Source organism: Canis lupus, chromosome 26 (genome assembly GCF_011100685.1).
Source record: "Canis lupus familiaris isolate Mischka breed German Shepherd chromosome 26, alternate assembly UU_Cfam_GSD_1.0, whole genome shotgun sequence".
In the NCBI taxonomy this organism is placed as follows: domain Eukaryota; kingdom Metazoa; phylum Chordata; class Mammalia; order Carnivora; family Canidae; genus Canis; species Canis lupus.
The window spans coordinates 4,605,467-5,154,655 of NC_049247.1; the positions used below are offsets into that span (position 1 = coordinate 4,605,467).

Below are 549,189 nucleotides of genomic sequence, written 5' to 3' on the forward strand. Positions count from 1 at the left end.
CTTGAAGTAGAGCCAGTCACTGGATAAACAGTGTGTCAGCTATCATCATCATCACCATTATTATCATGTCACCACCATCACCATCATCGCCATCACCATCAACATCATCCTCATCATCATGGCCACCACCATCATCACCATCACCATCCCATCATCATCATCATCACCATCACCATCTTTATCACCATCATCATCACCACCATCATCATCATTTTCCAGAAAATGCTATTAATATCTGCAGTTCTGTCCTTTCTGCAAGTAAAATAGTTCTATATCAAAGTTGCCCTCTACATTAAGGAGGGCACATGATGTGATGAGCACTGGGTGTTATACTATATATAGGAAAATTAAATTTAAATACATACATACATACTAAAAAAAAAAATACAAATTTGCCCTCTAACCTTCAGAGACACAAGTTTCTAGACCAGCAACTTTCTAAAGCTGGAAATTTGGGTTCTTCCTCAAACCTGGTTCTTCCCCAGACCATCTCCTCTCAGAAATTGACACCACCATCCATAAACTGGGGAGTCACTCCTCCTCTTGTCCTCTTTCTCTCACACCCAAACCACCTACAAGTCCAGTGAACTCTACCTGCAAAGTAGAGCCTGATCTACCTTATCGCCCTCACCTATATCTAGGTCTGAACCACCCCATGACTACTCTTGCATGAACAGTTGCACCTCTGCGCTGAGACATGTTCTTCACCCCCGACCCTGCTCAGAGTTGCCTCCCTATCCCCCCACAATAGCAAGGGGTGCTGGGGGAGTGGGTAGTACCTGACATGGCCTCCTTGTAATCACCACCAGACTCTCACTGTAGCAAAGACAGTTCTCAATTTCTCACCTTGGGGTCCAATGCCCGAAGTCTTTAGATCTCATGTCTTGCCATCCAACACCCTCCACTCCACCAGTCCTCTTCTCTTTCTTAAACCCACGTAAGATATCAGGACACCCACAACCTGCCCTTTACATCCTCTGCCCAGATTTCCCTGGTTTGCTCCCTTTTCACACACAAGATTGGCAAGAATTTTCAGTAAACGCTCTATGGGAAACATTCTCCACAAGCCCCATGGCCTTGGCTCAGCTCTTCACACAAAAACTGCCATTGATGAATGTGCTGTGTTGCAATAGAACTTTAGGGACAATGAACTATGAATTTCAAATCACTTTTACATGGCATAAAATAGTCTTCTTTTGATTTTGTTTTTCAATGATTTAACAATAAAGAAACATCCTTAGCTCAAAGATAATACAAAAATAGGCAGTGGTCCAAATCCCATGGGATGTAGTTTGCTAACTGCCAGTATAGACTCTGCTCGGATAGGAACATGTTGGAGAAGCCATCCCAGACCACCTACTTGAAATAGGGTCCTCCTCACCATTCACATGCTATTGTCTTATTCTGCTTGATGATTTGTGGCACTTGCTGCTTCCTGACAGCCACTGTGTGATCTTGGGCTGCTTTCCTAACTTCTCTGTTCTTCATTTTGCTCATCTATGTTATGGGGACAAAAATAAAAAGAGCTGCTACCTTTTAGAATTATTATGGGATTTATTTATTTTTATTTTTTTAAGATTTGACTTATTCATGAGAAACACAGAGAGAGAAAAAGAGAGAGAGAGGGGCAGAGTGACAAGCAGGCTCCCTGCAGAAACCTCAATGCGGGACTTGATCCCAAAACTCCAGGATTGGGATACCTGGGTGGCGCAGCGGTTTAGCCCCTGCCTTTGGCCCAGGGCACGATCCTGGAGACCCAGGTTCGAATCCCACGTCGGGCTCCAGGTGCATGGAGCCTGCTTCTCCCTCTGCCTGTGTCTCTGCCTCTCTCTCTCTCTCTGTGTGTGACTATCATCAATAAATAAAAATTAAAAAAAAAAAAAAAACAGGACTATGACCTGAGTCAAAGGCAGACACTCAACCACTGAGCCACCCAGGTGCCCCTATTAAGGTATTTTAAAAAATAAATACATTGGATGCCTGGGTGGCTCAGCCCGTTAAGCATCCCACTCTTGATCTCAGCTCAGATCTTGATCTAAGGGCTGTGGGATCAAGATCCACATTCGGCTGCACACTGGGTGTGGAGTCTACTTTAAAAAAAAAAAGGTAAATACATTTGAAGCCCTTACAAAAGTGCCTGTCGCATGGTAAAGACAAGGTGACTTTTAGCCACTAAGTGTTACCAATCTGTGTCTACCTGGTCCGTCCCAGTCTCCCTGGGGGCAGGGCCCGTGTCTGGCTTGTTTGCTAATTCATCCCCAGCACTAGCACCCCCCAGCTCATAGAAGACATGCCATTAATTCCTGTCCAATAGACAAATGAAGGACAGTCTGGGTGAGCATGAGACGGAGTGTTTGTAAGATTGAATTTCAAACATGTGCATCAAAAACTGTGAAATAACACTCCAGATCCTTTCTCTAAACATGGCTTTTCTAACTAAATTTGGCCTTGAGTCTGTCAATTTTCTCAGAGTACCAGCAACCATCTTTGATTTGTTTTACTTCTTCTTCTTCTTCTTTTTTTTTTTTTTTTTTTTGACTTTTATGTCTAACTTAAAAAAAAATCCGGTCTAGTGGGTGAATGCACATTTACAAAACAGGAATAAACAGATGTCTCTCATTAGTACAAGACGGCTTTAATCTTTCACACAACTTTAATTTTATTTTCCTGTTTCTGTTCATCAATAGATTGTATGGAACAAAGTCTTCAGACAAATAATGCAATTTTGCAAGTTTCCACTTGGGAGAATCTGCCGAGTTTAGACAGAGGACACTCCTGCTGCCATTTCCAATTTCCTCGGGGGCCGAATGAGCTTCCAACATCGCATCCAAAGACAGTGGTATCGCCAAAACAGCCTTTTGTTTGGTTCATCCAGGCTTTGAAGAGCAAGGAGAAGAGGAACCGTTGACCTTGATCTGACCTTGTGGCCACCTCTCCGTCCGTGCCCCACACCTGCACTCAGGACGAGCTGCAAAGACCCCCTGCTCTGTCTGGGACAGAGTCCATATTGGGCACCTGTTCTGCAGACTTAGCCTATGTGGGGCTGGGGTCTCCACCTCGAGTGGCTATGGGGCCATCGGTTACTATGGTGGAGTAATTCATGCTAGAACATTTCCTCCGGGGCCACATTTTCTGGCTTCTTTAACAGAGAGGAATGCTCTTTTTTGTTGTTGTTTTTTAAGATTTTATTTATTCATGAGACACACACACAAGGAGAGAGACAGGCAGAGGGAGAAGCAGACTCCATGCAGGGAGCCCGATGCAGGACTCGATCCCAGGACCCCAGGATCACGCCCTGGGCTAAAGGCAGGAGCTTAACCACTGAGCCACCCAGGCATCCTGAGGAATGCTCTTTACATTCCCAAGCAAACATGAGCTGCCCACTTTCTGGAAATAGCTGGCCTTCTTCATCATGCTTTTGTTCCCTTACTTTTGATGAAGACATGGATTCCATAAAGATTTTCTTTTTGACTCTCATCCAGATCCTCTGATGACACTAAAGGGAGATCTTACTTCCATGTGGATAGGTTGCTTGAAAATCTTCCTTTTATCAGAGAGGAACCAGGCCTCACACTCAGGGTCTCAAAACCAGCTAGAATTGGAAAACCTCTTTTGCATTTATGACGTTTTTTTGGTTGCCTGTCATTTGTGGCTAATAATTCTGGTTTTCCATGGATGGAGGTGATTTAAGTTTCCTGCTAGAATATATTTATTTAAGGAAAAATTGAGGTGGTTTTTTTTAAAGATTTTATTTCTTTATTCACAAGAGCCACAGAGAGAGGCAGAGATACAGAGGAGAAGCAGGCTCCCTCAGGGAACCGGATGTGGGACTCGATCCCGGGATCCTGGGATCATGACCTGAGCCAAAGGCAGATGCTCAATCACTGAGCCACCCAGGTGCCCTGAAGTTGAGATTTTTAAAGTAAAAAGATGTTTTCATAGTAACTTGGGAGATCTTGGCAAATCCCAAGGAGGGGTCCGGGTCCATGGCTTGGAGGTGGCACCCTCAGTGGACTGGGAGAAGCTGCCGGCAGATGAATAACCGTCAGAAGCCATCATCACCCTGAGCCCAAGAGACAGAGGGAGGAACTGGACTCTCAGAGAAGAGAATCCCCAAGAGCTCTGGCCCCAGATGGGGACTCCCCAGCAGCACTCGGGGCCACGCGGAAGATCTACCTGGTGAGAGCAGAACCGGGGAGAACTTGCAGGGAATGCCGGAGCACAGCCCAAAGCAGAGGGGAAGTATGGCCCCGGGCCCCCACCTTACACACTATGCTTCCCGTTGGTCAGATTTCCCCGGGAACACTGGGCACCGGGGTGGGGTACCCAGGCTGTCGGGAGCAGCCCAGCGGCAGGAATCAGAGTAGGGCAAGGGCAGGCAAGGGAGCTGTGAGCAAACCAGCAAATGACCAGAACCATGAAGGGTCATCCCTTTGTCATTGCCCTAGACAGAGAAGTGACAACAGAGCCCTCAGATTTGAAACCCCGGCTGCTTTCTTCCCCTGTCCCCAGCACCTCCTGTTCCGCAGGGCCAACTTGCATATGCATCCTATACCATGAGGGCACGTTCCCAGACCCCTGAGCCCTGGTTTCTGACCCCACACTGAATGTCTCTAGAGTCAATCAGAAATGGTTGGATTTGGTGCAGAGATGGTTTTGGTGATTCCGACGGTGTCACAGCCAAGTCAGACCTGGGCCCCAATCCCAGGGTGGGGAGAGGCCCAGGGCACATGGGAAGACCTCACGTCCCGCCTCAGCATCACTCAGGTGCGGTCAACGTGTTCTCCCGGGGTAACCCCACAGCCACTTCCTTCCTCGAACTCAAGACACACCAGCTTGTGCTGAATGAGTGTTCTGCTGCCTCCGGACAGAGAAATACCAGATGCTTCACTGGGAAAAATAACGATCCTTGCGTTTTCTCCAGGAACCAGAGGGAGAAGGGGAGGAGCCTGGAATCTCAAAGACTGTGCCAATCCTGGTGCCAATCACCCAAGCCCCTTGCCATTTTGTGAGGCATCAGCATCCCGACATAAAGAAGGAATTGATGCCACTGAAGACTAATGTCTAGGAAACAGGCAGATGGTTACAAATTGAACTAGCAAGAATAAGGAAGAAAGACTCATCCATCTTCTTACTTTCCATCATTCCACCCTTCTGAGGCTCCCCCTCCAGCTCAAAGTCAGACAGCATTTTGCATTTGAATTGTACAAAACAGCCACCACAAGACCTGAGCACTTTATGCCCCAGTGAGAGGAGAGATACTCTTGGCAGTGAGACCCGAGGCACAACGTGGCCACAGCAACATCAACAATCCTGGAAAGAAGAACCAGCCAGTGGCCGTGTCCTGTGGAGTTACACCCTCTGCTTGCAGGTGCCAGCACTTACTGGGTGGTTATTAAATATTCAACAGATTAATAAAGAAAAAAGGAAAGGTAAAGTCTTTTCAAATTTATTTTGCTTTCACTTGTTTCTTGGTCTGTACATGTCCTAAATAATTTTTTTAAGATTTTATTTATTTATTCATGAGAGACAGAGAGAGAGAGAGAAAGGGAGAGAGAGAGAAACAGAGACATAGGCAGAGGGAGAAGCAGGCTCCACGAGGGAGTCAGATGTGGGACTCGATCTCGGGACCCTGGGATCATGCCCTGAGCCAAAGGCAGACACTCAACCACTGAGCCACCCAGGCGTCCTATTTTTAAAAAATATTTTCAAGGTTTTATTTATTTATTCATGAGACACACAGAGAGAGGCAGAGACACAGGCAGAGGGAGAAGCGGGCTCCCCTCAGGAGTCCGAGCAGTACAGCTTGTACGGGGACTTGGGTGCAGCCTGAACAATCCCCTGCACCTCATATGGCTGCCAGGAAACAGAACATAAAACCCTGCAAGATGAAAACAGTTTACAATAAACTCAGAGTTTCCTTTGTGATGGGAGAAAGTCTATGAACACTTTGTTAAAGTGAGGACATTGGAATTTCTAAAAAATCGAGATAAAATTGCTGACACACGGTGAAATGACCCTGGTATGGAGAAGGGAAACGTGCACACGTTCTGGGCTGTCTTCTTCCTTACAAAGCCTGCTGAACAAAATCACACATGTTTTTCTAGCTCCATCATTCAGCTAAACATGCAGAAGCTGCCCTGATGGGATTTATGGTCCTTGGTAGCCCTCTACCTCTTCTTCTGTGTCCGGGTTGTTTGTATCAGGGAACACTCATGCCGAAAATGCCAGAAGATTGAAAATTAAAGGCTTAATCGGGTGTTCAGGCTTTTCCTAGGCTCTAATTTATCACTTTTTTCTTAAATGAAAAGAGATGTTCATCCTTTACAAACAACCTATTCAATCATATTGGTTTCTTTTTTTTCTTTAATTCTATTTATTTAGGGATCCCTGGGTGGCGCAGCGGTTTGGCGCCTGCCTTTGGCCCAGGGCGCGATCCTGGAGACCCGGGATCGAATCCCACATCGGGCTCCCAGTGCATGGAGCCTGCTTCTCCCTCTGCCTGTGTCTCTGCCTCTCTCTCTCTCTCTCTCTCTCTCTGTGACTATCATAAATAAATAAAAAAAATAAAAAAAAAATAAATCAAAAAAAAAATTCTATTTATTTATTCATGAGAGACATAGAGAGAGAATCCCTGCGGGGAGCCCGATGCAGGACTTGATCCCAGGACCCCAGGATCACGCCCTGAGCTAAAGGCAGATGCTCAATCACTGAGCCACCCAGGCGCCCTTCACTAAATATTTTCATAAAGAACTTTCTACTCACCAAGTTCTAGTTATCATGACTTTCAAGTTAAGAGCATCGGAACTGGTGGCTTTGTGGGATTCTCCGCTGACGGACGAGCCACCCTGGGTCGCATCCTCAGAGAGGCAAAGCCAGCCGGGGGCCACCCTCGCTGGGCCCTGGTGCGTCCGGGCTCTGGGCTCACCCCGCTGCCTCGGGCCCACTGCTCTTCAGCACATTGAGCCCCTGCCCAGGGGTGAGAGCGTAGGGCTTGTCACATGCCAGCACCCGCTCCCCAGCCCCATGGATGCCCCTGCTCTGTCCTAGGGGACCACGAGCCCCCCAGCCCAGCGTCGGGCTGTGCCACCCACAAGTCGGGGGCCAGAAGCCCAAGCCCGGGTTTGGATTCTCAGCCAGCACATGGAGGCTGGGGGTCAGGCTCCCCTCCAGCCGGTCTGAGAAAGCCACCTGGCCCGGCCTGCTCTCGTGCCACAGGAAATTCAGACCTTGCAGACCCCATGTGGTTCTTCTCTGGACCTACACGGAGCCATGAGGAAGTCCCCCCCCCCCCCCCCCCCCCCCGCCTTGCTCAGGCCTGGTTGTGCCCAGACTGCTGTCCTCAGGAATCTCTCAGGTGAGGGATAAACTTTCTCTCCATTTCCCCTGGTGTCCGGATGTCATCGGCCTACTTATGAATTGGGAGGGAGTCCACTCATGGAGAACCACAGGGAACCAGCACCAGGCCCTCCTGCCTGGCAGGGGACCTGGGGAGGTGACTCGGCTTCCTGCTCCTGTCTCCTCTACACCGTGGGAGTGATAACAGAGGCCACCTCACAGGGTCGTAGGAGCCGCACTGTACTGCCCCCTTCCCCTCCCTCATTGCTGACAGCCCCATCCCGTAATAGAGGCTGAATAACAATTCACTTTCTCAGGCTCTTTGCAGAATACCTGTGATCCAAGATGGGGTCCCTATAAAGTTTCCTTCTTAAAAAAAGAAACACATAGGATGGTTCACCTCTGTCCGAGCCCCTCCTTCCCAAACACAAACACACAAAACTTGCCTTCTTCCTGCCTCTGGGTGTGAATGGATGAAGATGTGATGGTAGTAGCTCCGACAGCCATCTTGTGATCAGGAGGGGACAAGACTAAGAACCATAGATAAACTGAAGAGACTGTAGGACAGAAAGAGTCCGGGTCCTTGGAACCATGGAAGGACTCTGAAGCCAATCCTAAAACTGCCCAGCCTTAGACTTCTTGGTGTTTGAAATAATAACCTCTCTTGTTTCAACTCCTCTAGGTGAACATTCTTTTACTTGGCACTAATGCAAGGTAGACTCAGAATGCAAAGAAACTGAGATCCTATGTGAAAATCCAAGACCCATGATAAATACATGGAGAATATTTTCTGGGATTGGGTGTATCCTTCTCCAAAGTCCCAACAATACAAAATGTATAGCGCTGCTTACGTCACTGACGTATGAAAGTAACTGGCACCCGATTGCCTTGTTGTTTCCAGTGCAATTTCCAAACGCTTTGCCTGCCTCTGTGAGTCTAGCAGGTGCATGTGTGTGTCCTCCTAACCCACTCACGGAAGTGGATGGACACTTCTGATGCTTTTACTCACAGTTCAGAGCTCTGACCCAGATTTATGGCATGGATCATTGCAATAAAAAAGACTCCCAGATGCAGACAAAGCACGGTGTGGGGAATTTGCTCATAGGCGCCTGGGAATCTGGCCAACTTCTTTCCATCCCCTGTCGGAGGTGCAACAGTCCTCTACCGCCATCAGCCAGAAATTCATAAGGAAGATATTCAAGGAGACTTCCTTTCATCAGTGTGGTAAGTGACCCCACAAAAAGCCCAAGCCCCATTAGCCAACTGTGAATACAAATAATTGCTTTCCAGTTCAGAAACACCCATCCTTCCCGGACAAGCCCAGGTGGCTTCCCAGCTAGAGCCCCCTCCGGAGCTGAGCCCCCCAGCCCCCCCGCAGCCCGGTGGGCTGACGCCCCCTCCCAGTGCCATCCGCCTTGGTCCCTCTGCCCAGTGTAAGCAGAGATTGCATTAAAGGGGCGGGCGCTCGGGCCGGCTGTGGGGCTGTAAGGCCGGAGCCGGCCGGGCCGGCGATGCCCGCGGTGTGGCCGGATGAGCCGCAGCGAGATGGTCTCCTCCGGCACGGAGAGCTGAAGGCGACTCGCCTGCTCCTGCGAGTGAGGACCCGCCGGGCCTTCCGCAGCAGGGAGCCTCCTTGCTCCTGGGGAAGCGCAGCTATAAAATAAACGGGCTGCGGCCTTATTCAAATGAGATGCTGATCAATTCAGGACGGGTTCCCAGAGTCCCGAGCCCTCCCCGGAGGAGAGCCAGCTCTGGGCCTCCTTCCCCGGCTCGGGAGGTCGCGCTAACCAGGCGCACCCAAGGGTGCTGAGGGATGAGCGTGCATCCCAGTCGGAGCGTGGTGGGGCCCTGGGCTCCTCCCTCCTCCCACCCCGGGGCGCCTTCCTCCTCCTCCCTGCGGGGACGGAACCGGGCCCTGCACAGGCTTGGGCTGCGGCAGGGTCTCCACTCTCCGGAGCTTGAGGTTTTCCCTGGTTTGCACCCTTGCAGGCAGCCCAGCCTTCCTCCAGCCAAAGCACCTCACGGGTGACACAGGGGTGGCACCCGCACCCTCCGCCCTCGGTGGCTCTCCTGTACCCGGGGCCATGATGGGCCATCACTGTGAGTCCTGGAGGGGCAGCGGGCCCCTGGGGGCAGGGGATGGGGCCACCCCAGACATCCCACCTACTTACAATGCTGTCTCAGCGGCTACCTGCACGATCCCCCCAGCTGTAAAATACAGGTGATGACACCTGTCCTGCCTGCCCCAAGGGTCTTGCAAAACCAAATGGGATAAGGCAGGTGAAGCACTGTGCACAGTGTCACGGAGACACGGCATCCCTCACCTCTGCTGGCTCCTCCTCCTGTGCTCATGACCCTGGCACTAGGAGGTCCCTGAATTGAGCCTTTTTCCCCCCGACCCCGTGTGGAAACTCCAGCAGATCCTGTGACTTTCCTGCTTTCTATTATGTAATAGAATATCTTATGGTCAAGTTAGACCGTGAACACTCTCTCAGCCACGTAGTGAAACCGTCCTCTCAGACACAGAGCCCGACCCTGCCATCCTTCTCTCGTCTCCTGCTGGGGTTCCCCTCTGTCCCTCAAACGCACTGCACCTGTTCCCACCCCAGAGCCTGAGCCCTTCATGCGGCTGACCCCGGGCTCGCCCCAGCGAGGTGGTCCCTGACCATCCCAGACACGAGCCCCCACCCTGCTCCCCACGCCATCACCCCGTCTTGTTCAGCATTTGAAATCACAGCGTGCTGAGGCTTGACATGCCCCTAAGAAAGGGGAAATGGATGATTCAAAACCAGTTTCTCACCTCCTGAATAGGGTTCACAGCCCCTGACTCCGACTAAGGCTCACCTTTCCCAGGTGATGAAGCCAAGCTCAGGGAGGCCTGCGAGCTGCCCGAGCCGCCCCGCAAGCCGACAGCGGAACCCGACCCGGGACCCCCGCCTCCTCCGCGCTGCACAATTGCGAGGCATCATTAGGGAAGTCCGAGCACGATGCAGAGCACGTCCACGTGGTCGGAGTTGACCCCGAGACCTGCTGAATAAAATGCTCATTATTATTATTCTGGTTATTTATTGACAGACACTGTAGCTAGAGAAAAACTGGAATCTCTATTGTGTTCCTCATTAGATGCCTCATTACGGAGGAATGTTCCTGAATGGTGCAGTGGGGTGAACAATTTGCACAGCATTCACTCCCATGAGTGGAAAACACGCGGGTAGAATTGGAATTATGTGAGAAGGACTGTATTTTCCTCAAGCAACTGGAGGAAGAAATGTTCCCAAGTCCAAATGCCAGGTGAGACTTTCTCCTCCCAGGGCGGACTGGCCACGTACCTGCTGCAGTGGTGGGGAAATATGCTCACTAATGGGGCGCCGTCCCCATCAAGGCCATGGGCTTCCCGGGGTCTCCCCTGCAAAGGGCTCCCAGGGGTCCCCAGGCACCAGGTTCCAACTGCCTGTCTGCAGCGCGGTGTGAGTGGTCACGGGGGACAGAGGCACAGGGGCCCTTCGGCCCCATAGCACCGCTAGGTCTTCCTGGGACCTGCCTGCACTGCTCTGAGTAAGCAGGAGGGTGCGGCTCGTCCTTCAGGCAATAGGCGGGAGGGTAACAAAGCCACCCTCCAAGAGACCCGAGATGTGGGAGGGTCCAAGAGGCCTCAGCGACCGAGGCCCCTCTCTCTCTCTCTCACTCTCTCTCTCTCTCTCTCTCTCTCCCCACCCGCAAGCACCGACACAACAGTAGCCCTGGGCCTGGGAGCTTGCAGAGTGCACCCAAGCGGTAGATGACTCTCCCTCCAGCCCCCGGCCTGGTGGCTCCAGGTGACCCTCGGCTGCAGCCGTACACAGACGCCTGATCCAGAGCTGCGAGGCCAGGCCTGGTGCCTCCTGGTGTGTGCCTGACTCTGAGCCTCAGCACCAGGGTGGTGACAACCCCTCTGTGTCTCTGGGTCCTTCGGGAAGTGGGGAAGCCCGGGAGAGATGAAGGGGTCTGGCGGGGAGCAGGTTGGGGAAGAGCCCCAGAGCACAGAGCAGATCCGAACTCAGTAAAAAGGAAATCGGAGCCACCGACAGGGAGATGGACAGCGTTCCAGCAACTTCCCTACATGGAAACGGTGATGGCTGTGTCACTGTCCCCAAGTCCTGCAGCTTGCCTCTGAGCACCAACCACTTGAATCCGTGATTGATGAATGGAATGAATAGAACCCAATCAGGCATGGCTATGCCCACAGTGCTGTGCTCAACAACAGCTGTTCCGCGTAGTAATTACGTGAGGGCACTAACGTCACGGGGAGAGTGCCCAGCTGTCGGTACTGCGGCGGGAGAGCTAGCCGGCTCCCTGAGCCTCTTCCTAGCAGACCCCCCAACTTCATACCTCACCTCCTCCACTGGGGCATCCAGGAGGTGATCCGTTTCCAGGCTTATCCGGTCCCAGAGCACACAGACGTCCCAGGAAGCTGCTCTGGACCGTGTGGCAGGTTCTCTCAAGTAATGGATAATGTGATATAGTCTGTTTGCTTGTTTTGTTAGTGACGTCCTGACCTAGACTAAGGCCTTGGTTATGGGGGGTGGGGGGTGGGGGGCTTCCCTGCTTGAGTCGCTGATTAAGTTTCACCCCCAACCCCTTCCTGTATGGGGCTCTCCAAGCCACAGTGCACCCCCCTAAGTCCCTGGGGCCATGTACCAAGTCACTTGAGACAGGCCCTATGCCCCAGAGCCTGCAAAATTATTCACATTGCCGGTGCACAGGGAGCCCACAAAACCTAGCTCCTCCTCTCCCCCGTTGGCTGTGCATGAGCTGCCCCTTCAGTGCCAGCTTCAGGTTACCTGTGCTAGGTCCCTGGGCGGCCCTGCCCGGCACTGTAAGAAGCAGGAGTTCTACCTTTGACCTATCCAAGTGTCATTGCCTGGTGTCCTGCCATCAAAAGAATCTTGGAATCTCACAAACATTTGGGGTGAGGTGGGACATCTGCGCTCTGGCTGGCCTGCGGCTGTTCCCCTGCCATGTGCCCGGGTCATTCCTCATCCTGACTCCCCAGTTCCTTCTATACTCCTCATGCAGAATCGGGAAAGCCCAGTGGTGACTCCTGGCACCCCGGGCGCCAGTCCTCATGCCTCCCGTGCTTGTCCCTGCCTCTCTGGGCTCCTCTCCCTCCCCCAAGAGAGGGAGTCAATCATCACTCCCCCATCAGGAGCTGCCAGGAGAGCAGGTGCAGCCGCACATTGCAGTTGCTCACTATAGCAGCCACCACTGTGATCAGAAACCCTGTAAGGCATCCCAGGGACACTTGAGTGCTCAATGCTCACCCCCCTCTCAACACACACATACACACACACACACACACACACACACACGGGCGGGGAGGCACTGGACACAGGACACAGAAGCCAGATGCTTCCATTTGGGGTTCTCTGTGGGGGAAGGAGGACAAACATGGTTTGGGCTCAGGCCCTGTGTTCTCAATCAGAACTAGCTTGGAAAAAAAAAGAACCAGCTTGGGCCTCTTAACTTATGTCTCCAGAAAGCTACACATCCAAGGACAGGGCCTCACTGACAGGACTGAGCAAAACAGACCATCATCACACCGCTGGAGACTCCCATCTGCTTCTCCTGTATGGCTCTGGGAATGACGTTCCTCAATCCTGCATTTTGTGAATTATGTGTAATATCCTTTACAATTTAAGAGCATTTGCTTATTCAAGTGTGAGTATTGAAAATGCACCACGTATTTGGAAATTCCCATGTTGACTTTATCTATATTAAGAAATCTGGGGGAAAACATTGAAGTGGCCTGGTCCTCTCTCTAAATCAGCAAAGCCCCAGTGTGGCCAGGCCTCTTGTGGACAAACTGCAAAGAGGGCCTGTGATCCGCTGAATTTGATATTTCGAGCTGAATTCTGCACACTTGTGCATTTGGGGAGAAGAAGGTCTATTGATGTAAATAGATTATTAGTGGCGGGAGGGGCAGAACAGGAAAGGATAAAGAGAGCGAAGAAAGGGGCGCACCCCCAGGGGTAGGTGCGCTGTGAGGGTGGGGGTGGCTCCTCCGGGTGCTGCAGCCCCAGGTGCGCCCCCAGGTGCCGCACCTGCAGGACCCGGTGCCGCGCTGTGCATTCCCGCCCGCCGGCGCTAGAGGGCGCGCCCGCGCGCAGGGCCCTGCGCCTACCCCGCAGCCTGGGGCGCTGCAGCCTCCGCGGGGCCCGCAGGGGGCGGCCTGAAGGCCGGCGGGAGCCATCCTGGACTCGGGGAGCTGGCCCCGCAAGGCTGGGGCTGCTGGGCGGGGCTGTGCACCCAGGACAGAAGCCCCACGTCTTACAAAACCTGGAAGCCTCCTCTCACTTGGGACGCCAATGGCGGGGGGGAGGGGGGGGGGCGCGGAGGAGGGATGGAAGGAGGGTGGCAATGGGCCCGAGGTCTTTGCAAAACCAGCGCTCCCGATAGCTTAGAGGCAAGGATCCCTGAATTTAAATCTCGGCTCTTCCCTTCACTCTGCCACCTTGGACGGAGAATCCTCTCTGAACCTCAGTCCTCTCCACCCCTAAAATGGGGATGAGCGTGCCAGCTCCGACAGGTGGGTGAGAATTAAACGGGACCCTGCAGGAGGCCCACAGAACATCAGGGGCACACTTGCACACACAGGGGGGTACCCACACTCAGCTCTGTGAACACACTCTGCTCGGAAAAATCTGCACTTTCAGTTAAACCAAATAACGGCTCTGCAGAGCTAATCAGCCTGAACCTCATCGTGTTATTTGTTGGTGATTAGATCTGGCTAATCCAATTTTCCAGGTCTAGAATTAACCTTTAACCCTGAGCTAAGCAAAGGTGCTGTCAGCTGCTCCAGCAACCTGCCTTGCGACAGAGGGACACCTGCTGTGGTGGAAGGCTTCTTCCCAGTGGGCCTCAAGGATACCAGGAGCCAGACAGAGCTACAGGTGGCAGAGGAGACCTAGTTTTCCCCCCACTCCAAGCACTAGGTAATTACAGGGTGTCTTTGCAGTCTGATGAGTATTTACCCAACAGAAGGAAACAATGTGCTGGTTCCTGATCCACCCAAAAGTTGAACTGTCATTTTAGTAGGGCACGATATTTAAAATGAAATTAATTTCATTATCTTGTAGCATCCTATAATTATAAATATAACACATCACTCAGAATGTATTTGCATGTGTAAAGAATCCACGGTTGTCATTTCTCTGTGGCAGAAATGGCAGTTGGTGTGACTTCAGAATCTGAGCATTCGGTTACCAGGAAAGCAGTGCGACCGCGTGTTTGTGCACCAAAGCTTGCTCAGCATTGGAGAAACGGCACACAGAACCGCAGGGCAGCAGGCAAGATGGGAATGTCACACCCATCACTTGGGATGTGTTCTTGATCCCCATGTGGGATCAATACTTCACCGCTGCCAAGTCAGTTTATAAGATAAAAGTCACTTCAGAATTCCCCAAAGTTCAACACCAATCCCAGCTGGAAGGCTGGAGATTATTGCCTGAGTGTAAAATGCTCAGCCTGGAATGTTGCACCGGTTCTTCCTGTTTTGAGTGTGCACTTTTATTAGTAATGGTGTCTGTGCTCACATCCGTAACACAATACTGGCTACAGCAGCTGTTTAGTGGCACTTAGCAGAAATATTTCCAGGTTGCTGGTCTACCACAAGCAGGCTAGGACTGCAGCTGACCGCCCCTCACTTCAGGTGGGGCCATATGACTAACCTCGAGGGCCCAAGGGGCTAGAGCAGAAGGGACCCCCAAGGTGAGGAGGGGAAATCTGTGGTGGGTGGGCAGAAGCACAGTGTTGCCACTTCCCACTCAGTTGGAGCCACCAGGGGTCCCAGATCCTGCGTGATCGGGAGCCTCTCTGTCAGCATTCCTGGCCTCTTCACCCATCACTGCCCCCTGGTCATCGTGCTGTGCCTCCGACACATCACATGTGCTCCAGACCGGGGGCCTCTGCAACTGCTGTTCCTCTCTCTGCACACTCCCATCCGCCAGCTAGCCCATGGCTCAGCCAGTCACTTCCATTTGGTCCACGTTCAGAGGTCAGCTCACTGACGGGGCTTTGCAGATCATCCCCTTTCCAACTCCTGTCTCCACCACCAGGCCCGGCTGTGCCCCCCCCCCCCCGCCCCTCCCTGCTTCACTTACATGACTCTTTACCCCACCTGACCTGCTCTGCACAGACGCACCCCTGGGTACCCTACACCAGGGAAACCACAGCCCCAGACTGTTCTCTTCTTCAGGAATGAGGGACCCGTGGAGCTGAGTCAGGCACAGGACAACACTGGGGACCCATCAGCACGCGTAACGTGAGCAAGAACATCACATTGTCACAGGCCTGGGCCAGACATTTTGTGTGTCTGTTACTTGTCTCAGAAATTTACGTTCTGTTTACCATCGCATCCCAGGTGCTTAGAACAATGACTGTCACATAGTAGGTGCTCAGTACGTATTTGTTGGAAGGAAGAAAGAGCACATACATGCCCACCACACAAACCCAATGCTCATGCCAGCTGCTGGTCTGGTCTCCCCTTCTCTACCCAAATCTGATTCTGGTGAGTTGGGATCTTACTCAAATGTTTTCAAGAGAACAAGGGAATTGACTTTTTTTAATGCAAAACTTGATTTTTCAAGTGTTAGCCATTGCATTCTTTAAAAAAAATTTTTAAATTTATTCATGAGAGACACAGAGAGAGAGGCAGAGACACAGGCTCCATTCAGGAGAAGCAGGCTCCATTCAGGGAGCCCAATGTGGGACTTGATCCCGGGTCTCCAGGATCACACCCTGGGCTGAAGGCAGGTGCTCAACCACTGAGCCACCCAGGCGTCCCATAGCCATTGCATTCTAAAGAATATAAATCAGCGCAGGCCACACAAAGCCTGACCACACCTCTCCCCTCTGCCAGTCCCAGCTCAGAAGCCTCATGGAGGTCCCTCCATGAATAGGACTCATCATGGTGATGACAAGGACAGGGCAGCTGGCCGGGTCCTGCCCTCCTCCGCAGGTCCTGACCTCCAGTGTTATAGCTGGAGGCATTCTGCATGCTGGCTGCAGCACTGCATGGCCTTGCACCCAAGACCTGGCTCCTGGGAACTTCCGCTTCCCCATCTCTGAGTGGGTATGATAAACCCAGTTTGCAGGTGGCCATCAGCATGACTGGCTTCATTTGCAAACTGCTCGAGTCTGACATGATGACTGACAGATAGTGATGTTTGGTAGATAACAGTTCTCATTGCTTTTGCTTCTTGGTACCAGTCTTAGAACCCCGAGCCCTCACTGAGGATGGAGCCGGGGACTGCTGGGGGGTGTCTTCTGTGCACACATTGCTGGCCACCCACCAGTTGGAACAGGGAGCACTGAGCCTGCGGAGTGGGTGTGTTGGCTCTTGCCTCCGTCCACCCACTCAACCAATGTGACTGAGCCCTTTTATGTGCTAGGCACTGTCCACAGATGCTGAGGACACAAGATGACCGAGACAAGTACCCGCCCTCCTGAGGCTGAGACTCCAGAAGGGGGAGGTTGAGAAATAAACAGGACGTGGAATGGCGAGCAAGGGGACAGTGGGCACCCAGGAGAAATGTAGACCAGGGAAGAGAGGCAGGGTGAGCTGCGGTTAGGGGTACAAGGAATGAAAATGATGGTTTCCGGGAGAGGAGGAAGGGAGCCACGCAGTTGCCTGCAGGTGGATTACTGCAGGCAGAGGGAACAAGTGCAGAGGCCCTGGGGCAGGAGACATTCTGGTGTTTGAGGGTCACATGGTGGGGTGGGGTGGGGTAGAGGCTGGGAGTGTGCCTGGAGCAGCAAGGGAGGGGCAGCAAATAAGGTCAGATTGTGGAGGAGACCAGAACATGGAAGTCCTTGTGGGTCATGGTGAGAACTTTGGTTTTTACTCAGAGATGGGAGCTATGGAGGGTTGGAGGGCAGACATGATCCTGTTTAGGCTTTAACTGGGTTGTTCCTGCTTTACTGACAACAGACCAGGGGGCCAAGAAGGAGGTGGGAAGACAGACCTATAGTTACAGGTAAAGTTGATGACCTAACATTCTCTAAACCTGTTTCCTCTTCAGCACCACGGAAGGCACCTGTGTCCCACCTGCATCCTGAGACTGATGGAGAATAACTAGCTCCAGCATGAAGGCTGACGCTTCCCATGCACTCTACCCCGCCTGGTGCTCTCGCATGCTAGCTGGTGACCCTGGACCAAATTTGTGGACTCTTTGGGCCTCAGTTTTTCTATTTTTAACATAGACAATAATAGTGTCTGTGCCAATGAGCTTGCATGAGGATTGGATACAGAGTCCCTGCCCAGAATTTGGAGCCTCAGTGGAGAATATCAGCCATATCAGTCAGCGTGTTCTCCAGCAGCAGTGACACCAGATCTCAGCGGCCCGTGACAATGTGATGTTCTTGCTCATGTTACATGTGCTGATGGGTCCCCAGTGTTGTCCTGTGCCTGACTCAGCTCCACAGGTCCCTCATTCCTGAAGAAGAGAACAGTCTGGGGCGGTGGTTTCCCTGGTGTAGGGTACCCAGGGGTGCGGACAGAAGCCCACCATGCCTCCTGATGAATCCTCTTAGAGTTAGCCCTCCCTCCCTTGGAGTTAGCTACCATGCCTTGGGTTGAGGCAGGTCACAAAGGCAAGAGTAGGATGTGTATGCTGCTGGATGGAAGGGAGTCAATGTTCCAGCCCACCTTGGCAGCCACCACCTCCAGTCATCATTGGCCTCTTCATCATCGTTGTCATCATCATCATCATCATCATCATTATTGTACATGACCATTATCATCCTCATCGTCATGGTACATCATCATCATCATCTTCATCCCCATCATCAACCTCCTCCTTGTACATCATTGCCATCATCATCATTATTGTTGTACATCACCTTCACTATCCTCCTCTTCATTGTACATCATCACCATCATTGTCATTATCTTCATCCTCATCATCATCCTCACTGTCATCTTCCTCATTGTACATCATCACCACCATCATCACCATATCATCCTCATTATTTTACACCACTGTCATCCTCCTCCTCTTCATCATCATCACCATTGTCATTATACATCATCATTGTCCTCATCATTCATAGATGGAAGTCATCCTAGTAGAAACCACTGAGGCAAAAACAGAGGAGTGTAGGGACAGTCCCCTCCAGCAAGCTCATGAGCAGAGGTGCCGTAAGGAATTGTCATGACCGGGAAACTGGTGACAGTTTGATTTTGTACATGGAGGCAAGACAGATACTAACCTCACATATGTGTGTGAGTGTGTGCAGGGGCACTGATGAATGCATTGAGACTAACAATGGTTGTGACAACAAACACAACGCGCCCACTGTAGTACATCTTCCCATAGAAAACGAATCACCTCAAGGCAGACAAAATATATATCCCGTAATATACACACATTACATAATCAATCACAGATGAAATCGAACGTCTAGTCCGTAGTATCAAAATGAGAGTGAGACAGTGAAATTCACTTCACGTTTCACTCCGTTTTGAGGCCAAACATGCCATATGGAGAATTAATGAGACTGCAAATTTCCTACAAATGTTTGTACCCTGATATTCTGGGGTAATGACCATGTTTTCTATTTCAAAAATTACTGGGTAATTTATTGCGGACTTGCATTTTTTCCAAGGAAAACACAATTGTCAGTTCGTTAAAGCTAATGGGTTTTTTTTGGGGGTGGGACGTGTTGGTGTCTTCGTCTCTTGTTTCTGGTCCACTTGGTGTCTCACATTTTACCCCAAGGATGAGTAACTGACAATGTGCAGCTGGTTCAGAGGAGGTGCCTGGCAATGTGACATGGGGAGGGGGGGACAGCCAGGGCAAGAGATGATGGGACATCCATCTTGTAACAGATTAAACCAGGACACAAAACGCAGATGTGGGCCTCGCTTGATAAAACAGGTGTCCTCCAAGGCAGTCTGTTGGGGAAATTGCCAGAATGGGCCACATTTCCTGGCAGATATCACTTGGACTTTCAAGTACTTTTATTTTTGTTTCTCCTTGGCATTCAATTGGTGGAGGTGCCTGACAATTCCACTGAAAGTATTTCTACTGTGTGGCCTTTGAGAAGTTCCCTCTGTGCAATCACGTCTCAGCACGTGCACACTGCAGTACAATTATCCGGCGAGGCTGCTCGCACCACCTGGCCTCCCTGTCTGATACTCTGCAACGAAACCGGAGATGGCACGGTCAGCGGGGCTTAGGAGTTAGGCTGCCTGGACACCAATCCCAGCTCTGTCTGTTGGTGTTAGTGGGAAGCCTCAACATTCTCAACTGCAAGATGGAGAGTTAGGTCGAATGTAATTTCCCAGAGATCATGAAATTAAGTCATTGACTGACATCTCTTATGACGATTAATAAAAGGATTTCAAATTTCTTTCTTCCTTCAAACATTCAGACCAAGTTTGAAATATGTGTAAATGTGCGGCCGATGCGATAGCCAGCCATGGGTGAAGGGTGTTCTGACACCTGCCCTGGCCCCAGCGTCCCACCAGCAGGACAGCAATGATGCGGTGGATCTCCAGCACATACCTTCCTGGACAGAACGGGCTTAACTTGACCATTTAATGGTTCTATGTTGAGCCCAACTACCAGCAAGGCACTGCATCCAGGGGGAAAAAATCATACGCCTCAAGGCAGGGTCCACTCTCTCCATTTTACAGATGGAGAAATCTCGGGAAGATTAGGTCACTCATCCAACATTCTACACCATTTATGTGACTGTGTCTGGATGAATCATGGTCCTGTTTTTCCAATCCCACAGTCAGCATGTGCCTTTCCCTCTTCAGGGTTGTTTAATGCTTTGCTGTCACTGTCTTGAAATTCGTAACAATTTGAACTTGTGTTTGTAAGAGAACTCAGATGGGACGACATCCTGTGCATGTGAGCAGGAGGATCCATGTAACGTACACACCTGCCATTGCTTACCACCCCTCCACCTGCAGCGTCTGAGCTACCGCACAGCCTGGAGTGCAAGTGGCTGCTGGACGCAGGAGAGTTTGGGAGACTCCATGTGAGTGCGGAGTAAGTGACTCTGCCTTCAAAGGAAAGGCAGGGGGTGGTGAAGGCCCCTTTCTCTCTCCCTGTCCTTTCAAACTAGAGCTTGCTTTGACTGCAAAAGGAAGTCACACCCTAAGAAGCACAAATAGCCTGAGAACCCCATTGCATGTGTTTTGACTGTTCCTCTCCTATCTTAGCCATCCAATTATACTGAAAATGAGGCATAGAAGCAAAGGGAGAAATAGAACTATATAGCCCTCTCTAATCCATCAGCAAGCCAGAGGTAGAGATTATTAGCAGAATGTGTGCATATCAAGACATGAAATCATCAGTTTTGTGCAACATGTCCACTGTCTGGCAAGAACAAAATACAATAGCATTTAAAAGCTACAAGAGTGGGATCCCTGGGTGGCTCAGCGGTTTAGAGCCTGTCTTCGGCCCAGGGCGTGGTCCTGGAGTCCCGGGATCGAGTCCCACATCAGGCTCCCTGCATGGAGCCTGCTTCTCCCTCTGCCTGTGTCTCTGCCTCTCTCTCTCTCTCTGTGTATGTGTCTCTCATGAATAAATAAATAAAATCTTGAAAATAAAAGCTACAAGATTTGGATTTTTCAAAATCACCCAAACCATCCATTGGTGATATTAGATATTGTCACAGGTCATCTAAGAGGACTTTCAGGTGTTTTTATGGCTTTACTCCCTTGAGTGTTTATTTCTAGGGACAACAGCTACCCCTGAATATGAGCCATAAACAGAAGGAAAGGTTACTGCGATATTTTTCCATTTCTTTCATCCCCAAAGAAATGGACTTTTCAGGTTTTTATTACTTGCTGCCAAATGAAGTGTCTCTAACTTGATCACGGTGACAGCCCCAGTGGAAGATGACTTGAGGTCTCCATAAGCTGTGTCATCAAGCAAAGCTTATCAAGAATTTTGTGATACAGCGGGTTCCGATTTGTGCAGAACATCTTTGGGCTACCATTTTTTTTCTCCTTCTTAAAATCATGTGTGTATTTAGAATAAGGCGATCAACAGCATTGGGCACCACGCGCCAAGGAAACCCCAAGTCGAGGCCGGTCTCACTTTCAGACAGACAGCACCATCAAGGTCCCGCGAGCTGCCCGGGGACGGGTGAGGGTCGGTCGGGGGTGGTGGGCAGCGCAGAAGGACCCCACCATCGCCTCTGGCTGTCTTGCCTTGCTGGGCCATGACAGGCCACATGGAACCCCACGGAGCATGGAGTGTTCCACAGAGAACCCGAACAAGGCCCCTGGGGGAAGGCCATCCTGGAGGCTGGGGGCACGGGGCAGACGTGTCGCCCGACCCCTACCTGTCGAGGCACACAGGTCATGAAGGTATTTGTGCAGCATAAGGTGGCAGTGAGTAAGGATGCCCGAAGCTGGAGGTGACCGGCCCGTGACTCCGACTACTCCAGACCACGACACGACCCACAGAAAACTGCGAGGAAGAAAATGGAACCAGTCGCCCATTCTCTGCACTGGGCTCAGGGCCGCAGGGCGGGACGTGGGCAGTGCGGGGTGTGCGCCAAGGGCCCGGCCACTGCTCCTTCCTCTCTTCACCTAAACCCTCGCTCTCTTCAGCAGCCCTGCAGCCCCATCCTGCCTCCAAAGGCCACGAAGATCTCCAAGTCTTCTTGTTCAGTTTCCTTTTCTTTACTTCTTTTTTTGGGGGGCGTGTGGCAATCTCGAGATTGGGGAGGATCTGCCCACAAGCGCAGGGACAGAGGCAAAAAGGATCTCTATGAGGATATTTGGATTTTGCTTTCTTCGTTTTTGGAGTTACTTGGGGTTTTTCTTGACATTATTTAGGTCTAATTTACATATAAAGACACAAAGACAGGTCTTGAGTGTATCGTGCTGTGAACTGTAATACAGTTCTTGGTAAAGACAACATATCCAACATCCCTTTCCAGTCACCACACATCCCCAATAAGGGCAGGCACTGACCTGATTTCTATTACCAGATTTTTTATTTTTTGTCTATTCTTGAATTTCACGTTAGTGGAATCGTACAATGTGTGCTCTTGGGTTTTGTGTCTTTCACTTCACTAAATACATAAACTACATTTTATAAACTAGTGCATTACATTATTAAGGTGCATGGCGTAAACCAGTATCACCTTCCTTTTTATTTCTCAGCCACGCCCCACTGAAAAAGAGACTATCGTTGATGTTCTCTTCTGTGGATGGCTGTTTGGGTTGTCTCCAGTTTTTATCTATTATGGGTGAACCTGCTATGAACGTCCTTGTTCGTGTGGAATTGTGTCCTTACTGCTCCTGGGTAAATCCCAGAGAATGCCATTCTGAGTATGGTACGTGTACCTTTCACTTACCCAGAAACTGACACCCACAGCCTCTGACAATTTTGACTCCTCCACGTCTTTGCGGACAATGGGTGCTTTGGTCTTTGTGGATTTAGCCTCCATAGGCAGAAGGCAGGAGGGCATCGTTGTTACTGAGGCTTGCATCTCCCTGATGACAAATGATGTAAGGCAGTCATTCTTGAGCTGTTCACAGCTCTTCCTTTGGGAAGCTTTTATTCAGATCGTCCACCCATTTTCAAATGTGTTGTTTGTCTTTTTATTAACCCATGGTGGCTCTTTGCATATTCTGGATACAGGTCTTTTGCACCAAGGACATTTTCTCTCCCACTCTGTGGATTGGCTATTTTCATAATGATGTCTTGGTGAAAAATAGAGGTTTTAAGTTTTGAGCAAGTGTAATTTATTCATTTTTTGCTTGTAACTGGTTAAGTGTCTTGATTCAGAAATGTTTGCTTGCCCCAAAGTTGAAAGGAAAATATCCTCCTGAGTTTCCTTCAAAAGTTATAAACTTTAGTTTTGACACTTGGGTCACTGACACATTTCAACTTTGAAATCATTATGCTAAATGAAAGAGAGCAGTCACAAAACCCACGTATGGTAGGATTCCATTTATACAAAATACCTTTAAAAGAAGCAAAACTCTGCATCTGGAAAGTAGATTAGCAGTTCCCTAGGCAGGTAGGTTTGGAGAAATGGGGATAAGGGAATGAGAGAATGGGGTTTCTGGAAGGCATGATGAGCTTGTTCTAAAACTGATCATGGTGAAGGGGTGAATATACCAAAAGCAGATGTGTGCACCTTAGATGGGCGAACTGTGTGGTGTGTAAATTATAGCTCTTAACAGGTTTTTATAAGCGAACATGCTTCTTCTGAACAAGGGAAGGTAGCTGGTCTCATTTCTTTGCGTGAATACCTTCTTAGTGTTCGGGCCGGCGGGAGACCGTTCTTATAAAATGGATTTCTTTATTTACTTCCCTCGCTTAGCTGGAGCAGGACCCAAGGCTCCTCGGGCTGAGCAGCCCCTGCCTACCCTCTCTCCGGGGTGGGTTTTGTGGTTTCTCTGAGATGCCAAAGCTTTGCTGCCGCAGACCTGTATTTCAAGAACCGCAAGGAATCAGCTCACCAGGGGGCTGCTGCTCTAAGATCACTAGGCAGCGGCTCCCGTGGGTCCCAGCCTCACACATCCGTTGTTTCCCACCAACCCCAGCAGCGCTGCAAACGGAGAAGAACCTGCATTTCCAGCAGTCCTGAGTCCTCGGAAGCTGCAGTTCTCAATGTGTGTGGCGTAGCCTGTTAGGGTTCTGATAGGTTTTGGGCAAAAGTAAGCAGCTAATAAATTCATAATTAATTAATTAATTAAAATAGGAAAAAAAGGAAAATGAAAGTAGATAACACAGAACATGCAAGTTGAGGAACACCTGGAATGCTCTTTTCTAGGCAGACTTCTCAAACCCTTAAATGTGGTCTGAAACCCTCAAGGGGGAAGGTTAAAAACCATTGTGCATGACAGGATGTGTCCCCGGAATGCCTTTAGTTTTTTTGTTGTTTTTGTTTTACCCACCGAGTAAGCTGCCTGCGTTTCCTGCTTATATCACAGTTGGGGAAAATTTCATGCTGGAGAGACGACCATAGTATGACCCAAGCATGACCTCAAATGTACCTGCTTAGCCCAAGTTCTCCAGCAACACTTTCTAAATATTTTTTTGTTGTTTAGGACTGACCAGGTTTTGGTTGTGTCTATTGTCCAGCTTGTTGACCAGGATTCCCACCCCCTAGATGATGGTGGATGCTTTGGAGCAGGGAATATCATGGCACCCAGGCCCCAAACGCAGAGCCCTGTGTGTGGTTGGTATGCCTTAGGTCTATTTTATTTTATTATTTTATTTTATTTTATTTTATTTTATTTTATTTATTTTAAAGATTTATTTATTTATTTATGATAGGCATAGAGAGAGAGAGGCAGAGCACAGGTAGAGGGAGAAGCAGGCTCCATGCAGGGAGCCCGATGTGAGACTCGATCCCGGGACTCCAGGATTGCGCCCTGGGCCAAAGGCAGGTGCTAAACCGCTGAGCCACCCAGGGATCCCCCCTTAGGTTTATTTTAAAAATGCATCTCAGGGGGCGTCTGGGTGGCTCAGTCAGTTAAGCATCAGACTCTTCATTTTGACTCAGGTTATGATCTCAAAGTTGTGAGATTGAGCCCCAGATCAGGCTCTGAGCCAAGTGCTGAGCATGGAGCCTGCTTGGGATTCTCTCTCCCTCTGCCCCCCCAACCTCCCAGCTCACACACATTCTCTCTCTCGATGGAAAAAAAAAATGCATCTCAGGCCACATCTCTTTCCTGTTCAGGGCCACCCCCCATGGGAATCAGAGACCCCCACCAGGCCAGGCTCTCACAAGACCCCTGCCCATTACTTTTCAAGCACATACATGGAACTTCCTGCTCTGGCATGTTCTGCTCCCTCAACCTGGAACACTCTGGATTTTATCTGCCCATCAAGACCCGACACTCACTCACCTGCACACATGGGGTTTTACGGTCCTGTTGCCAGATCTGTGAACCTGGTGACAAAGTTGATGTGTTTGACCCTTTATCATCACATTAATCAAGTTACTGGTTATTTTGTGTCATTTCATATGAACAGAAATATTCTTTTCAATGTGAGAACCAACCTAGAGGTTTCCTGTTTTGTTCTATAATTTTATGTTAATGTCCAATAAAGCATATTGGTGGTTTCAGTATCTAGAATATTTCAGGCTAAGGTAATGTAAGTTTTTGAAAAGTGTTTCATAATCTTTCAACCACAGGTTCATTATTGCAAAAAGTCAAATAAAATGTAAGGTGAATAGTGTTGGTGTTTCCATATTTACTAATAGGTCTCTTGTAGTTCATACCTTCTCCAGACACACACCTCATCACCAGGTTGGGGGAAGTTCCAGGTGGCCCCTGGAACCAGGGCTCTCTCAAGGCCTCCGAAGACCCCCAAGATGCCCTTCCATATAGAGGTCATGCTTCAGGACAGATCAAACATTTAATGTAAATATGAAATAGAATTCTTCTGCTTCTGGGGTACCTGGGTGGCTCAGTGATTAAGTTGCTGCCTTCGGCCCAGGGCGTGATCCTGGAGTCCTGGGATCAAGTCCCATGTCGCGCTCCCTGTGAGGAGCCTGCTTCTCCCTCTGCCTCTGTCTCTGCCTCTCTCTCTTTGTGTCTCTCATGAATAAATTAATAAAATCTTTTAAAAAAGAATTCTTTTGTTTCTGAAAATACCTGGCTTTACTTAACTCATTATTTATAATTGGCTACAATCTCTTGGGGATCACTATATGCATTCAGATATTCTTGATAAGTTAGAAAGTCTCACTTATGAATTATTTCCAAAAGCCATGAACATTTTATGGCTTCTAAACTTAACTTTAGTATACAAAGCTGACGCATAATATTGTCTTTCTGTAGCCATTTTGGATTTGGTGGTTTCCTCTCTGCATTTTAGAGTCTGGGCATGTATGCGGGTAAGGCCAATGCAGGGCTGGTGCAGGTCTCCCCAACTCAGACCCAGATTTCACAGATCGCTGAAGGAAAGGCAAGAAGCTCAGAGCCTCCCTGAGAAGTGAAAGGTTTGGACAAGGACCTCATTAGTTTAGAGATCCTTGATGTATGGCGCCTTCATGTTTAGAGCATTTACTTGTGCTCCTCAAATGAGCTTCAAGTAGCATTTCATGACTGAGCAGGAAGGAATCGGCCCAGTGGGCAGATCTGCCCCATGCACAGCAACAGTGAGCAGTGATCATGCTCCCTGGACCCCTTACTGGCCACCCTGATGCCTTCCCAGCACGCATGGGAAGGAACGTTGCCCGCTCACAACCTGTACGTGCAAGCACACATTCTGATCCCTGCTGAAAGGGCTGCTGGAAAGCTCCTCAGTCAAAAATGGTCTTAACATTCTGCTAGATTAAGAAAAATTGGAAATACAAGCTCCTATATATGTTTTATGAAAAAAATAATGCTATTAAGGGGTGTCAACTTTAATACTATCCATTACGAATCTTACAGAGTCAAAGACAAGAATATCTGGATACATAATGTTTAAGTTCACATGAACTATTTTTAGGGCAGGGTCCATTGAAAACAACTTATTAGACAAAAATATCCATTTTCTACAGTCCCAACCCCTAATGACCTGTGGCACCGAACAGCATTCCCCTTCATGAGCAGGTCAGTCCAGTCTGCCCTGGAAACTCACCTGATGTTCCTTCTCACAGACCAAGCTCACCTTGGAGTGGCTTCCATGCCTTGGTGATGCTGCCTTCCTGGGTTCTGTTCCACCTTGTTGTTTAAAGAAGAGTCAAGGCTCAGAACCTGTGTGTGTCACCAACCATCCTCTCTTTATAGCTATTGCCTTTTGCAGGAAGAGAAGGGAGTTTTGTAGAGACCTCTGTAGGTCTAGAGTAGTGCTGGGCACACCGCTGGTTATGAAGCTGCCGCAGGCCCCTCTAACTATCATGAGTGACCCGGGAGCATGGACAGTTGTCACAGAGGCCTGCAACAGCCAACCTGACACTGCCTTGGGGAGGGCACTTGCTTTTCTCAAGCTGTATTTTGACAGAAGCTCAGCCACCTGGCAGACTTTCGGTCAGGCACTTAGCCCTTGGAGACACCTGTAGGGTATGTGAGTGTGCCATGATGGGGTCCCTTTCCTGCTTAAACTTTGCAGAGTGGCAGAGACCCGATGTATTGAAATGTTTTTAGCTGTTCTGGAGTTAAACGGAACGCATCCCAAGACTATGAATATGAACTGAACTTTTCGGTGCCTGAGTCGGTTTTCTCGGGACTCAAATTTTGTAAGTAGAACTGACTTCCCACCCCCCGCTGGCAGGGACAAATCTTAATAAAGCTTTTTCTTTAATTAAAATTTAACTTTGAAAAAAAAATTAACTTTGGAAGCTTTAAAGAAAGATGGACTTTTCTTGGCTTTCTCCAAGAACCAAATTTGCACGTCTTAACTACAGGAAGTCATGGACCACCACTGTCTTCTTTCTGGAAGACACCTTCCTAATGTAGATGGTCCAGTAGGCTCTGTAGCCAGAATACATCCCCCGGGGCACTGAGCAAGCCTCTTCCCCTTGGACTCTTGCTCTTATATTTGAGTAAGCCATTCTTTTCTCTAATTCTCAAAGTCTTGGCCAGTAGCTGTCATCAAGGATCTGAAGACACAGCTAGCTCTCTCTCTGCTGGACCTAAGGCCTTCTTAATGTCCTCCTGTGAACATCTATTTGAAGATGAGGTGATTTCTGGGAACCTACCAATGGATTGTTTTACTATAACAAGGAATCATCCAACACGTTTTATTTCTTCATTTTCAAAATGTTTGGAAGTGCCTTTACAGATATGTTAAATATACTGAGGAACATATACAACAGATCATACTGAAAACCATGGGTAATATGAGAAAGACATCATACAACTGAAAAAGTATATAGAAGCACAATGTTATCACAGCATGCTCTGTTTATAATATCGGGCGTGTACCAGGCAACAAGAACCCAACTCAGAAAAATAGAAAATAGGGGATGACACCGTTTTTTCAAATGTCAGACAAAATATATCCCCTGCTGTTGCCCTGAAGCCACCCAGAAGTGGGCTGTGTGGGTTTGCCATTCATGGCACTCTGCAGCCCAGATCAGATCCACCTGCCTTAGAAGAGCCTGGGATGGGGGAACTGACAGCAGGGATACAGATTTAAATTGTGAGCAAACAGCATGCTCTTTAGACACATGGCATAGATAAGCAGCATTGTAAGAATCGTCTGCCACAGAGAGACATATGTGACCCCCTACCAAGAGCATGGATCTGCCGTAGGATACCCATTGTTATTCACAGTTGTCTTTCAGCCAACTGGTGTGATCACTTATTACTTAATTCTCTATGTCTCGGCTCCTGCCTTTCATAGTTTTGGCATTTGCTTAAACCCACGACCATGCCTAGAACACCAGCTGTCAGGGGGGTCGAGCAACAGATTCATTCATGGAATCTGAGTTGAATTTTAAACTGATGTTCAAAATAAGGCTCCCAGTGGAGGACAACTATAGGAAAGGTCACTCACTCGGTGGTCGGTGCCAAGAGGAAGCACTTTGGTCCCTCCCTTGGCCAGTCTTGGCATCCTTGGGGATGTGGGCATCTTTTGTGGCAGTGGTAAGCAATTTACTGCACCAGAGCAATTGAAACAGTAAAAGGCCCAACACAAGTTTACAGATGTGCCCAGTAGAAATGCATGACCAGGAGAGTGGAATACAGTGCTGAGAACTCTGGAGAGTGTGCTTATCAATGCCTAGTGGGTGCTCCTTGTCGGCCTAAAATATTCATGGGATTAGAGCATGTTTGCCAGAAGTGGGAACTTACCCAGATAAAACAGATTCTACAGTGGTTATGACAAAGAAAACAAGGCACACTCTCTGAGGAAGCATCTCTAAGTGAGGAAACTACATTACATGGGCAGTGTCTACACTGGCATTGGTGTTATTTCATTCAGCGAGTCAAATTCCTACAAAGGAGGTCATCTGCAAGTGGCAGATTATTTTAGTTCCAACCTTGTTATAGGAACTAGAAAGTGGTTCATGCTCTTTGGCCAAAGGAAGAAAAGAAAGAAGAGTCAGGTCAATAGTGATTTAAGCCTAGAGAAGGACCATTTTTGAATGGGTAAAGAGGTCACTATCACATGGACCCTGAATTCCAGAGCAACATCCATCTCTCTGTAAAGTGCATTATTCCAACGGGCAGTGCAGATGCATAAGAAAAAAAAAATCATCTGTCCTCTTGGCTTCTGTAGTATCTAGAGATTTCAATCCTTAAGATAAAATTAAAAAGTTTCATCTTGACTGACCGAGAGCAATAATTAAAGCCAAAGGAATCATAAAGGCATCTCATGGAATGTGAAGATTGTCTAGTTTAGATGACATGATGACCTTCTTGGACTGCGGCAGTGAGAAGCTTTCCAAGGAGAAAGTTGTCATCTGGAAAGTGACAGTGTCCTGCTCACCTTGACTCATAGAAGAGTCTATAAACATTGTCACCCAGGGTACAATGCTTCTGCACTTTCTTGTACTTTTTAAAATTTCTAAAAGCAAGCAACAAAAAAACCCTCCGTAACTGGTCTAAATTGTGTAAAACCGTAGAGAAACTAAAGGCATGAAGGAGTCTAATACTCCCAAAATGTGAAATGTGGGGGTTTGCATTTTGCACACACTCAAAAAATCTAAATGTAACAGATTCATTCTTTTACAAACCTTCTTTTTTCAAGCTACTTTCCCCCTTCTCTTTTAGAAACCAACTTTACTGACTACGTGCGCACACACAGGGACCTGGGGAAAGCCTCCTGGGTCCGTGGCTCTGTCCTATGTTCCAAGGACAGGGACAAGGAGGAGTTGGTTGGTGGGAAGCATCCATCCAGAGTGTGGGAAATCCTCCACACCTGGGAGCTCATCTGAAGCCTGCTACCCTGCAGAGCTTACTCGGTAGGGAGCATTTACTGTGACATGTCAAGTTACTGCCCCATCCTGAAAGCAAGGAGAGACATTTGCCAAAATGCCAGAGACGATGCTGGCAGTGTGGGAAGGGCACGCATGCCGGCGGGGGACGTGTGGGAGCTGGGCAGCGCCTGGCCGGCGGGCAGCTCAAACACCAAGTCGGCCTCCCAGGCAGGAGCCCGGCACGCTTGTGTTTTTCTTGTGTCTACACCCCTGCCCCAGATACATACACACGAGCGAACCATTGACAAGGGAGGCTGAGGCCGAGGGTCATTGCATCCTGCAGGTCAGTCCGGAGCCCAAGACGGTGGGCCCTGGACGGGGATGTGGGTGTGAGGAGCCCTCCCTCAGAGACATCCTGGAATAAGTGTCGCCCAGCTGGGAAAGCAAATGAGAAGCTTTCCAAGGTGAAAGTTGTTTGCAACCATTTATAAACATTTTCTTTTGGTTTCCATTTATTGCTGTATCGGAGGTATTAAAAATATCTGGCAAAGAAGAAAAAATAGACTATATAGTAAAATCATACAGAGGCTAAAATTGAAAAGGGACTATGTGCATAAAATAATGAAGCCACGGAAGAATGTTTAAATGTTTATTTTCATGTTAAAAATGATGAGTTACCCTGTGGTTAGAATATACCCTTATGCTGGGAAATGTAGTCACTTTATTTCTGAAATATTTCCAGGGGAAAAAAAGAGGAAAAAAATCCAAAAGTAATGAAGAGTAAGATCAAAATATTCTGGCAGATTCCATCAGTGATGCCGCCTCGAGCCGCGCCCTCACCCAGTGCTCGGTGCTTTCCCCACCTTGGGCTTAGATATTTTTGAGCGGAAGGCCTGTACATTTAAAAGCTACAGCGTTGCATGCTTTGACTGTAAAATGTATTTATTCCAGCACACCTCTCAGCGCCTCGGGGTATTGCGTGGGTTACATACAAAAATATCTGTTGTCCATACCCTCCCATAATCTCTCCACCACCCGTCCTGTCCCTTTACATCATAGGTGATACGCGGCACATCACACGTGTAGAATTTCGATGCAGAAGGTGGTTGACGAGTCTATAAACCATCTGTCGTGTCATTTACAGAGACTAGATGGAGAATGGAAGCCATTTTTGAGATGATTCGAGTAGAAAAGACGATGGTCCCAGAGACGTGTAGGAAGCAGGTGCAACCGCTCTGTGTGGTCGTTGAGGACGGGCTGGTTAATTTTCTGACACAGAGCCCTGACTGGTCCCAACACCCCAACACTGGGAAGATGCCTTTCCAAAAGGGTGAAGAAAGGATGTAAAGGATCAAAATGCATAAAGGCAGACTTCCTAAAACTTAAAAGTGAACAAAGTAGAAAGTACTCGTCTACGGATGTGGCAATGGGACAAAAAGTGATCCGTGTTTTTCCGTGTCAACGTGTACACAGAAACCCTCTGCCTGGAGTTTAAGTCTAGGAGCTGATCCTGGCCAGGGTGCAACACAAACCAGCTGGGAGGTCAGTCCGTTCTCTGTTGGCACCCACGGAGCATTCTGAAGCTTGCTGGGTGCTGTTCTTCGGGGAAGACTGGCAGGGTCTACTTGCGCTCCCTCGGATGGGACACTGAGCATCTGAACTCCACTTCCGTCATGTGGCAGCTGCTCCTGGATCCTGGGGTGCAGCCTGGGGGGCAGCACAGCTGCGGCTGGGAACACTGGTCTCACCCTCCCCGTTCTAGGTGGCCTGGTCCCCGGGGGGGCCTGAGCTGCCCTCCGTGAGGCCCGCACAGTTCTCAGCTGCCCCCTCAGGGGGCCTGCTGATGCTGGCCTGGGCCAGTGGGGCGGGGGAGGGATCCTAAGCATTCACTTTTTTGGGGAGAGGAAGGGGTTTTACTGCCGTTATTCTGTTCAGGTGATTAATCACCCCGATCGACTGGATATTCCACCTGTAAAAAACTGGAAACTCCAGACAGCCTGCAGGCCCCCAGGGAACGGATTTCAAGGCTTCAAAAGTTATGTCTTTTCCCCATTTTAGTTTAGATATTTAGGGGCACAGTTCCTATTTATTTTAAATGATCTAGTTGGAAAACAGGCGGCTATAATCCAGGGCTGCTGGTGATTGGGACACATTTAGAATAAAACTTCACTGAAATCCTGGTAAGCTGTGAATAGTGCCCACGCCAAGTGGGGGACAGCCCACGGCGCTGGTTCCCACTAAATACCGTACTCTCTGGCTCCTATTTACACACTCACATGCGCATGTGTGTGCGCGTCTTGTGAGTGTGTACTGTATGGTGAAAGGGACCTCCCCCCATGACCTTCCGTGTGACGTTCATGTTGAACTGAGTTTGAACAGAAGCTGGCAAAGGTGACTGTACGGAGTCTGTATCAGTCTGGGTGCCTCTGGCTCACCCACGGGGGGCATCTTCAGGACAGCGGTCAGTTTCCCGCTCCCAAGAAGCCACTGGCACGGTCTCTGTTCTGACGCTCCCTAAGTTTGCGCTTTGCCTGCACCAAGCACTCAGACCCCAGGAAATGCTCTGCTTTGCAAGCTTCTCAGTAACGCTCCCCATGACAATGGTAGTGTCCCTTGTCCTTTCCCAGATCACCACCCACCCTCCCCAGGGCCTCACTGTGCCAGTGGGGGTGGCCTGTCATGTGCGCACACACGTGTGTGTGTGGGGGGGGAAGGGCTCAACCCCTATACCAGCTGAGGTTTCTCAGTTTCAGACACAAAGTTCCTGTTATTTCGGAATGCTGAAGATCCAAAGGGAGAGAAAATTGAGAACATCTTGCAGAAGGAGCGGGACTCATTGGATAGCTGTGTGGCCCTTCCCTTCAGACTCCCTGGCTGGCACCGAATCCTTGGGTGCGGTGAGCAGCGCAGTCTCCTCTGGCTCCCCGGGGCACTCCTCCTGCCAGGCGTCAGCCTTCTTTTTGCGAACTCCCTCTGAAGCCAACGCCCGGGTCTCCTGACTTCCTTCATCCATCACATTGAAAGATTTTTGAAACGTCACTGGCCACAGCCCTAAACTCCCACCTTAAACACAAGATTGACTGGACACTGGCCTCTCGAGATCAGGCCTCCATCCCTGGTGATTCATGCATTGTTTATAAACCCACCGCAGTCCTGTCGGCAAGAGACACAGGTAGAACGTGGCTGCCACGTGGTGGCCAGAGGAGGCGGAGTTGTCATGCTCCCGTGCACAGGAAGCCACACAACTAAATGCCTCTCAGAGCTCACCCATCAGCCGGGTGGGGTCAGGAAACCACTTCCTTGCCCGTCCTGCAGGTCTTCGTGACTCTGGTCTTTACATTTCTATGTCTTAGAGATGCAGATGGAATAGGTAGGCTAGTCCCATGCCCGTTTTCCCAGTCATCCCATCTTAACCAAATGGCGTTATGTTCTCCCCTAATCTGAAATTGTTGCTTTGCTTGAAACCATGCCTACTATTCTTTGAAAACACTTTTTAAAAAATTATGCAGAGGGTCATGCTTTTTTTCCTGTTGCCACTCTGACTTTCCGACAGCTATAGTTTTCCTACATATCTACTTCTTAAACCCTCAAAGTCATTTATTTTATGAAACTTGTAAGCAAACCCATTCTTTTCTCCATCAGAGCACACTCTGTGTAGGTTTTAGCTCTGCCAGAGTCAGGATGGATGATTTTTGCAGGGGCGGGGAGAGGGATGGGGGACGTAATTATATGGATGGATTTTTACATATTGCTAAGTTGAAACATCATTTTACTTACTTTCAAAAAAATTTTTTTTTTTGCTCTGGTAAAATGGGAGTGTAATCTGTATTTCCTACACAATTTCCTTTCTGTGTATAATTAATTTAAAATTTTTATCTCAGTTTGGATAACAAATTGTGTTGACCAGAAAGCACCAGTATAAACATGACTATCTCAGGGTCTTTCTGCCCTTAGAAACACACTCCAGGAGTTCCCCACAAATCTTCCACAAGCAGAAGATAAAAACAAATGTGGTTGACAAGTGGTCACCAGAGTTTGTAAGCGTCGTATAGAAAACTGTAAAGATGGCCCTCCCTCGCAGTAGATTAATATTTTATGTAAAATCCCATGTCCCAGGCTGATACAAGGAGGTTCCACAACAAAGAGAAGGAAGGACAGCGTGAGGATAAGCTTCTCAGACATTGCCCCTCAGGTAAGGAACGTGGGCAACCAGAGAACACCTGACGTCCTGCGTGGACGCGGCAAATGTCAGTGACTAAAACTCATGTGTAAATCAAACAGCTCAGAGAGGAGACCGCGATTGCTTTTCTTCATGTTTCAAAAAAGAATTGCAGAGGCCAAAGGAACCAGGTGCAGGTGCAAATGTGTATAAAAATAATGAGCAGCCTCGTAACAAATGAGGGCGGCTACATTCAGCATCTTTCACGTACGTCCAGTCTCAGGCCAAGGGCAAGGAATGTCCACTGTGCTTTAAAAGTTCTAGGAATAGAAAAACCAACACCCGAGCCTTTTCTAATTCCACACAGCCGTTTGTCGCGAGATGACTAACAGTGTCTGTGGGGTCAGGTTTAGCATATTTGAACCAAGCTAGTACCAGGCAGCAGACACAACTGTCATTTTAGAATTTCTCCAGGGTCTACATGTGGCTGCTTTAGAGACATCTCCCGGCTTATAGCCCAGCCGCGATAGCCCTCCAGGCCTCTGACACCTGCTCAGAAAGGGATCCCCCCCAGACCGCCACAAATTAAGCTTTGTTAAATCATCCCCTATTGCTGAACAAACTCACTGCTCCACCGTTCAAAAAACAGAAGGCATAAAGGTGAATACAAACGTAAGAAAGTTCACATGTGGTCTTGCAGCCTCTCCATATAGTCTCTTAGGTCCCGGGGGCCCCCCAGCCCCGTGTCCTGACAGACCCACTTGATGTTGTCCTCACTGTCGAACAGGATGGAGTTGGTGTACGGGCCGCCGTCCTCCGGGAGGATAGTGGTGTAGGAAGTGAACTTGACTCTCTTCCGCTTGGGGCCCGATGGATTTAGAGGCTCACTTTTCATGTCTTTCTCATAGACATAGTCAGAGGGCCTGAGCAGCTGACTATGGAAAGTCTTCTGGGAACCGCCATTGAGAAGGAAGTTCCTTTCCTCGAACTGCAGGCCTCTGTCTAGCATGGTTGTGCACTCCTCCGACGGGAGGGTGATGTCCACAGGGTTCTCCAGAAGTTCCACCTCGTTCCCCAGCCAGACCCAGTCATGGGAATGGGGGATGTTGCCTTGCTCGCTCACGGCGAATCTTTTGTGTCTGTATTTCCAAGCAAATGCCACACAGTTGATTAAGAAGACCAGAATGGCCAGGCAGAAGACACAGAGCAGGGCGTACATGCCAATCTCCAGGTCAGTTAACCCCCTTGAGGTCACGGTCAGGTCACTGGGATTGTTGGCTTCCGGTAACTTCCCCGGAGTGGGGAAGCTTGTGAAGGTGTCTGGACTGCCACTCTTGAGCAACTTCTTATCTTTTCCTTCCAAGGGAGACTGTGGGGTTGTGCTTTTGTTGCCACGTTCTTCTTGGCCAACGGAGGCACCATGTTGGAACCACTCCTGGACTGCTCTCTCCTGGTTTCCCTCACGCTCTATGGAATTACTGAGGTGGTCTTTGTATTCCCGACGGAGACCCTCAATATCGTTGGTGCCTCCTTGGTGCTCATCAATATTTGGTTCAAATCTGACTTTGACATTTCCTTTACCCACGGCAAGAACACTCTTCCTCTTGGTCTTCTGACAGGGCTCGCTAATCATCATTTCTAATTTAATCAAGGGCCCTTGCCCTTCACCCTGTGCGACCACAACTGGCCATCTGGACTGAAGGTTTGCCTGGACAGACACCACCATTTCATCCAATGATGACACAGTAACTGAAAAATCCTTGGGATCATAAATGTCTAAGGGTGTCACCGAACCATCACTGAATAAAATCCAAGAACTGACTATTGCTTCCTAAGAAAAATGAAACCAAAGGATTATGTTATAATCAGGTTCCTTCAAATTGCAAACATACACATGATTTCCCATAGAATACCATTTAAATATACAGACTGAGAAAAATAAACTTTTATGTGAACTGGCATCAGTAATATGCTTTTGCCCCACTGATGTGAGGAGCAAATAATATACTTTGATGAATGCATTAAAGTGCGTATTAATTTATTGCATGCCATACAACAAAAGTTGACTTCAATCTTTCTAAAAAAACATTTTGAAAGATCAGGCAATTTTTCTGAATCAAGATCAGGTGCAGCTAATCAGGCTCCTGCTCCAGATAATATCACTTTGAACATCCTTTATTAGAAAGCCAGTGCTGATGAAGCAGAACACACACCAGCTGAGGGGCCTGGGGAAAGATACATTATGAGATGAGCTCCCTGGAAAGGTACAGTGTCCTGACGCCTCTACAAACTTGTTATGAGTTTAAAGATGGAGGAGAGCTTTAGAGTTGGCAATTACGGTAAACAGTAGCGATTTGGTGCCTGTTAGCAATGCCTGTTTAAGTAGCTGAAATGGCAATGCCCAAGTTAAAAACAAAAAAAAACAAAAAAACAAACACCTGCTTTGGCAGAGTGACAACATGTGATTCTTTGGTCATGGTCTAGCTGAGTATGCCGAGCGCAGATAAGGCTGCAGTAAAGCAATTAGTGTATAGACATGAGGTTGGTGTATAAAAGCATGAATGAGGAACATGTATCTAAGTCACTGGCATTTTTCTCGAAAAGGGACAGGCTGGACTGGGTAAGAAGCAGAAAGAAGTTTCAAGGACCACCCGATATAGCTATGAGGGCTCTACTGATCTTCTCGGCAGGTATGAGAGGGAGGGAAGTGGTCTCAACTGACCGGGTACAAAAGGACCCTGGAATCCCACCTGCTGCGGGGCTGTGAGAACGTCCTGGGCAGACACCGTGGAGACGATGGCTCTTTTGTCCGCTCTGTGAGGCTGCAGGGCAAGAGACAAGCCGGCCACCAGCTGCACGCCCAGGTCTGCAATGGTGACGCGGTCATCTAGGACGATCACTGTCTTCTCAGCCAGGATGGAGTCGGAGAGAGGTGAGAGCACCTTCAAAGGAAGCAAGCAAGCTCCAGTCTCTGCACCACACAAGTGTCTGAAACTCCTAACTGACGTTTCCACTAACATGTTCCCTCCATTCTCTGCTGGATGGGTGCCCTTGTGGGAACCGTGTGGGTACACGGGGTATCCTATGGTTGAGTGAACTCACCAAGTAGAAGTGTTCGACAAATACCACGCTGGCCCATTTCCTGTCCTTTGACTCTGGCCATGACAATACCAGTGTATTTCCCAAGAAGAGCTCAATTTAACATAGAGGCAACAGCTAAAGACTGTTTCCCAACCACTAATATTTAGATGTGAAAATGGCAGAATTGTGGGAAAGCTCTTACAGGGGACAGGGCTCGGCCACCTTCTCTTGCTCTCCTACTGGGAGGCAGTTAGCAGTTCACTATGGGACAACAGTGATCGTGGTGTGGGCCATTGTGCCATTGCTGAAGGGGCCACCTAAGCAAAGCAGGAGAGGAATTTTTTACATCCTAAGAAACTTCTGCTTCTAATTTATCTTCTCATTTGCACCAGGGGTGACGAACAAATGGAGAGGAATATCCAGTAGGAAGAATTTCTAGAATGTTCCCCCTCCACTGCAAAGATGTCCTCACTGCTTTCTCAAGCATGGGAATATGATGAGAAGTCACGCTCAGGATCAGGTCACGTTTACATGCTAGCCTTAAAATAGGGAGCTTACCCTGGGCTATCCAGGTGGGTCCAATGGCATCACATGAAGCCCATAAAAGCAGAAAGCCTTCCCCGGCTGGGGGCAGAAGGGAAAGTCACAGAGACTCAGTGTGAGAGGGGCTTGACCCAGCCATTACTGCCAATGGAGGGGCCCCATGAGAAGGGACACAGGTGTCCTCTAGAAGTAGTGACTGACCCTCGCTGGCAGTCCAACAGGAAACAGACCGCTTAATCCTATACCCATGAGGAAGTGCATTCTGCCAACAGCCTGAATGAGCTGGGAAGGGAATCTTTCCCCGAAGCCCCACATGAGCCCATTCTGGCCACCACCTTTGTCTCAGCCTTGCGATACTCACTCCAGCTCACATGGACTCCTGACCTACAGAACTGAGTCAATAAATTGGTGCTGCTTTTAACTACTCATTTTGTGATAACGTGCTACACAGCAATAGAGAAGTAATATAAATATAGCATGTTTAATCCAGCTTCATCAAAATCAGCTTTGGCATCACCTAAAATATGACTTAATTAACTATCCATGGCAACTTTACATTTTATACTAAAAAACACGCTGCGTCATTTCTGCATAATTATTCCATTAAACCGGACCAGAAAAATACTTTTACTACTACTCTAATAAAACAGATAAGCATGTAGTTGTGGATTTCAAAATTATTTTTAGCATAAATACATGCTATTTAAAAATTTTCTGTCCACTGTTCAAAGTGTAATATGTAGCTACACAATTAACCCTCAAAGTTAGGGGGATGCCTGGGTGGCTCAGCAGTTGAGCATCTGCCTTTGGCCCAGGGCATGATCCTGCAGACCCAGGATTGAGTCCCACATCAGGCTCCCTGCATGGAACCTGCTTCTCCCTCTGCCTCTATCTCTGCCTCTCTCTCTCTCTCTCTCTCTCTGTGTCTCTCATGAATAAATGAATAAAATCTTTTTTAAAAAACCCTCAAGGTTAGGAAAATAAAACTAGAAAACTAGTTTTTCTCAAGTTTAATCAACTTCTATTAGTGATATATGAGGAGTGAATTATCATATTGGGGAAAGGTTGCTTCCACTGTGCATTTAATATAGCTTTGGTATTTTTTTCTCAACTCTCCCTAAAATACAAATATTAATTCACATTAGGTTATTAAAGTTGATAAATTTTCTTTTTGCTGGTCAAGAGAAACATGAGCACACGTACACACGTGCAATCACGCACACATATCCATGGGCCCCCCCCCCCCACACACACACACCTTCATGGCAGCATCTACCTGCACACTCGTCAGTACAGACTGGGGCCAAGGCCACAGCACAGAGCGCAAGCCCTGTACCTGCACGGTGGTTATCCCTGGCTCCCGGCCCACCAGGGTCCTGCCACCCTGCAGCTGCGCGATCCTGGGCTCCTCCACCTTCATGAAATCTGCTACGAGGTCGGTGATGTCAAACTGCCAGTCGGGGCCCAGCATGTAGCTCAGCTGACCCAAGTCAGGCGCCTCGGCCACGAACTGTGTGAGGACACGCACTGTGGCGTGCTGGTACTGCAGGGAGCACCCCCTCCCCTTCTTCTCCTCGTCCTCCTCGTCCTCGCTGTCTCGGGTGGGCCTGAGGCACAAACAAACGAAGATGAACATCACGTTGTTAAGGGGCTCTGTGCACCTCATCTTGCAGAGTCTACATGACTGTTGGGAATACGTGACATGGTATTGCTCGCCATCAGTTCACTCACTAACCGTACCTCTTTGGTGGTCCCTGTGTACCATGCATGCTGCCACCTGCTCGGAGCACGGAAGGCAAGTGCCACCCCTGCCTTCACCTGCCCAGTGCCGCGGGACACCCTGCCCCAAACAGGCAGATGCTGTGTCCCCATCCTGTGTTCTGGAACTCTGCAGTCTGAAACTCCCCACTGCGGGGAACGTGAGGTCCCAGGTGGGAAGAGTTGCCAGGATGGGTTTCCACGGCCCCAACCCCGCAGAGGCACAGCTGCCCCTCCACTCCCTCCAGGTGTGCATGAGTTCACCTTGGTCAGGGTGGGGACGGCCCCCCAGGGACTGGAAGACTGTCATGAACCATCAGCATGGGACAGCTTGGCACTGGTTCCTGGCTGGCCAAGGCCCTCTGCTCAAGACAGGGTGGCTTCCTCTGAGCTCTTGGAGGCCAGGATACACTTTCCTACCCCCCACCCCACAGTGTTCAGCCACAGAGCAGCTATGGGGTCCTGTAGAAATTGGGGACACCCTGGCTCATGGTTCCTGCTTGCCTCTGCCTTCCTCCCGTGGGCCCCAGCCCCTCCTCTTGCCCCACCTGTATACAGCCTGCCAGAGAAATCCTCACTGGCTCTGCTGTTCCAGAACCTTCCCCTCAAGGTGAACCTGTCCTGTGTGCTTTTGTGAAAAGACCTTGTTTGGTGACTAGTCTATGACCATCAGGGGACAGGGGTTGGTGTCAGGAGTGGCAGTGCTTCACACGCACTGAGTCACCCCTACTATGTGCTGGGTCTGGCTCTACATGTCCATGTGACCATGAAAGCTGACAGGTGGACAATGTCCCATACACCAACCACACACATTCATTTGACTCATTTGATCTCCACTCCAAGAAGGGAGGGTGTTCTATTATCCTGATCTTACCAGTGGGGAAACCAAGGCACAGGAGGAAAGGCAACTTGGCCCCGGCCACCTAGCTAGCCATCAAAAGGGAGATCCATGCCCAGGCTGCTGTGGCTTGCTGCACCCTCTTTCTCATTACAGCGAGCTCTGTTCACCTTCAAAACAGTCAAGAAACACGTTCCTACTTCTACATGAAGACCCGAGGCTCAGACAGCAGGGGAGCAGCAAATTTCTGGACTGCCAATTTGACTTCTGAAACCTACTTCCTTTAAATTAGATCCTTCTGCCTCCCTGAAAGGTCCTATTTGGAAAATAACAGGAAAACTTTTACCAGTACCCAGAGAGAAGCATTTTGGGGTTTCCCAGAGTGAGGAGTGAATATCTCTCCTGGTAAGTGAGATGGTTCTGGGTGGTGAAGGACATAGGATCCCCACCACAGAATGACATTCAGAAGAGTTATTCCCATTTCACTTTTAGAATCAATCCTTCTAATTATATCACAGGGAACGAAGGTTTCTGGCACTGGGCTACCTCCAATGCTTCTCTGGCATTTGCTGGTTGACTTACCTAGAGACCAGCTCCCACAGACAAACAGCCATATCTATGCAGAACATAACACCAATGTTGTCTTTTCTTTGCGTTAATTTTTACCGTTCAGCTAGTTTTGATAGCCATGTGAAATGTCCCTTAGACAAATGAATAAAACTTTAAAAGGAGCAATAATAAGTATATATTATGGGGGGCATTCAAAAGTGGCAGCATCATAAAAGTGATGAGTGAATAAGTGAAGTTTTAGAAATACCATCTTAATGAAACAGTTCTGTTACTTTAGGACAGACGGCATTCTATTATTTTTTAAAAAACTTAAAATTCTGAATTATTTAGAAATTCACAGTAAGTTAGAAAACAATGTATAGGAGGCCCCGTATACTCTTTGCACGGCCCCTGCAGAATTAACATCTTACATTATCACAGCATAGTGCCACGAGCAGGAGACGGATGCTGGTACAAGCCACAGAGCTTACACCGCTTAACCAGTACACGTGTGTGTGCATGTGTGTGTATGTGTTTCTATGCAATTGTGCCACCTGAGGGTTCTCATAACCATCACCACAATCCAGACACAGAATTGGTACGTCCCCACCGGGGTGCCCAGGGCCACTCCCTCACATTCCACACCATCTCGAACACATGGCAACCACCAATCTGTTGTGCATTTTCTGCATCACTGTAAATGGGACCATATAGGATGTGAGCTCTGAAAACGCTGGTAAGGATGTGGAGTAACTGAATGACTCTTACGTCGCTGCTGGGAGTGTAAAATGGTACTGGTTCTCTGGAAAATGGTTTGGTACTTTCTTTTAAACTAACTATGCCCTATTCATATGGTCCAACAATTACACTCTTGGCCTCTTTCCCCAGAAGCCTCAGGTGCATACACAAACTTGTCCAGGAGTGTCACAGCAGCTGTCGTGAGAGCCCCCACCTGGAGACAGCGTGAGCGGCCCCCCACGGACGGATGATTCAGCACAATAAGAGAGTACACACCATGGATTACCACTCAACACTGCATACGGGAACTCTTGATACAGCCAACACCTGGGGTGGATCTCAGGGGATTTATGCTGGATAAAAACATGCCCCGTTTTAAAAGGTTGCACACTGTACAATACCAGCCACCAGCTAGAGAAAACTCTGCTTTCAAGGGGTCAAATGACGGGTCAGGCCCCTCTGGGTAACCTCCATATTTTAAGATTGGTGGATTTAGAATTTTAGTTACCTCTATAAAATCTCTTCCTAGAGGTACCTGATCAGAGTTTGAGTATATAACCAGGAGATGGGAATCTTGCACAGGTGTCATCTTTAGAATTCTGTCTACTGCACTATATGTCACTTCACACTTGGGACAGCTCTCTTCAGTAATATTACCATCTCCATTTATAGATTATAGACGAAGACATTGAGGAACAGAGAGGTTCATCAACTGGCCCAAGGTCATACAGCTCTATATGGGGAAGCCAGAGTGAAAACTCAATGGCTTCATTCTAGAGCCTACAACCTAACCACTGTTGCACACTCCACAGATGAAGGCTGACATTTATAGCCAGGGACCTGGGAATGAACAACATAGGAAGGAACAACAGGGAAATAGGGAATAAAAAAAAAAAAACTACACCCCATGCTAAGTGCTTCTTATGCTGTGCAACATTATCCTGAATCCCAGCAACTACTCTAGGCAATGGATATTATTCACATCTCTGGGATGATTTCCTCATATCAAAAGGCTGGTAAATACCCAAGTCCCATCCATCTGAACCCCAACCCGAGACCACTGTGACCACTGTGGATGCTGCTTCCCTGGGGCATGGGCCCCTATGGGCTAGCAGCCTGCCACAGTGATCTAGGTCCCAAAAGCCTGAGATCCCCTAGCTTTCTCGGGAACTCAGCCTTCCCTGGGCTCCTCACCTTCTGTTGGAGGCCACGGGGATCCTCCACCCCTTGATCTGGCTCAGCTCAGTGTCCGAGATCTCAATCTGCAGGGGGAGTCTGGGTGCCCAGACAGTGACCTCTAGCTGGGAAGTGAAATGCTGGTGTGTGAAGTTCACGGTCGTGTCCACTTTGCTCTTCATTTCCTTCCCGTTCACAAAGATGGAATCGCAGTGGTTGGAAACCTTTGGGAGAGTCAGAATCTCAGATGCATCAGCAAGAAAACACAGGACATGACGAGCAATGAAAGTTCATGAACTCTGATTTATTAGACACCAAGGACAACCCGAAGAACATGACTCGAACAAAAGGTAATTTGTAGGCACTAATTAGTGACAAATACTGATAAAGAGACTCCAGGAAAACCATTTTGTATTATGAAATACTGACAAGCAAAACCATAAACATAATTTAATGGAGTTCTATAACCTTTGTTGCCTCTTTTGTGTGTTTTTTCTTTACCTCACCTTTTTTATGTACTCAAACCACCAATAATCAAACCCCAGGTGCAACATATTTCACTCTTGCACCGTATTTGAAGATGCATAAAAGGTAGCCATATGTTGCTAAAAAAACCCACTTTATTTAAGCCATAAAGAGGATCTTCTCTGAAAAACCAAGGAAGCTTTGCACTAGATTAAAGTCTTTGTGGGAAATGCTCACGAAATGTGGATACAATTACTTGGCCCCATTAAACTATAACTTTGCCGACTGGAAGTATGGAAGTAGCATGTGTTTACAGTTTTTTGGCTCAGCACTTGGGGTACCCTTTTAACGCACCTGCGTTAGCTGGCTACACATCACACAATTCCAGGCTTCATATCACTTCCCCTCTCCCAGATAAGCCAGTAAAGTGTTGGTAACATCTCTCTCTCATGGACCGTCAGGAAAATGTCATTTATGTACATAGGTGGGGAGGGTGGAAGAGGGGGCGAGGGTCACTTCAGGTGCCACCACGTTTTGCAAGCCACAAATGACAACTTACTCTTGACTTTCCCTTCCTCTTCTGAGTTGGTCCCCACAGCCCAGGCCTCATCTGCAAGCCCCAGACGCTCAGGTCCAGAGCAAGATCAGAAGTGTCAACTTCCAAACTCCAAGAGCAAACTGCTCATTGTTTGAGACAAATTATCACCTCCTCCCCCCAATTCACCCGGAGAGAAAGAGTACTGAGCATGAATGTGCCTCCAGGAGGAGAAGGAACAGATGCGACCAGTTAACTTAGAAGGAAATCAAAGACCAAAGAGGAAAACAAGCGGCCGGACACCGAGCCCTCTCCCCACACATCAGGCTCCTGGCTACGTCCACCTGTCCATGTCCCAATGTCTTCAAGCATCTTTAAGTAGAACTGACCAAGGTCACTAACAGAAACATGGGCTGAAATCCTAGCAACATGGACTGGGTAAGCCTGGGCCTCAGAGCAATGGACAGGGTGCTGGAGGGTGACCGCAGCAGATGCCCATCCTATGGGGAATGAGCCGTCCAAACACGATGAACTGAGTAAATCGGCTGTCTCCTGAGTGTGCCCAGGATTGTGAAGAGAGCAATCAGAACAGGATTTTCTTTTTTTTTTTTTTTTTAAGATTTTATTGATTTATTCATGAGAGACACAGAGCAAGCGAGCGAGCGCGCACGCGCGCGAGAGAGAAAGAGGCAGAGACACAGGCAGAAGGAGAAGCGGGCTCCATGAAGGAAGCCTGGCATGGGACTCGATCCCGGGTCTCCAGGATCACAACCTGGGCTGAAGGCGGCACTAAACCGCTGAGCCACCTGGGCTGCCCTAGAACATGATTTTCAGTTAGAGCAGAAAGGGAACATAGGACCACATTCTTATTTTAAAATCCTGTAATGCTGACACAGGGCTGGGCCCAGCTGCCCTTCCATCAGGTACTCTGGGAGGGGTGCCCCACTGCATGAAAACCCTGCCTTCCCACTGCAGCACTCACTGGGAGACAGACCCCAAGCCTCCTGAATATCGCTGGACTCCGTGGCAACATGCAGGTCCCCCTCAAGAGAATAAGGCTCCTTACCGATGGCAATACTGTCCTCTCCCTGGCTCAGCTGGTCCACACAGATCCTAGAACTTTCCTGATCCCACCTCCTACAGCATATACCTCCTGCATTTGTGGAAAATTCTGGCTTCTCCCTGTCTATGGCTACCCATCCACCTGCCCTCCCACCCTTTAACAGAAACACATCCTGCCAGCAGAAACACACCTGTTTTAGAGACCGTAAGTCCCTTTCTGTGCATAAGAAGTTTTGAATCTCATGCAGATGGGATGGCCTACCTGGAAAAACTTAAATTAAGACTCTAACAAAGTCAGAGGCCTTAGAAATTCATTTGCTTTCTTTCTCCTGAAACACAGCATACCCTTAAAACAAAGAATGTGTCACCATCCTTCACTAATTCAATTACAACAGCTCAAATGAGGTCAATCCTGTTGAATGCTAAGTCCTGAGGTACACAACAATGTTCACAGTATGTATCAGACTTATGGACTGCCTGTGAGTGACCCCTCCAAAATTCATTTGTTGAAATCCTAGTCCCCAATATGGTGTCGGGAGATGAGGCCTTTGAAAGGCAATAGGGTCATAAGTGTGGAGCCCACACACTCTGAGAAGAGACTCTGGGGAGCTTACTTCCTCCCCCTGGTCCATCCCATGAGAACAGGGCCAGAGCCAGCTGTCCATAAACCAGAGGGAGGGCTCTCCCCGGATACCCACATTCTGATCTCAGACTCTCCCATTTTCAGCACCACCAAGAATAAATGTTTGCTCCTTGTGGACACCCTATTATTTGTGGGCTCCATGTTCTCAAATACATCTCCCTGCTCATATTGCTCATGGTACCATCGTGGCAACGCCTAGAAGGACAGAGAGTGGTGAATTTGAGTCCCCTGCCCCTCACACAAGCTCCCAGCTGATGTCACAGCAGCTGACGCCCAGTCCTCCTGTGTTAGTCCTCATGCAGAGAGGACCAGACAAGGGACAAAGGAGGGGGTGGGTAGCGCGGTGTGAGGAGCTCCTGTGCTGGGGCTTGGCAGATTGGGTTCAAATCCCTGCTCCAGTGCGTGTTGGGCAACCTCGTGCAAGTCGCTTCCCACTTTCCAACCTCATTTTCTTTTTTTGTAAAATAAAGAGAATCTCACAGGATAGGTTGCTTTTAGGATTTCAGAGTATGGTCTGCATGAGATGTGTATGTGTGTGTTTCCTCCTGAAGGCTCAGTATCTGCTAATTCAGTGTCTGCAGTGACTTAACAGATCATGACTTCAGTGAATAATGAGAATGGAGATAGTACACACTTCCCAATTATATGGACTTCAGTCCCAGTAGCCTTCCATCTTCTCGATGCACAGTCCCCACAAAAACTCTGTGTGGTGGACATCACGATCCTCATTTTCCTTGAATCAAATCCAGGATAGAAGAGGGAGTGCTACTTGCCCTGGGCTTTGGGGGTATGTGCACAACGATGTAAGCCCTCAGCCCCCAGGATGGCTGGTCCCTGGCCCAGTGCTCTCTCTTCCTCCTGCTCATGTCAGGCTCCCCAGTGACTTCCTGTGGCACACTGGGTAAAATCCAAACTCCTGATTATGGTTTACAGGCTTGATGACCCGGACCTCCTCCTTCTCCAGCCTCGCCTTGTACACACCTCGCCTCCCAGCACAGGACCCCTCCTAGTAGGTCCTCTTTCTCTCTCTGGAGCTCTCCTGGACTCATTCCCTCTCAAGGCCCTTCCATGATCTTCCCATGTCTACGTTCTGATGCTTGTCCAGGTCTGTGGAAACATTAACTGGCTGCCTACAGGCCATCCAACCACCCACACCAGCACTTCTGCTCCAACATACACGCACCTTCTTCCTTTCTAACATTACAAAGATTTTGTTCAGAAAACCCACTGCACCCCATCCACCATGGGCCCTGCCAAGCCAGTCATTCTACCCCATTCTCTTTGCCAGCGATTGGCTTAGGGGAGACCGTGTGACACAATTCCAGCCAATGAGGCATGAGAAGCTCATGGGGACACTGGAAAGGTCTCCTTGCCCAGGAGAGATGCCCAGGAAGCTGCCCTCCTTCCCCTACTGGATGCTGTCACCTCACAGATGACAACTGGGATTGCAGCAGTGATCTCAGACCCTTGAGAGAGCTGGCGCGGACCAGGCCGACACTGTGTGCATGGAAGAACAGAAGAGCAGAAGGAAGCATGTCCTCTGGGATGAAGATGGACCACCAGACCAGCCCACCTGTAACCACCCAACCTCCTACCTTCTTATCCAGGTAATCTACTTTCTCTTGTTGTTAAAGCTGTTTGGTCCATAATTTTTTGTTCCTTACCACCAAAAGTAGCATAAATTTTACAGGACAGCTCAGATGCCTCTACAGAAGGCATTCCTTGTGAGTCATTTCTAATTTTTTTTTTTTTTTTTTTTTTTTTTTTTTTTAGTCATTTCTAATTTAAACTTGGCACTCTCTCACCTGGTCACTCTGCACCTCAATACACTGTTTTCCTCTAATTTATGTGTGTGCTCCTGTGTAGACTACACTCACAATATTTCCATGTTGTCTCTCTCACCTGGTCACTCTGCACCTCAATACACTGTTTTCCTCTAATTTATGTGTGTGCTCCTGTGTAGACTACACTCACAATATTTCCATGTTGTCTACAGCATTATCACTTACAACATTCATATCGTTCATGTCATAGGGCTTACACCATACTGATTACACTAGACCACTCTACCTATACAACACTACACAGTTTGCCTTTCAAGACTCTGAATGCTCTTGCTTGTTTTCTTGTTATTATCTGTTCCCCACCTGGAGGTGATCTGTTTGAGAAACATGGACCTTTCCCCTCTTAACCATTAGGTCTGTACATCCTTCTGCAGTGGCACATCCAGTCTACATGGCACACTGAGGTGTTCAGCAGGTAGTCACTCAGTGAGAATTGATCTCAATGGTTTCCTCTGTGGTGCCAATCATTCCCATGCCCCATAAGAAGCACGTCTGGGTCAGAAGGGGGACGAGGAGCCTTAGACAAAGTTATCATGTTCATGGCATTCACACAAAAGTTCGTTTAATACATCCTGAGAGGAGACAGACCAGTAGGAGAAACCAAGAGCAAAGCTCAGGAAGCTGCTGGTCTAAGAGTTGATAAATTGGATTCCCAGTATGAATGTGGCCTCTTAGCCAGGAACAGAGATCTCTGTGTCATGTTACCCATGTGTATGTGTGTTGGGAGGGGACAGGAAGACACAGCAGCAGGGTAAGATCAGCCAAGCTCCCACCTCTCATCTAAATGATACCATCGGGGCTCTCTTGAGCCCCCAAAGCAGCATCCTAATATGAGAAGAGCCAAGGAGAGGAATGTGGACATTGGAAGCAGATGGTCCCCACCATGTTAGTCTGTGAGTATGTGCAGGATGGCTTGTAAAGTGTCACCTTGGGAAGGCTGCATTCAGAGGTTAACATTTCACTGTCAAATTATACTTTTGCAGCTACATTACTTCAGAGTAATAGAGGAAAATACAGGCTCTCCAAATGAAAATAAGTTTCCTTGGGGATCCTGTAAGATGTATCATTTACTTCATTTTCTGTTTTAAAAGAGAAACTAGATTGAGTTTCTGTATCAGCTCCCCTCTGGGTTTGCCACACCCATGATCCGTCTGGCCTGTCTGCCCCCAGAGAAAGCGGACTGCGCATAAAGCTCCCCTCGCAACCCCTCCCCCACACAAAGAAAGCACTAGAAAGGAAAAAAGCTACACAGTCAAATAGTATGTTTCCCACAATTCACACAGAAAATGCTGAAGTCCCATAGTAAGATTGGTAAGATTGGCGAAAAGAAAGACCTTTGATATTCAACTGTCATCCGGATCAAACAATTTGTATTTATCACCATGTTTAGCAAAATACACTGTGTCTGAGGAGCAGTAGGTACTCAAAAGATATTTATCTTGCCTTGAGTATGTACACTTCCAAGAAACACAAAAAGGGATAATGGCTATCATGTGCTGGTGCTTACTATGCACTTACCACGCATGGCTTTTTGTACTATATTGAGAAGTATACCCATTAAGTCCCCCAAATACTCCATGTTAGTTAGGTCTTTTGTACCCATAGCAGGGACGCGGAGACTGAGGCCCAGCAGGGGCTGCCTCGCCAGGGCAGGGGTTCACATTCAGCCCCTCTGAATCAGGGGACTCCTCAACCCTGAGGGTTAGTATCTCAGTGCAGCCCACGCAAGGAGAAGACACCGTGCTGCCCCCAAACGACTTGACTGGGAAAAGCAGGACCTAAATACACAAGCTGGGATTTTGTCTCCACTGCACTGAGGTCTAATTTATGCTATGCGTCCGTCTGAAGGCACACTCGGAGGAGTCTGGCAGTGCACACATCCGTGAATCCACAACCACACCCAGACCTAGGACATTCCCGTCGTCCCAGAAGACTCCTTGTGCCTCTTCTCAGTCCCCCACTCCCATGAGCACTCCATGGATGTGCTCTGGGTCATTGATCATTAGGAACAGACTAGTTCAGACTAGCTTCATCCTTAGTCCTCAAGTCCAGGGAGAGGGCGTGAGACTAACACTTGGTGCCCCAGACAGAGGTCCAGAGACCAGGGTCCTCGATCAAAGGCTTCCCTTATCACATCTAAATGTCACTCCCTGTCCTCCGGGGGCCAGACTCTGCCCCGGGGCACTAAACCTTCCAGCTCTGATGTTCATTCACTGCTCTACCATTTAGAGGAATCAGAGATAAGCTCAGGGACGCAGCATATGTTGGCGTAACAAAGCTTTTCTCTGCTTGACATCCCTCATCTGTAAATAAGAGTAAGTCATCTATTTGTTTAACAGGTATTTCGTTCATGTCTTCAGAGACCCAGGAACTGTCCTGGGTGCTGGAGATGAAGTGATGGGCACACAGTGCTGTAAAGGACCCCGCAGTCTAAGGGAGAGACAGACAGGCTGAGCAGCTCGTGGAGGAGTGCAATCAGGTGGCTAGGTGGGTTTGAAAGGCAGCTGGAGCAGGTACAAGCACAGGCAGTGGAGACGGAGGGGCCCTTTTGGTTAGAACAGGCAGGGAGGCTTCCTCTGGACTGGTAGCATTTGAGCAGAGACCTAAAGGAGGTGAGAAGTGAGTCCTGAGGATATGAACATCTCTGAAAGTGGAGGAGACAGGAAGTGCTAAGTTTGGATTTTACCCCAGTGAGTGAGAACAATGAGAAGCTGAGGCATCTGAAGCAAAGAAGTGTCATGTTCGATGACATTAACAGGAAACCTCTGACAGGATCGCAAGAGGAGAGAAACCACATGGGGGCCATTGAGCCAGTCCAACAGTAACACAAGGGTGGCTCAGGTCAGGGTGGGAGGGACAGAGGTAGTAAGAAGTGGCCTGATTCGGGATGTATTCCACAGGCCCTGGGCAGGATTTACCATTGGAAACGAGGCCGGGTATGAAAGAGACAGAGAAGCCATGGTTTTTGGTCTGAGAAATCAGACGGATGGCACTGCCCTCCCTGAGATTAGGGAAAGCTGCACGAGAGGCACCTGGAGAAGAGGTCTGTCACCGGGTCTGTTTGCAAATTGGCCATATATTGGTGTAGTGGTCAGACAGCAAGTCCAGCTCAGATGGCTACTTTTCCCAGAGTTCTCAGCCTGAACTGAACAAATCATTGGCCCCACCCCAAACTCACCAAATACCCACTACCCACTATGAGTTTGGATACTGAGGTCAGAGAAGAAATTCATTGCCTGACTGCTGGGAGCTTATGGCTTAAAATGAGCTAATAGGATCAATGCTTCCTGAGTGAGCACTAGATGTAAGTTGCCGATAGAATGCCTTAGTGTAATGCTCTGGCACCCTGCCCAGTACCTGTTGTGTAACAGGAAGAAAATAGAGACCTTGTCAGGGAGGCTCTTCAATCCAGTGACCAACACAGGAAATGGGAAAAAAATCATAGACTGAAGTGAAAGTTAATAGTTTGCAAACTGGTGGCAACACAGAGCAAAGCCTTTTTCAGAAGCAAACAGGAGTGGTCAGGGCAAGTTTCCCAGGTCCAAATGTGGAGATTAGTGAGGACTTCTCTTACATACATATGACCTCTCTTGCCCGCCACCTGCATGATGGGTAGACAGGAGGAAGGAAGACAGGAAGAGCAGGGGAACTTCTTCAAGATAAAACCCAACAATATTGTATTTTACAATTTATAAAACTCTATGGCATCTGAGATTCTCAATTGCCACATGTGGCAGATTTCAAGACTACCCAGTACTGCATCCTTATCCTTTGCCATTTGACTTTGCTGCCTCTCCCACTGGACACAAAATATACTTTCTTACTTCCATAATATTGGGTTGGTGCAAATGACTTGTTTGTGCAGCAGAATTTTTAGCAAAATGTCATAAGAAAACTTAAAACATAGTTAAAAAGACTGGGTTTGCCCTCTTGTTGTTCGCCCTCTTGATGAGCTGAACCCCAGTAGATCTAAAGACCCACGAGCAATGCCAAGTGCTTGTGGTAGCCTATGACTGAGATATGGGGGCTGTTTGTTATGTAGGAACAACTAACTGATGCACTTAGTGATGATGCGTTGTGAATCACAACCCAGAGTAGAAATACATCTTACATTATGACCAAAACACAAGCAGTATGAACAGAAAGTATGAAAAGAAGCCAAAGTTTTATAAAAATCTACTTACCTTCACTATGTGTAAGTCACTTTGAATTTTCTATCCTGTTCTGTTCCATTCCATTCTATTTACTCTTCTCAATGCTATTCACCTCTGAGCCATCCCATGACATCACTTTTTTTTACAAAATGCTGGTGGGATCCCATAAAAAGTGGCCTTTAATTTGAAAAATTCTGCACATGAGCATTGTGGGAAAGTTATTCATACCATTTTACAGATGAGGAAACTAAGGCTCAGTTAGGTCACCTCGTTAGTCATGGAGAGGGAGAGTCAGCCTTCTTCCCCCAAGCTGTGTGCCCTGACCCAACACTCTCCTGTTTTATTGGTCAAATAGTGGCTATAGTAACCTCTGATCCTTTCTCTCTGTTCAGTTGGTTCTTTCACTTAAAGTATTTTTAACATAAGGGGCCTAGGTTATTCTCTGCTAGAGATAGAATCACATCAGCCAGTTCCCAGTTTCAATTCAGAGATGTAGAAAGCTGCAAAGAGCATTCCTCCATGGAATTCCTTCCCTATTAAACTGCAGTTAAAACATCTTAAACCCATCAGAGAACTGAGCTGTGGGGCCCCAGACTACCCTGGAATCTGGAAGAAGATGTACACTTGCAGGGAGAAAGGAAGACTGAACATGTGTTTCCCTGGGGCAGATGCTGCTGGATGCCATATAAGCCAGGAAAAGGAATCCAGGTGAAAATTTTTATTGACTTGCCAAAGACCAAGTATGGGCTGCTGTGAAGGAGTGAAGGGCCCTGGGCCTATGAATGGAGGGGAGTTTGTACCTGTTGGGACCTCTGTGAGTCCCACAAGGCACTTGGAAGCAAAGATAAGAGAATGGCCAGAGACAGCTTCCCTCAGGGGCCTGGCTGGGGAGGTCACAGCACCTGCCACAGACACTGCACAGTGCCCTAAGAACAAGGGTCTTCTGTTCAGGAAGAAGCATGTTAATACTGCCACCTTGGGAAATAGTGGAATCCACTGCATCTAAAGGAAGCAGTTTGAGTTAAATTTAAGCTGCCTCATTAAAAAGTCCTGCATTACTCTGGCAAACAGCCCTGTGCTCAGATTAAAATGTATATAATAAGAATCTCTAGGACCTAACAATGCACCTGTCCCCAAAAGGGTCCTCAGGTGATGCTAGGCTTTTGTAAATCAGATGCATCCACCTCTCTGACATAATCATCTACCTTGTCCCTTCAGTAAGTAAGCATTAACATATGACCTTGGTCATCTTCACTGTCCCTAGAACATCACTGATCTATGCGCCATAATACTGTGTGACAACGAGCAAGGATAACCGGAGTCTTAACTTCCTCATCTGCAATGTCATTTGGCCTCACTTGGCAAAAACATATAGCATTTGCATATAAAAGATATCTTTCTTTTCTCAATGACCCATGCAGATGGCCATTGGGTTCCAAAGTTAATGGAAGGAAAATTGCACCCAACCAATATTATACAAGATCTCTGTTTTAGTTTATAAGGCATAGAATTCACAATTTTTCAATACAAAAGTACGTACGACAACATGTATATATGTGAGTAATACGTATAATTTACATGTAACACACAACTGCAAAAATGGATGGTATCTGCAAGTTATTTCATTATTTCTCTCTGCTTGGGACACTCGAGCGATGCGGAGAACTCTAGCATTATTGGCCTCTCCCTGTTGTTGTTACTGCCTATGACTTCTGTAAAGATATTTTTCAGGCCCTCCAGCATTTCATTGGTCAAAGGGATGCTCTGTGGCCTCAGTACATTCTTCAATGTCTTTCTGAAGGGGAAGAGATCAATGAAGCCATTGCAACCCACTTGCCCAGCCCCAGATCTATGCACTATGCATCTTTGACAATGGTGGCCAAATGCTTACAGCATACACACATTTTCCCCACAGACTGTGCTGAAAGGTACTGACTTACACTCTACCAGGCAGAGTAAAGGAGAGCCAAATTACCAGATGCATCATTCCTACCATATGTATGTATGTAAATGTGAGTGCCTGTTATTTTTGGCCAACAGCATAGAGTTGAATGGCCAAGAGGTAAATAATCATGTGATACAACCCTGAGCCCTTTGGAACCCTCATATGGTCATAAAGACAAATGCAAACATCAGAACCGAAATCAAGTAGCAATGTCTGCATCTACTGCCAGTGGGTACACTTTGCTTAGATATTCTTCAGACTATCATAAAGAATAAATGTACAAATTCAAAACAATTCTCCTAGAGCACTTTAGGAGAAAAAGTCCATGGACTCCAGCTACAGGAACCTTGTATCTACCTTGTTTTAAATCTTCATATGCTAAGACTTACCCTACTCACGCTTACTTCTCCGCCCCTCCTAGACTGTAAGGCAAGTCTTTTTAGAACAAGCATGTTGCCTTATTTGACTTCCTGTAGCCTGGGGCCTGGGGCCCTGCAGACACACAACAACTGTGCAGGGGCTGTGAGAGAGACCAAGTGGGCTGCTCAGGGTTTGCAGCCTGGGGCTGCAGGTCTATGAGCCCCTCCACATCCACCCAGCTAACAAGCCTTCAGCAGCACTGCTGGTCCCACCAGGGTCCCTGCTCTCAGGAGACTCTCCAAGTCCACCTCTCCAGGCCTGACCACAACTGTGCACTCAGCCACATTTCTTTTCATCCATTCTTTCTCATGCAGGCCGGTCTAGCTTCCTGAGCTGGATCATGCCTGGGATGTGCCATTTCCTCATCTCTCCAAAGTGGTCGGTCCAGAGCCAGCCCATACCTGCCTAGTGGTCCAGGCCTCTTGGCAAGTGCACACCTTGGGGCCAGTGTGGGCAGAACTGAGGCCACTGTTCTTCTGTCCTTTCCCATCTAACACATATCTTCATTTCAGAACCCTGAAGTCCTGGTGCTAAAAGAGACCTCAGAGATTATCTGATGACACCCCACATAGGGGTGCATCCCGGGGAGGGTGGGGATAAGTCTGTCTTAAAGGTACAGAGTTTTCACACAAGTGTGGGCCTTAGAACTCAAGGCCAGCTCGGGGCCAGTGATGACATATGGCAGGGTATGGGCAGAACGGCAAGGGCACAAAATGAATCCAAGGCCCACCTGAGCAGAGGAGACAGTGACTGGCCGAACAATCACCCACAGGCTGGTCAGGCCTCCCTGGCTTCCATCCACTTGAACTGTAAGGAGGGACTGCTGGTCCTGTGCACTTGAAGAGCCCAGTACATTTCCTGCACAACAGGGACCACCAACAATTCCTCTTGTCCAATTTCCTGTCCCACTCAATCAATGGCACTAGTGCAGAGCATAATTTCTGCATTCCGTTTATCAGAACACATCTATGCAGAAATAAAAGAAGTCCGGTTCTTTCGCACCAGGAAAAAGAATCTCTGTCTAAATCATATTCAACAAGGTTTGAACCTACCCTAACAAACAAATGCTTCCAAAATTGTGCCCCTTAAACAAAACTACACCCAGGAAATTAGGCCCAAGATGATGATGTGTTGTAAAGTTTAGCATACGCTTATCTGCGGAATGTTTTCATGTTAGCATCTCATCCCTTGACACTGGGAGATTTTAGAAGCACCACCAACGCTTGTTAGCTTAGGAAAAGATCCAAGCACTTCGTATTCATCAAACGGTGCCCCAGAAGGGATTAAGAGCTGTTTATCTGGTGAAAGCCCAGCATATGGCACTGCCCAGCTTCTCGCACCCGCTCTGACTGCACACAGTGAGCCTGCTAGAGAGAGGCGCAGTTAATTAGGTTCCATTGGCACAGATGCCAGAGTCACAAGCTTAGGTGTTTGGGGTTTGCACATAAATTAGTTGCATAAAAGAAAAGCATTTTGGCAGGATAAGCATATTCTCAGGGGAAAGAGCGGGTTCATGCTTTCCAAACTTACTTTGAAAGCACTTACTTATGAAAATTTCTTTTAAAGAAGAAACTTTTCTATAAAAGAACACTGTGAATTATGAACTCTAGGCATAAATACCGGCAGCTGAGAGATTTTATCTCTGAGACTCTGGGCAAAGGGAAAACATAAATACAGATGATGATTCTAACCACCAGTTGCTGCAAAACCAAAATGAAAAAGAGAGGGATATGAAGGGTCCAAGTGGAGAAGCACTGGCAGAGACTAGATGTGCTTGCAGCTGCCAAGAGAGGGCTAGACGTCCCCACCTGTACTCCCAATGACCAGCTCCAGGGAGCCCGGCCTGGATGTAGGTCACAGCGAAAGGCCCGGTGCGCACGCAATGCCTCACGGCATGGAGTCACCGGATGCTCCCCAATGGCTTCTGCATCTATGCCAGCATGGCCTGGGCTACGTGAAATTCTGGGTGTCAAAACTCTTCTCTGTCCAGCCTGAGAAGTAGCCTCATGGTGACATTATAGTGGTTCTTACGGGAAATGACTCAGCTTTGTGGAAACCCCTACTTACATGGCAGCACATTAACATAATTGCACCCAGTATATTGTTCTGCTACTCACCTACTACAGCTAACCAACCTAATGTATTTATAATAGAATTCAATATAACCACCCAGTTAGACCGTATCTCTTCCACACCACTGGCCTAGAGTGGGGCTTCAGGGTGTTGGCTCAATAACCAAACTCTTCTGACACTAGGAAGGTGACCCAAACAAGGTGGATCTGCTGTGAATGGCAGGGAAGTTGGGGACTGTGGCAAACTCAAGCGAGACCCCCGAGCCCCACACAGAGGGGACAGCTCCACTCACTGGCCTACCACTGCCTGCGTCCAGAGGTCCAACTTTGCAAGAGAAACAGAAAACTCAGGGTTTTGGTGAAATCGACTAATTTTGAATGTTGGCGCATCTAAATGTATATATTTTATAAGGTACTTTCCTGGCCAAACATAGCATGTCTTGAGGGCTATATCTGCCTCAAAGGCTATCATTTTATGGCCTCTGGCCTATTCTTTGAACAATGCAGGTTTGAACTGCAGGGGTCCACTTATAAGTGGATTTTTTCCCCCATAAACACAGTATGTACTGTGAATATATTTTCTCTTCCTTATGATTTTCTTAATAACATCTTCTTTTTTCTGGCTTCCTTTATGGTGAAAATACAGCATAGAAAACAGAACATTCAAAATTGTGTTCATCAACCATCTACATTATCAGTAAGGCGTCCAGTCAACAGTAGGCTATTACTAGTTAAGTTTTGGGGGAGTCAAAAATTATACCTGAGGGGCACTTGGGTGGCTCAGTTGGTTAAGCATCTGCCTTTGGCTCAGGTCATGATCCCGGGTCCTGGGATTGAGTCCCACATCAGGCTCTCTGATCAGCAAGGAGTCTGCTTTTCCCCCTCTCACTGCCCCTTCCCCAGCCCATGCTCTCTCTCTCTCTCTCTCTCTCAAATAAATAAATAAAATCTTTTTAAAAAGTTATACATGATTTTTGACTGTGCAAGGTATTGGGGTTGGGGGTGCCGGTGCCCCTAACCCCTGTGTTGTTCAAGGGTCAACAGACTATGATAGGACATCAGTGCTACAGCACAGAAGAGTTTGGTTTGGTTTGGTTTTCTCAGCAACACATCAAAGTTTGAGGTCCACACACAGTCTCAATAGTACCACACTCTTTTATGCTTACTGAAACCTTTCTTAGCTCCTCAGACTCTACCAGAAATAGGAAACAGGTTCATCTACTTGCCAGTGCAGATCCACTCACAGTGGCTACTCCAGGGAGCTTCATCTTGAGAAGGAATCTGGGCTCTACCTGGAAGGAGTGCTGGGATTGATTAATGATATCTGCATGGGCACAGGCTAGGAAGTGTATCCCAGTAGATGTTTAACTTACTCTATGTTATTTACATCACATTTATGAAACCAAAATTCGTTTACCCAATGCATTTGACTAAAGTCCATTCTTCCCTCACCAGGGCCAAGTGCCAGCACTGTAATCAGAGTTGGGAAATCCTGCAAGATTCCCAGTATCATCCTGTCACTCAAGAGGGCTATCAATGAAGGCACAGGAGAAACCAGCGCCCCCAGGAGTGACCTTCAGACACATAGGCAGTCTTAGCACATGGCTGGCTACTGCTCTTTGCATAACTGTGCTCGAAGGAAAAGAAGTCAGAGTGCAACCCAAATATTTATTAAATGTTAGACACAAAGGATGTCAGGTAGTCGTTGATATATTCCTCTCTCTCTTCTTGGAAACATACATCCAGGGGAGTGATACACATGGAACCCTTGATGATGGAAAGTGCCCGGCTATCCAGAACATTAAGGGATGACTTTATTAGGGCAATCGCTTGGGGCTAGGGTCTTTAATTTTTAAAAAGAGCCTGTTACATTGAGCTTTAGAAGTTGTCAAAAAGGGATCCCTGGGTGGCGCAGCGGTTTGGCGCCTGCCTTTGGCCCAGGGCGCGATTCTGGAGACCCAGGATCGAATCCCACATCGGGCTCCCAGTGTATGGAGCCTGCTTCTCCCTCTGCCTGTGCCTCTGCCTCTCTCTCTCTCTCTGTGACTATCATAAATAAATAAAAAAAAAAATTAAAAAAAAAAAAAAGAAGTGGTCAAAAATATATGGCACATTTGGGGTGGGGGTTCTTTAGAAGGCTAACCCAATGCTGCAGGGCAAACGGAAGTCAACAGAACTCCTTTGAAATCTGAGCTTTTCTTTTAGCATTTCAAGTTCAAGCTTAAATGTCTCCATGGCAAATTAATCCAACAGCAGTTTAGAAGATGTAATCAGTAAAAAATGAATAAATTGATTGTATGAATATAAATGATCTTTTACTGCTGGAAACCCATCCTTCTTAAAAATGGAAGAGATTAGAGTCCATTTGTGTAATAGGCGGCTGCATGAGCCACTCTGTCCCCTCTGAGAAATCTTGTTCCCTTGTTTTCAGCTGAGACAGAATTTATACTTCCAACAGCTGCAAAAGGCAGCATTACTCTCTGAAAGTCCATATTGACCTGGCAATACACATCAATAGAACGCTAATAAATTGCTCATGCTGAATTCCCTGCATATTTGGGGAAAATCTGTGAGCTCCTCAGGTGACTCCTTTCATCTATGCCTGTCATGTCTCATGAGGATGTGTAACTAACTCTTGGCTGGGAAAAGGCTCCACAGCTCTACTTTGTGGTATTTCTTTTTATATTCACTAGCTCCTAACATGAGTGAATTTCTCTATAAACATTTAAAATGTTTAAGAGAAAAACAAGACACATTTTTATCATTAGGAAACAATAACCTTAATCTCAGGATATGCACAAAATAAGTCAATTTACAGATAATCCGGGGAGGGGGAGAGCCTACATGAATTGATACACATGAAGAGCTCAGACGTCAATGCATAAGAAGGGCTCAATAAATGCTAGTTATTACCATACACAAAATCAGTCTTTGAGGCTTGTTTTGAAGGACAGATTCCACAAGATTTCCCAGAGTGACAGCTAGGGCAGAATTTGAATCCATGCCCGCCAGACTCCAAGCCTGTCCCTCTCATCCATGAATGGCAGCATCATCTCTGGCACATAAGCCCCTTGCCCCATGAGATTGCATTCACCATCCACTCATACAGCACCCTGCTCTACAGGGCCATGCACAGTGCTGGGTGATGGGGATGCACCGCAAGCAACATTGGTCAGGTCCCACCCCATCATGGAGCTGCCAGCTTGAAGAGTGAAGACAGATGAACAAATCAAGAAACTGACATGTTATAACACTCCCCACCCATGACACTGAAAGCAGCGCTCTGCCATGGCATGTGCTCAGGAAGTGCACATGGAAGAGAAGTGAGTGGGAAGAGGTGGATCTAAGGAAAGATTGGCCCAAACTGAGGTCCTGCTGCTCCTTCCTTTTGGCCACAAGGGAAGGTGTCACCCACTCTGCTCCTGCTGATGACTGACGATTTCTGAGAATGAACTCCCCAAATCTCGGGAGGGGGGAGAGCTGGGACCTAAGGACTAGGGAGCTCATCTGTCTCTCCCAAATAACCATCACAAATGCATCTTTCTATACTGTCACCAGTAATTAACTAAAGAAGGTCCAGAACCAGCCACAATGGAAGCATGCACACTGGCAACCTCACACTAGTGCCCAGACCCACAATTCCCCAAAAGGATCCTAAGAACAGGAGCCACCTTTGCAGCCTTCTCCGAAGCAAATCGACTCTCAGATTAACAGTGAAAAGCTTGAGGAGGCAGCCTAATCCCTGGACGAGCTGTGCTCACCCCACCACCCCACCGTGGCCGCGCTGGGCCAGACACAGCACTGAGATTCAAGAGATTTCTTCTCTTTTCTCAAACCAAATGGGAGGCTACAGAAAGTGACCATAGAGTGATCTTTGTTACTTTGGGATACTATTTTTAGAGGTTTTTGAAGTTCATACATTCAACAAGTATTTGCTGAGGGCCCACTGTGTGCCAGGTGCTGTTCTAGCATGGAGGGAATTGAGCAAAAAAAGACAAAATCTCCTGACCTGGAGTGGCCAACCCAGAAGGTTGAAAGATGAGTGTGTCTGTTTTTTACCTACAGGTCGTGTGGGCACTATCCCCCATTTGGCACTCGATCCCTGATTTTCCTTCCTCAGATGTGCTTACCAGCCGTGTTACATCAGGACAGAGGAGGGGTGGCTGACACATCCATTCCTATGACCAGATAAAGGCCCCCATAGATTTAACAAAAAGTACAGAAACTTAGCAAAGTAAGAAGCTACCAGAGATGATGTAATAAGCAATTGGGCCCAGCTCCCTTGTCTGTGATGTCCCTCACGAGCCATGTGCAAATGCCAGGGACCTGCTCATGGAAAGGAGGGATACGCCACAACTAATAAACCCGATTCCCTGCTGTGCTAGGAAAAACACTTTTATATTTGAGGTTCACTTCACTACATAGGACATACATAAAACCAACCTATGTGCCCCCACAAATGGGGCATCCCCTAAACAAATGTCTAAAATCAAGCTCAGTGTCAAGGGGACTGGACATTCCTCAGGAGGAGCCAAATAAAATCAGGTTTCCTGCTCTGATAAGTATTTCCATCCCAGATACTTGGCATTCCAGAAAATCCATCTCTAAACCTGGCTCATGTGCATACAACAAAGGCTTCAAACAAGAAGTCTCCCTCTACGCACTTTGCTTCAAACTCTGAATTTGTAAGGCAGGATGGCAACTAGCTAATTCTTGAGTCTAAGACAAAGACTCAAGAATAAAATTGCAGCTGCAATTTTCCCCCATTTGTTTTGGAGTTGAGAAACAATTGAACAGTGTGACGTTACAAACCTAGATTTTTTTTATTTTTTTAAGAGTACTGGTAAGATTTCCAGGCTTTTTTTTTTTTTTTTTTTAAAGATTTTTCTTTAATTATTTGAGAGAGACAGAGACAGAGACAGAGCATGAGTGGAGTGGGAGGGGCAGAGGGAGAGGGAGAAGCAGACTCCTCGCTGAGCAGATCAACCCAAAGCTGATCCTAGGATCATGACCTGAGCCAAAGGCAGCCACTTAACAAACTGAGACACCCAGGCACCCCACAAACCTAGATTTAAACACAAAAACCCAATAGATGTGGCCCAGAATTCTATTATTTCCCAACCTATGAAGCATTGGGAGTTTCAAGATATTCCAAAACTTTTTTCTTCTCCAGAAATAGCTTTATAATACTGTATCACTATAAGGGCAAAATCGTATGATCAGCTCAATAGACGTAAAAAAAGCATTTGATAAAACCCACCATCCCTTCACACTAAAACACTCAATAAACTAGGAATAGAAGGGAATTCCTTGTCATGGTAAAAGGCATGTCCAAAAAAAAAAAAAAAAAAAAAGGAAGAAAACAATGAAAGGAATCCACAGCTAACTTTATATGGAGACAAAGTGCTTTCTCCCTAAGATCAGAGAAATGACAAAAACGTTCATTCTCACGACTTTGATTAAACATTTTTTAAAGATTTATTTATTTATTTGAGAGAGGAAGGAGATAATGCACAAGCAGGGGAAGGAGCAGAGGGAGAAGGAGAGAGGGAATCTCCAGGAGACTCCCCACTAAGCATGGAGCCCGACAGGGGCCAGACCACAGGATCCTGAGATCATGACTTGAGCCAAAATCAAGAGTCAGACGCTTAACCAAATGAACCACCCAGGTACCCCTCTATTCAACACTTTACTGAAATTCCAGCTGGGGCAATTAGTCAAGAAAATGAAATAAGAGACTTCCAGATTGGAAAGGAAGAAATAAACTATGGTTCTTTACCAGTGACAGGATATTGTATACAGCAAATCTCAAGGAATTCACTTAAAAACCTGTTAACACTAATAAACAAACCCAGCAAAATTACAGGGTAAGGGTCAATATGTAAAAATCAAGTGTCTCCACACTAGCAGGAAACCACTTGAATATAAAAATCATGGGGCATCTGGATGGCTCAGTCGGTGAAGCATCTGCCTTCACCTCAGGTCATGATCCCAGAGTCCTGGGATGGAGTCCCATGTCTAGCTCCGGGCTCAGTGGGGAACCTGTTTCTCCCTCTCCCTCCTGGCTCATCCTGTCAAATAAATAAATACAATCTTTAAAAAAATAAAAAGAAAAGAAAAATCACTAAAGAATTCTATTTACAGGACGCCTGGGTGGCTCAGTGGTTGAGCATCTGCCTTCTGCTCAGGTCATGATCCCGGGATCCAGATGGGATCCAGTTCTGCATTGGGCTCCCTGCAGGGAGCCTGCTTCTCCCTCTGCCCACATTTCTGGCTCTCTCTCTGTGTCTCTCATGAATAAATAAGTAAAATCTTTAAAAAAAAGAATTTAAAGAATTCCATTTACAATAGCAGCAAAAAGAATACAATGCTTAGGGCCAAACACACAAAAAAAGAAGTGCAAAACTTACACTCTGAAAATTTAAAATATTATTGTGAGAAATTAAAGACCATACAAACATGAAGACGTCTCATGTCCATGATCAGAAGGCTTAATGTTAAGATGGTAATACTATCCAAATCAATCTATGGTTTTAATGTGAAACCTATCAAAATTCCCAAATTCCAGCTGCCTTTTCAGCGGAAATTGACAACTGATCCAGAGGTTCATATGGAAAGTTAAGGGACCCAACATAATCAAAACAATTGTGAAAAAGAACAAATCTTGAGGGTTCACTAATACTGATTACAAAACTTACTATAAAGCAATGGTAATCAAGAGAATGTGGTACTATCATAAGGAGAGACTTATTCATTAGAATGGAGTTGAGAATGCCTAAATAAAATCTTACATATATGATCAATTTATTTTCAAAAAGGGATGCCAATACAATTCAGTGGGGAAAGAACAGTCTTTTCAACAAATGGTGCCAGAACAACTGGATGGCCATAAGCAAAACAGATGCATTTATGTACTTAGGTCCCATGATACACAAAAATGAACTCAAATGGATTATAAACCTAAATGTAAGAATTAAAATGATAAAACTTTGAGAAGAAACCATATGAGAATATTTTTGTGAACTTAGGTTAGGCAATTATTCCTTAGACACAATAGCAAAAGTATAATCTGTAAAAGGAAAAAAATGAATAGAATTGGGTCTCATCAAAATCATCAAAATAAAAAACTTATGTTCTTCAAAGGATCCTATGGTAAAAAAAAAAAAAAAAAGACCCTATTGGTCATGAAAAAATAAATCACAGACTACAAGAAAATATTTTCAATTCCAAAAGGAGAATTCTTAACACTAAATACTATATAGCAAACAAGACAATTTTATTTTATTTTATTATTTTTTTAAGATTTTATTTATTTTTTCATAGAGAGAGAGAGAGAGGCAGAGACACAGGCACAGGGAGAAGCAGGCTCTGTGCAGAGAGCCTGACGTGGGATTCGATCCAGGGTCTCCAGGATCATGCCCCGAGCGCAGGTGGCGCCAAACCGCTGCGCCACCAGGGCTGCCCAACAAGCCAATTTTTTAAAAAAATGGGCAAAAGATCTGAACAGCCATTTCACCAAAGATCGGTGAATGACAAATCTCACATGAAGAGATATCTGACACCATTAATCTATAGTGAAGTGCAAGTTAAAACTAAAATGGCACTGATGTGGATACCCAGTAGACTGGCTAAAACTAAAAAGACTGACAATACCAAGTGTTGACAAGGGTATGGAAGTACTAGCACTCTCAAACTCTGATGGTGGGAATGTAAAATGGTGTAATCACTTTAGAAACAGTCTGGCAGTGTCTTAAAAAGTTAAATGTACACTTACCATACAATTCAAGTTTTCTGATCCAAAAGCTTATTCATACAGAAACCTGTATGAACGTTCATAGCAGCAATAGTTATGACAGCTGAAAACTAGTAACAACCCAAATGTCCACCAGTGGATGGATCTATGGCATACGCATACAGCGGAATGCTACCTCACAGTAAGAGGAAGTGGCTACTGATACACACAACCACGTGCATGAATCTCAAATTAACTGCGTGGGTGAAATAAGCCAAGCGTAAGGAAGAGAACACACTTTCTATGATCCCATTTGTACAGCACTCCAGAAAATGACAATCCTTCTTCAGGCACAGAGAGAAGATGAATATTTGCCTGGGGATACTGGAAAGGGATGGGGATGGGGGAGTAGGATATTACAAAGGGGTATGAAGAAAGTTTGGGGGCTGAGGATAGGTTCACTATCTTGAATTTGGGGATGTGTGATTTGGAACATCAAATCTGTATACCTTTGAATAGGTGCAGTTTGCTATCTAACCATTATACTTCTAAACACTGTTAGAAAAATGGTAGTGGATTTAGGTACACATTGCCTTTGTACCTAAGTCCACTCACAACCTATGCCTACTGCTTGCAGGTAAATGACCCAGTTAACTACTAAAGTTTGTGCAAATTATTTGAATTCTTCGAGAAAACCAGTGAATTTGAATACAGAGCTCATACAGTCTGCTCACCACCAAAGCCGCAAGGCAGGGGTTTAAAATGTGAACCGAGCGCTGCAACATCAGTGAGGGGCCCTTTCCCTCCTACTGAACACAAAATAAGTATGTCTCCAGGAGCCCTGGGCCCTGTCTGATATTCGAGACACATTCACAGACCCGACTCTAGCACAGCCTCGACCTTGGACCTGAGGAGGATGGGAGGCACCTGGAGAGGAGGGCAGGGAGCATTCCATGTGGACTGAGGGAGCGAGGCTGGGAGGCTCACAGGCCTCCTCTGGCTCATTCCAAGATTTCCCTGCATGACGCAGAGACAATTCCAGAATGTCAGCTCTTAATTGGAGATGCCAAAGACAGACATGAACAAAAGAGCTAATTAATATTGAAATCACAGTGGTGCTGATGGGAAGAAAGCCTCGGGAAGGCAGCAGTACCCATCCTCAGGCCAACAGGAAATACATGCCCGTACCCAATTAGGAAGGTACAATAAAAGTCCAAATCGCCCGCACAAAGCAAGACAAAATCAGGCAATAACAGCCAAGCTGCCTGACAACTTATTCTTAGCCGCCTGGCTCCTGGTGATGGGCAAAGGGAAGGAAATTCATGCCCAGAAATAGAATAACAGTGTTCTCTGTAGGAATTTTTGCCAAGCACTGCTAAGAGAGAAAGAATCGCCTTAAGCCTCCTTTGGATTTCTCTCTGTCTCCCTCTAAATAAAATTAGGATCAGTCTGAGAGCTCCTTGGAAGCTTGTCATAGCCCAGCACCAACTTTGAGAGAAGTCGGTGAGGAGACCATTGTGAGCCCCCTGCCTCCTCTTCATCGATGCCTGTGGGGTTCTGACAACGTCCCCTTTCCCACCCCCGCTCTGCCTGTGACAGGGGGTCATCTTCTATCTCATGTCCTGCTGTCCCAGGGCGGGAAGGTCAGACCGGCACCCCAGGCCACATGTGCTCGCAGAGCTCTTTCAACCCGATGACTTGCCAACATTGAAAAGTCAAAACTCTTACACAAAAATCTGGGTTTCCGGAAATATCTGTCTTTATAAAGTCTGTCTATAAATGGGCAAAGAAATAGGAAGAACTGTTTGTCTACTTTTTGGCACGATGAATTTGGATATACAGTGGATTACCGTTTACCCAAAACCCACTGAGAACAGTTACTCTGTTTCCTGAGCCATAAAACTCAGTGATGCTCACACTCACCTTGTGGGGTCGCATGGATGGAACACTGGGCCAAATCTGACACAAGCAGAAGGAGTCTGGCGTGATGTTGCTGTGTGTGTTAGTTGTGTCCTGCTGTAACCATTCACTCTGATAGACCCAGAGGACAGGACCCTCAGTGGGACATGGACTATGCCCTCATGGGGCAGACATGCCATGTGCCAAGTCCCTCAGACATGTATCCACCTGGGGAACAAACCGAGGTGAGGACCTGTGGGGGGCGCACAATGGTAAGACTGAGGTGACTGCATGGGTGGGGGGCCAGAGCAAAGACCAGAGGACATTGAGATGTCCACAGGTGCAGAGGATGGGAGAGGGGTGCTAGGCACAAGAAATAGCAGGAACATGGGCAGGATATGTGCAGAACCCCAGAAAGGAAGGCAGAATTTGAGGAAAGAGACCAAGCTCATCTAGGATGAGCTCCTGGATCCAACTTTGCCTGAAGCCATCCTGGTTCTTTTAGTTGTACAACTCAATATACTACCCCTTTGTTGGCTTAAGACAGTAGGGTTTGGGATTCTACTACTTGTGACCAAATGAGAACAAAACAAAACAAAACTCACCAATGCAGGATTTCATCACTACCTGCCCACTAGCCACTACCTACCACACCAGTCCAAGCGCCTCCACCTTGCTCAGTGACACCAGCTCAAATGTGCTTCTTCAACATCAGGTTCAGGGCACACCTACCTTCCACGGAATCCTCTTTACAAATTAAACACTCAAGGAAAATGGGCTCACATGGCCTTTCATAGGTGCTGCCAAATCCAGAAAAGCAGCTACTCTATCAAAGCTGATGTCCTCCAGAGGAGACATCCGGTTTTCTTTAGTGACCAGCTCCCCATACATTGTTCAGCAAGCAGCAGAAAACTTTATATTTTTTACAGCACTTCCACCACTTTCCTTTACTCCTCACAGACCAACTTTGGAAACAAGATCCTTCCCTGGGGCAGAGAAGACTTTAAAATGTTAATGCCCTTTTATGAGGCCTTTAGCATCTCATTATCGCAAGTCCAGCTGACACTAGAAGGCTGGGAACTTAATTATGGCAGCCAAAAAGATGGAGGGCTCCATCTTCAAGACCAGCAGGAGCTTACATTTACTTCTCTCCAAGCATGAATGAGTTGCTCCCCTGCTGACCATGTGTGGCTGGCTGCAGTGGCTCTGGAGACCACAGATCACTGACAAACAGTACAATTACCAACACACGAGGACATGAGGCCATCACTGTGTCAGGAGGATATACATACAGTCAAAGATTAAATCATAATTACAACATGGAAATTGCATTTTTCTTCCTTCTTCTGAGGACCTTTAAAGAAACTTAGCAAAGACAAGAAAATACATTGTGGTGGGCAACATAAAGATCCTCCCCCAAGACGTCCACGCCCTAATCCCCAGCACTTGGGGATGTGTTACCTTATGTGGTGGTGTCAGGGGCTCACTTATGGCCCCAAAGTGCTGTGACCAAGTTCTAGCCCCTGCTACCTGGGAACGTGATCTTACCTGGAAATGGAATTTTAAGATGTAATTAAGGATCCTGAGGTAAGATCATTCTGAGTGAGGGCAGCTCCTACATCCACTGACAAAGTGCCCTTAGAAGAAGGCCATATGGAGACACAGGGGCAAGACTCAGTGAAGACAGAGGCAGAGACTAGAGGGACATAGCCATAGGCCAAGGAGACCTGGAGCCACCAGAAGCTGGAAGAGGCAGGAAGGATCCTCCCCTAGAGCTTCTGGAGGGAGTGGAGTCCTGCCAATAGCTCAATTTCAGACTTCTGGCCTCCAGATCTGGGAGAAAAGAAATGTATGCTGTTTTAAGCTACTGAGTTTGTGGGAACTTATTATGGTAGCCCTAGTACACACAGGAAAGTTCATTGAAATAAGGATTTTAGATAAAAGGACTATCCTGGGTTATCCAGGTGGGCCTAATATAATCACCAAGGTCCTTAAGAGGGTGGAGTCAGAAACACTGTGACAGAACTAGAGGTGAGAAAGAAGAGAGAGGGAGAGAGAGGTTGAAAGATGCTCTAATGCCGACCTGAAGATGGCAGAGGGGCCACAGCCAGAAATGCAGGTGCCTCTTGAAGCTAAAAAACGCAAGGAGACAGGAACACAGCCCCACAGATCCACTGTAGATTCCTGACCTCCAGTAAGATAACTAATGTGCTTTGTTTAAAGCTACTAGATTGACAGTAATTTGTTACAGCAGCAAGAGAACCACCTTTCAATGATGAGGTGGAAAACAAAAGTCTTTGACAAACTTAGAAAAAGTCCATTATCACAGACTTCCAGATAAGAAAGCCACAGAATGATGCTTTGCTCCTGGTTCATGGGAGGGCTCCCCTGCCCTGCACGACGTCAGATGACAATTCCAGATGACCAGGGGCTGCTGTGTGGGAACTCTGTCCCCACATCCACTGTCCACATGTCAGTTCCTCATGTACAAACTTGGTGGTAGGAATATCACCTGCCTTGAAGACTTGTTGTGAAGACAAGATGGATCAGTATTTCTAATGTCCTCATTATAATAGTACCTGTCACCTACTATGTTCTCAACAAATCTTAACTACTAATGCCCATTTCCTCAGCTGTCAGTTCCCAATGACAAAACTCATAGAGTTCCACCTCTGTAGCTCCCAAGGCTCCTTATACATCGCCCTGCCCGCCAGTGTCCATGGGCAGGTGGGACAAGAGCCTCCCCATGAGAACAGAAGAAGCCTTGGATTATAGTGCCAGGGCCAGGTTTTACCCAATGCCACGTCCTTCTCCCCCATGCTCTTTGAAGATTTCCAGTAACAGGAAATCCACTGGAGATGCTCCAATAAACACCAGGCAACCACTCTTGCCCACTGTCCTGTTCCATCTCTGAGAAACTCTAGCATTCATTCATTATTCATTTGTTAATAGATTCTACAAATATTTACTGAGCCCCACTATGTTCCAGATCTGCTTAGGGCTGGGTGGGGGACATTGTTAATAAAACAAAGTTGTAGACTCTGTAGACCTTGCGATCAAGCTGGGGTTAAAATACACAGATATGAATATGGATGTTGGTATGTAGATAAAATGTTTATTGATCTATTATAGATCCAGCACTATGTGGCTTCCTTTAGGTAAAAACGTATTTAATCATCCCCAAAACTCCATCTTGGGATTCTATAATGTAAAGATTTGACAAGCAAAAATTTAATTATATGTGCTTACAATGACTGGGGGATGCCATCTGATGATACTTCTCTCAGAAATTGTAAGAAAGAAGGATAAGAGAGGGGCACGTATCTCACCACGAACCTTGCTCCAATCTAATTTATGTAGATATCCCCAATGTTCCCTTTCAAACTAGCCTTGACTGACAATGCCCCAGGAGATTTGGCTGCAGCTCAAAAGCAAGACTTTTTTTTTTTTTTAAATATCAACTATCTTTTGAACTTTTTGAACTCAGGTGTTCTCCCAGGGATTTCATTCAGGATTACTTTTATTACTGTTCTGCTGTATACACTGACTTTCCCTATGGAAGGTTCCACACTGTGACATTATCATCCTTGTTTTACAGATAAGGGATGGTCAAATAGAGAGGGAGGCGGAGTCAGGATATGAGATATGAGCCGAGGTCCTCTGTCTGAAATCTTAATGGAAGGGTTCACTACCTCTGCATTCTCTTTCTCTATAGTGAGCTAGAGAGGCTTCCTTTCTCTGCCCCTGGAAGCCTTAGAGAGCTGTCCTGTATCCCTCTTCACCTCGCCCCTGGGCCTTTTCTACTCATCACCAGGCTACACACTCAGGCATCCTCCAAGCATCTCTCTGTGACAGACGTTGAGGGCCCTCCACGCCCCTGACGCCCATGAGAAGAAGATACTTCAATTTCCAGGGTTGTTCTCATGCCTAGAAAGACACAAAATTCTCCATCAGGGTGACTAAGAGCTAGCATTTGTTATGGATTTTTATCAGAAACCAGGGTACAAGACATGCCTCGCTTTCCTCTGAAACCTATCAGATAACTATCAGCAGGAGTGCAGCAAGAAGTGGAAAATCCCCACAAGCCTCCAAGGGGAGTGAGAGGGAGTGGTGGGGAGTGTGGTGATTTGGAGGGCCCAGGCATTATGCACAGGGGTACCCTCCAGTCAGCTCCACATGAGGGTCCCAGGAAGCAACCTGACCTTGTGATTTTCATAAGAAGCTAGAAACCCAGATTTCTACGTGAATTTGACAATTTTTAGAGGGTGGCAAAAAATTAAATAATAGATACACACATATATACATACACTACTATTAAGATGCACCCCCTTCTGTGTGTATGGTTTTTACATAGAAGTTAAAATTTATCCCTCCCAATCTTGCCAGATTTGGCCAAGCTTCCAAATTTCAAAGTCACTTATGTCCTCAGATTCTGTATTCCCCCAAAGTCATTCAATCCCAAGTCAAAGAAGCCAATCTGTTTAAAATTCACATCTTCCTAAATTCACACTTTTCCCCTTACCTAAATCATAGTCCCAATGCACAGAACTTCCAAGGCACCAAATATCTTCTTTGCACCCCGCAAGATCCTCCCTGGGGAGTATACAGTGTTTTCTGCAACCATGAAGGAGTAACTGAATGACACCTGTGCAGGCTAAGGGGGGCGGGGGGGGGGTGGTCCTCCCCGTGAGGTACTAAGAAATGTCCCCCGTGGTTGGGAATGCCCCTGAGAGGACACTGAGGCCAGGGTGCAGCTCTGTGGGTGATGCTGTTTGTCTTGGAGTGGAGGTGACATTTGCTACAAATATTGACACTAAAGCCATGATAAATATACCACAGCCAATTAATTAACACCATTCGCTTGACTAAGGCCCCAGGATTTGCAACAGAACCTGGCTCTGTTGGCTTTCCCCTTGAAAAGTCTCAAAAGCAGCCCTGAGCTTGATGGTCTTCTCACTCTGCTTTGTTCTTCTGAAGATCATAATTTGCTTGAAGAAATCTCCATCTTTGTGAGGCCACAAAAGTGAAAGTTAAGCAAAACAAAACAAAACAAAACAAAAACACAAAAACAAAAAAAAAATTCCCCAAACGGTTGTCTTCCAAGGTAATGTATCTATCAGACTGGGCAGAGGATACGATATTTCTAGTTCACTTCTGTGTCTGGATAACAAGTGAGTATAAGGCAGTACTGGAGGACAGAGCTCTTCAGGTTGGAGGTGGAGGGGGGAGGTGGCCCACCCTGAGGGACCCTAGGCTCTTGGGAGGGAGTACAGGTGTAGGAGGCTGCAGATGTGGGCCATTTGTTTGGGCTGCCATCACCCAGAGCCACCTCCATATGCCAACCACACCATCGTTTCCCCCTCTGGAGTGGCATGGGGACAGTAAATAACATGCATGGTCAAAGGCAATCAAGGACAATGCACCATCAGTATTTCTCCTTCTGTGTGGTGGAGCTAGTTTGACTTGGCTCAGATCTTCCCAAACTCTGAATACAGCAGGCTTTAGATTTGTTTAATCAAACCTGCCCACAGAGTACAAGGCCCGCCAGGAGCCCCAGGGCAAGGCTGCCTGTGCTTTGAAGCCAATCCCCCTTCTGTCTCCAGGGAGAATTAGCATTCCAAGCCCAGGAAGCAGGCTGTGCCAAATTTGGGTTTCCTAAGGATTAACTTTTTTTTTTTTTAATTAGGCCTCACAGACACATCAATTCTTCTTTATCAAAAAACCATCTCTGGCTTAAGGCACAGCCTCCTGTAGGCCACCATGAGAAGCAATCAGCCCCTCCCAGATCTTTTCTACCATGAGGAGAACCCTAGAGGCTTTTCTATCTACTCTGGAGTTCTTCAGCCTGGAACCAAGTTTCATTTACCCTCTAAATAGGAACGTGCAGAATGTGAAGGAAGACAGAACCTAGTACGGTTTTTTCTAGAATGAATGGATGGGACCTGGGGGCTCCCTTGGCAACTTGAGAGAGAAGCTCCAAGTCCCTCCTCCAGGAGGTGTCCGCTGCAAAAGGAAATGGCCAAGCAGAGTGCCAAGAAAACACCAGCAGAAACTCTAAATGAGGTGGTTCACACAGACCCCTGCAAAGAACATGAAATAAACCACGGGCTGATTCCTGGCTGAATTTGGAGTCATAAATACAGCTAATTAAAACGAAGAACCCAGAGGAAATGCCTCATGGCCAGATTACCCAAACTGTGAGCTGAATCTCACTGGTACTCAAATTAAGTTAGGAGGCACTTGGAAGGACTTCTATTTTAGGAGTCATCTATTTTAATGTATATTAACAAAAAATTAGCATATTAAGACCAGGGGCTATAATATCTTTATAACGAAGTGTAGGGGCCTATTGGTTATTTTATATAAAAGACTTAGACATAACCTGTGCAAGGACACTCAGCCCTTCCCGTCAGCACCCCAAAATTTCCCATGTGAAAGGTGCCCTCCTTGTACCTGGAAGTAAAGAGACATCCTCATCACCAAGCTTGGAAATTTAGAGAAAGTTGTAAGAAAAACAAGAAAGCTGTATAAACATCCCTTGTTACTTTTTATTGATTTACTACCCCAGTCCACATTCTTTCTAGAATGTCTTCCTAGGTGTGCGCCTTAGCTGAATTGGTCAGAGTGCCTGTCTGATAGAATGCCTTACTAACTAAAGCCTCCAAAGTGAAGTTTTGTCTTCTCAAGTCCTCCCAGATTCACTGTCTCTTGGTGGAAAAAGCACAAAAACTGCCTACCTTGCTGGTTTTTTTAGGTATCCCACTTAATGACTGGACCTCTGTGCACACTTCATAAACCTTTGGTTTTTTCCTCCTGCTAATCTATCTCATGTCAATTTAATTCTTAGTCCAGTTAGAAGAACATGAAGAATAGAGGAAGATTTTTTCCTTCCCTTCAGAGGCTAAATTAGTATTTAAGTTTGAAAAACTGAGACATTTGAAGAAAATATGTTGTGTAAATAATATTATTTACACTGAAAGTTGGCAAACATTGAGATGACATGTGGATTGCTAAAATGAGGGAAATATTATCTCATGACCAAAAGGAGGGGAAGAAAATTATTTCTGTTCAAGAGACTGGGGGTCCCCTCTGTGGGGAGGGTATAGATAGGCCCCCTCTAGAGGGGTCAGCCCTCCAGTCCTTGGTGTGGTCACCCTCGCTCCAGCCCAATGAGACCCTGGGACCAAGGGAAGGGCCCCCAGAGGACCGGACCCCTGGCAGGCCCGACGGTCAGGACCCTTGTACCTTCACAACATCTTCGTCCGCAGACCTGCACTCCACAGCCTCTGACACGTCCACCACGGAGCCGTCCTCCTGAATGCCCACGACCTTGACAGGAACCGACACGGCCTTCCCGGTGAGGACAGCTGTGTTCAGCACCTCCGTGTCCTGCACAGGAGAGCAGAGGGTGTAGGTCACACACGGGGAAGCCCACAAGCAGGCTGGGGCCGCCAGCCAGACCATTTCCACCTTAGCACATGCCCTGCCACTAAAACCACGTCTGCGTGGACCAACTTCCCAGGTCGTGCGACACTGCAATTCCGGAGTCGGGAGCATTTCATCCTAGCCTGAGCTCAGGAAGCCTGATGGCTAGACCTCCTTCTCCACCCCCAGGGGCAGGGGCATCATCCTATCCCCCCACAATCCCTCCTGCCACCCCACCCCACCCCACATCCCAGCCTAAAACCAGGCTCACACGCTGCACAGGGTGCCTTCCAACATTCGCCAAATCTCCACTCAAGGGTCACTTGGTAAGTGATATAGCTTGTGCTTATTAAAACAATGAACATGGCCCTCAGTGCAGTTTCAATTTAAGAAGACAAATAATAGGGCACCTGGATGGCTCAGTCAGTTAAGTGGCCAACTCTGGATTCATCTCAGGTCATGATCTCAGGGTAGTGGGATTGAGCCCTGCATGGTCTCTGAGCTCAGCCCAGAGTCTGCTGGTCCTTCTCCCTCTGCTCCCCAACCCCCATATCTCTCTCTCAAATAAATAAACAAATAAAATATTTTAAAAAGAAGACAAATAAGAGCACAAGTAACAGAAGAGAACTAACTAGTCCCAGAATATCAACCTCTGCACCCCTGACCTGACCCAGGATCCTTCTTCCCCACCAAGCCTCCATGTGCCCCCAGTCCCCTCTAGCCCAGGGATCTGTGAACATGTTAGTTTCTCTCTTCCTCTGCCGATCCCTGGGGTCCTGTAGGATCTACCTTTATGACTTCTGTCTCACCTGTTACATTCTTGCCATCTCCATGGCCACCACCCCCCCCCCCCCCCCACAGAGAGACTGTCCTCACTGGGACAGCCACAACGGCCTCCAACCCATGTCCTGTGTTCACTCTCCCCATGACAGTTGAAGAGATTCTTTTTCATCTCAATAGAATTCAGATCATTTCTCTCCTAGATTCAAACTCTTTGAAAGCATCCTACTGTTTATTCTTAAGATAAAGCCCATGCTCCCTGCCAGTGGTGATCTGACCCTGGCCCACCCTCCGGCTCTCTCACCCTTCTTCCTGTTCCTCCTCACAGACTTCTCTTACTTCTCTCCACAGTAGCACACACTCAGCATGCCTCCCGCTCTTACCCATGCAGAGCCCTCCACCATACCTGCCTCTGCTCCGGCCATCTCAGCCTCCATGCCCACTTCTTCAGAGGAATAGGGCTTTTCTGCCCTCCACAGTGTGAATGAACGCTGCCCTAGCTGTGCTGCACAGTAATGACCACCACAGCTCACCCTATGTTTATCTTGTGTTTGTGTTTCCATCTCTAATGACTCATTAGACTGTAAACTCCCCAAGTGTCTCAGCCCCCTTTGTTCTGACCTGTGTTGCCTCTACAGAACCGGGGATGGTATCTGGTGTGCAGAAGAGAGGTCACATGTGTGGGCTCTGGAACTGGACTGTCTCGGTTTGAAGCTGGCCCAACTTCTGTTCCAATGGATCTGCAGTCATGGAAAACCTGACTCAAGTGAAGTGATCCAACACGGGTCTAATTATGCCTCTTACATAACCAGAGTCTGGAGGACCGTGGCTGCTGCCTCTGGTCCAGTGACTCCCCGAGGTCAGGGCTACTTCTCTGCCGTTCTCTTGACCACTTCCTCATGTAGCAAGATGGCATCCGTCACACCAGCCATCTGCCCACTGTCTACACAGGGAGAAGGCAGGATGGAGAGTACACCTGCTGTGCCTGCTCCTTTTCATCAGAAGTCCAAAGCTTGTCACACGGCCAGCCCACCTGCAGAGGAGGCTGGGAAAGTGGGCATCTGGAGTAGAGTTGGCAGTGGAGTAGGAGTGTGTAAATGGCTTTTTATAGTCCACTACCAGGTCTGCCACGAGTTATTTACTTCTCCCTGTGCCTGAGATCCCTGGAATACAGAGATAATAAAAATACGTACCATCAAGATTTAATGAAAATGTGCAAAGCTTAGAACATTATATGCTCATTGGCATATAATGAGCAGCAAGAGCTCAATAACTGTAGGTCTTGCAGTAGATGCTATGAGAGATTGCTTCTATGAATGAATGAATGAAAGAACCACCAGGCAGGTTCACAAAGGGACTCTAGTGAAGATGCTCTTCCACGCTTGTCCAAAGAGAAAGAGTCAACAGGAGAAGCCGATGGGAAACTGGGCCACAGCAGCGAGATCCTCGGAATACTCAACAGTAGGCTCCACCAGAATCAACCCAACAGATAATCATTTCAAGTGCTCCCTTCACTCTCGGAGCCCCTAGTCTCAGCTCAGGCACTAAGTGGGTCCACATTTGATTTTCTAAATCAGCCCCTCATTATCCACCTTAAACCTGAAGATGGGTAAGAGATGGAGTCAATGAGTGATAACAATGATGATGATGACAGGCAGTGTTCTAAGTACTTTACATGTAATTAATTGCTCATTCAGTTTACTCAACAACCCTTCCAAGATAATTCCTTGCATTATTCCCAGTCTATAGATTTGTTATTCACTGATAGCAAACCTGAAAAATAACAGCTACTTGTCAATAAAAAAAAATCAACTTTGTAATGAACAGCTGTAAACAATGCCAACCCAATCTAAGAAAGATGTAAAAATAAGTTGGGATCTTTTTTTTTTTACATATGCCCTCTCCTCTGGATGAATTCTCAAGGAGTTAGTTAACTACAAAAGCATGTAACTCTAGTCCACGTTCCTAAGTATTCCATTCTCACCAGGGGCATGAAGTATATGTACCTTTATATTTAAGGAGTACAGCAAGGACAGGAAGCAGGAAGCACTGCAGAAGTTGAGATGAGAGCTCACTAAAGATGGGATAGTGGTGTGGGTGTGGGCATGATTACAATGTGTACAAAGAACAGAGACTATATCATGATTCCAGAACAAATGGCTAAATTCTACTCATAATGCAACTGAAAAAAAAAAAAGCAATATGGGTGTTTGCTGTGTTTAATGGGCATGCATTAATTCTGCCTTATGAGCATTCACGGATGCTGAACATCCATTCAGCCTTCTGTTTGTAATAAAAAACATTTTATTTTCCTTTAGGTAATCTTCCACTCTACTACCAATGAAGGTGACTTAGATGGTGCTGACCTCAGATGGCCAAGTCAAGCTTCACAGAGGAGCACACCGAATGTGGCCCATTGGGGTATGCCAGTGTCGTGTCCTCAAAGACTGATTCAAGTGAAATACAAACAATGGAAATCAAAGACAAGAGAAGGATAAGACAGAGTCCTGGGAAAGATTTCTGGGTTTCTAAATCCAGCTATATCTGTGTCTTCTATCTTTGGAAATTAGATACATGAAATAAACTGTTTTACTTAAGTCAACTTGAATTGTAAGCCAATTTACAACTGAAAGTCTTGACAAATACACATGAGAATAGGCAACATGTTGGCTCTAAAATGAACACCAATCTCTACCCTGTAGAAGCTCACAGCCTTCAAGGAAGACACCACAATAATTTTACTAAACTGAGTTTCAAGGGAGGTGGCTTTATTTTTCATAACAACCAATCACAACTGATCCAAGCTTGTGAGTTTATCTAAATACCTCTGCAACCATGTTTCTTCTTTTAGTTTTTGCACAGGTGGCTGAGATTTTTATAACCATGTTTTCCAATGTCCATCAATGGTCTCTCTAAAATTCCAAAGGCAATCCTACTTGCTTCTGACACAATAAGAAAACAATTTATCTTGTTAAATATTACATTTAAATCATCCCCTGGTGCCACAGACTGCTAAAAATTCACCATCTATCAAAATATAAGCCTTTTATTCTGTCCTATTTGTGCAAGCTCTAGGTTTTATGTCTTGAAAGCATATTTATATTCCTTTATGAAGATGAGTTTCCATTAATGTTGCACACTACAGCAGCATCAGTGGAAATGGCAGAGTAAGGATATCTGAAAATTCTCTCCATAAAAGCAAGGAGAAAACTTGGGGAAAAAAGTTAAAATCAACTTTTTTAGAACTCTGGAAATAAAACAAAGGCTTATGCAACCAGGAGAGTATTTATTCAAGAAAAACATCTGAATCTTGTTTTTTTTTTTTTTTTTTTTTAAAGAAAGAGAACTTTGTGGCATTTTAACTTGGTTATTCCCATCCCTACTTCTTAGCCCCATAGTAGCTTTAAAAAATTATAGCCCATATTCACAGTCAAAAGCACAAGCTTTGCAGTATAAAAGCCACTGGAGAGAGATCAGGGCTGGGATCTTTTACACCCTAATTCCCAAAGAATTGCCATTATTCAACTTGTCTTATAGTTCCCTGGCAGATCCCACTTGCAAGGCTATCAGTATTTGACTTCACTCTGAGTTCACACAGTGTGAAAAGCTTTTCTCCTAGAAGTATTTATTAAAAGCAATTGTAGGCAATTGTTTAACTTCATAGCTGCCTCTGAGTGGTGAAAAAAGTCTGGTGCAAAAAACCAGACTAACCTAACAGCTTAAAAGGAATGATGATGAATGAGATGCCCACAGGTGCTCCCAAAAGCTAATACCTACCCTGGGGAATCTATAAGATCATGATTAACTTAGAGCTGTGTGCATGCCCAGGACTGTGTTCATACTCAGAAAGGACCTAACAAGTCTGTAAGTTCTCACTTCTTGTTGACTTTGAGGTTCTATGAAAGCAGGAACTGAAAGCTAAGGCAGAGCTGTCAAATACCTGGCTATTATAGAAAGCATGTCCCAACACACAGAGAAGCTCTTGGCAAAGACTGGGACACTTATTAATTCCAAGGGTCTAAAGAAACCTCTGTTCAATCATTGGCTGACTACCACATGGGCCAAAGACTTCAGAGACCACACACAACAAAGAATAGAGACTTAACAGAATTAGTTCATTAAAGTCACTAAACAAACTATTACAAAAAACAATAAATACAAACTCAGGGGAAAGGAAACAATCTAATTGCAGAGTTGCTACATTATTTAAAATTTCCACTTTTCAACAACAACAACAAAATTAGGAGACATGCAAACTAACAAAAAAGTATGGCCCAGGCATAGGACAAAAAGTAATCAAGAGAACTGTCCTTGAGGAAGCCCAGATGTTGGACTTACTAGACAAAGATGCAGATATTTTAAGCCAGCTATTTCAAATGCATTCAAAGAACTAAAAAAGAAAATCATGTTTAGAGACCCGAAGTATGAGGAAGGTGTCTCAGCGATGAGTGAATGCCAATAAAGAAATATAAATTATGAATAATTATGAACGAAAGAACCAAATGGAAATCCTGGAGTTGAAAAGTACAATAACGCAAACAAAATTCACTAGTTTGTTCTCCCATAGGAATGGAGTGAAAGTAGAACAGGATAAGAGGACAAAATGTGGAAAATCCACAAACATGGAGAAATTAAACAGCCTCCTTTTAAAAAATAAATGGTTCAAAGCAGAAATCACAGAGGAAATTGGAAGAATGATTTGAGATGAGTGAAAGGAAAAACACAACATACCAAAACTTACAAGATGCAGAAAAAGTAGTACTTAGAGATAAATTTATGGCTGTAAATGCCTACATTATAAAAAAGAAGAAAAAAAGAAACATCTCAAACCAATAACCTAGGCTTCCACCTTAAGGAATTAGGAAAAGAAAAGCAAACTAAATCCAAAACAAGCAGAAAAAAGAAAGGAATAAATAGAGTGGATGAAGAAGTTACAGGAATAAAAGGCACAGCATAAGGGAATACAGTCAGCGATGTTGTAACAGCAACGTAACATGACAGATGGTTAACTTCACTTGTGGCAAACATACCATGATACATAAACTTTTAAAACAAAAACAAAAACCCAAAGGGCATGCACATTTTTTCATTTTAATAAGTACTGCCAGATTGTTTCTCAATGATATAGTAGCAGTTTCCACATTGATCAGTAATACATGACACTGTGGCTCCATATCCTTGCACCATTTTATAGGATCAATCTGTTTAATTTTTTGTTAGTATTGAAAGGTAAAAACATGGCATTGTTGCTACTTTAATATCTCTCTGAACTTAAAAGGAAGTTGAACATTTGTTTCATACTTTTATTGTCTATTTGCATCTGCGTTTTTGTGAATTGTTTGCGTGTTATTTTTCTAGTTATTCTTCCATTTTTCTATTTGTCTGTTTGTATTTTTAAATGAATTTCTTAGAGTTCTTCGTGTATTTGAGCCACAATTTTAGTGGCTAGAAAAATTCTATCTCAGTGTTTTTCTTGATTTATGATGGCATCTGTGACAAAATTTTACAAATAAAGAGTAGAAAAGAATCATCTAAGAAAGAGAAAACAATACAGAAAATCAATGAAATTAAATCAAAAGTAAGTTATTGTGTAGAATAGCTTCAACAATAATAAATTAGTTAAATTCAACCAAAGTGTAAGAATAGTACAGTGAACATGACAAAATATTATTGAAAGGAACTTAAAGATACCAAAACAAAGGTAAAAACATCTTGTGTTCATAGATTGAAATACTTAATAATGTTAAGATAATACTCCTCAAAGTGATCTACACAGTTAATATAATCACCATGAAATGTCCAGCTGCTTTTTTACAGAAATTGACAAATGGATTCCGAAACCCATATAGAAATGAAGGGACTCCAATACTCAAAATGGTCTTTAAGAAGAACAAAGCAGGAGGACTCACCCTTTCTGAATATAATGGACTTTCCACAAATAAAGCTTCACTATTTCCATTTCCAGTCAATTGATTTTTGACAGGGGTGCCAAGACAATTCAAAGGTTTCAAAGAATGGTCTTTTCAACAAAAGATGTGGATTAGCTGAATATCCATGTGGAAAAAAACAAAGAAACGAAACTGGACCCTTACCCTCACACCACATACACAAACTCAAAATGAATCAAAAACACAAATATAAGAGCTATAAAACCCTTAGAATAAGACAGAGGTGTAAATCTTCATGACGTTGCATTGCATTGTCCTTACTCTGGACTCAGGTTAATAGAAGAGCTACTGTGACAGAGAAAGGGAGAGCATGGGGTATCGTGTTCTTAGAGTTTCTGATCGGGAATGAGCTCATTACTCCACACAAGTTTCATTGCCCAGATCAAAACGCATGGCCATACTTAAGTTCAAGTGGACAGTGAAATCCAGCTAAACAATGTGCCCAGAAAGAGAAATGGTGGGCATATCTTGTCCTTTTTTTTCTTTTTTAAAAATGAATGATTGATTGATTGATTTATGAGAGAGTGCATGCACACATGCGCGTGTGCAAGCAGTTGGAGGGGCAGAGGGGGAAGGAGAGAATCTCCAGCAGATTCCATGCTAAGTGCAGAGCCCTATGCGGGGCTCAATCTCATAACCCTGCAATCATCACTTGAGCCAAAACCAAGAGTTGGAGGCTTGACTGAGCCACCCAGGCACCCCTGTCTGCCATCCTTTTAAATCCTTTGAAAAAAAATTCTCATTTTACAAGTAATGAAACTGAAGCACAGCATACTACTGTTAATCAATATATGGATCCAATCCATTGTTTGACCTGCTGCTACATGCCTGTAGGAGTCACTCTCGAACCTCTCCTTACCCTTTAAGCCCCCCACAACCACCTATCTCTGTTCTGTCTCTATGAATTTGCTTATTCTGGACATTTCATATAAATGGAATCATAGTATACATGCCCTTGTGTGTCTGGCTTATTTCACAAAGTATAATGTTTTTAAGGTTTATTCATGGTGTAGCCTGTGCCAGCACTTCATTCATTTTTGTGGCTGAATAATATTCCATTGTATGGATAGAACCACGTTTTATTTACCCATTTATTAATTGATGGGTACTGGGGTTGTTTTGCATCAGCACAGGTCCAGAGAGAGGATAATGCTATGCAAAGTCCCCAGCTGATGTGTGTGGGACCTGCAGTGTGAGCAAGGATAAACTATCGTTGTTCTAAGTTATTAAAATCTAGGTTAAAAAAAGTTACATGTAACTTGCAGCATACTATTTTGATTATATACTCTCAGGCCAATGATAAAAATATGTGTAAACACATACTGAATTCTAGTTGGGCGGGTTTTCCACAAATGTAAGGGTTGGCAGTTCCAAAACTGCTTCAGTGAATTCTACGACTGACCAAGTAAGATATGTTGATAATAAGGAGAGCCAGGTTTCTCACTGCTAGAGAAGTGAATTTAAAATAGAAAGAAGAGGGGTGTCTGGGTAGCACAGTCAGTGAAGCATCTGACTCTTGGTTTTGGCTCAGGATGTGATCCCGGGGGGCGGTGAGATGGAGTTCCACGCTGGGCTCCACACTCAGTGCAGGGTCTGCTTGAATTCTCTCTCCCTGTCCCTCTGCCCCTCCCACTCATGCATTCTTGCTGTCTCTCTCAACAATAAGTAAACCTTTCTTTTACAAAAAATGGGAAAAAGAAAGGGTAAGAATGAACTCTGGTCATAAATTAGAAGTAGAGGTACAGCCATGAACTTGTGGGAGATGACAGGTATATGCATGTTTATGGGTATACAAACGTAGGTGTGTATTTATATAGCTTCTCCTAGGTTCCCTTTGCTCAGAAGGCTTTGATACAATTATACCGTGGCAATCAGCATACCTAGACCCAGATTTTAGTTCTAAATATCCTCTCTGAGGAAAGGAAAACAGAGGTCCTCAGAGAAATGGCTGATTTTGCAAGAAAACACAAGATAATGAGCCTAAAATATATTGTAGAGCTAGAAAGTAACAAAGGGCTTGAACAAATGTCAAAAGGATACAGGAGACAGCTTCAAGGAGCTCCCACTGGTCAATCTGGGACAATCTTATGCCACTATAAATAATTATAATAACTAATTGTATATGTATAGTATGTGTGTATGTGTGTGTGTGTGTATACATATATATATATATATATATATATATATTTGATATGTATAATATATAATAAGCTTCTGAGTCCATACTGATGTAAACAAACAAATAGGGGTGAAAGAAAACTTTCACCCTTAGGGTAGAATTCCAACTAATAAATAAAAAACTAATGATGAAATTGGAATACCACCACCTGGCAACCACCATTTATTACCATTACTGTAATGGTAATACAGCATGAACACTACTAGTAATTAAAAGTATAAGACACAGCCGATTCATATAGTGTCAATGTATCTCTGTGTAAGAGATCAATGACCTCAAAGAGAAAAGCAGTAACTCTATGGCACCAAATCCCAGCATATATCACATCACCCATGTGATCAAAGATAACCTCACTTACTGGGATCAACAGACATCCTAAGTCCTGAAAAAGGACATACATCACTTCTGGAGCATTTCCAGAAAGAAAGAGTGAATCTGATAATGAGGAAACATAAGACAAACTTGCACTTCAGGCACATTCTACAAAACAACTGGCCTGTACATTTCAAATCTATCACAGTCTGAAATTCAAAGACTCAGAAATGCCCAGTCTGAAGAGGATGGACAGACATACAACAAATGTCTGTGTAATTCCAGACCAGCTCCCTGAACAGACAAAAACAGGTACAATTCCTCTGCTACAATGAATGTGAGTGGGACAGTAGAAGAAATCCAAGCAAGGTCTGGGGCCGAAGTAATTCTTTGTATCGATTATTTAACCTGCTGATTTTGATATTCTCACTCTACCTGTGCGAGAGTGTTGGGAAAATTCACACTGAAACATCTGCAGATGAAGGATCATCATGTGTGGGACTCAAACATTTCATAAAAGCAGCAACAAGTGCATGTTCGTGTAGAGAGAGGATGTTGCCATCTGGGGAATTTTGCTGAAGGTATTTGGGAAATGCATATATTCAGACTCTGAGGAAGTTTTACAATAATACAAAGAACCAAAAGAACAAACAAATCAGTGAATAAATGCACAAAGAAATAGGACATGGTTAATGCCTAACAGACATTGTCTATGAGAACTCTCTTCAAACACTTAGGTAGGTGCCAGGCACTGTGCTAAGTGATTTAGACGCATTATCTGCTAATAATGATGCACATTTATAATAAATACAGTATAATATGTATTCACACCTAAAAGTAAAAATCACACTAAAGGACAGCCTGCTACATCATAAGTATTTGATAAACATTAATTAGTCTTATCAATATCTCACTTAATCCTCAACTGTTCCTATTAAGGATTATTGTTTTCTTTTTTTTTTTTTTAGATTTATTTATTTATTTATTCATAGAGACAGAGAGAGAGAGAGGCAGAGACACAGGCAGAGGGAGAAGCAGGCATCATACAGAAAGCCTGATGTGGACTCGATCCAGGGTCTCCAGGATCACGCCCTGGGCTGCAGGCGGCGCTAAACCGCTGCACCACTGGGGCTGCCCAGGATTATTGTTTTCATTCTCCTTGTGCAAATGAGAGAACCAAGGCTGAAAAGGGTCCTTTAATTTGGCCAGCATTCTGCTAAGCAGCTAAGCTGGGATGTGAACAAAAGCACGTAGAGGCCAAAGCCCATCACCCTGGCCACACTGCAACTTCTCGTAGTTCCTCACCTGGAAAACGAGGCCAACACTATTTCTTTGTCTAAGTCAAAAGCTTTAAGGGTAAAAGACAGATTAGTACAAGCTTTGATTTTAAGACTTGTAAGAAGATATTTTACAAACCCACTAAGCTTTAAGATTTTGAAGAAACAGCCAAGGAGCCCCAAAGCCCCACGCCACAATTACACGTGGCTTCTAGCAGGTTCCATTCGAGCCGCTACCCCTCCCCGTGTGAGAGGGTCCGGACCGCAGTTCGAGAGGTCCAGCAGCCTACTTCCTCTGGTCCCTGGCACAGAGGTGTCAGGCCCTGAATGGGAATCTACCTCTGACCCCGTTTCGCTCTCAGACACTCTGACTTCTGATTTCTAAAGCTGTAAGACAGGTGTAAGCTTCACTCAGAGATAAACAAGGACTCTGGCTCCAGCAGAAACAAAGATCTTCAATCCCACTGTTGTGTATTATGTAACTCTGAGATCAGCCTAGTTCCTTCCAAGTAATGGTTATTTTTGGATTCTAATAATTTATGTCCACAAAGCAGTAAGTGACTTCAAAATTCAGTTCTTTATGTGTCCCCGAATAACAGGGAGAAAGTTATTTCCAATACGATGGCACTCAGAAGGAGTTGATAAAATGTATCTCCACAGAAGTACAGTCCCAATGTCACCTGGGTGGCAGCTTGGAGGGAAGAGACAAAAGCCATGTAGAAGGATCTGTGATCAGGGGCCACCCCCTTGCACTGGGCAAGCTCACCCATACAAGTAACCAAGAGCAGTGGTGGTAAGGGCCACCTGATGGACAAAGTTAGGGGTCATACACAATTTGGAAAGTGGCCACCCCGCAGGCCTCACCATCAAGTTTATGTCCACCATCCACATAGCAGGACGTATGCAGTTGAGTCCTGACACTGGATTTGAGCCAGCGTTGGCCACGGAGCTGGAAGGCCTAGGGGGGCAGGGTCCGCTGCCAGGGGGAGAGGGGGTGTTAAGATCTCAGATGGTGACTGCAGCAGAAGCATCCCGTGGTGACATGAGGCCCAGACTGGAAGTTAGAGAGACTCACAAAGACAGACATCGCACAAGCTTAAGTCAAACGGGAGGGACGGAGAGAAAAGACACACACGCTTTTAAAAAGCTAGACAGACACAAGGACAACAGGGGCAGAGAGAAACATAAATCCTGAAGCTCAGGGGAGAGAAAGGCAGCATCCTGGACACAACATGCAAGTCAGAGGGACACATGGAGAATGGGCGTGGGGTTGTGGGTTGGCTCAGGTGGGTCCTGTGTGTTCCCACATCCCGGCTCTGGATGACAATTACATGTGTTTTCTCTAATTCCTTCCTCTGTGTAATGGTTAGCACTTCCTTGGTTACAATGTTACCTGTAAGCAGTACTTCTTTGTCGCTTGTGCAACAGCTTCCCATCAATTTAACACAACCTCTGGATGCCAGAGGACCAGCCAGCAGATGACATTTGTTCAATTAAAAGCTAAACCAGATCTGATGGCACCTCTAAAGAACTGATCCTGAAGTTAAGCTTAGCACCTCTGAAACCCAAGCCCACATGGAGAACTAACTCCTTTCTAACCTGAACAACCACCCCCCATACAGTTACTGTGGACTGGCTGGTGCCCCGTGACTGCAGTGAGCAGACTGCAGACTGTTGGCTTGGGCTGATTTTCAGTCCCTTGTCAGGCTCCATCCAAGTGAGGATGGATGGAGGAGGAAGAAGGAGGAAGGAGGGATGGAGGAGGATAGAGAAGGAGCTGGGAGGAAGGATGGAGGAAGAGGGAGAGGATGGAGGAGAGATGGAGATGGAGGGATGGAGGGAGCAAAGGAGGAGGGAAGGAGAGGGACAAGGACAGGAGTGGCAGAGGAAGGAAAGAGAGAGGATGTGAGGGAGAAAGAGGAAGAACTTTTATCTAAAAGAGAAAAAGACAGACAGTTGGATAGACAGAAAGACTGAGAAGGTACAGTCTTCGAGAGAGAGGGAGACAGACTGACCTAGGTGGGCCGGGAAGGGGCAGAGCAACAGAGACAAATGAGGGAGAGGAGTAGAGAAGATGGAGCTAGCGGTGAGATCAAGGCTGACCACAATGGGCAGGAAGATTGCAGAGCCAGCAGCAAAGAGAGGAAGCACTGCCCAAGACCTCATATCCAAGCCACGGGGCTTTCCACTGCATACAGCCAGCACCTCTGTGTCCCCCGCAGGGCTTGTGGGGCCGGGTCCAGTCCTGACTCTTGTAGCCTGACTCCCCCACTGGGCTGGGACCCAGCACAGATGATCATTCTCACATGCCAGGACCCTGGCAAAGTGCCCCTGAAAATGGGGTACACCTGCCAGGGGTTCTCAACATGGTCATGTCCCCAGGGTCTTCCTTATGGAACACAGCAGAGCAAAACATTCTTTTAGCACATGCTCGGGGCATGGCTGGGCAGACAAGAAAGGGAAAGACAAGAAAATCCAGAAGATTCTATGACATGGTTATGATACCTGGGCACTAGGTAAACCTTCGTGTTTTTATTCATGTAATTCTCATCATAAATCTATGAGGAGGAACCTTAGTCGTCCCCATTTTACAGATAAGAAATGGAGGCACAAAAAAATCACCCAAGCTTTTATCACTGAATGCTGGACCCAGAACTAAAACCCAGCACATCCTACTTCAGAGTTTGTGCCCGTAGCCACCATGCTATTCTGCTTAAGAAGAACATAATATCAAAACATGAAACTCATAGGACGCTATTTCAGATAGAACCTTACTATGTTCTCTCATTAATCCTCAGAGGGAGGGTCTTTTTTGACTAGTCTCATTCCTGCATTGTTTTTACACATTACTCTATTTTATGTCATAGGAATTGCCACACTTCGGAAATTACCTAATTTATTTATTTGCTTTCGATCAGCCTCTCCCACCAAAAATTAATGCTTGGACTTCTGCTTCCATTCAACCCAGGAATGTACCGACTGCTATAACTAGAAAAATCAGACAAAATACATAAAACAATTGTTTTCAGATACTATGAAAATAGGTAGAAATAAAGAAATGTGAAGGGGAGTCCCTTGGTCACTGTAGGAAGAATAAATTCAAATAAAACTCCACCCTCTTGTTGAGATCAGATGACCAAGGTCAAGGTTCAGGGAAGTGAAGGCAGCTAGAATTTGGAGGTAGTTTATCTGAGAGAAAGGAGTGTTGCATAAGGAGAGTATCTTAACATCCGCAGAGGGGCCCCTGGGGGTCTCTGGCTCGGTACTCAGCTGTGTGTGCAAGGCCAAAGAGAGAATCTCCTGAAGCAGTAAAGCTGAGCAATTCTGGAACACACACAGGGTTGGAAACAGTCTGTGTTCCAATCAGCCAGACTGGAGAAGCCTTGCAAGATGGGGGACGCTGGGCAGAGTGCTCAGAGGGTCATGCCATAATAGTGGAGCTATATTAGCCCCGGTAAAGGCTGCTCTGGACTGGCCCTGAAGAAGCTTAAAGGCAACCTCCAAAGAATCACTCTGATCTACAAGCCAGAACAAAGTCAACACTGATTAGAAGAATACAACAAAACCTGGCACTCGACAAGGTAAACTTCACAATGGACAGGAGCCAATCTGACCTGACCGGGTAACCAGGAGAAAAATCAGGCAATAGAAACAGACTCAGAAATGCTGCAGATGATGTAATTGTGTATAAAAGGGGAAAAATATGTCTAGATAGAAAATATTCAGTCTAAAAGACAGTAGAATGACTCCTATGTGCTCACCCGAATAAATAAGAACAAACAGCCATATAGGGACATAGAATGTTTACTCATACTAGCCTGAAACTGGAAACAATCTGCGTGGCCATGAGCGAATGAATAAACAAAGTATATAGCATGCCCACACAACGTGGTTTAATTCAGCAATAAACAACTGATAGATGTGGATGAACCCGAAAGTAATTATGCTCAGTGAAAGAAGCCGGAGCACATACTGTATGATTACACTAATGTGCGATGCAACAAAAGGCAGAATGAGAGTGACAAAGGCTACACGAGTGGTTGTCAGGGACTGGTAGGGGAGAAAGCCCTGGCTAAGCAGAGGCAAGAAGGGACTTTTGGGGATGATGGAAATGTGCCATGCCTTGACTGTGGTGCTGGTGACAGAACAACCCATAAATCTCATCAAACTGCAAAACGGGTGAATTTTACGGCATGTCAATTATAGCTCAGTAAACTGTAAAACTAGACCTCATTCTCTGATCATTCCTTCCTGCACCCCTGCTTCTTCTATTCAATAAATATTGGGTCAGAAGAAAAGGAGAGGAGCAGAAAGCCATGCAAAGGATGAAGCAGCAACAAAGGAAGGAAGAGGGGTACAGGTACCATTGGCAGGTCCACTACTGAAGCTGTATCAAGAAGAAACTGAAATTCAGAGGTGTTCAGCCACTTTCTCACAGTGCAGCGCTGGGAAGCATCACATATCACCCGGGGTGGGGAGGGGAGATGAAACATGTACACTTTCCTTACCTGGTCATGAGCTGCAATGTCTCCCTCTCCTCCCAATGGTCCCACTGCCTAGAGGAGCCAGAGCAAGGTGTGCAGTGGGTGGTACAGGGCCAGCTTGGGAGGTGGCCCTCTTAGTCCCCCTCTCACCTGGGTCACTTGGGAAGGTCATTGAAATGCACTCTGATTTAGCTTCTTTACCTCTCAGAGATGGTCAGTAACTGCACCTCTGCCTCATAAAGTAGTCATGAGGCTTAACTAAGGCACTGCATTTAAATCACTGAGATCACTGCCCGGCCCATGATGGGTGTTCAATAAAGGTAACTTACCAGTTTTAATGCTTCCATATTTGTTTTGTGGAAAACCTCTATGCATCCTTCAAGATTCTACTAAAATGTTGTCTCCCACATGAAGCCTTCCCAGATGACATCTCCCAGTCAGAATTAATGATTTCCTCACATATGTCCCCACAGGGCTTTTTAACGCCTCCTTTTAGCACATGGCATCATAGGTCACATGTTACTTCTCAGTTGTGCTATGGAATGCTTAGAGTCTAGCACAAGCCTGGAGTCATTAGGGTGTCTGAACAAATGAGCAAATACCACATCTGATGTGGACCACAACTCACATAGTCTACACAGTATGGTATCAAGGGCAGGTGAGTTGGGGAGGGCAGAGCAGGAAGTCACATCCTTGGAAAGACAAAAATCCTAAAGGTCTCACTGAGCCTTTGGTCCTGAGCCTATTGTATTTCCCTCAAGAACTAAACTCACTTCAGAACAGCTTTCTGATTAAGAAATCTTCATAAAGTTTATCTGCAAAGACAAGGCAGCTGCATGTTCTCACAGGCAAACCTGACCAAAAACTACACTTTTCTCACTCCAAGCATTTTGGAATATCTCTCTTATGAGTGGCTGGAGGAGGGCTGCCAGGAGCAAAACTCTGTGAAGACCACATCCTAGTCTCTACTTTCCCCACACAGACCCTGCCAAGAGGAAATGCAGGATGTCATGCTAGAAGCCATCCTTCCAGTCTGTGTGAGAAATTGTTCACCGTCTTTTCCTTAACTTACGTCAGTGTTAAGATAAATACATAAAGTGAGCAATTTACTCTAGTATTATTATTATAATTCAAAGTAACTCTGCAGTGGTACCCCAGCATTTATGAATGGTGTTTCAGGACTCAAATCAATGAGACAGTTGGCTGCAAATCTGTTTTTGTCTTCCCAGCTTTGTTATATCAAATCCAACTGCCTTTTTTCTTCACCTAAATTTTTCAGCACACAGTGAACTTGCTAGGTTTCTAGAGCCATAACAAATGACTACAAAGAGCAGAAATTTACTCCTTCACAGATTCATTGATGAAATCTGGGATTTGGGTGTCAGTGGGGCCACACTCTTTCAGAGGCTCTAGAGGAGGATGCTTCCTTATGCTTTCCAGCTCCAGGGGCTCCAGGCTATCCCTTTGCTATAGTCACTGCCTCCAATATCACATGGTCTTCTCTTCTGTGTATGTGGGTCTTAAATCTCCCTCTCTTTTCTCCTCATAAAGACACTAGTTACTGGACTTAAGGTCACCAGGATTATTTCTTCTTAAGATCCTTAACTTAATTATGTCTGCAAACCTATTTCCAAACAAGGTCATATTCACAGACACCAGGAATTAGAAATTGGGATATACTTTGGGGGGGACCCACTATTCAACCCACTAGAGGGCTTATCTTCTAAGATTGTATAGAATAAGGCACAAAGGGACCAGCTCTGACCAATGTCACCAGAAAACAAAACCTACAAACAACAACAACAAAAACCCTAGAACTCTTACCTATATGAAGAGAAAAGTTTGATCTTTCTATTCTTTCTCTTTTTTAAAAGACTTTATTTATTTATTCATGAGAGACACACAGAGAGAGGCAGAGACATAAGTAGAGGGAGAAGCAGGCTCCCCACAGGGAGCATGATGTGGGACTCAATCCTGGACCCTGGCAGGGGAGGGGCAAGATGGAGGAAGAGTAGGGTCCCCAAGTCACCTGTCCCCACCAAATTACCTAGATAACCTTCAAATCATCCTGAAAATCTACGAATTCAGCCTGAGATTTAAAGAGAGAACAGCTGAAACGCTACAGTGAGAAGAGTTCGCGCTTCTATCAAGGTAGGAAGACGGGGAAAAAGAAATAAAGAAACAAAAGGCCTCCAGGGGGGAGGGGCCCCGCGAGGAGCCGGGCTGAGGCCGGGGCGAGTGTCCCCAGGACAGGAGAGCCCCGTCCCGGAGGAGCAGGAGCTGCACAAACCCTCCCGGGTGGAAAGGGGCTCCCAGGGAGTTGGAGCAGGACCCAGGAGGGCGGGGATGCCCTCGGGCTCCCGGGGACACTAACAGACACCTGCGCCCCGGGAGAGTGCGCCGAGCTCCCTAAGGGCGGGACCCGGAGCAGCTCGGAGGGGCTCGGGGGCGGCTCCGCGGAGGGGGCTGCGGGGCGGGAGCAGCTGCGGGGGGCTCGGGGGCGGCTCCGCGGAGGCTGCGCCACCGGGAGCGCGAATCCAACAGCGCAGGCTCCGGAGCACAGGGCGCCGGGACACAGCCCAGGATCCGGCCTCCCCCGGGACAGGCAGAGGCCGGGAGGGCCCAGAACAGCGAGGATGCTCCTGCCCCAGCTGAGCAGATCAGCGGCCCCGCCCCGGAGCCTCCAGGCCCTGCAGACGGAGAGCTCTGGAGCTACTGCGGGGGCTGACTCCAGGGCTCCAGAGCTGGCCCCGCCACTGGGGTTGTTCCTCCTGGGGCCTCACGGGGTAAACAACCCCCACTGAGCCCTGCACCAGGCAGGGGGCAGAGCAGCTCCCCAAAGTGCTAACACCTGAAAATCAGCACAACAGGCCCCTCCCCCAGAAGACCAGCTAGACGGACAAGTTCCAAGGGAAGTCAAGGGACTTAAAGTACACAGAATCAGAAGACACTCCCCCGTGTTTTGTTTTGTTTTGTTTTGATTTTTTGCTTTTTGATTTGTTTGCTTCCCCCACCCATTTTTCCCTTTCTTTTTCTTTCTCTTTTTTCCTTTTTTTCTTCCTTTTTTCTTTTTTCTTTTTCTCTTTTCTTTCCTTCATTCTCTCCTCTCTTTTGCTCCTTTTCCCAATACAACTTGTTTTTGGCCACTCTGCACTGAGCAAAATGACTAGAAGGAAAACCTCACCTCAAAAGAAAGAATCAGAAACAGTCCTCTCTCCCACAGAGTTACAAAATCTGGATTACAATTCAATGTCAGAAAGCCAATTCAGAAGCACTATTATACAGCTACTGGTGGCTCTAGAAAAAAGCATAAAGGACTCAAGAGACTTCATGACTGCAGAATTTAGATCCAATCAGGCAGAAATTAAAAATCAATTGAATGAGATGCAATCCAAACTAGAAGTCCTAACGACGAGGGTTAACGAGGTGGAAGAACGAGTGAGTGACATAGAAGACAAGTTGATGGCAAAGAGGGAAACTGAGGAAAAAGAGACAGACAATTAAAAGACCATGAAGACAGATTAAGGGAAATAAACGACAGCCTGAGGAAGAAAAACCTACGTTTAATTGGGGTTCCCGAGGGCGCCGAAAGGGACAAAGGGCCAGAATATGTATTTGAACAAATCATAGCTGAAAACTTTCCTAATCTGGGAAGGGAAACAGGCATTCAGATCCAGGAAATAGAGAGATCCCCCCTAAAATCAATAAAAACCGTTCAACACCTCGACATTTAATAGTGAAGCTTGCAAATTCCAAAGATAAAGAGAAGATCCTTAAAGCAGCAAGAGACAAGAAATCCCTGACTTTTATGGGGAGGAGTATTAGGGTAACAGCAGAACTCTCCACAGAGACCTGGCAGGCCAGAAAGGGCTGGCAGGATATATTCAGGGTCCTAAATGAGAAGAACATGCAACCAAGAATACTTTATCCAGCAAAGCTCTCATTCAAAATGGAAGGAGAGATAAAGAGCTTCCAAGACAGGCAGGAACTGAAAGAATATGTGACCTCCAAACCAGCTCTGCAAGAAATTTTAAGGGGAACTCTTAAAATTCCCTTTTAAGAAGAAGTTCAGTAGAACAATCCACAAAAACAAGGACTGAATAGATATCATGGTGACGCTAAACTCATATCTTTCGATAGTAACTCTGAACGTGAACGGGCTTAATGACCCCATCAAAAGGCGCAGGGTTTCAGACTTGATAAAAAAGCAGGACCCATCTATTTTCTGTCTACAAGAGACTCATTTTAGACAGAAGGACACCTACAGCCTGAAAATAAAAGGTTGGAGAACCATTTACCATTCGAATGGTCCTCAAAAGAAAGCAGGGGTAGCCATCCTTATATCAGATAAACTAAAATTTACCCCGAAGACTGTAGTGAGAGATGAAGAGGGACACTATTTCATACTTAAAGGATCTATCCAACAAGAGGACTTAACAATCCTCAATATATATGCCCCGAATGTGGGAGCTGCCAAATATTTAAATCAATTAATAACCAAAGTGAAGAAATACTTAGATAATAATACACTTATACTTGGTGACTTCAATCTAGCTCTTTCTACCCTCGATAGGTCTTCTAAGCACAACATCTCCAAAGAAACGAGAGCTTTAAATGATACACTGGACCAGATGGATTTCACAGATATCTACAGAACTTTACATCCAAACTCAACTGAATACACATTCTTCTCAAGTGCACATGGAACTTTCTCCAGAATAGACCACATACTGGGTTACAAATCGGGTCTGAACCGATACCAAAAGATTGGGATTGTCCCCTGCATATTCTCAGACCATAATGCCTTGAAATTAGAACTAAATCACAAGAAGTTTGGAAGGACCTCAAACACGTGGAGGTTAAGGACCATCCTGCTAAAAGATGAAAGGGTCAACCAGGAAATTAAGGAAGAATTAAAAAGATTCATGGAAACTAATGAGAATGAAGATACAACCGTTCAAAATCTTTGGGATGCAGCAGAAGCAGTCCTAAGGGGGAAATACATCGCAATACAAGCATCCACTCAAAAACTGGAAAGAACTCAAATACAAAAGCTAACCTTACACATAAAGGAGCTAGAGAAAAAACAGCAGATAGATCCTACACCCAGCAGAAAAGAGAGTTAATAAAGATTCGAGCAGAACTCAATGAAATTGAGACCAGAAGAACTGTGGAACAGATCAACAAAACCAGGAGTTGGTTCTTTGAAAGAATTAATAGATAGATAAACCGTTAGCCAGCCTTATTAAAAAGAAGAGAGAGAAGACTCAAATTAATAAAATCATGAATGAGAAAGGAGAGATCACTACCAACACCAAGGAACTACAAACGATTTTAAAAACATATTATGAACAGCTATATGCCAATAAATTAGGCAATCTAGAAGAAATGGACGCATTCCTGGAAAGCCACAAAATTAGGCAATCTAGAAGAAATGGACGCATTCCTGGAAAGCCACAAGACAACCAAAACTGGAACAGGAAGAAATAGAAAACCTGAACAGGCCAATAACCAGGGAGGAAATTGAAGCAGTCATCAAAAACCTCCCAAGACACAAGAGTCCAGGGCCAGATGGCTTCCCAGGGGAATTCTATCAAACGTTTAAAGAAGAAACCATACCTATTCTCCTAAAGCTGTTTGGAAAGATAGAAAGAGATGGAGTACTTCCAAATTCGTTCTATGAGGCCAGCATCACCTTAATTCCAAAACCAGACAAAGACCCCACCAAAAAGGAGAATTACAGACCAATATCCCTGATGAACATGGATGCAAAAATTCTCAACAAGATACTAGCCAATAGGATCCAACAGCACATTAAGAAAATTATTCACCATGACCAAGTAGGATTTATCCCTGGATACAAGGCTGGTTCAACACTTGTAAAACAATCAATGTGATTCACGATATCAGCAAGAGAAAAACCAAGAACCATATGATCCTCTCATTAGATGCAGAGAAAGCATTTGACAAAATACAGCATCCATTCCTGATCAAAACTCTTCAGAGTGTAGGGATAGAGGGAAGATTCCTCAACATCTTAAAAGCCATCTACGAAAAGCCCACAGCAAATATCATTCTCAATGGGGAAGCACTGGGAGCCTCTCCCCTAAGATCAGGAACAAGACAGGGATGTCCACTCTCACTACTGCTATTCAACATAGTACTGGAAGTCCTAGCCTCAGCAATCAGACAACAAAAAGACATTAAAGGCATTCAATTGGCAAAGAAGAAGTCAAACTCTCTCTCTTCGCCGATGCCATGATATTCTACATAGAAAACCCAAAAGCCTCCACCCCAAGATCGCTAGAATTCATACAGCAATTTGGTAGCATTGCAGGATACAAAATCAATGCCCAGAAATCAGTGGCATTTCTATACACTAACAATGAGACTGAAGAAAGAGAAATTAAGGAGTCAATCCCATTTACAATTGCACCCAAAAGCATAAGATACCTAGGAATAAACCTAACCAAAGAGGTAAAGGATCTATACCCTAAAAACTATAGAACACTTCTGAAAGAAATTGAGGAAGACACAAAGAGATGGAAAAATATTCCATGCTCACAGATTGGCATAATTAATATAGTGAAAATGTCAATGTTACCCAGGGCAATATACACATTTAATGCAATCCCTATCAAAATACCATGGACTTTCTTCAGAGAGTTAGAACAAATTATTTTAAGATTTGTGTGGAATCAAAAAGACCCCGAATAGCCAGAGGAATTTTAAAAAAGAAAACCATATCTGGGGGCATCACAATGCCAGATTTCAGGTTGTACTACAAAGCTGTGGTCATCAAGACAGTGTGGTCCTGGCACAAAAACAGACACATAGATCAGTGGAACAGAATAGAGAACCCAGAAGTGGACCCTGAACTCTATGGTCAACTAATATTCAATAAAGGAGGAAAGACTATCCATTGGAAGAAAGTCTCTTCAATAAATGGTGCTGGGAAAATTGGACATCCACATGCAGAAGAATGAAACTAGACCACTCTCTTGCACCATACACAAAGATAAACTCAAAATGGATGAAAGATCTAAATGTGAGACAAGATTCCATCAAAATCCTAGAGGAGAACACAGGCAACACCCTTTTTGAACTCGGCCACAGTAACTTCTTGCAGGATACATCCACGAAGGCAAAAGAAACAAAAGCAAAAATGAACTATTGGGACTTCATCAAGATAAGAAGCTTTTGCACAGCAAAGGATACAGTCAACAAAACTCAAAGACAACCTACAGAATGGGAGAAGATATTTGCAAATGACGTATCAGATAAAGGGCTAGTATCCAAGATGTATAAAGAACTTATTAAACTCAACAGCAAAGAAACAAACAATCCCATCATGAAATGGGCAAAAGACATGAAAAAAAATTTCACAGAGGAAGACATAGACATGGCCAACATGCACATGAGAAAATGCTCTGCATCACTTGCCATCAGGGAAATACAAATCCAAACCACAATGAGATACCACCTCACACCAGTGAGAATGGGGAAAATTAACAAGGCAGGAAACAACAAATGTTGGAGAGGATGCGGAGAAAAGGGAACCCTCTTGCACTGTTGGTGGGAATGTGAACTGGTGCAGCCACTCTGGAAAACTGTGGAGGTTCCTCAAAGAGTTAAAAATAGACCTGCCCTACGACCCAGCAGTTGTACTCCTGGGGATTTACCCCAAAGATACAGATGCAGTGAAACGCGGGACACCTGCACCCCAGTGTTTCTAGCAGCAATGTCCACAATAGCCAAACTGTGGAAGGAGCCTCGGTGTCCATCGAAAGATGAATGGATAGAGAAGATGTGGTTTATGTATACAATGGAATATTCCTCAGCCATTAGAAACGACAAATACCCAACATTTGCTTCAACCTGGATGGACCTGGAGGGTATTATGCTGAGTGAAGTAAGTCAATCGGAGAAGGACAAACAGTGTATGTTCTCATTCATTTGGGGAATATAAATAATAGTGAAAGGGAATATAAGGGAAGGGAGAAGAAATGTGTGGGAAATATCAGAAAGGGAGACAGAACATAAAGACTCCTAACTCTGGGAAATGAACTAGGGGTGGTGGAAGGGGAGGAGGGCGGGGGGTGGGGGTGAATGAGTGACGGGCACTAAGGGGGGCACCTGACGGGATGAGCACTGGGTGTTATTCTGTATGTTGGTAAATTGAACACCAATAAAAATAAATTTATTAAAAAAAAAATCCTGGACCCTGGGATCACACCTTGAGCTGAAGGCAGATGCTCAACCACTGAGTCACCCAAGTGCCCCAACCTTTCTATTCTTTAACAAAATCTCTCACTACTTTGGAGAAACCAGTGGGGTGGGTTTTTCCCCATGTTCATAATAAATTCAAACTGCAAAATAAGCAATTAGATATCGCCTGGACTTTCTTACTTAATAGAAATAGAAATCATCATACTCTGTAATATACCCTCTGGAAGATCATAAAATTTCCATTTTTCTTTCAAATACTTGATGAACTAAATTTGAGATTGATGAAATGACCAGAAAACAATGCTTGGCCATTTCCAAAAGATAGCAGTGTTAACCTAGCTATGTTCAAAAAGGCCCTTTCTCCTCTCCAGTGATGCCCATGGCTAGGATGCAAGGTCCAAGCTGCTGAATAACACCCAGATCAGGCCACGCATGAGTAGGGTGAAACCAAACAGGGATGATGGGGAGTGGGGCATGGTGGCTGTGCTCTACCAGCCTCCTCAGGAAAAGGAAAATTAGAATACTTGGGGGCCCAATGGGAGCAATTTCCTTTAGGTTTATGCTACCAGACATACATTCCCCTAAATTCTTTTTGAAAGGGGAGGGTGGTCCCCGATAAGCAGTTCTGGATATTAGGTTGGAGCTTATTCTATTACTAGCAAAGAAAAAAAAATCTGTGCCTTCATTTGATAACTTCAGTAAGGACGTGTTTCTGATGCTGGGAAGGCAGGTGCAGAACTGAAGCAGAGAGTCACTGAGCCAAGTCATTTAGATTGTGTAATGTGCCCTAGCACCCAGAGTTCATCTAATTTCTACATTTATATGTCACAGTGGATTTGGAGATTATTTTTGAAGGCTCATCAAAACCCCAAAGAGAGAGAGAAGAGAGTGATTTGTTAATTCAGAAACAGGGACACTGGCCATGCCCAGACTCCTATGGTCTGACAAGCACTGGCCTCAAATCTGCTCTGACTCTCTAGCCCTGGGGAATTTGACCCCAGACCCCCTCAAACTGGGATCTTCCCACAGGAGCTGACCCATCTCCAACTCCAGAAATGCATCCTGTCAACCAGGCCTATAGCCAATCAGCATCTGGTATCCCTCAGACGAGTGACTGGTTAGAAGCCTGGCAGGTGCTCCCAGCTGATCCAATCAGATTGCACTTTCTGTAACTTGCCAACCAAGGCCTCCTGGCTGACACAGACTCAGCACTAACCCTAACCAAGTGCTTCTGCCTTGAAACTGACTTTCTCATATTGTGGTTAAGAAGCTGGCAAGGCTGAGGCACTCAGGTGGCTCAGCTGCTTAAGCATCTGACTCTTGATTTAGGCTCAGGTCTTGATCTCCAAGTTGTAAGATCAAGCCCTATATTGGGCTCTGCACAGGGTATACAGCCTGCTTAAGATTCTCTCTCTCCCTCTCCCTTTGCCCCTCCTCCCCTCCTCTCTCCCTCTCTAAAAAATGGAGAAGGAAGAGCAGGCAGGGCTGGTATCCTCTCTTAGGACTGGGTAGCCTCAGGTTATTTTTAGTAGCTGCTCACAAATGGAGTCAACCACAAGCTCCCATCTCTTATCTGATCTTCAGGAAGACTCGGACACACTTTTAGTGAGAAATCATTAGTCTCAGTTACAGACCAAACTAACACTCCTGTGCATAGCAGTCCTGGGGCCACCTCATCATGTGCACAATGGGCTCCAACCAATCTTTTCCCTTTATCACACCTGCCACTTTCCTCCCTCCCCTGAAAGTAATTGTGATTTCACTTCCATAGTACACCATGCAGTTCACACCTTACTTTGGAGATTCTCAACATCCCTAGCGGGTAATCAGGGAAGGTACAACCATCACCAGCATGCAGAGGAGGAAAACAGACTCAGAGAGGGCACCTGGCCTGCCCAAGGTCTCAGAGCTGGTTACAATATCTTCCCTGGGCAAGAACCTATGTCTTCTATCTTTAGGGAGGTATTTTTACTGGAATAGTTCTGTTATTGCCTATTTTAATAAGGATTCATCCCCTTTGTTTCCAGATACTGTACCTCCAGTGAGTACAGGGAGCACTTTGGGGTCATTGTTGACCCAGAATCCTGGATCTTCCACTCACAGAGTACTTAGGTAAATGACTTCATTTTCTCAAAAACACAATTTACCAAATTTCTGCTGACTTGTTCTATCAGTTACTGAGGGAGAAGTGTGTCGAGTACAAGCTTGCAGCTAGCTCCTCAGCCTACAAATTAGTGCATAAACAAACAGATGCCTATTATGCTGAGTGACCAATCACATAATTTACTTCCCAGTCTGCTGGTGGCAGATGACTGTGACTCTATTATTCAGTTCATATTCACCAAAGTGTGTGATCATGTTGTCCCTTTGTCTCCCAGGGATAAAACCGCCAGGCACCAAAAGGATCATCAACAGAGGAGACTGGCTGACAGAGCTGGAAATGCAGCAAAGAAATGACAACCGATGATGCTGGAAGCAAAATGAGGATTAAGTGTGGATGCAGTTGTGTGAGAACCAGCTGCCCAAGGAGCTGCCAACACTACCTACGGCAGGTCAGGAGACCCTCGCCATGCTGCCAGAGTAGCTGCGTCAGCAGGGATGGTCAACACACACAGGGAAAATGGTCATGACAGAGATCAGAGCTGTCCCAGAGGAAGTGATCCCAGCTACACAACTTCACATGAAGGGAATCTTGGGGAAACCTCACAACATTGATAGTAGAAAGAACAAAATGTGGGAACAGACTCCACATATACAGTATGACAGTCTAGCAAGTTACACAAGGAGAAGGTACAGGCTGTACACACCACTGCTGGGAAGTTTCAACACCAAGAAATAAAACACTTCAGCTCTCAATGTGGCTAATGTTTAAGTTACAATGTTCTAAATAAATATCGATTTTACAAGTTTTTTCATTCCCCTCTACATTGATAACGGACAGTAAGAGTTTTTAATGTTCAGACAAAACTTTCTAAAGTTCACGGAACAAGGACAATCTTCCCTACCGACTATTTAGACTTTCAGTCTGGGTTTTGCCTGGTTTCGGCGCCCGGTCGTTGCTGTGACCCCACACTGCCATGCAAAGCGAGGGCTGCCTGTAATTGAAACAGAGCAGGATTATTAAATTACATTTGGAGACTGTCGCCTGTCCAGGGCTTTGGCAAACGGCCCACTAATTCTCTATGAAAAATGGAAATTAGCAAATACTAGAGAGTTGCTAAAAAAGATAGTAGAATCCAAGTGAGACTCTATTCTTGACCTAATTAAATAGGTGGAAAGAGAATTAAAAGGAAGTAATTTTCTCTTTATGTAATTCAATTTTATTTAACAGAGTTTTGTGCCCTACGTAAACTCATCACACATGCGGGATCTGTCTCCTGTACCAGGGAAGCCCTCGGCCTTCACTGCTTCCTCTCCTCCTACAGACTCCTCCTCGCACACACTGTCTGCCCTCGACGGCCACCGTGGTCCCCGTCAGAGCCTCCCAGGGACCCGCAGCAGATCTGCTCACACCCCCACTGTGTGCTTTCATGACACCCCTTCTCACCCGTTAGAGCACTGGCCACAATGGCGACAACATAACCATGTGCGTCCTTGGCTATGTCATGTTGGTCTTCCCTGTTTGAATATAGCTCCCTGTTCCTCTGCTCTCCCACAGGCCTAGCCCTGGGTCTGGCATGTAATCAGCACTCATCAAGTATTTGTGGAGTGTCGTTGAATGAATGATGACTTCGGAATACTACAGGAAATAATACATTCCCCAAAAATGTTCATGCGGAAAAGCTATAGTTAGTGCATAGAGAGCCCTATTCAAATGAGATAACAGTGCCTCCTCCAACCCCCAGAAAATTATCATAATATGCCAATATGTCATAATTGGTTAGAATAAGGCACTTGATTGCCATCTGCCATATGACTGTCCTCCTAAGTTCCTGAATCTATGTTGCTTACAGTGTGAATGATATCACTTTGGGCATGCCCATGTGCAGTACTCAACCTGCACAGCCTTAAACAGCAGTCTTGAGTGTGTTCAAGGCATGTTTAAACTGGGTGGCTGCTTGGGGGGAGTGGAGCATGAATCCTTCTCTGCAGCTGGCCTAGAATATCATGTGCCCCTCAGCCTTCATATGCTTTGCATCTACGGATACATTTCAGACTCTGAAACCTAGAAAGAAATGGATTCAAATAAAAATTTTAAATTAAGTTAAATTAAATTAAGAAAAATAATAAAATCAAGCAACAAAACTACTGATCTAGATGTGTATGCACATTGGGAGGTTAAGCCATAATCCAAAAACCAGATACAAGTTATCTTCCAGAGAATCAAACAATGGCATTCTGAGAAAAGGGAGGGGGCCCCAGGCGGCCTGGAAGAGTGAAGAGGTGGTCAGGGGGTGTCTGACTTTTGGTCCTCCTTCCATGCGATTATGTCACACAAAAACACTCAGGGTCTCAGCTGCCTTGTTTCGTTTGGTGTCTGGCTCTCAGACATGCTACCACGCAAAGAAGTTAAGACAAACAGACCAAGGCAAAGCACAGCATGGCCTCTGCCCTCACTGAGCCTCAGAGCAGAGTACCCCCTCTCCAGCCCTGCTGAGAAGAAACCCAGCCACACCCAGGAGGGCAGCGACCTCCAGGGCCTCCAAGCCTATGTCAACCCTGGGAGAGAACACAAGCCATAGTCTCTTCCCTTTCTGGGGGAAGCTGAAGCATCAAATACAATCCCGTGATGTAATCGCATAATCCTACTTTGCTTATACTAATGTGTAGAGAAAATTGCACAGGTTATGTTTTAGGACGGCGTCTTAAATGAACTCGAGTGTTCACATTTAATGCAGGGTGACAGGAGCTATTAGTGAGAGGAATTCAGGAGAAATTGAGAAGTTATTTGTTCTTTGTAAGAGACAAAAAAAGAAAGCCTTTGTCCTCTTGTGGCAAGTGGGGAGGAGAAACTGTTCCTGCTTTCCAGCCAGGCTGTGAGGTGCTGAGCGTGTTCTCTCTTGTCCTGTCGTGTTTCCACCACGACTGTGACAAGGACACACTGGCTGTGCTCACTTGAGGCGCCCCAGCCCACTGCCAAGGATGAAGGCCCCGGCCCAGCCGCCCCAGCTGCCCAGCTGCGGCACGAGTGGCCACAAAGGATGGTTGTTCTGAGCCGCTGAGTACTAGGATGCTTTATTATGCACCAGTAGCAAAACCAATCCAACTATAAAATGAAAAAAGCAAAAGTAAAATACGATCATCTTCGTGTTAAAAACAAGATCGACGCAGAGCAAAGAAACTGGAAATGGATGTGTCAAAAAGTGTCTCGAGGCAGTGGAAGAAAGATGATTTTTATTCTCTTCTTTATAAATGTCTGTGTTTAACACATTTTCTACAATGGGAAAAATATATTTGAAAAATGAAATAATTTGCGTGACTCAATTTCCTCACCACTTGTACAGAAGGAACAGAAGTTTCTTTGTATGCTAGGAAAGCAGTTTGGTGGGAAGGAAGTGTCACTGGGATTCAATAGTCTCGGGCTTGGTTTCTGCCCCCTTCCTGCCCTAATCTGCTTGCAGGCCACTTCTCTGAGCACTAAAATGAGGTGGAGGCACTTAAAAGGGTTGAAGTTGGGACTATGTGTTAAAAATATGTACACAAAGGCCATTCAATGATAAGTTAAATCAGGATAACTCAGCATCTAGGTGCGAGGCCTAGAACCTACATTTTATACTAGCCCCCTCGAGATTTGCAAGCTAGACACAGAACCTCCAGTGCAAATTCTCAAGACTTCCCAAAAACATGGTGTTATTACTTTTTAGGTACATGAAGTATCCTAATGAGCTTAAAGGAAATGATTCTTTCATTCACTGAGAAGCAAGGTGCCTTGCCCTGTCCCTCCAGCAGCGTCTCCCGGGAAACCCCTCATCTCACCAGCTGACAGAGGAGAGAGGTTTGCAGGGTCCAACCCCAAGATCACAGAGCAGGGAGAGAAGGACAGAGTCATAATAAACCGACAACCGGCACAGGGTCTGTTCAATGTTCCTGAAGGCCCAAGGGTATCTGTATGCAGAACTTCCCTTCGTACCTATGACTCTGTTCGTGGTGCTCATTTTCTTTCCCTAGGCTGGGTGTCACTAATCTAGATCAGTGAACCACTGACCTGAAAAGGGCTGCCAAATAGTTATGTCAGTTAATTTTTGCAGAATCTGAATTTTCAAAAAAAAAAAAAGGAAATGAGAACAGAGGAGCAAGGTGATATGCCTAACATCACACAGCAAAATATGAATGAGCTAGGAAATAAGATTTGTCTCCCCGGCCAGTGCTCAAGACCTTCCACCATATCTGCTTCCCATGGGCATGAGAGATGATAAGAAGTTTTGTGCTGTATCCCTTTGAAAAGAGACTGCTGAAATTCAGTGTCAAGGATGGGACTACTGGCAGGTTTCCCACCTTCCCACCTCAACCCAGCAGAACGAGGACAAGTAGCTCCTGCCCTCAATGTCTCTGCTGTGGATGAGCATCCTCCCTACAAGGCCCTCGTCTCTGCAACAAGGTCTGAGAGGGAGATGCTTCCCCAGACCTCAGAGTGGGGTGGGACCCATGGAGCCGGGGAGGCAGGCTCAGCGAGAGTCTTCGTCTTCATGAAATTCGGGAGATTAACCTGATAAACGCTTGGCAGCTGTTCCAACGCACTGCTTGTTATCTCAACAAGCATAATTTAGCTCCACGATGATAAACAATACTTCACAAGTGCTGATAACGTCTGACGCAGTGACATTGGCAAATAGAGAAGACACTCAATAATTTGTTCTTAGAAACTTCCTTGGAGCTAACCATCTCCTGTTGCCTGAAGGTGATTTTAAAGGGGGGGTTTCTGGGGGATCCCTGGGTGGCGCAGCGGTTTAGCGCCTGCCTTTGGCCCAGGGCGCGATCCTGGAGACCCGGGATCGAATCCCACGTCGGGCTCCCGGTGCATGGAGCCTGCTTCTCCCTCTGCCTATGTCTCTGCCTCTCTCTCTCTCTCTCTCTCTCTCTCTCTCTCTCTCTGTGACTATCATAATAAAAGGGGTGGGGGTTCTAGTGGCAATAATTATAGTGGATTATACATACTTTCTTCCAAATTCGTAATTAAATTGGAACTCCCAAGTTCTCTTCTCTCAGGGTGGGACAAGGAAGTGGCTGGCGGGTCCCCGTCACAAGGCACCCCTGCATTTCCACCTAGTACTGTCACAGCCTCCTTCCTGGGGTGAACTCCTGGCACATTCCGCCAGGACCTTTGCAAAAACTCCCAATCTTGCAATCCTCAGTCCATTTGCCACACAGCAAGCAGCCAGACTTCCTGGTTCCTTCTTTCTTCCTTTCTTAAGATTTTATTTATTTATTTGACAGAGAGAGAGCATAAGCAGAGGGAGCAGCAGAGGGAAAGGGAGAAGCAGACTCCTCACTGAGCAGGGAGCCTGATGCAGGACTCAATCCCAGGACCCCAAGATCATGACCTGAGCCAAATGCAGACATTCACTGATTGAGCCACCCAGGCACCCTTCTTGGTTATTTCTGAAACATAAATCAGATCAGATCCCCTGCTGAAACTCTCCAGTGACTTCCTACAGTTCACAGAAAATCCGAACTCTATAATCCTGCGAGGCTGTGGCCTCTCTGGCTTCATCTTGTACCACACTCTGTGCCATACTTGGGGCCCCTGACCCCACTGTCCTCTGACGACTTCCTGCAACACTCCGAGTCCCTGTCTCCAGGCTCTCATGTGCGTTTCTAATGTGCGTTTCCCATCACTGAAACTGTCTCCTCATCCTCCATCCCTTAGAGTAAGGGACCCTTTCTCATGGAGCATGTTTATCAAACTGTAAGTCACATTCATGGGTCAGGAAATCAACTGAGTGGACCCCAAAAAGCACTGTTTTGTTTTATTGTGGTATAACTGGCGAATAAAAAAAAGTGTGTACATAAGGTGCACACGTGATATTTTTAGAGAAGTACACAGTGTGACACAGTGTGTGTGTGTGGGGGGGGGGGGAGAACACTTAAGATCTACCCTGTTAGCAAATTTCAAGTGTACAATATAATTAACTGTAATTGTTAACTGCGGTCACCATGCTGAACATCAGACCTCCAGAACTCATTCATCTCTCATTATTCACTATAGTCAACATATGGAAACAATCTAAATATCCATCTGTGGATGAATGGATACATATATATATATATACACTTTATATATATCACATTTTATGTGTGTATATATTATATATATATTATACATACTACATTTATAAAAACATTTATAAATTATATATGTATAATATACACACACAATGGAATATTCAGCCTTTAAAAGGAAAGAAATCTTGCCATTTGCGACAACACAGGTGAACCTAGAGGACATTACACTATATGAAATAAGCCAGACGCAGAAAGACAAATACTGCATGATCTCATGTATATGTGGAATCTAAAACAGTTGAACTCACAGAATCAGAGAACAGAATGGTGGTCAACAAGTGTTTCTTAAAATAACAAAATAGAGCTGTGGTCATCTTCATGGTCATTAGTATGAGTCGTCAACAGGCAAGTATTTCCAGACGGGTGCCCTTACCTGACCCCTGACAAGAGGGCACTTTCTGGCACCCTGGGGGTTGGATGGAGCCCTGCCACAGCCAGGACCAGAGTTGAGACAGCAAGTGATGTGTGACATCATTGAGCCAGAGCAGTTAAAAGCCAGGACAAGACTCTCCAGTTATTTCTCTTTCTGCTGCAGTAACTGGCCAGAGCCGACATACTGGCTGAGTCCCAAAAAGAGTTCCCAGAATAAGGATTATGCCAAGCCAAGAGACCACAGGTCAGAAAACATCTTCGGGAAAGGCTTTGCAGACCACATAAGTTTTCTGTCACATATTCCTCCTTGTTTTTCTTTAACTTTTAAAATATAAAGTATTCTTAGCTTCTGGGCTGTGCAGAGACAGGCCATGGGCTGGACTTGATCTGTGTCAAGTCCAACCCCTGTTCCAAACAATCTATGAATTGTCTAGCACAAGCAAAAAATAAACCTTTGTTATTTTAGGTCTCCGAGAGATCAGAGATGATTTCTAAAGCAGCATAACCCAACCCATCCTAATACAATATAATAAAATAGAACAAAATAGACAAATGTCACAGCACATCACACACGGTAAGGGTAAATATCATTTTTATACAGAGATGTGCACGATGCCTGGGTTTTGATATAAAATGGTCAACATGTTTATGGAATAGGTCGTAAATCCCCTCCCCGGAGGTCATGGCTGAACACTTCCCACAAGCCTGCCCCCCACCATCGTCTATCACAGCACCCATCACGTTGTGCACTGCACTCATAGGTTTTATTTAAATCTCCCCTCCTTCACATTTGCATGGTCTGTTCCTCCCTACCTCCATCCCGCTAGACTGTCTGCTTCTGAGGGCAGAAAGCACGTCCAGCACTTGCATCACTGAACACCCTGCCTGGGGTGTAACTGACTTTCACTCAATATCTGAATGGAAAAATGAACAGGTACTTCCTTCCCACACAGTGTGTCTTGATAGGGAAGGGGTGCAGAGCCCTAAGGGGGGCGGTGCACTCTCATTTGGAAAGTTCCTGTCTAAGGAGCCCTGACATATGCAGGAAGTCCAGGGAGACAGAGGGAAAGGGGGTCAGGTGGCTATTAGATGGGCAGGCCAGGGGCCAGTGGGTCAGGCTTGCTCAGATGCCCCCAGGAATCCAGACATCCCCGGTGTGTAAGAGGGGATGTCTGGCAACTGCGCCCGAATGCATGGGGCTGTCCACACTCGCCTCTGAGAGGCTGAAAGCACAAAATGCTAATAGACAGAGGCACCATCATTTTATTTAAGTCCAAATGCTTATTTAACACTACAATACCTGGTGTTTCTAGAATGCCCTTTTGAAATTTCAAAGCATTTGCTTAAATTTTAAAATCTCTTGGGGCACCTTGTTGGCTCAGTTGGTGGCGCATCTGACTCTTGGTTTCAACTCAAGTCCTGATCTCAGGGTCTTAGGATGGAGCCCCACATCCCCGCATCTAGTTCAGTGGGAAGTCTGCTTGGGATTCTCTCTCCCTCTGCCCCTCCCTCCCCAAACCTGTTCCTACACGCACACACTCATTCTCTCTCTAAAATGAATAAATACATCTTTAAAATTTTTATTTATTTATTATTTTATTTTATTATTATTTTTAAAGATTTTATTTATTTATTCATGAGAGACACACAGAGAGAGAGAGAGAGAGAGAGAGAGAGAGGCAGAGACACAAGCAGAGGGAGAAGCAGGCTCCATGCAGGGAGCCGGACACGGGACTCGATCCCGGGTCTCCAGGATCACACCCTCGGCTGCAGGCGGCACCACCAGGGCTGCCCCCCCCCCCAATTTTTTTTTAAATCTCTCTGCGTGATCTTACAAGACCTGCAAAGTCAGTGTATTGTCTCTTTTACAGGTAAGAACAGAGACCAGGTTAGCTGCTTGCACAGTGTCCCACAGCTGTGGCGTCATCCAGCTAATCTGCAACCCTGGTTTCTGATCCCCATCAGGGCTTTTCGCCAGCTGTAGTCAGCCCCATGATGCTAATTTCTCCTTGGTTCGTGACTTCTGGTTGAATTTCCTTACTACCTTCTCCTGATTTATGAGTCTATTTGTTAATTTTGTTCATTTGGAAAGGTAGGTTTATCAAAAAATGACACATTATTTCATTGGTTCCAGGTGTGTTTTTGTATGTTTTGTTTTGTGTTTTTTTAATGGCTTTATTGAAGTGTAAATGATAGACCAAAAATTGTCCATATTTAATGTAGACAATTTGACAGTTTGAAGTATGCATGCACCCATGAAGCCATCATCACAATCAAGGTAAATAAACATATCTATCACTTCCAAAAGCTTCCTCCTGGGGTTTGTTTTTTTCTTTTTCTCATAGTTAGAGTGCTTGGTTTGAGATCTAACCCCTGAACAAGTTCTTCAGTGTACAATACCACGTTGTTAACGACAGGCATGATGTGTAGCGCATCTCTAGCACTTACTCATCTTGTTTTGCATCTCCCCATTCTCTCCTCCGCCACCTTGGCAACCACTACCCTGCTCTCTGCTTCGATGATGGTGACCAGGTCAGACTCCTCATACAAGTGGAATCATGCGGTATTTGTCCTTCTGTATCTGGCTTATCTCATTGAACATCATGTCATCCAGGTTCACCCAAGCTGTTACAAATGGCAGGATTTCTTCCTTTTTAAAAGTGGAATACTATTCCACTGTGTGTATATACTGCATTTTCTACATTCATCCAGTGCTCTCTGTACTGGGAGGGCTGGATGGAGTTCAAGGTGAAAAGACAGGGAGAGGTAGCAGATCCCCCAGAGGCCCAGAGTGCCCCTTCCCTGGGTCTTCTCTAAAAGCCCAGCTCTTTGTCTCAGGAAAGAGCCAACAGCTTCTCCAGCTGGGTCTCAATAAGGAAATGAAGGCACAACGACTCCACCCAGGGATGTCAGTGGCTTTGCTTGGTCTTTAATTGTGGGACAGAACACTTCCTCTTCCATCAAAGAAACATTCCCCAAAAAGCAGCATTCTGCTCCTGGGTGGAACGCCCCTGCTGCCGTCACTGATGCCAAGAACTGAGTCCCCCCTCATCCATCCCGCTCCCACCCTGGAGCCTGGCTCGAGGGCCCTCCGTCAGGCGTGTGGAAAGAGGGACCGGCCGCCTGTTCCTGAGATCTGAGTGCATTCCGCAGTTCACCACACAGTTCCCACTTCCAGTCCCACACAGCGGCTGACCACTTGCTTCATCTCGTTTCTTCCCCTGGGGACCTCATTAGTCTCTCCCCTGAGACTAAAGAAATAAAAAATTGAAAAGCTCTCAACAACAAGGGGCCTTCCGTGATCAAAGATCAGACTAGGCCTTTCTGGAACCGTGGTGGGGACGGATGAGGTACGCGGGGTGCTTAATGAAGGATGTGAAGCATGGATTAGTATCAAAGTGAGGCACCAGATTCTGTAACGGAACACAAATGTGGTATAATTCAAAAGCATAAAAATATATGTAAAACTGATAAATATCCAAGCAGAGGAAAGTGGGGAGAAGTGCAAGGGTGCTATTCACTCATCTATCAATGAAGGGAGTCGATACCAGCATTGTCTTCAGTGATAGAACATTCTACATCTGTGCTAGTAAAGTCACCACTGGCCACACACGGCTACCGGGCCCTTGAAATGTGGCTAGTGCGACTGGAGAACTGAATTTTAATGGTATTCAATGTTAAATCAATTTACCTTAAATAACCACAAGTAACCAATGGCGCCATATGGGATAGCTCAGGGGCTCTGGCCCCTCAGAGCGGCGTCTGCACACTCGTGTTCCCAGCGGCGTTATTTACAGCAGCTGAGGTAGGGAAGCCGCCTAAATGGTCCACGGGTGAGTGGATAAATGAGATATGACATGTAAGAATATATATATATGTGTATATAGTATACATCCTTGAGAAAGAAGGAAATCCTGCCACTGTGACCACACAGGTGAGTCCGGAGGACACGATGCTAAGTGACATAAGCCAGACACAGAAAGACAAATACCGCCCGAGCTCATTTCCGCGCGGAATCCAAGTTCGCCGACTGCGGAGAGGCAGGGAGTGCAGAGGTGGGTGCCAGGGGTTAGAGGCTGCGGGAGATGGGAGGTGGGGGTCACGGCACAAGGTGTCAGTTCTGGGTGGGATGGGTAAGCTCCGGGATCCAAGGGACAGCGTGGGAGCACAGTGGGCAGTGCTGCGGCGTCTCCCCGAAGGCGGCTGAGAGCAGGTCTGAAGGGTTATTACCTGCCTATGAAATGGCAACTACATGAGCGGACGTTACCTGCCTTGTACACAATTTCTATTCGTCAATTATACCCCGATAAACCTGAAGACAGTATTTAATGAGTGAATAAAGAAATAGAAGCTGCAAATGGCAAGACAACCAAACCACCGCGCTACACGGACGTTAAGCCTGGCTGTGGGAGAGCAAGGCAAGGAGGGGCTGGGGCGGGTGGGGGCTGCAGTCAGGATAATAGCAGAGACAGAGGGGCTCGGCTCGGTCAGCCCTTGCTTCCCCAGAAACCCTCACCCTGGTCACAGCAAGGGGTCTGGATGATCCGCAGCTCTTGCACTACCTGGTTTTTGAAGCTCAGAAATCTCACACTAGCCTGCCTTCCGTTGAACAGAAGTGAGAAGGAGAAGCCAGCGCGGAAGCCCCCGGGGCGGTGGCCGGAGGCTCCCTCGCCGCCCCTCTCCGCGCACCTTCGCGCACCTCCGGGGGAGCCACGGACCTGCACGACCTCACCCAGGGCCGCCGCGGGCCCGGATCTCTCATCTTCCCCGAGCTCGCGCAGAAGGTCTGTGATGAGCGGGCTCCTTTCACCTGAAGACGACCAGGCCTTTCCAGAAGGGAGCCGCCCACGGGCGCCCACCCGCGGCAGGGCCCACGGTGCTGCTGGCCGGGGGCTGGGGCAGGTGCCGCCGGGCGGGGGCGGGGCTGCCCGAGGACGCCGTCGTCCCTCACCCTGGGGGAACCGCGGCTTCTCCGGGAACCAAGGGCTCGCGCAGGCAGGACGTCGGGGGGCGGGGGGGCAGGGGGCAGGTGTGCAGAGACCTGGGGGGGGGGGGCGGGGAGCGCGGGGCAGGTGCGGCCACAAGCTGGTCTGCGCGCGCCATCTAGTGGGCGCCCCGGGCACCGTGGCCCGTGGTGCCCTCTGCTCGGGAAGGAGCTGCTGGAGCCAGAAGAATCGCCTTCTCGCCTTCTCGCCTTCTCGCAGTTTGCAAAATCAAGGCCACCTACGAAAAGGTGTGCTGGGCTCTGCACTAAGCTATGCAAAAAAAGGGGGGGGGCACATGACCTGCCAGTTCTCCCCTGCGGCGCGGGGGCACAGCTGGGTGCTCAGCGAGGGCAGGGGCACAACCATTATTTACAGTCTGCGGCTAATCCAATTGGTCAGTGACCATGCCGCGCTCCTAGGAAGTATTCTCAATCTCAGCACTACTCTGAAGTGTCTCCCCTTGAAGCCCGCTGGCATGCCAACGAGATGGAGCTGTTACCTTTATCTGGCGCGTGCTATGGGCAGACACTGGGCATGTGCCGTTGCTTCACTGTTCATCCACCCAAAGCCTTGATGAGGCTAGTAGGAATTACATTGTCCTTTTGCAGGTGGGATGACCAATGTTCATGAAGGTGACTGTGCCAAATATCCCAAAGCTTATTTGGGTTCGGTCTGAACTGATGCTGCCTTTCTACAAGCACACCTGTTTCCCAGCTGTGGAGAGCAAGGTCTCCTGCTACTGACCCGCAAAGAGGTGGGCCAAGTCCTTGCCCTGTAAGCTTCTGGGGTGTCATTTCCAAATAGGGATCTCAGTTTTGGAGGAAGCACCTGGAAGGCTAAGCGCTCACAGACAACTTGCATATTCATCATGCCATGTGTTGATAAATAACCCAGTTCATTCGTCAACAGTAAAGATTTTTTCTTTCCAAAGAAGATAATTATTTTCTCAGAGTACAGCCTCCTGATGATTTTACCACCTTTAAGAGTGTGTGTAAAACCGAACCAAATAAAACCCTTCACATAATTGCTCTTGATTTTGTCATTTGGGGCTCATCACCCAGCAAAATAGAACAATTCCTGAGCAGAAGTCATTGATGGATGTGCCGTTTGGTGGATGTTTTCCTGAGATAGGTCATAAATATTAATGGTATTGACAGAGCCTTAAAATGTGTCCTGTCACATTCCTGTGGCACCAAAAGCACCCAGAATCCTTTGTTCTTCTGCCTGACAGCCATCAGTTTCTATCCCAGACTTGCTTCCTGGGTCTATTTTTCCTGTTCACCTTCAGAAATTATCTATCAGCAAAGGTTTGCCAAAAAGATGCAGGTCAACTGAACCAAACAGCTTAATGGTTTTTTTTTTCCTTCTCCTTTTCCACTTAGCTGACTCCAGTTCACTCTCCAAAAGCAATCCTTTTCATATTGTTATTTTTTAAATGTAAGTTAGGAAATGACATAACATCTAAATCCAACAATGGGGTCACCACGGTGATAGGTTTACTGAATACACTCACTGGCATCACGCACTGCAATAATGTGAGCCGTGGGCAGGCAAGCGGTGTCTGGCACATTATAAGTGTGCATACAGCAGCACTTTACAAAGTGCATGGCTTTAATCTCATCCGACAAAGATGGTTATTTCTGGTCATTTGTAAAGTGTTCCCACTGGACACACATTCTCCTTGACAATTTCAAATTGCTCCTTTCAGCTGTGACCGGGTTGGATCAATCAGGTGAAACCATGTGTATATAGCCAAGCTAACAGCTATTTGCAGAACATCTTGGCTCTTTCTTGTAGGAGAGAACCTAAAAGACAGCATTGCATTGGGTTTATTCCAGAAGCCTACTGCCAAGGGTTGCGTGCTGTCTCCAACAGGTAAGTATACTAACAAATTTGTTTTGGTGGAAGGGGAGGTATTTGGGCCTTCTGGGTGGCCTTATAAAGCCAGGAATCAATAAAAATGCTTTTCTGAGGCCCTGCAATCCCGTCCCTGTCCTGGTAAAGGGAGTCTAGCCAGCATGATTGAATGAGAATGTGCACATCTCAGTGTATGGTTGAAGACATCCTAGCCCTGTAAGTCACCATCCAGGACATCCTTCTTGCCGGCGACATGCACAGTATGGGACTGGGCTGCTCCTGAACACCATCCAGATCTAAGCTGGCAAGTCTATAGTATATATGTAGCTACTCGCCCTTCCTGTGCCTGTAGTGGGTTAATGCCCTCCCTACCCCCCAACAATTCATGCCCACTGGAATCTCAGGGTGGGACCTTATTTGGAAAGAGGGTCTTTGCTGATGTAATTCGTTAAGATGAGGTCATCCTAGGAGGATGAAGGTGGGCCCTGAGCCCAATGACTGGGGTCCTCCTAAGAAGAGGACAAACGGAGACGAACACACACAGCCAGCCCTCTGGTGGCAGAAGTGGAGACTGGAGTGACGTGACCACAAGCTGAGGAATGTCTGGAGTCAGCACAAGCCAGGATGGGCAAGGAAGGACCCAGAACCCTTGAGTCTTCAGAGGGAGTGTGGCCCTGCGGACATCTTGCTTTTGGAGCTCTGGCCTCCAGAACTAAGAGAAGTCCTGTTGTTTTCGGCCATCCAGTTGGTGATAATTCACGATGGTGGCCCCAGGAAAGGAATAGAGCACCAAAGACAAACTATTGACAGATCACCGCCCGCACTCCTGCCTCAACACAGCAGTGCGCCGGCGTGCTACCATTTGGCACAGGATATAAACCCACTTTCCACCCCCAAACCAGATGGCGTTTTACAGGATACATCGTAGTAATAAAAAAAGGGGGAAAAAAAGAAATGGGAACCATGTAAATATTCATCAGTAGGGAAATAAACTATGGAATAGCCCACCATAGAATACTACAGAGCAGTTTTTTAAAAATGGATGAGTTAGCTCTGTTCACATGGGCATGAAACAGCCTCCAAGACATATTGTTGACTGTGAAGAATGTGATACACAGCACAACACCCTTTGTTTTAAAACACAGACACAGACACACACACACACACACACACACACACACGACAATACTCGTATTTTCTGCAGTCAACAGATATGTGTCTGGATGAAGATACATAGTTCCGGATGAGAAACATAAAATGATAAACTGTGGTTAACTTGGGGAAGGGGCTAGGATTGTGGGCTAGTCTGCAAACATGTAAGCCTTGCCTGAAATGTACTAGGAGGATGTATTCAAGCACTGTTAGATTTTATTTTTAAGTTTTAAACAAAACAAAAGACAAACGACAAGAGAAGACTCATTCACAAGCCTTTAAAACTTCCTGAACTGCCCTCCCACCTAAAACCTCCCAAAGCTATGGCAAACCCCAAGGGATGGCAGATGCCTGCTGGACCTTCCAGAGGGTCAGAACATTCCTGGCTCAGAGCTGCCTCGGGGCTGGGGGCTCTGAGGACAAAGGCTACCTCTCCAAAGCCCAACCACATGCAGGGCAGATGGGCAAAGGACAAATATTGACAGCCGGGGAGGAAGAGAGATGCTCCATGAGAGGAAGCAGGGGCTTAATGAGATTTAAGTGCCCAGTTTTGGGGGTGCCATCAGGCACAATCATCCCAAGAATATAAAGTAGCCTCCTGGGTGCTTGAAGTTTCAACATGGCAAGCAGAGTGAATCACAGCCATTGGCTCCAGCAGCCTGAGTGAGCAGATTGGTAGCTGTGTGCCAACAGATCAAATAAGAAAAATTTCACATGGCTTTGCCCTGGGGAGAGAGGCAACCCAAGCCCTCTCCCCCATGGGAGCAAGAACCAGCTTCCTCCAGTATGAAGGAAGAGAAAGGCACAGGAAAATAGGCTTCATAAAATTGGGAAGCTCTAGAAATTCCCCCAGCTCCAAGCTAGAGTCAGGAGCACCTGCAGTGGTCCCTCTCTGCTCTGGAGCCCACACTGTGGTAACTTCTCATCTATACACACCACACCTGGGCCTCCTCCAATCCAATGACCTCAAAACACCACTATGCCAGAAATCCCTTATGTTCTCTTGTACGTACGCCATTGTTCCAAACTCCTATTTTTGACAGGCGATCATGCTGGGTTCTATTCTGGACAATTCCCATATGTGACTTCACCACAATCCTGGGCTGATTTCGCACATTGGGGAACTGAGTCTCAGAACAGATAACCCACTCAGCCAATGTCTTGTGGCTGCTAAGTATCAGAGCCAGGATTTGAACATATAGCTCCAGAGTCTGCTAATACTCTCCTGGTCCAAATCCAAAATAGACACAGAGACTGGGAAGTCATTTCAAAGCCTGGAAAACCTGTGCCTGGGGCCCCACCTCTCTAGGGATAACAAGCAGCCTCTTCTTCACAGCCTCTTCCTTTTCTCATGGCCCCATGGGAACAGCAGGGAGTAGAAAGTGGGTGTCCTCCACTCTGGAGACCACAGATCCTCATTCCAGGCTGGGAAAACTCTCTCTGCCCTCATCTTCCTACCTTCAGAGGTGCCCCCACTCTCCCTGACTCTACTCCCCAAATGTGTAGAATGAGATGAGGTCTATTTATAGAGGACCAAAAAAAAAAAAAAAAGCCACCATCATCTCCTCAGAGAGAATTTCCCCATACCTGAGGTGACATTTGAATGAACAAGTGAAGAGCTGCAGGAAGAGGATTCCAGGTGGAGGTGGAGGTCTTAGGGTAGAAAAGGGTTTGGAGTGGGAAAGTGAGGTCTGAGGGGGCCAGGAGTCAGATGTGCTGAGCTTTGGATACATCGGTGAGAAGGGAGGACTGGGCAGCCATCCCAGGGCTTTGGGCCGGGAGGCTGCAGGATCTCAAGTGTGTTTAAGCAGAGCACTCTGTGTGCACATGGAGAGTAGAGTGCAGGGTGTCAAGGGTGGACACAGGAGCTGAACCAGCCACCTAAGAGAGGGCTGATGGGGCTAGAGATGGGGAGTGGGGAGGGAGGCTGCAGAGGAGACAGCGAAAGGGTGCCCATCCCTGCACTCAGCACACTGTACCGAGCTTGTCTGTGCATACCCCTGCCCTACTCCATGAGCTGTGGGAGGGTTTCTGGAGGGCAGAGACCAGCACTTGAGTGTCGTGTGTATTTGTGTCTATATGTGTGTATGTGCACACACTTATGTGTGTATGCATACACGTGTATATATGTATGTGTGCATATGTACATGGGGGTATGTGTTTATCTTATCTTTCCCATCCAATTTCATGGACCCCTGAATTCTAACAACAGATACCTTCTGCAGACCCCAGGTTAGGAAGCCTACTAGATTTTATTTTGTGTATAATGGGAAGCCACTGGATGGTTTTAAGTGGGATGAGTAGGAAGAGGCAACATGGTCTGATTTATGTTGCAAAAACAACAGTGAAATACCACAAAGCTCGGACTATAGAGTGTGCCCTTGGACAAATGCCTACCAGGCACTATTCACCATCAGATGGTGGGCTGTGTGCTGCCTGACAAAGCTGATGAACAACCGTGCTGGTCTCTACCCTCCAGGACCTCACGGTCTCGTGGGGTGGGGTGGAGATATAGATACATAACTCCAAATATGACTCTGCTCTGACCCAGAGCCTGGAAATATGGAGCTTTACATAGAAGAGGGTTTTCAGATGTGATTTAGTGAAGGATCCTGAGATGAGGATGTTATCCTGGCAGCCCAGTGTCACCACAGTGTCCTTGTAAGTGAAAGAGGAAGGCAGGAGAGTCAGAGTCCAAGAATCGGGACATGGTAATAGAAGTAGATGTCAGAGCGATGTGGGGACACAAGACAATGAATGTGGCAGTCTCCAGAAGCTAGAAATGGGGAAGGATCAGATTTTCCCCAGTGCTGCCAGAAGGAACATGGTTCTGCTGACATTTTGATTTTTGCCCCGTAGACTCAACTAAGACTTCTGACATCCAGAATTATGAGATAAATTTGTGCTGTTTTAAGTCACAACGGTTGTGGTAATTTGTCATAGCAGCTACAGGAGAGGGATACACATGCCGAGAACAGTGCCTGGGTGCTGGGTGGCCCGTGCAACATTAGCTGTTACCACCAAGGCCTACAGAAGCTGCTGCCTTCCTCCACATGCCCTGCTCTTTCCCACCCCCTCCCCTTGCTCTGTCCACTCTAGCCATCGGCCTTCTCTGAGGTCCTCAAACACACCAAGCCTAATTCTGCTTGAAGACACACACTGCTCCCTCTGCTGGGATGCTCTTCCTCCATAGCTGGCTTGTCCTCCTCAGTTAGGTCTCAGAACAGACACAGGACCCTTAGAAGGATATCTTTTGGATGACTCTGACACTGCCCACCCCCTCCCGGCTGTTCTGCTACCATGAGTTCTTAGCACCTGAAGGAATGAAATGGACTTTACTGGAATGTGACACCACGAGAGCCAGGGCTCTGTGCCGGCCCATCACCATCTGCTAGAACACTTAGTAGGCACATGGGTATTGTTGGAAGTAAATAAGTACATGTCTAGGTCTTGTAAAGTCTCAGGCTGATACAGCTAAAGACAAATCTGATTATCTCTTTTTTTCTATGCAGAGCCTGTGTACCCAGTTGCCTAGAAACTCACCAAATGTGTTCATTTTTTTATTCCAACCTGTTCAAAGATAATGTGTTTTTTATCTGCATGTGCAGAGCTGGGCTTTTTAGTTTTAAGAACTGTAATTGTATAGTGGACTCCAGCCCTGCACTCCATGCCACTCCTGGAAATAAGTCTCTAAGCTCAAAGCTCAGTAATTGGATGGAAAACTGAAGAGAAGTGAAGGGGAGTGAAGGGACACAGTGGAAGGGAAAAGACAGAAAACTTGTGCTTTCATAGAGAAAAAGAAATAGGCACCAAGTTAGCATTTCCCAGGCATGGAGGGGACAGCTTTAGATTTTCAAGGTAATGCAAAAAACAGCATTATTATCCTGGGTTATGACACTCCTCTTTTTAGACTGCCCTTTTTAAGATGGGATTTTGAAGGTTTTGACCATCTGTGCTATTCTGCTAGAAATGGAAATATCAGAAACAAATGGTTTCCAACTCCAAAATTTCTATCAATTCCATATTTTCCCTTTCCATGTACCAAAAAAGAAAATAATGAATTCAGCACACAGTGTATACTAAATAAATGTCTGTGTATAGCAATTGACTGGAAGGATGGAAGGAAAGAAGGAAGGAAGGAAAAGAGGGAAGCAGGAAGGAAGGAAAAGATAGATGAACTAATGGATGTATGAAAGGACAGGTGGATAGATGAACAAACAGATGGACAAGCAGATGGATGAATGGATATATGAGTGGATGGATGGATGGATGGATGGATGGATGGATGGATGGATGGATAGATGGTCAGACAGATGGGTAAGTGGACAGACAGATGAATGGATGGAAAGATGAATAGCTGGATGAATGAATGGATGGATAGGACAGATGGATGGATGGATGGATGGATGGATGGATGGATGGATGGATGATGGATGGATGGATGGATGGATGAGTGACAGATGAATGGATGGATGGATGGATGGATGGATGGATGGACAAATAGATGGATAGGTGGATGGATGGATGGATAGGTGGATGGATGGATGGAAAGATAGATGGATGCATACCTCACCACTGCCACTGTTCCTTTGCAAGCCTTCCTGCCTGGTCCATTGCATCAGCCTCTGTCCTAGCTTTCATGCCTGGGGTCTCTCCCCAGTCCTATCAGGCATTCCCCCAAAGCTACATATTAACTTCATGGTACATATTGGTTTGCTACCCAGGGTCACACAACTGTGGTAGCAAAGTTCTAAACCATAAGTTGCCTCCCTGGGTAACAATGCCCCCTCAAAAGCAGCAGTGAGACTGAATGAGGTACCCCATGGGCAGCAGTGACAGCTGACTGCCCACCCAACAGTTTTCCCTCCTCTCCTGTAGGTCACAGCTGCATCTCCAAAGGCCAGGTCTTTATCTCCCCACCTCTGCACCATGGCTATCTTGACTCAGTAAATCAAATTCTTTCTTTCCTCCAGGAGGAGAACCCACCACTTACCCTGAGACTGAATGTCTGCTTTGCCTTCACCCAAAGTCTAGCAGATGTGCCCGTATGTGGCCAGAGTATGACGGCCATGACAAAAATAATGATGACTAAATGTGATTGAGTGCTGATATTGTGCCAAGCCTTCCTGCAGTATCCCAAGTCCTCACAAAACCCTTAGAGGCAGGAAACCTTATTTCTACGGTTTACATATGAGGAAACTGAATTTCAGATAAGTAAAGTGATGTGCCCACAATAACAAAGCTAGTAAACATTACAGTTCAAATTTCAGTCTAAACAGGTTGACCCAAAAGCCTGTTCTCTTGACCAAAATGTTTCACTACCAACTACCTCAAAGGTAAAAAGGATTGAAATTTTCCCAGTATGGGGATGCCTGGGTGGCTCAGCGGTTGAGTGTCTGCCTTCAGCCCAGGGCGTGATCCTGGAGTCCCAGGATCGAGTCCCACATCGGGCTCCCTGCATGGAGCCCGCTTCTCCCTCTGCCTATGTCTCTGCCTCTCTCTGTGTCTCTCATGAATAAATAAATAAAATCTTTTTTTAAAAAAAAGATATTTTCCTGGTATGTATATCACCCTGGTAAGTCAACAGGATAACAAAACTGACAAGGTAGAGAGAGTCATTAATTCTACACAGCAGTTGAATCTGCTTGAATCTACATGGGGTGGTTTTCCACTACATATATGACCTTTATATTTGCCTGGATATTGTAAGTATGTTCGTATCTGTTGGATCTCAGTCCATATGACACCGCTGGGTGATAGACAGAACCAGTATTCTTATTGGGAAATTCACACATGAGAAACTGAAACAAAGAGAAGTTAAGTGAGCTCTCTATGGCTACATGGAAAATGAGAGGCCAGATGGGCTCTGCCCTCAGGTCTCTTCTTTCCAGCCCCTAAGATTAGAGGATGAGGATGTGTAGCTACCACAGGAGCCTTCCTAGCCCCAGACCTGGGGTGGCCCATATCCTCCTGGAGGAAAGGCTGTGTGTGTAAATGAAGAGGTTTGTGATTGCTGTGCCTGTGGTGGCTCTACCCACACAGGGTGGGATCCCCTGGAAGAACAGAGTGCCGAGTACTTTCCTGATGATAGGAGGGCAGTGTCCCCGGAAACCTGGAATGTCAGAGGTGGTGGGTTGGTGGGGGATGACCCTAGGGTCCAGAAAACATCACAGACAAGAGCTAGGGTGGCAACAAAAGAACAGATCATGGGAAGAGGGGTGAAGAGTTCTAGGTAAACAGCCTGAGGAAGACCAGAAAGGGGAGAGTGGGGTCCCACACAAGGAGAATGGGAGGAAAGTAATGGATGTCCACATCACAATTCCCAGGATCTATGGATATGTTACTTTGCATGGCAAGAGGAAAAGTGAAGACTCTTGAAGTGAGAAGATTTTCCTGGCTAATACTCAAGTGGCCCCAATGTCATTGCAAGGGTCTTTAAAGGAACCAAGGGAGGCAAGAATGTCAGAAAGGATATGTAATGGCAGAAGCAGATGTCTGAGTGACATGGAGCCAGGAGCCAAGGGATGTGCAGATGGTTTCCAATATCTGGAAAAGGCAACAAATGGATCCTCTCTCCCAGCCTCCAGAAGGGCGCAGTCCTGCTGACACATTGGTTTTAGCCCAGTGAGACCCATTTCAGCCTCCAGACTACAGGATGATGACTTTGTGCTGCTTTAAACCATTAAGTTTGTAGTGATTTATTACTGAGGTAAAAGGAAATTAGCACAGCAAATGAGAGCTCCATCCAGTGGACTTAGGTTCTGATGGTAAATATAACCATCCTTCGTTTGTTGAGCAAATACCATATACTAGGCACCATGCAGGGTGCTGAGAAAGCCCCTGGTGGTCAGAGCAAACGCAATCCCTCCCATCCAGGAGCTTGTGATCTGGTTTCTGCTTATCAAGCTATTGCTGCCCGGCTCCAAATTCACCCCTCATTACCTGTTCTGTGAAAATGGATCTGAACCCTTAATATTTTTCCTTTGCCAAAAGGTCAAAATGTTGAATTTTGTCAGGGCACTGGAGAGATGTTTCAAAGAGAAAGGGCTTGCCTTCTGATTCTGGCATACTCTGTCTGCGGGCTACTGTGGTGCATGCACCATGACTTCTCCAGCACAGTTGGCTCCCCTCGTGTCCAGCTCCTGCTGCGCCCAGCACCCAGAGGCTCTACCCAGCAACCACCTTGAGTGGTTTGGTGTCTCTGATGAGATACCTCTCTGTAAAGAGCAGTCTTCAGAATTCTAGCAAGTTCTACCAGCATGTTACCTGAGCAACTTCTCCATGTTCAGTGAGCTGTGACCATCCCATCTCCAACAATGGCTGGATCTCAGGGTAGGGAGGCTTGTTCCTTGGGCGCTCTAGCTCAGCCCTAGGGCAGTGGATGCTCCTGATGTCTGCCACTCAGACACTCTTTAGAGTTCTCTTCACTTCTTACTGAGCAATCCCTCATTATTCCAGTCTCCATCAAGATTAATAATCCTTTATATTAAACTTTCCCTGTCCAAATTCTCTCTCATGATTGGAATCTGACTGAAATAGATGTGCACAATCATATAAATAAGCATGAATTGCAGACAGTGATATGATCTATAAGAGGCAAGTGAGCAAGATTATAAGGAGGAAAGAGCTAATTTGGCCTGAGTGGCCAGGGGAGGCCTCTCTGAGTTTACCTTTAAGGTGAAAAGAGACAAGAAACCAGGCAGTGGAGCATCCTGGGCAGGCCCGGGACTCAGTGTGGCTATGTCCCCAATGCACACGCTTTTGATGAACAGGACACATACAGGACATCAGAGTCATATTGTACAATAAAACCAGCAAGATGACAGCACCACCCAGAGCCCGTACACCTTCAGATCCATCCCCTGCTAGGTTCTGGCTCTGGAGGTGACACAGCCCTGGTTCCCGGGAACACCTCCTCCTGCCTCCAGTCTGGGCCAGGTAGACTCGTTCTTGCCAGGGTTCCTGGCTCTCTTCTGTTCTGTGTCTGGCTTCTCATCTGTTCTAATTCCTGTGAAGCTGAGTGCTTGCGCTTACATCACTATGTTCTAACCACTAAAGCAGTTTCTGCTTCTGGGTACAAACTGATACAATAACAAGCCCATTTGTGTATGTTTGGCGGACAAGTCATGTAGCATCCTTACATCATGCAGAACTCGTCCAGAGTTAGTTGTCTCTGAGAAAGAAGAAAAGAGGTGGAGGTGAGAAGGGAGGAGGGGAAGAAGGGGTGAGGGAAGTGGGAGAGGACGTGCGCAGGAAGAGGGAAAAGGAAGAAGCATATAGAAGGCACTTCTGCTAAGCACGGTGGGCGGACTTCACCCCTAAGGCCACCCCTTGGCAGTTGTGGGTTTGGAGAACAGGGAAACAGCTGCCTACAAAAAGACGAACTACCAACTTCGGTCCTAAGGCAAACTTTACTAAGCAGCTCTGGTCCCTTGGGGTCATTTCAGAGCCAGTCTTCACAGTGATCCAAGAGACAGGTGGTGATACACAGCACCACTCAACCATCCAACCCTGCCGCTTCCCTGCCAAGAAGAACCAAAGCCAAAGGCGAGAAACCACCCCTAAGTAAAGATCAGGCAGCCAGGGAGCACCGTGAAGCGACTAATAGGGACATGCTGTGCGCACAACACGCGTAAACCCAGCCTCCCCGGAGCAGCAAGGCGTTGGGACAGCACCTAAGGGCGAGGGGCAGCGGAGAAACCTCCACACCCCAGTGTGGCAAGGCCAGCAAACGGCTGGCATCCACTGGACTCCACAGCCGGTGCCCAGGCGCCTGTCAGTAAGACACGGGAGCGCTTCCCCCCCAGGGAAGCGCTGGCCCCTGCCCTCCTGTGAGCGAGGACCACCTTCCAAATGGCTGCTTTTCCTGCTCTCCCAGGCCCTTCCTTCCTGTGTGGGTTTCACATCTCCTTATCTCCTCCTCCCCTTGGTTGTGTCCTGTCCCCACTATGAGCCCTGACCCTGTGAGGGACATCCCAGTCAGCCTGGAGCCACAAGTTAGGTCTTCAGGCAGCATGATGAGAGGATGTCACCACAGCCAAAGAGCATTTGAGCATCTCATCAGGAAAAGTTACCCCAGGAGACAGGACAACCAGCACATCCCCTGAAGGACATCCCCTGGAGCCCAATAACAACAGAATAATTGTCTGTACTGCCCCACACTTTTCTCAGAAGGGGACTTAGGGCAAGATGCTAAAACTAAAGTTGTTTTGCTACACTGTTGCAAATGCTGAGTGTGCTATGACAGCATTAGGGCAGCCATAAACAACCCCTATCAAATGGTCAGGGCTGTGTTCTGATAAAACCTTTTCTACAGAGGCAGCAGGCTGTCTCCACTCAGCCAATCATGGGTCTAGACCCCTGTCCTCAGTCCAGCCTCCTTTCCAGCTCCTCCCAGAACCGACACCTGTCCATCAGAGGACAGCACCACGTTCTCCCGTGGAATTCTATCCTCAGTAGCAACGGGAGGCTACAGAATCGCCAGGGAATCAAGTGCTACACAATAAGCATAGAACAAAATTATAAGGACTTGGCCAGATCTATGTCAATCTGGAGAATCAGAATAGTCTCATTCTGTCTTAAAATCCACATCCATCCATCCCTGCCCCTTAATGGGGATATTTCCTGCTGACTGTGGCTGCACCAAAACCAAAATGCAGATCATTGCAGGTGTGGGTAAACTCCCGTGGTGCTAACTTTCAGGATCTAGGTGAGCCCAAGAGCTTGGATTGAAGCCAGGGTTCATTCATTCGCAGCATCTATTAACTGTCTCAGGCACTGTTCTAGATGCTGGAGTCACAGATGTGGACACAAGTGACCAGAGCCCTACCCTCATGAACCCCACCTGTGGGGAGCAGATGGATGGGGAACCCTGAAACTCCAACACTGATAACATCTATGAAGATGAAACCAGGTGGTGATGTGCACAGAGAGTGATGGGGGAGGGGGACAGAGAGCCTGTTCTGCCCAACGTGGTCAGTGGGGCGGGTTGGGGGTGGGGTGCGTCTTTTAACAATCAAGTTGAAGACAAGGAGCCAGGTGTGGAGACACTGGGCATAGACCAGAGTAAGACACAGATATGGAAATTGCAGACTTCATTGTAGGGTGTAGGGTTTCATTTGCAAAGATCTTAACCCTGGTATCCAACTTGAGTATGGATGATAGAAGCACCCATGGACTGCCCTAGAACATCTGGGTGCTGACAGGAAGGTCGAAGTAATGCAGAATATTTCACATTCCACTGAACATTTCCAGTGCGGAACAGGGTACTAGGAATGTGGCACTCCAGGTATTGAGCATGCTTATGGCTCACCAGCACTACCCTTTTCACATTCTGGAACCTCATGCATGACCCTGTTCTCAGATGTGGCCCGAGCCTGGTCGTGAATGGAACTTCAACCAAGCTCAGTGGAAAAATCTGGTCACTCCAGGCCAGAGGCAGAAACCCAAGTGGTTTTATGAACTCTGCGACCTTATATAGCCTCAGATGGTCAGTTCCTACCAAGGCTGCTTCAGTTTACTCACATTTTTCAGCTTGCCCGTCCCCACACTACCTGGGACCTGCCTGGTGAAGCTGAGTGACCAGGGCTGCTTGCTCATTGTGTAGAGGGCCGTCCCTCTACAGGGTGCATTCCATGCAGTGCAGCACTTGGTCCTCGTGCAGGCACAGATTGAGACAATAAAGAGCAGGAGCCCACAGAAAACATTCACTAATATCCACAAAGGAAAAGGGATTTATGGTAGACCCCAAAAAGTTTCCAAAAAATTATTACAGAAGGTAGGTAAATAAAATGTAATCTAAGTGCATTTCCCTTACTTAAATATCCTCAACTCAAGTGCATTTTTAAAAACAACATATTATAAAATGCTTCATGTTTCTTTGAAAAGCATTCGAAGAAAACTTCTCTGTGACCCTCTTATGAAGCTCAAATTTCTCACCATTGCAAGAGGAACGATGCCCACAAAGGATGTCTGGCTGACAAAGATCTCAGAGACGGCCAGCTCACTCATGGAGTCCTCCACCGGGTATTCCACCTGCCAGGTAATGGGCTGGGCCCCGGCCAGACCGCTGCTGTTGTCAATCCCAAAGTCCACTTGCAAGATCTCATAGAAGGAGCCATTTACCCTGGAAAACACATGTCAAAGTGCAATTTAAAACCTGAGGCTCAGTAGACATCAAGGAGGTGATATATTGCCACATTCCTCCTTGCTAATTGAGAGTGATTGCCAGCTTCACCATAGCATATGGCAGTGTCGACACAGCCTAAGTCATGAGTTGCCCGCTGGTAGCTCACACCTCCAAATGGGTGGGCAATCCATCTGCAGGCCTCATGAGAAGCAGACTGTTCTTCCCTGAATGAGCAGGTCAGACAGCTCTCCCCACCCCCATGTGTGCACACACTGCCATCCAGGACCACACACAGCAAGGGGCCCTGAGGCTCTAGTCTGGTGTTACCATCACTCCATTCCTGAGGCATACCTTGGACTCTGGCCACCTCTACTTTTACTTGGCTGTGTGTCTATGGACCAGTGGTTCAAACTCTGGGCTTTAGGATCTGGGGAGCACAGGGACACCTAGGTGGCTCAGTGGTTGAGCATCTGCCTTCAGCACAGGGTGTGAGTCCCGCATAGGGCTCCCTACAGGGAGACTGCTTCTGCCTCTGCCTATGTCTCTGCCTCTCTCTCAGTGTCTTTCATGAATAATTAAATAAAATCTCTTAAAAAAAGGATTAGGAGAGCACAGTGGTGACCTCATGGGCTGGTGGGAGCATCATGAGATCAAGCATGGGAATGACTCCATAACTTCTTGGTTTACTACATAACTATGATCAACACATAAGAAGCTATAGTGTCTTCTCATTTCGTGAGCCTGGAATGAAATGAGATGTGAGAATCCACCTGCCTTAATGTTTGTTTGGAGGAGAGGAAGAAGGTGGTTGGTACACATATAGGTGAAAAAGACCAGCGTCATTCTCAATATTTTTGAACACAGAGAGCATCTCTTCATTGACTGAGATATTGTAAGCTGTAGGCTACTGTACCAACAGCAGAAGTCACTGAACAGAGAGTTAAAACAGAAGCCATCCAGCACAGGATTTGTGAAGGACTCCTGTTGTGTAGCCTTTTCCATTACCCTGATGCTACCTTTATCCCCAGCCAAGGAATGTGACAGCAGAGTCACCAATTCACGGTTCCCCAAGGCCTGAGTCACAGCAATCAACCCATTCCTTTACTGCCTGGACCAAACTGGGCTTGGAAGCCTCTGCCCTGCCTTTGAGGTTGTGGGTAGGGTCTGCAGTTTGAACCTCCAACTCTTAGTCTGGGAGGAAAGAGTTGTGAAATGAACCTGGGCTTGTTGCTGGCCCACCAGAATCCTACCTTGGACAGCTCCCCTCCCACTCGCTGATTGGAGAAGAGGGCGAGAACCACAAGTGGATGGTTAGGGGCATCCGAGAGGTACCAGAGGCAACGTTCCAACTTAATGATGATATGGACAGAACTGATCTGCCCAAATATGGAATTCCTCCCAAACCAGAAGCACACTAGATTCCATACAGAATTGGTCATGTCCAACATTTTCTATGCAGCCAAGTTTTTAAGAAACTCTCTGATACTGCTCTGTCCAATACTGTGGCCACCAGCTAGAAATAGCTATTCAAATTGAAATATAAATGTATTAAAATGACACAGCCAGGTGTTTCAGCTGAGGTTAAGCTGGGTGTGGGACAGGGGAGCTCTGAGTCCTCAAGGATCTATTTGTCATGGTGTTCTGCATGGGGAAGACAATGTGTTCTGCATAAAGAATACCAGTCTCATGGGAAGACGGACAGGCAAACCCTACCAAGGGACCCACCCACCAGGGGACCCCGGTTTACCCGGGCATCTTTAGTGAGAAAGCAGAGAAAGGGGAGGCTAAGGGGCTGATTCTGAGTTGCCGAAGGGATTTCAGGATCTTAGGGACTGAGGCCTTCTCTTCAGCCACCGTCATTCCCCTCCTACCACACAACAGCCTAAAGTCTCCTCTCTGGTTAGAAGAAGTCCTCACTTCTCCATCTGTTGAATCTCCTCCTACAAAAGACGCTCAGTTGTATTAGACCAGAGCTTTGATTCCTCTTTGGGCTGCACTGTGCTTGGGATCATGACTTGGGAGCTTGCTTCTAATACTTCCTGGGTTCTCAGCATTCCGTAGAATTTAGTAAAGTGAATCCCAAGAAAGTGAGACACCCCCCCACCTCCAGCAAGAGAAGAAAAGGGGCATAACTCTCTTTGTTGTTGTTTAAGCAATTTAATCCTGTTAAATCTGCAGTCTGGTCTTGGGGGTAGAGAAGGGAACAGGGTCTGTGTGAGAGGGCCTCCTTCATTGGTGGGCCCTTCCTGCTCCTCTCTGACTGTTCAGCCCATGAGCTGGGCCAGCTACAGGAATCTGCCCAAGTCCAGCTACAAACGGAATAACAATCAATGCAGAGTCACTTTTATGCACAAATTTTTAAGTCATTTCCTTCAAAGCAGAAGGAGGTCTTTTACTTTCAGGCAGCTGGCATGCTTGCTAATAAGTCTATTTCTATGGAAATGGGTTTATAATTATTAACTTTTCCTGTTCCTGATCTACCCTTGATAAGCCTTTCAAATTTAGAAAAGTGCTTCATGATCCTCTCAATTTAATAATTACCAACTGCCTTTGAGGAATCTGGATCAGTATTGTGGCCATGAGATATTCATTAGACACTTTTGCCTGGGGTGCAGAAGTGTGTGCACGTATGTACATGTGTGCATGCGTGTGTGCATGTATGTGTTGGGAGGGGTCAGGCAGGAAACGCTGCTTGGCTGCTTCTCCCTGGAGGCACAGCACACAGCATCCTCCCAGAAGGACTTGGTTCTCAAAGCCCTGTTTCCCATGGAAACCTCTGCTTTGATAAAGCTGCACCTCTTCCCTGGGATCCTGAACTCCTGAGGTAGGGCTGAGGCAGCTTTTGAATGCACAGTGTAGCTACAGCTCAGACATACCAGCAAGAAGAAAAAGGAGAGATGGGGGCAGGGGAGGGGTGTGGGGGACCTAAGCCAGAAGCTTGTCCCCAAGGGCCACATCCAGCCATTTCTCAGCATATAATTCATGATGACAATAATGGCTGTTTGGGAGAGGGAAGGGAGGAGACAGGGAGAGGGAAGGAGGGAGGGAGGGATAAATAAGAGAAAAGGGCAGAGACAGAGGGAACCCTTCTCCAGCAAGTTGTGCCATTTACATGTATTATTATGCCCCAACTCCCACAAACTTCTAGATGGTTCTGAGCTACCAGGCTGAGATGTGGACGCTTTCCCCAAATGAGCTTTTCTAGAAATGGAGCAAGACAGGCTGATCTCTGTCAGGGTCTCTGTCTTAAGAGCCTTTCTCTGGCATTAGGTTTTTCAATGACCAAAAAACAAGGTACATACTGACCCCATAATCACATTGAACAAATACCCCCAGAAAAGGATTTGCTGGTTTCTCAGTTGACTATAAGAAGGCTGAACTCTCACTTCCCCTCTAGACTGTTCACTCTGTGAGGACAAGGATGTGCCTGTAGCAGCTGACGCAGGACCCAGATATTGTAGGAATTCAGTGCATGTTTGTTTAATTCATTGAACACACTTACAAGCCCAGTAGGATACCCTGTAAAATTCTAGGAGGTGTCATTCACATTCTGGGAGACAAGGAGCTACCAGTCAGCTGAATTTTGAACCATATTCTTGTGCCTGGCCAATGCGTATATTTGTACTCTGCTCTGAGACGGTATGTCTGTCTCCACTACCACAATGTAATTCTCTTCTTGGTTTTTAAGGCTTTGTTGTTTTATAGCAGTTTTAAGTTCACAGCAAAATTGAGAGGAAGGTACAGGTATTTCCCATAAACCCCTGCCCCCCCCAACAAGACAAGCTTCCCCCCGCCCATCAATATCCCCACCAGATGGTATACTTGTCACAATCAATGAACCTACATTTACACATCACCAGCCAAAATCCATGATTGACATTATGGTTCACTCTTGGTGGTATACTTTCTATGGGTTTGGACAAATGTATGATGATGACATGGATCCGCCATTATGGTGTCATGTAGAGTATTCTCACCATCCAAAAAATCCTGTGCTCTGCTTAATCATCCGTCCTCCACCAGCCCCTGGCAACCATTGATCTTTTACTGTCTCCATAGTTCTGCCTTTTCCAGAATGTCCTATCATTGGAATCTTACGGTATGCAGCCTCTTCAAACTGGCCTCTTCCACTCAGGAATATATATTTGAGGTTCTTCCAACATCTTTTTGTGGCTTTATAGCTCATTTCTTTTTAGTGATGTATAACATTCCATTATCTAAATGGACCATGGTTTATTTAACTACCTTACCTACTGAAGGACATCTTGATCGACATAACTTTTCAACTTCTTTGGGCAAAATACCAAGGATCATGATTGCTGGATGGTAAAGATAAACCTCTTTCTTCAAAGGCCAAAGCCCTATTATAGCACCACAGTCACTACAGTCCCTGGCACATTTATTTATCCAATGACATTTATTAAGAACACATTCTGTGTCAGGCACTGAGAATTCATTGGTAGACAAAATAGAGAAGATCCCTGTCTTACTAATCGGGGAAATAAAAGGTAAGTCCTGGTCATGAAAGATGTTATCATAACAAGAAAATGGAATTAAATATCTTTTTAAAAAGCTATGTACATTTTTCAATTAAAAAATTGTAAATACCATTCAAAAATAGTCCATTTTTACTTTAGAATATAGATTACAACAGGAGACAATGAAAGATGTTTAGGGCCTACCTCTGTAAGGAACTGACATTTGAGCTGAGACCCAGAGGATGAATAGAAACCAAACAGATCCTCAGCAAATGTTTGTTGAATAAATGAGTAAATCTATTTTAAGCTTTAAAAAAAATCATGGGAAAAGTTTATCCCAAACCATCAGCATGAACACAAGGTGCTAAATGCAAAAGAACATACATTCAGTCTTTGTTCAAATACCACCTGCTCAGTGAAGCCTCTTCTGACCACACTATCTAAAGTTCCACTCCCCATCCCTACAGTTCCAACCCTGTTAACCAGCTCTATGCTTTCTATAGCTTTTACCTTTTCACCTAAGTGGTTGATTGATTAACCGGTTATGTTGATTCTCTCTCTCTCTCTCTTTCTCTCTCTCTCTCTCTCTCTCTCTCACATACACACACACACACACACCTATGAATGTGGGATTCTTGCCTGCTTTGCTCATTACTGTGTCCCTAGCACTTAGAACCCTGTCTGGAAAAAAAAAGAAAAAATAAAATAAATAAAATAAAATAAAATAAAATAAATAAAATTAAATAAAATTAAATAAATAAAAATTTTAAAAAAGAACCCTGTCTGGGGTTGGTGCTCATTCAATATCTGCTGAATGAATCAATGAATATCCAACAACAGTTGCAGTGAGATTGCAGAGGAACATGTGCTTAGTGAACCCTAGGACCAAATGTTGGTAGAACACAGATTAGCAAGTCAAGGAAGGCTTCCTGGAGGAGGCTGGATTCAGGCCTTGATCTCTGAACAATAGGCTAATAAGATAGGCAAGTACAGCCCCACTGCTTTGGGTCCTTCATCACACCCTTTCCCCTCCTGACATGCTTCCCACTCCCTGACTGCCCCCAACACCAGTCTTCCCAGAGAGGAAAGGAGCAATCACTGTTCATCAATCCCATCAGCAAGGCAGAGGCTCTGTATTCCATCTCTCTGCCTGTCATGCAGCTCTTTTCATCATGATCTAATGGCCAGATCTCAGAATCTGGCATGAATAAATCATCTCCTTCTGCAATTCCATAAAATCCAGGCACTACCTCCTCATTTCTGTTTTGTCAAAGGCAGTACTGCCTGAGCTTGCTATGGGAAGAATGTTTCACACTGATGAGTCGGGCAGTGGTTGGCAGTCAAAGGTTTAAAAATATTTAGCAGCCATGAGTCTCGAGCAGGAACTTATAATCTTTCGGACTTAACATATTCTCTCCTCATTGGTTTGATTTCCTGAATTCCCATCATCAAATTTTTATATAGAACTTGGAAAAAATTCTGAGACTATGTCAAATGGGAATAGTCCAAGAATAGAGGTTCCCTTATTACATTTCTGGTTGACTAGGAAAAGCTAAATAGAAAGCCCAGAGGTTGCAGTGTGGTCGGTCCATTGGGCTGTACATGGCCAGAGCCATAATTCATTAACTGCCCCCACTACCATGTTTTTACAAAACTTGAATTAGCTGTCAATATTTTTAAATGCAGAGAACCCACAATACACTCCCCGCAAAGAAATGGAATTTCTGGCTTCTTTAGGAAAATGGGGAGACCAGGCAATACTACCCCACATTCCCATGTGGCAACAATCAGCCAAAGCAACAGAATGTTCTCCCCACCAATGGGGCTGACACTCTCCAAGAGGCCACTTTATTCATTGATCGTGTCCCTGGGGTCCTTATAGACATTTGTGATCTCTAAGAAAACACATTTTGGTTTTGACCTTGTAGTAAACACCTTGAGAGCTGTGTTTCCAGCTCATACGTGATTCCTCCTTCTCCTGGGAATGTGTCTCCCTCCACCCTCCTGCCTTAGTATCATAGTGACACCCAGCCCCTAGCTATGGCTCTGGACTCAGTAGTGAACTCGGACCTCAACTAGGTGAGGAACGCTTCCTAGCAATGTGAAATCCTACTAGAAAATTTGCAGCTTGGCACAGAAAAAGTTCACAGTGCCCACAAACAAGTTGTACACAAATGTTCATTGTGGCATTTCCCATAATAGCCGAAAAGTAAAAACAATCCAACTGTCTGATGAGTACAGGGCTTCTTTTGGAGGTGATGAAAATGTTCTGAAATTAGGTAGTGGGGATGATTCCACGGATTTTATGAATCTACTAAAAAACCACTGGATTGTACACTTTAAGAGGATGCATTTTATATAGTACGTTAATTATATTTTAATTTTCTTAAGTGAAAACAAAAAGCGAAAGGGAAAAAAATCAAGTCACAAAAGGATATATATGGCATAATACACTGTACAAAAATGGTAAGTGCATGGGTAACCATTCCTTAAACAGCTTATATTAAAAACCATAAAAACATGCAGTGACGATAATGTCCACCTCAGAGAAGAAAGAGAATGAAATCAGCAAGAGCCACATGAAGGCTCTGATTAGAAAGGTAATATTTATTCCTTTGAAAATGTGAAGAAAATAAAGCCAGATAGTAAGAAAAAAAGAAGCTGGGGGTGGGACAGTGAATGTGTGCTATATTGTTTTCCCTGCGTTTTTCTAATCAAGGGACATTTTATTGAAACATAAACATTCATTTAAAAATAGAAAGCTACCATCCTCAATTCTCTCTCTCGTTTGGTTTCTTCACCTTTTGTTTGACTCCCAAATATGTGTTTCTGCGGGCAGCAGATGGGATGTCCTCCAACTGCCTCCTAAGTTAGCTCATGAGAAGGCGGCCATCCCGTGGACCCACTTCCCAACTATGGGAAAAGGAAACTATATAGTCTTTTTCTTTTTCTGTTTTGAAATATATTAAAGCACCTTGCAGGCTGCTATGGGTGACCTGAGTTTTGCTTACCAAGATTTTCCCAGAATGGGAAGCAATAAATCCCAGTAACGAGCAAACACTCAGGTATCTCTACTTTTTCAGCCGCCAAACTCAGGACCTACGTCTCACACCAACACTCTCTCACTTCCAGCCTATTTGATGCTGATATCACTATGACAAGCCCAGAGACAGCTAAGGCAATTGGCACAATTAATTTTTTTCTTCCCTCTGCCTTTATCTTTCTGACAACGTCCCAAAAACTCTTCCAGGAAGTGATGGCCCAGAAACCATCTCTCACACCAACTTCCTAAATGCAACTTTTTCGAGTCGGCCCCCTGTTCCTTCCTATCGCCAACCTTGAGGAAAACTCCTGTTATGGAAGATGACTCGTGGAAGCCACTGCCGTTAGGTCCCCTCCAAGAGGGAAGGCAAAGCCATGCTGACCAGCACATGAGATAGCACCAGGGGCTCTGGCCAGTACATGGGGCTGGGCTTGGGGTCTTGTTAGCTCTCCTCTGCATTCTCGAGACATTCTCAGCCACACCTAAAAAATGGAGTTGGGAATCATAATGCTAATTTTATTTGTTTATTTTTTTTAAGTAGGGTCAATGCAGGGCCTGAACCCATGATGCTGACGTCAAGACCTGAGCTAATATCAAGAGTCTGATGCTTAACTGACTGAGCTGCCCAGATGCCCCCCGTAATGTTAATTTTTAATAACTCATGTTTAATAACATTACTAATAAACATAATTTTTGAATAAAAATATATTCCTAGGATTCAAAATTCTAAAAATATAAAGAAGACAACAATGAAACATCCTTTTTCCAGACGACTGCCCTCCAGACCCCAGCCCCTCTCCCCTCGCCAACCAAAGTTATTATTCATTTTCTTACTGGCCCTGCCTTGCTCTTCCACACATGCTGCACACTGAATCCTCTGTTCTGCCTCTAAAGCACTGGTCTCTGACCCAAAGAGACGGAGCACTCTGGCAGCTCTCCTCCCTGACAATGGAAGCCCCCGCCAGGAAGTGAGGACAGAGCTGGCCATATGGCCTCATCAGATCACAGGCGCCGGCCAGCGAGGGCAACCGCCTGCATGCCCAGTGCCCAGAGGGGATGCGGTGAGCTGCATTCCTGGCAATAGCACAGGGAAACCCCGGCTGAAGCAGGCCCCACAGCAGGGAGGGGAGCCTCCAGGACTGACCACGGTCTGCCACCAGAGTCCATGCACAAGGCACTAAATGTATCAGTCACTCATCTGTGCCTGCACATTACTGAGAGATGACAATGCTCCCACCCAGCTCTGCACCAGGTCCGGTTACACATACAGTGGGGAAATGAAGAGCAGAATTGTACTCAGAAAATTCTAGTTACTTTTCAAAGAGTCTGCTTCTGAGCAGAAACCTTACTCCTGCCGTGTTGCCCAGGATCACTCTGCACCTGTACTGGGAAGGGCCTCATTAAATGGGGATTCTTCTCCTGCCTAACGGGTGGGTTGGCTCCTCCAAGTGAGAGCAGCTACTAATGAGGCCAGGGTCCCGGGGTTGTGCCCTATACATGCTGGTTAGCTGGGTTCTTCTAGGTGCCAGGAAGGGCATCCTGCAGTCAGGCACCCTGCAGACTACCCTGGTCACCAGGGGCCAGCCAGCAGCTGCAATCAGTGCCAATTTATTCCTGGTCCTGGTGTTTTCCCTGCTGAGATACGGGTGTAACATCCTGCACAAAGGATTACTCTTGGCTCTCCATTACAGGGACTGCAACAATTAGATGACCAGAGCTGTGCTGGGGGCCAGCCTAGCGAAGATCAGGCCGGAGTTGGGCCACCGGCACCACTCAATCAAAAGATCACTCACAGTCCCCAAGACCAGTATCTCAAGGCCACAGACATCTGACTGTAAGTGCTAGGCGAACTCACTGCTCGCAGACAAAGGGCTGGGTCTGAGGTGGAAACATGAAGTCTTACCTACAGCCTGGACTTTGCTCTCCAGATCCAGATTCTTTTATCCAGCTGCCTATTGGACAGCTCCTGATGCCGAGCTCATGCACCTCACCAAGACCACCCCCTGCGTGCTCTCCCCCATCCACCTCTCTAGTTGCTCAGACCGACACCCCGTTCATCCTGAACCCCTCTTTCCTTTGTAGCCCACATCCCATCTGCCCAGAAAGCCTGCCAGTTCTACCTGGGAAACATACATCTTTAATACTTTCACGCTCCCATGTCCACTCCTGTCATATACTTCCCTACACAGCAGCCAGAGCTCTCCCGTTAAAACAGAAGTCAGGTATTTTCACTCTCCTGTGCAAAATCCTTGAGGAATTCTCACCTTGTTCATATAAAAGCACACATCCTTACAAAGACTTATGAGGCCCTCCACACCCCAGGACCCTCACCCCAGTGCCTGCTACCTCCCTGACACCTCTGCTGTCCCCTGCCCTTTCCTCACTCTGCAGGCCACAGCGGCCCCTGCTGCTCCACCAGCACCAGGCAGCGGCTCTCCCTCCTCCCTGGGCCACTCTTCCCTGTGACATCGGGACCATGTACCCCTCACCTTCAGGACCTGCCTCAATTGTCATCTTCCAAGTGAGGTCCTCTTTGGTGATCCCATTGAAAGACCCATCTCCTACACTGCCCATCCTTGTCACCCTCCCCTTCTTTTTCTGCATAGCACTTAACATCACAAACTATTTATTTACTAGCCTTGTCTATGGGCTGTTTCTGCCTCCTAGATTGTAAACCCAGTGGGGGCAGGGATTTCCCTTTATGTTCCCTCAATACCTCTGAGACCTAGAAAAGTATCTGGCCCATAGTAGGCACTCCATAAATATGTCACGAATGAATAAATGATCTGTGAGCCTCGTAGTTCATGCTTTAACACCATACTTCTATGGAATCCTCAGAGTGTGCATGTATGAGTACATGTGTAGGTACGTTTTGATCTCTGTGTATGAGGTCGTTCCTGTCTGTTCCTGGCTAGGTCTATTCCATTCTCTCTCTCTCTCAATGTAATATTCATTTATGGCCTCTTCACTGTCCTCCCTAATAGACTGGACTGAGAGTCAGCTTACCCACATGGGGACTTCCATCAGTCTGTAAGTCATAAAATGGAAAATTCACACAATGCTTGTCCCTGTTTCCAAGTGTCTGCATCTTTAGGTCACTCTCTACACCCTTCAGATGGCTGTTTCTGCATGATCTCCAGTTCACAGCTGTCCACTGTGAGTATGAACATAATAGCAACTCCTCAGCCATCACTGGACTGCCATTCATCAATGTTAATTTTTTTAAAGATTTTATTTATTTATGAAAGACAGAAAGAGAAAGCATGAGTAGGGGGGAGGGGCGGAGGGAGAAGCAGTCTCCCCTGCTGAGCAGACAGTCCCATGCAGGGCTGGATCTCAGGACTCTAGATTATGACCTGAGCCGGAGGCAGACACATAACTGACTGAGCCATCTAGGCATCCCAATGCTAATTTTTTAAACTGTGGTAAGAACACTTAACATGAGATCTACCTTTAGCAAATTTCAAGTGTACAATATAGTACTGTTAACTCCGGGCACAATGTTGTAGAGCAGACCTCTAGGACATATTCATCTTGCATCTAGTGCTAATGTTTTGAAGGCAGGCACTGTTACAATGGGCTCAATAAAAAATAGACTACAAGAATCATTTTTCCAAGAGGTATCACAAATGATAATGGTTATCAGCTTTCTCTAAGAAGGTAAAATATTTACCTCGATTTGGGCATTCCCAAAGTTCATGGCACCTCCAAATCACCAGGAATTATTTCAACACCATAAGAGCAAACAAAGAACTAAAGACAAAGGAGACAGACAGACAGATACCCTGAAGTATTAAAGGAACCCAAATAGAGTCTCTAACCTCATTAACCTCGAAATTGAGTAGAGCTAAGAGAAGCCCACAAATACATTGACATTCTGAACACCACTTGGGTCAAAAATCAGATTAGAATTCTTGTAACCTTCAATTTACCTGGAGGTTTTTCAATAAATGTCAGCTGGGCAGAAATTCAATGGAAGTGATTTGCAGGCTCCTGTAATCCCAGTGTGTAAATCTCCCTAAATGAGGAGCCCTCCTTCAGGAAACAGGAATTCTCCTGTCACCAATTAATTAAAACCCAATGATCCCATCCCATCCCCTACTTTGCCCACTGTATTAATTACAAGAGCTTCAAAATCTTTCTTATAGCCAATTACTCTACAGTAATTAGGCCTTAGTCTTAAGTCAACCACAATTAGGAAGGATTTGTGCATGTGACTTCTTTGACTTCTCCCTTTGCTGATTTTATCTATTCGAGCACACCTGAAATTCTTTACATGGAACGAGCCTATTCCTGTTCTGCTGTACTTTGATTAAGAGAAACTAATTTGGTCCAGAGGAGCAAGTATGTGCTCACTTCGGCAGCACATATACCAGAGGAGCAAGTATGAACCAGAATCAGGCATGCAATAACAGAGAACAGTAGTCAAAAGCTGGACAAGATGCATGGATGAGATGGTTCAGGACAGGGAAAGACTTTCCTGTCCAGATTCTGGGGAGGGGAACCTTGGGTTCACATAGGATTCATAAACTGGCATCTTAAACCTGCCCAGAGCTCACCCCACATCAATCTCAGCTTCACAAACTGGTCCACCTGTGCATGTCCTCAAGAAATGAAAATGATTCCAGATAATGATAATATCTGAAGTGAGTCAACACCAGGTCAGACCCTTGGAGGAAAAAGACCATTAATTGGCCTAGAACAATAGAACGAAAGGTGACATCTGTGCTGGCGCCTGAGCCAATCTGCTCTAATGAGGGGCTCTGTGGCTGTGTGGTAGCCATTAGACTAGCTGACCCGTGGTACCATGAGCATGCCCCCTTGTACCCAGCACCCCTGGGGAGGGGTGTGAGCATCCTGGGAGACTGAACACAGATGAGGACTCAAGCCTGACATCCGGGCAAAGAGAAATCCCTACTTCAGCTCCCAACCTTCAAGGTCAGGGCCTGCAAAGCCAGTTTCTTTGAAAACTCCATTCAGTCTTAAGGAAACAATTTGTCTGCTTTCTCTGATATAGCCTGGTTGATTCACCCTTATGAGAGATGCTAGGAGTCTGAGACCACAATTTCTGAACACAGAATGAGAACACGTTATTGGAAATGTGTGAGCTTCTAATGGGAACCAAGCATCTGAAGCTGGGACTGTCCCAGATCATCAAGGTCAAGCATGCCTAGGAAGACATAAAAAGAAGCCGTTGTCTATATCCATCTCTAATTATGCCAGAGTTTCACAAACCTATGCTCTTTGTGGGTCTCTAAGTTCTGGACTATAACTCATTCATTCAAACATTCAGTTAAACGTGCCTGAGCATCTATTGGTGCCAAGCTTTGGCCTCAGCACAGGGGATGGGGGTAGACATAGCAGGTGAGGCACCTGGTCTCCTGGAGTTGATATTCTGGTGGAGGGAAGCAATTAACATGCTAATAGGAAAACAAATGAGGCAATTATTAGATAATGGGTATAGTAGCCATTAATGACCTTCCCTAAATATTTCCAGCTCCCCATTTTCTGGATGTAGGGAGAGGACTGTACTTCTGGCTCACATGACACTGAGTGGAGCCAAGTGACCAACTGTGACCAGCACATTTTGTGTCCTTTCCATGCAAGAGCATTTGTCTCTACTGCTCAATGCCACTGCCACCAGCAGCTCCCAAGGTGAGGTGCTCTTTTGGTCACTTGAGGAGCTGATGGTCAGGTTCCCCCAGATGAACTTCAGTGGGTTTGAGAAATGAATCTCTGTTGTTTTAAACCACTGAGACTGGGGGTGTCAGTGGTCTGTTTTCACAGCATCAACTAGCCCTTCCTGACTGATGCAGAGATGAGGGCAAAATGCGATAAGGTGGTGGGGCTAGGGTCAGTCAGATAGAGCCATGAAAGGAGCCCTCCCTTAGAAGGGGTATTTGAGAGCTGAGATTTTGGTGGAAGACAAGGATCAGTGTTCCAGACAAGGGGAACAGCAGGAGCAAAGGCTCTGAGGTGCTTAGAAGATTGCCATGTGCAAGCGCACATGTCCTACACACAAATGCACACCTGCACCCTTGTATATGTATATGAACACATGGACGCACACACACAAACACTAGCACAAACTCACAGCAGGAGTGATGAGCAAGGGGAGAGGGTGAGTGGGCAGCAGCCCTGAAGTCCACCTACAAATGCTTGCACGGGCCAGCCTCCATCCTGGAGAGACAGTCACCAGTGATGTAGGCTCTTTGCACCAACCTCAATGTCCCGGCAAGGGGCAGAGCTTTCTGGAGACCAGCTGTAGTGTGGATCCCCACCTTGGCTATAGAGGCCTAACCTCATCCCATTCCCTATTAGCATTAATTAAAAGTCCCAAGCACTGAGACAGGCAGAGAAATAAGAGGTGTCACAGTTTCACAGCCTGGTTAACTTTCTCTACAAGCCAAGGCCCTAAGCCTGGGTACTTTGGAACAGTGCCCCTCTGGTGCCAGGGCACTTTGTCACAGCCCTCTGGTGCAGGCTCTCTGGTTGCAAATGCCACACAATGAGATGACTTCAGAAACATGGGATCACTGGCTCACAGGGTTACACTGAGCAAATGGTAGACATCTGGCTCCAAGGTCATTATTAGATATGGCTTTTATGAAAAGAGCAGAGGTCTAATTAATTAACTGTTTACACCCTAAATAGTCTGTGCTACTACACAGAGAAGGGTCTTTGTGAGCACTAAAAGAAATGGGGGTGGAGGACACTAAAAACTTGTGTTCCATATGGAGGGGACTCTGAGCGAGCAGAATTAAGCTCTCCACACGTAAAGGGCACCTGTCTCAGGAAGGAGACAGAAGAGGTTGGCAAAGGGCTGACAGGGCACAAGGGAGATAGTTCGGGGGGCAGTCCTGGACCCAGCCAGCACCCTCGACTTGTCCCCAGACAGCCCAGTGTTCCAGCCAAAGCATTCCCTTGGATATTTGGATATTTGGTGAAGTTGATTTAAGCTACTTTCTGCTTGCAATGAAAACACTGATGTAATATGACAGCATTAAAGTCTATCATGAGGTGCAGATGCAGTGTTTTATGATCCACCAGTGGCATGATTTTACTTGCTTCATCATTCCAACTGTGATGACTTCCACTGGCATTTAAGCATATTTCAATTGATAGATGGGGAGAGACCAGTAGAGCCATAAATCCGTTATCAACTGCCAGAGACACCTCTCTTTTTAAAGCCTGGTACTTTCTTCCGTGGCCAGCCTAATCTTTCCAGAAGATGGACCGAAAGCCAGTGTGAACCCTTTCTAAGATGCCTAAATGACAGCCACTTACCATGATCTGTCTCTCAACCTCATGCTACAAGCCTGGCTTGAAACTTCCAGGGAGACCATTTTCCCATTTTTTTCTTCTGTTTCAAAATCCAGAGCTAAGTGGCTAGCATAACACCATAGCGCAAACAAGCGTAGAGCTCACAATCAAAGACAATACAGATTCGGGAGGACAGGACACCATGTTGTCACAACCCAAATGAATCGAAGTGAATGCACCGTCCCCAGCAGCCCCTCAACTCTCTTGCACTATAAAGGTTCTGAGAATTCTCTTTAGCAAGTGCAGCAAAGTATTACATTTTTTAAAGGACTTGATATGAAAAGCCCAAGTTGTAGCCGTGACCTGCCATCAAAAGAAGGCTTGACGTCTTTCTAGCCCTAGCACACATGTGATGCAGTGGGAGATGGTCTCTCCATTCTGCCCAGCGTCCCTGACAGGAGCCTTGTTCCCAGAAGAGATAAGCAAACTCAGAGGTGTCTGCTGCTAGGCACACAGAGGAGCCAGAGCACCAGAGGCCAGTGGATCACCAGCAGTCCCTAGGGGAAGCAGGACTCCACTCATATTGGTTTAGTGGAATAGCACTGGATGAAGAGAACATCTGATTTTCAGAGGAAGGAGGATGGTCAAGAGAACTGAGAAGGGATGTTAGGAGACTCAGAAATGAGCAACAGCACAAAGCTGTGCCCACCCAGGTTTGAAGGGCTGGCGGGAACATAATGTTACTGTGGCCCCGGGAAAGCTGGAGCCCTGGCAGGATGCAGCCATGCAGGAAGGAAGGAGTACTCTGGCCTCCCTCTGCTGACCTTCTGGTCTCCTGCAGCACCCTGCACTGGCTGAGCTCAGCCAGAAGCCAGCAGTGAGGGAGGCCTGGTGAAGCAACCCATTGGCATGAACCCCCCACCCAAAGTGCATAGCACAGAAGAGTGGAAGGAGTGGGAAGTGGGGCCAACAGAGAAGTACACGCCTAGTATTCAAGGTTCATGTTGGTGTGACCCCAAGCTACCCTCCAGGTTTATTTCCCATGCCCTGCAGCGTGGGCTTCGCAGGATGCCAACATGCTCCCCCAGCTTGTCTTTCAGTGAGAGATTCTGGGGGACATTAGGGGACAGAAGGGAGATACATGGCGATACTGATCTACTGCAAGTTTTACCTGTTGCAAAGGTCCTCCCAGCACACTTTCCTGCCTTCACCTGAGCAGTCCCTGACCCAAGAACGCCCCTGACACCTGCTTCCAGCAGTCTGGGGAGAGAAGACCTCACAGCGCTGTGGTGAGGAGTAAATGGGCCAATGTGTGCAGCACCTAGAAAACTGTTGTCACACGTTTCTGCCCACAGAGACGGGCTTCTGTGTCCCTGGGTAAGCATCCCACTCTTCACACTCTCACAGAGCACTCTGTGCTTCCCCCTCATAATGCACATCACAACCCTCTCTCTGCCAGCACTCACCAAGTTCCAGCCACTGGCCCCACCGTGGTGTGTGGAGCTGTGAGGGGCCACCTTGGGGGGAGTTTTGGAAAGGCCAGGGTACATGGGGCACAAGATGCCCAGTAACCTGGCCACATTCCTGCTGCCAGGTGTAGGGTGCATGCAATTAGCTGCGTAAACAGCAGGAGGCAGTGTGTGGAGGACACTGCGAAGGGCAAGGCTACTTAGGAGTTCCATCAGGCATTGACCAAGGCCTCTAGAGTTTCACTGAACACATCACAGTAGGCACAAGGAGTTGGAGACCCTGTTCTGCAACCCAGTCCCAGGAAGTGAGGAGGGAGGCAGTGGCAGGGCTCTCTCAGAAACCCAAAGAAACCATATCCCCCTGACTGCTGGCCACTTGCCCAAAAAAGGATGATTGGTCCTCCTTGATTAGATTTGCCCCTTTTCAATTAATGTTCCTAAAGTCCCATTTATCAATTTGGTTTGTCATTCTGACAGCTGGCTTTCCACACTCCCTTTTACCCCAACCCCGCTTCCCAGAGAGACAGATTGACTTTTCCATTCCTGCTCATTAAAAACAGTCTATTTTGGGGATCCCTGGGTTTGGCACAGCAGTTTGGCGCCTGCCTTTGGCCCAGGGAGTGATCCTGGAGTCCCGGGATCGAGTCCCACGTCAGGCTCCTGGCATGAAGCCTGCTTCTCCTTCCTCCTGTGTCTGCCTCTCTCTCTCTCTATCATTCATAAATAAATAAATAAATAAATAAATAAACAAACAAACAAACAAATAAATAAATAAATCTTTTTTTAAAAGTCTATTTTAAATATTTCTTCCAAGGTAGCCTCAGGTAAAAGCAAAAAAGAAACCTCCTGGTCTTTGGTGCAGGGAAAAAACTGGCTGCATTTTCTGCCCGTGTCAGGCCCCCACAGTTGAATCAGATACCTACTAACCCACCGAGTCAGCGGGCCACACAGCAGCTGGGGATGGACTGAGCTTGATTAGGTTCAGGCAGGCCAGTGGCCACCCACAGCAAAAGACCCCACACTACTACTGGCTCACAAGTGTACACAGAGCCACACTGGAGAGGGTGGAAGGGTAAATACATGGCTCTCAACTCTTAGAGAAGTATTCTGAGATGTTGGTATCAAAGGCACCTGAGTGGCATTGCCTGAACATGCAGTGAACTGTATGACATGGGGCAAAACCCAACAAGCCCCGGTGCGTCATGGCTTCAAAGGAAACTTGACTGATGCAAACCTATAAGTTCAGGATTGGTAATCACTCAGACAAGCCTACCTGGGTTCATCTTTACCTTGGAAGGGACGCATATTTAGTTATTTACTGCCACATGACAAATTATCCCCAAAACTGGCGGATTAAAACAATAAACATTATTTCACAGTTCCTTTGGGTCAGAAATTAGGGAGAAGCTGAGCTGAGTGGTTCTGAGTCAGAGTCTTTCGTGAGGCTGCAATGAGGATGTCAGCAGGGCTGCATCATCTGAAGGCCTGGCTGGGGCTGGAGGATCTACTTCCAAGATGGTGCACTCACATAGCTGTTGGTAGGAGGCCTCAGTTCCACATCAGTGGCCTTCTCCAGAGAGCTGCCTGAGTGTCCTCATGACATGGCAGTTGGCTTCCCCCAGCATGCAAGATCCAAGAGAGAACGAGGGAGGGGTGACACCTTCTGTGACTTGGTTTCTGAGGTCACACACCAATACTCCCACCATAGTGAATTCTTCAAAATGAGTCACTAAGTCCCATCCACACTCAAGGGGAGAGAAATTAAGCTCTACCTCTTCTTGAGAGGAGTATCACAGGAATGTGTATACCTGTTTTAAAACTACCACAGGCCTCCTGAGCAAGCATCAACAAGAGTTGAACTCAGGACCTTTAGGTTAGACATACTTGGGTTCTCATCACTGTGTCATAAACTTACCTGGGTTTAACCCTTCAAACCCCACATTCCTCATCCATAAATGAGGATAATATCTACATTGCCTAGTTATTGTGAGAATCTAATTAGATAATAAGTGCAAAACATCCACCACAGTGCCTGGTGCATAGAAAGAATTCAATTCATCATAATTAATATCTTAATTGCTATGAGGAGTAAAGAAGAGCCACTTGGCACTCTGCACAGTTCATCTCTAGTGTCATTCCCACCATAACATGACTAAAACATCACAGATGGATTTACATAGCCAAGTAATAATTTGTTTACATATATAACTGGTAAGTTTTGAGTAGTGCCCTAAAAACAACATGATATAAGGTCACTGATGTCTCCAAGATGTCCTGAGTTTACACGATCAATGTCCAAATTTCATAAAAGTTCACAGGTGGGTTCTGCCATCAAAAATTGTCAGAAATACCTGAGGGTCATACTTCAGCCCTCTTCCACCTAGGACCGTTCAAACTGGCTGCCTCCTTTTTTAAGAGAAATAGATCAGAGAATTGTGAGTATGATATCATAGGAACATTGACCCAGGCACCAAAAATACACACGTCCAATGTGATACTAATATTTATACCGACAGCACAGACTTGGCTACATGCTAGCTGACCGAGGAACCAGAAAGCTCATGCAGACAAACCCAGACACAGGAAAAGGGATGGCTGCACAGGCAAATAGTGATTGTAGATGTGTCACTTCAGGAAAAACATCTCTCAGAACCAACATCCGGGAGAAAAAAAAAAAGCAGATGGGTCTCTCTATGACTACATGCTGAAATGTGGTAAACCCGTTTCTTCAATTCAGTCTCATTCCTAACGCTAGCTAACCTTCTTAGTAGACGAGGGTATCACCTGCAGGTATAGAGTGTGTCCCTCCCTTCCAGCTGTGGCAGTCAGGCCTCTGTGTTGTGAAGCATCCCAAACTGACTATCCAACAGCTGGCTGTGGGTACAGGCAAGGCCCAGAGAAAGAACTACCCAGCTGAGCCCAATCAAAATTGCAGACACAGATAATAATGCAGTAAGCAAATGGTTGTTATCTTAGAGAACTTCACAGCAGGGTGATTTGTTTTACAGCAGAAACTGACATGTAATCCTCATGCCCTATTCCTATCCCTGTCTTGGTGCCTCGGGTAGACATTCTGTACAGTGTCAGGGCTATAGTACTCAAACGCTTCCTCCTCCTTCTTCCTAACCTTGATTTCCTATTTAATAAAATGTTTATGTTAGAGCTCTGGAAGATACTGTCTATCAAGTGAGGAAAGTTCCTTCCCATGTCTACTTTGCTAAGAGTTTTGGCATAAATTAAGAGCTAAAATAGAAACTGCTCTCATTCTGTACACGCTGAGCAGCCCTTTCCAGACAAATGGAAAACTTCTTCTAGCAGACCACTTCAGGAACATATTGAACTGCTAACAATGGAGGAGACAAGACCTACACACAGAATAATAATAGAGGACCACAGATGATCAAATGATGAATACAGAAGGCATGAGCTCAAGTTCAATGTAAGTTCAGAGGAGAATATGAACTTTTTTTTTTTTAAATAGATGATGGGAAGGAAACAAGTATTTTGGTGAGAGCAAAGCAAGAGATGAAGACATGGCATAAGGATAGAAGACAGCAAATGTGCCTGACAAGAGCATCAGAGCAATCCTGCATGTTCAGTTTGCTACTTCTTCTGGGGCATAGAGGCAGGCTATGCTTTCCAGGCCGCCTTGAAGTTATATCTCCACATATTCACCAAAGAAATGTGGGTAAAGGTAATGTAAGCCATATCCAGGCCTGGCCTTTGAAAACATCCTATAAGATCTTCCAGAGTTCCCATGGAAACTCCAAGGGTGGTGTGGCCACAGCATACTTTGCAGATGGCACAGGCACAGGACAGAAGCACACAAAGTCCTTGACCACTGTTGAACTTGGATGCAGCTATTTGGATGTAGCTCAGAAACCCATACAGGCCTCGCTGGACTATGTCAAGCCACTGAGATATGAGGTTATTTGTTACAACAGCTAACATTAATTATACTCACTAATGCAAAGAGCTACAAAGGGCAGAGTTCAAAGAATCCAATAACTTGAATGAATATCCTAGCAAATTCCTCAGTGACCAGCTACTCTGAGACCCACTGGCCTGCAATTCTGGCCGGCAACTTCCTATTTTCAGAGATAGCCTTCATTTTTGGAGCTCAGGAAGAAAGAACCTTATTGTATTTTCTGGGAAGTGATGCACTTATAATAAACCTACTTCCAACAAGGCTGCTGAAAAATGGGGTCACGAAACATATGCTAAATCGTACTTTCAAAGTAAAAGGTAGGGAATGGACTGAAGATTTCTGTTCCCAAGCAGACAAGAAATGCAGCGGCCCTAGGTACAGGAATCCAGACTTCCCTTCAGCAGAAACTTCAAAACAACAGCAACAATCCAGTAAGGGGAAGTAGGACAGGAAATGCTATTCAGGGTTGTACATCTTCCTTGAGTGATCTTCAGATTGTCCAGGTTTTTACCCAATCCCCTACCTTCAGCTAGCAGAATAACACAAGCAAGCCCCATCAGAACTGACCCATCTCAAAGGAACACGATAATTAATTCCAATGAAGATAATAAGTCAGTAAAAGAAAAAAACTAGGACAGTCAGTAATTATGTACATTTGTCTCTTGACACCAGGAAATAGCAATATAACAGTGACCACACCCTCAGGGGTTCTTACAGAGCCTGAAAGCGTCCTATTTAGAAAACAATTTTACTCAATGGCAAAGCAATGTCCTGGGGTGGGGGAGGGGGTAGAGGCTCCTGAAGCTCTGAAAGCAACTCTCAAGTCCTTTAAACAAAATACTGAAATGTGTGCCATGATCCTACATGATCCCAGAATTGCCTGCACCTGCAACAGACTGATGTTAACAATCACCTACTCTGTTCTAATAAAACCTCAGAAATATGTTTCTTGGTCAAACTATCCTGACGCATCCAAGATCACACAGCCAGCAAATGGCAGGATCAAGATTTGACCCCCAAACAGCTGAGCACTACTATTACTCTTTCCCATAATCAATACACTATAATAATACCCTAACAATGTAACTCACTAGTACTACAACACACTAATAACACAATACAATGCAATAACACACTATAATGAGGCAAGGATCACACCTGATACTATACTAATGCTCTCTTCACTGAGAAATTATCCTAGTGGTCTCCTGACCAGCTTCTCCTTGCTCCAAAAAATTTCTTTAACCAAGCAGGTCTCAGAACATAGAGGAATACAGCATTATCTAGCCATCAATTATATTTCTTCCAGGGGTAATTCTATGATTCCAACTGTACCACCACCACTCTGCTCATATCTGTTTAAATATGCACACACATGCGTGGGCATATCATTGTCCTAGTCCCAAGCAATTCCAGTATTGCCAATACCTAACTGAATGACAAGCAGATTCTTCAGTTGAAAGCTACCAGGAAAAAAAAAAAAGAGAGCAAGTCTAAGTCTGGACTGTAACTGGTTCTCAGAATCGAAGATGGAGAGAAAGAAGCATAGAGCAGCTAGTAGACTGAGCCAAGAAGCTGCAGGGAGGTGGGTGGGTTCTTTACTGCCAGACAGCTTGCCTAGGCTCACCACATCTCATGCATAAGAAGATTCAGATTCCAGAACTCTACCAGCAAAGAGACCCACAGCTCTGAGCTCACTCAATGGATGGGTTCATGGTAACTTCAAAGAACTCTAACATAGGGGTCTCAGGAGTAGTAGCACAGTAATTGCTAAAGGTCTGTGGAGTACCAGTAAGTGCCCAGGATTGGCGTTAGCATAACAGTTAAGAAGAAAAATGAGACCCAGGTCTGGCACTCAGGATGGTCACCAGGACACTGGGGGACTGGTCCCAGTGAAGGTGCCTGCGGTGTTCTAGTATTTCTGATCATGGTAGCATGGGAAACTCAGTAGTGAATGCTGTTGGCAGGGGGCTGTGGCAGCAAAATGGGAGTGTGGGCCAAGGGGACCTTTGTCAAAGGGAAACCAGACCAGGGCAGCTCAGTTTACCTTCTCACTTTGCAAGTCAAAACTAGGAACACGCGGTGAAGAAAGAACGCAATTTGATAGATCCTTGGTTAATCAGAGTGCTCAAGTGGGAAATACCCAGATGGATTTAAGTGGCGATTATTTTAAAAGCCTTTTTTTTTTTTATGAATAATTTCTGGATGTTGCTCAGAGCCTAACTGCTGACCTTAGTAAGAAATAGTCTAGACCCTAAACTGGTGCTTCCCTCTCTGACAAAGGAGCCTTGCACACAAGGCATCAGAGCCATTATCCTGACTTTCTACAGTCAGTTGGTTAGGGATTCTGGTTGTAACCAACAGACACTTACTCTGAATAACTTATGCAGAATTTGTTGAATTTGTTGGAGGATACCAGGTAGCTCACTGATTTCAGAGAAAAGCTGGGAAAAAATAGGTCTCAGAAACAACAGGAACCAGGGAAGCTCTGGAGATGTGGGTGGCATAACAAATTAACAGGCTATCTTCTCCCAACTTGAATCAGTGTACTCAAGATTCTTAAGTCCCAGAAAGGGCTTCTGGTTGACTGACCATTTGTCATATTCCCACACCTTGGTCAGTGCACAGTGGGGCATCATGTCAACACTCATGATGCTCATGAAAAGATAAAGGAAGCCCCTGGAAGGAAATCAAGTTAATGCTTATAAAGGAAACAGGTAGGGATACCCCGTGGCCCAAACCTAATGATGCACCATGCACTCTGTGCATGCAAAAGGTAAAGGAGATTCGGTTATTTATAGATCTTTTGCCTAACAAGAGACACAGGTTGGGAGAGGGCACTTTTGAGGGGGGCTTTCTGCTCAGATCAGAACCCACCTTCCTGGAAAAGACTCTTCAAAGGTTTGGACTCTGGCAGCCATGTTTGTGTTGAGTGACCCTTCCCCTCGCCCACACCTGTTTAGATCAGGACAACATCTGTCCCATGGAAAGCTAGTCCATGGGCGAGCAAACAGCCAATCACATTTTCTTTTGATAAATTATATCTAGAGACCCATAAAGTAAGACTGAGAGACTAGACATTGTTGAGGGCAGAACCCTCAAACTGAAATGAGTTTCAAGGAGTTCATTCCTAGGAGGGCTTTGGAAGTACCCTTGGTTTTGACCTTCCTGAATCCAGGTCATTTGGTGACCCTCTGAATTCCATGAGCTAATCCAGTATCCTCTCAAGAAACTCCACATTTTGCTCGGGCCTGGGTTCTATCCTTCTTAAAGCAATAATCCCTATCCAGCTCAAGATAAAGATTTCACCAGACCTCGGCTAACCAGAAGACACTTACCAAAACACCTGCTGTTTTTCTTTGCAAAAAAAAACAAAAAACAAACAAACAAAAAAAAACAATCAACAAACAAGACCAAAATGCTTTTAATTCTTTAAGAGAAAGCAAATTAAAACTCTAAAATGTCCAGATAAGAACGTTTGAACTTTACCCCCTAAGCTGATCGATGTTAAAGTTGTAAGAAAGAGTCCCAGTACCAAGAATATCATAAATTCTCCCTCAGAATGGGAAGAGAAAAAAAACTTAGGTTTCTAGGAAAAAATAAAGGGATTTTCTGGAGAAAGGAGAATCCAGCAAAGGAAGAGTTAACTACCTTAGCTAACTGGTTCTTCAGAATTCTCTTTCATAAGGAAAAGAGTGAATTGAGCAAGGCAGAGAGAATACTCATCACATAGTAAATCAGAATAATTGCATTACTTGGCTGTCTTCCTGGCTCAGTTTTCTCCCGATAAATTTTTTTTTTAAATTTTTATTTATTTATGATAGTCAGAGAGAGAGAGAGGCAGAGACATAGGCAGAGGGAGAGGGAGAGGGAGAAGCAGGCTCCATGCACCGGGAGCCTGATGTGGGATTCGATCCCGGGTCTCCAGGATCGCACCCTGGGCCAAAGGCAGGCGCCAAACCGCTGGGCCACCCAGGGATCCCTCTCCTGATAAATTTTTAAATTATGATAAGATCGGTTTTGAGTTTGAATCTTCATAACCCATTCAGACACCTCTAAGTGAAAGTGAAAATATATTGTAGTCTAAAAAAGGGAAGCATATCCAAGGCTTGATTCGAAACCTGGTGAGAAGTGAGGTGTGTGGCTGATGAAGACATAAATTATCATTTGCGTGGAGTTGATGAGGGCCTGGCGCTAATAGGGCTGGTGTCCAATCAAGATGGCACCAGTGCTTTCCTGTACCTGATTCCTGTGTATCCAGGCATCTTTTCCAGAAGTATTCTCAGCATTCCATTTACAGCAGGCAGCTGTGCACTAGCACCTACAGAGTTGAGTGGTGAGGTAGACTCCACTTACAATGTTTCGCCCAAATCACTGCTCACCATTTGACCCTCCACGACGAGGGTGAACCTCAGGACTCTTCTGATCTCCCACTGAGCTGTGTCTGTGAGAAAGGCCAGCCCTGGAAGGTCTACTTCCTGGAAGACCTGTCCCAGTTGGTGTTCAAGTCTGAGAATTAAGATATATGTTATTATTAGTTTCAAAAGTTAATTCTGGAAATATATTGGCCTTTCCTTAAAAAGTTAAGCACAGAATTATGATAGCAGCTAGCAATTCTCTGAGGTATATACTCCCTTCCTCCTGAAAACAAGCAATCCAACAGATACTTGCACACAGATATTCATAGTAGCATTATTTACAACAGCCAAAGGGTGCAGACAGCCCACTGGTCCATCAACGAAGGGGCAGATAAACAAATTGAGCCCTGGATCTGCTCAACAGAATAGGAGTCAGCCGAAAAGAAGAATGAGGCGCTGACACCTGCCACTGTGGATGTACTCAAGAACGCCACGCTGAGTGGCAGAAGCCGGGCACGAAAGGCCACACAGTTCATGATTCCATGTATGCCAAATGTCCACAACAAGTAAATCCACAGAGATGAGAAGTATATTGGTGGTTCCCAAGGGCAGGGGTGGAGATTTAGCAGGCACAAGTTTACAATGTTCTGGAACCAGATAGAGAAGGTGGTGGCACAACATTAAATGTGCTAAATAGGGATCCCTGGGTGGTGCAGCGGTTTGGCGCCTGCCTTTGGCCCAGGGCGCGATCCTGGAGACCCGGGATCGAATCCCACGTCGGGCTCCCGGTGCATGGGGCCTGCTTCTCCCTCTGCCTGTGTCTCTGCCTCTCTCTCTCTCTCTGACTATCATAAATTTAAAAAAAAAAAAAAAAATTACAAAAATAAATAAATAAATAAATAAATGTGCTAAATGCCATACACTGCATTAAAAAAAAATAATTTGCCTTATCCCCCCCCAAAAAAGTCAATCCTTTCCATTTTTACAATATATAGGTTCATATTTTCCAATTTGTCTTCTTTTAACACCTTTCAATCACCTCTACTCCCCAAACATGAACTCAAACACAGTGTTTCCATTATAAGGGACAAAGGTAGGTGACGAGGTGACAGGCCCAATCAACGTCAATGTAAAAACCAGAGCGAAATTCCCCAGCCACATTTATACTCAAGATTTGTAACAGCTGCACTTAGACAACAGAAAAGCTTGTTCCATGTCTCAAATGTTTCCTGGATGTTCTAGAAACAGAAAACAAGACGTTTTACTTCTCAGCATCACAAGGTAGAGGGAGAATTCACCTATTTCCTCTGCCTATCAGTCCAGCAACTACTAAAGGGAATATATATCTTGATACATTTTGTTATATAAATTAAGAAGATAAGAGACCATAATGATGATGCCAATGCTAATGATACTAACCTGAACTAACAACTTTTACTGATTATGACTCCGGGGCTGTATTGGGTGTCTGCCCCTTCGTGTGTGCACTTGCGCATATACACGCGTGTACACACACACACACACACACACACAGTCTCAAACACCCCCCTGAACCTGTCATCCAGCTGAGGTGATAACTGCCTATCCTCACCACCTCCCCCTAGGTAACAGAACAAATCTCCTTCAGGGATGGACTTTCCCGAGCCCAGTCCACAAAGTTCAGGCGGGGCTGCTCAGCCCCAGTTCCACCCAGGAGTACTAAATCAGAGTTCATTTCTAGGACTTTCCTTGGAGGTCCTGGAAACAGGCACCTTCCCCAGGGTGGTTGTCCAAGGCAAGGGGGTGAAGCTGGAGTTGACAGTAGCCCTCTACCACACCCGGAGCAGAGCCCACCTGTGGGGGTGGGGAGGACACCAACCCAGGATCAAGAGCACCTGAGGGCTGGCAGACAATGTGTCCTGACTGCAGCAGCAGGGCTCTCCAGATCCACCTCTTCCTGAAGCTAGCCCTGCCCTGCACTTATTGGTCAAAGCAGCCAATCCCTTCCCCTTGTGCTGAGGAAGGTTTTAATTAAGTTTTCTGGTACGCTGGGACACCTGGGTGGCTCAGTGATTGAGTGCTTGCCCTGAGCTCAGGGAGTAATCCCAGGGTCCTGGGATTGAGTCCCACATCGGACTCCCTGTATGGAGCCTGCTTCTCCTTCTGCATGTCTCTATGTCTCTGCCTCTCTCTCTCTCTCTCTCTCTCTGTCTCTTATGAACAAATAAATAAATAATATTTTTTAAAAAGTTTATGGTACCCTGAAAAGAATCCAGATAGAAACACTAGAGATTAACCAATAAAGTAGAGAATATCTCTTTCAGTAAGTTAAGTACTCAATCTTGAAATCTGTTTCAAAAAGATCTAACTTGTGCTTTGTTTTAATAATCGTCAGAATAAGAAACCTGGGTTTCTCTTTAAGTTCCTGGAAGTTACAAAGAAAAGCAATCTGACTTAACCCTCTGTGCTAAGGCAAAGGAGTCCTTTAGGGACTTACAGAAAAAAAGTTCCTGTCTGGAAACCTCTAGATAAACCCCATCTCATGTGTCCAGGGGTTTCCATTACTCCCAGGAGCTCCCTTGCAAGTGCCCAGATCCTGGTGGAGCAAGGGAAAATGTGTTTTGCTCAAAGCCTGGGTGTCGGCATGATAATAGAAGAGATGCTGACTCTATTGACATTACAGGATGCAAATTTATACAATTTATGCAATTTATGCAATCCCAGTGCATAAAGACCAATTCATTAGTTAAGTTACTCCATATTTATTAGTTACCTGTTACAGATCAGATACTTTGATAGTTGGTGGGAATTCAGTGGGTATTTCCCACCTTTGTGGGGCCAACAGACTTTTCTGAGAGAAAAGTAAATGGCATATACTTCCTTTTTTATTATTATTGTTTAAGATGTTATTTATTTATTCATGAGAGACAGATACAGAAAGGCAGAGACATAGGCAGAGGGAGAAGCATGCTCCCTGTGGGGAACCTGATGCAGGACTCAATCCCGGGACCCCAGGATCACATCCTGAGCTGAAGGCAGACGCTCAACCACCAAGCTCCTCAGGCATCCCAATGACATATACTTTCAATAGTATATAATGTACATACTTACAAATATATACTTACAAATGATTTCTGCTTCCAAATACTATAGCAAATGCTATGGTCATATAACAATATACCAGAGAACATGAATGAGAGAAGTGGCTTTGGAGCTGAGACTAACAGAATAAGGTGAAAAAGGAAGGGAAAGCATCCCAAGCAAAGAGGAAGAGCAAGTGCAAAGGCCCTGATGTGGGAATGAGCCCAAGCATGAAGGGCAAAAGGAGCAAAGGCCGGTGTGTATGGAGCATGATGAGGAAGGGGGTCAGGGTCGGGGGCACGTGGAGGGATGCTGGGCATACCACATTCACAGCAGCTTTAAGTAACACGCTCACTCACAGAGCAAGCTCTTCTAATGTGGGTTCCGGAACGAGGTTGCAAAGAAACCATATCTGCCCCAGAAGACAACCTCACTACTAACATGTATGAGCAGGTGCTTCCCAGCTGTACCCCCTCAGATGCTGGGAAATCACCCCCATGCTACTGCGGGGGCTACTTCAACACAGAAAGTCAACCACAGAGTTGCTCTGCACTCGGACGCAGAAACCAATCCTGCCTAGACCCTCCCCACCTAGGAGCTGGCCAGTCACTGCACCTTCATAGGCCTCCACCCAGATGGTTGAGTAGATAGATGGTTGGTAGATGGTTGGGAAGGCTTAAGGGGTCACCTTGCAGCATGCTCAGCATAGGGACACAACTACTCTCATGACTGCCCTCCACGCCTCTTCAGAGGCTCAGCAATAACTCAGATGCACTGCCACCCCCAGACTGAGGGGGTGCTGCAGAGCCCATGTGGGGTCACCTGCTGAGTGCTCCCAGCGGGAGGTACCCACTCCAGCCCCTGGGGCTGCCCTGTAGCGAGAACCCAGGCAATCAATCCCCAACCCAGGTCACCCAGGCCTCAGAGAGAGAAGGGGCCATCCAAACTTAGAGCCAGAAAGGATCAGGGGTGCATATATGCAATGGCCCTGAACTGGGAATTCCTGGCGTCCATTGGCTTGGCTGGAGGGTTTCATCACAGTCCTGTAATTGTGGGAAAGGCCAGTCTTCACTCAGATCTCCAGTGCCCACCACAGCAGGTGGCGCCCCCTACAATGGGCAGGACTCTGGCCCTGCCAGATGGAGAGATGTTCCACAAGGCAAAGTCCCCCTGAAAGGAACACCAAATGATGAGGCCAGTGCATGCTGATGTGCCCCATCCTCACCTACAAGCAGGGGTGACAGCCAGCTCCATGGTCAGGGCTCAGCCACTCCATCCTGGGGATTCCCAGGCCATGGCAGGCTGACAGCCCCTCTGGCACCCCCAGGCTGGCTGGGTGGAGGGAGCCCATCAGCATGGCAGAGCCCACCAGGACTGCCTTCCCCCCGTAGACTGATGGGTGAAGAGAAACTTAGAAGCACAGGGACCCCGGATGATGGAAGCTGGTCTCCCAGATAATGGATCTCCCCAGCAGGGACCAGCTTCCAGAGGGAAATACAGACTCCAGCTCACCAAGGGATTGAACCATTTCCTTGCTCTGAACCCTAAGCAAATCCCATGTATGACCCATGTTCTCCGGGTTTGCTCCTTGCCTTCATTTTCAAAGTAGACACCAGCTTGGAACTTTTCTCTGCAATCTCTTTGCTATTTCTTTTTCTTCAATAGTGAAAACCAGCTGAAGACGCTGCTGAGATATGGCTCTTACAGGAACTCTAAAACAGAGACCTCCTGGTAGACAAGTCCCAGGTTGGACACATATGCCAAGGACCCAGAATCCCAGCTGTCCATAGTCAATGGCCCGGGGCGGCCTGGGAAGAGTGTCCTTGACTCAGGTTGGCAGCTGAGGGGGACCCTGAGGGTAGTAACAGCTTGTGGCTGTCACACACTGCACTCCTCACAGCAGAGAGCCTGTTCTCCCCTGAGGGAGATACAGAAACCCCTCCAGGCTGTCACCAACCCATGAGTACATTCTACAACACAAGAATCCAGCTGTGCCATGGATGCCAGCTATAACCAACAAACGGGATGGATGTTAGAGCTACATAGACCTTTCAAAAATGGTTACTGGAAAACAAAACAAATCATATTTTCATGCTGGAGAAATTACACCCTGCCTTAGCTATGGCCCACTGTTGGGCAATGTTTCCAAGAGCAATCTGGCTCCATGACCCACCAGAGAACCTTCTGGGGAACACGGATGAAGGCTCTCCATCTAAGGCACAGGATGTGATGCGTGAGTCTTGATCCCACAACACCACACACAATTCCTTCATGGAATCCAGAGGAAAATGGCTTTTAGTTTACAGCTGAACATCCACCCCAATTACCCGGCAGATGTTTCCATAAGCAGTTTCAGTTGAAGGATTTCTCCTGAAAAGATATGAAATAAACCCAGCAGTTTACCATTTCAAGGATAAAAGACACTGGGCTGCAAGTTGGCAGACCTGAGTTCCACTGGACACCACACTTTAAAACTTTACCTTTAAACATCAAATTTAGAACTGTGTAGCCAAGTAAACAACCCACAAAGTGAAAAAGCAGCCTCTGGAGTGGGAGAAAGTACCTGTAAAACATGTATCTGGTAAGGAGTTAATATCCAGAATGTAAAAAGAATTCCCACAACTGAACAACAAAATCATAATTGAATTTAAAAATGGGCAGAGGACATGAATCAACATTTCTCCAAAGAAGCCAAACAAATGGCCAACAAGCATATGAAAAGATGTTCAGTGTCACTCGTGATCAGGAAAAGCCAAATCAAAACCATAATGAGATGTCACCATATACCCATGGAGGCCATTATGGGTGGAAGGCCATATCCAAAACACAGAACACAAAACCACTCCAGGAGATAACAAGCATCGGTGAGGATGTGGGGAAATCGGAAGGCCTGTGCACTGCTGGCTGGAGTATAAGATGGCGCAGCTGGTGTGGAAGACAGTATGGAGGTTCCTCAAAAAATTAAAGATAGAATTACCATTATGACAGAGCAATTCCACATTTGGGTATACACCCAAAAGAATTGAAAGTCATATCTCAGAGAGATTGTTCGCACACTCATGTTCACTGCAGCCTTTTTCAAAATAGTCTAGAGATGGAAGCAACCCAAGTGTGCATAGCTGGAGGAATGGGTAAAGAGAGTGTGGTATACAAATAGAACGGAGTATTACTCAGCCTTTAAAAAGAAGGGAGTCCTGCCGTGTGTTATGCACCTGGAGGACATTAGGTTAGTGACAAGTACTGCATGATTGCACTTAGGTTATCTAAAGTAGTCTGACTCCTAAGAAACTGGAAGTAGAGTCGTCCTTACCTGGGGCTGCAAGAAGGGGTAAAGGGGTAGAGTTGTTGTTCAATGGGTGCAGAGTTTCAGTTTTTCAAGATGAAAAAGTTATAGAAATCTGTTGCACAAAGTATATGCAGTTAACATTACTGTGCTGTACACTTAGAAATGGTCAACATGGTAAATTTTAGGTCATGAGTTTTTTTTTACCATAATATAAAAAAGAACTCCAGAGGGCAGCCCGGGTGGCTCAGCGGTTTAGCGCCGCCTTCAGCTCAGAGTGTAATCCTGGAGACCTGGGATCAAGTCCCACATCGGGCTCCCTGCAGGGAGTCTGCTTCTCCCTCTGCCTGTCTCTCTCTCTCTTTCATGAATAATTAAATAAAATCTTTAAAAAAAAAAAAAAAAGGAACTCAAGGGAATGTACTGGCTCATAGTATAGAATATTTCCAGTAGGAGAGACTGGATCTTGGGCTCACACAATATTATCAAGCCAATCTCTCTCTCTTTCTGTGTCTTCGAGTTGAGCCCACATTCAAACAGCATCTCTTCACGCAGTGATGTTGGGGAGCTCGGTGCAGACCCCATCATGCCCCTGCTGGCAATCTCAAGGAAAGAGAATCCCTTTCTCTAAGCTGTTCACACGAAAGCCTCATGCTTGAGCCTCACTGGCGAGGCTTGGCGGACATGCCAAAGCCTTAACTATGCTGTTTCTAAAGGAATGAAATCATCTGAGCGTCCAGCCCCAGGACATGCGGCCACACCAGGGACAAGGAAAGGTGTAACCCCACCCCAAACAATACAGACTGAGAGTGGGGCGAGGGGTTCCCATTACACAGTAGGAGTGTGAATGCCAGAAAAACAAAGGCTAGATGCTGAAATGGGTTAAAGCAGTCAACCCTGTGCTTGACTTTAACCCTATGAATGTCCAATGGAAAAGAAGCAGTTACATTATGGTAGCTCCCTGGACAGACAGTTGCAGCAACTAAAGAGGTATTTGGACACTGTAGCAACACAGAAATTTCTTTTGACAAAACAGCAAGTAAGGTAGAATATAAAAGCACATCATTTTGTATAAAAATACATGCGTGCCCAGGTATGGGCTGTAAAAGATGGTCATGTGACACCTGCAGGCCCCTACCAAGTACAGGCACTGTGCAAGCTATATTCCATATGCTGCCTCATTTTAAGAACATGAACAAGAAAGAAATTTCACTATTTAGAAAGACAGACTGTAGGTCTATTTCCTCTGTGCTATTTAGTTGTTTGGTTTGATTATACTGTTGTATAACTAAAAGAGAAATCATTTAATCATTACAAAAAGAAGACAATATCCAGGACACACACGATTCCCCAGTTAATGGGGTAGAGCCTGAAACCAGAGAAAGAGACAAGAAGACCCTCCCATGGTGTTTATCATCGTTCTTAGTTTGTATTTGGGTTTTTTCAGCGGCTCTCTAGTGGTTGGTTAGAAACTAACTTCCGTGAAGGAATTCCATCAGTCCATAAAGCCACTACATTTGTTGGCTCCTCCTCAGTGCAACAGGCAAGACCCCCCCAGTCATCACCCCTCCCACACCGAAATCCAAACAACTCTGCAGGGAGCATGCATTGGGCCTTCCCACCTCTGAGCCATTGCTCACACTGTTCCTCCTATCTGAAATTATTTTCCCTAATTATATTCATCCTCCAAAGATGTACCAAATAAAGTTCTTCAGTGCAAGTAATAGAAGATACAGCTAAAATGCTTAAAATACAAACATTCACACCCAGTAGGGTGGCTTTAATAAAAATTAAAAAAAAAAAAAAGAACAAATGCTGAATGTGGACAAGTCCTTTGCTGCTGGGAATGTAAAATGGTGCAGATGCTGTGGGAAATTATTTGGTGCTTCATCAAAAAGTTAAACAGAGAATTACCACATGATTCAGCAACTGCACTGCTCCGTATATACCCTGGAGAAATGAAAACCTATATCCACGTAGCAGTTTTTGGTGAGGAAGGGGTGCTGTTCTCTTTCCCAGCAGTAACAGAAAAGTCTTGCTGCTGGTCCTCATGGGGCAGAGCTGGATGGAGTGAGTGCCCGTCCCTGCATCACACTCCACAAGCAGAATCCGGGTCCGCCTGTGAGAGGTCTTCTGTGATCCAGCAGGAAAAGGCTATTGGTCCCTCCACAGACCATCACTGTGCACTTCAGCTTCATTCGTTTGTTTGCCTGTATGTCGTCCACTAGATCCTGAGCTCCTGAGGGCAGGGGTCATGCTCCCATCACTTGCTGTGCAGACTGAGCCCTCATGACTCACTGCCACAGAAACACACACACGAGTGGGTGTTTGGTGGACAACTTGTGCGAGGCCCTGGGGAAGGCAGAGCCCCTGCACAGGCCCAGAATGTGGATGGTGGGCAGTGCCAAGTGTTCAGGATTTCATACTCCAGCAATTTCTTCCTTTCACCCCAGTGAGAAGAACCTCTTTTTTACTTCCAGCCACAAGCCTGTACAACATTCACAATTCAGCAACTCTAGGCTGGTCATTGAGGTGGCTGCTCGGTGTGAGCCATGCAAGTTGCTCTTGGGGAGCAGGGCAGGGACGCTGGAGACAGGAATGGAAGCCCCACAAGGTGGAAAATGAAATCTATCACCAAGGCTGGCTTTCGTGCTCAGGTGGTCCTGGTGAGATCTGCCCATCCCCTGCCCACTAATAACAACAGACAGGGTAACCTTCATCATGCCAGTGGCCACTCATCCCACTAAGCAGCTTGCCCTTGGCTGCAGTGACTATCCACAGACCTGAGTGGGGCCTGACATCAGCCGGACAAGAAATGGCAATAAACTGGGAGGAGCCAATGGGTGGCACAGCCAATTTGGGACAACTAGATTTAGGGGATCGATGGTGAAACTCTAAGAAATTGTGAAGTGACATTGCATTCAATACCCTCTCTACACTGGTGGCTCCCAGAACTCTGCGTCTAGGCTGGACCTCTCCTGTGAACTCCGGACCCCTGCCCACCTGCCTACGTGTATATGTACCAGGCATTTCACACCTGCTGTGGCCAGAGCTGATCATTTGACTCCACGAAGTTCCCAGATCTGGTCCTTCCCACATTTTTCCTCATGCCCATAGCACTCCATCTTCCAGGTAAAATTCTGTTGTCATCCTTGACCCTTCGTGGTTTCTCTCTCTCTTTTAAACACAATGGCCACAAAATATCAGCAAAGCCTATCAGCACCACTGTCAAAGTATTCTGAGAATTCCTCACTGCCTCTATGGCACCCCAACCCAAGCCAGAAGCATCTCTAGAACCCCACTGGGCAGCCTCTCCATCCATCTCCTTGCTCCTGCCTTCTCCCCACAAATGATCCCCTGGAGGCAGCCAAAGATGTCCTTTGAAAATATAAGGCAGGTCATGTCATACCCTCCAGTGATTCCCCTACTCAATCAGAATAAAATCCACACCCCTCATCATGGCCTGCAAGCCCCATAAAAATCACCCTGGCCTTGTCCCTCAGTCCCCTTTGCTCACTCTGCTCCAGTGACATGGCTGAGTTCCTTCTGCTCCTCAACACACCAAATACATCCCAGCCTCCAAGCCTCTCCAACGGCACCTCTCTCTGCCTCAGATACTCTTTCTGGAGTTAATCACATGCCTGGCCCTCCTACTTCCTTCAAACCTCCTCTTCAGGGAGGAGACGTCTCCTCTGACAATTATTTGCAATAGTCAACCACCTACCCCCACTCACAACCAAGCACATTCCTCTTCTGTCCCATTATAAGCTTATTTTTCTTCATAGTACTTACACCAAACACAGTTTACATGTATGCGTGTGTTGGTACATTTGTTTGTGCATATATATGTTACTTCTCCATCCACAGAATGGACAACACAGACCTTGTCAATCTTGTGCTCCACTGTAGCCTCAGCCCAAGAACAGAGCCTGCCACCAAGTAGGTGCTCAATAAAAAATTACTAAAGAAACAAATGAATCAACAGCACACAAAAGAAGGAGACATGCTATCAGAGGACAAGGCTCTAGATCTAGGAGTCGTCCACGGAAAGCTTAGATCATACCTGGAGATCTGTGATGAATTTCTTAAAGATCCAACCCAACAACCAAAGAGTAAATGCAGAAAACTAACCACTATGAAAACTAATTCATACTGAAATAGGTTTAAAAGGCCTGAATCAATTGATAATGAAAAAAAATCCCTCATATTAATGAAACTCTGGGTGATTCTGTGACTCCACCAAAGATGGAGGCTGGTGCCAAGAACTCTTCACACCCCAGTGGCTGAACACTTAGTCGTATGCTAAGTACTACACAAATAAGGTAATTCTTTTTTTTTAATAATGAATTTATTTTTTATTGGTGTTCAATTTGCCAACATACAGAATAACACCCAGTGCTCATCCCGTCAAGTGCCCCCCTCAGTGCCCGTCACCCATTCACCCCCACCCCCCGCCCTCCTCCCCTTCCACCACCCCTACTTCGTTTCCTAGAGTTAGGAGTCTTTATGTTCTGTCTCCCTTTCTGATATTTCCTACCCATTTCTTCTCCCTTCCCTTCTATTCCCTTTCATTATTATTTATATTCCCCAAATGAATGAGAACATATAATGCTTGTCCTTCTCCGACTGACTTATTTCACTCAGCGTAATACCCTCCAGGTCCATCCAGGTTGAAGCAAATGGTGGGTATTTGTCATTTCTAATGGCTGAGGAATATTCCATTGTATACATAAACCACAGCTTCTTTATCCATTCATCTTTCGATGGACACTGAGGCTCCTTCCACAGTTTGGCTATTGTGGCCATTGCTGCTATAAACATCGGGGTGCAGGTGTCCCACGTTTCACTGCATCTGTGTCTTTGGGGTAAATCCCCAACAGTGCAATTGCTGGGTCATAGAGCAGATCTATTTTTAACTCTTTGAGGAACCTCCACACAGTTTTCCAGAGTGGCTGCACCAGTTCACATTCCCACCAACAGTGTAAGAGGGTTCCCCTTTCTCCGCATCCTCTCCAACATTTGTGGTTTCCTGCCTTGTTAATTTTCCCCATTCTCACTGGTGTGAGGTGGTATCTCATTGTGGTTTTGATTTGTATTTCCCTGATGGCAAGTGATGCGGAGCATTTTCTCATGTGCGTGTTGGCCATTTCTATGTCTTCCTCTGTGAGATTTCTGTTCATGTCTTTTGCTCATTTCATGATTGGATTGTTTGTTTCTTTGGTGTTGAGTTTAATAAGTTCTTTATAGATCTTGGAAACTAGCCCTTTATCTGATACGTCATTTGCAAATATCTTCTCCCATTCTGTAGGTTGGCTTTTAGTTTTGTTGACTGTATCCTTTGCTGTGCAAAAGCTTCTTATCTTTATGCAGTCACAATAGTTCATTTTTGCTTTTTTTGAACTCGGCCACAGTAACTTCTTACAAGATACATCCACGAAGGCAAATAAGGTAATTCTTATGACATCAGTGCTCACAACAGTCCGGAGGCACACACTATTGTTACTGCGACTTAGAAGCAACATAAAAAAGATTTTGAAAGCTAAAATTGCTTTCCCCAAAGACTGTTGTGCGTGAGTCCTCCAAGCTCCTGCCTTTCATTGATACATAGAGCATGAGAAGGAACAAAACACTCTCACAAACACTGGCAGGGCAGTTGACCCTCACACTGACCCTCTGAGGTGGATTCATTCATTCAGCAGATATTTGAAGAGCATCTATGGTGTTCCAGACTGTTTTCTAGGTGCTGAGGATGACACAGTAGTCAAAAACCCAACCAGGTCCCTGCTCCCATGGAGTTCACATTCTAGAACAGAGAGACAAGTGGCAAATACGTGAGAACACAATTTCAAAATGTAATGGCTACAGAAGAATGAAAACAAGCTGATGTGATAGTGACTTGCAGAGAGAACAACTGTGGATTTGTGGTCAAGAAAGATCTCTTTTGGGGATCCCTGGATGGCTCAGAGGTTTAGTGCCTGCCTTCAGCCTGGGGCCTGATCCAGGAGTCCCAGGATCGAGTTCCGCATCGGGCTCCCTGCATGGAGCCTGCTTCTCTCTCTGCCTGTGTCTCTGCCTCTCTCTCTACGTGTGTCTCTCATGAATGGATAAATAATATCTTTTAAAAAAAAAAAAAAGAAAGATCTCTTTTTGGAGGTGAAATTTGAGCAGAGACATGAATGACCACAAGGTGCCAGCCACGCAAAGATCTGCATAGAATCTAGATATGATTATTGTTTTATCATGTTATTAAAGTTAATATCATTATGCCATGGTTCATGTAGAGACACTGAAGCACATTGCCCATTCAAAAATGAAGGGAGAGGTGGAGGGAGGGAGGGGAGGGAGGGAGGGAGGGAGGGAGGGAAGGTCCAAGATCAGAAGACTAGTAAGTGGAAGCCAGTATGAGAGGGGTAGCACTATCTGATGTCTAGCCACATATATCTATACATGTATTCTCCAAGCAATTTTTAGATATCAAACACTGGCTTGACCAAACAAGTAGATTGAGGCAACTACTTGGTGATGCCAGCACATTCTCATGGAACATAGGCCAACAGGAAGAAGGAGCCATTTAGTTGGCACTGAAGCCTGAAATCAGAGCCAGGATTAGGGCATACAAGTTAAGGGGTCACCAAGAAAACTCAGTAATCAAGATAAATAAGGAGACAATGGGCTGACCAGGTGTCCCGATTAGTGGGTTGACTAGATGTCCCTCTAGGAGGCTGGATTCAGCAGAAAGACCATTGAGCAACTGATCTGACAAAATCACAGTAACATATGGAGGGTGGTCCTCACTGGAATTGAGACTAGGAGCCAGAGTCTCTCCATCCAGCTGAGACTCCCTCAGACTCTTTCCTGCTAACTCTTGAGCAGCTCATCAAGTTGTATGAGACACTGTCACTGAGCAGCTCATTTCTAGATACCATCTAGACCTACAAAGGTGTCATGTATCTACATTACAGGAGTTAGTGCCTTATCTGCTAAAGTATTTATTTGGTAGCTGCCTTGTTCTCCTAACTGACTTCATCAATAAAATAATAACACTAGATAAAAGTGCCAGCACTTTTCAGCACATTTCATCATACCTTGTTGAAAATAATAGGTAAATTACAATATTAAATTGCATATTATTTTCAGACAATTTCTGGTCATCGAGAAAGGAGTAAGACATGTGACTCTGTAAGAGGTTTCTGCAGAAGAATTTTCTCATTCCTCTGCTACATTCCTATCAACTGGCCAGTAATAACATGAAACCAGGAGGGATAATACAGGGCAATCCCGAGATTGAATTTCACTTAGTGAGGACACAGTCCGTGAAGCAAAGGGCCGAGAGAAGGGGGAGATTTAACACATAATGAATAGGAAGGCACTGAGGACAAATGCTAACCCGACATAAGGACACAAAAATTGAATCCAAAATGGTAACAGAGCAGAGATGACGCAAGCTACTCTGGAAAACCTGTGGGACACAGTTTGAAATGCATGGCACGTGAATCTCTGAATTTAAGAGCTGGATGACACTTTAAGGAACCCACCTGCAGGGCTGTAAACTGGCTCCTTCCTTTGCCTGAATAGCTCTTCTTCCAAATTCTGCAGATATGGCTCCTTTTCTTTATTTAGCTTTCTGATATCACCATTCTCCAAGGTCACATTCTCAGAGAGGAGGTTCCTGGTGCCCCTCCCTCAAACAGCCTGTCCTACACCCACTGTCTCAATTACATTTTAATTTGTGTCACAGAATGATCACTCACCTAAATGATCTCATTTATTCACTTATGTGCTTATTGTCTGTCTTTTCCACTGTCTCTTCCTGGTGATGAGGAATCCTGTCTAATCCTGTTTTTTGTTCTTTCTAGTACCTACAACAGTCCCTGGCACACAGGAGCTACTCAGGTAATATATGAATACAAGAATGAGCCCACTTAAGGGTACCTGGGGGGCTCAGTCAGTTAAACATCAGCCTTCAACTCAGGTTATGATTTCAGGGTCCCAGGATCAAGTTCCACATTGGGCTCCCTGCTCAGTGGGGAGTCTGCTTCTCCCTCTCCCTCTGCCTCTTCTCCCCACTGTGTTCTGTCTCACTCACTGTTTGATCTTTCTCAAATAAATACAAATAAAATCTTTTTTTAAAAAAAGAAAGAATCCACTTATTTTACATACGAGTAAACTGAGGCCCATAAATGCTAGATAACTTATCCAAAGCCACCCAGCTACCTAGTGGCAGAGCTAGGACTCAAACATGGGACACTTGACAGTTGGCGGGCTCAGTCCTCAGGAGTCCTGGACAAGGTCCTGGCACTTGGGATCCTTGAGATCCCTGATGCTGGGATTTAACTGAATGCTGACTTGCAGATGCACAAAGATGGCAAAGGTGACCTATTTTTACACAGTCAGGTTTTGAAAGCCAGGAAGAGATTAACATTAAGGCTTTTCTAAAACACAAGTATTTCACCTACAAAAGATAGTCTGGAAATATTCCTCTTCCATAAATGACACTAGCAAATTAGAAAATAATTTCAAACCAAAAGGCACTGCAGAGTGTAGCCAATAAAAGTGAGCAAAGTGTCATTAATGAGCTACAGTGACATGGAGACACAATTCTCTTTCACAGCAAAACTACTGTAATTAAGCCAAAGCGTGTCTGCATTATTTAGCAAAATAAATAATTAGCCTATGCTCTTGAAGCTGACTGCTAATTTCAGTATTAGGCTAATTCTCCTGCAGTCTGATCTGGAAATCAATTCTAGAACTCATGCTTGGGGCAACTCAGTTAACTTGCATACAGCAATTATAGTGAATACCAAAGTTGCCTGATGCACTTCAGACCATACAATACAAATGATGGCTAATCAATGTTCAGACTCGTTTTGATTATGGACATCAGAGAGGGGAGCCATGGCTACTTTCTACCCATCCCCCAATCCTGAAGCTAAAGAGACAGGTGGCCTAGTCCAAAGCAGACATTTGACATTCTGAACCAAGTCAGAGAGGCCAAGAGAGTCCAAGCAGTCACCTCTTATCTGATAGCTATTAGAGGCTCACTGATGCCCTGCTCCCAGCAGAAGTGGATCCTGGCTGAGAAGGATTTCAGCTGCTCTCAAGTTGATATTCTTTATCATTTGCATCAGGTCAATCTTTTAAATAGATATTAACCTCAACTTTCCTGGACCATGGAGGAAAAGAGAACATTGTTCTCCATGACCATCCACCAATTCTATTCCCCCAGCAAAGAGAAGCTGGAGGTGAGTTGTCACTCCAGAGCCTCCTTTCAAACCAGAGAGTCGAGACTTCAAGGACTCTACCGTGAAGTGACTGGATTCTCCTCAAATGCACAGTTATGGATTTCCAAAGACAATCAGTTCAGGCAATCACAATCATAAATTGAGAAAATGGGCCAAAATAAAATTGATTTTGCAAATCAAAAATGTGAGAAGATCAGCACAAAGAGAAGGAAATCTATAAATACCTAACGGTGTTGATCTTAGAAAAGGAAGAAGGAAATTAATCCGGAAGTGCATATCACACTCTGAACATACCCCATTACTATCCTGTCCTATTGTGGAAATAAAAGGATGTAGCAGTTTGGACCATAGCCTGGGTTTTCAAGGGATACCCAGGCAACAGAGGATTATGAATATTGCACTTTAAAAATATCCTGCCACTAATGAAAACCCATTTGCCTTACAAGTAGGATTTGAATAAAGTAGTCTGGGTCAGGAGAGAATTGGAAGTGTCATCAAGTAGAAGCTTTATTTAGCTCAGAGGAAGAAGTTTAATTGCCTTTAGTGTACTTAATATTTAGGAAACTGATTCTTACCCTGCAACCTATAAGGCAGTTGGAACAGCTGGAACATTATACCATGAATACTAAGATTGAAAGTCTCAGCATCATGGGACCAGTTAGAGTCCTAGAGGAAAGCTGCATTCGGGGTCCCAAAATCCATCCCTAAGCTTAGCTAGTCAGCTAATTTACATGGGCCTTTAGGTCTTGGGCATGAGGCTTTGTGGATGGTTTACCAACAATAACATTTGCCAACATAATTGTATAGACCAAAAGTTCACAGGTGGCTAACTGTGAATCAGCTGAGTTTCCTTCCAGAATAAAGAACCAAATTTTCTTGGTGGCAATCATCCTTAGAAAATTCATAGAAACTTTTTTATTAATAAGTCTTTATAGAAACTTAATCCATGCTGGTATTAATGTCAACATCCAATCTGTTTAATGAGCACATGGAAACAATATCCATATCCCCAAACCCAACCACCCTTCCCTTGGGTTATACCTACTTATCATTGTTTAGGTCCTGGTTTGGTGTCACATCTTCAGGAAAGTCATGTCTGACCTCCCAGATTGTACCAGACCTCCCTGTTTTACACTCAAATTTCCTAATATCTCTCCTTCACATCATTTCTCATAATTATACTTAATTGGGTAACTCTTTAAGATCCAGCTTCACTGCCAGACTCATCACACACTGTCTTACTCTCTCTGTTTAGCATAGTACTCCACAACCCAGCACATCACACAGTGAATAAAAACAAAATTATTTATGTATTTATTTACTTGAATGAAAAGATGAATCAGTGTCTAAGAATAAAACTGGTTAAGAGTTCAGATTTACAAATTCTAAATGCTTAATTTTCTAATTTATTTGGAGATCTAAGTACAGTGAACACACATGATTTCAGTCAACCTAGTATCTGTTTCCTTTTTTCTGGTAACAATAGATCAATTTTATTTGACAAAAAATCCATTCCACACCTTTCTCCATGTGGCTCAGATGGAGCTCATATTATCGGAAATTCCACAGTTGTCATGGGACCCAAGCCAGGCCAATCAGTGTATTCTATTCCACTGTCCCAGTGATCGTTTCAGAGATGGGCACATTGACTCAGGTGGGGCCAGTGAAGTGTAAGTGGCAATTTTTGTTGTGGTCACTGAGAAAGAAAAGGACTCTTTGTGAGTAGATTGCCCTATCAATAGGGTAAAGATCTAGAGTCAATGAGGACCGTCTTGTCACCCCAAAGGAAGTTAACACAGCCAACACAAAGCCAAAAGATGGAGACACAGAGTCTTGAGGATATTATCATAGCACCTAGATCTAGTTGTGCCTGATGTCACATGTCCCCTTGGATTTTATTTTGTGAGCTAATTAATATCCTTTATGTATTAAGCCAATTCCATTGGGCACCTCCTGTTTGAGGAGAGTCTTGATTAAAATACCAGTGAAGCTAGGGACCATGAGACCAGTGTATTTTCAATCAAATCACCTCACGTGTACAATAATGGCAAAATGAATGTAAAATCCAGCCAAAGAAGGTATCTCAGAAGAGGATGGAACTGGGCTGGGCCCTGAAGGTGGGGGAGGTCCAGAAGGGCAGACAGAGGAGGAGGCTTCTCTGGAAGCAAGGAGAACAGCACAGAGAAAAGCATGGGATTGAGGCATGAGGAAGGGGCAGGGAGCCACTGCCCAACTTGGGGAGGAGACCACCAATGGAGTAAGGTGTGGTGTATGCAGCAGAGCAGCAAGAAAATACCCTGAATGTAGGATGAGATTTGAGGCTCCAGAGAGAAAAAACACCATAGGATCCAAAGCACCTTCCGCAAATGACAGGAGAGGGCCACTTATGGGCAATTCTCTGGACAAAGCCTACAAACTTGTATGAAGATGTGCTGCCCTTCATGGGGTTCTTTAAGTGTCAATAGTTGAAAATTGAAATACTTTACATCAACTTCCAACATCTGGATTTCGCACAACCAGTGGGAGATCTTGTGGCCCCAGGGCACACATTCCTATGTGGCAACCACAGGCTAACACAGACAGACAGCATCTCCTGGTGAGACGGGGCGCATCCCTGCAGCCCACCGCCCCTCCCCCATTGTGTTACATGGCCCCCTGCCTACCTCCACGTCATCAACCTGGCCACATAAGCATGTACTCGTGTGGCTCTGAGGGAGAGGAACCTCCTTCTATCAGACTCACAGGCTCTGTTTCTGTCTGAATTCTCAGAATCCACAGCCCCATTTAAAGAAGATCCCACTTTCACCAAATTGGATGTTGACAACGCCTCCGCCAGGGAGCTTTCTGATCTGATTTTGATATTATTTCTCACTAAGATCACCTTCCTTGCCACCTTTATTATTCAAATGGTTAAGAAAACCCTTTGCAATAAGCAGACTCATAACTCAGATTGTTCTACTGGGGACAGACCCACACTCCTTCCCTTTGTTTCATTAATGGAAAACAGGGGATGCGGGAAAATATGAAGGTGAAGATAACTTCCAGAGAGGAGTGGAATCTTAAAGCACTTTGCAAAACTTTCTAAATAACCATGATGTTCCATAATCTTCAAAAAGAGCAGAATTTAAAAAGATTACGAAGGATGGCCAATTATTAGATTTTGTGAAAAATTTCCAGCTCCTTCCTTGTGAGTGAGCAGCCAGGTGCTAGTCCTCCCAAAAGTGGTTTCTCTTCAAAGCCAGCACCAATGACATGCACTAGTGCTACTGGCCCCAGTGATCTCAGAAGAGACTTGGTTTTATGTAATTGTATGACTCTGAGCTATGGGTTGAAACAGTGGAAAATCCCCCTGCTCAAAGAGAGGAGCACTACCATGCACTCAAACAGCTGAGCAAGACTGTTAAAGAGGAAAATGGACTGAGCTGGAGGAGCCACAATGTATTTGGTTTAATTAGAAAAATGCAGATGCCTTCTCAGCAGCTTTACAGAGATGTGCCTCGGTCAGAAAGACCCTGGAATAAGCAGACAGGATCACAGTAGGAGGCTGCAGGAATGGCCCCTAGAGGGACTTGAGCCAAGAACATGAGCTGGTGTTTCCCCAAGTATAGATGGAGGTCCCTCTGCGGGAACTAAGAAGCAGCCTTCCCAGTTATTTAGGCTTCAGCCAGCCCTCTCCCGGTTAATGAAACCACATCTGTACGGTGCCCTAGAAAGGGGTAACCAGCACAGAGTCTGAAGAGAACAAGCTGGCTCCACGCAGGGACGAGATTGATGGGGTGTTCTGAAAGGGGCCAAATGATGAGGTCCTAAGACGATGTCAATCGCATGCGAAGAGGACTGTAAACTGTATGGCCACATACTTATGTCTCTTGCCAATGTGGTCTTTGGGCACACAGAAAATCTGAGTGTTCATGAATCTTCACTGCCTCATCTGTGCCATTAGGGGTCTCACAGAAAGAAAATCAAGACAACCAGGTGACCAATGACAGGGCTTGTTCTCCCATTGGAGTGGCTTTTGTGAACAGGCCTTGTTTGTCCTCTGATTCCCAGGTCCACATAAGTCACCCTGATGCTGCTGCCCTGTGTGCCAAGGGCAGGACCCATCTCTGTCTGGACTCCAAGCCCCAGCTATCCTCAGAAGTGGGCACCGGAGACGGCTGAGCCCTTTGACCACAGGTCTCATGTCCACAGGTCTCTCTCCTGGCTCGGTGCATGCCTCGGGTTTCTACCCAGCTGGTCCCAACTGCACAGTCCCCAGCCCTGAAGGACCTGGGAGTTCTGTAGCCCTTGGCTCCCCAATCCCTGAAAGGTCTCCCCAAATCAGATGGCCCTTGCCAGCCTCCTGGGGGTATAGCCTCTTTCACTTCCTTCCCTCAGGGTCCCAGATGTGTGCTGCCTATTTTTGGTCTTCTGGCTTTTGTGGCCTTCCCCGTTTGTGGGGAGGTGGGGGACAAGTCCAGCAGTGACACCATTTCAGGAACAAGCCATGAGCTCTATTTTATTTTTTTTCTACTTTAAAATAAATACACGTGAACTAGGGCTTTTATTTCAGCCCCATCCCACGGCCCGCATTTTAAGCCATAGGGACACCTCCGCCTCCTACTCCGTTCTCTGTCTCCCACATAGAATCTGTCCCCAAGTCCTGCTGGTTCCAGCCAGACTCCTCTCTTGAATCTCTGTCCTCCTCTCTCCCACTCATTGAATCTTACTGGAGTTGCCTCATGACAGGCCTCCGCCCCCTTCTTCACACACCCCGCCCCCCCACAGAGTTTGTGTCCTGAGACACACACCAGGTCACACCACAGCTCAGTTCAAACCCCACCCCCATCCCATGCACAAAGTAGGCTTTGCACTCCACTAGGAGGACAGTCGGGTCACCACATCCACACCTGCCCATCTAGCCCAGTTCTTGCTATTCCCATTGCCCAGGTGCCTGCATGTGCTCACCTGTGCTCTTTGAATCATACTCACGGCATATGCACACCTGTGGCCTTTGTTCTGGATACTCTTCTTCCAGCCTTGTCCCAGGAGAGTCCCAGGCATCTTCATTGTCACCTGCATGATCCACTGTTCCCTCCTCTCTCTTGTCCTACCCTTGGATACATCCACATTACAACTCAGAGAGCAGGAACTGCATTTTATCCGTCATCCCCCCATCCCTGGCTCCTGCAGCAGTCCCACCCAAAGTGAATACTCACAGCTGGCTAAACTGAATGATGCTGCAAGCATCACTGGTGCTGCAGCAAGAGCTAACAGTAATTAACGAAAAGATCAGGGACCCCTATTCCAGCTCTGAGCACAGGAGACCAATTCATCCTCCACCCCAAATTCAAACCCCAAATGGCAGAACTAAATTGGCAAACGCAAGTTAGAGGAAAAAGAAAATGTTCATTCAAGCCAAGCACAATCAGGAGGAAAAAGGCAGTCTTGAGGGAGGAACTAATGAATCTCTGAGAACATGAAGAGGAGAAAGGAGGAGCTGAAGACCCATTTCACAGCTGTCTGTCCCGTGGATCAGTTTTTTGTCACTTGCTATGAGAAAATCAAGTCCCCTCTGAGCTATAAAATGTGCATGAGCTTCAGAAGGGCAGTGGAGGACGCCCCCCACAACCCCCTGCCACCCCAGAACCATCTGCAGCCGGGAGGGCAGGGGGCCCAGGGCCCAGTACAGGTGGTCTGTGTGTCTCAGGTGGGAAGTTGTAAGGGAAGTAGAAGAGACTGGGTTTTGGAGAGGGGTCTTGGCTGAGAAAGCAGAGATTTGGAGGAGGCATCAGAAAACATGTATTTTGCTAAAGAAATTGCAGATAGAACCCAGAAAGTTCAGACATAGGCTTTGGAGGGCCACAGGAATTTCTGAAGCACCTGCCACGGGCCAGCCTCTGAGGACACAAAGATGGAGAAGAACCAGTCCTCTCCTTGGAGGAGTGCACAATGATTTTAGGGGAGGACCCATGAATAAGTGTCAAGTGATGCAGTGTGGGGCCTGCATGGCTGAATGGGGCAAGAGACACGGGGCAGTGTGGAGGGTTGCACAGAGGAGCATTAACAAGGTAGCCAGTAAAACAAAAGTCTTTCTATCCATCTTCCCCTCCCAGCTGACAGCTCCACAGCAGGGGTGGGGGCAGGAACAGTTGCCCACCCCCACAATCACTGGCTCCCAGAGACCAGGTCCGGGCAATCAGATGTGTCCTCTGCAGGCCTTTCAAGACCCCAGCTCTTGGATCCTTCCCACAAGGAGACATTTTTAGACTGCTCCCTAGGAACAGTTTTAGGAGCATCAGGAAAGTGCACCATTAGGAGCACACAGCTGGCAATCAATAAATGCACATTTAGCTGATGTGGTCTGGGGCTTTATCCCAACCATCTTCTTGGGAAAGCTGTCTCATTTTTATCAATATGAAATTGGCCCCCATTTCACCTTCTATCAGTCAAATAGGCTGGGTGTGCTGAGGCAACAAATCACCCCAGAACTGAGAGTGGCTTCAAAAATAAGTTTATTTCTCATGTTGCCCGACCATCAGGGATTATCTACTCCACGGGCCTGCCACTTGTTTGTACAACCAATGGGTAACTGGAACACAGCTGTGCTCATCCATTTACTGCTTTTGTGCAAGGTCTGTAGAGCCAAAAATATTTACTATATAGCCCTTGTAGAAAAAGTGTGTCAGTCCCTGATCTATTGTATGTCATTTCATTCCAGGATCAATCACCTGGGGAGGATTCCAGAAAGTTCTTTTGTAGTGACTAAATGGTCTGGCCTGAAATTGCATGAGAATTACATGCTACTTCCACTCATGACTCATTGGCCAGAAATCTGCGTGTGGCTCCACTTAACCACAAGGGGGCTGGAGGTGCAGTCAAATTACTGGTGAGCTTCACACTGACCACACACACACCTTTAGATTCCCCCCCCCCTTTTTTTTTACAAGAATTCTGCAAACCCTTGAAAAGCAATCCATCCCAGGAGAACCATGTGTGAAAGCAACCATTTTCAAGAAACTCAGAAAATAGTCCAGATAGAATAAGGACACTTCCAAACTTCCAAAAAAAAAAAAAGAAAAAATCATGCATACACACTTCTTTCTTTGATCAGTATTTTTTCTTATTCAAACCTCTAGGCGCCAACATATCCTTGCAAATTTCTCCCAAACCCTTTAGGAGAGTCCTCTGTGCCTTTCCAGGCTGGGCAGAATTTCAAATCTGATTTACTTTAGCTCCTGAGTACAAGTGGGGATGCCCACAAATGTCCCCAAGTGACAGGCTTTATCCTTGTCAGTGCGCATTCTTGCCTTTGAACTCAGGCCCTCAGTTTCCCAGGGAGCGGCCACCACTTGTGTTTGCTGGCACCTCACTTCCTCGCCTCCCCGATCCTCCCTCTGGAAGGGTCTTTATTTTCCCCTCCTCCCACCCCACCATCCCCACTCCTGGAATGTGCGGTGGCCTCTGCACCATAGAAGACTCGCCTCTCCCCAACCCCCAATTAGGAATCCCTCCAGAGTCCCCTTGACTCATCAATGGCTGTTTGTTGTGTTCTATTAAACTCAAACTGCTTATTTCTTCTTTTAATACATAGAGCACCTTCTGTTCAAATCGCTGGAGGGCCTTGGATGGTGACGTGTGTTTTAAGTTTTTAATGAGTCCAATTCAGTGTAGACTCATTTTAAGTTCTACATTTAAAGTTTTCTTATTAGCTTCACAGAGGGAAAAATAAAGAGTGCTGGTGCCTCGCATGTAAAATTTCACCATTTCACTGAGAGATATTTCAGTTTCTATCGTGATCGAGAATAAGCATCAAAGAAGACACCACGCATACTTGCTGAAGAGAAGCAGCAGCAAAGGCAACAGGAAAGTGTTCAAATGGAATATAAACAAACTGAGGAGTTTAACAAGATCACCCAGAATGGAATGGTTTCTGTCTCCTTAAAACTATATTTATAAATGTTTTCCTAAGAGATAAATAAGCAGATTTCTGGATGACAGAAATGTTTTCTCTTTTAAGCTTTAAGCAAGATGGTTGCTATCACAACTCTATCTTTGGAAACGCCTATCTGGAAGACCTTAAATCACTGGAGAGGCCAAGTGAACTGCGGGCACTTGGTTTCAAAATAGAGCGCTCACTCCATCCCCTTCACGTGCAGTGGGGTCACTAGAAATAACCAGAGACAAATGCCCACCCGCATGTACACACCCCTAGTTTATGCAGGTACCTGCTGCATGACAACTGTTACGAACAGGTTCACGATGGAAAACTGAAAAGAGAAACAATGAATTCAACACTAACATCTTATTTTATACTTATAATTTTATTTGAGATGCCAGATTAAAGTTAGGTCATAGTGCTTTTCAGCTGTAAAGTTGCCATAATGATAAATTTGCTTGCCTGTTTCTGAAAATGGAAATTTGGCATTCACAACAGGGAACCATCAGCATAGGTGGGTCTAAGCTAGGACCCAAAAATCTCTGTTCAAATGAGCTCTACTTGAAAGCTTCATTCAGCTCTTCAGAGCCATGTGCAAAAGCAAAACAATGGTAGATTCAGCAAAGACAAGAGATGTCTTCTGTTGGGCCTGGCCCTGTTCCTGGGGTAGGGGATTAGGACCAGCTGCCCAAACAGTAATTAACAAGACAGGGACAACCTAAAAGGGCAGCGTGATTGGCTGTGGCACAGAGACAAGTGGGGCTGGCACACCCGAGCTGAGAACTCCTGCCTTCTTTGGGGTTCGGTGACAGTCACCTGCCCTCATGAACTGGCAGACTTTATGAAGTGAATGTGCATTTGGAATCTTCAAGAGTAGATTATGAGCACAGTAAGAAATAAGAAGTATTTTCCAAGTGTATTTGGTCACCCATCCTTTACGTTGTTTAATGGAAGGTCTCTAAACAGACTAATATACCGTATATGACATTTGGGAAATAACTCTGCGAGAGAAGGTTTTCAATGTTTTTTCTGCCCCTGGTTTTCAATGCATAATTTACTTTCAGGTCAAAAGTCTTAAGCAACACCAATACCAATCTTTTAAAAGATTAAATTTCATCAAGATAGAATTATAAAAATATGAGAACCGGAAAAGAATTTGGAGTTTGCAGATTAATTCTCTCATTTTGAGACAGAGGAAACTGAGGCTCAAAGGGACAAAATGTTTGTGCCTAGACAGATACATAGAAAGCTGGTTGGCAACCAAAATTCTGATCTGTTTTCCCCTGATGTTCGATCCAGGTTTCTGCACATTTCATGCTAAAGTTTACTGTCATCATTAGGAAAAAAACAAAACAAAACAAAACTAGAAAAAAGTGTGTGCTGAGAAGAAGCAACAACTTTTATAGTCTATGAAAAGGTCACCAAATGCTCTTAATTTAAAAGTGATACCATGAAATCTGAAAGTAAAATGCAAGCAGCAAGAACTCAAAATATATGAATGAACAACAAAAAATGTTTAATGTTGGATTATAAGTCACTGACATGCAAAAACACAAAAACAAACCAGGATTGTTAGGAAAATTATAGGATACAAAGTTTAAGATTTTAGTGAGCAAGATATAGTGTAGTCATAGAACATAAGATTAATAGCACGGTTACCATAAAATTTTAAACATACGTAAGACAAAAGACTCCATAAAAACTAAATGGATGTGACAAATTTGGGACAATATCTGGTATATAAGTAAAGAGCTAATATCCAAAATACATAATGGACACCTATAAATCAATAAATATAAGCCCACAGCCAAATAAAATGAAAAGGGGTTTCACAGAAAAGGAAGTGCAAATGGCCAATAAATATATGAAAAGATGTTTGACATGGCTAGCAGTCACTGAAATAAAAATCAGGAAAAAAGATATTATTGTCAAAAAAAGAAGATATTATTGTCACTCACCAAACCAATTACATTTAAAAGATTTTATAATATTGAGTACTGAAAAGAATGCAGGGAAATGAAAACTCTCACACGTTGCTCATAGGATATTGATTAGTATAGCCATTTTGGAAAACAACTGGCTGCTTCAAAATATACAAACCCCATTACTTGGTATTTAATTTCCTGGAACCTTTTCTAGAAAAGCACTTTAAAAAGTTCACAAGAGACATGTACAAACACAATTAACCCACATTTTTGGAAACAGTAAGTTTGTAAACAAATTAAAGGTCCACTGATGCAGGAATGGTTAAATAAGCCGTAATCTATCCCTGTCATGGACTCTCTTACAGCAGTAAAACAATCAAGATGGGAAACCACTGCTTTCAGAAATGGTTGCCTGGATAATCCCAATCAGCAACCCTACCAAGGACAACAAGAAAACCTGATTGAAATATAAGGGTGGTTTACTGAGGGACGCCAAAAAGGTAAAGAAACATAAACATGAGAAACTACTGAACCAGAATGCAGGAAATGACAGAGGCCAAGGGAGATGAGCCTAGACATGGCTCAGGGAAGCTGAGGGGATGATACCTTTTGACACCTCACAGGGCTACAGACATATAATGAAGTCCAGAGACCACAAAGTGGCAGAAACCTAGAAAATACAGACACTTAAATTTGTTTGGGAACACCCAGGGCCATATCATGGGAATGGAAGTGAGCCAAAAATGGGCTGCCACTCAGTTTTATTTCAAATCATGTCAGTTCCTGAAAGTGTATCAAGATGATCCAAGTTTTCTCTGTTATCCCAGAATGCTTGTGCTCCTAGGTACCTGCAAAAGCAAACATAAACCCTCTTGAAGAAAGGTAACTTCAACTAAAGACTCCAATAATTTCCATGAACAGTTCCAAAAACACAATGCCTGGTATATAATGAAAAATAACCAGACACACAGGGAGACAAGGAAATATGAACTGTCAAAATATGAATATTCAAAAGAATAGACTACAAACACATACCCACAGGGAAATGTGATACTGCAGTTCTCAGGCACAGTCTTAGATTTTTAAAAACATTTTAACATTTTATTTGGAAATAATTTTAAACTTCTAGAAAGTTTCAAGAATAAGAATATTATGAAGAACACCCAGATTTGCCTATTAACATTTTATCCCATATTTCATTGACATTGTTGCTTGTTCACCTTTGAACATGTGTATTCTCTCTCTCTCCCCCTCTCTCTGATTTCACATATGAAAATCAGTGTACTTCACATTAGTAATAAGTTTAAAAGAAATGTATGATGACTTCAACAAAAGCAGAAATAAAGTTTGACATAATTCAATACAATATATCCTCTCAGCAAAGTAGAAATAGAACAAAAACTCCCTCAATCTCATAAAATACATCCACACATATGCCAAAAAAAGTACAGGTAACATATATTTAATGGTTTTAGAGTGAATGCTTTCTCCATAAGACCAGGAAGAAGGGAAGGTTGTCCAACATCACCACTTCTATACAACATTGTACTGGTGTTCTCAATAATAAGGTAAGAAAAAGAAATAATAAGTACTCAAAATAGAGAAGAGGTAGTAAACTGCCTTTAATAAGAGGAGGCATAACTGATGGCGATCTATATAGCAAGTTTTATGAAAACTATCAAAAGAGTTATTAGAACAACAGATTAGTAAAATCACAGAATATAACATCAGTATAAAAAATTGCATTTTTAAATTAGAATTTTAAACAAGAGTACCATTTGCAGGAGGAGCATTAAAAATACTTCAGAATAAATGCAACAAAATATTTGCAATAGCTGCATGCTAAAAATTATAAAACATTGCTGAGAAAAGATATATGTATATAAGACCTAAATAAATTGATAGCAGTAACCTATTCATAGAACATAACACTTAATAAATATTATTAAAATGTATGTTACTTCTCCTCCAAATTGATGGATTCAAAATAATTTCAGTCAAAAATCCCAGCAGGCTTTTTTTGTAAAACTTGATAAACTAATTCCAAAACATATATTGAAATACAAAAGACTTTGAATAGTAGAACAATTTTGAAACAGAAGATGAGGGCAGCCCCGGTGGCACAGCAGTTTAGCGCCGCCTGCAGCCCAGGGTGTGATCCTGGAGACCCGGGATGGAGTCCCACGTGGGGCTCCCTGCATGGGGCCTGCTTCTCCCTCTGCCTGTGTCTCTGCCTCTCTCTCTCTGTGTCTCTCATGAATAAATAAATAAAATTAAAAAAAAAAAAAGAAACAGAAGATGAAATTGAAGAGCTTATATTATCTGGATTCAAGATAATTAAATTAATATGGACAAATAGACATGTAGCATGGCACCAAATAGGGAGTCCAGAAATAGACTTGAAAAAATATAGTCAGTTGATGTTCCTCAAAGGTATTAAGGTACTTCAACAAGGAAAGAATTTTTTCAACAAACGGCAAAAAAAAAAAGAAAAGGAAATAAGGGAAAAGTAAGGATAGACAAAGAGAGAACAAAGAAAAGAAGAGAAAAAAGAACATAACCTGGACCCTTATTTCTGGCCATTTGCAAAAATAAACTCTAATTAATTCTAGGCCTAATCATTAAAGCTGTACTATAAAACCCATATAAGGAAATGTGGTACAAAATCCTTATGACTTCAGGTAGGGCAAAAAATTGATAGGATGTAAAGATCATGACCCATAAAATCAAAAATTGATATGCTATACTTCATTAAAATCTAGAGCTTTTGTTCTTCAAAAGGCATTGGAAGAAAATAAGAAGGAAAGCACAGACTAGTCGGAAATGTTTGCAAAATATGTATGTAATAAGAGATGAGTATCCAAAATATAAAACCAACTCTTACAATGTAATGATTAGAAAACAGTTGACCTGGTTCCCCCCCACCATGGATAAAAGATTTGAAACAATGTTTCAACAAAGAAGATATATGAACGCCAAATAAGCACAAGAAAAGATGCTCAAAATATTTAGTCATTAAAGAAATACAAGATATACATGCAAGAGTGGTTAAAATTAAAGGCTGCCAATATCAAATGTTGGCAAGGATGTGGAGCATCCTTGCTACAGGACGTATAAAAGAAGTATAAATGATATAGTCACTTTGAAAAGCAATTTGGCAGTTTTCTACAAAATTAAACATGCACTTAGAATATGCTGCAGTAATCCTAATCCTGAGGATTTAACCACGTGAAATATAAATATATCTCCACAGAAAGAATGTTTATGAATGTACATGCGAGTTTTTTTCATACTAGTATGAAACTTGAAAAAATGTAAATGTCTATGAACAGGCAAATAGATAATAAATGGTATTTATACCATAAACTTCCACTGGAAAAAAAGGAGAAGAAACAGAGTCTAACACACTCAACATCATGGAAAAATCTCAAAACATCATACTGAGCAAAAGACCCATCTTTACATCTATATTAAACTCTAGAGATGGCCAATCTAACCTACAGAGATGGAAAGCAGGTCAGTGGTTGCCTGGGAACAGGAGTGGGGGAGGTTGGCTGGGGTAATGCACAGGGAAACCATCAGTTGTCATGGCAATATCATATATCCTGCTAGTGGTACTGATTAGTAAGGGAATGCATTTGTCAAAACTCATCAAAACCTACATTTAAAACGGGTGTGTTTCATTGCGTTCAAATTATACCTCAAGAATTTTTTTTACTTTTTTAAAAAGCAGACACAGAAAGAAGAAAGATTATTACCTTGAAAGTAAAACTAGTTAGACTGACAATAACTTTTCAACACAAACAATGTAAGCCAGAAGACAATATAATGATGTATTCAAAGTGTTGAAAGAAAATAACTGCCAACTTAGATTTCTACAATCAGGGAAAATATTCTTCCACAACAAAAATGAAGGAAGGCATTTTCATTCCAACAGAAACTGGTAACATTTTACCTATACCAGACACTACTAAATAAAATGCTGAAGAAAGCAGAAGAAAAGGTGAGCCCAGATGATAGAATAGAAATGCAGGAAGCAAGGAAAAAAGTAAAGAAAATGGCTAATATGTGGGTAATATAAGTGAATACTGACTATAAAAAGATAACACTAATAGTGTATTGATCTACACAATAATAGAATATAGTATGGCACCTGGGTGGCTCAGTTGGTTAAGCATCTGCCTTCAGTTCAGGTCTAGATCCCAAGGTCCTGGGATTCAGCGCCACAACAGGCTTCCTGCTCAGCGGGGAGTCTGCTTCTCCTTCAGCCCTTCCTGCTCCCCAGCTCACACTCTCTCTCTCTCAACCTCCTCTTCCTCTCTCTTCTCTCTCCCTCTCTCTCTACCTCAAATAAATAAATAAAATCTTTTAAAAAATAATAGAATACAGTTATGGAACATGATAAATGGAATTTAAGTATTATAAGCAGTTGTTGGAAATATGTCAACATTACCAAATAATATTAGCTACTGATAAACAAATGTGATGTGTTGAATTCTATAGAGTAGCCACAAAAGAATTAAAGTGTGCAAATTCACAGCTAATTGAGAACCTTTTTTATTATTCTATCCTTTCCATTAATCAATCCAAAAGAAAGAAAAAAAAATATGGAACAGGAATGATAAAGAGAAAACATGTAGTAAGATCACGGATTAAAACACAATAGTATCATGGATTGCGTTAAATGTTAATGAACAAAACATTCCACATAGTAAACAAGGACAGAGCAACAAAAAATGAAAATATACAAGAGACCCAATCAAAATATCAAAATATTTTAAATATGGGTTGAAGTTAAAAGTTTGAGAAATAGGCCATGTGAACAGTAACCAGAAGAAAAATGATATAATATTAATATCAAAGTAGATTTTAAGACAAAAAGCACAAAAAGGATAAAGAGGGTAATTTCATAGTGACAAAAGGTCCAAGTCACCAAGAATCCACAGACTATAGGGTAACTTAGTAAATTTTAAGTAGGGTAAAATTAAGTCCCAAATGCAACACTATAGTTCTTTGCAACTAACAGGCTGTGCGCCATGCTAAATGGTTCGATGACTTTATTCCTTTGTTTTTAATCATCTGTAAAACTAGATTAAAAATAACACCCATATTGATGACTTCATAAGGTTGATTATGAACGCAAATGACACACTTCATTACCAGTGAAACTGGATGACATGAATTGGGAAGGGAAAAGAAAGAGTAATTTATGAAGGGCATACCATGTAGGAAAAAATATACTAGAAGCTGTATTATTTTTTTCTGTAATCTTCCCAGCAACCCAATAAGGCAGTTATTTTTTGTATTCACTGTTTAACAAGTGAGAAACAAAAGGCCAGAAGAGGCTAAATGATTTTCCCAAAGGTTGCAAATTAGAGCCTGAATTCAAATCCAAGTTTCTTTTACTAGAAGGTTACACTTAAGTCTGGTTACTTCTTAATAAATATAAAATCAGACCTTCTAGTTAGATATTCCACAGGCCACTTTATTATATTACCTTTCTAAAGGTCTATTTTACAGTTCACATCCTTGGGCAGCCCTGGTTACACAGCGGTTTAGCGCCGCCTGCAGCCCAGGGTGTGATCCTGGAGACCCGGGATCAAGTCCCACGTAGGGCTCCCTGCATGGAACCTGCTTCTCTCTCTGCCTGTGTCTCTGCTTCTCTCTCCCTCTGTGTGTGTGTCTCTCTCATGAGTAAATAAATAAAATATTTTAAAAATAAATAAATAAATAAAGTTCACATCCTTAACATATAAATAGCTCCTAGAAATCAGTAAGAAAATGCCTAAAGTCATAAGAACTAAAGTTCATTGAGCTCTGACCATTTACAGACATAAAATTATCTCATAAAATCTTCATAGATCTTCATAGTAATTCTGTGATGGAAGGTAACAGTCAGGGTCCAATCAGTAATTTGAATAAGAAAATTTTAATACAAATAATTATGAACTACAATGGGAAAGAAATTATCAATATAATAATAATTTTTTAAAAATCTCAAAAGAATCCTCTAGAGCTGATGGAGAGTAAAACAACTTGACAAGGGTTGGAGAAGGCCTTCATAAGGCTGAGGTGCAGACTTTCTTAGAGAGAGCAAGGTTCCAGGCCCCAGGATATAGAGTCAGGTTGCTCAGCCCAGAGCTGGCCCACAGTCACCAGATCAGCAGGGAACACTGCAGGAGGACAGATGCTGGTGGGGAGGCACATAGTTGATCCATGTCAGGAGCCCACTCACCAGTAGGGCGGCACAAAGCCTGGGGTGCCAAATGTCTACACCAGGGGCCACAGGAGTCAGGTCTCCTAGGCACAAGAAGGCCAAGGCTAGCATGTGGGCATACAGGGGGCATTGGGAGTCCATCACCTGGCAGGGTGACACAAGACCTGCGGTGCACAGTGTCCAACATGGGAAGTCCACAGCAAAGTGGTCCCCAGGCCAGGCCAGGCCAAGGCTGTGAGCTTACAGAGTGATTGCATGCTCAGGTTCATGTTTAGTGTATGTGACACACCATGTCCTCCACATGCACCACTGCAGTCGAAAGGTGGCAGGAAGAACACAAGACAGCAACCCCCAGATACCTAAGGAGAACGCCTTTCCTCCTGCACTCTCTACTGACAAAGCTTAAACCATGCTCACTGCAAAGGAGACATGCTTACCATCCATCCCATGATCTCTGAGCAGGTGTTGAAAAGTGAACCACGGGCAGAGAGGAAAAACAATAATAACTGGCATAGGGAGGTACTGTAACCCCATCTTACAAATGAAGAAACTGAAGCAATCAAAGCCACTAGTAAATGACAGAGCAGGAGAGGATGCAAACACACAGTGGGCCTCCTCAACCAAAGGTGGGAAACAACAATTACCAAAAGTAGAAGGACAAATGATCAATAAGCATCTGAAAGCTCTTTGGTCCCATTAGAGAGAAAAACAATTTAGAAAACAGTGGGATACAGATTATGTTAATTAAATAAGTGAAAATGTTAATATGATAATAATACTTTGAGAGGGAGCACTTGATATACTTTCTATTGGCAAAGTGCATCACTCAGGGCTCAACCAGGGAACCAGTAGGAGTAAGAGACATGCTGGAAGGAAATGGCTTAAGCAACTGCAAGGGGCTGGCTGGTCAACTTTAAAACCTATTGGGCAGGGGTGCCTGGGTGGCTTAGTCAATGGAGTGTCAGCCTTTGGCTCAGGTCAGGATATTGGGATCCTGCATTGGGCTCGATATCGGGATCGATATCGGGATCGAGCTTGATATCGGGATCGAGCTGCATTGGGCTCTCAGCTTGGTGAGGAGTCTGCTTGTCCCTCTCCCTCTCCCTGCTGTGCTCTCTCTCTCTCTTTCTCTCAAATAAATAAAATATTTTTAAAAATAAAATAAAACTTAAAGGGCAAGGCTTCAGGAAACACAGGCTGGACCATGTCAGTCAGGAACTGAAGCTGCCGTCCACAGGCAGGATTTCTTCTTGCCTGCGGGAGGGAGACTTCAGTTCTGCTCGTAAAAGTACTTCAACTGACTGGACCAGGCCCACCACATTTTATCTAAGATAATCTGTTTTCCTTTCAGTCAATTGATTATGAACTTTCATCACATCTACCTCAGAGGAATACCTATGTTCCTGTTTGATTGAATAATTGGGGACTACAGCCTCACCAAGTTAGAGCACAAAACTGACCATCACAGGTATTAACTTATACCTCCCTGAGAAGCAATTTCCCAAAGTGTGTGATAAGTCTTTAAAAATGTCAATAGCCAGTACCATGGCTTCTGGAAATGCACCTAAGGAAATAACCAAAAAGACGAAGATTCAAGCATTATTTAGAGCAACACAATATTTGAAACAACCTAGCTGGCCCCACTAAGGAAATTACATAACATCCACATGAGGAAATACTGAGGAACTATTTAAAGGTCTACAAAAAGTTTGCCATTACATTTGCAAATGCCTATGATAAAATACAAAGCCAAGAAACAAAAAGCAGGAGAGAAAATTGTTTATACAGAATGTAATCAATTCAGAGAGAGCACTGAGTGGAACTTTAAAAATACCTTAATAGCAGCTCTTTACATTTTCTGTTTTTCAATTTTGGACAATGACCTTGCATTATTTTTAAAATTACACAGACCAAAGTAAAGAAGAATGCACCCCACAAACTAGAAGCACATATAAAGTGAGATGTCATTCCAATAATTAGGGCCGTTTTATCCTGTTACGGACACCAAGTCCTGTATGCAAATGAGGACAATGACCTATCCTCATCTTTAAGAAAGATAAGAGAAATGGGAATAAAAAAATGACACCTCCTTCAATCCAGCAGCCACCCCGAATAGATACATGTTTCCCAACCACTGTGCAGGCAACTATAATAAATTACCACGGGGGAAGAAAATAAACTTCAGCAGCCTTGCCCTTCCCAATTCAGCTCAATTTCACGGTGCACGGCTGCCTTCTATTTTATTGTCACTAAGGCACCAGCGAAAACAAATAGAATAAAGACTACCATTGTTAACAGACGTTTAAAAAAATATTTTTTCTCACAATTTCAATGGGTTATTTAGCTTCAGTGGCATCTGCTGACAATGAAAAATGTAACCACCATAGCTATAAATCTGCTTTGGTTGTAAATGTTTAATTATAATGTTTCCATTTCAATTTAAGATAACTTCACTTTCTATCTTAAGAACTGTTACCGAGAACACAGGGGAAAATATCCGCAGCAATGATCCTTACTCAGCTCGCTGAGACTCTCTTGAAGCAGAGAATCCAGGCGGTTCTTCCCGGCAGGGGTCCCAGAACTGCCACTTACCGGTCTTTCCGGGGATGCTGTGGGGTCACGGAGCAGCTCACCCCAGGGCCCGGCTCCATCCTCAGGGAGCTCCCTGGCTCCACTGGAGGCCGCGGAGGGAGAGGGCGCCTGCACCCCTCCCCGCACCGCGCCGCACGAAGTCTGCAGCCAGGGAGGCCTGGCGGGGGACCGGCACGACCGGCCCCTCCTCCCCACCGGCTGGACACGGCGGGCATCTCCCGGAGCTCCGGCTCCACCGTCCGCCGCACACCTGGGCCTCTGCTCCGGCCAGGTTTCCCTGGAAAGCCAGCAGAGGCCCACGCTCTACCTTGAAGAAGGAACATAGTAGCAGGAGCTCGGGGAGCATCACCCAAGGCAGACACAGCTCCCTGGAATGCTGCTCAGGCTCGGGTTCCCTTCGGGACTTCTCAGCCAGAACGGTCCCCTGCCGCGTGAGGTGCTGATCGGCATCATAAGTCACAATCTGGGGGCACCTGGGGGGCTCAGTTGGTTACGTGTCTGCCTTTGGCTCAGGTCATGATCTCGGGGTCCTGGGATCAAGCCCCGCATCTCCAGTGGGAAGTCTGCTTCTCCCTCTCCTCCTCCCCTCTGCTCACTCTCTCTCCAGCTCTCTCTCTCTCTCTCAAATAAAAAAATAAAATCTTAAAAAAAAAAAACAAGTGAAATCTGCTTGTATCCCAGGATAAGGGAAACGGGAGTCATACCCATCGCTTGGCCTACTTTCTTACCCCTCAGAGGGACTAGCTAGTGCCTGAGAGTTGGCACCCGGAGACCAGGGGCCAATTCTGACCCCCGGATCATCTTTGCTTGGCCCCATCAACATTCGTCAAAACTTAAGTTAATTTCTGTAGATGTCATACAGAGATATGTATTTCTGTGTCCAAAACTCAACTCCACTTAAGGATAGATTAAGATTTCACACATTATGATCAAAGGAGCCACAGAGAAACACCGCTCCTGTGGTCTCCGCTCAAGTGGGGTAGCATCCTTATGGGGCACTTGGTCCTTGCTCCTAGTCAGGACATCTTTTTTCTCCTCTTTTTTTTTTTTAAGATTTCATTTATTTATTCATTCATTCATTTGAGAGGGAGTAAACAGGGGAGGAGCAGAAGAAGAGGGAAAGAACCTCCAGCAGACTCCATACTGGGCAGGAAGCTCAACTCAGGGGCTCGATCCCATGACCCTGACTGAGATCATGACCTGAACTGAAACCAAGGATCAGATGCTTAACTGACTGAGACCCTCAGGCACCCCACAATCTTTCTCTTGCGGAGATCATTTACTGAGGGCTTCCTGTCCCCAGCACTGCACTAAAACACCTGAGCTGAACTATCTCCTTTAGTTCCCGCAGCAAACCTGCAGGTTTTGCTCTTGCCCATGTCACGGATGAGAAACAGAGGGATGGAGGGATTGAGTCGCTCGTCTGAGGTCACATGGCTAGGAACCACCCAAATCTGACCACATAATTTTTAATGATATGGTATTTACCTCCTTGGAGAGGAATGCAGGCAAATCACAAAAATATCCCCAACCCAGCACTGGCTGGCATGAGGTTCACCTGACCAGTTTCCCCATCAGATCTCCAAGCTCCCCGCCCAGAGGCAGTCAGAGCGCGGACAACAGATTTCACAGCAGCCTTCTCTCCTGAGTATCCACCTCCTCTCCTTTCCACTCCTCAATCAGACATGGTCTAGTCCTCTGGCAGAGCTGCTGCCTTCAAAACAAGTGACAGTGGAATCCAAAAGACTTTCTAGGGAGGAAAATAAAATGTACCTTGAAATCCATTTTCGTTCACCTGAGTGTGTGTGTTTTGGGTGAAAACCATGGGTTTTTTGTTTTTTTTTTTTAAAGATTGATTCATTCATTCATTCATTCATAAAAGACACAGAGAGGCAGAGACACAGGCAGAGGGAGAAGCAGGCTCCCTGCAGGGAGCCCGATGCGGGACTCAATTCCAGGACCCCAGGATCACCACCTGAGCCGAAGGCAGACACTCAACCACCAAGCCACTCAGGTACCCGAAGACCAGGAGTTTTAGGCAGAAAAAAGATTTTCAAAAACATTGCATTTGGATTCAAGTCTTCAGGGTGAATTTCTGAGCAAGAAGAAACTACTAAGAGAATGTTTGCAAAGTTTGGGTTGCTCTTTATACTTTGTGCCCTGCAATCCCCCTGGTGAGCCTGCAGGAGAATTCCACTTTACAGAAGGGGTTCAGATGGAGGGTGTCATCAGATGGAGAAGGCTCCCCAGAACCTAGCTTCCTGCTGAAAAAGCAGGATCAGAGTTGAGTCCTTCCCCTGGATTTGAGGAATTCTTCCCAGATCACCCAGGACTGCAGTCCAGTGCAGGGTTAGGACATGTGGGGTCTCAGACGCCTGAAGAGATGAACCTGTCCCCTCCTCCAGTGACAGAGTGAGAGCAGGTCATACCCTGCGTGGTTCACAAAAGCAATACTCGACTCTTGCATTTAGAAAGAAACACTGTTAAAACCTTATTACTGGTTCATTACATTTTTCATCATACACCTTTTCTGTGTATTTATCACAGAGACACTAAGGCTTATTTCCAGTGGGAGTTTTAACACTGTCTCTTTGAACATGGAAATGTTTTGTTTCCAGATTAATCGTATAGGAATAATCTGCTTTGTTACAAAGGAATATGTTTTCCATTCATCTTGAAAGGCATCTCCCTCTCTTGATACAGAAGTGGATACTAGTAATATTAATTCAGGCAATACTTACAAGTCACTTACCAGGTGCCATGCTCAAGGGTAAGCATATTATATGGATCAAAGAGTTTAATCCCCTAGCACCCCTATCGGGTAAAAACCAAAATTGTCCTTAAAGTTGAGGAGGGGATCCCTGGGTGGCTCAGCAGTTTGGCGCCTGCCCTTGGCCCAGGGCACGATCCTGGAGTCCCGGGGTCGAGTCCCACATCGGGCTCCCAGCATGGAGCCTGCTTCTCCCTCCTCCTGTGTCTCTGCCTCTCTCTCTCTCTCTCTCTCTCTCTCTATCATAAATGAATAAATAAATCTTTAAAAATAAATAAATTAATTAATTAATTAATTAAAAGTTGAGGAGATGAAGGCGGGAGTTTAAAGAACTTGCTCAAGGTCACATAGTTAATAAGTAGTGATATCAAGAAATACTTCTTTCCTAAAAGAAAACACAACTGTGCACTTAATGGGGAATTGCCAACAAAGAGCCAACCCCAGTGTGACATTGTGATTTATAGCAAGAAATACAGGAGTCCCCTCCTTGTCCGTGGGTGTTACATTCCAGGACCCCCAGTGGATGCCCGCAACCCCAACAGTACCGAACCCTATGTGCACTAAGCTTTCTCCCATACACACACATGCATGATAAAGTTTAACTTATAAATTAAGCACAGTAAGAGATCAACAACAATAATGAAATAGAACAATCATAGCAATAGACTGTTATGTGGATGTACACTCTCTCCTGCTCTCAGAATATTGTACTGTACTCTTCCTCCTTCCTCTTGTGATGATGTGAGATGATAAAAGGCAATGGAGGGAGTTGAATGACACAGGCATTGTGACAATAGGTCAGGAGGATCACCTGCTTCTGGACCATGGCTGACCATGGGTAACTGAAACTGTGGGTACGGGGGATGCCTATATGTATTTGGTTTTTGTCTCATTCCTGGCACAGAGCTCCTAACACCTTGGAATTTCCTAAGCTAAGAGAGCAACAAAGGTTTCTTTTCTCTTATTAATGAGGTGATTTGGGGAACACACCTGAAGATGGGGGCTGCTAGTTCCAGGGACTCAGTCCCACCCTCCTGAGCACCCAGGAGAGAGGAGAGGCTGGAGATGGAATCAATCACCAATGGACAGGTAGACAGAAACAGCAGAGATCGGACTACAGGATGCCATGCTGGGGTTGGACTGTTGCTTGGTGGGGAGGGGAACCATACACACACACACACACACACATTGAAATTGGGTTGAGAAGTTTTACTGGGTTTGAGGGGATAGCAGGGAGCAGAGGGGACTGTGGCAAATGAGCCAGTGGGGACCCCTTCTAAACTGAGCCACCAGTAAGCTCCGGGAGACTGTAGCCATTCAGTATCAGCCAGATCCATCCATCCAGACCTGCAGTTTCTCCAGAGGTGCCTGAAATGTGTATTTCTAGTCAAACCTCCCAATTCTTTTAGCATTGGCCCAAATTGAAGGAAAAAAACAACAACAACAAAATCAGAAAAACACCCAGCAGGTCAAACTTGGACTACCAATTTGCCACCTGGATTTGAGAGGTTCACTGGCCCAGCGCCAGGCAGCCAGAGCTCCTACGTTCACATAGTTCAGGAGACCTAGCCTGCTCTCAGAAACAAAGACTTCTTTGCTTAGCAAGGGTTTAATCACGGGGGAGATGTGAGGTTCCTTTATTAACTGGAAAATAATGATGTACCCTAATGAGTCACTCAGCGTCCAAATGCATCAAATTCATCATCGCTGTTTTTATTTTTTGAAAATGATTAAATATCATTTTCTTTCCCTTTATAGCAAGACCCAAGTGACAACCCATCCATCAGCATATCTGCTGATGTTTAACTACAGCATTTTGCATTCATTATTTCCTACTTAAATCATTCTTTTAAAAAGAGGAATAACTTAATTCTGCCTCTTGACAGCAGGGAAATTAAATGGTGTGTCTTTAAGATGAGCGTTTCTCTGACAAACCACCACCAACAGATCCATATTATCAAGCCAGAAGAATTATCAACCCGAAATAAAACATTCAAGAGCTAGCTTCTGGAAAAATCTTCTCCTCTCAGGAAGTTAAGAAGACTTCTAACCTCAAACACAACTTATCAATTGGTGCAGCTACTTTGGAGACCAATGTGCCAACAGGTAAAAAGCTGAAGATGCATGTACCCAAGCATGCTACATCCCCACTGCTGTATAGAGACCCTGGAGCTTGGGCACTGTGTATTTTCACTCCAGCCTCCAGGAAACAATAGATTTGGGACAGCAACTCAAAAAATCAGACACGAAAGGGACACTGAAGTTTCATGAAGTATTTCCCTTATTACCTGCTATGGACTCTGATGCCTTCTAGTCTGTGCTTGTCTATTCAATTTCCTTTTTTAATGCTTGTCATGACCCTGAATGGGTTGCAAACCACCACCCTCACCCCCAAATGAAAAACCACTATCCCAGGAGACCTAGTGCAAATCTTGAATACAGCACATACAACAGTGGGTACTGAGATCAGTAAGAGAAGAAGTTCAAATAACAGCTATTCATCAACAGAAGAATAAGTCAATAAATTATGGAATATCTATATTGCGGAATACTATACAGCAGGGGGAGAAAGACCCACAGCTACATGCATCTACAGGGTTTAATTCAGGAAATGTCATGCTGAGCAAAAAAGGCAAGTTATAAAATGATTCCTGTAGCACTATACCATTTATATGAAGTTTGAAAACACAACACCGTATCTATGGAAAGTTCTCTGTCTTACACTGCTGCTATAACTAAAGATCACAGACTGGGTGGCTCATACACGGCAGAAATTTATCTTTCATGGTTCTGGAGGCTGGAAATCTAAGATCAGGGTGCCCACAGATTCTGTATCTGCTGAGGGCCCACCTGCCGGCTCATAGATGGCAGCTTTGCACTGTGTCCTCATGTGGTAGAAGGACAAGCAAACTCCCTAGGGTCTCTTTGATTAAGGGCCCTGATCCCATGCATGGGGGCTCCACCCTCATGACCTCAACTCCTCCCAAAGGCACCCTACTGCCATCATCTTGAGGTTAGGATTTCAATACGTGGATTTGGGACGGGATACAAACATCCCAATCACAGCAGTTACCTATGGGGTAAAATTACATAAGCATCCATAAAAGGGATGCACATGTAACTCAGGAGAGTGATTAGCTCTCAGGAGGGCAGAGGGAGAAAGCAACAGGGAGAGTCTTATTGGTTTGTTTTTCTTTTGTTTTCTTAAGCTCTGCAGCCACATAGGGAAAAAATAGCACGGGGACAAGATCATGTGGTAAATAGATAGATATCTGTTACAATATTCTCTAGATTTTAAGGTATGCTTGAAACCACTCGTGAGTTACAGACAGAAAAGGAGGGAAAGGTCTGCATAGAGAGGAGGGAGCCAGCTACTGCTTCAAGGCTTCGGCCACACACCTGCACGCACAGCAGAGCCCCGCTTCATCTGTCCCCAGTTTTGCTTGTTCCTCCGTAGCGGATGTTTTAGCTCCTTGGTTTAAGAGTCACCTCTCTCTGAGATTGAACAGGGAGCTGTTGTTAATCTCCACAAAACCTTGTCAGTGTCTTCCCCGATATAGCGCCTGCCCACGGGAACCGCAAGCTCTGATATCATTAGCTTCGAATTCTTCAAAATGTGTTTAATTCTTAGGAACTCTCACTGAGTGGAGTTCATCCTTATGTAAGGATTTATGAAAAGGACCACAGAGAGGTTAAAAATTATATGTCAGGGCAGCCCAGGTGGCGCAGTGGCTTAGCGCCGCCCGCAGCCCGGGGTGTGATACTGGAGTCCCAGGATCGAGTCCCACGTCGGGCTCCCTACATGGAGCCTGCTTCTCCCTCTGCCTGTGTCTCTGTCTCTGTCTCTGTCTCTCTCTCTCTGAATAAATAAATAAAATCTTTAAAAAAAAATTACATGTCAGAAACAGCCTTTGAATATCTCTTACGCTGGCCAGAAAGTACATTATAGGTGACTTTTGCAGAGAAAAGATCTCTTTGTTGTTGTTGTTTTTTATTATGTAAATGCACATACCATAAAATTTATCATTTTAAAGCATACAGCTCATCGGCATTGAGCACACTCACCAAGGTGTGCAAATATCACACCACCTACTTCCAGAACTTTCTCCTCAGACTAACGAGGAACCCCAGACTCAGTAGCAGTCATTCCTCACACACACCTCCCCCCAGCTCCTGGCAAGCACTTATCCACTATCTGTGTGGATGTGCTTACGAGGGACACTCCACGTAAACAGAACCATACACTAGGTAGTATTTTGTGTCTGGTTTCTCTCAGTGTGCATCACGCATGCAAGATGCATCCAGGTTCTGGCAGGTGTCAGCACTTCCTTCCTCTTCATGGCTGAATCATACCCCATTGTATGGAAAGACATACATTCTCTTTTGCTATCCAAGGACTTGGAGAAATTAGAGCCCTCATACACTGCTAGCGGGAAAATAAATGGGCCTGCCACCGTGGTAAACAGTCTGGCAGCTCCTCAATAAGTTGTACGCAGAATGACCACGTAAGCCAGTAACTCTGCTCCTAGGTATATACCCAAAAGAACTGAAAACATGTGTTCAAACAAAAACTTACATGTTCAAACCAGCATTATCCAAAATAGCCAAAAGGTGGAAAAAACCCACATGTCCATTCTTTTTGTTTTAAGTAGCTGGCTTGTGTCAGTCTCATGTCGCATCACAATTTCAGATCTGGTCTGCCAGCCCCAGAATGCTGACGGCACCTCAAGCAGCCCAGGGGAAGTGAATCCAAAGCAGGGGGCGGGGGGGCGCGGGCAGGGCTGCCCTCCCCACCTGTGCTTCCTCCATGGCAGAGCTAGCTGCCTTGCACTGAAGGTGTTGACTTTCCCTCCTCCACTGATGCTTTTCCTCAAATACCTACTGGCATGAGTGTGTGGCATGAGTCCCCAAATACTGTATGCATCAGAATTATTCACCTGCACATATCTGCCTCTGCAGATGAGCCAGCCATGCTCAAACCCAAGAGAAGTTCGCAGATGGCAGAGTGAACTTGGGAACAGTGTCTTCTCCTGGGGAAATCCTGAGACATGGAGGAGAAGACTCCTTGGAACCAGCCAGCCAGTTGACCATGAAGAGTTCAGCCGCAGACCAGCATTCCCAAGAGAGCACAGGGACAAAGCAGGGACATGAATTCATGTGCTAGGGCTGCAGTAACAAAGCACCACAAACCAAGTGGTTTAACATTATATGTTCTCATTCATTTGGGGAATATAAATAATAGTGAAAGGGAAAATAAGGGAAGGGAGAAGAAATGTGTGGGAAATATCAGAAAGGGAGACAGAACGTAAAGACTGCTAACTCTGGGAAACGAACTAGGGGTGGTAGAAGGAGAGGAGGGCGGGGGGTGGGAGTGAATGGGTGACGGGCACTGGGTGTTATTCTGTATGTTAGTAAATTGAACACCAATAAAAAAATAAATTAAAAACCAAGTGGTTTAAGCACAGAAAGTGATTCCCTCCCAATCCTGGAGGCTCCCAAGATTGAGGTGTCACGGCATGGCTTGTTCCTTCTGAGACCTGGGAGCAGAATCTGTTCCTTGCCTCTCCCTTAGATCTGGTGGTTTGCTGAAATCTTCAGTATTCCTTGGCTTCTAGAAGTATCACCCTGATCCTTGCTTTCACCTTCATGTGGCATTCCTCCTGTGTGAGTGGCTGTATCTGAATTTCCCTCTCCTATAAGGGCACCAGTCCTACTAGATTAGGGCATGCCCACTCCATTATGACTTTAGCTACCTAGGACTTCCCTCCACTAAGAGGAAACATTTTTATTGTTGTCTGTTTCATCCCACTAGAATGTAAACTTCACCAGGGAGAGACATTGAGTGAGTTTCTGAGCAGCCCTGGTTCCTGGAGCTGGCCTTTCTTGTTGGTGACTTGGGTAAACATGTCTAAATTCCACCCTTGGAGAGAAACCAGGAGATTGTCCTAACCCTGGAAGATCAGGGCTGGGAGCTCCATCCCCTTCTGCACCCAAATCCTTCTTATCATGGGCTACAGGACAAGAATTCTGGACCCAGAGTAGCAACCAATCATAACTCTCTCCTTCCTCTTTTGTAAAGGGTTAAATGTCTCCCTTGGATAGTCATAAGAGATGAAACTCAAATGTACAAGAAAGCAGGGCATCCCAGCCAGGAAGCTCTAGGCAAGGAGTTTACAATGTTACACATTCCCATTCCACAGTGTCATTCTGGAAAGGGGTAGGCTGAGCAATCCTTGTTCAGGAACCAGAAACAATGGTTCCAACAACCTGTCTATCCCTCTGCACCACAGTGATGGGGAGAGAGGATGGCTCAGGTGCACTGGGGGTTTTTTCTTCAGGGTTTCCTGAACCCTTGGTGAAGAAAGAATCAAAGGCTGGAAACATAAACATACCACTTAAGTGTAAGCTATGTATAGAGACTTCCTTCCAGAGAACAGTATGGAAACTGGATTGGGGAGTGGGAGAGGATGTAACTTCACAGTAGAGAAACACAAACACTACTTCAGCCAGGTGATCAAGGTCAATATGAATAATGATGAACAGTGTCGGTAGTCTGTACTCTTCGTATGATGTGATAAATATGGCACCTTACCTCTGTCATCTTCCTCCTCAAAACCTATAGCCCCAAAACCTATACTCAAGAGGGGGGAAAACCAGGTAAATCCCAATGGGAAGACATCTGCAAACTACATGATCAGTCCTCCCCAGGGCCAAGTGGATCATTTGGTAACCCAGAGAAAGCTCTTCAGAGGGAAAGGCTGCATTGATGCTTGATGCTGTTGCCATCAGCATCAAGTTGCCTAAATAGCCACGTTTGGATACAGATTGTAAATTGCTCAGCATCAATAAGATATGTAGCCATGTTGTGCCAGGACATACAAAAAGCCACATAGGAGATTGGCCCTGGGACTGCTTAAAATCAAATGAAATGTCCTTTCAAAGGCACTGAGGTTTCCTCTCACGAGGAAGGGAATGATATCTGGGCATGCCACTTTTATTTAGGTTTAAAGGCATAGTGCAAGAACTGATGCTTCATGGAGGCAAGTTATATTAAATGAATACTTTGAAATCACAGAAAATTTTCTGCAGGGTACTTTGAGAAAGAAAGGGTTTTTGTGGGGGGGATGGGATTTAGGAGGGAGAGACAACCACTCAAAGATTCATTTGATTGCTTCTGTCAAAGACTGGCACCGGATCTGAGGAAAGTTTCATGGTTTCAATGATCAATTTGCTCATGACACATATCATGTCCTAATAATAAATATGTCAAAGTAAGTAAATACATCAAAATAATGACATAAGAATAAAATGATCTGATGGAGCAGCTGAGATTTCTGACAAGCAAATACCAATTAAAAGGCCAAATAAAGAGTCATCCCCATTAGCATCAACTTTGCCAATTTTCCCTGCTTGGTTTCATCAACTGCCCGCCAGAAATCTGGTGTCAGGTCTCTGATTTAAAACCATCGTGCTGACAGACCTTTGTAAAGAAAACCTCCAATTTCCTCTGGCTCCATTTCTGCCTGCATAAGGGAACTACAAAAGATAAATTTCACAGTAGAAATAAAATCTGCACTCAGTAAGAAAGGGCATGTCAGAACCTAAATGACACTTGGAATTTCTAAGAGAAACTCTTCTCCATTCCTATTTCACAAAGGACTTTCAGTGCATGAATCCGGCAATGTGGTGATTAAGGCTGAGCTTCCATAGTCTTGAACAAAGGAGCTTAAATTGGAGATCTGGAGAAGGCACCAAAATCTTGCCAAAGGGTTGACCTTTGGCAGTGTTTTTCTTTGGCACCATCCTCTTCTTTTTTGGAAGTAATTCTGGTGCTGAGAAAGGAGTCTTGAGCTTAGAATTACTGACATCTAACCGTTGAGTGCCTACTATGTCCCAGGCACCATTCAAGAATCTTGAAGACTGGTCAATCCCAGACCCACCAGTCATAGCTATGCAACTGTAGGCCCGATATCTCTGAGTCTCACTTTCTCCATCTGGAAGTAGGGCTAATAGTGCTACCTTATTCACAGGGATATTTTTTTTAATTTTATTTATTTATTCATGAGAGACATAGAGAGAGAGGGAGAGACACAGGCAGAGGGAGAAGCAGGCCCCATGCAGGGAGGCCGATGTGGGACTCGATCCCAGAACTCCAGGATCACGCCCTGGGCTGAGGGCAGGGCCAAACTGATGAGCCACTCAGGGACCCCCAGGGATATTTTTATATTTAAGGGAAATAGTCTACAGCATAGGCATTGTATATGGTAGGATCTGCTTTGCATAAGCCCCGCAAATGCCTCCCGCACTGGTACCTCTTCTAGACTACTCAAAATGTCCCATCCAGGACCACCCAATACAGAAGCTCCATACCCCGAGACTAACCAACCACTATCAAAATTTTGCATTAAAGACTATTCTGGAAGTCTAACACAACACAGTGTTAATGTTATATAAAGAATGGCATAATAGGTCCCCTTCCTAGACATGTTTATTTTTAAACACTTTTAAACTCCTACTCATCCTTTAAGGATGAGTTCCAATGTCACCACCTCTGAGATGCCTTCCAGGATCCCTCCCTACAGAACTCATTGTGTCCTCTTCTTTATCCCATTGCACTTGGTCTCCTGACCTATTACTGTGCAGAGTGCTACCTCCTTACTGTCTAAGCATCTATCTCTTGCACCAGAATTCTCAGCAACTCGACAGAGACCTCCTTCTAAAAAGGACTGTAAAAGCCTAGCCAATTGTTTATACTTGCTGAGACAGGCCACAGAGAACCACAAGGTCTCAAAAAAAGTGGTGTTTTATGATTAGTCTGGCAGCTAGTAGCAGAATGGACTAGTGAGGGAAGGCTACAGGTGGCCACAGGGACACAGTAGGAATGAGCTGTGTGAGGCTGTATGTACATTGCCAGGGACGAAGTCCTCAACCATAAAGGCCCTCCTGGTCAGCAGGAAGACTCAGAATCATAAAGAAAGACACACTTTTTTCCAAACACATCAGAATACCCAAATATGGATTTTTCTGCCCCAAACCAGCCATCTTGGGAATTAGGGAAACTTCTGAGTCACCTAAATATAGTCACCTTGAAACCTATGAATTTATTCCACACATGGTATCACAACTCAAAATGTTTATCTGAAAAGGAGGATGAAAAGAGAAGCCACAGATTAGAAGAGGATATTTGGGGGATCCCTGGGTGGCGCAGCGGTTTAACGCCTGCCTTTGGCTCGGGGCGTGATCCTGGAGACCCGGGATCGAATCCCACATCGGGCTCCCGGTGCATGGAGCCTGCTTCTCCCTCTGCCTGTGTCTCTGCCTCTCTCTCTCTCTCTCTCTGTGACTATCATAAATAAATAAAAATTAAAAAACAAAAAGAAGAGGATATTTGCGAAGCACATAACCAATAATGGAGTGGTATCTAAAATACCAAAGACCTCTTAACACACAACAGTAAGAGAACAAACAACCCGATTAACAAATGGGCAAAAAATCTGAACACACACCAGAGAAGATATACAGATGAAAAATAAGCCTATGAGAAGATATTAAACATCATATGTTATTAGGGAACTGAAAATTAAAACAGTAATAAGATACCACTGCATACCTATCAGAATGGCCACTATCCAGAACACGGCAGCACCAAATGCTAATGAGGATGTGGAGCAGTGGAACTCCTACACACTACTGATGAGAATGCACAGTGGCAGAGCCACTTTGCAAGACAGTTTGGCAGCTTCATGAAAAACTAAACATACTCTTACCATACGATCCAACAATCACACTTATTGGTATTTACCCAAAGAGGCTAGAAACTTATGTCTGCACAAAAGCTAGCACATGGATGTTTATAGCAGCATTATTCATAATTGCCAAAACTTGGAAGCAACAAAGATGTCCTTCAGTAGGTGATGGATAAATAAACTGTGGTAGATCCAGACAATGGAATATTATTCAATGCTGAAAATAAATAAGCTATCAAGCCATGAAAAGATGCAAAGGAAACTTAAATGCATATTACTTAGTGAAAGAAGCCAGTCTGGAAAGGCAACAGATTGTATGATTCCAACTATATGACATTTTGGAAAAGGCACAACTATGGAGACAATAAAAGATCAGTGGTTGCCAGGGATTCTAGAGGAGGGAGAAAGAGATAAATAGGCTGGAGCACAGAGAACTTTTAGGGCCACGGAACTATTATTTTTGATACTGGAATGGTAGACACACATCATTATACATTTGTCTAAACCCACAGAATGCACAACACCAAGAGTGAATCCTACCACATACTATACCACATACTTTGTTAAAAAGAATATATCAGAGGGCACCTGGGTGGCTCAGTGGGTTAAGTATCTGACTCTTGATTTCAGCTCAGGTCATGATCTCAGGGTAATGAGATCAAGCCTGGCATTGGGCTCTACATTCAGTGGGGAATCTGCTTAAGATTTTCTCTCCCCCTCTCCCTCTGCCTCCCCCCTACTTGTACTATAAATAAATAAATAAATAAATAATCTTTAAAAAAATATATCAGTATTGGTTCATCAATAAAAACAAATGTACCACACTATTGCAGGATGTTAATAATGGGGGACGCTGTGCCAGGAGAAGTATGAGAATTCTCTATAACTTCTGCTCAATTCTGCTGTAACCTACAAGTGCTTGGAAAAGTCTATTTGTAAAACGTGTATTTGAAAGTTCTTTGTATCAGTCAGCATAGACTTCATTATGCCTGGTAAGAAATTAAGTCCATACCACAGTGGCTGAAGACAATAAAGGTCCAGCAGTCACTCACAGTACTCGTCTTTACCAGACCAGCAGTGGGCACTGCTCCACACAGTCAGTGACAAAGACTCTCTCCTTAACCAGACTGGACATGGGCTCCTCTGAATGCCCCCTCCCTCCAAACTTGTTTCTGTTCTTGCCACACCTTCAGAGCCCGATGCCCCATCCCTGATATCTGATTACTCTCTATATTCTAATCAAATTCCTCAAGCCCACCCTTGATGTCTGCTCACTGGGGCCTGCCCTCAGCAAGACTCTGGTTGGGGCAGTCTGGCCAGGACTGCCTCTTACCCAAGATAACCCCTTTTTTTTTTAATTTTTTTTTATTTATTTATGATAGTCACACAGAGAGAGAGAGGCAGAGACATAGGCAGAGGGAGAAGCAGGCTCCATGCACCGGGAGCCCGACGTGGGATTCGATCCCGGGTCTCCAGGATCGTGCCCTGGGCCAAAGGCAGGCGCTAAACTGCTGCGCCACCCAGGGATCCCAAGATAACCCCTCTTAGTCACATGTCATCTACTGACCCCACCCCACCTCAACTCTGCTCCTCAGCTATAAATTCCCACAAGCTCTACAGATTACATGCAGGTATCTTTTCCCTTTTCTGCAACAGTTTCCAAGTAAAATCTAACTTTACCACTTGCACTGGGGTCTGGTTCTGGTCATCTCTGACATCACTCAGAGGCTAGGCTGATGGGTGGGTTTTTAGGCATCCTGCACCACCCCTCCTCCAGGTGGGAGTCCTTCACTTGAATAACAATTACGAGAGATTCGACAACACAAAACCTAAAACATGGCTAAAGTGAAAATATAATCATAATAAACGAAACACAACAAAGCAGAGAGACATTTGCAGACAAACAAGGGGGAAAACTCAGATTTCACCAAAAATCAAGTCAGTGGAAATTAAGCCTACAAGAACATAGCCATATTCCAATTATGAAATTATCCTCTTGAGGCAATGCCTAGTGTTGACAAAGGAACCAGGAACAGGGCACTCTCACACACAGCTGGCAGTGTAAATCGGCAAAAAAAATTTCACATCATCAAAAATTTAAAACTTCATCGTATCTTGTGACCTACCCACTCGTTTCTAGCACTCCTTCCTGAAGACTGACCACAGAAGTACTCAAAAGGCATCTTACATTTTTAAAGAATGTAAAAAGAATGTTTAAAAGGAGGAAAAAATGAAACATGGTAAGTAAACAGATCTATAATATCAATAGAATATTATACCACTATTAAATATTACACTTAAAACTACAGGTTCATTGAAAGGCTCTGTGAGTGTTTATTTGCTGGAAAAGGTTTTGTATGTGTGCATAATTGTATTTTGGGAGAAAGACAGTCTGCCCCTTTCATTAGTTTTTCAAAGGGGCTGATAATTTTTGTTTCAAATATTTAACAACCTGAAAAGATATTGCCATATATTTATTCTACATTGTGAGAGAAAACACCTTTCAAAGCTACAAACTCTAGTATTGGCAAAAATAACATATTTGTGTACATCCACATACGTGTAAACACATACATATGACTATATTCATCAAAATATTAACAATGGTTACCGGGGATCCCTGAGTGGCTCAGTGGTTTGGCGCCTGCCTTTGGCCCAGGGCGCGATTCTGGAGTCCCGGGAATGAGTCCCATGTTGGGCTCCCGGCATGGAGCCTGCTTCTCCCTCCTCCTGTGTCTCTGCCTCTCTGCCTCTCTCTCTCTCTCTCTCTCTCTCTCTCTCTCTCTATCATAAATAAATAAATAAATCTTTAAAAAAAAAAACAAAACAGGGGATCCCTGGGTGGCGCAGCGGTTAGCGCCTGCCTTTGGCCCAGGGCGCAATCCTGGAGACCCGGGATCGAATCCCACGTCGGGCTCCCGGTGCATGGAGCCTGCTTCTCCCTCTGCCTGTGTCTCTGCCTCTCTCTCTCTCTCACTGTGTGCCTATCATAAATAAATAAAAAATTTAAAAAAAAAAACAAAAAAAAAACAATGGTTACCTTTGAATCATACGTAGGTTCAGGGATGATTTTTATCTTCTCCATCTTATTTGATGTATCTTCTAAATTTTCTACAATTGAACATCTATTACTTTCAAAGTAAGAAGACTTCTAACATACCTATGCTGAAACTAGCCAGCAGTATAAATTCACGGAGTTTCACACTGGCTAGAAAAAGAGATGGCATGTTTTTAAAATATTTCTCTTTTCCTTTTCTTGGCTGGCCTGATCCCTTTTGGGGGTGGGGGACGAGCCCTTCATTTCCCATAGGCAAACCCTGTTGTCACTTTGTAGAATGAATTACAGACAGATCCAGCACATGATGTGTTTCTATACCTTAAATCCTGGTTTAGAACTATCCTGGCAGCTGCTACTGAGAGATTTCTAGCTGCCCAGTTTCAAATTTTATTGTAGATCTAACAATTGTGTATTTCTAAATCCACAATTTTCAAATCCTAAAACTGTTAAAAATAAACAACTTTTATCTTCTTAATGGTGTTTGAATTCAGTACTATTTAATTCATTCCTGTATCCCACTAATTCCCAACTCTGGCTACACATTAAGATCACCTGCAAGGGAACAGTAGGTTGAGCATCTGACTCTTGGTTTTGGCTCAGGTCATGATCTCACAGTTGTGAGATCGAGCCCCAAGTCGGGCTCCGCACTCAGAGCAGAGTATGCTTCAGATTCTTTCTCCCTCTCCCTCTGCGACTCCTGCTTCTGTACTCACTCTCTCAAATAAACAAATCTTTTTTAAAAAATGACCTGGAGGGTCTTTACAACATCAATGCCTGTGACCCACTGAAGTGTAAAGTATGAGGGATGTGTACTTGTTAAGGACCTCCAGGCTATTTTGATATGCATCCAGGATTGAGAAGTCTTGATTTATGCATTCAGCAAGTAGTCATTAAGCCCCTGTATTAGTTTCCTATAGCTGCTATAACAAACCATCCCAAACTTAACAGCCTACAGCAATAGAAATTTATTCTTTCATAGTTCTGGAAGCTAGAGCTCCAAAATCAAGGTGTCAGCAGGGTCACACTCCCACCTATGTCTCTGCCTCTCTGTGTCTCTCATGAATAAATAAATAATATATTTTTTTAAAAAAAAGTGATGCCTGCGTGGCTCAGCAGTTTAGCGCCTGCCTTCAGCACAGGGCATGATCCTGGAGTTCCGGGATCGAGTCCCACATCAGGCTCCCTGCATGGAACCTACTTCTCTCTCTGCCTGTGTCTCTGCCTCTCTCTCTCTCTCTCTCTCTCTCTCTCTCTGTGTGTCTCTCTCATGAATAAAGAAATAAAACCTTTAAAAAAAAGAAGAAGAAGAAGGAAAGAAACTGACCAACAGAATCAGGTAGGAAACACCACTCATATGTAAAGGCAGAGGAGGCTGCTACCACCACTGAACTTCCTTTGTCCTTCTTCTAAAAATAAAAAGGAATCCTGAAGTGCAGTGAATCATTTATACTGGTGTTTCCTGAATTCATATAATGACACTTGACACAGTGGTTTTCTTATACTAACAGTGTGGTTTCATGTTTAACAGCTGAATTTCAGAAAAACCAATGAATTAGTCCGGTCACTCAGGAGGGCAATCCCTTCATTTGCCTAGGATTTTCTGGATGAGAGCAGGCAAAGAACTCCTGGAAGATCAGCTCCAGATTTTCAAACAGGTAACACTCCACAGTAAACATCTGACCTTGGTCTTGATTTCACCTTGAGCTGAGTTTACGGGGTGTGTCTATTTCTTTAAAGAAAACTATTTGGGGGTTTTTGCTTTCCTATCTTATGGAGAGGCACAAACTCCTGTGGTACATCACTGAGCTTTTCTCCAGTAGTTTAGGTGAGAATGAGCTCTGTATTGTGATTTCTGACCACAGAAAAAGTTGCAGCTTATTTTCTCAGAGATTTGGGTCCCGACAACCAGACAGAAACCATTCAAGGAGCAACCTTGTCTCCAGCTCAGACCACGCGTGGTCTCCATGCAAACCACCTGGCAGCCACCTTCCATTAGTGCCGTGTTATCTGTTCCCAACACTTTCAAATTTCCTTATTTTTCTAATCTCTTCTCTCCTCCTTTGGTAACGCTACTCTTTATCTTGCGGTTTTCATCTTTATTATTCACATTTCCTCACAATGAGCGTTCATTAAAATATTTTAAATTAAGACCTTTTACTGCCTTTCTAACTGAGCGCATCGGGCCTTCCCATATGACACATTTTTAATTCTTATCACAGAATTTCAGGCAGTTTGTACATTATATTCTATTAAAAACTCTATTCCACCCAAGGTTGTCACAATTCAGAGATTACAGCTTTCTGAGGGATGTTTTGTTAGGGATATATTCATATATTCACTTTGTTAGCTGGCAAACACGGTCCATGAGCTTGTATTTCACACCTCATTTGACATCACAATTCAACAGCAAAGTACAAAAAGAAGCAATTATTTATTTAGATTATGGAATGAATTTTAGAGAGTTATTAGATAAGTATAAATTGTCATGCCAAAGCATCAATCCCGTCCTTCCTACAGCCCCAGGGAGGTCAAACACCAAAGTGGAGAAGAATGAGGAGGACACTGGACAGGAGGGCATCTCATCATTATGTAACTCTGCCTATGTAGTGACTTTTCTTCTCCTATAACTTTATCAAAAGTGATAACCACAGCCTATGTTTTATCTTCAATTTAAAACATCATCACATGATCAAATATTTCAAAAAGTCAATTTCCTACATCTAGACCACAGATACTGCCCTCGTACAGACCCTTTTCACACAGGAAAGCTTGACTTGCAACCATTCGACTTCATGATGATGTAAAAGGAACATGCATTCAGAAGGAAGCATACTTGGAATTTTGAATCTGGATCTCGTCCTGGATCTCACGATCTGTGGCCCCATCCTCTCCCATGATGCTGGGCAACAAACACAGAGCCTCATCAGTCATGTGATCACCAGGGTCACTGACTACAACCTGCACCTACACAGCCATTCTGTTTGTCACTGTCGGTGCAGTCCTCAGTAAATTATATGGTAGAGTCAACACTTCCTCATAAAACAGACTTTGTAGTAGATGATTTTGCCCAACAGGAGCTCATATCAGTGCTCTGAGCATGAATTAGGTGGGCCAGGCTAAGCTGTGGTGTCCCATAGGTCAGGTCTGATAAATGCATTTTTGACTCATGATATTTTCATCTTACAACAGGTCTATCAGGAGCTAACCCCATTTTAAGTCAAGGAAAATCTATCCCCAAGATGTATATATACTCAAATGGTGATTTCAGAGGGTGTAAGTCCAAACATTCCATTCGGGCCTCTCCAGTAGAGCAGGACTGTGGTAACCACAAGGCCCCCTCTCATTTCTGTCTCCTCACCCCCACCATCCATCCCCCAGAACACGTGCCCATCCTCTAAGTCCATGTCATTCAGGTGCGTGGCCACAGAGATTGGTTCTGGTAGCTCCATGATTCAAACTAGACCAAACAGAGCCAGTGGACCTGACAGGGAAAAGCAGCATCCTCCCTGAAGTGACCGCAACAGCAGGATGGACGTTGGGGAGCTGCTGGTGGCCGACCTGCCACCAGGAGGGAAGATCCTGCTGGAGATGTTGCCAACCCAAAAAGACAGGGGCCAGGGCACTAAAGACGCCACTTGGCATCTGGATCCAGACGCCCCTGGTAACAGCTCCATCTGCATGAGGAACCCAAGACTCCTTTTCGCTTGGGCTTCAGCCCAAAAAAGCCTACCTGACCAACACTTCAGCAACCCAGAGGGAGTCTGGAGCCCCAGCGCAAAACAGAGATGAAGCCACAACCCTTGGCAGGCACCACGTTTGAAGAGAGTGGTCAGCAGTGCTAGCTGACCACCTTCTCCCACCCTTCTTCCTTTATAACAAAGACACCCCCACTACAACTCTCCAAAACAGGGCCAGGTGTTTGCTTTCCCAGACTACTTCTTGGGCAAAAGCAGGGGCCCATCGCTCCTCCATGAGATCTAAAGAGACAACTTCCAGGACTTTTTCCCTGACAAAAAAGAGGTACACAGGAGAAGCAGCTCTCCCTTCCCATATTAGTGAACAATTGGGTGAGCTGGTAATGCCTGGAACTGCTACAGCCACCTTGTGATTTTGAGCAAGATGAAGATGAAGGATGACATTCAGGGAGCTAGGTACTACAGAGAGGAAGACAGGACACACCCGGGTGACACCATCTTTGCTGCCAGATTAGTCAGCAGCCAACTACCTGCTCCTAAGTTTCTTGCCAAGTGAGATGATAAAACTGTGTTGCAGCAGCCATGTTTCGGTGGGTATCCTAGTACTTGCAGATGAAAGCACATGAGCCAATATAAAAATCCTAGGCTCTCCCCATATACTGACAATTTGGGATGTGGGAACACTCAGCAGGGAGATAGACTTCCAGTGAAATCATGCACCATGCAAGGTTGCGGACAAAAAGCTCCATCAAGGGATAGAGAGGAGGATAATCAGAATGTTGAGTCTGGAGTCAGCAATATTCCTAACAGGAGGAGCGTGACCACTCACTCCTTTCTCTTTGAAAGAGATCTTCATGGGACGTGTGGGTGGCTCAGCAGCTGAGTGTCCACTCAGGGCATGATCCTGGGATCCCGACTTGAGTCCCACATTGGGCTCCCTGTGAAGAGCCTGCTTCTCCCTCTGCCTGTGTCTCTGCCTCTCTCTGTGTCTCTCATGAATAAATTAAATAAAAGATTTTTAAAAAAGAAAGACAGAAAGAAAAAGATCTTCAAAAGCAGGTAGGAGAGGGTTCTGGTTAAGGCTGGCTGGGGTTACCCAGGCAGGGAGCACTCAGTGCAGGACTCCACTGGAGGAAACAAGCTTCCCTCAATCTCTCCGAGCCTCAGGAGCCCACCCGCCCACCCACACCCAGTATGTTTACAGGGTACCCCCTTAGGGCCTAACACTGTGGATCTCTGTGAGTTTAAATACTAGAAGAGGGCAGCCCGGGTGGCTCAGCGGTTTAAGCACCTGCCTTTGGCCCAGGGTGTGATCCTGGGGTCCCAGGATCAAGTCCCATGTCAGGCTCTCTGCGTGGAGCCTGCTTCTCCCTCTGCCTGTGTCTCTGCCTCTCTCTCTCTCTCTCTCTCTCTCTCATAAATAAATAAAATCTTAAAAAAAAAAAAAAACCCAAAGCTCCTTGTTGGGAAAAAAAAAGAGCATATTTTAAAAAAATAAAAAATAAAAAATAAATACTAGAAGAGACAGAAAAGAGAACAGGGTATGATGATGGAAGGTGACAAGAGATCTGCAAGGGGCTCACCTGCTCAGCTGAGGCCTCAGAGTCTCATCCTGGCTGAATGAAGTGTGAACCATTGTGGCTTGAAGGCAGGGGCTGGGGTTACATGTCTAGTGGCTCATTGGCCTGACCCCTCAATAGAGAAGGCTGTTGCCACAGTGGGGACAGCTCCCTCTGCCTTTCTGGAGTCCTAATGCATGGTGACTAGCAGTGACCCACCCCCACCACCACCACCTAGTGAGTGCAGCCCCATGAAACCCACAGGCAGTATCTGAGCTGGAGAGGACAAGTGCCTGCCACAACGCCAAGTTCATCTGACTTCACACTCGGCATCCATTACACCAATACCCAGGTGTGATATCTGCAAAATGACTGCATTTAAGCACTAAGAGACAATTACTCAGTCGCTCTAGCCACCCTCCGTTTGTTCATAGAAAGGTACATTTCCCCCTTGCCTCTTAAATCATTTCTATGATCCTCATTTCATTCTTCAGTCTTCGGTGCAAACAATAACACTAATAATAATAAATTCCTAAAATACAGTTCTCGAACCCTGCACATATGCGAGTTCAGGTAATTTTTGAGACTGCTCAACCTAATTGGATCATTGGTGTATAAAGAGCGTGAAGAATAAAAGCCTCCCACAGCAGCGCAGCCCCATAATGGAGCCATTCGGAAGCCAAACGAGAAAGCAGTGCTGCTGAGCGAAAGGAACACATTGCCATTAAAGGCAGAGGCATCACTTCATTTATGCGCAAATTATTCTGCTATCAACTTTTGCAGCCACCCCAGCCCCACCATGGCCAGACCGCGCACAGGGAAGTCAGTGCTCACCTGCTCTGCGTGTCGGGGTGGTGGCCCACACAGGTTAGGGTAGCTGTCATCTGCTCGCCACTGCCGTCTATGTCCTCCTGGACTGCCCACTGCTGCTCGCTGCTGACTCGCACGGCCGATATTTTCACACCTGCTGCTGCCTTAATTCTGTGGGGTAGGAAAAAGATGTATACATGTATGAGACCACTTTAGTTCAAGACAGTGGTAAAAAATACGGAGCCAGAGCAGGCCTCCCCTTTCCTCTGGGAGACACAGCGAAGACAGGCAGTGAATGGCTTTCCTTTGAAAACTAAGTGTCCTATTATTTTTACAAGCACCTGGAAGTAGGAGCCCCAGCATTTTGGCAAGCACATTAGTTTTCTGTTTCGTCAACACACTGGGAACCAGATCGCTATCTGCTTCAGGGGCCACAAGTGATGGAATGGAAGCAGGTGTGTCTGGGCAGGTGTGAATGGATGGAATCTGCACGGCCTGCTCTTCACCTGGAGATGGGGAGAGGTCCCCATGAGCTGGAGGGAGCACACACAGCTAGCGTACTGGGGTCCCTGAGGAGGAAGCGGGCAGCCCTGGCCATGCGGGGAAAAGGAATGATGGGGCATGCCTTCATTGGGAGGAAAATAAACACAGCATCCAGGCAGGATAGTGTGGCCAGGGAATGCCTGGCATGTTATTGGTAGAACCCAAGGACCCACGTGCTCTGGCACTGAGAAAAGGCCAGCTCACAACCTGACTGTTTTCCATTTGTTCCCTGCTCCTAAAATGACCCTCTGCTGCAATGAACCTGAGTGTGTCTCCTCCTCTGTAACAGAGGGGATTCCAGGGCATCATCCAAGTTCTTGAACAGCAGCCTTGGGACTTGCCCGTGGATGAGCTGGGGCCATGGCTACAGAACAACAAGGAGGAAGGCAGAGCCATGGAGTGTCCTCTGCTTGTCGTGCCTTAACCAGGTAGAAATAAGAGGCAAAGGATATGCTTGGACTTCCAAGTCTGAGCACAAACACGGCACAGGGTGGGCACATGCTTGGCTATAAGGGAGAATGAGGTCCCTCTGCTTCCCAGAGGTGTATGGACCAACGAGCGAGCAATGCCCAGTGAGGTCCTGGGGACCCTCTTCCACAGGTACATCAAAAGGAACATGATCGGGTTGCCTGGGTGGCTCAGTCGGTGAAGCATCTGCCTTTGGCTCAGGTCATGATCCCAGAGTCTGGGAACCCAGTCCTGCATCAGGCTCCCTGCTTAGCAGGGAGTCTGCTTCTCCCTCTCCCTCTGCCTGCTGCTCCCCCTGTTTGTGCTCTTTCTCTCTCTCTCTCTCTCTCTCTCTCTCTTTCTCACTCACTCTCAAATAAATAAATAAATTTTTTTTAAAAAAGAGGAACACAATTCAGTCATAAAAAGGAACTTAGCACTGATGATGTCCACTACAATGTGGATAAACCTCAACAACATCCATCAATGTGGAAGAAACCAGACACCAAAGGCCATATATTGTGTGATTCCATTTACATAAAACGTCCAGAATAGGCAAATCCATCCAGACAGCTGACTGATGGTTGTTGCCAGGGGCTGGGGGCGCTGTGGGGAGAAGGGGCAGTAACTGCTAAACTAGCTGGTACAGGCTTGCTCTGGACTAGGCCGCATCACGAATGTGCTAAATGCCATTGAATGGTTCCCTTCAAAATGGTCAATTTTATGTCATGTGAGTTTTTCCTAAAAGAAAGAAAGAAGAAAGAAAGAAAGAAAGAAAGAAAGAAAGAAAGAAAGAAAGAAAGAAAGAAAGAAAGAAAGAAAGAAAGAAAGAAAGAAAGAAAGAAAGAAAGAAAGAAAGAACGAAAGCAAGAAAGAAGACCTGCCTTCCTTCCTTCCTGACCCATCCTCCTTCCTTCCTTCCTGTCCTCCTTCCGCCTTCTCCTCACCCTCCCTCCTCCTCCTCCTCCTCCTCTCCTCCTCCTCCTCCCCCTCCCTCCTCCTCCCGCCCTCCCTCCCTCCCTCCCTCCCTCCCTCCCCCCCCCCCCCCCTTCCTTCCTTCCTTCCTTCCTTCCTTCCTGCCTTCCTTCCTTCCTTCCTGCCTTCCCTCCCGCCCCCTCCCTCCCTCCCTCCCCCTCCTCCCTCCCTCCCTCCGCCCTCCCTCCCCTCCCCCCCCTCCCTCCTCCCTCCCTCCCTCCCCCCTCCCTCCCTCCCTCCCTCCCCTCCCCCAGACTCCCTAAAGAACAAAGACAGAACAATGTTATAGAACATGTACATTGCCCCTCCCAGAAGAGGTTGAAACAAAAAAATAATAAAAATTTAAAAAACATTTATCAATACAAAAAAAAATCTCCAAGACCCAAAGAAGGGAACTTATAAAGGCAGAATTTCAGGAGCAGGAGGGTGCATCCTGGACTCAAGGGCTGTCCTGACACCCCTGGCTTTGCTGCCCACTGGGAGGCGTCTAGGGCTGGAATCAGAGACTTCAAATACTTGCAGACCTAGTTAAAACAAGAAGAAATGCTTCTGCTTCCTTTATTCTCCTTCGCGCAGGTCCTCGCACAGATGCCACCATGCTCAGCCTCTAGCACTCACGCCCGACGCCCCCTAAAAAGCCCCTGCCTGTCCGGCAGCACCCCCAGGAGATGCAGACACCACTCTCTGCTCTGAATGCATCCCTCAGCAGATTCCAGCACAGCGTGTCCACTGAAGGTTCTCCTTCAGGTTTTTTGTTTATTTTCTTTCATTCTGATCCAAATATAAGGTCCCTTGTCATCAGGGACCTCATGTTCACCTCATCTTCAGGGACTCAGCATCTCTGAGCAGATTCATGCAATTCAATGTCAGGGCCTCCCCCACAGCCCTCCTTTTTTGCTTTTTGAGACAGAGGCCATTGCAATGAGCAAACTCTCCCTTGGGAGTTTTGAGAAGCAAGCCTCCAACCAGGAGCAACCACAAGTATCTAACAGCAGGGACAAAGCCCAAGCAGGTCTCAGGGCAGCCACTGTGCTCACCATTGTCACTGTCCTTGCTGGTCCTAAAGAGATCCAGGGGATCCCAGGGGAGAGCAGGAAGTCGACCAGAGACAGTGAACCATAACTAACAGAGGTCACCCTGCAGGGTCCCACCAGAGTCTAGGGCTATGCATGGGGCTGCCTTCACCTGAGCAAAGCAGTGCACTTGAGCAGAGGCAGAGAGCTGACCAAGGGGGCCTCCCAAGGTTTCCCTCTGATGAGACTATTGGCCCTGGGACACCACAGATGCTCTTCTACATGCGGTGATGCTTTCTTTCTTTCTTTTTTTTTTTTTTAATTTATTTATTTATGATAGTCACAGAGAGAGAGAGAGAGGCAGAGACACAGGCAGAGGGAGAAGCAGGCTCCATGCACCGGGAGCCCAATGTGGGATTCGATCCCGGGTCTCCAGGATCGCGCCCTGGGCCAAAGGCAGGTGCCAAACCGCTGCGCCGCCCAGGGTTCCCCGCGGTGATGCTTTCAAGAGGGTGTCTGACTCCTTCACCTTTTCCTGGTCACCTGGAGCCCAGATGAGAGCCCATCACAGTCACCGCCCATTTCCTTCCATCCCCAGGGGGCTGGTCACCCAGGTCTGGCCACCAGCGGGGGGTGTCATCTGTGTTTTCCCCTACAGGGTCAGCAGCTCTTAATTTCAACTCCACCACCCAGACCCAAGCGCTGCACTTGGCATCAGGGCTCCGGACACCATTACTTTTATCCTCTATCTTCATCCTCCTCCCAAGCCACCCAGGAGGACTGTAACCTTCAGCCTGACCCAGAGCATACCATAGACGCTTCTGCCCTAATGCCTTCCTGTGGTGCTGGTCTCCTTTGGTTCTGGTAGCACCTCTGAGCTGCAGCAAGGTCAGACCTGGGAGGCTCACCCTGCTGCACTGGCAATCCAGATCACAAGGGGATCCAGAAATTTCAGTGCAGTGAATTCCTAGGCAAAGAGGAAGTCTCAAGAAAACAAATACCTACCTCTCCCCTTTCCAGGCTTTTTAGGGCCCATCTCTCCCCAGAGGGCACATGCTAACATACCTTCCAAAACTGCCATAAAGAAAGGCCAGCTTTTAGACACTCTAACAGCAAGAACCGTGAGTTCAAGGGTCACAAATGAGCTGTGCCCATTAGGGCTGAGAGCCACACAAGACAGATGCACAGCATGGCGGTGTTTGTCTTAGCTCTTACTCTCAACTATTCTTCATTACTAACAGTAGCATTGCACTCTAGCAAGCCTCCTTCAGCACAAAAAACAGACACTCGCCCACCATAAGGGCTGAAACAAAAAGAGAACATAGCAAGTGTTGACCTGGAACTCGTGTGCATTGCTGGAATGCATGATTTTTATTCTGTTTCTTTGAAATACTATTTGACAATGTCTCCTAAGCTGAACTTCTATAGATCTACAGCCCAGCGCTTCCACTACTAGGTATATGGCCAAAAGAAATGCATGCATGTCTTCCTCAAAAGAGCACAAGGGAGTTCAAGGCAGTACCCACCTATTAAGCCCTGGATGGAAACAAGCCTGAATTGCTCACTGAGGTAAAGCACATTGTCACCCAGTGACTATGGTGCAGCAGAAACAGGAATGAACAGTCTACCACCACCCAAAACAACACGATGAACCTCCAGAGAAGCTGTTGGGCAAGGAGTGTACACTGCAAAATCCCATTTGCAGAAAGTCAGAAACAAGCCAACAGATCTGCAGTTGAAGTCAGCATGGTGGTTATTCTTTGGGGAAGTAACTAGATGGGGTCTCCAGAGGGGCTTCTGGGGCACCAGCAATGTCCTGTTTCTCCTTCAGGATATGCCTTCATGGTGGGTTTTGAGAGTTCATCAGTCTGTGCTCACTTATGTGTACTTTTCTGGACATATGTTCTAGTTCTGTATAAAGTTCAAAACAAAGCAATTAGACCTCATGTTCATAACAGGGATGCCAAGTTGCAGCCAGCGGAGCATCCACCACTAGATGTGACCTCCCCACTGTTCAAGCTCAGTGGGAGGCCTCAAGGTAAGTCAAACCACCATCACCTTGGACACACATAGGGGCTTCTCCCTGCAACTTCCACAATGCCTTGAGGCGCTGAGAGACCCACCTTTGTTCTGAGGAGCACAGAGTAATCTGAAACTTTGACCTTGTCTATGATGGGGAAGGATCTTAGAATCCAGATGAGCACCCCTGCTGGTTGGACCAGGGACTGGTGACATTCCTGCTGCTACAGATAAGTAATGAGAAAGACATCTAGACTCCAAGCTGGTCTCCACCCAGCAGGGACTAGAGACAGGGCAGAGACCCACAGTTTCTCCATCCCATTCCCCTTGGATCCTTCCCGCCCACAGCATCTACCACCTAGCAGGGTGCAAGAAAACTTGCTTAATGAATGCATCTGAGTCTTTCTGTCTTATACTTAGAACATCCACTTTAGAATTAAGTACTCAGCTCTAGGCAGGAATTTTGATTGGTTGTTTACACACTAGATGTGCAGTAAATGATTAATCTTCTGGACTGACACTCTCCTCTTGTGGTCACAATGTGGCTGCAGCTGCCCTGAATTTCACATCCTCATCCCCAAAGGAAAAGCAAGACTGTCTCCCTCAGAACAAAATCCTGGAGCTAGGTTTTCATTAGATGAATCAGATTGAGGGTTCCACCTTGGACCAAGAACTGTGTTGGCCTAGGGGGTGGAAGAACAATGCTCACAGGTTTAGCCAGTCAACAAACATCCCTGCACTAAAAATAAAGTTAAGCCCATCTGAATCACATGGTAGTAACCACAAGAAGTGGCTCCTAGAAAGAAATTCAAGTCACAAGAGAAGAAATGAATGCTAGGTATCAAAAAACCTAAAGGTAAATTACTAAGGTTCTACCCCTCTCCTAAATACAAGTTATAAAACTGTTCCTGAATTCCAGTTCTTAGCCCAAATCCTTCCCAATTTTAGATTATATTTGTTAGAATAATTTAAGCCCAGAAAAAAAATCCATGTCTTGAATATTCATTAAGTGTGTTTTAGAGAAATATTCTTAGGCTTGGTGATATTCTTAACACTTGGTATGTATAAAAACAACAATATCTAAAACTACATGAAAACTATTAATGGTTTCAGTGCTGTAATGAGCTTCGGGGATCTGGGGACTGAGCAAGTAAAAGTTATAACCACAAGGTGGCAGGAGCACACAGAAAGCTTTATGGGGGCAACATTTGGACAGGTTTACATGCTATGGAAGTCCCTCCTAGCATAAGATCTTCCAAAGGAGATGGCACCACCCCAAAGGGGAAGAGGGCAAAGGGAGCCCCAGGAAACCGAGGACCAGAGGGGGGGTATGTATCTGCATAATGCCACTAAGCAGCACCTGGCAAGTCTGCCAATCAGAGCACCCAAGGGCAGCTTGGGGTCTTATAACCAGAATTTATGGCGAACAGACATTGGGTATGCAGGATTTTTGCAGGGTATGTAAAACAGGCAGACTCCAAATGGCTAAAAATATGCTTATTTGAGATTTATTTATAACAATCAGATGTGAAAATTTTGAGTTTGGTGCTGGCAGGATGTTGAGCTAACAAGTCCCAGTCTGCTGTGAAGAAATAAACAATATAGAGGCCAAGGTACAGGAACCATCTTTGGCTCATATATGTAATAATTACTTTCTGATATTGACAAAAAATTTACATATATATTTCCATAGGTCCTTCATTATACAAATATTTACCTGAATTCTTGTAATTCATGCAGATTACATTGAGAAGAATACATTGGCAGAATTAGAAACCATTTGTGGATGAACTGGCTCTACAGATAATCTGTCCCCACTCACACGTGGCCCTTGGGTGACAGCGCACCTGTCCCCACCCACCACTCCATCATCCCTGCCATTGAGGTTGATCCAGTGCTGCTAGTTGTCAGCTATAAACACGATGCAAATCCAATGCAAATCTTCTGCAAACTGAAACTGCAAATCTCATGGTACTGGAGGATCGACAACTGTCAGCAAAGCTACAGAGAAAAAGAATCCAGAACGGAGAAGAGAATCCAGAACAGAGAAAGAGAACCCAGGATGGGTCCACCAACAGCCACTCAAGAGATCTGTATTGACAGTTAACAAGTGAATGGGAGAAAATGAACAAGAATGATCATTTCTTCCAAAGAGAGCAGTTTGAATAGCCGAGCATAGTGAAGCTCTTAAGGAAACTGGGGAAGCCCTCGAATGTCATTGCTAAATTGATCCTTTTTGTGATCCTACTGACAGTGTCAGGTGTGAAATGAAAAATACGATGTTGTACAGTTGTAGAAAATTGAAGGAAAGTAACAAATTGTCAACAGGCAATGCATGCTTTGTTCTGAGTGACACAGAGTGGAAATTACTGAACCTAAATTTTGTTTAATACAAGATAAAATAAACCCGTCATCATTTTTATTTTATTTCTCAAAGAAGAAAAAAATTCCAATCAAGGTTGCTTTTGCTTGATATTGTCTATGAGACTTTATGCTCCCATTTCAGTAGATTCATTTCAATTGGCCAAATATTCTCAGATGAAGGAAAACCTCCTAACACTCTCGTAGCTTGGAATGGCAATGCCCTTTAAGAAGGCATATTTTATGTGTGTAAAAATATGCTGACTTTCTGTATTGATGAAGAACCTGCCTCCTTCTGGTTCCTAGGATGATGACCAGTGCTGTGCCTTCTGACCTTTGCTCTTGCTCTTCCTTCTGCCTGAAAAGCCCCTACAGGAACTTCTCCCTAACCTCCTTCAGGTTTGGGCAAGTGTCACCTTCTTGGTGAGCCTTTCATAGCTATCCAAAGCAGAATAATGATACCCAAACATTTTGCTTCCCTTGTTTATTATCTATCTCCCCCAATGGAGGAAAGCATGGGACAGCAGGCATTTTTATGAGCTTTACTCCCTGCTTCATCCTGGTTCCGGGAACCAGGCTTGGCAACTGGAAAGCACTTAATAAATATTGGCAGAATGGAAGGTCTCTATCTATGGTGTCATCTGCCTCTGGATGCCCCATAAATACCAGACTTTGAAGACTGAAGATGCTCATTATAAGAGTTAAAAAAAAAAGCTCCAAGGTCAGGGGAAGGGGTACAGGCATTGGAACCCAATGGACCAGAGGTTTCTGAACTTTCAAGCACAGCAGAATCACTTGCTGCTAGTTACAACTATTTAGACCCAACCTCACTAGGTCTGGGGCAGGACCAAACAGTGCTGGTTTTAAACAAGCTGTCATTATGATACGTGTGGTCCTCAGAACACTCTTGGGGGAACAGTGTTTGGGACACGTTCCAGACCATCACATTCTGTCAAGGAGAGTAATGTCAGGTAACATCTGGTGTTTGACATACTCTCTGAGAGAAGCCCAGCCCTGGGCACTGGAGCACTTTCAGGGTATGATTCAGGAAAACTCTAAGGGTACTTTTAATTTGGATCCTCCAGGCAAACCACTCTCTTTGTGTGATCAATCAACCAGAGAGAGAGATGTATGCATCTCCCAATAGGCACCTGGAGGCTGGCAGAGTCAGGCTTTGCTGAGAGCTCATTTCAGACCGTGATTTAAACTTGAAAAGACTGCAGGACAGGGAAAAGAGTCTGGGAGAGAGACTGCCGTACTGGACCAGCCAAGATGACCTCAGAACAGGTTTGGGGGAGAAGGTCCCCTTTTATCCAGGTGGCTGAAAACCAAGATATTGATGATATATATTTTTTTTGATGATGATAAATATTTTTGGTCTCTGAGCCCAAAAGAGGATAGGAATCACCCTGTAGGACAAACAGACAACCTGTGCTGGAAAAGCATACAGTCCTTCTGAGTACAGTATTGTTGGCGGACATGGATTTCAGTTCTGAGCATAAGAACATGCAAAGAGGGATCTCGATGCACAGAAGAACCTTCCCCAAGCAATGCCTGCTGACTCCCTGAGGTGATCACCCCTCTCGTCTCCCTGTTCAATTCTAGCTTTTATCTAGGAAAGTCAGATTCTAAGCAAACTCTATGTATAGCTTTTGACAAAACAGAAATTTAACGTTTTTACAGGCCAAAGAATGGTTTTAATTATTGCAATGTTTCTATCACAAGAGGTGCCTTGATCTTTTCATTTTGTTTGTTTGTTTGCTTGTTTGTTCACCCCCAGAAGATGGCCAGATATCAGCGATCTGCAAAGCAGTGGGGTCCCTCACAGCAAGAAAGGCATGATAAATAAGAACAAGTTCCTTTGCGGCTATTTCTTCTACAATTCTAGAAATTTATTCTCCACAGTGGCCACGGCAGCTTCTGAGTGTGGAAATGCCACTGGGTTCACCTCTGCAGGAAGCGCCACACTGCCTACGAAGCCTGCTCTCGTGTGCCTCACTGAGATTGTAATTATGTTGTTTCTCCATTGAAATGATGGCTTCTCCAGTACCACTCAGTTCTGGAGACCAGAAGTCTGCAGTCAAGGTGTAGGCAGGGTGGGATCCTTCTCAGGTAATATGTTCCATGCCTCCTCCCCAGCTTCTGGGGGCTGCCAGCAATCCTCAGCTCCTAGACACCTCTCTCTCTCCAGTCTCAGCATCTGTCTTCACACGGCCTCCTCCCCGCTGCCGATCTGTGTCTTTCCTCTTCTCACAAGGACACCAGCACTAATCTCAACTAATTGTATCTGCCCATGATCCTATTGACAAATAAGGTCTTATTCTAAGGTTTCAGGTGGACATAAATTTGGGGGACACAACACATTCTCTACTGGCACAAAGGCCAAAATAAAAAAGGTACGGTGAGGGGTCAGCAGAGGTTCCACTTCCCTGAAGCACCAGGTGCCCAAGAGACGAGCCCAGAGCCCAGAACATGTCTCATTTAGCCACTTATTCAGTGCTGGTCCATGCTGAGTGAGGTGGATAAAGTCCAGGGTGGCCCATTATAATCCCCAACTCCTGGTGATCACGACTTTAGTTCCTTCCCTGTGTGTGGATAGGACCTGTGACTATTTCCATTGGACAATGGAAAGCAATGAAATGCCACACACACCATGAGTGCACCAGAAGGGCAGGGAGACAGGAGATTTTCTCATGACCCAGGAGCCCCATTTGGGCTGACTTCACCCTCAGCTTCGGGACCCCATATATGGGTGGCCAATCAAAGCATTATGTCCTCCTGGACAGAGGGATCAGTCTGAGAAGAAAACCATATGACCCAACCACACCAATCAGAAGTATCCCATCCCCTAGCCACAGTGGGGGCACTCACAAATAAACAGAGGACCAGGAATGTGTTGGGGAGAGTTGAGCCTAGCTTTCTATTTATTAAGCAACAAGTATTGCAAGACTTTACCACATGCCTGAGAATGAAACCAACAGGTGGGAAAGACATGGCCACATTGTTTGAGCATCTGGATTCAGCCAGACCTGAAGCTACCTTGGCACTTTTCAGTTGCAAGAGCCAGGAAATTCTCTTTTAAGCCACTCTGAGTTGGGTTTCTTCTATTTGCAATAGAAAGTGCACTGGAAAAAAATAAACAGTCAGGCTTTGACATTTCTGCCATTCAGAGGACCAAATAAAATCCCAAAGTTCACAGGAGATACACATATAAAGTTAGCCTGTAATCCAAGGACAAGAGAACAGATGGTGGAAGGATGTTCAGTATTTCAACCACCTTATGAGTAATGAGAACAAATATTAAACAAAAAGAATCTATGGAAACAATCCAAGATCCTCTCCCTTTGTCATACCCATCACTTCAGTAATAAATGTTAATAAACAAAGCTAAGGTATAAAAAAAAACCTCAATTCATAACTCAAAAATAACCTGACCTTTTATGGAATTAAACTCATTTTCTGTCAAATCTGCTATTTGTACAATGTTTGGTGATATAAATTCTCAAGTGCCTGGTAAAGAATGCTTTTGTCTAGTAATTTAAAGCATTTTGTGAGCTACCATGAATTTTTTAATCTTTTCCTCTGCACAGACACTATTGAGGCCTCATTGTGACACCCTAGATATTCCTTGTTCATGAACACTTGCCACTAACCTGGGTACTCAGGGCCACCGAGAAACACACACGCACTCACACTCACAACTCTGTCTACCATCTACAGTATGATGACCCAGAATTACTTTTGCAATACGGAACTTTCTCCTGAGTCTCAGACACATGGCCAAGTGATTACTCTGAAATCACCTCTTAGACGTCTCAAAGAACAATCAAACTCAGCATACTCAGAACTGAACTCCAGATCAGCCCACCCAAAAATAAAAACAAAACCCCCTTGCTTCTCTTGTCATCTTCAGGAAAGGCCTGCCATCATAGTCCGTTCAGGATGCTGTAACAAGATACCATCCACCTGGGTAAGGGGCAGGGGCCTTAAACAACAAAATGTATTTATCACAGCTCTGAAGCCTGGAAAGCCCAGGGATAAGGTGCTGGAAGATTCTGTTCCTGGTGAGGGCTCTTTCTTTCCCTGGTTTGCTGCCTGCTGCCTTCCTGCTGGGCCTTCACATTATGGAGAGCAGAGAGAGGAAGCAGGCTCTCTCCTGTCTCTCCTTATACAGACACTAACACCATCATGAGGGCTCCAGCCATGTGACTTGTGTACCTCCCAAAGGTCCATATCCAAATGCCATGATGTTAAGGATTAGGGTGTCCACGTATCAATGGCGGAGGGGCCCTCAGTCCATAGTAATCACCATCCACCAAAGAACTCAAGCCAGAACCTGGGGTTCACCTTTGACACCCTAGTTTCCATGATTGCCCCCCGACACCTCTCTCCACACCCCTGCATCCTCCTCACATGCGTTACTGTGACAAGTATCTACAACCCTTGTTATAAGCCATACAGCCATAAGAGTGACCTGCTCAAAATCTGAAGCCATCAAAGTTCCAAGCTTAAAACTCATTGGTTATACCAGAGTTCAGATACATCCAAATTCCCACAAAGCCCTCCATGGTCTGGATGCAATTAAGAGATTGTTGAAGCACCTGACAGAGAAAATGGAAAAGCTGACAGCTTAGTAGCTAAAAGCACAGACTCCAGAACCAGCTGCCTGGATTCCAGTCCCAGCTCTACCATTCAGCTGCTCTGTGAGCCTCACCACTCAGAGAGTGCCTCAGTCTCCTCATCTGTAAAACGGACTCACCATAGCTCACAGGAGCCATCTTATAGGTGTCGTATGAGGACTGAGTTATAAGTACTTACTAGGTATTATTTTAATTATCTCTCTAGGCTCAGGGCTTCATGCTTCCCTACTGGTCCCTCTCAATTCCTCAGAAGCCTGGGCCTGCTTCTCCTCCCTGCCCTTGCCTACTAGACCAGGGTGGTAACTGTTTACCACTATCACCCATCTCAGGTGCTTCACTGCCCCTGGCTGGCTCCCTTCCCCCTGCCCCCACCTTGGTCAGAAGCCCCCTTCATTAAGTTCTCTTCAGGATGTGTCAGCGCTTTCCCACCTGAACCCTGACTGGTTCGGGCCTTTGCACAGATGGTTCACTACGCCTGAAGCCTTATCCCTCACATGCCACCCCACCCCAACCTCCAGTTATCTGGATCACTCCCGTGCACTTTCAACTCAACTTAATCCACACCTCCTCAGAGAAGCCTTTCCAGGTACACAGGACTAGGTTAGTATTTATAGCACATCTCACCTGTTTTTATTATATCCCCCTCTTCATATGATGCTTTGCACACACTTGGTACTCAATGCACACTTGTCAAATTAATCACACAATCCAACAGTGAAATGCAGCAGGTCCCTGCCATTGAAATGACCAGTCAGATGCAGGCAGAAACAATGCAAGTTGATGTCACACACAAAGCTACTTGGGTGGCTTCTCAACCTAAGAAAGATGCTTTTGGAAGATATTTACACCTGCCATGTGTCAGTTACAGACAAGACCCAGTGGCTAATCATGAATGCTCCCTAACCAAATTTTGTGTCAGAGCCTGTGTAGCAAATTCAGGCACTAGAGGCAGGCTGAGTGGCAGGGGAGCTGGCGTGGATCTCGAGGCCGCAGAATAGCGGTGGACTCAACCTCGTGTGTCACTCAGTAGTAGCAGCAGAGGCAGTATCTCATATCCACTTACCGCCCAAATACTTGCCAAGTGCTTTCACACAAATTATCCCATTTGTTCCTCATGAAAACCTGTGAACTGCTGCAGAGGAATTGTTCACACGCCCACAATTGCACAAATGGGGAGATGCAGATCAGAGCTAGACCCCTGTGGCCATGGGTCCCAGCCCACGGCTCCCCCCAGGAGGTGGTGAGCCAGCCTTGCCCACATGGGCTTTGCCTCCTCTTGGCTGGGGAAGATCTTGACTGTCAGGGGAAGTGCTCTAAGCCACTCCTCTTCAGCGGTCCCATTTTCCAGCACAGAAAGTGCCTAAGAAGGCAATATTACAGAGATGCCAAGAGCCTACCTCCAGACCCTAATGCCTGGATTCGAAGCCAAGTGCTGCCATTTTCTACCCGTATAACCTAACACCAACTATTTTAGCCTCTTTGGGCCTCATCCTCTTTATCTGTAAAATGGAGACAATAGTGTCCACTTGGATGGTAGTATTAAATGAATGAATGTGTTGACATCATGTGACACAATGCCTAGCATATGGCAAATATGTGTCACTTCTGTCTTTCTAACCATGACCAGCCCAACTGTCCCCAGGGACCAGGGAGGTAACAAAAAGGTGAAGAGCCGAGCAGGTAGAGATTACAGTGAACTGGTCCCTAACACTCACATGCCCCAGTTTAAGGCTATGCCTCATGAGCAACCTGTGCCTTCAGCCTAAAGAAGTACCATCCGGTGACAAAACCTTCCACCCATGCAGCTGTACCCAGGATGCAACGTGACTTTGGAGCTACTAAGTTGCAACAACCCTGGGGGGAGGCATTCTCAGATGAGTTCTGCCTCCTCCCCATCCTGACAATTTTGCTCCATTTCCTCAGTCCAGGAAAATAATCTCCCAAGACTACACTTGACATGGCAGGCTCGTCAAACACATACATCCATGTGTGCGCAAACACACACAGTACTCTAGTACTCTTCCACACTGTGAAAAACATAAATAAAGGCTCATTAGTACAGATCCTATGATTAAAAAGGAGAAGAGGTAAGGCACCAGATATCTACTGGAGTAACCATGTGAGGGACACACAGAGAAGACCAAGAAGACCAGGTTCCAGGTGACACTGTCTTGCTTGACCTTCCTGCAAGGGAAAATTCTGTCCTCTGCACACCAACCGAAGACCCATCTGTTCCTTAATGAGTGAATAATCAGAGCACCCATTTGGGTTCCTGTGTTCGAGGATCCAATATTTCTAGCTGTGTTTGTGATGTAAGTTATACACAGAGACTTGGAAAATGAGAAGCAGAAATATTTCTTAATCCTTCTTTCTAAAGACAGACTTCCTATGTAATGGGTTTTAAATGCAACCTGAGGGGAAAAAAAGGTAAGTGCCATAAAGAGACCAGATTTTTGTCTGGGACATACAAAGCCAATGCTGATGCAGCCACGGATGCTCAAAGCCATCTTTCTTCGGCAACATCCCTTCTGTACCTCAGATTCCTTAAATGTGTGTCATCACTTCAGACACTATCTTCAGAGACATATAAATATTATACATCCAGAGGAACAGAAGTCACAGAAGCCCCAGGTCTTAGAGAGTTGGAGATTTACTTCAAACTTCGCTATCAGTCCCCTGTGTGATGTTAGACAGGTCACAACCCTGGTGGGTGTGTGGTGCCTGAACAGCCTCCCCAGACCACAGCATTTGGTGAGCTGTTCTTATCTTTGCAGACCCAGAAACGCAACCAGATATTGGATCCAAGAAAAACCACCTCCATTCTGTTTCTCCTAAAGTTAACATTATTCCCACCTCAGAGCCCTCACACTGACTCTTCCCTCTCCTGCTCTCATATAGTGCTTTGGTTTTTTTAAGATTTTTTTTTTTTTTGTATTTATTTGAGAGACAGTGTGAGAGGGCATGAGCAGGGGGAGGGGCAGAGGAAGAGGCAGAAGCAGACTCTGCTTAGCAGGGAGCCCAATGTGGGGCTTGATCTCAGGACCCTGGGATCATGACTTGAGCCCAAGGCAAACACATAATGGACTGAGCCACCCAGGCGCCTTTTATTGTGCCTGTCCAAGCTTACTCAGTCTTCTGACTCATTGGACATCCCCCTTGTCACAGCCTATTCACCTTGTCTTACTTCCACAGGCATTTTAAACTGCAACAAACAAATCATTAAGTAGAAAACAAAAATGCAACAAACCTTTACATAAAGAACAAAAAATGCAAAAGCAAGCAGAATCGATTAATTTGCTCATCTGTGATGGACATTTATTTCATTAGCTGGCAGTGCTATAAAAAATCACTTTAAATTCACCATCCTCCAATTTAAAAGACATCAACGGCCTCAGGGCTGACCCACATCCAAACCATACTTTCTCCTCACCAGCTCACTGACCTTACAGTTCACTATGGATCCATCTAGACTTTGCTCCATTCAAAATTAACAAGTACTCCGGTAAGTACTTGTTTGGTTTAGAAAATATGGGCATCATGAAAACCAAAACACTAAGGATTTCCCTATGCATCCCCTACTAGAATTTAACCTTCAGGAGATCAGAGAACTATACTGTACCACACTACAGAGTCAGTGGGAAAAAAAACAGTACCTGGCAAATGAAAGACACTCAAATATTGGTTGAATCAAAAAATTAATGAATCTCCCACAAGAGAAATTTATATGACACTGACAGGCCTCCCATGGGTTAAATTTAAAATATGGTATTAAGACTCTGGTATTCCTTGGAACTTCATTTAAATGAATTGGTCACATTTCTTTTAGTTGCCAAAACTACTATTAAGTATAGGGAAGAAGTCACAAAAAAAACAAAAAACAAAAAAAAAAAAGCCATTTTCCCCCAGGAAACAGTAGCCTAAGAGTTACATTAGATTTGTACCCAACACAAAGTTTTCTCAGCATCTGTTCTCATGTGACCCAAAACATTATTTCCCGTCACTAAAAAGGCTCCCTCTGGACAGAAGCCCAAGGCACATGGACCACCTCCAGCAATAAAATCCAACAGGCAGCCTCCAGCTGCTGAGCCCCTTTGCAGGAGGGGAAATAAACAGCCAAGAGGTGCCCTGAGGAGGCCAGAGCTAGGGCTCCAATCCCCTCCATCCTGGACATGCAAGTTTCCAGAGACAACAAGTTGTTTTAATCCACCAGATGCAGTCAGGAAGAAAAAGAGATGAATGAAACACCAAACTTTCATCTCATCAATTTTTTTCTGTCAAATTTTAAAATGCTGGCAACTCAAAAAAAAAAAGGGGGGGTGGGGCAGAGGGAAGCCCAGATAGCTCAGTCAGTTAAGCAACCTACTCTTGGTTTTCAGTTCAGGTCATGATCAGAGTCCTGAGATTGAGCTCTACATCAGGCTCCACCACTGGGCATGGAGCCTGCCTAAGACTCCCTCTCCCTCACCCTCTGCCCCTCCCCACCTCTAAATTAATTAATTAACTTTAAAAATGCTGACAACTCATTCCATTTTATATATGCCTAAAGTTAAATGTTTAAAAAAAATTTTTTTTAACAAACAGAGCAGTGTTCTCAGAATGTAGCCGGCAGCCCTCCACCTAAGGGTGTATGAGAAAATTTTAGGTGGCATGACAAGAACATAATATGAAATAATATGAAGTCGGAAAAAGAAAGCTTCTAATCTTTATCAACCATCCTAATGAAATCAAGTGGAAAGCGGGAGTTGAGCATTACCATCTTTAACCTTCTCCAAGGCCTGCAAATCTCCACCTTTAACAGAGAGAACTAATGAGCTTCAAAATTCAGGCATTGGAGCCTGAATGCTATATCACTGGCTTCTGTGTATAACTACTTTAACAGTTGCCTTCTATTTACAGCAATGATACTGGCTTTCCACTTATAGAAGAGAATGGAAGTTTCTGTTGTAGGTAATTTAATTGAGTAAAATCATCAGCTGATTTTAAGAAAAATAAGAATTGAACAGTATCACTGGTGATCTTCACAACTGGACAAAATAGTGAAAACTGGTGGTAAAGAGACAGCACCAATTGCTCAGCCGCTGAGGTCATGGCTCCCACAGTGAGATGGGTTTAGGTGATAGAATCATTACTGTCATAGCTACACATTTAAAAATCACTTTAAATTCACCTATGTTTAATGTGTACTAGGGAAAAATGAAGCCAGAAAAATAAGACATTGATCTTCCACCTTAAGGGAGAGATATAAAAGTTTCTTTTAAGATAAATTTATCCCTCCCCCCCAAAAAAATATGTATCAGGTACAATGGAAATAGGAAGGGAAAAGTGGTATGCAAACACTGGAACTCAGAAATGCCAGGGCCGGAGGTGATCTGCACTGGCTTCCAGGGGCAGCCTCCCCCTGCACTGCACCCTAACAGCCGCACTCCACCCCAGCAGCTGCACCCTGGGGTGATCTTTAAGCTGCAAATCAAAGAACAATTTTCCACCACAAGAGGCATCTCCACCAGCTCAATTCAGCAAAGCAGTTGGTACCTCTGATCTGAGAATTCCACTCCAGGTCGAGTTTGTTCAACAGCTTACATGAAAGAAAAAAACACATCTGGAGGAGGAATCAAGCTGCTAGGAAAGAACTCAGTAGTTTACCTTTAGTTGTCAAAAAATACTCTGCTGTGGAACGCCCGGCCCCCCACCTCCACCTGCCCACACCTCCTGTCTCCACTGCTGGCGGTCCACAGAACCGCTGAGAATGGGAAACCAGAGACGAACAGAAATTTTAAGCAAAGAGAAGGCAAAGAAAACATATTTTTAAAAAGCAAAACACCCACAACTTTCACAAATTTAGACTGAGCTAGAATAATTTGATGAGGGGTTCAACCCTGAAACACATCTCAAGAACAATGTTACTGAGCTGAGCTTAGTGCAATATTCTGGCATGCAATGACAACAATCAAATCACAGCCCTCACAGACGTCTAAATTCTTTCAAGGGCCTCGGCACTTGGTTACATCTCAACTGATTTAATGGCTTTATGATTAAAGAACTGAGAGTCGGAGAAGCGAAGGAACCAAGTAAGGTTCTAAAGAGCCAGAACCAGAACCCAGACATCCAACTGCCAGGTTTTCTTTCTTTCCATTACCGTGTGTCATGCCACGGTTCATTAAGAAGTGCAGTAAAGTGTCTTCTACATGTTCTTGCGCAAAACTTCCCATTCAGAGTTATTCAGTATTCTGGGACCATCTCTTGGAATGAAGAACATAAAACCAAATGCTCTCAATGAAAAAGAGAGATGCGCTGAGAAATCACAATGGTCCCAGGATGAGCCACAGCCTACCTGTGTCTCTGTTTTAGGAATCTAAAGATATTGGATGTGTGATGGAAATTATTTATATTTAATATGAAAATCAAGTGATAATAACCAAAAAAAAAAAACACTCAAGGAAAGATGGCTGTTAGAGTTCTTTGTTTATCACACAACAGAAACCCATTCTGGTCAGCATATAAGAGATACAGGGCATCTCATAGAAGGGAGAGGAACATTGGAAACCCAATGCCAGCAAGGGGCCCAGATCCAGGGCAGGTGACTGGCAGGACTCCCACAGAGACCACCAGATCAGCATCACCCAGCCCCACCCCCCAAGCTTCCACTTCAGCTGGCCCTACACATCACAGGCACCTGGGATCTATCATAATTGCATCCACTGGCATCCTGAGAGAATGTAGCTCCATAGCAGAGGCATACCACCTGTGGAGCAGCCAGCAGGAGGAAACTGCATGTGTGCCCAACTCAGTCCCTGTGTGAACTATGCATGTGAACACACACAAACCCAAACAGCAGTGGACACTTGTGAAACATCTCCCTGCCGCCACACCTCAGCCCACCTGATTTCAGCACAGTTGTGGTGGACAGTTTCATGAGCCTTGACCAGTGGCCTTCACAATTGGGTTCTGACTTCTCTGCTGTTTTCTCCTCTTGCCTCCCTCAGGGAACCTTTAACCACCTAGGATGGAAGTCAGTAGATAAATGCTCCAGCTGCCTGGGCTTCCAGTGGAACAGTTCTGAGATGCCCCTTCCACACTTCTGAGGGGGAGCCCCAAGGACTCATCAGTGCCCATTTATCAGCTTCTTCCTTCCCTGACTCTCTACCCTCACCCTCATACTCTGCTTTTTGGCATCACTTCCCAGATAAACTACCCGTACCCCATATCCCTGTTCCAGGATCTACTTTAGATCTGTGTGCACTTCTCACACATACTTGTGCACCATGCAATGTCTTGCACAGGAGGATGGGGCCTTAGGCCCCCAACAGGTTGGAAGTTGTATGGAATATAAACCTCCCAACATCTTAAAGAAGGGACTAAACAGGCCTGCTGCTTCCCCTGAGCTGGGACAGAGTTAAGGCAGACCTTCATTTTATATATATATACACAGACAGTGTGCTTAGTAGTAAGTGAGGCTGACACATAAAATCAGTGTCCTCTCTCTCTCTCTCTCTCATTTCTTGTGCCGGTAAGAGTCTAGTCAGGAGAACAAGAAAAGTTCTGAGCATTTAAAATACAGGACATTTAATTTAGGGAAGGGGCTACTCGGTAATGTGTTCCTGAGAAATTCAAAAGAGATTTGCATAGCAAGAAGCTACTGGAATCCTAAGCTAGAAGAACTGAAGGAAGTAATATTCTTAGAGCCATGGTCCCATGAAGGATGATAAAACCAAGGTAGGTTCATCAAGTGGCAGAAATGTAGCTGCTGCCATAGATGCCACAGAGCAGAGAGGGAGAGGTGGGAATGCCCTGGCTGCTCCCTGCTTCCACCCTACAATTCTCTGTCAGGGCCTCCCACTGGCTGGCTCCAGCCAGATGAAGGGAACCTGGATCCAGTAGGGTCAATCCTCGGTGATACAGGCAGAGCAAAGTAAGAGCACAGGCTGGATTTGTGGGCTCTGGCACATGCCCCACTCCAATCACTGTGCTTGGGATCCAGCCACACATCCCTTCAGTACCCTGGGAGATGAGCTGTCTGAACCTATAAGGATGCTCTTGGCTCTTTGCCCATGGTAGTGGGTTCCATGGTGGCCCCCAAAGATATGTCACCTAGAACCTATAAATGCTACTTTATTTGGAAAAAGTAATTAAGATACGGATCACAAAAAAAAAAAAAAAAAAAAAAGATACGGATCACAAGATGAGATCATCCCAGATGAGACTGGGCCCTAAATCGAATGACAAGTGTCCTTGTAAGAGACAGGATAGGAGAAGACGACACAGAGACACACAGAAGGGAAGACCATGTGAAGACAGATGAAAATGCTGGACTTGGGTAGCAACAAGCCAAGCAACGATGACAAGAGTTGTGGCCACCAGCACAACGTGAGAGAGAGGCATGAACAGGGAGCCCCCAGAAGGAACCAGCCCTCCACACACCATGATGCTTTGATTTTGGACTCAAGCCTCCAGAACAGGGAGACAAGCTTTTATGGCAGCCCAGAGGAATGAATGAATGTACTTGTCCTCAGCTCCATATTTCTGTACCACAGCATTCTCTCCTAAACCGAAGATAGTCTTCAGTCAGAAAGACAGGAACCAACTAGGAGTTCAAAGGCTATGCCTCTTATGTGGCATTATAAGAAAAAAAGCCGTTATGACTCAAAACCCGAAATTCCACGTGCCTCCCCCTGAACTGGTGCACCCAGGAGCCAGAAACACTCACTGAACATGGTGAATAGTATCTCGGTGGTCACGTGTACAGTGACCTCCTCACTGCAGCCCACCTCCCCTTCATAATGGGCTCTGCTCACTGGCAAAGCCATCCTCCATCTGTTCTCTCAAGTAACTGGTAAAGGCACTGTATTAGTTTTCAATTGCTGCTGTAATAAAAGACTACAAATTTAGTGCCGTAAGACAACATGAGTGTCTTAACCATTTTCGAGGCCAGAAACCCAGAACAGCCTAAAATCAAGATGTCAGTGGGGCTGCCTTCCTTCTAAATAGAAATTCAAACCAGTCTTCCTTGCTTCATTGTCCCTGCTTTTTCTGTGAGACCACATAGCTTCCTGGAAAGAGGGGCAAGCTAATAAAGGTATCCACAGGTTAACCACAATGTCTCATCAGCCTTCTGGCCACAACACCAACATCCCTCCCAGCTGGGCCACCCATCACTCCGTACTCACTGTGGCCATCTCTGCCAGATCTGAAATGCTTTCTCCCCTTCTATCCTCATACCCTCATTTATCCATCCTTTACCAGCCAAGATCAAGTGACATCACCTCTTTTCCAGTGTCCCTAAACACCCACATTTCAGAACATTCCTGAAACACCCACTGCATCAAGCTTTGACCCACCATCCATCTGTATTTGTGTACTGCATCCCCAAAATAATTTTAAGATCTTCACGGGTGAACACCCCATCCAAGACTTCTTGGTAACTTCTATAACACTTGCTGGGTGAGTGCCCAATGAATGGTTATTGATTGAAACCCACAGCAAGGAGCCAGAGTTACTGGCACATGCCGAGGAGGTACTCCTTAGAGTTCAGAGGCTCTGCCTCTTATGTGGCATTATAATCTGAAAAGCCCTTGTGTCTCGAGACAGGTCCCTGAGGGGCCTGTCCATCCCAGTGAGGGTCCTGTGAAAACATCCACCACACCCCATGAGATACACCAGGGTCTGCACAAGTGAAAAAGAATGATAATAACAAGAATAAAAATTCAAGCTACGTGCCAGGCCCTGATACACACACATATAAATCTGATGTTGCTCACAACAGTGCTCTGAAGGAGGCGTTTCATTCTTTGCATTTTACAGAAGGGAAACTGACCACACACATGAGTTGTGATCTCACTCTGTCCCCAAGGCCCCCTTAGCAAAGGCCACCCTACCCAACCTCAGCTCCACCTCCATTGTTCTCTCCCAGTTTAACCCAATGTGTGAATTCTCCTAACCTCTGACCTGGGCTTCCTCCCAGGGTCCCCCTTTGGTTCAGCTGCTCCCCAACCTTCAGGATAAGCTGATCTCCTGGATCAGCCTACCTGTGAGAAACCCCCAGGGGCGGCTCCCATCAGTCTGAAGTAGACACGCCCTCAAGGAGCGCACTCACATGTTCCCACCTGCGCACCTGCACGGGTGCATTCCTTCAGTGTGCACAGCCAGCCCAGAGGGCGTGAGTGCCCAGCAGCACTTTGGACCGCAGGCTGCTGGCCCCATCCAGAGCGCTTAACACTCTTGGCTCTGGATATGGCCCATGGTCTGCATTTTAACAGCCTCCCCCAAGGGATTCGGCCTCCAGATCCCCTCAGAGTGCACTCAGAGAAACCTGGAAAGAGGTGCGCGGTGCGTCGGGAAGTGGGTCACTCTGCTTATTCTCCCCTCCCCACAGCAGAACAGGCATTTATTTTACATGAATTTTGCTTCCAGAGCATTCTGATGGCTGCAAGTTAGGCACAGGTGTGCCCGTGGGTGTCAGCTCAGCTTGCTGGAGGCTGTGCCAGTGCAATCCCATGATCCCTGCATGGACCACTCGGCTTCCCCGATGCTGACAGATGCCCTGAAGCAGCCTCAGCTCTCAGAGAGAGGAGGGGTTAAATTTGCCCTGTTTGGGTGTTTCACCCCTGCAGGGGACTCCCTGTAGACTCATTGCAGAACCTTCAGGAGGGGGATGGTCCCATTTGAGGGAGGGAGGGAGACAGGGGAGGGGAGGGGAGGGGAGGGGAGGGGAGGGGAGGGGAGGGGAGGAAGGAAGGAAGGAAGTTAGGAAGGAAGGAAGGAAGGAAGGAAGGAAGGAAGGAAGGAAGGAAGGAAGGAAGGAAGGAAGGAAAAGAGCTAAACAGGGACAGGTCAGATAGCCCCATCAAGTAGCTGCTGAAAGAAGGATGTGTGCCTCCTAGCCAAATGTCTGCAGCTGCTCCCAAAGAGAGGAACCCAAGAGCCTCACAGAAGGAGGCACCTGCTCCCCCCGCCCCCCGCCATCAAGCTTCCCCTGTCCATGGGTGTTGTGGGCGTCCTGTGCCATGCCACATTCTCTTGCTTTATCCTGGGTACTATCTGTATTATTACTTACTTCATATTTTCTTTTAAATCTGCTCCCTGGGTTTACATAAATTTATCTGGGGAAGAAGAAATAGATCTGCACTTTAAATGAAAAAAGCAATATCACTTTCCATAAAGATAAGAAATCCCTAAAATAAGTACAATAAAAACAAAACAATGTTATTAAATTCTAGCCAGACATGGCTGCGTGCCAAAGGCTCCTGGCCTGGGGCGTGGGCTCGCATTGTTCAAGATGAAAACAAACTCAGAGACAAGCATCAGAGGATGCAAGAGGCTTCGGGCATCAGGCACAGTCAAGACTGTCTCCTTGATGTTACCAGGACAGAGGAGGATGCAGAAGTAATCTCCTCTCACTAGGTAATTCAACATTATCGACACCACTGTATCTGGTACCTGAACACCTCACCCTCATCTCAGGTATCACCTGAAAGGAGTTCTCCCCTGCACCAGGGTTTCCCAAAGTGCGAGGTATGGGCTGATGTAAGGTGGGCCCTAATCTGAATATAGAGGCAAAAGTCATCCTAGAACCTAGAAAACTTTTGGAGGAAGTTCAGAACTCACGGAAACACAGAAGGTGATTTAATTTCTGTGCAGCTCTCACCAAAGTGAGTCGGCCACTTTCTCTGGACTCCCATCACGTTACTATGGAAACACAAAGCAGTGGCAAGGCCAACTTTGTAAGCAGGCGTGACAGAGTGTGATGCACGCTCCTTAAGGACAGCCACTGGCTGTACACAGTGAGCTGCTGCCTCTGCCACCCTGGGACACTAATTATGTAACAGTGCTGACATCCACCATCTTGAGTCCTGATTCAATTTCTTCATGTCAGTTGAGTTTCTTTCATAAGAAAAAGCAAAGAGGTATTCCTCTCCTCCATGATTAGCTATAATTAACTCCAAAAATATTTGTCCCTTACCAATGCAATGGTCTTTCTATAGTCACCCTGGGAGCCACTAAAAGACAGAATGGCACTGGATTTTGAGAGCTAATAATGCCACCAGGCATGGACACTTCTTTTCCCATGAAAACTCAGTCCTGACTCCTGAGTCTTTGAGTGACTGTTGCATATTTAAATGAGCCCATCCACTGTGATCACAGGTTAGATTTGGAATCTGAGATTGAGTCTCTTACAGAAAGCCACAATGAGCTGGATTATTCATATGCACAAACACACATAGAAGTGGCTTTTTTTTTCTTGTATCTTAGCTCAAATATTATAGTACATTGTGTGCTATCTACTTGCAGTCCAATTCCTGACACAATTTCCATAATAGCAAAATTTACATACAGATGGCAAATAAATAAAACCTTCCTGCCGCTTAGTCTGCGGTTCTTATGGTCAGCAAATCCTATTAGGGGCTTTATTAACCTGCTCAGAGATGGAAATGTTATATCTGATCTTATGGATTTCAGCTGTGGAATCCAGCCCTGCTACAAAATGAAATTTAACTCTCAACATTTTTCTGCAACATGAAACCACCAAAATTGAGTTGTTTTTCTGTATGCAGCATTAGAAATATCCCCTCTTCCCATTTCTCATTCAGGCCACAGTCTCTTTTTTTTCTCTCCATTCTCTTTAAAGGCACATAATTGCAATTAACTAGTGACCACCAAAGGGTACAAGACTGCCAAGCAGTGGAGAGTAAAGTGGAGACTTTAACTAGACATTCAGGAAGAAAGAGAAGTGTGTGGGGTTGGGGTTGGGGGGGGAGGGGGAGTCTGGAATGGAAGGTGCATTTGGAAGGCTTGGCTGAAACCCCAGAGAAGCCCCGAAGGAGGTCTCCTTCTACTTGTCTGCCTATTTCAAGTTGAACCCCAACAGGAAATATCTAGAACTCAAGGGACTGGCTAACTGCTGGTTAAAACAGCCACCTTCTATATCTGAACAAGTAAAGTAATGTGTTTGTGGGGGGGCTGAGTGAGGTCTGTGCATCTCTGCAAAGTCTCCTGAGAGTCTGAAGAACACTGGAGAAGTGCCTGTGTCCCGGGAGAAGTTAAGTGGAAAAACCATCCCAGATGTACAAAATATGAGGCTCAGGGAGAGGACTTCAGTAAGAAGATGTTGGTAAAACCCCTCCCTTTGCACTGACAATATTCTGCAAATCCAAAGTCCAGAGTAAGATTGTTGGGGATCGTACATCTGCCAACCAGTGGCCCCAATAAATCAATTCATTCCAAGAATAAACATCTATGCTCCCAGAAGCCTCACACCAAAAATGAAACAAAGGACTCATGGAGGAAAGGACACGGACTAGGGAAGGCAAGAAAGCTATGATGACCAGCTGACTGTATTCAGAGCTATCCCACTCCTGTCCATCACAGAGCACTGCATGCGTGTGCCGGGGCTGCCGTAATAAAGTGCCACACACTGGGGAGCTCAGACAACACAAGTTCATCTTCTCATAGCCCTGAAGGCTGGAGGTCCAAGACCAAGGGGACTGCAGGGTTGGTTTCTTCTCTCTGCCTGCGACTGCCACCTTGCTGAGTCCTTACATGGTTTTCTTCCTCCATGTGTGTCTGTGTCCTCAGCTCCTCTTCCTAGAGAGACACCAGTCGTACGGGATTAGGGCCCACTCAAATGACCTTGTTCTATCTCATTAAAGACCCTGTCTGGGGTGGAAGGAGTGCAGCTAAGAATTCAACATATGGATCGGGGAGGGCGGGGAGACACAATTCAGCCCATGACAGGCATTAACCCACATGAATTACCTGCTGCATCCAGGGTGTTTCAAGGCCTGTTTGTTCCCCACCTCCTGTGTTCCAGCAACAAGCACAGGCACAGGTCTTAGCACAGGAGACACATGTCCCTGCCTGCATGGAGCTGGCTTCATAGGTGGGGGAAGCAGACAATAAATGAGTGAATGCACACACAGCTTTGTCACTTTCAGGTGGTGACGAGTGCCATGAAGAACACAGCAGGCTAAGAGAACCATGGCTGGTGCAGAGGAACACTTAGGGCTGGCCGGGAACACCTCTCTGAAACGGAGTATTCAGGTAGGAAGTGAAATGGTGAAGAGGGGCCAGCCTGCTCACCATGGGGGAGCAGGAAGAACAAAGCCAGTGCCTGAGATGGGAGTGAACTCTGTGGTTTCGAGGAACCAGTCAAGATGTATGCAGTTGGAACGAGGTGAGCGAAGAGGCGCGTGGTGGGAGACGAGGAAAGGCAGACCTGCGCCTAGCAACACCCAGCTGGGCATTCTTCTCTTGCGCCCTACTCCCTTAGGGCACAATTAATTGTTGCACATTTGCAACAACAGGTGTGCCTTTGACCTCCATCTGTCTTACTCTTAACACAACCAGAATTTCAAGTACTGTGCATAAAGTATCCCTAACCGTGATCCTAACCAATGCAAAATGGACATCTTCATTTCTACTTCCCTCTGGAGAAACATTTCCAAACACTGATCCTGACATCCCAACTCCAAGGGCAGGCAGAAAGCTCCTTGGGCTAAACTCAAAAGGGCACAAGTACTGGGAAAGATTTTGATTTCCCATTCAGAGGGAAATGGATTTATTAAGTAGCAAGTGCAACTATGTTGCCGTAAGTGAGGAAAAATCATTACTTGGGACCCTGGAGGTAACAGGCAACTTTTCTTATTCTGGATTTCAAATTTAATTCAACTCAAGGGACACTTCATGAGCTCTAACAGGCTAACAGTCTTGGCTGGAGACACAGACTGCCAAATCAGCATTCCAAGTGCCAAGAAGCTCATAATCAAAGAGACTGACACAAATTCAGTTAATTGCAATGTGTTGGGTTAAACGATGGACTAGAAGTTTGAATAAAATACTCCAAGCACAAAGAGGCATGAGTACTCAACTTCTTGAGAAACGCTCTATAGGTTTAGAACACCTGGATCCAAAGAAATGCAATTAAAAATTTTATCTAACCTTATCATTATGGATGAGAGGTTACACCATTACACAATTCCTGATCTTCCTCCTGATCTTATGAAATCTATCTAAAGGACAGTGAGTGATAGTCAATCTTAACATAATGGAGGTAGAGATGTAGTTTTCTTTTAATGGAACCAACAGAGAGCAGCACCTGAGGGTGCAGTCCACTAAGCATCAGAGTCCTGGTTTCAGCTCAGGTTGTAATCTCAGGGTGATGAGAAGAAGCCCCACGTCAGGCTCTGTGTTCTCTCTGCCCCTCCCTCTGCTCACTCTTTCCCTCCTTCCCTCTCTCTCTCTCTCTCTAAAATAGAAATAAATCTTTTTTAAAAAATAAAGGAGCCAACAGAGAGATGAATAGGACACTGCACTTTTATTGGAAATCCGATGAAATCGGCACCAAACAATACCCCACCAATCAGAATGAAAAGATCATGAAGTGGAGCTTGAGTCCTAATTAGTACTGCCCTTCTGAATTTCTCTAAAATTATTTACTGCCCAAGTCATTGGCAGACAGCTACAAAATGCTGAAAGAGCAAATTAAACCAGCGCCACATTAATTGCATGGAGCAGACCTACTGTGCACGTAATTTTTTTTAACTAAAATTCTCTACCACTCTAGTAAAAAGTTAGGGGAACTCCCCAGGTCCCCAGTTTACTCCCCACCCTGCCCTCCTCTTCCCAGCCAGATTCTGGGTATGATGCTGGAAGATATTACCTTCCCTGTATCCCTCAAATGGTATGTGGCTAGCAATACCCATCCTCTATGTCTTCCTTATCAAGAAACCCAATTTGGGGTGAGGGGACTGGCAATATGCCCAGTTAAAGACCTATAATTCCCTACTCGTGCTGGATGGGCCTGATCATGAGCATGATTCTGACCACTGAGCATTAGTCAAAAGATGCTGGCTGATGCCTCTGGGAAGGCTCCTTAAAGAGAGGCAGATTCAGGCTCACTTGATTTCTCCCCCTTCTTCCTTCCTTTTCTGTGAAATGTACATGTGATGACAACTGTAGCAGCCATCTTGTTGTAATGAGGTCAAGAGAATCATACAATCTTTAATGGCCTGACAGCCTTGATCCACTGATACCTACACCTAGGCATGTTCTTGCCTTTCCCCAAATCCATCCCTGTCTTGAGGGTGAAGATGCTGTTCTTTTGGGGTTTCTTCATGAAGCTGACCTGAATCCCTAACTAATACACCTTACAGATCACTTGCTCTCTATGATATCATGACTTAGAATAAGAAATATATTATTGGGGGGGGATATAGATTTGGTATTTGTCCCATTTCTGGCACAGAAATGCCAAACCCTCCTTAAACCCTTGGAATTTCCCAAATGGTGAGAGTGATAAAGGTATCTTGAGGGACCCCTGGGTGGCTCAGTGGCTGAGCAACTGCCTTTGGCTCAGGGCATGATCACAGGGTCCTGGGATCGAGTGCCGTATCGGGCGCCCCACGAGGAGCCTGCTTCTCTCTCTGCCTGTGTCTCTGCCTCTCTCTGTGTCTCTCAGGAATAAATAAATATTTTTTTTAAAAAAAGGTATCTTGATAATTCATAACAAGCCCCTTTCAAACATACCTGAGCTTATGTTAATGAGGTAACTTTTGGAAAACATCTAAGGATGGGAGCTAGTTACTAGGAGAAACAACATGTAATTAGAAGACTGGAACCTTCAGGACCAACCTCATCCTTCAGGGGGCAGAGAAAAGCTAGAGATGGAGTTCAATCACCAATGGCCAAAGATTTCATCAATTGTGCCTGTGTAATGAAGTCTCCATAAAAACCCAAAAGGATGGGGTTTGGAGAGCTTCCAGGATACTGAACCAGAATGCAGTTACTTGTCACCGCACCAGGCCCCAAACTCCATGAGGACGGAAGCTCCTTTGTTCAAGACTTTGTCCTATGTATCTCTTCCTCTGGCTGTTGATTCATATCCTTTAACATCCTCTGCAATAAACCAGTAATCTAGTGAGTAAACTGATCTCCTGAATTCTGTGAGCCACTCTAGCAAATCAGCCAAACCCATGAAGAAGACTGTGGGAACCTATGGTTTGTAGCCAATTGGTAAGAAATATAGGTGACCACCTGGACTCACAAATGACGTCTGATGTGGGGAGGGGCAGTCTTGTGGGACCAAGTCCTTAGCCTGTAGGATCTGACTAACACTCTCTCTGGGTGGAGAGCATCAGAATTGAGTTGAATTGTAGGACACCAACTGGTGTGGGAGGGTTCCTTGTTGGTGGTGGTAGAGAACTCCCCCTACCCCAACACACATACACTCATTGGAATGAAATTCAGAATTTTTACCTGATTTTGGAGCAGTAGTGGGGAGCGAAGGGGACAAGAAAGTGTGGACCCTTACAAGCCAAGGAGCCAATCAGCTCCAGCAAATTTCTTAGTGTGGGAAAAACCCCATGCATTGTAACTGGAGTCAGAATTGCACCCCCAAAACCCTTCAATCTGACTTTTATCCACATGAATCCACTGAACACCTTAAAGTCACCAGTGGCCTCCACATTTATTTTTTTTTAAAGGATTTTATTTATTTATTCATGAGAGATACAGAGAGAGACACACACACACACACAGGCAGAGGGATAAGCAGGCCCCATGCCGGGAGCCCGACGTGGGACTTAATCCCAAGACCCTGAGATCACACCCCGAGCTGAAGGGAGATGCTCAACCACTGAGCCACCCAGGCGTCCCTGGCCTCCACATTTAAAATGCAAAGGACCATTTTCATTTCTTGCCCAACCTCCTCGCAGCATTCAACTCTGTTGGCTCAGTCTTCTTTACTGTCACTTCTCTTGGATTGTGTTGATGTCATGTTCCCCTGGTTTTCTTGCTCCTTCTCTGGTGGTTCTTCTGAATACTCACCTTTGTCACTTCTGCTCATGATTTTTTCTCATAAAATCTCATCCTTCCCAAGTCTTCAATTATTATGATCAAAATGCCAGAGACACCTAAATTTGTGTCTCCAGGAAAAACATCACATTTGAGCTACAGACCCACATATCTAACTGGCCTTCCCACTTTTCCATCTAAATGCCATATAGGCACCTCAAACTCAAATGTCCCAAACTGAAGCAATGATCCTACTCTGTACCAATAGGGTCCAGCTAGGAAAAAAGAAGCAACTCTTTATAACTTAACAGAGAGAGATTAATACAGAGAACTGGTTATATAGGACAGAAAAGTAAGAACCCACCAGGGAATGTGAAGCAACCCATGCCTTAGCAACAAAAAGAAGTAACTCAACCCCTTATGCTATAATTATAGCTAAAATCCCAGGACCATGGCCATCACTGGAGGCTAAAATCCTAGCAGGGTCATTTGGAGGAGAGCATGTGTCCCACAGAAGGTGAAGCCACAGAGGAAAAGCAGCCTCTGCCACAGTCATATCAGAAAGAACAAAAGGAATATAATTACCCTGGTTTCTCTACCCCTGCCCACCCTGCAGTTTCTCACTACTGCCTCCACTGGGCAAAGCCATTCAATAACAGGAAATCATAATTCCATGGAAATGTGAATCAACAAATGATAAATTGGAAGTTTGAGGAGGAATGAGATGTTTATAGAGTCACAGTAACTTCCCACAAAATCCTTCTTAATTACAAAGAGCAAAACAGTATATTCGCAGTGGAAAACACTGGCAGATACCACCTTAATCAGGCGAAAAAAGTGAGCATCACCAGCAACGGAGCAAATTAAGATCAAGCACCGCCTAACAGGATGCAGCGAGAACACAGCATCATTATCTGTGGCATTCATGCAAAAGATGCATAACCTGAATCTGATCATGAGAAAACATCAGACAAACCCAAACTGAGAGACATTCTACAAAATCACTTGAATCTTAAAGGTGTCAAAATACAGCATATATCAATACAATATATATGATACAGCACAAAGGAAGAGGAGAATGACACAACATTGCTCCAAAGTAACTATATTTTACACAGAGTAATAAAACGTCAATTCCAATTAGATCATGATAAGGTTAAAGATGCATATTAAATCCCTATAACAACCACTTAAAATGCAAAGAGATATAGCTAAAAGAAAAACCCCAACAGATTAATTAAAATGGAAAAATAACATACATTTGATTAACACAAGGGAAATCAAGAAAGAACGAGATAAGGGCAAAAATAAGATGAGACAAATAAAAACCAAATGGCAAAACAGCAGACCTAAGCCCAACCCTATCAGTGATTACATTAAATATAAATAGGCTACACTTACTTCTGGTAATGACTGAGGAAGATCTCAGCCACCTGGAGACAGCAGCTGCCATCCCCAGGTATAACATAAAATGCAGCTACCTGAAGGCACTAGAGAAAGAATAGAAATAGGCAGATTGTGTTGGGGAGCACACACTTAGACAAGAAGGACAGCTCTAAGAAAGGACTGACCTATTTTTGCTGCATTTAGCCTGAAAGATAATGCAGTCACCCTGTGGGAGGCAGGGGAAGCACCACCCATAAAAGGGATGCAGGAGGGTTTCCTGGGTGGCTCAGTGGTTTAGTGCCTGCCTTCGGCCCAGGGTGTGATCTTGGAGTCCTAGGATCGAGTCCTACATCAGGCTCCCTGTATGGAGCCTGCTTCTCCCTCTGCCTCTCTGTGTCTCTCATGAATAAACAAATAGAATCTTTTACAAAAAAAAAAGGGGGATTCAGGAGGGGTTTTTTTTTTGCAAGGTGGTGGTTGTGCTGAGGAGCAGGAGGAGCCCAGAAATGAGTCCAGAGTAGCTGAGGCAGCTAAAGGAATCATGAAAAAGCAAGAGCAGGAGAGGGCATGCCCAAATTACACCTGCAAATAACTCTGGCTAAACCCTGTAAAGTGTAGGTGCAGATCAGCCTCAAAGTAGCTCAACTAAAGACAAAAGATCTATGCTAAGCCTGGAGTTGTGACCCAAGAGATTTTCAGTAATTGTAGTAATTGTCTGCTGAGACAAAAGAGCATTCAGTGGAGAATAACAAAATCCAGAGTCTCCATAACATAACATTCATAATTTCCAAAATACAACACAGAATTGCTCAAAATATAAAGATTTTAAAAAATAAGTATCATTCAAGAGTGAAAAGACAATCAACTGAGATCAACCCTGGTATCACCTAGATGTTAGAATGACCAGAAAAGGATTTTGAAACTGATTTATAACTATCCTCAGTGATGTAAAAGAAAACATACTCTCAATGAATGAAAAGCCAGGAAATCTCAGCAGAGAAACAAAAATTATAATAAAAGAACAAAATTGAAAACCCAGAACTAAAGACTACAATATCTATAAATAAAATTCCACTGGATAAACTTAATAGGCAAATAGAGATGACAAAGGAAAGTTTCAGTGAACTTGAAGATAGGTCAGCAGAAGCTATCCAATGTTAAAAGAGCAAGAATAAAAACAGGAAAAAAATGAAAATTGCCACAGAGAACTATTACACAATAGCAAATTATCTCAATGATGTCCTACAATTGACATGCAGAGGAGCAAGAAAATGAGACAGAAAAAAGTTTTAACACATAATGGCTTGAAAAGTTCACAAAAGTAGAAGATATAAATGTACAAATTCAAGTACACTACAAACCCAAGGCTAGATAAACATGATAAAGCCATGCTCCTGCACATCATAGTCAAACTGTTGAAAGGCAAAGACAACAAGCCAAGCAGCAAAAGAAAAACAACACATTACATACAGGTCAACAATTCCATTAAATGTCCATCATCTTACTAGCAACTATGGAGACCAAAAGAGAATGGAACAACATCTTTAAAGTGCTAAAAGAAAAGGGAAAAAAAAAAACTTTCCAATCCAGAATTCCATAAATAGCAAAGAGACTCTTCTAGAATGAGGATAAAATGAAGACCTTTTCAGATAAAAGAAAATAAAGGGAATTCATTGCCAACAAATATGCACTCTAAAAATACTGCCAAGAGAAATCCTTCATGCTGCAGAAAAATGGAACCAAATGAAGATGGAGACCCCCAGAAAGGAATGAAGAGCATCAGAAATGGCAAAAGATGAATACAAAAACTTATTTTGGTTTTTTGCTTTTTCTTCTTAATTCCCTTTAATACATAAAACTACTTAAACAGAAATTATAATATTGTCTTCTAGGGATTTAAAAATGTCTCCATGACCACATAAAATAACTTTAGCATAAATGGGGTGGTTAAATGGACCTACTATCTACATTTTGCAGGAAGTGATAACTCAAAGTAGAATGTGAAAAGTTAAGTGTATATATTGCAATCCTTGAAGCAACCATTGAAAATATAATTCAAAAAATGCAGTTAAAAAGCCTGTAGAAAAGCTAAACTTATATTCTTTTTTTTTTAAGATTTTATTTATTTATTCATGAGAGACACAGAGAGAAAGGCAGAGACAGAGGCAGAGGGAGAAGCAGGCTCCCCATGGGGAGCCCGATGAGGGACTCTATCCCAGGACCCCGGGATCATGACCTGAGTCAAAGGCAGATGCTCAACCACGGAGCCAACCAGGTGTCCCAGTGTCTATGGATTTTTTTTAAAGATTTTATTTTATTTTATTTTTATTCATAGAGACAGACAGAGAGAGGCAGAGACACAGGCAGAGGGAGAAGCAGGCATCATACAGAGAGCCTGAGGTGGGACTCGATCCAGGGCCTCCAGGATCACGCCCTGGGCTGCAGGCGGCGCTAAACTGCTTCACCACCAGGGCTGCCCTAAATGTATATTCTTAAAAATATTCAAATCATCCGCAAAAAGGCACAAAAGGGAAGAACAGAAAAACAACAGAAGCAAACAGAAAACAAATAATAACATGGTGTCTCCATGTCTAATCACATCAGTAATTACATTAAATATTAATGGATTAATCTAACTAAAAGACCGACATTGTCAAAATAGACAAATTATAAGACACAAGTATATACTATCTACAAGAGACGCTTTAAGTATAAGGACAAAGATAGATGAATTTGGTAAGGCTACAGAATACAAACTCAGTACATAAAAGCCAGCTGTATTTGTACATACAAGCAGCGAAAAATTAGAGAAATGAAAATAAAATCAACAACTCTCTTTATATTTTTTATAAAAATATAATTAAAAACTAAAATGCTAAAGAATACAGTTAACAAAAAATGTGAAGCCTGTACACTAAAAAACTATGATTTCTGAACAAAATTAAAGATGTATATAAATGGAGAAAGAAGCCATGTTTGTATATTGAAAGATTCAATACTGTTAAGATGGCAATTCTCCATAAATTGATACATATGTGAATCACACGAATATTGAATCCTAGCTAATGATGTGCACAATGAACTACTTAGGGGAAAGTGAACGAATATCTGCACTTTATTTTCAAATGCCTCAAAAAATAAGATGGATTTCTGGATGGAAAGGTAAGTGATAAAGCAAGAATAGTAAAATATTAATGGTGGAATCTAAGTGGCAGGCTTAAAAATTTCAACTTTGTCCTATGTCTGAAATTTTTCATAATAAAATGCTGGAAAAATTATAATTATGAAATATTTCCAACATCTAAAAGACTATGGAGAATAATAAAATGAACAAATGAACACCCACATCTCCCACCAACATGATTAACAAATAAAACACAAAGATACTGCTGAAGTTCCCTGGATGCCTTCAGCCTACCTCCCCCGATGCTGGTGGTTATTATGCTCGTGCATGCTTTATGCCACTGACTACGTATGAATGCATTTATACATAACAAACAGAATTGTACTGCATGTTCTGAACTGTACCCTACTGTAGGTATGACCTGATAATTTGCTTTGTTCTTCCCCTTAGCCTTAGATTTTAGAGATGTATCCAACAATTGTGACATGAAATTATTGTATAAATATTTAGCTATCTATTTATCCATTCTCTCTGATGAATGTTTCAGCATCTCAAGATGTGACCTCTCTGAGCAGAGGATGGCAACAGGGCACTCAGATTCTGGGAATGGAAAGACCTGGATTCAAAGTCTACTTTCGTGGCTTCATGGCCTTGAGGAAGTCACATATCTTTCTGAGGCTCAGCAGGAAGAGAAGAGGGAGACTAGCTATCTTGTCCTTTCTCTCTTTGCACTGTCTAGTCTCTGGCCTATGCCTACCATTGGTCAAACAAAACCAGATGAGACAGACACTGCACACACACGCACACATGTATACACACACAAATACATACAGGCCCATGTATACACACACACAAGAAAACAATCATCCAATGATGTTTGGGCTGCCAGACTGGTAGTGATGTACCAGACACATCACTAGATGTAGAGGGAGCCATGCCCTGCAAACATTTCAATCAGGGAGATGGTGCTTAAGACTACCCTAAGCAGGGAAAGGAAAGAGGGTCATGAGTCTGGGAGCCACGGTGAGGCACGCTCAAGCACCAGGCACCTGCAGACAAACACTTAGCACAAAGGAGTGGCGACTGTTACTGCTACTCCACAATGCCCACAGGCAAGAGAACATCCTAAAGAGTGGGGGGCTCAGGGCCTGGGTTTCCTTGAGTGTATGATAGCCCTGAAGATAATATTCCAACCTCCTAGCATGATTTCCAGGATCAAAGTAATAAAACATCAAAGAATAGCTTGGCCCAAACTAAGCATTCACTTAATTTCTAGCCACCACAGAAATCTAGGTATACTCCAATTTTCCAAAATTGTGACCTGATATAAAGTCACAATTTCTGCACAAATCGAAATCCCCTCTCGTAGCTTAGAATCCTCAAGCCTCTGAAATTGACACCCGTTCCTACCATCCTCTGCCGGAACTCCCAGACTCCAGTGCACTTGAGAGGGAAAACGAGGCAGAGGTGGGGCTCAGCATTACGTACTAACTAATGGAACTGGGTTTGCTAAATGCAGTGGATTAACATTTGGAACTAGTTAAATGTGCTGTGCAAGTCATGGTTTGTTTGGGAAGTAATCACTGCCTTCCATTCTGAACTCTGCCGAAATCGTAGCTCTAAGCTCTAGACTTGATCTGGGCTTCAGAATTACAGATGTCAGGGCACCTGTATCTATGCTCAGTTTCCTCAAGGGAAATCTGACTTTTATTTGGAGAAAAAATTAATAAAGCTTGGATTTTTGGTGCCACCTGAGTAACATTCACCAAATAGGTTGCTATTTGTTTAAGTGTGAAGGTAAGCATTGAGATTATGAACATCCGAAATGGGAAACCACGAGGCAGGTATGGATTTTGAAGAAGGCAGGCCTGGGTTCTGTCACTTTAGGGCTATGTGACCTTCGGGCAAGTGACCTAGTGCTTCCCTGATCTCGAAGTCATGGAAACAGGTAGGTTCCAGAGCTGTCATGAGGATGATTCAAGACCACACACATAGAATGTGATGGGAAGTGTGGCACATGACAGGTGCTCATTAAGGAGATGTGGTGGGTATAGGGTCCCCCACAGTAGGTCCTATAGGAAGCCTCCAGAATCCACTTAGATGCTGCTGACAGTGGCACCAAGCATCACAGGCAGAATTGCTGCCAAGTGCCTTCCTATATTTACTCTTACACGGTCGTCCTGAAAGACAGGTGCTCTTACCAGTTTTATTATATGAGAGGAAGGCAAGGCTCAAAGAAGTGAAGTAACTTGTACAAGGTCACAGAGCCAGTAAGGAGGAGCTGAAATCTGACCACAAGCCTCACTAATTCTAACTACTTCAAAAACTTGTCTCTCAAGAGTGTCCCAGGAGCACTACACTCTTTGATCATACTGCCCTATCCACATACATCCTTCGGTTTTCCTTAAATAGTTAAAAGCTGCCCATCTTCTGCAGCCTCCTCCTCTAGGAAGCCTGCCCTGCTTAACTCTCATGGACTACACTGGTGTCCCTTCTCTGGCATCACTTCCTGACCATACCACTTCAAGGACTTACTCTATACCTTGTCTTTCTAGGTAATGAATGCTTCAAGTCAAAATGTCAGTCCCCTGAAAGCCTTCTAGACCCCCTGAGGGCATAGACAATCTTCCTTAATTTCAAAACCTCGCAGAAAAAGTCTAATGACTTCTTTGGCCATAACTGTTATTGGCTTACTTCTTTATAAACATTCAAATAAGAATGATCAGGAAGACCAAGACTCTGCTATAAGACTCATTTTTAATTGCTTTATTTAAAAATCACATTTGGGGCACCTGGCTGGCTCATGTCAGTAGAGCATGCGACTCCTGATCTTGGAGTCATGAGTTCGAGCCCCATAATGAACACAGAGCTTACTTTAAAAAATAAATGAACACAAAAATAAGTCTTTACAAAAACTGCCACATTCTAAGCAAGATTCATTGATGGACACTAAAATTTATGAAGAAAATACAATGGAAGGAAGGATATTTGCATAGTCTCAAAGTACCTTTCCAGATATTATTATTCCTAATTACAGGGAGGTGGGGAGGAGGGGAGGCAAATTTCCAGTGGAGAAATTGGAAAAACATCACTTCAGCTAAGTAACCAAAAGTCAGCATCACTGGGAATAAGACATAACAATTATCACACGCCTCCAATATGACACTCTGAGGACATGGCACTTTGTTGGCTTTTCTGCCAAATAGGCACATCCTCAACCTAATCACGAGAAAGTCTTAGACGATCCCAAACTGAAGAACACTCTCAAAAGTAACTGGCCAGTATGCTTCAAAAGTATCAGGTCATGAAAAAGGAAAAAAAAAAAGACTAAGGAGCAGAATTCAGCACACTAAGGAGATATGACACCTCTGTTTAACGTGGGATCCTGGACTGGATCCTGAAGCAGAAAAAGGACATTATGAGAACAACTAGAAGTTTTTAGTAATGCTGTAGATTGATTAATAATTTATACCAATGTTAACTTTCTGGTTTTGATATTCCTGCTGCAATTGTGTGTGATGTTAGCTTTAGGGGAAACGGCAGTTTTTGTAATTTTTCCCAAGTCTAAAATTATTCCAAAACAAAAGGTTTTAAAAATAAATGAAATTTAAATGCACTGCATTCTGTTTGCTTCCATCATGGCACTTAGCACGGGTTTCAATTATGTATGACTTTGCCCATTGCTTGTTTATGGTCTCCCTCCATTGAGAATGTGAACTTGAATTTGAACATGAGGGAGTGTGAACTCACTCAATACAGCACGTGCTCAACTCCTTTCTCAAAAGAGATCAGGCTGCATGTTCATGGCTGTCTGCAGGTGCAGGATACTTAGAACTTAGTACTATTTTGTTGTTGTTACTGTAATTTATTTTTAACATACCCTTTCATGCAAGCAAGTTATATTGGTTTCTATTCATGGTATCAAATGTTAGCTTTCCCTTTTAAACATATTTATGTACATTTTGTAAAAGTGACTTGATTTAAAGAAAAACAGTAAATAAAAAGCACAGGAAGGCACACGGATATGACTTGACTTACAAAGGGAGGACACAGTGGCATCTAACATGACAAAAAGAGCCCAAAGGTGGTGCGTGTATTACTGAAGTTCAGAACATACTGACATAGCCCATGTGTAATTAGAAATGATGAATCAGTTCTCATGTTATAGTCAAGAGGACTCTCTTACTAGAACTGGAGCCTCAGAGTGTCCCAACCTTCAATATTTATGAAACTCATATATTTGCACCATGAATTCATATAGTCCTGACAACTTAGACTCTTTTTCAAAGAACAATGCCTTCAAATTCATTCATTCATCCAACAAATGTTTACTAAGACTTACTATGTGCCAGGCACTGTGCTAGATGCCTTAAGACACATCCAAGGACACAAAAGTCTCTGCCTCACAGACTTCACATTCTAGCAGGAAGAGGTCAACCATTAATAATATCATGTCACTGACAAAAATACATGTTCAGAAATCAGAGCAAGGCAAGGGGTAATGGGACAGGAGTCCAGTGTTAATGGGGGGGGGGGGGGGCGGGTGCTTTAGAACACTGGTGGCTACTACTGCTAGAGTAGGAGAATCGTAACAGATGAGCACAAGGAGATGACAGAGCCAGGCCATGCAGGGCCTGCAAGCCAGTGGAAGGACTCTTGGCTTTTGCTCAGAGACTTCAGGGGGCAAGGGAAGAGGTGGGGAGGCTCTTGTAGAGAGAGAACCCTGGCTTGTACCTGGGTAACAGCAATGGAGGAAGTTTGATTCTGGATATTTGAAAGGAAGAGCCCCAGGGTCTGCTGTCATTCATATGTTGGGTATCAGAGAATGAGAAAAGCCAATCACAGTCATTAGGTGCTTGGGCTGAGCAACCAGAATGATGAGGTTGCTACCAAATGAAACAGAAGAGGGTGCCTGGGTGGGTCAGTCAGTTAAGGGTCCGACTCTTGATTCTGGGTCAGGTCATGATCTCAGGGTTGTGAGATTGAGCCCACACTGGGGTCCATGCTGAGCAGGGAACCTGCTTAAGACTCTCTCCCTCTCTCTGCCCCCATCACCCTCTAAAAAAGAAAGAAGGGGAGGGAAGGAGGGAGAAAGAAGGAAGAAATGGAAGAACCTGTCTGAGCACAAAGTTGATCCATCATAATCACTTAGAGTATATAGTGTCCAGGTCTGTAGACAGGGAACGATGTCACAGAGAGATTAAGTAACTTACCCAAGGTCACACAGTCGGCATGTGGCAGAGGCAGGATTTGAACACTGGCAGAGTGGCTCCAGAGTCCATAATCTTAACCCCCAGGCTCCCCTGCTTATAAGAGGATGGGAGGTCGGCCCAAAAGGCTCTCTGTGCAAGCTGAGAGAGAGCTGTTTTTACAAATCAGGCATAAAGTTTTCCAGAATCTCTCTGAGCCTCAGGGACTTTATATTTGGAGTAGGGAAATTTCACAGTATTTCAAACTTTCCTGGAAGTCTAACAAAGATCTACCTGAGTCCAGCCTAGCATGGCCTGGACAGCAGCTCTCAACCCCTCCAAACACTTTACTACCCCTTTGCCGAAAGGCTTTTCAATGCATGGGTAGACTTAGATACTAATGTTTAACAGAAACTATTTCAATATTAGAGAATAATCAACTCAACTTTTGTTCAAACTGGCCCCAACACAATATGCAGTCTGAAATAGCAACGTGACACGTGAAAACACACACATCTGTCCCCTTTCCATACGTCTTCAGCTCTGAAATTAGATCTCAGCAAATCTCGTGCACATCCACGCTTTGATCCAGAGCTTCATCTGAGCCAGGATGAAATATGTCACATTTCATTCATAAAAGATATGATTAAAACAATCAGTTATATTCGGAAATAACACATTTCCCTAGACCTAAAAACAGCGTTTCATTTTGAGAGACAGTAATATACAAATGGACAATTGCCAGACCAAATGTGATAATAAAACTCCGACCCACCACCTTGCAGCAATCAGGACAAAGAGCCAGACCACAGCCTCTGCAGTCGTCAGCCCAGAAAGGTCTGAATTTGGTGCATGACTGCCAGCGGCCCTTCTTATCGTCTCTGCTTCCAACTCAGGGCCAGGCAGGAAAAGCCGTCAGGTAAGATGCTCACTTCTGGTTAACCTGCCTTTGGTCTCCCTATGCCAGCACCCTCCCACCCACGCGGACCTGGTTTTCCACTATAAGCTCTCCCACTCCTGCCCACCCTTGAGTCTCTGCCAAACACAAGCAATGGTGATGGACTCCCCCTGGTAGCAAGCTCTGACTAGACAGCCGTTGTTTGTTCTCATTTGGGTGATCCACAATTTCAGTGCATTTTTCTCTGGCCATGAAATAACACATGATAAGGAGAAGTCCTACCTAGGAAAGCATTAAGAGAGGTAACTAGACGCTGACCCAGAAAGGTCGTAGAGATCAGTCCCCATCCAGACACGCAGAACAGTCCAGAGGAGGGGTTTCAAATGGGAGTTTCTGATCCCCGAATGCAAACCTGGGCCCCAAACCAGCGCTGCCCGCCGCGTGACCTCAGCAAGAAACCCCTAACCTTTCCAGGTTTGTTTCCACTTTCACAGAACGGATCTGAATGACACTTTGAAGAGTGTCTGTGATGGGTAACACGGAGCCTGGCACACCTGCATATAAAACCGGGAAGTGTGAGGGGCTCCTGGGCTCCGGACATGCCCCGGTCCTGACCTCGGGGCTGTGCGCGCCGCGACCCAGGGCTGGGAGCGCCGAGCCCGCACTGGGCGTGTGTCTACTTAACATTTCCTCTCCCCCTCCCCCCACCCCTGCTCACGCTCACGCTAAGAAAATAAACAAAGTCACATAAACAGATAATGTTCTCATTAAAACAAAACAAAAACAGCGCAGAGTCCATTCGCAGCATCAGCTGGCACCTCCGGCACCGAGACAGCCGCTACCAGGAGGCCCCGCGCCCGCCGAGCGGCGCCAGGCGCACTCACGCGGGCTGCGAACGGGGGCGGCGGCGACCCTGCCCGGGGGCCCGGGGGTCCGGGGGCCCGGGGGCCCGCGCCCTCTCCACACCGCGGATCACCGCCCTCGGGCGCAGCAGCCAGCCCTGCGTGCAGCACGGCGCCGCCGGGGGCCCGCGCGTGGCCAGGAGAAGGGGGCAGGTGCGAGGTGCCAGCGAGGGCCGGGGACAGCGGGCAGCTGGGCGGCAGCCAGGCCGGGGCGCCGGGGCTTCCAACGAGCCGAGAACCACCGTGGACGCTCGCCCTCGCTCTCGCGCACACCGGGGGCGCCAGGGCCGCCAGCACGCACGCGCGCACACGTATGCAGGGGCACGTACACGCACGCACCACGCACGCACGCACCACGCACGCACGCACGCACGCACGCTCGCGGTCGGGATGGCCGCGTGGCCCACAGTCCGCAGACTCCAGGCTGGAAGCTTCTCCCCCGGGGCAGCACCAAGGCGCCACAACTGAAGTTTGAACAAAGGTGTGTCGTCCCTCCCCACGCCGCGGCCCCCACGGCCCTCCCCACGCCGCGCCCCCGCACGCCGCGGCATCCAAGCCCTGCGGAGAGTGAAGCCCGCCTCGCGGATACCCACGCTCAGCGGCCCCTCTTCCCCCAGAGCTGAACTCCCAGGGCGGATCCCCTGACGGCCCAGGCCCATTCCAGATCACACGGCAGCTTCTGCGGGAATCTGCGGAACCGAGGGTTTCTGCCCCTCGGGGCACCCCCACCCAGTGTCCTCCCGCACGGCTGGAGGAGGTGCACTCCTGGGGGCAGCAGCCGGGAAGGAGGGGCCCCGGAGCCTGTCCAGGCCCCCCGGCCCGCGCTGTGTGACCTCGGGCAAGCTACTCACCCCTCTGCGCCTCAGCGGAATAGGGGTGATAGCAAGTGCTCCCCTCCTCGAGCCGTCAGCATTCCGTGACTTCATGCACGTGAGCAACTCAGAACGTGCCTGGCCCATCCTCAGTCCTCGGTGAAAGCTAGCTAGTACCTGTGTGCCATTTCCCTGGCCCGGCCCCACGCCTCCCTGACCGGCTGACCCATCTGATCTCCCTTCCCTCAGGCTTCTCACCAGCGATGTTTCCCCCACGCCAAGCCTGGCGAATAAGTGACAACCACTCCAGCTCACATGGACTTGTAGGGTCGGCCAGGAGTCCTGGGCTCCGTGCTGTAGCCGCTGAACCATGTCTGCCCTGCCGAGGCACACAGAGGGAATGCGGACGTGCTGCAATCGATTAGCAGCGTCGGCCACGGCAGAGGGCGGGCAGGTGTGCTGTAGACGACTAGCAATGTCTGTAGGGGCAGGAGGCACTTTCAGTGGTACGAGTGCAGAATCCATACCTTTGCCATGCTTGGTGTGGCGCAAGCATCTGATGCTGCCTTGGGCTGAAGGAATCTCTACAGAGCAACAACTGGGCTTTAGACCAAACCAGCCCCAGCACTGCAATGACTAGCACAGGGCTGGGGCCACACTAAGTTCTGACTCAGTTATCACCAAAACTAACTCAGGAGACTCCAAACAGACAGTGGGCTTCCTGCAGGCTAATAAGCCCACCTGGGATCTGCCAAAGCCTCAGGATCCTACTGCAGGCCCGAAGGAGCACACCTCCAGACAGGCATGATCCGCACGTCAGCCTCCATCAGAATTAGAAGGATCCCATTTCTCACTTCTGTTGCACCCACCTTGGTATCTGAGTACCAGGCAAAGCACCACAGGCTAACTCAGTGAGGACTCTGTTCCAAGACCTTTACCAACTTGAATCTTCACAGCAACCCTGAGACACACAGCCCATCGTTATCCCCATCCACCAGTGAGGGAACAGAAGTCCAGAGAGGTTAGACGACTCACCCCACGGCACACAGCTGGGACTGGCAGAGCCGCTGCTGCATCCTACTGCTGTTCACGAAGCTCTGTGAGCAAAATCAGCTAGAGACAGGTTTGTCCCCCGAGCAAAGAAGCTACCCACGTTTTTCAATCCTCAAACTGCGTCTTCATCATACAGAGACTGGTTTAATCTACTAAAGGATTCTTTACTGATTGTTCACTTTGATGAAAACCTGAGAGGTTGGAGATGCCTCGGGAAGCTCTTTCCTGCAGTTGGAAAGTGGAACTCATTTACAAAGTTTCCACTTAGAGGCAGCGAGTCAAGGCAGGCAGTGATAGGTTCAGAGTGTCACCTGCCGGCCTGACATGCTGCTCTCAGAGCACTTGTTATTAATCCTGGCTTCTAGAGAACATAGATGCCAGGCCCACGCCCTCAGATCCTGCTTCACTTTGTCCTCTCACAGGGTCTCTATTCTGTGTTGGTCAATTTCCTCACTATGCTGGATACTCAGCAGATTAGTAACACCACGTTTTAACTGGCAATTCACTGATGACCAAAAGTTGGCTTCCGTTCCATCCCACCCACCAAAGCCACTTACCTCAGAGTGAAGTGGTCTGCCATAGAGCCGCTGGCCAGAGAGACCAGAAAGGTGGCCGTGTCCCCTTCCCGGACAAGGTTCAGGGGTACTGAGATGACCACGTTCTCATCCAGGTTCACCAGCGACCACTTCAGATCGTCTTGAGTCGGGTAGACTACCACACTCCCAATCCTTTCCCGGGGTGGAGACACCTGCTGGGGGCTGTCCTGGCCTGAGTGGATGTTGTTCTCCCACTTGCCATCCTCCTCCAGTGGACACTGGCCAGCCTGGTCAGCCGGGTAGAGCGTGAAGAAGAGCTCCATGGCAGTGCCCCCCAGCAGGGCCGGGATCTCCTCCTCAGGCTCTAGGTCCAGCCCCGAGCTGAACCACTCGGGCAGCAGCTCCAGCTCAGCCACACACAGCCCTGGATCCCCTCGTAGCCGACAGCTGGCAGCCACCTCCCTGGCCTCAGGGAAAGCAAACATCTTGACGCACGGTAGGTTTTCCTCAGGGTCACTGTCGTCCCAGTCCATCCCCGTGATGTAAAACAAGGTCTGCACTTTGGGTCTGTTGGAGTAGATGGAGCTGTCAAGGATGTGGGATTTCAGCTTCCAGTTGAACGGAAACTTCTCCATGTTTCCAAAGGATGCAGAAGTCAACATGAACTCCTGGGGGATTGTCTTCTCTGCTGAAAATGGGCCATAGCTGGCATTGATGGTTGGGGGGTTCCTGGCCCGGTAGATAAAGAAGGACTCCACCCGGGCCTGCAGACTGGAGTTCCTTGTGACGTCCTGGTTGGCTTCTTTAAGGAAGAAGGCCTCCTCTGCATCAGCAATGTGGAAGCTTGTGGGCAGATAGGCAGGGAGCGAGGAAAACCTCTGCAGGCTATCCACAATGCCTCGGCTCTCCGTCTCTGTGCAAGAAAGGAAAGGAAAGGAAGAATAAAGGCCGGGCCCTGAGAAGCCAGGAAACAACAGTGCAGTCTACACCCACTGCTCCAGCAAACCACCCCCGGCCCACGGGGCCTCCCCTAGCCTCAGCACAGGGTTCTTCAGGAATCATCCAAAACAGCCAGTGTCGAGTGGGAAGGAGCTCACGTACCACTGATCCAATAGACTGTGGCTGCATAGTCTCCCCCCTCTCCACCCAAGGGAAAACATCGCCTCCTCTTACTCTCCAAAGACCCAGGCCCAGAGGATCACAGCCTCTTTGTTAGGTCACCCCACAGAGAGGAGGTTGTGAACCTGCAAAAGCCCACCCAAGCCAGTATCATGCCATTATATAGGCCATGCTACCACTTCATCATTTGATAGTTACACTTCTACTCATCCACCCAAGATGCAGCATCTACGTGAACATTCAGACATCTCCATAATTCTTACTGAAATGAGGGTGAAACTATGGCTCAGCGTTCCCACTTCTAGAAAGCTCTCCTTCTGAAAACCTAGTGGGACTGCGCAGAGGTTGATTTATCTGCAAGGATGTTCATTGCAGCAGCATTTTGCATTTCCCACAAACAAACTTAGGAGCACATGTGCTGGAGCCAGAGGCCTGGATCTGAATCCCACCTCTGCCTCTTCCTAACTGAGCCACTTGTGCAAATTAGTTTAACCCCTCTGTGTCTCAAATGTCCTCGTAAATATGCAAGATGTAAATACAAGTTCTGCATTGTTGGATTAAGCCTTAATGAGTTAGTAATTATGAAGCACTCAGAATACTGCTAACACACATAAATCTCAGTCTTTACCTGCTATTGTTACTATTATTACTATTTATTAGTTGAAAACATTCTAAAGGTTTATCAACAGGAAACTAGATAAACCACAAATTTTTACAGTGGAAAAACAGGCAGGTATAAGAAAAATAAGGTAGAGTTACATACAAGGACATACTTTAAAAATGTCCACAATAAAAAAAAAAATGTCCACAATATGTCACTCATTAAGTATAAAAAATTATAAATGTATCCTCATGATCCTACTTGGATTTTTTTAAGATTCCATATGTGTTTGTCTGTGTGTGTAAATGTATATACATGTTTGTGTGTCTACAGAACCAAAGAGAAAGAGTTTTGACATCTAGATTTCTACTTTCTTTAAATTTGTTACCACTATGTATTATTTTGTAATTAAAATATATACATAAACATGTATATGTGTGTATGTATACCTATGTGTGTGTGTGTGTGTGTGTGTGTGTTTCTTTCAGTGGGAAAACACAGACTTCCAACCAGCTTTTTCAAACTTAAGAGAGGCCACCAGGAACCAGGCCAAGAACAGACAGGGCTTCTTCTCTGCCCTAAAATAATAAATCTCCAACCCTAGAGCCAGTGCAAGAAGAAATGCAACCAGGCAGCAGTGTTTAAAATGTAGCACTGGGGGTAAACAAAAGGCAAACAAATACCACTCCATAGACTCTAACTCCTGGTAACTTTTTTTATTGCAGCCATTACAGATTCGCAAAATATACTTTTCTGTTGATTTAATTTGGGGACCCCTTTTCAGGCCTGTGCTTGGTGAGCTTTCCTTGCCCAAAGGATGACAAAATTGTAATTAGGAGACTGGGGAGGCTCTACAACTGGGGACGCTCGCAGCTTTCAGCACCCGGCCCGCCCACCTTCCTTCAAAATGTCTCCTGTTCACTAAATTCTCTGCAAGCTCAGCTTGGAGGGTGATCACTCCACGCCTCCAAGTGCATACGAGTCAGTCAAAGCATATACGAATTTTGATGCTGAGCGTGATGCTGCAAACACTGAAACAGCCATCAAGACCAAAGGTGTGGGTGAGGTCACCATTCTCAACATTTTGACCAACTGCAGCAATAAACAGGAGGTTGCCTTCGCCTACCAGAGAAGGGCCAAAAATGAACTTGCATCAGCACTGAAGTCAGCCTTGTTCAGCCACCTGGAGACCGTGATTTTGGGCCTATTGAAAACACCTGCTCCGTATAATGCTTCTGAATTGAAAGCCTCCATGAAGGGGCTGGGGACTGACGAGGACTCCCTCAAGAACTTCAGGAAATTAACAGAGTCTACAAGGAAATGTACAAGACCAATCTGGAAAAGGACATAATTTCTGACACATCTGGTGACTTCCGCAAGCTGATAGTTGCCCTTGCAAAGGGTAGAAGAGCAGAGGATAGCTCTATCATTGATTTGATTGATTGACCAATATGATTATGGGCTGATTGACCAATATGCCCGGGATCTCTATGATGCTGGAGTGAAGAGGAAAGGAACTGATGTGCCTTGGTGGATCAGCATCATGACCGAGAGGAGTATGTGTCACCTCCAGAAAGTATTTGAAAGGTATAAGAGCTACAGCCCTTATGACATCCTGGAGAGCATCAAGAAGGAGGTCAAAGGAGACCTGGAAATGCTTTCCTGAACCTGGTCCAGTGCATTCAGAACAAGCCCCTGTATTTTGCTGACCGACTGTATGACTCCATGAAGGACAAGGGGACTCATGATAAAGTCCTGAGTAGAATCATGGTCTCGGGACGCCTGGATGGCTCAGTGGTTGAGCATCTGCCTTTGGCTCAGAACGTGATCCTGGATTCCTGGGATCGAGTCCCGCATCGGGCTCCTTGCATGGAGCCTGCTTCTCCTCCCTCTGCCTGTGTCTCTGCTTCTCTTTCTGTGTCTCTCATGAATAAATAAATAAAATCTTTAAAAAAAATAGAATCATTGTCTCTTGCAGTGAAGTGGACATGTTGAAATTTAGGTCTGAATTCAAGAGAAAGTATGGCAAGTCCCTGTACTACTACATCCAGCAAGACACCAAAGGCGACTACCAGAAAGCGCTGTTGTACCTGTGTGGTGGGGAAGCCCACCACAGCATAAGCGTCTAGGAGTAATGCCCCTTTGTTTCCAGCTAACAGTTCTAGAAAATAGCTTGTGACTAACAGTCCCCTTATGCCAGTCCCTGTGAAGATGGCATTAGCATAGCCCCCTCCCCATCCTTATTTTAGTTGCCTAGGCATTGCCTGCCTCTCATGTCTAGTCTCTCCTTTTAGCCAAAGAAATGAACATTCCAAGGAGTTGGAAGTGAAATCTATAATGTGAAACACTTTGCGTCTTGTGTACTGTGTCATAGCAGATGAATAAACTAAATTTTTAATTTAAAAAAAAAAAAGGAGACTGGGGAAAAGATACAACCACGTAGGGATGGATGCATCCATTCTCCGAGAAGGTGTTCAGGACACAATTTCTCCACAAAACACTGCGTGATCTCACTAGCATGTGTAACCTAAAATAGTTAGATCCTTAGAAGCAGACAATAGGCAGTGATGGCCAGGAGCTGGGGTTGGGGAGAGGAAGTGGGGAGGTGTTAGTCAAAGGGTACAAAATTTCAATCATGCAAGATGAATAATCTCTGGAGATCTACTGTAGAACATGTGACATGGTTAACAAATCTGTGTTGTATGCTGTAATTTGCTAAGAGGATAGATTTTTTTTTTAAGATTTATTTATTTGTTTGTTTGTTTGTTTGTTTGTTTATTTATTTATTTATTCCTGAGAGACACAGAGAGAGAGAGAGGCAGAGACACAGGCAGAGGGAGAAGCAGGCTTCATGCTGGAGCCCGACGCGGGACTTGATCCCGGGACTCCAGGATCGCACCCTGGGCCAAAGGCAGGAGCCAAACCGCTGAGCCACCCAGGGATCCCCGAGGATAGATTTTAAATTAAACAGATACACACACACACACACACACACACACACACACACACACACACACGGTAGCAATGCAGATGTAATGTATATGTTAATGAGCTTGGTTGTGATTATGTATACATGAGTAGTTGTATCAAAGCATCAATTTTTATACCTTAAATATATATACTTTTATATGTTAGTGAGGAAGGTACGAAGGAAGAGAGGGAGAGAAGAAGGGAGGGGCTTTTCAAGTGTCATCAATATGGCCAGTCCTGTCTCAGATTAATTACTGGAGAAGCAGGGTTATTACCCACCCACTCTTCTAATTATCCATCTAACTATATTTACTACTCATTTGTCTTATTTCCACCACTGTGTCACGTAGGGCTATCACAGGAACAAGGCAGATGCGATTCTTGCCCCATGAAGCTGGCAAACCCTGAAGGAGGTCTCATCTAACATGGAACAATTAGGGAACAGAGGATTAACACCCCTAAAAACATCCATCCCAGAAATTCCCCACCTAGCAATCATGCTAGGATAATAATCCAGAGATCAGTAAAGAGATTAGTGTGCCAGTATGTTCATCACAGGCATGGTTTACCACAGCAACACTTCTTAAAACAACCTAAAAACCCATCAAGAGGGAAATGACTAAGTAAATGATGAAAACCATACTGTGTGTAGGACACTAAGTGGTCATCAGCACCACGACTTCAACAAATATGGAGCGTCATGAGAAAATGTTTACAACATATTAAGTGAAAAAGCAGACATCAAAACTCTAAATTATTCCAAATCTGTTTAAAATCTATAATTATGCACATAATATATATTATGTAGAACATATATGCTTACCCACATAAACACGCATACCATATACTGACTTCCATGATCCAGACATACATTTCTTCCAGGATGTAACCTATGGATTGGGTAGGATTTGGGTGGAAAACAGAGGGGGAGTGGGAAATGACTTTGAAGAATTAGCCTCATCTAAAGGAAAGTTTTAGCTACTGCCGCCACCAAGGGGCAATTTGTATTTTGACAATGTCAAGCAATGCAGAAGCGCCATTCCATATGAAATTTAAATTAGTTTTTTGTTGGTTTATTTCCCATCTCCAAACCAGGAATTTAAATTCTAGATGCCATGAAATAATTGGCAACAAGGGAACATCTGCCTTTAGCCACATGACAGCACCCTTGTGCAGAGCAAAATGGGCACCCAGCTGACCAGATTTGGGAAGTAGAGTGGGTCCAAATTTTACCTTCTCATAAAATTTAGGGGAAGAGCAAGGCCAGGTTTAAATTCTGACTTATTTAAAATCATGGAAAAGGAAATTAAAATATTGCAGAGTTTAGTATGCTCTTTTTTCATTGTGGATTTTTTAAATCATTTATGTCAATATTTTATACCTCTCAAAAATTGATTTACAAGAAATTTAAAGCTGTGCCTCCTCTCTTGTTTATTGTGGCCAAAGCCTGCATTTTATCTGAAATAACAGTGTGAGGTTTACAGTCCCACCACCCCACCATAACTCAAGCAAAATGCAGTACAAATTTTGTCTGAAAGCTTATATGGAAAGCCATAAACATCGGCTGCCAGGGTCTCATTTTGTCCTCGAACCAGATTGCAACAAAATATGATATCCAAATTTAGGAGTATTTTATAAAGCCATGGGACTGTATTGCTGAGAAATACATCCATGGCTTGAGAAGCTACCACTCACTCCTCCCTCTGGTCCCCAAATGTCATCTAGTGGCACCATTCTTGGTCCCATTGGCAGGTAGACCGTGTGGCCTGAATTAATGAGCCCCTATTCAGTCAGCTGATTTCCTAGAGGACTACTCACCACCCATCCAAAGGAGGTAGGTCCTGAGAGCATAAAATGAGGGAGTCTCAGGAGGCCCAGCTGAACAGGGCTTTCATCACTGCCCTCCTCCTGAGCCAGGAAGAGAATCAAGCACAGCTTCAGCAAGAGCACAAGCTAAGCCAGAGGGATGCTCTGTGGCTTTAGCAGAGAACCTCCCAGAATGAAGCAATCTACAGGGCACAGGGCACCAGGAACCCTGGCAGGGACTCTGTGACCCCAAGTGCATGAATGGACATCACTGCTGTGTCTGGTACACAAAAAATATTCCTGGACATGTGCCTTGGTTAGGACTGGCAGGACCTGTAGTCTCGAGCCCCAAGATGGTGCAACCCACAGGCTCAGTTTCTCCTGACCTGGTAGCTAATTATCAATCTTGTGGCTACTGGTCACCCACCAAAGGGTAACAGCCTGTTACATTTCTGCAGCTGAATCTCTTCTAATTCACACTAGACAACTCGGGGATAGACAGCCAGCCATAGAAGGCTCTCCTTCCAGTGGGCCAGGTGGCCAAGTCTTTGAAAAACACCAGCAACAGACATCCCTCACTGATCTTGCCTCACACTGGCAAAGTATGGCCCTGACTTACAGCTGATAATTTTCAACCCTGGTTGCACAGGAGATATGCAGGGTAGGAAACATAAATCATACCTGGGCCTCCCCACCAATTTGATTTAGATGGTCTCAGCGGGGGGGCGGGGGAGGGTGCATTTTTTTCTGTGTTCTCTAGGTGACTCAACCAAACAACACACACTACTCCGTAGGCAGTAGGTGCTTTGTGTCTACCTAAAAATTAACTCATTCATTGCCTTGAGGGCAAGTGTTGGGTCATATGCTAACAAGTTCATTAAGGTTTAGATAGGACTATAAATTATAGTGATAGAAAAACATAAAATACAGAGAAGGGCCAATGCAATCATTGTCAACATCACAATTTACATAATCCTCATGATGTACCTTCTTACAGGTAGTAACTCTTCATCTTTATTTTGGTTAGAAGGATTTGATGATTGTCCCTGCTTGTAGATGGGGAAACCGAGGCACCGAGGGTTATGTGACCTGCCTGAGATCACACAGCTAGTAAGCAGCAGAGGTAGGATTCCATCCAAGCAGGTCAGCTCCAAGCAGAGCTCGTGGTCCTTACAGTCTGCTGCCACAGGACAGCTCAGCAAGCAACATCTACACCATAAGAGCATGAGCCAAAGGAACTGCCAATGTGCCTCTGAACTGCCCAGCTCTCAAAACACAAGATGAGGTCACTAGTTGGACACTGACCATAAGATGGAAGGACTCTTGTCCTTTTGCAAGAAGCAAAGCTTTTTCCTGGCTCTGAGAGATTCCTCTGTGGGGTACTCCAGAATGGCCCCTGAGGAGACATGATAGCACCTTACAACACCCTGCAAGCGTACTAGCATGCTTCCTTTGGGTGCTCCTGCCTATAAGGCGGGATGCAGCCATGACAGACAATCAAGCAAAAGCCATTCTACAGAGAACAAAGACAAAGGAGTGTGGGCCAGGAGAGCGGACAGCTGGTGGAAGGTCCAGTCTGATAGAAAGGTAAAATCCAGATTATGATCATAAAGAATCCTACCCTTCCACTCCCCTCCAGGAACAGGCTTCCTTACCAAACCAGCCAAGGTCTTAGAAAGAGGCAGGACACTGGAGATTATATCCTCAGGCAAAATCTGGGGGTACAAATATTCTATACAGACAAAAGGCCAATTCACAATATTTAGAACATAACAGAATATTAACCTTTTCATTCATGATGTGTAACACTGCTTTTATGCCAAGAAAGCTCTCCCCATATCCCAAGATCAAATACATGCTCACGGATACTTTCACCTAGTTTTCTGTGGGTAGGTGTATGTAGACACAGGTGTGTGTCTATATTTTTACATCTAATTCTTCTTTATTGAGGGATATTTGACAATTAAAAATTGTATATATTTAAGATGTACACTTTGGAGGTTTGAAACACATATATATTGTGAAATAATCACCACAACCAAGTTAATTCATCTCAGAGGGTGATGGGTACGTGAATTAGCTTGATATTTTTTTTCTTTTTCTGGTAGTGAGATTACAGATGTCCCCTCTTTGTGGATTTCAGGTATTACATTTAACTCTTGAGTTCATCTGAAAAGTCTCTAGGTGTATAACATAAATGGAGAATCTGTTGGCAGCAGATAATTAGCTTTCACTGAATCATCAATAGAAGTATTGTATTTTACTTCCCAGTTTGGAGGTGGAGGAGAGTTATCAAAAAACTTGGGGATGGAGTCTATAAAAGTAATTAAGTTAAAATGAGGTCACCAGGGCAAACCCTAATCTAACACTACTTCTAGGACACACACGCATATGCATGTATGTGTACACACACACACACACACACACACACAGCAAAGACCGTATGAGGACACAGGAAAAGCTGTCTATAAAACAAGCAGAGAAGCCTCAAAGAAATCAACGTGCTGCTACCATGATCTTGGGCATCTAGCTTCCAGAGTTGTGACAAAATAAATTCCTGTTTTTTAAACCACTCAGTTTGTGGTACTTTGTTATGGTAGCCCTAGTAAATTCACACAGGGGTTACTATTTTATATCAAAATTTTATTAGCTAGGCTTGCGCATTTTTTGCCTTCCACATGAACTGTAGAATCATTTTGTCAACTCCCATGCCAGAACTCAAGCAGACTCTTACCTGGAGGCAAAGCTCTGCATATGGGGGTTATGAACACCCTTCAACTTTCTGATATATGTTTCATGTATTTTCAAACTAAGAGAAATATTGACATTTTTTCCTTTAGAAAGAAAGACATGGAATTTGATTTTAAGTTACCACTTAAACACATTTCCCTGCATTCCCACAGAAACCACACAGAAATAAAAGCATAAAAGTACAAAAAAGGAATAAACTTATTATCTTGAGAAACGAAGGAAGGCTATCCAAAAATATTCCAACAAGTCTATGGAAGACAACAAGTGGCTGAAGGTGGGACACCCACTCCAGGCAGACCTGCTCCCAACTGTCCCCTCTCTGAGTAAAGGGAGAATACTTATCCCCAGTCAAAACTTAGCCCTTCTCTGAGGAGATTACATTAACCCTTGAGAGAAATGTCAGACATCCAAGTGTGGCGGGTGCTGGTGCTCTCATCCTGAGAGGGAATGCAGGTGGGGCAACCGCCATGCAACATGAGGACCAAAGGTACATAATGAGAAAGTAAGGCAGGAAGTCAGAAAAGAGCTAGCCACGACATGAGATAGAAGAATAAACTAAATAGAATAAGCTCCTGGGATCCCTGGGTGGCACAGCAGTTTAGCACCTGCCTTTGGCCCAGGGCGCGATCCTGGAGACCCGGGATCGAATCCCACGTCGGGCTCCTGGTGCATGGAGCCTGCTTCTCCCTCTGCCTATGTCTCTGCCTCTCTCTCTCTCTCTCTCTCTCACTGTGTGCCTATCATAAATAAATAAAATTAAATTAAAAATTAAAAAAAAAAAAAATAAGCTCCTACTTGCCTAAGCCCCCGTGGCCATTGGTTTCTGTTACCGGCAGCTAAATACAATGCTAACTGGTAAGAAAACAGAGCAGGAAGGTGTGTGCATTAGCTTAATCCTCCTCTCTTATACAAAGAGCACTACTGTCTAAACATGTTAATGCAAGGAGCAGGCGTAGAATAGTACCTCTGTAGAGTTATTGAAATAATCACCAGCAGAACTGAAAGCAGAAATGGCTGGCCCCCACTGGCTTTGGGGACAGAGATCAAAGACACAAAGGGATAGAAGATTATTGTTTTCTTTGGAAGTTACGCTGTATCATTTTATTGTCCCCATATGCACTCAGGACTGTGACGATGAGCAGGCTTTGTCTGCACAAACCCGAAACCAGCCAAGCAGGGGAGGGCAGCATTGAACAGTGCTGGAAATTGGAGCAGGGGAGCAAGGGGACAGCAGCTTTAGTCTAGACAATGAAGCATCGTGTTGGTGGGAGAAATGGCTACCTGTCAGAAAAAGTCTTCCCAACCATAGTATTGTATATGGCTGCTCAACCAGGAACTTGCCCAGCCTCTCCTGCATCCAGTGACCGGGGCACCAGTACTGGCCAAGGAAATATAAGTGTTGCATATTATGAAGCTAAAATTGTTATCTTTTACCTTCCAGTAGGGAGAAAAGGAGGAGTCTGAGGCCCCAGTCACGGCAGATCCATGAGCTGGAAGGAGCCTGGGCCCCCGAGTCTCTGCCTGGAGGAGAGCCTACCAACCGTGACCACCTAAATTGGATATGAGCGAGAAATCAACTAGTGTGCTAAGCCATGACCGATTTTTGTTCACTTGAGCAGCTAGCAATACCACTCTACAACCACAGTGTCTAGACTAACAATTTGAACAGTTGTGGTCCTGCCCCTACCAAAAATTTAAAACAAATCACATGTCTCTTCCTTTGTGTGAACTGGGCTTTTGTTAGCGCAAAGGAGAAAGATGTTCAAAGAAATAAAATGAGGGGCTGTTAAGCCAACGTGAAAGATTTCCATGGGCACCAGATGTAGAAAGAGCATTATTAAACGGATTATATAGATCTTAGTGACAGTAATTTTGACCTCCTATAGGCACCGTCAGCTGTTAAACAGTAGGAAATGTTGATGACCTTGTTCTAATTTCCATTTATATTTATTCTAAATTGGACACCTCAGAGATTGTTTAAATAAAAAAGGGAAATTCACTAAGTAATGCTGACAGCTTTGCTCCTGTTTGCTAGGGAGGCCGCTGAGGCTCACTAGAGGCAAAGGGACAGCCAGGCTGGACCCCCAGGCCTGCCACCGGCTCAACTGATGTACCCAGACAAGTCATTTCATCCCTCTGAGATTCAATTTCCCTCTGTGTCAAATGGGGTGCCACCTCCTGCAACCTTCCCGGCCACCAAAAGGAAACCTAGCATGTGACTTATTACTGTATAACTCCATTTACAGGAATGTCACATGTGGAGTCCATTTGCTTTGGACTTCTCACTTGTTCAGACCTGAGTCTTGTTAATGTCCACTCATTGTTGATATCAAAAGTGATTCTTGGGGCACCTGGGTAGCCCAGTCAGGTAAGCATCTGACTCTTGATTTTGGCTCAGGTCATGATCTCAGGGTCATGAGATGGAGCCCCATGTCTGACTCTGTGCTCAGCAGGGAGTCTGCGAGAGATTCTCTCTCCCTCCCCCTGTGCCCCTCCCCCAACTTGTGCTCACATGCTCTCCCTCTCAGAAAAAAGAGGGGGAAAAAGGTGATTCTTTCAGGTCACAGAAAACCCATACCAAGTCTAAACAAAAATGGAATTTAATGGCAGTCACAACTGGGGAGTGTAGGAGTGGGCTAGTGTCAGGCCTGGCTGGATTCAGCATCTAAGAAACGTCATTGACATGGATCTTCACAAATGTCTTCAACTGGAGAGTGCATACACAAATGGTACATCCACTGAATGGAATAGTACTCAGCAATAAAGGAAAGCAAAGGATGGATACACAACATGGATAAGTTTCAAACATATGCCCATGAATGAAATAAAGCAATCACAAAAAGCTACCTCCTGTATGATTTCACTTAGGTGACATTCTAGAAAAATCTCAACTACAGGGATGGAGAATAGGTCACAGACTGCTAAGAGTTACAGGCTGGGGAAGGTCTGACTACAAAACAAAAATTTTTAAAGGACTGGGAGGAGGTGATGGAACTGCTCTGTATCCTGGTTGTGGTGGTGCTTACACAAAGCTACACATGTGTCAAAAACTCATAGATCTATATGCCAAAAAGCAAATTTTACTGAAAGTAAATTTTAAAAGTTGGGTTTTTAAAAAAGATTTTATTTATTCGAGAGGGAGAGCGCACAAGCAAGGGGAGGGGCAGAGGGAGAGGGAGAAGCAGACTCCTCGCTGAGTAAGGGAGCCTGATGTGGGACTTCATCCCAGGACTCTGTGATCATGACCTGAGCTGAAAGAAGACTTAACCACCTGAGCTACCCCGATGCCCCTTAAAAGTTATTTTTTAAGATGCATTTTTTCTTCCCTCACTCTGCTCTCTCTCACAGAGCTGGTTTCATTCTCAATATGCACATAACAGCATGATTAGCATCACCAAGCCTCAATTTTCCTTCCTTCACATGCAACAAGACCATGTGGCAAGGAAGAAGCAAGCAGAGCATCTCCTTGTCTCTGACAGGTCACATGCTCATCCCTGAACCAATGACTGTGGCCAGAGGAATAGCCTGTTCCAATTGGTGCAGGCAAAGTCCTGTGTCTCTTCCCAAGAGCTTGGAGCTACATGAGCCCCAGCTAAAGTATCACATGGTTGGGGGGGTCCCCCCAAAACAACAGTAGGGTACCATTTTGACAAGAAGAATGAGGATGTTCTTTGTATGAAGCAACACAAAAATCCACTCAGTTACCCAAATGGAACAATTCCAACTAAGTCAAGGCTGATTTCTTTACTGTTAGTACTACTCTCAACAATGTTGGTCTGGGAAAAAAGATATCAGGAATACACCTGGGGTCACAAACCAGACATTTTAGTGACCATGCAGAACAAATGAGTTTAACCTTTAGAGTCTGACATAATCCATTTGAAACACAAGGTGGATAATCTGAACCCAGGACCCCCCCAAAAAAATAACATCCACTGCAGGGCTGATATGTTTATTTTAGAATACTGAATCTTCACAGTGATCTCAGCAGGCAGTGATAAAACAGAGACCTGGTCCCAAGCTCAGAAAGGCCCATGGTTGTTTTAATGCTCTGTTGTCCCACTCCACACCTCTGAAATTCTTAAGAGTTTATCTTTAAACTTGTGCTTTGTAAGTGCAGAGTAATGGGACAAGGAAGCAGGCACACAAGCATGCCCACACTATGCTCATCTGCTGGCCTTTCCTGCTCTGTTTGCACACGGCATTCCAGATGCCCCAGGAGCAAGATTTCCAGTGGACCCACCACACGGGGAGATTAGTGAGACCCAAAGCAAGCAAAAATGACTATGCTGCATCTAAGACATATTAGCAGGGGCGCTGACAGCTCAGAAAAGCCATGCTCTCCTTTCAAACCAGGACTTTCTTCAAATGCAGAAAAAAATGACAAAGTGCTACAGTGTGCTAATCAAGTGCAGTAGACACAGCTGAGTTAGTTCTGTGCAGAATTTCCATGGTCGTGAAAAGAACAAAATGCATATGAAAGTATGAGCTACAAAATATGACTGGTGTTGTTTTAAGGATTCTGCCTATGGGTTAATTGCCCTTATATTTGCATTTAAAACTGGTACTGTACCATAAAAAAATGAATGGTACATCACATAAACAGAATGAAAGATTAAAATCCTACGACCACCTCAGGAGAGGCAGAAAAAGCACTGGACAATGCAGTGAAACACTACTAACCCAGGCTAGCTCAGGTCAATCCAAAATCATTCGTGGAATATCTTTCCTTCTCTTAACTTTTTCAATAAAGACTACTCTTTTCAAACACGCAAAGTGGGACACCTGGGTCGCTCAGGGGTTGAGCATCTATCTACCTTCGGCTCAGGACGTAACCCCGGTTCAGGGACTGAGTCTCGCATTGGGCTCCCTGTGAGGAGCCTTCTTCTCCCCCTGCCTAGGTCTCTGCCTCCCTCTGTGTGTCTCATGAATAAAAACAAACTAAAAATTAAAATTGAAAAAAAACATGCAAAGTAACTAGAGGAAAGGTAACAATTGTCTGGTCTTTGTGGCTGGTACTAGAGAATCTGCTTTAATAAATCTTTAAGACTTTCTTGGGGGGGGGGCGGGAAACAGCTGGGCGGCTCAGTTGGTGAAGAGTCTGACTCTTGATTTTAGCTCAGGTCATGATCTGAAGGTCATGAGATTGAGCTCCACAAGGGGATCCATGCTGAGCATGGAGTCTGCTTAGAATTCTCACTCTGCCTCTGCCCTTCCCTCTGTCTCATGCTCCCTCTCTCTCTCTCAACATTAAAAAAAAAAAAAATACTTTTTTAAGGGTTAAGAGTTTAAACAGCATGATCTCTGGGTCCTTCAACATTTCTTCCACAATCCTATTGACTATTCAGTTGCTTGAAATTCCCACTTCACCTACCATTTTTTTAAAAAAGCCTATTTCCTGTCTGCATTAATTTCTCACAACAATTAAGCAAGTAAAGGAGTCGGGGGTGCAGGGAGTGCAGAGCAGTGATTAAAAGACAAGCAGAGGGCGAGGTCTGCCTCTGAGGAACTTAACACTTTAATTGAGAAGGGAAGAGGAATCTACATTTAAGAACTGGTAATACTAAAGATAAATAATGTATCGTTAACTTGCCTGATACAGGTTATTTGTGTTGCCAAATCTCAGAGACAGAATATATCAACACTGGTTATCACAAGTTTGCCATTAGTACTATCCAATGAATGAAATACTGGCAATAATAATAATAATAATAACTGAGGAATCCTCTTGACACTGTTAACCTGCTTCATGTGTATTAGGTCTTTACACATTTATTCTTTACACAGTTCTGTGAGACAGGGTATTAGTCTCATATTAATTTTTAATATAATTAAATAATTTTGTAGTGCTGTGTCCACTTTATAGGTTAAAAAAGGAAGGCACATAGATGTCAAGAAACATGCCTAAAGTCACAAAGCGCATAAAGGGTGGAGTCCAGGCTCTATCCACTGTCCTTTCTGCAGGCTCCTAGAACCTATAATGCTTCTGCTTTTTTCCTTCTGTTTGGCTTCAGGGCTGCGGTGGCCCAGACTCAGTCACCTCCTTTCTCCTAAAGCAAACAGGGCTCCGTGATTGCCTGTGACTGACAGCATGTCCCAAAGTCTGCAGGCTGAAACCCATAAAGAACACCAGGGAAGGAGTGGGAACTCCGTCCCCACACCAGCCCTGGGGGGCTATGCAAGGAGCTCTTGTTATGGGTAAACTTGCTTCCTAGCAAGAGCTCTGGGAGGTCCCAGGTGGGGACAAAACAAAAACTCTCAGCTCCTCTTTTCTCAGGATTAATTCAGAGCTTATTCAGTGTAGGGCAGAGTCCTCTTGGGAAGGGAGGGGCACAGGGGACAGCACCCAGCGAGGTAGAGGCAGGTGCAGGGGACCAAGCGGGGTGCCTGCCCCCAGCCCGGCTGCCCCCTGACCCCAGCCCCTCCGCGGTCGCCTGTGCAGGATCAGCGCCTCGTGCGCAGCAACGCTGCCACCTAGTGGCCGAGGCCGTGGCCGCCGTGTGACGGCAGGTGGTCGGTTCCCCAAATCCAGGACGGAAACCCAGGCTTGGGGCGATCTGGGGACGCGCGCCAAGGCGCACTGCTGCTTCCTGACTGACCGCCTCTACACATGCATGATGGCTCCGCATCGCGGGGCTCCTGGTTGGCAAGTCAGAAAGCCCAGCGCAGATGGGCTTCGGGGAGCAGCATACCCCCTCCTCCAGGACGCCCAGGGCTCGGAGCCCTGGGAGGAGGTGAGCGAGCACCCCGAGGGGGGGGAGGGTCGCGGCGACCTTGCCCCTCCCCATAGCCCGCGGGCCACTGGCAATCCTGCCCACCCCAGCGCCTCACCCCCGAGCCAGCAAAGAACACGGGAAATGGTTCCGGCCTGGATCGGTGGCATCCTGCCAGGGAAATCTGGCGGTTTTATGAAAAGGCCTTTCCTTCATTTCAGATGCATTGGCTCCAGGAGGAAATCCCCCTCTCAGGCCGAACTGCCCCTGCACCTCCTCTCACAGACGCCAGAGTGCTGAGGGGCCCCAGGCAGCAGGAGACGTGAAAATGCCCCTCCTGGCAGAGATGAATCCAGCCTGTGGCCACAACAGAGTGACTGGGAGAACTGTCCCCATGGGATTAACAAACCCAGCAGCTAGTCTCAATCTAGCCAGAAGCCACTTAGGCCCAGCCCACGCTCCTAGCATCCTCAGAAGTACAGGGTGGTGGAGCCTAGGCTACAGAGCAGGCGATTATGGCTGGAAAATCAGCCCACCTTTGGGCCAGCTGGTCACCATGGCAAGCAGCTCAGCCCCACAAGGAACATGTGAAAGAAGAAGACAGGAATATGATCCACCTCCTCAGGTTTTGTGGGTGTCAGATGGGCTGAGTCAGGCATTCCCATCTGCCTCAGTCAGCTCTGGCTGCTGTAACAAATATCGGAGACCTGGTGGCTTAAACAACAGTTATCTGCTCACACTCCTTGGAGCTGAGGAGTCCAAGGTACTGACCAATTCACCACCCAGCATCCACTTCCTTGCTTGGAGATGGCCAGCTTCTCCCCGAGTCCTCCTCACACAGCGGACAAAGGAACTCTTGTACTGATCCCATCATGGGGGGTCCTACCCTCTGGCCTCATCTAGCCCTAACCACCCCCAAAGGCCCCACCTCCTCACACTGTCACACTGGAGGTCTGTTTCTTTTCCCTCTGTTTGGCTTTTTTTACCAACTCTGGGGGTTACAAACACAAAGTGCATATGGCCATTCATGCATCAAGTGCTCACTGAGTGATCGGGTGCACAATGGACCAAGGCAGCCGCGTCCTGGCAGGGCTCAGTCTCACCCGGGGCATGAACATAAGTGAGCCATTCCATAAAGAAAAGCAAGGCTGTGACAGTGGATGCACAGAGGAGGGGCACATAAGGCCATCGGATGGAACCGGGAAAACCCGGACCTGCAGACCAAGTTGAAGAATGTTGCCAAAACTCCCATCCACCTGCAACCCCACAATGTGACCCCAGTTGGAAATAGGGTCCCGACAGATGAAATTAGGTCATGTTAGGTTAAATCCAATGATTAGTATATTTTTAAGAGAAAGGAGAGGAATTATCACCAAAACAGAGGAGATGGCCATGTGAACACAGAGGCAGAGATGGGACGGATTATGTCCACAAGCCAAAGAATGCCCAGGGCCCCAGGAGCTGGAACAGAGGCATGGGATGGGCTCTGCCTCGGTGCCTCTGAGAGGAATGAACCCCCTGGCACCACGTGTTTGGAATTCTGGCCTCCTGAACTGTGAGATGACACGTTCATGTTATTTTGTGGTCATTTGTTGCAGTAGTCTAACACAGTGCCCATGGGACAAATGGAATAAACCAGGCCACGGGGTGGGAAAGAGGGTACTGGGCAGAGGAAGACAGCAGAGGCAAAGGGCAGAGGTGGGAGGACACAGACCTGCTGAAGGACACGGGGGGCAGTGAGGCTACAGCAGGTGTCAGAGAGAGGGAGAAAGGGCTCCAGATTAGGCTGGAGAGGAACGTCCAGGCCATGCACAGCCAGCTGGATGCCACTTAATGCTGTCTGGCCTTCATCCCAGGGGCAAAGGGAAGCCAGTGAGGTGGCTTACGTCATGGGAACATGGCACCATTCCATGCAATTCAGCAAAGCATGGCCCTGGAATGATAGAGAATGGACTAGAAGCAGGAATGACCAGGATGGAAACTGATGGAAAGGTCCTGGTCATAGAGGGCGACCTTGTTATATAAATGAGCCCCTATATTCTTTACTTCTTCAGAGTAGACTAGGACCATTCCTTCCAAGATCGCTGGTGCCAAACTCAATTTTTTACACATCCAATTGCTTTAAATATAGTCCAAATCAGCATATTTTTAGCCACTTAGAGCCTGCTTGCCTTGCATCCCCCATGAAACTGCACCCAAAATATGCTCCCCATGAATAAGAAAAACCCTGGGGTATAAGAGACCCCCAGCCGCTGCTGACCTTGAGAGCCCCCTGACCCAGAGGCTCCCATCGGGCTACTGAGGGATGGCACTCAAACACAGCTCCCTGACCAGTTCCCTCCTCTCCCAAGAGCACTGATCTCTTTCTACCCAGGTGGGGGCCTCTGTTTCTGGAAGTCTCCTGCAGTGGGGAACTTCCTGAACATGCAACCTGTCCAAGTGATGCCCAAATAAAGCTTGTGGTTGCTGCCATCCCATGGTCACATATTTTTGTTTGATCACCTCTGATCCCCAAACTCACCACAATCTATTCTGCAAAATGGCTGCTGGGATGGGAAGAAGATGCCAGAGATGCTGGCAGGCTGTGGAGATGGACTGGACACTGCAAAGGGGAGAGGGCATGAGAGAAGAGTCAGAGTGGCGCTGGGTGGGGATGGGGTGGGGGTGAGGCCAGGCCAGTTACTGAGTGGGAGAAGGTGCCAGGGAAGCAGAAGAGCTCTGCTTGGGGCACAGTGATTCTGAAACACCTGTGAGCCCCCATGCCCCTGAGGACAGAGGAAGAGCTAAAGCAGAAGCTGAAGCTCAGGACAGGGCTCTGAGCACAAAAGTGGGGGTGTTATTGGAGGGAGAGGGGGACTGAAGTCACTGGAAGAAGGGGAAAGAAGCCTGCAGAGTGGGAAGAAGAGCCCAGAAGGAGGCCCCTTAGTGCACAGGTCTGGCAGGTGCCCAGGAACCTGAAAGAAGGCTTAGAGGGTCATCCTGGGACGAGGGGTGGGGTTGGGGGGTAGTGCAGTCAGAAGGGCCAGGCAAGGTGGGGCATGCTCTAGAAGGAGGGAGCTATCCCTGAGAAGCAGCTCTGAGGACCTGGCAGGGGCAGGGGGAGCGGTTTCCGTGGAGAGGTGCTAGCAAGAGGCACAGTGGTGGTGGTGAGGCTCCAGCAGAACACAAGGGGGAATAAAAAAGAGAACACAAGGGGAGCACGGGGAACAGACAGTTCTTCCCAGCACTGTGGCTTTAAAGAGACGGTCCGAACAGGAGTTAGAAGGTTTGGACACAAACCCCTACTGCTCGCTCCAGCTCATTCCCTTCTGACATCCCTGGTGGAGACCGAAGTGACCTTCCTTGGACCTTCTAGGGAGCATTCCCTATGGAATCTGGGGCAGAGCCTAGGGCCCCAAATCTTTGGCTTTCCTCCAGTCTCCCAATCCCTAACTCCTGCCACCCCCTTCAAACAGCATCAAGCTGATGTTTACCACTCAGGTTGCCATGACAACGGAATGTCAGAGTGTGCTCCATTTTGAGCTCATACTGTCTTTACTGAAAACAGGTCAATGAGGAAGGCAGGTAGCTTTTCCAGCAGAATCTAAAATGCTGAAATAGAGAATGTTGAGCTCAAGACCAATAACTCAAGGAAAGAGTAATTCTTTTCCCCAAAAACAATGAACAGATTTCAGATCAGTTCTTCTCAAGTTCAAAGGCACAGGGATAGGCCAAGTGCCAGACCCACAGGAGTCTTTTTCAAATTATCAGGTATTTGTTCTTTGCCTTCCCAATATCTATTTCTCTTCTCCCTTTGGAGAAAACTTGAGTTATCTGGTCATCAGTGGTCACATGACCCAATGAGGGGCATTAAAGAAGACAGAAACATTCTGACGTGGGCAGAAGCTCCCAAGGGGCCCTCCCCTCATCCCAGGGACAATGTGGTGTGGGGAGGCCAGCCCAGAACTGCTGAGGGACGTCACCACACTGAGGGGGACCCAGAGGTGCAGGGGCACTGGCTGGAGCCAGCACTAGGGAAGGCAAGCTGGGAGCCAGTGGGAAACCAGGGCCTTGGAGATAGAGTCTGAGCTGCAATGGAGCTGCCACCTCCAGTGTGAGGAACCCTTGTATACACACGACTTGTCCTGTGAGGTGCATCAAAGAGGAGCCCATGGCAGCCCGTGAGGTTCCACAATTTGTGTATAAAGAGAAACTCCCACCCAAAAGACAGGGAGCCCAAAGATCGAAAAAGAAAACAGAAAGGTCCTTACGAGACAGCAAAGGGTAAGGGGCAAAATACAATAAGTGAACCCCCTCTTCAGGGTGTTCAGCGAGCTTCAGAGCAGGGAAGAGAGGACTCATGTTTCTAGAATTCTTTGCAAAAATGTCAAATCCCTGATCAATGACTTTCAAATGCCACAATCCATGCATTCAAATAATAATTCTTTGAACATTTAATGAATAAATACATTGACAAACAGATTACTGTCTAATCATTTCTCCAATGTTGCCACTTCTATCCAAACAGTGAGACCCAAAACAAGCTGATCTGTACCAGAACCCCAGGAAAGCTAGTGCTTTTAATGTCGTCCTGCTCCTGCCTGGTTTGAGATGCTTCTCTCATTCTATGGTGTAACAAAATACTCATGTTTTGACGAGAACTCAAAAGGCTTCTTGTTGGCTGGGATGTGCTTTTCTCTGGGTTTCAAGTGTCTGTGTTTTTACCTCACCCGTATGTTGCCAGGGCATGAAAGATGTAAGCAACTGGCAGATGTGTCCTGAGAAACCATTTGCATTCCTGATTGAATTTGCAAAAATTGTAAATGTGATAGAGTGCTCCAGGCTCAATATCTTCCTCCCCTCGTGACTTGCTACCTTTGTGGAAAGAACCCCACACATGCTGTCTTGCATTTCAGGCAGAAAACTTTCTACACCAACGAGCCTAGAACAAGAATTGGCCCAAAGGAGTTTTGCTCAAATCCCATTGACGTTGGGATCTTTCCCCCCCAAAACTAGGAGATCCCCCATCATACTTTTTACTTTTGCCCACATCTTTACTTTGACGAAAGTCTAAAAGACCAGACTTTAGAGTCTGGTGCCATTTGGTAAGGCTATGAGGACACACTGGAAGGAATAAAATAATTTGGCAAAACCCATCTAAAATAATCTGTATGTACCCTTGGATTGAGTAACCCCACTTCTCAGAACTTATCCTACTAATATACCTGCACACATGTGAAATGACATACATACAAGGTTCTTCTTGGAGATGACCATACAGCTAATGATTGACAGGAACAGCCTAAGCACTTTCTGTATGCTGGGGCACCTGGGTAGCTCAGTCAGCTAAGCGTCTGGCTTGTCACTTCGGCTCAGGCCATGATCTCAGGGTTGTAAGATCGAGCCCCACAACAGCCTCCATACTTAACAAAGAACCTGCTTAAGATTCTCTCCTCCCTCTCCCTCTGCCTCTTCTCTCACTCCCTCTCTCTCTCTCTCTCTAAATTTAAAAAAAAAAAAATCTTTTTTTAAAGATTTTATTTAGGGACCCCTGGGTGGCTCAGCAGTTGAGCATCTGCCTTTGGCTCAGGCTGTGATCCTGGAGACCTTGGATCGAGTCCCACGTCGGGCTCCCTGCATGGAAGCCTGCTTCTCCCTCTGCCTCTCTCTCTCTCTCTCTGTGTCTCTCATGAATAAATAAATAAAATCTTAAAAAAAAAAAAAAAGGAGACGCTTAACCAACTGAGCCACCCACGCACCACCCCCAAAAAAATCTTTAAGCACTTTCTCTACACTAGCTCATTCCATACTCTCAACAATATATGAAGTAGGCACTGCTACCATTAGGTCCACTAAAAGGTTAGGTAATTTGGCCAAGCATTGTTGTAGTGGCCAAAGCCTGGAACCAAGCCAGGGGTCCATCAGTAGAGGAGTGGCCACCAAATGATGAAATGCAAAATGACAGCACGTGAAAGCTATAATTCCTTATGTTAGAGAAAGATCTCCAAGATATACCCTCTGTTAGGTAAAAAACAACAAAACAGTATTTGGTCTACTATTATTTGAGAGGGAAAAGCAAACTATACCATTTTTTTGCACACAGAAAAATATAATTACGTGCTTTTCCATGTACAGAATAGCTCTGAACATGGGGTGGGGGGGTAGCTAATGATATGGGTTGCCTGCACCAAAGGAAACTGGACTGCTGGAATATAGTGCAGAATTTTGTTTATTATAACCATTCTAATCACTTTTTTAAAAGTTAGAATCATTTTTAGAATGTACATGTCTTCAAATATTTTATTTTTTTAATTGTTTTTCTTTAATGGTTGTATTTATTTATTTTTTTTTTAAATTTTTATTTATTTATGATAGTCACAGAGGGAGAGAGAGAGAGAGAGAGAGGCAGAGACGCAGGCAGAGGGAGAAGCAGGCTCCATGCACCGGGAGCCTGATGTGGGATTCGATCCCGGGTCTCCAGGATCGCGCCCTGGGCCAAAGGCAGGCGCCAAACCGCTGCGCCACCCAGGGATCCCGGTTGTATTTATTTAATTGACAGAAAGAGAGCACACAGGCAGGGGGAGCTGCAGAGGGAGGAGAAGCAAGCTCTCGGCTGAGCAAGGAGCCCAATGTGGGACTCAGTCTTAGGACCCTAGGATCATGACTTGACCCAAAGCCAGAGGCTTAATCAACTGAGCCACCCAGGTGCCCGGTCTTCAAATATTTTAACAGTTTTACTGAAGCACACTTTGCATACCCTAAAATGCACCCATTTTAACTGTACAGTTCAATGTAAATTTATACAGTTGTGCAACCGGCCCCTCCATCCACTTTTAGAATGCTTCCCTTACCCCAAAAAGTTCCCTATGCTTGTTGGCAGGCAATCCCCATTCCCACCCACAGGCCCAGGCAACTACTGATCTGCAGGCTGTCTCTATAGTTTCGCCTGTTCTAGAAATGGGTGCACATATGGAGTCATACGGTATGTGGACTTCTGTGCCTGGCTTCTTCACTCAGCATAATTATCTGAAAGTCAACCGTGTCACTGATGTATTAGTACCACATTCTTTTTGATCCCACTGTCTAGACCTGCCACAATGTGTTCATGCACTCCCTAGTTGATGAACATTTGGATTGTTTCCTGTTTGGGGCAATTGATGAATAAAACTGTGATGAACGTTTATGAACAGTCTTTTGTTTCTTTTAAGTAGATATCTAAGGCTGATAGCTGGGTCATAGGTAAGTGTATGTTCTACTTTTAAGAAATTGCCACAAAGTTCCCCACAGCCATTGCACCGTGGGACTTCCTCCAACAATGTAAGCAGGTTCCAGTTTCTCCACATCCTCACCAATTCTTGTTACCATCAACTTTTTTTTTATTTTAGCCATTCCATTCGTTGGTGACAGTGTCTCACTATGGTTTTTAATTGGCATTTCCCTAACGACTAATCGTTAGAAGATATTTTCTGCCATAAAAAAATTAACTTTAATAGTTACATACAGAAATTGAGAAATCTGGGGTGTCTGGCTAGCTCGATTGGTACAGCCAGACTTTTGATCTCAGGGTTGTGAGTTTGAGCCCTATGTTGGGTGTAGAGATAACTTAAGATTAAATCTTTTAAAAAAAATTGTGACATCTCATAAAAATCAGGAACTCAAAAAAAAAAAATCAGGAACTCTAGTTTCTCTCCCAAAAATCAGAAAAATCTGACAATGGTGGGTCAGCATTCCATGAAAATATGACAACTCTTTTCCAGAACTCCTGGTTTCTAACTCTCCTGACTTAGAAAGGCAATACAATGCATACACTGCCTTAGTGGGATCTGGAGCAGCATCCTTTAATCAAACATATTAGTAGTTCTAAAGTAAAAGATATGAACACTCATACTTAATGAAATAAAGTTATAAATGAGTTCATATAAGTTCTACCACCAAATAAATCTGCTGAAATTTTACCCAAAACATTTCAGTTTTCAGAACTTCCAGGATTTGGAATTACAAATAAATGATGGGTCTGAAACCTGCTCCTTCTCCAGAAGGGGCATGCCTTCCAATCCCCAGGGTCCCTCTGTGTAGCTGCTGACCTGACCTTGGGAGGGGTCTTCCCAGGTCCCACTGCGGCACACTCAGTTGTACAGCAGGCTTGTGATTCATGTCCACCCATCTATTTCCATTAAGTTGGTCAAAGATGATGAGATCCACTCAGCTCATCACCCACCACCCCCACCACCCCAGGTCAGAGCATTCCCTGAACTTAAAGACAGGAAGGAGAACATGCCCAAACTCTTGACAGAGCAAACACACCTGTCCCCTTTCCTGCTGAGCTCACCCTGGCAATCCCACCCTGACCCTCTCACACCTTACCCAGCGCCACAGGCAGCTCCACACGCTAATAAAAGCTGACTGTTTCAAAGCCTACTGGCAAATCTTATTAAAGTAATCCCCCTCCCTGAACCCAGATTATTACAGCCACCTTTATGGTAGAATAAAAATTAATTTTCTCAGCTATAATAAGAACGATAAGAATGAATCACTTGGGACCAAATAAAGATTACAATTAGCTCAACAGAATAAATCTAAATTTAACACAGGCCAGCAATTTCTCTGCTCCTATTTCCTCTCTGGTGCCTGTATGAATGAGGCTGTGGAGTTAGACGCCCTCACCGGCTGGGCTATTGTTGATACGGTTCCAGCATGGTGCTCCCAGAGGAAGGCCAGGACCCAAGTTCTGGAGGCTGAGTTCAAGACCCAGACATTATGAAGGGAGGCTGGGTCCTTGTTCAAAACAGCGAGCTGTGCTGTCCCAAGACCAGCAGCTCTCTTCTGAATCACTGTGGACACGTGGGATTATTTAGCTCCTCAGCATCCATCCCATGTCTGGTAACTACACTCCAGTTTTGCTTGGGGAACTACCTCCTCCCTTCTCCATATTTCAGGTACTGGCAACTCCACTCTTTTGGTATTTGACCCAAGCCTGGCCAATCAGAGACCAATGACCAGCCCAATGATCATGAGGCACAGGACTTCAGCTTTAAATATTTGGCAAGAACTCCTTCTTCCTTTTGGGCTGGACTGAAAGGCCATCTCATGCCCACAGGATGCACAGAATAAAGCCCATCCTCAGAGGAAATCCAAGACAAGGAGAAATATTAGGTCCTGGTAACAATATTTGAATAGCTGAATCAAGCCGTACCCGAAGCTTTATCCCTCTGCTCTTCAACTATATGAATCAATAGATTCCTATCGTCCCTGCTTAGTGGTTCCTATACCTTGAAACCAAAAATGTACTTACTGATATCATCATTTCTCAGCATTTCATAATAAAATGAGCCCATAATTAAATTGGGCTCTCTGTGATAATAAACAGGGCCCTCTGCATCCTCAGAGTGGGGGGAATGGGATTTCACCCATCAGGACAAAGTATCCCAGATCCAGGTCCCAGGCAAACCACGAAGCAAGAAGGTGGTCAGGAGAGCACGGCTGTCCAATCAAGACTGAGGGTGTGCTTCAGGGTTCCCTAGACTAGAAGCCCAGCTTCCTACAGGACCGGGAACCCTGCTCTCCCACAGGAGGAGGTCCAAGTTTCCCAGGTGTGGGCTGTTGGCATTCCCAGAGAGTTCTGATAAACAACTGGCACTCCAAGGCTGTCCTGCCTGGTATGGAATAGCCTGACTAACAAGGCACTAACAAGGTGGCACTAACAAGGCCACCTTCTCTGGCCAGCCCTATGAAAATGTAGGTGAGCCTGGGCAGCATTCCTGCATGCAATGCAAACCCCACACTTTGTGATGGTCAGAACCCCGCGCATCCCTCCACAGGACCCATATTCTTGCTCCAGTGGGTAGCAAGCCTGCCCTCCTGGCTCCCTCTTGAACAAAGCTCCTGCCCTCAGGGTCCAGCCTTTCCACTTTCAGAGAGAAAGCACACCTGAGCAGAAGTGAACAGGCTGCCTCCATCAGTTTGTGTCAAAGAGAGGGAGGGAAGCCCAGTCCTCACCCTGACAGGAACCACAGGGTCAGTGCCATAGTGGCAAGAGGAGAGGTTAGTCTGGGGTCACCATTAGCCACGGGATCTATGATGGGTCAAGGTCAGCCCGTGGCCAAGAGAAAAGAAGTACTATGTGTGACCAAAACAGAAGACTTGGAAGCAGTGTGATTCAGAACCAACTGGTCCTTGTGGGGCTTTGAACTTGAGACAGTAGCCTCTTTAACAAGGACGCGTTAGGAACTAGGAAAGCAGCAGTTTCTGTTGGGGGGGCCCCCTTTACTTCCCCCTTTCCTTCCCTCTACCATCCCTTTCATATTATAGATGAAACCACTGTGTGTCCCCATCATTAACGGCACATACTGTGCACCGCCGTCCCCACGTGCCCAGCTGAGCCAGGTGCTCTGCACATGACACCACCCCAGCAAAGCCCGAGTCAACCCTGTGAGTTCCAGTCATAGAAACTAAACTCTCTCCAGCTTACACCAGAGGAAATGGACACCACAGAGGAGTCAGCTCTGTGCACGGTCACCAGGATATTTAACCTGTATACCTCCTGGACTGCCTGGAAAAAAGCAAGGTCACTGATGGCAGAGGATCCTGGAGGGTCAGTTCTGGGGAGGAAGTCAAGGATATCCAGCCCAGTACCACTTTAGCTCTAAAAACTTTTGTTCAGACAAAATGTCCTTAAAAGTATTATTATATGATACTTAAGATTTACAAAAGGGTTTCAACACAATGAATGCACATGTATGACCACTCAATTGAAGAACAACATCACCCAATACAGTGGAAGGCCCCTACCACATTCCTTCTTTACTCCAGAAGCCAACCCTTCCAGAACTTGGGAGTTCATTGGGCTGTGTCTGTTTTTACTTTGATTACAGAATATAATGTCTACTTCTGCTGCAATATGTTGTGCCATATCCAGAATTTTAAACTCTGTGTAAATAATATGATACTCTACTATTCTGCCCTTTGCACTTTCTACAACAATATATTCATGAAAAAAAAACAATATATTCATGAAATTCACATCTACTAATGCATGTTGCTGTCACCCACTCGTTCTGCTATTATGTAGTATTCCATTGTATGGAAATACCATATGGAGCCATTCTCCGGCTGGATATTTAAGTTGCTTCCAAGTTTCTGCGACGATAGACAATGTTTTAAGAAACAATTCTTGAATATGACTCGTTTACCTTTGCATTTCCACTTCCTAGAAGTGTTTCTGAGTTGTTTAAGGAAAGAACAGCTTCCTCACAGGGAAAGCCAACAAAGAGAACCAATAAGAGCTCCCCAGATCAGCCAGGGCAGACCTGGAGGCCGAGTGGTCATGCCCACCCATGCCACCCAGCAACCCCAGAATGAGAGGAGCTCAGGGTGCACAGCTAGTAGGCCAGGTGACTGGCCAACAGCCACCCATCACAGACATGGCAGGACCAGGACCTATGTCCTATTCTGAGCCCAAGAAAGGTGAGGGTAAGGGCTGTGAGAGAGAACATTTCCACCTTGGAACCACCCAGCCGCAAGCCCCATGAGTGCTTTTGCACATCAACAACTCACAGGAGGAGGAGGAGAAGGAAGAGAGCCTGTTTCTATGCAGATACATGCAAAGCTATGAAACATTCTATAAGAATCTGAGTATCAGCATTTAATATTTACCTGGTGCTCACTCTTTGCCAGGTGCCATCCCAAGTGCAGGACGTGTATTAACCTGCACTCATCCTCCCTATACTGGGGGTACCTTGACCAGCTTCTACATGTGAGAAAATGCAGGCCCAGAGAGGTAGACTCACTTGCTCAAGGCCACACAGCTGCCAGAAGTAGAGCCAGAACTCAAACCCAGGCAGATGCAGGCTGCACACTCTGAGCTCCTACTGGCCTCTGTGAGATGTGGTTTGAGAGCCCCGACTGGGACTCACCCTTGAAAAAACACCAGGAATAACTGGGAAGCAGGGCCCAAGCAGGAGCTGGGCCAGAAGGGCAGTATGGAGTTTAGCAAGCAGGGAGAAATGCAGAGGGTGTTGGAGGAGATGGGGCGCCAACCCCACCTGCAAATACAGCGCCCACGCACGCTGCCTCCACCCGTGTCACCTCGTTCCCTGCAGTGGCTCTGCAGACCTCCCAACCAGCAGCAAAGCCATGGAGACCCACTCCACACAAAGATGTTTCTTAGTTTCTTTTGATTCTAATCTAATGAAAGAACAGGCAGGCGACCTAGTCATTTGCACCAAAGAAAGAGAAGTTCATTCCAACTCCTAACCCCTCAGACTTAACTGAAAAATGACCACAGCCTCTGGCAATTTTGCTAATTTGGGCTGGAAGAAAAGATCTTTGTGCCCCTTGCAAGGGTTCATGACCTCACTGTTCCCAGCTTCAAGAATTCACTGGCTCAGGCGCCTACAGCAAGAAACTGAGCAAATCCGCCCCCTCGCCGCCCTGCCTCCATGAGCCTGTGTGCAGGAGGCACCTAGGTACCCAGATGCACCCAGGAAGTGCAGGCAGCCCAGCTGACCTGGGTCCTGGTACCCCTCCTCACCCGGGACAGAAGGCAGAGTCTACACAGGACCTGCCCCCAAACAGTCTAGGGTGGGTGCCAGATGTCAGCATCTGCTGGTGGTGTCATCACTGCTGATTCTTGTCAAAATACCAGTATCCCAAGAAAGCCAGCTCCCAGTACCGCTTCCAGACGCCCACAGGTCACGTCAAGGTTGGCTCACAAAGGGCAGGAGGCCAGGAATTGGAGTGAGACAGTCAGGAAAACAGCAAAATCAGACCCTCTCCACGGGCTCAGCCAGTTTTCTGCGCACCATCACACACGAGCTCACATGCAGCCTAGGCAGGTGCTGGATGAAGAGACCGAGACAAAAAAAAAAAGAGAGAGAGAGAGAGAGAGAGATGGAGAAAAGAACAGATGCACGGGTCTCAGGCAGTAGGAACTCCATGCCATTGGCACTTCCTGCAAGTCCATCCCGTGCCAGGAGACAGGGACACACAGAGATGCCCCAGCAGCCAGCACCACCCTGGTGACACAAAACTCCAACCACGCGATTCAAGGGGACTAGTGCAAAGTGAAAACACAAGAGCCCTTGTTCAAAAATTAAGGATCTCATGACGGTGACGACAGAGCATTGAACAAAGCAGAGGACCCTCCTGATTCTGGCGCCTGGGGTCACTGAGCATGTCCCGTATCCATGAAGCCAGCCCAGGCTGTGTATGGCAGGAAAATCCTTTTAACCAATGAAATAAAGGGGGGGGGGGGGTCAAGAATGACAGAAAAGCCAAGAAAAAAAGGAAAAGGAGAAAAGAAATGTACTGGCCCAGGCAACTCGCAATCCAGGAATTGCTGGCGCCTGCCTAGACTCAGAGATCCCAATAATCATAAATGTCATAAAGGTGTACCGACCTTTGCTGTGTTTCAGCCACTATTCTAAGAGATTTACAAGTATTAACTCATGTACTCATCAGCACAATGCTCTGAGGCAGATATTCATACCGTCTCCACTTTCAAGGTAAGGAAACTGAGGCACAGGAGGGTTAGTTAGGCAGCTTGTCCAAACTTCCGAATCTGGTGCATCACCAAGCCAGGACCAGGGTACTGGTATCTCAGCCCGAGCTCACGCTGCAGATGTTAGAGAGAAGCCGTACAGAGTCCGCGGCTGCAGCATCTACAGTCTTCTGAATAAACACAGGAAGCACCAGTGGCCCACGTGGCAGAGGTGTGGGAAGTGGCTGCCAGGAGAGGCAGAAGGTTTAAAGGAAGATGCATCCATCGGTTTAAGATCTGTGCATTAGGGACAAGCCATTCCAGACACGTAATTCCATGACAATGGACAATGGAACAGCAGTCAGCTCCCTCGCCTCAGAATCCACACCTGAGTCTTGACAGATTTCTGAGATGGAGCCTGTGAGGCAGCTCTCAGGGAAAGTGCATTTCAGACACTTTTTGGGTGACTGCCCCAAGTGGAATGCAACTGTCCAGACACATTAGCTGGGCTGTTCATCAGCCCAGCAGGCCCTAAGAGCAGAGGCCAATCTCTCCAGGGTGATGGCATTCAGCCTGGGGCTCTCCCAATGATGCTGAAACTGCAACCTAGGGACTCCAGAGGGCCACCCCACAAACAGACTTGGCTATAGCCGAGCTTTCATTCTGAATGTGGGTTTATTGCCAACCTTTAAAAACAGAGCTCAAATCCATTTCTTAGAGAAATGGTTGGTTCCATGTCTGGAGCAGTAAATATACCAGATGAACCTGGAAAAGCTCATGCCAGGAAACAGGAAAGCACTCCAAAACTGACAGGGACATGTCAGAAGGACACATGAGCCAGCTTGAAGGCGTGCTTGCTGGCTAAAGCTGCAAATCTGGGATGATTTAGAGCTTCCAAACAATGAATGACTCAACAGATGAAACTCGTCAAGTATGTTAAAATCCATGAGTTCATAGCAATACTCAAAAACAAAAACAGGGAGTGGCCACGAGGCGAGACCACTGGCTTCTCTTGAAAACTGAAAGATCTGGCAGGATTAGAGCCGCACTCTCATAGGACCACAGTGGCTGGTGTCAGGTTGTCTCTTACAGGAAGAGCACATGTTCTCCCTCTGCCACAGTCCCCACCACTCCCTATTACCTGACCTAGGACAGACTGCCAGGGGCTCTTTTGTTTCCATAGGAGCTTCTACTTTATCCTTTACATCATGTGCCTATCAGTTCAGTCTGAAATGTCTTTCTGATCTGGCCCATCTCTCACTTGGCAGTCCCTGGAAGTCAGATCTGGCCCCAGCAGTGACAGGAGATACTACTCTAGCTTCACTGAGCTACTTCTCATGAAGTCCCTGGCCAGGAATAAAACATAAGGCTGCTTAAAAAAAAAAAAAAAAAGTGCATCATAGGGATGCCTGGGTGGCTCAGTGGCTGGGCGTCTGCCTTTGGCTCAGGGGTCCTGGGATTGAGTCCCACATCAGGCTCCCCACAGGGAGCCTGCTTCTCCCTCTGCCTGTGTCTCTGCCTCTGTGTGTGTGTGTGTGTGTCTCATGAATAAATTAATAAAATCTTTTTTAAAAAAGGTTCATCATATTCCTTATCTAACCTCCCGGCCCTCATCAGTGGGGCCTCTGACCTGCCCTCTGACCTGCCACTCTCTACCCTATTTGTTGGGAGTTTTGAGCAGAAGGACAGCAAGATTTTACTCACTTTTTAAAGGCTCCTTGATAAGGCTAGATGGTAAAGAGCCCAGCATGAAAGCAAGAAGATGTGAAGAGGCAGATTCCAGGCAGGGTGTGATGGGGCTTGAATGGGGTGGGAGAGAAGCCACTGTCACGCCAGGGGTATTTAACACTACAGTGTGGCCTGACCCACTACAACCTGAGCAAACTGGAAGGATGGAAATCGCCCCAGCAGATGCCACATGTGTTCTGTGAATGTAACATTTTCATGTTTATTTAAATAAATTTAAATCCCAATTAACTCTGATTTTAAACCAACATTCCTAACCAGCAGCAGCTTCCCCTCCTAACCCAAGGTTAGTACGGTCTCCCTTCTACAACGGTGGCCCAGACCCTCTATGACTAATACACAGAGATGCCACACAGGGGGAGCGGTAAGAGCCAGGGACATCCTCGTAAGAGAACTTCCCGTTCAAAGGGCCACTGGCTACAGAACTCTTCTGCAAACACCAACACACACCACCTTTGATGCTCAATTATGGTCGAAGAAAAAGATGTGAGTATGTCTTACCCCATCATCCCAAAATAGCCTAGAAGAGTGAGCAGGCAGGAGAAATCCCACCCTGAAAGGTCTTTTATTGAAAGGTTTGGAATCCCTGGAAACAGGTAAAGATAATTGAACAGTCTCAGACACCAGAGCTCGGTGATGGGCTGCCTGACATGACATCATATTTCATTTTTATAATTGCCCAGCTCGTGCCTTGAGTCAAGGAGACATCCTAAGACCATTTCTCAAATCAACAAGCCCATTAGCAGATGGACAGGAGGTGCCCATCGGAAGCCTCTAAATGCACTGCATCTCTCTGTTAAGTAAGAGCCCGAACCTCGGAGTGTGCAGGCGGGGAGGGGCAGAGGAAAAAAGGTCAAAAGTGTCTCTCTATGTGGCTGGCTATGGTCACCATGGTAACTAGAGGCCTACCACACCAAGTGGCCACTCAGAGACGGCCCCATGGAGTCCCACAACTGGGAGCTTTCAGAGCAAAACAGAAGCCTGACCTCCCGGGAGGAAGGGGGTGGATATGTTGACAGAGGCAGGGAGTCTAACAGGTTTCTGAAGTCCAACCCAAGGCTCCCTGCTTATTAACTGTGTGGATCTTGGAGCTTACTCAAGGATTCTGAACCTCAGTTTCCTTATCTGTGAAATGATAGGGACAACGGATATTATGGGGCATTAAGGAAACAATGCAATGTCTGGATGCATCCAATAGCCCTCAAAGACTCTGCTAAGATCCCAACCACTGTCCACACGGCTACCTCCACACAGGTCTCACTCAAGTCCCTGCCCACTGGAACATTGGGCTGCCTGCATATACAGGACTAAGGATTGCTCTGCACAGCTCATGTGGATGCTACTGCCCACTGCACAAATGTGTCCATCCCATGTGCCCTTCTTACAGTGGGCATCACACACCTTCATGGATAGGAGGGCCCCTGCCCTGGAGCCTCCTCAGCCTGAGACTACAGCAGCAGTGACTCTGGGTGAGTCCTGAGACTAAGTCATAAGAGGCGATGCCGTTCCTGACTGGTCCTCCCAGGAGGCTCAGCCTCCCAACCTGCCACCCTATTGTAAATAAGTCAGGCAGGCACATAGGAAGGCCACATGGAGGACTTCCAGCCACAGGGCAGCTGAAGTCCTGCTGACCGCCAGCATCAACCCACAGAAACGTAAGTGAGTCTTCAAATGATTCCTTCCCACTACCCCAGAGGATGGCAAACACTACAGAGACAGCTGTCCCTGCCAAGTCCTGCCCCAACTGCAGATTAGCGAGCAAAATAAATGCCATCGCTGTTTGAAGCCACTATGTTTCAGAGTGGCTTGTTATGCACCAACAGATAATCAGAACACAACTCTCTGAAATTTTAGGTTTACTCACACTGAAACTGCTTGCCATACAACCCCTCAAGAGCTCAGCTGGGAACAGACCTTGCCAAGGAAACACATCATTTGCTCTTGAGAAATGAACCCTGGGAGGGGAAGAGAAGATGCTGATCTGTACCTGTTACTCTGTCCATGTCCCCAGAATGGAAACCCACATCTGCCTGTGAGAATGGCACCTGCCACAGAAGAGGCACGTGGCAAATACCAGTTGAAGGAATGAAAACACACACTACAAAAAGATTCAAATTTAGATCCCAGAGTATAGAAATTTTCCACCTTGAGGTACATTAGCAACAACAATATCTAAACTAATGAAAGCAAGCTGCAAATTAGCCAAGCTTCCTATCCTTGAAAGAACAGTCATCTGACAGGTAGGGAAAAAAAAGATAAAATTATATTTTTCTTTTCAAGGTTTCTGTGTCTATGAAAAGATGACACCCTGTCCTGTATAGTATATAAAACCGAAAGATTGTAAAAATATGTAATGAAGAATCTGAACGTTCCCTGACCAGGATGTTTATCACACCACTGGCTGTAATCGTAGATCACTAGAATTCAGCCTAAATGCCCATCATTTGGAGAAGAGATACAATTCCAAATACAATGGAATATTACACAGCAGGTAAAAGACTAAGGTAGGTCTCCAAAATATATTGTTGGATGAAAAAACGCAAATTACAGAATCCTATGGTCAATAAAAAATTTTAAATGCACAAACATAATATATTCTTCGTGGTTCTATATATAAGTAAAATATGAAAGTGGTTTGCAGGGTGCATGATAAATTCATAATAGTGACTGCCTCTGGGAAGGGAGATGAAATTGTGCAAAAGAACTTTATCTGTAACGTTTGGGTATTTGTTAAGTAAAATTATAAAAGACTTGTGACAAATGTGACAAAATGTTAACAGCCGACATTTCTAGGTGCAAAGTACATTGATGTTTGTTATGTAACACTTTGTACTTTTCATATTTTTTCTTATTTCTCAAAATAACAATTACAATTTTTTTAAAAAGTAAAGGCTTTTTGCATCCTGCTAGCGAGAACCGTGAGCAGCAACAGCATTTGAGATGGCGATGTGTAGTATTTATTAAAATGGCAAGTGAATAAACACTTGGATACAACCTCAGGCCCTGGTAGCTACCCTGCAGAAAGGCATAAGCGCTCATGAGACAGACACCAGGATACTAAGCGAGCGCTGTTCATAGTAGTAGAAACGTGGGAACAGCTTAAATGTCCACCAGTGGGGAATGGCCACAGAACCTGGAGCAGGTCCATAGCCTGGAACCATATATAACGGCAGCAAAGAATGAAGTCAACCATCTCTACAATGTATTACTGAGAGAGAAAAAAAAAAAGCAACTTGCCAAAAAATTATGTGAAGTATAGTGTTTATTTTTTGAAGTACTATATTTTTCTACGGGTACATATATTTATACTTAGCTGCACATAAAAGACCTAAAATAAAGAAAAAAGGCTAATAACAGTAGTTTACTTCCAAGGAGAAAAGTGAGCAGAAGCGTGGTTGGGGGTGTTGATCACAAAAGATGGTAGCCCTTTTTGTAATATTTTAATTTTCGGATAAATAATAGTAGTAGCAATAATCATAATACAAACCTTTATATGATTCTTCCTATTTGCCAGACACTGTTTTAAGTGCTTTTCATATGTTGGCCCACTGAGTCCAACAACAGCCTACGGGGCTGGCTACTATCATCCCTATTTTACAGGAAGGATTCCAAGGAACAGAAGTTAAGAAGCTTATGTAAACTAAAAAGGTAACAACAACTGAAACATATTAATTACATGTAAATCCATAGGTTTGTAATAGTAATGCATAAAATTTTCCTGAATCTACACTCTTAATTCACTTGTTTAAAAATGAGCCCTCTCCAGGTGCCACACAGAAATCCCTGGCCTCATGGAGATGATATTCTAGTGGGAAAAAGAAAGAGCACCAGAAGATCAAGAAATGAAATGTATAGTACGTTTGACAGTAGTAAGTGCCAGGAAGAAAAACAAAGATGGAAAGGGGGACAAAGAATGACGGCAGGAGTGGTGCGAGTGATCACAATGTTGGATAGGATGGTCAGGAACCTACTCTGGGCAAGAGGCACTGGGATAAAAGTCTAAGGAGGTGAGAGAGACAAAACAGAAGAGGTTCCAGGGAGAGGGAGTAGCAGGTGCAAATGTTCTAGCACAGTGGGACAGTCGAGGTGCACAGGGGCCAGAGTCTGCAGAGACATGGAAGCTCGGGCCTCAAAATTTGCTGATGGCTTGGGTAGGATAGAAACAGAGGAATAACGGAGGGCTTCAGGCTCTTCTGCCTGAGGAGCTAGAAGAATGGAGTTGCCATTGACAGAAATAGGGAATGCTACAAGAGGACAGAGTTCAGGGCACAGACAAGGTAAGTAGAGAATGCCCCCAGGGACATGTCAGGTAGGCCATCAGAGAAGTCTAGATAGAGCTCAAGGTAGAAGTCCTGGCTGAGGATTGAAAAATAAGCCTCATGCACCATTAGCTAAAACTAAAGCTTCTAATAGCTAATGTGGCCTACAGGTGTGTTTTGGTAAGTCTGCATAGTATTTCTTAATTTAGATCTATCTCCTACATTTCTCCTGAGTCCAGATTTCCAGCATCAGTTGAAGAACTGGAAGATGCAGCACCTCTGGCCCCCCATTCCTGTGTGGAAATGAGCAGTGTCTGCCCCTGGCTGCAGCCCCAGAGGGCCACCCTAACCACTGGCCTCACCTGCCTGGCAAGAGACTCTATAATAGAGTGATTCCCCACGTAGGCAACTGCTGCGGCACAAAGCTAGTGAAGCCTGGAACCTTTGACTTATTCTCCTTCTCTCTCCCCAAAGCCCATTACGAGACTCTCTCAGACAAAACAACCTGGCATGATCTCTGTCGTCTATAGAGCTGTTAAATACGGCAGCAGAGGATGACAGACTCCGCTTCAGCCAGCTACAAACGAAAACAGCCCGGGTTGTCCTCGTGGGCCTCATCCGGATGGCCTCGTCTTTGAGACTTGCGATTCCCACCAAAGTGAAAATAACAGGCCAGCAAAGTATTAGGAAGTTGTCTGCCATTCCACAGCACAGGGATTTCCATTACCTGTCCCAGATTAGCCAAATGGAGATCAATGTATCTATAAAATGCAATGACATGTTAACGCAAATCTTTAAAAGAATAAAATGCTTTTTATCTCAGTCTTAGGAAAACCTAATAAAGAATTAACTGTCTGCGACACCAAGGAATTTCACTCAAGGTTTTACTTTATGTCAAGACTTCCTAGATCATTAACTTTTAACAGACAAGCTTCTTCTGGCTTTGGGACATGTGGCTGCCATCATGCACTTAGCTGGCGAGTCATTAAGATGGGACTCCTGCTTCCCATCAGGATTTGTAACGGCTCCAGCTGATGCATCCACGCTAAGACAAATCCCAGCCTTAGTATGGCACACTGAGGTTCAGAGGTGGCAGTGACATCCATCCGCACGGGCCTCCGGAACTGACGTGGCACTCCTGTGTCCCACCCACGCCTGACCACCCTGACGGGCAGCCCCCCTGGACAGTCAGAGGATGGACTAAGTAGTGCGCAAGTGATACATATTCACAGCAGCTCTCCACTCCAAGAAGACGGGTGTCCAATCTTTCCTGGAGGCACCAGTAAAAAGCAACAGGCTCCACATCCTGCAATAGCAAAGCCTATGTCCTACTTCCAATAAGGCAAGGATTCCAACAGGGTGACAGAGCACACTGACTTATAATACGTTTCTCAAGTGTGATATACATACACAGCACCTGTAGGTGGTCTAGATATGAATGAGCCTCAACAGATTATTTAGCACCATTTATTTTAATGTCTATTAGAAAAATATATAACCACCTTATTGTGGTAGAAACTACCCAATATCCTCCCTCTCTCCCCTTCCTGGGTATAAGTTGAATCCCCAAAATTTAGCCTCCCAGTAGAGACTACATATCCCTGCTTCCCTTGCAACTAGATATGGTCATGTGATTGAGCTCTGGCCAACAGAATTTGAGAAATGACGGCAAGAAGGGAGAGTGTCCCCAAGTCCACTTTGTGCCTTCCCATTGGCTGGAATGTGGACGTGGATGTGGGTCATCTTGCACCACATGGTGGGGGCATTACCTAGGGATGGTAGAACAAGACAAGAGCTTCGGTCCCTGGTTGTACACCAGCCCTGGATGCTTCCACCAGACTCACATAAGAGAGAAGTAAGTGCCTTTACTTATTTAAGCCACCATAATGGTAAAGTTGTTGGGGATGATGTGTAACTACAGGAGACCTGTAATCTAATTGAACTCATGATTTCTCAGATATATGACTGCTTAGGATGGAGAATAGTTGGTTTATTAAAAAGTGAGTTGAGTCAATGTAAAGAAATATACAGGGCAGCCCCGGTGGCGCAGCGGTTTAGCGCCGCCTGCAGCCCAGGGCATGATCCTGGAGACCCTGGATCGAGTCCCGCATCGGGCTCTCTGCGTAGAACCTGCTTCTCCCTCTGCCTGTGTCTCTGCCTCTCTCTCTGTGTGTCTCTCTTGTGAATAAATAAATAAAATCTTAAAAAAAAAAAGAAATATACAGAAAAGACTGCCCTCAGATAACAGGTGTACTGTCCTGGGTTCACTTAAGATGATGTAGGAATACCATCTTGCAGTGGGAGGATTCCAAAAAGCTGCCACAGATGTAAACTTTAAGATCAACAAAAATATGACCCCAAAATACTGTACTCTTAGGAGTCGGAAGTTTTCTCAAAACATTCCTAGATATCAGGGTCATTTTAACTCTTAAACAGAAAGAGACTGCCTGCAATTTTAGGTCATTCCAGATTGATGCTGCAGCTATGCAGATATTCCACACTAGGTCTTCTATCTGTGTGAATGGAACACAAAGCAGTGAGGAAACCTCAGGACAGCATTGCATAAATCACAGTACACATAGCATTTGGATAAAGCACAAATCATGAAGGTAGGATACAACAATGGAAAGGCTACTGCGCTGTGACAAGTGATACAAAGTAAACAGAAAGCTAAAAGGGGGGGCATGGCTGGGATAGGAAGGGGGGCTTTCTCGGGGGGGGGGGGGGTGCCTGGCAAATGAAGGACACTTTGAGAAGGTGGCATTTGAGCAATGATATAGGGGAAAAAAAGGACAGTGCCATGCCAATATCTGGAGGAAGGGCATTCTAGGCAGAGGAACAACGAGTGCAGCCCCTGAGGTAGGAATGTGCCTGTCATGTTGGAAGAACAGGCAGGCAGGAGGCCAGATCCTTCGGGCCTCAAGGGCCCTGACCAAAGCTTGGGTTTTTGCTCTGAGTGAGACCATCAAGGTACTGGGAACAGGATACTGACATTATCCAATTGACAACTCCCCTTGTCCCAACTCCCCTGACACCGTTCCCTCGAGTCTACTGGCATTGTCCTGGGGTGGGCAGGGTCACCTGGGCCCAGTAAGAAGAGGTTGCCTTGGGCACAGATTTTGGAAGTAGAGCCAGCACATCCGCTGGCGGGCTGCAGAGTACATGTGCTGCTGAGACTGACATGGTGGTGTAGATTTGGGAAAGAAACATCAAGAGTGACCCCAAGGTCTGGAGTCTGCACCCGTGGAAGTGAAGGTGTCATCTTCTGAAATGAGGAAAGCCAAAGGAAGAGCTCAGAGAGTTCAAGGCTCCAGGAAGTCTCTCAGGGGCTGCTGAGTGGGACACATGGGTCCACAGGTCAGGGGCCCTGGGGATGAGCTGGCATCATCAATGCAGAGAGAGCCTCTAGCACCACCAGCTGGAAGACACTGCCTGGGGTAAGAGTGCCAACAAGGTAAGCTTGAGAGCCAGGTCCAGGGCCATTCCCAATTCCAGGGGTCCAGAGATGAACAGACAGCTGCAGGGAGCCTGGGGAGAGACAGCAAATGGAAGAAAGTGACCAGGAGGCAGGGAGGTGGTGACCTAGTCAAATGTTAGAGAGATGGCAATGGACTTTGACAGGTTCCATACAGCGGCAGGGGATAAAGTGAGACTAGAGTGGGTTCAAGAGGGAGCGAGATCAAAGAAATGAGGGCCAAGAGCACAGTCAACATTTTTGTGGAACGTCTCCTATGACGGAGAGAAATTTGGGCAGTAGCTGGCTGGGGTGGAGGATGGTGGTCTAGGGTATTTTTTTTAAAATGGAGTGTGTCTACTGCTGGGAATCAATAACACAGGAGAAAGAACTAACAAGAAGAATCACTGTACAACATGGGAGGGGATGGGAGCCAACGCATGAGCCTCGCTGCACCTCTCTCTGCATTTGCCAGTTGGCCCCTGGATGACCTCATCCCTATCCATTCCAGGGCTGCGTTCCTGAAATCACACTGATGCTATAAGGCACCATCATTCTCATCACCTACTGTCCGTGCTGAACTGGTTACTAAACATTTTGGACATCACCTTTGAGCATCTCAATTCCTGATTCCACTTATCTGGCTGCACGTAAGTGAGGGCAGAAATCACAACCATGCTATCTTGTAAAGCCCATGCGGAGCACAGTGAATGATGCATACTAGGTGTCCATACACGTTAATGTGATGCATGGCCAGCACAGGTGACCACCGAAAGGTCCTGCTCTGCTTCTTAAGATGTGGAGGATAGAGAGAGTTGGAGCAGCAACAAGCCAGAAGGCTGGTCGGTTCCCTGCCCCAGGGCTCTGCACAGAGGACCCCAGCAGAAGGCCAGCTAACGACAGTGGCCAAGAGGAGTACTCAGAGGAGGGTCCTTATCCACGCCTTGGCATGTTAGGTCAACATTTGTAGCAGGAAGCCTGAAACCTGCAGGTGCCAGAGTGCTACCTGCACACCTGCCTCAAGATATTAGATAATCCCCTTCCAAGGGTAGGCAGGTCCCTCTTCCCCTCCACCTTTGGTGTAAGGATGCTCGCTCCCTTGACCAAGACAAGTCAACCAACACTGACCCAGCAGGATTACGGAGGGGACCCAAGTATTCTAACTTGTTTCCAGCACAGTGACTTCCAGCCCATCACTCCCTCTTTGAACCCATCAAGTTGGTCTACAGCAGAGGCCAAGCAAGGCCATTTCTCCCACTGCTCCTGCTCCCCACCCCCAGAAGAGCTGATCAATAATCAGGCTGCGGGATCCCTGGGTGGCGCAGCGGTTTGGCGCCTGCCTTTGGCCTGGGGCACGATCCTGGAGACCCGGGATCGAATCCCACGTCGGGCTCCCGGTGCATGGAGCCTGCTTCTCCCTCTGCCTGTGTCTCTGTGCCTCTCTCTCTCTCTCTGTGACTATCATAAATAAATAAAAATTTAAAAAAAATAAAAATAAAAATAATCAGGCTGCTCACAAGGGCGAATTAGGGACAAGCACACATTATCCACAGAAGCTGGTAATCTGTGGGCCTCCTATGCACAGTTAAGAAACTACCCAGTCAGGACTGCCAGCTGAATGGCTTTCCGTGGCTCCTTTTACTCTGATCCCTGACTTAGCACAAGGACCTGGGGGAGTCTCGGTATCCTCCAAACAGCATGGTCCTGATTCTATGATTCTTGGCACAACACTAAAAAATTTGTTTCCAAAGACATTTTGCAGCCAATACTCACCTGTGTCCTCATTCATTTGACAAACAGTTATGAGCACCTGCTATGGGTTGGCTCTGTGCCAGGCACTCAGGACAGCAGAGACCCAAATCATCTCTGCCTTGTGGGGTGGACATTCTCATGGTGGGAGATGGCCAACAAACCATACACACAGCAAGTAAATTAAGTAGGTTGTTCAGAAGGTGACTTGAGCTAGGGAGAAAACGGCAGCATCAAAAAGGCCCAGGGCAGTTAAGGGGCAGGTTGTGTGACCATATGAAGAGAGAGGTCATCAAGAGACATAGTGGGGTGGTAGGAACAAATACTGGAAGGGGGTGAGGGAGTTTGCCAAATATCTGGGAAGAGCACTCCTGGTGGAGGGAACAGCTGGAGCAAAAGCTTGAAGGTGGGAGGTGTCTTGTGGTTTTGAATAAAAGCAAAGAGGGCAATGTGACTGCAGCAAGAGGACAGAGGAAGGAGATGGACTCAGAGAGGACCAGGGCCAGATGATAAGGACTGGAGCCCACCATAAGGACTTTTATCTGAGTGAGATGAGCAGGCCCTTATGGATTCTGAGCAAGAGAAGGAGATGATCTGACTTAGGCATTAAAAGGCTCCCTCCCTTGGAGTGGCTGTAAACCATACTGCAAACTCAAGGGCAACCACTAAATAAAAGTTTTTAGAAAAGTATATTTGATATCTAAGAGATGAGAAAAACTGGAGTTATATAAAATGGTGAACTAAAACAAAAGCAGTGGAAGAGTGGAAGACCCAAATAAACAAACAGAAAACCAAGGCAACCAACAGAAACAGTAACAAATATAGTAGATATTACCAACACTTGGAAGCAATCAAGATGCCTTCAAAAGGTGAATGTTAGACAAACTGTAGTGAACCCAAACAATGCAATATTTTTTGTCAATAAAAATGAGCTGTCAGGCCATGAAAAGACACAGAGGAACTGTAAATGCACACTGCTACATGAAAGAAGCCAATCTAAAAAGGCTACATACTGTATGACATTCTGAGAAACGCAAAATGATGGAGATAGCAAAAAGATCAGTGGCTTCCAGCAGTTCAGCGGAAGGAGAGAGCACAGAAGATCTTTAGGGTGAGAAACTATTCACGGTGGATACATGACATTATGCATTTGTCAAAACCCATACAATACATAACACAAAGAGCAAATCCCACTGTAAACTAGGACTTTAGTTAATAATAATGTTACACCATTGGTTCACAGTCGTAATGTTCTACGAATGTGAGATGTTAATAATAGGGGAGAAGTGGGGAGCCTGGGTAACTCAGTTAAGTGTCCGACTGGTGGTTTTAGCTCAGGTCATGATCTCGGAATTGTGAGGTCCGCCTGCATCGGGCCCAGCACTCAGCAAGGGGTCTGCTTGAGATTCTCTCCCTCTGCCCCTCCCCCTGTTCATGCGTATTTGCATACAGGCTCTCTCTCAAATAAATAAATCTTTAAAAATAAGTTTAAGAAATAATAGGGGAGGAGGGCATATGGGAATTCTCTGTGCTTTCTGCTCATTTTTGTGTAAACATGAAACAGCTCTAAAAAGATTAAGTCTGTTCATTTCTATTACAGTGTATCCCTTTGGCTGCTGGGTAGAAATTAAACTAGGGGCAATAGAGGAAGCAGGAGGCAGAGGCAGTTGGGGTAGAAATAAACGGATTCTGGACATATTTTGAAGGTACAGCCAAGAGGATGTGGGATGAAAGATCATTAGAAATCGGAGATGACTACACGGCTCTGGAGGATAGAGCTGGCATCAGCTGAGAAGAGAATGTCTGGGACAGACTATGGGCCAGGAAGTCTGTGCTGTCATGGACAATCCTATGCCTTCGACACAGACCCAGGGACATGGCTTTGACTCTAAAGGCACCGAGTTAATCCTGCAAAAGCCAGGTGTAAATACATATGCACCATTACACTGGAGCTTTCACTGGCTTTTTTATTCTACCTTCAGATCAAAACAAGGGCTCTGGGATTCCCAAACTCAAATTATGCCTGGGGCCAGGCAGGGAAGGTAAATGAGTGAAGCAGCCCAGGGGTGAGGCAAAAGGGAGTGGTGGGGGGTGTGGTTAATAGCAGAACTCACCTCCCCCTCAAGGTAGGGCAGCTCTTTAGCTCCAGCCCATTGTTGCCAAGTGGGAAGAGCAGCCCAAGGTGGCTCCCACTCATGATATTTCAAGAGAAATCCTAGAAATCTGGATTTTTATTTGATCTCTCTCTTATTTTTAAAATTTGGCAACCAACTCCACTTTTAATTCTCTGTGGGCTAAACAGTAAGCAAGCGAAACAAATCACATCCACGGGCCAGATTAGGCACATTCTCACCCATTGCAACTTCTGTTCTAAAGATTCCAGGGCTTCATATCTTAATTACCAAATGGTAATAGACTGAGACAATAATAGTATAACAAATAAGACAATAGCACACACACTAGGTACCAGGAACTGACACGTATATTCATTTATATCTTCCACAACCAATTAACCCCATTTTACAAATGAAAAAGATCATGACACAGAGATTATCTTCACAGGGTCACACGGGTATTAAGCAGCAAAGTCAGGATCTGAACACTGAAAGTCTAGGCTCTGTGCCCTTAGCCACTATGCTATACTACCTTCTAGACCTGGCTACTGTTTGTAGGTCTGTTAGCACTGGCTCTATTTGGTACTTAAAAACTAACTCAAAGCTAGATTGAATCCACAATATACTGGTGCACCACGGTTAACTTGAAACATTTACTGATTGCATCATGTGACAGGCAGGCACCACCCAGAGGGCTGACATTCAGGAGTTACTATCATAATACCCATCTGACATATAGAAAACAGAGGCACAGAGAGGTTAAGTAACTCACCCACAATCACACAGCTGGAAAGTGGTAAAGACCGGAAGCCACACAGACTGGTTTCACAGCTCAAGGGTAATCTCCACCCATGTGCCATCAGACAGTCCCCAGTAGCCACACTGGTGGGTCACAACACCTGGAATGTGGCTGCTGCAGCTAAGGGACTGAAAGTTTAATTTTATTTCATTTTTATTTATTTATTTACTTATTTAAGTAAACTTAATCCCCAACATGGGGCTCGATTTCATGGCCCTATGATCAAGAGTCTCATGTGCTCTACCAACAGGGTGAGCCAGGTGCCCCTTGTTTCAGTTAATTTCAATCTACAAACCAATACTCGATTCAGTTACTAGAACAAATTGAGTACAAATATACTTTTTCAAATGTATACTTTATGAAATCTAAACAGAGATCAAACACTTCTGAATGAAAACCGAACATCCAAATTGAGCGGTTCTATAAATGTAAAAACCTCACCAGAGTTCAAAGACTGAGTCTGTAAAATATCTCATAAATAGTATGTTTACACTGATTACATGCTGGAGAAATAACATTTTGGATATATTGGGTTAAATAAAATATATTATTAAAATTTCACCTGTTTCTTTTTACTTTTTTAATGTGGCTATAAGAAAACATTAAATTGGGCAGCCCAGGTGGCTCAGCGGTTTAGCGCCGCCTTCAGCCCAGGGTGCAATCCTGGAGACCCGGGATCGAGTCCCACGTCAGGCTTCCTGCATGGAGCCTGTTTCTCCCTGTGCCTGTGTCTCTGCCTCTCTCTCTCTCAGTGTCTCTCATGAATAAATGGATAAAAATCTTAAAAAAGAAAACATTAAATTACACGCATGGCTCTGAGGAGATGTGTTATATTTTTATTGGATGGCTCTGCTCCAGGTGACAGGCTGATGGTCCCCACTACCGGTAACGCTGATACTCAGTGCTGACATCCCCAACATGGCTGAGGGCCTCCTGCTTGTAGGATACATCGCTGGATTTCATCCTAGAGAGGAGTCTGGTAGATGGCACCATTCTTGTTCCCATTTCACAGAAGGGAAAACTAAAGCTCTATCTTGCACATAGCCAAGCCACTGATTCCTGGCAGTCAAGTCTCAGATTCTAACTGGAGTCTTAAGCCTAAGGCAGGCCTGCCTCCTAACGCTTTGGGCCACACCAATAACTACTGGGCCTCTGTTAAGAATTGATTCAGTGGAGGGATATCTGAGTGGCTCAGTCAGTTAAGCATCTGCCAACGGCTCAGGTCATGCTCTCAGGGTCCTGGGATGGAGCCCCAAGTCAGGCTCCCTGATCAGAGAGGAGTCTGCTTCCTCTCCCTCTGCCCTCCCCCCACCCTCCATCCCACCCCTGCTCAAGTGCTCTCTCGCTCTGCTCTCTTTCTCAAATAAGAAAATAAGATCTTAAAAAGAGAGAGAGAATTGATTCAGCGGAGAAATCTAAGGAGACAGAGACATTAACTGAGTACAGCAGCCCTGCCTAAGACACTCAAGTCTGTCTCTAACATGTGTGCACGCGTGTGTGCACAAGATTCAAGGGGGAGACAGCCTGCCCATGTGACCAACACCTTCTCGGCCTCTCTCCTCTGGCAGTCCACAATAGGTGCCTCTGTTCCACCATTTCATTTCCATCTTCCATTCCAGCTCCTGCCCCAACGGGCTGGATCCCTGAATGAGTCACGGCAGGTGATGCCAGCAGCCATTCTGGCGTGGAACCCTGGCTGAAGAAGGTGGCCCAGCCCAGAGCCTGGCCACCTCCCACCCTGCCCCACCACTAAGAATGTCCCCAGGTGACTTACCAGAACAGGCACAAGATAATTGTCACAGTAATGGGCTTTTTATTTATTTATTTAACTAACAAGCAACTTTAGCTATCCTTTGTCATTTCATTAATTATGCTTGACTATTGTTAACTTCAGTTCACTTCCTCTTTGTGTATTTTTCTTCTGTAGCATTTGCTTATTGTAGAAAAGTTGAAAATGCCGAAAAGCTCAGGATTGCCCATATATCCACGCTCCTACCACCCACTGTTCACATTTTGCACACTTCTTGTTTTTCCCATGGTTTTAATCAGCTGGTATCTTATTGTATATGCAGTTTTCACTCTGCATTTTCCTCCCACTTAACTTAGCATAAACACTTCCTCCTATTATTAAAAATTCCTGATACATGTCATGTATAAAAACTACCTGATACACTGTTGAATGGCTCTACCAAAGATTTTCTAAATCATTCTCCTGCCTTAAGTCAGATCATGTGTATTTTGAACATGGCTTTCGCATCAGCAGGGTGGCTACTTGCACACTTGGGCAAGCGACAAGCTTTCCAAGCCTCAATTTCCACTTTCAAATGGTGGGGCATTGAGGTCATAACCCCTACTTCAAAGATTATCAAAAGGATTAGGAGATGATTTATGGGCAGCTCTTTCACAGAGACTGTCACATATCAAATACTCAGTGGCAGCCATAATTATTTTATTTTTTAATTTTTTTAAGATTTTATTTATTTTAGAGAGAGAAAGCCAGAGACAGAACATGAACTAAGGGAGAGGGGAAGAGAGAGAAGCAGACTCCCCCCTGAGCAGGGAGCCCATTGTGGGGCTCAATCCCAGGACCCTGAGAATCATGGCCTGAGCCAAAGGTAGATGCTCAACCAACTGAGCCACCCAGACACCTCCATAAATAGTTCATCAAAGAATCTTCCCCATAATTGGAAAACTAGGTTGTTTTCAATTTCTTCCTATTATTAATAACACTGTATATATAGTGTTTGATCCATTTTCCACAGTTGAGATTATTTCCTTTTGACAAATTCCCAGTAGAATTACTGGGTCAGACAGTACATAGGTAACAGATCTCTGCCATTCCTGGCTTGCTTTGCCCAAAAGATATTGCTAGCAATGCAAGCATTGTCTGTTCTAGTTATCTGCTGTGTAAGAAACCACCACACATTTAGTAGTGTAGACAGACACCATTTTATTATAGCTCATGAGCTTTGTGGATCAGGAACTCAGACCAGATATAGAGGGGATGGGCTATCTGCCCCACAGAGGTAGAAGCCTCGGCTAGGAGAAATGAATAGCTGAGCTGACCCTAAGACTTGGACTCGATTCATCTGGCAATTCATTCACTCACGTGTCTACACTTGGGCTTGGATGGCTGGAAGACTTCGGTAACCAGAGTGCCTGTATGTGGCCTCTCCCACAGCGTGGGCTTCCTCACAGCATGGCGTTGAGGCTCAGAGAGGAAAGGACCTCACAAGGGAACATTCTACATGACACAAATACATAGCCATTAAGGACTCAGCCTCAGAAGTCACAATGTCATTCCCACCACACTGTAGAGGTCAGAGCAGTCACAAGTCAGCTCAGACTCAAGGGGAGATACAGACCCCATATCCCCCAGTGAGAGGAATGTCAAAACTTGTAACTAGTTTTTAAACAGCTGCAATATATTTTACTGTGAAATGACTCAATAAAGTAATACAAGGTAAACACCTCTTGTCCATAATGAGCAGCCATGAGTGAACAGGGAGTCTGGCAGATTTGGCCAGGGGTGAGGAAGAGACTGGACCAAGTCTCCCCACCACCTTCACTTTCTTCACTGTCTCCATCATAGGGGCATGTGTTCATTAAGAAGGATGGTCCAAAAAAAAAAAAAAAAAAAAAAAAAAAAAAAAGAAGGATGGTCCAGCCAGGGTCCAGACAAAGGCCACAGTGCAGAGCTCACCAGTTCTCAAAAGAATCAAACCCATGATCTTGGCTTAAGAACCCCTGACTGAATTAAATATCCATTGTCCTTGCCCCCACCCCAGTAACCACTCCCCATACATTAACAATACCTTGGTTTTCCTTTGATTTGGTTGAGCATGGGATCCAGATCAACCAATTAGCATTGTCCAAAATCTAACATTCCCCCCAAAATCCATTAAATCAGTCCTGTGACTTTTGCTAAAATGAGTGGAAAATAGAAACTACCTTCCCATTACCAGCTGTGAGGATGACATGAACATGCACTGCTGCAGGCCACTCTTGAAGGAGCAGCCAAGAAAGAGACCAACAGAAAGCTGAAAGATGGAGCTAGAACAAGTCCTGATGGCCTCATTTGAGCTCCTGGATCTAGCCATGCCTGAAGCTGTTCCTCCCAGATATTAATTTTGTAAGCTAATGTTCTTCTTCCTTAAGACTGTTTTGAGTTGAGTCTCTGTCACTTGCCAACATAAGATTCCTAGCTACTATACTGAGTGTCTCATCATAATCATTTTTCTTGACCTTGCTCAACCAATGCAGGGAGAAAAAAAAAAAATCAAATCTGCCCTGATGGCAGGCCACCAGTTCCAAAACAAGAGAAATAGAACCATTCACATTTGTTCCAGTTCATAAAACCTTTCAAGCTAACACCTAACATCTCCTTCCCATACGCTCTATCACAGAAATTTAAAAAATAAAATGGGGAATAAAACTGTTTCTAAGCAACAAATTATATATGTAATGGGGGAGGAGGAGGAGAATTAGGAGGCTTAATCTAGTTAGGATACTATTTTTGTTTCTTCCTGAAGTTGCTACCTGCATTAAACCTCCACAGGAGAATGAAACAGAGGTGAAGCTATTTTAGTTCTTCTTTGATACGATGGAATAAATGCATTCTGGAAACACCTGAACAGTGGCACTCAACAGGCAAATGAGTGACACCACTCTGATAAAATGCTTTCTATAGGGCAGCCCGGGTGGCTCAGCAGTTTAGTGCCACCTTCAGCCCAGGGTGTGATCCTGGAGACCCAGGATCGAGTCCCACATCAGGCTCCCTGCAAGGAGCCTGCTTCTCCCTCTGCCTGTGTCTCTGCCTCTCTCTTTCTGTGTCTCTCATGAACAAATAAATAAAATCTTTTAAAAAAATGCTTTCTGTAAAAAATATTGTGGCTCTAGATTGCATTCTTCTCTGTTGCTGTTTACAAATTACTACAAACATAGCAACTTATAGCAATGCAAATGTTCACAGACCAGAATTTCAGTTTGGGAGGATGAGAACATTCTGGAGATGGATGGTGATGACGGCTGTACAACTATGTGAATATCGCTAATGTCACTGAACCGTACACCTGCAAATGGTCCATTTTACTGCAATTTAAAAATGCAAATTTGTTTTACAACTTCTACAGGTCAGACATCCGGGCATGGCATGTCTAGGTTCTCTACTTGGGCTCTCACAAGCATGGACTCAAGATGTCAGCTGGCTGTGTCCTTTTCTGAAGCCCAAGTCTTTCTCAGGCCCACTCAAGTTACTGGCAGGGTCCTATTCCTTGCAGCTGTAGGACTCAGGTCCCTGCTTCCTTGCTAGTGGTGAGCCAGGGGCTGCTCTCGGCTCCATGAGGCTAGCTGTGCTGCTTGCCATATGCCCCTCCACCTTCAAACCAACAATGGAGGATCTCCCCCATGAAAAATCGCTCTAACACCTCAAATCTCTCAAACTTCTCAGTCTCTCACCCACAGACCTTGAATTAAAGGGCTCACTCTTTTTTTTTTTTAAGTTTTATTTATTTATTCATGAGAAGCAGAGATATAAAGGGAGAAGTAGGCTCCCCACGGCGGGAGCCTGGTTCAGGACTCGATCCCAGGACATGGGGATCATGATCTGAATCAAAGGCAGACATTCAACCACTGAGCCACCCAGGCACCCCTAAAGGTTTCTTTCTTGGTTTTGGCTCAAGTCATGATTTCGGGGTTGTAGAGTTGAGCCCCTCGTCGGGCTCCACACTCAGCACAGTCTGCCTAAGACTCCCTCTCCCTATCCCTCTGCCCCTCCCCAGTGCAAGTGCTCTGCCTATAAAATAAATAAATAAATCTAATAAATAAACAGTTCAATCTTTAGATGATGCCCACCTGGAGAACCTCCCTTCCGTAAAGCCAGCTGTGCCATTTAACATAATCCACATTCAAGAACAATGCCCTTCACAGTCACAGCTCCACATCAAGGAGTTGGAAACACTGATACTACCTTCAGTTTTGTCCACCACACATACCCTAAAGCCCAGCAATCCCAATCTCACACATACGCTCCGGAGAAATTCTTGCACTTGTACACAAGAAGATGTGCAAGAACATGCACTGCAGAACTGCTTATTCATCGTGGAAACAGCAAGCACCCAAAATGCCCACGGACAGAACGGATGAGTGCAGGGTGATGCAGTTCCATGCCCCCAGAGCAGGGAAAATGACCCACGGCAACATTTAATCGCACAGACCACTCCTACAAATGTAGCAAGAGAAACACATTCCAGAAGGATGTGTGTAATCAGATGCTGTTTATTTAGTTTATAAACATGCACTGTGATGTCTGAGTTCGTCATTACATATGTGAATGCAAACTTAAGAGAAAAATGCTAACTTCAGGTAGTAAATTCCTCTGGGAACAGGGAGGAAATGAGATGCAGTGAGGGACACAGAATCATCTATTGTCACTGCCATGTTTTATTCCCTCACTTAGGAGGTGGGTGCCTGGTGGTCATTAAACTATTCTCTGTATCTCCCCGTATGCCTGGAAGATTTCCTAATGTTTAAGGTAGTACAGTTTCATAAATCAGTAAGAGCAGAAAGTGGAAACCAACACTCTAGAACTGCCTGCTGTTCAGTAGCTTTGGCAGTTGGGGGTTCTGACACGTAATGAGCTAACTGAACGAATGACAGCCCAACATCAGCCAAGATTCATGGATGGCCTTTGTTTTGTTTCATTTGTTTTGGGTTTTAAAACAGCAAATTTGTGGATTCTTCTAATGAAGAAACAATCACCAGAGTGCACTTCTAATTTAAGGGGGACATAAAGCATGATGGATTGTAACGGGGGGAGTCAACGAGTGCCCAGACACATCAACAGCATGACTAGGGGATAAATTTTTCTAAGAGCCTCAGGGATATTCTTAAGGTGAAAAGCTTTAGAAATCCACTTTCATCTGTCTGGAAGCAGTGCACTCTGACAGTTGTACCCATGCAATCTGCAGCCCCTTGGGTTTGGATCCACATGCGGCATGTCTTAGCTGTGTGACCCTATCAAGTTCCTCTGTCTCCCTGAGCCTTAGATTCTGTCTACAAAATGGGGATGATGAAAGTAACTACCTCACAGGGCTGCTCTGTGCTTGAACACACATGTAGCCCCTGGAAGAGACCCAGGCTACAGCAGACCCGTGTAAGAGCCAGCTGTTGTTATCATCCATCTGAAATTCCTCCTAAAATCGTATGGTCCTCATACAATGGTTGAGCAACACCAAATAGGCTTCGGCTCAAAGTAGCCCAGGGCAAGCTACCTGCCTGCTGGGGCCTCAGTTACTCCTTGTAAAATTAGGATGGTGATCACAGTGGGCAGGAATGTGAGGATTAAATAAATTAATACAAGGAAAGCCCACGCGAGGGTACCTGGTGCCATTGTTTTTGGGAGACTGAGTCTATCCTCATTTCAGATAGAGGGAAAAACCCTCTCAAAGAGTCTGGCTGCCATGTTTCTTTGGGGTTGTTATATAAAGACAGTCTACAGATGCATCAGGTTCAGAGCAAAGAGTGGGGGATCCGCCAGGGCAGGTGGAAGGAAGGTGGAGACTGCTGAGCCAGGAGTGCAGGAAACATCACCCACAGAACATTCCAGGACAAGTTAGACAAAGTTTGAACATATTCTCTCAGGAACAGGCAAGGTGTCAGTTAATGCCTAACTCCCTGTCACAAGGTTTAAGATGCTCGGCATTGCCCACCTGCCAACTCCGAGTCTCCCTTCCAGACTTCCTGCTTACTCTGAACAACCCCTCCTGACCTGTGAGCTAGCCAGAGCCCACCTGCCCACCTGCCATCAGCATCAGGTTTATAAAGCTAACTCTCACTCTACCACCCTATGTGAGGAATGCCTGCCTAAGACAGAGGTTCTCTACGGGATAACTTCCCCTCAGGGGACAGTGGCAGTGTCAGGAGACAGCTTTAGTTGTCACAATACTAGTGCTACTGGCATCTATGAGTAGAGTCCAGGGATGCTGCCAAACATCCTCCAATGCCCAGGATGGCCCCTGCAACAGAGAATTATCCTGCCCCAATTGCTGAGAACCCCAAAATACTAAAAATACAGTCACGGACATTGTCTTAGATGTGGTATTCAAGGGTATTAATACACCATCATCTGTAATAACAGGCTGGGAACAACCAAAGCAACCAATAATAGAGGTTACAAAAATAATACTCAGGCAGTTGGTGGCTCAGTTGGTGAAGCATCTGCCTTTAGCTCAGGTCATGATCTCAGGGTCCTGGGAGTCTGCTTCTCCTTCCTCTGCCCCTCCTCCTACTCAACCACTCATAGTGTTCGTTCTCTTTCTCTCTCTCTCCTCTCTCCCTATCAAATAAATAAAATCTTTTTTTTAATTTTTTTTTAATTTTATTTTATTTATTTATTTATTTATTTATTTATTTATTTATTTATTTATTATGGACCGAGAGAGAGAGAGAGAGAGAGAGAGAGAGAGAGGCGCGCAGAGACACAGGAGGAGGGAGAAGCAGGCTCCATGCCGGGAGCCTGATGCAGGACTCGATCCCGGGTCTCCAGGATCGTGCCCTGGGCCAAAGGCAGATGCTAAACCGCTGAGCCACTCAGGGATCCCCCAATAAAATCTTTTTTAAAAAAATAAGTAATAGGGCAGCCCCGGTGACTCAGCAGTTTAGTGCCACCTTCAGCTTGGGGTGTGATACTGGAGACCCGGGATCGAGTCCCACATCAGGCTCCCTGCATGGAGCCTGCTTCTCCCGCTGCCTATGTCTCTGCCTCTCTCTCTCTCTCTCATGAATAAATAAAAATTTTTTTAAAAAGTAATAAAAAATAAGTAATATGATTAATTAATTGATTAACAATGCTCTGTCCCTGCAGTGAAATGCTGAAACTCTTTCAAAGAAGCTCCATGTGCTGGGGCAAAAGGATCTAAAAGGTAGAAAATCTTGTAAAAAAAGCAAAATACATAATGGTTTGAATGATATAATCTGTACTATTTTTTAGAAGAGAAGTTATACATAGATACATGTATTCTGATTTATACTTTCATTTTTTTCTAGAAAGACTTCTCTAAAATTGTAAAGGGACTGGTTACCTCTGAAAAAGGATATAGGGAGGGGGGACGGCATCCTGTATGGTTCTGTCATTCACATTCTTCATCCTTCTATTAATATTACTTGCATTTTCTGTTTAAATATCAAAACAGGAGAAATTAGCCCTTAGGGTTATCTGGGCAGAGAGATTAAGGACCCTTTTTTTGTTTTCTTGACTATCAATCAACCTGGGTTTTAAAAGCCTGAAAAACAGTATACTTATAAATAGTTACATAGGTACTAGACAATGATATAATTAAGATTAGCAAGATTACTGTGGTAGACAGAATAAGCTGCCTATGAAAAGTGTCCACAACCTATCCCTAAAACCTGAGAATGTGACTTTTCATTGGCAAAGTGAGCTTTGCAGATGTGATTAAACTTTAGGTGGGGAGATTATCCTGGATTATCATCCCATGGGCATGATATCATCACAAGGGTCCCTGCAAGAGGGAGGCAGGAAGTTCAGAGTCAGAGAAGACATGAGGACAAAAGTCAGAACTGGGGCTGGAGGGAGAGAGGGAGCGTGCATACAAGGGCCTGCTTTGAAGATGCCACTTGGATGGGCTTGAGGATGCAGGGCCAGTAGGCCAAGGAATGCTGACGGAAAAGCTGGAAAAGCAAGATGGAGTCTTTTTTTTTTTTTTTTTTAAGATTTTATTTATTTTTCACACACACATGCAGAGAGAGAGAGAGGAGGAGACACAGGCAGAGGGAGGAGCAGGCTCCATGCAGGAAGCCCGATGTGGGACTAGATCCTGGGTCTCCAGGATCACGCCCTGGGCTGAAGGTGGCGTGGCGCTAAACCCCTGAGCTACCCGGGCTGCCCAAGATGGATTCTTTCCTAGATCTTCCAGAAGAAGCTAACCCTGCTGACCCCTTGATTTTAGCCCAGTGAAACAGACTTCCAGTTTTGACACCCAGAACTGTAAGACAACAAATTTGTGTTGTTTAAGCCACTAAATTTGAGGCTATTCATTGCAGTAGTGTAGGAAATACATGTACAAAAGCACTTAGATTATTTTCCCACCAAAAAGTGCTCCTACCAAGTATGTCATTTGATCCTTAACAAAACATGTGTTCTCCAATACCTCTCTCTGCATGTTTGGAAACCGAGGCACCAAACAAGGAAAAGAGAGTTGTCAGAGTAACACAGCTCCGTGGCATCCCAGCCAGCACTAAGACTCAGTCCTCAGCTTCCAGCCCTCTTCCTGATACACAGATTGGAAGAGACAAAAAAGCGCTATATGCAGAGTATGGGTTCTGGCGCCAGTTGGCCTGGATTCAAACACTGGCTCTGCCCCTGACTGGCTGTGTGATCTTGTGCAAGTTAATTAGTCTCTGTGCCTCTCTTTTCTCCTCCAGAAGTGAGCATCATAATAATATTCATCTCAGAAGGCTGTGGAGACAATGCAGTGAACTCATAACTGTTAAGTCCTGGCATTAAAATGGTCTTGATAAAAGTGAATGTCATTACTATAATTAATTTCAGGTAATGCAGCATTTAGCATGTTTTTTCCCATGACTGCTGCTTAGTAAATAGAGCAGAGTGGAATACTCTTGGCATAAGCACCGCAAGACACCCCTTCCAAGATCTCCATCCTAGCCTCTTCTACCTCCCTAGGCTCCACATAGCCAATGAAGTCCTGGTCTGAGCTGCCGTGCAGACACACAGAACTGGCTTCTCCCCCTTCTGGCTCTTTCTTCTGGTTCCAGCGGTTTCTTTCATTCATGCTATATGCCATCACAGTGAACATCTGTGACCCTCAGGAATGTACGGCCCATCTTCTGATAACAGAGCCCCTTTGCTTCAAGGAATTCCCCACCTGACACCCCCACACCCATGCTCAGCCCTCGTGGTTTCTCCGGAGAACTCCAGCCCCTAGCTCTGAGAGCCAGGCCTAGCCAATCAGCACGTTCCATCAACCTCGGCCAATAGGATTGGATCAGAAATTGTCACAGGATACAAACTGGTCCAATGAGATTTGATCCTGAGACTTGTTCCTGTTGGAAGGAAGGAGGTTTCATTTTCCTCCACTTGGGAGAATTTAAACCTTTGACTGATGGGGGTGGAGCATCTTGGGAATGTCAGTTCCATGAAGCTGGGATTTCCATGTTTTCTTCCCTGTTATATCTCCAGCACATCATCTGGCACATTGTAGATGTACAATTACTACCACTGAATAAAAATGGCATAAGGCTTCTTAATTCTGAAAATGAAGTCAACATAAGCAAAGCAAGACTGAGAGATCAGTTCCAAATGGTCTGTGCACCGGGACTGAGCTGTGCCTGAATACTAACCCCTCTGGACATTTTGCCCACATTGGTCAATAAACTGCCAAATGTGCCTCACATGTACAAACAGACATGTGTACAAGAATCTTGTAGTACTGCTTATAATAGAAAACACACACCCAGAGAGGCCACCTAAATATCTCAATCAGGTGCTGACTAAGTCCACACAATGAGATGCATCACCATGGTTAAAAAGAGAGAAGGAACTCTCCATGAACTGGTATGGAATAGGCTCAAAGATAGAAGGTTATAAAGTAGGGATCCCTGCGTGGCGCAGCGGTTTGGCGCCTGCCTTTGGCCCAGGGCACGATCCTGGAGACCCGGGATCGAATCCCACATCGGGCTCCTGGTGCATGGAGCCTGCTTCTCCCTCTGCCTGTGTCTCTGCCTCTCTCTCTCTCTCTGTGACTATCATAAATAAATAAATAAAAATTTAAAAAAATAAAAAATAAAGTAATAAAAGCACAGAACTATGTGTACGTGTGGATGCTACAGTGAGGGAGAGGAGTTTTGAGGTCCAGTGTCAGCCCCATGGCAACAAATCTTTGTTTGCTCTTATAGCCCAGTTCCTACAATAGAACCTGGCACACAGAAGGTGCTCAACAAATAACAACTGAATAAATGAATGAACCAGCAAATACAACTTTCCTCACATATGCAGAGAAAAGTCTCAGAAAGGATATGTAAAATATCTGATAATACTTGCTGCCTCTGAGGACACCAGGAACCCCGGAGGACAGAGATGAGAGAAGGAGACCTAATGTTCAACATCCACCTTTTGAATTTTGAACCATGTACATGTACATATATTCAGAAAAATTAGGTAAATAACAAGACAAAATGCCATCTATTCGTAGAAGGAAAAATCTCATCTCTCTCTAGAAATCGACGTCCCCTAGGAAACGGGGTTGTTAGCCAAGCTTGGTCTCCACTCTGCATCCCTGGGAGAGAGGTGGGACAGTGCAGGTGGGAAAGGATGGCAGTTCAGGACCACCCTGGCTGCAGGCTAACCAGGAGACTTAAGGAATTCCAAACTCTTCTCTGTGCCTCGGCTTCCTCATCTGTAAAATGAGAAGGTTAGACAGGGATCTCAAGGTCTGTCCTAAAAAAAATCTAGCATCTCCCTGGGGAGGGAGCAGCAGGCAGAGCAGCAGTCTGTGGCGCCTCGCTGCAAGGTGGGGGGAGCTCTCAATCTCTGTGTTGTAGCATTTGCCTGGGGCTGCACCTGCGCATTTCAGAACTGCTGTCAGGAGCCAGTCAGAGGCTAAATTATTGTACTCGACATATTACCTCGCCCTCTTTGCTGGTAACTTATGCTCGGATTTGGCCCTATCAATGCTTCATTACAGAGACTGACACTCATGGTAATTACGTGTTTCCTTGGCCAGATTATTCATTCGCAGCATCTTCCTGGTTTTTATCACTCCTGTTCCTTTATCAAGGACAGCCAAGCATCTGCCAGCAACGCCCCAGCGAGAGTCAGTACATAGCAGGAACAGAAGACTAACCCTGGTAACTCAGGTTTTCTCACTTAATTTTCATGAGTTGGAAATATCTTTCCGGAATATAATACATATTCAACGGGTTGAAATAAATACTAATTTTGACTGCTGAAGCTCAACAACTTGGCTGGAATATGATAAGGAGGTTTTGCTGCTAAAATAGTACATGCGTTAAGAAAACCTAATATATAGGAATCCAAAATCACAAAGCAGAACAATTTGGTGACTCTGAATTTTACAAAAGGATTTGTCAAACAAGACTTTAATTGGCAAGTCCCCTGGGACTTCTAAAAGGGGGCTTATGGTAAAGCTAATCAAATTGAAATTGCACACAGTTGTTTGAGAACACAGCTGCTGCCTGAAGTAGGGAACTATAGTGCCAGGGGCTCGCCTGGACTTAGGGTTTTTTCACGAGTGGATAAAATATCCTCTTTTTCCCATGCCAAACCCTCCACAACATCCAGGCTGCACTAGCTGAACTCCCAGTGATGCCCAAACAATCCTTGTAGGACTAGTCAAACGATCCTTGTAGGAACAGTCGCATAAAAGATGAAAAGATCACACTGAAATGGTTGTCCTAGAACAGGGCACAGAAGGAAGGAGAAAGGCAAAGAGACAAGAGGGAACAGCAATGGCTGATACCACATAGCAAGCACTTACTGCATGCCCAGAAGTGAGAAAGCACTGAATACACATTATCCCACTGAAGGCTCCCCATGACTCTCAGTATTATTAGAAGAGGAGTTTGAGGTGGAAAGGTCAAAGAACTTACCTAAGGTCACAACCCCAAAGAGGCAGTCCTGAGAGTCCTAGCTAGAATCTCCAATTGCCAACTCCAGGCCCCTAAATAGTATACTTCCATACTCTGCCAACTAAATCACACTGAATAGGGAGAGGGATGGGGTCAGTGGGCAGAGGGATAGGGTCAGTGGGCAGAGGGATAAGGGCATAAGAGAGAAGTAGCAGACAACACAGTTGCCTTGAGAGCTTATAGTCAAGAGTAGTCAGCTACACTCACACAGAAAGGACACCACTGCCAACATGAGAGGCTGTTAGGGCATGTGTGCACAGACCAAGGAAGAGGTGGTGAGTATTACGGGAAATCTGAAAAAGAGGACACCCTTTGGTCCTAGAATGACCATAGCAGCTCTAGGTGGGAAGAGCTTCCTTGAGGAGGGGTGTGAGCTGATCCTTGAAGGATCATCTGGCACACATCTGGATGAGATAAGGAATGAACAGAGAGTGTTTCGGGCCACAGAAGGCAGGGACACCAGGACACAGAAGCAAGTAGCACACAGCTTGCTTAGGGCAGTGAGTTGACCAGTGACCCAATTTCGAGCAAAGGATGCATGGAAGGAAGTGGTAAGAATAAGGCCCAGAGGGAAAAACAGGGCTAAACCAAGGATGGCAACTATGTGGCACACACAGCACCACCTCCCATGTCCATAACAGACATCAATAACAATTGCTGCACTCTCCATGAGCTTCAGAATCCTTAACACAGGCTCCAGGGAGCCCATTACTGAAGGTTCAGAGTTTGCCCCAGAGATGGAATCTTTTTGACATCACACCTAACAAACACAGGGAAGTACACGTACATGGTAGAGAGGACCCACTGTGTGCCAGATACGAGGCCACATTATTACTGAGTATCATCCAATTGATAGGCATATTTAGTTAAGAGGATTATGTCCAAGGAGCTTATGTTCAAACACAGAAAGCAAAGGAAAAAGTGGATTCAAAGCCATTAGTGTGTGATTGTAAACCCTGGTTCTTCCCACCACACTCTGGGGCCTCATTCTCTTCCCCCACCACACCTTCCAAACTTAATTTTAATTCTATGGGGAAACATTTCAACACCCATTCTGCAACTCTACTAGCCAACCCATATGCCCAAACCACCCAGTATTAAAAGCAAAACACAGGTGCCTCCCTAACCGCCCACCCATCCCTGCCCTCTCCACCTTCCTTCTCACCCACTCTTTCATTTGCTTATTTTGGCAAATGCCCCAACCCCTTTCCCTCTATGTAAGCTGACCTCCTCAGTGAAGGGGTTGGCTTACCAATGAAGGGGCATGCCCTGCATCCAGGAACTGCTGGGGGTGTCCTGCTGGGGAACTTTCTCTCCCCTTTCCACCCTCAGGTTCATTGTGGCGATAATTCCTCAGTGTTCCTTATGGAGGAGAACTTCATGTCGCTCTCTAATTGAATTGTTGTCATGGAAATCACTTTCATTTGTGCTCAAAGGACTTAACTATATGGCCCCCTGTCTTCTCACTTCTGCCTTTGACAATAATGGGCTCCCTCCCACCCCTCTGCTCTTAACTCTGGATCTTCCTTCAATGAGTAATCTTCCCCACAAAGCTGGTGTCAGCTGGAAAAGTCTTCTTCTCCAATCCTCACAATACTATTACACGTACTGTTGTCACTAAATGGTTCTACTTTCTGCCTCTAGGTCTGTGGTAGGATTCACTTCCTGGCTCCCATCTGTACGGGCAGTCATGGGCCTCTCTGGCCAATGGGGTACGAGGGGTCCCTGCTGGCCAGGAGTGGCCAGGTGCAGAGGCGAGACCCTCCTTCTGTCAGGACACCAGCAGTGCGTGAGGATGGTGGCTGCTCCAGCAGCCTGGATCCCTGAGTGAGGATGTCCTAGAGCGGAGTCCCTAGCCAGCCTGGGATGAACAAAGAAACCCAGCAAGAAATAAATGTTGTCATTTTACGCCAATTTTGAGATGACTTGTTATCATTACTATGCACCCCACCCTTGAGTCAAAAAAGTAGAGACAATATTTGGCTTCCTTAGACTAAAGCTTGTTTCCAACAAGGCACTGGCCCCAGGAGAGCCCTGTGTATTGGGAGGGTCCCAAGTACCTGCCAGTCACAATCTGAGGGCTTCATTCTGAGCTCTGCCACTCAAGAGCTAGGTGATAAAGGGCAGGCTGCATCACCTCTCTGTGCCTCAGACCTTTTATCTGTAAACTGGAGAGAAAAGGAATATCTACAATCTGAGCCTGATTCAATTCATCTGTCAAGTGGCTAGAACTGGAGCTGGCACACTGTGAGCATTATGTAAGTATTGGTTAGTAATATAATCACTGATACTTTTAATCATTATCATTATCATCAAGGCATGCACTCTCTAAATTTTTTTTTCATTCTAAAATTGAGTTCACAATGAGTCATCCTGTTTGGGGGTTTCCTAAGACCACTCATACACATTTGGTGATTCACTAGAAGGACTCATGGGACACAGCGTATCATTGTACTAATGGCCACAGTATATTATACACAGGATCGGGGAGGGGAAAAGATGGGCAGGTCTATAGACACTTCTCTTAAACTCCTTGCCATGAATCACTTCTCTGACTTCTGGCTAAGATCAAGTGTAAATTCCCTCCCATGAGCATCACACACACACAACTCACTCATCTCTAGTCACAAAAAATGCAGCATTATCCATAAGACGCTTTGTCCAGGGTAGCCCACTCAAGACTTGAGACCCAAGGCTTTTGTTGGGAACTGGTCCTGTAGGCACTCTGCCTAGCATGTGCCCAAATTCCAGATGCTTAGAAGGAAAGCAAGTGCCCACCATAACTCCCATTGTTTGGACGGAGTCATGAGCCACATTCATCACTTAGGGAACAGCTCAAGTGCCAAGTTCCCTGAGCCAGCCAAGTTCCCTGATGCCAGTCAACAGGTGAACTTACAAGCAGGCCTTTCTAAAGATAACAGTCTCGGGTCTGCAATGTTGACCGTTTTCTGCACATAGCCATACCCTGTAAACAACCGCAGAGCCTGGAATGGACCTAACTGGCCTTGTACAGACAGATGGGGCCAGCCAACCAAGACGAGGACCCCAGAGGTCAAAAGGACACAGAATCAGCTGAGCTAGCCCCTACCCTCTAATCGAAGGACAGCAGAGGTATGACTGTGTGCCTAAATATTCCCACCAACAACCTGTATCTCTACCCAGCATGGCTCTCCCTCCTGGTAGGCAAGACAGGCTGTAGCCCTCTGCCCAGCACGGGGCTGGTGACAGCAGTTTGTGCCAGAGCAGAAGTGGCCAACCACACCTTGCATCCTTGGGCTATATATAACCTCAGCAGAGCTGTAGCTCCTTAGAAGGCCGTCGGGGAGGGGCACTCTAAACTTCCTCAGCTACTCTAGGATTTACCACCTTAACAACAAAAGCTTCCTCCCTACAACCAAACCAGTCCTTTCTGCTGTTAGCTCCATCTTCTCCGGTGTGGACCTCTGTGCACAGGGAGGATCATAGTGTGAGCTTCAGCAAGAGTCATCACAGAGTTGACTGGCTCTCTACAGTATGGGCTAATTGACCCCAATCTCTCCCTCTCTCCACACCCTCAAAACTGAAGCTCAATGCCCAAGTGTGGGACTCCTTAGCCAGGCCTGACTGATTCATATAAATTTAAAACATAACTGCCTAAATACCCATTAATAAAGAATCAGTCAATAAGTCATGGTACATTTTAAAAATGACAGAGATTCACATTTACTGACATGGAAAGATGTCCTTGACTGGCAGATGTGTTTTTTGAAACTAAAAACCAATATGGAGCAAAGCATAAAGAAGTTGAATCACTATGTAAACTAATGTAACTTTGTATGTCAACTATACGCAAATTTTAAATACCTTTTAATACAATTTTAAATAGTAACAAACAAAAAGCAATAGGAATTAGTTGCCCTTACTTAAAAAGAGGGGAAGGAGCAGCCTCAGTGGCTCAGCAGTTTAGCGCTGCCTTCAACCCGGGCGTGATCCTGGAGACCAGGGATCAAGTCCCACATCAGGCTCCCTGCATGGACCCTGCTTCTCCTTCTGTCTCTGCCTCTCATTCTCTCTCTCTGTGTCTGTCATGAATAAATAAATAAAATCTTTAAATAAATAAAATAAAGGGGCAGCCCCGGTGTCTCAGTGGTTTGGTGCCACCTTCGGTCCAGGGCCTGATCCTGGAGACCTGGGATCGAGTCCCATGTCAGGCTTCCTGCATGGAGCCTGCTTCTCCCTCTGCCTGTGTCTCTGCCCCACCACCACCCTTCTGTCTGTGTGTCTCTCATGAATAAATAAATAAAATATTTAAAAAATAATAATAATAAAATAAAATAAAATGAAAAGAGGGGAAAATGTCATAAAAATCTATTTTTCTTGATTCTCTAGAAAAGGGATCAGGAGCCTCTTTCTGTAAAGAGCTAAAGAAGAAATCTTCTACCTCAAAGGCCACGTGGTCTATGCTGATGCCATTCAACTGCACTGTAGTCATGTGAAAGCAACGCTAGGCCATCTATGAGCAAGCAGGCATGGCGGCTTTCCAGTAAAAATTTATCACAACAGGCAGCGGGCTGGATTTGACCCATGGGCTATAGTTTGCCAACCCCTGCTCTAGAAGCTGGAAGGCCAGCGACGGGCCACTGTCAATCCTTCATACAGGCCTGTTGCAAAAGTATGGACCAGAGTCAGATGCCTCAGGAGATCAAAGGGAAACCCAACAGGAGAAGCTGGCTCCTTGGCAGCCAAATGCAAGGGGCGGTGACCAGGATGAACAGAAGCCATCCCTATGGTCCCATCTCAGGAAGTCAGTCCCATGTGCACAGAGATGATTTTTCCAGAGATGCCAGAAATCTCACTTTTTACATGAACTCGGTTTTCAAATTAGTCTCATTTTTTTAAAACAATGTATTAGTTTCCTAGGGCAGCCATAAAAATTTACCACCAACTGGGTGGCTTAAAACAACCAATATTTATTTCTTCACGGCTCTGGAAGTCCAAAAGCAAGATGTCAGTGGGGCTTTTCTCTCTGAAGGCTCCAGGGGAGAATCTGTCCTGTGCCTTTCTCTTATTCCTGGTGTTGTCAATTCTTGGTTCTCCTTGACTTGTAGCCAAGTCATCCCAATCAATCTCTGTCTCCTGCTTCACACAGCTTCCTCCCTGCACCATTCTCATCTTTTTACAAGGAGCCCAGTCATATGATTAGGGCCACCCTAATGAGTGCATGGTAACTCAACTACATCTGCAAAAATCCCATTTCCAAAGAAGGTCACATTAGCAGGTACCTGGGGTTAGGGTTTGGACAGATCTTTAAATTCAACCCACAGTGCCCACAAATCCAGCTCGGGGCCCTCCAGCTCTGCATTAAAATCTAATGGGGTAAGCCAGCACAGCGAAAGATGGCTTTATTAGAACCCAAAGTTGTGCCCACATTGGACCTGCACCCCTGCCTGATTTTCACCAGTCCAATCTTCCAGTCAATCCTCTTTCCAGATTTAAACACCACAAGAGTCTTTTGGAAGGCAAGCCGACTTCCCCAGCTCTCAGCTCTCTGACAGTCGTTACCGTGCCAGCTGTCAGGGGAGATGCCAGCACTTCTGTTGATTTGACTGACAGCTGCACCAAGGGTCAGGTCAGGACCAAGGACAAAGCAAGCACTGCTTAACAGACAGGCAGTCCCCAAAGGCAGAAGGGACTCACACCCATACAAACACTCTCTTAAGGTTTCCCCACTGAGAAAAGACATCTCATTTCCAACTCCTGTCCAGCCATTCAGCCTTGACTAACACCCCCAAAGAGCCTTGAGATGCCCAGAATCAAGCACAGCCCAGGGCCAGCTCATCAGAGATGCCATCTAATGATCATTAGGACAAAGTCTGGGACAAGTAGTTCATTTCACCTGATGGTTTTATTCTAATTAGCCAAATGCCCAAAATGACTCTGTGTGATGCTGGCCACTGAGATCAGACCCACAGTGCGATGCAGGGAGAACACACCTCAGTGGTGACAGCTGCTGCCACCAGTTGGAGTCGGCTGACCCCAGTGAGGTCAGAACAAAAGCCAGAGCAGTCACACATCTAAGAATGAGGTTTATTCTCTTTTCCTTTATCTTTTATTCAAACATTCAACAGATGCAAACTCTGCATTCAAATAAAAGGATGAATGAATAAAGGAATAAATGAATAAAAGTCACCACTGGCACCAATTTCCTACCTCATTTCCATTGCATTAATGGCCATAGTCAAGACCCCATGGATAGTGAAAGGACAGCTTTCTATTTTCATTAATATTTATCTTTAAAAGAATTTTCCAGACAAAGGTTTTCAAGGGTGCAAAATAACAACTACAATAATCCCCAAAGCTAGGGAGGCAGGACATGCTTGACTTACCAGTGCAGATTCCTAAACTTATCTGGCCATCTATTCAACTCCTACTCATCCTTCAAACCCCATTTCATCTAGGAAACTTCTCAAGGCAAAGAAAGTCTCCTTAATAATCTGGATATTTCTCCTCTCCACAGTCACATCACATTACTCTGGTTTATTTCTTCCATTTCTTTGGGAAACCACACCCCTGACAAGGGCAAGGAACTCAGTTTATCTTTGACTACGTAGCCACCATCATTAGGCCTAGCACATGATGGGCTCTGTCAAACGTTTCCTGGAAGAATGAGCCTGGACAAAACACTGCGTGAGTTTCTAAGGGAAGTATCAAGATGAGGAAAGCTTAGGAAGATCTCAGATTAAGGAAGCAAGAAGACCCCACAAAGGGCTAACAGTGTGATTAAAAGGATAGAAAAAGGATGGACCCACAAACAAATCCTACAAATGCAGAGTAGAGTGTCAGCTTTCTGAGTCGAGGTAGCTGGAGTTCCATGAAAGGACTGAAGAGGACCCTAGCTGAAGATCCAGGTCAGCCAGCTCTGGGACAGGTGACACAGAGGCACAGGAAAATATAAGGGATAAGACAGCGTTGTTAGTTGTGTGTAGGTCTTCAGCACACCTTCGGCATGATCTACAGTAAGAAATATGTATTTGGTCTTCATCCCTATTTCCAGCACAGAGCTCCTAAAGCTCTTGGGATTTCCCGAGAGCTAAAAGCATAAAGGCCAGATTCCCTTTCAGCCACACCTGAGTTTATGTTAATGAGGTGAGTTTTGGAAATCCCTAGATCAACCACTGGATGAGGGTTGGTTGCCAGGGGAACCAAGCACTTGGGCAAGCAAGTGATTAGAGGATTGGATCTTCCAACTTGACCACCAGAGAGGAGAGAGAGACTGGAGGTTGAATTCATGATTTAATCTGTGCCTTCCATAATGAAGCCTGCATAAAAACACAAAAGGACAGGATTTGAGAGCTTCCAGACCAATGAATATGTGGAGGTGCCAGGAGGGTGGCATGCCCAGAGAGGACCTGGAAACTCCACACCTCTTCCCACAGGCTTTGCCCTCTGCATTTCTCCCATCCAGCTGCTCTTGAGCTTTTATCATTTTATAACTGATAAACTAAACAGTAAACTGATTGCTGGAGTTCCATGAGCCATTCTAGCTAATGGTAGAACCCAAGGAGGGGGTCATGGGAACCTCCAATCTATAGCCAGTCAGTCAGAAGCACAGGGGACAATGTGGACTTGTGACTGGCACTGGAAATGGGGACAGTCTTGTGGGACTGAGCCCCTAACCTGTGGGATCTGATGCTGTCTCCAGGCAGATAGGGTCAGAATGGAGTTCCAGTACAGGATACCCAGTGAGTGTCCAGAGTCAGTCAGTGGGAGAAAGCCCTACACAACAAGTGTCAGAAGTGCTCTGGAAATAGAGTACAAGGGAAAAGAAACACAGGAGGTCTTCCTTCTCAATGCCCCTAAGTGCATCCCCTTTCCCACCCATGTTTTTTTTTTTTTCCACCCATGTTTTAAACCAACTAACATAGACAAAGTACAGCAGGTTAGATCGAAATAACAACTTTGTTACTATAAAGGTAACACTGGAGAATTCTGGTCTATTTACAGGAAGGCAAACATCCTCATCTGAACCCTAGAGTTGGGCAAGCTAGCAACAGTCCCAGACAACACTGGAGATGTAAATGTACAATGAGATACCATTCTGCACCCATCAGACTGGTAAAAATTGCAAAAGTCTGGCGCCAAGTGTTGCATTGCCAAGGACAAAGAGCAACCAGAACACCTCCACATTGATGGTAAGGGCACAAACTGGTAAAATCACTTTGGAAAACAGTTTGGCATCACCTAACCAAGCTGAAGATGAACCCATGACTCAATTCTAGACACAGAGCCAAGAGAAAGCACATACATGCACATCAGGATACATACACAGAAAATGTTCATAGCAGCCTGGTTCATTGGAGTGAAAAACAAAAGACATACCAAATGTCTGCCAGCAGTAAAATGAACAAATTGTGATACGTTACTGCCACGGAATAGTATACTGCTGTAGACATGGATGGGTCACTGACACATACAGGAACATGGGTGACTTTCCGACATGTAAGGTTTAGCGTGAAAGAGAAGTGACACAAAAGAACACCCAGAGTACAATCTCAGAGAGATGAACCAAAGTAATATATCATTTAGGGATGCAAATATAGAATAGCAAAAGAAGGAGGAACTAAAATTTGGAAGAGAGGCTCTTTGTCAGTGCAGAGAGGGAACAAGATTGGGGAGAAACACACAGGGGGCTTACAAGGAGAGTAGATACACAATCTATCATCCCAACATGAACAAGCTTATGAGAGTCAAAGTGGATATAATTAAGGATTCTGCTAAGATAAGAAAAAGCTGGGACTGTCTAGGGATATCAAGGCATAATTGTCATCCTTTGCATATCATCAGTTTACCCTATTGTAGTAGGTACGTGTGTGCCCACTGCATGGTTCTATTTCTTACAAATAATTTATACCCATCATAATTTTGTATGTATTGAAGTGCATTAAGAAACACACACAAATTGGCATCAAGAATGACATCTTCCCAAATGTTCTACAGCAAAGAGCATCTCCTGATGAGGTCCCGGTGACCCTTCTGACCCTCAGCATCTGGCTGCATTTGAGCTGAGAGTGACATTCAAATGCAAACAGATGAGCCACACAGTGTTCAGAACACTCTGGAAATAGAAATGCCAACATCTGTAGCCGGGATGGGTAATGACCCGCCAGGCAAGGCCACGACGTTAAATTAATCCTTAATGTGTTTGAGGGCTTTTTTCCTTTCATTGGGTCATTTAATAATGCAACAAATGACTTCTTCCCTCAGCCTTCAGCTCCCCCATCGCCATGGAGACGATTGTGAATCAGCTATCATAAATAAAAATAATCCAACTGCACACACCCGCACCACATGCCACTTGGATGTGGTGCCAGCTCGACTTTATTTTTTTTCATGCCCAGAACTCACGAGACCTCAAGCAACATGGGACACCTCTGAAGGAATGGATGCTATTTGGTGCCGATTTACAGACAGGTATAGGTCCATTGGTCAGGCCTTCCTCTCACCAGCCACTGGACCAAAGGGGGACTGTTTTCCTGATGGGAATATCCAATTGGGAAGCAAGGAAGCCTGATTCATCAATAATTGTGCTACTGAAACAAACTACTCCCATGCCCCCACACAGTCCTCCAAAAGTATCCAAGAAGAATCCCCACCAATGCACCACTGTCCTTTGACTTGGCATCAACTGTCCTCCCAAATCTGCCCTCGCCAGCCTTACCAGGGCCCCTCTACCAGTGTAGAGAGCCATTTACCAAATGTTTTCAAGAATAGGGAATCCCACAATTAGAAAGTTATTGTCTTCCTAATTTTGCAATCCTTCTACAGAGAAAAAGCTTCAGTTTCGTGCTAACGAGCCTCTAATACTCGGCTTATCATCACCCTTGTTAACAGCCCAGCTCTGTCTGAAAGCTTTTGGCAAGCAAGTATCTAGCTGGAATTTAAGACCATTGTTTTGTTTTCATTGTCTTTATTTTGAAGGTTTTCATCTATTTACACTGTCTTTCAGCTCATGAGAGTGATAGACACTGCTTTTCAAATACACATACTTAAGTAAAATCACTGAGCCCATTTTAAAATTACATATTATATAAAAAATGGCACAGGAACACCCCAGACGTGACAACAACAAATTACAAAGTTCATACAGCAAAGACCCAAGTCTGGGAAACACGGACTCCTCAGCACGCCTTCTGTCCTTTCTTCCCATCCCCGTACTGGCTGTGCGCATCGCAGGTCTACAGTTCAGGACTGCTGACAATACAAAGTAGGAGCAGAGACACTAGGAAACAGAAGCACAGCTCGGGAGAAGCAGAGTACCCATTCCAGAGGGGTCTCTTACCAGTTCACCCTGACCCACCTTTTAACTTTCTTCACTCAGAGCTGATGAACTGTGAGTGGTTGCATAGGGCTGTGGGTCAGGGCCAGCAGCCTCTCAACACCAAGCCTTTTCCCAACACGCAGATACATGCCTGTGGCAGACATCACCAATCAAACACGGAGGCCTGCCAGCGCCACTCTCCCCCCATGGTGATCTATATGTATTTCTAACACTTGAAAATGTTTCGTGAAAACAGCTGTTTTTAACTATTGTGTCATGGTTCTGTGTTTTTGCTGTGGGCTACTACACATTCTGCTTTGGAAATCAGTGACATATAAGCACTTTAATAAGGAGGGAAAGCTGCTTTATTCACAACTAATCAGAGCTACATAAAAACCCATCTGATCCTGGAAGTTTAGAAGGTAATTTGGAGACTGTAAAGTTGACTTTTTTTTTTAATTGTAATAATTACTTTGCTGAAAGTGCAGTTTTAAAGGAAGAAAAAACACATTGTTGGTGGACATCAACAAATAATCTTTCTAAAAATTAATTTGTCAACTTGAATTGAAAGACTGAAAAATAATTATACCCTTGAACTACGAACTGTATTCCTAAGAATGTATAAGAAATCATCAGAAATACAAGAAAATTCATTACAATAAACCCATGGCAGTGAAGAGCCACACCAACCTAACTGTTCAAAAATACAGGTTAAATTTTAAAGGGTATGCGCCTGCACAGAAATACTCTGCAATATTAAAAATCATCCTTGAAGAATATTAAAAGACATAGGACCATACTCAAAATCTCATGAAAAGGGGCGCCTGGGTGGCTCAGTGGTTGAGCATCTGCCTTTGGCTTGGGTAGTGATCCTGGGGTCCTAGGATAGAGTCCTGCATCAGGCTTCCCACAAGAAGCCTGCTTCTCTCTCTCTCTGTCTCTCATGAATATATAAATAAAATCATTTTGTTTTAATCTCATGAGAAGTGAAAAAAAATGAGGTATAAACCTTTACATTTAGGATAATCATCTCAAGGTGTGTGTGTGTGTGCGCGCGCGCACATGCATGTTGATCTACACTGTACAAAGATTGGGAGAAAGTAGGGGTGGGGGATGGGATAACTGAGTGATGGGCATGAAGGAGGGCATGCGATGTGAGGAGGACAAGGTGTTGTACACAACTGATGGATCACTGACCTCTCTACCTCTGAAACTAATAATATGCCATATGTTAATTAATTGAATTTAAGTAAAATTAAATTAAAACAAAAACAAAACAAAGCAAAAACAAAGATTGGGAGAAAGTAAATTCATGGTGACTTTTCCTGGATGACTTTTATTTTTACTCTTCATATATTTCTGTATTCTCTAAATTTTCAATATTAGTTTTAAAACCAAGGTTGGGAGGAATAATGTTTTCTAAGAATTTTCAGAAAGACTAATAGTTTAATATTCACTGAGTTTGTTTTGTATTTGGGGAAAAATAGCTTAAGTTTGTGGATATTTTTAATTGAAAGCAAAAGAGGTAGCAGCAAGAACTGAAAAGAGAACCAGCTTTGAAAATGGCAAGTGCCTTCCTCCAATACACCCAAGATGAGTAGGAGGCGATGTTCCAGTTTGAGCATGGCTCGCCTATAGGATGATTGATTCTTTCACTGAGCTCCCTCTTCTGTAAATCTGTGTTGAGCCTCGGGTACCAGCGGCAACTAAAAGCAGTTTGGTTTTTGGTTTTCTTTAAGATTTTTATTTATTTACTTGAATGGGGGAGGAGCAGAGGGAGAACAACCCAGAGAGAGAGAGAGAGAGAGAGAGAGAATCTCCAGCAGACTCCCCACTGAGCACCGAGTCCATCGTGGGGCTATGACCGTAAGATTATGACCTGAGCTGAAATCAGGAGACACTCAACTGACTGAGCCACTCAGGAGCCCCTAAGAGCAGTTCTAACAGAGTGCCACAATACTGGTCTTTCAGCCCCCCAGCAATAAAGCATGAGCTCAGAACGGCACCCCAACCGTAGGAGAGGCTTGGCATGAACTCTAACACCCTTTCACACCCAGGAATCAAGGGCACACGCTGGCAAGAAGCTATCTGGGACCTGAGATATATGGTGTGCTTCTATCCATTCCACAGAAACTTATTGGCACCTACTATGTGCTGGATCCTAGAAATACAGTAATGAACGGGGCAGATTCAGCTTCATCCCTGCCTTCACAGAGGACACAGTCCAGTTGAGTGGAAAGACAACTGGCCAAGAATTAATGCCTGGGTATGTGCCATAACGGCCTGTGGTGTGAGGCCCTAGCCCATCTAATTTTCATCAAAAAATTGAAGGATGACCAGGAGTGGTCAGGGGACAAGATGGGGAAGAAGACTCTAGACAAGAAGAAACATGATATGCAGAAGGCACTGGAAGAAATTCTGCAGGGAGTATGGCTCCAAGAGAGACAGGCAAGAGAATGGAGAAGGAGGCAAGGACCAGCTCTCAATGGCATTATGAAGCTTTAAAGGAGGAAGGAACACCTACATTTATAGAAATCATGCTGAACATCTACAAAGGATGAAGGAGAGTTGGAAGAAAATGCTAGGGTCCAACCTGTGGACAGACCCTCAGAAACTTGCCCAAGTCCATCTAATCCTACGTGCTGGCATCAGGAAGACAGACCACTATGTGTGTTAAAATCGTGTCCAAGGGGCAGCCCAGGTGGCTCAGCGGTTTAGCGCTGCCTTCAGCCCAGGGCATGATCCTGGAAACCCAAGATTGAGTCCCACGTCAGGCTCCCTGCATGGAGCCTGCTTCTCCCTCTGCCTGTGTCTCTGCCTCTTTCTCTCTGTGTGTCTCTCATGAATAAATAAATAAAATCTTTAAAAAAAAAAAAAAAAAAAAAGAATCACATCCAAAGTGAGAGTGAACAGGTCTCAAGTGGGGTCTGAGAAGCTATCCTATGAATATGTACTACAGTACCTGGATGGCTACACTGGCCACAGAGAGGGCTTTTTATATACTCTCTACTGACTTCCTGACCACTGAGGTTGACAAATCCCTAACTTGAGGACAAATAAAGAGTACGATGTGCCAGGTTCCACCACATATTCTCCAACATCCTCCCAAAGATGATCAGCCCCTCTGTTTTGGCCAGGAATAGAGGGTGGGAATGGGGAGTGCTCATGACCACTATAAACAAAAACTACATTTCCCAGGTTGCTCTGCAGCTAAGGGAGGCCATATAACTAAAGCCCCATCCTACATCCTTTCAACTCATCCTTCTTGTTCTGGCTATTGTTGCAGCCACAGGTGAGCATACAGGTAGTGTGACAGATGTCGGCACCACAGATCCCTTGCTGGCTGCTCAGAGTCTCAGAAGGGATTCTTCCCAGCCAGTCTTCACATCTGCAAAACTGTATGTGCAAGGAAATTAGTGAGCTGGGTGTAACCCTTGGCCAACAGGGTGAATACGCCCCCCTACTGCCTCGCAGGCAAACCACCCTTCAGTATCCCCCACACTGCTCCCAGAAGCCATCTCTGCAGGGCTGAACCCCAGCTGCCCACAGTAGTAACCAGCTCAATATCCAGCCCTAAATTGGTACTTCCTCTTCCCAGGCACCTCATTCCACTTCCTCTGAATCCATTCCTAAAATAAATTACCTGCTCCTAAGTCCTTCAATCGGGCTCTGTTTTCAAGGGGAAGCCATGTTAACATAAGTAAATTCTGGAAATAGGACTTCAGGGAGATTTTGCCAGCAACTTCTTAAGAAGTAATTTTAAGGTTCAAGGACATATACTTTCTTGCCCTTGGCCTTTCCCTGTCCTGCTGCCTGGGATATGGGAAGGATGACAGAAGCTCTACCCTGGACCACGAAGACAGATCCACCCCTTTGGAACGGTCATGAACAGAAAGGAGCTTGAACTTGGTTTTGCAGAGTGGAGCTGCTGTACCAATTCTGGATGCTTATTTTTTATGAGAGAGAAGTACACTTCTATCTTGCTTAAACCGTTATTACTTAAGGCCTCAGTTAGCTGTGACCAAACCTGTACAATAGCTAAGACATACAATATAAGTGACAGTACGATCCCCAGACACCTGGATTTCTTGTTTTGTTTAAATAAGAAGTACATTCTAATTCATCTCGGGTCAGAACACAGCATATCCTTTCCCGAGCTCCCCTGACAAGCAACTGGGTTGAGAATCCTCAGGACACAGGTAAAGAGCTAATTACCAGGCTCCGGTCCCACTGCAGCTCCCAATATCTCTCTCATCTTCAAGAAAAATATCATTTAAGCAGCACCTCTGCCAGGAACCAGAAAGGCTGCCTCACTTCACAAAGACCCTGCATCTGTGTCCCCAACACACACCCCTTCAGCAGCCAAGAATACACTCTTTTTCCTGGCGCCACAGAGACCCTCCAAGTTACTAGAATTCTAACATTCGGTGCTGCCTGACCCCCTCATCGGGTGATGGAGCCAACAGAGAAAAAGTGGCCTATGTCTATTCCATGAATTGCAAAGTAGCTGTGGATAACATGAGAGGTGTACCTTGGAACCCGAGATCCTGCAGAAGAGGGTCTTGCTTCAGAGCTGTTATTTCGGATGCAGAGGAAAAGAGCTGCTCCAGCAAAGAACCAAATGAATTATATAAGTTGGTAAAATATATTCCAACTTGCTGGTTAATCAGATAGAGATTCTTCTGAACACCTCTAAGGGCAGAATCCAGCAGCATGGGAAGATGGCCAGGGAGACAAAACACATGCAGGGAGGTGCAGACAGGGATGTGGATCTGACACCAAGCTCCCGTTAAACTGCTGTGTGACACTCGTCCTCACTGGGCCTCATTAATCCTGCTTGTTTTGTGATCTTAATTCTATTTATGTATTAAATAGGTGAAATGTTTACATAGTTCAAAATTCAAAAGGTACAAGATTCTCAAGTAAAATATCTTCCACTACTATCTTGCAGCCACTTAAATTTCCAGAAGCAACGAGTTATCAGTTTCTTAAACTTCCAGAAATGTTTTAGACATACAAAAGCATGCACAAACACACACAGCCCCGTTTTTTCCTCTTTTAACATAAATAGCTGCACACCATACCCCTGGTCTGCATCTTGTTTTGTTTTTCACTTAGCAATACCCTATGGTTACAGCCAATAGAGAATGTTTTCACTCTTTTTTATGGCTGCAGATCATTCCATTGCAAGAACACACCAAAATGTATTTAACCAGCCCCTCTTGATGAACATCCAGGTAGCTTCCAGCCATTTGTTGTTGCAATGAATAACTTCCTATATGGGTAAATGTGCATACATGTACAGTCTCCCTGAATGATGTGTTCCCAGAAGTGGAACTGATAGGCCAGAGAGTACACACGTGTAATTTTTTTTAATTTTTATTTATTTATGATAGTCACACAGAGAGAGAGAGAGAGAGAGAGGCAGAGGCATAGGCAGAGGGAGAAGCAGGCACCATGCACCGGGAGCCCGACGTGGGACTCGATCCCAGGACTCCAGGATCGCGCCCTGGGCCAAAGGCAGGCGCCAAACTGCTGCGCCACCCAGGGATCCCCACATGTGTAATTTTGATAGACAATATCAAATTGTCTTTTTGAGAAAAAGTGAACCAACAAAGCTATCACCAGTGTGTAAAAGTCTGGACTTCCTCACCTATGAAGCTGGTAGGTCCCAGGGTACCCCCAAGCTCTGCCAGCCAGATGATAATATTACATCTTGACATGGCATAGTTAGGGCAGAGATCATAAATGGAAGTCTGTGAGCCAAATGTGCGTTGCACACTTATATTGATTCATCAACACAGCATTTCTTAAATTGAACCAAGATTGAAAAATCAAACTATTTCTCATTTAAAAAAAATCTTATTTCTGGCTTCTCTTTAAAAAATCAAACTTATTAACTCTGATCTTGCATTCCTGCAGGGCAATGAGCACCAGTCCCTGAATAGCAGTGGCCTGTCCTACCCCATGTTCCAGCTCTCCAAGGCGCCACAGTCCCCACCACTATTCCCAACCAGGAGTTTCAGTTACCTCGCATCATCATAATCTGTAGCGCTCCTTTCCTTAGAGTAGAGAAACAGTCCTCTATAACCATGTACTTATCAGAAAGTCAGAGTGAAAAAGAGAGATAATGTAACAGAAAATCGCTAAGTCCAGTTTCCTTTCTGCCCTTCCTTCTTATGGCAAGAGAATCCACCGCACCCCCCCCTCCAAAGCCTGAGCTGCACACAAGGCCAGATGCTACCTTCCCCAGTCTCCTTGCAGCTAACTGTGGCCACAGGACTCCGGTCCAGGCTCTGGGACATAAGCAGAACGATATACACAATTTCCAGGTTACATCCCTTGAAAGGGAAACTTCCTGGGATTCCTCTGGTTCAGTCAAAAGAGTGCGCAACTTCATCTCAGGTGGGGAGTCAAACCGGACATGGAGTGTGACGCTTACTTAAATAAATAAAACTCTGAGAAGGAACTTTCCCACACTCCACCTCCTATTTCATTTCCCCTTCCCACATGGAATGTGTGGGGGATGAGACAAATGCCACCATGAAATACAGACTCCATCCTAGGGGATGACGGAAGGGAGAAAGGAAAACTCTAGATCCCAGGATGACCTCGAAGATCAGAGCAACTGCCTACCTAGACCTCCCACTAAATTAGGATAGTTAAATGAGAAAGAAAAGAAAATCTATCTTGTTTGAACCACTGGACTTTGGAGTCTCCATGATTTGGCAGCTTCTCCTGTTTCCAAAGATGGAGAGGAAAGCATGTTTCTTTGTGAAAAAGGATATTCTGAAGCACTGAACACACAAATACCCAGCCCTGTTTTACCATTTATGGTGCCCACCTGGCTCTGCAGGCCCCCGAAATTATAGGGCCTGCATCTATCTCCAGGCCCATTCACTGATGTCCTGGTCAGTGGAGGCCTCACTCGTAGCCCATTCCAAAGTTCCACATCCATATTCAATTACAAATTAAATGACTTCACTTCAAAACAGAAAAAGCTGAGTTATTTCATAATTCATGTTGACACAACTGACGAGCTTCTGGGATTTAGATATGGAGCCCTACCTAATTGACCCTAACACTACAATACATTCCAAACATCAAATATTTTACTAAGAAATCATAGAAGTACCAGAAGAAAATGTGGGTGACTTTTTATTTTTTACAACTGTGGAGTGGAGAAGGCCCAACCCAACCCATATCCAAACCCCCACCCCACCCAACAACCTTCAATCCCAATGATGCCAAAACAGAAAAATCTCCAAAGAAGATGCTGTTATCAGTGTTGACCTCTGTGAATGGACCTGGCCTCAGCAATGGTCTTTTGCTTATTTTATGTTCTTGCATATCATTTGAATTTTTGTCATGTGTATATCGTTACCTTAAAATTGTTTAAATCATAATTATGCTGTTATAATAGATTTTTAAAGGAAATGAATGCCCATCAACACAATGGGTAAATAGTGATATATTCATTTAAGGCAAATAATCCACACCAGGAGTCAGCAAACCCAGATAATTTATATCCTAGGCTTTGCTGGCTATATAGTCTTTGTTATATACTTGTTTTTCAGAGTTTTTTTAACAACTCTTTAAAAAAATAAAAACCATTTTTAGCTCCCAAGGTCATCGTTTGAGAACCTCTGCTCTAGAGAGGAGAATGAATGGGCCACAGCTATGTCATACTATGGGTGGGCATCACACACATCAAGTGGAGCAAGAGGCCCTAGTGCATGATTTCATGTGCATGAAGTTCAAAGCAGGCAAAAGTAATGTATGCCGTTAGAAATCAGGAGTGTGGTCCCACGATTTAGGGAGAGGCCACTGCAGTGGTTAGGAGCAGATTGCAGAAGCTTCTAGGGAACTGGACGCGTCCATGCGTCAGGTTGTAAAAGTAATGGAGCCATATGCTTGCACTTCACGCACTTTTCTGAATCCATATGATAGTTCAACAAAAATATTTAAAAATTAATGCATTTCGGGGATCCCTGGGTGGCTCAGCGGTTTAGCACCTGCCTTTGGCCCAGGGTGCGACCCTGGAGTCCCGGGATGGAGTCCCACGTCGGACTCCCGGCATGGAGCCTGCTTCTCCCTCCTCCTGTGTCTCTGCCTCTCTCTCTCTCTCTCTCTCTCTCTCTCTCTCTCTCTCTCTATGTCTATCATAAATAAATAAATAAATAAATCTTAAAAAAAATTAATGCATTTCACAGGGATAGATGTCAGTTTGTATGTGCATGCATGTGGGTGCATACATTCACACCAGGAGAAAGGACCAGACAGAACCAGGACAGTAAAAGTGGTTATCTCTAGGAACTGGAGTTTGGAGGATTTAATATTTTCGTCCTTCTACTTTGCTGCAGTTTCTAAATTTCTACAATGAATGCAGATGGCCTTTATAATCAAAGGGGGAAAAAAACCAGACTGGAAGATAAATTAGGCCACTTAGCATCATGTTTTGAGAATAAGGTGTGCAGTTTTATTAGAAGGGAAGGCATGCTTGGCACCAAGCAAGTGTGTCCTGGCTGTCACTGCTTCACTCTCCTGTTCCCCACAGACCCCAGCAGACCCAGGCTGGGAATCACTGACAACCTTCCTCCTGCCCGAGTCAGCTCGCCCCTGCAATGCTCCTGAACCACTCACTTGAGCACAGTTTGTGCAGAGTGTAGACATTCCTCAGCCTGGGGAAAGCTGTTGCTTCTCAGCTCCCACTCCAGCAGCCACCACTGGAGTCCGCATCAGGCACTTGTGAAGGCACACCTGGATCCTGGGCCTGGTACCCCACCTGCCAGAATGGCCCGCCTTACTTTGTGTGGGCCTCTCCTGGCTACAACAGCTCCACCAGAGGATCATACCCTCTCTGACTCCCCAGAGCCCCATCTAAGCATGGTAGACAGAATAATTTACCCCCAAAATTCCCACATCCCAATCCCCAAGACCTGTGAATGCCACTTTACATGACAAAAGGGATTTTGCAGACATGGTTAAAGATTTTGAGATGGAGAGATTACCATGGATTATCTAGGTGCACCCTATGGAATCACAAGGGTCCTTCTAAAAGAGAGGCAGGAGGGTGAGAGTCAGAGAGAAGTGAAGATGGAAGCAGAGGTCAGAGAGATGTGCTGAAGATGGATGAATGAGCCGCAAGCCCAGGAAAATGCAGGCACCTCTGGAGGCTGGAAAAGGCAAGGAAACAGATTCTTCCGCAGAGCCTGCAGGGGGAAGGCAGCCCAGCTGACACTTTGATTTTAGCTCATAAGACCCATTTCAGACTACTGACTACCAGACTCTAAGACAATGAATTTGTGTTCTGTTTAGCCATTACATGAGTGATAATTAGTTAGAGCAGCTATAGGACACCAATACACGGAACAAGGTCCCCAAACAGGGGTCTTCAGGCAGACAATTCCCTGAAACATGTTGCACCGTGCCCCCATGAACCATTAACACACCCATAAATTCACATCCAGATTACACGTCCCAGGCCACCTCCCATATCTGGAAGGGACACCAACTTCCCTTTTGGTCAAACCAAACATCTGACTCTTGGTTTGCAGGCTGTCTTTGTACTCACGTCTCAGATGCACAGTGGCTTCAAAAACTGTCTTGAAAGCATTTATTCCTTCCTTCCCGCAGTGACGACTCACTGACCGGGAACTAAAGGCTGAGAACTGTTCTAGGTGCTGAAGTTACAACAGGAACAAAGTACTGGGTGCCAGGGATATATGACTGTGAACAAATGGAGTGCTAAGTGTCAGGCACTAAGTACTTTACATGTAAGAACTCCTCACTGATCATAGGAGGATAAGTGTCGCTATTATTATGCTTACTGTACAAATGAGGAAACTGAGGCCCAAAAAGTTTAGACAGCTCATGCAACACCCTGCTGCTTCACTCACCTCCCTACCTCGTAGGGCAGGAAGGACCTGGGCACATCAAATCCTCATTCCACTGTATGCTGCCTTCTGTGTGAGGTGAGGGCATGGAGGGCATGGAGACAGGGCATGGAGACATGACATGAGAAAAATCTGACCTGAAGCTGGGGAGATCGGTGTCCCCACAGATGTAAAGCTGCTACCCCCCAATACCATGAGATAATACACAAGAGCAAGCTCTGTTGTTTAGCAGAGGAGAAAAGGGAAGAACAGTTCTAAGTGGAAAACTGCTGGGTAAAAGCTTCCCCTGCTGTGAGCTATTCAATTCCCTCATTAAGGATGAAACAGACTCCAATCCACTCAGTCCCCAAGGGGCCCAGGGAAACCAGTTTACTGCATGGAGGGGCACCAGGCACTGCAAGGGGCTTCCCAATAGACTGTCTGCCTCTGAGGGCTCCTCCCTGACCTCTTAGCTGGATGCAGGGGTTAGAAAGTCAAATGTCTGCAGGGATCAGACAGCAACAGTAAGTGAACAGAGGTAGGCCAGTGCACTTTGCTTGCATATTAAGTACACAGGAATTCACTTCACTTCTACAAGGAAGGATGTTCTCTTCTCCTGTTCTGGAAACACACTACCCTCTGGAATTATCTCCCATTGTATACAGCATCTGAGAAATACTGTCCACCATAAGAAAATCTATAGTTCCAGGGGGATTATAAATGGTAATGGATAGTAGACAAGAAGAGGTGCACATAGACAAGAAGAGGTGATGACACCTGCGGCAAAGTGAGCCCACGTCTTGTCTAAAGGGGGCATGCACTCGTCAGCTCCATTCCAAGAATCTGTGTCCAAGTGGGAATGCGGGGCCATTCCCAGCTACCTCTGCTTCAAGAGAGACCAAAAATCCAGATGCTTAGGAGCAACATCTCAATGTTTCATGTCGGCCTCTATCTTTCCCAGGTGCTCCTTAAGCAAAACAAAATATATCGTTGGCCAGATTCAGCCCAAGGAACATCATTTTGCATCTTTTGCTTGGGAGAAATTAGGGCTATGATTCCAGAAACAAATTCCAGTGTCTAGGAGCACATACAACCCTCCTCCCTGGCCTACCTCTGGTTTGACAAAACCTCCACTCAGCCTCTATACATTCTGGGTATTCTGAAACTGATGAGCTGAGGACAAAGCATAAGCTGACACCCTACAAACAAACACCCCCACCTCTCCACCTACCCCCACCCCCTGCCAAGTGGGACCTGTGTGACATTCCTCAGGCATTCCTGGCTGCCCTAAAGCTAAGAGAAGAAAAAACAAATGGTTAACTAATAGAGATCACAGTCCTGCAAGATACAAGTCTCCCTCGATTTACAAAATGTCTTAGTGGTTTACAAGAAAAAAGTATTATTATCAATCATCTAACTTCCAGAAGGAAATGTAGATAAATTTAAATGTCCTTATAACCTGCAGTCCATTGACAAATACTTGAGTCACGCAGATTGTCATTTTCCTCCAGGAAGCTCCTAACTGTCTTCACATTAATGCCTTTCTAGAGGGAAAAGCCACCTTAGTGTAACAATGGCAAGGCCTCCAGTATCTTGTAGGTCCTCCTTAACAAATGAAAGTTCTTTTGAAAACCTCTCTTTTTCCTTACTCCCAAGTATATAATCAGTCACCCCACACAACTGCATCAAGAATTCTTTCTTGGCCCTTAGCTTTGGACCCTACCAACCTCATCAAAACTTAAAAACCACTGTATTTTCATGTAATGTCATTTTTTCAATCCAGAATCCATTGGTTAACTACATTACTAATGATGATTTGATTTTCCAACTGTCACGGAGCATTGCATACTAAAAAATTCAAATAAGATATCCTGAAATAATCAGGGGTCTAGAAAACATAGTCATGATTTATAAGAGCTCACCTCTACACCAAATATCACCAATAAACAGCATTTCTATCTTTCAGCTGAGTATTAAAATCTGCTCCACCAGACCTTTAAATCAGACAATGATATTAGAGCAACAAAGACCACCCGGCACATGGTCCCATTCTAGGCACTAGGAAAGAAGCAAGACGATGAAGGTAGTAGTGCATTTCAGATCCACAAAAACTGACCTGTCACTCTGGGGAGAATCCTTCTGAATGTTCTGTAAGTCACTCAACAGTGATCTGAGAAGGTCTTGAATATGCCCATCATTTCACAGGAAAAGAAACAGAAAACAGGCAATGGATACTGTTATAAAACTGAAGACCTACCTTTGCCCTGAAACACCTGTGCCAGAAACCTCTCACTGGGGATAGGTATTAGTGTTCTCCAGGGAAACAGAACCAGAAGGAGAGGTATAGATATACAGAAAGGGATTTATCATTAGAGATTAGCTCATGTGATGATGGAGACCAAAAAGCTCCGCAATCGCCCTCAGCGATTCCCAGCAGAGGCCCAGGGAAATGGATGGTGTGGTTCTGCTCCAACAAAGGGGACTGTAAGTCCCAGTCTGAGTCCAAACGCTTGAGAGCTATCGATCTCCTAGAGCAGGAAAAGATGGATGTTCCAGCTCAGGCAGAGAGGGGATGAATTCACCCCTCCTCCACCTTTTGTCCTATTCAGGCCCTCAATGTATTAAATGATGCCAGCCCACGCTGATGAGGGCAATCTTTACTCAGTTCACCACCAGTTCAAATGTTAATCTCTTCCAGATACACCCTCACAGACACATCCTGAAGATAATGCTTTACCAGCTCTCAGGGCATCCCACAGCCTCAGTCAAGGTGACACACAAAATTTGCCATTCCAGGAAACAATGGGTAGAAGTTGCAAGTTTCACAGAGTTGCCAAAATAGTAAGAAGTTCAGTCAAAGCGAACATTCTGTTTCTCAAAGTGACATATGTAAACTACCATGGTAGGAAAGGGGACTGAGTGGGACAAAACATTATTTTAGGGGGTAAGCTAGGGAAATTTTTAACACTTATATTTATTGTAACATAACTTAGAAAGAAATATAATGACATAACAGATTAAATGAAAAAACCATTAAGATTTACAACTGAGGACACAGCTGAACGTTGCACTTACGTTTCAAAACAAGTAGGTCTATTTAAAGGTAAATATTGGGATCCTTGGGTGGCTCAGTGATTTAGTGCCTGCCTTTGGCCCAGGGCACGATTCTGGAGTCCCGGGATCGAGTCCCGCATCAGGCTCCCGCGATGGAGCCTGCTTCTCCCTCTGCCTGTCTCTGCCGCTCTCTATGTCTATCATGAATAAATAAATAAATCTTTAAAAAAATAAAGGTAAATATTAAGAACTCATAGTACAGATGGCACATGGTAACAAGGCGATTGGGCAGTAATAGCTGTTTGGGAATCACTGGATGCAATCAAATAAGGATGCACTCTCAACACTAAAAGAAGACTTCCAGGTGCTTCCATTTTGACCTCAAATGCTTTAGTTGGGTTCTTCTCTCCAGCTTGACTCTTAGCTGAGACGGAGGACCCTGTGAGCAGAGCATCCCCAGATCGGAACCAAAACTACTCCCCCATGCAACAAGGACTGCTCTAAGCCAGCAAGACCCCATCCATAATGGACTCCAAGACAGTGACCGATTTGACCTTCACATACCCAACCTTTGTCCCACATTTTCCTTATACAAACCTGAAAGTATTCTCAGCATTTTGGAGACAGTCTTTGAGACACTAGTCCACCATTGCCCTGGTGATGGCCTCCCTGAAATAAAGTTGTTTCTTGTTTCAGCACCACTCATCTCTCTGCCTTCAGGTTTTGTCAGCATGGAGTGGGTGAACTTGGTCTGTTTGGGACCCCTGGAGCCAGGGGCTCTTGTACCCCTGCATGTGCCCTGACTACAGGACCAAGACTCACTTTGAAAGAACTGCAGCTTCTAGCCTGAGGCTTGCACATAACAGGAATTCAGTAACATGTAAATGTATGAAAAATGACGAAACAAAATGCATCCCTGGACACCAACACCCACTCTGATCTCTGTCATAACTCCGTCCTGCTTAACACAATGTCTTCCATGGGTATCAGCAGCTCCTACCAAATTAACCTGCATCCATGGCTCATTCATAAGCAAAACATAATCTCTGTGGCTCTGAGAAGTTCTTAAGGATGGTGGTGCCACAGAGATTCAGCCTGAAGCCACAAGGATAGCTGGACACACCCATCCTTTCTTGTAACACTCTGATTCTAAATCTCAGCTCCTACCAATATGCATGTTCTCATAAATCGAAAGGAACCTGGATCACAGTGACAAGTCCTCGTGGGCTGCCTTCCCCCATAAACAAGCGAGATTTATACCTTCCCAAGGCTATTATCCAGGCACATTTATCTTTATTTCTGCGCGTAAGTAATGGACACGATGCCATTGCCGACAAATCTCAGGGGATTAATTACAGAAACCATTTACGAGGGGTTCCTTAGGCTCGGTTCACTGCTGATTCTTGGAGTATTTTTCAAACTAAGGGAAGAGAATTTCATTTAAAAGACCAATGGCCTATATGAGTAGCATCATTACTGGTTCCAATTCAACCCAGTGACAAATATCCATTGTCCAGAAGGTTGACGACATTCTTGGGCTTTTCTCTAATTACTTAATCTTGAGACAATTACCATGGCTACAGATGTCAATATCAAGGAAAATCTATGCCAGGAAGGCCCATGCCTAGAATTGTGCCCACTCTGAAACATACAATTCACTCAACAGATTTTTACCTGACACCTTATTTTATGCCAAGCACTCACAGGTTCCAAGATAGACGAGGAATCCATTCTCAAGGAGGTTTCATTTAGTGAGGGAAATAAAGCATCAACAAGTGGAAAATTAAGATAATTTCAGGGGCACCTGGCTGGTTCAGTCCATAGAGCACATACTCTTGAGCTCAGGGTCATGAGTTCAAGCCCCATGTTGGGTGTGGAGCCTACTTAAAAAATAATAATAAGGGGCATCTGGGTGGCTCAGTTGGTTCAGCGTCTGCTTTGGCTCAGGTCATCTCAGGGGTGCTGGGATCAAGCGCCGAGTGGGGCTCTCTGCTCAGCGGGGAGCCTGCTTCTGCCTCCCCTCTGTCGCTCCCTTGCTCGTGTGCACTTGCACATGCTCTCTCTCTAATAAATAATTTTATAAAAATTAAAATTAAATAAAATTTTTTTAAAAAGATAATTTCAGAAGTGAATTGGAAAAGAAGGCAATCAAACAGGAGGTGATAAAGTAAGGAACTTCTGCCCCCAAAAAGCCTCTTGTCAGAACTGCTGCCAAGCAGAAATCCCTGCAAAAAGAGGTGTCCAGTTCTGTCACCTGCTCACTCTGAGGAGAACAGAAAAGTTGCCCAGAAGAGGTGAAACAAAGGTAAATGCGCAGCCCTCAGGAGCCCTGGACTGAGAGCACAATCTAGCTGGCTCCAGCTGCATTCTCCCAGACAGAGGGGGAGGGCAGGCATTTTCTCTTCAGAACCACATAAGAAATATTCTAGGCCTTGCACGTCACATCTCTTCAACTCTGCCTCAGTAACCTGGGAAGCAAAAGCAGATCACAGGTAAATGAATAGGCATGGTGGCTGTGTTCCAATAAAACTTTATTTACAAAAACAGACTGGGGCCACATTTGGCCAACCTCAGCCCTAAGTCAAAAGTTTTTGTCTTCCAACACAACAGACAATAAACCTAAAAACAAGTTCTGCGGCAACTCCACGTGCCTGACCTTCTTTCAAGTAGGGCCAAGCCTTTTGCATTTCCTTCAGTGAGGTGATAAATATCATGTAGCTCCTGGGGACGGACACGGCCTACATGTGACTCCTGGGGACTGACACACCCCCTCTTTTAGAAACTCCATTGTGATTTCAAACTACCTCCCTGTTTCCTAGCACAGCTGTCAGAGAAAAATGGACAGTGAGTTCCTGAAGCTGACCTCCAAATGGAAGTTAATCATTTCTCAGCGGGTGGCGAGATTCTTTTAGAGGGTTTGATGACAGGTGCCAGGACATGAATGAACTGACTGACCTAGAATCATTCTGTGAATCAAGACAGGAGACAAATTCAAATGCAGCTTTAAAAAAAAAAGAAGAAAAGAAAGAAAGAAAGAAAGGAAAAGACAGAAGAGAAACGAAAGAAAGAGCAGGAAGAGGAGGGGGGGGAGGGAGAAGAGAGACAAGAGAAAAGAGGAAAGAGAAAAGAGAAAAGACGGAATAACAGAGAAAGAAAGAGAGAAAGGAAAGGAAGGAAAAGGAAAAAGGAAAAGGAAAAGGAAAAGGAAAGGAAAGGAAAGGAAGGAAAAGGAAAGGACAGGAAAGGAAAGGAAAGGAAAGAAAACAAAAAACACACAAACGGACAACATAACTCAGCGATTAAGGTTGACAACCGAAGCCTAAAACAGGGCCCGGCACATCTACTAATTGTTCCCCAGCATTAGATACCAGTCCATCACGTTCACGGTCACTCACAGTGACAACAGCAAGCAGAACATGTGCTTCTAGAGCCATCGTTTCATCTTTACTTGTTAAAAGATGCTGTGTTTCCCTCAGATAGATCCACTCTCAAAACATCTCATTTCACCTGCGTCAAACCAACTGTGTAAGATAAAAATAAGAAAAGAAATTAGACAAAAAGAAAGACAGCAAAAGGCAAGACCTCACCTCCAGGCCACCCAGCCCCTGCCGGCCAGCCTCCCAAGTTCGGACTCTGGGAAGCACACAAGGTGGGACTGTTTTTACTAATTGTCAAACAAAAAAGACCCTTTAATATGCAGGGAAGCTGAACCCAAAGGGAGCAATTATTAGGAGATAAAAAGAAAAGGCATCTGTATGCAAGAGGATAAATTTGCACACTTTCCATTTCATTAGGAGAGTCTTCTGTGGATTTTTGACAGTCACCTTGAACAGAATCAGAGGAGAGAACTGGTAATTGCCTGAAGCATACAGCACAGCCATGCCGACACCCGTGGGCCAACTGTGGCTTCACCACCCTACACACACACACTCACACAATCACAATCCCACACCCAGTCACTCACACGCACTCCCACACTCACTCTCACCAAGTGTGCTCTGCAAGCTGCGAGCCCTCTCCCCCTGCCATCCCAAGGTTCTGAGCTAGTCCTGGGGGTGGCAAAAGTGGAGGTGCCACAGAGGGAGTTCTGCAACCCCACAGGCTCGCAGAATGACGTGCACACCTGCTCCCCACATGTCTGCACACTCTACCAAACCAAAGGGGGATGGGACTCCTGTCAATTCCTTTTCACACAGTTGCTTAAGAAGAAGCTGTGTGGGCACGTTCCCAAGTCCCAAGACGGGGGGGGAGTGCACATAAACAAAAATACACGTCCATCTCTGACCCCAGCCCTCAGAAGGAAATACAGGACCATCTCAGCTAGTCCTCTGCAATGACGGGTGAGGAGGCTCCCCCTGGCAAAGCTGTCAGTTCGCTTGGCTGGCAAACAAAACAACACACATATAAGCCAAAAACCTTAAAGAAACTTGTCTTTTGCTGCTTCTTGGGGCCTCCTGTCCAACCTAACCTCAGGAGCCTGGTCCAAGTTCCCTTTGGGAATTCCCCAAAGATGCCCCTAGTGTCATCAGCAAGTTTTTGGTCTTGCCCTCCTGCCGAAGTTCCTCTTGCTTTCTTGCCCTCTCCTTCACCTACTCCCCTCAAGCTCCTCCTGGGAGCCAAGACCTGCAGTCACAAGGGCAAAGATGAAGTTATAGCAGAGCGAGGTCACGAGCAAACAGGTTTAAATCCCTGTCCCACCAATTCTTGGCTGGGTGACCTGGAGCACATTGTTTTATCTTTCTAGGGCTCGAGAATGGAGAGAATAATGCAATTATTTCTGGCTATTGAAACGAGAGAAAATGAAGTAATTTATGAAATGTGCTTGGCACCATGTCTAATACATATTGCTATGAACATGTGATTAGCACATTTTGGACAAGAAACCAGCTACTTCCTTCTGAAGAACGTAGTGCAGTGCTGGGCTCACAGCTCAGGCTCCTTAATGGTGGACGTGAATGGCCACGCTACCACATGGGTCACAACTATCCTAAGAGGATGGCCAGAGCTGCTGAGGAAGCACAGAGGCAGAGGGTTTAATTCTGCCTGGGGAGGAGGGGGGTCAGAGACGACCTCCACCAGGGGGTCATTTCCCTGCCAAGCTCCTTGCCAATGACAGATGGAGTCTTCAAACCCAGGACAGCTCACATTCACATCTCACAAGAAAGGCAGGAGCTCCCTCCTAGCTCCATGGGGCTCCAGACACAGAACAGGCAGATTGTTGGGGCTGTTTTCATATTCTGGTTAACACTTTGAGTTCTTAGGAATGTCACCTATTTTACAACTGCCCCTGGGGCTGGAGTGGGATCAGATAACGTATTTCAAGAACATTTCAGCACCAATGAAAACTCTTCTGGAGGGCTCATCCAGGGCTCAGGAAGATGTTGGGGTGTTAGGGGCCTTATAGTTCGGGACACAGGTAGCGGGGGCTGAACATCAAGCCAGGAGGCAAATGTTCCAGGGAGACAGGTCCCTCAGCAGTGGGCAGCACATCCCTGTGTGCCTCCATGGGAGGCAGAAACTAAAGAGATCACCCTGAAACAAAGTTCAGCTCCACAGAATCATACAGACACCTTCTGAGGCTCACGGGCATTCTGAAAAAGCAATTCTATGAGGCTTTAAACTATTTGGGCCATTCTGGGGGGTCACAAACATAATCCCAATAAGTGCTGCTCAAGAGCCCTCTTATTCCGTGCCACCTGCTCCCTGGCTATAGCTGATGGGACCAGCACCAGGCACCCAACTCCAGGCGAGCCAATTCTCTCTCAGGCCTGCAGCACTGAGAACCAGGGATACAGAGTATGGATCTCTGTAGTAAGCTAGAACAGAAGTAACTAAAGGGGTAAGCTAGGAGATGACCATATCCCAGCATCAGGACTATAGGATGGAGGAGGAAAGCATTCCCTAGAGAAGAAGCAAGGCAAAGACACAAGGGATTATGGTGACTCCCATTTCCTGACTCCAGTGCCTTCCTGAGGTCCAGCTGGCTGCATTCTACAGTGTGCTTTGCCAACACTCATTTCTGGCTTGCCTTAGTTTCCATTCCTTACCACCCAAGAGAATTTCTTCCAACTCTGGCCAGTTGACAGTGGGAAATCCCATCTCATTAGGTAGTGGTTGCGCCAGCTGTCAGAAGAATGCCTCTGTAAGAAGGCCACACAAATAACTCTCCTAAATTAGGTAGGAGATTGAATTTAGCATGCCTTAGAAATCCTTCCAGCTCCAAATTTTAGGAAACATGAGATCATATATCCCTTAGACCAAGGGCGCCTGCCTGGCTGGCTCCATGCATGCATGCAGCTCTTGATCTTGGGGTCCTGAGGCTGATCTCCACACTGGGCATAGAGATATATAAATAAATAAAGGCCTCAGCTCCAAAGTGGCGGTGCACAGATGTTTTGACTACTGTTGCTGTTCTTCTGTTTGCCCACCTATATTTTTTCCATTGGAATTGTTAATATTATAAAATCAAGAGGTTTCACATGAAAATCCAAAGGTATGGCCTTTCTGGGAAAATCAGCTCTGACAACATCAGGCCCATATTCCCACATGAATCCGATCAGCAAGGGCTGAGCTGACACCATCTCTTTATCTGGAGCATACAGACAGCAGCATGCCACAGACCTCTCCACTCCCTATCGCCCCATCAACTCAGGGTTGAGTCTGGGTATCAGGGGCCTCATCAAGCTTACGATGTTGTTTTTCCTATAGTAATGTTTCTCTGTACCCAAGTTCCTATCAAAAGAGGAATTAAAAGATAAGCAGAGTACAGCAAATTTCTTACAATCAGTCTGATTTCCTCCAGTAAACCCTTTTTTCCTGAGCCCTGCAGGTATCTCTGTTTGCAATCCCTGGTTTAAAGGCTCATATACTGCTTCCAGCAAGGGAGGGGGTAAAACTGCATCTTAAGGCCCATCCCTGATGAAATATCTCAAGCCACAAAATACATTTCCAACCAGCTCTTGTTTTCTAAAATACTTTTCATTGTATTTAATATTTAATTTTAAAACTAGCCTGATTCACCCTGAACTTTATGGTCAACTAATATTCGATAAAAGAGGAAAGATATCCATTGGAAGAAAGACAGTCTCTTCAATAAATGGTGCTGGGAAAATTGGACATCCACATGCAGAAGAATGAAACTAGACCACTCTCTTGCACCATACACAAAGATAAACTCAAAATGGATGAAAGATCTAAATGTGAGACAAGATTCCATCAAAATCCTAGAGAAGAACACAGGCAACACCCTTTTTGAACTCGGCCATAGTAACTTCTTGCAAGATACATCCACGAAGGCAAAAGAAACAAAAGCAAAAATGAACTATTGGGACTTCATCAAGATAAGAAGCTTTTGCACAGCAAAGGATACAGTCAACAAAAACTGAAAGACAACCTACAAGATGGGAGAAGATATTGCAAATGACGTATCAGATAAAGGGCTAGTTTCCAAGATCTATAAAGAACTTATAAACTCAACACCAAAGAAACAAACAATCCAATCATGAAATGGGCAAAAGACATGAACAGAAATCTCACAGAGGAAGACATAGACATGGCCAACACGCACATGAGAAAATGCTCTGCATCACTTGCCATCAGGGAAATACAAATCAAAACCACAATGAGATACCACCTCACACCAGTGAGAATGGGGAAAATTAACAAGGCAGGAAACAACAAATGTTGGAGAGGATGCGCAGAGGAGAAAGGGGAACCCTCTTACACTGTTGGTGGTAATGTGAACTGGTGCAGCCACTCTGGAAAACTATGTGGAGGTTCCTCAAACAGTTAAAAATAGACCTGCCCTACGACCCAGCAATTGCACTGCTGGGGATTTACCCCAAAGATACAAATGCAATGAAACGCCGGGACACCTGCACCCCGATGTTTATAGCAGCAATGGCCACGATAGCCAAACTGTGGAAGGAGCCTCGGTGTCCAACGAAAGATGAATGGATAAAGAAGATGTGGTTTATGTATACAATGGAATATTACTCAGCTATTAGAAATGACAAATACCCACCATTTGCTTCAACGTGGATGGAACTGGAGGGTATTATGCTGAGTGGAAGTAAGTCAGTTGGAGAAGGACAAACATTATATGTTCTCATTCATTTGGGGAATATAAATAATAGTGAAAGGGAATATAAGGGAAGGGAGAAGAAATGTGTGGGAAATATCAGAAAGGGAGACAGAACGTAAAGACTGCTAACTCTGGGAAACGAACTAGGGGTGGTGGAAGGGGAGAAGGGCGGGGGGGTGGGAGTGAATGGGTGACGGGCACTGGGGGTTATTCTGTATGTTAGTAAATTGAACACCAATAAAAAATAAATTAAAAAAAAAACTAGCCTGATTCGGCCCAAATTCAAGATACTTTTTGATATTTCCAAAACTATTCTCACTTTCTGAGCCAAAGGCACCATGTGTGAAACAGCAAGTCCTTCCTCCATGTCACTGGACCCTGAAACTGCCAGGCCAGGCCCAGGAAGACACCTGTGCCCTACTCAAATTGGCTGAAACCAGCAGTTTGGAATTAAAGGAATCAGAGGGGGCCCACTCACTCCTGAGCATCGCTACTGCACTTAGTACTAAATTAGCAGCCCTTGGAAATGATCTCTTCCTGGTAGACAGAGAAATCTCATTAAATATTACTACAAAATCGAATAAGGAGATGGAGGCATTCAAGTGGGAACTGCCGAACATCACCTTGGGAGTTGTTGGCACATTGTGGTCTTCTTAGGGGAATGGACGGAGACCCAGAGCGCCAGGAAGTAAAGGGCGAGGACAGATGTGGCTGCATTTTGGCAGACCTCAAGCAGGGCCCCGCAGGATCATGAGTGCAGGTATGTTTAACCATGTTATCTTGGTAACCACTGTATTTGTCTACTTGGCATCTGTTCAAGACAGAGCCACTGATATTAACTACAGTTTCTTATTTTCTATATATTCCATGCTCTGGATTTGGGAGTCCTACAGACTCAGGGACAGGCTGCCCTTCCCAGGGCTAGCTGGCTCCTAAAGAGAATCACAACCTGCCCAGGAGCACCCCTTTGACACACAAACCAACCAATCCCAGGTCCGTAACCCCAACCACCTCTTCATGTGCCTCCCACACACCCAGTGAATACCACCCCTGCCCTAAATAACCCCAGGACCAGGTGCCACCAGAGGCCCCTAGGAATTCTTCCAACTAACCAATGCTAAGCTGTTCACTCTGCCTTTCCCATGGAAACCTAATAAAGGCTTGACCTAGGCTTTCTCCTTGCTCCTGTCTGCCTCCTGAGCAACGTGGTACTTCCCCTCTGGCCCCACAAGGCATGTGGCGAGCCCCTCTGGGGCCTATGAACATACTCAATGTATTCCTTCAGAGCCTTGTCCTTGTCTCCTCCCACAACCCAAGTGATCATGATCACATTACCACACCACACCCAATACCTACATTCTTAGCAAAAGATGGGATAATATCTTTGAAATGTAAATCATATGCTCACTGGGCCCAGTAGGTCTTCCTTGCTCTCAGCCCCTCTCCCATCCAATCCTCTGGGCTTACTGTGTTCACCGCCTCAGGGAAGGAGGGACCCAGAGACAGCTGAAAAAAAGAATGGATGCTCAGCTTTTGAGTTTCAAAAGCCTGAGCCTCATGGGGTATACTAAGTACTCCAGTGTTTAGACAGAAGATTTGAAGGAATAGGTAATGAGCAAGAGCAAAGCTTCCCTCCTGGAGACAGCACAAGTTCCCCAGACTCGGGGACAGAAGAGGGGAAGGAAACAAGACAAGGGTGGGAGGTCACCAGGCCCCAAGTCCAGGTCATGATCAGAGGCTCCAGAGAAGGTCTGATAAGCACAAGATAGAACTTCAAGGTAACTATTTCACCCAACGCAAAAAGACTTGACATTTTCTTTATGCAGTGGGAAGTAACTGCAAGCAAATGAGCCAGTTTCCTGCTGGCTTCCGAAATATGAAGACTAGCTCATCAGGGACCTCATCTATATCTCTTACATGGGGGTGTACCACCCAGATCCCTGCTCCTGTGGCAGATATGGAGAGGCACCATCCAGATCCCTCCCCTCTGGGTGGGCCTTGGTGCCCCAGCTGCTGTGAGGGTGGAGTTCACACACAACCTTAGGCAGCAGAGCTCAAGGTCATGCTTATAGGTGTGACCCCCAGCCAATGACTCATGGGACTGGGTATGTGAAGGCCCAGCCATCTCGGCCCAATAAGAGACACTCCCAACCTGACATCCTAGATGCTAAGCTCTGTCTCAGAGTCTTCTTCCTGAGAACCCAACCTCAACACCTCCTGTTTTCACAAACTGAATGTTTGTGTGTCCCTGAAATTCATATGCTGAAATCCTAACCCCCAGGGTGATATCAGGTGATGGGGCCTTTGGGAGGTGATTACACCATGAGGTAGAGTCTTCATGAACAGGATTAGCACCCATAGAAGAGCTTGCTTCCTCTCTCCACTCTCCTTCCTATGAGAATACAATGAGAAGGTGGTCATCTGCCAGCCAGAAAGTGAAGCTTCCCCAAGAACCTGGCTGTGCTGGTGCCTTGATCTCCAGAACTGTGAGAAAGGTGTGTTTGTTGTTGGAGTCACCTGGCCGATGGCATTCTCTAGTAACAGCATGAGCTAAGACATCTCCCTCTTATTAACCACCTACCTGGCCCCCAGACTGATAACTGCTGCTTTACGGCAAAGGTGAGTTCTAGGTGCCACTGGGTACCCTGTGAGCTGTGTGGCCCACATAACCTCTCCAGTTGGCTTGACTAACTGTGACATGGGGATTGTAGTACCTGCCGCACCTCTTCCCATTTTCACACAACAGGATCTGAAAGGGTGTTACAGATCCCCAAACCAGTCAGTCATCCCAGGCTTGAAGACAGCTGTCAAATGGCTTCAAAATGTCAGAGACAGTTACATTTGTAAGCACAAGTCTGAGAGACATGATAACTACATCCTCTCCTTCATCATCATTACAACATCTACATCATCATCTTACAACAAAATTAACCTCTTGTGGAATCTGGCTGGGGATTATGTGGGAGAGCACTGTGTGTCCCATCCCAACCTAATCACATTCAATAGATAAACTTCCTAGATAATTCCTCAACGATACAGTTCAAAGGAAGGTCTAAGCGTCCCTGCCCTTGTGTGGTCTTTCCTTCTGTTTCCAAGGAAGATCCCCAAACCAGCTGCACCAGCAGCATCAGCAGTATCTGCAAACTTGCCAGAAATGCAGATTCTCAGGTCCCCCCCCAGAACCCAGCAGATGTTTTAACAAATCCCCCAGGTGACTCTGATGTACTCCCAGCATTCAAACCACTGAGCTGAGGGAAGCCCCACAGCTGTCACCTGTAAGACCCCTTCAGATCCTGGGATCTGAGGATGGGAAAGGGTGAGACAAGTATTACTGATCCCTATGGCACCAGAAAAACAAGCCCCGAGGAGTTATGGACCCCCTTCCCTTGACCCCACCCTCAAGCCTCACAGCTCATAAGGGACTCAGCAGCACACAGACCTCACCTTTGCCCTAAACCAGTGGTTACTAGTCTGAGGGTCAGGTTACTAGGAGGGAGGTGTTGCCAGGTTTCCCAGGAAGGAGACAGAAATGGAGGTGGGAGCACAGAATGTTTACACTCACCCTTGGCACCAGGACTATGGAGGGAAGGAAGGGGAAGCAGGAGTGGGCAGAGGCAGAAGCTGATGATGGTACAAGCAATCCTACTATTCACTCTAACAACTTCTGGGCAGACGTTCCCCCACTTCCCCCCACCCCGACAATGAGACTCCTTCCTACAAAAATCAGCAGTCTAGAGCACAAGCCAAACACATAAATAAAGCAGCCTGAATCAACTGGGTTTATACCTTTAAGCAGAAGTGATAGATTGCTTTATAATTTATTAGCCCTTCCATGGGGCACACTCAAATACAAAGCTATGAACACATTCAAATGTTTTTTATGCATCTAGTGATATAAACTCTATCAAATGCTATATAAATCCAGATAAAGGTAATAAAGTTTGTGTAGTAAAAGACCAATGGCAATATAATAATGGACACCCCCTAGTAACCTACCTAAAATATTACAATAACTCAAGTCTACATATAGAGATAGCATTCTCTTTTTCTCCTCTGAGATAAACTTGCTCTGAGCTTTAAGATATTTAAGTAAATTAATCTGGTTTACACTCATAAAGATGCTTCTTCAGGTGTTTGTGGGCTCTAAGTTGTGTCTCATGCAACTCCTAATTCCCCCCTCCCCATGAAGGAAGGTAAGATCGGGGCATCAGAATTGAAGAACCATCTCTTAAACTAGCAGTGGGTAACAACAAGCCTGCAGGGAGGCAGTTACACTCTCTTTCCAGATCCTTTCCTGGCGACCATCTCCAAGATGTGCTTCTGGGAATAAAAATCATGCTGGTTGGAATCTTATGTAAAGTCTTCTGCTGCACAGAATCTGTGTGCAAATCCAAAGTAACGCTGAAGGATGTGCCCTGAAGCAGTGTCTCAGGACTTTTCTTAGTTGCAAATCTCAGAAAACCAACTCAAGATGGCTTACGTGGGAAAGGGAGTTTCTTGGCTGAAGAAAATGAGAAGGCAGGGGTGGGGGGCGGAGGGCCCTACCTCATGCCCTCAGGAGGTGGGGAACCACATGCCTGCATCATTCCAGCAGACATTATGAGATTAGACCCAATAGGCCAGGCTCATCCCAGAGCCCAGGGCAGCAGCAGCAGGGGAAGATGCAATCCTGATTGGCCAGAGGGAGGCTGTGCTCTGATTGGCCAGGATGTTCTCTCTGATTGGTCACATGCCTCTCTGGGGCTAAAGGTAGGTCAGCAGCCCCCAGAAACAGAGAAGGATGGCTGGGGAAGGGGCATGCATATCAGAGCTGGGACCCAACCCTAGAGCAAAATCTAAAGGAATGTCTATTAACAGTGCATACAGGAGGGGGCTGGATCAGGCACAGACCACTAGCTCACATTCCATGTTGCAGAGGCAGGATCCACAAGGATCCCCTAAAAGAGACTCAGGACTAGTTAGAGCCTTTTGTATGAAACTGCCCCAGGTTGGGGCACCTGGGTGGCTCAGTTGGTTCAAGGTTTGCCTTTGGCTCTGGTAATGATCCCAGCCAGGTTCCTGGGATCAAGCTTCTTGCTAAACTGGATTCTGCTTCTCCCTCTGCTGCTGCTTCTATTTGTTCTTCTCTCTCTCTCTCTCTCTCAGTAAATAAAATCTTAAAAAAAAAAAAATGCGGGGGGACGGCTGGGTGGCTCAGTGGTTGAGCATCTGCCTTCGGCTCAGGTCATGATCCCAGGGTCCTGGGATCAAGTCCCACATCAGGCTTCCTGGAGGGAGGCTTCTTCTGCCTGGTGTCTCTGCTTCTCTCTGTGTCTCTCATGAATGAATAAATAAAATTTTTTAAAAAAAGAAGAAGAAACTGCCCCAGGCAAGTTGTAATCAAACTAAAAGTAGAAGGAACAGAGACTGTTTAGCCCAAAGATGTGATGTGATGTTTGTTTGTCAAATAAGTAAGTATACTTGTTCTGAACAATTCCAAAAGCTCAGAGGGATAGGTGAACATAGACACAAAGAAAGAAGAAAAAAAAACAGTTCTGAGCTTTGATGGGATGAGTTATCTTTTTTAAGTGAGTACCTCATCATTGGGAGTAATCAAACAGCACACACAAGGTACATCCCTGCATAGGGGGAGGGTCACTCTCAGATTCCTTTCACTTGATATGTAAGACTCCTAAAAATAAGCATCACAAGCCCAAGATAGTAATAACTTTAAACAAGTGGAAAATTCTGCCCCCTTCCTCCTGCCATCAACCCAGACTCTCCCAGTGGGAGATGTGATGAAATGCTAAAACCCCAAACACTGTCACATCAGAGACAGTGGAGACGCCTAACAAGCAGATGGAGCCAAAATGATGGATTCCTCCAGACTGCAAAATCCATCACTTCCCTCCATGAACAAAGGACGAGATGAAGCACACCTGAAAGCCGACTCTGATTTAAGAATCAAAGCACTTCAACATATCACAAAAGGATCCAAAATGGGAAAATCATTATTTTTACAGAGGGATGGAATCTGGGGCTTCCTCCTCATATGGCACTGTGTGTGCTAGAGACACTGAATTTGTCCCTAAGTCCCCAATATTGTGCACTTATGCAGAAGCAGCCAACAGGAATCATTTAATAAGGGCTTCCGAATGCTACCACGCAAATAATAACAGTATTCGCAATCATAACACTGGCGTGCTGTTTCAAAACATGGCATCCGAGTTGGGATGGCATGTTAATAAACAGGGCTCGAGGTACAGCCCAGGAAGCTGACTTCCTCGTGACTCTAATGAGCCCTAATAATATCCATAATCCTATGCACTATCTACACAGATCAGCTTACTCCCTAACTCCCACTCCCTGTGTGGGGGAAGGGCAGAGGGGGAGACGGTGGGGATGCTGCCCAAGCTACACTGACAGTAACACAGGTTCTGTGATCCAATGGGATTGACATTCTGTTCAGCACAGAGCAATTTCCAGTCGATACTGAGCTATCACTTGTCACCAAGCTGAAAGGCACAAAGATCACAGAAGAGATTCCACCAGTCACTGCTAGGACTGGGGTCCTCAATTGGTCAATACACTTGCTTGTGGTCAGTGGAATGGCTACAGCTACCCTGCTTCGTGGGAGAGGCACACATACATCCCATGTTGTATTACCTTGAGTATTGTTATTATGGAGACCCTAGTCTGCATCGAGTTGTAGGGATGTCTGGGTGAGTCAACTCAGGCACCCCAAGGCAGCCTGGCCTAGGAGCCCTTGACCCCACTTCAGAGCCTAGACCTCAAGGTGCAGCTGGGGAGCACGGCAGCGGGACGGGGGTACAGCGTCTACAAGGACATAATGTGGAATGAGCCAGAGGCTGGGCTGGTCTGTGGCACAATGCCCAACTGTCCCCAGGCCCACCGCCTGGGTTGTCTGCACACATGGCAAAAAGGAGAAACCAAGGCCTGTCCCCAGTGCCACATTCCCCCACATGTTCTGGGTGAGCCAGAAGCTACGGTGCTTGAATTCATCAAAAACATTGCAGCTGAGGGACACGGGGTGACTCAGGGGTTGAGCATCTGCCTTCGGCTCAAGGCATGATCCTTGGTCCAAGGATCAAGTCCCACATCAGGCTCCCTGCGAAGAGCCTGACTCTCCCTCTGCCTATGTCCCTGCCTCTCTCTCTGCCTATGTCCCTGCCTCTCTCTGTGTGTCTCTCATGAATAAATAAAATCTTAAAAAAAAAAAAGTCACAGCTCCAACTGGCCAGATACTGGTCCTTCATTCTATGGGACAGTGGCCACCCCTCCAAGTGTGGTCACATAGACCTGCACCGGCTCCCAGGTAAGGTCTCCATCCAAGCTCCTGAGACTGGCTTCGGACAGTGAGGTGGGGGGGGGGGCAGCTCCCAGTTGGAGGGCAATGAGCTTTTCATAGACTGTGCCCTGGCCCTGCCTTGCAGGTCAGCTCTGATGGACCCCAGCTGTTCCTACCATGGCCTCCTGAGAGCTGGACTGACCTATGAGGGGGAAGGAAGGGCCCAGGGGCGCTCTGGGGGGTCCTTCCCTGGCAGACCTGTAGGGGGTGAGAGTAGCAAGGCTTCTATCCCATGACTCCACAATGGTCCAGCTGGGGAGGGGCGGGGCTCCCAGGAATGAGGAAGGGTCCTGCTCTCCAGGACCTTGGCTTTCTTTTTTTTTTTTTAAGATTTTATTTATTTATTCAATAGAGACAGAGACATAAGCAGAGGGAGAAGCGGGCTCCCTATGGGGAGCCCAATGTGGGACTTGATGTGGGACTTGATCCCCAGACCTGGGATCACACCCTGAACCAAAGGGAGACAGTCAACCGCTGAGCCACCCAGGTATCCCCAGGGCTTCGGTTTTCAATATTGTTCTTTCATAATAGGATTCTGGGGTGACGGGCACTGAGGGGGACTTGACAGGATGAGCACTGGGTGTTATATGTTGGCAAATCAAACTCCAATAAGAATTATACAAAAAAAATTTTTTTTAATAAATAAATAAAATTTTAAAAATAGGATTCTGAAAATAAATGAGAGGGAAACAAAATGAGAGGGAAAATGAAAACCAATGAAACAAAAGGAAGCCAACGAAAGTAGTGTAGTCACTGCCTTAGAATTCTTTCTAGGGAGACTGACTTTCCATCAGTGCTGATGGCACACAGTTGTTCTTGTAAGTAAATATATTTAGGTAAAAAACAAGCAGAGACAGCTGGTGCTGAGATTTGGGAAACACCGATCTAGCTCAATCCCCTCACTGCACAAATAGGGAAACTAAAGGAGAAGCCCAGTCAACAAGAGCGAGCCTCGGCTGTCAGCTCCTTGGTGGGGCATTTTCAGGATTCTTATGTTTCTCCTTCAGGGTTTAAGGAGCTGCTGCACCCAGCACTTGCTTCCAGGATGTGACTCTCCACCCTAAAACCCTCCTGCAGCTCCTGTGGCTCAGAATGTGTTCTTCACAGGACGGGTCTCACAGCACCCTTGAATGACCTGACCTCCGTGGGGGGTGAGGGAGGAAGGTCTTCAGCTGCATGAAGCTGGTGGTGAGGACAGATGCAGCCTGGGAAAGCCAGTCAACCTCAGACCCCAAGGGAGTCCACTTGGCAAGAGCACTTCATGGGCTGCTCCACTACCACGTCCCCAGACCACAGCCATCTTCAAGGGCCCATGGTTTCCTGGTCTCAGAAGCAGGTTGGGACCCCTTGAAATTTCAGCCTGCCGTTCCCACAGGACCCAGCAGTTCCACACCCACCCGGGTACACGCCCAAATGGAGGGGAAAGGAGTGTTCAATCACTTGCGTGAGCATCCACACAAGACCTCACTCACTGCAGCCAAAGAGCGGAAACAAGTCGCACATCCACGAACACATGCATGGATCAAGAATGTGGCCCAGCAGCACAAGGGACAGGACCTGGCCACAGAAACGAAAGCAGTACTGTTACAACATGGATGAGCAACGGAAACATGATGCTAGGTGAGGGAAGGGATGACGCTGTCAGTTCCACCTGTAGGAAATGTCCAGAAGAGGTAGGTCCACAGAGACAGCAACACATTAGCCAAGGGGTTTGGGGGGGGGGGGGGGGGGCGCAGGTGGAAGCCTAAGTGCCTAATGGCTTTTGGGGGGACGAGAAATTCTGGAACTAGACAGTGGTAAGGGTCACACGACACTGTGAATGTACCATCATTAATGGTCAATTTTGCGTTATGTATATTATGTGTTATGTACCACAATTAAAAAAAAAAAAAGGCAGGTTGACAGAGTCAAGCATTGGAAAGGCCTCTGGCACAGGGAGCAGAGGACAAGTGCCTCTGAATGGCACTTCGGTCTGCTACCAGGAAATGGCGAAGGACAAAGAAGCCTGCTGGAGAGTCCCCTGAGGCCTCCCCTGTCATGGGCAGATGCCCCAGACCAATCCCCTCATGTGCTCTGAGTTCTCCCCCAATGTGAGGGCAAAGGGAGAAGGGAAACAGGAGAGCCCAGCTCCAGCACGTCCTCAGCTTTTACATCTCCACCAAAACCCAGAAAGGCTCCACAGCTGACCTAACTAGGCCAAGCTAGGCCATTTAGCGCCTGTGTGACTTGGGGCAAATTACTCAACCTCTCTAGGCCTCTGTCTCCTGAAGAGTCGAGTGAGGATAATAACAGAACCAACGTGACAGGGTTGTTTTAAAAGGATTAGAAGACGTTATTCTTATACAGCAGTCCAGCGCTGCACCTGGCATATCATGGCATCTCAGCCAACATCTGTTGTTACAATACTCAAGGACAGCAAATACTAAGAGAATCTGCTACATGTTAAAGCAAAACTTCACAGTGGAGCTGGTCGACTTCTAATGCTCCTCGCATGTCTGCCTTCTAGTTCAGTCTCATCTTCAGAAGGAGATGGACAGGCCACAGATATGCCCAAGTGCAACCAACTCTAAAAAAACACCCACATCCACACCTCAGTCATCAAATTCTGTTCAACACCGATAGCTAGAAGGGTCTGGAGCCTGCCTTAGTCCCCAGCAAATTACCACAAACTGGTGGCTCAGAACAGAAATGCATCCTCTCCTGATTTTGAAAACAGAAATCAAGGTGTGGGTGGGGCAGGCCCCCTCCAGAGGCTCCCAGGGTGGCTGGCACTGGGTTCCTGGGCTTGTAGGCATCCTTCCACTGCCTCTGTTCCCAGATGGCCTCCCCTGAGGCTCCACGTCTGCTTCCATTCGTGGGTCTCTGTGTCCAAATCTCACCCTTATAAAGACACCTGCCAAGGGATTCGTGGCTACCCTATTCTACAATGGCCTCATCTTGAGTCCCTAACCAATCATATCTGCCCAGACCATCTGTCCAAATAAGGTCACGTTCACAGGTTCCTTGTGGACAGCCCAGTGCACAGAACACCCACTGCCCAGTGGACTGGTGGGAACACTAACACCAGAGTAGCAGCTCACTCAGAAAACGGGTATCATGCCTGAACAAATAATACCTGCGTGTCCGGACTGGGTCCACAGCAGTGACTTTTAATCGTTTTGTGTGTTTTTTAGGTTTTTTTTCCTTAAAGATTTTATTTATTTACTTGAGAGAGCGAGAGCAAAGATGGAGAAGGAGAAGCAGACTCCCCACTGAGCAGGAAGCCCAACTCAGGGCGCCATCCCAGGACCCTGAAATCATGACCTGAGCAGAAGGCAAACACTTCACCAACTGAGCCCCCCAGGTGCCCCAACCATTCTGTTTAGCAGCAAAATCCTTTCATCAAATTAAATCTCAGAACGCCCCACTGATTTATCAAACAGATCAAGGTGGAGTTGCTCTGGTTGGGAGAGGGGCAGGCACACACACACCTATGCCTCCCGTAGCCCCTGCAACAGCCCCCAGGAAGGAGAGTGAGTGGGACGGGGCATTCCTCTGTCACTTGTCACACCAGGCAACTCCGACAATAATCCTGCATAGGGAGTGCAGGGGCAGGGTGAACACGGATGGAAAGCCTCACATCATGTGAAGCCCCAAATGAAAGAGAGTGCAAGCCATCCATGACAACGTGAGTGACAAACCTCACATGCATTAGTCAGACCTAAGGACCTGCCCCCGGGAGAATCACAGGGATTTCCATATTACATTCCCATGATCCCAAATATCATTACATTTCCCCTGACTTCAGAAATATGGTACTTACTCTATCCACAACTGTATTTCATTATTACCATGTGAGAGAAGCAAATTGCCAGATCCCAAATTTATTTTTCCTTATATTTTGAGATCTGGATTTCGAAAAAATTGGTTACCTTTGTGTTCCTATTTTATCATATGCATTTACAGAGATTTCCCAGGGACAGCTTTGCCTAACTACCAAAGGGGCCCAAAGTACAAAATGGGTCAAGACTCCCTGCTTTAAAAGAAGTGCCATCTCATCCCAGCCCACCACCGGACTACTTCTGGGGCTCTGGAGAGGTTTCTAGCCACCCATTCGCTCGTGTGATCACTCATTCAGCAAATGTGAATGAGTGATCCCAAATCAAGGTCCCAGCAATTCAGAGCTTCCAGCCCAGGGGAAGTGGCAGATATTTACCAAGTAATCAAACCATGTGATCCCTAATTGCAAACTGCAATGAGCACAGGAATACAAAGCACAGTGGGGCAAAGGGAGATTGTCATATGGAAACTAAACCCAGTGTGGGAGAGGGATGGGCAGTCCAGGATGCAGCATCTGAACTGAAAAGATCTGCTTTCAATGTCATGGGAACATGCCTTTATCAAAGTGAGGTGCATGTTCTTTTTAAAATGGTCTACTGGAGATGCCTGGCCGGCTCAGTCCATAGTGCATACATCTCCTGATCTTGGGAGTCATGAGTTCAAGCCCTATATTGGGCACAGAGGCGTGGGGTGAGGGGTGGAGAAAAAAGAAAGAAAGAAGAGAGAGAGAGAGAGAGAGAAGGAAGGAAGGAAAGGAAAGGAAAGGGAAGGGAAGGGAAGGGAAGGGAAGGGAAGGGAAGGGAAGGGAAGGGAAGGGAAGGGAAGGGAAGGGAAGGGAAGGGAAGGGAAGGGAAGGGAAGGGAAGGGAAGGGAAGGGAAGGGAAGGGAAGGGAAGGGAAGGGAAGGAAAGGAAAGGAGGGTAAATTGGAAAAGATGGTATTTTAAAAACAAATGCATAAAATTTAAAAATAAAATGGTCTACTGAACCCAAGAGTATCAAGGACTCCCCGTCCACCCTCTGACTCTCAACCATCCAAGACCAGAAGTTCCATTCATGTGGGGTTTCTAGCTGCCCACAGAGGACACCTCACTTGCAGTGCACCAGGGGCCTAATAAGACATCAGCTCTAATACCAGGTTCTGTCAAACGAAGCGGGCCGCTGGGAAACATGCCACTAATCAGAACAACACTTCTGTGAAGCTTTTTCTACCACTGACACCATGGAAAAGATGGTGACTTATCCCAAATCCAAGTTGGACTTCACTCCCTCAGCTTTTTTCTCCACCCCTCCACCCCCCGCCTCTGTGCCCAATAAGGGGACACACTAAACATGTTGGTCAGGGTTTTCTTGCAGAGAACAGAATCCACTCCAGTTAGCAGAAGCAGACAGGGACCACATACTGGGAAGCAAGGGCTTATGGATCACTGGGAAGGGAAGCTGAAGAAACAAGCTCCACAGGTTAATATTTCATAAGGGAACCTCCAAGTCATGTGGCAGATCCAGGGCACAAAGGAGCAATTGTCCCCTGTATGATCAGGGAGCCACCAGCTAGGCTGGAAAGTTGCCACACAGCTGGTGACTCCAGAATCATGCCACCACTGCCACCATCTGGAAGCCAGCACCCTATGAAAGCCACTACTATCCAGAAAAAGTCAGGACCTATATGCTGCCTCGGAGGTACCATCCCATCAAAGCTAATACTCCATGGACCGCCTCTCCACCCTCTCAAAACCATGAGCAGGCAGTGGGGTATCTGCTGACTTTGCCCCAGAAAAGCCAGGCACCTCTGCCACAATGCTTGCCTGGAGAAATGGCAGAAGGGTGGCTAGGCCTCACTTCTACCTTCCATATCTCATGTGCACGAACCTGGGCCAACTTACTCTCAATTCTGGGGCTTCGGCACCACTGAGGAAGAGGTATGGTGTTCTCCTGGGCCTGTGGAAAGGCAAGGGTGTAAGTTCAAACTACTACAACTCCTGCCACTGTGAGAAGAACAAAGAGAAAAGAGCCAAGAGACTAAAACATAAAAACCAAGCTCCAGTGGAATCCCCTGATTTCCTAGATCCAACCATGCCTGAAGCAAAAACTCTGAAGTTTTCCTTTACATACACCCAAAGGGAAAGATTTTTTTTGCCTTTAAGCACTTTGACTTGAGTTTCTGTTTCCTACAACCAAAGGAATTCCGATAGTGACTACAGTCTAACCCCCAAAGCCAGAGAGCCTTAGCTCCATTCTTGGAGACACATGCCAGAGCAAATCAGAGATCACAGAACCCTCTGGTCCAGTTAAATTGTTAATACAAATCTCACACACCTCCTCCTTTCCAGTTTCTAAACCTGAGACTTCACCTCATCTCCCTCTCTCCCCCAAGTGAATTAAACTGAATTGTCCATTCATCACCTCCTCCAGGAAGCCTTCCCTGACCTTGCATGCTAGGCATCTTAATTCTGCCCTTCCATGCTCTCTCTGAGCATGTGGTACCATAATACATGCTGGGTTGGAACTCAGTCTCCCTCTGGTGAATGTAAGTTTCCAGAGGAGGGGGGTCTGTGCCTTTCATCTTCCATTCCCGGTGCTGAATGGGAGGCTGGGACTGTATGGGGCTGTACAGGTATTTTCCTAACTAAGGAATTAATACATCTCCTTCAGGTCTGCCATCTGCTTGGTCTCCCCTTTCTCTTATCAGCTCCCTGGTTCCCTTCTTTCTAACTACTCTCAGCACTTTTAAATGCAAGTAGCCAGAGTTTTGAGAGGAAACCAATCAATACTGGTCTGTAAAACTCCGATGTGAGCCCAACTCTGCACCTCTCTTAACCAGCTCAATCATCTCTCCTCATCTTTTCCTTCTGGCTTTCAGAGCTTTCCAAACAAATCTCTCTCAAAAATCAAGCCCAGAAAACAGAAACCACCAAACTTATAAAAATAGCTATTTGAATTCACTGTAATAAATGAACAAATACAAAATCAACACCTAATGCTCCTGAGAATTAACTTCGGCAATACAGCCCAAAGCTTGAAGGAGAAGAAACAGGGAGAGAAAACCAAATTGCATGAAGCAGAGAAAGGAAAGCTTGAATTTGAGATTGTTTTGACAAACAGAGGCAGCCATGTGAGAGAAAACATGTAATAACCTCCCAGAAATTCCCCAATGTCTACTCAGAAGCCAGCCCCTACAGGGGGAAAAAAAAAAAGAAAGAAAAAGAAAATCCAAATGCCATCCAGTCTGGTTTTGAAGAATAAATATGAGCAGTTGCCCTATGCTCTTCACATCCCAGCCTTCTGTGACATTCCCAGGTGAACAGGGCAGAAGATGTGGCCTTTGGGGTATAGACACCCACTCTTAGAGCCACAGCCCTTCTGGGGAGCTACAGGAGGGGAGCGGCGGGCAGCTGGCACCGAGAACACATTCTCCTGACCAGCAACTGGGCGCACGACACTTGCTAAGCACTACCAGCTAACCGTGGGCACTGCCACCCTGAAGTTCCCCATCTAGGACCTACAGTCAACTCTAAGTCAACATGCGAAGTACACTAATGAACTCAAGTAATGCCCATAAAGGAGATGAGAGGGAAGGCTTGGGTGGTCGGAGAAAGCCTGTCTGAAATAGGGACATCAAAGCAAAGCCTCATCCCCGGGCGCCCCTGGAGGTCACCTGCAGCATTGGTGGATGGCTCCTGGACACCATCAACTTCCACATGGAACACTGACCTCTCTCTGCTTGAGGCTTTCTCTGGCCACTGGAGCACACTCTGCCTGGTGCATGCAGTGCCAGCGAGTCCGTGCCACCAACAGGGGCCTGCAGGTGGTGACGGAGATCCCAGCTCCTTCACATCTGGTAGGACTGCAGGGAGGGGGTGTTCTACTGTCACTCAGGTCACTCAGGGCTAACAAGCCCACTGACACACCAGAGGTTACCATTCCTCTCCCCTCTGCTCTGTACCCACACCGCCTGTGACCCACCTGCACCCATCTTTGCCTTGGGTCTGCTTTGGGGTGATTCAAATGCAGGCAGCCATAAAAAGGTGATGGAAGGGGATCCCTGGGTGGCTCAGTGGTTTAGCGCCTGCCTTTGGCCCAGGGCATGATCCTGGAGTCCCGGGATCGAGTCCTGCATCGGGCTCCTGGCATGGAGCCTGCTTCTCCCTCCTCCTGTGTCTCTGCCTCTCTCTCTCTCTCTCTCTCACTCTCTCTCTATCATAAATTAATTAATTAATTAAAAAAAAAAAGAAGGTGATGGAATGGGAAAAGCCTATCAGAAGGCCCCAAGGGCTAAGAGCTCAACTTTTCAAAGAACAGAAAGAACAGGTGTGGACAGGGAAGTATGGGGTATGGACAGGGAGGGAGCCAGGGGATGGTACAAGGTGATGCTGGGTGTTAGAAAGGTCACGGGCGCCCCGGATGGGCAGAGCTTCTCAGGGAAGGATCAAGACAGTGGAGGAGAAGCACTACAGCGCATCATGAGCAGGGGACAGACATGATCCTACTACCTCTTTCAAATGTCCCGCTGGCCCAAGGTGTGCACCCACAGATGGATAAACAGAAAGTGTTCCTTCCACACAATGGAATATTATTCAGCCAAAATAAGAATGAAGGGCAGCCCGGGTGGCTCAGAGGTTTAGCGCCGCCTTCAGCCCAGGGCCTGATCCTGGAGACCTGGGATCGAGTCCCACGTCAGGCTCCCTGCATGGAGCCTGATTCTCCCTCTGCCTGTGTTTCTGCCTCTGTCTCTCTCATGAATAAATAAATAAAATCTTTAAAAAAAAAAAAAAAAAGAAGAAGAAGAATGAAGTGCTGACACTTCACACTACAACACCAACCTCAAAAAACATGTTACCTGAAAGAAGCCAGAAACAAAGGGTCACTTATTTGTAGGGCTCCTCAAGTGAAACACCAGAATAGACAAATCTATAGAGACAGAGAACAGATTAGTGGCTGACAGCAGCTGATTGGAGGGAACAGAGGGAGTGACAGCTAATAGGTGTGGGTTTCCTTTTGGGGTGATGAGAATGTTTGGAACTAGATGAAGCTGGTGGTTGCAAAACACCATGCATGAATCAAATGCCACTGAATTGTTCAGCTTAACATGTTTAAGTTTGTTATGTATTCCTGATTTTTTTTAATTTTTTTATTTATTATTTATGATAGTCAGAGAGAGAGAGAGAGAGAGAGAGAGAGAGAGAGAGGCAGAGACACAGGCAGAATCCCACGTCGAATCCCCGACGTGGGATTCGATCCCGGGTCTCCAGGATCGCGCCCTGGGCCAAAGGCAGGCGCCAAATCGCTTCGCCACCCGGGGATCCCAGTATTCCTGATTTTAAAGAAGGAAGAGGGGGCAGGGACCCCACTGGCTCACTGGGGGAGAATGAGGTGGGTGAAGAGGGAAGCGGGGAGGCAAGAGAGATGAGCTAGGACATACAGGCCAGAGATGACAGTAGTTTGGGTGAGGCTGGCATCAGGGAAACAGAGCAAATGTACCATGTGAGATATATTGTGGCCCTGCCAGGCTGGCCTCGGACTTGGGGCAGAAACACAAGGTCAGAGTTAGCAAGGTTCTCTCTCTGTGCCAGCTGCCCTGAGTTGAACTTCCTGCTAATCCTTATTGTACAGGTGAGAGACCCAATATACCGATCCCAGGGCGGGGGCACCACCAGCTGCCACCCACCAGTGCTGCTGTGGACAAATGGCTACAGCCTCCCTGGAGTTTGGGGGCTCAGAATCAGGATATGTCCATCACTGTAACTGCCCACATCCCATGAGAAAGCAACAGGAATAATAGTAATACATAACGTTAATACTCTAAGAGGAACCTTCTCTCCTGCAGAGCAGAGAAGTCCTTCTGGAGGGCCACTTGGTGTATCCTGACATCAGGCAACAAATGGAACCCTCTCCTGAACACTGCAGGGATCTAACACTAAGGACATCACTCAGGTAGGTGTTCCAGATTGCTGGCTGCCAAACCACCTGCATCAGAATCACCTGCTCTGCTTGTTAAAAGTACAAATTCCTGAGCCCTGGCCTAACCTTTCTGAATCAGATTAGTTGGGCCTCCAGAATCTGCATTTAGCAAATACCTAAGAGATGGTGTTGACACAACAAAGCTTGAGAACCACAGGCTTTGATCACAAGAGTCCTTGCCCAATGTCCAGAATCAGCAGAGAAGACCCAAATCATATACATCTATGCATTTAACAAGAAGGATGAAAATAATCTCAGCGCTGAGCCAAAAGGGAAGAAATGTCACCTGATCACAAATGTTATAGAACAATGGAAATTTTGCCCTAGAGTATAGAGGGAAGGGAACCACAGATCAGCATGGGTTGAAAGAGCCTGCTGACCAAGCCCCCTAACTCTAACTGGGTGTCCTGAACTGCTCATCAGTGCTCACGTCCCACAGCCAGGCTCCCAGAGTGGAAGCAATCCAATATCATACTGAGTGAGCCCTAGAATCACCTGAACGGCTTGTTATGACACTGATCACTGGATCCCAACCCCAGAGCTCCTGATTCAGCAGATAGGGCCCAAGAATCTACATTTCTAACAAGTTCACAGATGAAGCTGACTGCTGGCCTGGGTGGGGGGGGGGGAGGTAGGGGGTGTTGAGACAGGCCGCACTTTGAGAGCCCACTGATACACTATCAGGGTTTGATTCAGCCAGAGGTGCAGGGAGGTGTTCCTTCTCCATTCGCAGGATGAGGTAATCGGGTTGGTGAGCAAGCCCCATGGAATACAGTGTGTTGGACTTCTAGAGTGAAGACATTTCAGCTGGAGCAACAAGAATCATGTAATCAGGAAAAACAATGCAATGGAAGTAGTAAAAGGTGAGATCTAAGAGGAGGGTACATGAGACACGTCACTCACTTCACAGATGGCCCAGCACTGTCCATGGTCACAGTCATTCACCCCAAATAGAATCCAATCCATTTTTACAAAGGACTGACCATGTGCCAGAAACTGTGCTAAGAGATTCCCAGGGGAAGTATCCCCATCCCCAAATACAAAGATCCTTTGGTCTCCAGTGAGCAAGAAGTTGGGAAATGCTACATACTTCTGTAATAATGCCAGTAAAAGAAATCTCTAGCCACTATAACATTAGCAGAAATCAGTTACAAATCATAAGTTTACTAAATGGCTGCTATTGGCCAGCACTGCACCAATTTAGGGAGATGGTGTAAGATGGGTTCCCTGACCTGGAGGTACAAGCTTGTCTCCATGAAGAGGGTCATTAACAAGGAGGAAACAAACAAATGTTGGAGAGGATGCGGAGAAAGGGAACCCTCTTACACTGTTGGTGGTAATGTGAACTGTGCACCATCTCTGGAAAACTATGGGAGGTTCTCAAACAGTTAAAAATAACCTGCACCTACGACCCAGCAATTGCACTGCTGGGGATTTACCCCAAAGATCAAATGCAATGAAACGCCGGGACACCTAGCCACCCCGATGTTTTTATGCAGCAATGGCCAGATAGCAAACTGTGGAAGAGCTCGGTGCACAACGAAGATGAATGGATAAAGAAGATGTGGTTTATGTACAATGAATTTACTCAGCTATTAGAAATGACAAATACCCACCATTTGCTTCAACGTGGATGGAACGTGAGGGTATTATTGAGTGAAGTAAGTCAGTTGGAGAAGGAAAACATATATGTTCTCATTCATTTGGGGAATATAAATAATAGTGAAAGGGAATATAAGGGAAGGGAGCAGAATGTGTGGGAATATCAGAAAGGGAGACAGAACGTAAAGACTGCTAACTCTGGGAAACGAACTAGGGTGGTGGAGGGGAGAAGGCGGGGGTGGGGGAATGGGGTGACGGGCACTGGGGGTTATTCTGTATGTTAGTAAATTGAACACCATAAAAAATAAATTAAAAAAAAAACTAGCCTGATTCGGCCCAAATTCAGATACTTTTTGATATTTCCAAAACTATTCTCATCTTCTGAGCCAAAGGCACCATGTGTGAAACAGCAAGTCCTTCCTCATGTCACTGGACCCGAAACTGCCAGGCCAGGCCCAGGAAGACACCTGTGCCCTACTCAAATGGCTGAAACCAGCAGTTTGGAATTAAAGGAATCAGAGGGGGCCCACTCACTCCTGAGCATCGCTACTGCACTTAGTACTAAATTAGAGCCCTTGGAAATGACTCTTCCTGGTAGACAGAAAATCTCATAAATATATATACAAAATCGAATAAGGAGATGGAGGATTCAAGGGAACTGCCGAACATCACCTTGGGAGTTTTTGGCACATTGTGGTCTTCTTAGGGAATGGACGGAGACCCAGAGCGCCAGAAGTAAGGGCGAGGCAGACTGTGGCTGCATTTTGGCAGACCTCAAGCAGGGCCCCGCAGGAATCATGAGTGCAGGTATGTTTAACACATGTTTATCTTGGTACCTGTATTGTCTACTTGGCATCTGTTCAAGACGAGCCACTGATTTAACTACAGTTTCTTATTTTCTATATATTCAGCTCTGGATTTGGGAGTCTACAGACTCAGGGACAGGCTGCCCTTCCCAGGCTAGCTGGCTCCTAAGAGAATCACAACCTGCCCAGGAGCACCCCTTTGACACAACAACCAACAATCCCAGGTCCGTACCCCAACCACCCTCTTCATGTGCCTCCCACACACCCGTGAATATCCACCCCTGCCCTAATAACCCAGGACCAGGTGCCACCAGAGGCCCCTAGGAATTCTTCCAACTAACCAATGCTAAGCTGTTCACTCTGCCTTTCCCATGGAAACCTAATAAAGGCTTGACCTAGGCTTTTCTCCTTGCTCTGTCTGCCTCCTGAGCAACGTGGTACTTCCCCTTGGCCCCACAAGGCATGTGGCGAGCCCCTCTGGGGCCATGAACATACTCAATGTATTCCTTCAGAGCCTGTCCTTGTCTCCTCCCACACCCAGTGATCATGATCACATTACCACACCACACCAATAACCTACATTCTTAGCAAAAGATGGGATAATACTTTGAAATGTAAATCATATGCTCACTGGGCCCAGTAGGTTCTTCCTTGCTCTCAGCCCCTCTCCCATCCAATCCTCTGGGCTTACTGTGTTTCACCGCCTCAGGGAAGGAGGACCCAGAGACGCTGAAAAAAAGATGGATGCTCAGCTTTTGAGTTTTCAAAAGCCTGAGCCTCATGGGGTATACTAGTACTCCAGTGTTTAGACAGAGATTTGAAGAGATAGTAATAGTCAGAGCAAAGCTTCCCTCCTGGAGACAGCACAAGTTCCCCAGACTCGGGGACAGAAGAGGGGAAGGAACAAGACAAGGGGGGAGGGTCACACAGCCCCAAGTCCGGTCATGATCAGAGGCTCCAGAGAAGGTCTGATAAGCACAAGATAGACTTCAGGTAACTATTTCACCCAACGCAAAGACTTGACATTTTCTTTATGCAGTGGAAGAAACTGAGCAAATGAGCCGTTTTCCTGCTGGCTTCCGAAATATGAAGACTAGCCATCAGGGACCTCATCTATATCTCTTACATGGGGGTAGTACACCCAGATCCCTGCTCCGTGGCAGATATGAGAGCACCATCCAGATCCCTCCCCTCTGGGTGGGCCTTGGTGCCCCAGCTGCTGTGAGGGTGGAGTTCACACACAACCTTAGGCAGCAGAGCTCAAGGTCATGCTTTAGGTGTGACCCCCAGCCATGACTCATGGGACTGGGATTGAAGGCCCAGCATCTCGGCCCAATAAGAGACACTCCAACCTGACATCCTAGATGCTAAGCTCTGTCTCAGGTCTTCTTCCTGAGAACCAACCTCAAACACCTCTGTTTTCACAAACGAATGTTTGTGTGTCCCCTGAAATTCTATGCTGAAATCCTAACCCCCAGGGTGATATCAGTGATGGGGCCTTTGGAGGTGTGATTACACCATGAGGTAGAGTCTCATGAACAGGATTAGCACCATAGAAGAGCTTGCTTCCTCTCTCCACTTCTCCTTCCTATGAGAATACATGAGAAGGTGGTCATCTGCCAGCCAGAAAGTGAAGCTTCCCAAGAACCTGGCTGTGCTGGTGCCTTGTCTCCAGAACTGTTGAGAAGGTGTGTTTGTTTGGAGTACTTGCCGTATGGCATTCTCTAGTAACAGCATGAGCTAAGACATCTCCCTCTATAACCACCCTACCTGGCCCCCAGACTGATAACTGCTGCTTACGGCAAAGGTGAGTTCTAGGTGCCACTGGGTACCCTGGAGCTGTGTGGCCCCATAACCTCTCCAGTTGGCTTGACTATGTGACTGGGGAATTGTAGTACCTGCCGCACCTCTTCCATTTTCACACAACAGGATCTGAAAGGGTGTTACAGATCCCAACCAGTCAGTCATCCCAGGCTTGAGACAGCGTCAAATGCTTCAAATGTCAGAGACAGTTACATTTGTAAGCACAAGTCTGAGAGACATGATAACTATTAATCCTCTTCATCTTCATCATCATCTTACAACAATTCAACATCATCATCTTACAACAAAATTAACCTCTGTGGAATCGCTGGGGATTATGTGGGAGAGCACTGTGTGTCCCATCCAACCATCACATTCAATAGATAAACTTCCTAGATAATTCCTCAACGATACAGTTCAAAGGAGTCTAAGCGTCCCTGCCCTTGTGTGGTCTTTCCTTCTGTTTCCAGGAGATCCCCAAACCAGCTGCACCAGCAGCATCAGCAGTATATCTGCAAACTTGCCAGAAATGAGATTCTCAGGTCCCCCCCAGAACCCAGCAGATGTTTTTACAAATCCCCCAGGTGGACTCTGATGTACTCCCAGCATTCAAACCACTGAGCTGAGGGAAGCCCCACAGCTGTCACCTGTAAGACCCCTTCAGATCCTGGGATTGAGGATGGGGAAAGGGGACAGTGAGACATAGTATACTGATCCTATGGCACCAGAAAAAACACAAGCCCGAGGAGTTATGGACCCCCTTCCCTTGACCCCACCCTCAAGCCTCACAGCTCATAAGGGACTCAGCAAGCACAACAGACCTCACCTTTGCCTAAACCATGGTTACTAGTCTGAGGTCAGTTACTAGGAGGGAGGTGTTGCCAGGTTCCCAGGAAGGAGACAGAATGGAGGGGAGCACAGAATGTTTACACTCACCCTTGGCACCAGGACTATGGAAGGGAAGGAGGGGAAGCAGGAGGTGGGCAGAGGCAGAAGCTGATGAGTGGTACAAGCAATCCTACTATTCACTCTAACAACTTCTCGGGCAGACGTTCCCCCACTTCCCCCCCACCCCGACAATGAGACTCCTTCCTACAAAAATCAGCAGTCTAGAGACAAGCCAAAACACATAAATAAAGCAGCCTGAATCAACTGGGTTATACTTTAAGCAGAAGTGATAGATTGCTTTATAATTTATTAGCCTTCCATGGGCACACTCAAATACAAAGCTATGACACATTCCAAATGTTTTTTATGCATTAGGTGATATAAACTCTATCAAATGCTATATAATCCGATAAAGGTAATAAAGTTTGTGTAGTAAAAAGACCAATGGCAAATAATAATGGACACCCCCTAGTACCTACCTAAAATATTACAATAAACTCAGTCTACATATAGAGATAGCATTCTCTTTTCTCCTCTGAGATATAACTTCTCGTGAGCTTTAAGATATTTAGTTAAATTAATCTGGTTTACATCACTCATAAGATGCTTCTTCGGTGTGTGTGGGCTCTAAGTTGGTCTCATGCAACTCCTAATTCCCCCCTCCCCATTGAAGGAAGGTAAGATCGGGGCTCAGAATGAAGAACCATCTCTTAAACTAGTGGTAACAACAAGCCTGCAGGGAGGCATTACACTCTCGTTCCAGATCCTTTCCTGGCGACCATCTCCAGATGTGCTTCTGGGAATAAAAATCAGCTGGTTGGAATCTTATGTAAATCTTCTGCTGCACAGAAATCTGTGTGCAATCCAAAGTTAACGCTGAAGGATGTGCCCTGAAGCAGGTCTCAGGACTTTCTTAGTTGCAATCTCAGAAACCAACTCAAGATGGCTTACGTGGGAAAGGGGTTTCTGGCTGAAGAAATGAGAAGGAGGGGGGGGGCGGAGGGCCTACCTCACTGCCCTCAGGATGTGGGGAACACATGCCTGCATCATTCCAGCAGACATTATGAGATTAACCCATAGGCCAGGCTCATCCCAGAGCCCGAGGGCAGCAGCAGCAGGGGAAGATGCAATCCTGATTGGCCAGAGGGAGGCTGTGGCTCTGATTGGCCAGGATGTTCTCTCTGATTGGTCACATGCCTCTCTGGGCTAAAGGTAGGTCAGCAGCCCCCAGAAACAGAAAGGATAGCTGGGAAGGGGCATGCATATCAGAGCTGGACCAACCCTAAGCAAAATCTAAAGGAATGTCTATAACAGGCATACAGGAGGGGGCTGGATCAGCACAGACCACTAGCTCACATCCATGTTGCAGAGGCAGGACCACCAAGGATCCCCTAAAAGACTCAGGACTGTTAGAGCCTTTGTTATGAAACTGCCCCAGGTTGTGGGCACCGTGGTGGCTCAGTTGGTTCAAGTTTGCCTTTGGCTCTGGTAATGATCCCAGCCAGGTTCCTGGGATCAAGCTTCTGCTAACTGGATTCTGCTTCTTCCCTTCTGCTCTGCCTGTCCTTTCTATTTGTGTTCTCTCTCTCTCTCTCTCTCTCAGTAAATAAAATCTTAAAAAAAAAAAAATGGGGGGGGACGGCTGGTGGCTCCATGGTTGAGCATCTGCCTTCGTCAGGTATATCCCCAGGGTCCTGGATCAAGTCCACCATCAGGCTCCTGGAGGGAGCCTGCTTCTCCCTGCCTGTGTCTCGTCTTCTCCCCCCCTTCTGTCTCTCCTGAATAAAATATAAATTTTTTAAAAAAGAAGAAGAAACTGCCCCAGGCAAGTTGTAATCAAAACTAAGTAGAAGGAACAGAGACTGTTTAGCCCAAAGATTGTTATGTGATGTTTTGTTTGTCAAATAAGTTAAGTATACTTGTTCTGAACAATTCCAAAAGCTCAGAGGGATAGGTGAACATAGACACAAAGAAGAGAAAAAAACAAACAGTTCTGAGCTTGATGGATGAGTTATCTTTTTTAAGTGAGTACCTAATCATTGGGAGTTATCAACAGCACACACAGGTACATCCCTGCATAGGGGGAGGGTCACTCTCAATTCCTTTCACTGATATGTAAGACGTCTAAAAATAAGCACACAAGCCCAAGATAGTAATAACTTTAAACAGTGGGAAAATTCTGCCCTTCCTCCTGCCATCAACCACGACTCCTCCCAGTGGGAGATGTGATGAAATGCTAAAACCCCAAACACTGTCACATCAGAGACAGTGGAGACGCCTAACAAGCAGATGGAGCCAAAATGATGGATTCCTCCAGACTGCAAAATCCATCACTTCCTCCATGAACAAAGGAGCGAGATGCAAGTCACACTTGAAAGCCGACTCTGATTTAAGAATCAAAGCATTCAACATATCACAAAAGGATCCAAAATGGGAAAATCATTATTTTTACAGAGGGATGGGAAATCTGGGGCTTCCTCTCATATGGCACTGTGTGTGCTAGAGACACTGAATTTGTCCCCTAGTCCCCATATGTGCACTTAGCAGAAGCAGCCAACAGGATCATTATAAACGGGCTTCCGAATGCTACCGACGCAAATAATAACAGTATTCGCAATCATAACACTGGCGGCTGTTTCAAAACATGGCATCCGAGTTGGGATGGCATGTATAAACAGGGTCTCGAGGTACAGCCCAGGAAGCTGACTTCCTCGTGAACTCTAATGAGCCCTAATATATCCATAATCCTATGCACTATCTACAACATATCAGCTTACTCCCTAACTCCACTCCCTGTTGGGGGAAGGGCAGAGGGGAGACGGTGGGGATGCTGCCCACGCTACACTGACAGTAACACAGGTTCTGTGATCCAATTGGATTGACATTCTGTTCAGCACAGAGCAATTTCCATCGATACTGAGCTATCACTTGTCACCAAGTCGAAAGGCACAAAGATCACAGAAGATTCCACCAGTCACTGCTAGGACTGGGGTCCTCAATTGGTCAATACACTTCTTGTGGTCAGTGGAATGGCTACAGCTACCCGTTCGTGGGAGAGTGCACACATACATCCCATGTTGTATTAACTTGAGTATTGTTATTATGGAGACCGAGCTGCTGCATCGAGTTTGTAGGGATGTGGGTGAGTCAACTCAGGCACCCCAAGGCAGCCGGGCCTAGGAGGCCTCTGACCCACTTCAGAGCCTAGACCTCAAGGTGCAGCTGGGGAGCACGGCAGCGGGACGGGGGTACAGGCTCTACAAGGACATAATGTGGAATGAGCCGAGGCTGGGGCTGGTCTGTGCACAATGCCAACTGTCCCCAGGCCCACCGCCTGGGTTGTCCTGCACACATGGCAAAAAGGAGAAAACCAAGGTCCTGTCCCCAGTGCCACATTCCCCCACATGTTCTGGGTGAGCCAGAAGCTACGGTGCTTGAATCATCAAAAACATTGCAGCTGAGGACACGGGGTGACTCAGGGGTTGAGCATCTGCCTTCGGCTCAAGGCCATGATCCTTGGTCCAAGGATCAAGTCCCACATCAGGCTCCCTGCGAAGAGCCTGATCTCCCTCTGCCTATGTCCCTGCCTCTCTCTCTGCCTATGTCCCTGCCTCTCTCTGTTGTCTCTCATGACTAAATAAATCTTAAAAAAAAAAGTCACAGCTCCAACTGGCCAGATACTGGTCCTTCATTCTATGGGACAGTGGCCACCCCTCCAAGTGTGGTCACATAGACCTGCACCGGTCCCAGGTAAGGTCTCCATCCAGCTCCTGAGACTGGCTTCGGAAGTGAGTGTGGGGGTGGGGGCAGACTCCCAGTTGAGGGCAATGAGCTTTTCATAGACTGTGCCCTGGCCCTGCCTTGCAGGTAGCTCTGATGGACCCCAGCTGTTCCTACCATGGCCTCCGAGAGCTGGATGACCATTGAGGGGGAGGAAGGGCCCAGGGCGCTTGGGGGGTCCTTCCCTGGCAGACCTGTAGGGGGTGAGAGTAGCAAGGCTTCTATCCCATGACTCCACAATGTCCAGCTGGGAGGGCGGGCTCCCAGGAATGAGGAAGGGTCCCTGCTCTCCAGGACCTGGCTTTCTTTTTTTTTTTTTAAGATTTTATTTATAATAGAACAGAGACATAAGCAGAGGGAGAAAGCGGGCTCCCTATGGGAGACCCAATGTGGGACTTGATGTGGGACTTGATCCCCAGACTGGGATCACACCCTGAACCAAGGGAGCCAGTCAACCGCTGAGCCACCCAGGTATCCCAGGGCTTCGGTTTTCAATATTTTCTTTCATAATAGGATTCTGGGGTGACGGGCCACTGAGGGGGACTTGACAGGATGAGCACTGGGTGTTATAGTTGGCAAATCAAAATCCAATAAGAATTATACAAAAAAAATTTTTTTTAATAAATAAATAAAATTTTAAAAATAGGATTCTGAAAATAAATAGAGGGAAACAAAATGAGAGGAAAATGAAAACCAATGAACAAAGGAAGCCAACGAAAGTAGTGTAGTCACTGCCTTAGAATCTTCTAGGGAGAACTGACTTTCCATCAGTGCTGATGGCACACAGTTGTTCTTGTAAGTAAATATATTTAGGTAAAAAACAAGCAGAGACAGCTGGTGCTGAGATTTGGGAAACACCGATCTAGCTCAATCCCACCTCACTGCACAAACAGGGAAACTAAAGAGAACCAGTCAACAGAGCGAGCCTCGCGCTCAGCCCTTGGTGGGGCATTTCAGGATTCTTATGTTTCCCTTAGGGTTTTAAGGGCTGCTTGCACCCAGCACTTGCTTCCAGATGTGACTTCTCCACCCTATAAAACCCTCCTGCAGCTCCTGTGGCTCAATGTGTTTCTTCACAGGACGGGTCTCACAGCAACTTGATGACCTGACCTCCGTGGGGGGTGAGGGAGGAAGGTCTTCAGCGGCATGAAGCTGGTGGTGATGACAGATGCAGCCTGGGAAGCCAGTCAACCTCAGACCCCAAGGGAGTCCACTTGGCAGACACTTCATGGGCTGCTCCACTACCACGTCCCCAGACACAGCCATCTTACAAGGGCCCATGGTTTTCCTGGTCTCAGAAGCAGGTTGGGACCCCTTGAATTTCAGCCTGCCGTTCCACAGGACCGCAGTTCCACACCCACCCGGGTACACGCCCAAAGGAGGGGAAAGGAGTGTTCAATCACTTGCGTGGACATCCACACAAGACCTCATCACTGCAGCCAAAGAGCGAAACAGTCGCACATCCACGAACACATGCATGATAGAATGTGGCCCAGCCACACGAGGGCCAGGACTGCACAGAACAGCAGTACTTGTTACAACATGGATGAGCACGGAAACTGATGCTAGGTGAGGAAGGGATGACGCTGTCAGTTCCACCTGTAGGAAATGTCCAGAAGAGGTAGGTCCACAGAGACAGCAACACATTAGCAAGGGTTTGGGGGGGGGGGGGGGGGCGCGGTGGAAGCCTAAGTGCCTAATGGCTTTTGGGGTGACAGAAATTCTGGAACTAGACAGTGGTAAGTCACACGACTGTGAATCCATCCTTAAGGTCCAATTTGCGCTGTATGTAATAGTTGTAGTTATGTACCACAATAAAAAAAAAAAAAGGCAGGTGACAGCAGCATGAGGGCCTCTGCACAGGGAGCAGAGACAAGTGCCTCGAATGGCACTTCGTTCTGCTACCAGAAATGGCGAAGGACATAAGGAGCCGTTCCCCTTGGGAGCCTACCTATGCCTCTGTCTGGGCAGATGCCCACCGACCCAACTCCCCCATGTGCCCTCTCGGTCCCGTCGAGGGCAAAGGGAGAGGGAAACCGGAGAGCCCAGCTCCAGCACGTCCTCAGCTTTAAATCTCACCAAAACGAAAGCTCCACGCTGACCTAACTAGGCCAAGCTAGCGCCATTTAGGCGCCTGTGTACTTGGGGCAAATTATCAACCTCTCTAGGCCTCTGTCTCTGAAGAGTCGAGTGGGTAAACATAGAACACGTGACAGGGTGTTTTAAAAGGATTAGAAGACGTTATTCTATACAGCAGTCCAGCGCTGCAACTGCGATATCATGGCATCTCAGCCAACATCTGTTGTTTACAATACTCAAGGACAGCAATACTAAGAGAATCTGCTTACATGTTAAAGCAACACTTCACCTGGAGCTGGTCGACTTCTAATGCTCCTCGCATGTCTGCCTCTAGTTCAGTCTCATCTTCAGAAGGAGAGGACAGGCCACAGCATGCCCAGTGCAACCAACTCTAAAAAACACCCCACATCCCAACCTCAGTCATCAACCTCTTCAATAGCTAGAAGGGTCTGGAGCCTGCTTAGTCCCCAGCAATTTACCACAAACTGGTGGCTCAGAACAGCCTGCTCCTTCTCCTGATTTTTGAAAACGATCAAGTGTGGGGGGGCAGGCCCCCTCCAGAGGTCCCAGGGTGGCTGGCACGGGTTCCTGGCTTGTGGCATCCTCCACTGCCTCTGTTCCCAGATGGCCTCCCCTGAGGCTCCACTGTGCTTCCATTCGGGGTCTCTGTGTCCAAATTCTCACTTCATAAAGCACAGGGTCCGTGGCTACCACTCTACATGGCTCATCGGCTCCCTAACCTATATCCACCAACCATCTGTCCCCACACACAGTCTCACCGTCCTGCATCCCAGGTTCCTTGTGGACAGCCAGTGCCCAGTGGATTGGGAACACAACACTGCCAGCCCTCAGCTCACTTGCGATCCGGTGTCCCCGCACCATCCCACCACGCATGACTTTAACACGTCCTTAAAGGTAGTTTAACGGCCAGAACAATAATAATTGAAGCACAAGAGGTCCCCACAGTCTGAAGCAACTACGGGCGATCAGAGCCCCTTAACTTACAGACACCTTAATGAGCCAGCGACGCCCACACAGCCCTTTGCACAAAAACCAACCCCCCACGAGAGGACACCCCACCCAGCCCCACGCAGGGCGCCCATCCCAGGGACGAACCATCCCTGACCTAGCAGCCCAGGCCACACTTCACCAAACTGAGCCCCCAGGTGCCCCAAACCACGCGTATGCAGCACCACCTCTCTTTTCATCAAATTAAATCTCAGAAGCCCCACCCAAATGCTTTCCAGCAACACTAGATCCCAGGTGGAGCGCTTCATGGTTCTGGCAGCGGAGCGCAAAATCAGTGCCCCGTGCCCCACACCCACCGCCCCACACGGAAGGAGAGTGAGGGGACGGTGCATATCTCTCATTGGCAAACCACGGCCAACTCCAACATATATCGCATAGGGACTGCAGGGGCAGGGTGAACACGGATTGGTAAGCCTCATATCATGTGTAAGTCCCAAATAAAGAGAGTGCAAGCATCCAGACACAAAGTGAGTGACACCAACACAAATGCATTAGTACCCCCCAAGACCTAGGACCGAAAACCCCGGGTAGACATCACGGGATTCCAATTACAGTCCCATGATCCAACAATATTCATGACAATTTCCCTGACTTCAGAAATGGACTACTCTACCACAACTCGGATATTTCATTATTACCAGTGATGAGAAGCAAATGCCCGGATCCAAATTTATTTTCCTTAATTTGAGATATGGATTTCGAAAAATTGGTTACTGTGTGTCCTATTATCAGATGCATTACAGAGATTCCCAGGGACAGCTTTGCTCAAGTACCAAGGTGCCCAAACGCCTACAAAGGGTCAAGACTCCCGCGTTTAAAAGAGACAGTGCATTATCCCACCCACACCGGACTAAATTCTGGGCTCTGAGAGGTTAGCGCACACCAATTCGTGGTGGATCACTCATTCAGCAAATGTGAATGAGTGTCCCACATCAAGTTCCCCCCCCCCCCCCCCCCCCGTCCCCGCAAGTCAGCTTCAGCCCAGGGACAGTGGCAGACTATTTCCACCAAGTAATCAAAACCCAGTGATCCCTAATTGCAAAATGCAATGAGACAGCGTCACATGACCAAAGCATCGTGGGCAAAGGAGATTGTCATATGAAACTCAACCCCAGTGGGGCCAGAGGGATGGGCAAGTCCAGGATGCAGCATGCTGAATCTGAAAGTCTGCTTTCAAGTTGGAACAGCTTTCTCCAAAGTGAGTGACAGTTCTTTTTACAATGTCTCTGGCGATGCCCGGCGGCCAGCCATAGTGCATACATCCTCCCTACCTTGGAGTCTGAGTTCAAAGCCTATATTGGCCGAGGCGTGGGGTGACGGGTGGAGCAAAAAAGAACCAGAAGAGAGAGCGAGAAGAGAAGAGAGGAAGGAAGCAGAAGGAAGAAGGAACCGGGAAGAAGGGGACAGGAAAAAAGGGAGGGAAGAAGTTGGCATACTGGCAGTGATACAATGTTTTATTCAGCCTTCTGACCGAACAAGGACTGTCCACCCTTGATCAAACATCCGCAGAAGCATCAGTGGGTCTAGGGCGCCCACAAGGCCCCTCACTTCCTTCCCGGCCTTGGCTACTCTATACCAGGTCTGCTCCGAAGGGGGCCCTGGAAGGAACATGCAATAATCAGAAAGAAAAACACTTCTGGAAGGCTTTTTCTACACGCACCATGGAATGACTTACTCCCCAATCCCAAGTTGGATTTCACTCCCTCAGCTTTTTCTCCAACCTCCACACCCGCCTCTTGCCCAAAGGGGACACACTAAACTGTTGGTCAGGGTTTCTTGCAGAGAAGAATCCCACTCCAGTTAGCGAAGCACCAGGACCACATACTGGGAAGCAGGGCTTATGGATCACTGGGAAGGCTTGAAGAACAAGCTCCACAGTTAATTCTAAGGGAACCTCCAAGTCATGTGGCAGACCCAGGGCACAAAAGGAGCAATGTCCCTGTATGATCAGGGAGCACCAGCTAGGCTGGAAAGTTGCCACACAGCTGGTGACTCCAGAATCATGCCACCACTGCCACCATTGGAAGCCAGCACCCTATGAAAGCCACTACTTATCCAGAAAAAGTCAGGACATATTGCGCCTCGGAGGTACATCCCATCAAAGCTAATACTCCATGGACCGCCTCTCCACCCTCTCAAAACCATGAGCAGCTGGGGTATCTGCTGACTTTGCCCCAGAAAAGCCAGGCACACTCTCACAATGCTTGCCTGGAGAAATGGCAGAAGGGGGGCTAGGCCTCACTTCTACCTTCCTTCTACATGTGCACGAACCTGGGCCAACTTACTCATCCATTACTGGGGCTTCGGCACCACTGAGAGATAGGTATGGTGTTCTCCTGGGCCTGTGGAAAGGCAAGGGTGTAAGTTCAAACTACTACACTCCTGCCACTGTGAGAAGAACAAGAGGAAAAGAGCCAAGAGACTAAAACATAAAAACCAAGCTCCAGGGAATCCCCTGATTTCCTAGATCCAACCATGCCTGAAGCAAAAACTCTGAATTTTTCCTTTACATACAACCCAAAGGGAAAGATTTTTTTTGCCTTTAAGCACTTTGACGTGAGTTTCGTTTCCTACAACCAAAGGAATTCCGATAGTGACTACAGTCTAACCCCCAAAGCCAGAGAGCCTTAGCTCCATTCTGGAGACCACATGCCAGAGCAATCAGAGATCAAAGAACCCTCTGGTCCACCCGTTAAATTGTTAATACAAATCTCACACACCTCCTCCTTTCCAGTTTCTAAACTGAGACTTCACCTCATCTCCTCTCTCTCCCCCAAGTGAATTAAACTGAATTGTCCATTCATCACCACCTCCTACCAGGAAAGCCTTCCCTGAACTTGCATGCTAGCACTTAATTCTGCCCTGTCCATGCTCTCTCTGAGCATGTGGTACCATAATACTGCTGGGTTGGAACTCAGTCTCCCTCTGGTGAATGAAGTTTCCAGAGGAGGGGGGTCTGTGCCTTTCATCTTCCATTCCCGGTGCTGAATGGGAGGCTGGAGGACTGTATGGGGCTGTACAGGTATTTTCCTAACTAAGGAATTAATAACATTCCCTTCAGGTCTGCCATCTGCTTGGTCTCCCTTTCTCTAATCAGCTCCCTGGTTCCCTTCTTTCTAACTACCTACTCTAAGCACTTTTTAAATGCAAAGTAGTCCAGAGTTTTGAGAGGAAACCAATCATACGGGTCTGTAAAACTCCGATGTGCAGCCCAACCTGCAACCTGATCTTAACCAGACATCATCATCTGCTCCTCATCCTTTTCACTTCTGGTCTTTCAGAGCTTGTCCAACAAATCTCTCTCAAAAATCAAGCCAGAAAACAGAACCACCAAACTTATAAAAATAGTATTTGAATTCACTGTAAAAATGAACAAATACAAAATCAACACCTAATGCTCCTGAGAATTAACTTCGGCAATACAGCCCAAAGCTTGAAGGAGAAGAAACAGGGAGAGAAAACCAAAATTGCATGAAGTCAGAGAAAGGAAAGCTTGATTTTGAGATTGTTTTGACAACAGAGCAGCCATGTGAGAGAAACATGTAATAACCTCCCAGAAATTCCCCAGTCTACTCTCAGAAGCCAGCCCCTACAGGGGGAAAAAAAAAAAGAAAGAAAAAGAAAATCCAAATGCCATCCAGTCTGGTTTTGAAGAATAAATATGAGCAGTGCCCTATGCTCTTCAACACTCCCGCTTCTGTGACATTCCCAGGTGAACAGGGCAGAAGATGTGGCCTTGGGGTATAGACAACCCACTCTTAGAGCCACAGCCCTTCTGGGAGCTACAGAGGGGAGGGCGGGCAGCTGGCACCGAGAACACATTCTCCTGACCAGCAACTGGCGGCACTACACTTGCTAAGCACTACCAGCTAACCGTGGGCACTGCCACCCTGAAGTTCCCCATCTAGGACCTACAGTCAACTCTAAGTCAACATGCGAAGTACACTAATGAACTCAAGTAGCCCAAAAAGGAGATGAGAGGGAAGGCTTGGGTGGTCCGAGAAAGCTGTCTGAAATAGGACAATCAAAGCAAAGCCTCATCCCCGGGCGCCCCTGGAGGTCACCTGCAGCATTGGTGGATGGCTCCTGGACACATCAAACTTTCCACATGGAACATGACTCTCTGCTTGAGGTTTCTCTGGCCACTGGAGCACACTCTGCCTGGTGCATGCAGTGCCAGAGAGTCCGTGCCACCAACAGGGGCCTGCAGGTGGTGACGGAGATCCCAGCTCCTTCACATCTGGTAGGACTGCAGGGAGGGGGTGTTACTACTGTCACTAGGTCTCACTCAGGGCTAACAAGCCACTGACAACAACACCAGAGGTTACCATTCCTCTCCTACTGCTCTGTAACCCACACCGCCTGTGACCCCACCTGCACCCATTTTTGCATTTGCCGGTCTCTCTGCTTGGGTGTGATTTCAAATGCGGCGCCTAAAAACGTGAGTGGAAGGGATCCCTGGGTTGGCTCAGTGGTTGTTAGCGCCTGCCTTTGGCCCAGGGCATGATCCTGGAGTCCCGGATCGAGTCTGCATCGAGGCTCCTGGCATGGAGCCTGCTTCTCCCTCCTCCTGTTCTCGTGCCTCTCTCTCTCCTCTCTCTCCTCTCACTCTCTCCTATCAGAAAGTTTTAAATTAATTAATTAAAAAAACAAGAAGAAGGTGATGGTAATGGAAAAGCCTATAGAGAGCCCCAAAGTGGCTAAAGAGCTCAACTTTTTCAAAAGAACAGAAAGAAAAACAGGTGTGGACAGGTGAAGTATGGGGTATGGACAGTGGAGTTGAGCCAGGGGATGGTACAAGGTGATGCTGCGGTGTTTAGAAAGTCACGGGGCGCCCCGGATGGGTCGGAGCTTCTCAGGGAAGGATCAAGACAGTGGAGAGAAGGCACTACAGCGCATCATGACGGGGACAGGACATGATCCTACTACCTCTTTCAAATGTCTCCCGCTGGCCAAAGGTGTGCACCCACAGATGGATAAAAGAGAAGGTGTTCCTCCACACAAGGATATTTATTCAGCCAAACATAGAAATGAGGGCACCCCCGGGTGGCTCAGAGGTTTAAGCCGCCGCCTTCAGCCCAGGGCCTGATCCTGGAGACCTGGGATCAGGTAGTCCCATCAGGCTCCCGCAATGGAGCCTGATCTCCCTCTGCTCTGTGTTTCTGCCTCTGGAAGCTCCCTCCTAGCTCCATGGGGCTCCAGACACGAACAGGCAGATTGTTGGGGGCTGTTTTCATATTCTGGTTAACACTTTGAGTTCTTAGGAATGTCACCTATTTTACAACTGCCCCTGGGGCTGGAGTGGGATCAGATAACGTATTTCAAGAACATTTCAGCCAATGAAAACTCTTCTGGAGGGCTCATCCAGGGCTCAGGAAGATGTTGGGGTGTTAGGGCCTTATAGTTCGGGACACAGGTAGCGGGGGCTGAACATCAAGCCAGGAGGCAAATGTTCCAGGGAGACAGGTCCTCAGCAGTGGGCAGCACATCCCTGTGTGCCTCCATGGGAGGCAGAACTAAAGAGATCACCCTGAAACAAAGTTCAGCTCCACAGAATCATACAGACACCTTCTGAGGCTCACGGGCATTCTGAAAAGCAATTCTATGAGGCTTTAAACTATTTGGGCCATTCTGGGGGTCACAAACATAATCCCAATAAGTGCTGCTCAAGAGCCCTCTTATTCCGTGCCACCTGCTCCCTGGCTATAGCTTGATGGGACCAGCACCAGGCACCCAACTCCAGGCGAGCCAATTCTCTCTCAGGGCCTGCAGCACTGAGAACCAGGGATACAGAGTATGGATCTCTGTAGTAAGCTAGAACAGAAGTAACTAAGGGGTAAGCTAGGAGATGACCATATCCCAGCATCAGGACTATAGGATGGGAGGAAAGCATTCCCTAGAGAGAAGCAAGGCAAAGACACAAGGGATTATGGTGACTCCCATTTCCTGACTCCAGTGCCTTCCTGAGGTCCAGCTGGCTGCATTCTACAGTGTGCTTTGCCACACTCATTCTGGCTTGCCTTAGTTTCCATTCCTTACCACCCAAGAGAATTTCTTCCAACTACTGGCCAGTTGACAGTGGGAAATCCCATCTCATTAGGTAGTGGTTGCGCCAGCTGTCAGAAGAATGCCTCTGTAAGAAGGCCACACAAATAACTCTCCTAAATTAGGTAGGAGATTGAATTTAGCATGCCTTAGAAATCCTTCCAGCTCCAAATTTTAGGAAACATGAGATCATATATCCCTTAGACCAAGGGCGCCTGCCTGGCTGGCTCCATGCATGCATGCAGCTCTTGATCTTGGGGTCCTGAGGCTGATCTCCACACTGGGCATAGAGATATATAAAATAAATAAAGGCCTCAGCTCCAAAGTGGCGGTGCACAGATGTGTTTGACTACTGTTGCTGTTCTTCTGGTTTGCCCACCTATATTTTTTCCATTGGAATTGTTAATATTATAAAATCAAGAGGTTTCACATGAAAATCCAAAGGTATGGCCTTTCTGGGAAAATCAGCTCTGACACATCAGGCCCATATTCCCACATGAATCCGATCAGCAAGGGCTGAGCTGGACACCATCTCTTTTATCTGGAGCATACAGACAGCAGCATGCCACAGACCTCTCCACTCCCTATCGCCCCATCAACTCAGGGTTGAGTCTGGGTATCAGGGGCCTCATCAAGCTTACGATGTTGTTTTTCCTATAGTATGTTTCTCTGTACCCAAGTTCCTATCAAAAGAGGAATTAAAAGATAAGCAGAGTACAGCAAATTTCTTACAATCAGTCTGATTTCCTCCAGTAAACCCTTTTTTTCCTGAGCCCTGCAGGTATCTCTGTTTGCAATCCCTGGTTTAAAGGCTCATATACTGCTTCCAGCAAGGGACGGGGGTAAAACTGCATCTTAAGGCCCATCCCTGATGAAATATCTCAAGCCACAAAATACATTTCCAACCAGCTCTTGTTTTCTAAAATACTTTTTCATTGTATTTAATATTTAATTTTAAAACTAGCCTGATTCATCACCCTGAACTTTATGGTCAACTAATATTCGATAAAAGAGGAAAGACTATCCATTGGAAGAAAGACAGTCTCTTCAATAAATGGTGCTGGGAAAATTGGACATCCACATGCAGAAGAATGAAACTAGACCACTCTCTTGCACCATACACAAGATAAACTCAAAATGGATGAAAGATCTAAATGTGAGACAAGATTCCATCAAAATCCTAGAGAAGAACACAGGCAACACCCTTTTTGAACTCGGCCATAGTAACTTCTTGCAAGATACATCCACGAAGGCAAAAGAAACAAAAGCAAAAAATGAACTATTGGGACTTCATCAAGATAAGAAGCTTTTGCACAGCAAAGGATACAGTCAACAAAACTGAAAGACAACCTACAGAATGGGAGAAGATATTTGCAAATGACGTATCAGATAAAGGGCTAGTTTCCAAGATCTATAAAGAACTTATTAAACTCAACACCAAAGAAACAAACAATCCAATCATGAAATGGGCAAAAGACATGAACAGAAATCTCACAGAGGAAGACATAGACATGGCCAACACGCACATGAGAAAATGCTCTGCATCACTTGCCATCAGGGAAATACAAATCAAAACCACAATGAGATACCACCTCACACCAGTGAGAATGGGGAAAATTAACAAGGCAGGAAACAACAAATGTTGGAGAGGATGCGGAGAAAGGGGAACCCTCTTACACTGTTGGTGGTAATGTGAACTGGTGCAGCCACTCTGGAAAAACTATGTGGAGGTTCCTCAAACAGTTAAAAATAGACCTGCCCTACGACCCAGCAATTGCACTGCTGGGGATTTACCCCAAAGATACAAATGCAATGAAACGCCGGGACACCTGCACCCCGATGTTTATAGCAGCAATGGCCACGATAGCCAAACTGTGGAAGGAGCCTCGGTGTCCAACGAAAGATGAATGGATAAAGAAGATGTGGTTTATGTATACAATGGAATATTACTCAGCTATTAGAAATGACAAATACCCACCATTTGCTTCAACGTGGATGGAACTGGAGGGTATTATGCTGAGTGAAGTAAGTCAGTTGGAGAAGGACAAACATTATATGTTCTCATTCATTTGGGGAATATAAATAATAGTGAAAGGGAATATAAGGGAAGGGAGAAGAAATGTGTGGGAAATATCAGAAAGGGAGACAGAACGTAAAGACTGCTAACTCTGGGAAACGAACTAGGGGTGGTGGAAGGGGAGAAGGGCGGGGGGTGGGAGTGAATGGGTGACGGGCACTGGGGGTTATTCTGTATGTTAGTAAATTGAACACCAATAAAAAATAAATTAAAAAAAAAACTAGCCTGATTCGGCCCAAATTCAAGATACTTTTTGATATTTCCAAAACTATTCTCACTTTCTGAGCCAAAGGCACCATGTGTGAAACAGCAAGTCCTTCCTCCATGTCACTGGACCCTGAAACTGCCAGGCCAGGCCCAGGAAGACACCTGTGCCCTACTCAAATTGGCTGAAACCAGCAGTTTGGAATTAAAGGAATCAGAGGGGGCCCACTCACTCCTGAGCATCGCTACTGCACTTAGTACTAAATTAGCAGCCCTTGGAAATGATCTCTTCCTGGTAGACAGAGAAATCTCATTAAATATTACTACAAAATCGAATAAGGAGATGGAGGCATTCAAGTGGGAACTGCCGAACATCACCTTGGGAGTTGTTGGCACATTGTGGTCTTCTTAGGGGAATGGACGGAGACCCAGAGCGCCAGGAAGTAAAGGGCGAGGACAGATGTGGCTGCATTTTGGCAGACCTCAAGCAGGGCCCCGCAGGATCATGAGTGCAGGTATGTTTAACCATGTTATCTTGGTAACCACTGTATTTGTCTACTTGGCATCTGTTCAAGACAGAGCCACTGATATTAACTACAGTTTCTTATTTTCTATATATTCCATGCTCTGGATTTGGGAGTCCTACAGACTCAGGGACAGGCTGCCCTTCCCAGGCTAGCTGGCTCCTAAAGAGAATCACAACCTGCCCAGGAGCACCCCTTTGACACACAAACCAACCAATCCCAGGTCCGTAACCCCAACCACCTCTTCATGTGCCTCCCACACACCCAGTGAATACCACCCCTGCCCTAAATAACCCCAGGACCAGGTGCCACCAGAGGCCCCTAGGAATTCTTCCAACTAACCAATGCTAAGCTGTTCACTCTGCCTTTCCCATGGAAACCTAATAAAGGCTTGACCTAGGCTTTCTCCTTGCTCCTGTCTGCCTCCTGAGCAACGTGGTACTTCCCCTCTGGCCCCACAAGGCATGTGGCGAGCCCCTCTGGGGCCTATGAACATACTCAATGTATTCCTTCAGAGCCTTGTCCTTGTCTCCTCCCACAACCCAAGTGATCATGATCACATTACCACACCACACCCAATACCTACATTCTTAGCAAAAGATGGGATAATATCTTTGAAATGTAAATCATATGCTCACTGGGCCCAGTAGGTCTTCCTTGCTCTCAGCCCCTCTCCCATCCAATCCTCTGGGCTTACTGTGTTCACCGCCTCAGGGAAGGAGGGACCCAGAGACAGCTGAAAAAAAGAATGGATGCTCAGCTTTTGAGTTTCAAAAGCCTGAGCCTCATGGGGTATACTAAGTACTCCAGTGTTTAGACAGAAGATTTGAAGGAATAGGTAATGAGCAAGAGCAAAGCTTCCCTCCTGGAGACAGCACAAGTTCCCCAGACTCGGGGACAGAAGAGGGGAAGGAAACAAGACAAGGGTGGGAGGTCACCAGGCCCCAAGTCCAGGTCATGATCAGAGGCTCCAGAGAAGGTCTGATAAGCACAAGATAGAACTTCAAGGTAACTATTTCACCCCAACGCAAAAGACTTGACATTTTCTTTATGCAGTGGGAAGTAACTGCAAGCAAATGAGCCAGTTTCCTGCTGGCTTCCGAAATATGAAGACTAGCTCATCAGGGACCTCATCTATATCTCTTACATGGGGGTGTACCACCCAGATCCCTGCTCCTGTGGCAGATATGAGAGGCACCATCCAGATCCCTCCCCTCTGGGTGGGCCTTGGTGCCCCAGCTGCTGTGAGGGTGGAGTTCACACACAACCTTAGGCAGCAGAGCTCAAGGTCATGCTTATAGGTGTGACCCCCAGCCAATGACTCATGGGACTGGGTATGTGAAGGCCCAGCCATCTCGGCCCAATAAGAGACACTCCCAACCTGACATCCTAGATGCTAAGCTCTGTCTCAGAGTCTTCTTCCTGAGAACCCAACCTCAACACCTCCTGTTTTCACAAACTGAATGTTGTGTGTCCCTGAAATTCATATGCTGAAATCCTAACCCCCAGGGTGATATCAGGTGATGGGGCCTTTGGGAGGTGATTACACCATGAGGTAGAGTCTTCATGAACAGGATTAGCACCCATAGAAGAGCTTGCTTCCTCTCTCCACTCTCCTTCCTATGAGAATACAATGAGAAGGTGGTCATCTGCCAGCCAGAAAGTGAAGCTTCCCCAAGAACCTGGCTGTGCTGGTGCCTTGATCTCCAGAACTGTGAGAAAGGTGTGTTTGTTGTTGGAGTCACCTGGCCGATGGCATTCTCTAGTAACAGCATGAGCTAAGACATCTCCCTCTTATTAACCACCTACCTGGCCCCCAGACTGATAACTGCTGCTTTAACGGCAAAGGTGAGTTCTAGGTGCCACTGGGTACCCTGTGAGCTGTGTGGCCCACATAACCTCTCCAGTTGGCTTGACTAACTGTGACATGGGGATTGTAGTACCTGCCGCACCTCTTCCCATTTTCACACAACAGGATCTGAAAGGGTGTTACAGATCCCCAAACCAGTCAGTCATCCCAGGCTTGAAGACAGCTGTCAAATGGCTTCAAAATGTCAGAGACAGTTACATTTGTAAGCACAAGTCTGAGAGACATGATAACTATTACATCCTCTTCATCTTCATCATCATCTTACAACATCTACATCATCATCTTACAACAAAATTAACCTCTTGTGGAATCTGGCTGGGGATTATGTGGGAGAGCACTGTGTGTCCCATCCCAACCTAATCACATTCAATAGATAAACTTCCTAGATAATTCCTCAACGATACAGTTCAAAGGAAGGTCTAAGCGTCCCTGCCCTTGTGTGGTCTTTCCTTCTGTTTCCAAGGAAGATCCCCAAACCAGCTGCACCAGCAGCATCAGCAGTATCTGCAAACTTGCCAGAAATGCAGATTCTCAGGTCCCCCCCCAGAACCCAGCAGATGTTTTAACAAATCCCCCAGGTGACTCTGATGTACTCCCAGCATTCAAACCACTGAGCTGAGGGAAGCCCCACAGCTGTCACCTGTAAGACCCCTTCAGATCCTGGGATCTGAGGATGGGAAAGGGTGAGACAAGTATTACTGATCCCTATGGCACCAGAAAAACAAGCCCCGAGGAGTTATGGACCCCCTTCCCTTGACCCCACCCTCAAGCCTCACAGCTCATAAGGGACTCAGCAGCACACAGACCTCACCTTTGCCCTAAACCAGTGGTTACTAGTCTGAGGGTCAGGTTACTAGGAGGGAGGTGTTGCCAGGTTTCCCAGGAAGGAGACAGAAATGGAGGTGGGAGCACAGAATGTTTACACTCACCCTTGGCACCAGGACTATGGAGGGAAGGAAGGGGAAGCAGGAGTGGGCAGAGGCAGAAGCTGATGATGGTACAAGCAATCCTACTATTCACTCTAACAACTTCTGGGCAGACGTTCCCCCACTTCCCCCCACCCCGACAATGAGACTCCTTCCTACAAAAATCAGCAGTCTAGAGCACAAGCCAAACACATAAATAAAGCAGCCTGAATCAACTGGGTTTATACCTTTAAGCAGAAGTGATAGATTGCTTTATAATTTATTAGCCCTTCCATGGGGCACACTCAAATACAAAGCTATGAACACATTCAAATGTTTTTTATGCATCTAGTGATATAAACTCTATCAAATGCTATATAAATCCAGATAAAGGTAATAAAGTTTGTGTAGTAAAAGACCAATGGCAATATAATAATGGACACCCCCTAGTAACCTACCTAAAATATTACAATAACTCAAGTCTACATATAGAGATAGCATTCTCTTTTTCTCCTCTGAGATAAACTTGCTCTGAGCTTTAAGATATTTAAGTAAATTAATCTGGTTTACACTCATAAGATGCTTCTTCAGGTGTTTGTGGGCTCTAAGTTGTGTCTCATGCAACTCCTAATTCCCCCCTCCCCATGAAGGAAGGTAAGATCGGGGCATCAGAATTGAAGAACCATCTCTTAAACTAGCAGTGGGTAACAACAAGCCTGCAGGGAGGCAGTTACACTCTCTTTCCAGATCCTTTCCTGGCGACCATCTCCAAGATGTGCTTCTGGGAATAAAAATCATGCTGGTTGGAATCTTATGTAAAGTCTTCTGCTGCACAGAATCTGTGTGCAAATCCAAAGTAACGCTGAAGGATGTGCCCTGAAGCAGTGTCTCAGGACTTTTCTTAGTTGCAAATCTCAGAAAACCAACTCAAGATGGCTTACGTGGGAAAGGGAGTTTCTTGGCTGAAGAAAATGAGAAGGCAGGGGTGGGGGGGCGGAGGGCCCTACCTCATGCCCTCAGGAGGTGGGGAACCACATGCCTGCATCATTCCAGCAGACATTATGAGATTAGACCCAATAGGCCAGGCTCATCCCAGAGCCCAGGGCAGCAGCAGCAGGGGAAGATGCAATCCTGATTGGCCAGAGGGAGGCTGTGCTCTGATTGGCCAGGATGTTCTCTCTGATTGGTCACATGCCTCTCTGGGGCTAAAGGTAGGTCAGCAGCCCCCAGAAACAGAAAGGATAGCTGGGGAAGGGGCATGCATATCAGAGCTGGGACCCAACCCTAGAGCAAAATCTAAAGGAATGTCTATTAACAGTGCATACAGGAGGGGGCTGGATCAGGCACAGACCACTAGCTCACATTCCATGTTGCAGAGGCAGGATCCACAAGGATCCCCTAAAAGAGACTCAGGACTAGTTAGAGCCTTTTGTATGAAACTGCCCCAGGTTGGGGCACCTGGGTGGCTCAGTTGGTTCAAGGTTTGCCTTTGGCTCTGGTAATGATCCCAGCCAGGTTCCTGGGATCAAGCTTCTTGCTAAACTGGATTCTGCTTCTCCCTCTGCCTCTGCCTGTCCTTTCTATTTGTGTTCTCTCTCTCTCTCTCTCTCTCTCAGTAAATAAAATCTTAAAAAAAAAAAAATGCGGGGGGACGGCTGGGTGGCTCAGTGGTTGAGCATCTGCCTTCGGCTCAGGTCATGATCCCAGGGTCCTGGGATCAAGTCCCACATCAGGCTTCCTGGAGGGAGCCTGCTTCTCCCTCTGCCTGTGTCTCTGCTTCTCTCTGTGTCTCTCATGAATGAATAAATAAAATTTTTAAAAAAAGAAGAAGAAACTGCCCCAGGCAAGTTGTAATCAAACTAAAAGTAGAAGGAACAGAGACTGTTTAGCCCAAAGATGTGATGTGATGTTTGTTTGTCAAATAAGTAAGTATACTTGTTCTGAACAATTCCAAAAGCTCAGAGGGATAGGTGAACATAGACACAAAGAAAGAAGAAAAAAAACAGTTCTGAGCTTTGATGGGATGAGTTATCTTTTTTAAGTGAGTACCTCATCATTGGGAGTAATCAAACAGCACACACAAGGTACATCCCTGCATAGGGGGAGGGTCACTCTCAGATTCCTTTCACTTGATATGTAAGACTCCTAAAAATAAGCATCACAAGCCCAAGATAGTAATAACTTTAAACAAGTGGAAAATTCTGCCCCCTTCCTCCTGCCATCAACCCAGACTCTCCCAGTGGGAGATGTGATGAAATGCTAAAACCCCAAACACTGTCACATCAGAGACAGTGGAGACGCCTAACAAGCAGATGGAGCCAAAATGATGGATTCCTCCAGACTGCAAAATCCATCACTTCCCTCCATGAACAAAGGACGAGATGAAGCACACCTGAAAGCCGACTCTGATTTAAGAATCAAAGCACTTCAACATATCACAAAAGGATCCAAAATGGGAAAATCATTATTTTTACAGAGGGATGGAATCTGGGGCTTCCTCCTCATATGGCACTGTGTGTGCTAGAGACACTGAATTTGTCCCTAAGTCCCCAATATTGTGCACTTATGCAGAAGCAGCCAACAGGAATCATTTAATAAGGGCTTCCGAATGCTACCACGCAAATAATAACAGTATTCGCAATCATAACACTGGCGTGCTGTTTCAAAACATGGCATCCGAGTTGGGATGGCATGTTAATAAACAGGGCTCGAGGTACAGCCCAGGAAGCTGACTTCCTCGTGACTCTAATGAGCCCTAATAATATCCATAATCCTATGCACTATCTACACAGATCAGCTTACTCCCTAACTCCCACTCCCTGTGTGGGGGAAGGGCAGAGGGGGAGACGGTGGGGATGCTGCCCAAGCTACACTGACAGTAACACAGGTTCTGTGATCCAATGGGATTGACATTCTGTTCAGCACAGAGCAATTTCCAGTCGATACTGAGCTATCACTTGTCACCAAGCTGAAAGGCACAAAGATCACAGAAGAGATTCCACCAGTCACTGCTAGGACTGGGGTCCTCAATTGGTCAATACACTTGCTTGTGGTCAGTGGAATGGCTACAGCTACCCTGCTTCGTGGGAGAGGCACACATACATCCCATGTTGTATTACCTTGAGTATTGTTATTATGGAGACCCTAGTCTGCATCGAGTTGTAGGGATGTCTGGGTGAGTCAACTCAGGCACCCCAAGGCAGCCTGGCCTAGGAGCCCTTGACCCCACTTCAGAGCCTAGACCTCAAGGTGCAGCTGGGGAGCACGGCAGCGGGACGGGGGTACAGCGTCTACAAGGACATAATGTGGAATGAGCCAGAGGCTGGGCTGGTCTGTGGCACAATGCCCAACTGTCCCCAGGCCCACCGCCTGGGTTGTCTGCACACATGGCAAAAAAGGAGAAACCAAGGCCTGTCCCCAGTGCCACATTCCCCCACATGTTCTGGGTGAGCCAGAAGCTACGGTGCTTGAATTCATCAAAAACATTGCAGCTGAGGGACACGGGGTGACTCAGGGGTTGAGCATCTGCCTTCGGCTCAAGGCATGATCCTTGGTCCAAGGATCAAGTCCCACATCAGGCTCCCTGCGAAGAGCCTGACTCTCCCTCTGCCTATGTCCCTGCCTCTCTCTCTGCCTATGTCCCTGCCTCTCTCTGTGTGTCTCTCATGAATAAATAAAATCTTAAAAAAAAAAAAGTCACAGCTCCAACTGGCCAGATACTGGTCCTTCATTCTATGGGACAGTGGCCACCCCTCCAAGTGTGGTCACATAGACCTGCACCGGCTCCCAGGTAAGGTCTCCATCCAAGCTCCTGAGACTGGCTTCGGACAGTGAGGTGGGGGGTGGGGGCAGCTCCCAGTTGGAGGGCAATGAGCTTTTCATAGACTGTGCCCTGGCCCTGCCTTGCAGGTCAGCTCTGATGGACCCCAGCTGTTCCTACCATGGCCTCCTGAGAGCTGGACTGACCTATGAGGGGGAAGGAAGGGCCCAGGGGCGCTCTGGGGGGTCCTTCCCTGGCAGACCTGTAGGGGGTGAGAGTAGCAAGGCTTCTATCCCATGACTCCACAATGGTCCAGCTGGGGAGGGGCGGGGCTCCCAGGAATGAGGAAGGGTCCTGCTCTCCAGGACCTTGGCTTTCTTTTTTTTTTTTTTAAGATTTTATTTATTTATTCAATAGAGACAGAGACATAAGCAGAGGGAGAAGCGGGCTCCCTATGGGGAGCCCAATGTGGGACTTGATGTGGGACTTGATCCCCAGACCTGGGATCACACCCTGAACCAAAGGGAGACAGTCAACCGCTGAGCCACCCAGGTATCCCCAGGGCTTCGGTTTTCAATATTGTTCTTTCATAATAGGATTCTGGGGTGACGGGCACTGAGGGGGACTTGACAGGATGAGCACTGGGTGTTATATGTTGGCAAATCAAACTCCAATAAGAATTATACAAAAAAAATTTTTTTTAATAAATAAATAAAATTTTAAAAATAGGATTCTGAAAATAAATGAGAGGGAAACAAAATGAGAGGGAAAATGAAAACCAATGAAACAAAAGGAAGCCAACGAAAGTAGTGTAGTCACTGCCTTAGAATTCTTTCTAGGGAGACTGACTTTCCATCAGTGCTGATGGCACACAGTTGTTCTTGTAAGTAAATATATTTAGGTAAAAAACAAGCAGAGACAGCTGGTGCTGAGATTTGGGAAACACCGATCTAGCTCAATCCCCTCACTGCACAAATAGGGAAACTAAAGGAGAAGCCCAGTCAACAAGAGCGAGCCTCGGCTGTCAGCTCCTTGGTGGGGCATTTTCAGGATTCTTATGTTTCTCCTTCAGGGTTTAAGGAGCTGCTGCACCCAGCACTTGCTTCCAGGATGTGACTCTCCACCCTAAAACCCTCCTGCAGCTCCTGTGGCTCAGAATGTGTTCTTCACAGGACGGGTCTCACAGCACCCTTGAATGACCTGACCTCCGTGGGGGGTGAGGGAGGAAGGTCTTCAGCTGCATGAAGCTGGTGGTGAGGACAGATGCAGCCTGGGAAAGCCAGTCAACCTCAGACCCCAAGGGAGTCCACTTGGCAAGAGCACTTCATGGGCTGCTCCACTACCACGTCCCCAGACCACAGCCATCTTCAAGGGCCCATGGTTTCCTGGTCTCAGAAGCAGGTTGGGACCCCTTGAAATTTCAGCCTGCCGTTCCCACAGGACCCAGCAGTTCCACACCCACCCGGGTACACGCCCAAATGGAGGGGAAAGGAGTGTTCAATCACTTGCGTGAGCATCCACACAAGACCTCACTCACTGCAGCCAAAGAGCGGAAACAAGTCGCACATCCACGAACACATGCATGGATCAAGAATGTGGCCCAGCAGCACAAGGGACAGGACCTGGCCACAGAAACGAAAGCAGTACTGTTACAACATGGATGAGCAACGGAAACATGATGCTAGGTGAGGGAAGGGATGACGCTGTCAGTTCCACCTGTAGGAAATGTCCAGAAGAGGTAGGTCCACAGAGACAGCAACACATTAGCCAAGGGGTTTGGGGGGGGGGGGGGGGGGGCGCAGGTGGAAGCCTAAGTGCCTAATGGCTTTTGGGGTGACGAGAAATTCTGGAACTAGACAGTGGTAAGGGTCACACGACACTGTGAATGTACCATCATTAATGGTCAATTTTGCGTTATGTATATTATGTGTTATGTACCACAATTAAAAAAAAAAAAAAGGCAGGTTGACAGAGTCAAGCATTGGAAAGGCCTCTGGCACAGGGAGCAGAGGACAAGTGCCTCTGAATGGCACTTCGGTCTGCTACCAGGAAATGGCGAAGGACAAAGAAGCCTGCTGGAGAGTCCCCTGAGGCCTCCCCTGTCATGGGCAGATGCCCCAGACCAATCCCCTCATGTGCTCTGAGTTCTCCCCCAATGTGAGGGCAAAGGGAGAAGGGAAACAGGAGAGCCCAGCTCCAGCACGTCCTCAGCTTTTACATCTCCACCAAAACCCAGAAAGGCTCCACAGCTGACCTAACTAGGCCAAGCTAGGCCATTTAGCGCCTGTGTGACTTGGGGCAAATTACTCAACCTCTCTAGGCCTCTGTCTCCTGAAGAGTCGAGTGAGGATAATAACAGAACCAACGTGACAGGGTTGTTTTAAAAGGATTAGAAGACGTTATTCTTATACAGCAGTCCAGCGCTGCACCTGGCATATCATGGCATCTCAGCCAACATCTGTTGTTACAATACTCAAGGACAGCAAATACTAAGAGAATCTGCTACATGTTAAAGCAAAACTTCACAGTGGAGCTGGTCGACTTCTAATGCTCCTCGCATGTCTGCCTTCTAGTTCAGTCTCATCTTCAGAAGGAGATGGACAGGCCACAGATATGCCCAAGTGCAACCAACTCTAAAAAAACACCCACATCCACACCTCAGTCATCAAATTCTGTTCAACACCGATAGCTAGAAGGGTCTGGAGCCTGCCTTAGTCCCCAGCAAATTACCACAAACTGGTGGCTCAGAACAGAAATGCATCCTCTCCTGATTTTGAAAACAGAAATCAAGGTGTGGGTGGGGCAGGCCCCCTCCAGAGGCTCCCAGGGTGGCTGGCACTGGGTTCCTGGGCTTGTAGGCATCCTTCCACTGCCTCTGTTCCCAGATGGCCTCCCCTGAGGCTCCACGTCTGCTTCCATTCGTGGGTCTCTGTGTCCAAATCTCACCCTTATAAAGACACCTGCCAAGGGATTCGTGGCTACCCTATTCTACAATGGCCTCATCTTGAGTCCCTAACCAATCATATCTGCCCAGACCATCTGTCCAAATAAGGTCACGTTCACAGGTTCCTTGTGGACAGCCCAGTGCACAGAACACCCACTGCCCAGTGGACTGGTGGGAACACTAACACCAGAGTAGCAGCTCACTCAGAAAACGGGTATCATGCCTGAACAAATAATACCTGCGTGTCCGGACTGGGTCCACAGCAGTGACTTTTAATCGTTTTGTGTGTTTTTTAGGTTTTTTTTCCTTAAAGATTTTATTTATTTACTTGAGAGAGCGAGAGCAAAGATGGAGAAGGAGAAGCAGACTCCCCACTGAGCAGGAAGCCCAACTCAGGGCGCCATCCCAGGACCCTGAAATCATGACCTGAGCAGAAGGCAAACACTTCACCAACTGAGCCCCCCAGGTGCCCCAACCATTCTGTTTAGCAGCAAAATCCTTTCATCAAATTAAATCTCAGAACGCCCCACTGATTTATCAAACAGATCAAGGTGGAGTTGCTCTGGTTGGGAGAGGGGCAGGCACACACACACCTATGCCTCCCGTAGCCCCTGCAACAGCCCCCAGGAAGGAGAGTGAGTGGGACGGGGCATTCCTCTGTCACTTGTCACACCAGGCAACTCCGACAATAATCCTGCATAGGGAGTGCAGGGGCAGGGTGAACACGGATGGAAAGCCTCACATCATGTGAAGCCCCAAATGAAAGAGAGTGCAAGCCATCCATGACAACGTGAGTGACAAACCTCACATGCATTAGTCAGACCTAAGGACCTGCCCCCGGGAGAATCACAGGGATTTCCATATTACATTCCCATGATCCCAAATATCATTACATTTCCCCTGACTTCAGAAATATGGTACTTACTCTATCCACAACTGTATTTCATTATTACCATGTGAGAGAAGCAAATTGCCAGATCCCAAATTTATTTTTCCTTATATTTTGAGATCTGGATTTCGAAAAAATTGGTTACCTTTGTGTTCCTATTTTATCATATGCATTTACAGAGATTTCCCAGGGACAGCTTTGCCTAACTACCAAAGGGGCCCAAAGTACAAAATGGGTCAAGACTCCCTGCTTTAAAAGAAGTGCCATCTCATCCCAGCCCACCACCGGACTACTTCTGGGGCTCTGGAGAGGTTTCTAGCCACCCATTCGCTCGTGTGATCACTCATTCAGCAAATGTGAATGAGTGATCCCAAATCAAGGTCCCAGCAATTCAGAGCTTCCAGCCCAGGGGAAGTGGCAGATATTTACCAAGTAATCAAACCATGTGATCCCTAATTGCAAACTGCAATGAGCACAGGAATACAAAGCACAGTGGGGCAAAGGGAGATTGTCATATGGAAACTAAACCCAGTGTGGGAGAGGGATGGGCAGTCCAGGATGCAGCATCTGAACTGAAAAGATCTGCTTTCAATGTCATGGGAACATGCCTTTATCAAAGTGAGGTGCATGTTCTTTTTAAAATGGTCTACTGGAGATGCCTGGCCGGCTCAGTCCATAGTGCATACATCTCCTGATCTTGGGAGTCATGAGTTCAAGCCCTATATTGGGCACAGAGGCGTGGGGTGAGGGGTGGAGAAAAAAGAAAGAAAGAAGAGAGAGAGAGAGAGAGAGAAGGAAGGAAGGAAAGGAAAGGAAAGGGAAGGGAAGGGAAGGGAAGGGAAGGGAAGGGAAGGGAAGGGAAGGGAAGGGAAGGGAAGGGAAGGGAAGGGAAGGGAAGGGAAGGGAAGGGAAGGGAAGGGAAGGGAAGGGAAGGGAAGGGAAGGGAAGGGAAGGGAAGGAAAGGAAAGGAGGGTAAATTGGAAAAGATGGTATTTTAAAAACAAATGCATAAAATTTAAAAATAAAATGGTCTACTGAACCCAAGAGTATCAAGGACTCCCGTCCACCCTCTGACTCTCAACCATCCAAGACCAGAAGTTCCATTCATGTGGGGTTTCTAGCTGCCCACAGAGGACACCTCACTTGCAGTGCACCAGGGGCCTAATAAGACATCAGCTCTAATACCAGGTTCTGTCAAACGAAGCGGGCCGCTGGGAAACATGCCACTAATCAGAACAACACTTCTGTGAAGCTTTTTCTACCACTGACACCATGGAAAAGATGGTGACTTATCCCAAATCCAAGTTGGACTTCACTCCCTCAGCTTTTTTCTCCACCCCTCCACCCCCCGCCTCTGTGCCCAATAAGGGGACACACTAAACATGTTGGTCAGGGTTTTCTTGCAGAGAACAGAATCCACTCCAGTTAGCAGAAGCAGACAGGGACCACATACTGGGAAGCAAGGGCTTATGGATCACTGGGAAGGCTGAAGAAACAAGCTCCACAGGTTAATATTTCATAAGGGAACCTCCAAGTCATGTGGCAGATCCAGGGCACAAAGGAGCAATTGTCCCCTGTATGATCAGGGAGCCACCAGCTAGGCTGGAAAGTTGCCACACAGCTGGTGACTCCAGAATCATGCCACCACTGCCACCATCTGGAAGCCAGCACCCTATGAAAGCCACTACTATCCAGAAAAAGTCAGGACCTATATGCTGCCTCGGAGGTACCATCCCATCAAAGCTAATACTCCATGGACCGCCTCTCCACCCTCTCAAAACCATGAGCAGGCAGTGGGGTATCTGCTGACTTTGCCCCAGAAAAGCCAGGCACCTCTGCCACAATGCTTGCCTGGAGAAATGGCAGAAGGGTGGCTAGGCCTCACTTCTACCTTCCATATCTCATGTGCACGAACCTGGGCCAACTTACTCTCAATTCTGGGGCTTCGGCACCACTGAGGAAGAGGTATGGTGTTCTCCTGGGCCTGTGGAAAGGCAAGGGTGTAAGTTCAAACTACTACAACTCCTGCCACTGTGAGAAGAACAAAGAGAAAAGAGCCAAGAGACTAAAACATAAAAACCAAGCTCCAGTGGAATCCCCTGATTTCCTAGATCCAACCATGCCTGAAGCAAAAACTCTGAAGTTTTCCTTTACATACACCCAAAGGGAAAGATTTTTTTTGCCTTTAAGCACTTTGACTTGAGTTTCTGTTTCCTACAACCAAAGGAATTCCGATAGTGACTACAGTCTAACCCCCAAAGCCAGAGAGCCTTAGCTCCATTCTTGGAGACACATGCCAGAGCAAATCAGAGATCACAGAACCCTCTGGTCCAGTTAAATTGTTAATACAAATCTCACACACCTCCTCCTTTCCAGTTTCTAAACCTGAGACTTCACCTCATCTCCCTCTCTCTCCCCCAAGTGAATTAAACTGAATTGTCCATTCATCACCTCCTCCAGGAAGCCTTCCCTGACCTTGCATGCTAGGCATCTTAATTCTGCCCTTCCATGCTCTCTCTGAGCATGTGGTACCATAATACATGCTGGGTTGGAACTCAGTCTCCCTCTGGTGAATGTAAGTTTCCAGAGGAGGGGGGTCTGTGCCTTTCATCTTCCATTCCCGGTGCTGAATGGGAGGCTGGGACTGTATGGGGCTGTACAGGTATTTTCCTAACTAAGGAATTAATACATCTCCTTCAGGTCTGCCATCTGCTTGGTCTCCCCTTTCTCTTATCAGCTCCCTGGTTCCCTTCTTTCTAACTACTCTCAGCACTTTTAAATGCAAGTAGCCAGAGTTTTGAGAGGAAACCAATCAATACTGGTCTGTAAAACTCCGATGTGAGCCCAACTCTGCACCTCTCTTAACCAGCTCAATCATCTCTCCTCATCTTTTCCTTCTGGCTTTCAGAGCTTTCCAAACAAATCTCTCTCAAAAATCAAGCCCAGAAAACAGAACCACCAAACTTATAAAAATAGCTATTTGAATTCACTGTAATAAATGAACAAATACAAAATCAACACCTAATGCTCCTGAGAATTAACTTCGGCAATACAGCCCAAAGCTTGAAGGAGAAGAAACAGGGAGAGAAAACCAAATTGCATGAAGCAGAGAAAGGAAAGCTTGAATTTGAGATTGTTTTGACAAACAGAGGCAGCCATGTGAGAGAAAACATGTAATAACCTCCCAGAAATTCCCCAATGTCTACTCTCAGAAGCCAGCCCCTACAGGGGGAAAAAAAAAAAAGAAAGAAAAAGAAAATCCAAATGCCATCCAGTCTGGTTTTGAAGAATAAATATGAGCAGTTGCCCTATGCTCTTCACATCCCAGCCTTCTGTGACATTCCCAGGTGAACAGGGCAGAAGATGTGGCCTTTGGGGTATAGACACCCACTCTTAGAGCCACAGCCCTTCTGGGGAGCTACAGGAGGGGAGCGGCGGGCAGCTGGCACCGAGAACACATTCTCCTGACCAGCAACTGGGCGCACGACACTTGCTAAGCACTACCAGCTAACCGTGGGCACTGCCACCCTGAAGTTCCCCATCTAGGACCTACAGTCAACTCTAAGTCAACATGCGAAGTACACTAATGAACTCAAGTAATGCCCATAAAGGAGATGAGAGGGAAGGCTTGGGTGGTCGGAGAAAGCCTGTCTGAAATAGGGACATCAAAGCAAAGCCTCATCCCCGGGCGCCCCTGGAGGTCACCTGCAGCATTGGTGGATGGCTCCTGGACACCATCAACTTCCACATGGAACACTGACCTCTCTCTGCTTGAGGCTTTCTCTGGCCACTGGAGCACACTCTGCCTGGTGCATGCAGTGCCAGCGAGTCCGTGCCACCAACAGGGGCCTGCAGGTGGTGACGGAGATCCCAGCTCCTTCACATCTGGTAGGACTGCAGGGAGGGGGTGTTCTACTGTCACTCAGGTCACTCAGGGCTAACAAGCCCACTGACACACCAGAGGTTACCATTCCTCTCCCCTCTGCTCTGTACCCACACCGCCTGTGACCCACCTGCACCCATCTTTGCCTTGGGTCTGCTTTGGGGTGATTCAAATGCAGGCAGCCATAAAAAGGTGATGGAAGGGGATCCCTGGGTGGCTCAGTGGTTTAGCGCCTGCCTTTGGCCCAGGGCATGATCCTGGAGTCCCGGGATCGAGTCCTGCATCGGGCTCCTGGCATGGAGCCTGCTTCTCCCTCCTCCTGTGTCTCTGCCTCTCTCTCTCTCTCTCTCTCTCACTCTCTCTCTATCATAAATTAATTAATTAATTAAAAAAAAAAAGAAGGTGATGGAATGGGAAAAGCCTATCAGAAGGCCCCAAGGGCTAAGAGCTCAACTTTTCAAAGAACAGAAAGAACAGGTGTGGACAGGGAAGTATGGGGTATGGACAGGGAGGGAGCCAGGGGATGGTACAAGGTGATGCTGGGTGTTAGAAAGGTCACGGGCGCCCCGGATGGGCAGAGCTTCTCAGGGAAGGATCAAGACAGTGGAGGAGAAGCACTACAGCGCATCATGAGCAGGGGACAGACATGATCCTACTACCTCTTTCAAATGTCCCGCTGGCCCAAGGTGTGCACCCACAGATGGATAAACAGAAAGTGTTCCTTCCACACAATGGAATATTATTCAGCCAAAATAAGAATGAAGGGCAGCCCGGGTGGCTCAGAGGTTTAGCGCCGCCTTCAGCCCAGGGCCTGATCCTGGAGACCTGGGATCGAGTCCCACGTCAGGCTCCCTGCATGGAGCCTGATTCTCCCTCTGCCTGTGTTTCTGCCTCTGTCTCTCTCATGAATAAATAAATAAAATCTTTAAAAAAAAAAAAAAAAAGAAGAAGAAGAATGAAGTGCTGACACTTCACACTACAACACCAACCTCAAAAAACATGTTACCTGAAAGAAGCCAGAAACAAAGGGTCACTTATTTGTAGGGCTCCTCAAGTGAAACACCAGAATAGACAAATCTATAGAGACAGAGAACAGATTAGTGGCTGACAGCAGCTGATTGGAGGGAACAGGGAGTGACAGCTAATAGGTGTGGGTTTCCTTTTGGGGTGATGAGAATGTTTGGAACTAGATGAAGCTGGTGGTTGCAAAACACCATGCATGAATCAAATGCCACTGAATTGTTCAGCTTAACATGTTTAAGTTTGTTATGTATTCCTGATTTTTTTTTAATTTTTTTTATTTATTATTTATGATAGTCACAGAGAGAGAGAGAGAGAGAGAGAGAGAGAGGCAGAGACACAGGCAGAATCCCACGTCGAATCCCCGACGTGGGATTCGATCCCGGGTCTCCAGGATCGCGCCCTGGGCCAAAGGCAGGCGCCAAATCGCTTCGCCACCCGGGGATCCCAGTATTCCTGATTTTAAAGAAGGAAGAGGGGGCAGGGACCCCACTGGCTCACTGGGGGAGAATGAGGTGGGTGAAGAGGGAAGCGGGGAGGCAAGAGAGATGAGCTAGGACATACAGGCCAGAGATGACAGTAGTTTGGGTGAGGCTGGCATCAGGGAAACAGAGCAAATGTACCATGTGAGATATATTGTGGCCCTGCCAGGCTGGCCTCGGACTTGGGGCAGAAACACAAGGTCAGAGTTAGCAAGGTTCTCTCTCTGTGCCAGCTGCCCTGAGTTGAACTTCCTGCTAACTCCTTATTGTACAGGTGAGAGACCCAATATACCGACTCCCAGGGGGGCACCACCAGCTGCCACCCACCAGTGCTGCTGTGGACAAATGGCTACAGCCTCCCTGGAGTTTGGGGGCTCAGAATCAGGATATGTCCATCACTGTAACTGCCCACATCCCATGAGAAAGCAACAGGAATAATAGTAATACATAACGTTAATACTCTAAGAGGAACCTTCTCTCCTGCAGAGCAGAGAAGTCCTTCTGGAGGGCCACTTGGTGTATCCTGACATCAGGCAACAAATGGAACCCTCTCCTGAACACTGCAGGGATCTAACACTAAGGACATCACTCAGGTAGGTGTTCCAGATTGCTGGCTGCCAAACCACCTGCATCAGAATCACCTGCTCTGCTTGTTAAAAGTACAAATTCCTGAGCCCTGGCCTAACCTTTCTGAATCAGATTAGTTGGGCCTCCAGAATCTGCATTTAGCAAATACCTAAGAGATGGTGTTGACACAACAAAGCTTGAGAACCACAGGCTTTGATCACAAGAGTCCTTGCCCAATGTCCAGAATCAGCAGAGAAGACCCAAATCATATACATCTATGCATTTAACAAGAAGGATGAAAATAATCTCAGCGCTGAGCCAAAAGGGAAGAAATGTCACCTGATCACAAATGTTATAGAACAATGGAAATTCTTGCCCTAGAGTATAGAGGGAAGGGAACCACAGATCAGCATGGGTTGAAAGAGCCTGCTGACCAAGCCCCCTAACTCTAACTGGGTGTCCTGAACTGCTCATCAGTGCTCACGTCCCACAGCCAGGCTCCCAGAGTGGAAGCAATCCAATTATCATACTGAGTGAGCCCTAGAATCACCTGAACGGCTTGTTATGACACTGATCACTGGATCCCAACCCCAGAGCTCCTGATTCAGCAGATAGGGCCCAAGAATCTACATTTCTAACAAGTTCACAGATGAAGCTGACTGCTGGCCTGGGTGGGGGGGTGGGGAGGTAGGGGGTGTTGAGACAGGCCGCACTTTGAGAGCCCACTGATACACTATCAGGGTTTGATTCAGCCAGAGGTGCAGGGAGGTGTTCCTTCTCCCATTCGCAGGATGAGGTAATCGGGTTGGTGAGCAAGCCCCATGGAATACAGTGTGTTGGACTTCTAGAGTGAAGACATTTCAGCTGGAGCAACAAGAATCATGTAATCAGGAAAAACAATGCAATGGAAGTAGTAAAAGGTGAGATCTAAGAGGAGGGTACATGAGACACGTCACTCACTTCACAGATGGCCCAGCACTGTCCATGGTCACAGTCATTCACCCCAAATAGAATCCAATCCATTTTTACAAAGGACTGACCATGTGCCAGAAACTGTGCTAAGAGATTCCCAGGGGAAGTATCCCCATCCCCAAATACAAAGATCCTTTGGTCTCCAGTGAGCAAGAAGTTGGGAAATGCTACATACTTCTGTAATAATGCCAGTAAAAGAAATCTCTAGCCACTATAACATTAGCAGAAAATTCAGTTACCAAATCATAAGTGTTTACTAAATGGCTGCTATTGGCCAGCACTGCACCAAATTTAGGGAGATGGTTGTGTAAGATGGGTTCCCTGACCTGGAGGTACAAGCTTGTCTCCATGAAGAGGGTCCTTAGCATATAAAACTTCATCGAGGGCAGCTCTGGTTGCTCAGCGGTTTAGCGCTGCCTTCAGCCCGGGGCATGATCCTGAAGACCAGGGATCAAGTTCCACATCAGGCTCCCTGCATGGAGCCTGCTTCTTCCTCTGCCTGTGTCTCTGCCTCTCTCTCTGTATCTCTCATGAATAAATAAAATCTTTAAGAAGAAAAAAAAAAAACTTCATCGAATAGTGTGGGACTTCTGAGAAGACTGCTCACAAGGAGTTGAAACTTTCCCCTCACTGCTGCCTGAAAGGTAGAAGTGATAGCTGGAGCTCTAGGAGCCACGTCAGACCACAAGGTGACCATAAGGACAGAAGTCACAAGCTGACAAAGGCAAAGCAGAAAGCAGAGGAGATTGCTTTTTCTGATACATGGGAGTCATCACACCAGTGGTGAGATGAAAATTAATTCCTATCATATTTAACCCCATTTTGTTTTCTCTGTTCTATACACCCAAACTTAATCCTGAATGACTCCTAAGGGTCAAGTAACCAATTTTACCAGACACTTGGGTTAGGTAAGAATCCCATTCCCGGCCTGGGTAACTCTCCTTTCCCAAGATTAACACACAGACCTCACTAATACAAAAAAAAAAAAAACCCAAAGACAGTGGTAACACAGACATATACATACTAGTATGACCCTCAAAGAACTTTGGAATTGGAAAACTCTTGTAGACTTTCTGACCCGACCAACCCATTTGATAGATGAGGAAGTTGAGACTCTCAGAAGAAAAAAATTTTCCCAACTTCTCCAGGCTAGGACTTTTTATACTAAAGTGAACTTTCATCAGACAGATCTGCTCATTAATTAGTTCATAAAAGTACTTTTGCCAGATCTAAAAAATAAGAACAACAAAACAATTCACAGAACATCTCAATTAATTAATTGCCTAAAGAAGTCAAGGTCCTTAGGAAGGTCCTTAGGAACAACATGGAAGCTATATATATATATATATATAAATAAAGGGGAAAAATGCATAATGTGACTTTGCACATTTAACCCTGTCCCAGTATTTACAGCACACTCCTGTCTGTCTTGGCAAGCAGGTGTCAATTCTATATTTATGTCTAAAACTTTCTCCTAAAGCCAATTTATCACTCAGCTAATCAGGAGATGTTTATTGGATGGGAATTCATCAGAAAATTCCATGACCAGGGGTTGTTTATTGCAGGCATCATCTAGAAATAAAAAAAGCAGGTTAGACATTTAAAAAGTGGATTTTTTTTTAGAAGAAATTCTTGGAAGAGGAAATTTTAAAAATCAAGTGCCTGTAACCTGGGGCTACCACCTCACTTTCAAATTTCCATCCCTTTCAAGTGGGAAATACCCTCACGGGGAAGCTCCAGAAAGAATTAAGACAGGCTCTAGCCAAGGGACCAAGGAGATGATAAGACAGGAGAAAGGCAAAGATGTTCACACTGGTATAGTTTGTGATGGAAAACAAAATGGAAACATAATTACTAATCAACAGGGAGATTTTTTTTAGTAAATTATAATATATCCAGGCAGTGGAATATTACATAGCCAATACAAAGGATAATGCAGATATACATGTGCATCTGTGGGGAACAGCTCTAGAATATGATTTTTTTTAATCAAAGTGCAAAAGAGTATGTACACTATGCCTTCACATAGTTAAAAAAAAACACACACAGGATGCCTGGTGGCTCAGTGGTTGAGCCTATGCCTTTGGCTCAGGTCATGATCCCAGGGTCCTGGGATCAAGTCCCGCATCAGGCTCCACAAGGAGCCTGTGTGTGTCTCTGCCTCTGAATCTCTCATGAATAAATAAAATCTTTTAAAAAAAAATTTTTTTTAAATAAAAAAACACACATACCGAGCAGGACGTTTCTAGAATGATAGATGGTATCTTCAGAGGGAAACACCAAGTTTTGGTTGGAGGAGTTCATTTTGTAACTCTATGTATTATTTAAACTTTTTACCAAGCACACGTATTTCTTTAAGTAGTAACAGGGATTGGTATAAGAGTTATAAGTCTTTTTTCTTTTTTACTCTTTTTGAGGGAAAAAAAACGTATAAGCAATTGCTTTCAAACTCTGTTCTCTGGAAGTCTAGAATTTTAAAAATATGTTGGGCAAGGAGTGGGCAGGACTGCTAACCTGGTTCCAGTCGGCGTAACTGTGCTTTATAGCCTATGCTCCTGGACGATATTTCTTGCAGGAATAAAAGAGTTCCACCACTGTAAAATACATTTCAAAAACCACTGGGACAAGGGCAATGTAAATGTGCAAGGTTATTTATATTGTTTTTATTGGGAAAAATGTGCCCAAGTTTTCTAGCATGGATTCAAAGGAAGGCTGTTTACTGAACTCTCAGGAATTGATATGATCTAAAATCCACATTTCTGGAATCCCTGTAAGGTGAACAGGGTCTCTATCCCCACCCCTCAACACACATCCAAAATTCATGTTTACCTGGAACCTCAGAATGTGACCTGGTGTGGATATATGGTCTTTGTGTATGTAATTAATTAAGATGAGGCCATCCTGGAGGTGGACTCTATGTCCAATGACTGGTGGCCTCATGACAAGAGAGGACACATGGAGACACACACGGAAGGAGAGAGCGATGTAACAGCAGAGGTGGGAGCAACGTCTCGACAAGACAAGGAACACCAGTTTTGAAGGCACCAGATTTAGTAATCTGTCGTGGCATCCCTCGGGAACTGACACACTCACAAAGGAAGAAAGAAGGAGAACAATCGTGTGCACGGGCCACGAACCAACAACTAAACCAAAAGAGGCTTCCGCCTTGATACTCTTTATTGCATAGCTGTCAAGCTTGAGCATGCTCAGCTTCCCCTGGAGGGCTTGTTAATACAGATCCCTAGACCCCATCTGCAGTTTCTGGTGGCCTTGGGTCTGGGGAGGAGCCTGAGAATCTGCACCTCCAACAGGTCTCCAGGTGCTGAAGCTAACTAAAGGTCCAGGAACTTCCCTTTAAGCACAGCTCCTACTGCTCCAAACAGATGAGAGCCCACGGTGCCCCTCCCCTAAGCCGCCACGTGAGAAGTACCACTTCCTTGTCCTTTGTAGCCTCACAGGTAAGGTTTTTTTGTTTTGTTTTGTATTGACAAAAGGTTCTACAACTAGTAATTTAAAAAAGAAACTTCAGGAAATCTGCAGTGTCTCCTCTCCTCCCCAAAATACCTTAGACTGTGTAGGAGACATCTGTTGTTTTTGCCTGCCCCGGCTCCAGTCGTCCTTCTGCTCATCTCTCCTGGCTTTCCTCTGGGGGAGCCTTCCTTCCCCCACTCCTAGCCCACGGGGTTCAGCACAACAGATGCCACCTAGCCCATGCCCCAGGTCAACCAAGCAGAGTGACCGGTTCCAGGATGGGCACCTGCTGGGCCCCTTAGATGAAATTCAGGGAGAAATGGTGAAACTATTGAGAAAACAGTTCTTTCCCCTAGAATTGCAAAGCTGGTTGGACGGAGGAGCGTGGCAATCTGGGAGCACCAGCAGCTTCTCTGACACTGGTGGGGAAATCCTGCCCAGGATCAGGGCCAACAGCGGACAGGAGAGCCTGGAGCCTGGAGCCGCAGAGGAAACTCCCAGCGCTGCCACTGGAGCCCCTGGATGCAGCTACACCTGAAGCTGCCCTGCCGGAAAATCTGTGTCTCGGTTTTTCCATTGCAGAGCTGATGGCTTCTGATTCATAGGTAATCTCCTTAGCTGGTTTGGACTGGCTTTCTCTTGACAGCAACCGCAAGGTTCCTGACTAACACGGATCTCAATGCCGTCTTCCAGGAAGCAGGGACCTGAAGAGGGAAGAACCAAGTGACGCCAAGGTCCCTCCCAGTCAGGGCTCGGCGCACTTCCACGTCACAGGAGCAAAAAATGTGAAAGAAATTCCGATTTGGAAAAGTGCTCAGAATCCACAAGCGGGTCTTGGACCAAGTGCTACAATATTAAAGAATTCCTCGGGAAGACTTCGGAACCGGGAGGCACCTGCCTGGACTCCCGGCGGCCCGAGCCCCCAGGACGCGTTCGCGTGGGGCCTGGGCCGAGGCCGCGGCCGGGGGCTCGCGGGGGCTCGCGGGGGCTCGCTGAGGCTCCGGCTCTCGGCCGCGGCCCGTCCTGGGCAAGCTGGCAGGCTCCAGCCAGCCCCGCGGCCACCCACCAGCGAGTCTTCACGCCACCGCGCAGTCCCAAGCGCGACAGAAGGGGGAGCACCAGGGCCTCCCCGCCACGCTCCTGCCTCCTGGGGGAAACTGCGGGCCGAGGAGGCACACCCTCCTACCTCATTGGGCACATGGCTACGTCTAAACCAATCACTGGCAAGGAGGGAGCTGATTGACACACCAGCAGCGGCCAATCAGGACTCGCTGCGGGAGCCAGAAGGAATGGATGCTACTCCGGAATGAATGCTATCGGAGCCAAGAAGCCACCTGGCTGCCGGGCAGGCGACCACTGGGGTCTGCTGTAGGAAATACTCCTTCTATCCATCCCTTCCCCGCAACATGTACCCACCACAGATTTCCGACCACGGAAGTGATCCTTCCAAGCTTGAAAAGGTTCAGCCCTGACCACAAGCCCTGTTGCAAAAGCATCTGAGCTCCATTCCCCTTGAGTTCCAGGGGTGGACACAGGAGATGTCAGAAATGCTGAGGGCAAGAGGGCATCGTGACCCCAAACTATTCAACTTTCCCCCCACCCCACCCCCAGACCTCTTTGGGATCAGCAGCTGGGAGGATTGCCTCTGCCTTCCTACTCCAGAGGTGCCTATCTCCCCAACTCTCCATTAACCAAGATCCAGAAGCCAAATCCCTCCTCACCCGCCAACCATCTGCAGGTGTTCACACACACGTGTTCTGGTCCCGGGAACCCCCGAGGTGCTAATGGAGGCAGCAGGCCCCAGACATGGCTGTGCAAATTCTGCCCAGTCCAACCTCAATGAAGCTTCACAGTCCATGTCCTGACGCTCAGAAACCAAAGGCAGGGAGAGGTGGGCCTTCATGCCACTGGCTCCAGATGATGAGTGGCAGCTTCTCTTGCTGTCTTCATTTTAGGACCCCCAGAAGCAGATCTGAGACAAGAATTAGAGTAAAGTAGAGGGTGTGCTATCAAACTAGAGCACCAGTGCAGCACACACACTGGAGGCCACCCAGTTCCATCCTGCCAGGCAGCCTTGGGAGCCAGCAGAGAAAACATTGAGAGTCAATTCAATATCTCAAAATCAATATCTCCCAAGGAGAATTCGAGGACTCCTAGAATTCATTAATTCCTGGCACTTTTGTTCAGCCCTGCACACAAGCACAGTGCCTCCAAAGGCCCACAGGCATAAGCAGTGGGATGGTCGGCAGCACAGGAATTGCCAGGGGCGCCAGCAGGGAGTGACAGTGTCTTCTACACTTGTGAAACCTGCCTTGGTCTCCAAGCTGCCAACTCTGCATGATCCTGGGATAAGGCACCATGGGATCAAGAAAAACCCACCCCAAATGGGTCCGTACAGCACCAGCGACACCTCTTGCACTGGTCTGAAAGGAGTTTGCCTTTTGCTGCCTGGCAGGCATCTCTGACCCTACCCCAGTACTCCAGACCCATCACAGGGGCCCCACAGAGCAAAGTGATTAAAACCACAAGCTCTGGAGTCAGAACCATCTGGGTCTGAATCCCAGCTCTGCCAGGGTTGGGTGGCCATGACCTCAACCTTTCTGTGCCTTAGTTTCTTTATCTATAAAATGGGAGTAAAGACAGTCCTTCCTCGTGGGGATTTGTGAGGATTAAATGAGTTAATGTATGTAAAGCACTTCCACACTTGACACAAAGTCAGCCCTTCACAAATGTAGCTAACATTAAGTCACAAGGAACCTGGCTCTCCCCATGTGTTTCGCATCAACTGCACCAGCAAACACTCTCTAAGAGACAATAGAATTTTCAATATCTTTTCTACCTAACACTGGTACAGCACTTAACGGTTTATGATGCATGTGATTATCCATAATTATAACTGCCAGTCCCCGAAGGCCTACAAAGCACTGGGTAAGTCACGTATCAAACACCATTCACTCTAATCCTAGAAAACCTTCCCTAGAGACCATAGGCTCCATGAGAGCCAGAACCACATTAGAATGATTCTCCATCACCCTCCAGTGCTAAATGGAGTGTAGGGCTAGCTACATAAATAAATGTAGGAATGACCAATCCAATAAACCCTACTAGGTAGATCTTACCCCTATTTTACAGAGGAGAAAATTGAGACTCAGGGAAGGGCAGACCTAATTCTGAAGCATGGCTCTTTCTACTGTGCTCATGCAGCCTTCTTACTGGACCCTCTCAATCACCCGATCAGATAGAGAGCACTTTTACTAACTACATAATCCCAATCACCCTATCAGAGAGCACTTTAACTAACTACATGACCCTTTCTGTGTTTGTTTCCTCATCTGCAAAATGGCAAGGATGATAGCACCTCCCTCAGGAGGTGGTTGTGCATGTAAATCTTTCAATGTGTAGAAAATGCTTAGAGCAGTGCCTGGCACAGCAGGTACTCAAGAAATTTCAGCTCATATTATCATCAATCCCATTAAACTTGAAGAGGTTAAGTAGTCAGTCTAAGGTGGAGCTGGGTCTGGATGTCAGGGTATTAATTCCCTGGTCTGGGCCCATTATTTGGTCTGATACAACTCCACAGGGACTCCACAGTCATATATGACGTTGACAGTCTTAGCTGGGAGCACAGTACTGAATGGGCAGAGAGTTGATCCTGCTGCATTAAAATAAAAACCAAATAGGCATATTTGAAATTGCACATAAATATGTACATACCAGGATTCCTACAGCGACATTTTTTCCTATTAGACTAGAAACAGCCCAAATGTCCATCACAGTGTAAGAACAAGCTAAGCAGGAATATCATACTGTAAAATCTATACCGTTCCCCGCCCCGCCAAGATGGGGAACTGGCCATACTAACTTTTGAGTTTAGTATAAAACCAGGGAAGGTAGACATTCCTTGACACAGAAGTGCATATTGCTAATATAATTTTGCTATAGATAAGCTACCTGTTCCCTAATCCTTTTGCCCTTGGCACTGGGCCCACAGCTGGACTACAGTTCCCAGCCTCCCTTGCAGCTAGGTGTGGCCATGTGACTGAATTTCAGCAATGGAATATGAGTAGGAGATAAGGAACATTAAAAACTCCCACATGATGCTCAAGTGCTCGCTCTTCCCTGTTGCAGAGACTGGGGTGGGGGTATATGAGCCACAAGAATGAATAATTTTGGGTCCCCGAATCACCACATGGAAGGCTTGCTTCATACCTTGGCTGAACCCTTGCATGATAAAGAGATCGAGTTCTACTGGACCAAGCCCACACTAAAAAGTTCTTCCAGAAACATGACAGAAATCCAAAATATTAAAAAGGCATTATGGAATTAGGGATCAAGGATGGGAAGAAGAACCTACTTTTTGGTAAATATCTCTTTTGTATTTTTGGCATATCTATACCATGTGCCTGCTTCCAATTCAAGAAGACAAAAAAGCATTTAAGTGGCCAGAAAAAGCCAGGAAAGAGGGGTCCTTTCTGAAAGAAATCATATCAGATATGAGGTTGGTTTTTGTCCTGGCCTCCTCTTAGAAGCATCCCTGGGAGGAATTATATTCTCCCGTGCTGCCGACTACAGGCAGGGAAGAGGTCTGGCTGGGGAGAGGCACGGAGGTCTTCAGTCTCTCAGGAAGCGAGGGGCCCTGCCTCTGACAAGACCCACCTAAGCACAACAGGACTGATGCTGCCAATTAAGTCAGTGGTGGAGAAAAGGCCTTTCTTCAGGAAGCTGTTTCCTGAAGTCCTACATACCAGAGAAGAGCTGGTATCCTGAAAAGTCTACTTAAAGAAGATCCACTTAGCGCAAAGACATAAATACCACAATTTTAAAAAGGCATGACTTAAGAGTTATCATAGATGCACCACATTATAATAAACATACAATTAACATAGAACATAATTAACATAGAATTGCCATATGACTAAGCAATTCCATGCCTATGTATACACCCAAGAGAAATGGAAACAGGTGTTCAAACAAAAATTTGTGCACAAATGTTCGTAGCAACATCCATCACAATAGCCAAAAGGTAGAAATAACCCAGATGTCTGTCAACAGATGAATATATAAACAAAATATGGTCCACTCATGTGATGGAATATTATTCAGCCATAAAAAAATGAACTTCTGACACACATTACAGCATAGATGAACCTTGCAAACAAGCTATCCTGAGTGAAAGAAGCAAGTCACAAAAAACTACGTAGTATATGATCTGATCTGTATAAAATACAGGAAAGGCAAATCTATCAAAACAGAAAGATTAGTGTTTGCCTACCAGGGGCTGGAGGGAAGGAACTTTATTTTGGGATGATGAAAATGTTTTAGAACTATATATAGGTGATGTTGCACAACAATGTAAATACACTAAATACGACTGAACTGCACACTTGAAAATGATTTAAATGGTGAACTTAATGTTATGTGAATTTTACCACCAAAAAAGGGCGGGGGGCATGACTAGGACTTTATCTAGAAAAGTGAAATAGAAATTTCACAAATAAAACTTTCTTATAGTTCACAAAATGCAAATTATAACTGCAACTATATGCCAATCTTTAGACCAAAGCATAAATAAAATGAATAAAATGTGAAGCATAATCATGCAATTCATCCAACAAAATCATTAAGAGCAAGAAGCAATATCCTTCCCTTCTCATTTGACTTTGGTAACATGACCATAAAGATGCACTTTCTGCTAAACTATATCAGGGCATCACTGATTTCCCCAAGGTCATCTCTTAATCCTTTGATATCCAAATCATTCTATTTTGAGGCATCTATTAAATTAGCAGTTTGGTCAATTTCCTTTTCCTCAAGTGCTAACTGCTCTAACCCTTGAGAGTCCCTCATTGGTAAATGGTTTTGTGGTGGGTCAGGCAGTTTGCCAACATCACTTCCATTGACTTCCTGAAATCCTACATTTCTTGCAAGACTCATAATTTCACTTTATGATCTCCACTGAATTTACACTTCATTATAATTTACTGAATCCACAGTTCCTGCCCAATCCTTTGAAAATACCAATAAAATGGGATGGATCCTCTATCTATCCTCTCACTGCAGTTCTCAAATGTGGATAATTTTGCCCCCCATGAAACATTGGTCAATGTCTGGAGACATTTTTAGTTGTCAAACTTGTTGGAGGGTGGAGAGGAGATTGGTACTGGCCTCTAGAAGACAGTCCAGGGATGCGGCAAGCATCCTAAAATCCACAGAATGAACCCCCACAAAAAATAATTATCCAACTCAAAATGTCAGCACTGTCATGGCTGGGAAACTGTCGTACAAGGATCTTAGGTAGGAACCAAATGTAGATGGTCAGTTCATTGGAAAGTACTTCAGGTTATGACTATTTTGAAGCCCTAGACAGCCACATCACAGCGGTAATTCCAATAATGAACATTCCCATGTTGAAGAATCCCCATACTGGGGGGGCTGAGTGGCTCAGTCAGTTAAGCATCTGCCTTTGGCTTAGGTCATGATCCCAAGGTCCTGATCCCAGGGTCCTGGGATCAAGCCCCATGTTGGACTCCCTGTTCAGTGGGGAGCCTGCTTCTCCCTCTCCCTTTGCTCCTCCTCTCTGCTCGTGCTCTCTCTCTCTCTCAAATAAATAAATAAAATCTTTAAAAAAAAAAAAAAAAAGAATCCCCATATTGCCATCCTGGGTCCCTATTTATGAAAGCCTGGCTCCTATGATGCTTACCTTAGTTGCTCCAGCTGCCAGGATGCTCGAGCCAAATTTACAGCCAATCTCTTGGTATTTGTTTCTAACACAGACCCACCCCACCACTACACTAATTATTCGGCTTTGGCTGCCCCTTATTTTCCTTTCTCCAGTTCTTTTAATCTTATTTGTGAACACTGCCTTGAGTCCACGTTGGAGGAAAGGAGGGATAAATAAGCAAATACAAATCAAGAAGTTCAACCTATTTAGCCAAATGGAGCAGAGAAACATACTGTCCCCTTAGAATCACAAACACCCACTGCTCCCTTTGCCCCCACACCACTAAAGGGTGTGTGGGGTGGTTTTCTCCCCTTCTTCCTGAAATAGGAGGTGCCTAGTTAAAGAATAATAGCATGAGACAGCAATCCAATTTTTCTTATGCAGATGTTCAGAGGGAAGATGTTATAGGGTCCACATCAAAAGTTTCACTCATCTCAAAAGCCTGCATTGCCCTGTAAGCCTGAGCCACAGCCTTTGAACCCAAGGAGTGCTCCAGAGGGGCCCCATTTTCCCAACCTCATTGGATTGCCCCAGGCACCAAAGTCAGGAAACCCAAGTCCTCCTTCCAATCTTCCCTCCCACCACAAGTTTTCCAAATTCTACCAGACCTTGAAGGCCCATATCAAATCACACCTCCTCCAGGAAGCCTGCCCAGAACTGCCCATAGTTTTTCCTTCTCTGACTTTCTACTATTCCCCCTTTTGTTGAATTGAATTCAGGCAGGCCAGTATCTCCACCAGTTTTAGGACCTTCCCAGATCCCAGGCATTCTTCCTTTTACAGGCTTCCACTGTATTGAACATATCAAAATGATCCTATAGTTCACATTTCACAAAATTATTTTACAAGGCAAATTGAGGTTGACTGGCCAACAATATATTTTATTTTGTGGTTGTCTGAACACTAGTTTGGGGATTACCGTTTCCTTTTGGTATTTGGGACCTATCAACTTTCTCAGATCTCCAACTCTTTTTTTCTTCTCTTTATTTCTAATTTATTTCCAAGCAGTTATTTTCAGCTCTGTGTGCAGAATAGCGAAAAGTTAGAAACAACCTTGATGTCCACCAATTCATTAAAATGAATGAGGGTAGATAGATCACAAAGTAATGTGTCTACCAAGAGTAAGACTTATTTACAAACTTGATTACTATAACTACTTTGCAAGTTTTTTTCTAGTTTTATTAAGGTATAATCCCAGGTAGACTCTTGAACCCTAAACACTGTGTCTACAAAACCTGATGGGTAAAATAATCTCATTCATCTCTCCGAGTATATATGACGACGCTCCTTGAAGAGAAGGGGCAGTGTCTTATTCTCTCTGAATCCCCATGTGTCAAATATAGACTAAGTGCTTGTTAAAAATTCACCCAACTAGTATTTAATAGCACTTACTATGTGCCAGGCAGTGTTCCAGGTCCAGGAGATACATCCATGAATCAGACAAGGAGATTACTGCTCTCATGAAGCTGATATTCTAGTGTAAAACACAGGTAAATGGATAATTATATTCTACATGAGGTGGCTATAAATGCTCTAAGGAAAAACAAAGCAGGGAAAAGGAGAAAAGGATGTTGGGTGCTATGATAACCAGGATGGTCAGAAATGCCAGATGACGAGAATCACACTGCCTTGAGGAAGTGAGCCGTACAAACATCAGAGAAAAACATTCCAGACATATGGAACAGCACATGCAGAGCCCCTGGGGTAGGTGTGTGCTTGGCTTGTGAGGGCCAGAAAGGAGGCCAGTCGCTGGTGAAGAGCAAGTAAGGGGGAGGGTACCTGGGTGGTTCAGTGGTTGAGCATCTGCCTTTGGCTCAGATCGTGATCCTAGGGTCCTGGGATCAAGTCCCACATTAGATCCCCTGTGGGGAGCCTGCTTCTCCCTCTGCCTATGTCTCTGCCTCTCTCTCTCTCTCTCTCTCTCTGTGCTTCTCAGGAATAAATAAATAAAATCTTAAAAAAAAAAAAAAAAAAAAAAAAGAGCAAGTAAGGGGTAGAGGGCCTTGTGGACCACACTCAGACTTTTGATTTTTACGGTGAGTGAGCTGGGAGCCATGGGTGGGCTTAAAGCAGGGGAGGGACCACAGCAGACTTAACATCTTAACAGGCTCACTCCAGCTACATCCTGAGAAACAGGTATAAGAGGACAAGGAAAAGGCATGAAGACCTGTTAGGAGGCCACTGCAGCCTCCAGAACCTGCTGATTGACTGCTCAACCAAGAAAATACCAAAGCCAGGAGCCCAGTGGAGCTCCTACCCACTGTCAGAAAACATAAGCCCAGTCAGCTCTGTCTCCCAGACCTCTTGGAGGTGCCAGGACAGAAGAGCCAGCATTACCATCTCAGCCTTCTCCAAGACTGGCAGGACGCCCAGACCAAATCAATACTGAATACACAGGAATTTGATCTGCCCTTGTGTAAGCAATGGCTGGGCCTCCATGAAACTGCATCATCTTGTATGCACATTAAAGGTTTACTGCTGAGCAAAATCCCATAGACTTCTTTCTGTACCTCCAGGCAGTGAGGCTGGGTCACCCTTGGTGCTGATTTGGGTTAGGGCAAGAATGGCCTCAGGTCGTAAGAGGTGGTCTGAGAAAGGAAGGAGGCCCCTTCCCAAACCTTGATGAAAAAAGCCTCCATTTGCCAAGATGTATTGCTAAGCATGCCACAGAGCAACGCATAAAGTACACTGCTTTTCCTATAAGAAAAGTAAAGAAAATAAAAATATATATTAGTAGTTGCTCAGATGTGTGTAAAGAAATGCTGGATGGCTACAGAAGAGACAAGTACCTCTATATAATATGACAAAAAGCAAAGACTATAGCATGCTATCAACACCATCCAGAATATTTGTCCAAACTCTGGCAATGTATTTCCACATCTCTGCCACAAGTCCCTGGGATGCTCCTGGAAACCTCACTATTCAGGATACAGTATTAAAAAGAAAAAAAAAAATTTTAAGTTCGGTTTATCACAACATTCCAAATATCGACCTCTTGAATAATGAATGAATAATCTAAAGGGCCAAGAACTCTCACTACAGATGGCTTTAATTCTCTTTGAAGAGAGAAGCTCACATAACATAAAATTAACCATTTTAAAGTGAAAAATTCAGCAGTATTTAGCACATTCCCGGTGACATGTGATCCTCATGGCAATTACCTCAGCTGAAAGTAAACCCCACACCCATGAGCTGTCACTTCCTCCATTTCTTCCCCCAGGCCCTGGCAACCACCACCAGACTGCATTCTATCTCTATATAGATTTCCCTGATCTGGACATTTCATATAAGTGAAATCCTACAGTATGTGGCCTTTTGTGTCTGGCTCCTTTCACTCAGCATCATGCTTTTAAAGCTTATCCGTGGTATAGTACGTGTCCGTACTTCATTCTTTTTATGACTCAGTAACATTGCTTTTTACGGAGAGACCACAATTTGTTTATCCATCCATCACTGATAGATATTTGGGTTGTTTCCACCTTTGGCCATTGTGAATGGTATGCTATGGACATTACAGACAAGGTTCTGTTTAAGCACCTGTTTGCAATTCTCTTGGGTATAAACCCAAAAGTGGAAATATTGAGAAATTCTAACTGAAAAAAAAAAGTTCCACAAGAATTAGGATTCCTGGGTGCCCGGATGGCCCAGTCAGTTGAGCATCTGCCTTTGGCTCAGGTCGTGATCCTAGGGTCCTGGGATCAAGACCCACATCAAGCTCCCTGCTCAGTGGGGAGCCTGCTTCTCCCTCTCCTGCTCCTCTCTCTCTCTCTCTCTCTCTCTCTCCTAAATAAATAAAATCTTAAAAAAAATTATGTTTCTTCCTGTCCTACCCATCCTAAAGCATGTCCCTCTTGAAGATTAGGGAACATACAGACCCATTAAGCTTCATCATGGGGTCCTCAGTGGCCCAGCTGGAGGGGCTGATGGAAAAAGCTGATGATGACCTTTCTGTAATCACAGTCTTGGTCTCTGCCCAAATTCGGGTCACAGCCAACAAGGAGGAACACAAGGGCGAGGGCTGCTTCTCTCTCATCCTAGAATGCCATGGCGTGGGTGCTTGAGATTTTTAGATTTCATTTCTGTACTAGAAATGCAGAAGCCAGATGCAAAATGCTACAATGCCACAGCAAAGAAAATCACCCTAAAACCTCTCAGCCACCAGGACTACTTGTACAAAGTAATACACCAGGCCCTTTTTCTCTCATAAAGGGGGTGGGGAATGGGTTGAGTGGCTGCCTTTTTAAAAAAAAAAAAAAAAATTTTTTTTTAACTAAACTACTTAAATAAATAATAAATGTATATAGCGCGAAACTGTAAAGGTACAAATGTGTACCTCCCATCCTGCCCCCCAGCCAATACTTTTCCTGGCCAAGAGAAGCTGCCAGTCTCCCAGACAGCCCTGACTTGCTACTTCACATCTGCAAATAGATATATATGTTTTTTTTTCTTTTGTCCACACACACGCTGTTCCTCATCTCTTTATCCACCTACCAACACACCGTAGAGTTTTATCACTATAAATGGGTCTGCCTTTTTTTAACCACTGCAAAATAGTTCCTTGTTTGGATATATTATAATTTATGTAATCAGTTTAGGCCCTTCCCAAAATTCTCCTCCAATGAACAATCGCTGCCATCACTATTAGGACAACTGGCACATTTTGCATGTGTGGAAATGCATCTGAATGATAAACATCACAGCATGGGATCCTGGGTCAAAGGTATGGACACTAGTAATTCTTTTTTTCTTTAGGGAGGGAGCAAGTGAACTTGAATGGAGGGAGGGCAGAGGGAAACGGAGAGAGAGAAAGAATCTTAAGCAGATTGCACTTAGCACAGAGCCCAACACAGGGCTCAATCTCATGACCCTGAGATCACAGCTTTGAGCCGAAATCAAGAGTCACGCCTAACCAACTGAGCCACCCAAGCACCCATGGACAGTGTTAATTTTAATAGATAATGACCTTCAGTGCATTTTGGAATTAAGGAAAGGGGATGGATAGTCTGTGGGGAAAAGAGATTCTTGACATGCAAAATATATCCCAAGCACTGAAACTCAGAACCATCTGGGAGCTAAGGGCTGGTACTCCCAGCCTGGGCTCTATTCCCTGCCAGTGGCCCAACCAGGCTGCACGTAAGTCATATGCCACCCAGCCAGGCCAGGCTGGACCATGGTTGGCACTTTGCCTTCCAGCCCATGAACTCTAAATGCCCGGAATCTGTTGACTTATGGTTCTGCTTTGATACCCATATTAATCACCATAACTTTTAATTGCGCTAATACAAGCATCATATGTTGCTAATTACACAATGAGGATGAAAAACTCTTCCAGATGAACTCAACCGCTCAATCTAATCAGAGTGGCAAGTCGTGTTTTAATTACAAACTGGAGCATACAGGGAAGGCATCTGCATGGCTTAGCGGCTCAGGGGCCCCACGGCTGGAACTCGTGAGCGCCAACACCACAGCCAGCAGCCACAGCGCCCACGGGAGCTCGTGCAGGATGGAGGAGGCAGGAGATGCCCCCTGCAAGCTTGCAGCCTGGGGGGCTACCCAGCCGTCCCCTCCTGTCCACACATCTGTGCAGCCTGGGCTGCACCCTCCATTCCAGCCCAGAAAAGGAATCACCAATTCCTTTTCTCTGGAACTAATCAAAGAAAGACCTGTTATCGGTGACCTTTTCTGGAACATCCTTGAACATCCTGTCAATTTGCCCACACTCACCAAGCAGAGAGAATCCGGCTGCAGTCACAGAGTAATTTCAGGGGTGCTGCAAGACAGAAAAGGATCTCAGCTCTTGTTTTCTCGGCAAAGACACAAAAAGGCCTTCAGGAGTGAGGACCAGAGAAAGAACGGGGGTGGAGGGCTAAGAGTTGAGTTTTGTGTCCACATAATCCATATGTGGAAGCCCAAGCCCCGGTGTTGCCGTATTTGGTGACAGCGCCTTTATGAGAGTGAGAGGTGAGAAGAGGCTAGAAGGGGGGCCCTGATCCAGCAGGACTAGTGTCCTGATAAGAAGAGACAGTAGAGCTCTTTCTCTGCCTCACTCGCTCTCCCCAAAACAAGGAACGGAGGGCAAGCTGCCGTCCACAAGCCAGGGAGAGTCCTCACTGGAAACCAAATCTTGATCTCTGCCTTCCAGCCTCCAGAACTAAATGTCTGTTGTTCCAACCACCCATCTGTGGACAAGGTGGCCTTGGTGTGCAGAATGAAGATCTTCCGCAGAGGTGTCCACACCCTCATCACTAGAACCTGTGAGTGTGACCTTATGTGGTGAAAGGGACTTGCAACTGAGATTAGGGTCCTGAGATGGGAAGATTCACCCAGATATCCGGTGGCCCAATGTGATCACAAGGGTCTTTGTAAGAGGGAGGCAGGAGGTCATCAGAGAGGGGAAATGTAAGGATGGAGCAGAGTCAGAAAAGAAGGAACACGCTCAGAACTGGCCCTGACGGTGGAGGAAACATCACGAACCAGGGAATGCAGGTGTCTAGTGGGACAGAAGTGACAAGAAGTGGGGGAGCACTCCTAGTGAATCCCCTACAACCTCTGGAAGAAATGCAGTGCTGCCCACATCTTGATGTTAGCCCAACAAGACTTATTTTGAACTTCTGACTTCCAGAATGCTTAGATAATAAATTCATGCTGCTGGAATGCCTGGGTGGCTCAACAGTTGAGCGTCTGCTCAGGGTGTGATCCGGGGGTCCTGGGATCCAGTCCCTCATTGGACTCCCCACAGGGCACCTGCTTCTCCCTCTGCCTGTGTCTCTATCCCTCTCTGTGTGTCTCATGAATAAATAAATAAAATCTAAAAAAAAGTTAAATAAATAAAATCATGCCACTTTAAGCCACCGTGTTTGTGCTAACTACTTGCAGAAGTTAGGAAACTAACACAGCAGCAAACAGCTCCTCCATGTCCATAAGGAACCTGGAAGGAAAGAGCATTTGCCCTCCAGGATGGTTCACATGGAGAGATTTCAATGGAGGCTCTATTTGCAGAAATGTAGAAGGACTAGGGTACTGAGAGGTACTGCGACACAGGCAAGAATGGAAAGGCAGGACCTCCCCCAGGGAGGTCATGAGCCCCGTGGCAGCGGTGTCCAGGAGGTGAGTGTCCTCTTCAGAACAGAAGGAGATGAAGCCCTGGGCAGAAATGTGGTGACCGAGCAAGAGGAACCTCCAGCCGGTCTCCTTCCTGACTCTTGGATCTGCAGCCTGGTCTCCCATTGGCCACATCCAACAGGAGTTGAGGAGCAAACAAAAAAGTGATGGAAGCAGCCTCATGGGGACAAGAAATGCTGAAGAATGGATCTGGGTAGAGGGCCAATGAGAAATATCCCACACATCCTCTCTGAAACACAGCTCTCCTTAGTTCTTCCAAGCCTAACTCCTAGCGTGGGGAGCTGTGGTTGTGGCCTGGCCAGCAATCACCACCACCCCTTCCCCTGGTGCCCACGGCCCTGTTCTCCTTTGCAAGACACCTCTCTCCTCTCTGTCCAAGTGGTACAGGCGGACTGATTCTAACCCCTCTCCCTCACTCCAGGAGAAGGAACAGGACCCAGACCTGGCCAACCGGAGCCACAGCAGTTAGCTCAAGGATTGTCACACGACCCAATCCTAGCCAATGGGAGCCCGACCTGAGAGCTTTTTAAAAGTAATCAGAGAGATCCAAAGAATTGAAATCAGGTGCTCAAACAAATAACTGTAGGTGAACATCCACAGCGGCACTATTCACAACAGCCAAAGGTGGAAAGAACCCAGTTGTCTGTCTACAGATGAATGGATGCACAAACTATGGTCTACCATCCACCCGACTAGGATTCCTGCCATGAAACGGAAGGAAGTGCTGACACCTGCTACAGTGTGGATGAACCCTGCAAGCATCCTGTAAGTGAAAGAAGCCAGACATAAAAGGTTACATGGTGCCCAATTCTCTTTATACGAAATGTCTGGAGTAGGTAAATTCATAGAGAGAGTAGATTAGTGGTTTAGTGGTTGCCAGAGGCCCGGGCTGGGAGTTGGGGCGGGGAGGCAGTAATGGGGAGTGATGGCTAACAGCTCTGTGGTTTTTTTCAGGGTGATGAAAATGTTCTGGGACTAGATAGAAGCTGTGCTTGCACAACATTGTGAATGTACTTTTACTCTAAAAAACTGGAATAGTATGTATACTTTAAAAATGGTTAATTTTATGTGATGTGAATTTCACCTCAATTTCAAGAAAAGTAGCAAAGGAAGAACTGCCTAGAGGAGGGGACGTCCCCCAAGAGAAAAAAGAGATAATACCAAATTCATTTGTTTCCTGTCACAACAAGCAAGTGATTTGCAGGCTCCTCTGTGTCTTCATTACAGGCCATTAATGAATGAAGCCACCGAATTTCATCAAGGTGCCCTCACCCCACCTCCACCCCACCCCTCCGGGTTCACTTTGCAGGGGATCCCAGCCTGCTCAGATTCCCAGAGAAGATGGTTAAATAAAAGGTCAGGATGGCCAGCACAGGAAAGAGAGAGGGCATCCCTCATTCATCCCTGCCGGCCAGAAGCCAAGAAAACAAGACATTTGTTATATTTGGTGACAGAAGAAGCCAGACTGAGCGCTCAGAGGGTGAACAGTGTAGGGAGGGCAAACTGCCAAGTGGGTGCTGCCTGCATGTGCATGCCGCCCTCCTTCTATGATCTGGATCCTCTGGTTCCCATCTTGTTCCTCTGAGTTCTCCCAGCAGGACTCAGCCTCCAGGCCACTGGACCAACACACTGCCCCGGAGACAGCTCACTGTAGGCGAACAGGCTGGGGGGCCTGGAGCTGGGGTGCACCGTGTGCTATGCTCAGGGAAGTCTGCAGAGTTTGAGGCTGTCTTTGGGGAAAGGCAGGGGGCAGAAGACAAATATTTGGAGCAGAAGGCATTTGAAATTCCCAACAGAGACCCATACATCCAGCTAGGCACGTGAGACCTCCACTTAAAGCAAGCATCACAAAGCAAACATGCCCCAGCACATGTTCCACCCTGGAACCACCACAGAAGAGTTGATGCAAATCAGCTCTTCCAAGAGTTCAGGCCCAAACTCTGAGCCCTCCCTTTTCCCCACCCTCACCACCATGCCAGGTCCATGCCCCCAGCACTGCCATGGCCTCCTCTCTGGTCTCTGCTGTGACCCCTAGCCCTACCCTCACCAGGCATTGGTCTCTCTTCTCCATCTGTGGTATAGTGAATCTTTTAAAATGGGAATTGGTCCAGGCCACTCACTCTTCAACCCTTCCAGTGGGACTTCACTCTACTCAGGGTAAAAGTCAAAAGCACTGAGCCCTCTGTGATCTGGTCTCATCAGGAATCTGATCTCCTCTATCCTAATGACCCTCAGGCCACACTGACCTCTTTGTTGTTCCATTAACATACCTGGCAGCTCCCACGCCAGAGCCTTTGCATTTGCTACTCCCACAGCACCCTGCCTCCATCTACTCCCAGAAAGCCTTGAGATTTGCTCCTTAATGTTCCTGGGACCTCTGCTCCAGCACTGTTTTCTCAGCCAGCTCTCCTCTGACCATGAGTAACCTCTCTACAAAGGCAACTCCCCCATCACCCTCCCTGCATAATTTTTCTTCATAGCACTCACTTCCCCCACTAGAATCTCTACCCCATAAGAGAGCCAAGATTTTTTTCTACCTTGTTCATTGATAAGTCCCCAGAGTCCAGAACAGTGCCTGACACAGACAGTAGATAGATACTCAATAAATCAGTATGTGTTGAATGAATAAATGGATATTCAAACAAGTGAGCAGGTACAGAGGAGATTCACAGAAAAAAAGTCTGAAAAGACACACACAATTCTAACAGTAGTTTCCTCCGGGGAAGGAGAAGATAATTCAGTATTAGGGAACGTTTTAATTTTCTACCAGGAGAGAATATACAACTTGTATCATTACTTTTTTTATTGAAATACAATCAATAGCTGTTGGATCCCATAGTATAAGAGAGAAAACTCTTGGAATAAAGAGCTGCCACACAAAAAAGAGGCCTGAGTCACTGAGACTGAGCTCTGCCAAATGGTTCAGGCCAATGACCAACAGGGCTTGAGAAACAAGGGACAAGTGTCTTCACGCTCTCAGGCGTGTCCAGCACGGTGGTGGCCAGGAGGAGCGGGGTAGGAGAAGACAGGCTCCAGAGGAGACAGGGGTCCCTGCTCCCAGCCAGCCCCTGGGGCAGAGCCCAGCAACTAAGTAAATGCCCCTCCCCAAGGCTGCCCACAGCATGACATGACAAGGGACAGACGCAGGATGACATGACAAGGGACAGACGCAGGACTGCCTCCCATGCCCTAGACAGTGCAGTCCCAGTGACCGGGCTGCCCTTCTGCCTTGCCAGCACCTGCTGTCCGGGCTGGGACCAAAGAGACCAGCTGGCCACTGGGCCTCCCCCAGGGACAATCAGTGCCCGGAGCCTGTGCCCTGCAGAGAGATGGGAGCTGCCCTGGGTTAGCCAGCCCTGAGCTGGGGCAGAGAAAGATACCCCACCTGCTTATGCAGGCTGCAGCCTGGATAGGGATTCTCAATTTCCTTATTTCCTCTCCTAAATCCCCAGTCTCCAACCAGCCACCTCTCTGCCCAAGGGAGGGAGCACAAGCCCTGCTCCTGACAGGGAGGCTCCCTTTCCAAATCAAATCCATTTCCAAACAGTCTGCCTTGTGTAAACTGCTGACCCACACCTAGGTGGGCACCTGAGCACCAGGAGGCATGAGGATGGGGATCCCCCTCCCAAAGACCGAATTAATTCAGAGGGGGTCGTGGGAAGGTGCTCATGGTTACAGCATGAAGCGGCATGGGAGGACCTGGTATGGCAGGTGGGACAGCCCTGCACCCTGGACCCCCACACAAGGCTGAAAACCAGCTTTGTGGAACCCAGGGGAGGAAACCCTTTTTATCACAGGGATGCAGAAGGGGGTCTTCCTTCCAGCGATGCTCAAAAAGAAAAGAAACAGGGATGCCTGGGTGGCTCAGCGGTTGGGCATCTGCCTACGGCTCAGGGCGTGGTCCTGGAATGCCAGGATCTAGTCCTGCATCAGGCTGCCTGTGGGGAACCTGCTTCTCCCTCTGCCTGTGTCTCTGCCTCTCTCTCTGCATCTCTCATGAATAAATAAATAAAATCTTAAAAAAAAAAATAGAAAGAAGAAAGGAAAGGGAAAGGGAAAGGAAAGAAAAAAGAAAACATCCCCTGCCAAAGACCCTGCATGGCTCCCCACTGCTCTTGGATAAGATCCAAATTCCTTATGCATGTTGTGGAATACAATTTAGCCGTATAAAGGAAGGAAGCGCTGGCACCTGCTACAACGTAAAAGAGCATCGCTAAGGGAGAAGCAGGCTCCCTGTGGGAAGCCTGATGCAGGACTCGATCCCGTGACCCCAGGATCACAACCTGAGCCAGAGGCAGACACCCAACCACTGAGCCACCCAGGCACCCCTCCCCAACTATTAATTGAAGGCACTGGATAGCTGACAAGTGGGAGATGCAAATTCAACTATCTAAAGCCCCAATGTCCAATACTGTAGCTAGTAGCCACGTGTAGCTGTTTAAACTTAAATATACATGAACTATAATGAACTGGAATCACAAATTCAGTTCCTTAGTTTCACTAGGCACATTTCTGATGCCCAACATTAGCATGTGGCTAGGGGCTACCAACTGGACAGCACACATAGAAAACATCCCCAACATCACAAAAGTGCTGGTCTGGAGGGCTAGACAGGCAACACACACAAGCGACGGCGCATCCTAGATAGAATGTAAGCTCCCTGACAGAAGGGGCTACATTCTCAATTCTTAGAACAGTGCCTGGCACATAGTGGGCGCTCACTAAATATCTTATAAATGAACTGGAGATCATGTCATTGCAACCAGTTGTCACTCTCTGTGAGTGTGGCCCCCCACCCCATGCTACCAGCCCTGCTGCTCTCCAAGGAGAAAGCTGAACAACCAAATTTTAATACTAAATCTTCTATGTCTTGAATATGGGCTCAAAAATTATTACAGCACTGTGCTGGCCAAACAGATTATGCCCCCAGGCAGCCTGTGGCCATGAGATGCTGGTTGCCAACCACTGGGTTAGGAGGTGGCCAAGGTTCCTTCCACACGCGCATCAGGAGAGGGGCTCAGACAACCCACCGAGAAGCAAGCAGGTCACGGAAACTCTAAAACTTCCCACTCACTCCCCCAGGAGCCTCCGGAGAAGACACAGGAGGAAGGAGCCAATTACGTTTTCCTCACTTTTAAATATGTGCTCAGCACAGAAACAATGTGCCCGGGGCCCCAGGTGAAATTAATATTCTAATTCACGTTGTTCACACTGATGAAGGCAGCCACTGCCACTGTCCTGGAATACTAACGACTTGCAATGACCCCTTTTAAGGGAGAAAAGGAGCAAATGAATGAAGAGGGACAGGGAGGAAAGGGGCTTCAGGGAAGGAATATCGTGGGTACCAAAGCCACCACCAGGATCAGATGTCAGAGGACCCCACACCAAGCCTGATGTCCAGGAGTCGGGCCAGAGACTGTGAGAGGCCGTGTTTAAATCACAGGCCCCCAAGGCCAGGCACTAGAAATTAGAAAAGGCCCTGGAGCATATGGTGCCACCGAGGAAGGCCAGAAGGACATTATTAGATTTGGAAAAAAAACTAAGGGGAAAGTGAGTCAAGTCCACGGGACCACCACCTCCCTGCTGGGAGATCGGGCCACCCTGTCCTCACAGCCTCACTCCTCACAGCCTCCCTGATGAATCCAGGAGCCAAGAAGCTCCTCCCTCCCCACCCATATCACTCCATCCTAGATCAGACGTCTTTTAAAACACTTTCAAAACAGGTTTGCAAACTTTTTGACACTTCTCTGATCAAGAGAGGGCATGAAATTCCCCTTCCCTTGATTATGGGCTGGCATCTAATGAATAAAATGCAGTAGAAGTGACTCGGAGTGGCTTTGGAGGCTAGGTTGTTGCAATAGCCTGAATGCCTCCATGAAAAGCATTTTAAAGTGGCTTCAGAAGAAAACTTTTTTTTTTTAACTTTTTTTGGTAAGTTCCTGATATATAACAAAACTCTACAAAGCCTAGAAAAATTTGTAAAATCCTCTCACTAAAAATAATTATGCTGATATCAGCAAATACTTGCAAAGGGCAGGAGTGTCACAGAAGTACTTGATTAAAATATAGAATGCTGGGACACCTAGGTGGCTCAGTGATTGAGCATCTGCCTTTGGTTCAAGTTGTGATCCTGGGATCCTGGGATGGAGTCCCACTTCAGGCTCCCCACAGGGAGCCTGCTTCTCCCTCTACCTGTGTCTCTGCCTCTCTCTGTGTCTCTCATGAATGAATGAATAAATAAATAAAATCTTTAAAAAATCTAGAATCTTAGCGCTAATTAACAGGTCTGTCACTTGTGACTTGTTTCTGTTAGGGTGACCCACCCAGTGTGTGACCTTTCACCCAATGAAAGGACACTTTCACCCAATGAAAGGACACTTTTGCTATGATGTCTGTGTGCAGCTGTTGCTGCCTCTATTGGGTAGCATCAACGACGTTTTCATCTTTGACGTTCAGTGTTCCAACTCCGAGCCAGGTGCAGGAGATTGAGATCATTTTTGAAATATTTTTTGATTGGCAGGGGGTGGGGGAGTGGGTGGGCCAAAGAAAAACCTCTCACACCAGTAATTACTGGCAGATGGCATTTCCTATGTCAATAGCATTCTCGGCACTGCAAGTAAAGCAAGGAAGGGGGATAAAAAATATATATATCCATACAACCCTGTCCTCGGTGAGCTCAGGCTGGAAGGGGAGATGAAGTATGTGCAGATATTCTAGATTTGAGTCAAGCACACAGAATGCCAAAGGCTTTCCAAAGAGGAGCAGTCACTGCCAGACAAGGGAATCTGAGAAGCCTCTACAGGTCTTCATCAGGACTCCTGTGGTTGCAAGTGACAGAAACCCAACTCAAAGTAGATAACAAAAAATATTGGGTCGTGTACTGGGAAAATTCAACATCAACCTCATATCAGAGGTTGATAGGTTCTACGGACGCTAGCTAGCTGGCTGGCTCATTTGAAAGAGCATGCACCTCTCAATTTTGGGGTCATGAGTTCAAGTCCCACAATGGGCATGAAAATAAAATTTTAAATTTTTAGATTTTTAAATACTGAAAATAAAATTTAAAAGACACTAAAAATAGCTGGGATGCCTAGGTGGCTCAGTGGTTGAGCATCTGCCTTTGGCTCAGGTTGCGATCCCAGGATCCTGGGATCAAGTCCCACATCAGGCTCCCCACAGGAAGTCTGCTTCTCCCTCTGGCTATGTCTCTGCCTCTCTCTGTGGGCCTCTTGTAATAAATAAAATCTTTTAAAAAAGAAAGAAAAAAGAAAAGAAAAGAAAAGAAAAGAAAAGAAAAGAAAAGAAAAGAAAAGAAAAGAAAAGAAAAGAAAAGAAAAGAAAGCTAGCTACTAGTAGGTACTCCAATATGGTCACCAGGAAAGCCTCCCGCTACATCTCTGGGTTTTGTCTTCCCCCTATGGTGCTTCATTCCTACACAGTTCCAGAACAGTAATGGCTTCTAAGATGACCTGCAATATTCCCCACCTGCTGGCATTCATAGCTTTGTACACTACTCTCCCCTTGAGTAAATTCCTTCTGACAAAATACCCTTTCGTGATTAGGTTGCAAGAGACTGTCACATAGTGGCTTTGATGAAGCAGACTGACAAATGGAGAGAGGGCCACGTGGCAATGAACTAAGGTCCTTGACCTAAGAACCCAAAAACTGAATCTCACCACTAACTACTTGAACACAGAAGTAGATCCCTCCCCAGGTAAGCTTTCAGATGAGACCCCAGACCAGGCTAACACCTTGCCTGCAGCCTTGTGAGAGATCTGGAAGCAGAAGAGAACCCATGAGCAAGCTCCTGACCAATAACAAATATGTGTTGTTTTGAGTCATTAGTTTATGGTAACTTATTACGTGGCAATACTGATACCACCAAGCTCACATCATACAAGCTTAGCAACTACAACAGAAAAGAAGGGCGTCTTCTCCAGTGCCTGCAACAAATATCCCAGGGTTGGCACTTATTGGCCCAGCCTGGGTCACAGGCCCGACCATGATCCAATCCTTGAGGTCTTGCTGAGACGCTCTTATTGGTCAGCAAATAATGAGCCAACCCATGGAGGAGGAGGAGGAGGAAGAGGAGGAAAAAGGTGGCAGTACCCAACCACATGGCCTCAAAGCGGGGAAACTGTGGTTCCCTGAATGAAAATCAGGGTGTTTTAACAAAATGGACAACCTAGAAGAAATGAATAAACTCCTAGAAATATACAATCTTCATAGACTGAATCATGAAGAAATGGAAAATATGAACAAGTGGTTTACTAGAAACAAAACTGAATCAGTAATAAAAATAGACTCCAAAGAAAGGGGAGGCACCTGGGGTGACTCAGTCAGTTAAGCATCTGACTGTTGATATTGGCTCAGATCATGATCTCAGGGTCATAAGATCAAGCCCTGCATCAAGCTCCATGCTGGGCATGGAGCCTGCTTGAGATTCTCTCTCTCCCTCTCCCTCTGCCCTTCTTCCCCACTCATGCTTTCTCTCTCACTCTAAAAAAAGTAATAAACCACTGGATGGCTCAGTGGTTGAGCATCTGCCTTGGCTTGGGTTGTGGTCCTGGGGTCCTGGGATCGAGTCCCCCAGTTGGCTCCCTGTAGGGAGTCTGCTTCTCCCTCTGCCTATGTTTCTGCCTCTCTCTGTGTGTCTCATGAATAAACATATAAAATCTTTTTAAAAAAAAAAATTAAAAAATAATAAAATAAAATAAAATAAAATAGGACTCCCAACAAACAGAAGTCCAGGACCAGATAGTATCGTAGGTAAATTCTACCAAGCATTTATTTATTTATTTACTTTTATTGAAGTATAGTTGACACACAATGTTACATTTATTTCAGGTATACAACATAGAAACTCAAGTCAGTACATCATGCCAGTGCTCACAAGTATAACCATCTGTTGCCATACAACACTATTATAATACTATTGACTATTCCCTGTGCTGTGACTTTCACTCCTGTGACTTACTTACTCCACAAGTGGGAGCCTGTAACTCCCACTGCCCTTCACCCATTTTGTCCATTCCTCTGGCCCTGTCCCCTGTAGCAAACATCAGTTTGTTTTCTGTATTTATGGGTCTGTTTCTACTTCTTGTTTGTTTTGTTTTTAAGTCTACCAAACATTTTTTTAAGATTTTATTTATTTATTTGAGAGAGAGAGAGATCACAAGCAGGAAGAAGAGGTAGAAGAGAAGCAGACTCCCCGCTGAGCAGGGAGCCTGATAATGGGGCTCCATCCCAGGACCCTAGGATCATGATCTGAGCTGAAGGCAGACACTTAACTAACTGAGCCACCCAGGCACCCTAGTCTACCAAACATTTAAAAAATAGTTAATATTTATCCTTCTCAAATTATTCCAAAAAAAATTGAAGAGGTATGAACACTTCCAAATCCATTCTACAGGTCAGCATTATCCTGATACAAAACCAAAGACACTACAAGGCAGGAAGGGAGGAAGGGAGGGAGGGAGGGAGGGAGGGAGGGAGGGAGGGAGGAAGGAAGGAAGGAAGGAAGGAAGGAAGGAAGGAAGGAAGGAAGGAAGGAGAGAGAAAGAACATTATAGGTCAATATTTCCAATGAACAAAGATACAAAAATCCTCAACAAAATATTAGCCATTCAAATTCAACAATACATTAAAAAGATCATACACTGGGATGCCTGAGTGGCTCAGTGGTTGAGCATCTGCCTTTGGCTCAGGGCGTGATCCTGGAGTCCTGGGATCAAGTCCACATCAGGGTCCCTGCAAGGAGTCTGCTTCTCCCTCTGCCTATGTCTCTGTATTCTCTCTGTGTCTCTCAAGAATAAATAATTAAAATCTTAAAAAAAAAATCATACACCATAATCAGTTGGGACATATTCCACAGATGTAAGGATGGCTTAACATCTGCAAATCAATCAATGTAAAACACCACATTAACAAAACAAAGGATAAAAATCAAATGATCAGGAATGCCTGGGTGGTTCAGTGGTTGAGCACCTGCCTTTGGCTCAGGGTGTAATCACAGTGTTCCAAGATGGGAGTCCCTCATAGGTCTCCCTGCAGGGAGCCTGCTTCTCCCTCTGCCTCTGTCACTCCCTCTCTGTGTCTCTCATGAATAAATAAATAAATATTTTTTTAAATCATATGATCATCTCAATAGATGCAGAAAAGGCATTTGACAATTCAAAATTCATTTATGATAAAAACTCTCAACAAAGTCAATACAGAGGGAACATACATACCTCAACATAATAGAGACCATCTATGACAAATCCACAGCTAATTCATACTCAACAGTGAAAAGCTGAAAATTTTTCTTCTAAAATCAGGAACAAGACAAGGATGCCCACTCCCACCACTTTTATTCAGCACAATATTAGAAGCCACAGCCACAGCAATTAGACAAGAAAAAAAATAAAAGGGACCCAAATTGGAAAGGAAGAAATAAAACTGTCATTATTTGTAGATGACATGAATACTATACATAGAAAATCTAAAAGAGACTCCACCAAAAACTATTAGAATAAATGAATTCAGTAGAGTTGGAAGATACAAAATTAGTATACAAAAATTTTTTGCATTTCTATTCACTAATAATGAACTATCAGAAAGAGATATTAGACAACTCCATTTACCATTGCATCAAAAAGAAAATACCTAGGAATAAATTTAACCAAGGAAATGAAAGACCTGTGCTCTGACAACTATAAGACATTGATTAAAGAAGTTGAAGACAACACAAAAAAAATGGGAAGATATACTGTACTCATGGATTGAAAAGAATTAATAGTGTCAAAATATGCATACTACCCGAAGCAATCTACAGATTCAATGCAATCTCCATCAAGATAACACTGGTATTTTTCAAAGAACTAGAACACAGAATCCTAAAATTTGTATGGAGGGCAGCCCGGGTGGCTCAGCGGTTTAGAGCCACCTTCAGCCCAGGGCCTGATCCTGGAGACCCAGGACTGAGTCCCATGTCAAGCTCCCTGCATGGAGCCTGCTTCTCCCTCTGCCTGTGTCTCTGTCTCTGTCTCTCTCTCTCTCTGTCTCCCTCTCTCTCTCTCAAATAAAATCCTTTAAATAAAATATTTTTTTAAATTTTATTTTTTTATTTTTTAAGATTTTATTTATTTGTTCATAAGACAGAGAGAGAGAGAGAGGCAGAGACACAGGCAGAGGGAGAAGCAGGCTCCATGCAGAGAGCCCGACGCGGGACCCGATCCAGGGTCTCCAGGATCAGGCCCTGAGCTGAAGGCAAATGCTCAACTGCTGAGCCACCTGGGCGCCCCTAATAAAATCTTTTTAAAAAGTTGTATGGAACCTCAAAAGACCCTAAATAGCCAAAGCAATCTTAAAAAATAACAAATCTGGGAGTATCATGTTCCCAGAGTTTAAGCTATACTTCAAAGCTATAGGAATCAAAACTGTATGGTACTTGAATAAAAACAGACACATAGATCAGTGGAGTAGAACAGAGAGCCCAGAAACAAGCCCACACTGATACAGTCAATTAATCCACAACAAAGGAGACAAGAATATACAATGGAGAAAAGACAGTCTCTTCAACAAACGGTGCTGGGAAAACTGAACAGCTATGTGTGTACAAATGAAACTGGACTGCTCTCTTATACCATATACAAAAGTAAATTCAAAATGGATTACAGACCTAAAGATATGACCTGAAACCATAAAAATCCTAGAAGAAAACATAGGCAATAAACTCTCTGATATTGGTCTTTGCAATAATTTTTTAGATCTGTCTCCTAGGGCTTGGATAGCAAAAGCAAATATAAACTACTGAGCCTACACGAACATAAAAAGCCTCTTTACAGCGAAGGAAACCATCAACAAAATGAAAAGGCAATGGGAAAAGATATTTGCATGGGGGTGTCTTGGTTGAGCATCTTCCTTCAGCTCACAATCTCGGGGTCCTGGGATCAAATCAAGCCCCACGTTGGGCTCCCTGCTCAGCAGGAAATCTGCTTCTTCCTCTCCCTCTACCTTTACCCCTCACTTGTGCGCATTCTCTCTCTCTCTCTCAAATGAATAAAATCTTTTTAAAAATAAACAAAATAGGGGATCCCTGGGTGGCTCAGTGGTTTAGGGCCTGCCTTTGGCCAAGGGCATGATCCTGGATTCTGGGATCGAGTCCCACATCAGTCTCCCTGCATGGAGCCTGCTTCTCCCTCTGCCTGTGTCTCTGCCTCTGTCTCTGCCTCTCTCTCTCTCTCAGTCTGTGTTGCTCATGAATAAATAAAATCTTTTAAAAAATAAAAATAAACAAAATATATAAAGAATCCACACAATTCAGTATCAGAAAAACAATCTAATTTAAAAAATGGGCAAAGGATCTGAATAGACATTTTTCCAAAGAAGACATCCAGATGGCCAACAGGCACATAAAAAGATGCTCAACATCATTTATCATCAAAGAAATACAAATGAAAACCACAATGAGGTATCACCTCACACCAGTCAGAATGGCTATTATCAAAAAGACCAAAACTAATAAATGTTGGTGAGGATGTGGAGAAAAGGAAACCCCTGTGCCCCATTGTTGGGAATGTAAATTGGCCCAGCCACTGTAGAAAACAGTATGAAGATTCCTTTAAAAACTGAAAATAGAGGGGCACCTGGGTGGCTTAGCTAGTTAAGTGTCTGCCTTCGGCTCAGGTTATGATCCCAGAGTCCTAAGATCCAGCCCCACATCAGGCTCTCCGCTCAGTGGGGAGTCTGCTTCTCCCTCTCCCCCTCCTCCCACTCATGCTTGTGCACTCACACTCTCTGTCTCTGTAAAAAACAAATAAATAAAATCTTTTAAAAAATTAAAAATAGTATCACCATATGATCCAACAATTCCACTTCTGGGTATTTATCCAAAGAAAATAAAAACACTAATTGGGAAAGACATACGTATCCCTATGTTCATTATAGCATTATTTACAGTAGCCAAGATGTGGAATAACATAAGAGTCCATCAATAGATAAATAAAGACATGGTGTGTGTGTGTGTATATGTGTGTACTGAATATTACTCAACTATAACAAAGAATGAAATCCTGCCACTTACAACAGCATGGATGGAGTTAAAGGGTATTATGCTAAATGAAATAAGTCAGACAGAGAAAGACAAATACCACAGGACTTCACTTATATGTGGAATCTAAAAAGGAAAACAAGCAAAACAAAACAGAAGCACACTCATAGATACAAAAAACAAACTGATGGTTGTCGGGGTGGGGAGTGGTCAAAATAGGTGAAAGGGATTACAAGGCACAATCTTCTTCTAGTTATAAAATAAATAAAACATAGGAATACAATATACAGTATAGAGAATACAGTCAAACAATATTATAAAAACTTTGTATGGGTGTCAGCTCAGGTCATGATCTCAAGGTCCTGGCATCAAGCCCCGCACTGGGCTCCACACTTGGTGCGGTGTCTGCTCGAGATTCTCTTTCCCTCTACCCTTCCCTCCACTTGTATTCTCACACTTACTCTCTCTCTCTCTCTCTCTCTCTCTCTCTCCTTTGTCAAACAGATTAATAAATCTTTAAAAAAAATTCAGTGAAGATAGAAGAGAATTAAAGCAGTACCAACATTTATTAAAGATTCGTGCAAAGTCACACACTGTTTTGAATTCTTATGCACCATCTCCCTTAATCTTCACAGCAGCCCAAGGAGTAGGGGTGCCTACTCTACCCATTTCACAGGTGAGAATGCTATAGCACAGAGAGGTTAAGTAACCAACCCAAGGTCACAGAGCTAACAAGTGACAGAGTTGGGACTCAAACCCAGACACCCCAGCTGCCTGAGCTTGTGCCCTAAATTTCAGTAATGTACTTGAAACAGCAAGAAGAAAGCAGCTGTGGAAGCAGCAAATGGTACCTAACTAAGCAGTGAGAGATGTGATAGAAGGCCATTCCCTCACGCAAACATGTATTAAATACTTTCACAAAGAGAGATGTGGAAAGAGAGGCGTGAGGGACCCTTGAAGTGTGGGAAATATTGGGAAACGCACTGTGGCACCTTCCTCCCTCATATTGTCTCTACACTATGGTGAGAGAAAAGCGGAATGCAGTTGCCTTTACAAAATGATCTGACAGGCAAATTGGTCCAGTAGGAAGATGAGGCCACTTTGGAGCTTGTGTAAGTGAAGCTGGTGTGAACAGCAAGGCTGACACCTCCTCCTCCAATACCTTTCCTCCTGAAATACACAGACCCTCTTAACAGCTCAGCCCATAAACTTAAGAGAAAAACACTTACACCGGGCTGGGCGTAGGGGGTGGTGGTGGGTGGTGGGTGGCAGGAGAAAAAGATATCATAAGGAAATTAAAATTTCACCATAAATCCACAGTGCTTTCTAGAGAACCTTTTCCATTAAAAACAAATGAGTTTGCATTAAGGGCTAAAGACACAGAGACTGGAGAACTAAAGGATGTACCTTTTTTAAGATTGAAACTCCCAAAATCTGAAGAAAAGCAATGAGTAGATGGACTGGCATTCTAAGTCCTTTGGGAATCATCCACAAGGGGAACCACTAGGACTGGCACCTCGGAAGGCTCCAGCAGTTCTCTAAGAACCAGACCCCCAGGGGGATCCCTGAGTGGCTCAGCGGTTTAGCGCCTGCCTTCGGCCCAGGGCGCGATCCTGGAGTACCGGGATCAAGCCCCATGTCGGGCTCCCAGTATGGAGCCTGCTTCTCTCTCTGCCTCTCTCTCTCTCTCTCTCTCTATCATGAATAAATAAATAAGATCTCTTTAAAAAAAAAAAACTTGGGATCCCTGGGTGGCGCAGCGGTTTGGCGTCTGCCTTTGGCCCAGGGCGCGATTCTGGGGACCCGGGATCGAATCCCACATCGGGCTCCCTGCATGGAGCCCGCTTCTCCCTCTGCCTGTGTCTCTGCCTCTCTCTCTCTCTCTCTCTGTGACTATCATGAATAAATAAATAAAATCTTAAAAAAATAAAAATAAAAAAAAAAAACTTATAAAAAAAATAATAAGAACCAGACCCCCCATTGTCCCCATTGCTCTGTTAACTCCACTTCTTCAGATGTCCAGTTCTTTCACCTGTTAACCCTCAGTCCCACCTGGGCTTTCTTCAAATGTCTGCAGATCCTGCTTGGGTGCTGATCTCTGCACAGTGCTCCTGGTGGATGAACCCCTTCTTTCGGACCCCTTTTTGTATGTTTGGGTAATCTCTCTCTTATGACGCAGTGGGAAATCACTAAATACAATTTGATATTCCCTTACCATGGTCTACCATGCAGCAATTCAAAAAAAATATTGTTCTAAAAAAAATATATTGTTCTATATGCACATGAATATTAGGGAAGAGAATAGATGTATATGTATCAAAAACAAACCTAAAACTATCTTATAACATAGATAGATAGATAGATAGATAGATAGATAGATAGATAGATAGATAGATAGATGTTTCCTACATGGAAAAATCCATAGCAAACTGATACAAATGGCTACCTTTTAGAAAGATATGCAATTGTTCAAAAGGGACTTTGGATTTATCTATAATGTTTCTTTAAGCCATATTTGTATCTTTGACAGAGATATAAAATTTCGGTGTTATGCATTCACCAAACTGTTTTCATTTTCCTCTTGGTACCCATAAAAACTTATGTCTCCCAGGCCCCACCTTAGGAAGCAGAATGAAATCACACACACACACACACACACACACACACACACGATTACAAAAGATCTGGGGCACCTGGGTGGCTCAGTGGTTGAGCGTCTACTTCTGGCTCAGGTCATAATCCCAGGGTTCAAGACCCACATCAGCCTCCCTCTGCCTATGTCTCTGTGTCTCTCTGTAGATCTCATGAATAAACAGATGAAATCTTTAAAAAAAAAAAAAAAAAAAAAGATCCTGATGGTTCATGCCTTCACTCCAAACACTGTGTTATTCTCCTAAGGTATTCATCATCAACTACTAATTAGTCTCCTGGCATCCATCTGTCCTTCTTCCACAGTAACAGACTCTTGACTTGTACCAATCTAAAATGAAGACTTCCCATGGGGTTCTTGGGGTGCCTCAGCTGGTGAAGCATCTAAATCTTGATTTCAGCTCAGGTCATGATCTCAGGGTCATGAGATCGAGCTCTCTGCTGGGCATGGAACCCACTGAAGATTCTATCTTTCCCTCTCCCTCTGTCCCCCACCACACTCACTCACTCGCGCTCTCTCTCTGAAACAAAACAAAACACTTCCCAGATTCTCTTGCAGCTAGATGTGCCCATGTGACTTAGTCACAGCCAATGGGATATAAGTGCAAGCATCATGGAGTTACCAGGACTCTTCCATAAAAGACAACTGATGTATATCCTTTACCCTTGCCTTGTCTGCACCCCCATATTGGTGCCTGGAATGAAGATGAAATTGTTGTACCTAGAACTGCCATCTTGGACCATGAGTACAAAAGACCACAACCTTGAAATGGTAGAAAGCAGCAAGGGCCCATGAGGACTTCATGGAACAGAGCCAACCTAAAGTCCTAAACTACACGACTCCAGAAACTGACTTGGAAGAGAAACAACACCCTACTTTTTAAGCCACCACCTGTTTTAAGTCTGTGTTACTCACTAACGAAACCATTCTCACAGGATATGCCTGTCACACCACACACCCAGGCTTCCTCTCCCCCAGGGAACCACGAAGCAGCATCCCTCCCGGCTCACCCAAGTTCCATACACCATAGCCCCCTCCATCAGGAAAACACAGCAGCAAATCCAGAGGATCCCCACTGAGGCCAGTTACAACAGGGACCCAGAAACCCTAAGGGGAAAAGTGGGGCTCTCTACATAAAACCTGGCATGATTGTGGCTAAAATATCTCAAACATTCCCGATGTCCACCCTTCCCTGCTCCTCCTTTCCCACCACCCACCAAATCACTCCCATCATTCCTACACCGAGGCCGTATAATTCTAACTTTTCTTTCTTTAAAAGGGATATAATAATACCCACACACCTAGGCTTCTTGTAAGGATTAGATGAGTTGACATATGTTCTTACAATTGTGACTGGCATATATATAGCAAGCATGACATAAATATTGCCTACTTCATACACAGAGGGGACTTTTGGCTCATTGTTTTTATTAAAATGGCATTGCACATTTTAATAACCAGACCATGGTTATTAAAGTTACCATGCAACTCACTTTTCTCACTTGAAAATAAGCCCTGGTCATCCTTCCAGGAGAATGGATCTAGAAAGAGCGGTGGTCCAAGATGTTCTTTTTAACAGTTACATGGTGGTCCACGTGGAAATACCACCATTTAGTCAAGAACTACTTTACTGATGGAGAGACATCTCTTTTTCACCACTAAGCAGATGCTGTTATAAACACCCCTGAACATAAACCTTGTATAGTAGTCCTTTCACTTCTAAAAAAATATATTTCCCAAAAGTGGGAGGGCTGGGTCAAAGACCAGGTTCTCTTTTCACAGATACTAGCAGATTGCATCCCAAATATTACATGTTTTCAATCAAAGCAACCAAAATATGTGTGAAATCCCCGTACTGGGGCTTCAAAGGTCACGGGTGCAATAAAGATGGGACAAGGGGTCTATTCGCTCCTTGGAGGAGGGGCTCTGGTGCCCCTCCTGAGGCTTCCCCCCACCTTGCTTGGTAAAATGTTGCAGCAACTTTATCTTTCTCCTGGTATAAGCACTGGGATTTTCCTTTGGGAAATCATCTCCTATCTTTCTGGCAACGTGCTTCCAATTCCAACTCCAGAGATGAGCTTCTGACTTCAGTGTGGCTGATCACATACAGGATTCCATTCAGTCACAGTCCCTGGTTGAGGGGTCAGTATACCTACTATCCAAGTTAGTTCAAGGGTTCTTACTATTGTAATTAGAAAAGAGAGGGGTGATTTTGGAACAAAGCCTGGAGCTGACTGTGGCCAGGTTTGCTGTGAGGTAGAGAAAGCCTGTCTGAGGATTAAATGAACACAGAGGAAAGGAGAACCAAGAGACAAAGTGAAAGCGCAGAAGTGCTCATTAGGTCTGTTAAGCCCCTAGATCTAGCCATGCCTGAAGCTGCTTCTTCTTTGAACTTCTTAGCTCCCAAGTCTAGTAAATTCCCAATTTTGTCCCTTGCAATGATAAGAATCCACATTAATATAGCAAAAGACAGCTTGCATTTGGCACATAAGCTCCATAAGTGAACTCAAAATCTTAGCATTGGAAACTTAAAGTATCACGGACCTGGGTGTCACAAGTAAACATAGAGAAGGCTATGTTCATCTTTAAAACAATCCAAAAAGAAGCCCATAAAAGAGATCCATTGATCCGAGTCATACCAAGGATAAAATAACTAACCAGTGGGCTCCTTTAATACTGATTATCTCCAGCAGAATCCTTACAAGGGGTCTTCTGAGCTGTAAGCCATCTAGCTTTGCCTACAGAGTAAAAATATCTGCACACACATGTGCTACTATTTTTAAAATGTTACATAAATGCTACTGTAATTACCAAAACCCACTCGTTCAAAAGCATTACTGAATTGATGGCAACTTTCAATCAATATATTTTTTCAACCAAGAGATACCAAACCCACAATTCTTCTCATTCAGATGAGCTGGACAATTAAAAAGGGATACTTGTTCTTGACCACAAATGTGTGCTATAGACACACATTTACAGATGATCTCTAACACTACTCACTCCTCACTGCTGTGAGAAAGCAGCCACACATAACACGTAAACAAATGGATGTGGCTGTGTTGTAACAAATCTTTATTCACAAACACAGGTAGAGAGCCAGATCTAGTCCCTGGGCCATAGTTTGGTGATGCTGGTTTAAGGGATGCAGAAACTAATAAGCAGCATGTCAGTAGCCAAAGCCGCGTGGGGTCAGAGAAACCTTACTCATCTCCAAAATGTTGTGGAAGTTGATGGAGAAGATAGAATTGATTGACACACAACATTTCACCTACACGTCTACTAGACAAAGCGAGTACACCTATACTGGCAAATGAACAATGAACTGTGCCAGAATAATCACATTATGAGCACAGAAACTTTTTCTCTTTAAATAGTCCTGGTTCCAGCAGGAAAAATGAACACCAGAGTCTAAATCCAACCTCCACCAACTGTGCTTCCAGGGACAAATAGGGTAATGGGGTCCTGGTTTCCCAACTACCCTAATGTTCTTAATAATTGCCACCATTTACTGAGCACTTAAGGATGTGCCAGGCAATGTGCTAATAAGCATTTTGCATCCAGGGTCATCCTTGGATCCCCTTAAAACTGGTTTCTCACTAAGGGATGTACTACTGGTCCTTCTCCCCAGGGCTGTTGGGGAAGAACCTACAGAAGGCAAAAGCCTAACTCACAGATGTTAAGTTCTGTTTGTTAATTTCATTGCTAACAAATATTGATTTGGCCCCAATTCCAAGTACGGTGATAGGCATAGAGTTGGCACCCAGTAAATATTTACTGAACAAGGGGCGCCTGGGCGGCTCAGTCAACTAAGCATCTACTTTTGGCTCAGGTCATGATCTCAGGGTCCTGGGATCAAGCCCCACGTGGGGAAGGGGGTGGGTGGGTCCCAACTCTCCCTCTGCTGCTCCCCCAGCTCATGCTCTCTCTCTCTCTCTCTCAAATAAATAAATGAAATATTTATTTATTTTGAACAAATCTATCAGCCAGCTGGTCCTATAGCACAACTTTCCAACTCACCCAAACCCCACTTGTGACCTCCTCCACCGCCACCACAGTGATCCAGGCCCGGACTGCTGCAGTAGGCCTTCTAGGCTCTCCCTGCTTTTGCTCCTGGGAGTCAGAACATACCCATCTTCTGTCAAACCTGTTGACAGCTCCCATCTCACTCAGAGGAAAAGCCACAGTCCTTACCGAACTTGGTCCTGTCACCTCACCACTGCTCTCCCTCTCTTACTAAGCTTGGTGCACTGGCCCCTTTACTGTCCTCAAACCTGCCAAGCACATTCCCACCTCAGGGCCTTTGCACTAGCTGTTCCCCCTCTGCTTGGAACACTCTTCTGCAAGACAGCCACCGGATAGCTCATTCCCTTACTTCTTTAGCTTTTCACTCAAATGCTACCTTTCTGGATGCTGCTGTTTAAAACAAGAGGGGCACCTGGCTGGCTCAGTCAGTGGAGCATGTGACTCTTGATCTCAGGGTTGTGAGTTTGAGCCTCATATTGAATGCAGAGTTTACTTAATAAAAAAAAATTTTTTTTAATAAAATAAAACTGCAAAATATCCCTCCCCCAGCATTCTTTTCCTGAAGCCCTTCTCCGTGCTTCTCTGTAGCACTTACTACCACTCAACAAATTGCATTTTAGTTATTCATTTAGTCCAGTAACTGTCTGTCTCCACATTAACGCTGACTCCACAAGGACAGGGGCCTTTGACTATTCTGTCCTTGCTGTTTCACCAGCCCTGAGAATAGTACCCAGCACAGCATAGGTGCACAATAAAAACATGTTCAAACAAGCAAAGGCAGATAAGGAAGAAGGATGTAGACTGGGCTGGAGTTTCAAGGAAGATGATCAGCAACAAGGGACTTCAAGACCCATTTTACAGACAGGGAAATGGAGTCTCAGAGAGGTCAAGGAGCTAGACCAGAGTCGCAGATCTCCCAATTTCTTGAGAGAAACCAGGATCCTGGATACCAACATCTGCCACTTTCTAAATGCTGGCAACTAACAAGACGAGTCTCTGGGCCAGATATGGCCCAAAGGCAGCCACAGGCTTTCCCCTGGCCTGGAAGAGTCCCGATTCACTGCCACCCTAGAAAATTTTTTGGCGAAATGACATCTTCCATCCACACCATGCCCTCCCCTTCCACTGTGTCTACCCAATATTTCTGCTTGGAGCAGCCTCTGGGAGAACAGGGTCCCCTCCCACCTGGCCACCCCTGCAGCCTTGTCTGTAGAGCCTGCATCCGTCTGCCCAGGTGCCCCCCATCCCCTCAAATCCGGCCCCCTCAGCTCGCCCAGGAGAGCCAGCAGCCTGCAGCAGCAGATGGCACAACCACAGAAGGGAAAAATACCACGCCAAGGATATAAATACGTCGACAGTACACAACATGAAGGGAACCGGGCAAACAAAGGAAGCCACGGATTCCGAGGGCCAGGAGGCCGGGCAGAGCCAGCCCCTCCAGAGTTCTGGAAGGAGAGACAGGACCCTCCAGCAGGCGCACAGAGCCGGCCCCGGGAGCGCTGGCTGCAGCCACAGCACGGTTTTTATGTGTCCATTTGCTCTGATGCATGAAGAGCCCTGGCGGGAGGCATTTCCAACACAAAGCAGACATTAGAGATGCGTTATTTACTGAGTCACCCTTCGTAGGCACTGAATTCTGGGCACCAAAGCGCAGCCAGGATGAGTTAGGTCCCCCAACGGGTTAATTTAGGTTAAGACCCAAAACAACCAGGCTCAGAAGCACCAGGCAATTCCAGATACTCCATCACCCTCGGTAATAAAATACAGCAAATCAAATTGCACTCTATTGATTTTTTATGTAACTATTTTGGGACTGAAGTGTAAGGAGAGGGTACTGATCAGTTAAGGAGTCAGGTGTCAGGGAAGGGAACTGGGAACGCCCCGACTGCGGACTCAGGTGGTTTAAGCACCAGAAGACGTCGGAATGCAACTCAAAGAACCCAGGCTTCTTTCTCTGCTTCCCTCGGCAGACAGTGGGCATCACAGGCCCATCCTGCACCGAGTGGCAAGTAGCAAAACAAGTACCCAGATGGAGAATAAAGTGACAAAGGCAACCCTGCTTTGCCTCTCCCCCAGCACCTATCACTGCCTGGCATTAAATTATGTATCTGTCTGTCCATTGTTTTATGATTGCCTAGCTTCACCAGAACGCCGGCTCCTAGGAATGGGGAATGTGTCTCCTTTGTTCCACACTGTGTCCCCACAGTGCTCAGAACTGATTAATAAATGTCTGTTGAATGAATAAGGGAGGGAGGGAACTGGCAGTTCTTGAGCACTTGCTGTGTGCCAGGCACTGTGCAAAGTACCTTGCAAGTATTCACAATCCTTCTGCCTGCAACACCCTTCTGATCAAGTAGGACTCAGATAAGATGAATGCCACCTCCTCCAGAAGTCTTCCTGGATCACCCAGTCACTCCCCATCACATTGCCTTGTATTGAATATAAGGAACACAAATCACGGTCTACGACTCTCCTGTCTGAATTTGTTGGCTCCCGGTCTCTCTCCATCACACGGACCTGCCCTAGGATGCAGGACCCTGAGGTCAAAATTACTTATGCTGGAAGGCAGGGAAACTGAAGGAAAACTCAAGGACAAGAAGGCACCTTAGGGGCAGGAAAGATAGGAGGAGCCAGGCACTTTGGGGAGGAGACCCCGACCCTGCCACTCAGGCAGTGTTGTCTTGATCGGGTCCCTCCACTCCCCTGAGCTTTAGTATCCCCTACAGGGGATACTAGAGCCCCTAACCTCTCCCTGGGCAGTTACCAGAGAACCCAGGGAAATTTAAAGTGAGAAGCCACTCGGAAGGCACCAAGGGTCCATCAACCCCTCACATTGCACTCTGACCATCACAGCAAAGAGCCCACCTGGCCTTCCCTTCCTGCCCGTCTCCTCCTGAGGAACCACAGGCCACGCCGGGCAGCCCCCTCACTGCCCTGGAGCTGCCCAACTTTGTGGCCAGATGGGCAAGGGGGGTAAGTTCTGGGCCTGCTGTCTGGGCCTCCTGTGTCTGTGTCCCCCTCAAAGTTGCTATGTTGAAACCTAGCCTCCAATGTGATGATATCAGGAACTAGGACCTTTGGGAGATGATGACGTCATGAGGGTGGAGCCCCACGAGTGGGATTGGTGCCCTCATAAAGGAGACCCCTGAGAGCCCCCTGCCCTCCCACCACATGAAGACACAGGGAGAGGACGGCATCTGCGAATCAGGAACGTGGCCATGCTGGTGCCCTGACCTTGCACTTCCCAGTTTTCAGAACCGTGAGAAATAGGGGTCTGTTGTTTACAGGCCGCCCACCCTGAATGGACTAGAATAGGGCCCATTTTACAGATGAGGAAACTGAGTCTCAGAGCAGTCAAGGGTTAAACAAGATCTCCTGGTTTCTTGAAAGAAGCCAGAAACCTGGACCGTGATACTGACACCTCCCACTTTTTAAATGCTGGCAACCAACGAGAGAAGTCTACAGGCCAGACATGGCCCAAGAGGCAACAGCAGCCCCCCTCCACTGGAGGTGCAATTACCCAAAACGCCAAGCCCTCTCTGCCGATGCTTGCCAGGGCTCCTGATTGAGAGGGCTGACTTTAGAGCAGCCCAATTCCTCCAAAACAATCTTCTCATAGAAGAACCAACTCAACATAAGACACATCCCTGGATTCCTGGGGCCCAAATAAGTGTCAAAATCCAATCAATTCCTCCAAAACTTGGAGCCCACGATAACAGAGAAGGTAGCAGTTAGGAGCACAGACTGCGAGCCGGGCACATTGTGGGTTCGTGTGGATCCCCCTTCCCTCCATGGCTGTGTGACCTTGTAAAACCCATGGCACCTCTGTGCTTCTCAGCTTCCCCATCTGTAAAATAGGGCGAACACCAGTCCTTACCCCCATGAGGCTGTTGAGGATTCAATGAAGCAAAATCTGGGAAGGGCTCAGAACACACAATCAGCTGTAGATCAGAGGAAGACATCTGGACTTGGGGGATGCTCATCAATCACTCATGAAGAACAAGTGCATGGAGGCTGAACTGCTCCATGCAGCAGCAGGATGATACCTGAGCTGAGAAATGTGAACCAAGACTACTCTAGACACACAATCACAGCCTCAGAGAGCGCTAGTCACTGAGTTGTTCTAGACACTAAGGTCCACTGAAATCCAAGAACCAGGACAGGTGACCAAAAGGAAAGGGGGGAGATCCTGTCTGCCAAAGTCTCAGTCTTTACCATAACCACCGAATCCCATGAGAGCACCCAATCTGAAGGATTCCCAGTTGCCTGCAGAGCAGACTCCCATCTGTCTGATTTCTATGGCTCTCAACCTTAGTTCACATCAACAGATGTATTTGTTCCAGAAAAGAAGTGCATGGGACACCTGGGTGGCTCAGTGTTGAGCATCTGCCTTGGGTTCAGGGCGTGATCCCGGGGTCCTGGCATTGAGTCCCACATTGGGCTCCCCACAGGGAGCCTGCTTCTCCATCTGCCTGTATCTCTGCCTCTCTCTCTGTCTTTCATGAATAAACAAATAAAATCTTTAAAAAGATATTTCAAAGAAAGAAAGAAAAGCACAGGCTGGCACATGAAAGGGACGCAATAATCACCCCCTACCCTGGAATCCAGAAACCCATCCACACCACGCTGAGGCCACATGGGAGAACATGGCCATGTGAGGTCAGGGGTAAGGCACAGACCAGCGCCTGGGCCAGAATCCTGACACTGTGAGACCTCAGGCAAGCTACTCAGCCTCTCTGGGTCTCAACAGCCTCACCTATAAACGGTGAATAGTGAGACCATCCACCCGCCAGCATGGTGAGTCTTCCACTGTGGTCAGACCAGGCAAGGCCTGGGATGGTGCCTGGCACAGAGTGAGCACTTTCGGAGGCTCTTGGTCCCATTGCCCCATCCCCAGCAGCACCACTGTGATGACCTGCTGCCTTTGTGAGCTGACGCCTGGCTATTCTGGCATCGCCGAACAGCTGTCATTCTCTTGACCTTGGGCTCCTTAAATGGAGCCACAGTCCCCTAAAGGACCACACAGTAGAGCTCCTTTACCAGAAAGACTCCCCTGTGTACAGCAAGGAAACGCCTGAGCGAAGAGTTTTTTCAAGAGAGAAATTGTGTGAGCCGCGAGCCCCATCTGACACCAACTCACTGCGTGACCCTGACCAAGTCATCCCGATGCCTGAGTCTCCTGTTATCCATCTGCAAAGGGGGCTGTTGGAGGGCAGGGGGAAGATTCTCTAAGATGCCTTCTTGCTCTGCAAGCCCACTCATTTACTCCAAGAAAGAGCTAGTGGTACCACTCTCGCCCCATGACGCTGCCCATGGTGCCAGGGTGCCCCCAGCTCCCCGCGCCGATGAGCAGCATGCACTTGCTCAACGCCACTGCTACAAAGGGAAATGCACCCCCTCTGTGCCCATTCAATACTAGACCCAGGAGAGAAGAAAGGAGCCACCCAGCCGCATACAAGTGGGGGCTCATCCAGGAACAGGGCCCCTAGAAGGCTCTGCCGGCCTCAAGACCACCCTCCTGGACTTTGCACCAACAAGCAAGGGGTTTCTTTCACTCTCTTGGATCATGGCAACCACCATGCTCATTGCTGGCTCCAAGGACTGCAGCTCATGCAGAAGCCCCACGCCTCCCAAGTACCCTGCATCCGGTAGGGGGGAAGTGAAATGATTTACTCTGGGAACCTCCACTGTACCGCCATTAAATCACTCAGGGGAGGTGACGGCATTTGCATACCACTCCCACCACCTCCCAGAGCCACCTCTCTGAAGAGCAGCACCAGACACACGCAGCGCCCCCCCCCCCAACCACTATTGTAATGAGAAAGAAATATACCACATGCCATGCCAAGGTGCCAGGCACGGCTAAGAGTGTCTCCGCTTTGAAGCCAAAACCCCCCCCACTGGCAGGCTCTGCCACTCACAAGGCCTCTCTGTCGGGGGCTCTCCACCCACCCCAATTTTATAGACCCTGAGCACAATGGGTCAATGAAGCAAGGCGCGTCCATTTCCTCCAGCAGGGGCAGTAACAGCGCCGCTAATTTGCAAAGCCAGAGCATGCACAAAAGTGGCTTGAATAATGGGGGCCCCCTAGTCGCTAAGCCGGAGAATTTGTGCTGACTCTTACCAAGTATAGTTCCATATGTTTAAGCGCTTGCAAGGCTGAAAGAAGTACGCCCACCACACTCTTTACCATGGCAGCTACCCACGCTGGGGGGGGGGGGGGACAGAGCAGACAGTCCCCGTGTGATGGGGGAGAGGGCATCCTTCCTCTCCTGTGAACCCTTCCAGCCCTTCCCCCAGAACCTCAGCCAAACGTGGTCGGTAAATCACGCCAGAAATTACCCAGAAAAATCCAACCGGCTCTGAAGGAAGCTCTAGCTAATTCCTCTGAACCTTTCAACCAACAGTAGGCAGCTAAGTATCTTTCAAGAATTTCAGCCTTGTTTTTTTTTTTTTTTTTTCCTAGCTCTCCTAACTGGTGCTAAATATAGAGTTATCAAACTGTCTCTCTTTAGGTCCCTGGTAGGGACCAGTGGAAGACTTACATGTGCTCCCAAGAACCTGAGGATGGAACCGAGGGCTCTGTCCTCCCGGCATCTGCCAAAAGGAGCTGCCCAGCTGAGGCTCTCGGGAAAGCAGCAGGGCGGCATGGCTAGGAGCTGCGCCAGCAGCAGGTTTCAGGGGCGCACACCTTCCCTGCCAGGACCTGGCCTCCCAGAGCGAGGCACAAGCTCTTCCGTTGCTAGGGGAGGGTGGGGAAGGGGGGAGGAGGGGTTCTCCATGTTCTCTTACAAGCACTAGAGGCAGGCAGCTTCTCTGAGAGATTTCCAATATTCGCCTATGAGCACATCCAGGCAAAGGCTGACCCCCGTGGAGAAAACAAAATAGAGACAAAACTGCAATTTTCAAGTCCAAAGGACTGCACTTCTGAGATCAGGTCCCAGGGCTTTGGCTAGGAAGAAACAGCCCTGACCACCTGCCGCCCCCCCCCCCCCCCCCCCGCAATGTACCACAGAAGAAGGCTGAAAGCAGAACAGCTATCATAGCTGCTTATGAGCCAAGCAGACTGAAGATTCATGCACACGGTAAACCAAAGCCGTTTAAACACCGATGGATATCTCCGACTGAAGGTTCTCTCCCAGTGGAAGGTTTTATGAAATATTTTGGGTCACTTGAGGGCATCTCGAAGTAAGACAGTGTTTACTTTTTGCATGCGAATACATCACACATTAAGTTGGCATACAAGGTTCGTTTCTAAATGCAACCTCCCTAAGGCAGTTACGGTTGAAAAGTTAAAAGTTGTATTTTTCTACAGCAGCAAACAGTGCCGTTTGTTTGTTAAGGAAATGCGAATTTTTCTAAAGCGAAAGCTCTCTGCTCCCAAATCAAGGGTCCTGATTTTAAAATGTTTGGGGAACTGAGCTCCCTCAAGTGCACACGGATGTTGCTCGTGACTGTTCCGGGTTCATCCGAGCCTTTAGGAGAGCCTTTAGGATCGTCTCTACTGTTTGGGGTGGGGGGAGGGGAGGGGAGGGGAGAGGGGGAGGGGAAGGGAGGGGAGGGATTGGCATTTTAAGATAGGCTTCCTCTAGAACCAACATGTAGCCAGGCCAAGGTGGTAGAAGCTTTCCAAACTCCAGCAGAGAGAGAAAATACAGGACTATTTTGCCTTTGCCACTCACTAGCTTTTGGCGACAGCTGCGCCGGTGCCAGCCGGGAGCCCGGCTCCATGGTACCCAGGCAATGGCTCTGGGCCCCACCACGTTCCGGGCGGCCCTGCGCGCGCGGGGCTGCCCGGCCGCCCGGGGGGCAAGGTGCTGGGGCAGCACGCGTCTCCAGAAAGCGAGCAGCGGGCTGCGCCTCGGCTAAGGGGGCCCACCTGGGGAGGGGGCACGTTCGGGGGGGGGGGGCGGTGTAAAAGCAGGAGGGTGCGGCGGGGAGCGGCTGCGGACGAGCCAGACAGACTGCGCCGACCGAGACGACCTCAGGGCTGGGCCCCGCAGGTGTCCTGGGAACGCACGGCCGTGCGTCGTCCGCGGGCATCGGGAGGCGGGCAGGAGGGGCCCGCCGACGCCCCGTCACAGCAGACCCCGCGGGAACCAGGGGCGAGGAGGGGGCGAGGAGGGGGCGAGGAGGGGGCGAGGTTCCCGGAGACGCGCGCCCCCCCGCCTCCCGAGGCGCCCGCCCGCGCGCCCCGCAGGGATCCGCCGGCGAGCTGGGGTCTGGGAGGGAGGCTGGCGGGCGGGCGCGCCGGGCACAGGGCCGTGCGGGGCCCCGGGGTAGGCGAGCTGCTGGGGACTTGCGGAGGAGCTGGCGGCCGCGCGGGAGCCAACTTTGTGCGCGGCGGCCGGGCCGGGGCGGGGAGGGGGCCGGGGACGCGTTACCTGGGCACCGGAGCGCGGTCAGCGCCAGCAGGAGCCCGAGCGGCGGCGCCCGGCCCGGGGGCGGCATGGTCCTCGGCGCGCGGGGGGCGCGGCGCTGCTCCTGTCGCGCGCCCGGCCCGGCCCGGCCCGCGGCTCCCGGGGCGGCTCCCGGGGCGGCCGCGGCGGCTACGCTCGGGCTCGGGGCATGGCTCGCCCCGGGGCGCCGCTCTTCCCAGACGCAGGCGGCGGGCGCTGGCGGCGCGTCTCGGCTCGCCCTGCGCGCTCGGCGGGGCTCGGCGGGGCTCGGCGGGGCTCGGCGGGGCTCGGCGGGGCTCGGCCGCGCGCGGCGGGGAGCTGGGCCCGGGGCTCAGAGCCCCACGCCCACGCCGGCGGCCCCGCACTCGGCCCGAGTTGCGCGGGCCCCGCCGCCGCCGCCGCCGCCGCTCCCGCGCCCCAGCGCCCGTCCCATCGCCGCCGCCGCCGCCGCCCGTGCCAGCGCCAGCGCCAGCTGCCGGCCGCCCCTCGGGCCGCGGAGAGTGAGGAGCGCCGGGCGCCGGCGGGAGGGCGGGCCGGGGGCGGGCCGGGGCGGGCGGGGCGGGGCCGGGGGCGGGGCCGGGGGCGGGGCCGCCGCCGAGACCGGGCGCAGGGCGGCCGCGCAGCCGAGGGGCGGGCCGGGCCCCTCCCCGGCGTCCCCGGGGAGCGCGCGGGGCGGGCGAGCGCGGGCGGGGCGCGGGCGGGGCGCGGGCGGGAGGGGGCACCTGCCGGCCGCCGCGCAGCGACCCGGGCGCCTGCGGCCAGTGGCGGGAGTTCCCAAGGTCGCGGGGGGAGGCAGGGGAAGGTCCTCGGGCGGGGGCAGCGACGTCCGGAGGCTGGGGGGGCTGCGGGGTGTCCGCAGGGACGGCGGCGGCAAAGCTGCGCGCAGCCCAGAGGCCTTGGGATGAAGTCACAGCTTGGGGCTGTCTGCGGGGGAGGCGGGGGCTACCCGAGGAGTTGCTACCGGGCGCCGGGCCCCGGACAGGTGCGCTGGCCGGGCGCGGTCGGGGATCCTGAAAGAGATGGACGGCGTCTTGGGATGTCCACCCAGGTGTGAGGCAGCGACCCTCGGGGGCGCCCTGGAGGCGGAGGGGGCGTGAGACGAGGTGCAGCCGCGCGGGGGTATAATGGAGGCCAGGACGGGGACTGGGATTCTTCTAGGCTGGGGACAGGTCTCACTGGGGGTCACAGCATCCAGTATCCCCTCCGCCCCCCCTCACCCCAGCCCCGGCGGGGCAGCGGGGGCGCAGCCCGATGAATGAATCCTACTGCGCGCACGTGGGGGTTCCTGCAGCAACCCTCAGAGGCCTTGAAACTTGCCCCATGCAGCTGGTGGGGGGGCACCTGAGGTGGGAGTCCTTGTTCGCTCCCAGCTGCCATGCAGCAGCCACTGGCTCCAGTGTCTAGGTTTTCCATGAAAAAGTGGGTCAAACTTTGGAAACATCAATAAGGCAGCGTGGGGTGAGACAAACAGAGTCTCAAAGTCTTGGCTGAGAACCTGGCCCTGCCACTTTCTGGTTATGCTACCTGGGCCACCTCATTTATGCTCTCCAGCCTCAGTTTCCCCATCTGAGAAACAAGCCATTGCAGCATCCACCTGGTGTCCCACAGAAAGCGTATAAAGCCCCTGATCTATGAAGTAAGAGCTCATTTAAAGGGATCCACTGTGGACATTATCATTCTCATCATTATGGTCATTATTATCATGTATCTGATTTTCCTCTGGGCCCAGAGCTCACATCAGAAGAACAATCCTTCCCCCTCCCAGCTGGTGACGGGGGATGGCAGGGGACAGGGCACCTGCTTCATTAGTACAGACAAGCTCATTAGCAGAAGCAGCGCTCAGCTCTTCTTAGATAAAAGAAGGAAGAAAGAGCTAGGGGCAGGTGGCGAGTCTCCAGGCCAGGTTAATTGCAAGACAGAAAGGGATTCTCCCGTTGCAACTAATAGGCTTCCTCTTCAAAGAACCCACGCACTGGCCAAGTTCGCTTCAGGCTCTCTGGCAAGGTCTATGATCCTTGCACGGAGAACCAAATGGCAGGCTAGACAACGGGTGGTCTCCTCGGGTCTGGGGTGGCCCTTGTGAAGGGCCCATCTGCCCCTCTCTGTGACTCCCCTTGCTGGGAGGAGGATGCCCCAGACACTGTCAACATCTGCTGGGATGCTCAGAGAGGGGCTGCCTCCCCCACTGGTAAGTATTTGCTGAGCTGAACACCTACTGTGTGCCAGGCCTGGGGGGTGGGGGGAGGATGAATGGAATGCAGGCACCAGCCCCTCCAGGAGCTCCGTCTTACAAAGAGGAAATGCATACACAGCTCACCTGCAGGGAGCTCGCAGGAGGAGGACCTGGGGCCTTCAAGCCAAGACGTCCCTCCTCCCCTGTGTTTGACAGGCAGCAGGTCAATGAGGCCTGGGGAGTCTGTGACCAAAGTTAACAAGTCATTTTCTGGTGGAGGTGCACGGGGAAGGGGTGAACAGGTCTGGTGAGGACCCGAGCCAAGGGCTGTGCAGTATCAGGAGTGATGGCAGACAGAACTGCCTTCCTCTTCCCCCAAGGGTCATGCCCCCCCAGATACCCCCCACAGACAGAGCCACCGCCCTTCTCTGGGGCAGGGCTGAGGGCACCCACGTGTCCTCCACTTACTTCCGCTCTCCCCCGGGGCTCAGTGCCCCCCCCCCGCCCCCGCCCTAGCTGATCCTCTGGCTCTAGGTTCCCACTTCTGCACTCAGCCCTTGCACGTCCCTTCCCGGGTCTTCCCAGGGCTGCCTCCTCTTCCCTTCCCAACTCCGGGCAAATGTCACCTGCTCCACCTGCTCGGAGAGGCCCTCCCAGACCAGCGATCTGACACAGACCCCTCCCCTGCGCCTGGCTGGCTCAGTGGGAAGAGCACAGGTCTTGAGATCTTGGGGTCTGAGTTCGAGCTCCATGTTGGGTATAGATAGTACTTTAAAAATAAATAAATAAGTAACTTCAAAAATAATTTTAAAATTATTAAAGGATAAAACAGACCCCTCCCCAACCACCCCGCCCCCAGCCCTGTTCCTGCACTGTTCTCAGGACCGCTGTTGCAGAGCCAAGGTAGACAGGTGCGGTTCTGCTCCTCGCCCCCCTTCCTCACTGATGGAAATCGCTGCTAAGGATGGCTGAGGAGAGGGATCTGGTTTTGAGGGTGGCTTTTCCACGCAGCTGTGTGACTTTGGACAAGCCCCTGGGCCTCTCTGAGCTCATTGTGTGAGCTGAGAACTCCAGCCCTGCCTCCTCAGATCCTAGGGTGGTGGAGGGAAGGACTCCTTCATATCAAACCAAGCTCCCAGTCTAGATTATAATGGAGCTATTTCCGGCGTTATCCTGAGCAGGAAAAAAGGCCTTCCTGGACCCTGAGGGGGTCAGCGAAGGTGGGTGGGACTGGCAGCTATGACCTAGGAGGACCCCCACCCAGCAAACCCTGAATCTCACCCCCAGCCTGCTGGCCACATGGGCTAGGGCACGATCCTAAGGATTACACAGCCCAATCTCTCCCCTTGTGTACAGCTGGGGAAACTGAGGCAGATCCAACGGGGAGCCAGCCCATGGCCCTCTGGCTCCGAGCTAGGCTCCCCCAGGTCCCTCCAGGCAGGGGCCCCCACGCGGGCCCCCTCGCGCCCTTCCCCGCCCCCAGCTCGGCTGTGCTCAGCCCACGCGCCCGCCCGGCCACTAGCGTGGAGCGACGCTGCCATCTCGTGGCCGTCACCGGCACTGCGGGCCCGCGGAAGCCGCGGAAGGAAGACCCGGCACAGGGCAGCGGGTGAGAGGGGCAGCGGGCAGATTCCCCCACGCCCACCCTCACCCCCGCCCACCTCGCCCCAGCTTTGGAAGACTCCTGTAACCTGTGCACCGCCAGCGTTTCCAGCACACCTGCGGCGACCCCTGTCGTGACCCACCAGTTAAGATGTTCTTTGCCGAGGTGGACCGTCCTTTTCAATGCAAATATGCCTGTTTCGCTTGCCTGGTAGCTGGCATTCTTTCCAGCGAACGGAATCGATTCCGTTTCCACCACCACCACCACCCCACCCCACCCCGCCCCGAGCCGTGGGTGAGGAGAGCCTCTCAAAATAGCAGCTGATCTCACTTGGATAGGAAATCAAGGAGGACACAACTGCTAGCACACCTGGGTATAGGGACAAGTGATGGAAGGAAGGCTCCTTTCTGGGAACCCCAGACTGCAAGAACCCCGCCTCTCTCTCTCTCTGTCCCATTTCCCTCTTTTATTTTCTGCAGAGCAGTTGTGACTACCTGGCATCATGTGTACAGGGAGAGAGACTTCATTACTGCTGGTCCCTCCCACTGGGAGCCCAGCCTCAGTCTCATTCACCAAATGGCTAGTGACAGGAACAGGGCTGGGCGCCAAGGGGAATGTCCGAGAAATCATGGTGAAATTAGTGAATGAATGAGAGGACACTTGATTAAGAGCTGAGCCCTTGGAAGGTGGAAGAAAGCCTGTGAAAACTGAGAACAGATGGGGCTTGTGTCCACTTTCAGGCAGAGCCCCAGTGGGTGGGGAGACCCAGTGGCTTCCAGGTGTGGTTAAGCAGAAAGCATCCTGGGCCCCCTCCTCCACACCCCTCCCCCAGCCTCCCATGGCTTCCCAGCATGACCTGGGAGCAGCAGAATGATCCTTGGAGGACCAGACTGGCCCGCCCTGGGGTGGGGGTCACAAAGCCACCAGGGAAGGCCTCCTGCAGGGGATTTTTGAGGGTGGTTTTTTTTTAAGATTTTATTTATTATAGAGAGAGTGTGTGAGCACAAGCAGAGGGGAGGAGTAGAGGGAGAAGCAGACTCCCTGCCAAGCAATACCCAATACCCCAGGATCCTGACCCAAGCAGAAGGCAGATGCTTCACCGACTGAGCCACCCAGGTGCCCCTGCAGGGGATTTTTGGAACAAGTTTTAACTGCCCTGGGGCAAAACAACTAAATTCTTTTTTTTTTAGATTTTATTTATTTATTAGAGAGACACACACACACACACACAGAGGCAGAGACACGGGTAGAGGGAGAAGCAGGCTCCATGCAGGGAGCCTGATGTGGGACTCGATCCCATGTCTCCAGGATCACGCCCTGGGCTGAAGGTGGCGCTAAAGCGCTGAGCCACCCGGGCTGCCCAGAACAACTAAATTCTAATAAGGAACAATGACATAGCATTTAACACATGCCAGGTAGACACTGCTCTAAGGCCTTCCCTTGGTTTGGGTTTGTTGTTTTTTCTGTTTGTTTGTTTTTTTTAATTTATTTATTTATTTATTTATTTATTTTATTTATTTTATTTTATTTTATTTTATTTTTAAGATTTATTTATTTATTCAGAGAGAGAGAGAGGCAGAGACACAGGCTGAAGGAGAAGCAGGCTCCATGCAGGGAGCCCGACGTGGGACTGCATCCCAGGTCTCCAGGATCGCACCCTGGGCTGAAGGCCGCGCTACCGCTGCGCCACCGGGGCTGCCCTCTGTTTTTCTTTTAATTACACATAACACAAAATTACCATTTTAACCATTTTAAAATGTACAATTCAGTAGCATTTAGTGCATTCACAATGCTGGGCACCCATCATCGATTCCAGTTCCTGAACTTCTCCGACACCCTAAAAATACACCTTGTGCCCAGCTACTCCCCAATCCCCCTCCCCTCAGCCCCTGACAACCACCAAACTATCTCTCTATGGATTTGCCTGTGCTGGACATTTCGTATAAATGGGATCATACGCCGAGCGGTCTTTTGTGCCTGGCTTCCTGCACTCAACAGGTTTGCAAGGTCCATCCATTGTTGAAGCTCGAATCTCATTCTGTTTTCATAACTGAAGGATCTCCCATTGTATGATTGTGACACACTTGCGTATCCATTCATCTGCTGTTGGACATTAGGATTATTGGCACCTTTTGACCATCGTGAGTAGTGCTGCTCTGAGCACGTGTGTACAAGTTTTTGTCACAATCCCTGCTTTCAGCTGCTTTGGGCAGACACACTTTAATTCTTTGGATGCTCACAACTATCTGTTCATTTTATGGCTGGAGGCAGCTGAGGCTGGGAAGGTTAAGCCATGTGCCTGTGGCCACAATGCGGGCCGGCGAGAGCGGCAGGAGCACAGGTGACCCCGCCGTCTGACTCCAGGGGTCTATTAGTGGGTTGTGCCTCTCCACCCACTAGTGCCTCCCCACAGCCCAAGACCCCCAGAAACTTGTTGCCACGTTAAATCCTCCCCAATTGGTTTGAGTGGCAAAACTGAGCCCTGAGGGCAGGAAGAGGAGTCCTGATAGGTCTCAGCCAATCACATTCCCTCCTACCGGGCACCTGTCTAGAAGGGTCATGTGACCCAGTACTGGTGGATGAGGTGTAGAGGATAGCTGTGGGAAGACGCTTTCCTGGATCAGGTGACAGAGGCAAAAATTTGCATTCCACCCTTTCCTTCTTTTTCTTTTTAAATACTTTTATTCATGAGAGACACAGAGAGAGAGAGAGGCAGAGACACAGGCAAAGGGAGAAGCAGGCTCCATGCAGGGAGCCCGACGTGGGACTGGATCCCAGGACCCCAGGATCACGCCCTGAGCCAAAGGCGATGCTCAACTGCTGAGCTACCAGGTGCCCCCCGCCCTCTTTTTCCTTCTTGCTGTCTTATAGAGTGTGGGTGTGAGAGGAAGACTCTGGCAGCCTCTTTTGGCCTCCAGGCACTGCAGTACCACTACCCACTATCGCTGGCAGAACAGAAAGAGAGAGCTCCTGAGGACATCCTTGAGCCACAGTGTCAGCCTCCAGTCCAGACTTTTCTGTTCGCTGAGATGATAAACTGAATTAAGCAGTGCTACTTGGATATTCACTACCTGTAGCCAAAAGCAGCCTGATAAAGGGAGGTACAGGAAAAGCCCCAAATGGACTGTGCTATGCATTTACCACTCAACAAAAGATCTCAGGTCAAATGGGAGAAAATACAAAAAAAAAAAAAAAAAAAAGTTATTTCCTGTATACTGACTTTGTGAGGGTTAAATTAGTTTTTTCAAGATATGCGTTCCTGGCAGAAAAGAAACAAGTATTGAAAAGGCATAACTCTCACCCCTCAGAGATAACCACCTGTAATATATTCATGTGTTTGCCAGTCTCGCCTCTAGGTACACTCTCTATATAATTTATTTAAAATGAGCTCACAGGGGCATCGGGCTGGCTCAGTCAGTAGAGCCTGTGAGTCTTGATCTCTGGGTTGTGAGTTCGAGCTGTGCCTTTATCTATGTGCATGATCAGTCCTTTGGGTTACGTACATCCCCAAAGACCAGACTGTTAAGTGAACGCAGGTTCAGTTCGGGGATTTTCACATCAAGCGTCTCTCAGAAAAGCTGTACCAGTTCAGATTCCCATGAGTACACAGCGCTGCCCGTCTGCACAAATCTTAATTTGAGATCTACAGATTCGACCTTGTTTGTTTTATTTATTCATTTTTAATATACACACTCTGGCTTATCCAATTAATAAAAGATTTCCCTTGTAGGTTAGTTCATTATACATTATGAATTTATAAATATCAAGGAGATGGTCACAGTGAAATTTAGAAATCCAGTGAAATCATCACTACTTATAATCTTATCACCACTTATTATAATTGTCAGACCCACTACCCTTTGGTAAAATATGGGTGTGAGGGTTGGTATCGTGCCATTGTCAGGAGATGGGGGGGCTTCTCCCTGTCTGAGTAGCTCTTTTTCCTGAGCGCATAGGTCTGTGTACGGTTTTTAATATTTTTTATTTCTCTCACAAATTATATTTATTCTTCAGTCTTAGCTCAGAGGAACTTCCTGTGGGAAAATTAGAGAGCATTTCGGACCACACCAGGATTAATGTGCATTAGCTTCTCCACATTTGCAAAGCCCCAAAGTTCCCAAGGAGCGACAGGAAATGATGCAACACAGGACAGGATGGGGTGAGATTATGGAAATGGTGTTGGACAAATGAGACCAGTTCCTGGTGGATGTGGTCCTGCATGTTCCTCTCTTGGTGGACCCAAGTTGGAGTTGATTGGCTTGTTCAATCACTACATCTAGCTACAAAGGGCCAGAGATTTCTCCGTGTCTGGAACCACAGGACTCAGGAAAGTGTTACATTTTATAACGACAAAAACCAAAGGCAGAAGGGATTGATTGGTTCACATAATCAAAGCGTCCATGGCTTCAGGCTTGGCTGGTTCCAGGAACTCAACGTCCTCAAGATTCCATGTCAGTAGAAGGACGGCAGAAAAGAACTATCATCGGCTCCAGTGAGGTCATGTGCCTGTCCTTGAACCAATCACTGTGCCAGGGGATGGGATATGCTAATTGGCAGGCTGGTGTCACATGCCCAGCCCCAGAGCTGGGAGAGGCATCAGCCCTGCCCAAACCACACAGCCTGGGAGCAGGGCGCCCAGAAGACAGGCACATGGGGCATCCAAGGACAGATGTCCACACAAGTGGATTCAATGCAAAGAACAGACCCAGGACGAACTCTGCTCCATCCATGAGGGAGCTCCCTCCTTGCTCTTACATTCCCAAACCACACTTTCATTCAGCAGGCAGAAGACGGAGATGATGCTTATGCCTTTAAGAATGAAGAAAAAAAATCATGCAGCATTCACATTTCCTTAAGCATGTTTGCAGTGAGCAAGTCCTGCACTTTGCACCTTAGAGCTGGGGTACCCCAAGTTTTCACCATCTAAGTAAGGTGTCAGTGCTTAATTAAACATACAAGTGGCAGTCCCAGAGAGCAGTCCAAACCGGAGCATCTTTAATGAGTTCTCAGCATATCCAGGTGCTGCCAAAATGCTTCCCTGCTTTGGAGGACGAAGCCCTGCGAGGGTGCTCAGGCACTCAGTGAGGGTGCTCCTTTTTTTTTTTTTTTTTGAGGGTGCTCCTTAACAACTGATCGACTGATTGAACGTGAGCATCTTTGTCTTTATTAAGACCTTCCAGAGGCACCTGGGTGGCTCAGTGGTTGAGTGTCTGCCTTTGGCCCAGGTCATAAACCCTAGGTCACGGGATCAAGTCCCGTATCGGGGCCCCCTGGAGAGCCTGCTTCTCCCTCTGCCTATGTCTCTGACTCTCTGTGTCTCTCATGAAAAAATAAATAAAATATTTAAAAAAAAAGACCTTCAGTGTGACATGCCATTTTAACCATCCCAGTAAAATCAGAGGGGGCAGTCTTTTCACCCCGATTTTACAAATAAGGAAACTGAGGATCATGGATTAAATCCATTTGCTTTGCATCACTAGAAATGACAGAGCTGGGGCAGCCCAGGTGGCTCAGCGGTTTAGCACCGCCTGCAGCCTGGGGTGTGATCCTGGAGACCCGGGATCGAGTCCCATGTCAGGCTCCCTGCATGGAGCCTGCTTCTCCCTCTGCCTGTGTCTCTGCCTCTCTCTCTCTCTCTCTCTGTCTCTCTCTGTCTCTAATAAATAAATAAAATCTTAAAAAAAAAAAACTGTTGAGGGACGCCTGGGTGGCACAGTGGTTGAGCATCTACCTTCGGTCCAGGGCATGGTCCTGGAGTCACAGGATCGAGTCCCACATCGGGCTCCCTGCATGGAGCCTGCTTCTCCCTCTGCCTGTGTCTCTGCCTCTCTCTCTCTCTCTCTCTCTCTCTCTCTGTGTGTGTGTGTGTGTGTGTGTCTCTATGAATAAATAAAAACAAAATCTTTAAAAAAAAGAAGAAGAAATGACAGAGCTGGGATTTGAAGCAAGAGGAGCTGTCTCCGAGCCACCACGGTGCCCTTCCTCTGCCTCCTCAGAAAGCCATTCCCTACGTAAAGATACAGAGCTGACTTTCAAAGGGACAAAGCACCGCATCTGTCACGTCCAGCCCTGAGATGTTGCTTAGATGAGCCTCTGCTCACTAGCATGACCACAGAGTTGTTAACTACCGCAACCGGGTAACTGCTCCCACCAGCGCTGGACTGGAACCGGGCTGAGGGGGTGGGACCTGTGCTATTAGGACCCATCACGGGGCCTCACAGACGGAAGCTGATTGTCTGGGAAAGTGGGGACTGCCGAAAGCTCTCGGATCCCTGCCATGAAAATTCATGTGCGTTAAAGATGCCAAAGTGCTGAGCCCCCAGGCAGCCCCAGCACCTGTTCTGGGGCAGGGGTGCCACTCAGTTGATTAAATGCAACAGTTAGAGCCCCCCTGGGTATCACCTCCTTGAAACCCCACCACCTAAAATTTCATTGCGATCATCTTGACATTTACAAATTCATAATGTATAATGAGCTAACCTGAAGTGGGAATCTTTTATTAATTGCCTAAAACGAAGAGTATATAAGAATGAATAAATACAACAAACAGCTTAGACGTGTAGGCCTAGAGCAATTGGTCACGGAAGGCGGCTTCATGGGACTCCTCGGGCTCTGAGGACTGGGCAGGTGGCTGAGGCCAGTGGCTTTCCCTCATCCCTGGGCCCGTCCCCCGGCGAGGCATGAGAGTTCCCACCAAGAGAGTAGACGCTGTTTGGGTGGGATGCCTTGCTGACGTCTGCTGCAAATTTCAGACATGCGAGTCAGTCTCGGAGATGCTGCGTTGCCTGAATCCCCAAGATATGTGGAGATACTGTGAGGCACTCAAGGACACAGAGCCAACAAGTGGCTGAGCCCAAATTTGAACCCTCATCTCCTTCTGCTCCCACCCTCAGCTTCTCCTGTTTCTGTGATTTATATGACAAAGTTCACCTTTCACCCCTAGAGGTGGATGCTCAAAGCATGACACCGGCCACACCAGGAGCTGGCCCTGACGTGGGGACTGCTTGGCCACTGCCACCCGCACGGGCCCCACCAGCCCCTGAGGCCACCCTGCGTCATGCCAGGAGCCCTCTCCCCGTGGAAGTGAGGCCTAATTTCCAGGGCTCTTCCGGAGAGGAGAGCTCATGCAGCTAAAAGGAGAGGCTGTAAACACTAAGTATAACGGCTTGAAGCAGTGCTGACAGCTCCTTGCAGAAGGAAGGTCCTGATTATATAACGAGGCTGCCTGGGGGAGGAACACTTGTGCCTGCTCAGGTTTTTCTAAAGAAAAAAAGGGGGCACAGATTTCTTTTAAAAAGTTAAAACTGCCCTACTTACCCTTCATTCATTCTTTGGACAGATATTTATTGAGCTCCTAGTATGCGCCAGGGTCTCAATAAATATCTCTAGGTCCTGGGATGTGACAGAGAATCACACCCGTTCCCTGCTCCTGGAAAGCTGCTTGGCTTGGGGTAATGTATAATGCAGCAATAGAAAACTAAGGGGGATCCCTGGGTGGCTCAGCCTTTGGCCCAGGACGCGATCCTGGAGTCCCGGGTTCGAGTCCCACATCGGGCTCCTGGCATGGAGCCTGCTTCTCCCTCTGCCTGTGTCTCTGCCTCTCTCTCTCTCTATCATAAATAAATAAATCTTAAAAAAAAAAAAAAAAGAAAGAAAACTAAGGGATGCTCATTCAATCTTTTTGAGTACCTACTACGTGCTGGTCCCTGTTAGGTGCTGGGGACACAGCTACGTCAGGACAGGGGTTCATATTCAAATTAGGGCAATAGTGAACAAGGAAACAAACAACCCAGATAGTGTCAAACAGCGGCAATACTGATCCCCGAAGGGCGGGGCCCTGAACCAGGACCAGGGGCTAAGTTTCACTGGCCCACTTCTTCCAGCCAGCAAGGCCCATGCCCGCAAACCAGCTCCCACCAGGCAGAAGCTCTAGCCAGACGGCCGCTCCAAAGCCCTGTGGGATTGGCCTGCCCTCTCCACCCTCGTCTCCTGCTGCTCTCTTCCTCTCTTCTCGTGTAGTAGCCATGGGCCCTCCTCTTCCTCACACACACCAGGCTGTTCCCACCTCAGGCCCTTTGCACATGCTATTTCCTCTGCCTGCAATATCCCCCCGACCCCCCGATCATCACACTCCTGGCTTCTCATCTCTCCAGTGTCTCCTGCAGAATCACCTCCCGAGACCTTTGCCGACCACCCCACCTAAAGAAGCCCTCCCCACCTGCACATCGATTTACCCACGTTTTAGTCTCTTCTTAGCATATATCATTCACACAAATTATCTCCCTTATTGCTTTACATCCCCCACCGGAATGTGAGCTCCAGTACTGCAGACACTGCCTTTCACTGCTGTCTCCTGGAGCCTAAAACAGCTCCCGGTACATAGGAGACTCTCGGTAAACATCCGCTGACGGAATGACTGGAAACTTCCTCTGATCAGTCAGTGGTTGCTTTTATTTCTTCCAGGAGAGGAGGGTAGGAAAAGCAGTGGAAAAGGAATAATTCATAAAAACACGAAAATCCTAAGCAATAGCGAGACAGCCATTTGCATAATGACAAGCATCTGATTTTTAATATAATTCCACCTCCAAAGTAAAATGTTAGCTATTCAAATGTAGCCAGGCCCCAGGAAAGGGCTCAGATAAACAGGAGCAGCAATCACAAGGGTGGGAATCAAAATCCTTCAGTGGCTGCTTTCCCTCTGCCACAGAACAATTTCTGTGCCATTCAGAACGTGCTAGCTATTCCAAACACTGTTAGCAATCTAACCCAACACCCATGCCCAGCTTCGTGTTCCCCTCCCTCCTCACTGCATAAGAGGAAGCTAAATACTTACCCAGACCCTCTGGAAGACCTACTTCTATCTAGTGAGATGAAGGGAAGAGGTCTGGAGATGGTCTGGGAGTACCTTTGCCTACCAAAAATGGAAGAGGGACCCTAGCCCTTCCTCCTGCCTTAAATGTTGCTGTGATGGCTGGAGTTGCAGCAGCCATCTTGTGACCATGAACAGAAGGCCAGGAGAATCACAGAGATTATTAGCCTTACATCATTAAGCAGCTCTATCATCACCCAAAGATAACCACTTCTGGAATATATATTACAGAGTGTGTGTGTGTGTGTGTGTGTGTGTGTGTGTGTGTGTATTATATATAAGAGAAGTAAATCCTTATTAAGCCACAATAGTGAAGTTTCCTGTTATTTACAAGCAAAAATTATCCTCTACTGTGGTGCCTGGGTGGCTCAGTCAGCTGAGTGTCTGCCTTTGGCTCAGATCATGATCTCAGGGTCCTGGGATCAAGCCCTGTGTCAGGCTCCCTACTCGGGAGAGAGTCTGCTTCTCTCTCTGCCCTCCCTGCCCCTTCTTGTGCTAAGTAGAATCTTTAAAAAAAAAAAAAAAAAGTCACTTCCTACCAATATGCCAGCTATAATGGTTACAGACAGCTCCATATAACTGAACAAAGTTCTGTCTTTTGTCAAAGCAATTTCATGGCCATGATCTCATATCATCATTTCAACATCCCTGAGTGTTTGGATGGGCAGACCTCAGTTTCCCAGCTTGTCAGATGAAACATCCAAGACTCAGAGAGGTCAAGGCTTGGTCAAAGTTGCCTTTGACCACAACTTTGTGGTGACACCTCAGACTCAGAACTAAAAACTGCACTTCCAAATTCCCAAACACATGGAAAGACAAGAACCCATAATATAAAATAGCTTCCCTAAGACAAAAACAGAAAAAATAAAATAAAAAACACCCAACCCTCACTGTAAACCTCTATTTTATGACTTTAGATTATTTAGATTAAACTGTTGTAATTCATTTACAAACTCAGGACCCAGTGGCCCAGTCTTAAAAAGGAGCAGGACTCCAGAGCAGAAGGCAGTGCCACCACCAGAGGCAATGTGAGCCCATCCACCATGAAGGGCAGCAGGACACACCCGTGCTCAGAACGCCTTGCTCTGCAAGGACCGTTGACAGAGACAAACTATCCCAGGGTTCCCGGGAACGAAATAGATGGGAGCCTGCTGCAGCGTAGTGTGGCCACTCATTTCACCACAGAGGACGTGCAGCAACGGGCTCATGCCCAAGGAATTAAGTGTGAGAAGCTAGTGACCGCCTAATTCCCACTATATGTCCTGCATTTGGGTCCCAGGAGAGGCCCTTGTTTCCACAGGTGGCCGGATGGTACTGTCCACTCGCTTTATCCTTCCCACCCCGTCTAGCAGACGATAGACCCTATGCTTATGAGCTCGGGGTAGAATAGGACTTCCACCAAAGTAGATACAAAAGCCTTCAAGTTTCATTCTTTGCCTTCCCAAACCCCCAGCTCTTTGGTTCTGGGATTGTAAATGCAGATGGCACAGGAACCGAGCTAAGAAACATAAATGAGCAAAACAGGGCAGGTGTGGGGCAGTAGGGAGTGGTGCAGACTGTGGTAAGGTCTGCGGAAAGGCATTCAGATTTCATGTTTAAGAAACAATCCTGGGGGGATCCCTGGGTGGCACAGCGGTTTGGTGCCTGCCTTTGGCCCAGGGCGCGATCCTGGAGACCCGGGATCGAATCCCACGTTGGGCAGTCTTTTCACCCCGATTTTACAAATAAGGAAACTGAGGATCATGGATTTAATCCATTTGCTTTGCGTCACTAGAAATGACAGAGCTGGGGGCAGCCCAGGTGGCTCAGCGGTTTAGCGCCGCCTGCAGCCTGGGGTGTGATCCTGGAGACCCGGGATCGAGTCCCATGTTGGGCTCCCTGCATGGATCCTGCTTCTCCCTCTGCCTATGTCTTTGCCCCCCCCCTCTCTCTCTGACTATCATAAATAAATAAAGAAAGAAAAGAAAAGAAAAGAAAAGAAAAGAAAAGAAAAGAAAAGAAAAGAAAAGAAAAGAAAAGAAAAGAAAAGAAAAGAAGCAATCCTGGGGAAGAGGTAGGAGCGCCCCAAGATCTAACGAGATTTCAGGAAACCACAGGGAAAATCAGGGCTCAAGATAGAAGTAAATTTGAGTAGTAGAGGAAGGAAAGCAAATTATTGTGGTAGACACCCGTCCCGAGTCTCCCTTTCGGTATCTGGGGATTCCCCACTGTATGCATCCTCACGAGAGACAGCAGCTGCCTCACCCAATAAATGCCTACGGATCATTCTAACATAATAATGGTAATAGTGAAAACTTCGAATGCTTGCACAGTCGGTCCTTCAACACGGTTCACATACATTCTGTCTCTTGATTTACACAGCCCTGTGGGGGTGGCCACAGTTATTCTGCAAGTGAGCAAACGGAGGCACACACGTTGCCCAAGCCACACAGATAGTAAGTGGCAAGGCCTGGATTCAAACCCATGTCATCTGGCTCCCAAGTTCCTGTGCTCGGTCCCCTGCCTCCCCTCCCACCTGGGTGGGAGTGTGTGCCAGACCTGGCCAACCAGACTGAAGCAGCAGGGCCAGGGAGAAGCGATCCTGGTGGCAGAGGGTGAGGGTGAGCCAGCATCCAGGGCTTCGGGGGCTGGCAGCCGTGGCAACCATGGCCTCGTCAACTAATTCTCCCTGTCCCTGGACGTCCTCATTCTCCCGGGGGGGAGCATTATTTTTTAAAGATTGTATTTATTTATTTGAAAGAGAGAGAGCAAGAGAGCTGAGGGGCAGAGGCAGAGGGAGAAACAGGCTCCCCGCTGAGCAGGGAGCCCAACATGGGGCTCCATCCCAGGACCATGACCTGAGCTGAAGGCACACGCTCAACCCACTGAGGCCACCCAGGCACCCCGAGAGGGGAGCATATTTTTGCAGCTTCTCAACAGCACTGTGAGCTCCCCTGACATGATTTCAATGAAGTCCTTTCAGCTTGAAGCAACTGACTCAGCCTGCAGCGTGCACACCCAGGGGGCCCAACTGACACTGATGCGCACCTGCGTTTGTCAACCAAGCTCTCTGGCCGCTGTGCTTACAATAAGCTAGCTCCCTTGTGACTTGATTTTTGAGAGGGATTCTGGTCTTTGCAACTAACCAGTCCTGGATTCAGATGACCCTGGCTTTCCAAAGTCAGAAAAAAAAGTCTTTACCAGGAGGGGGATAAAGGCTGCAGATAAACCCCGGTTCTGGAATAATCATACTTGTCCTGGGGACGGCAGCCAGGACCACAGCAGACAGTGGGTGGTCTGACCAGGTATCTTGATCTGCTCCAGATGCAGGTTTTACTGCCTTCCATCATTATTAAGAATTAGCTCTGTGTCATTAGCACACCAAGCCATCAACTCAAATCCATCCGGCCATCTGGATGAGGCTCTTTCTAACAGCACGGAGCCCAGATGGATGTTGTTAGGAGAGTTGTGAGTGGAGATCAGCTAAAAGGAAGAGAGAGACACACAGAGAGAGAAAGAATAGAATCTATTTGCTATATGCCCATTTTCTAGAGGTGAACACTGAGTCCCAGAAGGCTGAGCCACAGTGGGACAAGTGGGCTAAGGGCCAGGCCCCCTGAATTCATGGCATTCCCCGGCAGGTCTGCTGTTTGTGCCTGATGTCGAGTCCCCTTCCCTTCTGTGCAGAGGACCCGGACTTCTCCTATGAGGCGACACGCTCTCCTTGAGCCAAGCTATAGGCCCATGTGTGACCACATGACCCAAGCTTGGCCAATCAGATTCAGTAGAGGTGACTGTGCACTGGCCTTCTGCCTTCCCATCCCAGCAGGTGCGCTCAGAGGCATAGCAGACCCTGCAGGCTGCCCGCCGATGCACCCCCAGCAGTGGGACAGATGGTAGACCCTACCTCGAAGAGAGGTCCAGCAGCGGCCCCAAGATGGGGCATCTCTCTCTGCCTGGTGAGGACAGCAGCCCAGCAGCACCCTTGGTGGAACAGAGGGGATGCACCAAGGACATGGTCTGAGGTCCTGGATGCAGCCAAGCCTGAAATCCATGTCCAAACTTCTTGGTCATGTTAACCAATAGATCTCCCCTTTTCTAAAGCCAGATGCATTTGGTGTTTTCACTTGCTCTCCAAAGAATCTAACATTCTTGGTCAAGCCAGCCTTAGGTGTGACAAGTGAATATTATACTTAGTTAATGGAATCCTGTTGAAACATCTTCACAGATCAAACTGAGCAGAGGAATAGCCCATGGGGTCAGCATGGTCTGCCCCGAGCCACAGGCACTGGTTCAAGGATAGCCATGGGAGACAGCGTGTGATCTACTTCTAGGACAAATGTTAGAAGATTGTGTTCATATTCCTATCTCTAAAATACATTCGGAGGGCAGCCCGGGTAGCTCAGCGGTTTGACACTGCCTTCAGCCCAGGGCCTGATTCTGGAGACCCAGGGTCAAGTCCGACGTCGGGCTCCCTGCATGGAGCCTGCTTCTCCCTCTGCCTCTCTCTCTCTGTCTCTCATGAATAAAATAAATAAATAAATAAATAAATAAATAAATAAATAAATAAATAAAATAAAAATACATTCGGATATTAACAAGTGGCTAAAATTCGATGTCATTTGTTTTTTTCTTATTGACAGTCTCCTGTTGGATACAGTGGGTAAGTGATTTCCTGTAAGACTCAATAGCCAATAGAAAGGAGTGGTCAAGAAGAGGATGCCAAAAAAAATAATAATAAAAATTTTTAAATTTAAAAAATTAAAAAAAAAAAAAGAGTGGGACACCAGAGCCCACCCACCCGGGTGTGAGGCCAGCTCCAATGCTTCCTAGCTGTGTGACCTTGGGCAAGCCACCCAGACTTCGCACCTTGATTTCTTCATCTGTAAAATGGGGAAATGATAGTGCTCACCTCGAGGACCTGATAGAAGATTAAATGAATTATTGAATGTAAACGTGCCTAAAACAGTGACTGCCATGTCATAAACTACTCATCGCTAATATAATCATCATCATCAATAATAATATAATAGTCATCACCTGGAATATTTTTGCATCATACTTATACATTTTCATTTTTCCAAACTTAACCTTTGTACAAAAAAAGAGGCTGCTCGCACTGCCGACAGCTTGGATGGGGCGCGGTGGGCAGACAGACGGCCAGACAGCATCTTCAGTTTGTCTTCTTCTGAAGGAAAAACATGTGAGCAAAGACGGCGCTCTATAACCCAATTTGAGTGTCTCATTACAATTATATAATGCTAATTGCCGGCTTTGTGTTCCATTTGGCAACTTGTTAAAGTAATTGAACAAAATATAACTAATGAACAATTATAATGAAGTTCATAATTAGGTCCTTGAAACACTTGATACAGAAAATATTTCAGATGCTTAAAAAAAAAAAACTCTACTCAAGTGAGGTGAGGCAGATACAGACATGGGCGAAGCTGTGAATTGTTTCTCTGGTTCGAAATGAATCAAGTCCCCCAGATCGTTACTCAGCACTGGCCTCGTAGACCTGAGGTGCTAATATCAACGAGGCAGTGGATGTGAGTGCCTAACCCCAGGTGTGGCACACAGGAGGTGTGAAGAAATACTAGTTTCTTCCCTCCCCTTCAGCAAGAAGGTCAACGAGGGTAGACAGGGTCATCTATTACTGTCTGTATTCTGTGGGGCCTTGCACACGGTAGGTCCTGAGAAAGTGAGTTAAAAAGAGAGAATTAGGGACGCCTGGGTGGCTCAGTGGTTGGGCATCTGCCTTTGGCTCAAGGCGTGATCTTGGAGTCCCCGGATCGAGTCCCACATCAGGCTCCCTGCATGGAGCCTGCTTCTCCCTCTGCCTGTGTCTCTGCCTCTCTCTCTCTCTGTCCTTCTCATGAATAAATAAATAAAATCTTAAAAAAAAAAAAAAAAGAATTGAATCCACTTCTTCCTGAGAACCTTCCTTCTTCTCCAACTCAAGATTAGCAATGACAGCAAGGGGGCAGTTCACAAACTCAGGAATGCAAGGCCCTCGTCATCTCATGGGCTGGCAACCCCAATACCCATTCCCCCTCTCAAGGTGGGAAATCCAATGTTGAAACAGTAACTTTGCAATAGGAAACCCAGCCTCCCTCACCATCAAGGCTGCAGATTGGATGGGACCAACCGGCAGCATGTGGCCTCAGAGATGATGCTTCCGGGAGCCTTCAGCACCAGCTCCCCCAGGTCCTGCCCAGGTTCACAACCAAATCCAAACAGAAGGAAGCGTCAGGCAACTCAGCACTGCAAAGTCATGGGCCCGTCCTCTTCAAAAGACCATTGTCAAGGCACCTGGGTGGCTCAATCGGTTCAGCATCTGATTCTTGATTTTGGCTCAGGTCATGATCTTGTGGTCATGAGATCGAGCCCTACAACAGGTTCTGTGCTCAGTGGGGAGTCTGCTTGAGGTTCTCTCTCTCCCTCTACCCCTCCCCCCTGCTTGCTCTCTATCTCAAATAAATAAATAAATCTTTTTAAAAAAAGAAGATCGGTGTCATGGAAGGCAATGGAAGTTTCGGGCAGTGCTTCTGAGCAATACAGGCTTAGGAGACATGATGACTGAGTGCAACGTGTGGTCTGGGGTTTTGTTCTGCCTTGAAGGACTATTATTGGGACAATTGATGAAATCTGAAAAAGGTCGGTAGATTGGATAATAGCATTGTTTCTATGTTAATTCCCTGATTTTGATCATTGTGCTGTGGTTATGTAAGAGAATGCCTTTGTTTTTCAGGAATACACAATGGAGTATTTAGGGATAAAGGGACATTATGTCTGCAAGTGACTCAAGCAATTCAGAGGGAATATACGTATGCATGTGTGTCTGTATGTAAGGGGGCAGAGAAAGAAAGGCATAAAGCAGATGTTAACATTTGGGGAATCTGAGTCAAGGATCTTCGGTATTTTTTGTGCGATGCTTGCAACTCTTATTTTAGTGTGAAGTTATGTTAAAACAAGAAATGAGGGGGTGGCGAGGGAGAATTGTAGTACCTGCTCTGAAGCCTCCTTAATGGCTCAGGATGGCCATGGGAAAGGGTCCTGCTCGATGTGTGGAGGGGAAGGCTGCCGGGGACCTTCGGGGGGAAACACTCCCACGGAGAGAGCCACAAGGAGACTTCTTGCAGCCCTGGCCGCCATTCAGCGACACCCTGCCACCGACAGCGATGTGTGAGCGCGTGATCCCGATGCTGCAGCAGCCACCTTGTGACCATGAGGGGAAGGCCAAGAAACTCACAGCGATGGCGCCCAGAAGCCTGACATCGGCTCCCCCTTAGGAGGTGACGTGAGGTCATTAAAGGCCCGACTCGGGAACTCCCTTCTGTCCGGGCGCCCTGTTGCTCGCTGCCCAAGCGTTCCCGGCTGTCGGCGTCGGAGGGAGGGCTCGCTGTCTACGCGGGCCTGAGCTCAGGAGACCAGAGCCCCCGCTCCTACAACCAGTCAGGGATCCGGGGACGTGGCTGCCGGAGGACTGGGCCCTGGGGGAGGCTCCCCTCACCACACCCATCCACATCTCTCTCTTGGCTTCTTCTCTGCTGGAGGCGGAGCAGGGAAACCCTGCTCTTCATCATGCTTTTTTCCCTCATTTCCCCCCTTATCTGTGCTTCCTGTCCTCAGTCTTAGACTTTTAAAAAGTAAAAGCTATAGAATGGCTTCTCTCTCCCTTGCTCTCTCAATCTCTCTCTCCTGTGCTGTCATAAATCATCCCCGATGCAATGTGTGCACACACACAGCAGCCCAGCCGCCCAGTAGCAGGGAAGGGTCAAGGCAACATAGTGTCGGCGGCTTGATGCAATCAGCGTTCGTGACCAGTGCAGGCCGGAGGGCAGAGGCTGTCTCGTAGACGTTCGGGACCAGCCAATGGGGCAGCCACCCTGTGAAGCGGGATCTGGGGGATGGGGGTGGGGGAGTCTTATATCAGCAAACACTGCCCTAGACCCCATGCACTGGCTTTCACAGACCACACGACCTCAACCCTGATTCCTCAATCCTGCCTTATTCTTGAGGCTTTCCATGCCTGAAATCATAGACTCCTCGTGGGAAGTTTTCTTTAAAATATGGATGCCTAGGCTTTTCTGCAGACCGTTAGATCAGAATCTGTAGGAGTGGGGCTTAGGAACCAGTGTTGATAACATACATACACTCCAGTGCACAAATTTTTTAAAATTTTATTTGTCTATTCATTTATGAGAGAGAGCACACGCGTACACATGCACGCAGGGGGAGGAACAAAATGAGAGGAACAAGCAGACTCTGTGCTGAGTGTGGAGCCTGATGGGGGGCTTGATCCCACAATCTGAGCCAAAACTAAGAGTTGGATGCTTAACCAACTGAGCCACCCAGGCACACCCCCCACCCAGTGCACAAATATTAAGTGTACATCTCAATTATGATTTATTGTGGTAAAATACACACAGCACGAAATTTACCATCTTAACCATCTACAAGTGCTCTATTCCGTGCATATTCACACTGCTGTGCAGCCATCCCCACCACCCGTCTCCAGAACTCTCCATCATCCCATTTAACACCTACTCCCCGCTCCCCTCTCCCCACCCGCAGCCCCCAAATAACCTCTATTTCTACTTTCTTTCTCTCTGAATTTTCCTATTCAAGGTATCTCATATAAATGGAATCATACAATATCCGTCCTCTTGTGTGTGGCCTCTTTCACTTGGCATGTTTTCAACGTGTATCCGTGTTGTAGCATGGGTCAGAATTTCGTGCCCTTTTCTGGCCAATATTCCATCATATGGATGGATCACATCTTGTTTTGCAGCCATCTGTTGATGGACACTCGGGTTGTCTCCACCTTCTGGCTGCTGTGAATAGTGCTGTTGGGAACACTGGTGTGCAAATATCTGTATATATAAAGTCTCTGATTTCAAGTCTTTGGGGGATATGCCTAGGATTGTTGTTGCTGGGTCATACGGTAACCCCATGCTTAACTTTTTGAGAAACTGTCAAACTATTTCTAGAGTGGCTGCATCATTTCATATTCCCATCAGCAATGAAAAAGGCTTGATTTCTCCACATCCTCACCCAAAGCTCAATTTTTGGTACGCATACATAAGCTGAAGCAACCACCATGTGGATCAAAATATAGAACAATTCTTGCACCCAAGAAAGTATCTTCTTGGGTATCAGTACTGTTGAAAAGCTCCCCAACATCCCCAGGTCAGGAACCATACTCTCTTTTTTTTTTTTGGTTTTTTTTTTGTTTGTTTGTTTGTTTTTAAAATACTTTATATGGTAAAAATACAGCAAAAATATTTTTCTTTTTGTTCAAAGAGGAAAAAATATACTGCTATGGTCACGGTTCTAAGGATGATCTCCGGCGCCTCTGGCTCCTGGGCTGCACTTCGTGGTGCTGGCGGACTCGGACCGCGGCTCCTCAGCTTCAGTCGTTTATCAAGGCTAAAATCATGCTATAAAGATACATGAAGAAACACAGCAGGTGGAAGCCGAGCTTGATCATGGCTTCCTTCATGTGTGACTTCAGCTGCCCCCGGTTGTGGATCTCCGTGGGATCAAACACTCCCATGAGGAACCATACTCTCAATGTTTTGTGGTTCCCTCTCTACAAAGGATAGTGGACTCCCAACCTAAAAATAAACCTCAGGTGTGAAGAGGCACCATTAAACAATGACACTGTCACCTTGACAGAGGTGATTATTATTATATAATAATGCTCTGGCGAGCCAGAGCCCATTGATCATGGGCTGCTGCCTTCCCTCTGGGGAACTGAGGAAGACCTGGGATGCAAGGGTTGGGGGGTGGGACGTGGGATGGGGCGAGTCGGAGTGGCTGCCTGGCTGTCCACACCCAAGCACAGAAGCCTCAGCCTGCACCTCCCGGGCCCCTTCCCTAACGGTGAACATGAAATCTAGCAGCCAGGCGGAAGGGCTGACCTCCCCAAATTCAATTTGCAAGGTCAACCATGCAAGAGCCCAGGCTAATAGAATTGTCACATCTGCGTCCCAGTCGTTTACAACGTGCTCTTGCCGGGTCTGAACATGAAAGCAATTATGTGATACATACTTTGGCAAGAACCTGAGGTTCCCATCAGGAGGAGAGAGACACTGCCGACTCAGGTTATTTTAAAAAAAGAAAGAAAAGGAAAGCCACAAAAACACATTCATTATGAAAATTTAAAGATTTCCACTTCCCTAGAAATCACATATGAAGACCTTTTGAAAGCTCCATTGTCTTAAGAGTATAAATAGCATCCTCTTAAAAACCCACAATTTCAATCAAGCTGGAATAATGGGAAATTCCATTCATGGAACGTTGTCTTTTAAAATTTCATGACACATGAATTCATTCCCCTCCAAATCTAATTAGAGGCTCAAACATATGAGAGGGTTTGTGACAGCATCAAAGTGACTTGGAAACCGTACATGGCAATTGATCTTTTTCACTAGGGTATGATTTTTTTTTTTAATCAACCTAGACATTCAATCAAGAACTACCCCCCAAAAACGGACCAGAAAGTGAGGCTCATCAAAAGGGGGATTCTCTCCATTCTTTTGGGAGCTCTTCATGAAAGGGTCAAGAAGCTTAAGGGTAGCATCTGGAGATGGCCCATCTGTGTGACCTTGGGCAGGGTCCTTGAATCTGGTGCCTTATCCTCCATCTGCAAAATAGGGATAATGAGGGTATCTGTGTCCTAGGCTTGCAGGCTGGACCGTGCCCTTGGAACAGTGCCTGGCACATGCAAGTGCTATGACGACGTTAGTTATGATTAGCTCTAGTCGGCCTACTGCCCGGACGCCTGTGGTCCTGAGCCTGTCCATGACAGAACGATGGTGCCACAGACCACCCGGTGGGAGTCAGGACAGCCCAGGCTGGCAGAAACAAGCTCCCTGCTTTCAGCAACTGGCGCCTGGCTCAGCTGTCAGTGAGCCAGGGGACCTGGGCAGTCATGACAGAAATGGCAAGGACCACAGTGGCCTGAGGCAGTGTGACATGCGTCAGCTCCTTCCAGCCCAGGCTTGGTGGCAGAGGAGCAGGAACCCACTCCCTCCTGCAAACACCTTTGCTGTGTCTGGGCCCACGGGTGGTCCTTCAGCAGACTGTTGCAGGCAGAGGACTTCCGCTCCAAGCCACCCCGGGCACCCCCCTACTTGGGGACCACAGTCATTGCCACAGAGAGTACTGTCCCTGCTCGCCAGGAAATATGGCCGGGAAAGGGGCTAGGGGTGCAGAGACGAAGGCAGCATTGCAGACGCTGTAGCCAGACTGCCTGGGGCCTAATCCCAATTCTGTCCCCCGCCCCCCCCATCAGCTGTATGACCCCAGGCCATACAGGCAGGCTAGCTCCACAGCTCAGGCTCCATTCTGTGAAAACAGCGATATGAAAGGGTCTGCCCTGTGCGGGGAGTTGTGAGGGTTATGTCAGGTGCGGATTCAAGTGCTTCCATCAGCTTGAGCGCTCGGGGAGGGTCTGCTCCATGGGCGGCTTCTCCCGGACTCAGCCCACATGCTCGAGTTGGCAGAAATGGACTTTATTTTCCCCTAACCGAGATGAACTGCTCTCATGAACTCCAGTCTCCTAGGGACACGACATTGACATCAGTTCTTGGGGGGGGGGGGCTCCCCCTTTCTCCCCAGGGCCACGCTTCTGCCACAGCAGGGGGTGGAGGGAACATTCTGTCATGGTCATCTCCTGCTGTGGTCCCCGCTGAGGTGGCTTCCTTGCTCCCTGGTCACTCCTGGTGGAGCCCAGGAGTCGACGATGAAGCAGAGGTCGGAGGAATCACACATGCAAAGCGAGGCGGTCAGACTATATGAGCTGTTAGGACCAAGTGATTGTAGAGATGCTGTGAAATCTCCCGATTTCTAAACTGGATCCAAATAATCACTTAGAGTCAAGTAAAATACACCTGCCGCCTAGATTGGAACCTTGGCCGTTGGTTTGAGACATCTGTTCCTTATTGTAAAGTTTGCAGCTCAGAAACCCCATTTTACAGATGGAAAAGCTGAGGCCGTCGGTGGTTGAGAAACACACCTACTATAACCCCAGTGTCCACTTCAGATCCAGCCTCTCGGGGGCCTGGGCTTCCCAGTAACGGCCGTCACCCTGGACAGAGCAGGCTCCTGCTGTCCCCGGCTTTCCCAGGGTTGAGCCTGACCCTCTCCTGGTATTTATGCCACGAGTTAGGCCCGACTGTAAAGGAGCCCTGTTCTGATAACTGCTGCTCCAGAACGACCCCAAACTTAGCAGCACAGAATGAAAATAATTTACTATACTTCAAGGCTTCTGTGGTTAGAAATTCAGGCAGAGCCCAACTGGGTAATTCTTCTGTTCCATGTGGTGTCAGATGAGGTCACTCAGTGACATTCAGCTGGTAGATGACAGGTCTATAGGGTCAGAGACACTCCACTCAGGTGCCCGGGCCTTGGCAGGGACGGCTGCAGCTCTGGACCAGAGCACTCCCATGTGGCTTCTCCGCTTGGTGACCTCAACGTCCCCAGACTTTTTTTTTTTTTAAGTATTTTTTTTAATTTATTTGTTCAGGGAGAGAGAGAGACTGAGAGGCAGAGACACAGGCAGAGGGAGAAGCGGGCTCCATGCAGGAAGCCCGACGTGGGACTTGATCCCGGGTCTCCAGGATCAGACCCTGGGCTGCAGGCTGCGCTAAACCGCTGCGCCACCGGGGGTGCCCTTTAATTGAGATATAATTTACATAGAACACTGTGTACATTTGAGATGTCCAACGTGGTGATTTGATGCACTTATACACTGCAAGGTGATCACCATCAGCTTCTCTACCACATCACGTAACTATCATTTTTTTTCTGTAGCGAGCCATTTAAGAGCCAGTCCCTTCGCTCCCAAGGACGTGAGCCAGTATTGCTGACTTTATTCACTACACTGTGTATCAGGTCTCCAGAACCTGGCTCTCTTCTAGCTGGAAGTCTGCATCCTAAACAGTATCTCCCCCAACCCCCAGTAAATGCCATCCTACCCAGCCTACCTGCTGGCTCCAGGAGCGCCACATTTTCAGATTCCACATACAAGTGAGAGTGCATCATATTTTTAAGATTTTATTTATTTATTTGAGACAGAGAGAGAGAGGCAAAGGGAGAAGCAGGCTCCACGCAGGGAGCCCGAAGTAGGACTCGATCCCGGGTCTCCAGGATCACGCCCTGGGCCGAAGGCGGCGCTAAACCGTTGAGCCACCGGGGCTGCCCAAGAGTGCATCATATTTATCTTGTTCTGTCTGACTTACTCACTCAGCGTAATGCCTTCAATTCCATCCATGTTGTCACAAACGGCAAGATCTCCTGTCTCTCTCTACACGTGTGTGCACACGCATGCGTGCACACACATACACGTGCATCCACTGATGGACACTGAAGTTTCCCTGTCTTGGCAATTGTGAATAATGCTTCAGTGAGCATAGGAGTGCAGGTGTCTCTTTGAGATCCTGTTTTCATTTTCTTTGACATATGCCCGGACCTCTCATGTGGTGGTGGGCTCCCCCAAAGTGCACAAGCCCAAAAGAATGAGGCCGAGCTTCGTGGCTTTCCTGGCCAAACCTATAAACCACTGAGCAGCATGTGTCCTGCTCTACAGATCAAGCCAGTCACCAGCCCACTCAGATTCAAGGAGGGGGACCAGACTCACTCTTTTCTGCCAGATGACATGTTAAAAAATGTCCCATTTTCCTTTACCTGCCACAACCCTGCGGCATTTCTCTTCCCAAAGGAAATGCTGGCTCCCAGAGTGCCACGATTTTAGAAGATAGATTCCAGATGGAGCTGCTTCTCTTCTAAAGGTGGCCTCTCTTGGTTTAAATCTGGCTGATTCCTCACCAATTCTAGTATTTGCTGTCTCTGTGCAGAAGTCTCACTTGTGTTCATTACACGTGAACATTCGGAACCAGAAAAACAAATTTTCTTCTTCAGGATTCTGTTTGGGAACTCTTCCAGCCAAGATTCAGGCTTCTGTTCTCTCTCCTGCCTGAAACAAGCCCCCTCCCACAAGCTTGGGCAGGCCACCTGCCTTCATCTGGGGGTCACTGCTCCAGGCAGAACTAGTGATGGAGGAGCAGGTGGTACCCTAAGCTTGAGGTTCAGTATCAGCACTTAACCAACCCTGCCCCACCGAGTCCCGGGGTCTCACTGAGCCCCGACACGGGGCTGAGGGGGAGCCATGACCTCAGGAACCCATCCTTGCCACCCCCACCATGGTCAGCAAGCTCACCCCATCCCCTTCCCCACTCTCATTTCAGGTGCATCCAGGTGGACTGGACAGCTAAGCCTGAATTTCAGATAAATAGTGAATGCTTTTTGGTGTAATCATGTCACTCATGTCCCCTGTAATATTTGGGATATGTATACACTACAGAGTTCTTCACGGTTTGTCTGAAATTCAAATTTAACTGAACATCCTATATCTTTTTTAATGTATTTTATTTTTTTAAGTAGGCTCCACGCCCAACATGGGGCTCAAACTCATGACCCAAAGATCAAGAGTTTCCTGCTCCACCAAGCCAGCCAGGTTCCCCTTGAACATCCTGTATTTTATTTGGCAACCCAATTCCTGAGTCCATGCTCTTAACCACTACAGTCTGGTGCCCTTAGAGATTCCATGAGAGATACTGAATTATGATCCCAATGTCCCAGCTCTGGATCCCATTGAGCCTGAAGCCATTGGTAAGAGATGGCTTCCTGTCACAGTGCCAGTCCCAACTGAAATGAAGCCTTCCCTGTGGCTGGGACCAAGGGGTGGAGAGACAGGGAAGAGGTGAAGATTCCCATCTTCAAGGACCTGAGGGGGGTCCAGGAGACAGAACTCATACATAGAAAGGTGCTAAGTGGAACGTGATCCCATTTGCTGAGGCCTGGACAATTGGGAAGGTATGTTCACTTTCACCTGCTGCATAAGGTAATTATCACAAACACAGTAGCTTAAAGCAACACTCAGGTATTACCTCATGGTTTCTATAGGCCAGAAGTCCAGGTGGCTTAGCTCATTCTCAGCTCAGGGTGAAGGTCGGGCTACATTCTCATCTGGAGGACCAACTCAGGAAGGATCCCCTTCCAAGCTCCCTCAGGTCTATGGCAGAATTAATTTCTTTGTGGCTGTAGAAGTCACAGAAGTCTCTGCTACTTGGAGTCTCTGACATCAGGGAAGGCCCAGAGCCACTTATAAAGCACTCACATGATTAGGTCAGGTCCATCAGGATTGTCTTCCTTTTGATTAATGGAAAGTCAACTGATGAGAGACCTTAACTACATCTGCAAAATCTCTTCACCTTTGCCATCTTCTGCTAGTTAGAAGCAGGTCACAGGTCCCACACTTCATTTGAGAGGAGAATGTAATGCAAAAGTATGAGTGCTAAGGGCAGAAATTATTGGGCCACTGTAGTGTGCCTACCATAGAGGGGAACAAGTCAGCCCACACTGGAATAGCAGGACAGTCTTCCCAGGGAGAAAGGATGTGAACCCTCTCTGAAGGGCTGGTGGTGAGGAGTGAAGGGGGAGGAAGAGGGAGGAGACAGGGAATGGAGGGGGAGCGGGAGCAGGGGCCCCGAGGAGGGGGAGCCCTCCTGCATACACAACCCCTCCACCCAGCCAGTACTGGCCCAGCACAGGGGCTGCAGGGGGCTCAGATGTGGGGACAGGGGGGAAGCTAAACAGTAATCCAGAGCCTTGCAGACTTCTGAAAGCCAAACAAGATTTCAGAGCCTTACTTTCCAGAGTTGGGTGTTATGGAAGAACAGAGCACTTCCCCACCCCAGCCCCCAACATGATTTTCTTTATCTGGAAGTTCATCCTAATAGTCATCAGGCCATGGCTTATTTTTCAGGTAACTGGTCATGCTGGGGAGGGAAGGGAGAGCAGACAGAGACAGAGGAGGTTAGACAGGCTCCCTCCTAGAGAAAAGAGGAGCAAGGAAGGGAGGGGGCAAAGGGCCCATACCTATGAAGGGATGAGAAGAAACAGAGGGGCTGGCTGCTGCTCCCGGCCCTGAAAGGAAAGCTACATGCTGCTCCCAGACTGCCAGCCCCAGTCCCTGGAACTAAGGATGGCTGGTTTCTGGCGGGGATCACATAACCCAGGCCTGGCCAATAAGCACGTGCCTGACCACATGTGATCCAAATATTTCAATGACCTTCAACACAGGAACTCAGGTTGGAACCACCAGGAGGAGAATCTTTCTCCCCTCTCAGCACTGAGAGAACATGATCTTGGAGTACTAGGTATCCAGACTGGCATAGTAAGAGGAGAAGCCATCTGAGAATGCAGTCAACACAGAAGAAGGTAAAGCAGATACATGGACACAGGGAACCCTGATGACATTAGAGCCCCTGGATCCAGCCACGCCTGAAGCCAGTCCTGGCACTGGAGTTTTCAAACCTGCACACCGATATCCTTCTATTCACTTGAGTCAGGTTGGGATGGGGTTTCTGCTCCTTGTAGCCAACAAAATCCCAAGTTGTGATTGGAAGTGGACATCATAGAGAATTGGGACCACACTGTAAACAGGTAAATGGTGAGTGGGAATGCAAGGATGATGAACTCAGAGCCACATGAAAACTAGGTCCAGGCCGCATGGGGCCACTCGACAACTGTACCTTTTCACTCTCCTAAAACCCACCCTGACTTGTGATTTAGCTGACTGAGCCAGGGATAGAAGGAAAGTGGGAAGAAAGGGAACACATCCCAAGATGAAGAGGTCTACAAACTGTTCCAGCGCATAGGGAGTTGACGAATAACTGCTTCTCCCTGGAAGTCATCTAATGACATTGAGACCTTCCACTTACTGCTGTGACGGTCAAGGGTGCGCTCCAACATGATCAAACATGACAACCGAGCCAGTGCTTAGCTTGTAATGTATTTCAAACGTCATCTTAATAGGCCTTGGGCAGCCTGGGTGGCTCAAGCAGTTTAGCACCGCCTTCAGCCCAGGGCCTGATCCTGGAGATCCGGGATCGAGTCCCACGTCGGGCTCCCTGCATGGAGCCTGCTTCTCCCTCTGCCTGTGTCTCTGCCTCTCTCTCTCTCTCTCTGTCTCTCATGAATAAATAAAATCTTAAAAAAAAAAATAGGCCCTTACGTATTTGCTTGTGACGTTCTCGAAGATGGGGACGAAATGGCAGCAGGCTTTTAGAACTGTTGTAAAGGCATTCGTAGCCCGGGAGAAAGAACCACAGCTCATCAAAGCCAGTTCAGCCTTCCGGCAAATCCGACCGGCTCCTGCCTGTCCCGGCTGTGTGGTCAACACCTGTGTGCTCGGTGAACCAGAAGGGTCCTTGAGTTCTGTGTTATCAGGGGCGCTGAGGCCACAGTTTGAGGAAGGGGAGAGGGAGGGAGAGGAGGGGAAAAAGTTGGTACGTTTTACCAGCCAGCTGCCAATCCAGACCCTTCCTGCTGCCCCACCACCCTCCAAATGTGCATCCACTGATGTCACTGCTGGACTCAAAATCCTCACGGCTTCCTTGTGGCCCTCAGGACACACTCCGCCCTCCACATTCCGCACCACAGCCCCCCTCCTGCTGGGCTCTGTTCCCTTTCTTGGAATCACCCATCCTCTGTTGCTCTGGGTCGGTCCATTCCATTCTCGGGAGGGTGGCTCTGGCTGGCTCTCCTCCACCCACTGGCTGACCTCCCATCTTCCCTCTGAGGCCATACCTCGGCGCTGTCCCCTTGGAGACACCTCGACCACGGCATCTGCTCAAACCTTCTCTCCCTTCCTGGCTGACCATCTGTCTTCCCGCCAACATGCCCTCTCTGTGGCAGAAGGAACTCACCACCCTTGGTCACCACAGGCCTCAGTGACAAACACAGGGTATGTCTGTTGAAATAACAAGATAGTGCCCAGTCCCCGGCCCTGCAGGACACCCAGATAAAGCCGCCTGACTCAGACACAGGGTGTCCCCTAAACTGGGAACTGTTCAGGCCCCAGGCTGAGGTGGCACAGTCATGAGCAGCTGCAGTTGGGCAGGGCCATGTGAGATGGGGAAATCTCCCCCTGGCCCACGTGAGAGTGGGCTCTGGGCTCGTATCACTCACCCCAGGTTACAATGGAAACACCGGACATGTTCCCTGCCCTGCTTTTCTGGGTTCTGACAAGTGTGTAATGTCAGCACACATACATCTGCACAGCCACACATATGTACACATTCACAGACACACACAGATGTTTACATACACACAAACATGCATGTACACATGTGCAGATACACATGGCCAAAATGTTATAAAGGCCAATAAGTTTGCCTCATAAACCTTACAATTTACCTTTGAGATGCAGAGAGACACACACATGTACACATCGCCTTCACACAACACATGCACGTACACATTCTCTCCAGGCTGCCTCTCCAGCTGCAGGTCAGGTGTGATCCAGGTGATGCACATGCCACCCTGCTCTCCCTACAGCTGAGTACAGTCACTGGACAGGTGGTGGCTGATGGGTGGTAAGCAGAAGGGAGGGGCTGAAATGTAATTACACCAACCCACACAGGTCACATGGACCAGGCCGCTGTGCAGGCAATGGTGCAGCAAGCAGATGGAAGAAACTCGAGTCACTTGGGTGCCCTTGCAAAGCCAAGCTACCTAACCCCCACCCAGGTCACCCATTTACCTCAAAGCTGTTACAGGGGAAAAAAACTTCCAGTTGAGCTTGACATTAGAGCCCCTGGATCCAGCCACGGATTCGGGGGGACTCGTTACAGCGATTGAGCTATATGCCCCAGTGACTACAACTTATCCCAGTCATTCTGTGTGGCTTTCCCACTGAAGGCTGAAGTCCAAAGCTGGGGATGTGGCTGGGCCCTCAAAGGGAGTTTACTCCCCATAAGACCCTGCCCTGTGCACTTGAAGGGAGGGGAGGGAAGCCCAAGGGGAGGGTGTCTCCTGTCCATACACAACCACAGTGACAGTGGGTTAAGAGGTCACGGAGACATCTTTCCCAAGACTTGGTGGGTTCAGGCCATTTGCTAGGGGCTTGCTAAGGGCTAAGAATCCAGTTGAGAGAGCAGATCTGGGGTCTTCCGGGGCTCAGAGTGACCAGCAGGCAGGTGCCTGCAGCAGGAGAGGTAGTTCTGAAAGCAGTGCAGAGAAGCACAGCACAAAAAAAAAAGGGTGCAGGGGGTGTGTGTCAAGGATCAAGGGACCCAGACACAGTGCTCCAGGGTCCTGAGGATTGTCTGCACAGGCGAGGAGGTGGGGGTGGGCTCGGCGTGAATGGGAAGGAGCCATTCCCCCAGAGAAAGTTCCTGGAGGTAGGAAGACAACCCCAGAGGAGAAACAGCTGTGGGGAGGCCTGTGAGCCAGGGGGGCCGAGCAGCAGCACAGAATCCTGGCAGCCCCCCTACCCAGGCCACACTGTGGGCCCCCGTGCGCCCAGCAAGGCTAGGGGACTGGGAATGATGGGAAGGGCGTGGTACAACCTGTGGGCATCACAAAGGGAGAGGCAGCTGACCGGCAAGCGCTTTCAGGGCAACGCTCAGGCCAAGGCACATCACGGGAGAGCCGGCACCGGACAGACCATCTGTCTCTCACTGGTGAAGTTGTCCGCTGCAGCTCGTGAGCACGATGTGTGGGCTCAGCCAGCCTGGGGCTTCTCGCCAGCACTAAAAGGGCATGGCAGTTAAGCCCGAATGACTCCTCCGGCATAGTCAGGCTGAAGTGGGCTCTGGGCCCCTGGCGAAGTCGGGCCTGGGTCCTGGGAGGGAGGCTGGCAGGCCAATCCCACAGGGTGGGGGGAACGAGCTCAGCCTGGGGTCTGTCGACAACCAGGGGTCGACCACCCAGCTGTTCCAGCATGGGGCTCACACCTTCTGATGACCACTCTCCCGTCTTCCTCGCTGGCAGGGCCCGACTGTGTTGGCAGCGCGAGGTAACAGAATAAGGCTCCACACATGCCCTGTGAGAGGTTAGGTTCTGTAGCTGGGGAATTTCAGGCAGCACGTGGAAGGAAGCTCACTCATCAATAGATGTTCACACAGGGGGATCACCCAGGATTACTGGGGTGCGGCCAAGGTCATCACAGAGGCCAATGTATGCACAAGAGAGGCAAGAGACCCAGCTCTGGGGCTAGAGGGATGAGCCACCAGCCACGCATGAGGGTGCCTCTGGAAACTGGAAAGGGCAAGGAGGAGACTCTCCCCTGGAGCCTCCAGGAGGAACGCAGCCGGCCCACACCCCGACTTCAGCTCAGTGAGAACTGTGTCAGGCTTCTGACCTCCAGAATGGCAATAAATTTGTGTTTGAAGCCACTACGTTTATGGTCATTTGTTAGAGCAGCAATGAGAAATTAATGCGAGAAAGGTGTCAGGTCCTGTTTTAAAATGCAGTGTCCAGAATCCCTTGCAACTAGGGGAGGGGTTTCCACTAAAGCCACTGTATGATGAGAAGGGGACAGACTGGAGAGCGGGAGGCTTCTGCCCCTCACCCAGCCCTCTTGTCACTTCCTCCTCCTTCCTGCCTGGAACATGATGGGAGGCGAGAGGCACGGTGGCTGCGGACAGAGGACGGCGGGCCGCAGATGGGCACCGCTCAGCCTGCGGTCACTGCCCCGGCCAGGGCACTCGCCTGCCCCAACTTCCCATGACGGGAGGGAAAGAAACCGTGCCGGGCTGAGACGTGCAGCCAGACACCATCTGAGTGACATGCAGCTCCTGCGATGACAGGGGTCACAGTCCAGATACCTGGCTGCTTGGAACCATCGAGGAGCCCAGGGTAAGGACGGTACTCTCTTCCAGGGTGCTGGCTTCATGCTGAGAAGTCCTCGCTACTCCTTTGGTCACCCGGGACTGCTGCTAACCACCAGGGGCCCAGGAATGCCCCAACCCCCTGGCCACACATCTCCCCCAGGGTGTGGCTGCCCACCGGCTCCTCAGCACAGGCAGCTTCCAGAAGCGGATCAGGTCAGCCCCTCCAGAGAAAACGCCAGCACGCCGGACATGAACAGGTATGTGCACATATGCATGTGTATATATATATATATACGTAGATGTACATATATGTGTGTGTATATATGTATATATATTTATTACATAAATTCCTCATAGCACTTTCCCCTGTATTTTTATAATCCAGAAGAAAAGAGATTCCAAAAAGGTTTTCACTGTGCTCAGTTTTTTAAAAATACAAAAACAAACATCAGGATTACAGGAAGCTGTTAATGTACGGAACAGAGAGTGCATATGAACCGCCTGGCTATCAAACCCATGACTCAATATCCAACTTCCACGTGAGGTCCAGGAGGTTCCATGAGCTCCAGGGGGAGGAGTGCAGTGAGGCCGTGTCCCCTGAGGCCAGGCAGCTCCGACAGGGAGGACCCCGCGATTGCTGCCCAGGTGGCCCACCGAGTCCCCAAGAGCGCCGCCACCCCCCCGGGGTGGACAGCCTGTTCTGGAGCACCCACACATTCCAGAGAACTAACATGAACATTTTTTTAAACCAGTTGAAGTTGATGAAATAAGGAGACCCTGTTAAAGAACGAAGCCCATGTGCTCTCCACAGGGAGCTTCTGCCGTCGGGCGGTGCGATTTCGTGGGGGCCACATGCGGCTCCACGGGGACCTGCAGGAGCAGTCGGCCACTGGGGAACAGTCCACGTGCAATGGCGGACAGATGGGCCCTGAGAAACGACGGTCAGAGCTGGAGAGCAACTGAAGAGGAGACACAGATTTACCCGTGAAGAGGGCAAAAGGGAACTACGGGCACGAGGTTGGAGGCAAGACCACCCCTGAGAGATGTGCCGCCACCAGAGTGCCAGCCAGTGCAGGAAGCATGGCTGTGACGCTGGCCGTGACCGTTGGCCACAACCGTCCACACTTGGGCGACCCCTGGCTCCTGGCGGCATGTGCAAGAACACTTGTGCAAAGACACAGGCACTCTCAGCGCCTGGCCACACACACACCAAATGCTCCCTTTTGGCCTCTGAAGGTCAGGATGTGGCCCGACAAGGCTTGCGGAACCCCCCGGACGTGACTCCAGAACATAGAACTGACCCTTCCCCAAGCGCACGGACACTTGCCTTCCCAAGAGCTGCGGGTTTCTAAGCAACGTCCTGAATGCTCGGAAGTCACAGCACAAACGCAGGTGGCAGTGTGCCACGTGAGTCAGTCCGACTCAGAAGTCCTGCAGCTCTGGGATGTTCTGGTACAAATCCAAGGTCTCAGGGTTTGAGAAGGCCCCTCGGTGCTCCACAGCTTTTCCAGCAATGATCTGCTTCACAGCCACTTCCACCTTCTTGCCATTGAGAGTGTACTGCCAGGGAAGGGCAGAGAAAACAAACACAAACAGCAGCTGAGCCTTGAGGGGTAAAGAACGAGCCCTCAGCCCCGGCATCTAGGGACGTCCAGACCAGATACCGAACACCTCCACCTGCAGCCAGAGAGCAGGGGGCCACGGTGAGCATGTCGAGCTCGGGCCACCACATCCAGGGGACTGGGGGCTGACTCCCTAAACCGAGTCGGTCCCCTCGAACGTGCAGCAGGTTGGGTTCGTGGGGCTCACAGGCACACAACTCTCAGAAGCGCCTATTCTGTTAGTTATGTGCACTGCATTACCCTTCGCTGCATCATAAAAATGGCCCGTCACTACCGTGTCAGCCACGGGCCGCTTCCTACAACCTCGTCCCAGATCAATTGGCCAGCGAGCCTCATCCACCAGCCTCACCAAGCTTGCCCAAAACCTTTCCTCAGAAACATTTATCAGGGCGGTATGGGGCATTACTTTCCTCGCAGTCAGACTCCATCCAAACGTTCAAAGCTCCCTCCACAATCCAGGCCCGTGTGCTCCATCTTCAAACCCCCTGGGCCTCTGACGGCAGTGTGGGTGTCCAGGGGCCAGGGGACTTCAAGACAAAGCCTTTTAGTAAAACCACTGGTGCCCTAATCTCTCCAACACAGGCACTACTTTTTTTTTTTTTTTTAACCTGAGATGTAATTAAAATTCATTCATTTGAAAAACTCGGGCAACGTGTGAACTAATTAAGGATCTAAGCGTTGGCTTCTGAAGGACTGCCTGTCACTTGGGTGTCAGCCCCTCTCGCCCTGAAATGCAAGAGTCTCACGTGCTTTATGGGCTTGTAAGCTTTACACAAAAGCTCCAAGAACAGCTCAGGGGAGCTAATAATTTGTATTTTCCATCAGCTGACAAAAGAAAGACCGTGTTACAGAAAAAATCCTGCTACTGTTTCCTCTGGTGAGAAGTGTGGTGGGAAGCAGAGATACCCCGACCCCTGGCTGCTGCTGGGGCCTCCCCGGGAGATAAACGTCATGCTGCCCCCTGTCAGGTGCTGCCCCCTGTCAGGACGGGCCAGGCGTCTCAACTGTGAGAGGAGACAAAGACGTGCTGGGGTCAGGGCAGTCATAGCTGCCTGGGGCCTGCCAGCCTCACAATGCCCCACGCACCCCAAGTCTCCTTGGCTGGGCCTCCTCCTCCCCAGTGCAGTGACACACACAGCCAAGCCAACCCAGTAGTTCAGGCCAGGAGGATCTGAAAATACAAGGGCCTTGAAAAATCTCAGGGAACCCTGGAAGGGACTTCCCAGCCCAACCAGACAGAGGAGATAGCACCTATGGAAAGCGGGTTCTGATAGTGACCGGAGCACCAGGCTGAGGACAGAAAGACAGATCTCCATTTCCTGTATCTCTCAGAGAAACCATGCCACTAATCTCATGAGCAGACACAGTGGGGGGTAATGCTTCTGGCAGCAAAGGACACACGTCCTGGTTCATCAAAAGAAAGCCAAGGGGAAAGTCAAACTCTGGTTCTCCAGAATATTCCAGAAGCAGACAGAACTGGTTTGCTGAAGGAAAGCCTTTGGCCCTCCTCAGGAGAAGACAGTAAGTGTCATGAACTCAAGAAGTACTTTCCCTCCTGGCAGGAGCCACTGATCCCAGAGTCACCAGGAGTCACCAACTGAGACAAAGAATCCCAGCAGTGGGACCCTTCCAGTGCACAACCAAAATTAAAAGCAGCATGTGGACAGGATAAGAAGTCCCAGCCCTGCTCAGGGTAGCACCAGAGCTCAGCTCCTGCCAGGGCCCAGTCAGGCTCTGCCCCGCCCCCCATCAGTGACCAGCTACCCTGCAGGCCTCTGAGAGGCCCTGCCTCGTCTGTGCATTCAGCTCGTTCTCTGCACACACGTGTGCACACACACAGCAGCTTGTCTCCTCAGCTGATACTTGCCTCATCATAAGCAGGCCAAGTTAGAGCTGAGACCCAATCTGGGGGCCCCTCCTCCCCCAGTCAGAACCTAAACAAAGTAGAAGGGGGAGCAGCTTTCGGGAGACATGCCTCTAAATAGATTTGACTCTTCTTTCCACAGGCAAAACTTAAAATTAAAAGGCAAGAGCAACAGTACCCCAGTGGCTCTTTAAAAAGTTAAAATTAATTTTCTCATTAATAATTTTGAGAACACACTCAAAATGGCACCAGGGAAAAGCCAGTTGGATATGCAGGGCTGGGCCTGCCTTGCCTCCAAATACAAGTATTTAGCAGAAGTCACTTTACATGCAATTCGGGAAGGGTTAAAAAAAAGAGACAGTAGGAAAAAAAAAAAAAAAGATGGCGTTGCCAGGCAACACGGACAAACTATAAATAAAGCAGAACCAGCTTTGAGATGAGCTCCCGGGTGGGGGCTCTCGGGGAGATGACCGCACTCTGGTCGCCACCACCCAGGGACAGGAGCCCGAGCCCAGCAGCGGCGGACCTACCGGGATGCCTTTGGTCTCCAGGATGAGGCTGGGCACATGCCGCGCAGACAGGCCATTGCGGATGGCGTTGCGGATGCTCTTCACCAGGTCGGGCCCGAAGGTGTGGCCGGAAGCCATCTTCAGGAAGAGAAGCACCCTCTCCTCCCCATCCTTGTTGTACTGGGGCACACAGAGGCTGTCCATCACCTCCTCGAAGGCCTCCACTGCAGAGACGGGGGAGAGGCCACACTCTTGCACCAGCCGGCCCACCGTGGGCACCAGTAAGGGGAGGGGAGGCTGGCCACGAGCCTGACGGGCACTGCCGTCTCTCCTCCCAGCTGTCCAGGAGGAGCCCCTCAGGGGGGACAAGCAGTATGCTCATCACTGGCAAGAGTCAGAGCTTTGCTTCAGCTGGAATGGTGGACATATTTATAGGAAGCCAAACATAGGCCTTACTTGCTTAATTACAGATTAATTTAAATATAAAAAGGAAGCAAGTACTGTGATAGGGACTCCACTGGTGGGAGGAACAAAGCCTGGATGCAGATGGATCAGGACTTCTCCATCCTGGCCGTACAAACCACCTTGATGCAACGTTGGTAGGAAGCTACTGCCCAGGGAGGCTGATTTTGTGGCCTTGGTGGGCCAATTTATAGGCCCAGGGATGACTCCACTGTGCAGCTATGAGGCCCACTATCTTTATAAGGTGTCCTCTGAGGTGCTGTGTAATCTCCAGCATTCATACAACCTCTCTATGCTTCTCTTTCTTCACCCATAAAGAGCAGACACAATTAAACAACCCAAAGTTGCTCACTGTGAAGATAAAATGTAACAGAACAGGGATGGGCCATGTGACCTTAAGAATACTCCTCTGGGAGGTTTTACAGCTACAAGCAATGTGGACAAATTACATTCTGGAAAGAAGGATGTGTTCAGAAATGTCCATTCTCACAGCTGAGGCAAACAGACCAGAGTTACGCCAAAGGCAGAGTCTTTGGAAAGCAGGCTCCGGAGCTCCCTGCTAGGACACACCCTCCTTCCTTCCTGAATGACTTGAGAAAAATTCAAGGAGAAAGGGATTATAACATACCAATGTTATAGATTTCCGAACTGCCAAATCGCACTCCATTGGGGTTGAGTGTGCCGTCACTGGAAAGAGAGACAAGGTCAAGAACACACAGCAGCTCCTGAGTGAGGCACGTCACACAAGGGTGGGGGGCAGGGGCTGTCACCCCCTTTTCACATGGCAATACTGGGCCCCTCACGAAGGCTCCCTCCCCTGTTCTTTATCCCCACCAGCCACCTCTTCTCTCTAAACTCCAGGCTAGACAACAAGGGAGTCCCTTTGTGTGGAAATACCCATCAACCTCCCGGCCCCTCTCCACCTGTACATGTGTGGTATGCGCCCAGTACCCACACACTCCCCGTTCTGGAAGGGCTGTTGCTACCATGGATGGACACTGGCTGCACCTGTGCCATGTGCCTGCCACTCATCAGGGGGGGAGGGGGGCACAGAAATGTGGATCAGGCCCAGGTCCGGCCCTAGGGGAGACACAGGATCCCTCCAATCCCTGCCCGGATGCCTCAGGAAAGGGGGCTCCAGGGAAGAGAAGCCTCTAAAGACTCCTCACCTCCGGCCCAGCATGATGATGCCTCCAGTTTTGGGGTTGATTTTGCAGTAGTCGCCATGTGTCCAGACACCTGCAGGGAGGCAGAAGTGTGTGGTCACCCCAAGTAGAAGGGGTCCTAGCTGGCTGCCTGGACAAATGCCCACAGCAGGCATGACAGCAATGGGATGCTCACCCACAGACATAGCTGAGGCATAGAAACAGGATTGGAAGGGGGCTGGGGGCCCAGGGGTGGAGGCGAGCTGACCATTCCTGCCCCCAGGAGCTCAGCATCTAGCGGAGGCCACTGTCTGCCCAGTTCTCACATGAAGCACCAGCATACAGGAAATCTCACTCCTTCCGCCACCGACAAGGCCTCAGGAGTTCCCAGGGGAGACCAACACCAGCAGCAAGGACGCAAAAGGGACCAGGGAAGATCAACGGGAGCTTTGGGAGCAGGCCCTCTGAGTGAAGCTTAGGGAGTACAAGCACACTTTAGGAAGACAGGGTGGTTGGGGACAGCTCCAGGGCTGGTCCGGAGGGGTTAGGGCCACTCCTGGAATGGGATAAACAGAAGCAGCATGACCCGCGGGAAGCTATTAACAGAGGCCTGAGGCCTGAGCTAAGGCATGAGCCACGTGGACAGAGCTAACTAGTTGGTAAAATCCAGGGGATGTGGAAAGCAACAGAAAGGGTGGGGGGGATCAGAGGTGACCCAATCACCTGCGCCATCCCCCTGTGGCCTGGCGTGCAGCTTGTTCCTGGGCTGGCAACATTCCCAGGAAGGCCCTCGTCTCAGGCTGCAGCAAAGCTCGTATCCCAAGGGATCAAAGCCCCAGCCTTGGCCACATCCTCCACTCTCCACCCGGAGGAACAGGAAGGAGAAGCCACACCTCAAGGGAACTGCCAAGGGAGCAATTAAACCAGCCAGAAGGGATCCCTGGGTGGCGCAGCAGTTTGGCGCCTGCCTTTGGCCCAGGGCGTGATCCTGGAGACCCGGGATCGAGTCCCACGTCGGGCTCCCTGCTTCTCCCTCTGCCTGTGTCTCTGCCTCTCTCTCTCTCTCTGTGTGACTATCATAAATAAATAAATAAATAAATAAATAAATAAATAAATAAATAAATAAATAAATAAATAAATAAATAAATAAATAAATAAATAAATAAATAAATAAATAAATAAATAAATAAATAAAAACAGCCAGAAGCCTCCTCCTGCTGCCAATTGCAGTGACCCTTCAGCACCCACACAACCAGAGGCCAAATGGGTGTGAATAATCAAGAGCACACCCCAGCGGCTCTGCAACCACCTGGAAGTCACTCGCCCCAGCAGCAGCCTGACCTCCTGAAATGGGTCCCGAGTCCCCTGGGAAAATAGCAAATAAAACCAGCTACAGGATCTTCACCCCGAATGCCTCTTCCTCTCCAATTCTGGAGACACTTCCCAACTGGCAGTGCTAACCCATCAGCTCGCACCTGCTCCTGAGGCATGAGGCGCCACCCCTAAGGCTCCAGGTCAGACGAAGGCCAGGACATCTGTCTGTCTGCAGGGAATATGTGGTCCTTGGGAGGCAATTTTGAGCACAGAAGGACTCCTGAGCTCAGTTCTTCTGATGCAAGAGGATGGCAGGCCTGTGGGTCCTTTCCCCTTCCTCCCCAAGATGAAGAGAGAAACCCCTTTCTCCTGATTAGACTTGCAAAAGACTCCCCTGCACAAACAGGGAAAGAGATCATTCCTAGGGCCGCAAGTGGTATGCCAAATTTCTGCAGAGGCACATCTGACAGCTACACAGAAAACGGGGCTGATGATCGCAGTCCCAGGAGCCAGCTGCAGACACAGCCTCAGGCCTGGCCCGCCAGCACGCCCCCTAATCCTTTCTCATCTGGGGACTGGGCGCCCGACTGACACACAGTCCAGCGTGCGTGGAGGCGGTTCTCCCAGGAGTTTGATAATCACTGCAAGGCCCTGGAAATGGAGACCAAACAGAAGATGCAAATACACCCTGAAGGAATCATCATTTTGTGAAAATATAAATGAAGCACTCCCATCTCGTACAAGATGCAGTCGGGAGGGAGACTCCATGCGGGGCCAGTGGCCCTGCTGCCAGGGTGTCACAGCAGAGAAATGCAGGCTTCCCTGTAGCTTCCCAAGCCCCAGGCCTGTGGTTCAGGCTGTGTTCATGGCACACAGGCTCCTTCCACCTCGCTTCGGCCACAGCACGCCAGCACGAAGGGGGAGACCCAGCCTTTCTCTTGCCTTCCTCCTGGAGGGCCAGGAATTGAAAGCTTCTACAGTGCACATTGTGCTTTTGTAAGTGAAAGAGTGATGGCACGGCTTTCTGCATCTGCAGATGCGCCGTCATGAATCAACTGCTCGCACACACGCTCCTCTTCTAGAAGGGCCTGGGACTCTAGAAGGTATGACTCAGGACTACTTCTGCTTTGAACCTGTCTGCTGATGCAGGCTGAGGGAAACCTTGGCTGTCTCCATGTCATCAAGCCCAAAATCTTGACAATTAGTGGGTAGGGTAGGCTTGCCCTCCCAAGCAGAATGTGTCCCCTGCACTCGCCTGCACCCACTGTGTCTCCCTTGACTGCCAGGAAGCTCAGAGCTGAACTCACTGCTTTATAGAATCAGAACAGTCTTAAATCTTTCTTCAATCTGCTTTTCTCTTTAAATGTTTATTAGGTTTTTAAAAATAATAAGATGTAAAGAACAGCAAAACAGCTCATAATTCCTCTACTCAGATAACCCTTTGTTGTCCATTTATTCACAGATTTACACACATATATTTCCTTTTAAAATGGACATAAAAGAGATACTAGGCCCTCTGGGCTGAACTTTTGCTGCTCACTTACTGATTTCTTGGATATCGCTGTCTGCTTACATTTTCATCTGGCCTAATGATGTCTGTGAGTTTGCTTCCTGCTGCAGAAACAACCCTTCCTCCAGCTGTTTCCTTTAACCACTGATTTCAATACAGTATCCCAGTCTCCCAGTGCTGGGGTGTGGACAGTCAGGTTCCTCCTGTGTTCATCCCGTCTACCACTAACAGCTTCAGAGTCCCATTATCTTAACTGCCTTCCTCTTTCCATACTGATTCATATATCGCACCTACTCCCAGAAAGCATTTGAGGAAACTACTTATAAAACCAACTATGTGATGAGATTCTTTAAAAACAATCAGAAACCCTGCCCTGGGGGTAAGAGGACTGCTACAACGAAGCAACGATTTTAACTCTGAGCTTCCCGGCAGCCTGGGCAAAAATGGAAATATAACAGGCCACAAGATTATTTCTTTTCTCCAGAGGGAATACCAGGAGAGGAGAGGAGAGGAGAGGAAAGGAAAGGAAAAGAAAAGAAAAAAAGACTTACTCTGAAATCAATCCCGAGAGACATCTGTCACAACAACCCTTATATACACAACAAAGAGTTACAGAAAAGACAGTTTCCAAAGACCAGTGAGCAGTACTGCGGAAGACAAAGAGATGGATTTCTTAGATGAATCCTCCAGCTGAGGTTCTACTTTTGGCCTCTCTTCCTGAGACAGGAGCCCCTGTCCTGTCCTTCAGGGTCACCCAGGGAATGTTTCTCTCCACGTATGTGCTCTCTCTGTCCTGCCTCACTCCGTCTGAAAGCTGCGTGCGGGCAGGATCCAAGGTGGCCCAGAGTGCAGCAGGCACCCAGTGGAGGCCACGCCACATCTAGGGGTGCTCCTCCGACTCCTGCGTGGGAGGCGCGATGCCAGATTCAGTGGCTCTTACACTGGCCGTATCAACATGTAAGGCCAGGTGCAGAAACGGGCGGGATCCGCGGCAAATTCCGCCCCTGACAACCATCTGCCCTTCTCTGATCCTCCACATGCAGTTAATGCAAAATCAATTTGCCTTTCTAGAGACCATAGAAAGCAAGCGCTTGGGGAAAAAAAACGCTCTGGGAGAAAGGGCTTGCTAAACTGAGAATTATACAGCTAGGATAACACAACGAATTCAGGTAAAAGGGAGAGAGGAGACAGAACTTTAAATAAAACACTTCCCTTCTCTGGGGCAGGGCGCCACTGGGAAGATGAAACATGAGGGTGTCAGTGAGAGTGACGAGCGGGTTGTAAGTCATCCCACCACCAAAGCGCTCCTCTTCCGACAGCCCCACGAGGACTGGGTGAGGGTGTGTGCGGGAAGGAAAGGAAGAGTCCCAGCCAGGTACCTCCCAAACACACACTTCTCCCCGAACAGACAGGCACAGTCCTGAGTGAGCAGGTGGCCCACAGCCTTCCCACGGGCAAACCAGAGCTTGTGCCAGGCCTGGCAGTCGCGTGTGGGGCCGCAGCGTCTGCACACAGGGGCTGGGTAAGCACAAACCAAACTCACGGGTGCCTGGAGGGCTCGGTCGGTGAAGCATCTGACTCTGGGTTTCAGCTCAGGTCGTGATCTCGGGGTCCTGGCATTGCCCGCACCTGGCTCAGCACCCAGCAGGGGGTCTGACTGAGCTTCTCCCCTCACTCTCTGATTGAGATTCTGCCCCTCCCCACCCCCACTCATGCACACACTAATAAATAAAATCTTTAAAAAAATAAACTAACCCAGATGCTGGTTGTACATGATGGCCTCAAGCCACTGATCCAACATTCATTCCCGCCCGGCTGGCAGAAAGAGCTGTGAGCAGCTTCACCACACATGGGCAGGGGCGTGCATACCAGACACCAACAGCCCAGCCCAGGCGACTCCGGGCAGCCCTGTCTGCATCCCCCGGACCCACCTACCTGGGAATCTGGAGAAATACGCCTTCCTGTACTTGTTCCCGTTCTCATCGTTCCAGAAGTGTGTGGGCTGGCAGGGGATCGGCTTGGTGCACACCAGCTCACCACTCTCGCCCCAGACTGCCTTTCCTGGTTTGGGAAGAATTAAAAAGTAATCTGAGCACACATGACAACCACACATGCTGGTGCACGCTTGCTCTCTCTAGCTATCACTTACACCATGTGCTTGGGCCCTACATGAAGGCAAGGGGCTAACTCACACCACATGCCTCGTGTTAGCACCACTGGAAGCCGAGCTCCTCCCTTCCCTAGTGACCTTCCTTCCCAACACCCTCCCCCAAACCTTTCTGAAGGGAATTTATTGGGGCATCTGGGTGGCTCAGTGGGTTAAGCATCTGCCTTCGGTTCAGTCATGACCCAAGGTCCTGGGATCAAGTGCTGCACCAAGCTTCCTGCTCAGCGGGGAGTCTGCTCCTCCATCTCCTTCTCCCTCTGCCCCTTTTCGTGCTGTCAATAAATGAATACAATCTTTTTATTAATTTTTAGAAAAACAAAAGGGAATTTATTTCTCCCACATGTGTTTTACTATTTTCACTCCATCAACATCAGTATCTCTGAATAACAGAATCACTCCTTGTATCTCCCAACTGCACAAACGGCAGCATGCTGCAGCATCCAGGACCTTGCTTTGGTCTCCCGCATGGTATCAGGATGATTGGTCCTCTACTACATCATCTACTACACACTGCTCCAGTTCATTAATTCTCCACATGCAGTCATGGCTGTTTATTCCTCCTGAAGATGTACCTCTGTATGTTCCCAACTCTGTTCCCTACTGCAAACATGCTGCTATGAACATGCCTGCACATCTCTCCTTGTTCACATGTGCAAGTTCTTCTCCCAGGAGTGGAACTGCTGGATCACAGAGTCCCTCCGTATCTTCACTATCATTCACTGTTACCAAATTGCATGCCGAGTGAGTCACACTGAGTCCCACTTGCTCTCAACGGGGCAGCCCAGATTCTTGCCCTGGGCACAGCACAGGTCATGAAGGACAAAGAGAGAAGGCAGCACAGCACCCCTCCCAGTGAGAGGGCCCTGGAAGTCAGCTCGGGCCCAGTTATCCAGCACCTTCCACAGCGCAGCACCATAGGACTTGCATGGAAAAGCCACCATCCCACCGTGTGTCCACAGAGGCTCCTGAGTTTCCACACCTCCTCCACCTCACCTAGCTCATGTCATCCCACAGAACCCCCAAGATAGAAGACAGACAGGGAACTCGTGCATCTGGAAGCTAAAGGGACAGCTATTGGTTTCTCTCTGCTGGGAGCATCTGCCTCCCTCCCAGGCCACAGAATGCAGCAGGGACCAGAACCAAGAGAAATGGTTCGGATGGTGGGGAAGAAAACAGGCATGTGGGGGCGAGAACTTTTCTGAGCACTAGGGAAAATCCCTCTTCTGAAAATAAAAATTGATTTCCAGAAAGGTCTCTGGCAACATTTTCCATGAAATGGAGGAGATCTTCCTGCCCTCTCCAGGCTTCTAGCCCCGACTCTGATGGGGCTACCAATATTGCCGTCTTTCCCTCTTCCTCACACAAACAGGGCCTGAAACAACCTCCCCAATCACTCTGCCAGGTTAAAATAATGGTGGCTGCAGTGCAAATTTGTACAGTGCACACACCACATGCCAGGCCAGGCCCTGTTTGGTGCTAGAGACACAAATAATGTCCACTAAGAGGTTACTGAGCAAAGGCTCATCCTGAGAGCGTCAGAGAAGCCAACCGCCGGCTCCCTCATGGGGTCTTTGACAAGATCAGGGTGTCACACGAGCAAGACACTGCGGCTGTCTGAGCAGCATCTCCCCGGTTTGGATGCAGGGGGACAACTGCCCTCTCGGTCCGCCTGAACACATGCTCTCCAACGTGCTCCAGCCCAACACGGACTTCTCAGGCTGGCAAGCCAAAGGGGGCTGGAGGCAGGGAGCCCAGTGGGTGGCTAGAAGGACACAGTCTGCAAGTGGACAGGGCCAGCCCCCTCAGGGCAGTTATACACCTGAGTGCTTCCAAGCTACCAGTCACACTCAGTCACAGAAAGAAAGATGGTTAGTGAAGCTGTCACCTTCCTCGTTCCAGGCTTCCACGGCCATGCCCAGGTTCCGGGCCTGAATCTCTCCTTTATACACAGGAATAGAAAAATTCTGGCCCATGAAGCAGGAGATGATGTCAGTGCCACCTGCAAACAAAGGCAAAAGGAGATCCAAACTTCAGAAGATGGAGACAAATAGCTTATGTTCTTTATTGGTGAATACCAAAGGAGGAAGACCCCAAAGGACAGGTATTACTACTCTTTCTGCTGGTAAATACTGAAAAATCTGCTGATGGTTAGTTAGAGCTTCTTTTCAGGGAGAAATGGGGGAGGTGATTTAGAAATTGCCACAAATCGCCCATGTCAGAGTGACTTATTTTTTGACTGAGTCTCCCTGGTGGATGAGACAAAATAAATGACCTCCCGTGGTCACAATAAAATTCAAGACTCAGGCTCACATAAAATGGAAGCCTCATCCATTCTACCCCCCAGGCACTGCTGTGCAGATGGGTCACACTCAGAGGCCCTCTGCGGCGACTCCGGCTCACTCAGCCGCTGGAACAGCAGCAACACTGGGGTCCCTGCAGCGGAGGGCACATAAGACAGAACATGTGAGCTGGGAAGCACTCCAACACCAGGAAGGAGCTCGAAAGGGAGTCAGGTCCCGAGAGCCATCGAGAGAGAAGCGGCAGGAGCCCCTGCAGCTAGACCCAGCACTGCTGACCACCATCCCCTCCCTGGGGGACTTGGGGCAGGAAGGCACCATCAAAACGTGAGCAGGAGGTACATACAGAGCTGGCCCCGCACAGGCTCCCTCCTGAACCCAGCCACTCTTCATGTACGTGTCTGTGTGCCTGGAAAGACCCCCATAACTGACGAGGCACTCACCCCTTCACTGTGCCTGGCCCTGTGACCCGGGGCAGAGGGCACCCAAGAGCCACATAAGACCACTAGAAGCTTCCAGCAACCAGCAGGCTTTCGGTCTGGCCTCGACTCTAAGCTGAGTCGGGCAGAGGCTCCATATATGACGTCCTCCCTGCCTTTTCCTGGGGCCTCAAGTCCCATGAAAATGAGAGTCATGTTCATCCCAGTGGCTGCAAGGTGTGACCAGCGCCCCAGACCCCAGGGAGGTGTGAGTGCTGCCCCCCAAGGCTTGGGGATGCTCTCCAGGTGATTCTGTGACACACACAGCACCAGCCCAGCACTGAGGAGCTGACACATGCTGCTGTCATGACACCACCGAATCACCCAGCAATACCATTCAAACATACTTCCCTAAGCTTCTATAAACTGGCATTCTGGTCAGGCAATGCATGTGGCACAAGACCTGGAAATCTAGGAGGGCAAGAAGTGGATGTGAGCCTTCCTGATGCCTGGTTCCCCTCCCCGTGGCCAGAGACCCTCTCCACAGACAACCATCACATACACACAAGGACACCTCATACACCTTATCACCCTATCACACCCCCATGCACCTGCTTCCCCTCACCCCCAGCATCTTGAAGAGTGTTTCATGTCAGGACACACAGAGCTAGTATGTCTCAAGGCTTCATGGCACTCCAGAGTGATACCCAGGCAGCAAACATTTACAGATGTCACCTATCATGAGGCAATGACTCCGTTAAATAATTGGCCAGAGCCCTGGCACTTCCACCCTTGGCAGGCAGCACTGGCACAGAAAGGCCCCTGGAAACTACACAGGACAAACCATCCCTTTTAAGGCAGGCAGACTAGGGTCCAGAGGGAGAAGGGATGTCCCAAGGCCACTCATAGATGCTGGCAGGAACCCCACTTGCCAAAACAGCTCAAGATCCCCAGCCTTGGGCTAAAGGTCCAGTAAGAAAGCTGGTAGGGTAGCCTCAGGCTTCAAGCAAATTACATGGCATCTTTTAAAGATGTCTTTTCAGAAAAATAAAGTCATCTAAAGATTTTGATGAGCTACAACAGTATTAACTTCAAGTCACACTATTAAGGGGGAAATACGGAGTGTGAACCCTAAGTTAAATGGGTCTCGACCCATCAACACGGGCTCCCTCACCTCCATACAGACACCTCTGACAGGACACAAGCACAGGCTTCTTCAGGTAAGGACAGAGTCGGGGGGAGGCACCACCCAATTTCATTTTTGGATTTTCAATATTTTGCCACATGCACCAATTGTCCTCATACAACTTCACGTTAGGAAAAAAGTGAGGAGAAAAAGGTCACTTGAAATCCCCACCCCCACCTCCACCCCCACAGGTTTACATCCCCTACACACATATTCCTTTTCTCAATCTACAAAAATGACCACACTTTATCATCCTGCAGTCTGCTTCTCTCATTCAGGGTATCACAACTGGCTTTCAATATCAATAAATATGTTTTATCCAAATAAGAATTTTCATCATATCCCTTCTAATAGCAGCAAAAATTAAGGATGTACCATAAATTATTCAATGAATTCCCTTCTACTGGCCTATAGGTAATTTCTAGCTTTTTTTAAAAGATTTTATTTATTTATTCATGATAGTTACACAGAAAGAGACAGAGAGGCAGAGACACAGGTAGAGGGAGAAGCAGGCTCCATGCAGGGAGCCCGACGTGGGATTCGATCCTGGGTCTCCAGGATCGCGCCCCAGGCCAAAGGCAGGCGCCAAACCGCTGCACCACCCAGGGATCCCAATTTCTAGCTTTTAATGAACATGAACAATGTTGCAACAATTGTTCTCATACTTGGCCACTCATTATTTACAGATTCTGTATTTGCAAATTCTACTACTTACTAAAATTTATAACCTCAAAGTCAACACTTGGAGTGCTTTCAAGGTCACTGAGAACACGAGCCTTGTGGAGAAAATCTTGAGCTGCCCACATGCACGTTCCCAGCCGAGGTCCCTGGCCTCTGGTTTCAGCTCTCACCACAGAGAAGACCAAGGGACAGTGAGGGGAGGGGCAGGGTGTGCAAGCAGCTCTGGCCCTGGGCCCAGCTACACTTGGTGTCAATCCTTACACTGTACCCTGCGAGGGGGCCACTCTGGCAAGTCCATCAACAATTCTGAACCTCGTCTTCTCTTCTATAAAATAAAGATAACGGAATGTACCAGAATAAGCTGTGTTCAGAATAGAAGATTATAATTGATGCATACATGCATGTGTGCGTGTGTATCTCTCCCAGGAGCAATGGTTCAGGAGTCACTAACTCAGCGACTTTCTAGAACTCAACTCTCGTGAACGAGGAGAGCCAATCATGCATAGATGTGTACCCTGATATTTACTGGGGACAATTTCAAGGCAGTGGACCTGCTGGATCAGAGGCTGGGCCCGCTTACAGGGGCCAGCCTGGTCAAGCCCCACTTCCTCTGATTGCACCAGAAACTCCTGTCCATGGCGCAGGCCGCACCTGAGATGGAGCCGAGGAGGACACTGCTCTTGATGCACTTGTAGACGTAGTCATAGCTTTGGGCTTTCAGGGGGGAGCCGGTGGACAGGATCGTATGAAGCGTCTGGAGACTGTGGGTTTCCGCTAGGGCAAAGAATCACAGAAAGATTAAAACTAAATCTGACACCTTTAGTGTGGCCTGTGTGCAGGACATAGGTGACAGAAGCTATGGATTCCTTGGCTGGCAAGATAGGAAGTAGGCCAGGCGTTCTGACAGGCACACTTACCTGGCTTCATGTTTTTCTCTTCAAGGACAGCCAGCCACTTGGCACCCGTTCCAAGGATGGTGATGCTAGGAGCACAGGAGGGAAGGAAAACAAACTCTCAAGGCTCCTGCATATTCCATGCTCCAGAGCTTTCTAAAATTAGTGACTCGTTTCTGGCAAGTCTGCAAAATCCAAGACCCACCATTCTTCTGGGCTGAATCAATACTTTCTGTTCAGTAAACACCTGTGTTTACTGTGGAGTACAGCAGGGACAGGTCTGCACACCGACCCCAACACACCCAGAACTCTGGCTCCGTGGGAGACGATGACTTGCACGGTACCCCACAATCTTACCAAATGCAGGATATATTCCCTTTCTGGACCAAAGGAGGCCATAAAATCAAGAGCCCTTAAGCTCTAGCCTCAACATTCCCTTCTGCGGGGCTGGAGCAGGCCACAGGAGCTTCTGGCAGAGCAGGGGTCGTCAGCCTCCTGGATGCCCTTCCCCGACATTTCTGTGACACTTAGCAAACCTGCAGCTTTTCTCGTTTCAAACGTTTAGAGTCCACGGTGCTTCTCTCTCATGTCTGCACACACAGAACGGCACACGTGCTGAGCACACAGGACTGTATCTCCAGGGGAACGTGCTATTCAGCAGTCTACCCCTCCTCAGCTGTTCTCCCAGAGAGGCAGCCCCCAGCATATAAAATGTCTTCTTAACTAATGTCTTCTCTGCGGGCCCAAAGGAGGTTGCAGAGTCAAGGTCCCTCTGTGTCCCTCTAGGCAGCAAAAACCTCATCCCCTCGCTCTTGGGTGGCATCTCCCTCTAGGGAGATAGCCACACGCTATCTGATGCCAGGAGGCACAGGGCTTCAGGGCACGGGGTGATTTGGGTTGGGCATACCCCTTAAGGCTGCTGTCATTCCCGTCCCCCTTGGGACCCCTCTCTTCACCACCACCCTGCCACCAGTAAGCACCTCCCCCAAGACCTCAGGCACTTCCTAGGTCACTGTGCCCTAGAGGTGGCTGTTTGGGGATGGGGAGGCTTTAGGGGAGGTGTATACAACCTTCCCACCTCCCCCATGTTTACTGCATTAATTCAGGCAATCTGCTTCACAAATTCAAGATCATCCCCAAGGACTAAGGTGCCACCCCTTCAGGAGTAGCTACATTTTAACAGAAGACCAGGGACGCTATCCCCTTCTGATGGTGGAGTGTCTCCGCCCCAGCCACCAGCACCAAGATCTCCAGTCACCAACCACACTAAAACAATGTTCATTATTCTGCTCATCCCCTCCCTCCAGGCCCCCAAAATCAACTGAAGAGTGTTCAAGCCTCAGGTATATCCCTGTGACCTTGGCAATGTACAGAGACTCTGAGCAGGTACCAGGCCTGGGTCACAGGCCTACTTGTCTGAAGAATGGAAAGGTTTCCCCATCAGTCTCCAGGGCTTGCATGAGATGTTTACAGAAGCACGGGAACTCTGTGGAGGCACTCAGTGCTGCCTATTTGTAGGGAGTACAGTTGGGGATCACTGTACAAAGCATGAGGCAGCTTCCCAGCTGGGCCAGCGTCAGCCCTGGTGCCCCACAGACAGCTCACAAACAGAGCCTCCCAGGCCACCCATTCCATGCCTGGGGACTTCTATCAGCCTAAGACTTCTATCAGCCTATCTGTCCCTGCCCCCCCCCCCCCCAATTCATTCTCTACATGGGAGCAAGATTTAGACTTTAAAAACATGAACCGGGTTATGTTGCTTCAAATGTTCCAACAGTGTTGTGTTTCATGCAGAAAAGCACCCACCCTCCATATTGGCCCCACAGCCACTCTTCACATTCACAGCACAAGGGTCTCTCCCCACGCACTATCTCAGGCACCTTAGGGCCCAGGTGCTCGCCATTCCCTCTGCCTGGAATACGCTCATGTCCCCTCCCCAGGCCGGGCGGCTCAGGCCCAGCCCCAGTGCCCTTGCCTTCAGGGATCTCCCTGACCTCCGGGCACTAATATCACTTGTTTCTCTCTCCTTCTTCCCCATTCTGATGCTAGCCCAAGGATAGGGTCCTGCTCACCTCCAATACCACTGGGCACACCCAGGACCCAGCAGGGCACGTGAATACCTGCAGGGTGTGGAAATGACCCTGGCAGATGGTTGTCCAGCAAGTGCACTGTGTGAGATGAGTTTGCCAGTCCCTCACCATGCTCCACCCAGACTCTCTCACCCAGAGACAGGTAACACGGGGTATTGCAGGTGGCTCTGATGCTGGCCCAGGTACTGGCAAAACTGGACAGAAGACCCCAGAGTTCTGGCACCAACTCTCACCCGAATATACCCCAAGACAGAATCCCAGAGCTCAGAAATATACTTTAAATGACAAAGAAAACTGATCTTTTAAAAGAATCTTGTTTGTGTCTACAAAGTAAACACTCAGTTATCAAATGTGTCAGTAAGTCTTTGGACCAACATTAATAATCGGCAAAGATTTCATTCCTATGTTAGTTGACATGATTTAAAGACCCAAAGGCCCTGAAATGGCCCTGCAGGGACTCTGCTGTCCACCAGCTTGGAAGAGCCACTCCTCTCGCCACAGACAAATAGGATTTTATGTGATTGTACATAACTCAGCTTCAATTTTCAGCAGGGGGAGCACAGCTCAGATGAGGGTCTCCTGCCACACCTGACCTGCACTCCTTCAGCGGCTGCTGGCAGTGGAGCAGGTGTCTGAGGCCTAAAGTCCTGCCTCCCAAGCACCTGTTCTCCCAGCTCCTGTCTGGGCTGCAGAGCCACCCCCGCCCCCATGAACCAGGCAGGTAAGCCGCCGGCCAGGTCCAGAGGAGCCCTGTGATGGTCTCCAGCATCTGGGGCACAAGCCAATGGGGCTGATGGGAGGCAGGGGCTCAGGACCTGCCGACCACAACAGCCCAGAAAACACACCTGTGAATGATCAGGCATGCATGCACACACACACTCATTCACACACATACATGCACTCACCTCCACGTGAACGTACATACCTACACATGCACACACACACTCATGCGCACCCACATATACACCTACACATACACACTTCCTCACACCTACACATGCACAGATCCACACATGCATGCACACCTACACGTACACACAGCATGTGCATACACACCTAGACGTACACACACGCATGCACACTACGCAAGCACACATGCATGTGCATGTGGCGCACCTACACGTATACTCACATGCAAGCACAAACATACCTACATGTAGTCACATGCACATACACATTCATACATACCTACATGTATACACATACACTCACATGCATGCATATACAAACCTCCATGTGTAGACGTACACAATCACTTGTATGCACCCATTTACACGTGTACATACATTCTCACGCATTCACATATACACCTACACACATGCATTCACACTCACATGCGTGCACATACACAAACGCATATTTGTGCATGTAAACCACATATGCACTCACTCTTGCTCACACATATTCACACATTCACATTTGCTCACACTTGCACACACACTCATCCACACATGCAGATATACATACTCTTGCCTATGCATGCACACACACTTTTGCATACTTGTGTGCACACACACACAGAGCTGGGTTTTCCTGGAGCCCTTCATCCTTCACATTCATTAGCACTGAGCCCCAATAATGCACATCTTCTATCCCTCTTCCTGTAACACACACACACACACACACACAGACAAAAGTGTCCCTACCTGGAGCTTGGCTCACAGGTATTAAGGGTAAAGCTCTTGAAGTCATCCAAGTTCTCAGGGATTTGATTAACCTTTCGCTGGAAACAGTCTCATTAGGAAATAACCTTCTTCGTCAATATTGTGAGCCAAATGTCAAGATTTAAATATTACCCAGGCCAGGCAAAGTTATATTTGAAATATTAATGGCCAAGGATTTAAAAACATTAGTGGCTCCTTCTGTTTCCCCACCATGAACAGACTCAAAGTAATGAGCGCATTTCAGAGCACGGCTGCTCCCAGGCCCCCAGAGCTCTGCTGCTTCAAGTCTCACTTCTGGAACCACCATCATTAGGCCAGCACTGACCACGGGCCGCAGCACTGAGGACGCTTCCGCCAATTATGATTTATTCATTAGCAGAGAAAACATTCATCAAACAGTCCCCTGACAGTTTCCCACGGTGATGCTCCCAGAGAGAACTGGGAGAGGGAGGGGTTCTGGATCCTCCCCCACATTCTGCCTCTGCTCCTCAGGATTCCTGCTTGTCAGCCGACCATGGAACACTGAAGGCTCAGACACCCTCACGCAGCATCTACAGGAGCCTTCTGGAGCAATCTGGTCACGGGTTTAAGGAGACTCCAGGGGACAGTCGGCCACACCATGGGACAGCTGACAAAAGGACTCTCCTCGCACCACGGGGCTCAGAAGGTCAGTGGTGGGAAGCCCAGACCCTGCCAATGCCCCAATGCTGGGCTCTGCCCCTGCCTTTTGTAAACATATCCACCCTGTTCCCCAAACAGCCTGTTTCACACTCTCCTTCACCCTGGAGCTGGAGAAGCCCCAAGAGACAGACCCCTACTGGCCCTGTTTCCCTTTCTCCTAGGCTTCTGCAGCAGTTCTTAGGCTTCACCGTTATAGACATAAGATCACATTTCCTCTCCTGATACCCTGATGTTTCAGACTCACTGCCAGTCTTGGAGGTGGCCCCCATCTGCCCAGTGAGTCCTTGTCAGGACTACCTTCCCCTTCCCACCCTTCCTGGCCACTTCAACCTCCCAAGCCCTCCTTCATGCCCTCCCCCTTACCTTCCCTCCCCCTCCCTCTTGCCCTCCATCACCCTCTCCCACGCCCTCCCAAACATCCTCCCTCACCCTCCAAGGGGGACCAAGCACTCCATAGGCACCAATGCTACAGCAATCAACAGCAGTGGCATCTCCAGCACCTACCCTATCCTGTCAACCAGGTCCCAGAGCACATTGGGTGTGGGTACCAGAGGGGAGCCATCGTACAAGACCACAGCCGCCCCCGTGGCAAGAGCAGACACCATCCAGTTCCACATCATCCAGCCGACCTGGAACAGACAGAAGGGGCAATGTCAACCGACATTCAACTTCTCATGTCCCTAGAAAACCTCCTGAAACTGAGCCAACGGCTGGCAGGCACTGCCCATCTCAGATGCACGATGCTTTGCTCCAGCAATTCCACACCAAGACTTTATTGTACAGATCCATGCACACATGTGCACTAAGATGGGCCAAAGGATGTTCACGGCAGCATTGCTGGGGACAATGGGAAATGGAAAGCAACGAGACACACACACACACACACACACACACATACACACACACGCCCCCTACCCCTCCCCACCCCGTGCACACCAGACACCAAATCTGTGAACCCACATCACTTTCACAACACCTCAGCTGTTGGCAAGAACGAGGTCTGTGCTGACAGGGACCAGTGTCTGGGACGAGCTTCAGTGTAAAACAAGCCCAGCAGACAATGTGCAGCATAACTCTCTCCACACCAACGAAGGCGTGGCCAGGCACACACTGGAGACCTATGAAGGCACCACCACGTGCCACGGGAACACGCAGACTGCATGTGTGAGAACCACCAACCACTGGGAGGATGTGTGTACCATGTAAAATGTTTCCCAAATGCAAGTTAGGCTTTTTTTTTGTTATTTAAGAAAAACTTTAAGGCAGAAAGTTGCTCAAGAACCCAATGGCAGCAGCATGCCCATCCACACGGGGCATTTGTGGGCAGTTCCAGGGTGGACCCAACACAGCGGCACAGCAAGGGAGCAAGGGAGCTAGATGAAAGCTCCAGCAGGAATCTCTGCTTGGGAGGTGAGGATGGCCGAGAGGACACCCCACCAGCAGGACTGACTCACCCGGCACCCTGTGCGCAGATCCCACGAAGGGGCAATGGTGCTACATGAGGAAGCACTCCAAGTGGCTCTCTGGTGTGGCCCAGCTAAGAACCTCCATACAAGAGCACCTCTGGCCTGAGTGATGTGCTCAAGAGCCCAGCGGGCCCCCAAAAGGCTACCTGTCCTTCCCCTCAGCACCTCCAGCTCTGGGGCCGCACAAAAATCTCAAGGTAGTTGAGCTGCCTTTTAAGGAGGCTTTAACATCTCTACTTGAGCTTCCCTCCTAAGGAATTATTAGTAACAAAAAAAAACCAGTGCCAGGCAGCCCAAGCAGCAGGATGGCCGGGCCAACTCACTGTCCTAGGAAGCAGTCAAAGGTGCCGGTCAGTGACCCGGTGCAGGCCTGGCTCGCGCTGCACAGAGTTGCTGCAGCCGCTGCCACCCAAGGCTGGGCGCCAGCATGCTCCACAGCAGAGGCCACCTGCCTACCCCTCCTGGGTAGGATGCTTTGGGAAAAGTGAAACGCCTCTGGGAAAACCTCCTCAGATCTGAGTTCTTCTCATTGTGAACTTCCCCTCAATGCAAAAGCCTGTCTTTTTAAACCACATGTCCCAGGAAGTCAGCTGAGTTGCACATCGTTGTACCTGCCTGGGCCTCCCTGCAATTCAAAAAACGACACTCTGTCAACACTGCTAGGCTGTCCACGTGAAAAGGGCCCAGAGCCCAGCAGTGCCCAGCACCACTGGCCCATGTGGGGAGGGGATCAGGAGGGTCCAGGAAACCCCAATGACCGGGCCCCAGCCCTTGATTTTCAGCTGAACACACCAAGCAATGAGGCAGCCTGCACACGGTCACACATGCAAAGTACTCCCGGGCTCCCCATCCTGTGATGGCAAGGGCTCCATTCCTTAGGGCACAGCTAGGTCCCTGGCCATTAACCTCACAGGCTAGGAACACACCTCCAATATTCTGTTTCCTTAAAAACCCAGCACAGAATTGTCATCCAGGAAACAGAGCTAAATCACTCCGAAACCTCTTAATAGTTGCAGTTGGAAAAAGCCAACTTTGAGTTTTCTTCCCTTCTTTTAACTCATCCTAAGTGCTCATCTTACAGAGTTCAACGAGCACAGGAATATCTCCAACTGCTCAAATCCAACCTTTGATTTAATGATGCACATCCCACACAAAACCACGGGAATGTGCTGGAGGCAGGACCCCATTCATCCCATGTCCCAGTGACATCTGACCCAGAGGACGCTGGCTTCTGTTATGCTCTGTTTGCTTTCCCTGGGCACCTGGGCCCCCTTCCTTGGTCTGGGAATGCCAGAGCCTCTCCAGGATTCTAGTACAAACACCTCACTGAGAAGTGAGGTGGCCAGGCTCAGTTCAAGGTACACCATCAAGGATTTGGGGCAGAAAAGAACTCCTTTTGTGACTGGGTGATTCAGTGACTTGACTGACTCTTGTTGCTCAGGCTGTGATCTCAGGGTTGTGGGATTGAGTTCTGCATGGGGCTCTGTGCTTAGTGGGGAGTCTGCTTGTCCCTCTCCTTCTGCCCTTCCCCCTGTTTGCACACTCTTGTGAGATCTCTCTCTCTAAAATAAAATAAGTCTTAAAAAAAAAAAAAAAAAAAAAAAAGAGAACTCTTCCTGCGAGGGCAGCACCAGCCCAGCACACACACCCATGCCCAGGACAGGGACAGGGTTTCTCTAGCCTGATCCTACTGTAGCGAGCAGCTCTGGTCCAGGACAGACTCTCTCCAGCCCAATCTGGCCTCCACACCTGGACTCCCAGCTGTCACAGTAATTGGAAGAGCCACCTGGATACGTTTCCCGTTACCATTCCAATGAACTGCCACAAACTTAGCGACCTAAAACACCACAAATTCACTATGTGAGAGTTCTGGAGGTCCAAAGTCTAAAATCAAGGTGTCGTTGGCAGGACCACACTCCTTCTGGAAGCTCTAGGACCAATCTCTTTCCTTGACCTTCCCAGCTTCAAAAAGCCACTCACATCCCTTGGCTCGTGACCCTGTGTGACTCTGACCTCTGCTTCCCTCTGCCCATCTCCCTCTGATGCCGACCCTCCTGCTCCCCTCTTACCAGGACCTGTGTGCTCCCGCTGGACCCACCTGGCTAAATGCAAGAGAATTTCCCTGTCACAAAACTCTTGACCCAATCACACTGGCCCCAAAGGAACCAAAGCAAATGATGGGCGGGACACAGAGGACAGGAGGAACCCCCCCCAACGCCCTCAGGAGCCTGCTCACCGTGGTGTAATACAGGATGATGTCACTGCTGCTCATGTTGCCGTGAAGAATGTGCTCCTTCAGGTGCTGGATGAGGGTGCCCTGGGGAGAGGCAGAGACGCGGTGTGAGCGCACATGGCACAGACACAGAGCCTGGGGAGAGGAGAAGCCAACCTCCCTTTGCCTTCTTGGGGCAGCAGAATTGCAAGCACACTCCTCAGAGGAGCAGTAGTCCCATGAAGTGACCTGACAGTCAGGGACGGGGGAAGCAGCATCTGACCAGCTCCAGCCAGCCTGCGAGCTCAGGAGCACCACGGGACCCGACCCCAGGCCCAGAAGGCTGGAGAGGCAAAGTCAAAGCCAGGGGCAAAAGGACAGGAGTGCGCATGACACTGTGTGCCTCCAGCGCAGGGACCTGGAAGGCGGATGGCAGGGCAGCACTGGCGGAGGGGCCCTGCCAGCCTCCGGCCACAGAGCACAAGACCCTGCCTTCAGCCCACACGCCAAGTCAGACCCCCAGCCCCCTCACACGGTCCACTATTTCTCTATTTCAACATTTCACAGGAGGTGCACATGCCCAGCCCGGTGCTCCGCAGCCTACACTGTGCTGGCCCCTCCCCTGCCCCCGGTTCTCCTGCAGCCCTGCATCTATTCCCAGGTCTATTTCCAGGTATCCTCCTGGCCCAGCAGCATCCATTCGTTTATGCTGGCTTTTCTTACTGGACACACTGCACTGCACTCTGCTTTTCCCAAGTAACATACCTTGGAGCTCTGTATCAGCGCACGGAGAGCTTCCTGGGGTTTTACTTTCAGCTGTAATACTCCAGCACCTACGCCCCTTGTGCCAAACTTGTCCTGTCTGCAGCTTATGGGGATGAGAGGGAGCAACCCACCTCCAAGCACCACAGGGAAGGCAGAGCAAGGGGCCCTGAATGAGCCACTACATGCCTCTCGTCCCATCTCTAGCTGGAGCTCATATGCGATCCTAAGGCCACAGGGTGTTGTCCCTCAGAGGTCCCTGAAGGGCACCAGCCACCATCCTTCAGTCTGTTCCACAGATGGGAGCACCTGGCTGTTGGCAACGGACCCCCGTTGTTAGGGATGGTCAGGGCTAAAGCAAGGACCCATGTATCACAAGCAGCCTTTATGACCCATCCTCTTCTCTTCATACCCAAGAGAAATAAAAACAACCCAGCAGGGGGAGAGGATCCTTTTCAAAGCTCAATGGAAAGAACTGTGCCCAACAAATTCTCCAACTCAAGAGCCAGAGCTCCTATTCCAGAGGCCATCCAGAACCAAGGCCATCGCCAGGCCTGCAATGTGCATCAGTGATCACAGCCACTCAAGGGCAAGGCAGACCACAGCACAAAGGCTTCTGGGGGGACCAGGACCTTTCTAAGGATCCCCGAGGCCACCTGCAGTCTCCAGGAGCCGGTTGCTGGTGGCTTTATGAAATGGACATCATGGGGGTAAGAGACAGCCACCAACCTGGGGGTCACCAGCTTTCATGCAGAGTTGCACACCACAGCGCTCTCCCTTGGAGCAGGTGGGCACTGGCTTGGAGATAACAATCACTTGAACTCTTCCAGTAAGTGAAACATTCACACACCAAATCCACTGAAAGGGCTGGGGGCTCCCTGACGCCAAGAGCCTGCAGCAAATTCCCCTCCCTTTTTTTTTTTTTTTTTTAAACTTAAAATCCGGTATTTAGTTTAGATCTGTATCTTCATCAATGAGGTCTGCTTCGAGCCTGGCCTATTTATAACCCTACATCTGTTCTCCTGTGCCTCATCCTCCTCCTCTGAGGCGGCACAAAACAAGCCAAGCTTTGCTTCTCTCTCAAGAATCTCTCTGAATGAACCTTAATTCACAGCAGTAGTTTTGCCCTTAATTTTTAAGTATTTATGGCTGAGTCTGAGGAAGGAAGTCTGAGCAACATGACATCATACATCTCAAGCAAGAAGAGGAACTTAATTTCATAGAAAGAAGAGGCAAGCTGCTTTCTGAGACCTAATGTTGACTCAGAAAACACAAGCCCGCAAACCAGGAACACCACCAACAGCAAAGCAGGGGGACAGCCAGTGTCCCCTGACTGTGCGCGCCTCCCCCTTCCCACTGTCTCTAAGCTTCCTGTTGAGGTAACTCTTGAAAACAGGCAAGATGCTTAGTCACTTCTCTGGAGATGCAAGAGCCTAGTGAAGACAGAATAAGTCTGATTTTTCCTGACTTTTCCATACTCTAAATATACCAAGGCATGATGATTTTATGAGCAAGCCACATTATATCTAATACATTTTTATGCTCCTCTCCTAAAAGTGACATTCACTATGCAAAAAGCACTAAAAATAAAAGTGCAGTTAGACATTTCAGTTTTTCCTAAAATGTCTGTTGTTTTGCCACACATACCCCACCCTTGTCTACAAGGTTTCTAAAAATGCTCCTCTCTTGAGCTCGATAACAGGCCTGCGACCAAGCAGACCAGAGCTCCCCTCTCCAAGGAGAATGTTATTCCAGTAACCACAGTAAATGACATCTTAGACTCTGAACACACCCGACTTGATTTAATAAAACAGGATGGTTTGAACAAGGTCAACTCACTCCTACAAAAAAGGCAACTCAACTGGGTTTGGCCAGTGTTACTTATAGGCACCCTGAAGTCCCCCTCCCTTCCACCTGGCCCTGAGAAGTCACCCACAGGTTCCTGGTGTATCTGGCAGCTCCGTGTCACCATCTGAGATCAGGCCTTCAGTGAATCCAAATCCAGGTAATAATGGAGCCTCGCTAGCTAGCTCCTTTCCCCATTCAGATGGAAACACTCTGTGAAAGCTCTATAAGGCTCTAAAATGATTCAAATGGAAATGTCCCCCTTTTGTGGAAGGGATTCAGAGTGCTTCCAGGCATAGGGAACATCTGTAAAAGCTAAATGAACTAAAATAAGAGAAATTCTATATTTGATTTTCAAATGCCGCCATCCCATCAAGCGATAGCTAGAAAGCGGTTTGTGAACAGGAGCTTTCTCCTCTGGGATAATCCCCCTTCTTCAGAGCCAGGGGAGAAGAGAAGGCTATGACAACGTCTGACCCCGAGACTACGGGGTTCTTCTCCTCCCTCCAGGCTCAGCCAAGTGAGAGAGAAAGCTGGAAAGCGGGTATAGAGAGTGGCAGAGCCTGGGCAGGGCATCTGGAAGGAGCACCATGGGCACAGACCAGCAGGAGGATGCTGGCTCCGAAACCTGCCCAGGACATTGCACCGGAGTCAGAAGGAAGCTTTCCCATCAAAGCCAGGAGCAGGATAGGATGGCATGAGGCCAGGAGGGACTGTGGTCCGAGAAAAGCACCAAATGCCCTAGGAACTGTATCTCTGAGAAGCGACATGCTTAGATGACAAGTATAAAATAAATGGGTATCAGGTGCCTCCTGATGTGATGTGCTGAGAAATGTTTTTGCATCACTTCCAGACGGTGTCACCCAGATCTAACCAGGAGGAAGCACCCAACGAATCCAGAGAGCCATTCTGCAAGACTAGCAACTGAACTCCCAAGATGCCAACGTCGCAAAAGGCGAAGGGGGAGTGAGGAGCAGCTCCAGAGTGAGGACACAGGGAGGCGTGGAAGCAGGCTGCTGTGTGGGGTATTGTGGGGAAGGTAGAAGCGTATGAACGGGGCCACACATCAGGTAACAGTATCACATCAATGCTGACCTTCCTGAACATGACAACCACACGAAGGGCGTATGGGGGAGCATTCTCGTTCCCAGGAGACATGTGCTGAAGTATCCAGGGTGAAGGGCCGACTCTCAACTCACTCTTAAGGGGTTTTCAGCGAAAAGCAGAACAACATGTGTACCACACGGAGACAGAAGCCAAGCAGAAGAGTCTTTGCAGAAAATGTTAGGAAGGGATGCTGATAATGTTAAGGGTGGCAGAGTCTAGCTGATGTGCCTGCCTGTGGAGCCCATCATGCTGCTCCTGCAGCTTTCCTAAAGGTTTGCGATTGTTCCAAGAATAAAAGGTTAAAGTCACTAATTGGTACAGATAAAATCTCATGCTTCATTTCAGGTGTTTCAATAAAGCTGGACTTCTAATGAAATTCACAGGAAAATGAGTACATGTCGTGGGCCAAACTGGGGGTCCCCGAACTCATATGCTGAAGCCCTGAAGCCCAGGACCATAGAATGTGACTCCATTTAAAGAGGTGATAAAGTCAGAGAGACCACAAGGGCGGGTCCTAATGCAATCTGACTGATGAGCTTACAAGAGGAAATTGGGGCAAAATGCGAGCCCCCAGGAATGTACACAGAGGGAAGATCAAGTGAGGGCACAGGGAGAAGGCAGCCGTCTACAGGCCTGGGAGAGAGGCTTCAGAAGCACCCAACCCTGGACCCCCTGGTCTCAGACTTCCACCCCCGGCCCCATAAGAGGCACATCTCTCTTGCTGAAGCTGCCAGCCCATGGTGCTCGGTGACGACGGCCCAGCCGAATACTGCGGCATGGTGAGCTTCTCTCAGCTACCTGCATTTTCCAACATGACCCAGCAGCTGTCACAGCATCTGACCACAGTCCACAGGCAGCTCTGTCTGACCATGCCATGGAGCACACACACACATCCACACACATGCTGCTAACACGACAGCCTCATGCACCACCACCAGCACCTCTCATAACCCTCGATGTGCTCACAGGTGCTGGCAGGGCCCACCCACCACATTTACAAGCACCTAGGGCGTCACAGCCACAGTGTGAAAGTCACGGGCTTACCCAATGCACACCCCGCCTTGGAGGCACCACGCAGCCTCTGTACCCGTCACAGCAGCAACAGACACCCACAGCAGCTCCCAGGACCTGGGCTCAGACTCACATCCCCACACTACCCCCACCTGAAGAGGAGCTTCGAGATAGAGTCTCTGGGGGAGGGGGTGCAGTCTGGCTGGGATGGTGGTCTGGGGTGCAGACTCGGTGGCTACTTCCAGCAGCTCGGAGACCCCAGGGGAGCAAACGGTGGAGGAACGTACCCCAGCGGAATGCACCATGCACTTAGGCGCTCCGGTGGTGCCCGACGAAAACATGATGAAGAGTGGGTGGCTGAAGGGCAGCTGCTCGAACTCCAGCTGTGGGGCCTGCTCGCCTTTCCTGGTTGCAAGGAAATCATCCAGAAACACACTGGGGGCAAAACATACAGAAACAAACAGTGAATGTAACAGAATGCTCAGGTGCATCTGCTGAGTCTTCCCAGGCTAGATGTGGCCGCTCACTGCCCTCTAAGGCTACCTTGTAGGATTTCAAGGGGAAACAAACCTGGTTTGGAAACTTTCCAGGAGGAAGGAGAGAAGTCAAATCTTACAAATTCAAATTCATGCTGAAGGGAAACTAACTGAATGAGTGAAAATATCGAGTTGCTTTATTAGCATGCTGGCAGGGCCAAGGACTGTCTCTTCTGAGAATCTTTCGAGTGCTTTCACAAGCACTGTGCAGAAGGATCACTTAGAATTAACACATCCCCAGTTTGTACGCAAACTTGGGTTAAGGAGGTTGTGAATCTAACACACATCTGTGCTGCCTCAGTGAGGAGCAGGGAGGGAAGGGAGGGACCAGAATCCTGAGCTTCTGAACCACTGAAGGTCGGAACAAGTAGGTGGGGCCAAGATCCAAAGACTGCAGCTTCTACAACAGAGATGCTTCCAGGCAAATGTATGCATCACGTGTCATTGAATACTACTCCTGAGGACAACAGCCAGGTACAAATCTCTGTCCAGACACAAAATTAAGCCTGGCTGGGGGTTTTTGTTTGTTTGTTTTTTAAGATTTTATTTATTTATTCATGAAAGACACACAGAGAGAGAGGCAGAGACACAGGCAGAGGGAGAAGCAGGCTCCATGCAGGGAGCCCGATGTGGAACTCGATCCTGGCACTCCAGGATCACGCCCTGGGCCGAAGGCAGGTGCTAAACTGCTGAGCCACCCAGGGATCCCCAAGCCTGGCTGCTGACTACTACCTAAGAAATCTGCCCCCAAACCGGACATAAAGCACGAATCCATGTGGCCAAAACCAGCCAATGAAGAACACATTTGTTTTCTGAGCACAAACAGGGCAGCTGAAGCCACAAACCATCCTGGGGGAGGTTCTTTTCCTATGTAGAGATGAGCAGGAACCTGGATCCTGGCCCTCTCTCTCCACTGGCTTAAAAGGGGGGGGGTGGGGGGTAATAACCTGATGTTTTGACAAATGGAACTTTCTTCTGTGGAAGGGGAAGAATGAGTTAAACTCTGCATCAATCTGCTGAGGATAATTACTCTGGAACACACGCACACGTACAAAAGGGAAAAACTGTGCTGTTGTGTGTGGGAAGGCCTCTTAAGGATAAGAGGTCCTGTGAAGGAGGCACAGAGGTTTATAAAGAGCGTCCAGAATAATCTGACTCCAAGAAGTAAACAAACAAAGCCTTCTGCTCCAGAGTGTCAGGAAAATTATTCCCTGTGGAACCTTCTGGCAAACAAAAGCCCTGTTCCACCTCCATCTCCCATTCGAATCTCATTTACACAAAGTGCCCAATCTAATCGGATGCTTCACACAGAGAAAAACCTTTTCTTCCAAACGGCCTATAAATCACAGTAAATAGCAATTACTCTTGTTGCTCTTCTAAAAATGAAAATCCCAAAGGGCAGCCCCATGCCCACCCCAGGTCTCCAAGCCATAGTTTATCCATAGCATCCAGTAATCATAGGACGAAGAGCAGCGGAGGCCTAATTCCTAGAGCGGGCTAGAGGGAGATTTTTGCATTGTATCAAGCTAAATGAAGTGGCTAACATGATTCTATAGGATGCTCTAATTTCACGTCAATTGCTAATGAACACATTCAGAAGGATGAAAGCTGGGCCACTGTGGGGCCCCTGGCCTGTGTGTGCTATGGCCCCCAACAGAAAAGCAGGGGAGCCATGTTCATGGTGTGAACTGGGACCAGGGCTTGTCATCTGGCTGTAATTTATCAAGGTTGGCAGGGTTCCCACGGTCTAACGGACAACCCTCACAGGTAAACACAACTGACCTCAGAACTCTCCTTCAGGGATCCCTGGGTGGCGCAGCGGTTTGGCGCCTGCCTTTGGCCCAGGGCACGATCCTGGAGACCCGGGATCGAATCCCACATCAGGCTCCCGGTGCTTGGAGCCTGCTTCTCCCTCTGCCTGTGTCTCTGCCTCTCTCTCTTTCTCCGTGTGACTATCATGAATAAATAAATTTAAAAAGAAAAAAATTAAAAAAAAAAAAAAAAAGAACTCTCCTTCAATGACTGTTTCAAGAAAAAAGAGAGAGGTATAACTCCAAGAATTTGGGGACAGATTCAGCTTTGACCAAACCATAACCCACACATCCTTGATTCCTATTCCAAAATAAATCATTCATAATTCTCTTTGGTACTTAAGGCATGTGATGTACCAACTTACAAATGTCAGAAAAACAGAGAAAGCTACTATTAGCAGTGAGGACAAAAAAAAAAGTCCTAAGAGAGAAATACATATACACATGTGAGCGTATTTACATGTGCATATTCATGCATACACATAAACATGCATATACATGCACCACACATGCATGCACACACAGCAGCAAATGTTAATTCTATTCCATCAGGGAGCTAGGCTTGACCTGACACTTGAAAGGGACAGCAGAGAGACTGACAGAGTATTCCTGGGGCACTCTCTCTGTTCTGCCCACTAAGTCTCTGAGTGGCCTCGGAGGATTCCCTCTGGGGCCTCAGATGGCCAATTACAAAGTGTGGTTTTTAACCAAAACCTCCTACGCCTCTAAAACACTACAGCTCCAGTGAAAGGATTCTCAGAATCAACTACCAAGCGGGACTTCTGGTGGGTTCTGCATGGAACCAACAGTCAGCATGTGGCTGGCTTACCTATTCGGAATTTTGGAAATGTCTATCTTCTCTTTCGAGGAAATGTAAGGAATCAGCACCACTTTTTTCAAGTCAGGAAGTCCTGAAGAGAGGGGAGGAGGAACACAGGCTTATAGGACACAACATACTTAGTGGTTGTATTTTTTACAAATCTAACACAACCGAAGGAGGGGCTTTACAGGGCTCTGTTGCTTGCGGTTCAGGGGCCCTTGTGACCCTGGGGCTCCTGGGCACCCCTCACCCAAACATCCTGCCCCCTGCTGTACCAGCTCAGACCCAGGAGAGCCACACACCTTTCACCACCTGTTGCAGCTTATCCATGTGGCTGTACTCTTTGCTGTTGTACACGACGGCCTCCACGGAAAAGATGAGCTTAGGCTGAATCTGAGAGAAGCGGTCCAGAACACCCTGTGAGTGGAAGGAAAGGGTTGTCGCATCAGTCATGCAAGAGGCAAAACCCCGCAGCAGCCAAAGGGTCTGCTTCGAGGGAAAGGAGACTCATTACCGACACACTAGCTTCATTCCTGTGTCCCTGTCACCTGCGGCCACTAAAGAAAGCCAAGCAAACCATGACTTGCACCTGAGAAGTAAACATCACTTCAAGGAAAACATCAACATAAGGAAATACCAAAGGACTTACAAACAGACACTGAAATAGCAAAGTGCAAGTTAGTAAGATGGGGAAATTGTGAAGTGAGTCTTGACACTACCAGAAAGAACCCCCACTCTGTAGAAAGAGCCCTGAACATATCTCTCTAGCACATGAGATAAAAGACTTGCCTTTCAAAAAGAAGGAGAGGGGTCTAACTCCAAGAACCTGGGGACAGGGAACCCTGGGTGGCGCAGCGGTTTAGCGCCTGCCTTTGGCCCAGGGCGCGATCCTGGAGACCCGGGATCGAATGCCACGTCAGGCTCCCGGTGCATGGAGCCTGCTTCTCCCTCTGCCTATGTCTCTGCCTCTCTCTCTCTCTCTCTCTATCATAAATAAATAAAAATTTTTTAAAAATTAAAAAAAAAAGAACCTGGGGACAAATTAAACTCTGACCAAACCATCACCCACTTAATTCCTATTCCAAAATAAACCACTCACAATACTATACAGCACCGCAAAAACACTTCCATATTTTGGTTCTCTTCTAATCCTCAATTAAAGAGGTACGTGAATCCTCCAAATGGTACTTTTTCCCAATGAAACGCACAGCCCTATAAACATGTATGCTAGTAAACAGCCTCCACTTAAAAGGCAGGCTCAGGGCGCCTGGGGAGGCTCAGGCAGTTAAGCATCCGACTCATGATTTCAGCTCAGGTTGTGATCTTATGGGTCATGTCAGGCTCTATGTTCAGCCGGGAGTCTGCTTGAGATTTCCTCTCTCCTTCTCTCTCTGCTTCTCCTCCCATGCACACACGTGAATGCTCACACGCTGTCTCTCAAATAAATAAATCTTTTAAAAAATAAATAAAAATAAAAGGCAGGCTCACCACACTGTCTGTTTATACCACACGTGGAATTTGCCATCCTGCCAAGCACACCTCTCTCTCTGAAAGAAGCCATGCCTGCCATGCAGGTAACAGTTTGCTTCTGGAACTGACATGAACTGATGCGAACTGACAGGTGTAGCCTCCCACTGACATGCTCAATACAACCTGAGTGTTCTCCCAGGGGTGACAGGTAAAAGCACTCCCAGTCAGGTCTCCCTGAAGTTCAGACCTGGGTGGAGCCCTCTTCATCCACAAACATGGCACCTGGGGATACCTGGGGGCCTCAGCCAGTTAAGCATCTGCCTTGGGCTCAGGTCATGATCTCAGGGTCCTGGGATCCAGCCCACATCTGGCTCCCTGCTCGGCAGGGAGTCATCTGCTTCTTCCTCTCCCTCTGCTTCCCACCACCTGGCTTATTATGATCTCTCACTCTCTCTCTCAAATAAATAAAAAAAATCTTTTAAAAAGCAAACACAACACCTGAGAAGGCACCACCCAGAATGGCCCTTCCATTCCCTTGTACATCGGTCCAAGGCCAGCGGTTTATAATCAACACTCAGATTACTCTAAGAACACAAGCTGTGAAGCCACGATTTCCTAAGAAAATCCCAGTCTTCGACACCACAGGGAGGTGGGAAGCAAAAGGGAGAGGCATAAAGACTGGGCAGCTCGTCCATGCATGTGATGGGAAGAGCTACACTGAAGATTCGTGAGAATCACCAGGACAACCATGAGGCTGAAAAAAGTCACAGCGGTGATGTACAAACTCAATACAGCAAAATAAATTGTACTCTTAAAGCTCAGGATTCCAAGATGGGCTGAGAGCTCCTGGTTTATCTGGGAAAGAAATTTTTGCCAATAAAAATCCCGGAACAGGTACTGAGTGCTGTGTGCTAGGCCCCACTCAGGCTTGCTATAGGCCTCCCCACATTTGGCCTGCACAACCCCTGGGGCAGGGCAGTAATATATACTCCACATGCTCGAGGCAGTACTGCCAGGGTGAGTAACATGCCCAGCATCCACAAGCAGCCAGGGGTGGAGCTGGGGCTACAGGCTGGTACACTTAACTGGTGGTGCTGTGACCACTTGGGAAGACCAGCCCACGGGACAGGAAACCAGAGGGCAGAAGAAAACAGGGCTGGATCCTCTGCTGACCAAAGCAGCAGGAGGAAGAGGGAAGCACCAGCCAGAGCGACCCAGAGAGCGCCAGGGGGGCACCTCTCCTGGGCAGCGCTGGGCGGGAGGGGAGAGGCTGTTCCCAGGCAGAGGGCACCACTGGCAATGCTCAGGGAAGGGAAAGGCCAACAGGACAGCCCTGGATTGGGAGGGGTTGCCCAGAGCTGGACTGGGAGAGCCTGGAAGGCAGCAGAAACATCTACAAAACATCTAGCACCTGTCCTGCTCTCCCCTATGCAAGGTGACAACAAACCCAGGATGAAAGGACACAGCCCACCAGGGGCTGGGACTCAGATATCACAGAGCTCTCAGCCATGGTGACAGCCAACCCACAGCAAATACCACAGTGCTTCAGAACCAGAGGTCTGGGCTCTGGCCACGCACAAACTCAGAGGCCCCAGGTGGAGGCTGTCCTGGCTGATGAAGCACAAGTCAAGATCTCTGAGCATCTAGGGCAGCCCCGGTGGCGCAGCGGTTTGGCGCCACCTGCAGCCCGGGGTATGATCCTGGAGACCCAGGATTGAGTCCCACATCGGGCTTCCTGCATGGAGCCTGCTTCTCCCTCTGCCTGTGTCTCTGCCTCTCTCTTCGCTCTCTCTGAATGAATAAATAAATAAATCTTTTAAAAAAAAAAAAAAGATCTCTGAGCATCTAAAACCAGCTGTTGGCCAGTCCAGGAGAGCCGCTCGGCCACCGCCGCCTTCACGCTGCAGTGAGACAGGCACACCTGTGATGGTACATCTGACCTGAATAGAGTGCTGGGCCACCGATCGGGCGTTGACACCAGCAGCCTGTGTAGACTCATGTGGACAGCCAGCCAGGGCAGGGACAGCTGCTCTATTTATGTGCATGCATACCACGATCTGAAAACGTTCTGAGTGTGCAGGCGCAGCTCTCAGATGTGTGAATGTCAGAGGCTGGACTCCCTGAATGTTTTTGAAAAAGCTACCAACTCAAAGGTAAACAAAGAAGTTTCCCAGAGTGAAGCATCTTAGTGGAAAGGTGTCTGGCCCTGTCATTTCCTGACCACGAGAAGCGCTCTCCTGAGGCTCAGGCCATCAGGCAAGAAGGATTCCCCAGGACCCAGCATTCTTAAGGCTGTGGAGAGAGTGGAGCCACGCTGCCATCTAGTGCACACCAGCATCTGCAGAGCAGCCTGGAGAGGCATCTGGTGGTGACACTCTGCACGGGGCAATGACCCACGACAGCAGCCAAGTGGGAGGTGGCTGGACACCTGCCTTCATCATACCCCTTTCCACCCCGTACCCAGAGACACAACACACCATCAGGGCAATCAGGAGCTCTGTTCTCTGTGAAGAGCCCACATTCCAGCCCTAGAAGGTTATGACCACCCCCTGGTCCACATATAGCTCTCCCAACATCTTTGTGACTAGCTCTAAAGCTCTGATGTCACTCAAAAACACTCCCTCTTTGGGGTATTGGGTTGTTGTTTTTTTTTTTTAAGACTTATTTGTTTATTCATGAGAAACACAGAGAGAGGCAGAGACACAGGCAGAGGGAGAAGCAGGCTCCCTGTGGGGAGCCCCATGTGGAACTCGATCCCAGGACCCCAGGATCATGACCTGAGCCCAAGGCAGATGCTCAACCACTGAGCCACCCAGGTGCCCCTTGGGCTTTTTTAGTAAACATTTTATTTATTTATTTGCCAGAGAGAGAGAGTGCACACACACACACAGGCAGGGGGAGTGGTAGGCAGAGGTAGAAGTAGACCCCCCGCTGAGCAGGGAACCCAATATGGGGCTCCATCCCAGGACCCAGGGATCATGACCTGAGCCGAAGGCAGATGCTTAACCAACTAAGGCGCCCCAGCACCCACCTCTTTGATAACAGGCTAACACATACTGACCTTGATGGGTGTGTCCAGTGCTGCCACCAACTGAACACAAGCATTAATCCTGTGGTCCTTACTGGCTCCCCATAGCATGTATTGAGGACACAGCCAGGAAGCAATAAAGCCAGACCTGAACCCAGGCAGGAACCACCACACCACACTGTGCTCCCAGCCCTGCTTCTGAGCAACACAGCCAAAAGGCTGATGAGGATCTGAGGTTAACAGTGCCCAGGATCCCAGCCCCAGCCTCCTGGGACCCTCCTGTGAGGATGCCGCTGGCCCCAACAGCTCACCCGGCCTTGCTGAGAGCCTGGGGTACTGGGCAGGCCACATGGAGAGTTCCCACCTCGGAGCAGTCCTTGCTGATCCAGAGAGGTCCTCAATGGGACAACCAGGCATAGCCAGGGGAAAGCCCCAGGAGAAAAACCATGGCCAAGCAGTGAGGTCTAGGGCAGCCACTCCTCCCTGAACTTAGCAGAGCCCTCACCCTAGACTCAGCCAATCACATCACTTCTCCAGGCCCCTGTGCCAGAGAAGCATGTCTGTCCCTCCTTTGCATGGTGTGGGGGAAATGAGACATACCTAGACCACCTTCACCAGAACAGAAAGCCTCAAGGTAAATGTGAGCTTCAAGCTCATACACAGAAACCTACCCTGCAGCCGAGACACACACTAACCACAAACCACTGAGCCCCAACATCGCTAGTGGCCGAGCCTGCAGCCGAGGGGTGCCAACCACAGGCCTGAGCCTCCCATGCTCATCTCGTGGCCCTCTCTCTTCCCATGGCCCCTGTTTCATACGTGAAGAGAAACAGTTCACCCAGGGGTGCACCATCAGCAAGGCCTGGCCAACCTTCAGCCGCTGGGCTGCGCTGTCCAGTGCCCGGAGCAGGGGCCGTGCCAGGAAGAGTGGACAGGGTCATGGACGCCCACTGTACCCTTTAAGGGATCTGTCCTTGAGGCTCCCAAGGGCCCTGCCTCCCCAAGGCTCCGCAATCATGAAAGGTCCCTGGCCCCAGGGAACTCCTGTTTGGCTGCTTCTTTGTCCTGCACACTGGGGTTGAGCACATGCTTCCTGCCCCCACCTGGGTCACTCAGCAGCTGGCTGCACCCCAGGTCCTAGGTCCCCTTGGACCTGCCCTCCTCCCACACACAGCACAGATCCAAAGTAAGAGATCAGAAATGGACTCAAGTGCACAGAGGCCTCAGGGGAACTTCTGTGAACAAGGCCAGATGACCATCTAAAGAATACAAACATGAGAAAATCTCCTGTGGTCACAGATCCAAGGAGAGATGACCAAGCACCTCCAGCTATATCTCCACGTGCCATCTGTCACTTGAACACATGCTCACGCAGTCCCTACACATGGACAAAACATTAGTAACAGTAGAAAGAAAAAGGATTCATTTGTCTTTAGATTTAAAAACAAGACGCAGGGATCCCTGGGTGGCGCAGCGGTTTAGCGCCTGCCTTTGGCCCAGGGCGCGATCCTGGAGACCCGGGATCGAATCCCACATCGGGCTCCCTGTGCATGGAGCCTGCTTTTCCCTCTGCCTATGTCTCTGCCTCTCTCTCTCTCTCTGTGTGACTATCATAAATAAATAAAAATTAAAAAAAAATAAAAATAAAAATAAAAATAAAATAAAAAAAAATAAAAACAAGACTCAGCTCCTCTGGCTCCTTCTCTCCCATCATTCTCATGTCACTGGCTGGTGAGGTGGGAGGCCATCATGACAATGTCTCCCTCCAGCCCTGCCAATCCTGCACCACAGCTGTCCACACCCCTACCCAAGACGTCAGGTGGCAGAGCCTGCCCTGGCGCAAATCACACGGGAATGTTTCCACTGCAGTGGCCACCCACCCACGTTGGCCCCTCAGTGGGGACCCCTACTTACGTTTACACCAAAGTCTGGGGATGTGGAACTCCAGACGGCACCGATGCTCGCCGCAGCCAGCATGGCCTCCACGGCATGCACACCGTTGGGTAAATAACCTGTAATCAGTCCAGGGAGAAAGGCTTGGATTTGGGGTATGTTGGATGCGATGGACTTCTAAAAGGTTCTACTGACAGCCAGGGCAGGAGTGGGGAGAGGGGCTGGCTCTGGCCGGTCCAAGGAGCATGACCAGCCCCACCTCACCCCGATGCCTTGACATCTCCCACTCAGAAGGTCCCTCCACTTACTGCCAGCCTATCCACGTCCTACTGTCACCCCCTCTGACCCACTCCAACCAGAGTGATCCCTGCAGCCCTTATAGGATCCGGCCCCAGCCTCCTCTCTCTCTCTGTTCCACCTCCCACTCTGAGCTCCGTAACAACAGCCTTCTTCCAGTTCTCCAGTTGTTCTAAGCATCCCCTGCCCCAGGGCCTTTGCACAGGCTGTCTACTGTGCCTGAACATGCTTCCACACACTTGCCTACCTGACTGCAAACTCATCATTCAACTCTCAATACAAATGAAACTTTCCCAGAGACACCTTCTCCAAGGCCACCTGATAAACTCAGGTTCGCTGGCCAGTCCCCACAAAGCATACTCTATTTCTCCTGACCAAATTAACCTTAATAATCACCTACATCTACTAATCATAATTGGCAATTTCATATCTGGTTCTCACGTGAGGGCAGGGCCTTTGCCTGTTTTGTTATTTGTTTACCAAATGCCTTTTACTATGCCCTGCATATCAAGGCCCTGAGATGTTGGTGAGCTGGCTGGCTGGAAGATGGATGGATGGATGGATGGAAAGACAGGTGGACAGATGGAAAGAGGTGGACAGATGCAGGCGCAAAGGAGAGGCAGTAGGGGAATGAAGACTATGAGCAGGGCAATCAGTCACAAGACCTAAAAAAGCCTGTAAGGGGCAGAGAAGCACCACAGACCCTCCATCTGGCAAGAGGCTGGGCTTTTCTGACAAGAGACGCAGGGAGTCTTTGTGGCCAGAGAGACTGCGGTCAATTACATAGATCATCCTAAATGTTTCAGAGGAAAGGAGCAGGCACGAGGCATCGGGGCACAGGGGGCCATGGCCCAGTGCTCCCCCACCTAGCTCCCCAGTGGCCACAGAAGCTCCACAGCCCCAGGGCCCTGAGCGCAGCTCTCACCCTTGCTTCCCTCCCTGCTGCTCTCAGGTGCCTCTTGACCACAGCGCTCAGGACTTCCATTCCTTCAGGTTGGCCGTATCTCCCTGCTGAGTCAGGAGTGTCCACGAGGGCAGGGCTCAGCCCAGGGCTGCACCCAGTGCCTGGCACCAACAGGCCCATGGATGTCAGCTGAGCTTACTGTGTAAATTGCAGTGTCCCTGAGGCAGGACAGGACCCCGTCCCAGGAGGCTGCACACCCACACTTGGTGGACACGGACAGAGGACCAGGAGATGAGCACATCACAGAAAAGAGAAGCCCCCCTTCCACAACCCCAGTGCAGTCTCTGAAGCCCCTCGAGCATCTCCCCATGTCCTCTCCGCCTGGGGAGTCACTCCCTCTCACCCTCTTCAAGGAAACACAGCCCCCATCCTGGAACTATGGTCAGGTCACATTAGTGTCCACACTGTAACACTCACAAGGGCAGATCACCGGGCACTAGCCTGACTTCGCAGAGTCGGGGCATCTCCCAAGAAAACACAGCCCAGAGGGAGTCTCGGCCATCTGCCCTGACATACCCGGTTCTCCACTTCTCCCTCTCTCAGAAAACATTTGCTTCAAAAGAGATTTTTTATAAAAAATGAAAATTGGAAGAAGGATCTCCTGAATTCCTTTTCTAGGAAAGGGTAGATTAAATTGAAAGAACCCCAAATATCGAGGCTTAGCCCACACCATGCCTGCCATGACCACGGGCCCTGCACCAACATTTGCTCACTCCATGTCGATCCTCCAGCCTCCCTCCAAGATGCAGCTGCAAACAGAAGACAAACACCTGTCCTCCAGGATAGGACAGACAGATGTGCATGTAGGCACACAAATAATCCCAAGATTTCTGGCAGTCAGTAAAGACAACAAAAGAACACAAAGCATGGTGTGGGGATAGAGTGGTGTTGGTTTGCCATGGGACAGCAGGGACCCTGCTGAGACGAGCAACCACAGAAAGACCCCAGGGAGGGCTAAGACAGGAGGCAGCTAGGTGTGTCCCTCACTATCTGGTTCCTTCTAGTCAACTAACACATGAGCAGGGACTCCGTGCCCAGCTGTCATCAGAGGAGACCCAGGTACAGGCCTTTACTCAGTTTACAAACGATAAGGCCGCCCTCTTCGCAAACACACACTGAATGCCAGCTTGCGGTGAGCTCCCCCAGGAGAGGCACAGCAGCGGCTCCTCCTCCTGCCACCCTTGCCCTGTGGCCCCGGTCCCACCACCACAGGGCAGGGGAGGCGGCCTAGCACCCTGATCACAGGCCTGTGTGGAAGATAAGTCTTCTTATCGCCCCCCTGCTTGCCCCTGGGGACACACCTACCCACATCAAAGTTAATTGCAGTTCCCTACAATGGAGAACAGGCCTACATTCAAGCCTTTAAACTTTCTCCAGAAGTCTAAGTGAAAAGAAAACTGTAGGGGCACCTGGGTGGCTCAGCGGTTCAACGTCTGCCTTTGGCTCAGATGGTGGTCCTGGGGTCCTAGGATCAGGTCCCACATCGGGCTCCCTATAGGGAGCCCGCTTCTCCCTGTACCTATGTCTCTGCCCCCTCTGTGTCTCTCATAAATAAATACAATCTTCAAAAAAAAAGAAAAAAGAAAAGTAAAGAAAAGAAAAGGGAAAAGGAAAAGGAAAAGGAAAAGGAAAAGGAAAAGGAAAAGGAAAAGGAAAAGGAAAAGGAAAGGAAAGGAAAGGAAAGGAAAGGAAAGGAAAACCTGAATCGTTCTAGGTGGGAAATGGTGACTCACCACCTAGATTAGGAGAGAACAAAGGAAGGCAGGGACTGGGGAGGGAGAAAGAGCCAGGCCTCCCCTTCACATCTCAGGACTCCAACCCTGGTTCCTCACAGACAGTCCTTGCCAGCCACATCACCTGCTCTGCACACCCAGTCCTCTGTACCTGTCACCCCTGTAGGTACCCTGCACCCAAAAGCCTCAGGGCCTTTGCACAGACGGTCCCTGCTGCCCGACTGCCCTGCCCTCTCCCTGCACCACAACCTTCCTTCTTCATCAAGCCTCCATGGAGTGTGGACCACTAAAGTCCCACGAGGCTGCATGTAATCTGCCATCTTGTCCAGAAGTTGCCTCCAAGCCAGTCACTCTGCCTCAGCCTCCCCACCCAGCCACAACCAGAACCAAAAACACTTACCAACCACCCGGTCTCCTTGTTTCACACCCATTTTCCGCATTGCTGCTGCAAACAAAGCCACTTGTTGCCGCAGTTCTTCAAACGTCACCTTCACAATTTCCTCTTTGCCTTCCCCTGGGGAGAAAAGAGACAGACGGTAGAGACAACCCTAAAGAAAGATTCTGAATCACAGACAAGGAGGAAAACTTGCACAGTTTAAACGCAGTATAGAAACGCGTGCCCAGAAATGTCATACAGACATGGGTTGACTCAACTTCTTGGAAGAGAAGGTATATGTGTATGTGTGGAAGTTAGCCTAAGACAACAGAATGATCAACCTCACTATCGAAGAAACATGCATGCATGACAACAGTGAGATACGAATTTCCACCTAACAGGTGGCAACAGTGGGAAAGGATGGTGTGCCAGTGGCCTCCATAACAGCCCCAGTGAACCATGCCCATGGCACTCCTGATCTTGTGTGGGTCTGCCCACGCTGAAGCAGCCTGAGCCAGGTAACCAATATGACATGGGAGATGACAGTGACTTCAGAGCTTGATCACAGAAGACACAGCAGCTTCCACTTAGCTCACTCGAGAAGATCCTGCTGCCACACAGTGAGAAACTGAGGCCTCCTGCCGACAGCCATGAGAGTACGCCATCTTGGATGTGGATTGGCCCAACTTGGTCGATCCTTCAGATGATGCAGCCCCTGCCAACATCCTCACTGCAACTTTATGAGAGGCTCCCAAGCCAGAACAATCTAGCTAAGCCCATTCTGAATGTACAACCCACAGAAACTGTGAGACACTAAGGGTTTAGGATTTTAAGCCAGGGTTTATGGGTAATTTGCTACATAGCAACAGAAAATGAGTATGACCAGGGCACCTGGATGGCTCAGTTGGTTGATCCTCCAACTCTTGATTTGGGCTCAGGTCATGATCTCAGGGTCCTGGGACTGAGCCCCATGTCAGGCTCCATGATCAGCACAGAGTCAGCTCAGGAATTTCCCTCTCCCTCTCCCCCTGCTTGTGCTTTCCCTCTCTCTCTCTCAAACAAATGTGTTTTTGGTTTTTTTTTTTTAAAGAAAATGACTATGACCAAGACTCGATGTTGCATCGGTGTGAGAAAACTATTTGAATATACTTTCTAGGGCAGCCTGGGTGGCTCAGCAGTTTAGCACCGCCTTCAGCCCAGGGTCTGATCCTAGAGACCCGGGATCAAGTCCCACATCAGGCTCCCTGCATGGAGCCTGCTTCTCTCTCTGCCTGTGTGTGTGTGTGTCTCTCTCTCTCGTGAATAAATAAAAATCTTTAAAAAATGAAAAATGAATATACTTTATAAGGGAAAGACATTATTCCTCTGACCATTACCTTTTTCTTTTCTTTTCCTTTTTAAAAAGATTTTATTTATTTATCCATGAAAGACACAGAGAGAGGCAGAAACATAGGCAGAGGGAGAAGCAGGCTCCCTGTGCTCCATACAGGGAGCCTGATGTTGGACTTGATCCCGAAACTCCAGGATCACGCCCTGAGCCAAAGGCAGATGCTCAACCACTGAGCCACCCAGGTGCCCCTGACCATTACCTTTGATGCGAATATTTTATTCCTGACTGCTAATTGCTGTTCGATTCTACAACACAAAGCATCACTTCTCCAAAGTGAATAAACATCCTGATTTCTCTTTGGTGTAAATCTGGCTTTTCCATTTACTTAAAGTTACACATGCCTACCTCTGGTTCCTTTCTCTCCTCACTGGGCAGCCTCACAATTACCTCTCCCACATTCTCACTCTCTCATATGATTTCCTATCTTATAAAAACACTCAGCAACCTGAAACCCACTGTTCAAAGACAAAATGTGCCACGCAGGCAGCTGTTCTTGGAACTGCATCACTATGGGGCTGATGCATACTGCTTTGCTCTGCTCGCTGGAGCATGAAGGCACCAGTGAACGCTTTCCTTTGGCGGCACCTCGTGGCCTCGCCTGGGATCATATGTAGGAGGGATGGAGTCTGCTGAGGGTGCCTGAGCACCTGCATGCAGGGGACAGTAGGAATGGAGGAAACAAAACACAGTGACCTTAGAGTTCCCAAGCCGATAACCAACCGATCTAGGACTCTGCTTAAGAAGGTACCCTATCGGGGAATCCCTGGGTGGCTCAGCGGTTTAGCGCCTGCCTTCGGTCCAGGGTGTGATCCTGGTGACCTGGGATCCAGTCCCGCATCAGGCTCCCTGCATGGAGCCTGCTTCTCCCTCTGCCTGTGTCTCTGCCTCTCTCTCTCTCTCTGTGTCTCTCATGAATAAATAAATAAAATCTTTAAAAAAAAAAAAAGAAGGTACCCTACCTATCTGTAAAGTATGTTTGATCCCCAGCTTGAGGGCACTTATTTCCATGGCAAATACAAGGGGGGGCTCATTAAAAGAAGGAGCTCCCATATCTAAAGAGAGGGAATGGTGGGAGAAGGAGGGAGGAAGAAGTGTGGAAAAGACACAGCACACCCAGAATTACCACCACACCTCCCTCACCCGCACTCAAGACACAGCCAGGTTTAAAGTTACAGGGTCTAAGGGCAACCTGGGTGGCTCAGTGGTTGAGTATCTGCCTTTGGCTCAGGTCATGACCTTGGGGTCCTGGGATCCAGTCCCACATCAGGCTCCCCTCAGGAAGCCTGCTTCTCTCTCTGCCTATGTCTCTGCCTCTTTGTGTGTCTTTCATGAAAAAATAAATAAAATCTTAAAAGAAAAAAAAAGGGGGGGGGGGGGGAACCAGGGTCTGGGTGCAGCCAATGTGCCATGAGGGAGAGAGAGTAAGAGCATGAACGTGCACAACCATGTCAGCCTACACCCAGCCACCCAGGACACTGATTTGTTTTACCACTAGCATTACCGGTCTTCAGGTTTTGCCAGAAGATTTACATCTGACCTTTCCTACTTTCCAGAAGGAGAAACCAGGACCTCAGGCGAGGCCTGAGGTGAAAGCGTGGATACCTCTGAGGGAGCAGGAAGAAAGATAAAGGAGAGGCCTGGCATTCCCACTCCTCAGGTCATAAAATGCACCAAGCAGGGTTCACCAAGGGAGCCTAGTGCCTGGGACGGACAGGCCATGAAGGGTCTCTAGTGGGCAGACGGAACATGCTGGATCCATACAATAAAACATCTTCATGGGACATGAAGAGGAAGGAAGCGTCACTGGGACGCATTGCCAGCTGCCACAGTGTGTGATTCCATATTTAGAAATGTCCTGAACAGGCAAATCCGTGGAGACGGAAGAGACTGATGGGTGCCAGGGGCTGTGGAGGAGTTTCCTTCTGGGATAACAGAGTCAGCAGGAACAGGACAGAGGGGTTGTCAATAACCCTGTGAATATGCTAAGAACCACTGGCCTATGCGATGTAAAGGTGTGGATGATTCTTGTGGATGAAGTCCCACTTGAAGGATGACTGCTCTCCCAGCCTCCACCACTCTCTGCCTCCCAGGGGCCGCAGCCACCAAGCACCTCCAGCCAGTTCCCTGCCCCATTCTGCTGTGACCAGGGTCATGTAGTCGGCATGCCCACACCGCTCACCACCAAAACCCTGGTGGTGAGGGGCACCTGGGTGGCTCAGTCAGTTAAGCACCTGCCTTTGGCTCAGGTCTTGATTGCAGGGTCCTGGGATCAAGTCCTACGTCGGGCTCCCTGCTCAGCAGGGAGTCTGCCTCTCCCTCTCTGCCTCTCCCCCAGCCCATTCTCTCTCACACTCTCTCTCTCAAATAAATAAATATCTCTAAAAAAAAAAAGAAAGAAAGAAAGAAAGAAAGAAAGAAAGAAAGAAAGAAAGAAAGAAAGAAAGAAAGAAAGAAAGAAAAGAAAAAAGAAAAGGAAAGGAAAGGAAAGAAAAGAAACCCTGGTGTAAACCAACTCCTATTATAACCCAAAGAGTATAAGGAACCCCGGGCAAATGTCCTTCATTCATTTTACAAAGCTAAGGCTTAGCCTACTGGTTTTCTCTCAAAGCATCCCTGCATTTACCACACCTGACCTATGGGACACCACAGCTTAGCCTGGCCCACCTAATTCGTGCTCAGATCACTGACGTGAGCTCCTGTTGGGCAAAATCATCTACCACAAAGCCTTTTTTATAAGTGTTGACTCCCGTGTAATTTACTGAGGACCGCATGGACAGTGACAAACAGAATGGCTGTGTGGGTGCAGGTGGCAGTCAGTGACCCTGGTGATCGCACGACTGACAGGGCACTACGTTCACTGCCCAGCATCATAGGAGAGAAAGGGACCACAGATTGTGAGCCTGGGACAAGACAAATTCAAAATTCCAAGAATGCTTCCTACTAAATGTGTATCACCTTCACATCACTATCAAGTTGAACAGTTGTAAGTGTAACCATCCTAAGTCGGGGACCTTCTGTATGTTTTTTATTTACTGTTCATCCCACTAGAATATCAGCCCCACGAGCATGGGGACCTCATCCGTCCTGTTCAACACCACATCCCCAGCACATCCCTTGCACTGAGGAGACGTTTGAGACAGATCTGAGAACAAGTGAAAGACTGGATGGGTGGCCCAGCAAATACCTCCTTAAAGAGCAAGGGAGAGACGCAGGTGTAATACCACCCCAAGGCTGCTTCTGCACTCAGCCCAAACTGCATCCCAGCTAAGAACCGAGGAAGGGAGCAGAACAATACCCAACAGCCCAAAGACCACACAAAGATAAAACTCTGTGGTTCTTAACCAACAATGTGCATCAGAAGCAACCATGGGCTTTCAAAATACACATGGGCCTGGGCCCCATCCCCAGAAGATGTGCTCTAGGAGGCCACAGGAGGAAGCAGACAGCCAGGATTTCAAAGCCACGCAGGGATTTCAGAGCTACCACCTCACCTGAGCACACGTTCCCTCTGTGGCGAGGACTGTCTCACACACGTGTATACACGGTCACTCATCTAAGCTCTACAATATTCCTGAAGTAGATACTCTCTTCCTCTCCAACTGACAGAGGCAGAAACAAACCCAGAGAGGTTAAGGGGCTCACCCAAGGTCACACAGCCACTAATCCTCAGCTACCCCTATTCCAGGTCCCACTTCAGACAAGCATAATCAGTTGAGTTCTGACATCACCTCTGATGACAAATAGTAACTTGTGGCATAGACCAGGGCTGCTAGAAGCAAGGACCCTAGCATCTGCGAGAACTGAGAGCAGGCAGCAAGAGCCAAGGATGCGGCAGACCGTCCCACTCGCGTGGACAGCTCAGCAGCATTAGATCCTGTCATTGTCCCAAAACTGGAAGCTGTGAGTCATAAACAGCAAAGGTCCAATGAAGTTCGGTCTCCTCTACTGAGGCACTATTTCCTCTCAACATAGTGGCACATGCAATGTCTAAAATGAGTAAGTTGAGGGCACCTGGGTGGCTCAGTCCATTAAGCATCTGCTTTTGGCTCAGGTCATGATCTCAGGGTACTGGGGTCAAACCCCACATCAGGCTCCTTGCTCAGTGGGGGTCTCTCTCCACTCATGCCCTCTCTGTCTCTCTCAAATAAATAAATAAATAAAATATTTTATTTTAAATTAATTAATTTAATGAGTTAGTAAACCTTTATAACTCAAAAGAGAAAAACACAGACACCTGGAAAATCCACTGTGAAATACCTCCAACCCTACCAACATGACACAAATCCAATGTTCTTTTTTACAAAACTTTAAGCTTGGGATCCCTGGGTGGCTCAGCGGTTTAGCGCCTGCCTTCGACCCAGGGCGTGATCCTGGAGTCCCGGGATCAAGTCCCACGTCGGGCTCCCTGCATGGAGCCTGCTTCACCCTCTGCCTGTGTCTATGCCTCTCTCTCTCTCTGTCTCTCATGAATAAATAAATAAAATCTTTAAAAAACAAAAACTTTAAGCTTACCACAAAAATTGAACTAATTAGGCCAACCACAGGGTCTTCTTACCAAGAAAGTCCTCATTTATTTCAAATACTTTATGCCAACTGTTCCAGAACACGCTTAGGACATAAACTAGAATATGCTTTAAACTTTATCTTAAGGATCCCTGGGTGGCTGAGCGGTTTAGTGCCTGCCTTTGGCCCAGGGCGTGATCCTGGAGTCCTGGGATCGAGTCCCACGTTGGGCTCCTGGCGTGCAGCCTGCTTCTCCCTACTCCTGTGTCTCTGCCTCTCTCTCTCTCTCTCTCTCTGCCTATCATGAATAAATAAAAATAAATAAACTTTATCTTAAAAGGAAAAGTCAGTGGGCAGATATTCTTTTTTTTTCTTTCTTTCTTTTTTTTCCTCGGAGAAAAGATAACATGAGCACTCCCAACCCGTCTTACGTAGCTCACTCCTGATGCCTGGCTTGCCTCAGTGGCGAAAGATTCTCCACAATAGTGGGCAGATATTCTAGCTGTAGTTCCCTCACTAACTGTCCAGGTGACTCTGAGCTGGTTACTTAGTATCAGGTGTCTCAATTTCTCTCATAAAACAGGATCACACCACTGTTCTCTCCCCTCTCCAGCACTAAGAAAAAGTCAACAGGTTTTAATGACATTGGAAAGGTGCCAAGAGCAATCATTACAGAAAACAGTATGGAGGAAGTTCCTCAGAAAATTAAACATAGAATCATCATAGGATCCACCTCTGGGTAAATATCCAAAAGGATGCAAAGCCAGATGTCAAGGAGCTATGTGCACACCCACGTTCATCATAGCCTGATTCACAACAGCCAAGAGGTGAAAAGTGGCCCACATGCCCTGTGACGGATCAACAGACAAGCAAGATGTGGGATATCCAAACAAGGGGATACTATGCAGCCTCAAAAAAGAAGGAAATGCTGTCACACACGACTACGTGGACACCATGCTGAAACAGGCCAGTGACAATAGGACATACACTATGGCTCACTTAGGAAGTGTGCACAGTAATCAGATCACAGGAGCAGAAAGTAGGGAGGTGGTCACCCGGAGCTGGGGCAGGGAGGGGAAACCAGTGGTTTGTGGATACAGTGTCAGTGTCACGGAGGTGAATGTTCTGGAGAGCCAGTGCACAGCAATGGGAAGGTCTCAAACACTACTGAACTGTATGCTTAAAAATGGTTAAGATGGGATGTTTAATGACACGTGCTTTTTCCACAAATAAAGAAGGAAGGAAAAAAAAAAAAGGAGGCTCCAAGATGTTGTTTGAAAACACACATGGCAATCCGACTATGTCAGAGCCTCTCCAGCCATCTGGCCCTTCACATGAGGGGCACCTGGAAAACAGAGAGGGAAACCCAGGGAGCCAGGAGGACTCACTCGCAGCGTACAGGGCAACTCTGTCATTCTCTTTGTGCTGCAGGAGGTTTTCCGCATAGTTTAGACGACTGCCTTTGAACCACTCGGGGATGTCTGCAATCCCTTTTGTCATGTCCACAACCTATGGAGAATGACAGAAAAGCAAGACACACACACAGGTGAGATCTACACCAGGAGTAAATAAAAGTGACTCCACTTCCTGGGAAGCCTGCTAACTCACTGGCCCAAAGCGTCATTAAATCATTTCAGAGACTGACCACCAAACTGGCCTAAAGGCTTAGAACTGAAAGATTAGGGCCCTGGAGCTCATCATCCCTCATCAGACAGGGTCTCACACACCAGAGCCTCTGGGAGGAGATCTGAGCGTCCCCGCCACACAGAAAGTAAGGTGATGGGTGTGTTAATTCCATAGTGAATCCATATATCAAATCATCACATTAGATGCTTTAAATATATACAGTTTCATGGTTCATTATTCCTCAACGTAGTTTTTTTAATGCCAAGGGAAAATACACCATCCCCACTAATGAACTCTTTCAACAGATCTTTATGAAGCACCTACTCTTGCTCAGTGAGAGGTGCAGGGGACAATAAATAAGGCAGATGTACCCCAGAATCTGACCAGATACCCTAAAATCCAGGATATGGAGCTACGGCATCCATCTGTCCCTCTCACTGCAACTCCCTGGACCCGGGCCCCGGGACTCCCTCTCCAAGTACCTACAGACAAGCCTTTCAGAACAGTTTGCCCCACAGTCAAACCAAAACACAATTAACTTATACTTTAAGTAACAGGACCTGCTTTCCCCAGATGGTCACTGATTGACAACATAAGGAGTAGAAATGTTCCCTGAACTCGGATTTTAAAAAATAATAAAACTGAGATGCCTGCGTGGCTCAGCTTTGGCCCAGGGCATGATCCCAGAGTCCTGGGTTTGAGTCCCACATCAGGCTCCCTGTGAGGATCCTGATTCTCCCTCTGCCTGTGTCTCTGCCTCTCTCTGTATCTCTCTCATGAATAAATAAATAAATATTTAAAATAATAATAAAACTATTGATAGTCTAAAAAACAACAACAGGGACGCCTGGGTGGCTCAGCAGTTGAGTGGCTGCCTTAGGCTCAGGTCGTGATCCCAGGTCCTGGGATCAAATCCCTCATTGAGCTCCCCGCAGCGAGACCTCTGCCTATGTCTCTGCCTCTCTCTCTGTGTCTCTCATGAGTAAATAAATAATACCTTTAAAAGAATAAAAATAAAAAACAACAGCCATGTGAATGTATTTAATAACATCACTGAACTGGACACTTTAAGATGGTTACGATGATAAATCGTGTTATGTGTATTTTACCACAATTAATTTTTTTTTTTTTTTTAGATAAAATAAAAATAATATGATGATGCCCTGCTACGTAGGATCGTTCAAGGTTCCAGGTCAGGGCCTGGGGTCCACACATCAGAGTCCAGAGGTTGCATAGTCTCCATGGATTCTGTGACCTCAACACAATTTTCTGCCAACTCCCTAGAACAATGACTTTTTCCCACTGATGTGAGGCTTCAAAAGAAAATATGATTCAGTGTTCCCAAAAATGAACACTTTATTTTGGAACGAAACCATAAAAAGATAACACATAAGCAAAATCCCTACTTACCTCATCATACATGCGTGAGAAGACAAGTCCACTGAATTTCCAGAACTCTGCCCAGAAGTCTGAATATGATTCAACTGACCAGTGGTATAAGTCATCATAATTTTCTAAAAATAAAATATAATGGCACATAGCTCAAACAAATCTTAGAAAGTCTTATCTCGAAAAACATTTTTAAGACAGGTGGATGCCAGAGTGGCTCTGTTGGTTAAGTGTCTGCCTTTGGCTCAGGTCATGATCTTAGGGTCCTGGGATCGAGCCCCATGTTGGGCTCCCTGCTCAGCAGGAGCGTGCTTCTCCCTCTCCCTCATGCTCTCTTGATTATCTGTCTCTCTCTCTCAAATAAATAAGATCTTATTAAAAATTTTTTTAAAAAAAAGAAAGTCTTGGCAGTTCTCTTTTTTTTTTTTAAGATTTTTATTTATTTATTCATGAGAGACAGAGAGAGACAGAGAGAGAGAGGCAGAGACACAGGCAGAGGGAGAAGCAGGCTCCATGCAGGGAGCCCGACGTGGGACTCGATCCAGGGTCTCCAGGATCACACCCTGGGCTGAAGGCGGCGCTAAACCGCTGAGCCACCCAGGCTGCCCTTGGCAGTTCAATAATAAGATGGGACACACCTAACGAATTACAGGTATGTCTGAGTGGTTCAAAGGCATCTGATAAGAAATTACCTGGGGGCTGGGGGGGTGGGGCTAGGTGTCTCAGCCCTTAAGCACCTGCCTTCAGCTCAGGTCATGATCCTGGGGTCCTGGGATGGAGCCCACATCGATCCCATGTTGTAGCCCCAAGTTGTCAAGCTCCCTGCTCAGTGGGGAGCCTGCTTCTCCCTCTCCCTCTGTCTAACCCCCACCCCCTGCTCATTTTTCTCTATCTCTAATGAATAAATAAAATCTTTCAAAAAAAAAGAAATGATCTGAGGGAGGTGGAGTATCCTAATTCTTACCAATGGGAGCAAATCTACCACTGCTAGTCCCTAAAACAAATGAAGCAAAGAAGCAGTGATTTCATACCCTAATCAACATGCCTAAGAACATGGGCCCTGAAGCCAAATCCTGGCTTGGCCATTTATTAGCTGTGTGACTTTGTGGAAGTTACTTGAGCACAGTGTCTCTGTTTCTCCATCTGTAAAATGGACATAGTTAATAGCACCCCCCCTTGACAGAGCTTTGGGAGGATTTAAATGAGCATAAACACACACATAAGATGCTAGAACAGGGCCTTAGACAGAATTGGACAGAATCAGAGAACTACATTAAGCTTGCTATTATTACATCATACAAACGTAGGAAAGCCACATCCAACAGACTTCAAAACCCAGAAGTGCAAAACTAAAAGCTCACTGATGACTTCTTGTGCCAGTAACAGTGTTAGGGGAGAGGAAGGAATGATTATTTATTTTGACTTTTGAATAAGCAATACATTTGCATGATTCAAAATAACAAAATATAGATCATACAGGAAAAAGTTCCTCTCCCTCGTGCCCTACAATCATTTAACTTTCCTTGTCCAGAAGTAACCAGTTAAAGAGTTTTGTGTGTCTTTCCAGATTTTATGGGCAAGTTAATACACTCCTATCACTCCCTCTTACACAAAGGGAAGGCCCCTCTCCACACCAGCTTCCAATCCTGAGACCTGGGATGGTCCCCGCCCCTCACTGGGCCTTTCTAATCTCCACATACTGTGAGAGGCTCTCCATTCATATGCTGGTGCTGCAGGGACCAGGTAACTGCAGGAAGATGACCAGCAGGGTGTCAGGAAGAGAAAAAAAAAGGGCCCAACACTTAGGTGAGGCTGACGTCTCTCCTTCCCATCAGTCAAGCTGAAGACTCAATGGCCCATCCTGTCCCCAGTCCTGGTGGACAGGGAGAGAGGACGTAGAGGGAGACAGCTCTGAAAGCAGACACTTGCTGCAGAAGGAGGGGACTGGCCCTGGCAGCAAGGGCAGGATCAGGACACTGAAAGGAAGCCAAGAGTCCAGATGAAGGGGCTGCCACAGGGATGGAGAAGGATCAACTGGGGATGAAACAGGGAGAGGTGGCACACGTGTCACACAGTGATGGAGAAGCAGGGCTTCAGGGTGAATCCTGGCAATGATGCCTGCACCTCCTCCAAGCCCCTGGAGAACTTCCCTCCAGCCCCACCCACCTGCTCAAGCATGCAGGGAAAAACACCAGGGACCAGGCATCTGGAATACCAGGGCCAACCCTGACTCTAGAGACCATGCTCAGAGACCTCAGGTAGGCCAGTCTGCCTCTCTGGGACTCAGTTTCCCTATGTGTCACCTGGAGATTGACTGGAGAAGGATATGGATGCTCCCATGACAGAGGAGAGGTAACCCTGTGCTCCAGGGCTGAGCTAGACACTTAAAACCAATGGTGATGGGCAAGCTGCTCCGCCCCCTGAGTCCCAGCATTGTTGTCTGCAAAAGGGGAATAACAACAGTGACCCGGGGGAGCAGTAGAGCAGTAGAGGGTGTCCTTAAAGACACAGGGTTCAGAGTGCAACAATCTGGGTTCAGAACCTGCTATGTGAGCTCAGATGAGTAATCAATCATCCCTGGGCCTCAGTCTCTCCTCCATGAAAGGAAGATAATAGAACTTGTCACAGGGTCACTGTCAAGAACTGAAAGAATCAAAACACACAAAGCACTAAGAACGGGGCTTGGCAGAGAGAAAGCACCTGGCACGTCAGCCACTAACATCACTGCTGGTCATCTCTCAGGAGCACGACACATACCGGGCTAGCCAGGCTAGCTGACGCGATATGATGGGCTGCGACCTGGGGACAGGGCTGGGCAGGTACTTGAAAGCGTTCATGAGCAGGGGCGCTCCAGCTTCTGGTCCTGAAGGTGGGGCAAATGCAGACCCAGGACAGCCCTGGGAGAGAGAGCCTCTGCCCAGCCCCCACTGAGGAAGCTGCCCGGCCCCCAAACAGACCCACAGCTCCATTCTTTCCTGGTCTTTGTTTTTGGTCATCTTGATTCTCACAAAAGCCAGAGTTCCAAGACAAAAAACTCTCTCCCCTCCCAGCTTACGCGGAGATGGACCAAAGGCTTGCCACCCACGCCCCCACTGAAGACTGCAAAAACCCATCAACAGTGAGTCACCAACAAGGTCCACGAGGGAGGAAGATGCCACCTGCCTGCCAATCTGGGAACTGAGCGGTCCCCACAGCCCCCTAACACTAGGAGGACCACAGAGAAAAGGATGGACCTTGCGCAGAAACTCCTCCACCCTCCAAGACCCAGCCCGGCCCAGCCCGGTCATCAAGAATGACTCCGCAGACCAGCAGGGGCCCCTCCCAGCCCCCACTCACCCCCTCCCGGCCCCTACTCACAGCCTGCACTCCTGAAGCCCAGATGACCCACCATGGGCACGTGTGGTTCAATCTGCACTGTGCTCATGAAGAACCTGATCTAGCTGCCAACGTACTGTGAAATTCGGTGTTCCCACCTTCTCCTGGGGTTAGACGCCTATGCTTCTGGCCTCCCACACTTCCATCTGTGTGCTGCCCCCCTCGCCACACTGAGCAGGGCTCCTCAGTGTCACCAGCAGGACGTTATGGAAATGACCAAGGGCTACTTCTGAGGCCAGGCCAGGTCAGGGACACCTCAGCCGTGGCCTTGCTCTCCTGGATGGCTAAGGCACTGTCACACCACATAGTGACAAGCAGCTATCGAGCTGCCCACCAGCCTCCCCTGAGCCTTCCCCCACATTCAAAAGGCAACATAATGCAGGAGAGACTAATGATTCTGGAAACAGACTACAGGTCCACCACTCACAGCTGCAACATCCCCACCCAGACTGAGTTTCTGTTTTCCCAGCTGGGGAATGGGGTCAAAGCAGCATGTACCTGGCCAGCTTACTGAGGGCAGTATCAGTGGATGCATGTAAAGCACCCAAGAAGGCTGACTGGTGGGGCACCTGGGGGGCTCAGTCAGTGAAGCTTCAGCCTTTGGCTTGGGGCATGATCCTGGGATCAAGTCCCATGTCAAGCTCCCTGCTCAGCAGGGCATCTGCTTCTCCCTCTCCCTCCAACTCCCCATTGTGCTCTCTCTACCTTCTGCGTCAAATAAATAAAATCTTTAAAAGAAATTTTTTTTAAATAATAAAAGCTAACTGGTACCATTATCCACCTCACCTGCTGGGCCCCCCATAGGCATCTGAATTTGCAATTCACCCCCTTCTTCCTCTCCACCCACGAGAATTCAGACCAGTCTACACCTCCCAACCTCAGCTCAAGACCCAGCAGCCTCTTTCCACTGCAGTGACAGACCCAGTCCACAGTAAAGTGCTTTGGAGACACAGCTGGCTGCCCCTGGGCCCAGGCTGGTCACTGACTCACTGCAGCGCTGCTGTCCTGCAAGAGCTTTCTCTCCCAGCTACGCTTGAGCCATTTGAGAACAGGGACCCAGCCTTCTATTTGTGGGCAAACGCAATCCCAGCTGCTTGAACGCTGAAATGATCTGTAGCTCGTGGCATACAGAAAGACACGTCCACCAAAAGAACAAGACAAGTCCACCAAAAGAACATGTCCTTTAAAGCAGGTGCCACTCCCCTAATTACAGAGGGCTGGTACATGCAGCGTGACCCCTGGGGTCTTTGTGAAAGAGGCCTCTCATGCACATATGCTAGGCTGCCATAGAGGGCTGCTCCACAGGAGGTCTGCATGCACACATGCTAGGCTGCCATAGTGGGCTGCTCCATAGGAGGTCTGCATCCGGAGGGCCCCAAGGTCTATGTAGGTTTTCTGGGAGTCCACAGGTGAGCTCTGCTAGAAGCAGTGAGAAAAACAAACCAACCTGTGGCCCTCGTAGTGGGTAAGAGAATAGGTAACCCTGCCAAGGCTGGGGGAGAAACCTCATGCCAACCTTGGTCTAGGGTGACAGACCAAGCTGGAGAAAGCGCCCCCATCCCTACATCCATCCATCCTTGAAGCTGGAGCACAACTGAAGCACCCCGGGAAGATGTGTACCTTGCTCTCTCTGTACGTGGGGGTACAACATTGCTCAATACTGCATGCCAACTACACGCACGCCCCAGGGAGGAGGAGGTGTGCAGAGGATACAAGTTCAAGGGTGCAGTCCTTAAGCAATTTGAATACTTAAAAATTAATGAAAAGGCGAGGCAGTATGAAAGTCCAAATTACATGCATTTGGAGAACAGGAGAAAGGAGAAAACATTCAAAGACAATGATCAAGACAAGGCAGCATTTGAGTTAGACCTTAAAGCCCAAAACCTCCAGGGCTGAGCTTCTGGAAGAGAGAGAAGCAGCAGACGGGCTCAACCATCAGGAGTGGAAGAGGAGGAAAAGACAAACACCAAGCTCTAAATCATCCTCCAACCAAGAGGAGAACCCAGCTCAGCCCAGCTCATTGCCACCATGTGGGGACACAGATCACAGGCCTTTGGGTTTTCAAAAGAAGTCAGAAATCTTGCTTTTCCTATGCAGTCTCCCAGTTTGTGAGCCGCTTGAGCCAAGTCTTCAAGTCCAGTCTGGGCTCATTCCCCCAGCTACCAGCCCTGAGCAGGCCAACTAGGAGCTGCCAGTGTGTGGTCGGGTTTATGCAGCAACCCACAGGCCAGGTGCAGGTGACCGCTGGGTGTGAGGGCCTCCTGCCTCCCTCACACCACCCACTGACACAGGTCCTCTCTCACCATGCCCATTTTACAGATGGGGAAAGTAAGACTTGGTCTCACAGCTAGGTCACACGGCTAGGAAGTGGTGGAGCCAGTTCAAAATCCAGGTAGTCAGGTCAGATGCATCTCGCCCACCTCACAACTCATGTGCAATCATTTCCTAAAGCACCAAGGCTAGTTAAGCACAGGAGAACACTATACCTCTGCTAGCAGAAGAAAGAAAGATGGAATTGAGGTGAGGTGACACAGATGAATATCTTACTCCTGGCTCTTTCTGGGAATCAGGTCTGTTCTCCCCCAATCCTACACACGTTAATTTACCAGCTAATACCTGAAAGGCCCAGAGTAATAAGCCACATCTGTCACCAAGATGCTTTCTGTGTAGTGAGCAGGAAGGAGGGAGCTGGGTTCACCAAGGGAAGGGGCTCACTGGAAGCTATGACACCCATCATACAGTGGAAGGCTTGGAAGCTGCCAGGTGGCACCATGCAATTCCACGGTCAACAAGGGACCATTGTGAGCCTCTGAGCTAAGGAGTGACAAAGTCAGACCTGTGCTCCAGTGAAGCAAGCAGGGTGTCCCGAAGAGAAGAGGAAGGAAAAGCAGGAAGCAAGGAAACCGGCCAGTGTTCAGAGTAGAGGGAACGAGGGCCCCGGGAAAGTGGGGGATGTAAGCAGCAAGGCAGTGTCACTGAGGACTCCCCTACACAGGACAGATGGCCCCATGTCCACTTCTGTCAGGGCAGCTGAGAACAGCGATGCCACCACAGAACCACAGGAGTCCCAGAAGCCAGCTGAGGGCCACGAGGGGAGGGAAGTGGCCAGAGAGGAGCTGAAACCCCTGAAGGTGGGGAAGGTCCTGCAGGAAATTGGACAAGCCAGCTAGAGCTGGCAGGAGACACGTGCAGGTGCTTCTCACCCAGAAAACGGGCCCCCGCGGGCCGGCCCACAGGCAGCCAGGCCAGGCAGTTTCTGAGAGCCAGGGTGGTGGCTGCAGGGAGGGGCCATGCCTAGGTTCTGCCGGGGGCTGGGAGGGTAAAGTAAACAGGAGGAAAACGAGTCCTGCCTCAATCCCAAAGGCTGTATTTTCTTTCAGAAAAGAGTGTCTTTCTCCTGTGGGTGCTGGATTCCATGCTAGCCCTTTAGTGATGTCAAGTTGGGGGGGGGGGGGGGCTAGGAGGGGACAACACAAGGTGTTACTGGCTGGCAAGTGACCCCCACAAACATAGGGGAAGAGCCACAAGTTAGAAAGACTCCATGTCTGGGAGGAAGCCCCCCCTGCCCCCAAGCCAGACGCAAGACGCCAGGGAACACCTCATCTCCCAAGGAGGAAGCCTAGCGAGGGATCTCAGGCCCCAGAGGTTCCAAGGCGGTGGGGGAGCCTCCCAGGGACAAAGATGCTAAGAGGGCGAGTGGGGGGCCCCTCCTGGGACACAGATGCTACAGCGGGGAGGGGCCGTGCACCTGAAAGCACAGACAAGGGGGCAAAGCGCACGGTCAGAAGGAGCCCCACCCCGGGGAGACGGGAGCCCCTGCCCACCTCCAGCGGCCCCTCCCGGAAGCTGGCGGGGAGGAGACCCCGGGGGCTCGGGGGCTCGGGGGCTCGGGGGCCGGGGCGCCCGGCAGGCGCGGGGCAGCGGGGGCGGCGCGCGCACTCACCCAGCGCCAGGCCGCAGGCAGCAGCCACGGCCGCCCGGAAGCGGTCCATGTGCGTGCTCTTGCTGTCAGGCTCCCACATCACCTGGCTCTCCAGGATCTCCTCCCGGCGGGCCCGCGGCTGCTTGGACATGGCTGCGGCGGGGCTGCGCGGCGACCGGGGCCGGCGGGGGCCAGGCCGGGGACGGCGGCGCGGAGGGACGGCGGGGTCCGGGGCGGCGGGCGGCGAGCGGCGGGCGGCGGGCGGCGGGCGGGCAGCGCTACTGAGCGCGGCGCGGCCGCCGCCTGCGGGATCCCAGCCCGGCCCCGCCCCCGCCCCCGCCCCCGAGGCCCCGCCCCCGCCCGAGGCCCCGCCCCCGCGGCCCCGCCCCCCGCCTGTAACCCTCCGCGGGCGCCGAGCCTCGCAAAGGAGTGCGGGCAGCCGCGCCCCGCGGCCTCAGGGCCCTGGACCCACGCGCGCGTGCGGGGGGTGGGGCTACGCAGGCGCACTGCGCCCGGGCTCCCACCTCCCCTGCGGCGCCGAGGGGTGCAGCAGCGCGGGAAGCCGGGGGCGGGAGGCCGGGGCTGGTGCCCGGGCTCATTCATTCGCTATTGATTTGTTCTTCCTGCAGATAACCTAGCGCTGCTGGGTACCAGGCACCGTCCGGGGCTCCGCAGGTGCAGCAGCGGACGAAGCAAAGTTCCTGCCCTGGGTCAACAGGAGGTAAGGGGCGGAGGAGATAGGTAGGTCATAGACAGTACAATGCAAATAGTGAAAATATATAGTGTACAAGAGTGTCGTGTAGATAATACGTATACTGTTATTCGTGTATAATAGAAAGTGTTAAGTACTATGGAAAGAAATCCGGGAAGGATAGAAAAGAAAGAAGGACGAGTGTTTCCATTTAAATAGAGCTGTCAGGGAAGGTTCCATGAAAAGGTGACGTCAGGGGCACCTGGGTGGCTCAGTGGGTCGGGCATCTGCCTTCGGCTCAAGTCACGATCCCGGAGGTCCTGGGATTGAGCCCCGAGTGGGCTCCCTGCTCAGTGGGGAGTCTGCCTGCTTCTCTCTCTGCCCTCCCCACCGCTCGTTCTTTCTCTCTCAAAAGCTTTTTTTAAGATTTTATTTATTTATTCATGAAAGACACAGAGAGAGAGGCAGAGGGAGAAGCAGGCTCCACGCAGGAGCCAGATGCAGGACTCGATCCAGGGACTCCAGGATCATGCCCTGGGCAGAAGGCAAACGCTCAACCTCTGAGCCACCCTGGTGTCCCTCTCTCAAATAAAATCTTACAAAAAAAAAAAAAAGAAAGAAAGAAAGAAAAAAAGAAAAGGTGACATCTACCATTGACTTGAAGCAGGTGACAGGTGTCATGAGCTCTTCAGTATCTGGGGAGAAAGTTTCCAGGCGGAGATGACAGCAGGTGCTAAAGTCCTGAGGAGTGTTGGGTGTAGTTTGAGAAATAGTAGTGTCCAGCATTTTTTCTTTGACTTGAAAGACCTGAGGTAGAAGATAAAGTCAATGGGGGCACCTGGGCAGCTCCAGGTGCTGAAGCATCTGCCTTCAGCTCAAGTCATGATCCCAGGGTCCTGGGATGGAGCCCCAGCTTGGGCTCCCAGCCCAGCAGGGAGCCTGCTTCTCCCTCTTGCTCCTGCACGTATTCTCTCTCTCTCTCTCTCTCTCTCTCTCAAATAAATATTTTTTTTAAGAGGAGGAGGATAAAATCAATGAAGGGAAACGTGGCAGGCAGCCCAAGTGGCTCCTGAAGACCGTGAAGAACAGCTTTTACCATGGGCAAGATGAGACCACTGAAGGTTTTGAGCAAGAGAGGGACATGTTCTGACTGTAATAGGAATCCCTCTGCTTGCTCAGCTGAGAATAGGCTTCAGGGAGCAGGTGTATCAGCAGGGAGACCAGTTAGAATAATGTTGAAATAGATGATGGTGGCTGGACCAGGTGGCAGAGAAAAATGGGACTTGGGTATATGTTGAAGGTTTATTTATTTCACTCCTACTGTACATGGGTTGGCTCTGTGCTAAGGACCTTCGCACATTCCTTGTAACTTGTTTTGACAGCAACCCAATAAGCTTCTCCACGTTTTTTTTCAGTGTTGGGAGTTTTATGAAGCAACCTCACCACTAAAATCACAAACAGCTTCCATCTGTCAATAACCACAAATAAACATAAGTTCTCATTTAAAACAGGATCTTGGGGATCCTTGGGTGGTGCAGCGGTTTGGCGCCTGCCTTTGGCCCAGGGCGTGATCCTGGAGACCTGGGATCGAATCCCACGTCGGGCTCCCGGTGCATGGAGCCTGCTTCTCCCTCTGCCTGTGTCTCTGTCTCTCTCTCTCTCTGTGTGTATGTGTGTGTGTGACTATCATAAATAAATAATAATAATAAAATAAAACAGGATTTTGCTATGTAAACATGATTTCCAGAAAAGCTGTCCCCCCTCCCCCACCTCAAAGTTCTAGAGCCAGCTCTGGCTCTTTGTTTGAGTTATCACCTTTGCCAAGGCATGAGTTCATCTTGACTGGGCAGGAGAGTCATCTTTGAGGGACTGATGTTTATTTCCTCTGACACCATAATGCAAATTCCACAGGAGCAAAATCCTTGTTTCACCAGGTTCTCCAGGATTCCCAGAGCCTGATCCATAATAGGAGCTCAACAATCATTCAGGGCAGTCCAGGTGGCTCAGCAGTTTGCACCACCTTCAGCCCAGGTTGTGATCCTGGAGACCCAGGATTGAGTCCCATGTCTGGCTCCCTGCATGAAGCCTGCTTCTCCCTGTGTCTCTGCCTCTCTCTCTTGTGCTGTGTCTCTCATAAATAAATAAAATCTAAAAAAAAAGAAAGAAACAGCCATTCAGGGGCACCTGGGTGGCTCAGTGGTTCAGCATCTGCTTTTGGCTCAAGTCATAATCTCAGGTCCTGGGATCAAGTCCTGCATCAGGCTAGGGAGCCTGCTTCTCCCTCTGCCTATGTCTCTGCCTCTGTGTGTGTGTCTTTCATGAATAAATGAATAAAGTCATAAAAAAAGAAACAGTCATTCATTCAAAAATGCCTATTGGGTGCCCGTCCTTAACTAGGCAAGGAGGTTCTGCTATGTAAGGCATAGACCTGGCCTTCATAGAGTATGCAAATTGCAGTTTGACTAGGGGACTGGCCAATTCTCACGGAGGGCGGAGGGCTAGGTTTACACACCTGACAGCCACTTGATTCATTCTTAATCCCTTAATCCTGGCCCACCCAATCAGGCAAAGCATCTGTAGAGGACCCAAGGGAGAGGCAAGTTTATATAGCCAAAATAACTGGGTACTTTGTCATCATCCCTTTGACATATCCAGACACACACAAACCCTTGGAAATACCTTTTTAGGCCTCACCTTGCTGTCTCATCCTTCTTAACAAGATTAGACAGGGAGAAGAGGAGGAGATTCAAGAAAGTTCCTCCCATTTAAAATGGGAACATTGCTGGCCCTTCTTGACCAAGAACCTTAAACTATTTATTGTCTATGTGCAACCTTTCTTGCATCTCTGCACTTACCCTCTTCTCGCACTTACCCTCTTCTCCTTGTACCTGTTGCTTATTTTTGATGAGAGAGAAAACACAGAAGAAGAGGGAGAGAGAATCTTAACCAGGCTCCATGCCCAGCAGAGCTCAATCTTATGACCCTGAGACCATGATCTGAGCTGAAATCAAGAGTTGGAAGCTAAATTGACTGAGCCACCCAGCTGCCCCTAGTTTGGTACTCTTTATACACCACACTCCCAAAATTCTAAACTCCATCCTATTCTAGGTACTTCAAAGATTTTTAAAAGAACACAGAAATTTACCAGGTCAGGGGCACCTGGGTGGCTCGGTCAAGCCTCTGCCTTCTGCTCAGGTCTTGGTCCTGGGATCAAGCCCTGCATTGGGCTCCCTGCTGAGCGGGGAGTCTGTTTCTTTCTCCCTTTGCCCCTACTCATGCTTGCTCTCTTGCATTGTCTCTCTCTCTCACAAATATATAAAATATTTTTTTAAAAGGAAAATGAAAGGAAAAAGAAAAGAAAAGAAAAAAGAAAAGAAATTAATTTTCCTGGCCAGACCAGATGCACCTACACTTCTTCAGAGACAGGAAATTATGAAAACGTATTGGGTCCTCTGGAATATGTTGAAAGCAGCTTCAAGAGAAAAGCAAGAGTATTTGGAAGTAGTGAAGAGTTTTCCAAAAAGGCCCAAACTGATGGTCTGGAAGAGGAGTGGCACCCATAGTTGGAGTACAAGTCAGGGCTATCTGAAAGTCCAAGTGCTTTTAGCAATATGGATCTCATTTTTCTCCTCTCTTCCCAAAGCATGATATTTCTTTTTTTTTTTTTTAAGATTTTATTTATTTATTCATGAGAGACACAGAGAGAGAGGCAGAGACACAGGCAGAGGGAGAAGCAGGCTCCATGCAGGGAGCCCGACTAGGGACTCGATCCAGGGACTCCAGGATCATGCCCTGGGCCAAAGGCAGGCGCTAAACCACTGAGCCACCCAGGGATCCCCCCAAAGAATGATATTTCTTTGTACACATAGAAACAAATACCATCATGCTAAGATGCAACTGGAAAAGAATCCAAAAAATCTGTCCTTGAGAGACAGCTAGGAAATAACGTGGACCACTGACAGCTACCCACCTACTAGGAACACCACCAAATCCGACTCTGGAGGCTCTCCTGGAAGGATCGTGCCAACTCAAGGGATTGGATCTTGACTTAAACTGACATTGGAAAGTTTCATCATAGCCTTAAATGAACATCCTTTTTATAACTTAGGGTTTTAGGGGTGCCTGGGTGGCTCAGTCAGTAAGCATCTGACCCTTGGCTCAGGTCATGACCCAGAGTCCCAAAATGGACACCCCTCCCCCTTACCCCATCTGGCTCCTTGCTCAGCAGGGAGTCTGCTTGCCCCTCTCCCTCTGCTCCTCTCTGCTCCTCCCTGAGCTCCTTCTCTCTCTCTCTCTCCCAAATAAATAAAATATTTTTTAAAAATAAAAAAAATAAACTGAGAGGTTTAAAACAAAAAAAAATGATGATTCGCTCTCGTTGGAATGAATACACCTGACATAATTGAATACCATACACGTTCATCTGTCTGATCCATTAAGAGAGACCAGATCTGAAAGAAATGGCCTTTAAAATGTATCCGTGGAAAAAAATTTAAAAAATAAAAATAAAATAAAATAAAATGTATCCGTGGGGCAGCCCAGGTGGCTCAGCGGTTTAGCATCTGCCTTCGGCCCAGGGCATGATCCTGGAGTCCCCGGATCAAGTCCCACATCGGGCTCCCTGCATGGAGCCTGCTTCTCCCTCTGCCTGTGTCTCTCATGAATAAATAAATCTTTTAAAAATGTATCCGTGGATGTTCTTCAATGTATCGAGACATTTTGAAGAGAAAATATTGAAAAGTAGAAAGTGAATCGGTGTCTGTAAATTTCACTTCTCTGGTTATTCCAAAATCAGTACATTCCAACCCAAGCCGAACTTCACCCTTAGGAGACACGTCTCAGCCAGAGAGCGCTGAAAGAATGGCATTTACTCATCAGAGGAGGTCTTGGAGCAGAGACCCTGTTAATACCCCAGGGCAAGGAAGTAGGAATCGAGATGAGTTCATAGTAAGCCTCTGTGTCTGTTAAGTGGGTCAAGGAGGATTGAGAACATAGATACTGTCTCCGGCAGTCTGAAGGACTGTAAGAATGGGGTGGATTATCTGTCAATTGTGTAAAAGCCGCTGAGCATCACATGGCCCTTGGAAATTGGTCCCCAGGGGTTGACGTCCTCTCTAGTTTAAGCCAATCACAGCCCTCCTTCTTCTTTGCCGGATTGGCTTGTGGGTGGGCAAAAAAAACAAATCTCGGCCAATGAGCTCGAAAGGGCGCGAATGGGGGTGGGGGGGGACTTGCACCCATTTTCCCCTGGGAGGACGTTTTGCAGGAAGCTGCGCTGGGCATGTAGCGATCCGCTGAAGCATGGCACAAGAAAGCCCCTGAGCAGAGGGTGGCAGAGCAGAGGACGAAAAGCTGGATCCTCTTGCTGAGCTGCAGAGCAATCCTGTGACTAGCCAGGGGCTTCTGGCTGAATAAATAGTAACTGTCATCATGGATTAAGCCGCAGGGAGTCAGATTGCCATACCTTGCTGCCAAAAGCATGCTAACCGAGACAATCACCAAAGATCATTCCACTTGCGCTCTCCCCTGAAGGGGCTTGTGTTCACTTTAGTACATTCATCATCCACATGACATAGCCTAGAACACCTGATCCCAAGATAGGCAGGCATCAGTAAGAACCAAGGTGTATTCAATCCCCAAACTAGTATGCCCCTCTATCACAGTCTGAAGATTCTCTACCTAAAAAGGGGGGCAGGGAGAGCATCCCACTCAGCGCTAAGCCTTAGGAGGAGGAACCTTTCAGAGAGAGGACATAGTAAAAGCAAAGACCCAGTCAAATGGAAGTGGCTTTCCAGGACCTTGGGAGGCCACAGGGTAAGGACTGTGGATTTTATTTAAAGTGTGATTAGCTGGAGGGTATTATGCTGAGTGAAGTAAGCCAGTCGGAGAAGGACAAACATTATATGTTCTCATTCATTTGGGGAATATAAATAATAGTGAAAAGGAATATAAGGGAAGGGGGAAGAAATGTGTGGGAAATATCAGAAAGGGAGACAGAACGTAAAGACTGCTAACTCTGGGAAACGAACTAGGGGTGGTAGAAGGGGAGGAGGGCGGGGGGTGGGAGAGAATGGGTGACGGGCACTGGGTGTTATTCTGTATGTTAGTAAATTGAACACCAATAAAAAACAAATTAAAAAAAAATAAAGTGTGATTAGAAGCCATTTGGAAAGTTTTGTGTGTGGGTGTTCTTTTTTTTAAGATTTTATTGATTGATTGATGAGAGACACACACAGAGAGAGGCAGAGATGTAGATAGAGAGAGAAGCAGGCTCCCCACAGGAAGCCCGATGCAGAATTCAATCCCAGGACCCCGGGATCATGACCTGAGCCAAAGGCAGACACTCAACCAATGAGCCACTCAGGTGCCCCCATTTGGAAAGTTTTGAGTAGGGGAGTGATGTGTCATATTTTGAAAGCACTATTCTAGCTGCTGTGTGGTAATAGAGTAGTGAGGCTGAGTTTGGAGAGGGAGGTATTGCTAAGGTTCACATGGGGTATCATGGTGGCTTGACTAGGGTGGAAAGGTGGGAAATATTGAGAAGGAGAGAGCCATGTACCTGTATACCAATATAAGCTTAGAAAGAGATATATCTTTAAATACCTATCTACACATAGAGATATTTGGAGACCAAGAGAATATGGTGTGGGCTTAGACAGTAGATAGCAATGCTTGGGGTCCAGACAAGATCAGAACAACTTCTAGCATAGAACCAATTTTCCCCAAGTCATAACCAAAGTAGTAATGCATATGACTTGATGGAGAAAAGACCAAAAGGGACAAGAAGCTGACATATTTCCATTTCCTGTGGCTGTTGACACAGGAGGCTTTCTCAGGCTGATCCAGGAGAATGGTGAAGAGTGAGTCCAAACAGAGACTCAGCCAAATTCATGGGTTCATCAGGCAAAAGGGTTATTGGAGGATTTCTTTTTCTGGCTTCCGTGGTGTGGTTGCCTCAACCCTCCCTGTCTACCCACAGGGCTGTGGAAATCCAGTGGATGCCAGCAACCAAGGGCCAGATGTGCCTAAAGTGATGTCCCAAAGTTCAACCACCCCACCTCCTCTCCCACCACAGGAGAAAGCAGAGGGGTACATGTGGTCACGAACCAAGAAGAGGGACACGGAGGTGGTGGGATAGTGATCCTGTGAGGCAACCAAAGCAGATGCTCTACAGATGTGCCAGCACGATGAACCTCAAAAACATAATGTTAAGCAAAAAAGCAAGCATCAGAGGTGTACGGACTTTTATAGAAAGGGGTTAAGTAGGCAAAACCCAAAAATATGTGGTTTAGGAATACATACCTGTTAGAGAAACATAAAGAAGGCCGAGAAATGCTTATCAACATTCAGGACACAGGGTTCTTCTAAGAGAAAGGAATGAATTTAAGGAAGGACTTCCAAGTTACTGGAAAGACTTCCAAAATACCCTATTAAACGGGATCATAGGAACAACATACACATTTATTCTTTTTTTTTTTTTTTATTCATGAGGAACACAGAGAGACTGGCAGAGACACAGGCAGAGGGAGAAGCAGGCCCCCTGCAGGGAATCTGATGTGGGACTCAACCCCAGGACCCTGGGATCAGGACCTGAGCCAAAGGCAGACTCTCAACCACTGAGCTACCCAGGTACCCCAAATTTATTATTCTTTAAACTGTACACACATACTGTATCCAGTCTTTTTTGTATACTTCATACTTTTCACAATTAAAAGTAAATAAATAAGGGGCTCCTGGGTAGTTCAGTTGGTTGAGTGTCTGACTCTTCATCTCAGTTCAGGTCTTGATCTTAGGATCATGAGTTTAAGCCCCATGTCAAGCTCCACACTGGGCATGTAACCTATTAAAAAAAAAAAAAAAAAGGGCACCTGAGTGGGTGAGCGTCTGCCTTTGACTCGGGTCATGATCCTGGGGTCCTGGGATCTAGTCCCACATCCAGCTCCCCTCAGGGAGTCTGCTTCTCCCTCTGCCTATGTCTCTGCCTCTCTCTCGGTCTCTCTCATGAATAAATAAATAAAATATTTTTTAAAAAAGAAAGAAAATTAAATAATTAAAACCCTAATGACATCAATGACTGTGTTATTTCACAAGCCTAGACTGAAAATTTGTAAACAAATTTCAAGTCTGTCAATAGGAGAATGGCTAATGAAGTGCAGTACATTCCAGACCTTGCAATACTGTGTGCATCAGATAAAAACAGTGAAAGTGACCTACAAACAGCATAGTTCTCAAAGAGATTGTTCAGGAGGAAAAGCAAGTTAGATAGTAGAACGATAGCAGAATGATATCTACAGCTATAGAAAAATACATCTAAAATACCATTTGTAGGGCAGCCCCAGTGGCGCAGTGGTTTAGCACCACCTTCAGCCCAGGGTGTGATCCTGGAGAGCCAGGATCAAGTCCCACGTCAGGCTCCCTGCATGGAGCCTGCTTCTCCCTCTGCCTGTGTCTCTGCCCCTCTCTCTCTCTGGTCTCTCATGAATAAATAAATAAAATCTTTAAAAAAATAAAATTAAAAAATATGTATTTCTTCTTTGGTACATATAATATATATTCCCCACACACTCATATATGTGTAGGAAAGATATTGTAAGGGATTGAGTGGTGGAAAGATATGTCCACCTGGAACTGGTGAATATGACCTTATTTGGAAAAAGCATCTTTGCAGATATAATTAAGACAAGGATCTTTTTTTTTAAGATTTTTTTTAAGATTTTATTTATTTATTTATTCATGAGAGACACACACACAGAGAGGCAGAGACACAGGCAGAGGGACCCTGATGTGGGACTTGATCCCGGGTCTCCAGGATCACACCTTAGGCCAAAGCTGGTGCTAAACTGCTGAGCCACCAGGGCTGCCCAAGGCAAGTATCTTGAGATAAAATCATTCTAGATTATACTCACACAGTCCCTAAATCTAATGACAAGTGTCCTTATAAGAGAAACAAGTGAAGAGGTCTTGTGACAATGGAGGCAAGAGGTTGGAGGGATGCAGCCACAAGCCAAGGAGTAGCCACCAGAAGCCAGCAGCCACCAGAAGCTGGACACACCAAGGAAGGAATCTCTCTAGAGACTTCAGAGGGAGGACAACCCTCTCCACACCTTCTAGAGCTGGAAAAGAATAAATTTCTGTTGTTGTTGGCTACCAAGTTTGTAGCCATTTGTTATGGCAGCCTCAAGGAAACTAATACAAATATTCATTAAACTGCAAACAGTGGTTAGCTCTGGGGAGGGAGGACAAGAAGCTGTAGTCCTGTCTGCCATGTCCCCATTTTTTATAAGAAGAACTACTCTATTATTTTTTGCAGAGTTAAAACTTAATATCTTTGGTGGGAGAGCCTGGCTGGCTCAGTCAGCACAGCATATAGTCTTGATCTTGGGGTCGTGAGTTTGAGCCCTACATTGGGGGTAGGGTTTAGTATAAAAACTCTACCTTTGCTTACCTGTGCATGATCTGGCTTGCCCTTAGAATCTATGAGCCTGGCACCCAGGGGATGCTCTGGAAAGGTCTGCAGAATCAATCAATGAAGGCTCATGGTTTATACAAGTACTTCTAAATATTGGCCCATGCTCAGAGCCTCCCACTTTAACCCTTCCCTGTCCTTAAGACCAGAGAGGAAGATTTCCATTGGCAGCTGCTGGACAGGGATCTCAATCATTCACCAATTGTTTTCGACCTAGTATAGGTGAGGAGCTGCAATGAATGAACAAGGCAACCATGGTGTACCCCCAACCCCCACACACCTGAGCTCATGAGCCAGAGGCAGCACAATGAGATGAGAACACTCTAAATTAACACTCAAGGTCCTCCAGCAGGATGTTCCTGAATAGACTAAGAATATATTCTTGAAGCACATTTTCTATTCAATATTCAAGACCAAAAAAAATCAGATTAAATTATTATTCTTAGGGACGACTCGGGGGCTCAGAGGTTTAGCATCTGCCTTTGGCTCAGGGCATGATCCCAGGGTCCCGGGATCGAGTTCCGCGTCAGGCTCCCAGCATGGAGTCTGCTTCTCCCTCTGCCTGTGTCTCTGCCTCCCTTTCTCTCTCTCTCTCTCTCTCTCTCTGCCTCTCATGAATAAATAAATAAAATCTTAAAAAATAAATTATTATTCTTTGAATCTCATTCAAGACTATCATGCCACGAAACATCATTTTCTGGTAAATTAGGAAATCTGGCCAATTCTGCAAATCCACTGAATTGATTATTTGGCAAATTGGCTTTTGGCAAATTGATTTCTGAAGCATTGGACTACTTCTGCTGAGATCACCTGGGAGAGACATCTGTCACTAGTTCTAATGCCACCCCCTCAAACAAGCCCTCCCTAGCCAGCCACTATTTAAGCAATCTGCCCACCCTCTCCAGGAACCCTGCACATTATTTCATTTTGCTTTCTTACAGTACAAGTCTAAATCATCCTTATTATTAATTTGTTTACCGTTTATTTTTTTATTTTTTTTCTTTTTTTTTTAATTTGTTTACCGTTTAATCTTTTTTTTTAAGATTTTATTTATTTGGGATGCCTGGGTGGCTCAGTGGTTGTGTGTCTGTCTTTGACTCAGGGCGTGATCCCACAGTCCCAGGATTGAGTCCCGTGTCGGGCTTCCTGCATGGAGTCTGCTTCTCCTTCTCTGTGTGTCTGCCTCTCTCTCTGTGTCTCTCATGCATAAATAAATAAAATCTTTTAAATTTTTATTTATTTATTTATTTGAGAGAGAGGGAGCAGGAGAGAGAGAGCATGAGCTGGAGGGGAGAGGCAGAGGGAGAAAAAGAAACAGACTCCCTGCTGAGCAGGGAGAAGGATATGGGGCTCAATCTCAGGACCCTAAGATCATGACCTGAGCAGATGCTTCACCAACTGAGCTACCCAGGAGTCCCACTTTTTAATCTTCTGTCTTTCCATTTACAATAAAGTTCCACGAATCCTGGGACCTTTCTTCATGTGTTGGTACATGAAAGCACACAATAAATATTTGTCATATAAATGCATTGTCCCCCACAGCTCACTGATACCTACCACTGTGGCTCCTGGCAAACAGTCAGAGGACAAGGCTACATTCTTACCATTTTTTGTGTTACACTCAGCCACTGAACATCACCCACAACCCAGTGATATAGTATGAACAGGGCCTTATTATACAGTGAAACAGATATTCTCACCAGCAGAGGCCTCATTTAATGCTCAAGAGATCAGCCATACAAGCCATCGAATGCTTGCCACGGTTTCCCCTCTCTTGCTTGTTTTTTTTTTTTTTTTTTAAGATTTTATTTATTTATTCATGAGAGACACAGAGCGGGAGAAGCAGAGACACAGGCAAAGGGAGAAGCAGGCCCCTGCAGGGAGCCCAATGTGGGACTCGATCCAGCAACTCCAGGATCACGACCTGAGCCAAAGGCAGGTGCTTAGACCTGAGCCAAAGGCAGGTGCTTAACCGCTGAGCCACCCAGGCATCCTGCCTCTTGCTTGTTTTTAACAGGACAAGGAAAGGTGGCCAGATGAGGTGACTGCCCACCCTCTGGCTTGATTTGGCTTCTTTCTACTCTTACGCAAATGTCAAATCCTCAGTATTGAAGCCAGGCTTCCAGAGAAAAGGATGGTGAAAAATACCAAGTCTCTAGTGTATTCAGCTGGCACACATGGTGAAGGAAGGGACTAGATGGTGTAATAAGATGCAAAGGAGTCTACAAGGCACCTAGGTGGCTCCTTGGGTTCAGTGTGAGACTCTAGGTTTTGGCTCAGGTTATGATCTCAGGGTCTTGGGATCAAACCCCACTTGGGCCTCCTTACTCAGCAGGGAATCTGCTTGAGATTCTCTCTCCCTCTGCCCTTCCCCCTGTTCACATGTTCCCTCTTCCTCTCAAATAAGCAAATCTTTAAAAAAAATTTTTTTTCAAAGTAGTCTTGGGGAGCCTGGCTGGCTGGGGCTGGGGAGCCTGTGATTCTTGATCTTGGGGTCATGAGTTTGAGCCCCACATTGGGCGTAGAGATTACTTAAATACATAAACTTTAAGATTCAAATAAGTATTATTTTCTCACACACGTAGTTCCCTTTCCTCTTTATATACCATCGCCTGTGCACATAGTACAAGGCCTCCCAAAGGCTGCTCCTTGTTTGGAAACTTTAGCCCGGCCTGTCTCATTGCATGAGGTACAATGCAAAGTAGCGCCAGGTCTCGGTCTACTCTGAGCCTGTTTTCAGGCAGAGCACTAATCACCATAGAAATGAAGTCCTCTGGGCTTCTGCAAGCTCCCAGACAGCACCTGGTTGCTGTCATCTGCTTCCAGGCTGCACCAGTAGCTCCGTGCATATCATGAAAACACCAGAGAACCCGAGGATTTAGAGCCTCTCCTCAGTGTCATGAAGCCTAGACGGTGCACTTCTTTCGGACAGTTTGGGCAATGTAAGCCTTTTATTTATTTGTATTCACGATTCCTCTTGGTGGTGGTGTTTGTTTTTTTTTTTCTAGTGCACTTTTTTTAGAGATTTTTTTTAAGTGTTTTTAAAGTCAAGAACTTATTTTATTTTAAAATTAAAGATTTTTTTTTAAAGATTCTATTTATTTGTTCATGAGAGACACAGAACCCCGGGATCACGCCCAGAGTGGAAGGCAGACGCTCAACCACTGGGCCCCCCAGGCGCCCACACGCCAGCGTGTGCATCCGTAGGCCTGGTCCTGCGAAGCAAGGAAACCCCGGTGCCCCAGGCTGCCGGCAGCCGCCGGGCCTCCCCGACGAGGCGCGCCCGCAGCCCCGCCCCGCCCCGCCCCGCCCCGCCCCGGCCGGGCCTCCCCGCGCTCTAGGCCACCAGCCCCGCGGAAGGATCCCAGCCACGCGGCGCGCCACGCCGAGCACGCGCTCTGATTGGCTGGCCGAAAGCTGGCCTCACATCAGCCCAGGAGGCCGCGCGGCCGCGAGGCGCCCTGAGCACCAGCCAATCGCAAGACGCTCCGGCGCGTGGGCCGCGCCTCTCAGCCAATCCCAAGGGGGAGCTGGAAAAAGGTGTGACCAATCGGAGCTGGGCAGGGGCGGGGTCACCCTTCGACCGCGAAGGCCGACTGCTGTCACCTTGACAACCCGGCCTGCCCTGGGGCGAGTCGGTCCGGTCGCGCCAGCTGCTCCCCGGCCCGCCCTCCAGTAGTCACCCTTGGCCTCACTGACTCACGCCCTGGAGATCCGCTCCGGAGCGAAGCGTCTGGGCCTTGTTTATGCTTTCCTGGCCATGTTGTTGTGTGTGCGTTGGCGAGCGGGTCTGCCGGGCTCGGTGCACGGGGGGACCCCACCAAGTCCTCCCGTAACTCACGTTCCCAAGACTGGCTTGCCCACTTTAAATATTTGCATTCAACAAGGCGGTGCTTCATTTTAATTAACGCCGGTTACTCTGATGGGTGCAGTGTTAGAATAAATTTTACTCAGTGCAATGCTTTGTGCATTTCAGAGAAAAACTCCAGGACTTTTAGAGGTTTTAATTCATTGCACACTTAACGTCAGAGGATGTATTTAAAGTTTTCAGATTGCTGGGGCGCCTGGATACTCAGTTGGTGAAGCATCTGCCTTGGGCTCAGGTCCACAATGGACTCCCTGCTCAGAGGGGAGCCTGCCTTCCCCTCTGCCTACTGCTCCCCTTGCTTGTGCACTCTCTCTGACAAATTTTAAAAATCTTAAAGAAAACAAAACAAAACAAAACTGTATTTTTAAGTAATTCTGTAACCCTGTAGGGCTCCCTATTCAGCAGGGAGTTTGCTTCTCTTGCTCCTCCTGCTTGTGCTATCTCTTGCTCTCAAATAAATAAATAAAAATGTGAAAATTAATAAAGTTTTCTCTTTTTTTAAAGATGTTATTTACTTATTCATGAGAGACACAGAGGCAGAGACACAGGCAGAGGGAGAAGCAGGCTCTACGCAGGGAGCCCCATGTGGGACTCAATCCTGAGATCACACCCTGAGCCAAAGGCAGACGCTCAACTGCTGAGCCACCTGGGTGTCCCAAAAATAATAAAGTTTTCAAGTCGGGTGATGGGCATGATATACTTTTCAAAACTCCAGTGAAATCTGGGGAGATCATCACTCTTAGGATCTCTAAGTTCTGAAAGTCGAACTTGAAACCTTTGTGAAGGTGGGAGCCAGAGCCAAGTGAAATAAATATTAAAAATATCTGTGACTGAAAACACTAAAATAGGGACAACTGGGTGGCTCAGCAGTTGAGCATCTGCCTTTGGCTCAGGGTGTGATCCGGAGTCCTAGGATCGAGTCCCATATCAGGCTCCCTGCATGGAGCCTGCTTCTCCCTCTGCCTGTGTCTCTGTCTCTCTGTGTGTGTCTCTCATTAATAAATAAATAAAAATCTAAAAAAACAAACAAACAAAAAACACTAAAATAGGATGGGGAAGGAATGAGATGCTCCAATCAGAAACCTCTAGAAATGAAAAGATAATTTAACCCAAACATATAGCTTCGGACTCCAGTAGGACTTCATACTGCTACCTTCCTTTCACGGTTATGGTCACCATTCTATTGTTTTAGATGTTTTCTAAACATAGAGCTCTGGATAGAGTAATAGGCACAGTTCATATCTGAATTCTCTGCTCAAAAATCAGCTCTTTTATTTATTTTTTAGTTTTTGTAAGATTTTATTTTTATTTTTTTAAGATTTTATTTATTTATTCATGACAGACACACACAGAGAGAGAGGCAGAGACACAGGCAGTGGGAGAAGTGGGCTCCATGCAGGGAGCCCAACATGGGACTCACTCCTGGTCTCCAGGATCACACCTTGGGTTGAAGGCGGTGCTAAACCGCTGGGCCACCGGTGCTGCCCAGATTTTATTTTTAAATAATCCTTACACCCAGTGTAGGGCTTGAATTTAACAACCCTGAAATCAAGTAACATGATCTACAGACTGAGTCAGCCAGGGGCTCCAAAAACCAACTCTTTCTAATGATGGTATTATTTTCTCACCAAGCCTATCAACAGGAACCTGCAACAATTGATCTTAGGCACTCTGAGAGGGCACCTGGTGGCTCAGTAGTTGAGTGTGTCTACCTTTGGCTCCAGGCATGATCCCGAGGTCCTGGGACCGAGTCTCACATCAGGTTCCTCGCAGGGATCCTACTTCTCCCTCTGCCTGTATCTCTGCCTCTCTCTCTGTCTCTCATGAATAAATAAAATCTTTAAAAAAATAAAATAAAGCGCTCTAAGAAAAACTTTGACATAGAAAAAAATATGTAAAAGAGGCCAGAATTTATTGTCATAATGCAGGGTAAACTGCAGGCATTATCTTAGCACTGGTAATGAAAATATCCTGTCAGCATTGATGGGAGTAGCTTTTCTGACTTTTATCCAGGCTTGAGACTGGTGTGATTGTGTCATCCTTTCTTTAGGCACACCCTCTCACTTGAGCTGACATTTGGTTGTGGATCATACATTCTTTTATGAGATAACCTCTTTGTAGCTGTTTTTTGTTTTGTTTTGTTTTGTTTTGTTTTTTGCTAATTCTATTAGTATTCAATTTAATAGCCTATCATTTACATTTTCCCAATGCCCAATGAGTATTTTTTTTTTAAGATTTTATTTATTTATTCATGAGAGACACAGAGAGAAGCAGAGACACAGGCAGAAGAAGAAGGCTTCCTGTGGGGAGTCCAATGTGGGACTTGATCATGGGACTCTGGGATCATGCCCTGAGCCAAAGGGAAATGTTCAACCACTGAGCCACCCAGGTGCCCCCCTCCCAATAAGTATATTTTATGATTTAATCAAATTCCAGTTCACAGCAGCCTTCTAATATTGAAGTCAAGTGTGGATTTACGAATGAAAAATTGTAATTCAGCAGTGATTGAAAGTAGTTGGCATTATGATTTTAGTGCCTGTAAGGATGGATTTCATCACTGGCTTTAGGGTGAAAGGATGACACACTTTGCCACAGAACACACAGAATCTTACTGAAAGATAGCTCAAATCCCAGGCCTGAAGGAAACTGGCTCTCCTTAAAGAGTCATGGGATTAAATACTATCAGACATTCTTATTTCACTCTGATTAATAATGCTTACCCTCACTGTGTCACAACTAAAGTAGACAGAACAAAAAAAGTTGTTTAGAACACAAATGAAAACAAGCTTACCATTAGAATAATGGTGTAAATGCAATTTTTATTCAATCGCTGATAGATTGGTTTCAAGTTTTCTACACTAATGGAAAGATGGCATGAAATTAACAGCCTAGTTCCTAGAAAACTACAGACAAAACTGAACCCTTAATGTCATATTGTGTTTATTGTATTATATTGTACAATAATGTTATATTGTGGGGCACCTGGGTGGCTCAGTTGGTTAGGTGTCTGCCTTCAGCTCGGGTCATGACCCCTGCGTCCTGGGATGGAGCCCTGCATTAGGCTCCCTGCTTGGTAGGGAGCCTGCTTCTCCCTCTCTCTCTTGTGCTCTCTCTCTCTCTCTCTCTCTCTGTCAAATAAAGAAATAAATCTTTAAAGAATATGTTATATTGTGTTATAAGTTATGCTGTGTCACATGTATAATCATGTCATATTGTGTTATATAATGCTTTGTGTCTTATTATATAATAATGTTATTTAATAATGTTATGTTGTATCATTAGATAATGTTATATTGTTATACTGTATAATGTTACATTATATGTCCTGTTGTGTTATATAATCATGTTATATAGCATCATATTTGCACCAAGTACAACAATTTGCATGAAAGTCATAGCAACACATGTGAGCTTAGCATAAATAAGTCAATTTAGGAAGTGCAGATGTATGAGCAGCCCGGTGGCTCAGCGGTTTAGTGCTGCCTTCAGCCCAAGGTGTGATCCTGGAGCCTCAGGATCGAGTCCCACATCGGGCTCCCTGCAGGGAGCCTGCTTTTCCCTGCCTGTGTCTCTGCCTCGCTGTCTCTGTCCCTCTCATGAATAAATAAATAAAATCTTAAAAAAAAAAAAAAAGAAGTGCAGCTGTTGATCAATAAGCAAATGGTTAAATAACTTATGGCATATCCACAAAATGGGATACTAGCCAAATAATGGGACAGCTGGCTGAGATATATGTACATAAATATCAGGTTCCAGAAAAATGTAGATAATATGCTATAATTTGTGCTAAAGATGGTATAGATGGTATATAAATATATGCTTGTAGTCCCTGGATATGACTCCTAGCTGGAGTCCTAAGAAACTGGTGATAGGGGTCCCCTTAGGGGCAGAAAAGTGGTGAGGAGACTAGGCAGGAGCAAGACTCCCTAGACACTCCTTTGAACCTCTGAAATGTGTACTATGTGATTGCTTGCCTCCACCAGTGAGCCTCAGACTTTATGGTTCAGGACTGCAACATACTGAGTGTTGTGTTTCCCCACCTCATTCATATGTAGAACCCTAACTGCTAGCCCCTAACCCCCAGTGTGATAGTATGAAGAGATGGGGTCTTTGAGAGGTGATAAAATCATGAGGATGGAGCCTCATGAGTGGGATTAGTGTCCTCATAAAGGAGATCCCAAAGAGCTCCCTCACCTCTTCTACCACGTGAGGACACAGGGAGGGGACAGTCATCTATGAACTAGGAAACAGGCTCGGCAGGCACTGACTCTCAGGCCCCTTGACTGTTGACTTCCCAGGCAGAAATGAGTATCTGTTGTTGAAGTCACCCAGTTTGTGATACTTTTGTTATAGAAGCCCAAACAGAGTTAGGTAAAGGACCTTTTTACACTCTAACTTACTGAGGATCCCAAAGCTTTTATTTCTGTGGGTTATGTCTTTCAATTAGAATTAATAGTAATTAGAATTAATAGTAATTAGAAGTAATTTTACCAAATTAAAAATAAAAAATGAGAAGCCAAAAAGTAAATATATTCATTTAAAAATAACAACGGAAAAAAAAATAAAAATAAAAAATAAAAATAACAATGGTAGGCACGTCTGGGTGGTTTAGTTGAGCATCGGGTTCTTGGTGTCAGCTCAGGTCATGATGTTAGGGTCCTGAGATCGAGCCCCATGTCTCTGTGCTGGGCGTGGGGTCAGCTTCAAATTCTCTCCCTCCCTCTACCCCTCCCCACTCTAAAAATTAAAATAACAATGATAGGGATCCCTGGGTGGCGCAGCGGTTTGGCGCCTGCCTTTGGCCCAGGGCGCGATCCTGGAGACCCGGGATCGAGTCCCACGTCAGGCTCCCGGTGCATGGAGCCTGCTTCTCCCTCTGCCTGTGTCTCTGCCTCTCTCTCTCTCTGTGACTATCATAAATAAATAAAATTAAAAAAAAATTTAAAAAAAAAATAAAATAAAATAAAATAACAATGATAAACCCATAGCACGCTACCATAAACGATGTATTTGTATGAAAAATACCTATACTTTGGGGGAAAAAAATCAGTGAGAAGAGTATCACTGTTCTCTTTGTCTGCTAATCTCCTTGTCTGTTCTCTCTTGTCTAACTTAATCAAAGACTGTTGGCTCCCTATCCCCGTGTAGCCATTCATCATTTGAGATATCATTTCTGGTAGCCTCTGGAAAACCCCATTGTACATTTGTGACAGAATGAGAGTGGAAAATGCAAATGACTAATTATTAATAGTATTTTATGTAACTAGAGGAACTCAGACCCTGCAGACTTTGAGAACTGCAGGCCTATCCAAATGAAAGAATGAACTACTTCTAAGCCTCCAAGGGCACCTCCATGAAAAAAATTATATATATATAGGGTATACATACCCCCAGTGGTATATGTGGGGGTAACAGTCAAATGATTTTACATGATTCACACAGGGTGTTCTAAGCAACACGAGAAAAGGATCTGAAAGCAAAGGGAGGCAATGTAACAGTCTTTTGAAGTCTGAGTTGATAAGAGCACACTTGGTGCCGGGTGTTGTCTGATTCCTGAGGCAAGAACCATTTCACTTTACCTGAGACAAGATCTTAAATCCTAGTAAAACAATGGCCTTGTTGAATAGAGCATCCATTTATTAAAAAAAAAAAAAAAAAAAAAAAAGAATAGAGCATCCTGAGATCCCTGAAAATCAAACAGTAACCAGAAGGTATCAATCCAAGCTGGGGTTCTTCTGAACTTCTAATGAGCTGTGAATGTGCATTAATTGCCTACTTTCCCAGCACAGCTGGAGGCAGGAGAGTCACCAAAGGCTTGCATTTATTAGTCCTCAAACTGTCAGGAGGAAAGATTGCTCTCTGTAAACGCTGGTAGCAAGAGGGCGCTCTCTATGCCTTAGCCTGTGGTGGGAAACTGGATGTGGAATCAGAACTGCCGGGTTTCAGTCCTGGCTCCCTACACTCCCTTATTAGCTGTGCCACTTTGTGCAAGTCACTTTACATCTCTGGGCCCTGCATTCTAAGTCTTAATTTTTTTAAAAAATCAAAAGGCCATAAAACAAATACTATTTATCCTTGTTCCCAGCTGTCACCATTTGGAATAGAAAAGATGGTGGTTATTTAGGTTTCTTTTGTTTTTAAGATTTTATTTTCTTTTTTTTTAGGGAAGCTCTACCCTCAGCATGGAGCTCAAGAGTCACATGAGCCAGCCAGGCACCCCTTGAGTTTTTTGTCAGGATTTATTCTTTCATCAGTGTCACCAATTAATATCTCTGTTAATATAAGTTCAAAAAACAAAACAAAACATGAAAACTACAGCTTTGGGGCGCCTGGGTGGTTCAGTTGAAGTGTCTGCCTTCAGCTCAGGTCATGCAGGGTGGTCCTAG

General features: G+C 47.0%; 3 protein-coding genes, 3 long non-coding RNA genes and 1 pseudogene across 12 annotated transcripts; 4 read left to right on the forward strand and 3 right to left on the reverse strand.

Annotated features, from left to right (window-relative positions):
- Window positions 1–8,251: 8,251 nt before the first annotated feature.
- On the forward strand, window positions 8,252–12,991 carry LOC106557823. Its single transcript, XR_005379088.1, has 3 exons — window positions 8,252–8,562; window positions 10,462–10,629; window positions 11,060–12,991. It is a non-coding gene; the product is annotated as an uncharacterized LOC106557823 (long non-coding RNA).
- Window positions 12,992–28,024: 15,033 nt separating this feature from the next.
- Window positions 28,025–437,502, reverse strand: TMEM132B (transmembrane protein 132B). Of its 7 annotated transcripts, none has more exons than XM_038574742.1 (11): window positions 267,459–267,650; window positions 266,701–266,781; window positions 264,716–264,866; window positions 248,241–249,132; window positions 204,562–204,708; window positions 123,934–124,120; window positions 73,018–73,161; window positions 43,020–43,225; window positions 39,279–39,549; window positions 37,069–37,260; window positions 28,025–36,149 (listed from the first exon to the last, which is right to left on the reverse strand). In XM_038574742.1, the coding sequence occupies exons 3-11, from the start codon at window positions 264,735–264,737 to the stop codon at window positions 35,001–35,003; spliced, it is 3,210 nt and encodes a 1,069-aa protein (XP_038430670.1). In that variant the 5' UTR covers window positions 264,738–264,866; window positions 266,701–266,781; window positions 267,459–267,650; the 3' UTR covers window positions 28,025–35,000. The 7 variants fall into 7 exon arrangements, with proteins under 7 accessions (XP_038430670.1, XP_038430669.1, XP_038430667.1 ...); XM_038574741.1 differs by having other exon boundaries at window positions 264,716–264,886; XM_038574739.1 differs by lacking the exons at window positions 264,716–264,866; window positions 266,701–266,781; window positions 267,459–267,650 and adding an exon at window positions 437,410–437,502.
- Window positions 165,858–172,513, forward strand: LOC102155832. Its single transcript, XR_005379086.1, has 3 exons — window positions 165,858–170,861; window positions 170,948–171,115; window positions 171,939–172,513. It is a non-coding gene; the product is annotated as an uncharacterized LOC102155832 (long non-coding RNA).
- Window positions 246,176–259,473, forward strand: LOC111092684. The gene is made up of 2 exons (XR_005379087.1): window positions 246,176–246,299; window positions 258,908–259,473. It is a non-coding gene; the product is annotated as an uncharacterized LOC111092684 (long non-coding RNA).
- On the forward strand, window positions 250,832–252,266 carry LOC100688042 (annotated as a pseudogene).
- Window positions 437,503–459,301: 21,799 nt separating the features above from the next.
- LOC102155917 (protein cornichon homolog 4) lies at window positions 459,302–459,622 on the reverse strand. Its single transcript, XM_038574523.1, has one exon. It carries the CDS (start codon window positions 459,605–459,607, stop codon window positions 459,464–459,466), a length of 144 nt encoding a protein of 47 aa, XP_038430451.1. The 5' UTR covers window positions 459,608–459,622; the 3' UTR covers window positions 459,302–459,463.
- Window positions 459,623–471,056: 11,434 nt separating this feature from the next.
- On the reverse strand, window positions 471,057–528,929 carry AACS (acetoacetyl-CoA synthetase). The gene is made up of 18 exons (XM_038574746.1): window positions 528,800–528,929; window positions 521,503–521,606; window positions 519,855–519,975; window positions 512,598–512,711; window positions 509,225–509,322; window positions 503,115–503,229; window positions 502,822–502,903; window positions 499,933–500,080; window positions 494,945–495,025; window positions 491,747–491,871; window positions 486,832–486,896; window positions 486,566–486,688; window positions 483,217–483,330; window positions 481,100–481,225; window positions 476,365–476,434; window positions 475,824–475,882; window positions 474,755–474,957; window positions 471,057–472,298 (listed from the first exon to the last, which is right to left on the reverse strand). The coding sequence occupies exons 1-18, from the start codon at window positions 528,927–528,929 to the stop codon at window positions 472,161–472,163; spliced, it is 2,016 nt and encodes a 671-aa protein (XP_038430674.1). The 3' UTR covers window positions 471,057–472,160.
- Window positions 528,930–549,189: the final 20,260 nt, after the last annotated feature.

Bases quoted from the DNA above. Each gene is read 5' to 3' on its own strand.
- TMEM132B (XM_038574739.1), bottom strand. From the start codon at position 437,476: ATGCCGCCCCCGGGCCGGGCGCCGCCGCTCGGGCTCCTGCTGGCGCTG. The intron at 204,709-248,240 runs GTAAGTGGCTTT...CCTACCCCACAG, and splicing joins GCAGACCACTTCACTCTGAG to AATTAAGGCAGCAGCAGGTG. The intron at 36,150-37,068 runs GTGGGATTCCAG...CATTTTTCTTAG, and splicing joins TTCTCACAGCCCCGCAGCAG to GAAGCAATAGTCAGTTCTTG.
- LOC102155917 (XM_038574523.1), bottom strand. From the start codon at position 459,607: ATGGGAGTGTTTGATCCCACGGAGATCCACAACCGGGGGCAGCTGAAG.
- AACS (XM_038574746.1), bottom strand. From the start codon at position 528,929: ATGTCCAAGCAGCCGCGGGCCCGCCGGGAGGAGATCCTGGAGAGCCAG. The intron at 486,689-486,831 runs GTAAGTGTGCCT...TCTTTGCCCTAG, and splicing joins AGAGAAAAACATGAAGCCAG to CGGAAACCCACAGTCTCCAG. The intron at 481,226-483,216 runs GTGACAGCTTCA...TTCCCAAACCAG, and splicing joins GGAAGCCTGGAACGAGGAAG to GAAAGGCAGTCTGGGGCGAG.